Raw genomic sequence first — 576,716 nt, forward strand, 5'->3', positions numbered from 1 at the left:
AGGCATTGACAGAAACTCAGCACTATGATTTCATTAGATTCTGCAACAGCTAAACTTTATGTAAAAGAGCAGTGAATTTTTGATGTTTTAGATATGGTTCATGTACTTTGAGAAACAAATTATAAGCAAGTACTGTCTCTCAGTGCAATACTTTCCTTCACTACTGAACCAAGCTGCAAAAGAAAGCTATTTCACCATTAGTTCACTTATCAGACTAATTATATTATCATTTTATTACAGCCATGTCTACATTTCAAAGAGTGTTTCATTGGCAGTAAAGTGCTTTGGGATTTCCAGAAAGGCACTATATAAAAGGAAGTCTTTTTGACTCAGATAGCTGTGATTTAGTGGACTCCAACCTCCCCATCACCCTCTCCCAAGAGGAGGGAAGAGAGAAGCAAGCTCTCACATGCTCCGCCACAGCATTTAAACAACAGTGTGAAGCGATGGGAAGGCATAATTTTCCCCAGAGCTGCTGTTCCTTCTCATCCTCCTTATACACCTCCCCCCCTTTAGAATTTGGTGACTGGGCTTTGCCAAGCATGGGAAGAAAAGATGTGACTTTACAATGGAATAAGTTTCCATTTCAGGCGGAATAGGAAACAAAGCTGGGTCAGTGTAGAGTGCAGTTCAGATACATACAAACTAACTGCACCATGGCTTGACATTACCCACCTTAGCCCGTCACACAGGCAATGTGTCATTGGAATCCAGAATCTGGAAGGCCTTGACCTCATGGGGATCAGTTTTCTAGAGGCCTTGGTTGCTTTTCCGCTCTCAAGCACTGTGCACCCACTTACCCTGCAAAGACAAAAGACAACGGTGTTGAACTTTATAGTTCACTGGTGTTGCAAAAGGTTTGGGTATCAGGGTGCCAGCTTGTTTGGTGAATTGTACCAATGAGTTGCTGTGTTATTAGGGAGCTTTGTAGGTGGATATATTATAGGATTGAGTGATTATTTTCCCATAAACCAGTTATCCACTGCCCCTTCCAGCCCATGTAACCCCACAACTCCATTCCCTGCCCCAGATTTTATGGTGTTCTGGCTCCACTGTTATAAACCTCTTTCTGCCTAATCAACACAAGTTAAAGGGGTTCATTTACAGCTAGCTGCCGAGTGTCTATCGAAGTAATCATACAGAGCTAACATTCCTGAACTGTTGTTTGAAATCTGCAGCCAATCCTGCATTTTAATGTCCTCCTGCCTCTGCAAATACAATTCAGCGTGAGGCTGACTTGAAAAGCTGAGACATTTTAATTGCCTTATCTAGCCAGTCATGCTCAGGTTATTGAATTTCTTACAACACTGTTTGGGGTTGTGTAGGGTCACAGACTACACACTGAGCTCGAGCTTTACCTCCCTCCAGGCATCTTGCCTAACAATACAAGGCTGGCAGAGCTTTCCTGCCAACCTGTCCCTCCTCAGCCCTCTTTCTTGCTGCTGTTTTCCTCAGTGGACTCCTCTGTGAAAATGGAGCTACCTTTGAGGCAGAGAAAACAACTTATCAAGTGATATGTTAGCAAAAGAGACTGAGAGAGAAATAAAATATTGCACTTACCCTCAACTCCCAGGCCTCACTCTGAGGAATGCCACCTTTGATTAATACTGTCGATGCTTCTTGGTCCCATCATTAGTTACACCATTCCTGAGCTTGTTGTTTTACACTTGGCTTATAAGGTAATGAAATTGCCATATAATTTCATTTTAAGTCACCATCGGCAAGATTGGCATGGAAACTGGTGTCAACCTTAACATAACTTAACAGTTATACAAATCTACCAAATTCTAAGTTTAAGTTCCAAGGTGAAAATTTGCACCTACTTAGATTAAATTTAAAAAATATAAGTTGTGTTGAATGAAAGCTCCAAGATAGAAAATAATGGAAATTCCACTCTTAGAACAAAAAATTATAGGAACAGCTTCAAGACATTTAGTTCATTCTTATTCTGCCGCCATTCAATGAAATCGTGGCTTTCAAATTACAACATCTAAGTTGTTAGTAAATGTGCTGAATTGTTGAAGCTCCAAATAGATCCTTGCAGGACAACACTATTCATATCCTGTCCATGGAAATACCTGCCCATTATCCTGACACTCTGACTCTTGTTAATCAGCCAGTTTCCTGGGCAAGTTAATAATTTATCTTCAATTCCACGGGCTTCAACTTTGCCTAATAATCTCTAATGAGGGTCTTTATCAAATGCCTACTGTAAGGCCTCACAGGGGCACAGTGGTTAGCATTGTTGCCTCTCAGCACCAGGGACCCAGGTCATAACATAGTCTAGATACTATTTATATCAATTTTTTAATTTGTTGCAAGTTATCTTTACTTCTACACACTAATTTACAAGAAGCACTAAAACATTTGACAAAAAATTTAAATAATTACTGTCTCACCCTGACAAAATCCACTCAAATTATTGAAGAAAAATAGCAGCATCTCGTTCCTCCTCTATACCAAATTCACAAACTTTTGAAATCTCTTTACGATGCACTTTTATCCTTTTACATGTTGTGGATGCCATTGGCCCAGCTAGCACTTGTTGCCCATCCCCAATTGCCCTTGAGATGGTGGTGGTGAGTGCCTTCTTGAACTGTTGCAGTTCATGTGGTGTTGGTTCACCCACAGTGCTTTGGGCGGTGGGGGGAGAGGGGGGGTTGTGTGGGAGGGGGGTGGTGAGTTTCAGGCATCAGAGAGTTTCAGGCATTCGACCCAGCGACAGTGATTGAACAGCGGTAAAGTTCCAACTTAAGATGGTGAGTTACTTGAAGGGGAACTTGCAGGTGGTAGTGTTCACATGCATCTGCTGGTCCTTCTAGGGGGTAGATGTCACAGGTTTAGAAGATGCAGTCGAAGGAGCCTTGGTGAGGTACTGCAGTGCATCTTGTAGATGGTACACACTGCTGCCACTGTGCATTGGTGGTGCAGGGAATGCTGAAGACAGTGGGTGCGGCACAGGCAGCTTTGTTCTGGATGATGTTCAGCTTCTTGAGTGTTGCTGGAGCTACACTCATCCAGGCAAGTAGAGAGCATTCCACCACACTCCTGACTTGTACCTTGTAGATGGCGGACAGGCTCTGGGGAGCCAAGAGGTGAGTTACTCACCAGAGAATTCCCAGTATTTATGGGGCTTGTCATGTTCAGTTTCTGGTTAACTGTAACCCCGGGATGTTAATAGTGTGGGGGACTCAGCAATGATAAAACCATCGAATGTAAACGGGGGATGGTTAGAAGGTTAGACTCTCTCTTGTTGGAGATGGTCATTGCCTGGCACTTGTGTGATGCAAATGCTATTTGCCACTTAGCAACCCAAGCCCGAATGTTGTTCAAGTCTTACTGCATATAGACACAAACTGTTTCATCTGAGTAGTGCAAACAGTAGGTAACATTGCGCAATCATCAGTGAGCGTCCCCACCTCTTTACCTCCTTTACAACCATTTTACTGGTATGAACAGGATTCATGGCCTGATTTGATGCCTTTCATATTGCACAAGGCAGCAGACTAGGAGATGCAGATACTTCCAAGTTTGGAGCTCCAACACATTGTTTTAATAAATGGAAACTGTGAACTGGAGGTGCCCAATATCTGCTCAGAACACCAGAATGGAGGACTTTACTCATCAATGCAGAAAGAAATGGGTTCTTGCGCTTTATTGATCAGAGCCAGGCCACCATTGCTATGGACTGGGTTTTGAGGGGCTCAGGACTAAATCAATATGTTTTGCTCTTTTCTCTGAAAGGTTGTTTGGAACATAAAGTAGATGTGTATGAGAGGTTGGGGGTCCGGGAATGAGGGAGAAGGCTTGGAACTTCATAAAACCTACTTTTTCAAGCCAAGTTTTTCAAACACTGTTTTTTTTATTTTTCTGCCTTTAATTGACCAGGTAGACTGAATCTAAATGCAGTAACAAACAGGAAAGGTGTGAAGCTTTTGTGCATCTTTTATATTCTCCTGTCTTATTTTCCCATATTATTGTACAACTCCCATTTACCAGAAAGCGCTCACATTCATAATATGATAAGCCACATACCTTCTTGTTTGTTATTGCCAGATGACATATGTATTCCTATTAGATACAATGTATACTGTACATATATTTTTGAAAATTTTAGTGTAATTTTTATACAAAATGTTACAAATTTACAGGAGTGACTAAAAAAGTTAATATATACATAGAGTAGTTACTTTTATTAAGTAGCATAAATAATGAATCAAACTAAAATATTTGCTCAACAACCTATTCTAACACAGTTTAGTTCTTTTTGAATATGCGTATATACTTTTATTTATCAGGGTAATTTGACTTGTTGCTAACAAGTAACAAGAACACATTCATGAATGTTAGTGGCTGTAAAAATGTTCACTTTCAAGTTCCTATTCTTAGAGGGTAATTCACTGGTCCCAAAAGCCTTGATGTGCTCCTGGCAATCACACTTCCTGGTACCCTCTAACGCTGGCCCTGCCGTAGTTTGCAGAGTCCATGTTAGGGCATCTCATTTGAATGGGTCAAGTGGGCACGTGTACGTGCCACGAGTACATTTGCCTGCCCCATGCAGCCAAAAGGTTTTATGCTGGCCTTCTATGACAGGGAGGCAGGAGGGGGTTGCCGTACTCCACTCCCAAATCCCCGCCAATCTCAATCTCCTCTAAATTCATCTTTCACCTGGTGGGGTCAACTTACACCTTTCTGGAGGCTAGTTCCATCTTTTCTCAATCAGTGTGCTGGCCTGCAATACGTGCCAGGATCCTAGCGAAACAGAGAAGTGAGAATTCCTGGGATGGAAATCCCTGCTCCTTCTTCTGCCACCCCCCACCACTCCTTCTCCAATGACATTTGTCTCGTAAGGGTCAGGCAGACGTTCTGCCTTCCACAAAACATGTAGGAAAACTCTGGAAATGGTGGTGACCTTGTATCACAAGGTCACTGCCATTTTTCAATGATTAGCAGTGGTCATATTAGGAGACCACAACAGATTATCAGCGGCCAGTATCTTTAAGAAAGGCTTCATCAGTTTTCAGCATCTCACCCTTAAACGTATATATGCATAGTCACAAAGTAAAGTAGCAAAACACGAAAATACCCGGTAATAAACACATGGAATTAAATGCCAAGTTTGAAAAGTTGTGCTGCATGGGTTCTGAACAGTGCCTGCATCTAAATGTACAATACATTGTTAACAAAATGTAAATATTTAAGATGGGCAACATGCATCTTGCTAAGGTCAATCTGATGAAATGGACATGTTGTGATTAGTAGATTCCAAAGTCTAGCTGAATTTATCAATAACAGAATCATTATTATATGGTAACTATAGAAACTGCATCAAAACTAACATCTCATCAGTTGTAATCATATTGTAACCGCATTTTCACGTTTGCCCAGATTTTTTATTTTGGAGCTTCTGTTTTCTTGATTTAAATCATGCATCCCAGGTCCGTTCCAAAATGAATTGGTCATCTAATGCTCTGTGTATTCTCTGTCGACATTCTAATTGGTATCCGGGACCATCTAATGAACTGGCCTTGCAAGTGCATTCCATCTTGAACCTGTCTGAAATCTATGTGTGTGTTTTTGCCTCCTTATAAAATGCAACCATATGGAAAATCCAGATTAAAGTTTCATAAATATTTCTGTCGCATGACCATCACCTAACCTACTAAACCACTATTAAAGTTTGATAAATTCAGAGTGATATTGGACTGGGTATTAATTTGGTGGCAGTTAGGGAAGTTGGATGAAGCAGGTAAATGGAAAGGATCTTGTGGATCCAGCAGTTCTTTAGCTGTCAGGCTTCCCAAGGCCTGGAAAACAAGACTGCCCAGGATTACATTTAAAATTGTGGTTAAATATGAGGCCTGCACCCTCATTATAATATTTAAGTTGCCAACATGTTTCCTGGGAGTGTATTGGTTGACCTAGCGTCCCCACCACAGGCCCATCCTATCTCCATTAAAACAGGGAATGGCCTGTTTGTACGCAGGTTGTGGATAGGATTCTGACTTTATTGTTTTAAGATTCCACCAGGCCCAAACTTGCTTGTTATTGGGGCGGGGGGAGTTAAAATTTCCCCCATTGTTTCTGGATCCGAGTTGGTAAAGGATTGAAGTGAATGAGAATGGCACACCGTTGATTTAGATCTAAACTAAATTTGAGTTATATATGCTAAATCTCATTGTTGGAATTGATAACTTATAGAATTCCTGAACAACTATTTCTGAACTGTTGTTATTTTTATCTTTGCACCATTCTCAAAATGGAAGGATGAATAATTTCATACTATTATCAGGATTGCAACAAGTACATCCAATCAAGAGACATGTGGTCCCATTATTTTATCCATCCTTCACTCAACTCATTGCAGAAAATCATGACAAAAACAAGAAAATATTCATAAGGTTTGCCAACGATTATTGGTTTTTAACTCGTTGTCCGAAAACACAGTTGGTAACATGCCCACCTTTCAACCAGTTGGCCACAGGTCTGTTGATTCCCAATGCCATCTTTCTCTGAAGGCAGCTGCTCTTGCTGGAAGCAAACTGTGGCCATATTTGTTTTTCCTTTTTGCTTTGGAAGTCAAACATAATTTAATTGACAACTTTTCAAACCTGGCTTTTAATCCATGAGGGTCAATAACTTTGACAAGAGGCCTAATAACCCTCAGCTACAGTTAACAAGACATACAGCTCCTCTCTTATAAGTAGAAAAAATGTTTTCATTTTACATAAAGCAAGAGACATAGGGTACAAAAGCACAGCTTTTGTCATTTTGGCAATATTGCAATTTTACAAATATTTGCATAGAATGTGTAAGAAAATAGTTTCCTTTATCATTCAGATTAAATTTTTCATACATAAAGAAAATGTACTTTAATGAGATCAGTAAAGAAAGCAAGGAAAATGGCTAGCAGGCCTGGTGTAACACACAAAAAAAATTACCTGTGATGTCCTTCAGGGATGAGCGCAAATCCAAGATTGACATTAAGTGGTTCAGTCGAACCAGGCCAAAACCAAGCTTTGCGAGGTTCAGGGAGCACCACATTTTTCAATTTGTCACTGAGCAGGAGAGAAAACAACAACTGAAGTAGGTGAAATTTGGCCTTATTTGGGACTGGCCCATGATATACCAGGTGTAATCTGGCCCTGGAAATACCGGGTGCAGTCTTGCCAGTTGGTATCCTCTGGGTGTTTTTCACTGGATTTAGGAAATGGATGTCCGCTCATCCCCTAATATGTCCTTAAAGAATCTCTTGACGCTGTCTTACTGGTTAGTAGCAGCTGCATTGTGCAGTGTTTGGAATTTACATCACGTGGTCAATTCTTTGGTTTATACCACATCACAAAAAAAACCCAATAACGCAAAACCATTGTTTCACCATCAATGCTGTGAGAGGTTCTGGGAAGATACAGTTGACATGATTTCTTTCTCACATTGAAAATAAAAGACACGAATGAACAATTGGTCCATTCCTTTCCAAATGAGTAACATGCAAATACCACATTATATGTAAATGCTCAATCAAAACTACTTAGGAATTTCTTGAACTCTCATTGGGTGCTATATGGTAAAACCAAAGTCCATTTCGATGTTGAAAAGGGAAATCAAGTTTTGAGAAATGACTTATCAGATTTGTGGTATTAAATATTACATTATTTCATAATCAGGTCCTGCTAACAACAAAAAAAAACGATGTGCTTTACTTAGATTAGCAAAGGCACCTGTGCATTTCTCCCCCTCTCTGGAAAAGGTTGGTATCCAGGTTCTCCTGGTATAGGCATATATCTCTTCACCGACAGTTTATACATCGAACAGCCTATTCCCATTTGAAAGGTAGCCACGTCCTACTACTGTGCCGCAGCAGAGGCTTTGTAACAACATTGTGGTTCCTGATTCACCATGAGAGTCAAAACAGATGCCAAGAGACAGTGTCGAAAAGGCTTTTATGGTGGTAGAATTGCAACAGGGTCCACAGATTTATATCCGCAAACAGATGTTGCTGTTCGACTGGCAGGTGGAACCCGTCGCTGCTGGAGATAGAAAGAGTTTCCCATTGGGACACACGCACACTTCATAGACAGTCTGACGTAGGTTCGAAGAACTGGCTGAGGATGAAGGGGTGGAGACCTGGGGGATGTTTCCCAATCGGATTGTCTTTGCATTTAAAAATATCTGAAGGAAAGAAATGAGAAGAGAAACCTCACCCAGTACACTTTGCGATACCAGTGACTTGTAGACTGTAATGTTGTAGACTGAACACGTGCAATGTTTATTACATAATTCAATTAAACAAAATGAAAATTTAGTTCCATTTAATTCATGCTGGCATACAGACTGGTAGTCATGATGTGGAGATGCCGGCGTTGGACTGGGGTGAACACAGTAAGAAGTCTCACAACACCAGGTTAAAGTCCAACAGGTTTATTTGCTAGCAAATACCATAAGCTTTCGGAGCACTGCTCCTTCGTCAGATGGAGTGGAAATGTGCTCTCAAACAGTGCAAACAGACAGAATCAAGTTGCAGTATTCTGGTCTGTTCATTAGCGGCAAGTGGACTCAGCTCTGGCCTAGACCTCCATTAAAATCTTAGGTTTATTGTAAGATACTTCAAGTTTCAAAGGGTTAAGAGACTAGTTTTGACAGTTGTTCCATGAAACTTAACAGCTTTTGGACGAATTAGCTGCATGTGCAAAATGATTAATGGTCACAAGGAAACTTGATATTAAAAAACATGCAGAAGGAAGAACAGTCTGAGATTTGAAGCTGTCTACATCGTTATCTCTTGTCCCTGTTGTGTGGACTAAGAACTCTTGTTTTTTGTTAAAATACAATCAAATTTAATCCCTTTTACTATTTTCCAGTATTAAGTTTTGCTAGTTTGCAGTTTAATAATATGTTTACTGGGCTATAGTTCTATTTCATAGAATATTAGTCATAGGACCATAAAGTGCAGAAGAGGCCCTTCGTCCCATCGAGTCTGCACCGACACATTAGAAACACCCGAGCTCCCATCTAATCCCATCTGTCAGCACTTGGCCCATAGCCCTGAATGTTATGATGTGCCAAGTGTTCATCAGATACTTTTCAAAGGATGTGAGGCAACCCGCCCTTACCACCCTCCCAGGCAATGCATTCCAGACTGTCACCAGCCTCTGGGTAAAAAAGATTTTCCTCACATCCCCCCCCAAACCTTCTGCCCCTCACCTTGAGCCTATGTCCCCTCGTGACTGACCCTTCAATTAAGGTGAACAGCTGCCTCTTATACATTCTGTCCATGCCTCTCATAACCTTGTACGCCTCGAACAGGTTGCCCCTCAGTCTTCTCTGCTGCAACCTCTCTTCATAACTTAAATGTTCCATCCCAGACAGCATCCCGGTGAATCTCGTCTGCACCCCCTCCAGTGCAATCACATCCTTCCTATAATGTGGCGACCAGAACTGCACACAGTGCTCCAGCTGAGACCTCGCCAAAGTTCTATACAACTCCAATATGACTTCCCTGCTTTTGTAATCTATGCCTCGATTGATAAAGGCAAGTGTCCCATATGCCTTTTTCACCACCCGACTAACATGCCTTTCCGCTTTCAGAGATCTGTGGACAAACTCGCCAAAGTCGCTTTGTTCCACAGATCTTCCTAGTGTCCTACCATTCCTTGAATAATTTCTTGTCAAATTACTCCTTCTAAGGTGTATTACCTCACACTTTTCAGAGTTAAATTCCATCTGCCACTTATCTGCCCATTTGACTATTCCGTCTATATCTTCTTGTAGCCCAAGACACTCCGACTCACTGTTAACCACCCATCCAATCTTTGTCTCATCCGCAAACTTACTAATCCTACCCTCCACATAGTCATCAATGTCATTTATATAAATGATGAATAATAGGGGGCCCAATACATTTCTCCTTTAGAATTAGCAAAAAGAATGATATTAAACCTGGCATTTATTTACAGTTAAAACTCTTGTAGTTGTCAACAGAAAATGCTTGTGCTCAGGCTGACAAAGAAGACAGGGGAGGGGGATGAGGGTGGTGGTGTCGGGGTGAGGCCAGTGCTGTGGCCGGAAGTATGTGTGTGCCTTCATGGTGATTTGATGAATTTTACAACAGTTTTGGTTTTTGCAGTTTAACTTATTGGGCGGGGCTCTCTCAGTAAAAAGATCTGCAGGTGACATAGGCGAATGAGCGCATGTGAATAGGCAATACAGAGGCTGGGTCATGCCTTCAAGCCAAATGACAATGAGTCATTTCCTTTATAAACTACTGCTTAAATATTGTATTGTATTAATTCTTGCTTATGCCAAATAAAGTCACGTAACTGTAATCGATACGGTGTCAGCAGCGAACAACTGAACAGATAGTCCAAAGGGATGACAAAGGGTCATCCAGACTCAAAACATTGGCTCTATTCTCCGTCCACAGATGCTGTCAGACCTGTTGAGATTTTCCAGCATTTTCTGTTTTTGGTCCAACGGGACAATCCCATTTTGCAGATAAGCTCCTAAGGGGACAGTTCAAGCTGCAGGCAAAAAAATACTTTGCATTTATTTGTGACAAATTTCTTCTGATGTGCCAGAATGAAATGGGCATATATTAGACCTATTCAAGTCAGCTAATCCTTAATCCTAACGTTATTGTTTCTCGACTGCACTCCACTCTTTATGATATCATGGTCATGATATTTAGAAACTATCACTTCTGCAAATATCCCTCAACAAAACACATCTACTTGCGTGGCTCTCAAAGAAAGACCCATAGTTGACATTCCTTAAGTTCCACTTCATTAGCGGTAGTGCAGACAGACACAGATTCCATTCCAAATCAAATGGCTGGAGCCAACTCCAGGCTCTGGATGTATCACTGGTGTATCAAAGGGAAACTTTTATCACGCTATGGGAATGAGTAAGGGAGTGGGGCTAATTGGATAGCTAGTGCAAAGAGCTGGTGCAGGCATAATGGGTCAAACAGTCTCCATCAAAGTTGTAAAATTCTATAATTTGAAGAGGAAAATTAGAGCAGCTCTAGGCCTGTGCAAAGGTGGAACAGATACGGGTAGGACACAACAAGATCAGGATTTGTTGTCCTCTTTGACTCCTAAGGGAGTCAGCATGGCACCTGCTTAAATAAAAACAGAAAATGCTGGAAATGCTCAGCAGCTCTGGCACCATTTATGGAGAGAGAAACAGTCAACATTTGAGGCCTGTGACCTTCCATCAGTCCAGTCCAGATGAAAGGCCTGTTGCCAGACTTGAACACTTCCAGCATTTTCAGTTTTTATTTCAGATTTCCAACTTCCGCAGTCTTTTACTTTAAGCGATGCCAAAGCAAAAATCAGTCTGATCCAGGATTTGTTGTCTTGGCCTGGTAAAGGTTTTGTGTCTTTCAGACTCATGCTAACTCACAGCTGAGGCCTTACAATGATTTACTGGATAGAATTCTCAAAGGAACCCATAAATTCCCACAGATATGTCGCTTCGATGTAGGAGGGATGGGCCAGTCCTCCTTTCCAGAAAATAGCTGGAACTAAAATACAGGTCAGTGTACCAGTGGAACTGAGTTGTATTCCAAATTAAGACTAATGGCGAGTGATCTGACCATTCCTTGCCCTTTGACTCAAACAGTTTTTTTCAGTAAGTCATGTTTGGAGGTGACAAAGGCATGCGTTGGGATTGCAGATGTGGATGGGTTGAGGCAGAGGTAAGAGCATAGATGGTTGATTTTAGATTGGTCTTTGGGGCGAATATGGGATTGGAAGCTCAGCTGAGGCTCTAACAGGAGGCCGAATGTTGTCAACAGTCTGAACCAGCATGAGGCAATGTCTGAGGAGGAAGATGAAGTCAATGACTAGGATATGGTGTTTGTGGCAGGGATCAAAGATTGTCTCCTTCAAAGGCATTCGTTGGTAACTTATTATGAGCATTTTTGCTCTTTAAGTGTAAAATTCCTGCCTGAAATTCTACACAATTTCCTAATTGTTGACTTTCATGGACTAGTATTTTCCCATAGTAAATATTTTGACTGCATTACTGTTGCAAATGGGACATTGAGAATACATTTTCAAAGCTTCACACCAGGGTTTCATTTACATGCCCCCACTAGGTGTGTTTTGGGTGGGGGACATGTAAAATGGGGTCGGTGTGCCCACCCCAACACCTCCCTTCCCACCCATGAGCTCACCCCAATCATACAGGAGGTGGGCGGATGCCAAACAGAAAGGCAGCATGGTGGCACAGTGCTTAGCAATGCTGCCTCACAGTGCAAGACACTGGGGTTCAATTCCAGCCTTAGGTGACTGTGTGAAGTTTGCACGTTCTCTCCGTGTCTGCGTGGGTTTCCTCCGGGTGCTCCGGTTTCCTCCCACAGTCCAAAGATGTGTAGGTTAGGTGGATTGTCCATGTTAAATGCACAGGATTGGCGTGGGGGGGGATGCTCTTTCAGAGAATTGTTGCAGACTTGATGGGCCGAATGGTCTCCTTCTGCACTGCATGAATTCTATGGTAAACTCGGCAGCCCACCCACAATATTCAAATAAGTAGCCCAGGGTCAATCAGACTTGTTATCAAGCCAATTGCCCAAGATAATATTCTGCACACACCATAAAATGCTTGGCACGGGCAGCTGCACAAGGGCAAGCAGCCCAAAATTTAAAAAATCTCTTCGAAGAACAGGAAGGAACTCGCTCTTTGGATGCTGCCCTTTGCCAATCACTGGACCCCCAGCCGCCTAAGTTGAAATCCCCCCTTCCTTCCTATCTGCCCATAGACTTAAACCCCTCTCTGACCTATGCAAACCTCCTCCAGAATGACTGGCTTCAGGGATCCACGGGCCTGCTCCCTTCTTCTCCTGCAGTGCAGACAGCTGCCAATGATGCATTCTTGATGCTGCCAGGACTGATGGAGCTGCCAGCCAACTGGCTTCAGTCCCACACGGCCCTTGTCTAGTCTCCCCGCAGCATGTAATGGCTGCGGGGTGTTACAGCATGGAGTCAAACGTGTTTCCAGTGATAGAATGGGGACGAGCCATCCACCCCCCTCCCCCAATGGTATTATTCAACCCCAAGTATGCAATGGCATTAAGTGAGATCCTGTATAGAATAGTTAAAAACTGACAATCCTGTTAAATGTTAATACAGGGGGCATATCAAATTCCTCTATTCAGATTTTCTATGTCTTAACATACAGGACTGTCTAAATGGATCTTAATGAGTTAGTAATCAGACTGACGCCTTCTGAAGAACACAAGCTTTCGTTATGCACTTTCATCGCAGCCCCTGCTACTGACCCGGTATAATTTTAAATGAGAGCTCATTATTTGTGGTTGTACTCTTCAGTCGCTCAGTAGTTTAAATTGTTGGTGAAAATGATCCAGGTCTAATCACTGAGCATGAAAGAATGACAGTCACAGCTGTGAAGCAAAACATTGAAAAAATGCTACAGAATGACTGCAAGCAAATAATTTAATCACAGATGATATCCATAAATCATTCAAGTTGCACTTTTCTGGGTTTTAACATTACTTGATTTGATTAAATGACAGCCTATTATTCATTCTCAACCAACAAGGATTTTCCAATTTATATAAGACTCATAATGCTTTTGTAACTTAGCTTCAGTATTAAATCAAAATTCCCTTCATTTACCCTCCTGTCAAACCCAGCTCTCTGACAGAGCAACTCACCTTGTCCCATTCCCCTGCCTTTTCCCTGTAGCCCTACATTCTTTTCTCCTCAGATAATTATTAAATTCTCATTTGAAAGCCTTGATTGAATCAGCCTCCACCACACACTCAGGCAGTGCATTCCAGTTCCTCACCATTGACTGCATAAACAATTACTTCCTGATCAAAAACAGAGAATGCTGGAAAAACTCAGCAGGTCTGGCAGCATCTTTGTTTCCTCATGTTAATATTGTTTCTTTTGCCAATCATCTTAAACCTCTGGTTCTTACCTCTTCTGGCAAAAAGAATAGTTTCTCCCGATCTGCTCTGTTCAGACCCCTCTTAATTTTGAACACCTCTGTCAAATCTCTTCTCACATTTTTCTTCTCCAAGAAGAACAGCCTCAGTGTCTCCAACCTATCAGGTGATTGAGGCTCTTCATCCATTGTTGGGTGATTCAGGTGGAATCCCAAAATAATTGGGACTATGGTTAAAAATAAATATATTATGTAAATATATTATGTAAATATATAAGGTTTGGGATAGGATAGGATCTCAATACCCTCCCCCTGTGCTGGGTGCCTCGAAGCTAGCAAGCAAAGATGCCACATTTTGCTTGTCCTACACACCACACGGCAAGTTGCCCCACCAGCCACTGGATTCATTCCACTGACATCAGGATGTGCCCCTTTAATTGGCCATTAATTAAGAGCCTCAATTGGGAGGAGGGCAGGAAGATTGACCACAGACAAAATTGGGGTGGAGGTGCTGAGGTAACACACCCGCCACCCTCCTCCCTGATTAAATGCCCCCACCAACAAATTCACCTCAGGGGAAGGCACAAGATTTCACCTGATGTGTGCAGGAACTTTATTTACAAGAGTTTTTTTTTATATCTCCCCCACGCTGACCGCTCTTTGCTTCCAGTAATTTCTACAGTTCATTTAGTTTTCTCTAAATCCCCACTCAGGCTTAACTAATCAAGATCAGCAAGCATCAATAATAAATAGACTCACATAATCAAATATGTGACAATTGATCAGTGCAGTGGCACCTCATAAGATTTCATACAATCTACAGCAAAAGTTTCTTCTTAATCTTCTCTTTCCCACAGAAAACAGCCTCAATCTACTGAATACTCTCAAATGGTTCTAATCTCCCAGTTCTGGTACCATTTTTGCAAATCATTTCATCGCTTTTTCCAGTTTTGCCCTATCCTTTTTGCATTAAAGAAGTACCATATAAATTTAAAATTAACTCTTTGCTTTGTATTCTAATCCTTTAGACATGAACCACAGTGCTTTGCTTGCAATCTTCTATGTTCAACCCAGGGCCACATAACATTTTGATCCAAGAGGACACCTCTGTGACAGATTAACAAGTGCAGATCTCCAGCAGGAGAGCTCACCTCCCCATCTGTAGACTGGAGCTGTAGTTCTCTTCGACACGTTGCCTTGAGGTCCCCTTCAACTGCAGTTAAATGCACTCCCTTTGGGGCTTCCATTGTCAGTGTCCGGGTCGGAGATTCCAGCCTGCAAATTCAATTGCAAAACAAACTCACAATGAACAAAATGCCTTCTAATATTAGTTTGATCCAGGGGCACCTCCGGGTCTGTGAAAAATGGATTGATCTGTCAAATTATACCATTGATTTGTTAGGCGACTGAAAATGAAGAAAATAACAGTATTGTCTTTGTTCAGGAAGCCGTGGGCATTTTAATCAAACAGTAAAACATCAGCAAGATTTATTTTGGCCAAGGTTTAGATGCATTTCTCACAGAATTGTGTCTCAAGAAGCTTATTTTTTTGCAATTTACATTCTGACATTATGACATGTACAAGCAAATGAAAAAAATACCCAATTGTCTTTTGAAAATAAAAAGTTTCACAGTTCGCCTTCAGGAGAATTTTTTAAAGCTAAGAAATAAGAAAAATATTCCTCGAGGCAGGTAGTTGGGATTTGGAGAATTTCCAGCTTGGCCCACCCGCCTCGGGAGGAAGTGCCCTCCCTGGTGGGATCTTCATGGCTCGGGGCTGGAGTCAGGACAGTCAGCCCAGGAAGAAGTATTGAGGCAGTCACGGGGCAGCCAGATGCCAAGGTGGACAGTTTAAAAGGCTCACCTTGATGCTGGGGGACTTGGACAAAAAAGGTCCTCCAGCCCTCACCCCTCACACCCTCCAAACACTCCCCATGCCCCATCAATGCCACCTCATGCCCTCCACCCATCACCTAAAGTCCCTCATGCCTATTACAGACTCTCCTCTTCCGCCCAACCCCTAAGTGCCCTTACGTCTCCAAGCCAAGTTCTGCTCTGCGACCCACCCTCTGGCTGGAATTTATCTCCCACTCCCCGTTGGCAGCTGGCATCATAAGTGGCCAGAGTGGAAAATATGAGGAGGCCAAAAATTGGTTTTATGTGATTGTGAAACCAGTTTGGTGATCATCAGTTCCACCCATCAATGGCAGGCCGTGTTTCCATTATGGCACATCAGGAATGTCATTTTAATACATTTGCACCTCATTATAAACCTCTGCTTGCCAGAGTCATCTCCCGCACGGCCATCAGAGAAATGAACTCTCCTCATCTGTCTTAAATGGGCAACTCTTTATTTTCAAATAGCTCTAGATTCTTCCACAAGAGGATATATCCTCTGCACATCCACCCTGTCAAGGTCCCTCAGAATCTTATATATTTCAATAAAGTTGCCTTTTATTCTTCCAGACACCAGTGAATGCAAGCCTAGCCTGTCCAACCATTCCTCATAGGCCAACCCATTTCAAGTATTAGTTTAGGAAACATTCTTGGAAGATGTACAGGGCATTGTGGCAAGCCTCCACAGTGTTTAGCAGGTGTTCAAGGGAGGCCTCATTGAACTTGGGAGCTGTTGTCTTCTGGGCTTTGGGGGCCAACTCTACTCCAATTTGGAGTATTGTATTCATGTCTGGGCACCTTATTTAAGGAAGGATGTTAAAATGAGAGAGAGTGCAAAGAAGATTTGCTAGAATGATACCAGGAATGAGGAATTTTAGATACAAGGAAAGATTTAGAAATTGGGCTTATTGTCCTTGGAGCAGAGAAGATTAAGAGGTGACCTTACTGAGGTGTTCAAAATTATGAACAATTTTGACAGAATAAAGAAGGATTTTCTGTTTCCCCTAGTTAGTATAGAATCATAGAATCCCTACAGTACAGAAGTAGGCCATTTGGCCCATCGAGTCTGCACCAACCACAATCCCACCCAACCCTATTCCTGTAACCCCACATATTTATCCTGCTAATCCCCCGATACTAGTGTCAATTTAGCATGGCCAATCAACCTAACCTGCACATTTTTGGACTGTGGAAGGAAACCAGAGCACCCGGAGGAAACCCACACAGACACAGGGAGAATGTACAAACTCCACACAGGCAGTGAACCGAGGCCGGAATTGAACCAGAGTCCTTGGTGCAGTGCTAACCACTGTGCCACCGTATGCCAGTAACGAGGGGGTCCCACTTTTAAGATGTTCAGCAAGAGAGCTAGGAGTGAGATGAGGAGAAACTTCGTTACTTAGAGAGTTGCTGGGATTTGGGATGCACTGCCTGGGAGAGTGGTGGAGGTGGATTTCATAGGAGGTTTCAAAAGAGAGCTGGATACATATTTGAAAGTGATTAATTTAGAGGGCTACAGAGATAGGGTTGGAGAACGGGACTAGCTGGGTAGCTCTTTCGGGAGCTGGTGAAAACATAATGGGCCGAATGGCCTCCTTCTGTGCTGTAAAATTCTATGAAAGCCCAGTGACTTCTTATTGAACAAGGCTTCACTTGTTTGTCAGATATTTAATATTGATATGAGAACAGTAAAAGGGAAGCTCTTGTCAGAATCTTGCTGATTTCCAGCTCTGTAGGAGATGGTGTTTCCCATTGCAGCTTGTGGTGTAGCAGTGAATGACAGACTGCAGCTTCAGTACTTCTGCATTCATTGGTGTTTGCGCTAAATACTGGTGTTGCAGTCAGATTCAAGAATGAATAGTGTAAACAAAAGAAAACACGAATTCCAGATCCTTGTTTTACTCCCAGCTTACTGCTATGAAGTCAACTGCAGGCAGAGAAAGAAAGTAAATGGAAAGCTCAGTGAAAAAAAACAAAAATTGAAAAATAGCACGCAATACTCCTAATTATCTTGTAACAGTGATTGCAAAGAAATGTGCTCATTTATCTTCCAGCACACCAGCCTCTAATTTGGTTATCTGCATCTGTCCCACAGTGAATGGAAGGGTGGAGCTTGGCATGGGGGTATGATATGACATGGGGATGGGATTCTCCCAGCATTGCACTAAATGCAGGAGCGGGTGTGAAAAACAGCACTTTCCCCGCTGGTTGCAATGGTCAGCTTCTGAGCTGTATCGTCTGCCTCCTGCCTCATTAATTATGCATGCATGGGAAACTCACCAGATTGTGGGCAGCCTCGGATATACCCACTGCATTGTGACTTCAGCGTATCCTCAGTCCAAGCACCACATTTAAACTGCACCCACACACACCTAACTCAATCTACCCAGCAATACTCCAAATGTGGTCTGACCAATGATTTGTAGAGGTGTAGCATCACTTCCTTGCTTTTATGCTCTATGCCTCTATTTATAAACCCAAGGATCCTATATGCTTTCTTTACAACTGTTTCAACTTGCCTGGTCACCAAGGGTCACCAAAGTTACTCAGATTTTAATGGTGATCTGTGTAATATCGACAGCTAAACGATTGTTCTGGTCCTGAAATAAATAATATTATATTTGGGAAATGTTGTTAAATGTTTCCATTATGATTAATTTATGTATTTTTAATAATATAATATAATAATAAAGTGTGCACATTACATTACAGATTCTATATTAAACCCATGCACATATTGCACCCTCTGTAAAGTTGTTTTTTAAAAATTGATTGATTTTTGATTATTCATTCATGGGATGTGGACATCGCTGGAGAGGATAGCGTTTATTCTTAACCTAATTGCCCTCTAGCATACAATGGTGAGCTCCGTTCTTGAACTGCTGCAACCCATCTGGTGCAAGTATACCCACAGGAAGGTATTTCCAGGATTTTGACCTAGCAACAGTGAAGGAACATCAACATAGTTCCAAGTAAGGATGGTCTTGGTGAGGAAGTTGCAGTCAACGGTGAATCCACGTGTCTGCTGGCCTTGTCCTTCAAGATGGTAGATGTGTTTGGAAGGTGCTGTTAAAGGAGACTTGGTATGTTGCCACAATGTACCTTGAATATGGTACACACTGTCTCCACTGTGCATTGGTGGTGGATGGAGTGAATGTTTAAGGTGATAAATGGGGTACTGATCAAACAGGCTACTTTGTCGTGTCCAGGATTGTTTCAAGCTTTTTCAATGTTGTTAGAGCTACATGCATCCACAAAAGTGTGGAGTTATCTATCACATTCCTGACACGTACCATGTAGATGGTGAACAGGCTTTGGGAAGTCAGGAGGTGAGTTGCTCACTGTAGAATTCTCAGTTTTTAACATGCTCCTGTAGTCAAAATATTTATCCAATGAGTCCAATTAAGTTCCTGGTCTCCCAGAATGTTGATGGTGGGGGGATTCAGTGATGTTAATGCCATTGAATGTCAACGGGAGATGGTTAGAGTCTCTTTTATTGGAAATGGCCATTGCCTGGCACTTGTACGGTGTGAGTGTTAGTTGCCATTTATCAGTCCAAGCCTGAATGCTGTCCAAATCTTCCTGCATGGGTACACAAACTGCCTTTGTGTCTGAGACGTCCCTGATGACAATGAAGACTGTGCTGTCACCAGTAACATCAACATTTCTGACCTTAAAAAGGACGGGTGGTCATTGATAAAGCAGCAACGTTCTAGGGCTGAAATAATTGGTCTCCAATAACCACCTTATTTTGTGCCAAGTATGACTGTAACCAGTAGAGTTTTAGCCCCTCATCCCCATTGACTCCAGTTTTGTTAGGGCTCCTTGATTCCACTCTTGGTCAAATGCTACCTTGATGTCAAAGTCGGTCATTCTCACTTTCATGTCAGGACTGCTGTTAGATCCCATACCGAAAAAAACACTTCTAAAATAGTTAACCGAAATAGACACTGATTAAAGATCTATCACCCCCCAATTCTTCAGTGGGTAAAATGAACAAAGGATGTTGGGCTGGGTCATACACACCATATAATTCTCTGATCTGTACTGTATCAACCCACCTCAGCCATTATTCTCAGCATTGGAGAGACAAGCGGTGAGGTTTCCCAGCATTCCTCACTACTATCCGGCATGGCTGGAAGGGAATACGAGTGGACCTGGTGAGATGATAGAATCAGTGTTTTGTTTTGGCTGTGATGACCTTGATGGGTTAAAATCCATTCAATTACCAGGTCCATACATGAAGAACAGCCACGTTGTAAGATAAGAGAGGTCACCTATACCACAGTACAAGATGCTGCCTTCAGAAGACGTGGGGTTACAGGAGAAAACTGAAGGGTCAATAAACAAAATACAGTCAAACCAGGATAAGGAAGACCATTCATGCACGGAGACATGGAGCACACATTGGAAGTCAGTGAAGATTATCACCATGTGCGCAGAGATCATAGCATTTGACACTGAATGAATTTCAGCAATATTTAAATCAAAACTTGCTTACAGAACATGAAACATTGCTTCTCTGTTATTGTTATTTAGTATAGTTAACTGTGTATTTCACTTTTTTTGATCGCTGAATATCCTTTAAATTCTTAAAAGTAAACATATGTTTTCTGATGCAACAGTTGCAAAACTATTTATAAATATCCATAACATAAGACAAAATTAGGCACACACCCAACCACTGAAGCATTCCTTTAGTGGGTTCAATGGGTTATGTTAGGGCGTGCAGTTATGATTTCATAAATTTTTAGAAAACATGTTTTCAAGGTCATACTTTGTTAACTTTGGAATGAGTTTATATACTGTTTCCAAAATAGACAATGAGGATTACTTGACTTTCTTCTTGTGGATTTATGTTGGAACCTCTTCAAACAAGTGAAATCCTGAGACATATACATTTAAAATTCCATGAGTGTTCCAAAGGAGTAAACATCATTGACTTGATGGCTTTTCCTCCAAACACAAAAACATGAACTGATAAGCCATTGTAAGATGTAAACAATCTTGACCCTTTTGATCAGTGCAGCGTTTAAGGTGACTTCGGACAACTGAACAACCACTTGCTTTATGTGGAAAGATGACTTGGCATTTTGTACAGGTCACATGACAACAATGACCATCTGAGTTTATCGGCAAAAAATGCACTGAAAAGGGCAAGAAGCCAGCAGATCCTGAGAGATCCATCCTGAAGAAGCACCAACCCAGGGAAAGACAGAGAAGCATCTTGAAACAGCCACAGCCTCTTTTGTAAGTAGCTAGGCAGTTTGAAACTGTCATGTCTGCAGAACCAGAAAAAATAAACCTTCACCCCTCCCTATAACCCTGGTTTCACCTAAAGTCACCTGTTAAAGCAACTTCTGGCAATTCAGCACTGGAAGCCACCACAGCTGCAAAAACAACTCTAGAACCTTAAAACATTGAACACAACACCTCAATTTGAAAACACTTCAGGCCTGCAACAAATATGGACTAATCTTGATTTACATTTATAAGTATTGTTTTTCCTTCGTTTGTAACTATCCTTTGTGTGTGTATGTCTTCATAACTTTAGGTAACTTCCAGAGTAACAGAGTAAAGGCGGCACAGTGATGCAGTGTTAGCACTGCTGCCTCACAATGCCAGGAACCTGGGTTCGATTCCCAGTTTAGGTCACTGTCTGTGCGGAGGTTGCACTTTCTCCCCATGTCTGCGTGGGTTTCCTCCGGGTGCTCTGATTTCCTCCCACAGTCCGAAAGACTGGTTAGGTGCATTGGCCATGCCAAATTCTTCCGCAATGTACTGGAACAGGCGCCGGAGTATGGCAACTAGGGGATCTTCACAGTAACTTCATTGCAGTATTAATGTAAGCCTACTTGTGACAAATAAATAAACTTGAAATAAACTAACTTTTTTTTAAGTAAAAAGGCTTTGGTGTTGGGTTATTTTTAAATTGGATTGCCCATTCCACAGGAAAGAAAATCTGCACATACACACAAACAGATATATTTTTCATGGGTGACTTTGGAGAAACACCTTTTGATGCATCTATGACAACTGGGAGCTCGCATCTGGGATTGAACCCAATTGTGGACCAGCCAGATTGGAACTTTAAACAAATTGGAAGTAGAAGAGGAATAGAACATAGATCCAAATTGTTGAAATCAAATGAGAATCTGCAGCAGCAAGAATTTTGAAATGGCTAACAATGAAAGTTAAGATGGTTAGTTTAGATGCACATTTATTTTTCTTCTTTATTCTTTAATGGGAAGTGGGCGTCACTAGAAGGTAAGCATTTCTTGCCCATCTTTAATTGTCCTGGAATGTCCAGCTAGGCCATTTCCAAGTCAACCACATTGCTGTGGATCTGGAGTCATATGTAGGCCAGACCAGGTAAGGATGACAGATCTCCTCTGAGGGGCATTAGTGGACCAGATGGATTTTTAACACAATTGACAATGGTTTCATGTTCATCATTAGACTTTTAATTTTATTAAATTCAAATTCCACCATCTGCCAGGCGGGATTCATACCTGGGCCCCCATAGCATTACCCTGGATTACTAGTCCAGTGATAATACCACTATGAAACCGGCCTCCCATTAGTAGAACAGGACATCTTAATGTTTCAAAAGTGAGCACTGTTTAACATAGAATAGCTAAAAGCCAGAGCTAAGCAAGTAGGACTTAGAATGCTAATAAGACAGAGACATGAGTTTCTCAGATGCCAGCTGAGTGTTTGGGACTCTGTCCAGAATTGGGAAAGTTGATGAAGCTGAATTTAAACCAGACCAGGTTGCTTTAATTAAAACACATAATATAAAATATAATAGACACAATGGGCCAGATGGCCTCCTTCTGTGTGGTACAAATTCTGTAATTCTGTAAATACAGTTGAAAAGCTGAAAATAGGGGCAAGATTCTCTGGTCTCCCTTCAGCGTTTTTCTCGGCGGTGAGGGCAAAGGGCCGTTCAATGGTGGCAGAATCCTCTGGACCCACTGCTGTCAATGGGAATTCCCATTGAAGCCACCCCTACACCGCCGGGAAATCTGCAGCAGGGCATGAGCCACCAGTGGGACCAGAGAATTGTGCCTCAGACTCTGGCCTAAAGCTAGAGGTTCAGGAAAGCGAAGTAAGAGGGAAGCCCCAGAGAAAAAAAGGGCTTCCTCGCTCCAAACATTGGAGATGGCATTGCAGACACAGAAACCTAGAGACGGAAGACAGCTTCCGACTGTGAGGGAAAATCTCACTCTGCCCAGTAACTATCCAAATCTCTGCAATTGAGGAACAGGTTTTGATGCCCTAAAATTCCCCCAAATTTGTTCTCAAGCTGAAGAGGGAGATGTCTTTACCACTTCTGAGAAGGCACATTGGTCACAGGAATTGTGGACACTCATGATACAAGTCAGCTATCAAGAAAGGCCCAGGAATTCTATCCCACACTGTCCCCTGAAGCGACAGCTCATTATGGACAGTCCAAAGTTGCCATTCTTAGTGCCTGTGAACTAGTGCCAGGTACAAATTTGGAATTCCCATAAGAAACACGCAGACATATTCGGAATTCAAAAGAATTAAACAAATTATGTTCCATCGGAGGTTCTGTGCTTTAAAAGCATTGCACAGTTACAAAGCGCTGATACTGTTTACGGAGTTTATAATTTGTCTCCCCGGAGTCCGAGGCAAGATTCTCCGATTCCACTAGTGGTGCACCCTCTGCTGCAGATTTCCCAGTGGTGTCGGGTGGCTTATAACTAACCATCACTAGGGAGAGGGTATTGAATAAACTAATGGGATTAAAGGCAGATAAATCTCAAGGACCTGATGGCCTGCACCCTCGGGTATTAAAAGAGGTGGCAGCAGAGATAGTGGATGCATTGGTTGTGATATTTCAAAATTCCTTGGATTCTTGGAAGGTCCTGGTGGATTGAAAACATGCTAATGTAACACCCCAATCAAAAAGGGAGACAGGCAAAAAGTGGGAAACGAGAGGCCAGTTAGCTTGACCTCTATGGTGGGGAAGTTGCTGAAATCAGTCATTAAGGAGCAATCATTAAGGAGGAGATGCCTGAGCATTTGGAAAGACAAAGCTCAATCCACCATTGTCAGCATCATTTTACGAAGGGAAAGTAATGCTTGACCAACTTGCTTGAGTTCTTTGAGGATGTAACCAGTAAGGTGGATAGTGGGGAGCCTATGGATGTGGTGCATCTGGATTTCCAGGAGGTGTTTGGCAAGGTGCTGCATAAAAGACTGATCCAGAGGGTGAGATTGTAGGGGATTGGGAGTAGAGTACCAGATTGGATTGAGCATTGGCTGACTGACAGAAAACAGAGGGTCGGGACATATGGGTCCTTCTCTGGCTGGCCAAGTGTAACTAGTGGGGTGCCGCAGGGATCAGTCCTCGGGCCTCAACTGTTTACAATCTAGAAAAATGATTTGCAAGCAGGGACAGAGTGTAACATAGCAAAATTTGCAGATGATACTAAAATAGGTGGGAAAGCAGGCAGTGAAGAGGATATAAAGATTCTACAGATGGGTATAGATAGGCTAGGAGAATGGGCCAAAATGTAGCAGATGGAGTTTAATGTGGATAAGTGTGAGGTTATCCATTTTGGCAGAAAAAATAGAAATGCAAATTATTACCTAGATGGAAAGCAGATTCAAAATGCATCCAGGCAGAGGGATCTGGGTGTCTATGTTCATGAATCGCAATAAAGTTGATATGCAGGTGTAGCATGTAATAAAAAAGGCTAATGGAATGTTGGCATTTATTGCAAAAAGACTGGAGTATAAAAGTAGAGAAATGTTGTTGCAATTGTATAGGGTGTTGGTGAGACCACATCTGGAATACTGTGTTCAGTTTTGGTTTCCTTATTTGAAGAAGGATGTGGTGGTATTGGAGGTTCTCCAGATTGATTCCAGGGATCAAGAGGTTGACCTATGTAGAGAGATTAAACAGTTTGGGCTTGTACTCGCTGGAGTTTAGAAGGATGAGAGGGGATCTGATTTGATTTGATTTAATTTATTATTGTCACATCAGCATACAGCGAAGAGTATTGTTTCTTGCGCGTCATACAAGCAAAGCATACCATTCATAGAGAAGGAAAGGAGAGAGTGCAGAATGTAGTGTTACAGTCATAGCTAGGGTATAGAGAAAGATCAACTTAATGCAAGGTAGGTCCATTCAAACGTTTGATAGCAGCAGGGAAGAAGCTGTTCTTGAGTCGGTTGGTACGTGACCTCAGACTTTTGTATCTTTTTCCCGACAGAAGAAGGTGGAAGAGAGAATGTCTGGGGTGCATGGGGTCCTTAATTATGCTGGCTGCTTTGCCGAGGCAGCGGGAAGTGTAGACAGAGTCAATGAATGGGAGGCTGGTTTGCGTGATGGATTGGGATACATTCACCACCTTTTGTAGTTCCTTGCGGTCTTGAGCAGAGCAAGAGCCATACCAAGCTGTGATACAACCGGAAAGAATGCTTTCTATGGTGCATCTGTAAAGGTTGGTGAGAGTCGTAGCTGACATGCCAAATTTCCTTAGTCTTCTGAGAAAGTAGAGGCATTGGTGGGCTTTCTTAACTATAGTGTTGGCATGGGAGAACCAGGACAGGTTATTGGTGATCTGGACACCTAAAAACTTGAAGCTCTTGACACTTTCTACTTCATCCCCGTTTATGTAGACAGGGACATGATCTCCTTTACGCTTCCTGAAGTCGATGACAATCTCCTTCATTTTGTTGACATTGAGGCAGAGATTATTGTTGCCGCACCAGTTCACCAGATTCTCTATCTCATTCCTGTACTCTGTCTCCTCATTGTTTGAGATCTGACCCACTACGGTGCTGTCATCAGCAAACTTGAAAATCGAATTGGAGGGGAATTTGGCCACACAGTCATAGGTAGTATATGGAGTATAGTAAGAGGCTGAGAACACAGCCTTGTGAGGCACCGGTGTTGAGGATGATCGTGGAGGAGGTGTTGCTGCCTATCCTGACTGATTGTGGTCTCTGAGTTGGGAAGTTCATGGTCCAGTCGCTTCGAGGTATATAGAATTTCAAAAAGGATTGATAAAGTAATTGTAGACCAAATTTTTCTTTTTATGGAGCAATCTTGAACAAGAGGTCACAGGTATAAGTTGAGAGGCAGAAGATTCAAAACTGAGATGAGGAGGAACTGCTTCTCGCAGAGGGTGGTGAATTTGTGGAACTCGCTGCCCTATAGCACGGTTGAATGGTTTCAAGAGGGAATTGAAATATTTCTAAGAATAAAAGGGAAAGAGAGATATGGGGAATAGGTGGGGAGATGGATCTGAGACCAGGGATGGATCAGCCAAGATCGAATTGAATGGTGGAGCAGGCTCGAAGGGCTGAATTTGCCTACTTCTGCTCCTAATTCCTATGTTCCTATGTTCCTCCCCTACAACGCACAAATGCACCTCAAAGAACAGAGGGTTACCTCCACATGTGCAGCAGCAGTTATTTCTGAGGACTACAAATCAACTGAACCTCAGTTAGGTCATTCATATCAGTAAGGAATCAATAAAACGGAGATAGAACGGGGATAAAAACTGATTCCAAGGAAAAGGAGAGGAGTGAAAGCAGGGCAAACCACTCTCCAAATTTTAAAAGAAGGGATCTGGAAAACAGACCAGTCGGGTGGTGCCTGGTCTAATACTGGTCTAATTTCTAATATTAGGGGGCATGCACTTCAGGTGAGAGAAGGAAAGTTCAAAGTAGATGTGAAGAGCAAGTTTTTACACAGAAACTGGTAGGTGTCTGGGACGTGCTGACAGGGATGGTGGTGGCAGGCAGACATGATAGGAATGTTGAAGGGGTTTTTAGATAAGCACATGAATATGCAAGGGGTGGCACGGTGATACAATGGTTAGCACTGCTGCCTCACAAAGCCAGGACCCAGGTTCGATTCTGGCTTTGGATGGCTGTCTATGTGGAGTTTGCACCTTCTCCCTGTGTCTGTGTGGGTTTCCTCTGGGTGCTCCGGTTTTCTCCCACAATCCAAAGATGTCCTGGGCATATGGATTGGCCGTGCTAAATTGCTCCTTAGTATCACAAGATGTGTAGGTTGGGGGATTAGCGGGGTAAATATGTGCAGTTACAAGGATAGGGTCTGGGTAAGAGGCTCTATCGGAGAGTCGATACAGATATGATGGACCAAATGGCCTCCTTCTGTATTGTAGAGATTCTATGAATAGAGAGATATGGACCAAGGACAGCCAGAAGGGATTAGTTTAATTTGGAATCATGTTTGGTACAACGTCATGGGCCAAAGGGCCTGTTCCTGTGCTGTACTGTTCCATTTCCTCTGTTCTGTGGTCTGCTTTCATTCTGGCAAGCTAGGATATATTAAGGAGAATTACTGGCATGCCCAGAGAACCACAGGGAACATTACATGTTTATATGTCTATGTTTATAATCACAAAAGTTGTAAGTCTCCATGTAAACACAACAAGGGGTGCAGATTCCTATCATAATTTCATTTTCAAGAGGAAAAAGGAACCTAGTGCTCCCAAGAACCAGAAAAGGATACTAGTATTCTCCGAGATGCCAGGTACATACAAATATTGCTGGCGCAGAAAAATGAAAAATTTCCACATAGAAGCAAAACAAATTTCGTACAGGTCAAAGAGTTCACTGAGAATGTATCATAGAATCATAGAGACTCTACAGTACAGAAAGAGGCCATTCGGCCCATCGAGTCTGCACCGACCACAATCCCACCCAGACCCCACCCCCATATCCCTACATATTTTACCCACTAATCCCTCTAACCTCTGCATCTCAGGACACTAAGGAGCAATTTTAACATGGCCAATCAACCTAACCCGCGCATCTTTGGACTGTGGGAGGAAACCGGAGCACCCGGAGGAAACCCACGCAGACACGAGGAGAATGTGCAAACTCCACACAGACAGTGACCCAAGCCGGGAATCGAACCCAGGTCCCTAGAACTGTGAAGCAGCAGTGCTAACCACTGTGCTACCGTGCCGCCCATTGAGATGTATTGAGATAACTTTAAAAAGCCACTTCCAGTGTGAGTTTATAACAATAGGTGTAATCTCAAGCTTACCCATGCAAGGGGTCGACCTTTTATTGGGGAATGATCTGGCAAATATTACCCCCCAAAATTGAAGGACAGTCCAGAGAGACTGAAGAGGCTGCAAGGTAACATTCAGCAAGGTGAAAGAAGCTGGAAACTGGACAGAGGTCCTACAGTGGTGAAGGGATCCTGTGAGGGTTTAAGTGTCTTAAGAGAAGCCATCTGAGTCAAAAGAGGCCGAGACCAGTAAAATTAGAAAAGGGCAAGGAATGAACCCTGGAATTTGAAAGAGAGGAAGGGAGTGACCCAGGAAGCAGGTTGGCAGACATTTCCTTCTCAAAGTTAAACATGGACCAGGAAAGTTCCAAAGCAGGCAAAGAGATTGTGAGGGAGATGCCCATTTACTTGAAGAACCTGATTGAGTTGGTAACACAGGAAAGATAAAAGTTGAAGAAAGTGTGCCTGAAGTGTGGCTGGTAGAAAAGTTCCTTCCAGATTTTGAGGCTAGTTCTAAAACAGACAAACAGATAGTGAGGGATAAAAGCAAATTACTGCGGATGCTGGAATCTGAAACCAAAAGAGAAAACACTGGAAAATCTCAGCAGGTCTGGCAGCATCTGTATGGAGAGAAAAGAGCTGACATTTTGAGTCCAGTTGACCCTTTGTCAAAGCCCCAAAACTGAGATTTTCCAGCGTTTTCTCTTTTGGTTTCAGATAGTGAAGAAGCTGCCTCAACTAGTTGAAGCCAAAAAGGAAAAAAAAACAGTAAAAACCTCAGAAAGGTGCAGCACAGAGGAACTTGGGATTCCTTGAGCACAAAACACAGAAAACTAGCACACAGGTACAGCAGATAATCAGGAAGGCTAATGGAATATTGGCCCTTATTTCAAGGGAGTTGGAGTATAAGAGTAAGAAAGTCTTGCTGCAACTGTACAAGGTAGTAGTGAGACCACATCTGGAGTACTATGAGCAGCTTTGGTCCCTTTATTTACGAAAAGATGGATTTTCATTGGAGGCAGTTCAGAGAAGATTTACTAAGATGATCCCTGGTATGGAGGGATTGTCTTATAAGGAAAGGTTAAACAGTTTGGAACTCTACTCATGATAATTTAGAAGAATGAGAGGTGATCTCATTGAAACATATAAGATCCTTAATGGGTTTGACTGGTTAATTGCTGAGAGAATGTTTCTCCTCATGGGAGAGTCTAGGACCAGAGGGCATAATCTCAGAATAAAGAGGCAATAACGAGGAGGAATTTCTTCTCAGACGGTTGAATGTCTTTGGAACTCCTTGCCACAGAGAGCTCTAGGGGGCAGAGTCCTTGTGTATCTTTAAGGCTAAGATAGATAGATTTTTGATCAGTAAGGGAATCAAGGTTATGGGGAAAGGGAAGGAAAGTGGATGTGAGGAATGTCGGATCAGCCACGATCCTATTGAATGGCGGAGCTGGCTCAAGGAGCCGAACCTATTTCTATGGTCTTATGGCCTTGTGGACTGGTAAATAAGAATACTGATCCAAATTGGTCTTGTATACTTTAAAATGAAACAACCATAACAACTAGTTTTCTTGTATAGGCAGCAGAAACTATTGGGTGTGCCAAAGGACACGGAGCAGATCCGGGATCAACAGTAACCAAAATGGGGAAATGATTACCCCTAAGGCCAAAATATGCTTATAAACAGCCCAAAATAAAGTTCAAGTAATGCTCACATCTCCCAGGTGTCCGTCACAAATATACCCTATTCCATCACCTTAAGACATTCAAATCCCCACCAGCTAACACTTGAGGTAATAAAGTTCTGAGGTTTTGGACACAGCCAGTAAGCAAGAGTTAACAGCTTTGAAATAACTTTCTCCAGACAGGCAACTTAATTTACATGATAAAAGCCTTTGTATCCAAGACAACCGAGTGAAACTTGACCTATCTCCAGGAACCAGCGTGAATTCTAAACCTTCCTCAAACTGCTAACTGCTTTAAGAGTCCTCTGCCTGATAATGTCACAAATTTATAATTTTTGTACACTGTCAGCCAAAAACCTTCGACCAGATAAAACATAATTGGGAAATATTAGGGGAGAAATAATACAATTGGAAAATGTATTGCATCAGCCAACTATGTGGTGTGTGTGTGTGTGAGAGAGAAGAGAAAAGAAATCTGAGTGTATGTGGTTCTTTTATCTTGCGTTACATAAGAAAAAGCATATAAAATATTGAAAATGGAGTTTCAAATTTTTTCCTCAGAGGGAATGAGGCAGTGCACTGTTATACTACAGTTTTTGAGAAAAACTGTTTTGAAGGTCATATTTATGAACTTTAGACTGGGTTTAAAGACTGTTTCCAAAATGGACCCCAAGGGTCACTTCTCTTTCCCCTTGCAGTCTGGCATCCCTGGCATCCCTTCAGCCAGACAGAGAGGAACATCCTGAGACACACACATTTAAAACTCACTGACCTGATGGTTTTTCTCCAAACACAAATGTTGGGGGGCGGCGGGGGGAGGATTCTCTGGGCCTGCTTGCTCCAATCATGATGGCTGGAGAATCGGGAGTCGGCGGGAAAGCGGGTTTGGTGGGTTTGAAAGTGCATTCTGAGAGGGCAGGGGGCCTGAGTGAGGGGTCTGATGGAGGAGGAGAGCTGAGTAGAGGTGGTGCGATCACCCTCATGTCTGTTTTGGGGGCGAGGGTTAGTTACCCCTTATTTGTAGGGGGGGGGAGAGGAAAGGATACCTCTCTTTGGTGGGGGAGGGGGGGGGGGATGGTGCTCCCCAGTCAGTGTGGGGCCACCATTTACTTTTTGTGGGAGAAGGGCCTGCCTTTAAAAATGGCACCCGATCTTGGAACGTGAGGCTTGCCAGCAGGTTGCCCATTATGAATAAATTAACATCCATCAGGTGGGAAAATCCCATTTGATAGACGCTGCTAATGCCAGCAGGAAATCCTGTAGGTTTCCCGCTGGTGTGGGCACTTAGTCCCAATTCAGAAGAATTGCAAATGAGATGCCTGGAATTGGCAGACCTGCCAGACAGTGTATAGCCACGATCAAGAAACATGGAACAGTCCAGCTCTTCTATGTGGCAGAAACCAGCGCACAGAGCTTGTAACCCATCCTTTCCAGCATGGAGGGGTTAGCCAACTCTGTGACAGCACTTGAATATCCAGGCTCAGCTTCCAATGCAGCATGGGCAGATGCCACAGAACATCTGGGTGCTGCAGTGGAAGCTCTTCGGCCCAACTTGTCCATGCCACCCAGTTTTACCATTAAAATAGTCCCAATTGCCCCCATTTGGTCCATATCCCTCTATACCCATCTTACCCATGTAACCATCTATATGCTTTTCAAAACTCAAAATTGTACCCATCTCTACTACTACTTCTGGTAGCTTGTTCCAGACACTCACCACCCTCCGTGTGAAAAAATTTATCGCATTCATCTAAATTAAACTCCATCTGCCATTCGTCAGCCCGCTGGCCCAATTGATCAAGATCGCGTTGCAATCCTAGATAACCCTCTTCACTCTCCACTAAGCCACCAATCTTGGTGTCATCTGCAAAGTTACTAACCATACCTCCTAAATTCTCATCCAAATCATTAATGTAGAGGAGCACAGTGATTAGCACTGCTGCCTCACAGCGTCAGGGACCCAGGTTCAATTCCCAGCTTGGGTCACTGTCTGTGTGGAGTTAGCACATTCTCCCTGTCTCTGTGTGGGTTTCTTCCGGGTGCTCCAGTTTCCTCCCACAGTCCAAAAGATGTGCAGGTTAGGTGAATTGGCCATGGTAATTTCTCCCTCAGTGTACCCGAACAGGCGCCGGAATGTGATGGCTAGGGGAGTTTCACAATAACTTCATTGCAGTGTGAATGTAAGACTACTTGTGACTAATAAATAAACTTTTGCTTTTACTTTACTTTCATATAAATGACAAATAACAGTGGACCCAGCACCGATCCTCGAGGCACACTGCTGGTCACAGACCTCCAGTTTGAAAAACAACCCTCTACAACCATGCTCCTCTGTCTTCTGTCGTCAGGCCAATTTTGTATCCAATTGGCTACCTCACCTGGATTCCGTGAGATTTAACCTTATGCAACAACCTCCAATGATTACTATGCTCACTCCCATGCAAGTTCTGGATGGATGGGAAGATGGGATGTAGTGGAGCTATGATGGAGAAGGGATAATCTTCTAAGGGATGCCAGTCCGGAGTAAACAAGTCCTGGGTACCTCCTTCCTGCCTGTTCCTCTTTCTCTTCCTCCTCATGAGGTTGAATCTAGATGCCTGATAGCAATAGCTGTGCCCTCATGTTATCAAGGTTGTGGAGGATGCAACAGATCTTATGAATATTGATACAGGCTCTGGGATTATCCTGAGTGGTCCAGACATGGATGTTATTGTTTAAGCATGCTGATGATCTGCTCCATGTCCTTTCTAATGGCAACTCATCTCTTATGTTCCTGATTACCTTGCATGTTCAGATGGTAGAGTGGGCTCATCAGCGATATGTCGAGCGGCTATCCCTTTTCTTCAAGCTGCCAGCTTCTGCCTATTCTCGATGTCCTGAAGACAATGGGAATGACAGACTGCCTCAGGATGAAGGCATTGTGGTTCCTGCCAGAATAGCCGGCATTGGCCAAGGTAAAGGTTCGTGCATAGTTGCATACTAATTGCACAATAGTGGTAGCCATTATGGTTCCTGTACCTCTTCCTCTCTTCATGTTGGGTCCACAGAGATAAGCGTGCACAGTTGATGGCTTCCTCCACCATTGGGAATCTTACCATTCTGGCAATGCTGCGTGACTGCTCGTCCTGCTTCTCTCTGCTTCTGAGTGGGCATGGAGGATACATGGAAGGCATATAGGTGGCAAAGAGTGGTATGGATGTTCTGAGGGGCATGGGGGTGGATGGCAGGCGTGTGGCAGGTGACGAGTGTGTTTTATAATAAGTTTAAACACTGTTGGGAACTGGGATACTGGGTTGAGGGAGCCAAGGTAGGCCGTCTCCTCTGTCTGCTTTGTATGCACACTCTTTATGCACCTCAACATGTTTAAATAGTTGTATTTCTATTTGAGTAGCAGGCATGGTACTGCTTCACTAACACACCACCCACTCCACCAACTCCAGCATGATGCCACTACCAAAGATATATTCCCCTCGCTCGCCTTGTCAGTGTTACACAGCCACCGCTCCCTCCGGGACACCCTAGTCCACTCCTCCATCACCCAACTCCTCATCCCCTTCTCACAGCATCTTCCTATGCAATCACAGAAGGTGAATACCTGGCCCTTTACCTCCTCCCTCCTCATCGTCCAAGGCCCTAAACATTCCTTTCAGGTGAAGCAGGACTTCCCTTGCATGTCCTTCAATTTGGTCAACTGTATTCACTGCTCCCAATGCAGTCTCTGCAGTGGGGAGATTAAACTGCGTGATTGCTTTGTAGAACACCTTCATTTAATCCGCAAGCATAACCTTGACCTTCCTGTTGCTTCCCTTTCTAATCACCATCTTGTTCTCATATCCTTATATCCATATATCTATCCTTGGCCTGCTGCAATGTTCCAGTGAAGCCCAATGCAAACTGGAGGAACAGCGCCTCATCTTCCAATTAGGCACTGTACAGCCTTTTGGACTTAACATTGCGTTCAACAACTTTAGACTATAAGCTCTTTCCTCCATCTTGACCCTTTTATTTAATCCAAACATTTTTATCCCAACTCCCCACACAGCCATCTATTCTTAGGTTTTGCTTTCACAGACTTTTTTCTGCTGTTAACACATTCTGCTATCTTACCTTTATGTCACCATCAGCATTTTATTTAACCCCAACACCACTATTAACACTCACAACATTTTTGCCCTTTCTCTTCTAATTCCCTGAAATTCCTCTTTTTGATTTGATTTGATTTGATTTATTATTGTCACGTATTAATATATCGTGAAAAGTATTTTACTTGCACACTACACATTCAAAGCAAACTGTACAAAGATAAGGAAAGGCAAGAGTGCAGAATGTAATGTTACAGTCATAGCTAGGGTGCAGAGAAAGATCAACTTAATGCAGGGTAGGTCCATTCAAAAGTCTGATGGCAGCAGCAAAGAAGCTGTCCTTGAGTCGGTTGGTAAGTGTTCTCAGACTTTTGTATCTTTTTCCCAATGGAAGAAGGTGGGAGAGAGAATGTCCGGGGTACATGGGGTCCTTAATTGTCCTTTTCCAAGGCAGCGGGAAGTGTAGATAGTGTCAATGGATGGGAGACTGGTTTTTGGTTACATTCACGACCTTTTGTAGTTTCTTGTAGTCTTGGATAGAGCAGGAGCCATACCGAGCTGTGATACAACCAGAAAGAATGCTTTCTATGGTGCATCTGTAAAAGCTGGTGAGAGTCATAGTGGACATACCAAATATAGACATACCATATCGCTTGACAGGTAGTCAAAAAGAATTCTGGAGGCAGAATCCATTATGTCACGCAGGCAGAGCAGGTTCTGAATGAATCCATTCTGTCGGCTACTGAGGGATCAGGGGGCCCAACAATCAATTGAAAAAGGATCCCCCACGAGAGAGGACAAACCACCGTCTTCATGGAATCCCCCTCTCAGGGAAAGCACCCATCCCAAACCTCCCCAACGGAAGCCGCCCCCCCCCCACCCCGCCAAACTCAGCAGTGCCTGGGAGCACAGCTGGGGGCAGTGCCTGGGCACTGCCAGGGTACTACCCAGGCGTGACTCTCTCCCCCTTCAGGGCTGTACTCATCTGTGTGCCAACAGCAGGTTCACTTCACCATTTGTCAAAACCTGTTGTAAACCCACCGACATGACGGAGTGATACATGTAGGAGTGATACATTTGATTTGATCTGATTTATTACTGTCACATGTATTAGCGTACAGTGAAAAATATTGTTTCTTGTGCACTATACAGACAGAGCATATCATTCATAGAGAAGGAAATGAGAGAGTGCAGAATGTAGTGTTACAGTCATAGTTAGGGTGTAGAGAAAGACCAACTTAATGTAAGGTAGGGAGGTAGGGAAATTCTGGTCAAATACATGAATTAATATCATTATTACATTGGGCTTGACAGTACATACAGTAGGGAGGCCCGCTAATGACATTTAAATGCATGCCAATGTGGTTCCCAACCTTGCACGGCAGTGACTATGCTTCATTGATGCGGGTTAGGGTCTATCTCAACAGGAAATCCCACTGACATAAATGCTGTTTTGGGACTCCCAGTGGATTCTCTATTCCCTCTGGCCTTCCCACCTGTCGAAAGCAGGGGTTGAAAATACCCTCCCCTTTGTTTCTCCCTTCACAGATGCTGCCAGACCTGATGAGCTTTTCCAGCATTTTTTGTTTCTTCACCATTGATCTTGATGGAAGCAGAACAAACTAATCCAAATTCAGTTCTTCTGCTGTACACTATGCTTTTCATGCGGCATTGTTGCTGTTCGAGGCATAAATTTAGTGTGAAATTCTGGTCAAATACATGAATTAATATCATTATTACATTGGTCTTGACAGGACATCAGTGACTGTATTTGTGTAGTGGAGCACAGTGAAAATGCCAAGTTAAATTAACTAATCAAGCTACTTTCAAGGGGGGTGACAGCACTCCATGTAGGGCCTGTTGCATATCAATATGATACATTGTGCTTCTACTCAACCACTGTATTTTCTGTTAATTTTCTGGCTGCCTCTCCTCCCGAAATTCCCCTACCCTCTCACCCTCATGGACATCTCATAACTTGGCCAGGACATCAGGAGATTACCTATTTCTCAGTATCTTGGCATCTTTTATATCCATCTGAACATGCAGACTGGTTTCAAGTCTGCACACCAGCTGAACTGATGTGGAGATGCCGACGTTGGACTGGGGTAAACACAGTAAGAAGTCTCACAACACCAGGTTAAATTCCAACAGGTTTATTTGGTCGCAAAAGCCACTAGCTTTCGGAGCGCTGCTCCTTCACCAGGTGAGTGGGAGTTCTGTTCACAAATAGGGCATATAAAGACACAAACTCAATTTACAAAATAATGGTTGGAATGCGAGTCTTTACAGGTAATCAAGTCTTAAAGGTACAGACAATGTGAGTGCAGAGAGCGTTAAGCACAGGTTAAAAAGAGATGTGTATTGTCTCCAGACAGGACAGTTAGTGAGATTGTGCAAGCCCAGGCAAGCCGTGGGGGTTACAGATAGTGTGACATGAACCCAAGATCCCGGTTGAGGCCGTCCTCATGTGTGTGGAACTTGGCTATCAATCTCTGCTCAGAGACTCTGCGTTGTCGTGTGTCGTGAAGGCCGCCTTGGAGAACGCTTATCCAAAGATCAGAGGCCAAATGCCTGTGACCGCTGAAGTGTTCCCCAACAGGAAGAGAACACTCTTGCCTGTTGATTGTCGAGCGATGTTCATTCATCCGTTGTCGTAGCGTCTGCATGGTCTCCCCAATGTACCATGCCTCAGGACATCCTTTCCTGCAGCGTATCAGGTAGACAACGTTGGCCGAGTTGCAAGAGTATGTACCGTGTACCTGGTGGATGGTGTTCTCAAGTGAGATGATGGCATCCGTGTCGATGATCCGGCACGTCTTGCAGAGGTTGCTGTGGCAGGGTTGTGTGGTGTCGTGGTCACTGTTCTCCTGAAGGCTGGGTAGTTTGCTGCAGACAATGGTCTGTTTGAGGTTGTGCGGTTGTTTGAAGGCAAGAAATGGGGGTGTGGGGATGGCCTTGGTGAGATGTTCGTCTCCATCAATGACATGTTGAAGGCTCCGGAGAAGATGTCGTAGCTTCTCCGCTCCGGGGAAGTACTGGACGACGAAGGGTACTCTGTCCGCCGTGTCCCGTGTTTGTCTTCTGAGGAGGTCGGTGCGGTTTTTCGCTGTGATACATCGGAACTGTCAATCGATGAGTCGAGCGCCATATCCTATTCTTATGAGGGCATCTTTCAGCATCTGGAGGTGTCTGTTGCGATCCTCCTCATCTCAACAGATCCTGTGTATACGGAGGGCTTGTCCATAGGGGATGGCTTCTTTAACGTGTTTAGGATGGAAGCTGGAGAAGTGGAGCATCGTGAGGTTATCCGTGGGCTTGCGGTACAGTGAAGTGCTGAGGTGACCATCCTTGATGGAGATACGTGTGTCCAAGAATGCAACCGATTCCGGAGAGTAGTCCATGGTTAGTCTGATGGTGGGATGGAACTTGTTGATGTCATCATATAGTTGTTTCAGTGATTGTTCACCATGAGTCCAAAGGAAGAAAATGTCATCGATGTATCGAGTATATAGCATTGGTTGAAGGTCCTGTGCGGTGAAGAGGTCTTGTTCGAACCTGTGCATGAAGATGTTGGCATATTGAGGTGTGAATTTGGTCCCCATGGCTGTTTCCTGTGTCTGGATGAAGAACTGGTTGTTGAAAGTGAAGACATTGTGGTCCAGGATGAAGCGGATGAGTTGTAAAATTGCATCTGGAGACTGGCAGTTGTCGGCGTTGAGTACTGAGGCAGTTGTACAAACAAAGAACAAAGAACAATACAGCACAGGAACAGGCCCTTCGGCCCTCCAAGCCCACGCCGCTCCCTGGTCCAAACTAGACCATTCTTTTGTATCCCTCCATTCCCACTCCATTCATGTGGCTCTCTAGATAAGTCTTAAACATTCCCAGTGTGTCTGCCTCCACCACCTTGCCTGACAGCACATTTCAGGCCCCCACCACCCTCTGTGTAAAATACGTCCTTCTGATATCCGTGTTAAACCTCCCCCCCCTCACCTTGAACCTATGACCCCTCGTTAACGTCACCACCGATCTGGGAAAAAACTCCCCACCGTTCACCCTATCTATGCCTTTCATAATTTTATACACCTCTAATAGGTCACCCCTCATCCTCCGTCTTTCCAGTTAGAACAACCCCAGTTTACCCAATCTCTCCTCATAACTAAGCCCTTCCATACCAGGCAACATCCTGGTAAACCTCCTCTGCACTCTCTCTAAAGCCTCCACGTCCTTCTGGTCGTGTGGCGAAATGCCATCGTCGTGGGGGATGCTGGTGTAGAGTACTGAGACATCCATTGTGATGAGGAGTGCTCCTGGTTCAACTGCTCCATGTGTGCTGAGTTTCTATAGGAAGTCCGTAGTGTCGCAACAAAAGCTGGGGGTTCATGTCACACTATCTATAACCCCCACGACTTGCCTGGGCTTGCAAAATCTCATTAACTGTCCTGTCTGGAGACAATACACATCTCTTTAACCTGTGCTTAACACTCTCTCCACTCACATTGTTTGTACTTTTAAGACTTGATTACCTGTAAAGACTCGCATTCCAACTATTATTTTGTAAATTGAGTTGATGTCTTTATATGCCCTGTTTGTGAACTGAAATCCCACTCACCTGACGAAGGAGCAGCAAGTGTTCCGAAAGCTAGTGCTAGGGAAGGGGGTGATCGGGGATCGCCATCTGGGTTGGTGGGGGTGGGGGGGGGGGGGGGGGGGCGGGCGCAAGGGGAGAGGGGGAACATTGGGGCTTGCCCGGACAAGTCCGGGAGGCCAGCGATCGGGGTTGTGGGGCTGGCCTGCGATTGGGCTGGTCAGCGACCAGGAGTGCGAAGCCACTGTGCATGCGCCGATCTCCGCTCTGACAGATCGGTGCATGCGCAGTGGCCTGCTCAGCACTATACTGCTGGCTTCTCGGGTGGGAATAGGCCCCGCCCCCTGATTTTAGAGTGAATTGGCCTAGAGTGATTGGCCACGCTAGAAATTGCCCTTAGTGTCATGGGATGCATAGGTTAGAGGGATTAGTGGGTAAATATGTAGGGATATGGGGGGAGGGCCTGGGTGGGATTATGGTCGGTGCAGACTCGATGGGCCGAATGGCCTCTTTCTGTACTGTAGGGTTTCTATGATTTCTATGAATCTCACTAGTGCTCAAAGTGTGGGAGATTCATTCTGAAAATCACGCTATAATAATTGGCGGGAGTTACTTCAGTTTTCACGCGAATTCGGAATTTAGAATGTTTTGGGTGTCTTTAAGCGTTTTTAAAGCAGAGATGGATGGATTCTTGGTCAGAAAAGGGGTGATCTGTTATCGGATGTAAGTGGGGTGCAGATTTTTGGTTGCTATCATATCAGCCATGATCTTATTAAATGGTGGATCAGGCGTGAAGGGCTGAATGACCTACTCCTGCTCCTTATTCGTATGTTTGTATGTTCAAAATGATTGGCCTCAGTTAATCACAACCATCACCTCTGCGCTAGGTTTGACTCCAAACAGTGGAGAGTTTTTGCTCTGATTCCCATTGACTTCAGTTTTGCTAGGCTTCTTTGATGCCACACTCAGCCAAATTCAACCTTGATTTCAGGGCAGTCACTTTTGCTTGAGGCTACGGTTCTGTCTGCAAGTGCTGTGAGATATCTGAGAGTGCCTCCGTCATAAAACAGATAGATCAAACCCGCTATTGCTGACTTAAGATTGAAGCAAGAGAATGTTCCTGAAAACTCTGGATAGATATAGAGCTTCTACTGAGAGCCCTTCACCCTATCTCAACCTCGCTCTCTAAACAACTTGTCCTTCTCTGTGCCAATCTGCCAATCTCCCTTTCATGCTGCAGGGTGAGGGGAATGATAACAGCAACACCTATGACTGGGAGCAAGTGGTCTGGACAGAACCCATGAAGTCAGAACCAAGGCCTTCTCCATGTGCAATACCACCTCATGTCAACTTTACCGACTAACTCTTCAAATTGGTGATGTGATCCACAAGCTTCTTGGTTATCTTCATTTGTTCACCCAGTGTGGTGAACCATCGTTGGTTCCCACTAGATAGTACTGAGCCAGGGTCTGGCCAGTACTACAAGTATGTATATATGTTGCTGTTGGGGTTAGGGATAGGTTGTTCTACTTGTTGCTGTTGGGGTTAGGGTGGGGTTGTTACACCTTTGTATTATAGTATTGTGGTACATCCCAGTCGGGCTCCGCCTCCTGGGAGAGGTATAAAGGTCTTGCTCTGTCTGAGACCCCTCAGTCTGGGATCGTGTATATAATTAGTAGCTGCCTTGTTACAGCAAATAAATGCCTTTATTTCCTGAGCATCAAGCCTCGTGTGTGATAACGCGCATCAATTTTATTTGCTGTAAAATAAACTCTCGTTGAAGAAGAAAAGAAAAGAGAGTATGGAGCAGATACTGAAGCCTGAACGCCTTACACTAGATCCACGTGCGGTGGGCGCCTCTAACACCTTCGACCACTGGCTGAAATGTTTTGAGGACTGCCTGGCAGCCTCCGCAGCGGTCACCACAGATGATGACAGACTCCGGGTCCTCCATGCGAGGGTAAGCGACACCGTCTACCTCGCGATCCGTGCGGCCACCGATTACACAAAGGCCCTCGAGCTTCTGAAGAAGCGTTATATTAAACCGCCCAACGAAATACACGCTCGTTACCTCTTAGCCACTCGACGACGGCAGTCCGGCGAAACGATGGAGGAATACGCGAACGAGCTCCTACAGTTAGCCAGGGGCTGTAACTGCAAAGCTGTGTCGGCAGAGCAGAATATGAACAACCTCGCTCGAGATGCGTTTGTGGCGGGAGTCGGATCGTCGTACATTCGACTCAAACTACTGGAGAAAGGTAACCTTGACCTTACCCAGGCAATAGAACTAGCGGAGATGCTGGAGACGGCCTCCAAAAGCCTAGTATTGTATCCTGAAGACCACGTGGAGACAACGTGGCAGGAGCAGTCGCCAATCCCTCCTCGTCCCTCGGGTTCGAAATGCTGCGTAATGGCGTGCTCACACTCGGGCCAGACGACGGCAGCAGCTCCGGGCGGCCCGCGGTGTTACTTCTGTGGGGGAGCGAAGCATACTCGGCAACAGTGTCCCGCTAAAGCTGTGTTGTGCTCGGCCTGCGGTAAGAAGGGGCACTATTCGAAAGTGTGCCGATCTAAATCTGCTTCGAGGAACAGCAGTGCGGCCTGCGATTCCTCAGAGCCCGGTTCTTCGTCGTCGAAATCGTCGAGGGTTTCGAGGGTGCGAGGCCAGGACGACGCCATTACAATCGACGGAGTCGGAGATGTGTGACCACCAGGGGTCGCTGAGTTTGGCGCCATCACCCACGTGCGACCTATGGGAGCGGCCATGTTGGTCGGCACCGACCGCGAACGACCAGCAGGGGTCATCCTCATCAATTTCAACTGCCTGCAGTGGCGCTCATGAACCAACGGTGGCGTCGATCATCCTGGACCAGGCCAAGCCTCATAGACTTGACAAGTCTATGATGGACATTCAGGTAAACGACCACTTGATTTATTGTCTGTTTGACAGCGGGAGCACTGAGAGCTTTATCCACCCAGACGCTGTGAAGCGGTGTGGACTCCGGATTCACCCTGTCAAACAGACAATTTCTGTGGCATCAAGGTCCCGGTCTGTCACCGTGCTAGGGAGTTGCGTGGTAACTTTAACGGGGCAAGGCACAGTTTACGAGCGTTTCAAGCTCCTTGTGTTGCCGCACCTTTGCGCGCCAATACTTCTCGGACTAAACTTCATGGTCCACTTGAAGAGTGTAACCCTACAGTACGGTGGGCCACTCCCTTCGCTTTCAGTGGGAGAACTGCAGCCTCCAAATTGCCCAAATTGCCTGTAGCCTCTCGCGCTGAAGATCACCACACCCTCCCTGTTCCAGAATCTTGTGCCAGGCTGCAAGCCCATTGCGACTAAGAGTAGGCGTTACAGCGCTGAGGATCGGATCTTCATTCGATCTGAAGTTCAGCGGCTCCTCAAAGAAAGGATCATACAACCCAGCGCTAGTCCGTGGAGAGCGCAGGTCGTGGTGGTCAAGAGTGGGAACAAACCCCGGATGGTCATTGACTACAGTCAGACCATTAATAGATAGAAGCAGCTGGATGCGTATCCCCTCCCGCGCATATCTGATATGGTCAATCAGATTGCGCAGTACCGGGTGTTCTCCACCATAGACCTCAAGTCTGCCTACCACCAACTCCCCATTCGCCCAGAGGACCGACAATACACGGCTTTTGAGGTGGATGGTCGCTTGTATCACTTTCTCAGGGTTCCCTTTGGTGTCAGCAATGGGGTCTCGGACTTCCAGCGTGCTATGGACCGAATGGTGGACCAGAACGGGCTGCGGGCTACCTTCCTGTACCTGGATAATGTCACCATCTGCGGCCATGACCAGCAGGACCACGACACAAATCTCCTGAATTTCCTACGCACTGCATCTCGCGTGAACCTGACCTACAACAGGAGAAGTGTGTGTTTCGTACGCGCCGTTTAGCCATCCTCGGATACGTGGTGGAAAACGGGGTCATTGGCCCTGATCCAGACCGTATGCGCCCCCTTTCTGAACTTCCCCTGCCCACTAGTGCAAAAGCACTGAGAAGATGCTTAGGCTTCTTCTCTTATTATGCACAGTGGGTTCCCAATTACGCGGATAAAGCCCGTCCGCTCATTAAGTCCACTTCTTTTCCCCTAACACCAGAGGCCCGATTGGCCTTCGATAAATTAAAAGCCGACATCGCGAAATCTACGATGCACGCTGTTGATGAGTCCATCCCCTTTCAGGTGGAGAGCGATGCATCTGATTTCGCCCTGGCCGCCACACTTAACCAGGCGGGCAGGCCCGTCGCATTTTTTTCCCGCACCCTCCAAGGCCCCGAAATTCGGCATTCAGCGGTGGAAAAGGAGGCCCAGGCCATTGTGGAGGCCGTCAGGCACTGGCGCCATTACTTGGCGGGAAAACGGTTCACCCTGATCACGGACAAGCGGTCCGTGGTGTTCATGTTTAATAACACGCTGCGGGGCAAGATCAAGAACGACAAGATCTTGCGGTGGAGAATTGAACTCTCCACCTATAACTACGATATCATGTACTGTCCAGGGAAACTCAATGAGCCCTCGGATGCCCTCTCGCGTGGAACATGCGCCAGTATACAGGAGGACCGTTTGCAAGCTCTCCATAATGACCTATGCCATCCTGGGGTCACTCGGCTCTACCACTTTATAAAAGCCCGCAATCTGCCCTACTCTGTGGAGGACGTCAGGTCCATAACAAGAAGCTGTCGGGTATGCGCGGAATGCAAACCGCACTTTTACCGACCTGACCGGGCACAATTAGTCAAGGCCACTCGTCCCTTCGAGAGACTGAGTGTCGATTTTAAGGGCCCCCTTCCCTCAACAGATCGGAATGTGTACTTCCTCAACATCATTGACGAGTACTCTCGATTCCCTTTTGTTATTCCCTGCTCTGATACATCCGCTGCCACGGTTATCAAGGCATTCCGTGATCTTTTTACCCTGTTCGGGTACCCCAGCTACATTCACAGCAACAGGGGCTCGTCGTTCATGTGCGATGACTTGAGGCAATACCTGCTCTCATACGGGATTGCCTCTCGTAGAACCACGAGCTACAACCCTAGGGGTAACGGACAGGTGGAACATGAGAATGCTACAGTCTGGAAGGCTGTCTTACTGGCGCTGAAGTCAAAAAGCCTTCCAGTCTCCCGTTGGCAAGAGGTGCTCCCTGATGCGCTCCATTCCATACGCTCACTCCTGTGTACGGCAACCAATGCTACTCCCCATGAGAGGATGTTTTCATTCCCTCGGAAGTCTTCCTCGGGGACCTCATTACCGTCTTGGTTGACGTACTCAGGACCTGTCCTCCTGCGGCGACATTTAAGGGCCCGCAAGTCCGACCCGTTGGTCGAACAGGTCCATCTCCTCCACGCCAACCCTCAGTATGCCTATGTGGCATACCCTGACGGGCGAGAGGACACGGTCTCGATCCGAGACCTGGCGCCAGCAGGGGACGTAGCAACCCCTGTCGCTCCCATACCCCCTGTTACAAACCCCATAACTCTTGTTTCCCCTCCGGACACGGCGCGGGCAGCATCGGGACCATTACTTAACCCTTTTACTCCCGTGTACTGCTTGCCTGAGTCCAGAGGATGGTCGCCACTTCAGGGCGTGTCAGAACTCCATGGATTACCGTCACCTCAGGGTCAACCGGCCCGTGAGTCTGTGGAGGAACAGTTGGACATCGCCTCGGGGAGAACGCCACCGCAAGTGCCTACTCCGGTGTCATCGCCGGTATTGAGGAGGTCACAACGACGGTGCGGTCCCCCTGACCGTCTGAATTTATAGACTGATGACAAATTATTCTGTTTTTGTACCCCGCCGGCCTTTGTCTTCAAAGGAGGGGTGAATGTGGTGAACCATCGTTGGTTCCCACTAGATAGTACTGAGCCAGGGTCTGGCCAGTACTACAAGTATGTATATATGTTGCTGTTGGGGTTAGGGATGGGTTGTTCTACTTGTTGCTGTTGGGGTTAGGGTGGGGTTGTTACACCTTTGTATTATAGTATTGTGGTACATCCCAGTCGGGCTCCGCCTCCTGGGAGAGGTATAAAGGTCTCTGCTCTGTCTGGGACCCCTCAGTCTGGGATCGTGTATATAATTAGTAGCTGCCTTGTTACAGCAAATAAAAGCCTTTATTTCCTGAGCATCAAGCCTCGTGTGTGATAACGCGCATCACCCAGGTAGTGAGTCTTTAGGATAGTCACAAGGATATGGGTCAGTGTTGACAGTGGATAGATTGTGCAGATCCAGCAGACTCTTTGAGTTGGTTCACTAACTTTAAACAACTCTGGAAACCACCAAACACTTACTAACTCAGAGATACCCACTAAAAACTAACCTGCAAGTCGAATATGACTCTTCTTCAAAAGATGTTTTTTAATCCTGTCTCCATTTTCGTCTCTTTATCCGTAGCAACATTGTGGTGAGTTATATACATGGACACAGGTTCACATGTGTCATGAACATTTATTTCCGAATGGTCAACTTAATTTTCCTATTTATAATTTTCTGCATTTTATATAGTTCCTTTCACAACCTGGAGTGAAGAATTGTATTTGACTCAAAAATCTAACTCCTTTTCTCTCCCCCAGGTGCTGCCAGATCATTCCCAGCACTTTGTGTTTACTTCAGGACAGATGATTTTCAACAAGACGGAAAAATAAATAGAAATTCTTTTGGAAATAGTGAGACACCCAACTCAATTGTCCAAGAGGGAATGGAATTCTTCAGAAATGTGATCAAATCAATATGTGGACTTCAGGACTGTCCAAGTCTGGAGCTTCTGTTGATCCACCTGCAAGTGGCACAGTGGTTAGCCTCACAGTGCCAATGACCCAGGTTTGATTCCTGGCTTGGGTCACTGTCTGTGCAGAGTCTGCACTTTCTCCCTGTGTCTGCATCGGTTTCCTCCGTGCGCTCCGGTTTCCTCCCACACTCTGAAAGATATGCTGGTTAGGTGCATTGGCCATGCTAAATTCTTCCTCAGTGTACCCGAACAGGCACCGGAGTGTGGCAACTAGGGGATTTTCACAGTAACTTCATTGCAGTGTTGATGTTAGCCTACTTGTAACACTAATATTTTTTTTTAACAAGTGTGGCATTCTCAAAATTTTTGTTTATTGTGATTGGCGACAAATGTTGAGTATTATGCAACTTGTATTTAGCCGTCAAAGTGTTGGCAATTAGGCCAATGTGGCTTGAACATGCCACTTTTGTAAATAATTAAGGGTTTCATATCTGCAATTTCATTTCATTGTGTAAAATGTTCTTTAGAAAGATTTTACAAATACATTGATAACATTAGTGTTTTGCTGATTTGTTGCCATTTGCATGTTTTTGTCAAATTATTGTGTTTATATTTTTCCACTTTTGCAAGTAATAATAAACACCACTTAGAGAAGAAATATAAAAATATTCTCAAATTCATTTTTGATTTGTGAGAACCATAATGGATGTTACATATCAAGGTGCCAGACATAATTTGAGAATGTTAAAGTTTGAACCTGTCTGTATTGGATACATGAAAATATTCCTTCCACGAAGACACTAGATATAGATGGTAAATTCAGAAAATAAAATTCCATGAGTATTGGGAATACATTGAGAAAGATTTAGCCTCAGGCTTTCTAAAGATTTTATGTGACCTGTAGTAAGCTCAAATGATCTACTGTTCTGATTGCTACCAGTCTTTGGTGAAAGTGTAGATTTAGGAAGCTTTAATTTGATGGGGGCCTTTTGGGAAGAGTGTAGGAACCTGGTGTCCCTCAATCCAAATGAACCATCACATCCTCCATCAACAGTGGTACCTGCACCATCTGCTGGATACCTTACAACAGCACAATAAGCTCCCTTCATTATGACCTTCCTGCCACACCATATCTACCCCCAAGAATCAATGTTGTGAGAACACCATCAGCTTCAAGTCCCTCACCATCCTGACTCGGACAGAAATTGCCATTCCTTCAACATCACTGGTCAACATCCTGGAATATCCTGGAATATCAGACCTAACAGCATTGTGGGGACACCATCACAAGCACTGCAGGTTCCTGCAGAAGGCCCATCAGCACCTTCTCATGGCAACTAGGATGGGAACTAAATGAAAACTTCTCCCATGCCCCTGTATTTCACTTGGCTGTTTGTTGATTGAGCAAAGTGATGTGGTCTAGAAGGCAAGATGATAACAGTGCTCTTGGGGTTTTTCTGTTCTTTTAATACAAAGAAGTTGGAAAACGTGGAGCACATCAGACAGTATTTGATAGCATGGTCACTGAATATAAATTTAAAGAAAATAAGATATATTTTAAATGTCCAGTTAAAAGTAATACATGAGATTGGCCAATGGATATTTGCAACATCCTGTTTCTGGCTGCCAAACCTTAAAGGCCATAAAGGTCCAAGATTCAATTCCTGGTCTGTGTTTAATGCATTTATCTCTGTTGCGAAATTGGCTTTCGTGTTTCCAGATCAGAAACTCAAAAATTATTTCAACGAAGTGTTCACACTAGAAATGTTAACTTCTCTATTTTCATCAGCTGAGCCTTTCGAGTTCATGGAATAGACAAGATTTCTGTTATTGATTGCTATCCTTATTGCTATCCTCAGCGGCTATGCCTCAAAACTACTGCATTGGCAGTGCAACTTCTGGACATCCTCAGGTTGAGAAAGGAGCTAGATAAAATGCAAGACCTTTCCTTCTTTACCCAGCGATACTTACTGAAGCTGTAAGCTTATGAATATTGGTTAATGAGAGGGATGGGCTTGGTTATGATATATAATCACAGTTACCAACACACCAGCATTCAATGGAGAAACCAACACTGACGACTGGGGAATGGTTTTACAATGCTCAGGACATGTGTGAAGCAGTATAACTCACCACAGCAATGCTACAGATAAAGAGGGGAAACTAGAGAGAGGAATTTATTTTTAAAAATCTGACCATTGGATGTTACTTACATCATGGAGAGAGACATTTGATATTAACTTAAAAAAGGCAAATGAAAGTTTTTGGTGACTCTGTTTGCTGCCCCATTGTTTGCTGCCATGCAGGTTACAGTGATTTATTTTGCTATCAAAAGGTATTCCCCTAAGCCTGGTCGATGATTAATTAAGTTACTTGTGTTGAGTTGTATAAGTAACAGCGCATGAAGTTAAAAATATTACCTGTCATAGAATTTATATGAAGTGCTATATATTGCACATATTTAAGGACACTTGTAAGTCTGAATTTCATAGAATCCCTACAGTGCAGAAGGAGGCCATTCAGCCCATCGAGTCTGCACCGACCACAATTCCACCCAGGCCCTATCCCCATAACCCATGCATTTACCCTAGCTAATCCCCCTCACACTTAGGGGCAATTTAGCATGGCCAATCCACCTAATCCGCACATCTTTGGAGTGTGGGAGGAAACAGGAGCACCTGGAGGAAACCCACGCAGACACGGGAAGAATGTGCAAACTCCACACAGACAGTGACCCAAGCTGGGAATCAAACCCGGGTCCCTGGCACTGTGAGGCAGCAGTGTTAACCACTATGCAACCCCAATCACATATTTTCTATCACATGTCATGTCATCACTTACTCCATGAGCAATCTGAAGCAAAGCTTATAAACTGTAGTTTTGGTTTATTTGTTAATCAGCAATAGAAATCTTCAAAGTTGTGGATTTGCTGTGGTATATATTATTAAACTGGATGGGTTAGTGGAAACAGTGCCTTACTGGACAACGAGCTCTGACAAATGATCATCCAGGCTCTATTCTCTCTCCATAGATGCTGTCAGACCTGCTGAGATTTTCCAACATTTTCAGTTATTTAATCCAAATGAGTCTTCGTAGCTTACCTTTACTCTAAGGCATGTAGCTGTTTTGGGGGAAGGTTTCCCTTACCCCAACAAATGGAGTGACAATGGTCAAAGCAATGTGTCGTGGACCATGTGGAATATCAATTGTTAGTTTCATTCGCTGGTGTAATGCCTTGGATTGTTTTTTATGAGGAAAAGAAACAGCTAGCACTGCAAAGACATTGGCCGGAATTCTCTGGCAGTTCACTCCCTGCCACTGCTGCCAGCGAGGATAAAGAATTTGGCGCTCAGTGGGACCAGAAAATCCCACTGATCTGAATAGCCGGAGAACCCCGCCCATTGTATTTTAGAATGGCTGCAGAAGTCAGTGGTCCACGAATTAGCCAAGTTCTAGAAAGTGGATTACCAGGGGACATGTCTAGGCAGTTCCATTGATGGACGTCACACCTGCCATTATCTGAACTCTCAGCAAAACGCAAGGAAATTAGGCCATCAGACTTCCTGACTCCAGAAACTGCCAGGAACAAAGAAAGACTAACAAAACTCATTATGCAAGGATGATGTCCCTATCTGTTTTGAAGACACCTTGATAGCTTTGCCAATGGGAGATTAAAGCTACTTTGTTAACATGGTTTGCCCTCCATTGTGTGCCTATAGTCAGATGTCACCTGATTGCAACCCCACTTGTGAAAAGCTATGATTATAACCGTGTCTCTGATACAGCAAAAAAGAAGTTTGCAGAACGGACCAGTAACATCAAAAAAGTGGCTTATTAGGCCATTTATAAGTCAACCACATTGTTGTGGGTCTGGAGTTACATATAGGCCAGACCAGGTAAGGATGACAGATTTCCTTCATAATGAACCAGATGGGTTTTTATTAACAACAATCGACAATAGTTTCAGAGTTTTATTTAATTCAAATTTCACCACCTGCTTGTGTGGTATTTGAACCCAGATTCCCAGAGAATAGCCTGGATCTCTGGAGTGCTAGTCTCACAACAATACCACTCCACCACCGCCTTCCCTGGAGAGTGTAACATTATCCCTCTCCCAATCTACTATCCTGAACTTCCGGACCCTACCTCCCCAACATTTTGGAATAGAACAGGAACTTTAAGTGTCATCGCATCCACTTTGAAAAAGATGAAAAATAGTTCAAAACATTGTCTGCAGGAAAATAGCCAGTTTACATCAGTCACACCACCATTGGAATTTCAAGATCACTAGAGGAACATCAGAATATATATTTCTATTTTTCTCCTATGGTCTTTAACTCTATCAATTCTGCCTCTTCCACCCTATAATCTATTATGTGTGCATCTCTCGCAGCACTTGGGATGTATTTTTTACCTTTGTTATATGTCTTATACGATTACCTGCATGTGTTTTTATACAACTAACATCTTGCTCATTAAATCAAGAAATCTGCTGGCTTATTTCTTCATTCAGCTTTACGTGCAATCAAGTACATATTGAACTGAAAAATCAGAATTTCTAAAAATTCAAATTCTGTTACAGCCAACTTCAGGAGTGGAAAAGAGAGGAATTTATTCACCCCTATGGAGTTGGTTGTAACACAATATGAATTGGATTGTCGGACAGAAAGCCCAAAGAGTGATCGAATTACCATGGGAGGCTGCCGGTGCTCTTCTGGGATGAAGGAGTTAGGATGATGCTGACAAGCTCAGGATTCATGTGATAGGAGGCTTTAAGTTAAAAGGAATATTTTAAATAAGGGAACAAAACAAGGGTGAGATAGAAGAGAAGGAGATATATATTAAGGTAATATGATTTAAAGGTATAAGCTTTGGGGTCAACTGGGTGATCGACCAGGTTCAAACCCATCATAATATTTAAAGATGTATCAACAATTTTCCACAGCATTTACAGCACAGAAACAGGTGAGTTGGCCAAATAGATTCACACTAATGTTTATTCTCAATGTGAAACCCTTCCTACTCTTTTACATCTAAACCCCCCAGTACAACCTTCAATTTCTTTCTCCTTCATGTGTTGATCTAACTTCCCCTTAAATGTATTTGTGTGGTTTGCCTTCAAATACTCCACATGTAAGAGAGACTCATATTCTAACTACCCTCTGATTAAAGATGTTTGCCCTGAATTTCCTGTTGGATCTTACATTTTGGGTCCCTAGTTCTAGCTTCCCACATTTTCTCTATGTCTACCTTTTCAAATCTTCTCATAATTTTAAAGACCTCTAAAAGGTCGCTTCATAATTTTCTCTTTTCTGACGGCAAGAGCCCCATTGTGTTCAACATTTAGTGCTTTAGCTTTAACCTCTCATCTCCAGTATCATATGAGTAAATCTTTGAATAGGTAGAATATTGACCGTTTCCTCATATTCACAATGACCTTCTTCATAAATGCCAATCTCCTTTTCTCCCCCTGCTTCTGTGCATAGCTAGAAGAAATATAGGGGACGAGACAACAAACAAAATAATATAGTCAATCGGCTGGAGAAAACCACCATCAGAGAAAACCATTACTGCAAGGTGCAGCCATTTTTTACAATGGATTTTCTAAAGACATTACTAATTCTGGCTGGAGGAAAAGATAATTGAACACAATTACGTTTTAAACTTTATCTCTATAACATGCCACTGAAGTAGTGATGAATGTGGAACAGAGTAATTTACGACACGTAAAAGGCAAATAACATGAACTCTATTGCATTCTACTGAGTTATAGTAGTGAAGAAGGATTCCAATACAAAATTAAATAGAAAGAGAGACTTTAATCGAATGAACCTTCCACCCAGAAGCAATTTGTATTATTGTGTCTGTTGCATACTTGATGCCATTATAGAGATGAAAGATTGTAGGATTTTGGATCACACCTCCACTTACATTTCGACAATGGTGTCAAATATGAGGCCAGACACTAATACAAATTGGCTGTTGCAAGACATTTCATTCCATTAAATTTTCTCTTTCCACTAAGAACATAAGAACATAAGAAATAGGAGCAGGAGTAGGCCATCTAGCCCCTCGAGCCTGCCCCGCCATTCAATAAAATCATGGCTGATCTGATAGTGGTTCAGTTCCACTTACCCGCCCGCTCCCCATAACCCTTAATTCCCTTATTGATCAGAAATCTATCTACCTGTGATTTAAACATATTTAACGAGGTAGCCTCCACTGCTTCAATGGGCAGAGAATTCCAGAGATTCACTACCCTCTGAGAGAAGAAGTTCCTCCTCAACTCTGTCCTAAACTGACTCCCCCTAGTTTTAGACTCCCCTACCTTTGGGAAAAGATATTGACTGTCTAGCTGATCTATGCCCTTCATTATTTTATAGACCTCTACAACATCACCTCTCAGCCTTCTACGCTCCAGAGAAAAAAGTCCCAGTCTATCCAGCCTTTCCTTATAACTCAAACCATCAAGTCCCGGTTGCATCCTAGTAAATCTTTTCTGCACTCTTTCCAGTTTAATAATATCCTTTCTATAATAGGGTGACCAGAATTGCACACAGTAATCCAAGTGTGGCCTTACCAATGTCTTCAACAAGACATTGTGAAGTTGTCACAAAGTCAACAAGACTTTGTTAAATTTAATATTAACAATGATTAAAACAAAACTCAGAAGGCCTCACCTCTCAACCTCCTCACCCCCCTCAACACATTCCCCATGCCCTATCCATTCCAATCTACACCACTTCATGCCCCCATCTAGCCATGCTCATGGCCCCTTATTCCCTCTGTGCCAATCCATGCCCCTCCACCCAACCCCAGGACCCTCATATCCCCATTAAGCTGTGTGTCTATTGATGATGTCACTGTTTAAACAGAAAGTACTCTCATTCATAAAAAAAACACTTAATACATAGAAATTCCTTCAACTAATATCTTATTAAAACAAAGATTTCTATTCTGTAGCCACTTGGAGCTATCAAACGGCTCACTTAACAGTCACCCCACTGCGTAATGTTAATTTCTAAATCAGTCATTGCAACACAAACCCTGTGATTATAGCCCTCAAGCTGCTAACTATGAACAAGATGAAATATCAAGCACTGATTTTATTCAACTCTTTTTTAAAAATCTAAAGCCCAGCAAAGTTAAATCCTGTTTTGACAGCTCCATTGCGTTTTATACTTTTTACACACGATCATGTTTATCTTTAACAATTACAAAAGGGTGCCTTACTTCTTCCAAAGGTGTCCTGGGACAATTTCCAAAAAGGTAACCCGGTCATCGAAACAAAATCACCAAATTCAGAACAGCTCTTGCCTGGTCTAATCTGCGCACTTTGCGTTTCACACTCTTGGCCGACCAAAATCCCACTTCAGTGGAAGCAACTGATAATTTAAATGGCCAGCTGCCTCCGTTAAATAGAACATAGAACATAGAACATTACAGCGCAGTACAGGCCCTTCGGCCCTCGATGTTGCGCCGACCAGTGGTACCAATCTAAAGCCCCTCTAATCTACACTATTCCAAAATCATCCATATGTTTATCCAATAACCACTTGAACGCTCTCAACGTTGACGAGTCCACCACTGCGGCAGGCAGGGCATTCCACGCCCTTACTACTCTCTGAGTAAAGAACCTACCTCTAACATCTGTCCTATATCTCTCACCCCTCAATTTAAAGCTATGTCCCCTCGTGCTAGCCAACACCATCCGAGGAAAAAGGCTCTCACTATCCACCCTATCTAATCCTCTGATCATCTTGTATGCCTCTATTAAGTCACCTCTTAACCTTCTTCTCTCTAACGAAAACAACTTCAAGCCCCTCAGCCTTTCCTCATACGATTTTCCCACCATACCAGGCAACATCCTGGTAAATCTCCTCTGCACCCTTTCCAACACTTCCACATCTTTCCTATAATACGGCGACCAGAACTGTATGCAATACTCCAAATGCGGCCGCACCAGAGTTTTGTACAGTTGCAGCATGACCTCCTGGCTCCGAAACTCAATCCCTCTACCAATAAAAGCTAACACACCATACGCCTTCTTAACAACCCTATCAACCTGGGTGCCAACTTTCAGGGATCTATGCACATGGACACCCAGATCCCTCTGTTCATCCACACTACCCAAGTATCTTACTATTAGCCCAGTACTCTGTATTCCTGTTACTCCTTCCAAAGTGAATCACCTCACACTTTTCCGCATTAAACTCCATTTGCCACCTCTCAGCCCAGCTCTGCAGCTTATCTATGTCCCTCTGTAACCTGCCACTTCCCTCCGCACTGTCTACAACTCCACCGACTTTAGTGTCATCCGCAAATTTTAATCCATCCTTCCACGCCCTCATCCAGGTCATTAATAAAATGACAAACAGCAGTGGCCCAAAAACAGATCCTTGCGGTACACCACTAGTAACTGAACTCCAGGATGAATATTTCCCATCAACCACCACCCTTTGTTTTCTTACAGCTAGCCAATTCCTGATCCAAACCACTAAATCATCCTCAATCCCATGTGTCCGTATTTTCTGTAAAAGCTTACCATGGGGAACCTTATCAAACGCTTTGCTGAAATCCATATACACCACATCAACCGCTTTACCCTCATCCACCTCTTTGGTCACCTTCTCAAAGAACTCAATAAGGTTTGTGAGGCACAACCTACCCTTCACAAAACCGTGCTGACTATCCCTAATCAAATTATTCCTTTCTAGGTGCTTATAAATCCTATCTCTTATAATCCTTTCCAATACTTTGCCCACAACAGAAGTAAGGCTCACCGGTCTATAATTACCAGGGTTGTTCCTACTCCCCTTCTTGAACAAGGGGACAACATTTTCTATCCTCCAGTCTTCTGGCACTGTTCCTGCAGACAATGACGACACAAATATCAAAGCCAAAGGCTCTGCAATCTCCTCTCTAGCCTCCCAGAGAATCCTCGGATAAAAGCCATCCGGCCCAGGGGACTTATCTATTTTTACCCTTTCCAGAATTGCTAACACCTACTCCTTATGAACATCTGTCCCATCCAGTCCAAAAACCTGCATCTCAGGGCATGTGTGAACCTCAGCCCAACTTTAGTCCCACCCCTGCAAAAATAGGAAGTGCCTTGATCAGGGGTGAGACATAGGATTCTCATCCATTCCTGCTATTATCACCACCACGGAGCAAATCCCTGGCACATGGGCTTAAACAATTGAACCTCCACTCATTGGCCTCAATCTAAATGTGTGCACATATATGACATTTCTCCTTTTCCTCATGCCTGTAATGCAGCTCCTTATGGTAATGATTTTACTCCTTTACTTTATCCCTGAGCTTCTGCGACTGTGCCATTTTAAAAATTAATTTACAGCATGCTGGTGTCGCAGTCTGGGCCAGCATTTATTGCCCATCCCTAACTGCCCGTGAGAAGGTGGTGGTGAGCTGCTTTCTTGAACCACTACCATGTAGTGTAGGTACACCCACAGTGCTCTTAGGGAGAGAATTCCAAGATTTTGACCCAGCGACAGTGAAGGAACAGCCGATATATTTCCAAGTCAGGATGGTGAGTGGCTTGGAGGGGAACCTCCAGGTGGTGGTGTTCCCATGTGTCTGCTGCCCTTGTCCTCTAGATGATAGCAGTTGTGGCTTTGGAAGATGTTGTCTAAGAGTTGATGAGTTACTGTAATGCATCTTGTGCATAGTACACACTGCTGCTACTGTTCATCAGTGGTGGAGGGAGTGAATGTTTATGGAAGGGATGCCAATCAAGCGGGCTGCTTTGTTCTGGATGGTGTCAAGCTTCTTGAGTGTTGCTGGAGCTATATTCATCTCGACAAGTGGCGAGTATTCCATCACATTCCAGACTTGTGCTTTGTAGATGTTGAACAGGCTTTGGGGAATCAGATGATGAGCTATTTGCCACAGCATTCCTAGCCTCTGACCTGCTCTTGTGGCTAGTACAGTTCAGTTTCTTGTTAAGGTAACTCCCAAGATGTTGATGGTGGGGGATTCAGCGGTAATGCTACTAAGTGTCAAGGAATAATGGTTAGATTCTCTCTTGCTGGAGATAACCATTGCCTAGCACTTCTATGGGCAAATGTTGTTTGCCACTTGTCAGCCCTAGTTTGTTTACTGCCTATTTGGACATGGGCTGCTTCAGTATCTGAGGAGTCGTGAATGATGCTGAACATTGTGTAGTCATCAGTGAATATCCCCACTTCTGACCTCATGATGGCAGGAAGGTCACTGATGAAGCAGCTGAAGATGGTTGGGTCTAGCACAGTACCCTGAGAAACTTCTGCTGTAATGTCCTGGAATTGAGATGATTGACCTCCAAAAACTAGACCCATCTTTCCTTGTACGAGGTATGACTCCAACCAGCGGAGGGTTTTTCTGATTCCCATTCCCTTCAGTTTTGTAGGACTCCTTGATGCCATATACGGTCAAATGCTGCCTTGATGTCAAGGGCAGTCACTTTCACCTCTCCTCTGCCATTCAGCTCTTTTGTCCATGTTTGAACAAAGGTTATAATGAGGTCAGGAGCTGAGTGACTCTGGCAGAACCTAAACTAGCGTCCGGAGCAGGTTATTGCTGACGAGCGCTGTGTTTTGGTTCACTAGGGTGACACCTCATTTTTAGTTATGCCTAGTGTTGCTCCTGGCATGCTCTCCTGCACTCTTCATTGAACCAGGGTTGATCCCCTGGCTTAATGGTAATGGTACACTGGAGGATATGCCAGGCCATGAGGTTACAGACAGTTCTGCTGCTGCTGATGGCCCACAGTGTCTCATGGTTGCCTAGGCCTTATGTCTACACTATTCTTATTTCTCCTCTGTTGTCAATCTGCACACTTTAGCTACATAATTGTTTGGCTTTCATCAACAGCTGCCACACTCTGCACATATCTTTATATGCACTTGTAATCATAGTGATTGTTGCTTGTTCTAGTAATTTAAACTTTAAGATGCCTAGTCGAGCTGAGCACATTATTTAATCCACTTTAGCTACCAAAGAATGCTATAATTTGGACTTTCTCCAAATGCCGCTCTCCACTAATTCTTACAGCAGAAAAGCAGTTCCTTCCGATATGATCTGTTCTGCTGACACTCAGACATTTCTCTGCTTAAACAAACTACTTTCATATCAGCATCAAAATACAAGGTGAACTTTGAAGGCAAGCATGAGTGAATTTGAAAAATCTTCTCATCAGTTTCTGCCTACTGGACCATTAAGAAATAAACAAAAGATATTAACACTGGATATGTTCACATGTGTTGAACTAACTTACTCCCTTTGTAATCTTAGAATGTGAAAAATAATTTATATCTGCTCCGTTAGTTCTAATGCACAACATTTGTTCGCCTTAATGTGCATTTAGCATATGCACCAGTTCTAATACACAAAAGAATTACACTATCTTGGTAATTTAATGAACATTATCCGAACCTCATTTTTGCTTTAGACCAAGTGTAGTTTGTTTCAGCAGAGAACCGTCAAGAGTGTCAGCCCAGAGCAGAACAGAACACATCAGAAAGAGCAACTCAACTGAATTTCTGCTTTAAGCATTAGTTATCCAGTGATCTGCTGTACTTTAAAATGAATATTGGAATATATTTATGAATAACAAGCAACAGTTCTGCTTCATTACAAAATCATGTTATTCAATTAGCAGCCAGAGAGTTGTTCAATTTTGCTTCCAATTTCCACCCCACTCTCACCTTCATATGGTCCATGTCTGACATTTCCCTCCTCTTTCTTGACCTCTCTGTCTCATTTCTGGTGATGGACTGTTTATCAATATTCATTACAAACTCACTGACTCCCACAGCTACTTCAACTACACCTCCAGACTCCCTGCTTCTTGTAAGGACTCCATTCCATTCAGCTAGTTTCTTAGTCTCCGTCATATCTATTCCGATGATGCTGCCTCCCATGGCACTTCTGGCATGTCTTTCTTTTTCCTCAGCTGAGGATCTCCCCTTCACTGTGGTTGAAAGATCACTCAACCATGGCGTACCCATCTTGCACACTTCTGCCCTCAACCCTGCCTTCCCTCACAGAACAATGATAGGAGTCCCCTTATTCCCACGTTCCACCCCACCAGCCTCCATATTCAAAGGATCATCCTCTACCAATTCTGCCACCTCCAGCCACATCTTCCCTTTACTCCCCTGTCAGCATCCTAAAGGGACCGTTGACACCCCAGTCCACTCCTCTGTCATCCCCAACACATCATTTCCTGCCCACGGCACCTTCCCATGCAATAACAGGTGGTGTGACACCTATACTTTTACCTCCTGTCACCTCACTGCCCAAAGCCTCAAACGCTCCTTCCAACTGAAGCAATGGTTTACTTGCTCTCATTTCAATTTAGCCTACTGCATTCACTGCAGTTTCCTCTATATTGGGGATACATAAGTGCAGACTGGGTCACCACTTCGTGGAATACCTTTGCTCAGTTTGCGAGCATGACCCTAACCTTCCTGTTGCTCGCCATTTCAATTCACCATCCTGCGCTCATGCTCACTCTTCTGCTACAATGTTCCGTGAAGCCCAACTCAAGCTGGAGGAATAGCTCCACATTTTCCGATTAGGCACTTTTCAGCCTGTTGGATCAGAGGTGGGATGGGGATCAGAGGTCAGGGGTTCATTGGAGGTGACGATTAAGAGGTCGGAGAGCTCAGAGTTCAGGGGATGGTCAGGTGAGTAAGAGGGGGGAGGTTGGAGGGGAGAAGTGATTGGGGAGTGAAGTTGGGGGGTCAGAAGTAAGGAGCTGGTTGAGTGGGGGTGGTCAGAAAAGGATGGAGGTTGGAGGTCAGGGAGTGCTCAGGGGGTGGTTGGAGGTGCAGGAGGTCAGAGAGTGGAAGGGGGGGTTGGAGGTTGAAGTGTGTCAAAGGTTGGAGTCAAAGTTGGGGGATAGTCAAGCGGGCGGTTGCAGGGGGAGGTTGGGGGAGTTGGAGGTCGGGGTGGTAATGTCAGGAGGGAGGTTAGAGGGGTGGTCAAAGAGTGAGAGAGTGGTCAGGACAAATGGTTGGAGGGGGTTAGTCAAAGGCCAGGGAATTGAAGAAGTGGGGGGTCCAATAGGTGGGCCAGAGGTTTGAGAGTTGGAGGTCGGGCCTCAGGTTGGTTCAGGCCTGTGGGCAGGTCAAAGGCTGGGGGTGGAAGGGGTGGAGTTTGGAGATCGGGGAGAAGGGTCAGGGAGGAGTTCAAAGGTCAGATCAGGGTGGGCCTCAGGGAGGGTGGGGGGTTGTGCGTGAGAGTTGGACCTGGCCGGTGGGGGGAGGAGGAGGGATTGTGGAACAATTCCTGTGAGGATGGAGAAATCACAGTAAGAAGTCTCACAACACCAGGTTAAAGTCCAACAGGTTTATTTGGTAGCAAATACCATAAGCTTTCGGAGCACAGCTCCTTCGTCAGATGGGGTGGATATCTGTGGGGTGGATGGAGAAATACCATGTGTTGGATGGGGGTTCCTGTCAGGGTTTGTACTCCCTCTGGGGTGGGGGAAGTCTCATGGAGTGGAATAGGTAGGTGGTTGGGGGTGTGGGGGTAAGCTCTTCGGTCTGAACAATAGTTACCCAGAAATTAGAAATGGTTTTAATCCTTCCAACTTTTTCTGGGTAATCATCGATTAAAAACAGTCTGAACCATCCAAAGTTTGCAATTTAAATCACATTTTCAGATAGTTCCCAGTGCAGGGCAATTGCCCAGGGCAAGTTGCTGTGCAGATCTTTTTTGCTGCGGGGCCTGAGAGTTTCCAACATCTTCTGTTTTATTTCAGATTTCCAGCATCTGGAGATGCATTTTAAAATCATTGTTATGAATAAAATTTACAACTTGAGATTGCAAAGAAAAATATATGGTCTCAGAGAACTACGCTTCATCTCTACACTATAAACTACATGATAATGAGTTCTGTATAAAGGAAAGGCTGGAGACAATCACATAAACAACGATGGGCCGAATCTTATAGAGGTGACAGAAGTTGGCTGGAGAGCTGGCCAAAGCCCAATGTCGCCTCATTTTGGGAAGGCCTGCTGCATCTAGTTCCACTCAGGTACTTAGTCGGTCTTCACTTGGGATTAAGGGCCCAAGGATGGAAGTGCCGCCCGTCAGGAAATCAGGTGAATGACAGCACCGCCAAGGAGACGGTGGCTGCTGTCGGTACAACAACCATTCGAGGCCTAGTATTGTCATTGGATTTCAGACAATAGGCTAGAGATGACCTGGGTGGGGCTTCACCCAGGAGGTGGAGGAGGTGGTAGGGAGATGGATCGGCAGTAAGGGTTGGGGCTAACTCACAGCAGCGCCCAAGTCACTCACTGAGTAACTTTGAATGAGGGAACCCCCACCTGGAATCCTTCACGTGTTTGCTTTTTGTAGTTTCTGCATGCCCTCCAGCGACGATGAGATGAGACACTTCAGGCCCTCATCTGTGGAAGGACAGGAGGCTGCCCATGGGCCTTCCTGCCATCGACTTACTGAGAATGGAGATGGGAGGCTGACAGGGCCCCAGCTCCAGGGAGGGCACAACATTCTGACCAATGTATCTGCATTATCTCACATGGGTCAGCTGGACCTCAGCAAAGCCTAAATAAAGTAATCAGAAAGCAATGCAGTTTGATTAAAGGTCTAGGTGAAGATGTATGATTGGAATCAGTTAATAACAAGCCATGGCCCAAAATACAGGTACCAGCAAGGTTGGAATTGAACCAAACTGTGTTACCTCCTCGTACTTGGATCCATTTCCATCTTGTTATACTTGGTACTGAGCAGCAGAATGAGTCAGACTCCAATGACACACTTTCCTTCATTGAGAAGGTCATGTGACAGTTTGGTCCTTAAAGGGACAATCACCACAGTGTTATGACCAACAAACTGCACTGTGGGCTAGAGCTATGTTGTATCTGCTTGGAAGGGTGGCATAGTGGTTAGCACTGCTACCTCACAGCGCCAGGGACCCGGGTTCGATTCCTGGCTTGGGTCACTGTCTGTGTGGAGTTTGCACGTTCTCCCCTGTGTTTGCGTGGGTTTCCTCCGGGTGCTCCAACAGTCCAAAGATGTGCGGGTTAGATGCATTGCCTATGCTAAATTGCCTCTTAGTGTTCTGGGATGCATAGGTTAGCTGGATTAGCAGGGCAAATATGTGGGGTTATGGGGATAGGACCTGGGCAGGATTGTTTTCAGTGCAGAATCGATGGGCTGAATGGCCTCTTTCTGCACTGTCGGGATTCTATGCTTCAATCTTCTATGATTCTATGAATAGATATTAGTTAAGAAGGGAGTTTGTTTTCTAAATTAATGTCATCATCATCAATAAATCTTCTACTCTAATATTGACATTGCAACTTCCATAATTTCATCACATTGCATTAAACTGTGGAGAATTGCACAAAGATAATAAAGTGCTGAGTTTGAAAGATATGATGTGGCAGAATTCACTTCTGTATGCTTCCATTAATGATTCAGCAATTAAATTGATGTCTAATCAATAGACTCTTGTCACAATAAACTTGTCAATCATAAATATTGTATTACAAAGACATTTTATCTTTGGTACTGTATCTTGGTTAGAGACAGGGGAGAATTGACAGGATTATCCTGCCCTTTTCCACCTATTGATTGACCAAAGACAGATGTATTTGAGAGGCAAAGTCGATCAACTCACCTGAGTGCTGAAACTCTTAAGAACAAAGGATAAGTTTTCTCATAGATTTTTGAAAAAGAAAGATAAATGTTTATTCCTCAACGCCTCAGCACTCACTCACACAGATACACATACTCACTTATTGCAAAAAAAATAGCATGCAGTCTTAAAAGTCCAAAGGTTCACTGTCACACTTGCTTCTCACAAGATGAAAGCTTGAGACGTTGCAGGCCTGTGACTCCTTGTTGGTACACTTAAGAAATACAGGTTGGAGATAAATGAAGATGGAGTCTCTGTTACTGCTTGCAGTAGTGAGTTCCTCTGACTTTACTTCAGTCCAGATGCAGTCAAATACCTGCAGAGAAAACCTTGTTTGGGTTCTTCTAATATTAAGGTAAAAGATAGCTCTAATTCTCTGCCTTTTCACGGATCTCAAGCAGGGTCCGATTCCTCTGTGGGTCTGGTCCTGTTCTCCTCTTCTAAAAATATGTTTTTGTCATTTGATTATCGTATCTGTTTTTCATTATCCACACAAATAGGCCGGAATTTTCCAGCCATTCATGTTGGCAGGATTCTCTGGTCCTGCCAATAGTGCACCCCTGCCTGTGGGTTTCCCAGTGACCTGGGGTGGCTTCAATGGAAAATCCGCTCCAATTCCCATGGCGGGCAAGACAGTAAAATTCTGCCCCCTAGCTTTTTGCATGCAATAACATTAATGTTTTACCTATTCTCATATCCTTGTGATGGAATGAGGTTTCTTCACCCTCATTCTTTGGGATTTCACTCTGAAGCCTAGAAGTCTGCAAGTCTATTGTGAGCTAGTTTCTGGAATTATTTGGATAATTACAACTATTAATCCACAGGATGGGTTTATTGTATTTTAAAGACTTATTCAGGTAGGCTGGGTAGCTTCCAGGCACTTGTCTAGTTCCATGTATAGTAACAGAAAAGGAAATGGTCACCAGGCCTCTTAATTCCATTTTGTTTCAACAGCAGAGGTTTAAGGTGCGAGGGGCAAGGTTTAAAGGAGATGTACGAGGCAGGTTTTTTACACAGAGGGTGGTGGGTGCCTGGAACTCGCTGCCGGGGGAGGTAGTGGAAGCAGATACGATAGTGACTTTTAAGAGGCGTCTGACAAATACAATGACTAGAATGGGAATGGAGGGATATGATCCCCGGAAGGGTAGGGGGATTTAGTTCAGTCAGGCAGCATGGTCGGTTCAGGCTTGGAGGGCTGAAGGCCTGTTCCTGTGCTGTAATTTTCTTTGTTCTTTTGTTCTTTGTTGAGAGTGTCTATTCTCCATTTTTGATTTTAAAAGTAACATGTCTAGTTTGAATTTATGCTCCATAAACCCATAAGTCTAATGGCGTGGACATTGCAGTATACAAGGAAGATTTGAAGGACGAAAAATGGGACAGAGATGGTGTAATCAGTCTAACCGGCAACAATAGAAACCATCAAATTTTGTATTTCAATAACAACAAATGTTAAAATATGAGAACAATGTCACATAAATTTAATAACTGCCAGTGCACTAACAGCAAGTTCGAGACTTGGTATTAAAATAATTTCATTGCTTACTCCAAAGCATTATTGACATTTTAAGGCACTTGCATTACCAAAATTAATGAACTAACTAGAATGAATTTTGCTAACACATTTGGTTAAATAGCATTTGATTTCCAATAATTGAATATCCAGACCAAAAAACTGTAGCAGTAAAATTATTTCCAAGCATATCGGATCATCAAAATTAAATCATCAGATTGAAAAGATAGGTCTAACAAAGACAAGGAACTTTTGACAGATGAACTCACGGCTGCACAGACCCAAAAAGATAAATGAAGCAAAAACGATATTGTACAGATAGCTAAATATTTTCCAGATCCAGCTGCTTTTTCAATTTAGGGTTGCCAATTTTAGAACCTGCCATAGAATTTCAGTATTTGGTTGGTGGACAAATATTACAATTAGGACTCCAATCGTCTAAAGGTTTGCACTGAGAAAATTCCACCTAAAGGCCGGAATTTTACCGGCACCCCTGCCAAAGCCTCATTAGATGTCACCCGAGGCCAACGGAGAATGTCATTCTGCGAGCCTTGCCCGTCCCAAGTTGTGGGGTGGGGGGGAACATGCCGGTAAAATCAGGGCCAAAGAATCAATTGATATGGCCAGACATCATTTCTTCTGAGAGCTTCATCGAGCATGTAAAGTGATGAGAATGCAAGTCAGAGCAATTCACCAGTGCCACACGTGTGTGGAATTTAGGTGGAGCCTGAGAAACCATATTCCCTTTCCTTGTTATACCCAAACCATCAGAGTAATTTTGGTACAGAAGTTATATTATGGACTTGATATCACAAAATAATTGGTGTTTCAGTTAAAATGGAGGGGTGAGGTCACCTCAAGGGAATCCATTTGGACGTGATAGATGCATTGGCCAACCTTGATGTGTACAATTTTAGTAATCACTGGGGAGTTCAGCTGCAACTGGTGTGTTGTCCTTTCTCATTGACACAATAAAATTAAGAACCATAATTTAAGTGAAACCATGAGAGGAAGTGAAGGGGCACAGATTCAAATTGGAGAAAGGAAGATTTTGGATTGAGATCAGCAAGTTGCCTTTCATCCTCAGGGCGATTGACATTTGGAATGGGTTTCCAGTAAAGCAGCTCATTTGGAAACATTGGAATCATTTAAGAAGTCATTGGATTCTGTGATGGGAAACTTTATATTACTCTGAACAGATGAGTTAAGTTGGGCTGAATGGCCTTATTCATCCATTCTTATGATCTGCAACAAAACTGGTAAGCCTGTGGATGAGTTCCTTAACAATGGCTTTTAAAGGTTGCAGCTTGTTCACAGGCAATTAAACACACAATAATGATACCAGGACTCCTTCAATTTCATTAATTCTGCATATAATTACTACAACCTTCATTATCCAGGTTGTATTCCTAAGAAGCTCTTTGAATCCCATGATAATCCTTTGCTTTACCTTAAGAATTATTGATGTCTTACATGGATTATAGTTTTATATATCAGGGATCAACAGAGATACCATTTAATTATTAAAACCATGTGAAATAGGGTGGAAAATAAAACACATTAACCTCTGTGCTCTGAGTAGATTTGTAATAAGGATGAATGATGCAAGAGCCAAGTTAAGATGAAATATAGATGCCGATATGGGAGGCATATTTTCTTACTCATACATAATTTACTTCTCACTTTCTTGCAATAGGACTCTGTGTTTGAGAGTATCTCTGCAATAAAGCCCACAGTATTCTTTTAATAAAAGATTAACACATTAATCTACTGTCTACATTTTTTTCTAGATTGTGGCGTTTGTCCCTTTTATGGGGGTGAGCTGCCAAGAGGGTCATGTGACGCGAGAAATCAATCAGGGACCAAGATGGGGGATCTAGCAAGTATGGGCTTCTGTATCAGTTCGATCCTGGAAGCTGACTGGCAGCCATGAGGCTGCAAGCCTCTGTATTATACTTGCATATAACTTAACTTGGCAGTTGTTATTAGAGTCATAGTCATAGAGGTTTATAGCATGGAAACAGGCCCTTCAGCCCAACTTGTTGATGGCGCCCTTTTTTTTAAAACCCCTAAGCTAGTCCCAATTGTCCGCATTTGGCCCATATCCCTCTATACCCATCTTACCCATGTAACTGTCTAAACGCTTTTTAAACGACAAAATTGTACCCGCCTCTATTACTACCTCTGGCAGCTTGTTCCAGACACTCACCACCCTCTGTGTGAAAAAATTGCCCCTCCGACACTTTTGTATCTCTCCCCTCTCACCTTAAACCTATGCCCTCTAGTCTTAGACTCCCCTACATTTGGGAAAAGATATTGACTATCTAGCTGATCTATGCCCCTCGTTATTTTATAGACCTCTATAAGATCACCCCTCAGCCTCCTACGCTCCAGAGAAAAAAGTCCCAGTCTATCCAGCCTCTCCTTATAACTCAAACCATCAAGTCCCAGTAGCATCCTAGTAAGTCGCTTCTCCACTCTTTCCAGTTTAATAATATCCTTTCTATAATAGGGTGACCAGAGCTGTACACAATATTCCAAGTGTGGTCTTACCAATATCATGTACAACCTCAACAAGATATCCCAACTCCTGTATTCAATGTTCTGACCAATGAAACCAAGCATGCTAAATGCCTTCTTCACCACTCTGTCCACCTGTGACTCCACTTTCAAAGAGCTGTGAACCTGTACCCCTAGATCTCTTTGTTCTGTAACTCTCCCCAATGCCCTACCATTAACTAAGTAAGTTCTGGTTCAATCTACCAAAATGCATCACCTTGCATTTATCTAAATTAAACTCCATCTGTCATTCATCAGCCCACTGGCCCAATTGATCAAGATCCCATTGCAATCCGAGATAACCTTCTTCACTGCCCACTATGCCACCAATTTTGGTGTCATCTGCAAACTTACTAACCATGCCTCCTATATTCTCATCCAAATCATTAATATAAATGACAAATAACAGTGGACCCAGCACCAATCCTTGAGGCACACTGCTGGTCACAGGCCTCCAGTTTGAAAAACAACCCTCTACAACCACCTTCTGTCTTTTCACCAAGCCAATTTTATATCCATTTAGCTACCTCACCCTGGATCCTGTGTGATTTAACATTATGCAACAACCTACCATGCAGTACCTTGTCAAAGACCTTGCTAAAGTCCATGTAGACAACATCAACTGCACCTAACTGGTGAACAGGATTTATTACAGTGATACAGGCATCTTAAAATATATTTTGAACATTTTAACATATCAGGCTCTCTTGACTAAGCTCCATCTGTTTTGCTGGTAGGTATTTTGCTATTTGTTTAATTCATCTTTGTATTTTTAAAATCACATTGTAATGATCATTCGGGGATGTAGAAACCAAAAATGGATGAGGGGATCACCACGTGCAATCAACTTATGCCCGTTGCTTTTGATGCAGGCAGCATTTGAACTTGGGGCTGCTGTTTGTTCATTTAAATATTGGTGCACACACCATACACCAAGCATGCTATTAACTGGCTGCATGCCAGGTTAGGGGTAAGTAAGAGTCTAGACCCAGGACCTGAACCTGTACCTAACAGGTGGGGGACAGGCACAGCTGAACATCCGCTACATATTTAAAAGGATTGCAGGTTGCTTTGAAGGCTGATCTCATGATTTGATGGTGATGTCATTAGGGTGTTTGCACAGGCTGCTGTTTTACTTTCAGTTTTGTATTCTGTGTAGAGCAGAGAATAACTCTTCAATAAATCTCTTGTTGTTACTCTGAATCTAGGTTTGCAATCTGTGTCTTTTCTTTCTGTTAAAATCCACAACCCCTAACATAGGACATTACATAAAGAAAGTTGGCAATGAGAGAGGGATTTTTTTTCAGCGAGAACATTGAGAAAAGATCCTAGGAAGAGAAAAAATTGTGTGTCCTCACATTCAAATATTAGAAGGCTGGGGAGAAGGAACAACAGGATTAAACATTGAACTGCTAGTGCAGGAAGACCAAGTAAGAAAAAGCTCTTGTGTGCTGTTAAAAGATCAGAGAAGGGTGGGATTCCAGACAATATCTGGTATATTTGAAAAAGAGTGGATGCTTTACTGTACAGCCAGGGTCATTTGAGAAATAAAAATCAAGGGGGGGAATTTTTCCATCCCACCCGCCACAGGAATCGTAGCAGGCGGGGGCGGATCATGTAAAGGTCCATTGACCTTGGGCGAGATTTTCCGGTTTTAGGGCAAGTGCGGTCGGAAAATCCCGTCCCAAGTCAACGGTCTCCAGGTTAAGAAGAGTACTAGGAACAATAAATAAAAAAATATACTGAGCAGTCTCGGGTCGCTAGTGCCTGCAAGTGAAATGGTGGGTCAGTTAGGATCCATGGGAGCTTTCAATGAAGAAAATCAATCATTGAGTTCATATGCCAAGTGGTTTCGGTACTTTGTACAAGTGAATAAAATTAAAAACGATTTGCTCCTATCAGTTTTACTCAGTACAATAGGATGTAAAACTTTCAATTTGTGCCGGAACTTGGTTCATCCAGCAAAACCAGGAACTAAAACTTATGATGACTTGACAAAAATCCTTGAAGTGCATTACTCTGCAAAGCCACTGATCATTGCGGAACGGTTCAGGTTCCACCAAAGGAATCAAGTAGAAGTTGAATGCATTGCTCAGTTTGTGGCAATCTTAAAAAGGCTGGCACAATGTTGTGCGTTTGGTGAGTCATTAGAATATACTCTTCGATATCATCTAGTTTGTGGTCTCCAAAATGAGGCTATCCAAGGAAGATTGCTGATTAAACATGCTTTGAATTTAAAGACAGCAGTAGAAATCACAGTGTCAATGGGAACTGGCTGCAAAAAGGCTTCACAATTTGGTGCAGGAATAAAGATCCACAAGTTGGGAACTGCCATAAGAAGTCAAAACAGCAGCAAGTATGCCATAGATGTGCCAAAAATAGGAATTACGATTGTGAAGAATAGAATGTTCAGGAATATGATGAAAGCTCCAACTGAACATCTTATCCATACAGGGTGAATCACATAGATTCGGGGTGATTCCAAAGTTTAGTGGACAACAAATTAGGAGGGAGGTGGATACCGGTGCTGTGATATCTTTAACTCTTGAGACTGAACACCAGCAAAAACTGAAACATCTTCTTTTACAACTAGCTGCCGTGATTTTAAGGACATACATGGAAAAGATCGTGCCATTAAAAGGTTACATCATGGTCAATGTACAGTTGAGTGGACAAACAGTGGAGTTCCCTTTCCATGTGGTCCGTGGTAATTTTCCAGTTCTATTTGGGAGATCGTGTTGCAGAAGATGAAACTTAACTGGAATACCGTCAGTAGACTGGTCAATGTCAAAACAGATCTACAGCACCTTCTGGATAAATACAAGAGTGTATTTGAAGATAAACATGGCTCAATAAAAGGAATTCAAGTGTAACTCAAGATAAAGCCTAATAGTCAACCAAGAAGTCTCAAAGCAAGAGGAGTGCCATCTGTAATTTATCACAAGATTGAAGAAGAATTAGTACAACTTGTTAACAGTCTTGTGTTAGAGCCAGTTACAGTGAGTGACTGAGCTACCCCCATTGTACCTGTACCTGTCATGAAACCAGATGCTTCAGTTTGTATTTGTGGTAATTTTAAAACAACCATGAATTTAGTGCTGTGTGCTGATCAATATTCGCTTCCTTTAATTGAAGATTTATTTGCCGGCTTATCAAGTGGGTAGAAATTCAACAAGATTGATCTTTCACAAGCATATTTACAGATGAATGGAGCCGCTGAGTCACAACCATTGCTTACCATTGTTATTCATAAAGGTCTTTTTCATTACAAAAAAATTACCTTTTGGAATAACATCCACACCAGCCCTATTGAAGGCATTGCAGTGTGGATTCCAAGTCTATCAAATGTTCCTGGTCACCCACACCAGTAAAAAAAAATCATCAAGATAATATTGTATCTCGGGTAACCCACTCAAGATTTGGTCCATTAACCACTGAAATAACGCAGGGGTCGAAGTGATTCCAAAGGGTAATCATTTGCATCGGAACAGGCCTTTGTGGATAACAATGGTAAGCAAGGGTCGTGATTCGGTTAAGACCTTCATTTGCAAGTAAGCCTGTGAAAGGTCAACTTTTCTAAACTTTTGCCCTTGATAAGCTCACAAACAGATCTTCGATCAGTGGAAGTGGGTACTGATCCACACAACATCAGGTTGATGGTCATTTTAAAATCTTCGCAAATGTGGACTGTACCATCCTGTTCCCTGACAGGCACTATTGGTGTGGCCCAGTCATTCATGTTAACAGGTTCCAAAACACCAGTGTCAACAAATCAATATAACTCGGATTCAACCATTGGATGAATCGCATATGGCACCACTCTCGCTTTGAGGATATTTGGTTGGCCATTTGGTTTGATTTTGTGATTCACTTGCATTCCTTCCATTGAGCCAAATGCATGTTCAAATACACTCTTATATCTGTTCAGAATGTGTTGTAGATCTGCCTTGGTATTGTCCAATCAGTTTACAGCACTCCAGTCCAGCTTGATCTTCTTCAACCAAGATCGTCCAAAGAGAGCTGGGAAGTTTCCTCAGACCACGTGGCGAGGCAGCTCCATCTTGACGATGATGTAGCCTTTCAAAGGTACAATTTCTTCCATATCAGTTCTTATAATCACATTTGCTTGCCTTAAGGGAAGATATTTTAGTTTCTGTTGATATATGGTCTCGGGGATTAAAGATATGGTGGCACCTGTGTCAACTTCCATTTTTACCGGCTGTCCGCTCAGTGTAGACTGCCCAAAATCAGTGGATTCCCCTTGGATCAATAACATGTTTGATCTTAGCTCCTCATCAAACTCCTGAAATGCCTCATCCTGATTGCTGTCATTCTCATCAGCCATGTCATAGAGTTATAATAGAGCAATACAGCAGGGAAACAGGCCCTTTGGCCAAACCAGTCTATGTCAACCTCCCAGCTAGTTCCAATTGCTCACGTTTGGCCCATATCCCTCTAATCCTTTCCCATCCATGTACTTATCCAAATGCTTTTTATATGTTGCTATTGAACCTGCCTCAACTACTTTCTCTGGCAGCTCATTCCATATAGGTTTCATATATACTACCCTCCGCCTAAGAACATAAGAACTAGGAGCAGGAGTAGGCCATCTGGCCCGTCGAACCTGCTCCACCATTCAATAAGATCATGGCTGATCTTTTCGTGGACTCAGCTCCACTTACCCGCCCGCTCACCATAACCCTTAATTCCTTTACTGTTCAAAAATTTATCTATCCTTGCCTTAAAAACATTCAATGAGGTAGCCTCAATTGTTTCACTGGGCAGGGAATTCCACAGATTCACAACCCTTTGGGTGAAGAAATTCCTCCTCAACTCAGTCCTAAATCTGCTCTTTCTTATTTTGAGGCTATGTCCCCTAGTTCTAATTTCACCTGCCAGTGAAACAACTTCCCTGCTTCTGTCTTATCTACTTCCTTCATAATCCTATATGTTTCTATAAGATCTCCCCTCATTCTTCTGAATTCCAATGAGTATAGCCCCAGTCTACTCAGTCTCTCCTCATAAGCCAACCCTCTCAACTCCGGAATCAACCTCGTGAATCTCCTCTGCACCCCTTCTAGTGCTAGTATAACCTTTCCCAAGTAAGGAGACCAAAACTGTACACAGTACTCCAGGTATGGCCTCAGCAGTACCTTATACAACTGCAACATAACCTCGCTGTTTTTAAACTCCATCCCTCTAGCAATGAAGGACAAAATTCCATTTGCCTTCTTAATTACCTGCTGCACCTGCAAAACAACTTGTTGTGATTCATGCACAAGGACATCCAGGTCCCTCTGCACAGCAGCATGCTGCAATTTTTTACAATTTAAATAATAGTCCATTTTGCTGTTATTCCTACCAAAATGGATGACCTCACATTTACCAATGCACGAACTTCTCTGCATGAAGAAGTTGCCCCTCAGGCTCCTTTTAAATCTGTCCTCTCTGACCTTAAATCTATGCCCTCTAGTTTTCAATTCCCCTACCATGGGAAAGACTGTGGGATGGGATTTTATGGCCTCACTTGTCCTGAAACCATAAAATCCCGCCTGAGGTCAACGGACCTTCCCATTGTCTGCCTCTCGCCCACTCTGATTCCCGTGGCAGGAATCACCCTATCTATGCCCCTTATGATTTTATACACCTCAATAAGATCACCACTCATTCTCCTACGTTCCAAGGAATAAATCCCTAGCCTGGCCAACCGCTCCCTGTAACTCAGGCCCTCTCGTCCTGGCAACATCCTTGTAAATCTTCTTTGCACTCTTTCCAGTTTATCAATGTCTTTTCTATAACAGGGATGACCAAAACTGTACACGATACTCCATGTTATAAATTATTTTCACTGTATTTGCCTTAGTCATCTTTTTACTTGTGTCCGGGTTCTTTTTCTGCCTGCTCTGTTCAGGGAATCCTGATCCGATCCTTGTTGTAATTCACTGAATGCACAACATGGAATGTCATGGATGATGATGGGATCCCATTCTCACACATATGGACACCAACTCAGGTACTGACAATGCACATTCTTTAGAATTGGGACATTGCCTTGGGCATGAGTGGGTTGCTTCCAGTGCAGGGGACAAGGATGGTACAGGTGCTAGCACCCGAGAGGGCAAGGCTGTACATGTGCTCTGAATAAATATAGGACTTTGTGCAGAGCTTGGGGCCCAACCTACCTCTCATTAAAAGAGTAGAAAACTCCAGCAGAGCACTTGAAGTCCATCCATGATGCAGCATTTGATTACTCTAGTCTCAGTTTCTTTTGCCATCCAAGCAATGTATAGTTTCTGCATTGGAAGCTAAGACTTCGGAAAACTAATGGCAGTTTGGCATCTCATTCAAGCTTAGATCACGCTCATGCAGGTCCAGCTTGCTGTCATGAAGGCTCAGACTGATGTCACCTTACTGGCTGCAGATACTTGTGTTCAAATGGGCTTGCAGGATCTCATAGCAGACCAGCAATCTAACCCCCAACACATTGCGAAGTGTGCAGAGGCGCCACCCCAGAAAAATGACCATAGCATCTGCTCCCCAGGATGACAGCATGTGTCCTCCTTCCATCTCGCCAGTGCTTTTGCTGCTGCCTAACCCACCAGCCCAAACTGCTGCCCAACCCATCCGCAATGTGGTTGACTCTCAACTGCTCTCGGGCAACTAGGGATGGGCAATAAATTCTGGCCAAACAGCGACGCCTGTGTCACACAAATGAATTTTTAAAAACAGCCAGCCCAAACTGCTGCTGTCCATGCAAAGATAGTGCAGTCTAAATCCAAGTGTTCTAGGAGCAGCTGAATAGAGTGATAGAGTCATAGAATCATACAGCGTAAAAGAGGCCCTTCAGCCAATCGAGTGCGCACCTACACATTAAAAACACCTGAACTCCCACCTAATCCCATCTGCCAGCACTTGGCACATAGCCCTGAATGTTATGACGTGTTCGTCTAGATACTTCTGAAAGGATGTGAGGCAACCCGCCTCCACCACCCTCCCAGGCAGCAGATTCCAGACTGTCACCACCCTCTGGTTAAAAAAGGTTTTTCCTCACATTCCCCCCTGAACCTCCCACCCCTCACCTTGAATCTATGTCCCCTCATGACTGACCTTTGAAATAAGGGGAACAGCTGCTCCTTTTCCATTCTGTCCATGTCTCTCATAATCTTGTACACCTCAATCAGGTCACCCCTCAGTTTTCTCTGCACCAACGAAAACAACCCAAGCTTATGCAACCTCACTTCATAACTTAAATTTTCCATCCCAGGCAGCATCCTGGTGAATCTTCTCTGCACCCCCTCTAGTGCAATCACATCCTTCCAATAACATGGTGACCAGAACTGCACACAGTAGCTGTGGCCTCACCAAAGTTCTATACAACTCCAACACGACTTCCCTGCTTTTGCCTAATCTGTACCTAGATTGATAAAGGCAAGTGTCTCCTGTGCCTTTTACACCAACCTACTAACATGCCCTTCCACTTTCAGAGATCTGTGGACAAACACGCAAAGGTCCCTTTGTTCCACATAACTTCCTAGTGTCCCACCATTCATTGAGTACTTACTTGTCAAGTGACTCCTTCCAAAGTGTATCACCTCACACTTTTCAGGGTTAAATTCCATCTGCTACTTATCTGCCCTTTGACCATTCCATCTCTATCTTCTTGTAGCCCAAGACACACTGCCTCACTGTTAACCACCCGTCCAATCTTTGTGCCATCCGCAAACTTAATAATCCTACCCCCACAAAGTCATCACTGTCATTTATCTAAATGATGAATAATAGGGGGCCCAATATAGATCCCTGCGGTATGCCACTGGACACTGACTTCCAGTCACTAAAGCAGCCTTTTGTCATCACCCTCTGTCTCTTACAACTGAGCCAATTTTGAATCCACTTTATCAAATTCCCCTGCATCCAATGTGAATTTATTTTCTTTACAAGTCTCCCATGTGGAACCTTGTCAAAGGCTTTGCTGAAATCCATATAAACTCCATTGACTGCACTATCCTTGTCTACACACCTAGTCACCTCCTCAAAAAATTCAATCAAATTTTGTTCGGAGTATGGCCTTGCAGTACTCCCTCTGCACACACTCCCTCTGACGAATCCATGCTAACTATCCTTGATTAAGCTTTGCCTCTCCAAGTGGAAATTGATGCTCTCCTTCAGAAGTTTCTTTAATAGTTTCCCTTCCACTGACATGAGACTCACTGGTCTGTAGGTCCCTGGTTTATCTCTACAACTCTTCTTAAATAGCACCTCCCCTGTGACCAGAGAAGAATTAAAAATTTGGGTCAGAGCCCCTGGAATGTCCTCCCACAGCAGCCTAGGGCACAATTCATCTGAATCTGGAAATTTATCCACTTTTAAGGCTGCCGGCAACTCCAAGACCTTGTCCTTCCCTATGGCAATTTGCTCAAGAACTTCACAGCCTCCCTCCCTGAATTTCATACCATCGTCCCCATTCTTAGGTGAAATCGGATATGAAGTATTCATTCAACACTCTACCAATGTCCTCTGGCTCCACCCACAGATTGTCCCGTTGGTCCCTAATGGCCCTACTCTTTCCCTGGTTCTTCCCATTGATATACTTATACCTTGGGATAGGAATCGATCATTTAGCCTCTTGAACCTGTTCCGTGACCTATCTTTTATGAATGCATGCTAGCTCTTTCTGATCAGCCAAAAATATTCACAGTGTTCAGTGACACTATCCTGAATTATAGGCTCCAGTGATTCCCTGACAACAGCTGTTAGACCAACTAGTTTAAAATTCTCTAATTTCCACGTCTCATCTTCCTTAAAAAGCGTGAACAATTTTCCAATATGAAGGAACTGGTCAAGGCCATCCTGCAAGGCCACTTGTAGTTTCCATCTCTGAACTTCAGCAACCTTACTGCCAGTCACTATGACAACACTGAACAGGAGGTTGAGGAGTTCACCTCTTCTACATCTATATAGTTGTCCTGAGCTACCATTTTGCGTAATATTGTTGTTTAACCTTGGGGTTCTTTGATTATATTCTTTTTGACATCTCCTACCAAGTCCTCACTGTGATAAATATAGTGCTCATATTATCGATGACATATTGCCATGCTTATTGCTTTTACAACATACTGCAAGGCCATACTCCTAGCAGAGAGGTCCATAGGAGTGTGGCTAAGAAAAACATCCTTTCTGAATTGTCTTCTGAGCCTTTGCACAGACTGTTATGCTTGTCATAGATGGATTATTGAACCTTTCATCTTAATACTGGTGAATTGGCTTGTTAGATGCTTGAGGGGCATTTGCGAATCAATATTACAGCTTACTGTTATCACCCATTTTCAAAGCGCACATTCCTGCTATTTTCCTAGTTGATTGTTCAATATAAAGGAAAATATACTTGCGTTCTTCTTGAAAATGTACACCACCAAAAATAGACAGTCAGATATTCCATTGCTTGCCGAAGTTGGGCCGAAGGGCCTGTTTCCGAGCTGTAAACCTCTATGACTCTATGCTATTAGTGGAATCTTCCTGTGTACAAATTATCTGCTGCACTTGCCTACAAAATTGTGGTGACCATACTTCAAAAGCATATCATTGTCTAAGAAGCACTGTGAAACATCCTGAATTTGTGGAAGACACCATATTCTTGCTTGCCTTGTAGATATTTGATCCATGCTGCAAGATGTTGATTTTGAGCAGCTTGATATTTGTCTCCTTTGTAAGTTAACTAAGGAACAAATAGTTCATTAGTCATAAGGATTAGGATGTGCTAAGAGATGTAAATGTTGCATGATGATCATTTATTCAGACTCCTGAACATAAATTGTAAATACAATAGGCGGGATGTTCCAGCTTAGCTCGCCCCAAGACTGGAAAATACCGCCCAAGGTCAACGGACCTTTCCATGGTCCGCCCCTCACCTGTTACGATTTCCATGGTGGGCAGAATGGGAAAATTCACCCCAGTGGATCAAATAATTTGGGATAGCCGAATATCTAATGAGCGTCTGTCTTTAGTTAAGCTTGCTGTATTGCATTCACCTTTTAATATTTTGGCATGGAAAGTGATTTAAAGTACGAGCTGATAATAGAACCATGAAGGAATTAGGACTTTCCAGACCTGATTGAACAGGGATATTTAGCTAACCATTGAATTATGATGAAATGAACAATGTAAGGAAGTGTTAATTAGAGTGAGTAATTTCAATCAAATCAAGTGCAGAAAAAGGAGTAGAGTAGGAAAGAAAGATGGGACTCAGAGACATAGTGAAAAAACACACAGAGGGTAAGTAAAAGAAAGTTTACATTTTACATTAATAAAATCTACAAAATCAATTAAAATCTGAAAAAAAGAGCGTTTATGTATTTTTCAATACCAGAGACATTGACTGGCAGTAATTAACACTCATCACATTAAACATTTCAGCATGAAAGGACCACATTTTTTATGGTGAGTTTAGCTCGAATCTACTGTGCAAATGTAGTAACTTCACTCTATTTGGGGAGGCACAGTGGTTAGCACTGCTGCCTCACAGCGTCACGGATCCGGGTTCGATTCTGGACTTGGGTGACTGTCTGTGTGGAATTTGCACGTTCTCCTCATGTCTGCGTGGGTTTCCCCGCACAGTTCAAAGATGGGTTAGGTGGATTGGCCATGTTAGGTTGCCCCTTAGTGTCCAGCGATGTGTAGGTTGGGTGAATTGGCCATGGTGGATGCGCGGGCTTGTGGGGATGGCTTCCTTCTGCACTGCAGGAATTCTACAATTCTCATGATATGATTCTATTTGATGGTGAGAAAGACCGTGAGATGTCATCACAAATCCAATGGTAGACAGCTGCAACTGGGACAGCAACTTTTGGGCTTTTCAGTTAAACATCTGTCCCTTGCCTCAGGTTGCTGTTCAGTGTATACATAAATAATGCTGAGCACTATTAGCCTGACAGCAAATTCTGGCCCAATAAAACAAATTTCCAAAGAAACAGACTTCTTAGTAATGGTGTTGCCCAATCATTTATAAATATTTTGCTGAGATTTACAGCTCATGTAAATGGTTCACACTCAGGTGCACAGATACAATTTGTGCCATGTTATTAACTAATATTTTATGCTATACTGTGTGTTGGTTTAATCAAATATGGTGATGTTGACAGGAGGAAGTATACATTTTCAGCTATATTTTAATTTTTTTATATGTCAGTGTACACACATCAACGTATTTTTCCAACTGTCAGTCTATACAACTCAGTAAATATTTCTTTTAGCAGAAGAAATGCATAAAAAGGCAACTTTAAAAGCATGTACAATCATTGCAGGAATAGGTGAGGTGGTGGGCATGTAGGGGAGATGGCGGTTTAGTGGTAACATCAGTAGGCTAGTAATCCTGAGACCCGCGCAAATGCTCTGGGGACATGGATTCAAATCCCACCACTGCAGCTGTCTGAATTTAAATTCAATAAATAAATCTGGAATTGCAAAGTTAGTCTAAGTGATAGTGACCATGGAACCATTATTGTAAAAATCCATCTGGTTTACTCATGTCCTTCAAGAAAGGAAATCTGACATCCTTGTTTGGCCTAAATATGAATTCAGACCTGCTGCAATGTGTTTGACTCTGAACTGCCCTCTGAAATGGCTGAGCAAGCCACACAGTTCAAGGGTTATTACGGATGGGCAACAAATGTTGGCCTTGCCACATCCGATAAAAGAAGAAAGAAAAAGAAACAGCAGTGGACGTAATTAATGTAATTGTTATATTTAAGTTGTTATATTCTTCCTGAAAGCTGCTTAGCTCTGGCGTTCAGAGTGAGGACAACAGATTAGGTTTGATTCCCATTCCAGCTGAGGTAGTCTTGGGACCTGCTTCTGACAAAAACTGCCAAGAAAACAGTTTAGGAATTAAGCATCTGCAGACAATTAGCCAAGGATGTGCCTTTGGGCTGAGTGCACATGACATGACATTCTTCCTGTGGTGGATGGGGAAGGACCAGGTGGTTTACTAGGAACTTTTTTTTCCATTGCCAGTGAACTATTTTATGTGCTATCAGAAACCAATTTAAAGCATAAAAAGTTCCAGTCTGCCGTCATAATGTTGCTGTATGATATTTGTATAGCTGTTTGGATGAATCTCAAGTTGCATGGTACAGCAATGGTATATGTGTAAAGAATAAATATCTGAGAGTGACACAGGATTTTCCCTCCACGACATGAAACAGGAGTTTGCCGGTCCCAAACCTGCCTCTGAGGGAAAATGGTCACTCTTCGGGATTTTCATGGAAGCACATCTTTAGTAGGCATGGGTAGGCGTAACAGAGTGCAACAGGCAGGCTCTCAAAACTGGAGGGCCAATCTGAGGCCTTTTAGCACGAGAGGTGCAGTAAGATGCAAAAGAAGACCAGTAATTGAGAGGCCGCTCCAAAATGGAGATGACTTCTCATTGTCCTTTCGAAAAGTTTAGATCCAGCAGCGAGCTCATCATTGTTGGAGCAGTGGTGGCTCGGAGAGGCAGGAATTCACCGAGTGAAATCCCTCAACGTGGCAGCATCTGATTGCACTTGCATACAAGCAAAAAGGAAGAGCGTGTAGACTTGCCTGGAGATCTGGCACCCCAAGCTGCCACTGGGTGCCTGCCTCTAGACACTTCAACATATCGGTGTCACACTGGAAAACTGAAGGCCCACTGGGAAATGGAGAGCGGGTGGCCCTGTTGGCCCCAAGCCCACTTTAATAAAAGTGGTAAGGGTGGCCTCTTTGGGTCTGGAAGCTGGCACACCAGCTGATGCCTGTGTTTTTGTGCCCTGTTCAGCTCCATTCCCTTCCTTGGCAGCAGCCGAAAATTCAGCCCCACGAGTTGTCAAATCAAAGTATGTACTGCTTTTAAATGTTCCAGATTATGTTCCCATTTCCAATCATATGTTGTTTTATATTTTTGATATATTGTTTTATATATTCTATATCCTCCAAGCTAATCTTGTTCATATGTTTTGAGCTGTGCGATGAGGATGTTTATATTTTATGCAAAATGGTCACAACCCTCACCTGAATGTGCTACAGCAGTTCAAAAAGGGTAGCTCGGGGCGAGTAGGAATGGGCAACAAGAGATACTCACTTCTCATTTTTGTTTGTTTTTTATTCATTAATTCAAGGGAGAAGTGAGTATCTCTTGTTGCCCATCCCCACTCGCCCCGAGCTACCTTTTTGAACTGCTGCAGCCCATGTGGTATAGATGCTCCCTTAGAGGCTGTTCCAACTTGCATCCAGTAGAATCTGGAGTTCCAGATTTTAACCTGGCAACAATGAAGGAATGGTGATATATTGTCAAGTTGGTGCCTGATAGCAAATGCTGGCCCAATGGGCAGCATGGTGGCACAGTGGTTAGCACAGCTGCCTCACAGCTCCAGGGACCCGTGTTCGATTCCCGGCTTATGAGGTTATGGGGATAGGGCCTGGGTGGGATTATGGTCGGTGCAGAGTCGATTGGCTGAATGGCCACCTTCTGCACTGTAGGGATTCTATGATTCTATGACTTGGAGGGGAAATTTCTGCCGGCCCCCAATATCCCAAAGGCAACCCAAATGCTCACTTTGACTGCTCAGTGAATCAGCTACATGTGAAATAAGAATTTAAACAAGAAGCACCAAGTCAAGATTGCTGAACATATCCACGTCATTTACTTACTTGAGTTCTTGAGAGGATCCAGCCCTGATGTGTGGTGTTTCCACTGACTGTTCAAACACTGCACCTTCTGGACCTGGGAGAGAAACATAAACAAAATTATAATTCAAGGATCTATATTTACTACAAGGAAAAATGAGTTTATGATTGAAATAATCATGTGTGCTCTCATTTAATAAAATCAAACACCTGAACTGTATCATGCAAGTTGTTGCATCACCTAAAAATCACAAGCCACATTTTTACTATACTCATGAGCCTGAGTTTTTGAAAGGGTCACAGTCTGGGTCGGATGCAAGCAGGCACACGATTTGGTGTCACTAGTGCCGGGCACAGCCACAATCCTGACCTAGGCTATTTTGAATGAGGACTGTTCAGGGTTGGACCACCAGGAAGCAGCAGGTAGCCAATTGAGGCCAACTATTTTCAATTAAAGGTCCTAAGAACGTGCTATTCCCATGCTGACTGGAATTTTCAATGTGGGCGTGCCCAGGTCAACATGGTGGGCTCAGCATAAGAAGAGGGGGAAGCTGACCCCCTCCCCGATCGATAGTGATCGCTGGGCCATAGCTGCACCTCCTGGATCATGGCCAGGCAGCTGTAGTTATTTGAAACATGAATTAAACTTACCTGCACTTGTCCCTCGCTGACTCCACGATCACTTCAGCAGCCAATGGGGCTGCTGAATACTGAGTGTTCAAGAGTTTCCCATTGGCCCTCCACGCTGGGAGCCTGACCATCCTGCTTGGATGGCAAACCAGCTCAATCGCTCTCAATGAGGTGAAGTTTCAAAAATCCATGTTTATTATAGAATCCTACAGTACAGAAGGCGACCTTTCGGCCCATCGAGTATGACCGCAATCCCATCCAGGCCCTATGGATTTACCGTAGTAGTCCCGCTCACACTAAGGGGCAATTTAACAGGGCCAATCCACCTACTCCGCACATCATTGGACTGTGAGAGGAAACCGGAAAACCCAGAGAAAACCCATGCAGAATGTGCAAATTCCACACAGATAGTGACCCGAGGCCGGAATTGAACCCGGGTCCCTGGCGCTGTGAGGCAGCAGTGCTAACCACTGTGCCACCGTGCCGCTGTATGGATCCACCGTGTGGATGTTCTTAAAGCATACTGGGCAGGGTTGGGAATGGAATTAGTTCCCAGATCCAGTTCATGATTCCTGGTTGAAAATCCAGCCTTTTGTTAACCTCTGGTTTCTATTATTACCAAAGGACCCAAATTAAACAAAGGTATTTTAAAAAAACTGTTGTCAAAATTGCAAATCTTCAATTCTTGAGAAGTGTCCATACTAGGCAAGTTATTTAAATCTAGAGGTATGAAATTGAGTGTTAAACATGCTGGCTGTGAAAATGCAATTAGATGGACAGTGCTGGTTGGTAGCTGAGAATAAATAAAATTATATGAGAGCATTTCATATGTGTAAAGTAATCAATACCTCTTCATAAGTTACAGAAATTTTCCTCCGCATGCTGCCCAATTTTCTTTCTCCAGTTTGAAGTATGCAATTATTTCTGTTGTCCTTCAAACTACTAAGTGAATGACATGGGTTGGAGAGCCACAGATAAGTGCTGATGTTAGCAGCTGTCTTGGAATGATTGGCAGCAAATGGTTGAGGATAAGGGCTAGGTTTTAACTGTTGGATGACTGGCTTGTGGAGAGTGCTGGTAGGTCACTTGATGGTGCAGCTGATTCGGATCCACCTTGAGGGCTTGGCCCCATGACCATACGGCTGGAGGGCTGAAAGCACCTCTTCTTTTAAATTGGGCATTGCTGGCTAGGCCAGTACTTATTGCCCATCACATTGCAGCTCACCTACTCCAGACTGATGTAATATTGAGCCTAAACAAAACCATAGCTGGATTTTCCTTCAATAATTTTAGAACAAGGGACTGCAGGGCAACCTAGCAGAAATCTTAACTCGCCAAAAGTAGCACAATTGGGTGCAGTTACAATGTCAAATTGTGGTTAATAGATGCCATTATTGCTCCAATAATGCTGACATTCTGCCCACTGTTGTTTTTATACGGGTTTTTATTTGAGAAAGAAGGGAAGAGAGGGTTACAATAATAGATTTAGAAAAGGAAAGATAGGTGGAGCATAAACACTGGCATGGGTTGATTGGGTCAAATGGCCTGTTTCTTTACTATATATCTCATGTATTCCTATGTAAAGTCTTGTCATCAGTTATCAGGTGATAAGCTGAGAGTCAGCAGAAGGAAGGGGAGTTAGAAGAGGAGGACATGGTAGAGGATGTGGCTGAAGAGGAGCAAGAAGAAGGCAAGAGTCCAGACAGCCTCTTTCTGCCCAAGCTGCTGCCTCCCTTTTTCACTGTCAATCACATTGTCACCTTAGCCACAATGCAAAAATCAAAGCAAACACTCACCAAATCAAATTTATAAATGATAATGTGTCATATTGCAAACCTAATCACCGTGTGTATTCCATTGTTGCAGGGGTGAGCAAACCTTTTGGCTAGAGGGCCATATCATAGAATCAAAGAATCCCTACAGTGCAGATGGAGGATATTCGGTCCATTGAGACTGCACCAACAACATTCCCACCCAGGCCCTCTCCCCCTAACCCCAAGAATTTACCTCACTAGTCCCCCTGACACTAAGGGGCAATTTATCCAAGGCCAATCAACTGAACTCGTACATTTTTGGAGTATGGGAGGAAACCGGAGCACCTGGAGGAAACCCACGCAGACACAGGGAGAACGTGTAAACTCTGCACAGTCACCCAAGACCAAATTGAACCTGGGCCCCTGGCACTGTGAGGCAGCGTGCTAACCACTGCGCCAACATGCCACCCATCTGGGTATGGAGGGTTGGCCATTAATGTTCAAGAAATTAACAGATCTAATAAACATTAATTTTGATACAAATAAATGTTAAACTATTATTGTGATAATTATACCATTGTAAAGATGCATTATGTACAATAATAAAACCAAATGCACCAAATATGAACAATGCAGTTAGTCACCCGTCTTTACAATGGCATCATATTCTGCTGTCACTTTTTCTCTTACCACTGATGCCGCTTGACGTGCTGAGTACTTCCAGCATTTTACGGTATTATTTCAGATTTCCAGTATCTGCAGTATTTTGTTTTGGCCTTGCCAATATAAATGCTGCAATGCTGTGATCTGGTGTTGCAAGAACCACCAAGGGAAAAATCAAAAAGAAAATGTAGAGAGACCAAAAGGCAACTGAGAGACAGTTGCTTGTGCAGAGTTATCTGTATTCCCCTCTCTACCTCTCATTCCTCCAGCTGGGATTTAATAACCTCACAGCACAGATTTAAAAAGATACGACAAAGTGATTCTGTATTCTGTTCCGCACATGTTAGGGAACATGATCCTAATTGTCAATTATATCAAAACCCAAGCCCTGACCCAAATCTGTACTTTTCATTTTTTTTATTACATTCATCAGCCCTCTTCAAAACATTTTAACCTCAGCCGCACCTCTGGCAGAAGGAGAAAATGTCGTTAATTTTAGGAAGTGCACAAATAACTAATCACCGAGATGCTTATCTCCATGTTAAACTGATATTGCTTGGAGAGCCTTCAGTCCTACATATCTTGGGATTCACTGCAGGTAGCAGCATTTATGCTTCAATATCTCAATCCTCTGTCAGCAAGCAGAATTGTAGGTCTATGTTTCGCTAGGACTACAAATCTGTTAACCTCTGGTTCTTTTGCCAATTACCTTAAATCTGTGTCCTCTGGTTACCGACCCTTCTGCCACCAGAAACAGTTTCTCATCATTTACCTGGATCATTGAAAATGCTCGCCACAGCTGAATGAATACAGCTTCTAGTTAGTTAGAGTTGGGATGTCAACCTTTTCACTGACAAAGCTGTGATGCACAAGCTCACAAATACGCCCCTGACTGACCATTGCATTGTGAGGTTAGCTCCGGACTTAGGTGGGGCAAAGTACAAAAACTGATGCATGTCAACCGCTGATGGCAAATTTATGCGTTTTCAGAATTTAATATTGAGGTCCATCTCAACTTCATTCGTGATTTTGGGGAACACCCCTACTAAATCTACCCTTAACTTTCTCTGCATGCTTTGCTTTCAATGACTGATGTACTAGGACAGCCAGGTCCCCTTGTACATCGACACTATCCCAATCTATCACCATTTATATAATACTCTGCCATTCTGTTTCTCGGTCCGAATTGGATAACTTTACATTTACCCACATTATACTGCAGTAAAAACAAAAAAACAGCCTTCTAGTCCTCACCCGTCACAACCTCTCACCCCCCCCACCCACCCCCATGAACCCTCATACCCTCCATGCCAACCTATAGCACCAGCATGGCCATTCATAAGAACATAAGAAATAGGAGCAGGAGTAGGCCATCTAGCCCCTCGAGCCTGCCCCGCCATTCAATAAGATCATGGCTGATCTGAAGTGGATCAGTACCACTTACCCGTCTGATCCCTATAACCCCTAATTCCCTTACCGATCAGGAATCCATCTATCCGTGATTTAGACATATTCAACGAGGTAGCCTCCACCACTTCAGTGGGCAGAGAATTCCAGAGATTCACCACCCTCTGAGAGAAGAAGTTTCTCCTCAACTCTGTCCGAAACCGACCCCCCTTTATTTTGAGGCTGTGCCCTCTAGTTCTGGCTTCCTTTTTAAGTGGAAAGAATCTCTCCACCTCTGCCCTATCCAGCCCCTTCATTATCTTATAGGTCTCTATAAGATCCCCCCTCAACCTTCTAAATTCCAACGAGTACAAACCCAATCTGCTCAGTCTCTCCTCATAATCAACACCCCTCATCTCTGGTATCAACCTGGTGAACCTTCTCTGCACTCCTTCCAAGGCCAATATATCCTTCCGCAAATAAGGGGACCAATATTGCACACAGTATTCCAGCTGAGGCCTCACCAATGCCCTGTACAGATGCAGCAAGACATCTCTGCTTTTATATTCTATCCCCCTTGAGATATAGGCCAACATCCCATTTGCCTTCTTGATCATCTGTTGCACCTGCAGACTAGGTTTTTGCGTCTCATGCACAAGGACCCCCAGGTCCCTCTGCACAGCAGCATGTTGTAATTTCTTTCCATTTAGATAATAATCTAATTTGCTATTATTTCTTCCAAAGTGAATAACCTCGCATTTGTTAACGTTATACTACATCTGCCAGATCCTCGCCCACTCACTCAGCCTGTCCAAATCTCTCTGCAGACCTTCTACGCCCTCCACACGATTCACTTTTCCACTTATCTTTGTGTCGTCTGCAAACTTTGTTACCCTACACTCAGTCCCCTCCTCCAGATCGTCTATATAAATGGTAAATAGTTGAGGCCCCAGTACCGATCCCTGCGGCACGCCACTAGTTACCATCTGCCAACCAGAAAAGCACCCATTTATTCCGACTCTCTGCTTCCTGTCGGATAGCCAATCCCCAATCCACGCTAACACCTTACCCCCAACTCCGTGTGACCCAATCTTCTTCAGCAACCTTTTGTGAGGCACCTTATCAAACGCCTTTTGGAAATCCAAAAACACCGCATCCGCCGGTTCCCCTCCGTCAACTGCACTAGTCACATCTTCACCCAATATGAACACTGTACAAAATCAATGAAATCTGGAGCAACAGTATCACGTGTGAAAAAGTTTTAACAAAGTTTTTAAACTATATTTTTTATGAAGGTTTGTCATTTTTTACAAATAATGCAGCAAACTCTCAAAGATTGGTACACTACAGCATTTTCAAAGAAATACATGTAGGAAGAGACAGAGGGAAAAAAACAAATGGATTATTCATTGTATCCAGTGCCTCCCATCATATAGGTAATGAAAGGATAGGATATATCAAAGGATGGGGGGATATGAGGATAACAGGATGCAGATACAGTTGGCTCAGCGGGGCACAACCAAGCTCACAGGATAACGGCGACAGAGCTATAGAAGTCATGGAAAGCAAATCTTTAAAGTAGCTACTGCCATTACTTATTCAAACATAAAATGGCAGTTGAATGACCAAGGATTTTCGCACTGCATTTGGGCGCCCATCAAAGAATGCTTCCCCCATTCCCCAGCCACCTTGGAGATGCCCAACGATACAATCCAACATCTTTTCCCAGGATATATAGTCTGTCTGTACCATAACAGGAGTCAATCAGAGATTCTATAATCCCAAGAAAACTGAAATACAAAACATATCTCAGCCCATGAATTCTAGGGGGTTTTCCTCACCTGCTGTGAGGACTCGTGGGGCCCTACCCACTACTTCCATAATAAAGCACTTGCCCACCACCCTGCAATGGTGCAACACATTTTAACCATAATTGTAATCAAGTATATCAGGTGAAACAGTCCACCAATATACATTCCAGGATTATAAAATGAGAAGACAGGTAAAAATCGCACAGCTCTAGTAAATGGATATCCTTGGGTTTACCAGGATACCTGGATAACAGGATAACAAGCAAAACTTTTCTACCATGCTCATTCACAGGATTTCCCCTATCAATGTGATGAATCACATAACAGGATCAATTAAGAGATGAAATTACAGGAGATACATTCAAGGATTAACACGGATTATCCAAAACAGAATAACTGGCGAAATTTACCTCAAAGTTCAGTTACAGGATTTCCCCCATCAATATGGCAAAAGCACAGTGCAGGATCAACACAAGGATAAAATTACAGGAGGTACAGTCCAGGATTAACAATTCCTGATTTTCACAGTGTAACAGGATAACAGGTGACAAATGCCTCTGTGCTCATATATCATATACCCTTGTCAGGGTAAAAGACAATATTCAGGAGTATAATCACAAGTAAACAAAGTTCAGAACTAATGATGAATTTCAGGATAATATAACCATTTACAGAGCTTGAAAAGGCAAAAGCCATGACAGATTTGTCGAGCAACACCCAGGATCCATTCATCACTCCGTCATGTCATCATCCTGAAGGCCCTGGCAGATGGAGAAGATTGGTCGCATCTGGCCTCCTCCAGCCCTTCTTGACCAACACCAAGGATAAGACAATGTGAGACACGTGGTCAGAGTCTTTGACCAACCCCAGGGTTTGAAGACCGCATAGAATGAGCTCCATCGAACACGAAGCGCCCAGTCTTCAAATCGAGATTGTGAAAGCATGGGAGCTTTCATTCGGCTGGGAATTCATTCCCAACCCTGCTGGATTCCTTCTCTGGCCCCATTTCCCAAATGAACCAGGATGTTTGACATGACATGCAACAGGATTTCCAAGGACTGAGGTTGAGGCCACACTGAAGAAATTGCCCTCTTGGCTGACAGAATAGTCTGTGCCAGGGAGTTGAAACCGTCATCCACAACTTCACCCACTTTGGCAGCCATCATCTCGATGCCTCCGGCACCGCTGAAGTCAGGCCCTTCATCGCATTTGATATCCCAAAAGGTAGGATCAGTAATTATGGGTTGTGCATCAGGATTTTTAAAAAGCGTTAAGCGATGAGTAGCATCAGAACTGGTGAAAACGCAGACTTTCCATTTATCATTATTTGAATTGACCATCAAGCGATCCATGCTGAAATGCTTGTTTTAGATGAGTAAAATGATAACAAGCAACTATGAACTGGACAGCTCAGCCAATGCTAAACCCATATAGCAGTTTATTCCCATTGGCAGCTGCTGAAATTGTCAGTTGGCTTTTGCTGGAGATTCTTAAAAAAAGATCCAGTGATGAGGAACTACAGCAACATGGCTAGATTGGAGAAATTGAGACTCTTTTCACTGGAGAAATGAAGGTTGAGAGAAGATTTGGGGTCTGCACAGAGTAGAGTAGATAGCAAAAGACTGTTCCCACTGGTAGAAGGATGGAGAACAAGAGGGCACAGATTTAAGGTTATTGGCACATTTCAGAGATCCCTTTGGAATGCACTGTCTGAGAGTATGATGGAGGCATGTTCAATCAAGGCATTCAAAGGGGAATTAGATTATTTTCTAAAAAGGAAGAATGTACAGGGAGAAAGTAGGGGAATGGCACAAGGTGAATTATTCACTTGGAGAGTCAGTGTGGATTTAATAGACTGAAAGGCTTCCATTTGTGCTTTAACAATTCTAGTGATTCTGTGAAGTGTACTGCAGAAAAAAATCTAATATTGTGCACACCCTAAACTATAATGTTTTACTCTGACTAACAAAAAGTATAATTTTTCTGAATAAATCTGGAACAGTCTAGATAAGTTTGATCTGTTCTCAACAGAATGCTGTATGAAAAGAGTGTGTGTTTGTGTGTGTGTGTAAGGAACAAAGGTCAAAAACTGACATGATCTGTCCCTTCCAGAGCTCTTCTTGACTGATCAAAGAATAATATTTAATGTTGGCTGTGCAGCTGAAAGCGGAAGCATAGTGAGAAATAGACATGCAATATTACGGTTCAATTTTGACTTTTGAAGTCCCAAAATCTGAATTTTATGAAGCAGAAGAACTGATATTACCAACTGGGACACTTAAATCTTTGAAAATAGTTAGAAAATATGAATGCTGAAGTTACTCTACCTTGTTAGGTATGAGCAGATAACTATATTTAAATGTAATTAGATGAACGATATAAATGTGTTCTCGTAAAAGAGCAAGTTATAATCATTACAATATCCATTCGACACCCTTGGTCACCATCTTGCATCCTCCTCATTATGATTAATTTGCCTTTCTTTTGTTTCATTTTCCAGCAATCCAGATTCCTCTGTGCTTGATCAAATGGGTCAAAGTACATTTTTGGATTTTGAGTTAAGGCCACAATCAAGCCTGCCAGGATCTTAATGAATGGTGGAGCTCGAGGGCAGAATGGCCTGCTCCTGCCTCTTATGTTCTGTTACATAAGTAATAGAAAAATGACCAAATTTCTGTGCTGGTAAGCGAAAGATTATACTCGGAACATTTGTGAGTCCTTAGCCTGACTATACCATAGAACATAGAACATAGAACAGTACAGCACAGAACAGGCCCTTCGGCCCACGATGTTGTGCCGAGCTTTATCTGAAACGAAGATCAAGCTATCCCACTCCCTATCATCCTGGTGTGCTCCGTGTGCCTATCCAATAACTGCTTAAATGTTCCTAAAGTGTCTGACTCCACTATCACTGCAGGCAGTCCATTCCACACCCCAACCACTCTCTGCGTAAAGAACCTACTTCTGATATCCTTCCTATATCTCCCACCATGAACCCTATAGTTATGCCCCCTCGTAATAGCTCCATCCACCCGAGGAAATAGTCTTTGAACGTTCACTCTATCTATCCCCCTCATCATTTTATAAACCTCTATTAAGTCTCCCCTCAGCCTCCTCTGCTCCAGAGAGAACAGCCCTAGCTCCCTCAACCTTTCCTCATAAGACCTACCCTCCAAACCAGGCAGCATCCTGCTAAATCTCCTCTGCACTCTTTCCAGCGCTTCCATATCCTTCTTATAGTGAGGTGACCAGAACTGCACACAATATTCCAAATGTGGTCTCACCAAGGTCCTGTACAGTTGCAGCATAATCCCACGGCTCTTAAACTCCAACCCCCTGTTAATAAAAGCTAACACACTATAGGCCTTCTTCACAGCTCTATCCACTTGAGTGGCAACCTTTAGAGATCTGTGGATATGGACCCCAAGATCTCTCTGTTCCTCCACAGTCTTCAGAACCCTACCTCTGACCCTGTAATCCACATTTAAAGTAGTCCTACCAAAATGAATCACCTCACATTTATCAGGGTTAAACTCCATTTGCCATTTTGCAGCCCAGCTTTGCATCCTATCTATGTCTTTTTGCAGCCTACAACAGCCCTCCACCTCATCCACTACTCCACCAATCTTGGTGTCATCAGCAAATTTACTGATCCACCCTTCAGCCCCCTCCTCTAAGTCATTAATAAAAATCACAAAGAGCAGAGGACCAAGCACTGATCCCTGTGGCACTCCGCTAGCAACCTACCTCCAATCCGATAATTTTCCATCCACCACCACCCTCTGTCTTCGATCAGACAGCCAGTTACCTATCCAATCGGCCAACTTTCCCTCTATCCCACACCTCCTCACTTTCATCATAAGCCGACCATGGGGGACCTTATCAAACGCCTTACTAAAATCCATGTATATGACATCAACTGCCCTATCTTCATCAACACACTTAGTTACCTCCTCAAAAAATTCTATCAAATTTGTGAGGCACGACTTGCCCTTCACGAATCCGTGCTGACTATCCCGGATTAATCCGCATCTTTCTAAATGGTTGTAAATCCCATCCCTAAGGACCTTTTCCATCAATTTACCAACCACCGAAGTAAGACTAACCGGTCTATAATTACCAGGGTCATTTCTATTCCCTTTCTTAAACAGAGGAACAACATTCGCCATTCTCCAGTCCTCTGGCACCATCCCCGTGGACAGCAGTAGATACCAAAGTGCATCTAGCTCACTGAATTTAGGTAAAGAATATATATCCCAACACAAACAAGGTGTTAATTTTGTAATGGGAAACCTTTTCTGTTTGCAATTCCCAGAAGCTTGGTTTGGAGACTCTAACACACACTAATGAGTTTCAGCATTTCTCATTCGTAGTTGCCCAAAAATCTATTGTTTTGCAAAGCTTTTCTCGAAACAGAAAGATAACCTGTCATCATTTTTTTCACCATATTAACAATTTCATCTTCGTACTCCACAGTATTTTAAAATTGTGTGCTTTGCGTGTCCATTTAAATGTGAAAAAATACATATTTTTAAGTCTAAGATTTCTGATCTGCAATTAATATGGCACCATTTTGAAGAAGAGTTATTACATACATGACATAGATTAATGACCAAACTTCAGCGAAACATAGGAGTAAATAATTCTGCATCTTATGGACGCTAGATTGTAAAGAAAAACAACGTTGGGGTCAAAGGCAGCCAAGCCTACCGAAGGAAACTGTTTCATTGAGAGACAAAACATCCTTTGCAATGCCCAAAATTGGAACAAACAACACAAAATAATAAAGGAAACAGGCACTAGAAGAACTACTAAATCCAGTCAGAGCTATTGTTTGATCATCAGATTTTAAGTTTAAGTTTATTTATTAGTGTGACAAGTAGGCTTACATTAACACTGCAATGAAGTCACTGTGAAAATTCCCTAGTTGCCATACTCTGGCATCTGTTTGGGTACACTGAGGGAGAATTTAGCATGGCCAATGCACCTAACCAGCATGTCTTTCGGAGGAAACCGGAGCACGCGGAGGAAACACACGCAGACACAGGGAGAGCGTGCAGACTCCGCAAAGACAATGACCGAAGCCGGAAATTAAACCCGGGTCCCTGGCTCTGTGACACAGCAGTGCTAACCACTGTGCCACCGTGCCATTAATCAATTGTCATTAATCTTATAAACCTTGAGCATCTTTAAAAGATTCACATGTCACCTTATTTATAATATTTTGACACAATTCATTAGTGATCACAGAAGCATGATGATAAAATCTTCATTTTTTAAATAAGTATATTGAACAGCGAACTTTCTCCTGAAATAATCTTTACATATATACGTGATGTAATTTACACATTTCTTCAATATGTGCTTTCAGACTTGGACTCCTCAATAAACAAGAATTGTGTATTTTTCCTATTCACTGAATAGAATAAATGCAGAATCTTTACATGTTATATTCAGTAAGATTACTATATTATGTGCATGTATCTAATCATGGATATTGGTGGTATTTTCCTGAGCAGTCCCCAGCAATCCCCACTCTGTATAATTAATGCATGTATTGCCGAATGTCTTTAATATAAATATGATCACCATTTTTTAAAAAAACATGGGTTATGGGCATCATTAGCAAGACTGGCATTTATTGCCCATCCCCAATTGCTCCTGAGACTAGTTACCTGCTACAAGTCAACTATGGTAGTACCAGTACCGAACCAAGCTAGAGTCCCAGGCTAGCCACATGGACCCCCGCCGAACATTGTAAGGTCTGCAAGATATAACTGGCTACAAGATGAAGGCACGCAAAATCGCAGGCTCCAAGGCACCCCTCCCTGATGAACTCAATGCATTCTACGCCCATTTTGAGCAAGAGGTCAGCGAGAGCGCGCCCTCTACCTTGGAAGCCTTGGATGAACCTGTATTTGAGGTCACCATTGCAGATGTCAGACCGGCCTTCTCGAAGGTCAACCCACAGAAAGCAACTGGCACAGATGGGGTACCCGGATGAGCACTCAGATCCTGTGTGGATCGGCTGGCTGGTATATTCGCAGACATCTTCAACCTCTCTTTACAACAATCTGGGGTCCCTAGCTGCTTCAAGAAGATGGCCATCATCCCAGAACCAAAGAAAAACCAAGCAGCGTGCCTTAATGACTATCGTCCGGTGGCTCTAACATCCATCGTTATGAAGTGCTTCGAAAGGTTCATCATGGCACGATCAATTCCAGCCTACCGGACTGCCTGGATCTACTACAGTTCGCTTACTGCCGCAACAGGTCCACACCAGACGCCTTCTCCCTGGCTCTGCACTCAACCCTGGAACACCAAGATAACAAGGACACCTATGTCAGACTCCTATTTATTGACTACAGCTCAGCCTTCAATACGATTATTCCTATGAAACTCATCTCCAAACTCTGTGGCCTGGGTCTCGGCTCCTCCCTCTGCGACTGGATCCTGAACTTCCTAACCCTCAGACCACAATCAGTAAGGATAGGCAACAACACCTCCTCCACGATCATCCTCAACATTGGCGCCCCACAAGACTGTGTTCTCAGCCCCCTACTATATTCCTTATATACCCATGACTGTGTGGCCAAATACCCCTCCAACTCAATTTTCAAATTTTCTGAAGACACTACCGTAGTGGGTCGGATCACCAACAACAGTCGCATGGGATCAGAGGTAATCTGGCAAAGTGGATACAAAACTGGCTCGGTCAAAGAAGACAGAAGGTAGCAGTGGAAGGGTGCTTTTCTGAATGGAGGGCTGTGACAAATGGCGTTCCTCAGGGATCAGTGCTGGACCTTTGCTGCTTGTAATATATATAAATGACTTGGAGGAAAATGTAACTGGATTGATTAGTAAGTTTGCTGAGGACACAAAGATTGGTGGATTTGCGAATAGTGATGAGGAGCATCATAGGATACAGCAGGATATAGATCGGTTGGAGACTTAGGCCGAGAGATGGCAGATTGAGTGTAATCTGGACAAATGTGAGGTAATGCATTTTGGAATGTCTAATAAAGATAGGAAATATACAGTAAATGGCAGAACCCTTAAGAGTATTGATAGGCAAGGGATCTGGGTGTCAGGTACACAGGTCACTGAAAGTGACAATGCAGGTGACAATGAGGTAGTCAAGAAGGCAAACAGCATGCTTGCCTTCATCGGCCGGGGCATTGAGTTTAAAAATTGGCAAGTCATGTTGCAACTTTATAGAACCTTAGTTAGGCCCCACTTGGAATATAGTGTTCAATTCTGGTCGCCACACTACCAGAAGGATGTGGAGGCTTTGGAGAGGGTACAGAAAAGATTTACCAGGATGTTGCCTGGTATGGAAGGCATTAGCTATGAGGAGAGGTTGGAGAAACTTGGTTTGTTCTCACTGGAACGACGGAGGTTGAGGGGCGACCTGATAGAAGTCTACAAGATTATGAGAGGCATGGACAGAGTGGATAGTCAGAAGCTTTTTCCCAGGGTGGAAGAGTCAATTACTAGGGGGCACAGGTTAGGGTGTGAGGGGCAAGGTTTAAAGGAGATGTACGAGGCAGATTTTTTTACACAGAGGGTGTTGGGTGCCTGCAACTCATTGCTGGGGGAGGTAGTGAAAGCGGATACGATAGTGACTTTTAAGGGGCGTCTTGACAAAACATGAATAGGATGGGAATGGAGGGATATGGCGCCCGGAAGGGTAGGGGGTTTTAGTTAAGTCGGGCAGCATGGTCAGTGCAGGCTTGGAGGGCCGAAGGGCCTGTTCTTGTGCTGTACTTTTCTTTGTTCTTTGTTCAATGACGAGACAGAGTACAGGAATGAGATAGATAATCTGGTGAACCAGTGCGACGACAATAATCTCTCCATCAATGTCGACAAAACGAAGGAGATCGTCAGCGACTTCAGAAAGTGAGAGAAGAATATGCCTCTATTTACATCAATGGGGATGAAGTAGAATGGCTGAGAGCTTCAAGTTTTAAGGTGTTCAGATCACCAACAACCTGTCCTGGTCCCCCCATGCTGACACAATGGTTAAGAAAGCCCACCAACGCCTCTACTTTCTCAGAAGACTAAGGAAATTTGGCATGTAAACTGTGACTCTCACCAAAGTTTACAGATGCACCATAGAAAGCATTCTTTCTGGTTGTATCACAGCTTGGTATGGCTCCTGCTCTGCCCAAGACTGCAAGGAACTACAAAAGGTCATGAATGTAGCCCAACCCATCACGCAAACCAGCCTCCCAACCATTGACTCTGTCTACGCTTCCCGGAGCCTTGGCAAAGCAGCCACCATAATTAAGGACTCCTCACACCACAGACATTCTCTCTTCCACCTTCTTCCGTTGGGAAAAAGATACAAAAGTCTGAGGTCACGTACCAACCAATTCAAGAACAGCTTCTTCCCTGCTGCCATCAGACTTTTGAATGGACCTACCTTGCATTAAATTGATCTTTCTCTACATCTTAGGTATGACTTTAAAACTACATTCTGCACTCTCTCATTTCCTTCTCTATGAACAGTATTACCATAGAACCATAGAAAATTACAGCTCAGAAACAGGCCTTTTGGCCCTTCTTGTCTGTGCCGAACCATTTTATGCCTAGTCCCACTGACCTGCACTTGGACCATATCCCTCCACACCCCTCTCATCCATGAACCCGTCCAAGTTTTTCTTAAATGTTAAAAGTGACCCCGCATTTACCACTTTATCCGGCAGCTCATTCCACACTCCCACCACTCTCTGCGTGAAGAAGCCCCCCCTAATATTCCCTCTAAACTTTTCTCCTTTCACCCTTAACCCATGCCCTCTGGTTTTTTTCTCCCCTAGCCTCAGCGGAAAAAGCCTGCTTGCATTCACTCTATCTATACCCATCAAAATCTTATATACCTCTATCAAATCTCCCCTCAATCTTCTACGCTCCAGGGAATAAAGACCCAACCTATTCAATCTCTCTCTGTAACTCAGCTTCTCAAGTCCAGGCAACATCCTTGTGAACCTTCTCTGCACTCTTTCAATCTTATTTACATCCTTCCTGTAACTAGGTGACCAAAACTGTACACAATACTCCAAACTCGGCCTCACCAATGCCTTATATAACCTTACCATAACACTCCAACTTTTATACTCGATACTCCGATTTATAAAGGCCAATGTACCAAAGGCCCTTTTACGACCCTATCCACCTGTGACGTCACTTTTAGGGAATTCTATACCTGTATTTCCAGATCCCTCTGTTCAACTGCACTCTTCAGAGTCCTACCATTTACCCTGTACGTTCTACTTTGGTTTGTCCTTCCAAAGTGCAATATCTCACACTTGTCTGCGTTAAATTCCATTTGCCATTTTTCAGCCCATTTTTCTAGTTGGTCCAAATCCCTCTGCAAGCTTTGAATACCTTCCTCACTGTCCACTACACCTCCAATCTTTGTATCATCAGCAAACTTGCTGATCCAATTTACCACATTATCCTCCAGATCATTGATATAGATGACAAACAACAATGGACCCAACACCGATCCCTGCGGCACACCACTAGTCACAGGCCTCCACTCAGAGAAGCAATCCTCCACAACCACTCTCTGGCTTCTTCCATTGAGCCAGTGTCTAATCCAATTTACTACCTCCCCATGTATACCTAGCGACTGAACTTTCCTAACTAACCTCCCATGAGGGACCTTGTCAAAGGCCTTGCTGAAATCCAGGTAGACAACATCCACCACCTTCCCTTCACCCACTTTCCTGGTAACCTCCTCGAAAAACTCTAATAGATTGGTCAAACATGACCTACCACTCACAAAGCCATGTTGACTCTCCCTAATAAGTCACTGTCTATCCAAATATTTGTAGATCCTATCCCTTATCACACCTTCCAATAACTTGCCCACCACCGACGTCAAACTTACTGGCCGATAATTTCCCGGATTTCTTTTGGAACCTTTTTTAAACAACGGAACAACATGAGCCACCCTCCAATCATCCGGCACCTCCCCCGTGAATACTGACATTTTAAATATGTCTGCCAGGGCCCCTGCAAGTTCAACACTAGCTTCCCTCAAGGTCCGTGGGAATACCCTGTCCGGTCCTGGGGATTTATCCACTCTGATTTGCCTCAAGACAGCGAGCACCTCCTCCCCTTTAATCTGTAAAGGTTCCATGGCCTCCCTACCAGTTTGCCCTATTTCCGTAGACTCCATGCCCGTTTCCTCAGTAAATACGGATGCAAAAAAACCATTTAGTATCTCCCCCATCTCTTTTGGTTCCATACACAGTCTACCACTCTGGTCTTCAAGAGGACCAATTTTATCCCTCACTATCCTTTTGCTCCTAACATACCTATAGAAGCTCTTTGGATTTTCCTTCACTCTGTCTGCCAAAGCAACCTCATGTCTTCTTTTAGCCCTCCTGATTTCCCTCTTAAGTAGCTTCTTGCACTTTTTATACTCCTCGAGCATCTGATCTGTTCCTTGCTGCCTGTACATTTCATACAACTCTCTCTTCCTCTTAATCAGTGTTACAATCTCCCTCGAGAACCAAGGTTCCTTATTCCTATTTACTTTGCCTTTAACCCTGACAGGAACATACAAACTCTGCACTCTTAAAATTTCTCCTTTGAAAGCCTCCCACTTTCCATTTACATCCTTACCAGAGAACAGCCTGTGCCAATCCACACTTCCCAGATCCCTTCTCATTTCATCAAATTTGGCCTTTTTCCAGTTCAGAACTTCAACCCGAGGACCAGATCTATCCTTATCCACGATCAGGTTGAAACTAATGGCATTATGGTCACTGGATCCAAAGTGTTCCCTCACAGTCACATCCATCACCTGCCCTAACTCATTTCCCAATAGGAGATCCAATATCGCATCCTCTCTAGTTGGCACCTCTATATACTGATGTAGAATATTCTCCTGAACACATTTTACAAACTCTACCCCGTCTAAACCTTTAACAGTATACGAGTCCCAATCTATATGTGGAAAATTAAAATCCCCTACTATCACAACTTTGTGTTTCTTGCAGTTGTCAGCTATCTCTCCGCTGATTTGTTCCTCCAATTCTCGCTGACTATTGGGTGGTCTATAATACAAGCCCATTAATGTGGTCATACCTTTCCTGTTTCTCAGCTCCACCCATAGGGCCTCTGTAGACAAGCTCCCTAATCTATCCTGCCTGAGTACCGCTGGAACATTTTCCCTGACCAACAATGCCACCCCCCCACCTTTTATCCCTCTGCCTCTATCCCGCCTGAAACATTGGAACCCTGGAACATTGAGCTGCCAGTCCTGCCCCTCCTGTAGCCAAGTTTCACTAATGGCTATAATGTCATATTTCCATGTGTCTATCCACGCCTTCAGCTCATCTGCCTTCCCCACAATACTCCTGGCATTGAAATAGACACACCTCAAAAAATTATTTCCACCACACTCTACCCTTCCATTTGTGATTTTGCTTGAACTAACCTGTCTTTTTACCCCTGCTCCACTATCTGCTCTGGCACTCTGGTTCCCATCCCCCTGCAAATCTAGTTTAAACGCTCCCCAATAACACTAGCAAATCTCCCTGCAAGTATATTGGTCCCCTTGTAGTTTAGGTGTAACCCGTCTCTCTTGTACAGGTCCCACCTGCCCCAAAAGAGGTCCCAATGATCCAAGAATTGGAAACCCTGCCCCCTGCACCAGTTCCTCAGCCACGTGTTTATCCGCCCAAGCATCCTACTCCTGCCCTCACTGGCATGTGGCTCAGGTAGCAATCCTGAGATTACTACCCTCGGGGTCCTGCTTTTTAACTTCCTTCCAAGCTCTTTGTACTCACTCTTTAGGACCTCCTCACTCTTCCTTCCCACGTCATTGGTACCGACGTGTACCACGACATCTGGCTGATCACCTTCCCACTTTAGAACGCTATGCACGCGATCAGAGACATCGCTGACCTTAGCACCTGGGAGGCAACAAACCATGCGGGAGTCTCTGTCCCGACCACAGAACCTCCGGTCTGTACCTCTGACCATCGAGTCCCCTATCACTACTGCTCTCTTCTTCTTCATCCCACCCTTTTGCGCTGTGGAACCAGACTCAGTATCAGAGTTCCGGCTGTTGCAGCTTGTCCCAGGTAAAGCATCTCCCACAACAGTATCCAATTCAGTATACCTGTGTGGAGGGGTATGTCCACAGGGGAACCCTGCTCTGCCTGTCCTTTCACACTGCCATTTCCTCTCCTTACAGTAACCCAATTTCCTGTGCTCTGCTGCTTAGGTGTAACTATCTCCCTAAAGCTGCAGTCTATATACTTCTCATTCTCCCGAATTAGATAGAGGTCATCAAGCTCCTTCTCCAGTTCCCTAACACGCTTTGCTAGCAGCTGCAGCTGAATGCATCTTTTGCAGGTGCTGTCGTCAGGGATACCAGAGGTCTCTCTGATCTCCCACATCCTGCAAGAAGAGCATTCCAACATCTTGCCTGGCATATTTTTTTTTACTCTGGGGAAATACAGGAATAAACTTTCTGAAAAAGAACAAAAAAACTACTCTCGCCTCTGCCTGTTCTCGCCGAAGTCCGTTTTGAGCCAAAGGCCTTCAGCTCTCACTCTGTCCCCTGCTCACTCTGCTGCCCGCTAACAACGCTGCCCGCTCAAAGGTGCGGCCTACTTTTAAACCCTCCAAAACCTTCCCAGGCTGCTGCTGGACCTACTTCCTGTTTTGAAAAAGAAACCTCCGATTTTTTTCACAAATTTAACTGAAAAATAAATAAATAAATGCTCCTTTGTCTGTATAGCATGCAAGAAATAATATTTTTCGCTGAATGCTAATACACGTGACAATAATAAATCAAGTCAAATCAAATCAAACCAGGCTAACAATGAACTGACTCATCAACTGACAAATTGTTTTTCAGTACTTGATAAATCTTATATCATACTGAAGCCACTTTACTCAGAAGCTTATTAATTATATATTTAGAGAGAATCACTATTTTAAATTGAATTAGGTTGACAAGTCTCCATTTCATAAACGGTGCTTAATAATTGAATTGAAAGTTGATTTTCCAATCAACATAAATGAAGTACACACGTTAGATCTAATTGCCATGATCATTACTACAATGTTCCAAATTAATCTTACGGTTCTACGTTTTGCAGTAGTAGTATTAATGAATTTGTTAATTATTGAGGAATAGAAGACAAGTGCTCACACTTCTTTCTTCTTCCTGTCATTTGCCCAACCAGAACAATAAGCTAGGGATTCATTATTCTATAATTAAGCATAGGTTTAAAGAAGTGATATGGCAAATCATTATTCCAGCTGTTTCAGTTTATGTGGAACAAAATTTTCAAAAGACTGGACACTTTCTTTATGCTTGACACAAATGGAAATATATGCATTCACTGTTTTGTGACCTTGCTGTACAGTTACATCAACTGCTTAAGAATGTTATATCATATAAGAGTATACGTGAAGAATTATCAGTAGTTTCTAAAAAAAATCTAACTCAATGTCTAATGTGTTTTGATATTTTATTTTTTCCACGCGGTGTGCCTTTCTTTGTCTAAATAATCTACAGTAGTCTGAATGAATCAACGATTGAACACAATCACATCAAATGGTTTCCTATTATGTTTCTTCCACTATTGGCAACTTGCACATTCATAAATATACACAATGTTGATAAGTGTGGTGGCATCTATAATATACTTAATTCCATGCCACACAAATTATAAGGGTGCAGATTTATATATGGTTGAAAGATTTAAACATCAGACAAACAAATTTGCACCTAGCTGACCATACATTAATCAGGTGTAAACAACAAAAACTGCGCTACACTTTTTAAGGATTCCAATGAAATAGCTGTGTGCGTGCTCTCAGTAACCGAAGAAGCAAATCCAGCATCCTCAGAATGAGTTTATCAGTCATAGCAGAGATTAGACAGAGAGTGATTTGTGCCTTGTGTGTACTTTTGCATATGTTTGTACACTGCAAATTAAGTCACTTGAACTAACACCAGATTCTGCTTGAGGTAAATATGGAGATTCCCCGTTCAAGTCTTTCCTCGGCTTTTATTATTGAATTCAGGCCATGCAGCATGGTACAGATCTCAGATGCAGAAAATGAAAATGGTGTTGACTGTTCTCCAATTGTGATTCAATTGTGCATATGCAGGCTGATGCAATGCAAGTGGTCCAGCCACCAAAGTAATATTTCTGAGGGCAAACCTCAATGCTCCCTGTTAACTATAGATCTCCCCAAGGTTAAATTAAATTTGAAAATATTCATTGCCATAAGCAAACACAGATGGTAATCCAATTATCATTTAGGACAGTTCTACCGGAACATTAGAAATGATGGAAAGAGTAAAGGAAAAGCCTATTCAGATCATCAAGCATGCTCTGCCACATATAACAAGATTAAGCCATTGAATGGCACAACATGGAATTAGACCATTCAGTCCATCGAGGTTTTTGACGAGCAATCTAGTTAGTCCAACTTACTTGTTCTTTCCTAGTGTCCCTGAAATTAGTCTTATTAAATTATTTATCAAATTCCCTGTTGGAAGCTCCCATTGAATCCGTATCCACCACCCCAAAGGGCAGTTCATTCAGAACCCTAACCACTTGTGAGAGTGCTTTTCCTCAGGTCGACTATGGGTCTTTTGCCAAACATTTTAAATCTGTGCCCTCTGGTTATTAACCTTTGATGTGGAGATGCCGGTGTTGGACTGGGGTAAACACAGTAAGAAGTCTCACAACACCAGGTTAAAGTCCAACAGGTTTATTTGGTAGCAAAAGCCACTAGCTTTTGGAACGCTCGCTGCTCCTTCGTCAGGTGATTGGGAGTTCTGTTCACAAACTGGACATATAAAGACAAACTCAATTTACAAAATAATAGTTTGAATGCGAGTCTTTACAGGTAATCAAGTCTCAAAGGTACAGACAATGTGAGTGGAGAGAGCGTTAAGCACAGGTTAAAGAGATGTGTATTGTCTGCAGACAGGACAGTTGTCACCAAAAGTTGTCATCAAAATCACCAGGCAAGAGTGTTCTCTTCCTGTTGGGGAACACTTCAGCGGTCACGGGCATTCGGCCTCTGATCTTCGGGTAAGCGCTCTCAAAGGCGGCCTTCACGACACACGACAGCGCAGAGTTGCTGAGCAGAAACTGATAGCCAAGTTCCGCACACATGAGGATGGCCTCAACCGGGATCTTGGGTTCATGTCACACTATCTGTAACCCCCACGACTTGCCTGGGCTTGCAAAATCTCACTAACTGTCCCGGCTGGAGACAATACACACCTCTTTAACCTGTGCTTAACCCTCTCTCCACTCACATTGTCTGTACCTTTAAGACTTGATTACCTGTAAAGACTTGCATTCCAACCATTATTTTGTAAATTGAGTTTGTGTCTTTATATGCCCTGTTTATGAACAGAACTCCCACTCACCTGATGAAGGAGCAGCGAGCACTCCAAAAGCTAGTGGCTTGTACTACCAAATAAACCTGTTGGACTTTAACCTGGTGTTGTGAGACTTCTTACTGTATTAACCTTTGGCCATTGAAAGCAGTTTTTCTTTATTTACTTTATCCAAAACCTTCCTGATTTTACACATTTATATCAAATCTCCTCGGAGCCTACTCTGTTTGAAGGAGAACATCCCCAATTTCCCCAGCCTACTCAGGAAACTGTAATCCCGAGAACCATTCTAGTCAACAATCAAAGAAAGATTATTACTAACTAGCAACACCTAAAGGCCACCTCATCGAGCTAACCACTTGAAGGAAATTTCTGCACAAATAGTCTATTATGGGCAATTATTCTATGACTGCAGCAACACTACATACCCTCGGCCTGCGTAACTGTGTGCCAACCTGAAAAATAACGGCACACAGTAAACTCTGACGTATGTATATAGTTTTTAAGAAATGAAATGTAATGTTTTGTAAATAAGCACTGTGTTGTACTGTAAAAATGATTCTTTTTTGCACTGTTTATGACTTTTGGATCTGTCATTTTGCAATGTCTTATTGGAGAGTTTTGTTTTGTGAATAAAGTATATTTTTGAAATTAAAAAAACACTACATTTCTGGGGCTAAAGCAAGCTTATGTTTCAGTGTGGTCCTACTTGCCACCAGAATCAAGTGTGATCACAGGGGCCGATTTTCATACAGAGCACATGTTGATGTCAAATATTGGGTGCCACAAATAAAGAAGACCAATACAAAAGGCTGGATTTTCCCCTGCCAGCTCTGAATGAACTTCTTCCAAGCTTTCTGCGATGCATCCACTTGTAATGTTGTTGTTTTCCAAGGGTCATAGTATGGGTGACATAATTCAACTGACAGTGCTTGCTTCAATATACTGAACGTACGTGGGTGATAACCTTGGGTGGGATCATAGAATCCTACCAAATTCTACAGTGCAAAAGGAGGCCATTCGGCTCATTAAGTCTGCACCAACCACAATCCCACAATCCCTATCCCCATAACCCCCTGCATTTACCTTAGCTAGTCCCCTGACACTAACGGGCAATTTAGTTTGGCCAATCCACCTAACCCATACATCTTTGGACTGTGGGAGGAAACCAAAGCACCTGGAGGAAACCCATGCAGACACGGGGAGAATGTGCAAACCCCACACAGACAGTGACCCAAGCTGGGAATCAAACCTGGGTCCCTGGTGCTGTGAGGCAGCAGTGCTAACCACTGTCCCACCGTGCCGCCCGGATTGAAGGGGGAATTCATCACTATTCTGAATGGGACTTGTGTTCTCACTGTATGCAGCCCTTTTGCAGATAGAGATATGCTGCTGAGGTGGAGATAGTGTAGAGGCATCAAGTGTTGAGGTGGTACAGGTTTTTGGTGACTGTTCACACAACAGCCCAGGACTCTGGCCCCTCAGCTGACTTCAGGTTGGGGTTCAAGGCCGTTTATCTTATGGTACTGCCCAGGTAAATAAGTAGGGCTATGGGGATCGGGCCTGGATGGGATTGTGGTCAGTGCAAACTCGATGGGCCGAATGGCTTCCTTCTGCACGATAGGGTTTCTATGATTCTAATATGCGAGAGGAATGATGGCGTGCATTTCTTCAGAAATTCTCTTAGCAGAGATGTGTTCATTGAGGAGCTTGGTATGTGTGCAACAAGGAAGTTGAATATACCTAGATACCTTTGGGAGGCATCCTTGTCCTGCAATGTCAGCATTGACTGGACGTCTTTGATCTTTCCAGGATTCAAGTGGATACCCGAACTTGAGTAAATAGCACCAAACCTATTTATGTGATCTGTCATAATGGATCACATTTCGCTGTTGAAAACAAAACCTTTGCATCTGGTGGTCTGTATTGACAAGTGGAAGCTTCTGTCATGCTCGTCTTCCATGTCCGACTACAGCAATGTTGTCTGCAATACACACAGCCCAGGACTTGTTCCATTGTCTGGTCCATCTGCTGTTGAAATATATCTATACAGATTGACATCCCGAATGGTAAACAGGGAAAATGGACCTGTCAAAATGAGTTCTAAACGTGTTAGTTCCCAAGTCTCTCTTGACAAGTGTACAGCCCACCATTCATTTTTTGTATAGAATTTGGAAAATTACTTCACTCCATCAGATGTTGAATTTAACTCTTCTTTGGTTTTCTTAAAAATGCATTTATTGCCCATCCTAATTGCCCTTGAGAAGGTGGTGGTGAGCTGCCTTTTAGAACCACTGCAATCCATGTGTTTAGGTACATCCAAACTGCTGTTAAGCAACAACTTTCAGGATTTTGACCCAGCAATAGTGAAGGAACGGTGACATATTTTCAAGGTAGAAGTGGCTTGGTGGGGAATTTCCAGATGGTGGTGTTGCCAGGTTTCTGCTGCTCTTGTCCTTCTAGGTGGTTGCAGTTGTGAGTTTGGAAGGCACTGTCTAAGGAATGTTGGTGAGTTCCTGCAGTGCATCTTGTAGATGGTACACACTGCTGCTATCATGCAATGGTGGTGGAGGGTATGAATGTTTGTTGGTGGGGTGCCAATCAAGTAGGCTGCCTTGTCCTGGATGGTGTCAAGCTCCTTGAGAAGTTGGAGCTGCATTCATCCAGGCAAGTGGACAGTATTCTATCACACTCCTGATTTGTGCCTTGTAGATGGTGGACAGGATTTGGGGAGTTAGGAAATTAGTTACTCACTGCAGGGTTTCTAGCCTCTTGAATTGCTCTTGTAGCCACAGTATTTACATAGCTAATCCAGTTCAGTTTCTGTTCAATGGTAACCCCCAAGATGTTGATAAATCGGGATTCAGTGATGGTAATGCAGTAATTGGCCGGTAGGATTTGTCCTGTTTTTTTGTGCACAGGACATACTTGGAAAATGGGATTAAAATGTGCAGTTAGTTTCTTCTCTTTTTGGCTAGCACAGACGTGATGGACCGAATGGTCAGTGCCATGACTTTTCCATGGATAATTGAGGATCAGCCAAAATTCCCTGCTTTTGTACTCAATGCCTCCATTTGTAAAGCACACGATCCCAGATGTTTTGCTATCCATTTTCTCACTATGACCTGCTAACTCTAAGCATCAATGCACATGCATCCCTAACCCACCACAAGTCCTACTGTTCCTGCACACTCTTTCAAATTGTGTCATTAAGTCTATATCATTCCTTCCTGTCTGTTCTGCTAAAATGCATTTCCTCACATTTCTCTGTGCTGCGCTGTGTCTATCCATTCTGCTAGCCTATTTATGTCCTGTTGCAGGCAATTCTTATTATCCTCATTGTTAGCCACTCATCAAAGTTTAGTATCATGGGCAAATTTTAAAATCTTATTCTGCATAACAAGATCTAAGCTATTTTCTATAGCAAAAAGATGCCGTGGTCCTAGCACTGACCCACGGGGAACACCACAGTCTACCACATTCCAGCTCAGAAAAGAATCATTTACCTTGACTTGGGTATTCAATTGGACACTGACTCTCGTATTCCAGAAACCTGACTGCTGCTAACCATTCTTTTATGTGGCATCTTGTCAAACGCTTTCTTAAATCCTTACAGACAACTTCGACCACATTCCTTTCATCAACCTTCTCTGTTACTTCATCAAAATACTAAGTTGATTATTCAAGCATGCTCTGTCATTTACAAATCCACGCTGGCTTTGCCTAATTAACTCAAACCTCTCCAAGTGCCTTTTGATTTTTTTCCCGGAATGCTCTTTTATTCCCTCACGTTAAGTATTTAAGGGTTATATAAAACACTTACACTCATCAGAGTGGGTGAATGAGCAAATTAGTTTCTTATTGTGCTGAATTTAATGGCTGTAGAGATAGTTCCATCCACTGGTTAGAACATTGGTGACACACCACTGCAGCCATTTCCAGTAGCCCTGATGAGATTAAATATCAATCAGATAGGGTTCACAGGTCACTGAAGATGAGAAGCCCATCTCCAAGAGCTGCCGGACCATCAGAGAGCCAGGTGTTCTTTGATCCCAGCAGTGCCACTAGGAGCAGTGGCCACTGCTGGTACTGCAAAAGGTAGTCATGATGTGGAGATGCCGGCGTTGGACTGGGGTAAGCACAGTAAGAAGTCTCACAACACCAGGTTAAAGTCCAACAGGTTTATTTGGTAGCAAATACCATCAGCTTTCGGAGCACTGCCCCTTCGTCAGATGGAGTGAAAATCACAGATTTTCACTCCATCTGATGAAGGGGCAGCGCTCCGAGAGCTTATGGTATTTGCTACCAAATAAACCTGTTGGACTTTAACCTGGTGTTGTGAGACTTCTTACTGCAAAAGGACCAGAGCAGCAGCAACAATGGTGGCATTAGCAGAGAGGTAAATGAAGTCCGCTCGCCAGGGTCAGTCAGGCAGGCCCCAGCAAGGATGGTGGGGGGAGCTATGGAGATCAAGGGGTGTTCTTTCAGCAGTAGCAGCCCTGGCCAGTGAGGAATAGGGTGCCCATTCAGGAGACCTCTCCCTGAGCCTGCAAGGAAACACCAGGGTATACTTGATAGCCTCCCCATGTAGTATAGCAGCTCCCCCCAATCCCCAACCCTTATGCTGGTGGATACCTAAGTGGGATGATGAGGCCCTTAAGTGGTCCTTATTTGGCCACTTAAGGGCCTTAAGTGGCCTAAGGGTGAGAAAGTTGACCTGAACTATTCCCACTTCTGACTTAATCAGAGTGTGAAAGGGAGTCAGGATAACAATTGACTCTATACAGCATGACTTCCCGCTTGATTATCTGCAACCCCCACCTCTCAATCCACTCGTGCAAGGGGCATTAAATTCAGCCAACTTGTACAACATAAATCATTGTAAGGTGCAGGCCCTACACTCTATCTACAAGTAAGAGATATATCAAAGTATAACTGTTGGATTCTGTGAAAGAGCTCTGTATTTCAAAAATAACATTTTAATTCCTCACTGGGTAAAACCAGGAGAGCATAGATAAGTAAGAATCCTGTTTCCTGTGGCTACTTTTTAATTATTTAGAATCATGAAATCTGAGACTTTAATCCCATCAGCTGTACTATTAAACAAAGCTGCAGAATTAAGATTTGAGAAACATTACTTCTGGGGTGTTGTTTTCACTTGGAAGGTTAACAGACAGAGGTGACATTTTACTTATACTGTGAAATTTTTTTGATCCTTTAATATACCAAAAAATTGCCTGTTTGATTCAGCTATCCATGTTATTTGCCATTATACATCCACATATTGGTCTTAAAATTGTATAAGGCACAATTCTCCTTGCAGTTTACATATAGTCATTCCATGTTCGCATTTGAGATCTCCTCAGCTCTACGTATACATATGCATTTGTACTATTATTCGAACTTAGCTGGAAGCTGTTAATGGATGTCAGGTATTAGGATAATACAGGAGTGCAAGATGTGCAGATGGGAGCAGAAAGTTATAAAGGGTCGTAGGCAGATTAAGTGAGCGTCCAGTACAATTCAATGTAGGCACGCAGGAGGTCATCCACTTTAGGCCAAGGACAGAAAAGATAAGTTTGAGTATTTCCTAATGGTGAGCAACTGAGAGCTGTAAGGAAGTAAAAACATTTAGGCGATCAAATACACAAATTATGAAAAGCTAGTAAGCAGGTACAAAGGGCATTTTTAAAAAAATAGTCTCATGGAATGTCAGCTTTTATTGTGTGAGATCTGAAAGACAAAAGGTAGGGAGTTACTCATCAACTGGACTGAGCCTTATCCAGAGCCCATCTGGAGGACTGTTCCATTTTGGAAACTGCATCGCAGAAGAAACTTCTTCAGTCAGAGGCTGGTGTTGTGTTTTCACGTCACGAAGGACCTGTTATGATTCACACTGGTGTGCCTTCACACCAACGTGAATGGACAATCCTATGGATGGTGGGACTATTGGGCGTAAAGGCCAGATAATAATATTTAAACCTATGCAAATGGAGATCCTGGCTTCCAATGTCAGGATTCCTGTTGCATCATTGGCAGGGGGGAATGGGGTGAATTGATTCGGGAAAACCCATCGGTGCAACTTGCGGTATCAGTTTCTCGTAGGATTTTGCACCTCAGCCTCATTTATACCCATGGCAAATAGGGACACAAAGACCCCATAAACATGGTATTAGGAGCAGTAGACCATTCAGCCTTCAAACCTGCTCTGCCATTCAATATGACCATGACTGATCCTCTATCCCCAATACCCTACTCCTGCACTCTCTTCAAACCCTGCGACACCTTTACCGTCTCGAAATCTATCTACTTCCTTCTTAAATATATTCAGTGACTTAGCCTCCACAGTCTTCTGTGGTAGAGAATTCCAGGTTCACCACCCTCTGATTGAAGAAGTTTCTTCTGATCTCAGTTACCTACCCATATCCTGAGACTGTGACCCCTTGTTCTCGATCCCCCAGCCAGAGGAAATAACATCCCTGCATCCAATCTGTCCAGCCCTGTCAATTGATTCGGGAATTAATTAGATACATACTCATTCTTCTAAATTCTAGTGCATACAGGCCCAGTTGACCCAATCTTTTCTCATATGCCATTCCTGTCATCCCAGGAATTAATTCTGGTAAACCTTCGCTGCACTCCCGCTTTGGCAAGTATATCCTTTCTTGGATAAGGAGACTAAAGCTGCACACAGTAGGTGTGGTCTCACCAAGGCTCTGTACAATTGCAGTGTGACATCCTTGCTCCTGTATTTAACTCCTCTTGCAATGAAGGCTAATCTACCATTTGCCTTCTGAACTGCTTGCTTTATCCGCATGCTTGCTTTCAGTGGCTGATGTACTAGGACACCTTTGTACATCAACATTTCCCAATTTATCACCATTATATAATACTCTACCATTCTATTTCTCTGTCCAAAGTGGATAACTTCACAACTGTCCACGTTATAATCCATGTGCCATGTATTTGCCCATTCACTCAGCTTGTCTAAATCACCTGGAAGCCTCTTAGCATCCTCCTCACCACTCACATTCCGACCAGGTTTTGTGTCATCAGTAAAATTGGAAATATTACATTTGCTTCTCTCATCCAAATCACTGATGGATATTGTAAATAACTGAGGAGGTGATGGCCGAGTGGTATTATCACTAGACTATTAATGCAGTGTAATAAGTCCTCAGAGGCAGAAGTCCCTTCACCAAAATCCCTTTATTTACAAGTCTGACAACAGCATATAGAGTGCTTTCAGCTAGCAGTCTACACTAGGAGTCCCAGAGGAACTGACGCTCCTGGTTCAGTACAAAGCAAGAGACTCTCTGATTGACCCATCAATTCGACCCTTAATCAGGGAGTTCATATTCTAACAGGCCCACCTCAATTGTCTGATTAAAGTCGTTACATCCAGAAACTCAGCTAATGTTCTGGGGACCCGCGATCGAATCCTGACACGGCAGGTGGTGGAATTTGAATTCAATAAAAATATCTGGAATTAAGAACCTACTGATGACCATGAAACCATTGTCGATTGTCGGAAAAACCCATCTGGTTCACTAGGGAAGGAAATCGGCCGTCCTTACGTGGTCTGGCCTACATGTGACTCCAGAGCCACAGCAATGTGGTTGACTCTCAATTAGGGATGGGCAATAAATGCTGGCCAGCCAGTGACACCCATGTCCCACAAATGAATAAAAAAAGCACTGATCCCTGTGGGACCCCACCAATCACTGCCTGCCACGAGAAAAAAAAACACTTATTTCTACTTTCTGTATCCTGTCTGCCAACCAATTCTAAATCCATGCCAATATATTAACCCCATCCCATGCGCTTTAATTTTGCACATTAACCTCTTACATGGAATTTTATCAAAAGCTTTCTGAAAATGCAAATATACCACATCCACTGGTTCATCTTTATCCATTCTACTTGTTACATTCTCAAAAAACTTCAGGAAGTTTGTCACATCCTTTATAATAGGCTCCAATATTTTCCCTACTATTGATGTTAAGCTAACCTGCCTGTAATTCCCTGTTTTCTTCCTCCATTTTTAAAAAAGTAGCAGGGTTACATTTGTCACCCTCCAATCTGCCAGGACTGTTGCAGAATTTACAGAATTTCCGAAGATGAATCAAGAACCAGGAGACATCTTACACCGAGAGCCAGGACGAAGGCAGTTTTCACAGAAAGGGCAGTAGAACTCTGGAACTTACATTATCAAAGGATATGAATGCTGCAGCAACTGGAACGTTCAAGATTGAGATTTTTTTGTAGATAAGGGTATTAAGTGATATGGAGCAAAGGTGGGCAAATGCACTTGAGGTACAGGTCAACCATGACCTAGCTAATGGCAGAGCACATTGACAGGGCTGAATGGCCAGGTCTGGTTCCCAATGGCTGTTGGCAGAAGCTGGCTGAAAAAGATAAGCATCTCTTTCAGAGAAAGTCTGGAGTAAGGAGGGCTAAAAGGGGTTACAAACAGTCATTGGCCAGAAGGATTAAGGAAAATCCCAAGGCTTTTTATACATATATAAAGAGCAAGAGGGTAGCCAGGGAGAGGATTGGCCCACTCAAGGACAGGAGAGGGAATCTATGCGTGGAGCCAGAGGAAATGGGCGAGGTATTAAATGAGTACTTTGCATCAGTATTCACCAAAGAGTAGGACCTGGTGGATGATGAGTCTGGGGAAGTGTGTGTTGATAGTTTGGGTCATGATGAGACCAAAAAGGAGGAGGTATTGGGGTTCTTGAGAAACATTAAGGTAGACAAGTCCCCAGGGCCTGACAGGATATACCCCAGAATACTGAGAGAGGCAAGGGAGGAAATTACTGGGGCCTTGAGAGAAATCTTTGTATCCTCGCTGGCTACAGGGGAGGTCATGATGTGGAGATGCTGGCGTTGAACTGGGGTAAGCACAGTAAGAAGTCTCACAACTTTAACCTGGTGTTGTGAGACTTCTTACTGTACAGGGGAGGTCTCAGAGGATTAGAGAATAGCCATTGTTGTTCCTTTGTTTAAGAAGGGTAGCAAGAATAATCCAGGCAATCACAGGCAGGTGAGCCTTACATCAGTGGTAAGGAAATTATTGGAGAGGTTTCTTCGAGTCAGGATTTACTCCCACTTGGAAATAAGTGGATGTATTAGTGAGAGGCAACATGGTTTTGTGAAGGGGAGGTCATGTCTCACTAACTTGATTGAGTTTTTCGAGGAAGTGACAAAGATGATTGATGAGGGTAGGGCAGTGGATGTTATCTACATGGACTTCAGCAAGGCCTTTAACAAGATCCCTCATGGCAGACTGGTGCAGAAGATGAAGTCATATGGGGTCAGAGGTGAGCTGGCAAGATGGATACAGAACTAGTTTGGTCATAGGAGACAGAGTGTGGCAGTGGAAGGGTGCGTTTCTGAATGGAGGGCTGTGACAAGTGGCATTCTTCAGAGATCAGTGCTGGGACCTTTGCTGTTTGTAATATATATAAATGATTTGGAGGAAAATGTAACTGGTTTGATTAGTAAGTTTGCGTACGACACAAAGATTGGTGGATTTGCGGATAGCGATGAGGACAGCAGGATATAGATCGGTTGGAAACTTGGGCAGAGAGATGACAGATGGAGTGTAATCTGGACAAATGTGAGGTAATGCATTTTGGAAGGTCTAATAAAGATACGAAATATACAGTAAATGGCAGAACCCTTAAAACTATTGATCGGCAGAGGGATCTGGGTGTATAGGTACACAGGTCACTGAAAGTGGAAATGCAGGTGGAGAAGGTAGTCAAGAAGGCATACGGCATGCTTGCCTTCATCGGCTGGGGCATTGAGTTTAAAAATTGGCAAGTTATGTTGCAGCTTTATAGAACCTTATTTAGGCTGCACTTGGAATATACTGTTCAATTCTGATCACCGCACTACCAGAAGGATGTGGAGGCTTTGGAGAAGGTACAGAAAAGATTTACCAGGATATTGCCTGATATGGAGGGCATTAGCTATGAGGAGAGGTTGGAGAAACTTGGTTTGTTCTCACTGGAATGACGGAGGTTGAGAGGCAACCTTGACAGAAGTCTACAAGATTATGAGGGGCATGGACAGAATGGATAGTCAGAAGCTTTTTCCCAGGGTGGAAGAGTCAATCACTCGGGGGCATAGGTTTAAGGTGCGAGGGGCAAGGTTTAAAGGAGATGTACGACGCAAGATTTTTACACAGTGGGTGGTGGATGCCTGGAACTCATTGCTGGGGAGGTAGTGGAAGCAGATACGATAGTGACTTTTAAGGGGCATCTGGACAAATACATGAATAGGATGGGAACAGAGGGATATGGTCCCCGGAAGGGTAGGGGGTTTTAGTTCAATTGGGCAGCATGGTCGGTGCAGGCTTGGAGGGCCAAAGAGCCTGTTCCTGTGCTGTAATTTTCTTCGTTCTGTGTATATACCTAGCAGGAAACAGTAATTTTTTAAAAATCCTGCTAGTATTGTCTTAGCCTTCAATTTCACAGAAGTTTCATTTGACTAGTGAAAATGCACTTTGCTCCAAGTCCAAGTAGTTTATTCGGTTCATCAAACCAGCACACAACAAGAGCACTATGCTGTCGATTCTGCGAGGCACATGCAAATAAGCCAGCATAAAAAAATTAATCTAATGATGGATGCAAGCCACAGGAATAGTTTACAGGTAGATGATCAATTTTCAGTAAAGAACAAGTATGGGCCCTGGTTGGAATTTCCCACATTGTGACTGCTGTTGGAGGTTTCTTAAACCATTTTTTGATTTTTTCTAAAGAAGGAATACAGAATGGTTTCTGAAAGTACACACTGAGTCATTTGGTTTGCCATTGGCTGAGATCTTTCAGTCTCACCCAGTGAATGCAGCGTTTTGTTTGGCTTGTTAAGTCTCAGACTACCGGGGCGGGGTGGGAAGTGTGTAGCTCCAAAGATGTCACTGGTGTGGGGGCAGTTTCCCGGGCAGGTCACCCCACACCCTGGGTCTCCTGACCCTTCCTCTTAAAGGGGCTACACCTCGTGCACACAACATGGTTCACCCGCCCCACAGCCAGGGAATGGGGTGGCCTTCGATAGGACCAGAAAATCCTGTTTGCATAGAAATTATCTGAGTTTCTAGAGTCCACTTTGTTCATATTCCATGTTGCTTTCTTAAAAACTGAACTGCCCATCTCCCAATAAGCTTTACGGGCATATAACATGACTGTCACATTAAATTGGTAACCCTTTTCACCTAACAGGCTTCCGATATACATATTCTTAGAGCCAGATTTTCTCTGGTGTATGCTGTCCATGCCAGTTATAATCGATTCTCCGGTCATGCATCTTCATTTTCTTTCAGCTGAGTCAACTGAGCTGCTTTCTTTAGTAAACCCAAGTCTGATACTCTCAAATTCCTACTGTGCATTCACATAAAGCTACAGGCCTTCAGGAAGCAAAGCTAATACCTTTTCTGTTAGCAAACACTGGTGTTGCCAAGGATACTGTTGAAATCAGTGAAGAACAGCATGGTCATCAAAAATAATTGCCAAAAAAATCATTGTGATGAGTAATGGTGGTACAGTGCAGACCAATTTTACATGGAAGCTTCGTAAGAACCAGCGAAAAAAAGAGGGGTATTGAAGATAACTCCATCTGTTATGGCGCTCATAATAAGATATGATTAAAAAAACCATTAAGAGCAGAATGATTGCTACCAGCCTGCCCCTCATTGGTGTCAAGAGTATATCCATATGTAATCAGCAATTGAATGCAAAAGAAATATTGCGGTGTGGTCATTAACAGTGAATGCTGCCTCTTCCCGACTGGCATTAATAATCTCACATTCCCTTTTGATCATTAGTGCTCTCTGCAAATTGGCCATTCCAACTCTGCTAATGATCACAAGGTAACTGGATTTCAGTTGGGGGAGGGACCTTTGTACTGATCATGAAAGTTTGTGTATGAAATTGCTGAAACTTAACCTACAATGCTGTCTCAGATATTTCAAATGGATTCAGTGAAGACTGAGATCAAAGAAAATCACAGGAGTTTTATACATGTAAAGTGACAGCTGCAGTAATTATACCAGCCCCTGTGGGATGAATCTCGCAAGAAAATGTTGCTTCGTTGTTGGGGGTCGGGGGTCAGCCAGGAATGACATTTCCAGTATTTTTCACCAATTCTTTTCCCAAGTACACTGCATTTCTCTCATTTACGTCACGTAGCCCATCCCCTGTTAAAATAAAGAAGTTAATTTTAACCCTACCCACCTCGCAGTTGGGCAGTTCAAAGCAAGCAGGTTAGTTATCCATTTGAAAGTCACCTCTTTCCGACTGTCTCTGATGTTTACCTGGTACTGCCTAAAGCAGGCGAGAGTCTCATGAATTTACACAAAAACTGCAGTCGCATCACATCAATAGGATCCTGATGGCACTTTTAAAGGGGCCTTCAGTAGGGAAACCACCGTCACTCTACTTATAGCCTGAAACAAAGCTGGTGGAAAGGATAAGGAGGTGCACCAGATAATTCAAAAATGCCTTTGTGAAACTCAGAGGGGGAAATTTTCCTGTCCTGTCCGCCATGGGAATCATAGTGGGATGGGGGGGTGGGGGGGGGGGGTGGTGGATCAAGCAAAAGTCCGTTGACCTTGGGCGGGATTTTCTGGTTTGGGGCAAGCCTGGCCGGAAAAGCCCACCCAGCATGTTACTCCTAGCTCCCCAAAGGAATGGCACAGTCTTTTCTATCCTGGATTCCAACCCAACTTGCCCCTCAGCTGAAACCCTCCCAAACCTCCACCCTGGAATTTACCTAGAAGCCAGCAGGCTGCCAAATCCCACTTAATATTCCATTGCAGGCAGCTACTTCCATGCAAGAAGAGGACCAACAGCATTTAAAACAAGCCCAATAGTTAAAATCACCACAATCTCTTGTTGCCTTAGGCAGATGCGGAAGTAATTTGCCAAAGCAGTTTCCCCTTGAAAAACAGAAATCATAGAATCCCTACAGTGCAGAATGAGGCCATTCAGCCAATCAAGTCTGCACCGACTCTCCAAAAGAGCATCCTACCAAAGCCCTATCTCCATAACCCCACATATTTACCCCACTGTTCTCCCTAACTTACATGTGCACTAGAAAGCTTTAGATTGGCTAAGAGGGAGTTGAAGAGCGAGCTTAGAAGGGCTAAAAGGGGACATGAGAAGACTTTGGCGGATAGGGTTAAAGAGAATCCTAAGGCGTTCTATAGGTATGTCAAGAACAGAAGGTTGGTTAGGGCAAGTTTAGGGCCAGTTATAGATGGCAGAGGGAAGTTATGTGTGGAACCGGAGGAGATTGGTGAAGCATTGAACCAATATTTCTCTTCGGTGTTCACGCAAGGGGACATGAATATAGCTGAGGAGGACACTGGGTTGCAGGGGAGTAGAATAGACAGTATTACAGTTGATAAGGAGGATGTGCAGGATATTCTGGAGGGTCTGAAAATAGATAAATCCCCTGGTCCGGATGGGATTTATCCAAGGATTCTCTGGGAGGCAAGAGAAGTGATTGCAGAGCCTCTGGCTCTGATCTTCAGGTCGTCGTTGGCCTCTGGTATAGTACCAGAAGATTGGAGGTTAGCGAATGTTGTCCCATTGTTTAAGAAGGGGAACAGAGACTTCCCCGGGAATTATAGACCGGTGAGTCTCACTTCTGTTGTCGGCAAGATGTTGGAAAAAATTATAAGGGATAGGATTTATAGTTATTTGGAGAGTAATGAATTGATAGGTGATAGTCAGCATGGTTTTGTGGCAGGTAGGTCGTGCCTTACTAACCTTATTGAGTTTTTTGAGAAAGTGACCAAGGAGGTGGATGGGGGCAAGGCAGTGGACGTGGTATATATGGATTTTAGTAAGGCGTTTGATAAGGTTCACCATGGTAGGCTTCTGCAGAAAATGCAGATGTATGGGATTGGGGGTGATCTAGGAAATTGGATCAGGAATTGGCTAGCGGATAGGAAACAGAGGGTGGTGGTTGATAGTAAATATTCATCATGGAGTGCGGTTACAAGTGGTGTACCTCAGGGATCTGTTTTGGGGCCACTGCTGTTTGTAATATTTATTAATGATCTGGATGAGGGTATAGTTGGGTGGATTAGCAAATTTGCTGATGACACCAAAGTCGGTGGTGTGGTAGACAGTGAGGAAGGGTGTCGTAGTTTGCAGGAAGACTTAGACAGGTTGCAAAGTTGGGCCGAGAGGTGGCGGATGGAGTTTAATGCGGAGAAGTGTGAGGTAATTCACTTTGGTAGGAATAACAGATGTGTTGAGTATAGGGCTAACGGGAGGACTTTGAATAGTGTGGAGGAGCAGAGGGATCTAGGTGTATGTGTGCATAGATCCCTGAAAGTTGGGAATCAAGTAGATAAGGTTGTTAAGAAGGCATATGGTGTCTTGGCGTTTATTGGTAGGGGGATTGAATTTAGGAGTCGTAGCGTTATGTTGCAACTGTACACAACTCTGGTGCGGCCGCACTTGGAGTACTGTGTGCAGTTCTGGTCCCCACATTACAGGAAGGATGTGGAGGCTTTGGAGAGGGTGCAGAGGAGGTTTACCAGGATGTTGCCTGGTATGGAGGGGAGATCCTATGAGGAGAGGCTGAGGGATTTGGGATTGTTTTCGCTGGAAAGGCGGCGGCTAAGAGGGGATCTTATTGAAACATATAAGATGATTAGAGGTTTAGATAGGGTGGATAGTGATAGCCTTTTTCCTCTGATGGAGAAATCCAGCACGAGGGGGCATGGCTTTAAATTGAGGGGGGGTAGTTATAGAACCGATGTCAGGGGTAGGTTCTTTACCCAGAGGGTGGTGAGGGATTGGAATGCCCTGCCAGCATCAGTAGTAAATGCGCCTAGTTTGGGGGCGTTTAAGAGATCCGTTGATAGGTTCATGGACGAAAAGAAATTGGTTTAGGTTGGAGGGTCACAGTTTTTTTTTTTAACTGGTCGGTGCAACATCGTGGGCCGAAGGGCCTGTTCTGCGCTGTAATGTTCTATGTTCTATGGGGCACCAAGGGACAATTTACCATGGTCAATCCATCTAATCTGCACATCTTTGGAGTGTGGGAGGAAATCGGAGCACCCGGAAGAAACCCACGCAGACACAACGAGAATGTGCAAACTCCACACAGACAGTCACCCGAGACCAGAATTGATCCCGGCTCCCTGGTGCTGTGAGGCAGCAGCGTTAACTACTGTGCCACCGTGTTGCCTCATTGAATAGGTTAAGATAGGTTAAGGATAACAATCTATCTCGATTTTCAGTGCTTTTTGCTTGACCCAGTGTTTTTTAAAATGCAGAGTTGTCAGCCTTTGAATTCACGAAGCCAAAACAAAAAATACAGAAGCTGGGAAACAGTTAAACAGAAGAAATTAAATCTAATGGGCACCTGGAATTATTAGTTAATACTGGCCAGTATGGGTTTAAACTCAAGAAAATTTTAAAAGGCACTAAATGTCCAGTAACTTAATATTGGAGAGACATTCTAAATTCATCACGAAGGAACAAAATAAAATCAAAAAGCTTGAGGTTATTTTTTTTAAAAGAATATCTGTTGCAATGCATTAAATCATTTAAAAATATGTGACATATTTATTTTCTCCTGGTGCCAAAGGGATGGAACATGACAGCAATGTTTAAGTATTTCAAAACTCAGTTATAGAAGCATTTTTAATATAAATGTAATGTAATTAAAAATAGAAAATCCAGAATACCTCTGCTGGCTGGAAGTATTGATTGCATTTTGCTCTCCATTACTAATGACTTGCATGCACTATCATACACCGAATGCTTCATTTCTGATTTATTGTGCCATGACTTTCCATATTTTGGCTCCTCTTTTGAAAAAGGAGCTACAGACGAATGTAAGTGGACGCCACAATGGTGTTATTGTATGTGAGCAGGGACAGGAGAAGCAACGAAAATCCAGCTAGACTTTGTTTTTGGTACATTGATGCTTCCCTGCACTTGGAGCCGATCAGCCTTTTGGAAGATGACTTGCGTGTGCTAAATCCAGCATCAGTTTGAACCTTGAAGCCCGAGACAAATTCCTTCTTCATTTAACATTGGATTTCTCTCACTTATACATCAACATCTATTTGGTTCCATTACTCATGTTACAAAGCAGGTATTTTGTCATTTTAATTCCTTGCAGCAGGTGAACTGACTTATGCGCTTATGTCATTTTATTCAATACTGTCACTTATATATTTTCAGAACGTGTTTAAATCTTTCCTTGAGACAAACCTACATGTAGGACAAACTGCACTCCAGACAGCATTAACCTACATTCTTCTCTATGCTGCCAGTTGTATTTTTAATGTCAGTACAGGTTTTCACAACTGTGTTTTTGTGCACTGAACAGATAATTAACAGGAGAAAGAACAGCATCCAGATCTGGACAATGGAAGGGATCAAAGTACACATGAAATATAGATTGCATCTTTTTAATAACAGGATTAATGTTGGGTTATCCAGCACAGAAGGACACCAGTTCAGTGTTTTGAAATCAGCTTTCAGCATGGAAACAGGGGACAGGATTTGCCTTCTGAGGGACCATTTCCAGATCCTGAACCCACCTGGGATGGGAAATGGGTCATTGGCTCATGGAAAAGCAGCCTTAATTGACTTGCAACAGGTTTGGTGACCAACTAGTGGCACCGGGGTGGGAACAGAGGCTGGATTGCTGAAGTGAGAACCTGATTTAAACAGACTACAGCAGTCATTACTGTTTTGCGTGCTTTAAACTAGTGTTGGAAGATATTAGATTGAGAGCAACTTGAAATGCTGAGTTCCAGAGGCCTGAAACCCAGGGCAGGGAAATTCCTCAATTTGCTGATGTGGACTAGCAGGCCCTCCTCAAAGCCATACAGGAGCAGAGGGAGGTCCTCTTCCTGGAGGGTGGCAGGAGGAGGCCACCCACTCAAACTACGAAGGCCTGGATGGAGAGAGCAGAAGGACATACAAACACACAAATTAGGACTTGAAAGAGGTCACTTGCACTTTCAAGCTTGCTCTGCCATCTAAGAAGATCAAGGAGGCTCTGACTGTAACATTCCATCCACCTCTAGTAACTTTTCGCCCCCTTGTTTATCAAGAGTCTATTGACATGTGCCTTGATAACATTAAAAGATTCTGCTTCCACAGTCTTTTGAGGAAGCGGGTTCCAAAGACTCATTACACACTGAGAAAAAATGTTCTCATCTCTGTCTTAAATTGGCAACTGCTTATTTTAATAGTGACCCCTAGTTCTAAATTGTCCCAGAAGACAAAACATCCTCTCCGCATCCACCCTGTGAACACCTTTCAGAATTTATATGCTTCAATCAAGTCACCTCTTACTCTTCTACATTCAGCAGATACACAGCTGCCTCACAGCGCCAGGGACTCGGGTTCAATTCCGGCCTTAGAATCATAGAATCCTACAATGCAGAAGTGACTGGGTCACCTTGAGTGACTGTCTGTGTGGAGTTTGCACATTCTCCCTGTGTCTGCGTGGGTTTCCTCCGGCTGCTCCAGTTTCTTCCCACAGTCCAAAGATGTACAGGTTAGGTGGACTGGCCATGCTAAATTGCCCCTTAGTGTCTAAGGATGTGTAGGTTAGGGGGAATAGCAGGATAAATGTGTGGGATAATGGGGATGGGGCACTGGAGGGGGGGCTGGGTGGGATGCTCGGTCAGAGAGTTAGTTGGTGCAGACTTCATGGGCCGAGTGGCCTCCTTCTGCACTGTAGGGATTCTAAGTGGCTGAGTGCAGAGATTTACTTGAGTCCCACACCTTTCCTTGAAAATTCTATTTGCAGTTGGGGAACATTTCCATTTCACATCATCCCATCCCACATCCTGATTTTCCTAGTTCTCTGATAAGCTGTGTCCCTCCAGACTTCACCCTGTAAAAGGTGCAAACCTCTCTGAGAGCCATGTTACGAAGATTTCAGCAAACCACAACAATCACTGAGATTCTTGCAGGAAGATGTTGGTGTGGCCATGAACCTCATGCTTCTCACTATATCCCTTTCCAACCTCCGTCAGACCAAACTTATTCTTCTGACTTCCTGCATTCAGACACCCATCAATTCCTGCTCATCCAGCCACAGCAGCCCCAGGAGGGAGAGAGAGCAACAACGCAGCACTGATAAAGATGTCACTCGATCTGACACCTGCAGCCTTTAGCTAAAATACTAGCATTCCATGTAGCTCAGAGGCTAGTATCAAGTTGGAATCAGCATGTGGATGAATCACCGAGGCAAGCTTGGGTTGTACCCAGACCGAGGATAGGATAGTTGGTGTGTCAGCTCACCAGAGGACAAGATTGCAGTTGAGTTCTGTGACAGAAAACTCAGACGAGGGCTTCAATGGGGTGGCATTTGGGAGAACACTGAATGGGCATGCACACTGGGTGCATCGGTTAGTCTGGCAAGCTGCCACCTTTCACTGTCAAGGCGCATGGAGGAACCTGCTCTGTCTCAACAGAAGGCAACATGTGCAAAGCTGCCCTTTACACAGCCTTTGCTCCATCTCCCTGTCTTGCGGTGAGCCCAGACCTGAGGCAGCTTTTATATGCACACAGGTCATCAGATGTTCTGCCAATTCTATATGGATGTTGCAACATTCCCTGCCAACTCCAGCAACTCACCACACACCTCCAAAAAAACACATTCCATAGCAATACCACAGACTTTGTAGAAGTTAGTCCAAATAGCCTGACCTACAAGTTGGTTATCTGACCATTTCAATAATACTCATGACGGGATCCCTTTTGCAGTGGCACAAACCTTCTTTCAGGAGTGACAAGCAAACACATTGAGTTGATGGTCCCACGTGGCCCCAATTTCTAAATTGGGCTTCAAATCAGCTTGAACAATTGTTTGATTCCATGATCCAACTAGCATTGGCTACTGCATGGGCTGCAGTGGGTGTGGGCATAAAACACTGAACAATTCACCTGGAGAATCTCAAATATAGGCCTGGAGATTGGATTACCGCTGAGTTTGTGCAGCTGATGTTGCAGGTGTCTATTGAGACCATCAGCAGCGTCCACTGTAAATTGGCTTGCCAATCTCATTTGCTTATAATGGGGAACTATGGCAGCCAGTTGTGGTCCCACAGACAATTCATGGTGGAGTCTGGGGCAAGGATGGCACGGTAGCACAGTGGCGGCACGGTAGCACAGTGGTTAGCACTGCTGCTTCACAGCTCCAGGGTCCCGGGTTCGATTCCCGGCTCGGGTCACTGTCTGTGTGGAGTTTGCACATTCTCCTCGTGTCTGCATGGGTTTCCTCCGGGTGCTCCGGTTTCCTCCCACAGTCCAAAGATGTGCGGGTTAGGTTGATTGGCCAGGTTAAAAATTGCCCCTTAGAGTCCTGGGATGTGTAGGTTAGAGGGATTAGCGGGTAAATATGTGGGGGTAGGGCCTGGGTGGGATTGTGGTTGGTGCAGACTCGATGGGCCGAATGGCCTCCTTCTGCACTGTAGGGTTTCTATGATTTCTTTCTATGATTTCTAAGGATTAAGGAATGTCCATGGACAGCAAGTATGGCCTATTACATCGAATTCACTGCAGAAAGAAAAATGACAATGTGTGGGATTTTCCAGCCTCGCTCACCCCGAAACCGGAAAATCCCGCCCGAGGTCAATGGACCTGTCCACAGTCTTCCCCTCACCCGCTCCGATTCCCATGGTGGGTGAAACAGTAAAATTCCAGCCAATGTGCACACTGTCCACTTTATGTGACCCATTTTGCAAACTGGGTACAGTGTCATCCAATACGTAGACAGGGGAGTTTTGGAAGACAACATGTGTTAAGGGTAGACTCATAACTATATGCATCAACGGTTAAGAATAAATGCCATCATTTTTTCTAAAAAATATTTAATTAATATTTCAAAATATTTCTTGCAGTACTATTTTTGTTAATAATAGCAACTTTCTTTGGAGTCATAATACAAAGCCTCTGCAAAGGTTCGGAGAGATTTCTATACACAGTATGAATGTTACCTCAACCATTTCCCATTCACTACTGTGATATCAACCAAGGCCCTCCATACTCTGTAACACTGCTTACAAACGCTACAAGCAAAAGTTATAGCAGCAAAAGAGGCATGTGATACTCAAGGATAAGCAATACTATTCCATTTACAAACAAACTGTTGCATTCAAGTGTCAGTAGCATTTTCAGGCAGGTCAAAAAACACATAGTACAGCTTCAGAATATTATACAAAGGTGTACACAATTGACTGTGTCAACTTATAACACAGAACATGAAATAAGTTTACTTATTTTAAAATATAAGGTAGCCTTTGGTGTTTGAGAAAACACTGAGAAGACACCAGGTGGCACTCTTAGAGCAGCTGTACAAAATGGATTTGAGATGTAACAGGCGAGGCTATAAGGATGCTGTACTGAATGAGTTGGGAAGAACTCTGCATATTGGCCTGCAGTGTTGTACAATTATGGCATTAGAATAGTGTGCAAAGGCAGCTTTGAGTAATCTATGCTCTAAAATTGCTTTTGCTTAGACACAGAGCAGTGTAAATGTGTGAAACTGTAACACAAATGATGCTGGGTTTCATAATTCAGGCAAAAATTAATTGGAAAGATTTTTCTTGTTTGTCATTAGCAAAATCATAAAGAGCTCGTTACGCTCAGGTTTACAAATGCATTTATTTGCAGGAGACAGAGAAAATCTCACCTCAATAGATGGATTAAAATTTAGAAAGGACATCGGACTGTAAGGGAGTCAAAAGAAAAATTCAACCAAAGGGTTCTGCAGATGCTGTGGCCTCTGTTGTAGGTTTTTTGTGATTGTGGAGCTGAACAGCTTAGCTCAAAAAATGTTTTTTCTTTCAGACCATCATACAGCATCAAGAATGAAAAGCAGAGTACCACAAAAGTGATCTGGTAAACTTCTCTGCAGAAAGTGACATGAAATTGTGCCATATTTTGGTAGCAGATTATTGGCAATACATCACTTGAAGAAATCCTTTTTGTATATATTACAATGATAATGCTACAAAATCAATATAGAATTGTCTCTTTTATGTTTGTTCCAGGAACATCTGATGACAATTAAGTCGTGTGGTTCACTGCTTCAACACGAAAGCAGAGTGAAAATCACTTCTGAATACTTTCATTTAAATGATGCATGATCCCTGCCAGGACCTATCTTTCACTGCATGTTGTTTACTTCTGCTTAGGTCTTGAATCATTCTTATCAATCTCAGTGTTCCTGATCATTGTAGTATTTTTGGTTTCATAGTGATGCCTGAATATCACATAGCACAGCTGAACAGTACAGTTGTTTAATCTTTAATTTGTGATTCAAGGCAAGTGAAATAGATGAATTACAAAGAAAGAGTGTTATGTTTTAATGAGTGTTACCTGTTACACGCAGTTTTTCAACGCCAATGGCAATTTCATTTTCATCTGCTGAAAACAGTACCTTCTTGCCATCCTGTGCTTTTACTTCAAACCTTCGGCACTGGGCCTCCACAGCATTAGAACCTGAGAGTAGACAAGAAACGGAAACCACATTTTATGGCAAATACTTCATTAGCCGATAGAGTCATAGAGGTTTACAGCATGGAATCAGGCCCTTCAGCCCAACTTGTCCATGCCACCCCTTTTTTAAACCCCTAGTCCCAATTGCCCGCGTTTGGCTCACATCCTTTATAGCCATCTTACCCATGTAACTGTCTAAACACATTTTAAATGACAGAATTGTACCTGCCTCTACTACTACCTCTGGCAGCTTTTCCAGACACTCACCACCCACTGTGTGAAAAAATTGCCCCTCTGGAACCTTTTTGTATCTCTCCCCTCTCAACTTAAACCTATGCCCTCTAGTTTTAGACTCCCGTACCCTTGGGAAAAGATGTTGACTATCTACCTTATCTATGCCCCTCATTATTTTATAGACATCTGTATAATCACCCCTAAGCCTCCTACGCTCCAGGGAAAAAAGTCCCAGTCTATCCAGCCTCTCCTTATAACTCAAACCATCAAGTCCCGGTAGCATCCTAGTAAATCTTTTCTGCACTCTTTCTAGTATAATAATATCCTTTCTATAATAGGGTGACCAGAACTGTACACAGTATTCCAAGTGTGGCCTTACCAGTGTCTTGTACAACTTCAACAAATCGTCCCAACTCATTGTTCTGACCAATGAAACCAAACAAAGCCAAGTGCCTTCTTCACCACTCTATCCACCTGAGGCTCCACTTTCAAGAAGCTATGAACCTGTACCACTAGATCTCTTTGTTCTGTAACTCTCCCCAATGCCCTACCATTAACTGAGTAAGTCCTGTGCTGGTTCGATCAACCAAATCACCTCGCATTTATCTAAATTAAACTCCATTTGCCATTCATCAGCTCACTGGCCCAATTGATCAAAATCTCTATGTAATCCTAGATAACCTTCTTCACTGTCCACTATGCCACCAAGCTTTCTGTCATCTGCAAACTCACTAACCATGCCTACTAAATTCTCATCCAAATTATTAACATAAATGACAAATAACAGTGGACCTAGCACTGATCCCTGAGGCACACCACTGGTCACAGGCTTCCAGTTTGAAAAACAACCCTCTACAACCGCCCTCTCCTGTTATCAAGCCAATTTTGTATCCATTTCGCTACCTGACCCTGGATCCCATGAGATTTAACCTTATGCAACAACCTACCATGTGGTACCTTGTCAATGGCCTTGCTAAAGTCCATGTAGACAACATCAACTGCACTGCCCTTATCTACCTTCTTGATTACTCCTTCAAAAAACTCAATCAAATTTGTGAGACATGATTTTCCACTCACAAAGCCATGTTGACTGTCCATAATCAGTCCTTGCATCTCTAAATGCCTGTAGATCCTGTCTCTCAAAATACCTTCTAACAACAATAGTCAATGACTGTAATTCCTTAATAAGGCCTGCGAAGTGGACCTCATAGAAGATGAGCTCCCTGTTTTAGGCAGTAATAGATGGGCCAATCAGGGAGTCCTGCCTGTATACATAATGTGGAGTGTCAAGGTTACTGCAGTCCAGGTTTAGACTTTACGAGGAAGTGCCTTTCGGAGTGTTACTGACTGTGTAAATAAATGTAAGTTTGGTGAAGGGACACCGGCCTCTGAGGAGTTATTTCAGTGGCAATGAGGTAAACCACGAACCTGAAGGAACTCGTTCACAACAGTTGGTCTAATTTGGAGTAAGCCATTCTCAGACATCATGCTTTTGTTTGTAAAGCAAAGACTCATTCGACCCTGCTGTCGCGGACTGGGCCCAGATGCGTTACTTTTTTCAGGCAAATGACTTTTGGCAGACATAAAGCAATGGATAATTCTCCTGACTGCCTATGGGGGCTTCAGAATTTGCTGTCATTTGGACTTCAGCTTTCCCTGAGGCACTGGATATTAAATTTTTTGAGGAATTGACTGCACTAGTTAAAGTATACTACGACGCCAAGGCACCTCTAATTCTGGGTCGTAATTTTTTTTACTCGGTAATCCGAGAGCCATGGGTTTCCAAACTAGGGTACAACGACTGGCAGAAGCATGTAAATTTGGTTTAACCCTTAACAAGATGCTTAGCGACCGTCTGGCATGCAGGATTAATAATGAAATTATTCAAAAACGCCTATCAGCTGAAGCTCAACTGGACTTCAAATACATACTATGGTTGGCCTTACTATTGGGAAATGCTGCAAAAGGAGCATATGAGTTGAAAGGTATTGCAATGGAAGTGGACACCCATGCCAGTTCGACTATGTGCAGGCACCACCACCTGAACGCAAGCTATTACATAGCCTCACTCAACAAATATCCAGATACACGTAACTCCAGGTCTGCCCACAGCACAGACCCAAAGCAAAGCCAAACTTTTACCTAACAGTTACAAGTCCCTTCAAAATCCTGTTCAGTAGTACATTGTAATTGTTGCCAGTATGTGGAGTCGAATCAGCAAAGGCACCTACAAGATCTAGATTTAGAAAAACAACTCATAGGCTGGTATCCAGGAGATTTCCACCCTCTGACAATCCACACACATCTGATTTAGAGCAACTAAATTACATATCGCGGTCTAATTCAGACTCAATCAAGATGACCATATGGTTCAATGGACATCTGGTAATAATGGAGGTCACTATCGGTGGTCAGAGAATCAGAGTTCTATAAAATTCGATATGGACTCCAGTCCTTAACCTTACTCAAGACCTCAGCAAGGCTGAGAACCTATACAGTGGAACCTTTGCGAATTGTGGGTACAGCCTCTGTCCCTGTCTCCTATGACAGGCAACTGGTTTGGTTACCAATGATTGTAGTGGAGGGCTCGAAGCCAAGCCTAACTGGGTGAAATTGGTTGCGAGATATACACCTAGATTGGCTCAACATCTTTCAGCTGGAGAATGGTCACCTTAGAGAAGTCCTGCTTGAATATGCTGAGGTTTTCCAGGAAGGTCTAGAGACTAGCAAAAGAGCCAAGGTGACTTTCCATGTTGACCAGGAAGTGGTGCCACAATTTTACAAGGTCCATCCAGTACCATTTGCCTTATGGGAAAAAGTTGAAGCTGAAATCTGAAGACTGGAATGCGAAGGAATCATCAAACCAGTCCAATTTGCGGAATGGGCAGTACCAATTGTACCAATTTTGAAGCCAGATGGATCAATCTACCTTTGCGGGGATTTTAAATAAATGGAAAGCCGTTTCTCACAACTGGATAAATACCCAATCCCTTGGACTGAGAATTTATAAACAAAGTTGGCAGGAGGACTCTCGATTTCAGAACTTGAAATGAGTCGTGCTTACTTACAATTACAGCTAGACGAGGATTTCCAGAGATATTCAACAATTCATACTCATAAGGGCCTTTCCGATACAATAGACTGCCATTTGGGGTGTCATCAGCCTGCTCAATTTTCTGGTGAACAATGGAGAACATCTTACAAGATCTACCTCTGATAGCAGTCTATCTGGATCTCGTCCTCATAACAGGAAAAACAATTAAGGAACACTTAGAGAACCTTGAGGAAGTTCTAAGTCAATTTTCCAAATGCAGGCATAAATCCAAGAAGGGAAAAATGTGTATTCCAGGCCCCCCAAGCGACCTATCTGGGTTACAGAGTAGACAAGTCTGGTCTACACCCCTTGGAGGACAAGGTGCGGGTGATCAAATGTGTCCCGGCTCCCACATCCATCCAGGAGTTAAGAGTTTTTCTGAGGTTGGTAACCCACTATGGGAAATTTATACACAACTTTGCCTCCTTCCTGGCCGCATTACACCAAATATTAAAAAAGGATCAGCCTTGGGTATGGTCTTCCAGTCAATCCTTGGCTTTTGATAAAGTAAAGCAACAGCTTTCCTTATCGAACGTTCTGGCACATTATGATCCTAGGAAAGAACTATTACTGACCTGAGACGTGTCCCCGTGTGGAATCGGGACGGGATGGGCACATAGGTGGTCAAGTGGAGAGGAACACCCAATTGATACGCTTTCAGGATCTTAGCTATCGCTGAATACAAATATGCCCACATTGAGGAAGAGGAGTTATTTCAGTGACAATAAGAAAGAGTAAAATAATCTTTATAACTTTTTGTGAAACAAGTTTTTTTATATTGTTACTCAGGGAGTTAAAAATAACAAAAAAAAAATATTTCAGGTTATGATTTCTTCTGAACTTCTAAGTTGACTTGTTATGGAAATATATTTAACATAATACCACGTCCGTGATTCCTACTTAAAAGCAGCAACAAATTTCAAACAGCCTTAATACTATGTTACTAGAACACAGCACAAAGAACTATCAGTCAAATAAGCACCAGAATAGGACATATTCCCTCCAGAAGCCTCAGACTCAAAACCTTCTTGCAACTCCTGCTGTGTGTCTAAAACAAATTAGAATTGCCCAAGCTCCAGCACCACAGTACCATGAATAGATCTTTACATTTAAAGGAAAGCTCCTCGAAAAGTAAGTAATCCTTGTACTACTCAAACAACTCCCTATTTAAAGAGACTGCTTTTCAATGTCATAGTCCTCTCAGTTCCACTTGCAAACACTTCATAATTGCTCGCTTTCCAATCTCTGATATTCAAATTCAAGTCAGCGAAGCGGTTTGCATAAACATTTCCAAAAAAAATAAAGCTGCTTTATCCAGTCTTGGTTGCCAATTTCCAGGACTTAGGTGTAATACAAAAATGTTATAATCAGAAACAGTCCAGTATCATAGTTATTGGTGCAGTAACATAACATACCAAAAATAATACAACATGGATAAATTGTGTTAAGGTGCGTCACAAATTTAAATGTTTCATTTTCCTCACTCCAGCTGAAATTAATAGATGTAAATTTTTCTGTCTTGGACATTATGGTAAAAGTTGCTTGTACAATTACTTGCACTTGTAAACCACTGAGAAAAGGACATAAACTATAGGCAGTATTCTCCCATCTGGGGAATAAGTCCTGTGGCAGTGACTGGGATGTGAGGAGTTTCTCACTATGGAGGCCAGTGGGAGACCATGCTATATCGCCCAGCCCCAATCTCATTAATTAGGCAACCAAAGATTTTGTGCCGTATGCCGTGTTGTGACAGGCCTGATGGCGCATATCCACTATCATGTCTAGGTGCCATATTGAAAAGGCGCCCAACATCACTGACTCAAAATCGAAGAAAGAAGATGTACCTCCTGAAAATGAAGATGGATTTGCAGAAGCACTCTGAGGCTAAAAGGTAGACCGCAGCAGTGAACCTGGAAGCCTCCCTCACCCACTGCTGTCGTGTTCTGGGGTCCAGGGTAGCTGGCAGCCTCCATTCTGAATTCCTTTGGCAGCCCCAGGCATTATTTAACTGAGTCCAAAAGTCTGATGTGTTTTGAACCAGCATGTTTTCACACTGGCATTGTGCAGAATGGGGCGTGTGTGGAAGTTTCCAGTCTATCCTTCATCTGCATCCCACAAGCGGAATGTAAATCAGTTTCATGCTGGCCTCCAGTGGGTTTGCTGATCTCCCATGGTGGGCACCTGCTGAATATACCATGGGGAATTCACGCTGGCATTCAACTGTTTTGTTTGCTCTCCCATCAAAATTCTCCCATTGGACCCTTTGGCAGGGCAGTGGAGGATTTTGCCCGAGAAGTGGTTCAGTTGGAACTACTCCTGCTTCTGGGTTCAGAATTATGATTTCAAGCCCTCCTCCCAGACTTGAAAACAACAATCTAGATTGATGTTCCAGTGCAGCACTGAGGGAGTACTGCACTGCCAGAGGGACAGTACTGAGGGAGTACTGCACTGCCAGAGGGATAGTACTGAGGGAGTACTGCACTGCCAGAGGGATAGTACTGAGGGAGTACTGCACTGCCAGAGGGATAGTACTGAGGGAGTACTGCACTGCCAGAGGGATAGTACTGAGGAAGTACTGCACTGCCAGAGGGATAGTACTGAAGGAATACTGCACTGCCAGAGGGATAGTACTGAGGGAGTACTGCACTGCCCTTGGGGTTTATACACACCATTATGCCCCCAGTGTAAATCTCCAGAACAGGTTCAACTCTGGTGAACCTGTTTGAAACCGCGGCCATTGACGTCATGTCAGCACGGTGTGAATATATGGCATGGGGTCAATATCTGGCACGGGGCATGTTAATTATATTAAAATGTATTTAAATCAGGTGCGTGTCCATTGTGAACCTGACTACGTCAACGGCGAAGGACAGCGAAAATCAGAAGTTCGAGATCGCAACTTTCGGGTTTCGCTGCATCTTAAGCCCACGCCGGCAATCTCGCGGATAGCGAGAGTGGACTCAAGATCCTGCCCTACATGATACCACTCTTTGCATTTCAACTACTTATTTTGTTTTTACTTGATCTCGAGATGTGAACCCTCGATCTGGCAAACTTCCAAATACATGACTCATTATTATTCACATATATGATATAATATCATAGGTTAACCACTTTGGTAGCTGAAACAGGATGACAGATTATTATCTGAATGATTATAAATTGAAAGAGGGGGATCTGCAATGAGATCTGGGTCTCCTCGTAAACCAGTCGCGGAAGGTAAGCATTCAGATGCAACAGACAGTAAAGAAAGCAAATAGTGTGTTGGCCTTCACAGCGAGAGGATTCAAGTACAGGAGCAGGGATGTTTTGCTGCAATTATACAGGGCCTTGGTGAGACCATACCTGGAATACTGTGCACTGTTTTGGTCTCTTTATCTGGGGAGGGAATGCAGCAAAGGTTTACCAGACTGATTCCTGGGATGGTGGAATCGACGTATGAGGAGAGATTGAGTTGGTTAGGATTATATACACTGGAGTTCAGAAGAATGGGGTGGGATCTCATAGAAATCTATAAGGGCAGATACAGGAAGGATGTTCATGATGGTGGGGAGTCCAGAACCAGGGGGAAAAGTCTGAGGATACAGGGTAGGCTGTTTAGGACTGAGATGAGGAAAGATTTCTTCACCCAGAGAGTGATAAGCCTCTGGAATTCACTACCACAGAAAGCCGTTGTGTCCAAAACATCATGTTTTCAAGATGTAGATACAGCTCATGGGGCAAAGGGGATCAAAGGATATGGGGGGAAGGTGGGATCAGGCTATTGATGAACCATGATGATAATGAACGGCAGGGCAGGCTCGAAGGGGTGATTCGCCTCCTGTTTCTATTTTCTAGGTTTCCATGTTTAAAATGAATGATTCACTTTATTCTTTGTATAGTTTTATAACTTGCAACTAGATCAAGGTAATTCAAGGTACCCTGTAAGGTCAATCCAGCAAAAGCAATTTTATAGGATTTATGTGGAAGTATTCTATTTATAAGCAGTTGAAAATCAGCTTATCATATTGGGAACTAGCTTGAGACTAGTGGCAGGGATTACCACACACTGATGGCTAGACAAAAAAAATGTATTGAGTTTGGAACACCTCGATCAACTCTTCAACCTACACCAACCCATGGCACAGAACTGCTGAATAATTTCAATTCAGAGAATCACCAAACAAGAAAAGAGCTGTATTTTTATTCTGAGCAGCGTGCAGCTCTCTGACCTTGCTGTTTCATCTATGCCAGCGAATGCTGCACCCAATTTAGATAGGATTCAATTAATTGGCTGAAAACTCACATAAGTATACAGCAATGTTGGAGAAGTGAAATATTGAATAATAATTGCCTCCCTCAAGTTAAACTTTAATGAAGACAATCTCCTAAAGCCTCATCTGCAAAGTTCCCTTTTAAAGAGATGATTACTTGCTGATGACAGGAATAATGTATTTAACAGAAAGTGATTTCATTTTGATGAAAAATTAAAATTAAAAATGTATTTACATCATCCCAAAGCCTGGAAAAGATGCAAATAACACAAAATTCCACTTCAAAACACTAAATACAGAGGGTTGGATTATCCCGCTCAGCCAGTAGCGGGCAATGCCATGGGCAGGATGGGAACATTTGGGCTTCCAATTCCACCCTCAATGATGCCCAACACTGTTGAGGCTGGACAATCCTGGCCAGACGAAAGAAGTAAATTATCCAGACCGACCAGCACCCTGAAGACCCCCAACTACCCCCACCCCTCCTCCCCCCCACCCTCACAACTACCCCCACCCCTCCAGCCACCCCCCCACCACCTGACCACACCCACCCCCCACTACCCCCCACCCACCCAACTACCCCCCACCCCTCCAAACACCCTCCCCACTACCTGACCACCCCCACCCCCAACTACCTTCCCCACCCACCCAACTACCCCCACCCCTCCAACCACCGCCCCCCCACCCCCAACTACCCTCCGCCCCACCCATCTACCCCCCCACCACCCAACTACCCCCATCCCCAACTACCCTCCCCACCGCCCAACTACTTCCCCACCGACTGCCCCCCCTCCCAACTACCCTCCCCACCACCTGACTAGCCCCCACCCGCTTAACTATCCTCCCCACCACCCCGACTACTCTCACGCCCCAACAACCCTCCCGATCTCCCGACCTTCCCCAACACCTGACTATACCCCCCACCCTCAACTACCCACCCCGCCACCCGACTACCCCCAATCCCACTAACTCCCTTTCCCACCACCCGACTAACCCCAAACTCTCCAAGTACCCTCCCCACCAGCCCTCTCCACCACATCCCCCAAGTACACTCCCACCACCTGACTATCCCACATCTCCCGACCTCTCAACTACTCACCACACCAGCAGCTACTGTTCTAAGCACTTGACCCTCCCCAGCTAGACCCCTGACCACGCAACTAGCTCCGATAACAACCCCCCACCACCTCCAGTTCCCGACTACTCTCCAAACCCCCTCAACTACTCTCTAAACCCCCTGACTCACCCCACCCCTCAATTAGCTCCCCACACCTAACTGATCCCCACAAACTATCCTACCCCTGACCCATCTTAACCCCCGACCCATCCTATTTCCTTATCTTTTTCACTCCCTGGCTTCTCAGAGTGCATTTTAACACAGGAGGGAATTTTCCCGTCCTGTCTGCCACGGGAATCGTAGTGGGGGCGTGGGGGGCAGACCATGCAAAGGCCCATTGGCCTCAGGTGGTATTTTCTAGTTTTGGGGCGAGCAGGGCTGGAAAATCCCACCCAGGGACTTTTAAATTGACCTCATTAAGGGGATGTGTCTACAGTGCAGTGTCTCCTCTGACACTGCTGTCCTGCATTGGAAGGGCTTGGGAACCAGGTACACTGCACATTTCTCACCAGGCCCAGGTCGGTAGAGCGGGCAAGAAATGTGCAGCTCCCAGCCTGGGTAAGTGAAAAAGAAGTGAAGTGGCAATCCAAAGGTGATTGCCACCGCTCAGAAGTTCTGACAATAAAATGTATTGTGGCAAATTAAAGAAAAATAATTGGCCATTATAAAGTGAACCACAATAACCATTTATCGCCAAAAAATACTGATGTATTTGCAAAAATCACATCCCGCTAACATTTTGGGAGTCGTCCAAGATCATGCTGGATGGATCGATATTGCTCTGTAAGTCAGGACTACATTGGATGATAAATACCAGCAGTGTTCCGCACAGCAGCCTAAAAGTCTCCACAAAGATGATACACAAATCGCCCCCTTTAAGTCATCACGCTACTGCACAAAAAAAATTGAAAGGGGCTGCCCACTTAGATAACATATCTGTGCATTCTAAAAGCAAATATGAGGAAAGGTTGGTCACCGAATGCAGAAAGCATGTGCCTATGGAACTTCCTCACACACTGCCTCTAAGAAATGATGTAACCTATATCTTTAATTCACTCACTTTCTCTTTTATTCTCTTTTATGGTGCGGCACGGTGGCAAGCACTCCGGCATCACAGCGCCAGGGATCCAGGTTCAATTCCCGGCTTGGGTCACTGCATGTGTGGAGTCGGCACATTCTCCATGTCTCTGTGTGGGTTTCCTCCGGGTGCTCTGGTTTCCTCCCACAGGCCAAACGATGTGCTGGTTAGGTGCATTGGCCACACTAAATTCTCCCTCAGTGTACCCGAACAGGCACCAGAGTGTGGCGATTAAGGGATCTTCACAGTAATTTTATTGCAGTGTTAATGTAAGCCTACTTGTGACACTAATAAATAGACTTAAATAAACTTAATTATTTCAATAAAACCGCTCACTCTTTATTCAATAGAGGAACAATTACAAAATGAAACAAACAGGGTCTGGGACTCTAAGAAGGCAATCTTACTGGCTCGTCACGCTGCTCCCCAAGGGGTGGGACCTAACATGAAGGGGTGGGGACTAAGGGGAGGCGGGAGAGCTGCGCACTCTGCAATTGGTTGGCGCCGGGAAATATCGGGATGGTGACTGGCCGAGTGCTGGAGGGGATATTGGGGCAGCAATCGTCCGGCGGGGGATTATCAGGGCAGTGATCGGCTGGGGCGGGGGAGTATCAGGACAATATCTGGGGGGTTGGGGAGACTGACATATCTCTCTGTTCTGTTTACACTTGTACTCAGAACACAGAGATCTGAGCATGTGAGTAGCCGGTTTTCAGGTGAGAATAGACTCCATCCACTCCCCCTACTGGCGTGAATCACACTTTGCATTTTTTTTGCACTTAAGTGCTGAAAGCTCACTGAAAAAATGTTTGCAATTCTCTCCCATTTTCACGCTCGTTGGTCGTTTAGAATTTTTTTGATAAGATCGTCCCAAAGATTCTAATTTTTCCAACTTAAAAGTATTCTTTTATGGATATGGGCAACCTTGGCAAGACTAGCATTTGCTGCCCATCCCTGGTTACAACTGAACTGAGGACAGTTAAGAGTCAGCCACATTGCTGTGGGTGTGTAGTCACACGTAGGTCAAATTAGCTAAGGACGGCAAATTTCCTTCCCTGAAGGACATTAGTGAACCGGATGGGGTTTTATGACAATCAATGCTAGTTCATGGCCACCATTCTGAAACTAGCTTTATATTCCAGATTTTTGGTGATTGAATTTAAATTACACCAGCTGCCAATCTTGGGATTTGAACTCACGTCCCCAGAGCATTAGGCTGAGCCTCTGTACTGCAGGCCCAGTGATATTATCCCTATGTCACCACCTCTCCATATTGCCACAGAGCACCAGTAGGGAGCAAAGATCGGTCTCAGAAAAATGGTCGGGAACTGACATGGAGGCAGGGTGAACTTCCAAGTTCATACCAAATATTTCAATGGTGTTGATTTGATGCCACCATGTGAATTGTGAACATTCAGCTCTGCTCTTTCTGTGCCGACATCCTCTTTAATATATTGCTGCTCCTTATTTTCTTCTTTCCAACATGCATCACTTCATAGTGGGTGGGTCACAGTTAGGAGGAGTAAAGGGCAGAAGGGTAAAGTACAAGGGAGGACTCCAGTGGTGGTCTCTCAAAATAGGAAGAAAATGTGGTTGTCCCACTCCAAAACAGGTACATTGTTTTAGATAGTGTGGAGGAGTGTGCCTCTCCAGGGGTAAGACACAGTGACCAGGTCACTGGCACACAGTCAGGCTCTGTGGCCCGGAAAGGGAAGAGAGGGGTTAGGAGAGCGATAGTGGTGGGGGATGCATCAGTTAGAGGCACAGACAGGCGATTCTGTGGGGGCGAACGGGACTCCAGGATGGTAGTCTGCCTACCTGGTGCTGGGGTCACGGATGTCTCCGAGCGGATAGGGGGCATATTAAAAGGGGAAGATAAAGAAACGGATGTCATTATACACATTGGTGGAAATGACGTAGATAGGAAGAGTAGGGGGGTCCTAAGAGAGCAATTTAGGGAGTTGGGAAATAGGTTAAAAAGTAGGGTCACTAGGGTGACCATCTCTGGGCTGCTCCCAATGCCTCGTGCCAGTGAGGCTAAGAATAGGGAGTTGGCTCAAATGAATACCTGGCTAAAGGACTGGTCCAGGAGGGAGGGCTTTATTTTCATAGACCAATGGGAGGTTTTCAGGAGAGGATGGCACCTGTACAAGAGGGAGGGGTCACAACTAAGTTGGAAGGGCACAAATGTCCTGGCTGGGAGCTTTGCTAGTGCAGTTCGGGGGGGTTTAAACTAGTATGGCAGGGGGGTGGGGATCAAACTATTAGGTCTATAAGTGTGGTGGCTGCGGACGAGCTTGGGGCTGGGACAAGGCCGGCAAAGAAGAAGAGCACTCTGGGGGAGGATGACCTCACTGAGCCTGGGGGTCTGGAGTGCTTATACTTCAATGCAAGGAGCGTAGCAGGTAAAACAGACGAACTTGGGGCCTTAATGCGCACGAGGAATTTGGATGTGGTTGCGGTGACAGAGACTTGGTTGAAAGAGGGGCAGGACTGGCAGCTGAATATTCCAGGGTACAAGTGTTTTAGGCGAGACAGAGGAGGGGCCAAAAGAGGTGGGGGAGTAGCGGTATTGGTTGGAGAGCATATTACAGCGGTGCAGAGGGAGGACAATTCGGAGGAGTCGTGTAGCGAGTCACTCTGGGTGGAGCTTAGAAACAGGAAAGGCGCAGTCACTATGTTGGGGGTGTACTACAGGCCCCCCAACAGCCCAAGGGAAGTGGAAGAATGGATATGTCAGGAGATACTGGATAGGTGCAGGAAATATAGGGATATTGTAGTGGGAGACTTCAATTTCCCTGGTATAGACTGGAAATCGCTGAGGGCAGGGACTCTGGATGGGGAGGAATTTGTAAAATGTGTACAGGAGGGTTCGTTGGAACAATATGTGGACAGCCCAACTAGAGAGGGGGCTATACTGGACCTGGTGCTGGGGAATGAGCCCGGTCAGGTCTTCAAAGTTTTGGTTGGGGAACATGTGGCAAATAGTGACCACAATTCTGTTAGCTTTAGGATAGTGATGGAAAAGGATGAGTGGTGTCCCAAGGGTAAGGTGTTGGATTGGGGGAAGGCTAACTTTATTGGGATCAGGCAGAAATTGGCAGCTCTTGATTGGGAGAGGTTGTTTGAGGGTAAATCCACATCTGGTATGTGGCAGTCTTTTAAGGAACGGTTGTTAGGGCTACAGGACAAGTATGTGCCTGTAAAAAAGAAGGATAGGAAGGGTAGGATTAGAGAACCGTGGATAACCAGGGAAATTGAGGGACTGGTCAAAAGGAAAAGAGAGGCGTATGTTAGGTCCAAGCAGCTAAAAACGGAGGGAGCTCTGGTGGAGTACAATGAAAGTAGGAAAATACTCAAACGGGGAATTAGAAGAGCAAAAAGGGGTCACGAAATGTTCTTGGCAGACAGGATTAAGGAGAATCCCAAGGCATTTTATTCATACGTTAGGAACAAAAGGGTTGTTAGGGAAAAAATTGGACCTCTCAGGGACAAAAGTGGGGACTTATGCTTGGAGCCCAAAGAAGTAGGGGAGATCCTAAATGAATACTTTGCGTCGGTATTCACAAAGGAGAGGGATGTGTTGACTGGGAGTGTCTCGGAGGGGAGTGTTGAACCGTTGGAGAAAATCTCCGTTACAAAGGAGGAAGTGTTAGGTTTGTTAGAGAATATAAAGACTGACAAATCCCCAGGGCCTGATGGAATCTATCCAAGGCTGCTCAGGGAGACGAGAGGTGAAATCGTTGGGCCTCTGACGCAAATCTTTGTCTCGTCACTGGACACAGGTGAGGTCCCAGAGGATTGGAGGATAGCCAATGTGGTCCCGTTATTTAAGAAGGGTAGGAAGGATAACCCGGGTAATTATAGGTCGGTGAGCTTGACGTCCGTGGTGGGGAAGTTGTTGGAGAAGGTTCTTAGAGATAGGATGTATGCGCATTTAGAAAGGAATAAACTCATTAACGATAGTCAGCATGGTTTTGTGAGAGGGAGGTCATGCCTCACTAACCTGGTGGTGTTTTTTGAAGAAGTGACCAAAATGGTTGACGAAGGAAGGGCCGTGGATGTTGTCTATATGGACTTTAGTAAAGCGTTTGACAAAGTCCCTCATGGTAGGCTAGTGAAAAAGGTTGGATCCCATGGGATAAAGGGGGAGGTGGCTAGATGGGTGGAGAACTGGCTTGGTCATAGAAGACAGAGGGTGATAGTGGAAGGGTCTTTTTCCGGCTGGAGGCCTGTGACTAGTGGTGTACCGCAGGGCTCTGTATTGGGACCTCTGCTGTTTGTGATTTATATAAATGATCTGGAAGAAGGAGTAACTGGGGTGATCAGTAAGTTTGCGGACGACACAAAACTGGCAGGACTTGCAGATAGTGAGGAACATTGTCAGAGGCTACAGAAGGATATAGATAGGCTGGAAATTTGGGCAAGGAAATGGCAGATGGAGTTCAATCCTGATAAATGCGAAGTGATGCATTTTGGTGGGAATAATGTAGGGAGGAGCTACACGATAAATGGAAGAACCATAAAGGGTGTGGAGACGCAGAGGGACCTGGGTGTGCAAGTCCACAGATCTTTGAAGGTGACGTCACAGGTGGAGAAGGTGGTGAAGAAGGCATATGGCATGCTTGCCTTCATAGGACGGGACATAGAGTATAAGAGTTGGGGTCTGATGTTGCAGATGTATAGAACGTTGGTTCGGCCGCATTTGGAATACTGCGTCCAGTTCTGGTCGCCACACTACCAGAAAGACGTGGAGGCTTTGGAGAGAGTACAGAGGAGGTTTACCAGGATGTTGCCTGGTATGGAGGGGCTTGGTTATGAGGAGAGATTGGGGAAACTGGGGTTGTTCTCCTTGGAAAGACGGAGGATGAGGGGAGACTTAATAGAGGTGTATAGAATTATGAAAGGCATAGATAGGGTGAACGGTGGGAAGCTTTTCCCCGGGTCGGTGGTGACGTTCACGAGGGGTCATAGGTTCAAGGTGAAGGGGGGGAGGTTTAACACAGATATCAGAAGGACATATTTCACACAGAGGGTCGTGGGGGCCTGGAATGTGTTGCCGGGCAAGGTGGTGGAGGCGGACACACTGGGAACGTTTAAGACTTATCTAGACAGCTATATGAACGGAGTGGGAATGGAGGGATACAAAAGAGTGGTCTAGTCTGGACCAGGGAGCGGCGCGGGCTAATTGTTCTTTGTTTCTCGTTTCAAGGCTTCATTCTATGATCATCTTGCTGGTGCCAGTACAGAGCGAGACTGCGGATAGTTGGGAACCTGTCTCGGGGGCAGGGAATTCATATGGTGTTCGTGGAAGTGGAAATGACTAGGGTTGGGAAGCATTTCCCGATCAGGGCCATTGTGATCTCCTGGACTCGTTTCGATCGCCTCAGGGGGTCGGAGAGGAATTTCCCAGATTTTTTTCCCCATATTGGCCCTGGGGTTTTTCACTCTGGGTTTTCGCCTCTCCCTGGAGATCACATGGTCTGGAATGGGGGGGTGGGGGTGAGTTAATAGGTTGTAATGAACAAAGCATCGTAGCTGTGAGGGACAGCTCGGTGGATAGGATATTGGTATGTAGATAGGCTGGAAAATTGGGCGGGGATCCTGGATTCAGGATTCAATCCTGGACCGGGGAGCGGCGCGGGCTTGGAGGGCCGAAGGGCCTGTTCCTGTGCTGTATTGTTCTTTGTTCATACTTTTCTGCATTAAATTTCATCTATCTTGTGGTTTGTTCATGTTACTACTCCATATCCTCCTCAAGATTTACAACAATTGTGCACTTGGTATCATTCAATAAAGTTATGCACCTATATCTAAGTTCAGATCATTAATATATATATCGAAAATTGGAATGTTCCTAATATTAAATCCTGGAATACATCACTATTTACTTCCCTGCAGTCAGGAAAACAACTGCTCACAACTGCCTCTTTTCATCCCAAGGACTTTAATTTTGCTAAAGTCCTTTCGGTGGCAATTCATCAAACGTCTTTTGCGTAACATGAGATTCAAGCACATGAACTGCAAGATTATGAAACAGGCATTCTTTATTCGACTGGCATCAGATCTTTATAAACATTAATGAAGAGTTTAGTTCAGGGGGATTAACTATTTACAATGGGTATTAATCGCCTTTGCTCCAGGTCCATCGATAGTTTAACTCCTGATCTCTAACCAGCAGGGTAGCAGAGTTCAGATGGTGGGAATTCCCAGGACCATATTGCCCAGATCACATTATCTTCCAGACACAAAGGGGATCTTCCTCTCCTTATGGCCTCTCAAACTCAGTTTGTCTGGTTCTTGAGCCACTGCCAGAGACTACAGTCTGCCCTATCATGGCCTTGGCTCTTCAATGCTGCAACTCACAAGTCTTGAACTTCTGCTCCAACTCCTTGTTGCTGCCCTGATCTCTTCTCTTCCCAGAAGTTTCCAGGGGTTGCCCCCTTCTTGCTTCAGCCCACACTCTGGGCTCAGGTTCCACCCCCAGCCTGCTGAAAGCTTCTCCCAAGAGGGACCCCCTCCAGAGCCAACCAGTTCCCCAGTCTGACACCCACCTGGGCCAATGACATCTGCAGGCAGGGGCCTGGTGCTTTGTAGGGAAGTCTCTGCATTTTGGACAGGGCCCAGCATCTAATCCCGTTCCAAAGTCAGAAGTCAGGACATCGAGTTCCTGCTTACCTCCTCTGCCACATTTGAAATTCCATATTGTAATAATCTTGCCAATGCCAGTCTTCTGGACACAAGTCCTAAGCTCTGGATCTACAATACATCGGACCAGGTTGAGAGTGCATGTTTAAGCTCCTGCTGCTTGTCTCTCATTGGGCGAGCTTCCACTCACTCAATAGGGACACTTGTATTCCACAGGGAGATCGATTGATGATGCCCTGTCTCCGTCATGGCCATGAACAAAGAACAAAGAACAAAGAACAATACAGCACAGGAACAGGCCCTTCGGCCCTCCAAGCCCGCGCCGCTCCCCGGTCCAGGATTGAATCCTGAATCCAGGATCCCCGCCCAATTTTCCAGCCTATCTACATACCAATATCCTATCCACCGAGCTGTCCCTCACAGCTATGATGCTTTGTTCATTACAACCTATTAACTTACCCCCACCCCCCCATTCCAGACCATGTGATCTCCAGGGAGAGGCGAAAACCCAGAGTGAAAAACCCCAGGGCCAATATGGGGAAAAAAAAAAATCTGGGAAATTCCTCTCCGACCCCCTGAGGCGATCGAAACGAGTCCAGGAGATCACAATGGCCCCGATCGGAAAATGCTTCCCAACCCTAGTCATTTCCACTTCCACGAACACCATATGAATTCCCTGCCCCCGAGACAGGTTCCCAACTATCCGCAGTCTCACTCTGTACTGGCACCAGCAAGATGATCGTAGAATGAAGCCTTGAAACGAGAAACCAGGAACAATTAGCCCGCGCCGCTCCCTGGTCCAAACTAGACCACTCTTTTGTATCCCTCCATTCCCACTCCGTTCATATAGCTGTCTAGATAAGTCTTAAACGTTCCCAGTGTGTCCGCCTCCACCACCTTGCCCGGCAACACATTCCAGGCCCCCACGACCCTCTGTGTGAAATATGTCCTTCTGATATCTGTGTTAAACCTCCCCCCCTTCACCTTGAACCTATGACCCCTCGTGAACGTCACCACCGACCCGGGGAAAAGCTTCCCACCGTTCACCCTATCTATGCCTTTCATAATTTTATACACCTCTATTAAGTCTCCCCTCATCCTCCGTCTTTCCAAGGAGAACAACCCCAGTTTCCCCAATCTCTCCTCATAACCAAGCCCCTCCATACCAGGCAACATCCTGGTAAACCTCCTCTGTACTCTCTCCAAAGCCTCCACGTCCTTCTGGTAGTGTGGCGACCAGAACTGGACGCAGTATTCCAAATGCGGCCGAACCAACGTTCTATACATCTGCAACATCAGACCCCAACTTTTATACTCTATGCCCCGTCCTATAAAGGCAAGCATGCCATATGCCTTCTTCACCACCTTCTCCACCTGTGACGTCACCTTCAAAGATCTGTGGACTTGCACACCCAGGTCCCTCTGCGTCTCTACACCCTTTATGGTTCTTCCATTTATCGTGTAGCTCCTCCCTACATTATTCCCACCAAAATGCATCACTTCGCATTTATCAGGATTGAACTCCATCTGCCATTTCCTTGCCCAAATTTCCAGCCTATCTATATCCTTCTGTAGCCTCTGACAATGTTCCTCACTATCTGCAAGTCCTGCCAGTTTTGTGTCGTCCGCAAACTTACTGATCACCCCAGTTACTCCTTCTTCCAGATCATTTATATAAATCACAAACAGCAGAGGTCCCAATACAGAGCCCTGTGGTACACCACTAGTCACAGGCCTCCAGCCGGAAAAAGACCCTTCCACTACCACCCTCTGTCTTCTATGACCAAGCCAGTTCTCCACCCATCTAGCCACCTCCCCCTTTATCCCATGGGATCCAACCTTTTTCACTAGCCTACCATGAGGGACTTTGTCAAACGCTTTACTAAAGTCCATATAGACAACATCCACGGCCCTTCCTTCGTCAACCATTTTGGTCACTTCTTCAAAAAACACCACCAGGTTCGTGAGGCATGACCTCCCTCTCACAAAACCATGTTGACTATCGTTAATGAGTTTATTCCTTTCTAAATGCGCATACATCCTATCTTTAAGAATCTTCTCCAACAACTTCCCCACCACGGACGTCAAGCTCACCGGCCTATAATTACCCGGGTTATCCTTCCTACCCTTCTTAAATAACGGGACCACATTAGCTATCCTCCAATCCTCTGGGACCTCACCTGTGTCCAGTGACGAGACAAAGATTTGCGTCAGAGGCCCAACGATTTCACCTCTCGTCTCCCTGAGCAGCCTTGGATAGATTCCATCAGGCCCTGGGGATTTGTCAGTCTTTATATTCTCTAACAAACCTAACACTTCCTCCTTTGTAATGGAGATTTTCTCCAACGGTTCAACACTCCCCTCCGAGACACTCCCAGTCAACACATCCCTCTCCTTAGTGAATACCGACGCAAAGTATTCATTTAGGATCTCCCCTACCTCTTTGGGCTCCAAGCATAAGTCCCCACTTTTGTCCCTGAGAGGTCCGATTTTTTCCCTTACAACCCTTTTGTTCCTAACGTATGAATAAAATGCCTTGGGATTCTCCTTAATCCTGTCCGCCAAGAACATTTCGTGACCCCTTTTTGCTCTTCTAATTCCCCGTTTGAGTATTTTCCTACTTTCATTATACTCCTCCAGAGCTCCCTCCGTTTTTAGCTGCTTGGACCTAACATACGCCTCTCTTTTCCTTTTGACCAGTCCCTCAATTTCCCTGGTTATCCACGGTTCTCTAATCCTACCCTTCCTATCCTTCTTTTTTACAGGCACATGCTTGTCCTGTAGCCCTAACAACCGTTCCTTAAAAGACTGCCACATACCAGATGTGGATTTACCCTCAAACAGCCTCTCCCAATCAAGAGCTGCCAATTTCTGCCTGATCCCAATAAAGTTAGCCTTCCCCCAATCCAACACCTTACCCTTGGGACACCACTCATCCTTTTCCATCACTATCCTAAAGCTAACAGAATTGTGGTCACTATTTGCCACATGTTCCCCGACCAAAACTTTGAAGACCTGACCGGGCTCATTCCCCAGCACCAGGTCCAGTATAGCCCCCTCTCTAGTTGGGCTGTCCACATATTGTTCCAACGAACCCTCCTGTACACATTTTACAAATGCCTCCCCATCCAGAGTCCCTGCCCTCAGCGATTTCCAGTCTATACCAGGGAAATTGAAGTCTCCCACTACAACAACCCTATATTTCCTGCACCTATCCAGTATCTCCTGAATGATAACACATACACACAACAGCAACAACATTGACTTCATCAACCCTCTCTGTTACCTCAGAAAAGAACTCAGTCGGACCCAAAAACAGAAAATGCTGGAGAAACTCAGCAGGTCTGATAGCATCTGAGGAGAGAGAATAGAGCCAACGTTTTGAGTCTGGATGATCCTTCGTCAGAGCTGAAAGCTACAGATGACGAAGGGTCAGCCAGACTCGAAATGTTAGCTCTATTCTCTCTCCTCAGATGCTGTCAGACCTGCTGAGTTTCTCCAGCATTTTCTGTTTTTGTTTCAGATTCCAGCATCTGCAGTAATTTGCCTTTATCATGGTGAAGAACTCAGTCAGGTTTGTCAGACATGGCTTCAACAAATCCATACTGGCTGTTTATTAATTCACCTTCTTCCAAGAGTCTTGGATTATTGTCTCCAGAGGTTTCCTCATTGCTGATGTTCAGCTGACACTAAATGGTAAGTTGCTGTTTATTCCTCTGACCATTTGTGCACATGGTGTAGCATTTCCATTCCCTCAGTTCACTGGCGCCACTCTGGTCTCCAAGAGCTTTAAAAGATTATGATCATTAAACGTCCCCCTTTTCTTTGACTGTTCTCTTAATATGTACTAGTTTATAAAAGACTTTAGTGTTTCTTCTTTTATTACCCGATAATCTTTTCTCATCTAATCTCTTTGCATTTTTTATTTTCCTCGTCGGTTTTCCTGTGTACTCTTGTGTATTTAGCTTGAATCTGTACTGTATTATGCAGCTCACATTTATCATAAGCCTCCATTTGCTGTTCTGTTTTACCTTCTATTTCTTTCGCCATCCAGGAAATTCTAGCTTTTGATGGTCTTCACTGGAATGTATCTATACTGTACCCAAATATAGAGAAATCATAGAAACCCTACGGTACAGAAAGAGGCCATTCGGCCCATCGAGTCTGCACCGACCACAATCCCACCCAGGTCCTATCCCGATATCCCTACATATTTACCCACTAATCTCTCTAACCTATGCATCTCAGGACACTAAGGGCAATTTTTAGCATGGCCAATCAACTTAACCCGCACATCTTTGGACTGTGGGAGGAAACCGGAGCACCCGGAGGAAACCCACGCAGACACGAGGAGAATGTGCAAACTCCACACAGACAGTGACCCAAGCCGGGAATCGAACCCAGGTCCCTGGAGCTGTGAAGCAGCAGTGCTAACCACTGTGCTACCGTGCAGCCCCGCTTCAAAAGTCTTTCATTGTTCATTTATTGTTTTATCTGCCAATCTTTGTTTCCAATCCATCTGTGCCAGATCCCTTTTCACCTCACTGCAATTAGACCCTTTCCTGTTGAGTATTTTTCCCTTTAACTTTTTCCATGTCTTTTTCCGTAACTACGCCAAGTGAAGGGGAATGTTCAAAGGAGATGTGAGGGGTAGGTTCTTTTCACACAGAGTGGTAGGTGTCTGGAACACACTGCAAGGAGTGGTGGTGCAGGCAGATACGATAGGAGCGTTTAAAGGGCTTTTAAATAAGCACTTGAATATGCAAGGAATAAAAGGATATGGAACAAGTGCAGGCAGAAGGGATTAGTTTAACTTGGCGTCATATTTGACACAACATCATGGGCTAAAGGGCCTGTTCCTGTGCTGTAGATGGCGGACAGGCTTTTCTGAGTCAGGAGATTAGATATTTGTTGTGGAATTCCCAGGATGTTGATCGTGAAGCATTCAGCGTGATTTACTCCAGATTTTACGTGAATTCTACACTTGGAATTCTTTTGGGAGAATTGCCCCCAACCTTTCTAACACCTCCTCCCTCTGAAATGTAAATTCTTCTAGTGTACCAGTTACCTCCTCTCTCACCAGGCTTGGGTAGCATCTTCTTCCTTTCTAAAGACTGGTTCAAATACCCCTACTATTTCCCTTGCCTCCGCGATTTCTCTCATCTCCAGTGCAAGTCCCCTTCTTTTATTCCTAATCGGCCCTACTCTTTCTTTTACCACCCTTTTATTATTTACATGCTTATAGAAGACCTTGTGATTCCCTGAATATTCACAAATCAAGTGATGGCATCAAATCAAGGTCATCTCAGGCTAAAGGGTGTGGTAGTCAGCAGGCCACCTCAGCCTGAAGCTTTGGATCCTGGGGATACACCAAGACATAATGGGAGGGTCAGGAAGATTAGGAAACCGCAGGCACTTAGTGCACATGGGTGAATATAGGCATTAGAGTAGAAAGGTCACCATTTTGTTTTGAATGTTTGGCAATAAATTTCACTTTGTCCACCCTGCCTATTCATGCCACCAAGCTTGGGGGAACAACCATGCTCATCTGGTACCTCATCCCTGTGGCATGTGAGAGTGGCAGCGCTATGTCCCTCCCACCCTCTTGCCAGTCCCCACTAAGGAAGGGAACTCCCTCAGCTGCAATGTGGACAGGAACCCAGGAAGGAGGGCTCGGGCAGCGCTGCCTGCTTACCAGCCTTCACAACCCCTTTAGAGCCAGGGACACCCTGACATGAAGGGAAGGTAAGGCCTGCAAGTGACCTCCCCCCAACCCCTCTCTCTGAAATGGCGATTCTGGGACCCCCATCCCCACTCCCGAGTTGAACTTATCTGTGTTCCCCGATCATCTCCAGTGCCCTCTGAGCAGTGCACACCGCGGAGGGTGCTGGCTGCCTGAGCGCTCACCTCCAAAATCCCTCTCGAAGGTGAAGGTGCCAGGTTCATACTGATGTAGATCTGTTGTAAATGGCGTCAGTCTGATGTCACACTGGCACCCACTGAATATCCAGTGAGGGGGGAAGAGCCGGAGAGAGTGCTCACTAATGACATGTTGTATTAAAATGAGCTTCCTGCGGTCCTGTGGCATGTTTCACACCACTCCACGGGGGAGGTGTGGATAAGATCAGAACTTGAATTCTCACCAGCGTGAATCATGCTCCCAGGATGTTGAGCATACACCGCCATTCCTGCAAACAGAGTGTGCAGGCTCAAACTCGCCCCCTATATATTCCCTGGAGTTGAAGTCAATAGATTGCAAACACACAGTTGCTCACAACTCCTTCAATAATACAGCAGGACTTGGATAGCATCCAAGGTTTAGCTGATAGGTAGCAGGTAGCCTTTGCTCTGCAGAAGTACGAAGCAACAATTATCTTGAACAACAGAAAACCAACCACCTCCAACAGATAGTTAACAACAATTCTATGACTGTGTTTGCCAAGAATATTGGAAGTCTTCACTGATCAGGAACTAACTTGGACCAGCTATATTAACGCTGTAGCTATGAGAGAAAGACAGACAATCATAGAATCCCTACAGTGCAGAAGAGGCCATTTAGCCCATCGAGTCTGCACTGACCCTCTGACATAGTATCTTACCAGGCCCTCTCCCCTGCCCTATCCCTGTAACCTCACACATCTTACCATGGCTAATCCATCTAACATACACATCTTTGGACACTAAGGGGCAATTTAGCATGGCCAGTCCACCTAACCTGCACATCTTTGGACTGTGGGAAGAAACCGAAGCACCCAGAGGAAACCCACACAGACACGGGGAGAATGTGCGAATTCCACACAGTCACCCAAGATTGGAATTGAACCCAGGTCCCTGGAGCTGTGAGGCAGGAATGTTAATCTCTGTGCCACCATGTACACACAATAGGTGTGCTGGGATGGGTTGCTCAGCAGCTAAACATCCGTAGGGTAATAGGAGACTTATTAGTTGCCTGGATGGGTTTGATCACAAGAACTAGAAACTCTGCATCATTCAGAAAGAAGCAGTTTGAGTCATTGCCAACCAACCAGCCCCTGCTCCCCCACCTCCTTCCTGGCCGCTGGAGCCAATATCCATGCCGCCCTCAATCACCAGGATACTCTGGCTACAGTATGTATGAAATATAGGATGCAACTGCAGTAACGCACCAGGGTTACTTTGACAGTATCTCCCAGCCAGTATCACTGAGAAGGGCAGGAGAAGCATAATTGTGAGAAGTCGCATATCATCTTGCCTTCGACATATATATACATTGGATTAGGTTTCTGTCTATTCCTCTCTCTTTTCTTCCCCAGCTCAACAAATGTCTTCTTCTTTTCGCCTCTCTCTTCAACCAGACCTGAATGAGGATACTTTTTGCCTGGGTCTACTTACTCCCTCTCACTTGATCCACCAAGTTCTCCTTCATGGTGCCTACCGATCCCCACTATCCCTCCACAGTATCTTTCTTTTGTCTCCCTGTTGCCTCTGAATGCAGCACTGTTGAAATGAATTTTAAAAGTTTGTTCATCATCAACAAATTCTTACATGTAATATATATTTTTCTTCTCTTTTTCCCTTTACATTTTTTTTTCTCTTGCTCCATTTTTCTCTCGCCAACTCCTATACATCTTTTCCTTTCCACTCATTCTTCAATTCTCCTCCTTCATATCACATATTTTCTTCCACTCTTCCCTCAATTCGCTTTTGCTCTTTTAATCCCCATTCCTCTTTCATGTCCCCTTGCTTCTTCCTCCGTCTGTCATGTTTATTCTTCCTGCAACCTTCAATACTCTTTTTCGCTCTTTACTTCTTTTCTCACATTTATTTTCACCTTTCAAATTTCCCTCATTCTTACTTTTCTGAGTTGTTTTTCTAACTTGTTAGTTTGCATTTCAAACGGAAGAGGGATATCAGATCACAGAAAAAATAGGTATTGGACATGTATAATGCACAAGGAAGATTAGAAGAGCATTTGCATGGTAGCATCATTGGGGAATACTCGAGGATTTGTAATCCTGTAAGGGTCAATTACATAACATAGAAATTAAAACACTGAAACAAGCCACTTGGCCAGGTGGTCTACTTTTCTGTTTATCCATCACACACACAGTGATCCTATTCCATCGGCCTGCCCTGTCGCTGCTATATTTTTTGGTGGAATTAAGTAAGGAGAAAATTGAAACTGGGAAGGGCAATTTTGCATTATTTTTTATTTTTATTCATTGGGGTGGCACGATGGCGCAGTGGTTAGCTCTGCTGCCTCACAGTGCCAGGGACCTGGGTTCGATTCCGGCCTTGCTCACTGTCTGTGTGGAGCTTGCCTGTTCTCCCCCTGTCTATATGGGTTTCCTTTGGGTGTTCCGGTTTCCTCCCACACTCCAAAGATGTGTGGGTCAGGTTGATTGGCCAGGCTAAATTAGTCAGGGGGACTAGCAGCGTAAATATATGGGGTTATGGGGATAGGTCCTGGGTGGGATTGTGGTCGGTGCAGACTCAGTGGGCCAAATGGCCTCCTTCTGCACTGTAGGGATTCTATGATCAGTTCTGGGTATGCTGGCAAGGGAAGCATTTATTGTCAAGCTTCGGAAAGTGATGGTGAGCTGCCTTCTTGAACATCTGCAGTGCACCCACAATGCTGTTGGTGAGGGAGTTCCAGGATCTGGACCCAGCAACTGCGAAGGCATGGCAATACTTAACTTCCCTAGGCCTAACCATCTTCAATTGCTTCATCAATGGCTTCCCTTCCACAATAACATCAGAACTGGGGATGCTCGCTGACGATTGCACATTTCTCAGTACAATTTGCAACTCCTCAGACAATGCGACGGCCCATGCCCAAATGCAGCAAGGCTTGGGCAACATTTAGGCTTGTGCTAATAAATGGCAAGTAACATTTTTTTCATTGGATGTGGACGTCAATGTCTGGGCCAGCTTTTTTTGCCCATCCCAAATTGCCCTTCAACTTTGTGGCTTGCAAGGCCATTTCAGAGGGCATTTAAGAGTCAATCACATTGCTGTGGAACAGGAGCAACAGGCGAGCCACACCAGGTAAGGATGGCAGATTTCCTTCTTTAAAGGACATTAGTGAACCCAGATGGGTTTTTATGACAGTCAACAATGGTTTCATGCATATATTTTCCAGATTTTTTTTATTGAATTCAAATTTCACCATCAGCTGTGGTGTAATTTAATCCAGGTCTCCAGAACATTGCCTCAGATGTCAGGATTACAAGTCCAATGACAATACCACTATGCCACTGCAATTCACAGCACACAATTGCCAGGCAATGAAGAGAGAATCTAACCATCTCCCCTTGACATTCAACACCAGTGCCATCACTGAATGCCTCACTATCAATATCCTGGGAATTCTGCAGCAAATATCTCATCTTCTGGCTCAGAAAAGCCTGTCCGCCATCTGTGAGGCACAAGCAGGGAATATGATGAAATACTTATGACCACAATCAAAGTGGTCAACACCCTCCAAGACAAAGCAGCTGGCTTCATTGACACCCCATCTGCCACCAGAGGCATCCACTGCCTCCACTAACAATGGACAGTGGCAGCAGTGTGTACAAAATGCAAGATACACTGCAGCAACTGGCCAACTTTCCGTCAACAAACCCATGACGTCTATCATCTAAGGGCAAAAGCAGCGGATACATGGGAACACCACCATCTGCAGGATCCCCTCCGAGTCACACACCATCCTGACTTGGAAGTATATCATCATGCCTCCACTGTTGTTGGTCAAAATCCTTCCTAACAGCACTGTGGGTGTAACTACACCAAATGGACTGCTCATAACCACACTCTCAATGGCAGTTATAGATGAGCAACAAATGCTCACTATACAAGTGAGGTCGACATCTCATGAAAGAATTTAAAAGGACTATTTTCAAGTCAGGATGGGCGGCATGGTGCATAGTGGTTAGCACTGCTGCCCTCACAGCACCAGGGACCCGGGTTCGATTCCCGGCTTGGGTCACTGTCTGTGCAGAGTCTGCTCGTTCCCCCCGTGTCTGCGTGGGTTTCCTCCGGATGCTCCGGTCTCCTCCCACAGTCTGAAAGACATGCTGTTTAGGCGGACTGGCCATGTTAAATTCTCCCTCAGTGTACCCGAACAGGCGCCGGAGTGTGGCGACTAGGGGATTTTCACAGTAACTTCATTGTAGTGTTAATGTAAGCCTACTTGTGACACTAATAAATAAACTTTAAACTTTACTGTTGTGCGACTTGGAGGGCAACTTGCGGATAGTAGTTTTCCCATGCACCTGCTGTCATTGTTCTTTTGATGGTATTTTGTTGGTATTTGCTACCAAATAAACCTGTTGGACTTTAACCTGGTGTTGTGAGACTTCTTACATTGTTCTTTTAGGCAGTACAAATGTGGGTTTGAGACATTCCTTTGAAGGAGCCTGTGTACTTTATAACTTGTACATATTGCTTTCACTGTGTGTTGTTCGAGGTGGAGGGATTAAGGTTGGGTGCCAATGAAGTGGGCTGTTTGTTCTAGTTGTGTCCAGCTTCTTGAGTATTGTTTGAAGTGCACACATCCAGTTAAATGGAGAGTACTCCACTGATAGCGTATCTTGTAGAAGGAGGACGAACTTTAATGAGTTGGGAAATGAGTTACTCGCTTCAGAATTCACAGCCTCGGAGCAGCTCTTATGTGAATGGTGAATAATCAGAACAGGTAACAGAAGGAAGAAAAATATCAGGACCCAACCATTTGGACAATGAGGAAGCAAAAAAAAACTGATAGTCTTGACACATTTATAGTCACAATAAATATGATAGATAACAAATATTTTATTAAGGTCCAATTTAACTTCTTAAAAAATGCATTGATTCCTGTGATTCTCATTGCCCAGTTTTACATTTCTTAAAGACGTTAGAGTCACTCACTGAATCATTGCATAATATTGTTTTACTTCGACACTGAATTATATTAAAAGAATAAATTAATTTTAGTTTTGGCTTTGGGAACCTTTTGTATAAAGGTATCAGCAGTGACTCAGCAGCATTCTTGCTACTAAATAACAAGGTTCTAGGTTCAAAGTCAAAATGGAAATCAGCATTAAAATCAAGGCTGATGCTCCAGTGCAGAATTGAGGAAGTGCTGCAGTGAGAGGTACTGTCTGCCAAATGAGCTGTTAAACTGAGGCTCTTCCTGCTCACTCAGGTTAATACAGAAGATCCCATGGCACTAAAAAAGAAGAGGGGGGTTTTCATTGGTGTCCTGGCCGGAATTTACCCCAATCAAAATCACAAAACAGATTATCTGGTTATTACCACATTGCTATTTGTGAGCGTTTGCTGTGTACGCATTGGCTGTTGTGTTTCCTACAATAAAATAATGACAAAAGTGTTTCATTGGTTGCAAAACACTTTTGAGATATCCGGTGGTCTTGAAAGGTGATATATAAATGCAAGATTTTCTTTTCTTCATGACTGCAGATCAATTTAAAGTTATTTATTAGTCACAAAGAGGCTTACATTAACATTGCAATGAAGTTACTGCACAAATTCCCTAGCCGCCACACTCCAACGCCTGTTCGGGTACACGGAGGGAGAATTTTAGCATGGCCAATGCATCTAACTAGCATGTCTTTTGAACTGTGGGAGGAAACGAGAGCACCCAGAGGAAACCCATGCAGACACACAGAAACATAGAAAATTGGTGCTGGAGTAGGCCATTCGGCCCTTCAAGCCTGCACCACCATTCAATATGATCATGGTTGATCATGCACTTTCAGTGTCCCACTCCCGCTTTCTCCCCATACTCCTTGACCCCTTTAGCCGCAAGGGCCACATCCAGCTCCCTCTTGAATATATCCAACGAACTGGCCCCAACAGTTTTCTGTGGTAGAGAATTCCACGGGTTCACAACTCTCTGAGTGAAGAAGTTCTTCCTCATCTCAGTCCTGACTGGCTTATCCCTTATTCTTAGACTGTGACGCCTAGTTCTGCACTTGCCCAACATCGGGAACATTCTTCCCGTATCTAGCCTGTCCAGTCCCATCAGGATTCTATATGTTTCTATGAGATCCCCTCTCATTCTTTTAAATTCCAGTGAGCACAAGCCCAGTTGATCCAGTCTCTCTTCATTTGTCAGTCCTGCCATTCCAGGAATCAGTCTGGTGAACCTTCGCTGGACTCCCTCAATAGCAATAGAATGTTCTTCCTCAGACTAGGAGACCAAAACTGCACTCAAGCTGTGGCCTCACCAAGGTCCTGCATAACTGCAGCAAGATATCCTTACTCTTATACTCAAATTCTCTTGCTATGAAGGCTAGCATGACATTAGCTTTCCTCACTGCCTGCTGTACCTGCATGCCAATCTTCAGTGACTGTTCCACCATGGCACTCAGGTCACATTGCACTTTCCCTTTTCCGAAACTGCCACCATTCAGAAAGTAATCTTCCTTCCTGTTTTTGACATCAAAGTGGGTAAGCTCACATTTATCCACATTATATTGCATTTGCCAAGTATTTGCCCACTCAGCTAGCCTGTCCGAGTCACCATGCAGGCTCTTAAAATCCTCCTCACCGCACACACTGCCACCCAGCTTAGTGTTATCTGCAAATTTGGAGATATTGCATTCAATTCCTTCATCCAAATCATTAATGTATTTTGTGAATAGCTGGGGTTCCAGCACTGAACCCTGCAGTACCCCACGAGTCACTGCCCTGCGACTCTGAAAAGCACCCGTTTATTCCCACTCTCTGCTTCCTGTCTGCCAACCAGTTCTCTATCCATGTCAATACATTACCCCCAATACCATGAGCTTTAGTTTTGCTCACTAATCTCTTGTCTGGGACCTTGGCAAGAGTCTTTTGGAAGTCCAGATACACAACATCCACTGGTTCACCCTTATCCACTCTATTGATCATATTCTCAAAAAATTACAGAAGATTTGTCAAGCATGATTTCCCTTTAGTGAATCCATGCAGACTTGGGCCAATCCTGTCACCGCTTTCCAAATACTCAATTATTATATCCTTAATAATTGACTCCAGCATTTTCCCCACCACCGATGTCAGGCTAACTGGTCTAGAATTCCATGTTTTCTCACTCCCTCCTTTTTTAAAAAAGTGGGATTACATTAGCTACCCTCCAATCCACTGGAACTCTTCCAGAGTCTATAGAATGCTGGAAAATGATCACCAATGCGTTTACTATTTCTGGGGCCACTTCCTTGAGTACTCTGAGATGCAGACCATCAGGCCCTGGGGACTTATCGGGTTTTAATCCCACAATTTCCCCAGCACAATTTCATGACTAATAAGGATTTCCTTCAGTTCCTCCTTCATGCCAGACCCTCTGTCCCCTAGTATTTCTGCAAGGATATTTGTGGCCCCTTTAGTGAAGACAGATCCAATGTATTTGTTCAGCTGGTCTGCCATCTCTTTGTTGCCCATTATGAATTCGCCTGATTCTAACATTAAGAGACCTACATTTGCCTTCACTAGTCTTTTTCTCTTCACATATCTATGGAAGCTTTCGCAGTCAGTTTTTATGTTTTCTGCAAGCCTCCTCTCGTATTCTATTTTCCCCTTCCGAATTAAACCTTTTGTCCTCCTCTGCTGGATTTTAAATTTCTCCCAGTCCTCAGGTTTGCTGTTTTTTCGAGCCCATTTATATGCCCCCTCTTTGGCTTTAACACTATCTCTGATTTCCCTTGTTAACCATGGATGAGCCACCTTCCCCGTTTTACTCTTACACCAGATAGGGATGTACAGTTGGTGAAGTTCATCCATTTTGAAGTTCATCCATGTGTTCTTTGTCTGCCATTGCCTATTCAATGAACGTGCAGACTCCGCACAGGCAGTGACCCAAGCTGGGAATCAAACCCAGGTCCCTGGCGCTGTGAGGCAGCAGCGCTAACCACTGTGCCACCATGCTGCCCAGAGATCATTTAGAGGCAACTGTGTCATTTAACTTTTCCTCCTTTCTGCCTCTGAATTAATGTTTTTGATGGCCTTTTGAAGCAGTCTTCCTTTATAATTCGACTTTCACTGTAAATGAAATCGAGTGCCACAAACCAAAGATGCATTTTGATCTTTATTAAATAGCAAAATGAAATGGTCTACAGCTTGTGAGCTGCCTCTTTATTGCATCTTTGTGTAAAATCTAATTAATAATTCATTTTTGTTCAGCTTCTCTTAAGTGATTTCTCACAGGAAATCCATAAGTAATAGCTTACTGAGATAACTATTTTATTGGAAGCAATTCTGTTCACAGTGGTGAAATAAAAATGTTAATCACCATTTACCAAAAATCAGGGAATGGAGTGCAGTTTAATAATGGCTTACAATCTGGGGCAATGGAATGGAGGATGCATTATCAAGTGATTACTTCTTATAGCCGCATCTTATCAGAACAGCATCAATTGTGTCCTTGCATGTCACATGCACTTTCCAATAAAGCAAGGCTGACTGTGCTGAATTAAAAAGTTGGTTTAATACAATTATTGCCAATATTAAATATAAAAGCCTGATGCTAATCTACCTAAGTGTTTAATCTTTTCAGACTTCCCTGCATTAAATGAATGCCAAAGAATGCAGTAATAACTCACAATTGAGCAATTTTTTTTTCATTTACAAAACTCGAATTGAAGGCCAAGGTCTTGTTGATCAGGGAACCAGCTGCACAATATTATTAATTCAATGCCTTAAGTTCTTTAAATAGAATTACTTTGATACCTCATTCTCAGAGTAACCACCTGCATCTGCAGTGATAAGGAGGATAATTAATGCCACCACCATGAAATGGAAAAGATTCCCTTTAATCCTAACAAGCTGTCCAACTTTAAACATGTCCACATTATGAGTGTGCTGTTAGGAATGTAGTCATCGCCTGAAAGAATGTCAGTAAAACAATAATCAAATACTTGCTTGTAATTCAATGTCCTCTTCACAATTTCTGTAAAGCTTTTCATTTAATTTTTAAGAAATGAGAGCACATCCATTGTTGATATATCCAGCAACACATCATTATGAGTTAACAATCACATTCAAGCTCCCCTGGTTTTTAAAGCAGGCAATAGAATTATATTGCTCCTTTTTATTTCAATGTGGCAATGGGATTGTGAACATGGATTTCTGCTTCCAAGCATTTTACATGTGTGACAAAAAGAATGCTGCCCATATCATTGCTGCAGTTCAAACAGGGGAATATTTTTGGATCAAAACATTGAATAGAACACAGAACTTCCTTATTTGAAAAACTGATGAAAATATTTCATATATCAAGCTTATTACTTTTTTGCTTCCTTTCTCCATTCGGTGGCATTTCTCTCACTTTCCCTTTTACTCTACTTTCCCTTTCAATCTTACTCTTTTGTTCTCATTATTCTCATAATTTCCTGGAGATTGTGAATGTTAGATTCAGCAATAAACTTAAGCAAAGTCTGAAATCAAAATATTCCGCAGATCCAGTTATTTGAAAGTTTTGTCCAATTGTCTCCATATAGAGAACCCCTTTCCTTAAACATTCATCTAAAAGCACACCACCATGACTTTCTCGCACCTACTTTGGTTATTTTGTCACCATTTTGTTCTTTTCATAGTTTTGCATTGCCACTTCATTAAAATAATCTCAGTTCCAATGGAAAGTTTTTCTTCTGCAGCTGTATGTCAGCACAGAAGCTGTGGCAGAATCTTCAGCATTTCTGAAACTTCTTTACAACAATCTTGTGTCTGAGTTATTCATCTACAGGAAATTTGTCTTCATTTTGTCATTGAAATTCAACTCATTACAGGACTTTGTGCCATCTTATCTACCTTTCCTCAGCTATCCTTGCATTGTCCGTAGTGGAATAATCTCACGTAGAAATAGTGTGGCGGTTTTACCACTGCAAATAGAAAATGGACAGTCATTCCGAAATATCATTGAGAAAATCATCTTTTATTCTTTTTCTGAAAGGCTTCCAGGAATTTTGTTGTTTTTCCCTTTGTTGTCCAGATTCATTGGAATCTCAATCTTCAATACCTTCTCAGTCTTTGATGCAGCAGTGAATGATGTGGCTGTGACAGATTTCCCAGGAGTTGAAAATCATTTGTCTTCTAAAGGTCTTTCCCTGTCTGCTTCAAGGGAGATCACAGTTCCTCCAAGAGTCCTGATTTTTTCTCTTCTGTCCCAGAGTCCAAAGGTTGATGTCCTTCAGTCTTCTCTCTTGGATCAGTCTTTCATTGAAAAGTCCTCGTTGTCCTTGGAACTCAACCATCTGAAACTTGCTGCCCAATTCTGCTGCTGTTGATGACAGAGAAGAAACCACTCGTGTCTCTAAGACATCTTCCCTAAGAGCCGAGAATACTGCTGCTGGCCCATGAAATGGCCGGCAGTTCTCCGATTCCAGCCGCGTCATTGGGGGCAGTAAACATTGCTGGAACTTTATCAAGCTTCTACTGCAGGTCATCACTGGAATTGGACACTGAAGTAAGCTGAGGGTGGGCTATCAGCAGAGTCAGGCTGACAGACCCCAGTAAGTGGGGGTAAGGGGAATGGGGTAGACAGGCTGGGTGGATGGGGCAACATGGGGGACAAGGGGGGTTATGCCTCAAAGTTGGGGGCTCTGAAGTCCATAAAGGATGTAACTAGCCCCTTTCCCACATATTTGACTGCACCAGTGAAAGCAGTTGGGCTTCCCATTTGGTGATGGCCTTCATAGAGCAGAACAAATTGTAGACGGACACTAGTTGTGGCTATTAGTTGTGCACTTAAGGGATCTGAATTAGCTAATGGATGGACAGGCGGGGTACCCAACATCTCCCCTGCCTCATGTAAAATTGCAGTTGGTAGACACCAGGAATTTGGCATCCCCTCCCTTCCCACCTGCCAGCCAAACAGCTCCCAGGAAGCATTAAAGTCAGTCCAATGTATTGTAAACTAGCTAAAAGCGGCTGAAGCAAAGCAGCTAAAAAGAACAACATAAATCAATGCCAGAAAATTCGGAATTTACCTAATTCAAATTTATTACAATGTATTCTTAGAGGCAACACACAAGAAATAATATTTCACTATTAATTCCAGCACTAATCTAATTTTTATACATTCTTTTAAGTGGATGAGCAGAATATTTTCCTGTGAGGTAGATGATTCTTTTTTGTGTGGCATATCTATCACATATTAACCTGGCTAAGGTTTTACCTAATTGTATGAAGAATAATACCAACTGAATGGAGATAACAAAGCAGATTGAGGGGTTATAATTCTGTCTGGCTACAATGGGGCCCTCTCATAAAATTATAAATACTCATTGTTTGTTAGCCTTTAACCTTTATTTAGCCGAATATAAACGCTGCACTTCAGTTTATTCTGGGGCTATTTAGTTTCTGTCAACATTGGCCAAAATCATTCAATAATGTGCTTCCTGTCATGCATCAAATCCAGTAATAACCATCAATTAAGAAACAATACGAACAATATATGTGATAAAAATTATATATTTCAAAGACATCGCCCTGGAGCTTCAAATGAAAAAGGCTCTTCAATCCATCTGACCTAATTTTTCCGGAATACTATTTTGCTGCTTCACTACCACAACATCTACCTTAGCAGCAAGGCAGGATCTTGATTCACATCTCATTCAAAGCCTAACATCTCTAATAGATCAATCGATCCTGGATCCCGTTTCCCTCAAACCACTTTTTTCAATGACAAAATAAAATTAATTATATGAGTCGGTCACAATATTATCCCCAAGTCCTGGGTCATATGTATCGCTTTTCATGAACTGTATTGGAAAGATCATTATCCTATTCAACTTGAAGCTCACCAGCAATCTGTTTTTACCAGCTTTTTCAGCTTTGATAGAAACTTAAACAGCAGTTACCCTGCCTCCAGCATATCCAGCATCTTGGCAATGCTAGTGAATCCTATAGGTAGGGGCTTACAATCTTCAACAGTCAGCTCTCCCGCAAGTGATGAGCTGTAGTTGCGTAGGAATAATAGCAAAACAAAAAGAGAGACACATGTTCCTCTCTCGTAACATACCTTGTCACCATCCCCTTAACCAATTCTACCAGAAAGCCAACTGGTCTGGACTGCCTCAGCAACACCCAAAATGCTACCACCACTATTCAGCTTCTCTCGAGATCAGAGATCACCAGCCACAAGTACTAATAGCATCTGACATGAACAACAGCTGCCTTCCACCACCAATGCTTAAGTCACTGGGGAGTACCTCATCGGCGTGGAGGTAACACATTGCAACTTAAGAAAGGCTCCAAACATTGATACTTAGTTGGGAATTGAATTTGATACAATTCTTTTGTTTGCTATTAAATAATTTACCTCTCAGCAATTTTGTATGTAGTATATTTTAATAGTAGCTTCTGAATTTACACTGTTAGTATGTGGTTGTGAATGTCTTTAGTGCTCATTATTGCAGGCTGAAGTAGTTAACAAGGAATATCGATGCACAGGGAGTTGCATAACTTTACAGTGAATAAGGAGACCAATTTATGCGTTGCATGCATAACACCTTCCCACCATTTCTGGCTGCAAGCTGTTGTCATGGTCAATTACCTGCCTCTTTTCCACTTTTGATCAAGTCTTCCTTATCAGATAGTGAGCATTCCTCTTGCTCTGCATCCTTCATGTATAATCCTCTTTGGATTACGAGGCGGTGCATGATGCAGCACAGTATCATGATACAAGAGATCTCACTGGGGTCAATTGAAGGGAGCTCCAGGACTTTTCCAGGCACCCTCAGTAGTTCCAACTATAGTTCCAACATGAGGTCACCCTCTTGGTCTCATGTTTCTCAACTGTTCAAGTAAGTGGAGTGGCGTTATCAGACATGTATGGGGACAGCAGCCCCCATCTTTGACAGTAATCCTTCCACATTCATCAATGGATGAAACAATGGGGGCAGTTGATTATACAAAATAAAGGAATTGTGACAGCTTCCTGGAATCCTAGCACAGACCACGATACTGGGGCCGATTTTACCAAATCGGCTTTAAGTGCCGGGTGCGGTCCTAAATCAGATCTGACGTCTCTTCCCAGAAGGGGGGGGGGGATGTGACGTCTCTTCCCTGAGGGGGAGGGGGGATGTGATGTCTCTTCCCCAGGGGCGGGGGGGGAGGGGGATGAGACATCTCTTCCCTGAGGGGGGTTTGGGGGGATGTGACGTCTCCGCCCCCACCACCCCCACTCAGGGAAGAGACGTCACATCCCCCCCCCCCCACCTCAGGGAATAAATGTCACATCCCCCCCCAGTGAAGAGACGTCATCCTACCCATCAGGACCCCCGGAGCAAGGCCAGGATCCAGGATCGCAAGATGCTTTCAACGGACACCAGCGATCAAGGTAGGTCGGGGGCCCGGGGGGGTCCGATCCCGGGGGGGGTGGGGTGGGCTGCTGGCGGGGCCTGCGTCCCAGGGTGGTCCGATCGGGGGGGGGGGGGGGGGGGGGGGGTGGGCTGCCGGGGTGGTTCGCAGGGGCGGTCCACGAAGGGTGGTCGGGGGCGATTCGGCGGTTCAGTTGCTGAGTTGAAGCCGTATCGGACTTGAATTCAGCAACACGGTAAATGCGCGGGCGACGATCAGATCGGAGCCTCGTAAAGTGGGAATCCTTGGGTAAGTTGGGCGCGGGCTTCATTATGCCGAGTTAAATGCATGCAAATGCATTTAAATCGGCTTGCTGGCTGATTCGGCCGCGCGCCGGATCGGCGCCTTGATCGGCCGTTGATAAAGGAGCGATTGGCCTTGGGTCGGGTCTGGACCGCGTTTTAGGCCCGACGCCCAACTTGACCACGATTTCACGCCCGAAAACGGGTGTGAAATTTTGGTAAAATCGGGCCCACTTTTGTAATGATCACAGACCAGCTGCATACTGATGGAATGAAATACTTTCCTCTGAGCTAGTATTTCTGGCTGCTCTTCTGGTTGCTCAATGGCTACGTGTGTGTAGTCTACGATTCCTTGCACAAAGTGAAGGAACCATAGCAACAAAACCCAAAACCCTTTCATTTTGGTCGCTAACATTCATATTGGTGAGGCAAACTGTTTGTTGGTCCCAGAGGGCAGAATGGACTTATGGACTTCAGGCCATTAATTATGAAAACGCCTCTTGTAGAACCCTGGAGTGTGCTGCGGACCGAAGGTTAAAGCCAATGGGGACATCCACAGCACAGCGAGGTTGCCTGGCACAGACGAAGCACAGCGAGATTGCCTGGCACAGACAAAGCACAGCGAGGCTGCCTGGCACAGACAAAGCACAGCGAGGCTGCCTGGCACAGACAAAGCACAGCGAGGCTGCCTGGCACAGACGAAGCACAGCGAGGCTGCCTGGCACAGACGAAGCACAGCCTCCTCACATTGTTTTTTGGATAGATCCAGGAAACTCAGTCTAAGTCTATCGATCTTGTGGACTGGGTGAGTAGCTATCCTCTCACATGTCATCTTCTAACTCGCCCAAATACTGCTCTTTCTGGTAGAGCCGCCCACTGCCACCACTGTTGCTGCTCCTCTCCATGCAACCAAATCAAAGTGGTAAGAATGGCACCTACCTGAGTGCTTATTCAGTATGTGACAGCAAACTAAATTCAGGACAGAACTTTTTCCAAGCTATATTATCCTTTGGAAATCCAAAAATCACAATAACAGGTTTATCTTTATGATTTGCTGGTGCCATTTTACACACTTCTTGTAAACTCCCCTGGAAACCAATCACAAATGGATTTATTCAGTGGGGTTGGTGCTGGATGGGATGGTATGAACGAAATGGCACTGGGATAAGAATAACATCAGAGGATGCTGACCTTCAGGCATTCAGGAGCAGCCCACCTGCTTCTGGTCGGTGCCTTAAATGGAATGCACATTTAAAATGGGGGAGACGTAAAACCAGCAAGTACAGGGCAGCAAGTCCTTGCACTCAATCTGACCTTCTGTACTTCCTTGTTGCCACTGGGCAGGAAATATAAATCCCCCTTTATCTGTCAGAAGTTAACATTAATGCTGTAGTGTATAGCTGACTTCAAAAAATAACATTGAATTTAAGACTTAGAATCCATTTAGATGAGGTCAAAATCTAAAGCTTATCTCTTTCTAGATTGAACCCATTAATGTGATTTTTTTTTGGTTTCCCCGATTTCCTTCTCACTAATATATTGATCCAAAGGCCAAGCACTGGAATGAGATTTGTTCCAGCATTTGACCTTTAAGCTGCTATATCATCTGATTAATTCTGCCCTATTACACATTGATTATCATCCTATTCTACATACAAGACACAGAAATACCAATAAAACACAAGCAATCATTCAGCCAGCTCCATCCTGCTATTTTGATTTTGAAATGTTGGCAGCATTGGAGGGCAGTATTCATTTCTTATTCCCAATTGCCTTAAAAGCATTAACGGTGTACGGAACTGGAACCAGGTGAAAACCAGATCAAATAGGGATGGTACCTTCCTTTCCCTGAAGGACATTAGTGAAAGTGTTGGGATTTTACAACAACCCAGCAGCTTTCATAAAAACATCTTCTCTTATGCCCGCACTTTCTGGCAGCTGGACTGGCTTGGTGATTATAATCAGACAAATTAAGAATGGTGGGTAGGCCCCTGATGCTGCTGATCCATTCAGAGGACCAGTAGATCTGAAGCTTCAGTAACACCACCAGGAAAGGTAGGCACTGCTTAAGTAGTTAGGCACGTCAGATGCAGCTCAAATTGGAGGCACCCAAAGAGGTAAATGTAAGTTAAAATTCACGATGATCAAGGGGGAAGGTCCGTCGATCACAGGGAAAACCCATCTGGCAGGATCAATGGGACCCCAGTGTCTATCTTTCCTGCCTGAAGCTCCCTCTTCGAGCCATGGAGCTTCAGTCTGGCAATCGCTCCATGCAGATAGGGAGGCACCATGCTTAATGGACTCCAGTAGGAGCTTTAATACAAATTGTCTGCCTGTCTCAGTGGAGGTGGAAGCCAATCTATACCTTAATCCACTAGCCTGTCTGCTCGTGGGAATCTTCCCCAACATCAGAAATTAATCAGGGACCCATTCCGACCTGGCCTGATGCACTGCCTGAGAGTGTGATGGAGGCATATTCAATCAATGTTTTCAAAAGAAAATTGTATAAGCATCTGAAATGAAAAATATTGCAGAGTAAGGGGAAAAGACAAGGCAGTGAAACACACTGAGTTGCTTTTGCAGAGTCAGCATGGACACCAGGGGCCAAATGGCCTCATCTGTGCTCTAATCATTCTATGATTCTAAGTTCAGACCCGAATGAGGGAGCCAGATGCTGAAGCAATGCCAAAGATTTGAGAGCTGGATCAGGATGAGACTAGCAGTATAAGGACAGGTTAAAAGGAGACTGTACTGAAATATACACCATTGAACTTATTACATGTTTCAGTATAGTCTCCTTTCAGTTGTTCTCAGTGATTTTAAATCAGGTTGCTCGCAAATGGAGAACTGGACAATGAAAATCCTTTATGTTGAGGATAACCCCATTTTCAGCTGAATTAATAAATCCACACCACTCTTAAATGCAATGAAGAATTATTTTTGGGAGAAAAATAATAAAAAGAAACAATTATGTTCTTTCACAACTCAAAATTGCACTGATTCATGGATGGTTTAAGATTTGTGATTCTGACAATAAAATTTAGCGGAAAGCTGAAGTATAACCGAACTTGCAGAGTTTTGAGACATGTTCCAATGTGCCCAAAGCAGAAACTCTGCCTTCAAGTGTACAATGGTTTCACTCAAACTGAATATTCTGCAATATTCAGGAGGCATGGGGAGGGGAGGGGAGTTTTCCAGTGTAGACATTACAGAGGGTAGTCACCCCATGGGTTGATAGACGTAGTGAAGCTGGTAACAGACATTAGATGACCCTTGGTAGATAGGGTGGGAATCTGATTCAGGTTGAAAGGCAAGAGAATTGGATTTCCCTGATAGTCATATCTGTTTGAGTATCAGTGGCATGGGTAAAAAAAGAATAACACTGAGGAGAGTAATTATAAAGCACTGAACAAGTAATAATTATATTGTTAGGAGAACCAAAACAAGGTCAGAGTAACACCAGAGAAATAGCGATAGTGGGGTTTCTATAGCCAGGGTGCTAAATAATTTCTTCAGTAGATGGGATCCAGAGTAGTGAATGATGTGTTGTTCCCCAGTGCCCAGCCTTCCTCCACAGCTGGCAGTCACTGTGCTTTCTCCAAAACATTTCCAGGGCAGCGGACCAACATTCCAATTCACCCCACACCACTTTGGAATGAAAATCCAACCATCTGGGACACTTTTCCCCAGGGAGTGTTTTTACTCTGCGCACCTAACCTAGGAGAGAAAATTCAGACCTAGGAGAAGCGAGAATGACTTTCCAGTTTCAAATTTTGGACATCATGGAGCAAAGATATTCTGGAATGGGAGGTTATGGTACATATGTGGGAAAGTTTGAGATACTGCCATGAAATTTCAAGGGGCTATGTGCTAAATTAGGCAACAAAACATTTTGGGTAGTGATCTAAGTAACAAACTTTAATCAGTTAGAAATCTGGGAATAGTGACCACATTATGATAAAATATACAAAGGTCAGAATTTTCATTCAGAAAGGCTTTTTTGTCTTTGTGAAAAAGGCTCCAACAACCCAAATCCATAAGATCAGTCCCCACAATTTTTGCAGGAGATGGGGGATGGAGCCAGGTTGAACTTCACGCATCCATGGCTCACAGAGTTGCATGTGTTAGAGGGAAGCTGCCTTCAGGCTGATCTGATGTTCACAAGGAGAGAGTGGGAAATATGACGTGTGCACAACAGACCTGGTAAGAGACGGTCTAAACTTACTGGAGTTCTTTGGAAAGGTAAGATATTCTTTTGGATATGGTCCTGGGGCAGCTTTGAGAAAGATCAGGTACCCTTTGGGATTACTAAAAACAGATGGAAAATGTGTGTGAAAAGTGCATAAATTCATTGGAATTGTCAAGGGAGTTGTCACAGGGATCTGTTAAGCAATCTGTCAAAAGGGGCTGTCAAACTGTCTGGATATTTAAATCTCCTGTCCTTTAAATATTTGAAAAAAATCTTTCTGCAATGTTCAAATGTTCAATTGCATTGTGCCAGCAATTTCACTCTGTCTATTGACATATGCCTGAAGGATACCATTACAGTGTTAGTGCTGTGTGACTGATTTCACAACCTATCATTATCACAGTGGGGCATCTGCTGGTTCACAGTTTGATTGATAGATCCTAGTCTTTTTAAAGTCTTTGAAGTGGGACTATGAATACAAATCTGACTCTAATAAGGAATTAAAGGAAGTTAAATGTAGTGATTTTTTAAAAAATCAATGAGAGTATGTTTTGAATATAGTAAAGCAATCAACAGACATTTAAGAACTATATTTAATTTCAGCATAGGTCCTGAGGTTTGGCACATAGTGGATATGGGCTGAGTTTAAGCACAAAGGATGATGGGTGGAGACATTGGTTGGCATAAGTTGGCACTAAGTTGGCATATAAGCTATTCATGGCCAGGGAGTGGCTAGAGGGGCATTAGTTTGCAAAGCGGTCATAAAGAAAAATGGGGTGGCCAGAAGTGCATAGGTTGGGATGGAGGGTGTGAGCGTATTGGGACTAATTGGGCATGAGGTCGCATAGGAGTTTATGGGTGGAGTGTGGTGTGGCTTTGTTTGGTTTTAATTTTCTCCCCCACAGTAGCAGAGCACTTTGCCCAGCCTTCCTCCACAACTGGCAGCCACTATGCTTTCTCCAAAACATTTCCAGGGCAGCAGACCAACATTCTAATTCATCCCACACCACTTTGAAATGAAAATCCAACTATCTGGGACACTTTTTCCCAGGGAGCGTTTTGACTCTGTGCACCTAACCTAGGAGAGAAAATTCAGACCTAAGTTTGAGAAGGAGAAGCGAGAATGACTTTCCAGTTTCAAATTTTGGTTAAGAAAACTTTCAAGGGATCATCAGTATATAGAGGCGCCAACTAGAGAGGATGCGATATTGGATCTCCTATTGGGAAATGAGTTAGGGCAGGTGATGGATGTGAGTGTGAGGGAACACTTTGGATCCAGTGATCATAATGCCATTGGTTTCAACCTGATCGTGGATAAGGATAGATCTGGTCCTCGGGTTGAAGTTCTGAACTGGAAAAAGGCCAAATTTGATGAAATGAGAAGGGATCTGGGAAGTGTGGATTGGCACAGGCTGTTCTCTGGTAAGGATGTAAATGGAAAGTGGGAGGCCTTCAAAGGAGAAATTTTGAGAGTGCAGAGTTTGTATGTTCCTGTCAGGATTAAAGGCAAAGTAAATAGAAATAAGGAACCTTGGTTCTCGAGGGAGATTGTAATACTGATTAAGAGGAAGAGAGAGTTGTATGAAATGTACAGGCAGCAAGGAACACATCAGATGCTCGAGAAGTATAAAAAGTGCAAGAAGCTACTTAAGAGGGAAATCAGGAGGGCTAAAAGAAGACATGAGGTTGCTTTGGCAGACAGAGTGAAGGAAAATCCAAAGAGCTTCTATAGGTATGTTAGGAGCAAAAGGATAGTGAGGGAAAAAAATTGGTCCTCTTGAAGACCAGAGTGGTAGACTGTGTATGGAACCAAAAGAGATGGGGGAGATACTAAATGGTATTTTTGCATCCGTATTTACTGAGGAAACGGGCATGGAGTCTACGGAAATAGGGCAAACTGGTAGGGAGGCCATGGAACCTTTACAGATTAAAGGGGAGGAGGTGCTCGCTGTCTTGAGGCAAATCAGAGTGGATAAATCCCCAGGACCGGACAGGGTATTCCCACGGACCTTGAGGGAAGCTAGTGTCGAACTTGCAGGGGCCCTGGCAGACATATTTAAAATGTCAGTATTCACGGGGGAGGTGCCGGATGATTGGAGGGTGGCTCATGTTGTTCCGTTGTTTAAAAATGGTCCCAAAAGAAATCTGGGAAATTATCGGCCAGTAAGTTTGACGTCGGTGGTGGGCAAGTTATTGGAAGGTGTGATAAGGGATAGGATCTACAAATATTTGGATAGACAGGGACTTATTAGGGAGAGTCAACATGGCTTTGTGCGTGGTAGGTCATGTTTGACCAATATAATTGAGTTTTACGAGGAGGTTACCAGGAAAGTGGATGAAGGGAAGGCGGTGGATGTTGTCTACCTGGATTTCAGCAAGGTCTTTGACAAGGTCCCTCATGGGAGGTTAGTTAGGAAGGTTCAGTCACTAGGTATACATGGGGAGGTAGTAAATTGGATAAGACACTGGCTCAATGGAAGAAGCCAGAGAGTGGTTGTGGAGGATTGCTTCTCTGAGTGGAGGCCTGTGACTAGTGGTGTGCCGCAGGGATCGGTGTTGGGTCCATTGTTGTTTGTCATCTATATCAATGATCTGGAGGATAATGTGGTAAATTGGATCAGCAAGTTTGCTGATGATACAAAGATTGGAGGTGTAGTGGACAGTGAGGAAGGTATTCAAAGCTTGCAGAGGGATTTGGACCAACTAGAAAAATGGGCTGAAAAATGGCAAATGGAATTTAACGCAGACAAGTGTGAGATATTGCACTTTGGAAGAACAAACCAAAGAAGAACGTACAGGGTAAATGGTAGGACTCTGAAGAGTGCAGTTGAACAGAGGGATCTGGGAATACAGGTACAGAATTCCCTAAAAGTGACGTCACAGGTGGATAGGGTCGTAAAGAGTGCCTTTGGTACACTGGCCTTTATAAATCGGAGTATCGAGTATAAAAGTTGGAGTGTTATGGTAAGGTTATATAAGGCATTGGTGAGGCCGAGTTTGGAGTATTGTGTACAGTTTTGGTCACCTAGTTACAGGAAGGATGTAAATAAGATTGAAAGAGTGCAGAGAAGGTTCACAAGGATGTTGCCAGGACTTGAGAAGCTGAGTTACAGAGAGAGATTGAATAGGTTGGGACTTTATTCCCTGGAGCTTAGAAGATTGAGGGGAGATTTGATAGAGGTGTATAAGATTTTGATGGGTATAGATAGAGTGAATGCAAGCAGGCTTTTTCCGCTGAGGCTAGGGGAGAAAAAAACCAGAGGGCATGGGTTAAGGGTGAAAGGAGAAAAGTTTAAAGGGAATATTAGGGGGGTTTCTTCACGCAGAGAGTGGTGGGAGTGTGGAATGAGCTGCCGGATAAAGTGGTAAATGCGGGGTCACTTATAACATTTAAGAAAAACTTGGACGGGTTCATGGATGAGAGGGGTGTGGAGGGATATGGTCCAAGTGCAGGTCAGTGGGACTAGGCATAAAATGGTTCGGCACAGACAAGAAGGGCCAAAAGGCCTGTTTCTGAGCTGTAATTTTCTATGGTTCTATGGATGAGAAATGAATTGATCCCAATAAATTGGGCCGAACTGTTAATGGATAAACTTAAAGACAAACAATGGAAAGTATTCAAAGTAATATTGGACACAATACAAAATTGATGCATACCCGTAATGGTCAAAGGCTCCAAATGTGTAGTTGCACAACTGTGGTTGCTGTCTCGCTAAAAGAAAAGGCTTGTGTAAAAACCGAGGAATGCATTCAGATGTGGGTATCCAGCAGACAGAGAGACTTAAAAAGGGGAAGTACAAAAAGAAACATGAACAACACTTTCAAGCCATGTCAGCTTTTATAAATATAAGAAAAAATGAACAATAAATTTGGCTCAATATTGCCCTTTTTTAGGTGCTATGCTTAATTATGGGCCAAATGGCCTCCTTCTGCACTTTGGGGATTCTATGAGTCTACTAATTATGTCCTTGGAGGGGAGGCAGTCATGGACAGTAATTTTCTTAAGGTGGCCTGATGATTGATTGGAGGGCCATTGGGCAGCCAATTGGCTACCGTGGGGACAGGAATGGAGAGGAACTGAAGGAGTGCAGGCCTGATTTAAACACACCACACACTAGTTCAATTGCACTATTACTCAAGGAGCAGGAAAGGGAGAGGGTTAGAATCCAGATTTGTCGATGCTGGGATCCAGGTGTCCTCATGCGTGAATTGAAAAAGGTTAGTATGCAGGTACAGCAGGTAATTAGGAAAGTGAATACAACACTATTCCTTATTGTGAGGGGAATTGAATACAAAAGTAGGGAGGTTATGCTTCAGTTGCTCATGGCATTGGTGAGACCACATCAGGAGTACTGGATACAGTACTGGTCTCCTTATTTAAGGAAAGATATAAGTGTGTTCGAAGCAGTAGAGAAAAGGTTTACTAGACTAATTTCAGGAATGAGCGGGTTGTCTTACAAGGAAAGGTTGGAGAGATTAGTGCCAGAATCTTACCACTGTTATGCGGTGGGATTTTCCCATCCCACCGCAGTGAATGGTGATTTGGCTGGTTGCCAAATTCTCCGACCTCAGTCCAAAAGAGCGTGGTGAGAACAGGTGGTAAGATAGCACCCAAGGTTTGTACCCACTCAAGTTTAGAAGAGCATGGAGTGACTTGATGAAAACCTTTAAGATCCCGAGTGGTCTTGACCGGTTGAACGTGGAGTGGATGTTTTCTCTTTTTGGAGAATCTCAAACTAGGCATTACCATTTAAAAATAAGTGTTTGCTCATTTAAAACTGAGAGGAGGAGAAATTTGTCTCTCAGAGGGTCGAGAGTCTCTGGAAGTCTCTTCCTCAAAAGGCAGTGGAAGCAGAATCTTGGAATATTTTTAAGGTAGAGCTAGGTAGATTCTTGATTAAGGGGGTGAAAGGTTAGCTGGGATAGGCAGGAATATGGAGTGGAGGTTACAATTAAATCAGCCATGCTCTTATTGAATAGCAGCACAAGCTTGAGTTACTTATTGTTCCATAATTCATATGTTTATATATTTGTATGAGCTTTCTTCCATCAAAAGGTCAGAAGTGGAATGTTCATTGATGATTGCACAATGTTCAGCACTATCTGCGACTCCTCAGAGAATGAAGCAGTCCAAGCCCAAGTGCAGCAAAACCCAGACAACATCCAGGCTTGGGCCAATAAGTGGCAACTAACATTTAACCCACACAAGTTCCAGGCAATGATCATCTCCAATAAGCGAGAATCTAACAATTGCCATTTGACATTCAATGGCATCACATAAGAACACAAGAACATAAGAAATAGGAGCAGGAGTAGGCTATCTAGCCCCTCGTGCCTGCCCCACCATTCAATAAGATCATGGCTGATCTGAAGTGGATCAGTACCACTTACCCGCCTGATCCCTATAACCCCTAATTCCCTTACCGATCAGGAATCCATCTATCCGTGATTTAAACATATTCAACGCGGTAGCCTCCACCACTTCAGTGGGCAGAGAATTCCAGAGATTCACCACCCTCTGAGAGAAGAAGTTCCTCCTCAACTCTGTCCTAAACTCACCCCCCTTTATTTTGAGGTTGTGCCCTCCAGTTCTAGTTTCCTTTCTAAGTGGAAAGAATCTCTCCATCTCTAACCTATCCAGCCCCTTCATTATCTTATAGGTCTCTATAAGATCCCCCCTCAGCCTTCTAAATTTCAACGAGTACAAACCAAATCTGCTCAGTCTCTCCTCATAATCAACACCCCTCATCTCTGGTGTCAACCTGGTGAACCTTCTCTGCACTCCCTCCAAGGCCAATATATCCTTCCGCAAATAAGGGGACCAATACTGCACACAGTATTCCAGCTGCGGCCTCACCAATGCCCTGTACAGATGCAGCAAGACATCTCTGCTTTTATATTCTATCCCCCTTGCGATATAGGCCAACATCCCATTTGCCTTCTTGATCACCTGTTGCACCTGCAGACTGGGTTTTTGCATCTCATGCACAAGGACCCCCAGGTCCCTTTGCACAGTAGCATGTTGTAATTTTTTTCCATTTAGATAATAATCCAATTTGCTATTATTTCCTCCAAAGTGAATAACCTCGCATTTGTCAACGTTATACTCCATCTGCCAGATCCTCGCCCACTCACTTAGCCTGTCCAAATCTCTCTGCAGACCTTCTACGCCCTCCACACGATTCACTTTTCCACTTATCTTTCTGTCATCTGCAAACTTTGTTACCCTATACTCAGTCCCCTCCTCCAGATCGTCTATATAAATGGTAAATAGTTGAGGCCCCAGTACCGATCCCTGCGGCACGCCACTAGTTACCATCTGCCAACCAGAAAAGCACCCATTTATTCCGACTCTCTGCTTCCTGTCAGATAGCCAATCCCCAATCCACGCCAACACCCTACCCCCAACTCCGTGTGACCCAATCTTCTTCAGCAACCTTTTGTGAGGCACCTTATCAAACGCCTTTTGGAAATCCAAAAACACCGCATCCACCGGTTCCCCTCCGTCAACCGCACTAGTCACATCTTCATAAAAATCCAACAAGTTCGTCAAGCACGACTTTCCCCTCATGAATCCATGCTGCGTCTGCTTAATCGAACCATTCTTATCCAGATGGCCTGCTATTTCTTCTTTAATAATGGATTCCAGCATTTTCCCAACTACAGACGTTAAGCTAACCGGCCTGTAGTTACCCGCCTTTTTGTCTATTTCCTTTTTTAAACAGCGGCGTAACATTAGCCGTTTTCCAATCCGCCGGCACTACCCCAGAATCCAACGAATTTTGATAAATAACCACTAACGTATCCGCTATTACCTCTGACATTTCTTTCAGTACCCTGGGATGCATTCCATCCGGGCCCGGGGACTTGTCCACCTTCAGTCCCGTTAGTCTATCAAGCACTGAACCATCGCTGAATTCTCCCATTATCAACAACCTGGAGATTACCTTTGATCAGAAACTAAACTGTGGCTACAAGCGCAGGTTGGAAGCCTAGAATCCTGTGGCAAGTAACTCATCTCCTGACACCGCAAAATCTGCCTATTATCTGCAAGGCACAAGTCAGAAGTGTGATTGAACATTGTTCACTTGCCTGGGATGAGTGCAGTTCCAATAACACTCAAGAATCTTGACACTATCCAGAATAAAGCAGCCCAATTAATTTGCACCATATCCACAAATATTCACTCCCTCCACCATCGACATCCATTAGCAGCCATGTGTATCATCTACAAGATGCACTGCAGGAACTCACAAAAGTCTTTATGCAGCACTTTCCAAACCCACAATCACTACAAACTAGATGGGCAAGAGCAACAGACACATGGGAACACCACCATACAAGTTCCTCTCCAAGCCACTCACCATCCTGACTTGGAAATATATCGCCACTGTTTCAATCTTGCTGGGTCAAAATCCTGGAACTCCCTCCCTAACTTATACCACATAGTCTGTTGTGGTTCAAGAAGATAGTTCACTACCATCTTTTTCAGGGTAATTAGGGATGGGCAATAAATGCTAGCCTCGCCAGCAACGCCCATATCCCAATAATGAATTAAACAAAAATACGGGTCCCAAATAAAAATCTTAATCTTAAATAAAGCTAAATAAATAATGGGAAGAGCTAACTGATTAAGTAAATTGACTGAAACATCTGAGGGTAAATAAACAATAAACATTTGACAAAACAATTCAAGTTGTTCACCAAAAATATATTCCATTGAAAAAACCAAAAACTCAACAAGAAAGATTCATCCATGATTTATTAAGGAGATTATGGATAATAAGAGATGAGGCTTATAATCTTGCAAAGAATGAGTGAATTGGAGGTGTTTTTGAAACAAACAATGGACCATCAAGGATGGCACAGTGGTTAGCACAGCTGCCTCACAGCGCCAGGGCCCGAGTTCGATTCCTGGCTTGGGTTATTGTCTGTTCAGAGTCTGCACATTCTCCGCATGCCTACATGGGCTTCCTCTGGGTGCTCTGGCTTCCTCCCACAGTCCAAAAGACGTGCTGGTTAGATGCACTGACCATGCAAAATTCTCCCTCAATGTACCTGAACAGGCACCAGAGTGTGGCAACTTTCACAGTAACTTCATTGCAGTGTTAATGTAAGCCTACTTGTAATGCTAATAAATAAGTAAATTATCAAAAAAATAATTTAAAAAGGGGAAAAAAGTGAAAGCAAACTGACCTGGGATATGATGATTGTCAGAGATTTTATAAGAATATAAAGTAGCTAAAGTAAATGTTGGTTTCTTAGAAACCGAGACAGGAAAAACTATCATGGGAAATGAGGAAATGTCAGAGCCGCTGAACAAATATTTTGTGTCTGTCTTCATAGAGGAACACAAAAGTTTAATTCCTTAAACAGAGGATAAGCCAGGCAGGAAGAGAGGAAATTATGCTAATTCATATCAATGTTGAAAAAATATTGGACAAGCTTGAGGGATGAAAATCTGACAAATTCCCAGGAGCTGGTTGATGGCTTCCATCCTAGGCTTCCAAAAAAGATACAGCAGAGATGTTGAATGCACTGGTAATGATTGTCTTTGGAATTGTCTTCCTGAAAAGTTTGTGGAAGCAACCTTGAAATAATTTAAAGGCAGAGGTGGATAGATTCTTGGTAAGTAGATTTGAGTGCAGATCATAAGATCAACCATAATCTTATTAGATGGCAGAGCAAGTTCGAGGGAATGAATGGCCTACTCCAGCTCCTTGTTCATGTGTTCGTATCTTTTCCAAAATTCCCAAGATTTTGGAAAGGTCCCAACAAATTGGATGTTAACACATGTAACATTGCTCTTCAAGAAAGGAGAGACAGGGAGGAAATAGGGAACAACAGAACAGTTAGCCTGACATGAGTGATTGCAAAAGTGCTGGAATTTATTATTAAAGAAGCCTCAACAATGCACTTGGTATTATCAAAGAAAGGCAACACGATTTTATGAAAGGGATCGTGTTTGTCAAACTTATTAGTGTTTTGAGGACGTAACTAGTAGGGTAGATAAAGAAGAACCAGCAGATGTATACTGAGATTTCTAAAAGATATTCAATAAGGTGCTAACAAATGTTAATGCACAAGTTAATGGTGCATGGAGTTGAGACAATATATTAGCATGGTAGAGAGGTCATCACTGACTGCGATAAACAGTTGGAGAGAAGGATGGTTCATTACACAGTTGAACTGTGCTCCAGGGATAACACTATCATTGAGGTAGCTCTAGACACCATAGAAAGCTTGTCTGTTATGAAAGAGCTGGATATGGAGCCCACAGGGCAGGAGCTTTGCAAAGCGATTGGTTTACTTGTCATATGTAAAGCTCCAGAATTTGATGCTGTGCCGCAGAAACCTATCAAACATGGGACACTGGCCCTCCTGCAGCACCTGCACAAATTTCTTTGTCTCTTCTGGAGGGAGGGGACAGTGCCCCATGATATGAGTGATGCAAAGCTTGTGACCCTGTACAAGAACAAAGGCAACCACAGAAATTGCAATAACTATCAAGGCATGTCCCTGTTGTAAATTTATTGGTGTCACAAGTCGGCTTACATTAACACTGTAATGAAGTTACTGTGAAAATCCCCTAGTCACCACACCCCAGCACCTGTTTGGATACACTGAGGGGAGAATTTAGCATGACCAATACACCAATAACCAGCATGTCTTTCGGACTGTGGAAGGAAGCCGGAGCAGCATCATGGGAAAAAATATTTGCCTATGTTGTCCTTGTCAAACTACAGATCTTGGCTGAACACATCTACCCTGAATTCCAATGTGGCTTCCGATGGAAGATCGACAATTGACACGATCTTCTCAGTCTGGCAGCTGTCAGAGAAATGGCATGGACAAAGAAGACTGCTACATACTGCCTTCATAATCTCACCAAGGTATTTGGCCATGTGAACGGAGGCAGTCTATTTAAGATCCTGGAGAAAATTGGCAGCCACTGAAGGTGCTCAATGTGATTGCCTCTTTCTTCGATAAGATGATGAATTAGGTCAGATATGATGAGGTATCATTGGCACCCTTTGCAAACTGCAGGAGGTCAAACACGGTTGTGTTCTGGGGCTGACACTCTTTGGCATATTGTTCTCTTTGCTGCTATCATATGCCTTTAGGTGAACCACAGAGGATGTATTTGCGTAGTGGAACTGACAGAAAACTGTACAGTCTTGTTTATCTGAGATCCAAGCCAACTGCACCAAGTCCTTATCAGAGAGTTGTTCTTCACTAACGATGCCACACTGGCATTCCATAGCAAGGGATATCTTCAATGGTAAATTGACAGATTCTCTCATGCCTGTAAAGAGTTTAGTTTGACCATCAGCACAAGAAAGACAAATGTCATGGTCCAGGATGTTGCTATATTGCCATTCTATCAGCATTGACAATGTGACTCTGGGGGTTATTGATAGCTTCACATATCTAGGTTCCACATTCACCATCAATCTATCACTTGATGCTGAAATTAGCACAAATGTCGCAAGAGCTTCAACTGTTATGTCCAAGCTGAGTAAAAGAGTTTGGAACAATTACAACCTGACTGAGAATATCAAAGTGTCAGTCTGGCAGGTGTGCGGCCTCAGTGCACTCCTCTACAGTGGTGAGACCCGAACAGTACATGCTAGGCAGAAGAAAAGGTTAAATAGTTTCTACCTCTGCTGCCTCAGATGTATGTTTGGCATCCCCTGGCAGGACATGCTCACCAATTCAGAGGTCCTAGAATGTGTTAATTCCAGATAATGGGAAAGTGAATGCACACATACAGAAAGCTCATGTTGTGGCAGCAGAGCAGAACATTGAGGGAGTTGAAGCTTTTCCTCTTGATGACTCTTACTGGATGCTTATTCCGTGCTGCTTTGATCATGAGTACAACCACTGATATTCTGCATTTCAGCAATGGAGGCAAAACTCCTTGTCCTTTATCTCTGCGAAGCCCCAGCTGTCTGGAACTGAACATACTGTCCAGCTCCCACAAATAGGCCATCAAAACTCTGAGTTATAATGGTGCCTGCATTTGTGAGAAGCCACGAAGGTCCGCATCTGATCCACAAAAGAGAGAAGATATTTATGGTCATAGTGACTCTGACAACTACCAGCAAGGCATCACGGGCAATGCTGTGGGGTGAGGTCTTCCATATGTAGGCATACATCTGAGTATGTTTGTTTGGAAAGGGATGATTTTCCATGACATTGGCTCCCTGACATGTCCAGGAAACTCAAGTGTTCGGTGGTTGGGCTTATTCTGAGGGAATTGGCCTTCATTGCCTTCCTGCGCCTCCCTTTTCCTCTGCCTTCCTGATGCCCGGGGCTGATCTGCAACCACCGCTGCGCTCCACTGAGGATGTTGCTCATCATTATCACTGGCCCTCAAATCTGAGAGTCATGCTCCCATTGCCAGCTGCTGTTTTGCTTGCATTCAGGTGGTTTCGCACTTGTGTCTGGAAGCCTTGCACTTCCTCATCTACCCTGAACTGCCAGGACGGTGACAACATGCTATTTTCACCACCTGCACGCCTTCTTCCCTGACCTCTGTGGGATGTAAAATCCAGCCCTAGCTTTCTGATCTCTGAAAACTGGGTTGACATCCATCTGAATACTAAGGTCCAATGTGAGTTGGGATCACTTGGTCCCATTGTAGTCCCAACTAGCAGCAAACCAGAGCTCTGACCTCTGAACATGGGGCTGACATCTGATGGAGTACTCATGTTAGACTGGAGTCAACCACAACAATTGCATTTGGCTGGATCTCCTCATAGGCAGTTGTAGATCAGGCTAATGAATTATGCAAGTAAGAAACAATGTTGTCATGGAAACAACTCCGAGCAGGATACGCTGGATGTAAAGCAATGGAAGAAATTGTTATTTCATGTGCTGTTTTGCATGGTTGAGAAAAAGTAAGAAACTGTTAAGAGTCTATTCTGCCAAGTACAACTCTATGAAGAAAAGTTTTCATCGAAGTCTCGCTTACAGCTTGTTCATTTTATTCACCGGCCCTTCAGCTCTGCTCCCGTAGATCAAAATAAATGAGATGCTTGGATTTACAATATCCAATACAGTTAGCATTTTAAAACCCTGCGTTTAAGGATATCGATTGACTAAGTGCAAACTCTGAAAAACTAAGTTGGAAAGGTTTCATCGGGACATGATCATGATGAAAATGGGATAACCCAACAGGGCTCAATACAGACGGCTATTTTGGTGAAGTTGATAAAGTGGAGATATATCCAGTGGTGCTGGATTCTTTTAACAATCGAAAGAAAGAATTTGGATCATCTGACCTCAGGGTGTCCTAAAGCATGTTACAACCACTAAAATACTTTTGAAGGGTAGTCACAGTAGTAATATAAGATATGGAGATGTGGAGTATATATGTGAAAATCATGCAGCACGATGGCACAATGGTTAGCACTGCTGCCTCACACCGCCAGGGACCCGGGTTCGATTCCTGGCTTGGGTCACTGTCTGTGCGCAGTTGGCATGTTTTCCCTATGTCCGCGTGAGTTTCCTCCCACAGTCTGAAAGATGTGTTGGTTAGGTGTTTTGGCCATGCTAAATTCTCCCTCAGTGTACCCGAACAGGCGCCGGAGTGTGGCGACTAGGGGATTTTCACAGTAATTTCATTGCAGTGTTAGTGTGAGCCTATTTGCGACACTAATAAATAAACTTAAACTTAGCTCTTCAGAAGAAAGAAGCTCTGCTCTAGCCCATTGCCAAATTTAAAGCAAATCTCAAACTTGTAGTCCTTCCAGGTTTACCTCTGATTTTTCCCAGAAAATTCTGCCTGGCAGAATGGATAATCTTTATTTGCTCAGTTGTCAATTGAAATTCTAATACATCTGAAACATGTATAATTCATTTTCAAAAAGTCCACTGACCTTGCCTCAAAATTTCCCTGAGACAATAGAATGCGATGTGATTACTTCCTAGGATGTCTGCCTTTTTTTCAATTACGTTTCTTCTGTTGGGCAGTGATTAACATAATCATAACATAATTTGCCTGAAGTTACAATGAATTCTGCTTCCCAGAATCTTTAGTACATATCCTGCAGAAATCCAAAAGTCATTCAAAAATTTGAAACCACAAGTGGCTTCTCTATATCCTTCTGCCCAAAATATCATATTTTCCATAACATTAACATTTACTGTCTCTGCAATTAATTGCATTCTTGTCAATCTCTGGGTTTGAGTGGGTGGTATATCTTTTGCTGTTGTTTCCTTTAAACCATTGATGAAGTGTGGTTCTTTTTCCTTTTATTATTACCTGAGGACTAATTTTAACTTTTAGTGATGTTATCAAATGTTGGATTGGGCACTCGTTTACAACTCTGTTTTTTGTTTCCATTCAACTCAATGCCCTATAAATTGGGCCTCTTTGTACCTGATTCCTGGAGTGACTAACATGCAAAAAAAAATCAATTTCACAGGACAATATGCCACATTCCAGAAATGCCTGCAATCCATCCATCCCCATATTCAGTTGGGTGATTTCTCAGCTACCACACCAGCTACCTAAGACAGAGGCGTTAGGCTCCTAGTCTATGTCAGTGAAGGATCTTACATCTGTTTTATGGTCCGTTCTAAAATTGGATAGTTTGGCAGATCGAGTATAATGTGGGAAAATGTGAACTTGTCCACTTTGGCAAAAGAATAGAAAAACAGCAATTTTTAAAATTCATGTACAGGATGTGGGCATCACTAGCAAGACCAACATTTATTGCCCACCCCTAGTTCTCCTTGAGTAGGTCATAGTGAGCTGCTTTCTTGAACTACTGCACACCCTGAGGTTTTCGGTATGCCCAAAATGCTATTAGGGAGGCAGGTCCAGGAATTTGACCTAGTTACAGTGAAGAAATTGTCTATTTCTAAGTCAGGATAGTGAGTGACTTGGAGGGAACCTACAGGTGGTGGTGTTCCCAGGTATCTGCTGCCCTTGTTATTCTAGATGGCAATGGTCATGGGTTTGCAAGGTGCTGCCTTAGGAACCTTAATGAATTCCTGCAGTGCATCTTGTCGATGGTACACACTGCTGCCACTGTGAGTCGGTGGTGGTGGGATTGAATGTTTGAGAAATGGTAGCAATCAAGCAGGCTGTTTTGTCCTGGATGGTGTCAAGCTTCTTTAGTGTTGTTGGAACTGCGCACATCCAGGCAAGTGGGGAGTATTTCATCACATTCCTGACTTGTAGATGGCGGACAGGCTTTAGGGAGTCAGGAGGTGAGTTACTCATCACAGGATTTCTAGCCTTTGATCTGTTCTTGTAGCCATCGTATTTATTTGACTAGTCCAGTTCAATTTCTAGTCAATGGTAGCCCCCAGGATGTTGACAGTGGGGGATTCAGTGATGGTAATACCACTGAACGTCAAAGGCTGCATCCTCTGTTTTTGGTGATGGTCATTGCCTGGCACTTGCGTGGCACAAATGTTACTTGCCACTTGTCATCCCAAGCCTGGATATTGTCCAGATCTTGCTGCATTTGGACATGGACTGCTTCAGTATCTGAGAAACATGAATGGTGCTGAACATTGTGCTATCATCAGCAAACATCCCCACTTCTAACCTTCTGATGGAAGGAAGGTATTTGATGAAGCAGCTGAAGATGGTTGGGCTGAGGACACAACCCTGAGGAACTCCTGTAATGATATCCTGGAGCTGAGATGATTGGCCTCCAACCACCACAAACATCTTCCTTTGTACCAGGTATAATTCCTACCAGTGAAGTATTTTCCCCCCGTTTCCCATTGACTCCAGTTTTGCTATGGCTCCTTGGTGTCACACTTGGTCAAATGCTGTCTATTGTTTAAATACAGTGGTTGTATAACTGAGGTACAGAGGGATCTGGATGTCCTGGCACATGAATGAGAAGAAGTTAATATGCAGGTACAGCAAGTGATTAGAAAGATAAATGGAATGTTGCTGTTCATTGCAAGGGAATTGGAATATAAATGTAGGGATGTTCTGCTACAGTTGTACAGCACAGTAAGAGGTTTAACAACACCAGGTTAAAGTCCAACAGGTTTATTTGGTAGCAAAAGCCACACAAGCTCTCGGAGCTCTTAGCCCCTTCTTCAGGTGAGTGGGAATTCTGTTCACAAACAGAGCATATAAAGACACAGACTCAATTTACATGAATAATGGTTGGAATGCGAATACTTACAACTAATCAAGTCTTTAAGAAACAAAACAATGTGAGTGGAGAGAGCATCAAGACAGGCTAAAAAGATGTGTATTGTCTCCAGACAAGACAGCCAGTGAAACTCTGTGGGGGCTACAGATAGTGTGACATGAACCCAATATCCCGGTTGAGGCCTTCCTCGTGTGTGCGGAACTTGGCTATCAGTTTCTGCTCAGCGACTCTGCGCCGTCGTGTGTCGCGAAGGCCGCCTTGGAGAACGCTTACTCGAATATCAGAGGCTGAATGCCCGTGACCGCTGAAGTGCTCCCCAACAGGAAGAGAACAGTCTTGCCTGGTGATTGTCGAGCGGTGTTCATTCATCCGTTGTCGCAGCGTCTGCATAGTTTCCCCAATGTACCATGCCTCGGGACATCCTTTCTTGCAGCGTATCAGGTAGACAACGTTGTCTACCTGATACGCTGCAAGAAAGGATGTCCCGAGGCATGGTACATTGGGGAAACTATGCAGACGCTGCGACAACGGATGAATGAACACCGCTCGACAATCACCAGGCAAGACTGTTCTCTTCCTGTTGGGGAGCACTTCAGCGGTCACGGGCATTCGGCCTCTGATATTCGAGTAAGCGTTCTCCAAGGCGGCCTTCGCGACACACGACGGCGCAGAGTCGCTGAGCAGAAACTGATAGCCAAGTTCCGCACACACGAGGAAGGCCTCAACCGGGATATTGGGTTCATGTCACACTATCTGTAACCCCCACAGAGTTTCACTGGCTGTCTTGTCTGGAGACAATACACATCTTTTTAGCCTGTCTTGATGCTCTCTCCACTCACATTGTTTTGTTTCTTAAAGACTTGATTAGTTGTAAGTATTCGCATTCCAACCATTATTCATGTAAATTGAGTCTGTGTCTTAATATGCTCTGTTTGTGAACAGAATTCCCACTCACCTGAAGAAGGGGCTTGCAGCTCCGAAAGCTTGTGTGGCTTTTGCTACCAAATAAACCTGTTGGACTTTAACCTGGTGTTGTTAAACTTCTTACTGTGTTTACCCCAGTCCAACGCCGGCATCTCCACATCATGACAGTTGTACAGGGCATTGGTGAGACCATATGTAGAATACTGTGTATAATTTTGGTCTCCTTATATAAAAGGATATAAATGCTTCAGAAGCAGTTCAAAGAAGATTCGCTTAATTGATACCTGGGATGATGGTGGGAAAGGGTATTCTTACAAGCACTATCCAATCTTTACTATTAGGGAAATGAAAATCAGGTGGTGTATAACTGGCAGCTGATCACCCATTTACACTATTGGAGAAAGTGAAAATTACCCTACTGTCTGTGCTGATGGATGACTGTGTCTCTCATTGTTGTTATCTTGTGTCCATGATGATGGATGACCGACTCGATGTTGTTACCTTGTCCCTCTATCTGTGATGATCAATGTTTTCTTTTCTGTTGTCATTTTCCTCTATCTGTGATGAGTGATGACTGTCTCTTTTGTTATTTCCCTCTGCCACTTCGGACCTTTTGCTGTTACTACCTGTCCAAAATGGAGCATTTTCCTTTCTTGCTCCTGCTCTTTCCCCTACTCTGTCTGACTTCTCCACTTTGCCTTCGAGCTCCTCTTTACTTTTCATACTGCTCACTGCACAGAAAGTAAATGCCACAGTTGTAGACTATGTAATATTCCAGGGTAAAGAGAGTTTTTGTATTAAGAAGGAGCTTTAGATTCAGTGAGAAATGTTCTGTTTCATTAGCCATTTTACTTTATTCCTTCACACACTTTGCGTCCATTTGGAAAACAGACGGTAAGTGTTGGCAGGATAAGCTGGCTGATTATTGAATTGTATCATGAGCACTTCTCCCAAGGCCAAAAAGCCATGGAGTAGGACTTGAACCTGAAGCTTCTAGCTCAGAGTTTGGGGCGCCACCTGATGAATCACAAAACCTTCATATTAGCCACTTAGTGGCCAACAACAAAAGAAGCTTATAACAGCAAAGGAAATCTCCCACAATATCCATCTAGTGTCCAACTATAGGCAGTGGATCACATAGGTTTATCACACCTGGGATCATGGCAGCAGTTCTGAAGCCCTCATTCTGCAGCACTCCATTGTACCAGCTGCACCTGAGGCATCATGGTGTTCCAAAGGGTAGAAACTAGACAACTGTGATATATATAAATGATTTGGAAGAAGGTGTAACTGGTGTTATCAGCAAGTTTGCGGATGACACGAAGATGGCTGGAATTGCGGATAGCGAAGAGCATTGTCGGGCAATACAGCAGGATATAGATAGGCTGGAAAATTGGACGGAGAGGTGGCAGATGGAGTTTAATCCAGATAAATGCGAAGTGATGCATTTTGGAAGAAATAATGTAGGGAGGAGTTATACAATAAATGGCAGAGTCATCAGGAGTATAGAAACACAGAGGGACCTCGGTGTGCAAGTCCACAAATCCTTGAAGGTGGCAACACAGGTGGAGAAGGTGGTGAAGAAGGCATATGGTATGCTTGCCTTTATAGGACGGGGTATAGAGTATAAAAGCTGGAGTCTGATGATGCAGCTGTATAGAACGCTGGTTAGGCCACATTTGGAGTACTGTGTCCAGTTCTGGTCGCCGCACTACCAGAAGGACGTGGAGGCATTGGAGAGAGTGCAGAGAAGGTTTACCAGGATGTTGCCTGGTATGGAGGGTCTTAGCTATGAGGAGAGATTGGGTAGACTGGGGTTGTTCTCCTTGGAAAGACGGAGAATGAGGGGAGATCTAATAGAGGTATACAAGATTATGAAGGGTATAGATAGGGTGAACAGTGGGAAGCTTTTTCCCAGGTCGGAGGTGACGATCACGAGGGGTCACGGGCTCAAGCTGAGAGGGGCAAAGTATAACTCAGACATCAGAGGGACGTTTTTTACACAGAGGGTGGTGGGGGCCTGGAATGCGTTGCCAAGTAGGGTGGTGGAGGCAGGCACGCTGACATCGTTTAAGACTTACCTGGATAGTCACATGAGCAGCCTGGGAATGGAGGGATACAAACGATTGGTCTAGTTGGACCAAGGAGCGGCACAGGCTTGGAGGGCCGAAGGGCCTGTTTCCTGTGCTGTACTGTTCTTTGTTCTAACAACTGGTATCTGCTCAGAGCAGGACTCATGACTGAAGCAAGCAACCCATGTACACCTATGCAACATTCATACAATGGAATTATTGTTGTTAAATGAAATGTGATAGAGCAGATCAGTGCAGGCTGAAACAACACTTGTGCTGCCTGAATCATACTGGAGGAGTGCTGCAGTACTCGGCACAGAAGATGTGGAGACGCATGGTGATCTGCTGCACCAACTTGGCATCATGTAGGACAGCCCTTGCCATCAGCTGTATGACAAACAGCTGAGGAACAGAAGTAGGAGGAGGAAGAAGAGGAAGTCAAAGGGAGGTGCAAACCTGGACAAGTCCGTTCTGCCCAGGCTGTCAGTGAAGAGCCAACCACAATGCCAATACCCCATTCACCAACAGACCCACTCCTTACTTTCCCTCGCTCACTGAATGTTCACTTAACAACAGTGAAAAGAAATCGCCACAAAATAAACATTCCAAACCAGATTTATAAATAAAACTATGCCATATTGCTTTTTACCCTCAATACCTGTGTTGTGTGTGTCTTTGCCTGTCCTAGTGTCCAGTGTGTGGAGATGCCGGCGTTGGATTGGGGTAAACACAGTAAGAAGTTTAACAACACCAGGTTAAAGTCCAACAGGTTTATTTGGTGTCTTTATAAGCTCTGTTTGTGAACAGAATTCCCACTCACCTGAAGAAGGGGCTTAGAGCTCCGAAAGCTTGTGTGGCTTTTGCTACCAAATAAACCTGTTGGACTTTAACCTGGTGTTGTTAAACTTCTTACTAGTGTCCAGTCACAGTTCTAGCCTAGTAGCTGCAGCATGCCTGTGGGAAGGTTGGTGCCTTTTAGTGTAGGAGACTGCAGATGCCCTTGTATGGCACAAATACAACTTACCACTTAGTGGTCCAAATCAGAATGTTGTTCATGTCTTGCTGCATAAGGACACAGAACAAGAGACTGCAGGATAAGGGAAAGTAGGATGCGAGAAGAAGGATTAGATATGAGGATACCATCCTCTTCAATGGCTTCATCACCATAACTAGCCAAGGCCTCAGCCATTTCAATATTGGCCAGCATTATCTCCCCCATGGGTGTGAGGGCATGCAAGTGCACCTGTCCAACTCCACCTAGCTTCTGCTTTCTCTGAGTCTACACCACTTTGTTTTGCAAGAGAGAGCAAGGTGTGTTAGTGTGTGTTGTGAAATCTGACTGGGTGATATGGCTATCATGGCTAATAACTGGCAGGAGATGTGGGTGTGAGGTTCACAGCAGCATTAATCCTGTGAGAGTGAGATGCAGCTATACATGTCAGGTATGAGTCCTAACTGATAGATATTGTGGTAGGTAAATAATGAGGCTGCCATTAATTGAGCACAGCTGAGGCGAATGGTGCAGTTGACAGGCAATGGTATCTGAAGATGCATTCACTGATCTAGGCCACTTGCAGAGATACCTGAACCTCTTCTGGTTCTGTATCCAGGTCCTCAGAACTTGACTCTTGGCATTGACCTCTACTGCTATCTGTTTCCACCTGCTTTTGACTGGATACCTAGAGGGCCCACAGACTCCTCCTGCAGTTTCAGAATATCTCTCCCCTCTTTACCTTTTTTACTAAGGTGTAGGTTCCAGAAAGCTTGGAGCTCACTCTCTCATAGAATCCCTAATTTCAGAAGGAGACCATTAAGCCTATTGAGTCTGCACCGACCACAATATCACCCAGGCCCTATCCCCGTAACCCCACATATTTACCCTGCTAATCTCCCTGACTGTAAGGGGCAATTCAGCATGGCCAATCAACCTAACCCGCACATCTTTGGAGCGTGGGAGGAAACTGGAGCACCCGGAGGAAATCCCTGTTGTGCCATTCTTCACAGTTTCCCAGGTCAAATTCACTTCCTGTATGACTCCAGGCACCTGCTCCAGCCACAATAAAGCCTCTTTAAGGCATTCAGGTTCGCTTTAAGTGGTTCTGGGAAGGGATGATTTTGGGCTCCCTGCTGATGCATGCAGCCAATGGACAGTGCTGCTAGTGCAGACTGCATGCAAAACTCCAATAGGCAGGTAGCACTAAGGTTTGTACACTGCCTGCAATTCAATCAATGCCCGCAGGTTCATCACAACCTCCAAGCCCCTTTTTTGGGGCTATCCAATTTATCCCTGAGCATCTCACAAATCCACACAAATGCTATAGGACTTTTCTCCTTCACTCTTCCTCCCTCTTTATCCTCTGCAAGTAACTCATGCTGGAATATGGACACTCAAATAGTCACTCTTTTTTAGCCTAGACAGTGAGTGTCGGCAAGCAATTTGACACAAGATTTTTTCCTCATCCAAAGTCGAAGCATGAGGGGTTAAAATTAAACAGACATTCATTATTCACTATTCCTTACATTCTGAGCACTAGAGTTGACTGAGATGCTCCCAGCCCTTCCCTGTGGGTTCAGTGCAGATTAGGCACTGAACTCAGGACTTTCCCAACTCATTGGATTTTGTATTAAATGATGCAGTGTGATTGGTCCCTGACCACCCTGGGTACCCCTTGACTTCTAAAGAAAGAAACAAACTTGAACTGAACTGAACTGACAAATCTCTAATTATCTCAAATTAAACATTGATATCTGAATGAACCTTAACATTCCAGTTGATTAAGTTACAATATTGGCCAGGATTCTCTAAACTCGCCTGCAGCTGGGATTTTCCAGTCCCGCTGCAGTGAAAGAAGATTTGGCTGAGCGGAACCTTCTCTGTTCTTGTTGGCAGTCGCAGTGGGCATAGGAGGCTGGAGAATTCCGGCCATTACATCTGACTGTGAAGGATGGATATATATATATGGAGGCAGTGATTTTTAAAATGCCTATCATTCTGCAGCCCAGATCCACTTTCAATTTGAAATACGTCACTTGGTGAGATAACAATATACAATTGCATGGAAAAGCAAACTACCAAAAACAGATTTTGGAAGTGATCACTGGTGCACCTCCGAGGACAAGATGTGATTGAAAAATAAAGGGCAAGAGTTTTAGTTCACTCATGGGATTTTTTTTATGGTTAGGGGAGGAAATCACATCTGAGCCAAACCCTATCTCACCTGACATCCACACATACACACTTCCCAGCACAGGTGTAGATAGTGATCAGTTGTCAGTTGTACAGGCTGATTTTCCTGTCCTTCACCAAGGAACAAAGGTCAACTGGAGCACTTGGACTGTCACCTGCTCAGACCAAGAGTAAACCTCTGATCTTCTAATTTGGATGTCTCAGCTACATGCTCATTTACTGACAGACTTTATTCCGTAATGCAGAGTTGTTGGCATGTTATCTTAATAAGAAGTACTGCCCATTTCACAGAGTCCAGTGCTGTACACACATTAAATTTCACAAAAACTCTTCAGAAAATGTATCTATCACTGTGCAAACCACTTTATTCCTTCACAGGCCTCATTCCATAATTCAACAGAATTGAACTGAACAAAGAAAAAAGTTTTACTCATTTAAGTATAAGCCATTTGAAGATTAAAGCCTTTTAAAAATTAATTGACTCATGTGAAATCTTGATGTTCTGTTGAATTTCTACTTAAGTGTCAGACATTGCAGTTAATTACACTGTACCGAGGATGGTATGAGATAAAATGCCCATCATATTATAAATCTAGTGGATAAATATGTCGCAAGAATGATTACCTTAGTGATTCAGTCTGATGAAAAGGTATCTTTTAACTAATTATTATGAATTATTTGAAACAAGCATCTTGAAAAGGAAAGGATCAAAAGCTGATATATCTTAAGTTAAAAGGAAGTGAAACTATTAAAATAGAAATGTTAGGTTGGTATTACTGTGGACATGCTTAAAATAAAAGTGATAAGACTTGAGAGACTACGCTGGGATTAACCTGCAACCACTTGATATAAAAAAGCATATCATCCAATTAGCTAAATAAAATGATAAAGTGATTCTGACCAAAATACGCAATCAGAGAGTAGCAAACTCACCAACTGTCAGTTGCCCGGTAATCTGTCCAAGGTTATTGCGAGCATTCACGGTGACATTTCTGTCAGACTGCAACATCAGTGGGCTGTCCTGAGAAATAATGACAAGAGAGGAAAAATGGGGTGGGAAGGATAAAAATGATACTGAGGTGAGTTTGAAGAATGCAACACAAAATTACCAGAAAAGTCTTTATAGCCTTCTCCTTGTAACTCAAAGTAATTTAATTCAAATCATCCGGTAACTTAATATTGTAATCATTAAATTCCTACTTGATTGTGTCAGTGCAATCCTATTTATATTGCATGATTTAAACTTTTGGACAATTTACATTTTTAGCACCCGTGAATGACTGAATTATCAAGTATTAATCTTTTATAGAAATCTATTTTAAAGAGTTTTATCAATGCTTTTACATCCTTGTTCAGTTATTCCCTTCATGGACATTGTTTTCTTTGTGCGCCTAATAATTACTGAGTAAATTAGAACTTGAGTTGTTCCCTGAACTACATTTAGGGCCTGAAATATCCTTATCTATTTCGATTCCTGCACCTTGGCATAGTAGATCATCTAGAGGCAGCAAATAAGGGGGGAAAAAAAATCAAGCTTGAAAGACCCATTTAAATAGCACAGAGGCAAGCAAAGTCAGGTCTGTAGAGCATTTTGACATGTTTGAGGATGTGTGCATCCAGTTTCGAGCTAAACAAAATAGAGGCCTTCCCAGAAAGCAATTATGAATAGTTGTTCTAAATGGCATCCAATTGCTCAGGTCTACCATTTACAGTTACACACAAGCTTTACAAATTGCACCTCCTCCCAACCCCAGTCCAATGCGTGCCCAGATTTTCTTGCTTCGTTTTTCATTATCGTTATGAAAGCGGAGAATGATTGCAAATTTTCAGCTCCGTGATCAATTTTCTTTTTTCAAAAATAAAGGACAGAAGGAAAACATGCAATGTTAACAATGGTTGAATACAAAAAGCAATCTTGTTAATTATTATTTTTCTTAAGAAGTTTGATGCAATTTAAGATATGCATTTGAGGGTCATAAAGGTAATAATGAAGTTGGAAATATTGTTCTGATTTGCAGCTTGCACTTAATGTTTAACCGAACGGTAATATTCCCATTTTCAACATTCTGATTGGCCACAGTGCAGTTCACACTTCATTTCACAACAACACAGGAGAAGGAAATTCAGCTCCAAGCCGCTACTGCTATTCAAGGCTGATCTGTCTGCTACTTGCCTTCCAAAGCACTTGAGACCCTTACCGAACAAAAATCTATCAATCCTACTCTTGAAAGTTTCAAATGACCTACCGTCTACAAGCATTTGGGTCAGGTTCCTTCGTAAATGTTTGAGGCTGAAGGTGTTTAAGTTGTAAGTTTATTTATTAGTGTCACAAGTCGGCTAACATTCACACTGCAATTAAGTTACTGTGAAAATCCCCGAGTTGCCACACTCCGGTGCCTGTTTGGGTACACTGAGGGAGAATTTAGCATGGCCAATGCACTGACCAGCATGTCCTTCAGACTGTGGGAGAAAACCAAAGCACCCGGAGGAAACCCACACAGACACAGGGAGAACATGCAACCTCCGCACAGGCAGTGGCTCAAGCCGGGAATCGAACCTGGGTCCCTGGCGCTGTGAGGCAGCCGTGCCAACCACTGTGCCACTGTGCTGTCCATGGGTGTAGGAACCAGCATTTCCTGCAGAGCCCGGAGGAGTATGGAGGTGAATGGCATAGACACTGAGGGAGGAGCAGCCAGTAAAAGGGTAAGTGAAATCCAGAGAGATTATTGTGAATAAATAATGGAAGATTATGTCTACTGAATTGAGTGCATAGGGGAGAAGGAAAGGATATGGTGCAGAATATAATGTTGCAGTTACCAATAGGGTGAAGAGAGAGGTCAGCTTAATATGTGATAGGACCCTTCAAAAGTCTGATGGCAGCAGGGAAGAAGCTGTTCTTGAGTCGGTTGGTACGTGGTTGACTGGGAAAGAAGGGAATGGAAAGTAAAAACATACATAGAAGTCATGTGATTTGATGGCTAGACTGTCATATGATCGACCCTCCAATAAAGACTCAAAAGAAAGTCGGCAACTCTACCTCTGATGCAGACTCTGGTGGCAATTTGGCATATCCGCTATGACTCTCACCAACTTCTATAGATGCACCATAGAAAGCAATCTTTCTGGTTGTATCACAGCTTGGTATGGCTCCTGCTCTGCCCAAGACCTCAAGGAACTACAAAGAGTCATGAATGTAGCCCAATCCATGACGCATACCAGCCTCCCACCCATTGACTCTGTCTACACTTCCCGCTGCCTCGGCAAAGCAGCCAGCATAATTAAGGACGCCACGCACCCCGGACATTCTCTCTTCCACCTTCTTCTGTCGGGAAAAAGATACAAAAGTCTGAGTTCACATACCAACCGAATCAAGAACAGCTTCTTCCCTGCTGCTGTCAGACTTTTGAATGGACCTACCTTGCACTCAGTTGATCTTTCTTTACACCGTAGCTATGACTGTAACACTACATTCTACACTCTCTCATTTCCTTCTCTATGAATAAGAACATAAGAACATAAGAAATAGGAGCAGGAGTAGGCCATCTAGCCCCTCGAGCCTGCCCCGCCATTCAATAAGATCATGGCTGATCTGAAGTGGATCAGTTCCACTTACCCACCTGATCCCTATAACCCCTAATTCCCTTACCGATCAGGAATCCATCTATCCGTGATTTAAACATATTCAACGAGGTAGCCTCCACCACTTCAGTGGGCAGAGAATTCAAGAGATTCACCACCCTCTGAGAGAAGAAGTTTCTCCTCAACTCTGTCCTAAACTGACCCCCCTTTATTTTGAGGCTGTGCCCTCTAGTTCTAGCTTCCTTTCTAAGTGGAAAGAATCTCTCCACCTCTACCCTATCCAGCCCCTTCATTATCTTATAGGTCTCTAGAAGATCCCCCCTCAGCCTTCTAAATTCCAACGACTACAAACCCAATCTACTCAGTCTCTTATGCTTTGGTATGCTTTGTCGTATACCGCGCAAGAAACAATACTTTTCACTGTATGCTAATACATGTGACAATAATAAATCAAATCAAATCAAAAATCAGTTTTAAATGTCTGTTCTTTTGTATGTGCAGAAGTGCTTTGTGATTTCAGTTCTGTGTTGTACGAATTAGGGGCAGGAGTAGGCCATTCGATCCCTCGAGCCTGCTCCAACGTCCAATGGCTGATCTGATTGTGCCTGAGGGGACAAGTGGCCTACTCCTTCTCCTAATTCATATATTCGTAACTCCACATTCCATGCTTGCCCCCGATAACCTTTGACTTCCTTGTTAGTCAAAAAGCTACCTACTACTGCCTTAAAAGTATCCAATAACCCTTGCTGCCTCCACCGCACCGCAGGGAAGAAAGTTCCAAAATATTTCTTCTCATCTCCGTCTTAAATAGGAGACTATATAATTTTAAACTGTATCCCCTAGTGCTAGTCTCTCCCACAAGGGGAAACATCCTTTCAGCAACCAACCTGTCAAGTTTCCTCAGGATCTTCTATGTTTCAATAAGATCACCTCTTATTCTAAACTCTAATGGTTACAGACTCAATCTATCCAACCTGTCGTCTTAAAATAATGCCCCCATCCCAGGTCTCAGTTGAGTGAATCTTCTCTGAACTGTTCTAACTCATTTGTATCCCTTCCTAAATAAGGAGACCAAACCTGTACACAGTACTCTACATGTGAAGAAATTACAAACTTTAAAGCTACATCTCAAAAAGTTGTTTCAGATGGTTGTAGAATATCATTTGACTTGGGAGTATCCACCTCCAGGCAGCCCTGAAACTCAAGCAAATATTCACGCATCCCTTTTGTTCGGCATAAACTGTCAACAGAAAGGACCATGAACAATAGAGACATCAAAAGTCAATGGCCGTTAGGTGAATATGAAATGGATCTCGTCGATCATTTATTATATTGTGATGGCTCCTCATCCCAAATTCAAAGGCCTTGGCTATCTGAAACTCTCAGGGTTTGAAAAGCCACAGCACATGGATGTTTATTTGCCTAACACACCGCCTTGTTTGGAAAAGGACTTTGGACTTGTAATAGATCACATGGGTAAGGCAGCCATGTTTGTTATCTGCTTATAAAATATAACAGCTTGGTATGGCTCCTGCTCTGCCCAAGACTGCAAGGAACTAGGTACCATCTGAAACATCATCAAGCAAGCTGCAAGATCAGTATGCAGCCATGGTATCTTGAAGGTGGGAGAAGGAATCTCCTGCCAACTGGTTCCAACTTCAAGTTCAATTGACAGCCAGTCTCCTGGAGGAAACTTAACTATAAGAAGCCTCACAGTTTACTGAGCATCTTCTGCTTTTACAAGATCTCTACTCCAACCAAGGCATCAATTTATCCAAGAAACTATAGGCCTGTTACAAAAGAGACTCAAATAATTGCAGATTGTAATTATATTGATTTTTTTCTTCATCAGTATCTAGTGTGTGTGGTGAGATGTGACATTTTAAAACTCTGGAGCAAGTGTGTGATACGAAATAATCTTCTTTATCTTTTTAAATTCACAAAAGCTTGCTACAGTAACTTACTTAAATTGGGGCAAATCGCTCTGATGTTAAAACAAAAATGCACTAATCTCAAACATTAAAATGCTTGGATCACAGACAAAATACATAAATCCTGTCCATGACACTCGAATGGTCATTTAAGTTGATCCCATTTGGAATACTTGTATGTGAGTCCGAAAATTCCATAAGTGGTTCTTCTGCCACAACTTTAGTGCAAAAGTGGTGATCTCAAAGAAATAGCGTAAACCAATATTTTCAGCCATTTGTTCTGCTTCTGAAGAAGTTCTGCTGGTTTCCCACTAAAGTTTGGGCAGGAATTTTGGCCATCTGAAGCCATCTGCCAGCACCTCTCAACCAAACCCATTATAAAATCTTTCTACCTCAACACCTTCTTCCTGACAACTCATCTGTTTATTTTACTCTCTTCTCTTCAATAATATATGGAGTGCAGAATTAGTTCCTTGACTTTTCTTTAATCATGCTCTCCTCTTTTACTTCCCTTTTCCTTTTAATCTGCACCTTTACCCTTTTGTCTTAATTCTTTTCACCATTCTTTCGCACTCGCATCAGCTTTGCTCAGCAGTTGCACTCTCTCCTGAGTCAAAAAGGCTGGGCTCAAGAGAACATCAGACCTTACATTTCCAAACAATACTGAGGGAGTGCTTGATTCTTGAAGTGCTAACTTTTGGATAAGATTTTTAAATCTGTAAGAGTCAGAACAGACTTAGTTGGCCATCCTCCTATTCTTATCTTTTATTATTTCATGGTAAGGTCCATCCTAATTTCCCTCAAACAAAGTGGCCAACTGTTAGGCCATTACAGAGGGTAGTTAAAGGTCAAGAATCTGGAATCAGATGTAGGCCAGAGTGGGAAAGGATGGCAAATTTCCTTCTCTGAAAGGCATTAGTGAACCAGATGGAATTTATAACAATTGATTATCGTTATCATTGTCACTATAGAAGTGCTAGTTCCAATGACTGCCAACCAAGGACTTGCAACAATAATAGTTCATTAAGAATTCGGAGTAACTCTTACATGACTCCATTTGGTCTGTGCTCTGGGAAGAACATCCATGCATGCGCCTTTAAGTAGCCATATAATCACATGACCACACCATCTATAGTCATCACTACTCCAGATTTTATGAATTAAATTCCACCAACTACAGTGGGATTTGAACCTATGCCCCTAAAGCATTAGCCTGGGCCTCTAGATTAGCAGTCACTGACATTACCAAAATCTCCCCACAAATGCTGGACTATTCTATGATTCCATAAACTGAGGTCACGTCTACCTATTTTTAAAAAAAAGTATCAGTTCCCATTGCATTGCTTAACAAATTTCTTCAGGCTTACATTTATCCAAAACAGATTAACTGGTCATTTATTTCATTTGCTTTTCTCCATTGTCTATTTACAGTGTAACTCCCCTCTATTTGATGCCCTTCGCTAAAGGATCCTGCAGCATCAGAAACTCACCCTGCAGTGAAACACAAACATAAACCTACATTCTGCTAATGTGCAGCATGTGCTCTGAAGCTCAGTGTGCTCACCATCCTTAATTCTATTATATTAAAAGGTTGTCTAATTTAAAGAACTTAGAACTGTTCCACAGTGATAATTAGAATGTCAACTGTCCAATATATTGTGAAACATCTAGTAAAATATATATTGGTTTCTATTAATAATTATAACATGTAGTTGCTTGTTTTTCAGTTGACAAATACTGTGGCCATGAGTAAAAAGGCATTCATTTATGTTATGCCTTGCAACATTCTTCTGAGATGTCCTAAATTGCTTCACATGCTATCAATTACTTCAATTTTACTTCACTGTGAGTAAATGAACAAGGAAAATCAGGAAGTAATCACAGTCAAATGCTCTTCTGCTTGATGTCAAAATAGTTCTTTGTGTTTTTACATTTTTATCAAACTGAAGGAATGCATCAAAGTAACTGTATGAAATAAATAGGTCACATGATGAGAATATTAATGTGTTCATATGATTTTACCTCAGTGCCTAAACATTGAACAAAGAACAAAGAAAAGTACAGTACAGAAACCGATCATGATGCCCTCACTAAACTTAAAAAAAACCTTCTGCCCTTACTTGGACCATATCCCTCTATTTCCTCCCTGATGCACCATCAATCGAGCAAAGACTAGTTTGTATGCAAGAACAAATAGGCTTTTATTAGCAAAAGACTTAGAGCACACCCATGCTGACGAACTGGTCCAAACTGAGGCAGGGGCGTGGGGAGTAGTGGCCTTTATACCTGGACCGGGGGGGAAGGAGTCTCGGGTAGGGCCGGCAGGGATGTGTCCAGGCATGTCACATATACAGGTAATAAGCTAACAGTGGTTTACCACATTCACCCCCTGTTTAAGAAAGAGTCCGGCGGGGGTGAGGTGGGTGGAGCGATATTTACAGAATTACAAATTTAGTCTCTCTGGGGGCTTGATCTGCCGCTGCGACCGCCGTAGTGCCGGTTGTGGTGTCGGTTCAGGTGGCCGCGGGGTTGGTTCAGGCGCCAGGTCACAGTCGCTTGAGCCGTCTGTAGTCCCTTCAGATTGTCGGGTGCGTGGTGGCGGCTCCTGGGGCTCAGGCATGCTGTGTACGGGGGCTAGGGGAGCGTGCTGTGGCCCTGGTGCTGTATGGACAATGTTAGGGGTTGGGGGTGTGGGATTGTGGGTCGTAGTGGTCCCTGGGGCACCTGCGGGTGCCAGGTCTCGAATAGAGACCATGTCCTCCCGCCCGTCGGGGTACGCCACATAGGCGTATTGGGGGTTGGCGTGGAGGAGTTGGACCCTTTCGACCAGGGGGTCCAACTTATGGGTCCTCTCGTGCTTCCGGAGCAGGACAGGGCCTGGGGACGTCAGCCACGACGGTAGTGAGGTCCCGAGGAGGACTTTCTGGAGAAAACAAACATTCTTTCATGAGGGTAGCATTGGTAGCTGTGCAAAGGAGTGATCTAATCGAGTGTAGTGCATCAGGGGTGACCTCTTGCCAGTGGGTGACTGGAAGACCTTTAGATCTCAGAGCTAGTAAAACGGCCTTCCAGACTGTCGCGTTCTCCCTCTCTACCTGTCCGTTCCCCCTGGGGTTGTAGCTGGTGGTCCTACTTGAGGCTATGCCTTTGAAGAGCAGGTACTGTCGCAGCTCATCACTCATAAAGGAGGATCCCCGGTCGCTATGGATATAGCTAGGGAAACCGAACAGGGTGAAGAGGCTGTGCAGGGCCCTGACGACCGTGGCCGAGGTCACATCCGGGCAGGGAATAGCGAAGGGGAAACGTGAATATTCGTCAATGACGTTGAGGAAGTATATGTTGCGGTCAGAAGAGGGGAGGGGGCCTTTGAAGTCGCGCTTAGGTGTTCGAAAGGGCGGGTGGCCTTTATGAGGTGTGCTCTGTCTGGCCGATAGAAGTGCAGCTTGCACTCTGCGCAGACCTGGCAGTGTCTGGTTATAGACCTGACTTCCTCAATGGAGTAGGGCAGGTTACGGGCTTTAATGAAGTGAAAAAACCTGGTGACCCCCGGGTGGCAGAGGTCGTTGTGGAGAGTCTACAATTGGTCTATTTGTGCGCTGGCACATATTCCCCGGGACAGGGTGTCTGGGGGCTCATTGAGCTTCCCGGGCGGGTATAAGATGTCGTAATTGTAGGTGGAAAGCTCGATTCTCCACCTCAATATTTTATCCTTTTTGATCTTGCCCCGCTGCGTGTTATTAAACATGAATGCAACTGACCGTTGGTCTGTGAGTAGGGTGAATCGTTTACCAGCTAAGTAGTGGCGGCAGTGCCGTACAGCTTCCACTATGGCTTGGGCCTTTTTTTCGACAGAGGAATGTCGAATTTCAGGTCCTTGGAGGGTTCATGAGAAGAAGGCCACGGGTCTGCCCGCCTGGTTAAGGGTGGCAGCTAGGGCGAAGTCAGACGCATCGCTCTCCACCTGGAATGGGATGGATTCGTCTACAGCGTGCATCGTGGCCTTCGCGATTTCTGCTTTGATGCGGTCGAAGGCCAGGCGGGCCTCTGTCGTCAGGGGAAAAGAGGTGGATTTGATGAGCGGACGGGCTTTATCCCCATAATTGGGGACCCACTGGGCGTAATACGAAAAGAAGCCCAGGCATCTCCTCAGTGCTTTGAGGCTGGTGGGGAGGGGGAGTTCCAGGAGGGGGCGCATGCGGTCGGGATCGGGATCGATGACCCCGTTTTCCACAACACAACCAAGGATGGCAAGGCGGTGTGTGCGGAGTACGCACTTCTCCTTATTATAGGTCAGATTTAGGAGTGTGGCAGTGTGGAGGAATTTGTGGAGGTTGGCGTCGTGGTCCTGCTGATCATGGCCGCAGATGGTGACGTTATCCAGGTACGGGAAGGTGGCCTGCAGCCCGTTCTGGTCTACCATTCGGTCCATCTCACGGTGGAAAACCGAGACCCCGTTGGTGACGCCGAAGGGGACCCTAAGGAAGTGATAGAGGCGGCCATCCTCCTCAAAGGCAGTATATTGGCGGTCCTCCGGGCGGATAGGGAGCTGGTGGTTTGCAGATTTTAAGTCGATGGTGGAGAACATCCGATATTGCGCAATCTGATTAACCATGTCAGATATGCGGGGAAGAAGGTACGCGTCCAGCTGCGTGTATCGGTTAATGGTCTGACTGTAGTCAATGACCATGCGATGTTTCTCCCCAGTTTTAACAACTACTACTTGGGCTCTCCAGGGGCTGGTACTGGCCTCAATGATCCCCTCCCCTAGGAGCCGTTGCACTTCGGACCTGATAAAAGCTCTGTCTCCAGCACTGTACCGTCTGCTCTTGGTGGCGATGGGCTTGCAGTCGGGGGTGAGATTTTCAAACAGTGAGGGAGGGGTGACTTTAAGGGTTGAGAGGCTGCAGGTGGTGCGCGGTGGGCGATCTAAGAACTGCTGATTGCAAACGGAGAGCGGGGGGAAAGGCCCATTATACTCCATGGTGACGCTCTTAAGGTAACTCAGGAAATCTAGACCCAGGAGTACGGCAACGCAGAGTTGTGGCAGCACGAGGAGCCTGAAATTTTTGTACACTGTGCCCCGTACAGTCAGGGTCGCCACGCAGTACCCGAGGACATCCACCGAGTGGGACTTTGAAGTCATGGAGATCGTTTGCTTCACTGGCAGTACTGAAAGGGCGTAGCGTCTCACTGTGTTAGGGTGAATAAAGCTCTCCGTACTCCCACAGTCAAGCAAACAGTTTGTAATGCGACCGTCTACCTCGATGTCCATCATGGACCAGGCGAGTTGGTGAGGCCTGGATTGGTCCAGCGTAATCGAAGCCACCGTTGGATTTTGCGAGTAGGCGCACGCGGCTGATGGCGTCCAAGATGGCGGCCCGCACGGCTCACACGCGGCTACTGGCACCCAAGATGGCGGCCCCTCAGGTCGCACGCGGCGCTACTAGGCTTGGAGGTTGATTTCGCTCTGCATACCTTCACGTAATGGCCCTTCTTTCCACACCCGGAGCTGATCGCATCCTTCGCCGGGCAGCGTTGTCGGCGGTGCTTCCCCAGGCCGCAGAAGTAGCACTTCGGGCCTCCAGAGACTGCCGCAGCGGTCGGGTCATTGGTGGGACGTGGCGTGGCGTAGGCCTGCAGCCCTCCCGAGTACAGAGGTGGCGGCGGCCGCGGTGTCCACAATGCGCCCCCGTGGTCGGCGGTGTAGGCCTCGAGATTACGGAAGGCCACCTCTAATGAGTCGGCAAGCGCCACAGTCTTTTGTAGGTCCAGCCCACCCTGTTCCAGCAGTCGTTGTCGGATATAGTTTGACCTGATACCCGTGACATCTCTGATTAAGTCCTCAGTGTTTTGGGTGGCTGTTACGGCCTTGCAGTTGCAGGCCCTGCCAAGTGCTCGCAACACACGCAGGAATTGATCACCCGATTCTCCTGGCTGTTGTCTGCGAGTAGCCAGAAGATGTCTGGCATAGATTTCATTAGACTGTTTGTTGTACTGGCCTTTTAAAAGTTCGATCGCATTCTTGTAAGTTTCAGCGTCTCTAATCATCGAGAATACTTGATCGCTTACCCGGGCGTGGAGCACGTGTAGCTTGTCGGTTTCAGTCCGGACGACGGAGGAGGACGTGAGGAAAGTTTCGAAACAGCGCAGCCAGTGATCGAAGCTGTTAGAGGCTCCTACAGCTTGAGGGTCCAGTTCAAGTTTGTCGGGTTTTAGAATCTGCTCCATCCCAAAACTTTTGCTAATAAAATTGATGCACCATCAATCGAGCAAAGACTAGTTTGTATGCAAGAACAAATAGGCTTTTATTAGCAAAAGACTTGGAGCACACCCATGCCGATGAACGGGTCCAGACTGAGGCAGGGGGGTGGGGAGCAGTCGCCTTTATACCTGGACCAGGGGGGGTAGGAGTCTCGGGTAGGGCCGGCAGGGGTGTGTCCAGGCATGTCACATATACTGGTAATAAGCTAACAGTGGTTTACCACACTCCCTATTCATGTACTCATCCAGATGGCTCTTAAATATTGCCAATGTGCCTGCTTCCACCACCTCCGCAGTCACCTGGGATAGATCCCATCCGGCCCCGGGGACTTGTCCACCTTAATGAAATATTCAACACAACAATAACGTGTTATAATTGTGATTAATTATATCATTATGAGCACTGTCCATTCAGTTCCTTTACTTTCTTTTCCTGCAGCATGCCTTTGTCCAGCAATATTTTTTCTCAAAGTTTGCAGAAACCTCTGTTGCTATCTATCCATCACTTTTAATATGTAATACTTGTCCTTCCTCTGTCTCTCAGCTTAATCTCTTTTCACCTGAGAGGATACCTTGCTTCCACCCTGAGCTTTCTGTTCTATTTTCAACAAGCTTCACCTGGGTATCATCCACTGACAGTCAGTGGGCAGGATAGACCTATACAGTTGGCTGCAAGTGAACCACTTGAGAGAATCATTCAATTTTATTTAAATGCCAATTAGCCTCATCTACTCCTACCAAAATGCCACTGCTCATGTTTGTGGCTCAGCATATTATTTGACCACAACAAACATCACAGATAACCCGGAACTGACCTTACATCATTCATACCTCCAGTAAGTGTTGCGGAATATTGATCAAAAGCAGAATACCTGACAATTTCTTGCTCTCTCCTTCAAATACATGGACACTGAAGTCAATTGTCACACTACATGCCTCGAGTTCAACTAATTTACCACTGACTGAAAATCAAACTTGGGATCTTCCTAATATTTATGACTCAGTTATTCATTGGAGCATCTTTACCAGGGCATGGAGCAATGTCAATACTTCCCTGATATCTATCTGTCTATATCTGTGTGTATAAAAAGATTCAGGGTAATGTCGGACTCTTGGGTTTCACACTTGACCAAATGCAAATTTTGTCACATTTCAAAATAAAGAGAAAGCCAAAACGTTTGCAAAATCAGAGAAATATTCCTTACATCAGAAAATACCTTAATGACACAGGAAGCAAAATCTCCATGACCTCTAATTAACCCTAGAAACTACACATTAAAACAATGAATAGAGTCTGACTTTAACTGACCCAAGTATTGATTTTCGGAATGCAGAACAATTATACCTTGCAGTGTTAAAGTGCAAACTTTCTTTGAATATTGGTTTACATCTATATTGGCAGCAGTTTGTGTAACAACAAGCTGAGTTTACATGAGAGCATTCTGAGCTTCTGGCTAACCTTGTTTGACCTCAGTCAGGGCTTTACACTGCAACACTCAAGCCACTGGGCAGCTTCTCCATATGCTGCAATGGAAGCTGAGACATCGGCTGTCAGACTCTGCATCATGACTGGGTCTGCAAGTGTCCGAATGGAACTGGCCACTACTATGCTGAAAAAGAATCTGCTCCAAGCTCTGCGCAAAGTTAGTGCCAACTCCTCCATGCTCCTTGACTTTGGCAATGGTAGGCTTTCTGCCAGGCCTGCAAATTCATCAAACATTTCCATCTGTACACCCATTAGCCTTTTATTGCAGTCTTCCCCTTCAAAATCCTCAGTTGAGCACTCTGTAGCAGAACGCATCTGTGACCTTGTTGTCTGGCAAACTGATACCTGCACCACCCATGGCTGTCTTGGCTGAATAGCTTGCACAATCAGCTCAATAATGACTCAGGAGAATTGCCTTGTGTTTCGCCTCCTTCCTTATTTTGTTCGCTTGGATGTAATACCCAAGACGCTCTACATATTGTGTCCAGTCCTTCACAGAGGAATCAAATGGATCTATCCATCCAAAAAGAGGCTTCTTGGTAAGGACATTTTTTTCTGCACTCAACTTCAATGTAAACTGGATACTCAGTCAGAGGATTGCTTCTTTTTATCTTTGTTGCCAAATGTCAAGATGCTCGTTCACCAGTTTAGGGAAAACACAACTCGTTTATTTACAGGTTAAAAATATGCTAAGGCTTGCAGCCTTGTGACTACAATCAGCTCCTGAGATGAATCTGAATACAGAAGTCTGCACTTACCAGGGTCGTGACCTTTACACTACAGGTCGATCCTTAAACGAACAATCAGTACAGAGGCATAGGCTGGTTTTAAGTGGTACTGGCCTTAAAGGAACTTGGATGCTCCGTTGAGGTGTGAAGTCATTCTATAATACATTTAGTGATGGCTGCACACAGCAATCATACAAATTAACAAGCAGCACAAAGCTGTTACCTACATTGAAAGGAGTGGTGACAAAGACATTCGGCATGTGTGGTGAACCATCGTTGGTTCCCACTGGATAGTACTGGGCCAGGGCTGGCCAGCACTATGGGAATGTATATAGGTTACTGTGGGATTGTACTAATGTTGTTGTTGGGCTAGGGTGGGATTGATACACCTGTGATTGTTACTGTTGTGGCACATCCCAGTCGGGCTCCGCCTCCTGGGAGAGGTATAAGACCCCCTGCTCGGACGGGACCCCTTCAGTCTGGGATAGTGTGTTAAAGTTCTGATAGTTCCATTGTTAGTTAATAAAAGCCTTCTTTTACCGAAGCTTTGAGCCTCGTGTCCAATTGATGTGCATCAATTTTATTAACTAAAATTAAACTCTCGACGGAAGAAAAAAAGAAAGGAGAGTATGGAGCAAATCCTTAAGCCAGAACGTCTGACGCTAGATCCACGTGCGGTGGGCGCCTCTAACACCTTCGACCACTGGCTGAAGTGTTTTGAAGATTACCTAGCAGCCTCCGCAGCGGTCACTACAGATGATGACAGACTCCGGGTCCTCCATGCGAGGGTAAGCGACACAGTCTACTTCGCGATCCGTGCGGCCACCACTTACCCGAAGGCCCTCGAGCTTCTAAAGAAGCGCTATACGAAACCTCCTAACGAGATCCACGCTCGTTACCTCCTCGCTACACGACGTTGGCAGTCGGGCAAAACCATGGAGGACTACGCCAATGAGCTCTTGCAGCTTGCCAGGGGCTGTGACTGCAAAGCTGTGTCGGCTGAGCAGAGCATGTACGACCTCGCCCGAGATGCGTTTGTGGCCGGGGTCGGGTCTTCATACATCTGTCTCAAGCTGCTAGAAAAGGGGAATCTCAACCTGACCCAAGCCATGGAATTGGCTGAAATGCTTGAGGCGGCTTCGAAGAGCTTGGTCCTGTATCCGGAGAACCACGTGGAGACAACGTGGCAGGAGCAGTCGCAAATCCCTCCTCGCCCCTCGGGCTTGAAGTGCAGTGTTATGGCGTGCTCCCATGTGGACCAGACGACGGCTGCAGCCCCATGCGGCCTGCGGTGCCACTTCTACGGAGGAGCCAAACATACACGACAAACGTGTCCCGCTAAAGCGGTAGTCTGTACCGCATGCGGTAAAAAGGGGCATTATGCGAAGGTGTGCAGATCGAAGCCCAGGAACGGCAGTGCGGCCTGTGACCCTTCGGAATGGGGATCATCACCATCATCGTCGAAGTACTCACGGGGTTCGTCCACGTGCGAGTCCAGGACGACGCCATTGCGGTCGACGGAGTCGGAGGAGGATGACCACCAGGGGTCACTACGTTTGGCGCCCTCACCCATGTGCGATTCATGGGGGCGGCCATTTTGGTCGACGATGACCATGAGCGACCAGCAGGGGTCCTCAGCATCGACCTCAGCTGCCTGCAGTGACGTTCACGGACCAACGGTGGCGTCGATCACCCTGAACCAGGCTAAGCACCACAGGCTTGATTGTTCGATGATGGATATACAGGTAAATGATCAAGCAATTTATTGTCTGTTTGACAGCGGGAGCATTGAGAGCTTTATCCACCCTGACACGGTGAAGAGGTGTGGACTCCAGATTCAACCTGCCAAACAGACAATCTCTATGGCATCAAGGTCCCGGTCTGTCGCTGTGCTAGGACGTTGTGTGGTAACTTTGAAAGTGCAAGGCACAATTTACGAGCGTTTCAGGCTCCTTGTGTTGCCGCATCTTTGCGCACCAATTCTCCTCGGACTAAACTTTATGGTCCACATGAAGAGTGTGATCCTACAGTACGGTGGGCCACTCCCTTCGCTGACAGTGGGAGAACAGCTGCAGTCTCCAAATTGTCCAAAGTGCCCCGCCTGCAATCTTTCTACGTTAAAGATCACCACACCCTCTTTATTTCAGAATCTGGTACCAGGCTGCAAGCCCATCGCTACTAAAAGTAGGCGTTACAGCACTGAGGATCGGATCTTCATCAGATCTGAGGTTCAGCGACTCCTCAAAGAAGGGATCATACAGCCCAGTGTTAGTCCGTGGAGAGCACAGGTTGTGGTGGTCAAGAGCGGGAACAAACCCCGGATGGTCATTGATTACAGTCAGACCATTAACCGATATACGCAGCTGGATGCGTATCCCCTCCCGCGCATATCTGATATGGTCAATCAGATTGCGCAGTACCGGGTGTTCTCCACCATAGACCTTAAGTCCGCCTACCACCAACTCCCCATTCGCCCAGAGGACCGACAGTACACGGCCTTTGAGGCGGATGTTCGTCTGTATCATTTCCTTAGGGTTCCATTTGGTGTCACCAATGGGGTCTCGGTCTTCCAGCGTGCTATGGACCGAATGGTGGACCAGAACAGGCTGCGGGCTACCTTCCCGTACCTGGATAATGTCACCATCTGCGGCCGTGATCAGCAGGACCATGACACAAATCTCCAGAACTTCTTACGCACTGCATCTCGCCTGAATTTGACCTACAACAGGGAGAAGTGTGTATTCCGTACGCGCCGGTTAGCCATCCTGGGATACGTGGTGGAAAACGGGGTCATTGGCCCTGATCCAGACCGTATGCGCCCCCTTGCTGAACTTCCCTTGCCCGCTAGCGCAAAAGCACTGAGAAGATGTCTAGGCTTCTTCTCCTATTATGCGCAGTGGGTCCCCAACTACGCGGACAAAGCCCGTCCGCTTATCAAGTCCACGACTTTTTCACTCACGCCAGAGGCCCAATTGGCCTTCAAGGAATTGAAACACGACATCGCAAAAGCCACGATGCACGCGGTAGATGAATCCATCCCTTTTCAGGTGGAAAGCGATGCATCTGATTTCGCCCTGGCCGCCACACTTAACCAGGCGGGCAGGCCCGTCGCGTTTTTTTCCCGCACCCTCCTAGGCGCCGAAATTCGGCATTCGGCGGTGGAGAAGGAGGCCCAGGCCATTGTGGAGGCCGTCAGACACTGGCGCCATTACCTGGCGGGAATGCGGTTCACCCTGATCACGGACCAGCGGTCTGTGGAGTTCATGTTCAACAACACGCAGAGGGGCAAGATCAAGAATGACAAGATCTTGCGGTGGAGAATTGAACTCTCCACCTATAACTACGATATCATGTATCGTTCAGGGAAACTCAATGAGCCCTCGGATGCCCTCTCGCGCAGAACATGCGCTACTATGCAGGAGGATCGCTTGAACGCCCTCCATAATGACCTGTGCCATCCTGGGGTCACTCGGCTCTACCACTTTGTCAAAGCCCGCAACCTGCCTTACTCGGTGGAGGACGTCAGGTCAGTGACAAGGAGCTGTCGGATTTGCGCGGAATGCAAACCGCACTTTTACCGACCTGACCGGGCACATTTGGTCAAGGCCACTCGCCCCTTCGAGAGGCTGAGTGTTGATTTTAAGGGCCCCCTTCTCTCAACAGATCGGAACGTGTACTTTCTGAACATAATAGATGAGTACTCCCGGTTCCCGTTTGTTGTCCCCTGCGCGGACACATCGGCTGCCACGGTGATCAAGGCATTCCGTGATCTTTTTACCCTGTTCGGGTACCCCAGCTATATCCATAGCGACAGGGGCTCGTCGTTCATGAGCAATGACTTGAGGCAATTCCTGCTCTCATACGGGATTGCCTCTAGTAGGACCATGAGTTACAACCCTAGGGGTAATGGACAGGTGGAACGAGAGAATGCTGCAGTCTGGAAGGCTGTCCTATTGGCGTTGAAGTCCAAAGGCCTTCCAGTCTCCCGTTGGCAGGAGGTCCTCCCTGATGCGCTTCACTCCATTCGCTCCCTCCTGTGTACGGCAACCAATGCTACTCCCCACGAGAGGATGTTCTCATTCCCTCGGAAGTCGTCCTCGGGGATCTCCTTACCAGCCTGGTTGACGTATCCAGGACCCGTCCTCCTGCGGCGACATGTAAGGGCCCGCAAGTCCGACCCCTTGGTCGAACAGGTCCACCTCCTCCACGCCAACCCTCAGTATGCCTATGTGGCATATCCTGACGGGCGAGAGGACACAGTCTCGATCTGAGACCTGGCGCCCGCAGGGGACGTAGCAACTCCTGTCGCTCCCATACCCCCAGTGACGAATCCCTTATCCCTTATTTCTCCCCCGAACGTGGCACGGACAGCATCGGGACCAGTGCTTAACAGTTTTACTCCAATGCACAGCTTGCCTGAGCCCCGAAGATCGTCGCCACCGCAGAATGTGTCAGGATCCCCTGCACTACCGTTTCATCAGGGTCAACCGGCCTGTGAGTCCGTGGGAGAACAGCTGGATGCCGTTTTGGGGAGAATGCCACCGCAAGTGCCTACTCCGGTGTCACCGCCAGTATTGAGGAGGTCACAACGACGGTGCGGTCCTCCAGACCGTCTGAACTTATAATCTGTTGACATTTTAGTTTGTTTTCGTACCCCGCCGGCCTTTGTTCTCAAAGGAGGGGTGAATGTGGTGAACCATCGTTGGTTCCCACTGGATAGTACTGGGCCAGGGCTGGCCAGCACTATGGGAATGTATATAGGTTCCTGTGGGATTGTACTAATGTTGTTGTTGGGCTAGGGTGGGATTGATACACCTGTGATTGTTACTGTTGTGGCACATCCCAGTCGGGCTCCGCCTCCTGGGAGAGGTATAAGACCCCCTGCTCGGACGGGACCCCTTCAGTCTGGGATAGTGTGTTAAAGTTCTGATAGTTCCATTGTTAGTTAATAAAAGCCTTCTTTTACTGAAGCTTTGAGCCTCGTGTCCAATTGATGCGCATCAGCATGCTTAGTTTCATTGGTCAGAACATTGAATATAGGAGTTGGGACGTCCTGTTGAAGTTGTACAAGACATTGGTAAGGCCACACTTGGAAAACTGTGTACAGTTCTGGTCACCCTATTATAGAAAGGATATTATTAAACTAGAAAGTGTGCAGAAAAGATTTACTAGGATGCCACCGGGACTTGATGGTTTGAGTTATAAGGAGAGGCTGAATGGACTGGGACTCTTTTCTCTGGAGCGTGGGAGGCTTAGAGGTGATCTTATAGAGGTCTATAAAATAATAAGGGGCATAGACAAGATAGACAGTCAACATCTTTTCCCAAAGGTAGGGGAGTGGGAGTCTAAAACTAGAGGGCATAGAGTTAAGGTAAGAGGGGTAATGTCTTCACTCAGCGGGTGGTGAGTGTCTGGAACAAGCTGCCAGCGATAGTAGTAGAGGTGGGTACAATTTTGTCTTTTAAAAAGCGTTAAGAAAGTTACATGGGTAAGATGGGTATAGAGGGATATGGGCCAAATGTGGGCAATTGGGACAAGCTTAGTGGTTAAAAAAAAGGAGGCATGGACAAGTTGGGCCAAAGGGCCTGTTTCCATGCTGTAAACCTTTATGAATGAGCACAGGTTAACCACACATTGCAATCCCTGCACCCATTTTCAAGAACTATAAATCTTTGCTCCCCAGGAACCAGCCAACTCTGCTTCTTAAATTCTGGTACATTTTGCAGTTTAGTTATGATCATTTGAAGTAAGGATAGAATACATTACTTTTAAATGGGAGCTGAATTGCCTTTGTGTCCCGCTGCAATTAGCCCTGCCGTCTAATCTTGCTTCACATGACAACTATCCCATATGCAGTATCAAGGTTGATTCAATGATGCATAGAATCATATCCACAAATGTTTTTTTTACATCAACAATTATAATTAGAAAATCTTGACCTAGATTTTGCGATTATCATCACTCATTTATTTTAAAGAGGTAACTGTCAACATTACAACAAGAAAAATCCAAGATCAGATATCAACCGTTATAATGGAAAAACTCAAGGAGGCATAAGTAAATGCCTCACTGCCACAGTTCGTTCAGGAATCAACTGAACCACTCAAAATATTTTCTGAAAAGGACCCATTTATTCTCAGTAACTGAATTTATATTGTTAAATTTATACTTTAAATCATCAGTTTTACTTATTTTGCCTTTTTACTCCGAAAGAGTTTTTAAGTCAATAAACTCATTTATTGTATAAGAAAGGGTAGATTTTGCATTCCTATGTCCTGACAGGAATATGATCAGGACATTACTTCCCCAGTCCATGATCATCAATATCTTAAGAAAAGAGATATTTAACCTGAAATATTTCAAGGCATATATGTAGAGATAGCAACTGGTTGACAATGAGGTGACTGGTTGAGGGGAATATTTCAATTGGAAGTGAAACTGCTGATGAGTCAATGCACGAGGTTGATAGGTAGGAATACTGTAAGCATTGGGTTCTATGTATGTATAAAGGGAGAAAGGCAGTTTGGGAGATTTCTCCAACTCCCCTTCCTGCACAAGACTAAATAAGCTGCTCCCCCAAAGCTGTGAAGCTCCACTGGCTTTGAAACCACCTTCTCAATCCTGTTGGGCCTACAAACCCCAATTCCAGATGTCTCCTCCTTCCCATTCTGAAATCTCAGGTCTCTCTCTGTGTGTACAACACCTGGACCATGCCCCAGTTACAACCTGGACACAGATCCACTCTCAATGATCTCAAACACTTAACTCTCCCTGATCCCTGTGATCCAGATCTCAGGATATGATTTTATATATTTGATTTTGATCTGATTTATTATTGTCATATGTATTAATTAATATACAGTGAAAAGTATTGTTTCTTGCACGCTATACAGACAAAGCATACTATTCATAGAGAAGGAAATGGAAGAGTGCAGAATGTAGTGTTACAGTCATAGCTAGGGTGTAGCGAAAGATCAGCTTAATACGAGATAGGTCCATTCAAAACTCTGATAGCAGCAAGGAAGAAGGTGTTCTTGAATCAGTTGGTACGTGTCCTCAGACTTTTGTATCTTTTTCTCGACGGAAGGTGGAAGAGAGTATGTTCGGGGTGCGTGGGGTCCTTTGTTATGCTGGCTGCTTTTCTGAGTCAGTGGGAAGTATAGACAGAGTCAATGGGTGGGAGGCTATATTCCAGACCCTGCCTAAAACATTAAATAATTTTCAATGAAAAGCATATTCATACACATTTTTATATGTGTATTTTTATTCCCCTGTACTATTTGTACCTGAAAATTGTAATTAGGTTGTACAACGATTTGTGTATCTGAGCAGCATCCCATTGCTTGTCTATTTATAGGCCTGTTTATATCAGTGCTGGGTATAAATTTGTCATTTATATTAATGGTTTGGATGAGAATATAGGAGGCATGGTTAGTAAGTTTGCAGATGACACCAAGATTGGTGGCATAGTGGACAGTGAAGGAAGTTATCTTGGATTGCAATGGGATCTTGATCAATTGGCCCAGTGGGCTGACGAATGGCAGATGGAGTTTAATTTAGATAAATGCGAGGTGATGCATTTTGGTAGATTGAACCAGGGCAGGGCTTACTCAGCGCTGGAGAGAGTTACAGAACAAAGAGATCGAAGGGTACATGTTCATAGCTCCTTGAAAATGGAGTCAGAGGTGGACAGAGTGGTGAAGAAGGCATTCAGCATGCTTGGTTTCATCGGTCAGAATATTGAATACAGGAGTTGGAACGTTTTGTTGAAGTTGTACAAGACATTGGTAAGGCCACACTTGGAATACTGTGTACAGTTCTGGTCACCCTATTATAGAAAGGATATTATTAAACTAGAAAGGGTGCAGAAAAGATTTACTAGGATGCTACCGGGACTTGATGGTTTGAGTTATAAGGAGAGGCTGGATAGACTGGGACTTTTTTCTCTGGAGCATAGAAGTCTGAGGGCGTGATCTTATAGAGGTCTATAAAATAATGAGGGGCATAGATCAGCTAGGTAGCCAATATTCTTTCCCAAAGGTAGGAGAGTCTAAAACTAGAGGGCATAGGTTTAAGGTGAGAGGGGAGAGATACAAAAGGATCCAGAGGGGCAATTTTTTCACACAGAGGGTGGTGAGTTCTGGAACAAGCTGCCAGAGGTAGTAGTAGAGGCGGGTACAATTTTGTCTTTTAAAAAGCATTTAGACAGTTCCATGGGTAAGATGGGTATAGAGGGATATGGGCCAAATGCGGGCAATTGGGACTAGCTTCGGGGTTTTAAAAAAAAGGGTGGCATGGGCAAGTTGGGCCTCTATGACTCTATGATATACATCCATAATAAAACTAGCACCAGCTCTGATGTCTGGCATTGTATTGGATTTTCCAATGGCTTCTTGAGAAAATGAAAATGGTTCCTGCATTTAAAACTTTGCTGTCTACGCCCTCACTCTCACCAAGCACCCATCATGCCTTTGCTTGGTGACCTACATTGGCTCTTGGTTAAGCAAAGCCTCAATTTTCAAATTCCTATCCTTGTTTTCAAATCCTTCCATGGCCTTGCCTTTATTTCTGTGTAGAGTGCAGTGGGGATGGGTGTGCTGGTCTGCAGCCTCATTTTTCCTCTGTCCACCTTCAGTAGATGTGCACCAGTGGAATGTAAAGACCAAGTCTCAGGACCACCACAGGTCTTGTTGCTGCACAGCTGTTGTTCTGATGGGTCTACGGGTAACAATCACTCTTCCTCCATGTTATCCACTTGCCCAGCTCAGCTGAGAAGTTTAAGTTTATTTATTCGTGTCACAATTAGCTTATATTAACACTGCAATGAAGGTACCATGAAAATCCCCCAGTCGCCACACTCCGGTGCCTGTTTGGGTACACTGAGGGGGAATTTAGCGTGGCCATTGTACCTAACCAACATGCCTTTCCGACTGTGGAAGGAAACCGGAGCACCCGGTGGAAACCCACACAGACACGGGGAGAATGTGCAGTCTCTGCACAGTAACCCAAGACAGGAATTTAACCTGGGTCCCTGGCGCTGTGAGGCTGCAGTGGTGGCCACTGTGCCGCGTAGCTGCCATTTACAGACCTATTCCGTCTCCGCTACGATTCTTTGGCCTGCAGAGAAAGGCAAAAGGAAGGCAGCTTTGACAACACGGGCTGCTGTCAGGAAGGGAGTTTCCCTCCCTTGGGGGTCCCCTGTAGCAATTGAGGACACTAACCCCAAGATGCTATACTCCACCCCCGCCCCCCAAACCCCACCCCATCCCACACACTAGGTGCCTCACCCAGCCTCTAAAGCCCGAGTCTTCATCATCCTTCCCTTCTCCTGTTGCCGGAATCTCTAATCCCTGCCCAAACAAAATGCCTGGTCTTGCCTTCATGTCTGGAGGCAGCTGCTTCTTTCCTGAGTGGTCTCAGCAATGGCCACTACTGTCTTCTGGTGTTGCTGGGCCTACAGAGCTGCCGGCCAGTTAGATTGGCTGACAATTGTCGACTTATCTGCACACCATCCCCCCTAATAAATTGCACACCATAAAATATAAAAGTCAGAAAGCAGCTGGAGTATTCTTTTTATTCTTTCATGGGTTGTGGGCTTGATCAGCATTTGTGACTCATCGCTATCTGCCCTTAAACTGAGTGACTTGCTCGGCCATTTCAGAGAACCGATAAGAGTCAACCACATTGCTGTGGATCTGGAGTTATATGTAGGCCAGACCAGGTAAGGATGGCAAATTTCTTTCCCTGAAGGACAATAGAGAACTATATGGGTTTTTACAATAATGATAGTTGTCATTGTTACCATTAGTGAGATTTGCTTTCTATTTTGGATTATTGAATTTAAATTCTGTTGGGAGGATGTTAGTTACAGAACAGGATGTCCTAAGTAATTCTTTGTAGACTTCAGGAGGTTAACTGTATGCCTTTATTAACTACTGGACTATTTATATATGGAGAGTAAAGGTTACAAGCTAGAAGCTATCTGTATGCTTAGATCTTCACCAATCTCTGCTCAACATCACACTCAGCCTAGGTCTGGGTCATGTGCCTTCTTACATCACTGTGTGGGCAGTACTATACACAGTCCCACATTAATCCTGTGTGTGCCAGACCTTATGCTACACTTCCCCTCAGGTCTTTATCCAATATAATGAAGTTCCACTAGTTTACTACTTTGTAAACACTTCTCGCTGCCTCGGGAAAGCAGCCAGCATAATCAAGGACCCCACGCATCCCAGAAGTACCCTCTTCCACCTTCTTCTGTCGGGAAAAAGATACAACCGACTCAAGAGCAGCTTCTTCCCTGTTGCCATTATACTTTTGAATGGACCTACCTTATATTAAATTGATCTTTATCTACACCCTAGCTATGACTGTAACACTACATTCTGCACCCTCTCTTTCCTTCTCTATGTACGGTATGCTTTGTCTGTATAGTGCACAAGAAACAATACTTTTCACTGTATACCAATACATGTGGCAATAATAAATCAACTTATGGTTTTATGAAGGGCAAATCATGTTTGACTAATTTGCTAGAGTTCTTTGAAGATGTAACAAGCAAAGTGGATAATGGGGATCCTGTAGATGTAGTATATCTGGACTTCCAGAAGGTGTTTGATAAGGTGCCGCACAAAAGGTTAATTCACAAGGTTAGCTCACATGAGATTAGGGGTAATTTATTAGCTTGGAGAGGTGACTGCCTCATGGACAGAATGATGTGGAGATCACATCGACACCGCAAACTGCCGGCTCCAAGTGGAGAGGATCGCCAAGAAGATCGCGCATATCGACACAGACATCAAGTTTCTACAAAAAAAAACTTCTCATGGACAGAAGACAGAGAGCTAGGATAAATGTTTTTTTTGCTGAATGGCTGGAAGTAACTAGCGGGATGCCATTGGGTTCAGTCCATGGGCCCCAGCTATTTACAATCTATATTCATGACTTGGATACACGGATAGAAGGCTCTATAGCCAAATTTTCAGATGACACAAAAATAGGCGGGACAATAAGTTGCAGTGAGGAAATAAGAACCTTACAAATTGATATAGATAGGTTGGAAGAGTGGGCCAAAATATGGCAGATGGAGTTTAACGTGGGTAAGTGTGAGGTCATGCATTTTGGTTGAAAAAATGGGAAGGCAACTTATTATCTAAATGGGGAGAGACTTCGGGGTGCTCCGATGCAGAAGAATCTGGATGTCCTCGTTTATGAATCACAGAAAACTAGCATACAGGTACAGCAGAGAATAAAGAAAGCGAATGGAATGTTGGCATTTATAGCTTAAATAGTAGAATATAAAGGGAAGAAAGGTTTGTTGCAATTATACAAGACATTGGTGAGACAGCACCTGGAGTATTGTGCACAGTTGTGGTCCCCTTATTTGAGGAAAGATGTAGTGGCATTGGAGGCAGTTCAGAGGAGGTTCACTTGATTGATTCCAGAGATGAGGGGTTTGTCGTATGAAGAGAGATTGAATAGTTTAGGCCTATACTCTCCAGAATTTAGAAGAATAAGGAGAGATCAAATTGAGGTATACAAGGTGATAAAAGGTATGGATAAAGTAGGCGTGGAGTAGATGCTTCCTCTTGTGGGGCATTCGAGGATGAGAGGTCATAGTCTTAGGATAAAGGGTAGCAAATTTAAAACAGAGTTGAGGAGAAACTACTTCTCCCAAAGAGTTGTGAATCTGTGGAATTTGCTACCCCAAAGTGCAGTGGATGCTGGGACTGTGAGTAAATTTAAGGAGGAGTTAGACAGATTTTTAATTGGTAATGGATTGAAGGGTTATGGGGAGAAGGCAGGAAAATGGGGATGAGGAGCATATCAGCTACGATCGAATGGCGGAGCTGACTAGATGGGCTGAATGGCCTAATTCTGCTCCTATATCTTATGAATTTATAAACTTATAAAATCAAATCAAAAAGTCTTACATTGTTCTTACTATTATTACTTTATTGTTGTTACTGTATCAGCACTATAAGAGCATTCCACTATTCCATCTCCTGCCTTCAAGTGCTTGAATTTGCAGGTTCAGGCAGTCTGGAGGCCTTATAACCCTTCCATATCTCTCTCACTGTTCTATCCAAGGAATGTGAGGCTCTGTTGTTTCTGATTGTTCCTGTTGGCTTGGAGGTTGGACTGGGGTTTGGATATGTTTTTATTATTTTCTTCCATTCCTTCATGTTGAACCGTTGTTGGTTGATGTGGTGGTTGTGTTGATCAGTGGTTGCTGCGACTCCACATCATTTCTTATGGGGTAGACAAACATTGTGCTCATCTCTATGTCACTTTTTTCTTTGCCTTGATGATCTCTGTGACAGAGGAAGAGTGTGCTGGTGAGAAGAAGGTTTCTTGGTACATTCACATCTGCTTCTTGTTGTCAATGGTGGGAGACTGTTACCAGGTTCCAGCATCCCTTGTGGCCTAGCATGCTGGCTGGAAGTGGCAGTATGTGCATGGTGGTTGCTGCGGTGACCAGCTGTATCATTGTTGTAGTTGCAAGTAGAGGAGTCTCAGACTGCTGATCATTCTCTTGTACAACTTACACAGCAGGCACTGTGGTAATCTCATGGATGGTCGGCAGGTTTTGACTACTGGAGGTTTATGGAACCTGCAGTGAGAATGAACAGATCTGCTCCGTAAAGAGAGAACAGAGCTGAAGTCCAAGTCGGATGATGTGAATCAGCTCAAAGATTTGTTAGCTGCCATACCTCAGCAGTTCCAGGATCATGCCGATGACTAGGAATTGGATTCCTCCGGCCCTGTAAAGTGGAGTGCCAGTTATTTGATGCTGGAGGTCTTTGAGACTTGGTTCCCTCTGCCAGTGTGACAATTCTGTCAGACTAGAATGAACATTTGTTAGATGTCATTGACAAAGATGTCTGTATTCCAGAATCCTTGACCTCTGTGAAAGTAAAAATCTCTCTCTTCAGCTTGCAGGTATATTCTCTGAAGCATTTTCTGGAGCACTTTCTCTGGCTCTTCAGATTTTGTTGGGAGCTTCTGTCAGGCCAGAAGTTTTGTTCATGCTTCATCTTGGTCTTCCAATATCTTGGCTTGTTTTAGCAAGGTTGAAGGTTGATCTCTAGCTGCCACCAAGTTAGGATGGTGTTGGTCACAGAACATTGTGTCTTAAAACAATCTTTAAGCATTTGTCTTTACGAGTCCCAGCTCAGCACCACATCCCCCTGGGCCTGGGTGATGTGTCTTCTTACATCACTGTGTGGATGGTGCTGTACACCATCTTCATATTAACTCAATGTGTGACAGACCCTTACACTACAAATTCCACCAGCCTCTGTAGTGGAATTAAACCTACCTCCCCAGAGCATATGGCTGGACCTCTGGATTAAAAGTCCAGTGACATTACCACCATACCACTGTTATAATATGCCTCGAAGGGATAGAAGTATGACCTCAGTGGAAAGGAAGTGCGCAACATGATTCAGCCATGGTTTCATTTTTGCCTCTGAGCAGAACATGGCACAGCTCTGATAGCCTCAAGCTTTCCACCTTTGTGTAAATGTTCCCATGTGCCTAGTGTAAATAAGTGAACTCACAACATATTTATGAGCAACTAATGCCTTTATTTCATTATAACAACATGACAGCCATCATCTTCCCTATGTCCTATGCTGGACACAGCAATTTAGAAAAGATGTGAAGTGAGAGGGTACAGAGGAGATTTACTAGAATGGTGCCAGGGATAAAAGGAATTACAATTGTATGAACAGACTGTAGAAGCTGGTGTTCTGCTCCTTAGAGTAGATTTGCCAGAGTTGTTTGAAATTGTAAAGGATTTACATAGAGTAAATCAGGAAAAATAGTTTCCTGTGGTTGAAATGTCAATAACCAGAGCTACAGATTTAAGGTGATTGTCCAAAGAACCAAAAGCAACATAAGACAAAGCTTTAGTGCGCAATGGGTGTTTAAAATTTGGAATGTCCTGCCTAACAGGGTGGTGGATCCAGGTTCAGTTATAACCCAAAAAGGGAACTAGATAAGTATTTGAGAGAAAAACAAATAGGGATAGGGGAAAAGATTGGGAGAATAGGACTTAATAGAATGTTCTTCAAAAGAGGCAGATCAGATTTGATGGACTGAATGGCGGCACGGTAGCACAGTGGTTAGCACTGCTGCTTCACAGCTCCAGGGTCCCGGGTTTGATTCCCGGCTCGGGTCACTGTCTGTGTGGAGTTTGCACATTCTCCTCGTGTCTGCGTGGGTTTCTTCCGGGTGTTCCGGTTTCCTCCCACAGTCCAAAGATGTGCGGGTTAGGTTGATTGGCCAGGTTAAAAATTGCCCCTTAGAGTCCTGAGATGCGTAGGTTAGTGGGATTAGCGGGTAAATATGTGGGGGTAGGGCCTGGGTGGGATTGTGGTCGGTGCAGACTCGATGGGCCGAATGGCCTCCTTCTGCACTGTAGGGTTTCTATGATTTCTATGAATGGCCTCCTTCTCTGCTGTACAATTTTATGATTAAATGCAGTGAAATTTGAGTTTCAAACTTGTTCCAATTTGCTTGTGAAGATACCATTTTGTTTAAAATCCAATAAAGAAGATTAGATTTATCAGCAAAGCTCCACAAGATTTGAAAAGAGGTCGCAGTTGCACTGATGGCATCTTTGTACATAAGAGGCTTATACTGAATAAAATTCCAAGCTTCCTTCATTAACCTTGAAAAAGCATTGTAGATATTAAAACTCCTCAGTTTTCTAAACAACCTTCATGTTCTTTTATGATGAATGTGATCAATAAAGAAAAGTCAAAGGACCTAAAGTACAATGGTAGTTCCAAATAATAATCATGACAAACACAAAGGGAGAGTTAAAGCTGTTCTACTTCCACTTAAATTTGTGGAAAAATTAATATAAAAATTTGATATAGAGGTAAATGAAACATTACACAAAAGACAGCATGTACACAGAAGAATGGGGGTAGAGAAAACAACAAAGAGAAAGAAAAAGGATGGATGGATGAAATAAAAAACAGATAAATAAATAAATATATAAATACATTTAAGCTGAATTCTTCTTCCATGAATGCAATGATGAGGGGAAGAAAATAAAGGAAAAGAAGAAAAAGAGATGAAAAGACTACAGACAAAGGAAATATATGGAAGGCTCGTAAACTGAGCAGTTACTAGTCAAAGTAATAAAAATGCTACATTTAACTTTCGACTATAATGGTATACTTCTTCTAAAGAGCAGGCACATACACACTGGGCAAATGGTCACCCTCTTAAACAGTATCATTTTATAATTTCAATCAATTGTTTTCATGAAATGTTGTAGTCCATTTGTGAAGGTGCTCCCATAAACTCAGTTGCAGTTTGATTGGACATTTCAGAGGACAGTTAAGAGTCAACAATGATGATGTGGAAAGGAGTTACATAAAAGTTAAAGGTAAAAGCCAAATACTGTGAATGCTGAAATCTAAAGCAAAATCAGAGAACGCTAAAAAATCTCAACAGGTCTGACATCATCTGTGGAGAGAGAAAAGAGTCACAGGTGACAGCATCTGTGGAGAGAGAGAAGAGCTGACGAAGGGTCATCCTGACTCAAAACATTGGCTCTATCCTCTCCACAGATGCTGTCAGACCTTCACTTAAGGATATTTTTCCCTAAAGAAGATTAATAAATCAGTTGGGTTTTTCGGAAGTCACTACTTGGGGTATTGCAGTTGCTTTCTTTACGTCGGGGAATTCATGCAGGATACCTGCTGGAATCTTGACAAAGTTAATGGCTTTAGAGTGGGGTGATTTTGGAGAAATGGACAGAAGAACTCATTAGAACTCTATCGCTACATACTTCTCTGTCTCGTACTTTAGCAGTGTATAAAATAATCCATCAAGAAAAAATCCCCTGCAGACTGCCTTAAATATTGTATTTAGTCAAAAAAATAACTTCGCAGATTCAAATTGTTACAGCGCAGAAGGAGGCCATTCAGCCCATTGTGTCTGCACCAACTCACTGAATGGGCAATTCACCTCATGCCATTCCCCTACCTTCTCCTTATATTAGCATAGTACCTATCGCTATAAAACTTGATATTAGCTGTTTGCGTCTGTATTGCACCTAGATCAGGAATTCTAGACTTGTGAACTAATGCTCTAATTTTGCTCTATAGATGGAGCATTGCATTTTGCAGCACATGTTACGATCTGCTTTGTTTGAAGTATGAAAGAACTATTTGTTGGTTGCTGAAAGATACAGACCAATGTAACACCTTCTTGCCCAAGTTGATTCCACTTGGTCTCTGTGTACTAAAATGTAACAATTACACTTTTATTTTGTACAAATGGGAAGCTACAGGGGTCCACATTCAAAGGATTACCAGAGACACTAACTGATGTTGCATTATGTGCCTTCAAGTGATTAGGCCAAATTATGATCGACATAATCTCTCGTCAGAGATAGAAATATCTGTTTAAGATGATTACCATACATTACCATATCATTAGCGGGCTTCCCTGCTGTATCGCCTCACATTCATAATTTCCCCTTTACAAGAGGTCTGGACTAATGGGGACCTGGCAAAGAGAATCCACTGGGTGCACACAGATAAATACAGCCCCCAGGGGGGAGAGAAGGACATGCCCGGGCAGTATCCTGGTAGCAAGGCAGTGCCATGGGCCAGTGCTGGGGGGATTGCCCAGATGCACGGCAGGGAATTGGGGACTTCAGTTGCAGAGGTCGATTTTGGGTGGGGAGGGAGGAGGAGGGGTTTCCCTGAGTCCTTTAGGGGTTCCCTGGGGGAGGGTATGTGCACAGGGCGGAGTAGGGGGGATCCTGTTTTGATATTTATTGTTTTAAGAGAAGGTGTTTTTTAAAAAGGGGGCTTCAGAGCCCACCCCACCAGCATGATGTTATGGGACCACCTCTTGGATTTTTTTAAACGAGGTGTATAAAAATTTAGCGGGTGAAGTTGGCAGTATGTTAGATATCGCTTTTCACGCCTGAGCTGAAAGAAATGAGAAAATCCCAGCCATTAATGCCACTATTTTCTTTGGTCAACATGCTATTGCTAATTTTGGTGAGTTAGCATCTCTGGTTCATTACAAATTTCCTTCAGATGTCCAGCATATTATGCTTTTCCTGTACTATAAACATAAATACCAAGTAATAACATGTCTACCATTTTTTTATTTTTATTTATCTTACCATTGTCAGTTTTTAAGGGTTTTTATTTTGTGCTCTTAACTATCTTCTTTTTCCCTAATGTCTTTCTGTATTGGTTTTGATATTGTTTGCAAATTTCCCTTCAGAATCCCTTCTTGCAGCACATACTTTCTGTTTTGCCGCTGCTTGCCAAGATTAGTTTTCTTTATTTTGTGTTGTTTCTTACCTCTCTCATTGTCCTTTCTGGTAAATTGAGCCTTTGCTCTTAGGGGCAAAAACGCACCATGTTAAATAATTTATTTGAATGAAGCCCACTACACTTCTGTTGACTTACCAATTAAGAGATCTGCTCAGTGTACTATGGACTGTCAATCTATATTTCATCTAATTGAAGTCAGCCATACCTAAATCTAGAATCTGAGTAACTGTTTTGTATTTCTCCCTGTCAAAAACAACATCAAGCTCAATCACATAGAATGAGTTTTTCCCGTCCCCCCGTGGTGTGTTTTGCGGCAGTGGAGACGGTTCGTTATTGTCCGCCAACAGGATCTTTCAGTCCTGCTGATGTCTACACCATTTTCCACACTTCACCTGTGTCGGCAGGTCCAGAAAATCCCACCATTGAGAAAGAAGGGAAAATCCCACCCATTGTATTTGCTCTTAGGTTAATCTTCACTCGACTATTGAATAAACCTGGCTCATTGCTCACTATTACATCTTATGTGGTCTGCCCCTAATTGGTCCTAGGTCATTGGTTGAGGAAAGCTACCATGAATGCAATCCAGAAAATAGCTACCTTTCTGACATCAGCTCATCTCCTTATCCAAATCTATATACAAGCTGAAATCTCCCGTGGAAACCACTCTGCCTACATGCTTGTGCAATCTTTGCAGGAATATATTCTGTCACTTCACATCTGCTACTGGGGGACTCTACACCAGTCCCAATTCAACCTTAAATCTATTTCTATTTGTTAACTCTATACATAAATCTCCACTGTCTGCTTATCTCTTGTTATATCATCTCTGATTGCAAAAGTAATTTAATCTCTAATCCCACTCTACCGGATTCACCACATTTCTGTACACTGAAAAACCTGATCCATTCACTTCCCAGTTCTGACAAGACAGTGAAGAAACAGCGATTTATTTCCAAATCAGGATTATGCGTGGATTGGAGGGGAACCTCCAGGTGGTAGTGTTCTCAGGTATCTGCTGCTCTTGTCCTTCTGTGGTAGTAGTCCTGTGCTTGGAAGGTGCTGCCTAAGGAATCTTGGTGAGCTCCTTCAGTGCATCGTCTAGATGGTACACATAGCTGCCACTGTTCATCAATGGTATGGTGATCTAATGTTTGTGGCTACCATATTTTACCCTCTGAGTCGAATTTGTGCCTACAATTTGTTCGTTACATTCTGGGCCCTATTTTACCATTTTGATTCAAAGTGCTGGGTGAAATTGAAACTGGGAGTGGGCAGTGCGTTTAACGACAATTAAACGCACTGCTGAAAGGGCAGTGCGTTTAACAACAATTGTGCATCAGAGAATAAGGTCCGTGCAAATAATTGTAATAAAAAAAACTAAAGGCTCTTTATTTGGATGTGTGAAGCAATCGTGATGTGGTAAATAAACCAATGGCACAAAGAGAGGTAAAGGGCCAAACAAATCATAATTTTAGAGACATGGGAATGGATTTTCATGGAGTTAGGAAGGGTCTGCAGACCGTTAAAATTGACAGATGGGACCCTGATGCAAAAGGTTAGAAATATGACTAGCATCTGGTTATGTGATTTCAAGATAGCTCTTTGTTAATATTTCCCCAAGGGCTATCATTATGACATTATGAATGCTTAGCTGAGCTTCAAAACTGTAATTATTTCAGTGGGCCGGGGGGCTGGGGGTTGTTCTGAGTTCAGAATTTGACAGCTTAAAGAGGTGATTTAAGGATTAGTTATATTTGATGGAAGGGTCTGAATTGAAGTTTGTTTGCCTTTTATAAGAGATTACCCACTTGAGGAGATTTAAAAGCTTTGAATGGATATTATTAATGAAAGATTTTTCATTGTCAAGTGTGTAGGGGTGAGAGTGGCATTAGGTTGTTAGACATTTAGGGCGGGATTTTCGGGTTGCGCTCACCCCAAAACCAGAAAATCCCACCCAAGGTCAACAGACCTTTACATGGTCCATCACCAGCCCGCTATAATTGCTGTGGCGCGCAGGGCAGGAAAATTCTCCCCTTTATCTTTTTCATCTCCACATGAGTGCTGAGGTCTGACCATGGTGGATACTCGATGAGTGGCTATAGAGGTGGCATAGAGGGTATTTGGGCCATGGGGGGATAGGTGGGCGCATATATTGATGCAAGGAACATAGAAAATTAGCATGCAAAAATTAGGAAGGTAAATGGTATGTTGGCATTATATTAATATGAAAGACTGCTACAATTGTATAAAGCTTTGTTGACACTACACCATTATAAAGAAGGATAAACTTGAATCGGAGGCAAGTATATTGGTAGATTGGTTTCTGTGATGAGAGACTTCTTCTATGATGAAACACTGAGTAAATTGATCCTTTAGTCTCAGAAGTTTAGAAGAATGAACTGCGCAAGAAGCATTGCAACATATAAGTTTATAAGAACATAAGAACATAAGAAATAGGAGCAGGAGTAGGCCATCTAGCCCCTCGAGCCTGCCCCGCCATTCAATAAGATCATGGCTGATCTGACGTGGATCAGTACCACTTACCCGTCTGATCCCCATAACCCTTAATTCCCTTACCGATCAGGAATCCATCCATCCGCGCTTTAAACATATTCAGCGAGGTAGCCTCCACCACCTCAGTGGGCAGAGAATTCCAGAGATTCACCACCCTCTGGGAGAAGAAGTTCCTCCTCAACTCTGTCTTAAACCGACCCCCCTTTATTTTGAGGCTGTGTCCTCTAGTTTTAACTTCCTTACTAAGTGGAAAGAATCTCTCCGCCTCCACCCTATCCAGCCCCCGCATTATCTTATAAGTCTCCATAAGATCCCCCCTCATCCTTCTAAACTCCAACGAGTACAAACCCAATCTCCTCAGCCTCTCCTCATAATCCAAACCCCTCATCTCCGGTATCAACCTGGTGAACCTTCTCTGCACTCCCTCCAATGCCAATATATCCTTCCTCATATAAGGGGACCAATACTGCACACAGTATTCCAGCTGCGGCCTCACCAATGCCCTGTACAGGTGCATCAAGACATCCCTGCTTTTATATTCTATCCCCCTCGCAATATAGGCCAACATCCCATTTGACTTCTTGATCACCTGTTGTACCTGCAGACTGGGCTTTTGCGTCTCATGCACAAGGACCCCCAGGTCCCTTTGCACGGTAGCATGTTTTAATTTGTTTCCATTGAGATAGTAATCCCATTTGTTATTATTTCCTCCAAAGTGTATAACCTCGCATTTCTCAACGTTATACTCCATTTGCCATATCCTCGCCCACTCACTCAGCCTGTCCAAATCTCTCTGCAGATCTTCTCCGTCCTCCACACGATTCACTTTTCCACTTATCTTTGTGTCGTCTGCAAACTTCGTTACCCTACACTCCGTCCCCTCCTCCAGATCATCTATATAAATGGTAAATAGTTGCGGCCCGAGTACCGATCCCTGCGGCACGCCACTAGTTACCTTCCTCCAACCGGAAAAACACCCATTTATTCCGACTCTTTGCTTCCTGTCGGATAGCCAGTCCCCAATCCACTTTAACACACTACCCCCAACTCCGTGTGCCCTAATCTTCTTCAGTAGCCTTTTATGGGGCACCTTATCAAACGCCTTTTGGAAATCCAAAAACACCGCATCCACCGGTTCTCCTCCATCAACCGCCCTAGTCACATCTTCATAAAAATCCAACATGTTCGTCAAGCACGACTTTCCCCTCATGAATCCATGCTGCGTCTGATTGATCGAACCATTTCTATCCAGATGCCCTGCTATCTCCTCTTTAATAATGGATTCCAGCATTTTCCCTACTACAGACGTTAAGCTGACCGGCCTATAGTTACCCGCCTTTTGTCTCCTTCCTTTTTTAAACAGCGGCGTAACATTAGCCGTTTTCCAATCAACCGGCACTACCCCAGAATGCAACGAGTTTTGATAAATAATCACTAACGCATCCACTATTACCTCTGACATTTCTTTCAATACCCTGGGATGCATTCCATCCGGACCCGGGGACTTATCCACCTTCAGTCCCATTAGTCTACCCAGCACTGCCTCTCTGGTAACATTAATTGTATTAAGTATTTCTCCTGCTGCCAACCCTCTATCGTTAATATTTGGCAAACTATTTGTGTCCTCCACCGTGAAGACCGACACAAAAAACTTATTTAAAGACTCAGCCATATCCTCATTTCCCACTATTAACTCCCCCCTCTCGTCCTCCAAGGGTCCAACATTCACTCTAGCCACTCTATTCCTTTTTATATATTTATAAAAACTTTTACTATCATTTTTTATGAAGGGGTCTGATGAATAAACACGGAGTTGTTTCTCCCAACTGGAGAATCAAGAATGTAAGGGCACATTACAGGATAAGGATTGATTGTTTAAGACCGAGATAAGGAGCAAGTGTCAGGAATTCTGTCTACATGACCAGCCCAACTCAGTTGTGACTCTCTCAACATGTTATGGATGCTAGGCCTGCCAGCTTGGGTGAATACCTCAGTGTCTGGGATTTTGTTCTACCATCTGATCTTCAAAGGTTTCTGAAGGTAGCTCAAGTGAAAGTGGTTGATCTTCTATGCATCGTGCTAGCACAAAGTTCAAATCTCACGTGCATAGAGCAGGGTTGGCAGGACTGTTGCTCTATCGACTTTCACTTTGCTCCCCTTGGTTCTAAGACTGATGTTTAAAATCTGCTTAAGATTACACTTGCTTTCGTAATTCTTGAACGTGCCTTGTCATTAATGCAGACAGCTTGAGAGAGTGTGCTGCTAAGATAAGTGAACTTATCCACTGCTGACATGTACTGGTCATGAACTGAACCGTTGTGCTTGAGATAGGGCTTCCCTAGAGCAGGCAGGTACATTACTGCAGTTGTCTTCATATTGATCTTAAGGCCAAAGTTGTTGCGCGCATTGGGGAACAAGTCTATGCTGCATTGAATGTCCAACTCTGAACCAGTAGTATGTGACAGAAAATAGGAAATAGTAAATATGTCCTTGGAGACTTTGCTCTTTACCTAGCCATCACAGATTGAGAAGCTTCCCATCCATGTGATATCTGATTTTAATGCCAGGATCGCCGTCACAGAAGACAGCGGAGAGCATGTTGGGGCAAAACATGGTAAACAGGGATGGTGCTAGCACGCAGCATTGCTTAACTCCATACCTGATTGGGGATGGGTTAGAACGTTCTTCTTATTTACTCTATCAAAATTGTTCATAACTTTGAACACATCTATCAGATCTCCTGCATTTAATCTTATGATGCAGTTTATATTACCTCTTCTTACTTTTTCTATCAAAATATATTATTTCACAGTTTTGCACGAAATTATGCCAGCCATGTGCCTGTCCATTTCAGTAAGAAGTCTAACAACACCAGGTTAAAGTCCAACAGGTTTATTTGGTAGCAAAAGCCAGTCCATTTCACCAGTTTAACTCCTGAAATCTGCTATTATCCTCCACAGTGTTCACTTCTCTTTTCATCTTGACAACCTTCAGAATTAAGCCCTGCATAGCCAAGCCATGCGCTGACATATATTTTAAAAAGCAGAATTCCTAAATCGGACAATTCCCCTCAGGAATACGACTATATACTTTCTTTCAGACTGAAAAACAACTCTTCATCACAATTTTCTGCTTTGCATCCCTTTGCCAATTTCATACACACACTCTTTTAAAACCCCATGGGCTTCAATGTTGCTGTTATTTCAATAAGTCACACATCTTCACTTCTACTTCATACATTACTATTCAAATACCTGATCTTCAAAAGGTCTGCAGGGCACAACCGTAAATACTATGAATAAATGGATGCATGATAGTCGGCTTTCCAAATTTCTAAACTAATACGATCAAGAAATGAGAAAATACTGTCAAAACTAAATAGTTTATTTCAGTTTATTCCAGTGTGAGGGATTGTTTTCACACCTCAGGACAGTTGACATAAATTTACAAATGGTACTCTGACATGAAAAATGCTTTTATTGTGTGGAAACAATAGAACACCAAATCTAATAAATTAAGTTCAGCCACTCATTAAAGTCAACCTATCCACAACAATCTTCCTAATATTGATGTTCTGTTCATTTGTCCACTAAACCGTCCCACCATCTCAGTCTTCAGGTGATCTTGATCCACAAGTTGAGCCGATTTCACTGTTTTGTAATGATAATTATTTCATCTGTTTGATACTCACATAGAATTGCCAGCACAGTGGTAGCAGTCTGCACCATCTATAAAATGCACGGCAGCAATTCACCAAGGTTCCTTTGACAGCACTTTCCAAACGTGTGGTCTCTACCATCTAGAAGGACAAGAGCAGTAGATTCATGGGAACACCGGCCCCTGCAAGTTCCCCTCCAAGCCACATGCCATCTTGACTTGGAACAATATCCCTGTTCTTTCGCTGTCGCTGAGTTGATAAAAATTCTCTCAATACTTGAAGAGCACGCACAGGCTACAGCAATAGGTGCTGATTCAGGCCTGAATTGGCCCCTTTTCCCTTGTGTTTCACCCTCATTTCAATCCCTCAGCCGCTAATTGGACGATTGATCCATTTCCAGGGCCATTAAGATCCTGACCTCATGAAAGTCACGCTTCAGGGTAGGTTGGAGATGGATGCAAATTCATACCCTGAAATCAGACTCACCTGCTGATTCCCACCACCTATGGGCAAATCCAGTCCTGCAATTCAAAAACACTTAATTGGCTATTTTGGGACATCCTAATGTTATGTAAAGCATTATTTCATTCAAGTCTTTCATTCTTTATTAAACTCTTGAGGGAAAGTTCTATTTGAATAAATCCCGATCTTCAAGCAAAATCAAGTAAGCCTGAAGATTCATCCACCCTGACATCTGCTTTTTTTCAATCTCTTTTCACTATCCTTAACACAGCAACAATGCCCCACCACCACCATCTTTACATATCCCCATAATCAGCAATTCTGTTCCCAACCAAATGTTTATCCAGTTCCTGTTAATGACAATGAATTGCCTCATCCTCAGCCAGTTTTGTTGCAATTCTGTTCCATATATCCACTACACTATGTGAAAATGTTTCTTCTGATCTCAAGTCTTAACATGAATCATATTAATTAAATTAGTGTCCATTTAATTGGCTACCTGTGTTAAGGACACTAGCGGAACAACTTCATAAATTAGCATTTTATTTTCAATTATGGAGTAACTGTGCTTGCACAGATGTCTTACATGCAGTTATTCACTGTTTACAGTTTGACCCTGCTGAGCTGACAACAAAAAATGTAGTATAAATCAACGATAGAAAATGATAAGCTGCTTCACCTTGACCAGAGAGGTTGAACCAGAGGACATAGCTTGCACTTGAAGGGATGTAAATTTAAAATTAATCTGCAGAAACAGTGGGCCAAATGCTGTAGCAGCGCATTTAATGAAATCTGTCATTAGCTCGGCCCGTGCCACTTTAAGGTTTTTTAATTTTTTGCATCCTAACTCGCTGAGAGTGTGAGGTAATAACAGGAAAGCAAGGGAAAACTGCCCATCAGGGAGCTGAGTGAATACAATTGTACTGTGACACCAGCTGTGTGTCTCCATAACCACTTAGTTTGAAGGATTGTTAAATTAACGGCAAAATGACAGAGAATGAAGCATAAATTAGTGCGGGGAAATTCAATGTCAAATCAAGACAGAAAGAGAAATAAAGAGAGGGAAAAGGAAGTTGGTTTGAGAGAGACAGAAAGGATTTTTTTTTTTTAAATCTGCAACCATTAAAGCCTGAAGTAATAGCATTATTAATCGTTAATTTTCAGAGATTGGTAGTTACTAATAAGAACATAATAGGAGCAGGAGTGAATGATGTGACCCACCGAGTCTGCTCCGCCATTTAATATGATCAACACTAATCTTTGGCTTCAACTTTACTTTCCTGCTCACTCTCCATGAGTCGGATTCTCCAATCTCATCTGCAGCCTGGAATCTCCAGTCCCGCTGCAGTGAATGGAGATTTGGCTAAGCGCCAAATTCTCCATTCTCGCTGGCAGTGGTGTGGGGTGGAGAATTCTGGCCAATATCCCTTAATTCCCCAAAAGACCAAAAATCTGTCTATCTCAGCCTTAAAACTAGTCTATGATGCGTATCCACAACACACTGAGGTAGAGAATTCCAAAGATTTGCAACCCTTTGAGTGAAGAAATTTCTTCTCATCTCAACCTTATATGATTACTCCCTTATCCTGCAAAGAACAAAGAAAATTACAGCACAGGAATAGACGCTTCGGCCCTCCAAGCCTGCACTGACTACGCTGCCCGTCTGAACTAAAACCCCCTATCCTTCCAGGAAACATATCCCTCTATTCTCATCCTATTCATGTATTTGTCCAGACGACCCTTAAAGGTCACTCTCGTATCTGCTTCCACTAGCTCCTCCGGCAGCAAGTTCCAGGCACCCACCATCCTCTGTGTAAAATACTTGCCTCGTACATCTTTAAACCTTGCCTCGTACAATTCCTTTAAACCTTGCCCCTTGCACCTTAAACCTATGTGCCCTAATCTTCTTGTATGTTTGAATGAGATCACCTCACATTCTTCTAAACTCTTGGAAATATATTCAGCCTCTCATCTCAGGTCAACCTCCTCATCCCAGGGACCATACTACCTTCACTGTACTACCTCCACTGTACTACCTCCACCATGCATGGATAACCTTTCTTAAATATGGAGGCCAAAACAGCAGTGTTTCAGTGCAGGCTTACAAAATGCCTGCACAGTTCACAGTTATTTATTAAAAGGGTAATTAGACTAGAATGGGCAAGACTTAATTTCCGTGATGAATTTAGTTCATACCTACCTGCAAATACAGTAATGTCATTTAATGCATTTCACTGGTGAAGCAAACAGTGGGATGCCAGTTTAATGAAGCTAACACTGCAGTGGTGCAATTGGAGCAGGAACTTTGGTATTTTTGAGTTTAACCATGGATTTGTTCCTTGTCTGAAGGTGCTGTACCTTTTATGCATAGATACAGGCTAGTTCCATTAGCCGCAATGTAATTTTGGCAGCAAAATCTGGGCCAATATTTCAGCAAATGAGTGATAAATGGATGGAATATAAATGGATGGGAGACAGAGAAAAAAATTGTGTTGATGCATTTACATGTAAATGAGAGATTGTTTTCAGAAAATAATATTTTTGGATACAGTTTATGATGATTATACTACGCTTGGAAGGAACAGTTGACTTTGGAGATTTGAATCTCCATACTTTTCACCTCAAGCTATTTTCTTCACTGGGTCATTATATTCAATGACAATAAAAGTTGCCCTTTCTCATGCTGGTGTCTCCTGCAATGTAGGTTAATTGTTAGGGATTGATCGCCATGATTAGTCAACTCCATTAGTATTGCATCATACATCTATCAGGATGTTAAAAGGTGAACCAAATGAACCTTGGATTATTTTTCATTTATCAGTTTATGATATTATCAAATCATTAAGGAATAATTAATACATCACTCCCTCAGGATTTTTAAAAAATCAACATTTCTTTAAAAATCAATACACAATTTAAAAGCTTTATGAAAGTTGTCTGATTCATGTATGGGGTGCACTAACTATAAAGTTAGATATCTCTTATAACTTTGTATTGCATGAAGCATACATCTTTTGACTACAAAACTAGCTTGATATAAAATGTCATTTTGGTGCAATTTAATTTACTTATGTGTCATGGATATTCCAGTCCTGAACAGCCAACTGTTCTGAAATGGTAAGTATGTAATCCTTGTTACACTACTTTTCAATTTAAATTGTAAATTTAAAGAAGTTTACTTTTTGATAGGATCTCAGTCAGGAAAGATGAGAGCTCTTTGTGAATGGGAAAAGGAACAATTGCAATATTAGAAGTCCTAAAAAGTTCTATTAAAGACTCTCACCAATTTTTATAGATGCACTTTAGAAAGCATTCTTTCTTGTTGTATCACAGCTTGGTATGACTCCTGCACTGACCAAGACTACAGAAACTACAAAGGGTTATGAATGTAGCCCAGTCCATCACGCAAACCAGCCGCCCATCCATTGACTCCATCTACACTTCCTGCTGCCTCAGCAGCCAGCATAATCAAGGACCCACACACCCCAGACATACTCTCTTCCACCTTCTTTCATCGGGAAAAAGAAACAAAAGTCTGAGATCGCATACCTACTGACTCAAGAACAGCTTCTTCCCTGCTACCATCAGATATTTGAATGGACCTACCTTACATTAAGTTGATCTTTCTCCACACCCTAACTATGACTGTAACATTATATTCTGTACCCCCTTCTTTCCTCCTCCCCTATGCACTCTACGAATGGTGCTTTTTCTGTATAAAGTGCAAGAAACAATACTTTTCACTATATCCCAATACATGGGTCAATAATAAATCAAATCAAAAGAAGTTGATTTTTTAATTAGCACAGGTCAATACTTGAGAAGATAATGCAGCCAAATGCATGTTCAGCTGAAAGTGATTAAGAAGGTGCCCTCACAGGATGTGAGGTCAAAAATGGCAGATTCTGTGCATAATCAGTGTTAAACACTACATTTGATGCCATAATCCTCCCATTCTGCATCCTTCTGCTGCACACATGGCATGCTTGCAGTAGTTCCCTTGCAGTCTGCCCAATATTTATGAGGTGTCAGGCTCCCATTGCATCAGCACCAGCAGTGCTGTGGAACCGAAGTTTGCAGCCCCTGTTTCCGAATAGTGACACAAAAACAGAAAATGCTGGAAAATCTCAGCAGGTCTGACAGCATCTGTGGAGAGAGAATAGAGCCAATGTTTTGAGCCTGGAAATGTTGGCTCTATTCTCTTGCCACAGATACTGTCAGACCTGCTGAGATTTTCCAGCATTTTCTGCTTTTCTTTCAGATTCCAGCATCTTCAGTATTTTGCTTTTACTTTCCGAATAGTGACTTCAGATGATGCACTTTTGCTGCAATCAAACCAACTCTACAGGGACTATTTCTTCAAAGTAACCAGCAACAGGACTCAGAGATCAATTGCCATTCCAGTAAAATCCCCCCAAAGCAAGAGGTTTGACAATGTCCACCATACTGATGTCCAGTCGGGCTGAATTTGGTTGGCACTGAACAAGTCTGACTGCTGGGATTGAAAGTAGGAATTAATCCTGTGCCAGCAGGCGACTGGCTGAGAGACCTTGGGTCACTGCCAGGACTGGGCGGCATGGTAGCACAGTGGTTAGCACTGCTGCTTCACAGCTCCAGGGTCCTGGGTTCGATTCCCGGCTCGGGTCACTGTCTGTGTGGAGTTTGCACATTCTCCTCGTGTCTGCATGGGTTTCCTCCGGGTGCTCCGGTTTCCTCCCACAGTCCAAAGATGTGCGGGTTAGGTTGATTGGCCAGGTTAAAAAAAAAATTGCCCCTTAGAGTCCTGAGATGCGTAGGTTAGAGGGATTAGTGGGTAAATATGTGGGGGTAGGGCCTGGATGGGATTGTGGTCGGTGCAGACTCGATGGGCCGAATGGCCTCCTTCTGCACTGTAGGGTTTCTATGATTTCTATGACTGCCGCTCCATTGAGAATGGCGGATACCCCCAATATCCAATCAGAGGGCTGGCAGCTCAGCAGGCTTGGCAGCACCATCAGTAGCAGTGGCCACTGCTGAGGCTACAAGGTGACTGCTGCATGGCGAGGTGCCAAAGCTAATTTTAAACATTCAGGGCCAAATAGGCTGCGGCAATTGGTTGGAACAGAAGTGGGGTAGGAGTGTCATATTGCAAATGTCATTGCTGTGGGAGCGACCATTGCTGCTGAGGGGAACCTCCCTGTGCCATGTCATAGCTATAAGAAGAGTCTCAATTTGGGAACCTGTTGAGAGGCTGTCAGTGTTTTATCAAGCAGTCTCTGGCCCACCTGAAATGGGAAAATTGCCAGTGCAGGCAGGAAGTAGCGCTAAATTGGACCATTAATTATCACTCAGCTGCCCAGAGGGTGGCTGCACTACAGAGCTTCCCGCTGCTGATAATATGCCATGGCAGCGGGAAGACACCGGACTTCCCTCCACATTATCAGCACTTATGCCTCCAACTGTTGTTATTGGCTGAGAAAATGCAGCCCATTGTCGTTACATTTTCCTGACAGCTTTTTCAGCTGAGCTTCTTGGTGAGCCAGTTCCTGATCGTGGTTGTATAAAATGACAGCTTTGTCGTGTGCCGTTTAGCAACATTTTAAAGAATTATGACACACATGCATGCCACGTAATGCACATGAAGACAACTATAAGCATAAGTGAGAGGAAAAGTAAGGATCTCATCAAGCAATCAGAAATCCCAGTGGCTATTATCTAGCAATGGTCTAACTGCAGGAGGATAAGATCCTAATTAGAGTCTGATGGTCTTTTAAATTAATGAAATGGGTACAGTGAGGATTCTAATCAGGATAGTGCTGGTTTAAATGTTGTTATTAAGGGAGGATATAAAAGTGTTGGGAGCAGTTCAGAGAATGTTTACTAGACTAATATATGGAAAGGACAAGTTGTTTTATGAGGAAAGGTTGGACAGGCTACACTTATATCGACTGGAGTTTAGAAGGGTAAGAGCTGACTTGATTGAAACATATAAGATTCTGAGGGGCCTTGCCAGGGTGGATATGGAGAGGATATTTCCCCTTGTGGGAGAATCTAAAACTAGGGGCCACTGTTTAAAAATAAATGGTTGTCCATTTAAGACAGAGGTGAGCATTTTATTTCTCTTAAAAGGTTGAGTCTTTGGAAACTTCTTTCTCAAATGGCAGTGGAAACAGAGTCTTTAAATATTTTTAACACAGATGTAGATAGATTCTTGCTAAGCCAGGGGGTGAAATGTTATCAAGGTATGTGGAGTTGAGTTTACAATCATTTCAGCCATAATCGTATTGAATGGCAGAGCAGGCTCGAGGGGCCGAGCGACCTACTCTTGCTCCTAATTCATATGTTCGTATTAATACCCACTTTCCAACAAACCCTTATTCATTTTCAGTCTGCATTTCAGGATTATTCCTTGTTCTTCAGCATGAAGCTGCCATATTTCTCCTTTTAGGTTTACGAAAGACCAGCCAACAGTATTTCTTAACATGAAACGGTTAGGTTCATTTAATTGCCTATTGTACTGATGTTAAATCAAAGTAAATAACTTATGAAGGAGAAACAGTTCATGATATTAAATTTGATGCAGTGCTGGTGAATTAATATCATTATGGCTAATAATAATCATTACTCTCCTCAAGAGAAGTTGTCAGTTGACTCGAACAAAAATGTTGCCACCTCATTCATATGTCCTGCTTAATATGGTCACCTTTCAGAATGTCTTCTTTAATCGAACTACTCAATTGAAGGTGAATAAATTATCACATTATCATAATGTGAAGTCTACCACCTTTATCCATTTCCAATCAAATAATTCAAATCTATATGAATGTATAATACCTTTTTCTCTTTTTATTACAATAATATTCTCTTTTCAGTTAAGCTAGTGGCTGCTGCTTCATGATGTATAAATGTGTTTGAGTAAAATGATGCAACAGCTCCTTTTGCACATCTGTTGGTATTTTTGTTCTTTTTCTAAAGCACAATACTCTAAATGCATCAGTAAGTTATTTTTCCTATCTAATAACTTGGTGTAGCAAAGAATGCATCAGTGATCTTTGTTGGGCCATCTTGTTTGAAAATATTCCACCAGATCACATGTATTACGGGGAATAATTATTTCGCACCCATTGTCTTGAAATAATTAAAATGTGATTATTTTTGAAACTGTTATGATCCTGATTAGTATCGGCCATTGAAGGGTTCCCAAAGGCCACAAAGAAGTAAAGAAGTTTTTTTTCAATTATTTCCCCATACAAACCAATATTTATGCAAGTTAAATGACCAAATGTACAAATTTGTGCCTGACTTCTTTGTGCCGATTCTCTGTGCAGCAGTGAGAATAAGAATTGTGCTTACTTTACTGAACATAATACACCATTTTCTATAATAGCAATGTGATGAGATTTCTGCGCATCGGTCCCAAATACAATGGAATCTATTCAAAGTGATCATGCTCCAAACATTATTTTCACAACATATTTATGTTCAGTCAATGGAGAGGTTTTAGGTTTAGAATGTATTGACATTCTACAATGAGATGAAATCCCTTAACATGCATTTCATCACAGCTCATCACTGTGAGCTGACGCTTTATCAGGTAGCTCAGGCATCATGTCAACTGGCAAAATGATAAGTTTGAGAATGGAACGAAGCCTGGGAGGTAGCACCACCCATTACTTTTGTGGAGTTGGGAAGAGAACTCTTCCAATTCCAATTCTCGTCCCACATACAGTGATGCACGAAGGCAGGCTTTCATCTGTTTCCATAGCTAGTTATTCCTGGAATGGGTCACTAGTCTGTCGCCCGGGGCTTGTAGCTTGAGGGGCCCCATTCCACATCAAATGTGGCTGACTAGGAGTCTCTTGCACTTTTATCACCACTTTCATCACGCCATTTGCAGATTGACACTCAACCCGTTTGGCTGCATTATGAATGTACCTTCCTTGGCCATTGAGTCTTGGGTGGAACTCGAACCCAGAGCTTTTGGCTGAGAAGCAGGATGCTATCCACTCTGCCACAAGACCTCAGACTGTTTGTCCCCACCCCACAAATATAATCTTACATTTTGGGGGCCTTTTCCTCTTGACCATTAGGTTTTACTAAGCCCAATATCCTTGCTGCACACTATGCCCCCTGGACCTTCTAAATTATATCTGACTCCTATATGTCTATCATAGGATGATGATATGTACAAATAAGGTTCCTGCATGATTCTGTGGGCTACCAGCACAAGGTCCAAATTAAGCATCTGGAATAGGAAGTAGTCAACCACCGCAATTTAAACTCTGACACTGCCCCTTTGAGCTGGGCAGAGGAAGTTAAAATACTCCCCAATTCATGAGTTGTACTGATTTATTTTGTGCCGAATGCACCGCATTTTGAATACATTGCCACCTTCCGATGTTGTTTCCCACCTTCTGATCATGTTGATGAGCAGACTGTTTGACAGTCACTCAGTTGCACAGCTAAACCATTAAAATGTTGGTTGACATTGAGCGGCATTCTGGACAGAGAGCAAGTATATTGAATGAATATAAATGGTTTTTGGAAATTAAACTATTTAACTGAGTGCTAATGCATGTGTTCTAAATGCATTTAAAAAGCTTATTGACTTCTGTACATTGGTGTAAAACCAAAATACAATCGGCGATTAGCACTTACTGCATTAGATTGGATATGGGATGCCAAAGTGGTTACGAGAAGAAAATAAATTCAATCCCATTATTTCCATTTTTCAACAATTATTTTCTGTTGCTGCCAGTGCTAGCTGTGTAAAGTTAATGGAAATTGTTTAGAAACTGGAATCACAGCAATTCAAGGATAGAATTACTTTCATATATGCTAGCAGCATACAAAACCATTATGGTACTTAACTACACCAGTCTAATAAATGATTTAATCATGCTCGGCCAATTGCTTCTTGATGTATTGAACTATCATAGCTCTTCCTGTGAATTATAGTTATCAATCACAGAGAGCTGATAGTTTTATGCCTAATACGAAATCTTGTGTCATCTAAAAAAGAAATACTTATATTTATTTAGCTCCTTTCATGGCCAAAGGGTATCCCAAAGTGCTTTGCAACCAATGGCATACACTGATGTGCAGCCACTGGGGTAATGAAGGAAACATGGCAGCCCATCTACACACAGCAAGCTCCCACAAACAACAATCTGGTAATGACCAGATAATCTTATTTTTGTGATGTTGACTGAGGGATATATGTTGGCCAGGCATAATTTCCCCTGATCATCTTTGAAACAGTGCCAAGGGATCTTTTACATCCACCTGAGGGGGCAGGTGGACCTTAGTTTAACCTCTAATCTGAAACACAGCACATCCAACAGTGCAGCACCCACTCGGTACCCCATGAGTGTCAGCCTTAAGTTCTGGAGTTCAGCCTGGAGTAAACCTATAATCTTCTGACTCAGAGGCAAGAGCGCTACTTGCTGAACCACAGCTAATGCTGTAAGATAGATTGTTGCTGACAGGATGCACTTGGATAATGTAGCATTATAAAATATCTAGAAACATAATATACACTGCACGCTCACATTGAATATTTCCCCCATTTTTGCTGTCAATATCAAATCAATATTAGTTCAATGTGACTGAACTACAAGCACAACAATAAGCAGTGGATTTGCAAATCAATCCAGTAGCCGCGAACACAATAAATCACATAGCTGTCATGGTATTTAGCAAGTCTTTAGCTACTTTTGGTACAGATATTTGCTGCACAGTAGTGCCTGATACTAGCACATAATGGGATATTATTATACTTCAAGCTTCTTTGTGAGACGGGGCACAATATAAATCATTAGAGATAAATGTATATAAATTCAGATTCCAAATTCAGGATTCTAAATATACAAATCTCAATGCTGAATGTTAAAACTAAACAAGGAGGCACTTTAATCCAATGGGGAGAAGGGGCAGAATTTTCCGTCTTCCCTTCCATGCCAGTCTCTCCATGATGCTCGCGGGAAAACACACTGGTCCGGAACATCACTTGATCACTTGGAGAGAAACCGTCAGGATGCAGTCGGCATGTGCGAAAAAAATGGTTACTGCACTGATAGCCTTAAAGGGGAAATAATATTTAAATATGTAACCACAAGAAAAAACAGCTATGGATAGCAAATAGGATTGAAGATTGGAATAGACCCAGAAAGAGGGCAATGCCCAATAAAGTGCCATGGGCAACAAGAGATCCCAGAGAGAAGGTAACAAGAGACCCCTGAATTAGGGAAACAGAAGATCCTAGAGTGAGTGAGACAAATTTAAACAAGCTACAAGATGGTTGCCAACTACGTACATGCAATGCAATGCCCAAGCTAAAGAGTAAAGTGCTAAAGAAAGAAATGGCAGAGGAGTGGCTGAAAGGGTTAAACATAGGGTTTTTTTGAAAATGCTAATACGATACCCAAACTGCAACAGCACATGGCAGGGCAGAGTGAGCAGAGGCTAGTGAATGATGAAAAGCTATCTGAGGTAATTCAAAACATACATAGACATACAGTGAAAACAGAAGCAGGAGTAGGCCATTCGGCCCTTTACGCTTTCTCTGCAATTAATTGTGATCATAGCTGATCATCAAATTCAATATCCGGATCCTGCCTTCCCCCCATAACCTTGGATCCCTTTAGTCCCAAGAGCTATATCTAATTCCTTCTTGAAATCACACAATGTTTTGGCCTCAATTACTTTCTGTGGAAGTGAATTCCACAAATTCACCACCTTCTGGGTGAAGAAATTTCTCCTCACCTCAGTTCTAAAACGTTTACCCCTTATCCTCAGACTATGACCCCTAGTTCTTGACTCCTCCAACATCGGGAACATTATTTCTGAATCTACCCTGTCTAATCCTGTTAGAATTTTATGGGTTTCTCTGAGATCTCCCCTCACTCTTCTGAACTCCAATGAATATAATCCTAATCAACAAAGTGTTTCCTCATGTGACAGTCCTGCCATCCCAGGAACCAGCCTGGTAAACTTTTGCTGCATTCCCTCGATAGCAACAACAACCTTCCTCAGATAAGGACTCCAAAACTGCACACAATACTCCAGGTGCGGCAAATCCTTTCTCTATGAATATAACATTTGCCTTCTTGACTGCTTGCTGTACCTGCGTGCTTACTTTCAGCGACTGATGCACAAGGACAACAAGGTCTTGGTGAGTATCCACCTCAATTTACACCCAAATAATAATCTGCCTTCCTATTTTTGCTACCGAAGCGGATAACCTCACATTTATCCACATCTGCCAAGCATATGCCCACTCACTCAGCTTGTCCAAATCACGTGAAGCATCTCTGCATCCTCCTCACAGCTCACCCTCCCACCCAAATCTGAAAATTTGGAGATAATATATTTAGTTCCCTCGTCCAAATCAATAATATATAATGTGAAGAGTTGGGATCCTAGCTCCGATCCCTGCTGTGTCCTACTCGTCACTGCCTGCTAATCATTAGAAGACCCATTTATTCCAACTCATTGCTTCCTGTTTGCTAACCTGCAATGTGAGACCTTGTCGAAAGCCTTCTGAAAGTCTAAATAAACCACATCCACCGATTCTCCCTGGTCAACTCTACTAGTTACATCCTCAAAGAATTCCAGTAGATTTGTCAAGCATGCTTTTCCTTTTGTAAATCCATGCTAACTCTGTCTGATAATACCACTGCCTTCCAAATGCCGAGTTATGAAATCCTTGATAATGGACTCTAGCAACTTCTCCAGTATCGACATTAGGCTCATTGATCTATAGTTCCCTGTTTTCTCTCTACCTCCCTTTTTGAATAGCGGGCTTATATTAGTTACCCTCCAATCTGTAGGAACTATTCCAGAGTCCAAAGAATTTTAGAAAATAACCACCAATGGATCTATTATTTCTAGGGCCACTTCCTTAAGTATTCTGGGATGAAGATTATTAGTCCCTGGAGATTAATCTGCCTTCAATCCCATTAATTTCCCCAAAACCATTTCTCTACTAATGCTGATTTCCTTTAGCTCCCGACTAAAACTTGTGTTTCTCAGAACTTCCAGTACATTATTCATGTCTTCCTTTGTGAAGACTGAAGCAAAGTACTAATTTAATCCTTCAGCCATTTCTTTGTTCTCCATTATGAATTCCTCCATTTCTGACTGTAAGGGGTCTACATTCATTTTTGTCAATCTTTTTCTCGTTACATACCTATAGAACTTTTACAGTCATTTTTATGTTTCCCGCCAACTTCATACTCTATTTTCCTCTTCTTATTCAATTCTTTGGTCCACCTTTGCTTATTTTTTAACTGTTCCCAATCCTCAGGTCTATTGCTTTTTTTTGTCAATTTTATGATTCTTCTTTGAATCTGACACTATCTCTAATTTCCCGCGTAAGCCATGGCTTGACCACAGTTCCTTTTCCACTCTTGTGCCAAATAGGAATAAACAATTCTTGGAGTTCACATACACATTTCTTGAATGCCTGCCATTGCCTGTCCACCGTCTTTCCTTTCAGTAATGTTTCCCAGTCCATCATAGCCAACTCATGCCTCATACCATCATAGTTACCTTTATTGAGATTCAGGATCCTGGTCTCAGAATCAACTACCTCGCTATCCATCTTGATAAAGAGTTTAATCATATTATGGTCACTCATTCCCAAGGATTCTCTGACAACTAGATTGCCAATTAATCCTTTCCCCATTGCACAAAACCCCCAGCCCAAGATGCCCTATTCCCTATTGGTTCCTCAACGTCCGTATACATGCCAGAAATTCCTCCTCTATTGTACTGTGACTAATTTAACTCACCCAATCTATATGCAGATTAAAGTCACCCATAATCACAGATTTTCCTTTGTCACATGCATCTCTGGTTTCCTGTTTAATGCTATTCCCAACATTATGGCTGGGATTCTTCCAGCCCGCTGTGCTGCTTTAGTAGTGTAACGGTCTGGGAGACATCAGCAGGGGGCGTTTAATGAGATTCACGACTGGCGTGTGGTCGATCGCGAGTTTCCGAGGCCCTTTTTTTCAACGTAATCAGCTCCGTGCCAGAAATCAGTGCAGAGTTGATTACCATATGGTAATGGGGGGGTGGTGTCAGGAGGCCTGCACTCAGGAGGGGGAGGCCATCATTCTGTGTGGGGGTTTGGGGATAAACAGAAGGCCAACGATCGGAGGCTGGCGATGGGGGGCCAGTGCGCATGCGCCGATCTCCGCACTGACAGATCAACGCATGCGCAGTGGGCCACTCAGTGCTATGCTGCCGGCCTCTCAGGTGGGACGAGGCCCACACCCCCCACTCTCCAGAGTGAATCTTTCTAAGGCACTCTGTTACGCATAGTGTCGGAGATTCGTTCAGGTAAATATGCCCAGAAAGTGGATGGGAAGTTCTCCAATTTTCCCATCTGTTGGGCACTTAATTCTTTATTGGGAGAATCCTGGCCTACATTACAGTTTGCTGGTCTGTATACCATCCCCACAAATATTTTTTGCCCTTTGGTGTTTCTTAACTCAACCCATTCAGATTCCATATTGTCTGGGCTAATATCTTTCCTCAATATTGTATCAATACCTTCTTTAATCAGCAATGCAATTCCATCACCTTTTCCTTTCTGTCTATCCTTCCTAAGCACTGGATAGCTCTCAATGTTTAGTTCCCATCCTTGGTCACCTTGGAGCTATATCTCCATAATCACAATTATATCATGTCCCTTTACATTTATCAGCGCAACTAATTCATCCATTTTATTTTGAATGCTCCAAGTGTTCAGGTACAAAACCTTAAGGCTAGTCCTTTTAACATAGAAACATAGAAGATAGGAGCAGGAGGAGGCCATTTGGCCCTTCGAGCCTGCTCCGCCATTCTGGCCCTTGATTTCTCTGCCTATCTTATTCTCCTTGCTGTCTTTTTCTCTTGTTTTTGATTTCCCCTGCTCTGAATCCTTACATAGGTTCCTTCCCCTGAACATCGGATCCCTTCCCTCCAAGCCACCATCCAGTCAATGCTAGAACCCATAGCTGATCATCCAACTCAATAGCATAATCCTGCTTTTTCCCCATAACCTTTGATCCCATTCGCCCCAAGTGCTATATCCAGCTGCTTCTTGAATACATTTAACGTTTTGGAATCAACTACTTCCTGTGGTAATGAATTCCACAGGCGCACCACTCTTTGGATGAAGAAATGTCTCCTCATCTCCGTCCTAAATGGTCTACCCTGAATCCTCAGACTGTGACCTCTGGCTCTGGACACTCCCGCCATCGGGAATATTCTCCCTGCATCTACTCTGTCTAGTCTGTTAAAATTTTATAAGTCGCTATACAATCCCCCCTCATTTGTTTGAACTCCAGCAAAAACAATCCTAACCTAGTCAATCTGTCCTCATACATCAACCCCGCCATCCCCGGAATCAGCCTGGTAAACCTTCGCTGCACTCCCACGAGAGCAAGAACATCCTTCCTCGGAAAAGGAGGCCAAAACTGCACACAATACTCGAGGTCTAGCCTCACCAAGGCCCTGTATAATTGCAACAACATTGCAACATTAAGGTTTCTTGTCCCTTTCCTACTATTTTTTACTGTGTCATTATCTCACTCTGGCCCATGATTTCTCTGCCTATCTTATTCTCCTTGCTGTCTTTTTCTCTTGTTTTTGATTTCCTCTGCTCTGAATCCTTACATAGGTTCCTATCCCCTTGCCATATTAGTTTAAACCCTCCGCAATGACTCTAGCAAATACAACTCTCCCCCAACTACATCAGTCCCGATTTTGCCCAGGCGTAACCCATCCAGTTTGTACAGGTCCCACCTCCCCCAGAACCAGTCCCAATGCCTCACGAATCTGAAACCCTCCCCCTCACACCATCTTTTCTGCCTCATTTTCATCTTATATATCCTGCTGTTTCTACTCTGACTAGAAAAGAAGCAAAGCATGCAAAATAGAAATGAAACTTCTCTACAGGAAAATAATTGCATCAGAGCTGAACAGGAAGACTTGAAGTGCAAGATGCAAGCTGAGTATATACCCTTGAAAATGCATGATAAAGTGAAGTCTTTAATGAACCAGTTGTTCCAGATCTGAACAAACAAATTTCAGAGACAACACAAAGGTACCAGGAGAAAATAATGACCCTCAGTTCCACAGTTGGCAACTCAAAGTAGGAGTTGGGCAAATTCAACCAGGCACAAAGGAGTTATGACCCTGAAAGACTTCTTGAAGAATCAATATGCAGCCATGGAAAAACACAAGGAGTTAAAAAGGATGTAATATATTACTTCAGGAAAAGTTGCACTGGAACTGTCAGTACCAATAAAATGATGCACTGAAAGCCAGAGTTGGCAAGAGATCAACAGGAAAATAAATAATTGAAAGAGCTGTTGATTGTCGTTCATGATCCGACACAAAAGGAATGTGTAATTCATCAAGCAACATGAAACAATGGGCGAAATCTTACCCAAAAATTGGCAGTGTTGGGTCCAGCAAGAAAAACGTTGTGTTACTCTCCAGAGAATCGCATCAGTTTTTTATCCAGGTCTTATCACACGCTACCACAAAGAAAACAGGTTGACGAATTCCACACCATCAAAACAGGGCATGGGGCTTCAACACTTCAACAAAGCCCAGCTGCATTAAGATTGGGGTGCCATGTTTAAAGGGCACCCCGATCAAAGCAAACAATGACCTCCCCCCTCAGCCCAACCTGAAGGTCTCAGAGACTCCCCTCCAGCCTATCAGCCTTGATTGGAGCTAAACTCCTGCCCCAACCCGCTCCCCCCCCCCCCCACCAGCTGATCAGAGCCAGCACCATCCTAAACCATCGACCCCCGTCCCCCCCGCCCAACGCACTCCGATCGGAGCCAGCATCCCCCACGATTGTAGCCAGCAACCCCCCACCCCTAATTGGAGCCAGCTCCACCAACCCCAACCCCTACCCCCCCCCCCCCCCCCACCAATCAGGGCAGGCATTGTACCCTCCTGCCGATTGGAACTGGCACACCCCCTTCCCCTGAACATCGGATCCCTTCCCTCCAAGCCACCATCCAAACAGTCAATGCTGGAACCCACCCCCACCCCAAACATCGGATCTTTCACCCCAACTGCCCACCCACACAGTCAATTCCGGCAGCCCCCACCCTCACCCCTCCTCAAAGGGCCATCACCGGCATCTCCAGTTCCCACGTCCACTCCCGTCCATCACCACAGATAAATGCCCCCCTCTCATGAGGCTCCCACTGGGGTCCGACCCGGCAATGCCCCTGGCACAGGTTGGCACTGCCAGGTTGGCACTACCATTTTGAATATACATTCTGGGGAATGCCCTCCCGGGACAGAGCCCCCAGCCAGAGCAAACAACTGCTCCCTACTCGCCCTATCCGGGCCCCCCACAGTCTTATACACCTCAATCATATCCCTGAGGGAAACCCAAAAGAGAAGTACTCACTCATCACCCTCACCATACCCAGCGCTCTCTCACACACGGATAACCTCCTTGGTCCCCAGAGGGCCCTAACACCTCCCTTGTTAACCACTACCATTCTAAGCATTTTCTACCCAATGCAGTACACAAACCCCCCTCCCTCAGGCCCCCTCCTCGCCTCCTCAAGTTTACCCTTCTTCCTGCCACATACCCCAGGAACAAAAGAACCCCCCTTTTCCTCTTTTCCCCCACCACACAAGTACCATCCTGTCCACCACTCTGCACAAAAAAAGACTAACATGAATAAACATAGAAAAACTCCAAGGGACAAGAAGACAACAAGCCACAACATAAGGGCAAGGAATCACAAGGGGGCAACAAGGTTGGACGTGAGCCAAACAAAAAGTGGCAGAGCAAGAAGGAAAGGGGTCATATCCTCGCTCTGTCCGACCCCAAATCCCCACCCACGCAGTGAATACCAACAACCCCCTGCCCCTCCCCAAAGGGCCATCACTGGCATCTCCAATTCCTATGTCTGCTCCACCCACCACCACAAATAAATGCCCCTCTCTCATGAGGCTCCCACTGGGGTCCGACTCGGCACTGCCCCTGGCATAGGTTGGCACTGCCAGGTTGGCACTACCATTTTGAATATATGCTGGAGGATCAATATCTGGCAGGGGTTTTGAATTATGTTTAAGTATATTAAAATTAATGTAAATGATAATGTCACTGGGGAGAGGCGGCGAAAATCAGAAGTTGCAGTCTCGCCGATGAGATCCGTGACTTCCAGGGTTTCGGCGAATCTTGAGGTCCCACCGCCATTTCTGTGGACGGCGAACGTGGACTCAAGATCATGCCCTACTGAAAATTACCTTAAACAGCAGAATGGAAACACAACAGAAGAAACTCAAGGAGATGCTACTGAATTACAGGAAACCTCAAGGTTAAGCAAGTGAGCTTCACAAAGAGAAGGAAAACCTGTTCAAAGACCTTCTTCGCACACGACAGGAATCCCTCAGGTCAAAAATAATTCCTCTGGGAAAATTATAAAGAGCAACAAAATCAATTTAACTTCACTCTGAACAAACTAATTGGCAGAGAGCTCAGCAATGTTGCATATTCCAGGAGGAGACTCGCCGGTGTGAATCACGCTCTCCAGAGTTTGAGCGTGCACCAAGCATTCCCACAGATGGAGAGTGCGGGCTCAAAATCACTCCCTCTATTTTATCTCTCAACAATTATTAAGAGCCTTGATAAGCTGTGCAACAAACATTACAGGCAATTTCCTTCTGACCATTATTTTACTTACATCACTAAAAATACCTGAAAAGCAGAGGGGTGTAATTGCCCAGGGAGCGATCGGTAAGAAATGGGTTTTGTGTTGACAATTTCCCACATGGTAAGCGCTTAATCTGAGCAGAAGCCATGCTGTTATTCACAGGGAGCAGATACTCTAAAGAAAGATCCATATATCCGGACCATTCTCGTGTAGCTGCTGGATTCAGAGCAATGTTGGCACCTGCTAGTCTGATTCAGAATGCATGTGTAAGATAGATGAGGGAAACTTGCAAAAAGTAAAGGAAGCGAGAAACATACAGGGAACTTTCCCGTCCCACCCGCCACGGGAATGGTAGCAGGCGGGGGTGGGCTATGCAAAGATCTGTTGACCTCGGTCGGGATTTTCCGGTTGGGGCGAACGCAGTCGGAAAATCCAGCCTGACATTTCACAAATGTAAACCTGAAGGTTTAGAAAAGTGAAAGAGGATATTAAATTGTTTTCAACTGAGTTACAGAACTAATTTCTACAATTTAATATATTACATCCTAGCAACATTTTTCATTTCCTTACAAGGAATGCACCCATATTAAGTCAACTGTCTGCAGCTTTACTTAGAAAGCAAACTCTGAGAAAGAAAACTCTCTTAACATTGGAATCACATTTCACATTTAATTTTGTCTCTATTTGTCTCAGCTATTCTTAACAAAAAAGATGATTTTTTAATTTGCTACTGCCAGGACTGTTCCTACTTACCTTTCGTGAGTGAACTTCTTTGACATATAATGGGAGAAGGAACTCGGATTTGCCTTCCAGGCGTACCCCTTCATTTGTGATTTTCAGGTTTCCCATCCCATCCTGCAGTCAGGAAAAGAAAACACATATTCAACACTTAAAGGGTAAAATAGATTTGTTCTTTTGATAAAAACATGTTAACAACATTATCATGAGAATGTTTCTTAGGTGGCCCTTGATGTAAAGTTACAATGTGCTGCTGTTCAGTGGCTAAGTAACATTATAGCTTGTGATCATTACGGACATAACTACATTGTGTGGCTGGTAAATAATTTTCTGTCTGTTGCACAAGGTCACCTGTAAGCCATTGTGTTGCCAGAGATGAGATTACTTCCTGCTTATAAAATGAACATACAATTTAGAGTATAAAGGATTGGGACACAATCAATCACTGCTTTCTTTGCAATAACAAAACTTTTGAAGAAATTAAAAAATGTAACAGCTTTTTTATGATATTGTGTAAACAAAACGTACCTGTGTCACTTGTCTATAGTTTTATTGTGACAACAATGATGGCCAGCTATTCTACTGGTTAGTTTACTCACTGGGCTACAGAGAGGAGTTGAGTTGCAGGAGAGGTGATGACTACACTTTTAAAATGGAGAAGAGCAGTAGGAAAGGCAAGATGAGGAGGAACGTAACAACCTAGCCATATCCCTTTAAGGCCCCACCAAGGTGTTGGTGTGTCCTTCTGCTGTTGTGGGGTGCACATGAGTCATGCTACAGTGCAGCCTCAGAGTGAGCAAACTTTTCTGAGGAATCTTCCTCCTATTTTATTCGCTCCTGTGTCATAGTTGATAGACCTTTCAGAGTTGAAAGATATGAATTAGAACTGACATGGGAAATAGATTCAAAGTTATAATTGTGCAAATGCCCATATATCGGTTAGTGGTAGAAAATTCATGAGTGTTTATGTGCAACGTGATAGTGAAATATGTGATCCTGTCACTAGGTGTCTAGGATAGTCCTATCCCTGCATTGTTAATGGCCAGGCACTTAGGATGGCTATTACTGGAGAGCCACCCTACTTCTCTGTCTCTGGTGTTCTATGATCTCTTCTCCTGCAAGGAAAGGAAGCAGAGACTTATGAGTTTCAGAAATGAATTGTGCAGAATAAGGAATGACAATATTTGTGGAGGTGACGGTGAGGGATATGGCAATAAAATACAGGTGAGTGTCAGTGGTAGCTATTCAGATGAGGATATAGAATCATAGAATCACAGAACCATGCAGCGCAGAAGAGGACCTTCAGCCCATCGAATCCGCACCGACACATTAGAAACACCTGAACTCTCACCTAATCCCATCTACCGGCACTTGACCAATAGCCCCGAATGTTATGATGTGCCAAGTAGTCATCCAGATACTTTTTAAAGGATGTGAGGCAACCCGCCTCTACCACCCTCCCCAGGCAGCACATTCCAGACTGTCACCACCCTCTGGGTAAAAATGCTTTTCCTCACATCCCCTTAAACCTCCTGCCCCTCACCTTGAACCGATGTCCCCTTGTGACTGGATAACCCCTGCCACGGGTAAGGTTGGAGAATTCTGACCGAGACATGCACCATTATGCTTGCTCTATCCTTAGTGATAGATCTACAGTGAAGTCATTCTGATCCTTTCCAGGGTCCCTGCAGAGATCCATCAATTGACAGGTGGAGGGTATCATCATACCCTCACTTTCTGACTGGGCAGGAAATCCAGAAGTGGGTGTTAATGACGTGGCTGAGATAAAAAGCTACGTTAAAGCCTGCTCCACAAACCATTGCGTTCCCAATTCATAATTCTGTCCAAATTCTCTCTAACATAAGAGTAAAGTAAAGTTTATTTATTAGTCACAAGGTTTACATTAACACTGCAATGAAGTTACTGTGAAATTCCCCTAGTCGCCTGTTCGACTCAACGCACCTAACCAGCACATCTTTCAGAACGTGGGAGCAAACCGGATCACCCGGAGGAAATCCACGCAGACACGGGGAGAACGTGCAAGCTCCACACAGACAGTGACCCAAGCTGGGAATCGAACCCAGGTCCCTGGCGGTGTGAAGCAGCAGTGCTAACCACTGTGCTACCGTGTCACCCCCATAGCATAAGAGCATAAGAAATAGGGGAAATAATAGAATGGCCAGACCCTCGAACCTGTTCTACCATTCAATATGATCATGCTTGATCTTCTGCCTCAGCTTTGTGTTCTCGCCTGCACCCCATATCCCTTGATTCTTTGAGTGACTAGACAAGACTGCCTATTTCAGCCTTTCAATAATGGCACATCCACTACTCTCGGGGACACAGAATTCAAAATATTTACAATGCTTTGAATGAAACAAATTCTCCTCACCTCAGTCCCAAATTATTGACCCTTTATCCTGAGACTATGATAGTGTGTTCTAGATTTCCCAGCTAGGGAAATAAACCCTGTTAAATCACTTCAGAATCTTGCATGCTTCAATGAGTCCAACACTTATTCTTCTAAACCCCAGGGAGCAAAGGCCTAATTTACTCAGCCTCTCCCCATGAAACAACTCTCTTATCCCAGGAACCAAGAGTGAACATTTGCTTTACCATCACCAATGCGAGTATCTCCTTCCTTAGATATTGAGATCAAAACTGTGCTCAATACTCCAGGCATGGTCTCACTAAAATCCTGTATAGCTGTAGCAAGACTTCTTTGACCTTGAACTCCAAATCCCCTATAATAAAGGCCAATTTGCCTTGCCTTGGTGAGGCCACACCTGGAATGTTGTGTGCAGTTTTGGCCTCCTTATCTGAGGAAGGATGTCTTTGCCCTAGAGGGAGTGCAGAGAACATTTACCAGACTAATTCCTGGGATGGCAGGACTGACATATGTTTGTAGTCCATTCTCAAGGTAATCTTTTTTGTCAGATCATGTGGCAGCTCATCCCCAGGTCAAGTAGGAACTGAGATTCCTTCTCTGTTTGCCTTCTGACGTGAAGTGGTACTCATCGCAGTGAATGTGTGACTGGAGACTCATTAGGGTCTGTATGCAGTTGCGTATACTTTTCAGTTTGCCAATACCAGTGAAGCAGTAAGCATATCATTTAAGAATGTTGTTGGTATGCATAGGAATTGTTTATGTGACTGAAATCATGTGCAAATCTATTACTGTGTGTCACATTCTTCAGATATGATATAGAATACAGTATGCATTGTAGATGGGCCAGATGGCCTCTTTCTGCACTGTAGGGTTTCTATGATTCTATGATTCTAGTGTCTTTGAGAGAGACTGGCATTTCTAATGTCCCAAAAACTTTCTGGTATTGTTACTGTTGTAAAGGAAAATGTTTGTGATCCCTAATTTACAGAGAATAGGCAAATCCTGAAGTCTGTTGAACGTTCACCACCTTGACTTGGAAATATATCGCCGTTCCTTCACTGTCCCTTGGTCAAAATCCTGGCACTCCCTCCCTAACAGCATTGTGGGTGCACCTACGCCAAATGACTGCAGCGCTTCAAGGGGGCAGCTCACCACCACCTTCTCAAGGGCAATCAGAGATGGGCAATAAATGTTGACTTAGCCAGCGGCACCCACACCCCCTAAATCAAGAAACAAGGTGTCTCCCATGGACATGGACAGAAGTTCCTGTATCCATGAGAGCATCTGTCTCCAAGCAGTCAGTGTCACTGTTACATGTGGCTGCTTGCTGAGTCTGAAAGAGAGCAGGAAAGTATATTTAGGTTCCTGTGCCTTTGCATTGGCTACAGTCTCTCACCCTTTTTCTTTGGCACACAGACATGGCAGCCTTCTGTTGGTATTGGTCTTAGACACTGAGTTTGCTGCTGTGCGTCAAACCGGAGTTTCCCACAAATGTTTCACTGTTTGCCAGAAGCAGGACATTCTGTAGAGTGTGGCTGAGCACCGTTATAACGGAAACATTGTTTGGACAAGTTGCAACTCTGAGAGACTGCTTGTTATTGCTTTGCAGGTGGTTTCCTGGCATGTGTGAGATGAACAGTATTCACAGGAGTTGAACTTGGAATGTGGTAGTTACTGTTGGCAGCCTCCCCTTCAGTAGCTGACTCCAGCAGTTCTGCCAGCTTTCTGTCTTTCTTAAGTGCTCTTCGGTGTAGCTGACTAGAGAGACAACCTTCGATTATTTGTGCTTTGATTTCCTGTTTGTCATGTTCAACATCCCCAAAGTCACATTTGAATGCTGGTCGCTTCCAATGCTTGCAGGCATATAAATAGTAAAAGGGTGATAAGAGGAGGAGTAGGGAAGACTAGGGACTGAAAATTTAAACATGCAGACAGCTGAGGAATTAAATGAATGCTTTGCAAATCTCGTTACCAAGGAAGAAGATGTTACTCATGTTGTGGTGAAAAAGGAGGGAAATCAGACACGAGAAAGGTTTACAATTGAAAAGGAAGAGGTATTAGATAGGCTGCCTGTACTTAAGGTTGATAATTGGGGATGAATTTGAGGAAGACCTGGGTGGAACCCACATTGAACCCCCTACTACCTAGTTCACCAATACAGAGATACTAGCCACCTTAGATTCCTTGTTCTATCACCTTGGTGCAGAAGAGTGAGCAGACACAACAAGGCAAGTCACTGCATTTAAAGACTTATGCAGAAACAAGTGAGGCTGCACCATCCTAGTCCCTATAATGTAGATGTGCGCAAGGCCTCTTCAATAAGGCAACATCCCTATCACCCAGGCCCCAAAAAGCTGGCTCAGGTTCAGCAGGAGATTAACAAAATGCTGGAGCACCAACTAATTCAACCTAGCAACAGTAGCTGGAGCTCCACAGTTGCGCTTGTGTCCAAACCAGATGGCTCCACAAGGTTCTGCACTGATTACTGAAAAGTTAATGCAGTGACTTGAGCTGACTCCTAACCGATACCCCAGCTGGAAGGCTGCATAGATAGGGTAGGTAAAGTCGCCACATCACAAAGGTAGATTTGCTCAAGGGATACTGGCAGAGTCCCTTGACAGCCTGCATTAAGAAAATCTCCACCTTCATAACTTGGACAAGTTATTCTAGTGTTGGGTTATGTCCTTTAAACTCCGAAATGCCTCGGCTACCTTCCAAAAACTGATGAACCTCATGAAGCTTGCCCAATTGTGTAGTGTAGCTGGACAATGTCCGAGTAGACAGCGGCACATGGGAAACCCACGTAGAGCAACTGGAAGCCCTTTTCCAGAGAGTATAGTCAGCTGACTTTATGGTCAATCTTGCAAAGTGCGAGTTTGCTAAAGCTAAAGTAACCTTTCTGGGACACATAATGTGTCAAAGGCAGATACTGCCTAGGGCTGCCATGGTACAAGTCGTAGCCCAGTTCCCCATTCCCACCACCAGACAGGATATCATGAAGTTCTTGGGGATGTGTTGGTTCTACTGCAAGTTTGTCTTGAACCTTAGCACAGTAGCCACCCCGCTGACAGATCTAGAACAGAAAGAAGCAAAGATGGTATGGACTGAGAAATCCAGACAGCTTTTGAAAAGCTGAAAGTCATTTTTAACAGGTAAGCCTGTACTTGCAGCCTCGGATTTTAATCAAACGTTTAAAGTAGCCATTGATATAAATGACATTGGAGTTGGGGCTGTTCTTCTACAGGAGTACAAATCCGGAATAGAGAGACTAATCGGGTATTTCCCCAAAAAGCTCAACAAGCATCACAAATGGTATTCCACAATACAGAAGGAAACCCTTGGGTTGCTACAGGCTCCCAAATACTTTGGGATATTGTCCGAAATGGGATCAGAGAAATCACAGTCTGTACCGACCGCAACCCGCTAACTTTTGTGAAAAGGTTTTAGACTCTAAATGCCGGGTCATTCTGTTGGAGTTTGTACCAATTAAAAATCACCCACATTCCTCAAAAATCAAGTACAATTGCGAGGACCGGTCCAGAACTTAAAGAAGCCCAGTTACAACTGAAGAGATAAATTGACCATTGCTAAGAGAATGAATGTGTGTGTGAGAGTGTTTGATGTTGTATATATTTTTTCCTTTTTGTAAATGAGAATGAATCGCATTTTATTGCAGCAATAAAGCAGGTACCACAATAATGAAGGAAAAACACCAAATTACATCCGGAAGTATTGAATTGGTTTGAATGATGGACTGGGCTTTGTTCACAACCTTTTGTAGATTTTACGGTCTTGGTCAGAGCAGGAGCCATACCAAACTGTGATACAACCGGAAAGAATGCTTTCTATGGTGCATCTGTAGAAGTTGGTGAGAGTGGACATGCCAAATTTCCTTAGTCTCCTGAGAAAGTAGAGGCATTGATGGGTTTTCTTAATTATAGCGTCCGCATGGGGGGGATGAGGACAGGTTGTTGGTGATCTGGACACCTAAAAACCTGAAGCTCTTGACCATTCCTACTTGGTCCCCATTGATGCAGACGGGAGCATATCCTCCACTATGCTTCCTGAAGTCGATGACCATCTCCTTCATATTGCTCACATTGAGGGAGAGATTATTGTCATTGTAAGAGTTCACCAGATTCTCTATCTCTTTCCTGTACTCCGTCTCATCATTGTTTGAGATCCAACCCACTACAAGTCATCAGCAAACTTGAAAATCGAGTTGGAGGGGAATTTAGCCATACAGTCAGAGGTGTATAAGGAGTATAGTAGGGGGCTGAAGACACAGCCTTGTAGAGCACCAGTATTGAGGATGATCGTTGAGTCAGTACAGATATCCGTACTGACTGCGATCTGTGGGTTAGACAGTGAGGAACGGGTTAGAAAGTCTAGGATCCAGTTGCAGAGGGAAGAGTATAATTTGTAATCATACTGAGCTGAATGTTATCATAAATCAACTTATACTGCAGACAGAAATGTAAACTTGTGATTCAAAGTAAAAAAACATAATTTTCCATTGCAATTGAATGTTAATCTTGAATTTTGCACTTAAGCCTTGGAGTTGGACTTGAACCCAGAATCTTGTGATTTAGAGGCAAGGGCGCTATTAACTGAGTCATGACTGATACAAAGTCAGTGAAGATGCATGGAACACCACATTCAGATACCAACCACAACACTGACTTGCCCAGCACTCCTTGCAACAACATACCTTGCAGTTCCATTTACTCCTTTCCCTTGAGTCACCTCCTTAAATCTCCAGCTGAGCAGCCAACACTTACACAAACCCTTGTCTCAGTGTCTTCTCACATCCGTTCCTCACTGTCACTTTCCACAAATGTCATTGATGTATCTGTGGCTACTCTACTGCTCACATTTGTAACTCTCTACTTTCTCTAATTGCAGAAGGGTTCGTGGTGGGAGATACAGGAAGGATATCAGAGGTAGGTTCTTTACGCAGAGAGTGGTTGGGGTGTGGAATGGACTGCCTGCAGTGATAGTGGAGTCAGACACTTTAGGAACATTTAAGCGGTTATTGGATAGGCACATGGAGCACACCAGGATGATAGTGAGTGGGATAGCTTGATCTTGGTTTCAGATAAAGCTCGGCACAACATCGTGGGCCGAAGGGCCTGTTCTGTGCTGTACTGTTCTATGTTCTATGTTCTAAAACTCCAGGGAGCTGCAGAGCTCCAGGGATAGAGCTTCAGGCATTGGCAGCCCCGCTGCAATGAACGAGGAAGCACGGGAGGTCAGCAAGGCGATTGATATAAAGCAATGGGGGGATGGATGTTTCTCACAGACCCGGTAATAGAATTAGATATTACGCTGCTACTTGGCACTTAGCATTCATGCACTTTTGAATTGTTGTCACCACTAATTGAAATGTCAAGAGATGCATAATTTAGACTTTGAAGCATTCTCATTTGTCAGTTCTATTTAAGGTCTTCCATCTCCCTTCAAGAGTGACATAGGTGCAGCAGTGGAAGGGAGATGAGGAGTCCTCAGAACAAGGTGAGCACTCATTCGATGTACAATTGCAGGACTCATGCCCACCCTTCACCAGTGCAGATACACACACCTCAGTGGGCATTGCGGTAGAAGTTGTCACATGGGTACATTTAAGAGATAGATAAGTTCTTGATTGGTCAGGGAATCAAAGGTTACAGAAAAAAGGCAGGAGAATGGGGTTGAGAAAGTTATCAGCCATGATTAGATGGCCTAATTCTGCTCCTATATCCTATGATGGTGAGGCACATATCACATGTGAGCAGGAGAGCAGGCATTGGAGTCAGGGACCACAGTGAAGAGACCTCCATCGGGGGAGGGCACAGACACCCCAATAAATAATCAGCTGACTGTAGATACTGACCAATGGTCTGTGCACGCTGTCTGCCACTTTCATTGGATGGAGGAATCTAGGCGTGCAGGTCCGCAGTTCCCTAAAAGTGGCAACACAGGTGGCGATGTTGGTTAAGAAGGCATATCGCATGCTTGCCTTCCCGGCTGAGGCTTTGAGTACAAGATTTGGCAAATCATGTTGCAGCTTTACAAAACCTTGGTTATGCCGCATTTGGAATATTGCATGCAGTTCTGGTTGCCACACTACCAGAAGGGCTTGGAGGCTTTGGAGAGAATGCAAAGAAGGTTCACCAGGATGTTGCCTGGTCTCGAGGGCGTTGGCCATGAGGAGAATAAGCTAGGATTGTTCTCACTGGAAAGGTGGAGACTGAGGGGAGACTTGATAGAGGTCTACAAAATCATGAGAGGCATAGGCAGGGTGGATAGTCAGAGGTTTTTTTCCCCAGGGTGGAAGTGACAATTACAAAGGGGCACAGGTTCAGGGTGAGAGACGGAAGGTTTAAGGGAGATGTGCAGAGGATGTTTTTCATGCAGAGAGTGGTGGGTGCCTGGAATGCGCTGCCAGAGGAGGTGGTGGAAGCAGGCACATCAGCAACATTTTAGAGGCATCTGGATGGGTACGTGAATCGGGAGGGAATAGAGGGATACAGACCGAATAAGGGCAGAAGTTTTTTTTAGTTTAGTTAGGGCATCCTGATCAGCACAGGCTTAGATGGCCAAAGGGCCTGTTCCTGTGCTGTACTTTTCTTTGTCCTTTTGTTCTTTGTTCTTTGAAAATCTTGCTTTGGTGGCTCAATGCTTCATATAAAAGCAGCCATGTTCTCTCCACCTCTTGGCAACTTCCATCACTTAGAAGGACAAGGGCAGCAGATACATGAGGACAACATAACCTGCCAGGTCCCCTCAAAGTCACACACCATCCTGACTTGGAACTATTTTGCTGTTCCTTCTCTATCACTGGATCAAAATCCTGGAACTCTCTCCCTAATAGCATTGTGAGGGTACCTACACCACAGGGGCTGCAGCAGTTCAAGTAGGCAGCTCACTACCACCTTCTAATAAATGCTGACCTAGCCAGCAATGCCCACATTCCATGAACGAATAACAAAAAAAGCAATCCGGTAGGAATGTCTGATTTTCTTAAAAAACTGTTGTTCCATTATATAGGTGAGCCTGGTGAATTGAGACCTTTGCACTGGATTAAGGCCTCCACTGATATTAGGTGCAAGGGTCCATGCTATTGTTGTATAAGTTGCTTCCATTTTGCAGTGAAGGCTGACAACAGGAACGTTCAGAATGAGGTAAGTGATGATGGGTGAAATTGGAAACCACCTGTGAAGCATTGAAAGCACAATCTCAGAGGATGTGCTGGGAACTCTGGGAACTAGCACATAATATCAAAAAGGATAGCAAAAGCTTCTATAAGTATATAAAAGGGAAGAGAGTCATTCAGGTCCCTTAGAAGATGAAACCGGAGAGTTAATAGTGGGGAACACTGAAATGGCAAAGATGCTAAATCAATACTTTGCCTCAGTTTTCACGGTGGAGGACACTAGTATCAATCCTATAGGAACGGGCAAATCAGAGGAAATAGAAATGGTAGAACTTAGAATAATCAACATCGATAGGGAAAAGCTACTCAGTAAACTATTGGGATTGAAGGCAGGCAAGTCCCCCGGGCCTGATGGCCGACATCCTAGGGTATTAAAGGAAGTGGTGGTGGAGATAGTGGATCCATTGGTTATAATATTTCAAAATTCCCTGGACACAGGAAAGGTTCCAGTGGATTGGAAAAATGCTAATGTAACACCCTTATTCAAAAAGGAAGAGAAGCAAAATGTGGGAAATTACAGACCAGCTAGTTTAACATCTGTTGTTGTGAAAGTGTTAGAATCAATTATCAAGGAAGCAATATCAGGACATTTGGAAAGTCAAAACGCTATCCATCAGAGTCAGCATGGTTTTATGAAGGGCAAATCATGTTTGATTAATTTGCTAGAGTTCTTCGAAGATGTAACAAGCAAAGAGTTTAATTTAGACAAATGCGAGGTAATGCATTTTGGTAGATTGAACCAGGGCAGGATTTACTCTGTTAATGGTAGGGCGTTGGGGAGGGTTACAGAACAAAGAGATCGAGGAGTACATGTTTATAGCTCCTTGAAAGTGGAGTCACAGGTGGACAGAGTGGTGAAGAAGGCATTCGGCATGCTTGGTTTCATCGGTCAGAACATTGAATACAGAAGTTGGGACGTCTTGTTGCAGTTGTACAAGACATTGGTAAGACCACACTTGGAATACTGTGTGCAATTCTGGTCACTCTATTATAGAAAGGATATTATTAAACTAGAAAGAGTGCAGAAAAGATTTACTAGGATGCTGCCGGGACTTGATGGATTGAGTTATAAGGAGAGACTGAATAGACTGGGACATTTTTCTCTGGAGCGTAGGAGGCTGAGGTCTATAAAATAATGAGTGGCATAAACAAGGTAGATAGTCAATATCTTTTCCCAAAGGTAGGGGAGTCTAAAACTAGAGGACATAGGTTTAAGGTGAGGGGGAGAGATACAAAAGTGTCCAGAGGGGCAATTTTTTCACACAGAGGGTGGTGAGTGTCTGGAACAAGCTGCCAGAGGTAGTAGTAGAGGTGGGTACAATTTTATCTTTTAAAAAGCATTTAGATAGTTACATGTGTAAGATGGGTATAGAGGGATATGGGCCAAATGCGGGCAATTGGGATTAGTTTAGGGTTTTTTTTTAAAAAGGGGCAGCATGGACAAGTCGGGCCAAAGGGCCTGTTTCCATGCTGTAAACCTCTATGACTCTAAGTGGATGATGGGGATCCTGTAGATGTAATATATCTGGACTACCGGAAGGTGTTTGATAAGGTGCCGCACAAAAGGTTAATTCACAAGGTTAGATCACATGGAATTAGGGGTAATTTATTAGCTTGGATAGGTGACAGGCTGATGCACAGAAGACAGAGAGCTGGGATAAATGATTTTTTTCTGAATGGCAGGAAGTAACTAGTGGGGTTCCACTGGGTTCGGTCCTTGGGCCCCAGCTATTTACAATCTATATAAACGACTTGGATACACGGATAGAAGGCTCTATAGCCAAATTTGCAGATGACTTAAAAATAGTCAGTACAGTAAGTTGCAGTGAGGAAATAAGAACCTTACAAATGGATATAGATAGGTGAGGAGAGTGGGCCAAATGTGGCAGATGGAGTTTAATGGGGATGAGTGTGAGGTCATGAATTTTGGTCGGAAAAATGGGAAGGCAACTTATTATCTAAATGGGGAGAGACTTTGGGGTGCTCCAATGCAGAGGGATCGGGGTGTCCTCATTCATGAGTCACTGAAAACTAGCGTGCAGGTACAGCAGATAATAAAGAAAATGGAATGTTGGCATTTATAGCTAAAAGAGTAGAATATAAAGGGAAGGAAGTATTGTTGCAACTATACAAGACATTGGTGAAACTGCACCTGGTGTACTATGCACAGTTTTGGTCCCCTTATTTGAGGAAAGATGTAGTGGCATTGGAGGCAGTTCAGAGGAGGTTCACTAGATTGATTCCAGAGATGAGGGGTTTGTCGTATGAAGAGAGATTGAAGTTTAGACCTATACTCTCTGGAATTTAGAAGAATGAGGGGAGATCAAATTGAGGTATACAAGATGATAAAAGGTATGGATAAAGTAGACGTGGAGCAGATGCTTCCTCTTGTGGGGCATTCAAGGACGAGAGGTCACAGTCTTGGGATAAGGGGTAGCAAATTTAAAACAGAGTTGAGGAGAAACTACTTCTCCCAAAGGGTTGTGAATCTGTGGAATTTGCTACCCCAAAGTGCGGTGGATGCTGGGACAGTGAGTAAATTTAAGGAGGAGTTAGACAGATTTTTAATTGGTAATGGGTTGAAGGGTTATGTGGAGAAGGCAGGAAAATGGGGATGAGGAACACATCAGTCATGACCAAATGGTAGAGTGGACTCGATGCTCCTACATCTTATGAACTTATAACCTCAAGTCTTTCACTGAGGCAGGCCAACAACTGTGCAGTTTCAGTGTTTAAAGAATTTCAAGGCTATCAGTTTCATGATCAATGATTCTCCTTGCTGTGCTCTCACTTTGCTGTCTCACAGTTCAGGAAATCCATGCACTGCCCTGAGGATTAATGGTTAAAGACTCAATCAATTGGTTATTTAAATATTTAAATGACAGACCTGTTTGCTCCTTGGGATGTTTCCACTCTCCTCCAAACTTGCCTCGGTAAAATCTAGAAGTCAGCAAAATCATGCCAGGTTTTTAACCTTCAGGGCCTTAAGCCCTCCTCCTCCCACCCTAACCTGTCCCGACCCCATCCATCTTGGCAATTAAAATTTTGCTCTGATAATCTACAAATATTTGAACGAAATTCTTCCATTTTGAGACTAAATGCCATCGCGAGGGGTGGGAATGTCGAGTGTTTCCCAATATGGCAGCTGGTAGGGAAACATGCCAAATTTTCTGGCCCCAACCTCATTAATTATGCATCCAGGATTTTACGGCATATTTAGTGGCAGGGCAGGCCTAAATGGCACGTAGTCCACCGTCGTGTCCAGGTGTCATATTGAAAAGGTGCCCAATAGCACTGACCTACTGTTGAAGAAAGAACAGGGAGCTCCTGAAAATTAAGATAGATCTCCAGGAGCACGCTGAAGCCAGAAGATGGGCCTCCTGATTATTTCTTTATATATTTAAGAGTGTAATTTGGTAAGGCTTAATTAATACAGATCTAAATGGATTTTGTCCTAAATATAAGCATTTTAAATCAGCCCCTCATCCATAAATAACCTGATGTCAAATGACTGAAAATTAATTTTACACAATATGCAAAGCTCGTTTATTCAATTAGATTGCTATCCAGTAGTCAGTTCCTTCATATGTTTTACAAGTACACTGTGTCTCCCATCAATGCAATATGGCTGTGCATGGCTGCTGCTAACTGTCTATACATGTGCACTGGCCCACGCATGCACAGAATCCAATGACGCGCACACATCAATTTATCCAGCAATGCTCAAGCTCCATTCGCTGTCTCGCATAACTCAGATATTGCAACATGCTCTTTGTTTGTGAATTCCATGGATCCCACACATCATTTAGTCAGCAGGTTGCTTGGAATATTTAGCTCAGAAACATTTTATTGGCACTTGGAGAAAGTGTTACAGTATTTTATGAGGAGTGCGAGAATCAATCCAGAATCTTCAACTGACTTTAATGATTTCTGTTATCTTGCAATTTATAAGCACTATGAACATATGTTGCTAAATATTCAGTGAACTGAAAGATTCAGTCAAGACAGGAAAGAAAACTGTTGCAATGTTCTCCTGAGCTCACTGATCCGAGTGGTTTAGCGAAGGGGCAGAATCCTGCCTTAAAATATCTGTATATTCTGCCAGGTTTTCAAATCTCAGTTTAAGAAGGATCAATGAATTAATGATGTTGCAGAACTAAATCCTTTTTTTCAAAGTACTGACAGCCATTTTATTTTCATGAATGATACATAGTTATTGAAAGTAAATGTGCTCGGTTTATGTTGCACATTCGCAGAATCACAGAATACTCCAGTGCAGGAGAGACCATTCGGCCCATCGAGTCCGCACCAATGCATGAAAGGCCCTGACCTGCTCACCGAATCCCACTTGCCAGCACTTGGCCCATAGCCTTGAATGTTATAGCTTGTCAATTACTCATCCAGGTACTTTTTAAAGGATGTGAGACATTCCGTCTCTACCACCCTCCCAGGCAGTGCATTCCAGACCGGCACCACCCTCTGGGTAAAAATGTTTTTCCTCAAATCCCCTCTAAACCTCCCACTCCTCACTTTTAACTTGTGTCCCCTTGTAACTGACCCTTCAATTAAGGGGAACAGCTGCTCCCTATCCGCTCTGTCCATGCCCCTCAGAATCTCAGTTAGGTCGGCCTTCAGTCTTCTCTGCTCCAGAGAAAACAACTCAAGCCTATTCAACATCTCTTTATAACTTAAATGTTCTATCCCAGGCAACATCCTGATAAATCTCCTCTGCACTCCTTCCAGTGCGATCAAATCCTTCCCATAATGTGGCAACCAGAACTGCACACAATGCTCCAGTTGCAGCCTCACCAAAGTTCTAGTCCCTGGCACTGTGAGGCAGCAGTGCTAACCACTGTGCCACCGTGCCATTCTGCGGTGGGGGGAAGGGAGGAGAGGGAAGGGCCCCCTGTAAAGATGGCAGCCATGCATGTGAGCTGCTGCACACATGCCCCTTATGAATACGGCAGCTGCATATACAACTGTGCATGTGTATAGTTGGCAGCAGGCATAATAATAACATTCAAAGACTCTCAAAACTTATCACTTTTGTCCTTACACTCAAAAGACCAGCTTAATCATAAAAGACTTCTTGAAGATCTGCAAACAAGCACAATTGGTGAAAACTCCCAGAGGAGATACTTCAACCTGTGAGCATGGCCTGTTTTGTGGGTGGAGCCTGCTTCCAACATGATGTTCTTAAAGTTTTCACAAAAGATTGTGGAAACTTGGGTTGAATTGAAAACATTTTTTGTTCAAAATTCTGCAAACTATTCCATCGTTTATGTTAACTTGGGTGGGTGGTGGGGAGAGGGGTGGGGGGGGGGGGGGAGGGGCAGGTTAGTTGTGGCAGTTGAATCAGGAAAGACAGCAACTTTCAGCTGAAAGCTCCAGACAAAGGAGATTTGAATAAGTCAGCAACTAAGTTTGGATGGTTTTCTTTCAGTGGCATTACAGAAATAGCAACATCACTGTGAATTCATCGTGCCGCATGAAACCGAGGCAGATTATGGATGATGAAAACAATAGCTTATTGATGAATGTGCAAGAGTACTTAAGCACACATTACTGTCGCTCTACATCTACATGCAAGTGACGCATCTGTGCTCAGTCTGTCAGTGAACATGGTTAACATAATATTACATGGTAAATATGGGTGAGGGAAGTAATGAAAATCATTGGTGTGAGATGACACACTTAATACAGGGGTATTTACTTATGTGCTAGCATGCAAGTGCTGTGTCTATTTCTAGTACATCTTCCCACTAACCTTCACTTCATTGTTCTTTGGATGAACTTTAATGAATCATAGAATCCCTACACTATAGAAGGAGGCCATTTGGCCCATCGAGCCTGCACCGACAACAATCCCAACCTCTCCCTGTAACCCCACATATTTACCTTGCTAATCCCCCCAAAACTAGGGTCAATTTAGCATGGCCAATCAACGTAACCCTCGCACATCTTTGGATTGTGCCCAGGCAAGTTCCATTACAAATTTAAGTTTTGAATCACATGCAACAAAAAGAAAGAAATGGAAAATACAAATACATTGAACACAGAATTTTCTCAACTAATGACTATTTTTTGATAAACCTGCTGTCGTAACAGTTATTTACCTTCCTATAAGAATATTACCTTAAATCACATAAAATATCTATAATCTGATTGCACGTTTGAGCTAAAGCTTAAGCTAAAACTGTGCATGTGCCTGTTTGCGGGTGGTCGCATTTCACACACTGTTCACTCAATTCCCATTGATCGAGGCAGCTCACAAACCTTATGCTGTCTCATCTTTTGAATGGTTTCAGAGTGCAGCCCGACACAACCTGAGCCGCTGCTTGCTCAACAAGATGCTGAACAGCGTGTGAAGCTAGCAGGAGTTCCAGCTGTCCTCCAGCTCTTAATGGCAGCCTGGCTTTCTGAAAGCGAAGCTGCACTGAATTAAAGGAGGCTGCTACTAAATGTCAGCAACTGAAGAGAAGGGAAATGGAACGGCACAGCAGGGAGGAGGCACCATGGATACTGCACTGGAGGCCTTAGTAATGACACCACAGGAGAAAGGCCATATTTCTTGGACAAAGTGATACATACAGCTGCAACTGAGGGTTAAGTCGTGGAAGCGAGATTGTATCACTTTCTTCGACTCGACCATGGGAAATCCTTCAGCATTGTACATCCCATTGCGCACACATCTCCCTGAGTACCCCATAAACCTAATGATCAACATGTAAATGAACATGATTGAGAGCAGAAGGATCGAGCGTGAATTCAGAGCAGAACCTGAAGTTTACTGCGAAACCACTAAAGCCAGGAGATAAAAGGCAGGATTGTACAGCCTCACTCGGACAAAATCGGAAAATCCCATCCGGGGCCAATCAAGATTTCCATTCTGGGAATCGGGGCGGGCGAGGTGGCCAAAGTGTGTTGTGAAGCTTGATGGTCATGTTGGAAAGCAAGCAACCCTGGATGGCATTAATTGTGACCAACACAAAAGGATCAATGATCACTCCTAAACAAGGTTTAGAAATTATCTCACAAAATGTGCGGTCCTTCAAAGAACCAAAAGCACCTTTCATAAGCATGGAATCCGATTCTGATATCGACATCTCAGATGAAGGAAGTGAATTAAATGAGACCAAACCTAGTGTCAGATGATATCCAATTTCTGACCTGGAGAGATTCTTCAGGAAGAGGGACATTTATTCAGTTTGCTAAATGCATGGGTCCCAGTGAAAAAGGCAAGGGTCAGAAAAAGCTCATTTTGTCTCTGTCTTATACTGGGAAACTCGACATCAGCAGGGGAAAAGCTGCATTTTGCAGACGAGTTATCCTTGAGCCATGACAAAGGCATACACATATGGTTTATAAATGCAGAGGAAAATCGGATTTCCTGTGGCCTTTTGGAAACCGAAACGCGTCACCAAAGCCAGATAGAAATTCAGCCTATGTAAATAAAACAAAGAAAGAATGATAGCCTTTTGAAATATATGCTTCTTACTCTTGAAGTGTGAAGAAATAAATATAAAATCAACCTCAAAAAACAAAATATATAAAGTGGAAATGTAAAAAGAAAAATGAGGGTTTCATTTAATAGAAGCACTGCTCGCAATCCTACATGGATAATGAAAATTCAAAGGAAAAAATTGAACCAGTAAAATCTCATTTGACAATTATGGGAGGAGGTGCAGCACAGGGAATTTAGCACCACATTTGGCAATAATGGAGGCTTAAAACTGGACCCTGTAACTTGCTCGGAGGGGCATTTAGTGTTGGATTACCACTCCATTGTGACTTACCTGTGCTAAAGTTCTTAAGCACCTGTCTCACTCGACCTTCCTGACTCAGACTGGATGAGAATCAAGCAGCGCAGCAAGTCTCCCAGTCCAGGAGCCAAGTACAAAAGAAGTGGAGCTAAGGAGGACATGTTTGCTATTTGATAGCGCGAGCTGCCGTGAAGCAAATGAGTTTACAGGTCCAATTGAAGATAAACAGACAGGGAGAAGGTAAGTGTCTAAGTTAAGTGAACAGTGTGGTGGGGGCTCGGACATGGGCACAAACGCATACATTGGTGGGGGGAGGGGGTGGGGTGGGCAGTCTGACATTAGGACAGGGGAGGGGTCGATGGTGGGGTTAGACATCATGGGAGAGGGGTGTCAGACATCAGAGGGTGGGGTAGGTTGGACATCAGGAGGGTTGTGGGGTCAGATATCAGGGGCATCAGACATCAGGTGGGAGGTTAGGCTTTGGGTGGTCGGTTGGGGTGGGGTTGACATGGGCACGGTGGTCAGGCCGGAGGGGGGGAGGGGGGGCGTCAGGTCAGGTCCGAAGCATCAGGGTTGGGTTGGGTTGGAGTGGGTTGGTGCCGGGCCAGATTGCGGAGGGGGTTGAGGTCAAAACAGGGAGAGCTTGGGGGTCAGATCAGGTCGGGAGCATGGGAGTTGGGCCCAGTTGGGTTGGGGGCGGGGTCAGGTCAGGATGGAGAAACCCTTGCAGGTGGGAGAGTCAGGGGTGGGAAATATCATGGGTGATGGGGTGCTTTGCTGGGGGTGTGTTGGGGAGTCCCTTGGGGTGTGCCATGTGGGGCCCGGTCTGCATGTTTAAAACAGTTGCACTTAAGTTGGAAAGTGTTTTCATTCCCTCTAACTCTTTCAAGGTCTTTCAAGAAGCGTAGTGGAGAACATGCCCCTATCTACATCAACGAGGATGTAGTTTAAGTGGTCGACAACTTCAAGTTTTTAGGTATCCAGATCACCAACAACCTGTCCTGGTCCCCCCTTGCCGACACTATAGTTAAGAAAACCCAGCAACCTCTCTACTTTCTCAGAAGACGAAGGAAATTTGGCATGTCAGTTACAAATCTCACCAACTTTTATAGATGCACCATAGAAAGCATTCTTTCTGGTTGTATCACAGCTTGGTATGGCTCCTGCTCTGCCTAAGACCTCAAGAAACTACAAAAGGTTGTGAATAAAGCCCAATCCATCACGCAAACCAGCTTCCTATCCATTGACTCTGTCTATACTTCCTGCTGCCTCGGAAAAGCAGCCAGCGTAATTAAGGACCCCACGCACACCGGACATTCTCTCTTCCACTTTCTTCCGTCGGGAAAAGGATACAAAAGTCTGAGGTCACGTACCAACTGACTCAAGAACAGCTTCTTCCCTGCTGCTGTCAGTCTTTTGAATAGACCTACCTTGCATTAAGTTGATGTTTCTCTACACCCTAGCTATGACTGTAACACTACATTCTGCACTCTCTCGTTTCCTTCTCTATGAACGGTATGCTTTGTCTGTATAGCGTGCAAGAAACAATACCTTTTACTGTCGACTAATACATGTGACAACAATAAATCAAATGAAATCAAGTGACTATTAGTGTAATATTGGCAGAACCATCTGAAGTTAATGATTTAAATTGCTTTGTCGGATTGTTCCCAGCCCAGCGCAATTGTCCAAGGGACGTTAGTGCTTCTGGACAATTGCTGGGTAAACCCTTACCTGGGAACTTCCGAGAGGGATTCTGCGCCACATCATTGGTGTACCCACACCCCAACTCCGACGCTGGGGTGCCAGAAAGTTACAGGCCATTATTATTATTTTCAATTCCTGACCTAGCTTTTATTTAATTCCTGGTGTATGGTAATACATAATTTATTTATTAGCTCTGATATAATTATTTTTATTTATTTTCAATATTATTTAAATTATATGTGGTAGAATTTTACAGCCCCTCCTGCCAGTGGGATTTTCCATTCCCACCGATGTCAATGGGGTTTTGAATGGCTCGCCGCATTTTACAGCCTTACCTCCACCTCCTCACGAGGCTGTAAAATATTCCACCCATGGAATGAAGAATATCATTGCCAGAAATTGAATGAATAATATCAAGGTCAGAGATTGAGTGAATAATAGCTGGAATTCTCTGGTGTCATTGTCCCGCTGCCAGCGAGAACAGAGAATTTGGCGCTCAGCCAAATCTCCATTCACTGCAGCGGGACTGGAGAATACCAGCCGCGGTGAGGTTGGAGAATCCCAGCCAATGTCAAGGCAACACATTCTAGGTGAGCGGAAGCAGTAAGCATGATTCCACAATGGGCTAATCTGAATGTTTTTTCAATAGATGGTGAGAGGCTGAGAAATAGAGGAGGGACCTCTAGCAACATAAACAGAAAAATGCTGGAAAATCTCAGCTAATCTGAGAGCACCTGCAGAGACAGAATAGAGCCAACGTTTCAAGTCTAGGTGACCCTTCGTCAGAGCTGAGAGGAAAGAGAGAGAGCAGAGATTTATACTATGATGGTATGGAGGGGTGGTGGAATTGGACAAAAGGAATGTAAATGAGCATGCAGAAGGCTGAGAAGGTGTTGAAAGTGTCCATTAAATAATCAGAATACGTTAATAGCAAAACAAAGGTACAACTTGGTAAAGAGCTGCCTGAGGAATGTGGCAGTTGACCTGAAGAAGCTGGGGGGGGGGGGGGGGGGGGGGGGGGAAGGAAAGAAAGAAAGTGATAAAATGCAGAACAAGATGAAATAAAATAAATGGAAATGGAGGGAGCTCTAGCAATGGGCTCTGAGACTTGAGAGTGGAACCAGGCAAAGCATGGGAGGTGAAAATGGGGAGGGCAACATTTTCACATTCCTTTAAGTTTTAGTATTGAAGTTTATTTCTTACATTTATGTAAAGTTCTTTCCTGCCTTAAGTGCTGTGCATGGGAGATAAGATTTCCAGGTTATAGTGGTTGCTGTGACAAGTGGTGCCTGGTGTCAACCTGTAATGCTAGTCTAACAGGCAACTGTTGACATTGCAGATCGCAAGGTACATCCCAGTTTAATATTATACATCTTACCAAAAGTTGTTAAGGCAGTAATGGCTATGGGCAGGGAATGCATACTTATACAATAGTACTAATTAAATACAAAAAATTAGATAGCTGGATATTTTAATCAACATTTTGCAAAAGAGATTGCTGGGTGTATTCTGCCCCTGTTCTTCCTTTGTGTTTATTCTCGCTTGGTATTCCAGTGGGTGTCACTCAATTTCTTATAACTGAATGCAAAGTATGGAGGATATTTTACTGACTGTCGTGTAAAGAATGCATCTAAGGCTTCCGTGATCTGCAGCTTTCCAAATATCAGTGCAGTACTCTCTGAAGCACTTTATCAAAACATGCCCTTAATATAATTTTATGTAAAAGTTCAGAAATCAAGCAAGTGCAATGAATTGTAATTTAACACTCGCATAAGAATGTTTGTTGCAAAAATCTCAGCAGGTTATTTGCATGTCAATTCATGTCTCAAATTAGTGATTCCATATTTGATCTATTATGTGCTACAGTATTTATTTTGGTTATCTAGAAAATTTTAAATGGAGGAGCTGCACTCATTGCTGTAAATCAGCCTTTGGAAATCACAGGGCATTTAAAAACAGATAACATCTCATAATACTTCAACAGAACTATGGAGACTGGAGGAACACTAATTGGCGAGATGTGAAGAATGAGGCTTAGAAGAGAAAGTACTGATCAAAGAGTTTCTGGTGATAATAAGCAAATTATAAAGCGAGTCGACAGCAGAAAGATTACAACCAGGAAACTGAAGATGAATCAAATACATAACAACACTGATAGATGATTGTGGTCCGCTTATAAGAAACTAATCTTCTGTTGTCAAGTTTCTGTAGTCTATGGGGCAAAAATTCCCTTGCTAACAATTTAGTGAGAAAAAATTGCCTTGATTACTATACCTCTTCATGTTCTACACAACATTTGATCATCATTTATAGCTCTTTGTTGTGTAAAACGATACTATATTTTTAAAATATTTCCTCAGGAACCACTCCTCAAAAAAATGGAAGTACCCTTCCTGGACTAGGAAAGAGAATTGCAGAAATTATACAACACAGAATAAGACCATTGGCGCAAATCATCTCAGCCACTAAATATATTTTTCTCTTCACTTTTTCTCATGCACTAGTATTCTTTTGAAAGCATGAAAGCTGTTTTCCTCAAAGATTTCCTTTGTTAGCAAGTCCCAAATTCTAATAACATTGAGTAAAGGAATTGTTCACTGTTTCTTCATCAACATTCATGCAGAACTATCTTGCCTTAATGAACCTAGTTTTGGATTCTCTCACAGGCGTATACACTGGCCTGAATTTTCAGGATGGCGAGCGATCAGGAGGTGAGGTGTGATCTTGGTGTCAGGGGGCAGGCTGGGTGGGGGAGGGATGGCTGGAGCTCCCATGTCCCTGAGGGGAGGGCACCCCAAATCAGAAGGGGCCTTCAGATTGATTCTGAGATCGAGAAAGTTCACTCTTTCTGTTTGATGCCCCGATCCAACCAGTGCCCGCCAACCTGAAAATGTAGGCTGAATGGGAATTAAGTGGCACTTAATTTGCCACTTAAGGGTCTTATTAGGGGCATGGATAGTCCTTCAGTCCGAGGCCCTGTCAAGATGTTACATCTGGGTCGGGTGGGATCCCAGAGGGAATCCTGCCCATGTAATTTTACATGAGCCACCCCCCCCCCCCCCCCCCGCCCCACCTCGGAACCCAACTGTGGGTGCTTAACATTTGTCATTCTCTGCACAAAAACCCTGTCCAACCCATTCATCATATTCAAGACCTCCATCATCGTGCTCTCTTTTCTAAAGAAAATACGTTTCCCAATAGCTGCAGTCTCAGTATTGGTTTGCATCCATGTCAATCTCTTTAGCATTTACTCTTGTGTTTCTCTGCCTTTTTTAAGAGTATGGATACCAGAACTACGAAAACAACACTTGAGTGTGGCCAAAATTGACATTTCCTCACTATCTTTGTATTCTAAAACCCTAAAAATAAATTCTAATGCTATGATTTTTGATGGAGATGAGGAGTTTGCACTGAGATCATGTTTAAAGGGCACCTCGATCAGAACATGAATGATCCTTGCTGCTCGCCCACCACAGTCTCAGATAATCCCTTCCCTCACAATCGAAGTCAGTATTCACCTCCCCACACCCCACAGTCAGAGTCGATAACACTTTCCTCCGCCCCCCTCATTGGAGTCGGCACCTCCTTCTCCCCCAATAGTCAATGCCGGCACCACAACCCACCCCCTTCCCACCAAACATCAGACCCCTTCCTGCCCCAACCCCACCACCCCCCCCCCCCCCCCCCAACCCCAACCCCACAGTCAGTATCGGCACGCACTCCGCCTCCAAAAACAATCATTTCCAGCATCCCCAGCTCCCCCATCCGCACCCAGCCACCATCACATATAAATGAAATCCCCCCCCCAGCTCCATGAGATTCCCACTAGGGCCCACCCAGAGACTGCCTCCTGCACAAGTTGGCACTGCCAGTTTGGCATGGCGACAACCTGGCAGTGCCAACATATGCCAGGGGCATTGCCAGGGCACTGCCTTGCCATGTCCGTCTCCCCCAGGGGCTATACTCACATTTACAACCCTGGCAGGGGGGGGAGCGGTTTCCCATGACAGCTTCATATCTGGGTGAACCTGTAAACCGCGCCAACGTGACATCACGTTGCTGCATTGTGAATATAGGGCGAGGGCTCAATATCTTTTGGGGGAGTGTTTAATAACATAGAAATAAATTTAAATGTGTGCAAGTGAGATTCATGCCCACATTACGTCACCGGTGAGATCTGCGACTCCCGGGTTTCGCCGCATCTGGAGCCCCTGCCAAATTCTCATGGACGGCGGGAGTGGGTTTAAGAACCCACTCTGTGTCTTTCAGAATCCAGACTGACTATTTTTGATTATGGTTAGAATTCTCTAGCTGTTCACGCCCCGCCGACACTGTCAGCGAGAATGGAGAATTAGCGTTCAGGCACACCTCATTGCAGCGGGAACAGAGGATCCCAGCTGTGGACGTGGTTGGAGAATTCCAGCTTATATTTTCAGTCTCAAGATGCTCTGTCACTTTTTGGTAAAATAGATTCCAGTATCTTTCCAATGCCGGAGGTTCAGCTGATTGCTCTGTAGTTCTCCGGTTTCGTTCTATTTCACTGTGCATGTCGTAACAAAGTGAGCTGCCATGAGTCATCTGGCACTAAGGCATCTTCTATGGAACATATATATAAACTAATGCCTCTGCTATCTCCTTCCTATTTCCATTGAGTAATGTGTGGGTTCATGCTGTCTGGATCTGGGCTTTGTTCATCTTTCTCATTTACTAGTGTCTCAGTTATTTTCCTCCTTTTATAGTGCCTGCATTAATATTATTTCTAAGCTCACCCTTCAGTGTGAAGCGTCTATTTAATGGTCACACTGAGGGGAGTACTTTTTGATTAAATCTACCATTTTTCTTTCATTACCTGTGAGTTTATCTGGGTCATACATTAGTAGCCCTATCCCTACTATTTTAATTATCCTCTCGGTATTTATGTGTCTATAGAAAATTTTCTTTTTATAATTCCTTGATAACTAAATTTTGTAAATTCTTTTCACTTTTCTGATAATTCAGTTAACTTCTCTCCTCAGTTATTTCTTTTCTTTCTGTTCTCCTTAATATGTAAGCAATTCTTATCCTTTTTCTTCAGAGTTAATTTTCCCTTAACTTTTTTATTCATATCCATATACCTCAAAAATAGCTTGTTTGGTTTTTTGTTTTGCTTTTCACAGAAAATATTTCTCTTGAACTCTATTGATTGCTCTTTTAAACATTTCCCTCTGTTTTTCAGTCTGTTTTTTTTCTGGATTTTCTCCCAGTCTTATCTCCTGTCATTCCACCCTTACTTCTCTCTTTAACTTATCCTTTGTTCTGAGTTCAGAAGAAGATTCATATTCAGCTCGAAAGGTTAACTGTGTTTCACTCTCCTGTGTTGCTGCCAGACCTGCAGATTATTCTTAGCACTTTTGGTTTTCATAAAATAAAAGGAAGAATGACTATAGTGAACACTGGTGTCTTAAAGGCAGAGACAGGAAAAATTATCATGAGGAAATGGCAGAAATGTTGAACAAGTATTTTCTGTCTGACTTTACATCGAAAGCACACATCACACACCAAACTTTGAGGGTAAGCATGTGGTTAATAAAAGTGAGCAACTTAAGGTAATTAATGTGAACCGATAGAAGTTACTGGAGAAACTTGGGGACTAAAATCTGACAAATCCGGGAAACAGGTTGATGTTCAGAGGGACTTGGGTGAATTTATACAAGGAAAATAGATCCGGCAAGCAATTGGGAAGGAAAATAACATTTTGGCTTCTTTGTAAGGGAATTAGAGTACAAGAACAAGAAAGTCTTGCTACAATTGTACAAGGCTTTGGTGAGACCACACTCGTAGTACTGTCCATAGTTTTGGTCTTCATATCTAAGGAAAGATGTACTCGGCTTGGAGCTGGTACAACAAGGGCTCACTATATTGGTCCCTGGGATGAGAGGGTTGTCTTATTCTGACAGGTGATCCCACTGAAACATGCAGGATTCTGAAAGGGCTTGACAGGGGACACTGAGAGGTTCATTTTTTCCTAGCTGGGGAATCCAGTACATAGGGGCACAGCCTCAGAATAAGGGATAGATCATTTAGAGTTGAGATGAAGAAATATTTTTTCACTCAAAGGGTCCTGAATTTTGGAATTCTATACCTCGGAGGGTAGTGGCTGGCCCATTAGTGAATATATTTAAGGCTGAGATAGACAGATCTTTGATCTCTCAGGGAATCAAGGGAGAGAGAGGAGCAGGTGGGTAAATGTAGCTGAGGCCATGATTGTATGACGGAGAAAACTCAATGGGCCATATGTTTTACTCCTATTTCTTATGTTCTTATTAAGCCTCCTTGGATTACTCTCTACTGCCCACAGCTGGTGAATAAGTATGCCTCCATATTCAACCTCACTTGGAAGAAGCACTGAGAATAACAAGAGCACAGAACGTGCTCTGGGTGAAGAAGTGGGTAGCAACATTATCGACTGAGCTTACCAAGTCCTGATCAGGCAGAGCTGCTAACTCTTGCGCCTTCAACAGCTGGTAAGGGAACAAAGAAGAGGGAAACACCTCAGCCTCAGCGAATGGTCACAGATGCGTCTGTCCCTGACAGGATCTGTAGGAGTGACAACTGCACAGTTCTTGTGGCAAAAAAGTTCCACCTTCACATTGAGGAACCCCTCTATTGTATTCAATGACAGCCGTACTGTTCTAAGTGGGGCAGATTTAGGTTGGACCAAGCACAATCTGTATCCTCATGGCCCAGCAAATCCCTCACTCTGCCATTACCATCAAGCCAGGGGACCAATCCTGGTTCAATGATGAGAGTGGAAGAGCATGACAATAGCAGAACCAAATGCACCTGAAAAGGGTGAAGCTGCAACACAGGCCCCTATATACGCTAAACAGCGAAAGCAGAATGCTGTAGACATCTTACAACCAATGGATCAGGCTTGATACAGAGTCTTATCTTTAAATCTGAAGTCCAGAACACCGTAAAAGAGTGAACCTGATTTGAAGTACTTGTCTTTGAAAATAAAGGTAAATTGCAGATGTTCACCACAGTTTGTTGCTAGATTAACTGGAGTGATTTTCAAATTGTATCTATGTGACAGAACAGTACTGTATCATAGATTTGACTGCATAGAAGCAGAAATTCCTACTCAATTCTGGCAGAGGAAATGGGAGTTAGGGAAACTTCAAGGAATTTGCTGGCCTATATTATTGGTCACGCACACCAGATAGTCCGAATATCGAGGAGTGGATTTTGGTTAGTTGATTATTTGGAATGAAAGAATAGCTATACATCAATAATTTAAGATTAGGGGAAGAATGCTCTTATTTGTACACATTTAACACTGTGTAATGTATCAGCAAAACTGGCGAGATAGTTTAAAGAAGGATAAGTGAGGGGTTACATTGTAAAGTGAGAGGCAGAGAACAACAACTCTGCTGTGCTGCTCACTGCAAGGACTGACACATGCAGTAACTTTGGAATTTTGTTGGCACTGGAGCTCAGTCTCATCCAGATTCGAAACGTTGGCTCTATTCCCTCTCCACAGATGCTGTCAGACCTGCTGAGATTTTCCAGCATTTTCTGTTTCTGTTCCAGATTCCAGCATCTGCAGTATTTTGCTTTTGCCTTAAATCTGTGTTCTCTGCTATTCACGTCAGAGTCTGACAGTCCCGGAATTCTGTGCATACGCAGTGGCCCTGAACTGTCAGCCTGTAGTTTGCTGGCCAGCTCAATCACTACAAAATTAGCACAGCGGGATGGGAAAATTACCCCCAAGGATGGAGAATCCTGGCCAAAGTATGAGGTAGAAATTGCTTACACTAATCTTGATGACATCCATCATTACTCGACTGAGAGATTGAGATTCCATCAGAATGGCTGCAAAATGCATCGAGACGCAGTTATGTCAGATTTGGGATGGGTTTTTCAAGCTGCGCTCGCCCCAAGGCTGGAAATTCCCGTCCCAGGTCAATGGATCTTTGCATGGTCAGCCAAATTTTCTGTCCTGCCCACTATGATTCCTGTGGTGGGCGGGATGGAAAAATTCCACCCACAGACTTGTCCTTGAGTTTCTTGTGGCTCAATTTCTTGTCAAGTTTGGACATTTGTCTCCCTAGGGTGCTTATCCATGGCAGTCCCAAGCAAAATGGATGGATGAGTGCACTCCCCCTGACTAATCCTGCATATTTCTGTGGGGCCTCCAGCAGAGGGCACCAGCTAGTACAACACTGATACAATCGCAACAATTGGAGGCCCAAGCATTTTCAGGGCTGATGTTAGCAGAAGCCTAAATAACAACATTGATGCAGATGACGATTGACTGGACTGGCAAAGTGCCAACAGTTCACATTGTTGCTATAAATTAGTGAAGAAAATTACAGCATTTGTCAGTTTTGCAACCTCCTCGCCACATCAGGGCAGCAAACTGGAATGTCTTGACATATTGACAGCCACAAACTGAGTGACACTGCAAATATCAAAAGTGCAAGTCCAAAAGAAGCGCAATGCTGAAACGTTGAATGTTATTCTGACTCTGACAGACACCAGCAATGCCAGAAAAACAGAAAATGAGGGAAAAACTCAGCAGGTCTGGCAGCATCTTGGGAGTGAGAAACAGAGTCCAATATGACTCTTCTGCAGAACTGGAGAGAGGCAGAAATGTGATGGGTTTTATGTTGTTGAGAAAGGTGGGCGGGCAGTTGGAGTCAAGAAGAAGGTCAGGAAGAGGTTAGAAGGCAGATGGGATCAAATGACAAAGATGTCACAGAAAGCAAGACAAAGGGAGTGGTAGAATTAAAGACTACTGGTCAAGAATAGTCACAATGTCATACTGTTGTAACATATTGAGGTGAAGTCTTTGTGAAAGCACTATTGTCACAATCTCCCTGCTGAGCCTAAACCTTCAGAAGCCCTGCTCTGCTATCAGTGATGTGGAGGTGCCGGCGTTGGACTGGGGTGAACACAGTAAGAAGTCTCACAACACCAGGTTAAAGTCCAACAGGTGCGGTGTCGATGGTAGCCATGATGTGGAGATGCCGGCGTTGGACTTTAACTTGTTGTTGTGAGACTTCTTACTGCTTTCAGTACCAGGGAACTGTGCCTAATAAATGAGATTTGCTATTTAACAAAGTGGGAAGACATGTTGGTACACTTTGTGAGCTACTTGACAACTTGGACAGTTTTCTGTGCTCTTACTTGAACTCTGTGACCAAGTCCAGCTATTGGAGTAGCAGGAAATGGGGGAACGTTTCAAGTTACAGATATAGCGATCGAAATAACCCATCTTCCTCTTTGCAGTCGCTCTCCTGATAACTCTTTCAAATCGGGGTGAATGCCACATTGCAGTATTGCAGGATTATTGTTGTATTACCCAGTTTCAGCACATTCATGCTCACACTTGCTACTTGGATGATAGTGAGGTCCTTTGTGTCAATAAGGGAGGGAGACAGAAGCAGGAAACTACAGGCTAGTTAGCCTAACAGGTTGGCACTGCCAGGGTGTCAGTTAGCACTCCTGGGCTGGTACTGCTAGGTGGGCAATGCCCAGCCATGTCCCTGACCACCAGGGGCTTCAGTGGCCTCTGAACCCTGCCCCTCGCATGGCCATCACGCTTAGTGCCCATTTGTGGAAACCAGCAGTAGTTCTTGCCAGGTTTCCGCTGTGCCTGAGGGTCAGAAAATCCCGGAAGCAAGGAAGATCCAGCCTCAAACAGACATGGCATATTTGAATGCTCATTTAAATATGCTGATCTGGTTCCCATCCTTACTGGGCAGGAACCAGATTACATCCAGGAGCAGTGGGAAGATATCGATGAGGATTGGCGCCGGTGCAGAATGCGCTAAACCGCTCACCCACGATTCTCCAGCCCTGCTCCACTCAATGTGTTCTGTGCCGGGTGGAACACGGTTGGAAAATTCATGGCCTTCATAGCAGGACACTTGGAAAAATTCATGGCAACCAGGCAGAGTTAACATGGTTTTACGAAAGGGAAATTATGTTTACCCAATTTATTGGAGCGCTTTTAAGGAGTCATGTTTAAAAGGGAACCAGTATATTGTATTTAGATTTCTAGAAGGCATTTGATAAAGGTGCCACCTCAAAGAGAGTTTGTATAAATTTGTTTTTTTTTCTGGTAGATTAACAAGGAGATGAAAGGTTATTGGGGTAGGCAGGAATATGGAGCTGAGGTTACAATCAGATCAGCCATGGCCTTATTGAATGTAGGAGCAGGCTCGCAAGGCCGAGTGGTCTCATCTGCTCCTAATTCACACGCTTGTTTGTATGTACCATAAATGTTTCATAAGATACATTCCCAATTTTGTAGTCTCTTGTTCAATTTCCACTGGTGTGAAGTTTTATGTAAATAGGCAATTTCCAAGCTTCAATATTCCAAATCTACAATATATGACAAATCCCACAATAAAATCATTTTCAGTTTGAAAGATGTAGAAAAAAGAAACAGCCTCAGAGATTGTGAAAGCATAATCAAAAGAATAACAGATTCAATCTCATAAACTCACAAGATCCCTGCTGCATATGTTATGGTTCAGATCAGAAACTGCAAAGTGTTTTATGGAGCATGCCTGGATCATAAGTTTTGCATCTTGAATTTGGCTAGGATAAGCATGATAGGCTTCACTTCAGGTATGATTCAAATGACCCACGAGGGAGCTTTTATCAAACAAAGTTTATTTAAGAATATAGTTAACATGTATAGTAAGAAAATTAGCAAACAAGAAACAAAACAACCACTCTAATATATAATGTGTTCCAATTAAACCAAAACCCTTGCCATAGACAAAACCCTTAAAACAGGTTCAATGCAGCAAAGTCTAAGACTTCACATGATAATGGAAATTGAGTCCTTTGGTTGAAGTCTGCAGTTCTCTGGATTCACTCTGAACAGTTTGAAGACAAGGCAGCTTCCCAAAGCCCCAGAGAGACTCTTGTCCAGCCCCTAACATCAGCAGATTTTCACTTTTCAAGAAAACAAGATCTTGTTTTCAGTCACCAACAGAATTTTCAAAACAACAGGGAGAGGGAAAACATTTCTTTTTAGCTTGCTGTCCATTCTAAAACTAAAACTCAAACCTGCAGCTCTAAACTGAAATGAAAAGAAACTGTCCAAAAAAACACAGGACTGTCCGAACAATGCAGGATCGTAAAACTAATTCCAGAGTAAACACAAACAACCCCATTTAAGCCACTTAAGTAGCAATAAAAGGACATTTCCAGTCAAGCCAGCAACAATGACATCACTGAAGCTGTGAGCTGCAGAAATCATGATTTAAAAAAAAAACCCTTTCCTAAAGGTGCACTAATGTCACAATATATCACAATGTGAAATGGCTACTGACTTATCCTGCTATGAAAAATAGTATGAGAAATGATTGGATAGAGATAGAAAAAATAACATTGACTTAATGTTAAATAGTACGTTAAAACATTTTCCATAAATGTTTCAAAGAGATCTAAATCGGGTTCACTGCAAGTTTGTGGATGCACGAAATGTGGTAAATACGGTTAGCGAGCAGTAGTTGCAGATGACCACATGAAAATATGATGTGGTTGCAATCATTCAGACCTGGATCGAAAAAGGGCAGAACTGGATACTAAGTATTGTTGGATATGAAGTGTTCATGAAAGAAGGATCAAGGGCAGAATCTATTTAGCTAGAGCTAAGAAGTGATAGATTGTCATTACATGGCAAGATGTATTCTACAGGCTACCAACAGATGGATAGGATACAGAGGCACACATTTGCAAGGGAATTACAGAAAAGTGCTAAAACTGTTGAGTAAACATTATAGCAATAGTGTAGAGGACAAAGAGAGCAAAGGGTTTTTAAAGTGTGTTCAGGAGAATTTTCTATATCAGTATGTTTCCAGGTTGAGGAGAAATGGATCTGGTTCTGAGGAATGAATCATAGAATCATAGAATCATAGAAACCCTACAGTGCAGAAGGAGGCCATTCGACCCATCGAGTCTGCACCGACCACAATCCCACCCAGGCCCTACCCCCACATATTTTACCCGCTAATCCCTCTAACTTACACATCCCAGGACTCTAAGGGGCAATTTTTAACCTGGCCAATCAACCTAACCCGCACATCTTTGGACTGTGGGAGGAAACCGGAGCACCCGGAGGAAACCCACGCAGACACGAGGAGAATGTGCAAACTCCACACAGACAGTGACCCGAGCCGGGAATCGAACCCGGGACCCTGGAGCTGTGAAGCAGCAGTGCTAACCACTGTGCTACCGTGCCGCCCTGAGGTGGGTCAAATGGATCAAATGTCAGCTGGAAAACATTTCAGGCATAGTGATCATAAAATCTTAAGGTTTAAGGTTTAGCTATGGAAGGGAACAAAGAGCAATTCAGGGTAAAAATAATTAATTGGGGAAAAGCCAATTATATCTTTGTGAGAACTGATCTGTCCCAGGTAAATTAGAATCAAAGATTGGCAGACAGATCTGTAATTGAACAACGGGCTGTTAAAGAGGAAATGGTTTGTGTACAGTTGTGATCCATTATCACAAGGGAGAAAGGTAGGACAAACAAACAGAGATTCCAGGATGATGAAAGCGATAAGAGATTAAATTGAAGTAAAATAACATTACGTACAACAGATGTCAGAACAAAGAACAAAGAACAATACAGCACAGGAACAGGCCCTTCGGCCCTCCAAGCCCGCGCCGCTCCCTGGTCCAAACTAGACCATTCTTTTGTATCCCTCCATTCCCACTCCGTTCATATGGCTGTCTAGATAAGTCTTAAACGTTCCCAGTGTGTCTGCCTCCACCACCTTGCCTGGCAGCACATTCCAGGCCCCCACCACCGTCTGTGTAAAATATGTCCGCCTGATATCTGTGTTAAACCTCCCCCCCTTCACCTTGAACCTATGACCCCTCGTGAACGTCACCACCGACCTGGGGAAAAGCTTCCCACCGTTCACCATATCTATGCCTTTCATAATTTTATACACCTGGTTGAAATTGTTCGAGAGAACCAAGCTGAATGTGGAAGTTCAGAGTATAAATCAACAAATAAATAAGAGAAGTGAAGAGAAATTAGGAAAAGCAGCTGGTAGCCAGCATTAAGAGGAATATTAAAGTCTTGAACAGAGCATATAAATGAGGGACAGGAACGGTTGTTGGAAGTTCCGGGGTATAGATGTTTCTGTAAGAGTAGGGAAGGTGGTAAAAGAGGTGGAGGAGTGGCATTGTTAATCAAGGATAGTTTAACGGCTGCAGAAAGGCAGTTCGAGGGGGCTCTGCCTACTGAGGTAATATGGGCTGAAGTTAGAAATACGAAAGGAGCGGTCACGTTGTTAGGAGTTTTCTATAGGCCCCAAATAGTAATAGAGATGTGGAGGAAGAAATTGCTAAGCAGATTATGGATAGGTGTGGAGGTCACACGGTAGTTGTCATGGGTGACTTTAACTTTCCAAATATTGATTGGAACCTTTATAGTTCGGATGGGGCAGTTTTTGTACAGTGTGTGCAGGAGGGTTTTCTGACACAATATGTGGATAGGCCGACAAGAGGTGGGGCCACATTGGACTTGGTACTGGGTAGTGAACTGGGCCAAGTGTTAGATTTGTTTGTGGGAGAGCACTTTGGAGATAGTGACCACAATTCGGTGTCTTTCATTATTGCGATGGACAGGGATAGGGCCTTACGGCAGGGCAAGGTTTATAATTGGGGGAGGGGTAATTATGATGCGATTAGGCAAGTATTAGGGAGCATATAATGGGAACAGAAACTGTCAGGGAAAGACACAAATGAAAAGTGGAGCTTGTTCAAGGAACAAGTACTGCGTGTCCTTGATAGGTATGTCCCTGTCAGGCAGGGAGGAAATGGCCGAGTGAGGGAACCATGGTTCACAAAAGAGGTTGAATGTCTTGTCAAGAGGAAAAAGGAAGCGTATGTAAGGATGAGAAAACAAGGTTCAGTTGGATCGCTTGAGGAATGAGCTAAAAAAAGGGCTGAGGAGAGCAAGGAGGGGGCATGAGAAGTCCTTGGCGGGTCGGATCAAGGAAAACCCCAAGGCTTTTTACTCTTATGTGAGGAATAAAAGAATGACCAGGGTGAGGTGAGGGCCGGTCAAGCATAGTAGTGGGAACTTATGCATGGAGTCAGAAGAGATAGGAGAGGCGATGAATGAATACTTTTCTTCAGTGTTCACCAAGGAGAGGGGCCATGTTTTTGAGGATGAGAGTGTGATACAGGCTGATAGGCTGGAGGATGTAGATGTTCTGAGGGAAGATGTATTAGCAATTTTGAAAAACCTGAGGGTCGATAAGTCCCCTGGGCCAGATGGGATATATCCTAGGATTCTTTGGGAGACAAGGGATGAGATTACAGAGCCTTTGGCTTTGATCTTTGGGTCCACACTGTCCACGGGGATAGTGCCAGAGGACTGGAGAGTGGCGAATGTTGTTCCTCTGTTCAAGAAAGGAAATAGGAATGACCCTGGTAATTATAGGTCAGTTAGTCTTACTTCGGTGAACAAAGAACACAGAACAGTACAGCACAGGAAACAGGCTCTTCGGCCTTCCAAGCCTGTGACGCTCATTGGTCCAACTAGACCAATCGTTTGTATTCCTCCATTCCCAGGCTGCTCATGTGACTATCCAGGTAAGTCTTAAACGATGTCAGCGTGCCTGCCTCCACCACCCTACTTGGCAGCGCATTCCAGGCCCCCACCACTCTCTGTGTAAAAAACGTCCCTCTGATATCTGAGTTATACTTCGCCCCTCTCACCTTGAGCCCGTGACCCCTCGTGATCGTCACCTCCGACCTGGGAAAAAGCTTCCCACTGTTCACCCTATCTATACCCTTCATAATCTTGTACACCTCTATTAGATCTCCCCTCATTCTCCGTCTTTCCAGGGAGAACAACCCCAGTTTACCCAATCTCTCCTCATAGCTAAGACCCTCCATACCAGGCAACATCCTGGTAAACCTTCTCTGCACTCTCTCTAACGCCTCCACGTCCTTCTGGTAGTGCGGCGACCAGAACTGGATGCAGTACTCCAAATGTGGCCTAACCAGCGTTCTATACAGCTGCATCATCAGACTCCAGCTTTTATACTCTATACCCCGTCCTATAAAGGAAACATACCATATGCCTTCTTCACCACCTTCTCCACCTGTGTTGCCACCTTCAAGGATTTGTGGACTTGCACACCTAGGTCCCTCTGTGTTTCTATACTCCTGATGACTCTGTCATTTATTGTATAACTCCTCCCTACATTATTTCTTCCAAAATGCATCACTTCGCATTTATCCGGATTAAACTCCATCTGCCACGTCTCCGCCCAATTTTCCAGCCTATCTATATCCTGCTGTATTGCCCGACAATGCTCTTCGCTATCCGCAAGTCCAGCCATCTTCGTGTCATCCGCAAACTTGCTGATTACACCAGTTACACCTTCTTCCAAATCATTTATATATATCACAAATAGCAGAGGCCCCAGTACAGAGCCCTGCGGAACACCACTGGTCACAGACCTCCAGCCGGAAAAAGACCCTTCGACCACTACCCTCTGTCTCCTATGGCCACGCCAGTTCTCCACCCATCTAGCCACTTCTCCTTGTATCCCATGAGTCTTAACCTTCTTAACCAACCTGCCATGTGGGACTTTGTCAAATGCCTTACTGAAATCCATACAGACGACATCCACGGCCCTTCCTTCATCAACCGTTTTTGTCACTTCCTCAAAAAACTCCACCAAATTTGTAAGGCACGACCTCCCTCTTACAAAAAACCATGCTGTCTGTCACTAATGAGATTGTTCCGTTCTAAATGCACATACATCCTGTCTCTAAGAATCCTCTCCAACAACTTCCCGGTGGTCGGTAAGTTAATGGAGAAGGTCCTGAGGGATAGGATTTATGACCATTTGGAAAGATGCAGCTTAATCCGGGACAGTCAACACGGATTCGTGAAGGGTAAGTCTTGCCTCACAAATTTGATTGAATTCTTTGAGGAGGTAACTAAGTGTGTAGATGAAGTTAGAGCAGTTGATGTCGTATACATGGATTTTAGTAAGGCGTTTGATAAGGTTCCCCATGGTCGGCTCATGAAGAAAGTAAGGCGGTGTGGGATAGAGGGAAATTTGGCCGATTGGATAAGTAACTGGCTATCTCATAAAAGTATTCTGTAACTTGATTTTGTGTCTCTGTGCCCTGTTTGAGAGCAGATTTCCACTTCATCTGACGAAGGAGCAGCACTCCGAAAGCTAATGGTATTTGCTACCAATTAAACCTGTTGGACTTTAAACTGGTGTTGTAAAAACTCTTACTGTATCTCAGAAAAGACAGAGGGTGGTAATGGATGGAAAATTTTCAGACTGGAGACCAGTTACCAGTGGTGTACCACAGGATCAGTGCTGGGTCCTCTGCTATTTGTGATTTCTATCAATGACTTGGAGGAGGGGACTGAAGGGTGGGTCAGTAAATTTGCTGATGACACCAAGATTGGTGGAGTAGTGGATGAGGTAGAGGGCTGTTGTAGGCTGCAAAGAGACATTGATAGGATGCAGAGCTGGGCCGAAAAATGGCAGATGGAGTTTAACCCTGATAAGTGCGAGGTGATTCATTTTGGTAGGACAAATTTGAATGCAGCTTACAGGGTCAACGGCAGGGTTCTGAGGAATGTGGTGGAACAGAGAGATCTTGGGGTTCATATCCACAGATCTCTCAAGGTTGCCACTCAAGTGGATAGAGCCGTGAAGAAGGCCTATAGTATGTTAGCGTTTATTAACAGGGCATTTGAGTTTAAGAGCCATGGGGTTATGCTGCAACTGTACAGGAGCTTGGTGAGACCACATTTGGAACATTGTGTGCAGTTCTGGTCACCTCACTATAAGAAGGATGTGGAAGCATTGGAGAGAGTGCAGAGGAGATTTAGCAGGATGCTGCCTGGTTTGGAGGGTAGGTCTTATGAGGAAAGATTGAGGGAGCTAGGGTTTTTCTCTTTAGAGCGGAGGAGGATGAGAGGCAACTTGATAGAGGTTTATAAGATGATGAGGGGGATAGATAGAGTGAACGTTCAAAGACTATTTCCTCGGGTGGATGGAGCTATTACAAGGGGGCATAACTATAGGGTTCATGGTGGGAGATATAGGAAGGATATCAGAGGTAGGTTCTTTACGCAGAGAGTGGTTGGGGTGTGGAATGGACTGCCTGCAGTGATAGAGAGTGGCATAGCTTGATCTTGGTTTCGGACAAAGCTCGGCATAACATCGAGGGCCGAAGGGCCTGTACTGTTCTATGTAAAAGGCTAGTGAAAAGGAGGAGTGGGGCTCAGGGACCAAAAAGAGATTTTGGAGACAGAATACATAACCGAGTAGTATATGACTGCCTCACATCTGTCCTTACCAAGGAAGAAGGTGCTGTCAAATTCATAGTGAAAAAAGAGGTAATTGAGATGCTGGCTTGGCTGGAAATTGATAAAGAGTAGGTATTAGAAAGGCTGACTGTATCTAAAGTTGATAAATCACCAGAACTTGAATGGATCGTAAGATATTGAGGAAAGTAAACATAGAAATTGCAGAAGCACTGGCTATATAACCTTCCAAACCTCCTTAGCTACAGGTGGTGCCAGAGTACTGGAGAATAAATGTTACACCCTTGTTCAAAAAAAAGTATAAGGGTAAGCCCAGCATTGACAGGCCAATCGATTTCACCTCGATGGAGGGAAAACTTCTAAAAACAATAATCATGACAAAGTTAACAGGTACTTAAACAAATATTAATTAGTTAAGCACAGATTTGTTAAAGAAAAATAGAAACAAAGGAACGAGGAACAGGATGAGGCTCCTTGAGCCTACTCAGCTTTTCAACTACATCATGGATAATCTTCCACCTCAACGCCATCCTCCTGCAGTATCCTTGCCTGGATCCACTACAGTTTGCCAATCGCCGCAACAGGTCCACACCAGACGCCTTTTCCCTAGCTCTGCACTCAACTCTGGAACACCTAGATAACAAGACATCTATGTCAGACTCCTATTTATTGACTACAGCTCAGCCTTCAACACCAATATTCCTACAAAACTCATCTCCAAACTTCACGCTCTGGGGCTCAGCTCCTCCCTCTGCAAATGGATCCTGAACTTCTGAACCCACAGACCGCAATCAGTAAGGATAGCAACAACACCTCCACCATGATCATCCTCAACACCGGTGTCCCCCAAGGCTGTGTTATCAGCCCCTTATTATACTCGTTATACACCTATAGCTGTGTGGCCAAATTCCCCTTTAACTCTATTTTCAAGTTTGCTGATGACACCACCAAAGTAGTCGGATCTCAAACAATGATGAGACGGAGTACTGGAAAGAAATAGTGAATCTGGTGAACTGGTGCGATGACAATAATCTCTCCCTCAATGTCAACAAAATGAAGGAGATAGTCATCGACTTCAGGAAGCATAGTGGACGACCCCAAAGTGGGTTGGATCTCAAACAATGATGAAATGGAATACAGGAAAGAGTTCTAGAATTTGGTGAACTGGTGCAACGACAATAATCTCTCATTCAATGTCAGTAAAACAAAGCGATAGTCATTGACTTCAGTGGAAGCTTTCTTTCTGGTTGTATCACAGCTTGGTATGGCTCCTGCTCTGACCAAGACCCCACAAGAAATTACAAAGGTGTATGAATGTAGCTCAGTCCATCGCTCAAACCAGCCTCCCACCCATTGAATCTGTCTACACTTCTTGGAAAAACAGCCAGAATAATCTAGGACTCCACGCACCCTGGACATTCCACCTTCTTCTATTGGGAAAAAGATACAGAAGTCTGAGATCACGTACTAACCGACTCAAGAAGAGCTTCTCCCCTGCTGCCATCAGACTTTTGAATGGACCCAACTTGCATTAACTTGATCTTTCTCCCCACCCTAGCTATGACTGTAACACTACATTCTGCACTCTCTCCTTTCCTTCTCTATGGACGGTATGCTTTGTCTGTATAGCACGCAAGAAACAATAATTTTCACTGTATACGTATACGTGTGACAATAATAAATCAAATCAAATCTCTTGATATCATTCATACCTCAAAACTCTATTGAGTTATGCCCTGAACACACTGAATAACTGAACCTCCACAGCCCTCTGTGGAAGAGAATTCCAAAGATTCACCAACCTCTGAGTGAAGAAATTCCTTCTTATTTGAGTCCTAAATGGCTTCTTATTCTGGGACTGTATCTAATTTCCTGGATTGAACAGGTTGTCTTTTGAGGATAGGTTTGACAGACTGGGCTATCCATGAATAGCCCATTCTCAAGTTAGCTTTACCCAGTCTATATATCAATTGCAGTCTGTAGATGATTACTATAATACCCCTGTTTCATGTGTCTCTAATTTCTTGATTTATACCATTGCCATGATGATGGAGAAAAAAACCCCACAGAATTACATGCAGAAATGTTGGATATTAAGTAAGACCTGAGTTATATTTCTTTACATGGACACTGACCCCAGAGATAACTGAGAATGTACAGACAGCCACTGACAGGAATGGCTGCAGGGTAACTCTCTAAGGGACAATGGAACATCTCCCTGTTTCCAGGCAAGGTATTTCTAAAACAATCCAACTCTGGCAAAGACAAAGGGGCATAATGGCCATCCCATCTCAAAAGATATCCCAAATCCTGGCACCAGACAGGCAGTGACAACACAGCTTTCTGGACTCATGTTCTTGGCTGCGAAGAACAGTGTCCATCTCCCTGGCTACACTGTACCCTTCTACCATTACATTTCTATTAGCTATTAACCCCCGCCCCCCCCCCGCCCCCCGGCCAGCTTGAACGGTTTCCTGTACCATGGTGCCAAGGTCAGTTCACTCATCCACCCTGCAGCCCTTGCTTTTGTTTATAAAGCTTATAAATTTGCTCAAATTATTAAAGGTCAGAAGATTTGAAAGAATTTAAAAATGGCAACGAATGACTAAAAAAGTAATAAGGAATGAGAAATCAGAGCATGAGAGAAAGGTGGCCAGAAATATAAAAGTACAATCCTTCTACAAATATTCAAAAAAAGGAGCAACTAAAGTGAGTGTGGGTCCTTTAGAGAGAGAGAGTCTGGGGAATTAATGATGGGAAATAAGGAAAAGGCAGATGAATTGAACTGACATTTTGTGCCTGTCTTCACTGTAGGCGGTACAAATAACATCCCAGAAATGCTTGTTTGTGCTGGCTCTGCCATATTTAGTGGATGGTTGGTATGGTACCCAAAACTTTTCTGTATGGTGAACTGGGTCGGCCACTGGTCACGACCTCCTAGATGCCCATATCTCCTCCACAAGGACACCTGCTGTGAGATATGAAGATAGCGGACATAGACAATGGGGAGACAGTCACCACAGCTGTGACCTCTGGAGGTTGACTGTTAATCATAGAATTCGTACAGTGCAGACGGAGGCCATTCGGCCCATTCAAGTCTGCACCGACCACAATCTAAGCCAGGTCCTATTCTCGTAACCCCACATATTTACCCTGCTGATCCTTCTGACATTAGAGTCAGTTTATCATGGCCAGTCAACCTAACACGCACATCTTTGGACTGTGGGAGGAAACTGGAGCACCCGGAGGAAACCCATGCAGACACGGGGAGAATGTGCAAACTCCACACAGACAGTGACCCGAGGCTGGAACTGAGCCCGGGTCCCTGGCGCTGTGAGACAGCAGTGTTAACCACTGTGCCACCGTGCCGCTCCAAAATTATCAGCAGACAATGAGCCAATTAAGCCTTTGGGGCAGAACAGATATCAATGGATGAACTCTTCTTCATACAGTACCACAATCTGTTCAACAAACAGATGCTTTGTTTTTAAAAATAGAACAACGCACCCTTGAATAAACACCTTTAATTCTTTTTCAAATGCGCCATGGGATCCTTATCATACACCTGCTAACCTTTTTTAAATATAGTAACACGTGATCTTCAAACAAACATCTGTTATTCTTCTTCAGAAGAGTACCATGGGAATTTTACCAACATCTGTCAATCTTCTTCATATCATAATATGTAATACAGAAGTGACACCTTTACTCTTCACCAGATAATCGGATGGCATATTTTTTTAAAAAGCAGCTGCAACAATTCTTCAAGTAGTACCATAGGATCTTTAACAAATACTAGTTCTCTTCACATAGGAGCACAGGGTGCCCAGAAGGACAGAGACCCTGTTGACTCAAAGTAAATAAACTGGCATGTTGATTCTGACCACACCCCTAACAGTATTGTAAAATCAACATTTAATGAATATTTTTAAGTCCACGTGCTGTTTAAATCAATCCACAATTAAAATGCTGCCTGCCTGTCCTAAGCCAATGGCTCTACACTTCTCATACTAAATAAGAGATGACCATTTATCACCAGCTACTGATTGTTGACTGTTGCAGTTCTATTGGCATTAGCTCAAAGGCTGCTTGAGCTATTAACACTGACAAAAAGAATGATTCTTTTGGATTGAAGAGCTGGAACGCTACAGAATGGAGAGTTCGCTCGGTGCCGAACACCCAGAGCTGTAAATTCGGTCTTATCGTGCTGCCTCAAGTGGCATTCTGGAGGCCTACCATCACTTCTCATGAGAGAAATGTACTGTCAGCCCAAAAGGAAGGCTCTGAATTAGTGTTATCCTAATATCATGCAGCCCTCAGACGACTGATGTGACATCAGGGTTTGGAATTTGGATCATGCTGCTTCTGTGTACGTACTTGTTCAAAAGGTCCAGCATGAGGCTGCAAGATGGGCCGTGCACTCTCATTCCTTAAAGGGCCAGTCACCCAAATCAAAGGGAAAATGACTTTTGAGTTTATTTTCTCATGCATAAAAACTGGAAGGTTCTGGAGTTAAGCCTTTGGATTTGTTGCAGAGTGCCTCACATGAAAGGCAGAAAAACAAGTGAACTGTCCACCCTAAGGCTGCAACGGGTATGGGAACAGTGGTCCCAATGCCTCTGGGTCTGTAGAGTGGCAGCAAGATGGAACAGAAGCTTTGGGGAGGGTAAGTTCTGTGCCATGTCCTCTGCCAACTAGGGGGGTGCAGACATCCTGCTGCTGCTGGTTCTGCTCTGCTCCTTTATATTGTGTGCCACTTTGTCCTGCAAGAAAACACGCATAACAACCAAAGTGCAAGCACTGATCTCAAGCTGCCTGACGGTTTTGCTTCTTAGGGGTAATTTTACTGTGAACCATCATGAGTTACCATCTTAATAAAGTACAGGAAGAGAAAATTGGAAACTAAATAGCTTATCACCTGGAGTTGAGGAACATACATCTTGTCTGACAAATATTCTTTACCTCGGTCTCCCTTCCTCTCTCTGAAAATGTTATTTATTCCTATTTCTCTGCACAACCTTCCACAGAAACCTCTTCTGTTGTGCCTCCTCAGCTCCAAGAATGCTATATGTGTATATATATTCTCCATTCATTCTCATTGCTTTGAAATCAAGGCTCAGTTTGGTGACTATTTATTCTGTGGAAATGCTTATATTTCCCTCAGTCTTTATTTCTTTTAAAATCTACAGACTGTTGAAGCCTAAGCTTGGTGTCTCCCTAAAACCACATCTTGATTTACTTTGCTTTCTTACTCTTTTCAACCTTGCTGTTGTAAATCAGCCTGGGCTCTTTGAATTTGGCTTCTCATTTAAAAAAAAATATAGGGTATGTGAAAAGAAGCAGCAAACAGATGGGAAGACTTCTGTAGAGGATGGTAACAGTAAAATTGGAAGGTGAGTCAAGTTCTGTTTGCTCTTGCACCCTTTGCCAGCTGTTTCAAGAACAGTGGGGATAGAAAATTTGGAACAGGGTGCCTCTTTCCAATCTGCTCTGTCAGGTTGACTGGCAAGGCACAAATGAAGGAACTGAAAAAGACAAAATATTTTTAGACAACTACCTACCTTGTTTTCTTTTTCTTTGAAGCATTATATTCTATAGGCTGGAAGATACCCAATGGATTTGTTCTGGCAGATGTAGCCAACTTCTGAAAATTTGCATTCTCCAATCTTAGCACCGGCCTCACAAAGAAAGCTAAATCCCACAGTATGAGATCCACTCACTTTCTTGACTCCACATAGTAACTAGTTTGACACTTGGAACACGATAAGAAGTGACTGCCTGCTGATATTCGGGCTAGTTTACAGTTGCCACTGCCAGGCTACTGACAGAAGTAGCACTGGTCTCAGTTCCGGGGCATAAAGAAATATAGCCCATTCTCTAATTGCTAAATATCACTGTGAGTTACCATATAATATTATGTCCACGACAGTGCAGAAATATTATTAATTCTGCCTCAACGAACGTAAGTTAAAATACAAACAGAAAGTAAGCGACAACTCTTTCTCAGCATTAAGTTCTACAGTCACAAATAATTATCACTCAATTTAAAGATGATTAATTTTATTTGTCAATTTGCTCTCTTCTAATATGCTTCTTTAGCTGGTAAATGCTCATAGTCTTGAAGGAAATGGCTCAGAGGAATCAGTAAGCACAAAAGAGAATGAAATAAGTTAATATAAATTGCACCAGTTCTAACCACATTGCTTTTCCGACAGTATACGCGTATGTCAAGCTTTAAAAAAAAAGTAAGTTATATTTAACATTGCAGCTGTACTCACATAACTAATAACACCTAGAATTAAAATGTGACTAGAGAATTTCTGTTTTTGCTTGGTTACAGCTTATTGAATTTATGTGACAAAATTCAGACTTTAATCTCCACTAAAAAGAGATTCGGTTCTCAAATCAAAGGAGCTATGCTCTGAGTTTCAACTGAAGGAAGGATATACATGAATTATTTATGACAACAATAAATTTATTTTGCAACAGAATTGTCCCTGAGTTACAATGTTCCTTTCTGTGCTCCCAATTATTCATGGCAACACGGTTTCAACATCTTGCAAAATGTCAAAGTTCATGAAGTTGATTATGTGAATTATTGCATATTCTCGGCATAAGAGTAAAACTACTGACTCTTTATTTATTCACACTGACGTGTTACAGGAGAAATTGAGCAAGTTCATCCAAACACAAAAGAGAGCCAATGTTGAAATCAAAATACTTGCTAAATATAGAAAACACAATCAGGGACATGCATGTTGGTGTGCCTAAGCGGTAATTCAGTGCAGTAATAATAAACCCAAACAGTGGCCTATTTTCTCACAATGGTCGATCCAGTTTCTAAAGTACTGCATCATTTTGCAACAAGTTAAATCAAGTTACATGCAGCGGTTATTTAAGATACAGGGGTAATGAAAAGGACTGGTGCACAGATATTAGATAAGCATATGATTTTGGGTGCAGAAATAGTAAGAATCGAACATCAGAGCAACACAGTTATACAGAGGATTATTTTGGCCAATTTTTCTAAACTCAAGAGAATATAGGCATAATTAACTCAGTCTCTGGTCACAGGAACCAAATGTGAACCTTTGCTATACCAATGCAAGCATATCCTTAAATGTGGAGACCAAGGGTGGAATTTTATGGCCCCACATGGCAGGGATGGAGCCAGAAAATGCAACGGGCCATTCAAACGTCCGCTGACTTTGGCAGGACTGGAAGTTCACATTGGCAGGAAAGGCTGTAAAATTCCATCCAAAACTGTATTTGAAGTGTTAGAACCATAGAACCATAGAAAATTACAGCTCAGAAACAGGCCTTTTGGCCCTTCTTGTCTGTGCCGAACCATTTTATGCCTAGTCCCACTGACCTGCACTTGGACTATATCCCTCCACACCCCTCTCATCCATGAACCCGTCCAAGTTGTTTCACCAAGTTGTTTCACCAAGTTGTTTCACCAAAGCCCTGTACAGCTGTGCCAAGACCTCCTTGTACTTGTACCCTAATCCGTTCACCATAAAGATCAACATGCCATTTGCATTCCTAATTGCTTGCCGTATAGAACACGCAGTTTCTCGGAAGTGGCATTGGAGAATTTAGTGACAATCGAAGCGTCAGCTTCCAAAATGTGCAGCTGCTTTAATGAACACTAGTGGTGATTTTTAGTGGTAATCAGCTGTTTAACAAGCTGACAGAAAATTGAACATTGCGCCAGTTTTAACTCCATTAGCGAGATGGTACCTTGGGCTGAACCATCAATGCATCTTAAAACCCCATCTTAGAAACATAGGCACATAGGACTTATGAGCAGGAGTAGTCCTGCTCCTGCTCAAGAAAGGAAATAGGAATAAGCCAGGAAATTATAGACTGGTGAATATCATATCAGTGGTTGGGAAACTATTGGAGAGGATTCTTAGGAATGGGATTTATGTGCATTTGGAAAAGCATGACCTAATTAGGGAAAGTCAGCATGGCTTTGTGCAAGGCAAGTCACATCTAGCTAACTTGAGTGATTTTTTTTGAGGAGGTGATGAAGGTGATCGATGAGGGTAGAGCAGTAGATGTTGTCTACGTGGATTTTAGTAAAGCTTTCGACAAGGTCAAAAGGATAAGGGCTTGGTGGATGATGAGTCTGGGGACTGGTACAGAAGGCGAAATCGCACCGGATCAGAGATGAGCTGGCAAGATGGATACAGAACTGGCTCGGTCATAGAAGACAGAGGGTAGCAGTGGAAGGATGTGTTTCTGAATGGAGAGCTGTGACAAGTGGTGTTCTCAGGGATCAGTGCTGGCACCTTTGTTGTTTGTAATATATATATAAGTGATTTGGAGGAAAATGCAACTGGTTTAATTAGTAGGTTTGCGGACGACACAAAGGTTGGTGGAATTGCAGATAGCAATGAGGACCGTCAGAGAATACAGCAGGATATAGATCGATTGGAGACTTGGGTGGAGAGATGGCTGATGGAGTTTAATCCGGACAAATGTGAGGTAATGCATTTTGGAAGATCTAATACAGATGGGAAATATACAGTAAATGGCAGAATCCTTAAGAGTACTGATAGGTAGAGGGATCTGGGTGTCCAGGTCTACAGGTCACTGAAAGTGGCAACACAGGTGGAGAAGGTAGTCAGGAAAGCATACTGCATGCTTGCCTTCATCGGCCGGGGCATTGAGTTTAAAATTGGCAAGTCATGTTGCAGCTTTACAGAACCTTAGTTAGGCCGCACTTGGAATATAGTGTTCAATTTTGGTCGCCACACTACCAGAAGAATGTGGAGGCTTTGGCGAGGGTACAGAAAATATTTACCAGGATGTTGCCTGGTATGGAGGGCAATAGATATGAGTAGAGGTTGGAGAAACTTGGTTTGTTCTCACTGGAACGATGGAGGTTGAGGGACGACCTGATAGAAGTCTACAAGATTATGAGGGGCATAGACAGAGTAGATAGTCAGAAGCTTTTTCCCAGGGTGGAAGAGTCAATTACTAGGGGGCATAGGATTAAGGTGCAAGGGGCAAGGTTTAAAGGAGATGTACGAGGCAAGTTTTTTTTTTACATTGAGGGTGGTGGGTGCCTGGAACTCGTTGCCAGGGGAGGTAATGGAAGCAGATACGATAGTGATTTTTAAGGGGTGTCTTGACAAATACATGAATAGGATGGGAACAGAGGGATATGGTCCCCGGAAGGGAAGGGAGTTTTCGTTCAATAGGGCAGCATGGTCGGTGCAGGTTTGGAGGGCCGAAGGGCCTGTTCCTGCGCTGTAATTTTCTTTGTTCTTAGTTCCTGATGGTAGGCTCATCCAGAAGATTAAGATGCATGGGATCCACAGTGACTTGGTTGCTTTGATTCAGAATTGGCTTGGCCATAGAAGTCAGAGAGCAGTGGTGGAAGGGTGATTTTCTGGCCGGAGGTCCGTGACTAGTGGTGTTCCGGGATTTTCTGGTTTTGGAGCGAGCGCAGTCAGAAAATCCCGCCCCTAATCCAGGGTTCACATTTCGTAAAATACAAATAAAACAATATAAATTAAACTTAGAGCTATATCTTGTTCTTAACACCCACAAATACGAATGTATGTTGTTTAAAACTATATCTAATTCCTAACACAAAACACATTTTTGGCAAAATCACCTTCTTGGTATCAATGCAACATATTTGATTTCCCCATTATTAGTAGTATAGGATTTGTTAACCAGCAGAGTGATCATTGGAACAGGTCATTTCTGTTTACTGCCTCATAGCAAGATTTGAGAACACAATCTTTTGGTTTTCCAAGGCTATCCCTACTCTGCGGGGGATGCTGACTCACACTTGGCTGTTTCTCTGCCATTGACATTTATTGGCATTCTGTAACCTTGCCTTTCCATTGCTTCATAACGAGTGACTCTTATCAGGCATTTCTTCCATGGTAGTACTACAATCCATCAGTATTTTCCAACCAATGAATAATGATCGATCATAATTTGTCCTTCACCTAAAAAAAAAGTACCGAAGTAAATTGTAATGTCCCTGAAACCACCAAAGCTGAAAACAACCCACTGAGCACAAACTGGGAATCAAACGTGGCATCTGCCTGACCTGCATGGATTATGACCACACCTGTTCATGTGCTTACTGGCTAAATCACTAGAAAGGTCATTTGAAATCACCGAGGCAACAACCTCAAAAGGTTTGCTTTCCAAATTTGCAGAAAAACCCAGAGTATCAGGCATGTCTTGGAGGGAAGAGGGAGCCGAAATCAGATATTTCCTCATCCTGTCATTGACAACTTGGTGCCAATTGCAAACTGGCTATTATTTTGCAGGTTGGAACTATTCCCTTTTTAAATTTTTTTACTCATCTCTATTATAGTGGTGATGTGCAGCCACGGCATTCTGGGCTATATCTGCTACATATGGTCACGAGGCAGTCAGCGTGTCAAGGTTACGAATGTCTCAGGCTTTTCCTTTCTATTTTAGTGAAGGAACAACTTCCATAGAATATTCCATGGTCAATCCCAAGCAGTAAGAGCCCCTGGTGAATGAGTGCAGGACAGAGAGAAGGATGATCAGGAACAGACTGCACCTTGCACTGTGCATGTATGCAAATAGCAAGAGACCTGAATACAACAGTATGACAACAGAATTGAGGAGAGATCAGCCACTTTTTAAAATAAATTTGAACTCCCAGTTATTAATTGAAAGATTTATGGCACAAGACTTCCAATTTTTTAAAAAAATCTTTACTGTACAACTGTTAAACAAATCATGCGCTTACCACATATTTTGTATACACATATTTAAACTCAAAGTTTGAATAGGACACTCCTCATTCTACTTTTATTTCCATGCAAGATTTCCCCACACTTCAGAGGATCTTGAGGGTCCTTTTAATTCTTCTGTGGCCAACCCAACGTGTGCCACAGCTTTCAGGAATTCTCCTCAGGTATAAGATGTCTCCAAGATATGAGGTGTCTTGTGATCCTTCCACTAGTATCTAGCTAGGCAACCTACATAATCTCTTGAAACACCTCACAATTGTGCTCAAGCATGATCCTCACTGCAATCTTGCTTAGTGACTCCACATCAGAAAACCCCTTGGTTCTGGTCTACAGCTCCTGGTAGATTATTTCTCTCTGCTTGTCTTGAAGCTGCTTCCAAGCAGACTTCGACTGTCTTTCTGTGAGAAGTCACATAGAAAAATGCAAAACAAAAGGATACATTATTTTTGAAAACCAGTGGTAATTCCCACCAACGTGATATCACACTGGTGGGGGGGGGAGTCAACTGACGCGGCCAGAAGCATTGGTGATAAGCTGTGTAATGATATTAAAATTCATTCAAATTAATGAAAGTCAGCTTCACACCTGATTATGTCACTAGAGGAGGTGGTGAAGATCTCAAACTGGAATCTCATCACTGCAAATCCCATTCTGACCCTCTTGTGAAATTTGGGGGCTATAATTGGATTTGCGCTCACAGCAAATGGGCCCTGAGAATTGCACCCAATATGTTACCATCTGCACTATGAGCTTTCATTTTCCACAATAATCTTTGATGTGGCAGATTATCAAATGCCTTCTGAAAATCTAAGTACATACCTCCATTGGTTCACCTTGATCCACAGCACATGTGACTCCTCCAAAGGATTCCAATTAATTGGTTAAACTTATTTCCCTTTCAGAAAACTATTGATTGTGCTTGATTGCCTGAAGCTTTTCTAAGTGCCCTGCTATAATGGCTGGAATTCTCTATTGTTAACCATGCCAGTGAGAATGGAGAATTTTGCATTCAGCCAAATCTCCATTGACTGCAGCAGGACTGGAAAATCCCAACTGCGGGCAAGGTCGTAGAATTCCAGCCAACATCTTTAATAACAACTTCTAACATTTTCCCTCTTACAAATGTTAAGGTAATTGGCCTGCAGTTTCTGGCTTTCTGTTTCACTCTGTTGCTAAATAAATATGTTACACTTGTTATTTTCCAATCTAATGGAACTTTCCATGAATCTAGGGAATTTTACTGAAGGAGACGACGAGAGAAAGATTACTTTTCAGCTTGCACTTATCAGGACACTTCACAAGAATACCAGTATAAGAGGAAAACAACAATTTATACTGCATGAGAAGAGAATGCTAATTGGTTGGCAGGCGGCATTGCCATGGACTATGCACCAGTTGATGGTGACTGACAGTTAACTGCCAATAATTGTTTCAAATTTAAACCAGGAGCAAGACCCTGATTGGTCAGGCATTGTCCTGGGAAATGAATCAGTGAATGATTATTACTTATTTTTGTTTAGCTGAAATAGGCACAATGTGTGTATATTTTCTTTTTGTCTTCAAAGAACAGGGCTCTGTGTTTTAATATATGAAACTTCCAGTATGCGATTTTTCCTTTGTACCACAAGCATATGCTAAACACAAAATGTAATTATACACAATACGATCACCAACTATTCCTCCCACTGCTGAGATAGGGCAACAGCAGCACCAATCTATCCATTCACTGAAAGTGAATTCACAATTTATTAAGGTGAACGTTATACCACCTCTGAATAAGCACACACAATTTCAAATTCAAACACTCTCAACTATGTCATACTATCTAAAATTGATCTTTGATGTAAGTATTTGCATTCAGATCATTAATGCCATGGTTTAAAAAAATCTATTCTCGGTATGTGGGTTTCACCACAAAGGTTGTTCTGTATTGACCTACACTGGTCTCCTTGAGAAGATAGCTCTTCTTCTGGAAGCCCTGGAGTTAGTGTGGTGAAGGTGTTCCAACAGTACTCAGTAGGTAAGTAGCACCAGGATTTTGACCCAGTGGAAATTTAAAAAACATAATGAGGGCGATTCACCCAAAAAAACTCAAAGTGTTGAATTTGCGACAAAACTGGAGTAATTCACACTGTTCTTTTCAGTGGGAGTTCAGACTAGTATCTCCCACCCTCTGTGCAACGCAGAGATCACCAGCGTGAATATCATCAAATTTCAGAGGCAGTGCCTAGTCACACTGGAGAGGCTGAAATCAGCAGGCTTCTGCACATGTACAGTAGCCCCAAAGTGTCAGCCATTGGTTTGCTGGCCAGCTTGATCGCTGGCCAGACTGGGACCCCCGCACTGCTGCCCCCCAGGCCACCCATGGCCCGATCGTAGCCCCCCGTCCTTTCGCAGGCCAGCCCAGAAACCCCCATCCCGTCCCGTGCTCATCTCCAGCATCCCCCCAGCAATGACAATCCCCTGAACCTCCCCACAGGCAGACCCCCATTCCCCAGCAGACCACCTCCCCAGGCAAATCTGCCCCCCAGCAAAGCTCCCTGGCAGATCCCCCCCTTCTAGCTCGCCTCGAGTACTGGCTTCTCTCCAGCCCTCATCAATCCCCATGCAGTGTAGGAGCGGGAGCCCCACCCCCACCGATCGCCCCCTAGGCTCCACCACCAGCAGGCTCTGCCCCCAAGGGCCCGCCTCCCCAGTAGGCCAGTGGGCAGTGCCAAGGTGCCCCCAGGCTTGGACACTTTGCCCTTTGAGCAGTGCCAGGGGTGCAGGCTGGCATTGCCATGGTGCCCACACCCAGGGGGCATCCCACAGCACCCGACCCCCTGGGGGGGGGGGGGGGGGGGGGGGCGGTTGCCCCCCTCCCCCCCCCTTCACTCTAGCATGGTTAAGCCGCTAGCTGCCTGAAAATGTGGAGCTATTCTAATCCCTGCTGGAGGGGTGTGAGATGCTCAGAGAATTCAGTCCTGGGCCCGCTAATAGCATTTAAATAGTATGTAAAACATTATTTAATTGCTAGCCCCGCCTCCCAGCTGATTTCTGGCGTAGTGCAGAAGCTGCCGGAAATCCGGGCCTGGGAGATGCAAGTGTGGCACGAACATCAGTCGACGCGTGATTCTCGGCCCACTGTGCTAAACAAATTAGCACAGCGGGATGGGAGAATTGCCCCCCCCCCAATATATACCAAAATCAGGATGGTATGTGACTTGGAGTAGATCATGGGGGTAATGGTTCTTCCATTTGCTTTTTCCCCTTCTAGGTGGTGGAGCAGGCAGCTTTGAAAGATGCTGCTGAAGGACCCTTACCGAATTGCAGCAGTGCATCCTGTAAATAGTATACAGTGGAATCATGGTATTCCTAATGTGGAGGGGGAAGATGTTTGATATACTACTTCTTGTTAAAGCCTTTATTGTTGCTATTATGCTCTGATTTGCAAGGCATTCAGGAAAATCCCTCTCGATAAGAGTTGTGGTTGGTAAAGTACGACGCAAATTTCCTGCACATAGCTGTGTTAGAAAGCTCCAGTGAAGTGAACACTGCAACTGCTTCTGACTGCAATAAAAAAAGGTGAAAGACTGTGAATGCTGGAAATCTAAAATAGAAACAGAAAATGCTGGAGACAAGCAGCAGTTCTGGCAGCATCGATGGAGAAAGAAATAAAGTTAATGTTTCAAGTAGACTATGACTCTTCTTCAGGTCTGAATGAAAGTAGAAATGTGATGGGTTATATGCAATTGGAAGGGGGAGGAAGAACAAAAGGGAAGTTCCGGGATAGGGTAGAGAGATTAAATGGCCAAGCTATTGTGGAACAAAAGACAAAGGGAGTGCTAATTGTTCCAGTAATGAAACAAAGCATTGGTTCAGAGTGCGTGAGTGTGAATGAAAGAATAATGAACAGCTCCATCCGAAAGCAAAAACATATCAAATAAAATTCAAACCAGCACATGGACAAAAATCAAAACGGTGGACAGAGTTCATGGTCTAAAATTATTGAACTCAGTGTTGAGTCCAGAAGGCTGTGAGGTGCTGAATCGAAAGATGAGGTACTATTCCCCCAGCTTGTGTTCAGCTTTACTGGAACTGTATCAGGCCGATGACAGGAATGTGACTGTGGCCACAAGATCAATTAAAGTGCGGGCTGTTGTCTAGACTGCTAAAATGTTAGCAAAGTTTACATGATCCTCGCAGAGACACTTCGGAAATGGAAGAATATCAAATATGTGGGAATTGTGCAGCAGATAGGTGAATCTGGACCTCTGAAAGGAAAGCATACAAAAGGATAAATGAGGAAAAATACCATACAAGTCAATGTCTGTTATGAAAGACGTTGAGAGAGAAAAGAAACTCAAAGCATCTTTAATTCAAAGTGCTCCCTATTTCACATCAAAAATTAAATCGGGGGTGGGGTCCCCCTATCCCCGCACCCCTGTGTGGTGGACTTCAGTTGTGCCTTTGTCCTGCCTGGACCACCGTTGTGTGTTTGTCATGCCTGGACACATCCCCTGCCGACTCCTCCCCTTGTCACCTAGTATAAAGGTGGCTGTTTCCTCCCCCTTGTCCAGTTCGGGTCGGTTATCTGTTGGGATGTGCTCCTGGTTCTGTAATGAATAAAAGCCTACAGTTGTATTGGCACACAAGTAGTCTTTGGCCTAATTGATAGCACTTCACCCTGGTCATGCCCAGGCAGTGGCGGGGGCAGTGCATGATCCTTTTCCACTGGGGGCAGTACTCACTTGTGTGCCTCTGTCCACCACATGGGGGACCTGTTATGATTCCTGTCAGCATGCCCTCAAACCAACGTGAATGGACAATTTAATGTGGAGGGAGGACAATCAGGCATAATGGCCTGATAATGAGATTCAAATAGATTAAATGGGGGCAGTAAATCCCAGCCTCTGATTACATTTCATTCCCAGTGATAGCACTGGACATTATTCCATTGACTGCAACGTGGATGATGACTTTTGATTAGCATGGTGGGTGGCTTGGGTGCTTTGCCATAAAAGCAAACACTTTGAGATACAAACACTATCTTTGGGCCCTGGTAACTAAATCCTGTTCATTCTGTCATTTCTTTGTTTAGACAAATTGGATTTGATTACAACTAGGATGCAATCCCCAAAGCCAGTACACTTCATTAAATGTGAAATTATGCCAGTTAACTGCAGGCAGCAAATGATTAAATTCTTTGTGCATTTCAATGAACAGCTTGTGCTCCCTTTGCTATGTCTCTCAACTGCTTTCAATCCAGGTAAAAGTAAATTTTGCAGTTGTTGCGTAGTGAATCTACGGTGTTATTGAAAGCATGACCAGGGGTCCTGTGGCTCAGTAGGTATGCCTCTGCCACTAAACCAGAAGCGCCTGGCTTTGAGCCACAATCCAGAATTTGATGCTCACAGAAGATGCATTCACTGTGTGATCAAACAGATTGATTATTTACCTGCAAATCCTCCCAATACACTTACAGCAGGCAGTGAAAGCAGAAGAGTCTCTCAGCTATGCTTGATGTGGAGTTGTGCCCCTCATGCTGGTGATTTGTTCCAGGAAAAACTAGCGACAGAAACAGGCATTAGCATGTGCTTTATTTGCCCGATGCATCACGAGACACAGGAATCAGTTAAGTCTAAGAAAGCATGTATCAACACATTTGCATGTTAGCCATGCCTCAGTTCTCAGGGCTGCTGCCTCTGAATTGAAAGATTGTGGGTTTGAGTCTCATTCCAGGATTGAGCACAATAGTCTAGGCTGACACTTTAGTGCAGTACTTGTGCCCTGGCCACAGGTACACGGTACATACTCTTGCAACTCGGCCAACGTTGTCTACCTGATACGCTGCAGGAAAGGATGTCCCGAGGCATAGTACATTGGGGAAACCATGCAGACGCTGCGACAACGGATGAATGAACACCGCTCGACAATCACCAGGCAAGACTGTTCTCTTCCTGTTGGGGAGCACTTCAGCGGTCACGGGCATTCGGCCTCTGATATTCGGGTAAGTGTTCTCCAAGGCAGCCTTCACGACACATGACGGCGCAGAGTCGCTGAGCAGAAACTGATAGCCAAGTTCCGCACACATGAGGACGGCCTCAACTGGGATATTGGGTTCATGTCACACTATCTGCAATCCCCACAGCTTGCCTGGACTTGCAGAGTCTCACTGGCTGTCCTGTCTGGAGACAATACACATCTCTTTAACCTGTCTTAATGCTCTCTCCACTCACATTGTTTGTACCTTTAAGACTTGATTAGCTGTAGGTATTCGCATTCCAACCATTATTCTGTAAATTGAGTTTGTGTCTTTATATGCCCTGTTTGTGAACAGAATTCCCACTCACCTGAAGAAGGAACTTAAGGCTCCAAAAGCTTGTGGCTTTTGCTACCAAATGAACCTGTTGGACTTTAACCTGGTGTTGTTAAACGTCTTACAACATTTCTCCCTCAGTCGACATCACAGAAATAGTGGGTGCGATTCTGCGGGCCCATTCGCCAGGGAGCAAGTCCCATTATGGCCAGAAAATCTCCCAGGTGGCCTGCTGGGCGGGCACTCTGGGTAGTCCCTTTGGAAGGTTACTCTTATGTATGGGGTATCCCAATGGTTGATGGATGTTTGTGCCTGCAATGGAGTAGGGGAGGATGTGGTGGTGGGTGCAGACTGTGAGGGGGGCTGCCCCAATGCCAGCAGTGGGCTGGGGGGGGGGGGGGGGGTGGGGGGAGGTTCAGGTCATCCTGATACTGGAATGGTGTGGGAGAGGGTGCCCCAATCAGCGAGTGTTGTGGGGAGATTACTCCTCTGCATTCGAGGAATGGGGGCATTCCTCTTGCCTGTCGGGGATCCTGATGTCTGTGGTGGGGGGGCCTTTAACTTTACTTTGAGATTCAGGCACCCTTGAAAGGGGTGATGCCCTGATGTCTGTGGAGTCGGTCTTGTCAATGGTACAAACCGCTCACCCGATTTTTTTTTAAACAAAATGTTAGAAGACCTTTTAAGAAAAACTGAAGAGAAACACACCAGTTTTCAGTCAGAACCTGACACTTTGGACAGAATGCCCCTGTTTTCAGGTTAAGCGCTGCCATTGATAGCAATAGGAAAGAACAAAGTCTACTCGATGGGAAGCAATTGGTTTAAAAAGATATGGTTAAATTGGGCTGAGTTGTAGTTGGATTCATAAGAGCATATGTCACTGAGGAAGAGAGCATAAAGTAGTCCTTGAGCAAGGAGGACCAAATGAAAAAATTATACATCACAAGGCCAAAGTCACGGAAAAGGACAACTTATAGCCAACATTTTGCAAGACAATGCCATTGTCTTATGCACAGATAGGAGCAGTAAGTAACAATCTAACAGATTGGAAAGAACAGGGCAATTAAGGTGAAGAGCAGTAAAGTTGCCACATTCACTGTGGTAATTCAAAAAGCAGATGAATATGTTTGGAAATGTGGAGAATATAAACAAAGAGGAGATAAAGTGACTGAAAATTATACTTACCACTACCTACCAGTGAAGTTGTTTTCCAATTTAGCCAATGGAAAGGTATTCACTAAAATAGATTAGTCAAACGCACGCTTTTAGAGGGGTTTAGGATAACCTGAGACTAAAAAGACTAATAGATTAAGATAAACTAATTTAGAGTGAATATTGTATAGAAAAAGTACAAGTACCCTGGAGTTACAAAGGTACAGTTTGCACAGAAACACTGTTATAGAATTTAAACATGTATTTTTTGAAAAACATATTGTATTCTGAAATAAAGGCATACCATGGCTAATGACACTCTAGGGCATGATGGGATACAGCTGAGCAAGAAGAACCACATTCCTTGAAAACAATAAAGCTCCTGAAAACTATCTTATCAGCTTTAGAAAGTACTTTCTCCCCAGACAGTAGAATGAATAGAATAATTCAATTTTCCTGATAAGGGTTTGTTAAAGTAGACAGTGGGAAAATAAACTTTTGAACTCTACGGACTCACGTGTTGAGGTTGCTAGGAGACAGTGGGAAAGAGCTTTCGAACTCTAAGGACGTACATGTTGAGGTTGCTAGGAGACTGTGGGAAAGAACTTTTGAACTCTACGGACGTACATGTTGAGGTTGCAAGGAGATAGTGGGCAAGAATTTCCGGACTCTACAGACCTATGTATTCTCATGCTGCCAGAGAGTAATATGTCATTGGTCAAGGTAAATGATTCATACTGAAATGAATGGCTCACTCCCACTAGGTTGAGCAAAGTAGGCAGGAAAATGATTTTTGAAAATGCATAATTGTGATACTGAAAACAATGCAAATTAGAATAATTTGGGCTGCCCCAAATCATTCTCCTACATGTATGGACCAGGCCTGGGCAAATGTAGTACATCTTCAACCAGAATTACTGTCTCCATGGGTTCTTTGTATTTAGAGTCATAGAGGTTTACAGCATGGAAACAGGCCCTTTGGCCCAATTTGTCCGTGCCACCTATGAGCTGCAATTAATAAAGAGAAATCTCTCACATGAAAGCCAGCATAATACATCGATCTGTGAAAAGCTCCCACACATGCTTAGAAGTGAAAATTATTCAGAATTAGCTGGCAAGGGTAAGAAATTGCTTACCATTCATACACACAAAGGGTTGGACCAATGTGAAAGATTACCATCAGGAATATCTACTGCTCCTGCAGTGCTCCAGAACATCATTGGCAGAATTTTCCCATCCCGCCTGCACAGGAATCGTAATGGGTGGGACAGGACCATGCAAAGGTCCGTTGACCTCAGGCGGGATTTTCCAGCATAGCAAGCACAGCCAGAAAATCCCGCCCCGTGGATGGGCAGCATTGTGGCACAATGGTTAACACTGCTGCTTCACAGTGCCAGGGACCAAGGTTTGATTTTCAGCTTGGGTCACTGTCTGTGTGGAGTTTGCATGTTCTTCCCATGTCTGCGTGGGTTTCTTCCGGGTGCTCCGGTTTCCTTCTGAAAGATGTACTGGTTAGGTGCATTGGCCATGCTGAATTCTCCCTCAGTGTACCTGAACAGGTGTTGGAGTGTGGCAAATAGGGGATTTTCACAGTAACTTCATGCAAGCCTACTTATGACACTAACAAATAAATAAGGAGCTAAGTGAGATCGTATGTGCTGCATCTGTGATGAATTCTAATTAGCAGAAAGACAAAGAAAGTATACTTTATTTTGGTCAATAGCTCTAACTGTTGGGTAAATATTGTGCCAAATTCCAATACTACTAGTGCCAAGACTATTGAAGTTTTAAGAAATGAAACAAGAAGTTTCAGCAGGTATGGCAGCATATTTAGAGAGAGAAAAAAAGTTAATGCTTCGTATCCAGTCTTCTTCAGACCTGAAGAACAACAAGTGGCCCACCTTACAAGTCATGAAGTAAGCACACTCCTTTGGGCAACATTTAGTTTGCTTAAGCCTGACATCAATAGAAAAGGAAGAGAAAATGCAAGACAAAGTGAAGAGGAGTCATGATATACAAGGCATCTAACATAGAGTTTGGTGCTAATCATGGTGAAAAACCACAAGGTTTTTATAGCATCTGTTCTTGCAAAGGTTAATATGTCACTGGGAAACAGTGCCACCAACCGTGTGGTGTAAAGTAACACATGACCTGAGACCAGGGTCAGTTGTGGACTGGGCAGGGACCTATGAAGAAGCAAGCACAGAGTTAGCTCATATAACATGTATATACATGTGCAGTCATGCCTTACCAATAAACACTTCATGTTCAATTGTACAGAACTCAGACCTCTTTGTGAGATCTGCTAAACATACAAGGTGCAGCATGGTAACAGCAAAAAACATAGCTGAAATAGCTGTAACCATATTCAACCAGACGTAATGAGAGGACGATCCATCTTGGCTTCCCTCTGAGTGTAACACATGCCAGTCTTCAGCCAATTTGATTCAGTCCAGGTGTATTGGCTTAATGCATTGGATACAACAAAGGCTACGGACCATGACAACATCCTGGCTGCAATCCTGAAGACTTTTTTGCCAAAGCTCGCTGTGCCCCTAGCCAAGCTATTCCAGCACATCTACTTGACAATGTGCAAAACTGGCCAAAATCCCACAAAAAGAAAATTATTATGCATGGACAAAAATTATTCTTTCTAGTTTGTTCCAATTGTATTTGTTGCAACACATACATTTCACACATGAATTTTGGCTACTGAGGAAGATAACCCAAGTCTAGAAATTTCCCATCTTCATGAATCCGCCTCTGAAAAAAGTATCCCAAAATGCACGATTTCCACTTTGTTGGGGAAGAAATAGTTGAAAAGTTGAAAGGGAGACAAGAGAGGGCAATTAATAACAAAAGAGGAGATTGGAGGAATGGCATAATAAAAGGAGAGGGGGGAAAACCAAGAGTGGAGGAAAAACTACCTCAGAATAGGTTGGAAAAGATAAGTGACAAATTTGTCCCTCTCCAAGAAATCAGGAGGATAAGTGGAAGAGAATAAGGGAAGATTATGGCAGTGAAGCCGACTATGATCTCACAACCTTGAGCTGGACTTTTCACCTTTGACGCAGCTTTGCTACTTCCATGCTCAGTAAATGCAAATGGAGCCAAAAACATGGTCTTACTCTCTGGCCAATTTATCCAATGTTCACATTATTTAGTCATTTCCTAATGCTGCTATATAAGAAGGTAGTGATAGAACAACGAACAAAGAACAGTACAGCACAGGAAACAGGCCCTTCGGCCCTCCAAGCCTGTGCCGCTCCTTGGTCCAACTAGACCAATCGTTTGTATCCCTCCATTCCCAGGCTGTTCATGTGACTATCCAGGTAAGTCTTAAACGATGTCAGCGTGCCTGCCTCCACCACCCTACTTGGCAGCGCATTCCAGGCCCCCACCACCCTCTGTGTAAAAAACATCCCTCTGATATCCGAGTTATACTTCGCCCCTCTCACCTTGAGCCCGTGACCCCTCGTGATCGTCACCTCCGACCTGGGAAAAAGCTTCCCACTGTTCACCCTATCTATACCCTTCATAATCTTGTACACCTCTATTAGATCTCCCCTCATTCTCCGTCTTTCCAAGGAGAACAACCCCAGTCTACCCAATCTCTCCTCATAGCTAAGACCCTCCATACCAGGCAACATCCTGGTAAACCTTCTCTGCACTCTCTCTAACGCCTCCACGTCCTTCTGGTAGTGCGGCGACCAGAACTGGACGCAGTACTCCAAATGTGGCCTAACCAGCATTCTATACAGCTGCATCATCAGACTCCAGCTTTTATACTCTATACCCCGTCCTATAAAGGCAAGCATACCATATGCCTTCTTCACCACCTTCTCCACCTGTGTTGCCACCTTCAAGGATTTGTGGACTTGCACACCTAGGTCCCTCTGTGTTTCTATACTCCTGATGACTCTGTCATTTATTGTATAACTCCTCCCTACATTATTTCTTCCAAAATGCATCACTTCGCATTTATCCGGATTAAACTCCATCTGCCACCTCTCCGTCCAATTTTCCAGCCTATCTATATCCTGCTGTATTGCCCGACAATGCTCTTCGCTATCCGCAAGTCCAGCCATCTTCGTGTCATCCGCAAACTTGCTGATTACACCAGTTCCACCTTCTTCCAAATCATTTATATATATCACAAATAGCAGAGGTCCCAGTACAGAGCCCTACGGAATACCACTGGTCACAGACCTCCAGCCGGAAAAAGACCCTTCGACCACTACCCTCTGTCTCCTATGGCCAAGCCAGTTCTCCACCCATCTAGCCACTTCTCCTTGTATCCCATGAGCCTTAACCTTCTTAACCAACCTGCCATGTGGGACTTGTTTATTTATCTATTGTAGATTAAAAATAGTAGGTAGGTCAGAGCATTCCATTTTAAAATCCGCTGAAAAGCAGACATTTGAAGGTCCTATGGAAAATCCCATAGGTTGCAGTGGTAATAACTGGAGGGAGAGGGCATTGTGGAAGATTCCTCTCTCCCCAGTTTAGGGACAATACACGGCAAGATTCAGGTCCTCAAAGCAGTCTTTGTGGTTTAAGTCAATGGTGCTCCTTTCCATTTGCCATGGTCTCACTGTATGCTACGGCGCCACTGGGGTTCCTCTCTTCACATGAGTGGGCTCACACTTGGTAGTGGCAATATTGTTGGGAGCCCATCCTAAATAACCTCGATCTGGAAAAAGGTCCAGAGTAAGTGCAGATTTGGAGGGATGAGGGGAACACCAGAAGAGAAAATTCCAGCCTGAGGCATCATGGAAAGGGAATTTTTGCTTACAATATTTTGCTGAGAGTTACAGCAGCTGTGCAGTAGAACCTCTGGGTAAATTTTCCCCCATGGTGTAAAGAATTATGGTGCCTCGAACAAACCTTCACAGTGAAAAATCTGAACAAAGCGCAGCAGATGTGACATGTACTTGAGGGCACTTTTATAATGGGATTTTCCATAGGACCTTCAAATGTCTGCTTTTCAGCGGATTTTAAAATGGAATGCTCTGACCTACCTACTATTTTTAATCTACAATAGATAAATAAACAACAATGTACTGTCTTTCACATCTTGATCTATCGTGCAAGCTTGTAATTAGCTTTATATACATTCCAACTCAGGAAGTGAGTAAATGCTGAGCAATGACTTTAAAAGCATCTGACACAGGCCCCAAGAAGCTGATAATTCAAAAACAACCTTGATTATAAACTCGGTGAAAACACATAGATAGATGGACTTGTAACTTTAGTTGCAGATCTGCCAAACAACCTTCACATGGATTGAAAGAAAGATCTTAACGCTTAAAAATCTGAAGGAAGAAATGCAAATATTGAAGGGGAACAATAGAGATGATGTGGAAGAATTATCTGCTGGAAAAGTTTGAATTCTGACATGAAACATTATCTATATATTTTAAAGATCCTTCCACTTCACAATTAATTATTTCTCCTCCTACTGATTAAAAATGTGCAATATTTGGATTTCCAACCAACCAATCAAACCAGCATGTCCTTAAAAGTTACCCCAGCATCAACTTCCAACATTCACCTCCCCAAATTCACTTGCGCACATCGGCCCGATTTGCAGAGACACTCTAGCCTTCCCAACTAATTACCCTTCTTCCTCTCCCCTCAATCTGATACTCTCCTTCCCCATTCAGACATACACCCTTTCCCTTCCCCATCTAAGTTCGTGCAAACAATTTTTTTCCCACTGCTATTGCTCCCAACGTCTCATCCCTTCTCTCTTACCTTCTGTTCCCCCTTCCTTTGTTCCATCATTGCCATTCATTTCCCCTTCAGTGATACATTTTTCCCTCTTTACTTCCTTCCCTCCACTGTCCCAGGTACTTCTGCTGAATGGATCTTTCCTCTAATGCACCAGACTAGACTCGGACACTTTCAACACCACTTCTAGTCTTAAAGAAAGGGATCCCTGTTGATCAATACTGTATGTAGGAACTCGTATTCTTCTAAGAATTCCCACCTACAGCTATGATCTCTTCAATAAACAGTATTGTCTCTATGAAAAGAGAGAGGAGAGGTTCTCATTTTAGTCTGGTGAAGTAGTAACAGCATTGCGAGGATAGAGCCCAAACCTGCATGCGTTTTGGCAGTACATACACACTGAGCTCACCTCCAGTATTCTGTTCCTGTGAAATGCTGCAGATAATTTTCCAATATGTGTTGCCTATGAATGAAATTCATTACTGGATGGTTAGAAATTAGAAAGCCTTCTGGAAAGGGCAACCACATGTGTTATTTTTCACAAGAGAACTTTCCATAAGTCTTTCCGAACACGCTTGCTAAAAAGGAGTCAACAAAGTTCTATGTTCTATGAGGCTGAGGGGAGACTTAATAGAGGTTTATAAAATGATGAAGGGGATAGATAGAGTGAACGTTCAAAGACTATTTCCTCGGGTGGATGGAGCTATTACAAGGGGGCATAACTATAGAGTTCGTGATGGGAGATATAGGAAGGATATCAGAGGTAGGTTCTTTACACAGAGAGTGGTTGGGGTGTGGAATGGACTGCCTGCAGTGATAGTGGAGTCAAACACTTTAGGAACATTTAAGCGGTTATTGGATAGGCACATGGAGCACACCAGGATGATAGGGAGTGGGATAGCTTGATCTTGGTTTCAGATAAAGCTCGGCACAACATCGTGGGCCGAAGGGCCTGTTCTGTGCTGTACTGTTCTATGTTCTATGTTCAAAGCTGGAACATCATTTGGCGCTGATTATGTTTTAGGAGCACACAGAGAACAACTTGTAGAGTACAATATTAGAGAAGCTAGACACAACTATCATGGTAGTCCTAACAAAGAGAACCAAAAACTGAAGTCCTTGTTATCACATTAGATAAAAAGAATCATATCATTCGAATCTCTGCTCATTTTGTGTCATGACATAATTACTATGCTCCCAGTGTGCGTGTTTTGTACAATTGATGGCACTTCCCAGTATGCATCAGCCAATTAGCTAGTGCGAGTAAGTAGTGGAACATCACTCCTCTCAGAGTGTTTAGCTCCTTCTATATCGCCACCTCCTCCGTGAATCCAACAGGCATGAAAAGGACCAGCATGGAGTTCAAATGGTAAAGTTCTGGTCAATATAGGGGGGTTGGTTATCCGTCATTCTCCTCAGGCCCAACATCAAATTATACCACAAAAATGGCAACAGACAATGGGAAAATGTTATGGTCCTGCTGCGGTGTGGCTGGGGATTACAGCGGGCCATTCAAAAGTCCATTGATTTTCACTGGACTGGAAAATCCTGCCGAAAGGAAGGGCCGTAAAATTCCATCCTATTTGTTTGGAAAGGACTGGGAGAGATTTATTTTTTGGAAAATGAAATCGGAATTGAGTCCATTAAAGTATTATGCCAACTCCCAGATTAGAGTATTAACATTTGAACTTTAATATGTTAGAAGCATTTGTTGAAAACCTGCGCACAAATTTGCAATCATTTTATTTTCCTGAATGGAGCTATTTGTTATACAAATTGTACCCTGCGGACATGTTAGGCTTTAATTGAGATTAAACGGGGTGCAGGCATTAGATAAGGGTTAGTATCCCCTAGGTTATTTGAGGAGAATGAGACAGTAAGCTCCTTGTGGCCCCTTTCTTCTCTTTTCCATTTCAAGTGTTTGTTCAAGAGGCACTGTAATTTACTTAATGCCGTTTGAGGATGAATAATAGGGTTTTATAGTTACTGAACGAGGGTAGGTGCCCTGCTTGTAAAACAGTGCTCCTGAGCTCCCAGTTTCCTCTTCATTTGAATATGCTCCCTGCCTTATCCAGCTGGCAGCCTGCAATCAATATTTGTTCAAACATACTTAACTTCAAAGAATTAAGGTTTTACCATAATTAAAAATGAATCTTCATACACTGCAATGTTTGCTTAACAGAGAATAAAGATGGTCAGTGCTATGATTGTGTCATTGATATAATCCAAATAAACTAATATCAGTTAAAATTTGGCTGCTTTAGTTCGGAGGAACAAAGCTTTAATAAGATTTTTAGCTTACAGGTACGGAATTAAATTCTTAATTCTCTTAAATTATGGGTTGGCTTCATGTGTTGAGCAGCAGAGCTGGAGAGTGGAATTATTTTTGTCAACTTTCGCCACCTAATGTCAACCACACACTCCCAGGCCAGTTCAAGAGTGAGACAGAGGTAAGATGTTTTACTATACCTATCACAATCAGTAGGAACTTCCATGGAGGCTCCCCCCTCTGCTGCTATAATTTCATTGTTCGCATATATAAACTGGGTTTCTGCATGCAGAAAATATAGGGTGGGATTTTCTACCTCCCCCACCCAACAACCGATATTTTATCAGCTTCCTTTTCCTTAGTAAATACCAATGCAAAATACTCATTAAGAATTTGAACCTTGCCCTGTGCTGCTAAGCATATTTCACTCTCTATATCCTTAATAGGACCCATTCCATCTCTTACTGCTACTTTCCTATTTACAAGCGGGAAGATGATTTTTGGGTTGTCTTTTATGTTGACTGTTCTGTTCTCATATTTTATGTTTGCGAGCCTTATTTCCCTTGTGTTGCACCTTTCATTGGGTTCTTTATCTCATCACACAGATGTCAGAGGTTTATTCCCAAGCAAGGATACCTTATTAGGAAAGTCTTTGCTGGTTTAGGCACAGAAATAGGTTCTGCTGCTTCAGCACTGCAAGTCACCTCATTTCAGTTCCCCTTGCAGCTTAATTGGCTAGTGTTGTCTGGTATGGAACTGAGCTGTAAAGTTACAGCCTTGACTTCACAACAGCATATTGAGTTCTGAGTCAGAAGATTGTGGATTCAAACTCCACCCTAGAAGCATTAACATATAATCTAGGCTGACATTTCAGCACAGTACTGCGGTGCACAGGACAGGGGAGGTCTCCCTATTGTCCTAAGACCATAAGATGTAGGAACAGGAGTAGGCCATTCAAGCCTTTTGCGCCTGCTCCACAATTTAATAAGATCATGGCTGATCTAACACTCACTAAGTCCACTGTCCCGCCTTAGCCCCTTAATTCCCCTGCTGATTAAAAACCTATCGATCTCTGCCTTGAAAATGTTCCAGGACTTGGCCTCCACAGCTTCCTGGGGTAAATAATTCCAAAGATTCACCACTGGCTGAGAGAAAAAATTCTCCCCCAAATCCATCTTAAATGAGCACCACATTATTCTGCGACGATGTCCTCTGGTCCTACACTCTCCCATGAGTGAAAACATCCTCCCAACATTTACTGCATCCTTTATAATTAAAAGTAATTTTTTACTCTCTGGACTGAGACTGACTCTTGCCATTTGGTGTTCTAGCTAAACAGAGTTGATGATGCTAAATTTGGCCTCAGTGCCCTTGAATGGAACAAACATTCAGATAGGGTCCCTGTTTTGAATTTTTACAGCTGCTGGAAAATGTGTGTGGATCGGGGTAAGGACTGGATGAGAATCAGTAGCTTTGTTCTCCTCAGATGCATTTTCACTCCTGAGGTGGGCTCGCCGTACCCGCCTTGGGGAAAAACAACTTGAATCGCCAGATCTACGTTCTGGAGAGGAGAAGGCGGGAAATGGGGAGCAGGAAGTGGTGGGAGTGTGAGGAGGCAGATGGGCATATGCTGGAAGTCAGGCTTGCCATCCTGGGAAGCAGATCGGAGGCAGCCACAAGAATTGCGAAAGATGAGACAGTGGGTAAAAAGGCCCACCTCAGTTCTCTGGGACTTTGTCCCACTTCTGTTGTTAAATATGAGGCCCTCTAGCCCTCACCTTGCATATGCCTACACTCCCTCATTCTGCATCCATTCCACGGAATGGCACAGTAGTTAGTACTGCTGCCTCACAGTGCCATGGACCCGGGTTTAATTGCAGCCTCAGATGACTGTATGGAGTTTGCACATTCTCCCCGTGTCTGCGTGGGTTTTCTCTGGGTGCTATGGTTTCCTCCCACAGTCCAAAGATATGTGGGTTAGGTGGATTGGCCATGGTAAATTGACATTTAGTATCCAAAAATGTGTAGATTAGGGGGATTAATGAGGTAAATACGTGGGGCTATGGGGAAAGGGCCTGGGTAAAATACTCTGTCAGAGAGTTAGTGCAAACCAATGGGCCGAATGGCCTCCTTCTGCACTGTAGGGATTCTTTGATTCTAACTCATACAAATCCCTCCCCTCCACATAACCCCAAAGGCCCCTCATACTCCCGGTCAACACATTTCCCTGCACACACCCCGATAACTCATTGCCAACTTGGTGTCAACTTATGACACCATCCTCTACCTTTTACCCTTACACCCTCCCTGCCATAACCCCAGTGTCCACTCTGGGCAGATCTCAGGAGCCATGCTGAGATTAAATTTTAAAATTAAGTTTTCAGTTTCAATTAAAACAAAGACTAATTCATAAAATCCAATTGAATCCCTCAAGTACTTAATCCATTATTAAACATACATTTGTATTCATAATCCCACATCAAAAGCAGTTTATCCTTTCATAACTTCTGTGAGCTGTCAATCAATCTGTGAATTTACAACCATCTACTATGGGAATGACAGGTTGTGGAAAGAATCAAGCATTCATAAATTTATAATAATAGCACTTAGGGATATATCAACAAACATCTTTTGAAACTGTAAGCACTGAGCTTATTTTCAAATTACAGGCACTGACAGGCTTTTTCTTATCCAGAGAGCAGGGGATTTAAGTAGCTTGACAGCCCCACAGATCTTATCTATGCAATATGAGCATTGACATCCACTCCGAAAGTTTGTAATTCACACACTGCAGGGTAATGCTCTTGTGCCAGTGAAGATTTGATCTAGTTGAACTCAGCATGAGTTCAACTGGCCCTAATGAGTCCAGCTTTCCTCCATTTGTAAGTGGAAATGCTCCCTTTCCCTTTCCGGCAAAAATAGGGTCTGTCAGAAATGCCCGTGGGACTAATGAATCTGAGTTCCCAGTGCCATTTTGGATGGAATCTCTATGAGTCTGCGAAAATCTAGGCCTAACTCTCCTTACCGGGAAGAAACTGGCAAGATATCGAGCCCCTTTTGAAGCCACTGATTTCACAGCACATCCCAATATCAGCTTGGTCTTTTCAGTCGGCAGCCAGAACACCCATGAAAATTAAGCAATTTTCTGTTTTAAATATGCAGAGTCGGGAGTGGAGGGTGTGGGGGGAGAACAGTGATGGCTTGCGTGTGCTATAATTTGCAGAAACTCTTAACTTCTAAAAGGGAATTCAAACCTTCAATTCAATTTACAGCTGAAAGGATGACATGACAAGATTTCACATTTAAAGATCTAATGTAATAATCATACTAAAAGCACCATTAACTAAGCACTATTTTTGTAGGCAACTTATATGTTAAGTTACAGAGTAAAACTTTTCTCTTACTTTTTACACAACTGAAAAATTAACTTCACGGTTCTACTTTACATTCTCCCTTCAGTAGTCATGCAGTTTTCCCAGACCCATTCTTATGTGATTCTTAGCTCCCGAGAGTTTATACAAATTCCTTTCCTTTCCAGTCTGGTAATTTTTAAGCCCAGAGCTGTCTTTCATGTCAGGGACTTTCCTGGCTATTCTCCCTTTTGCACAAATCTTTCAGTCTATTTTGAAATCTTCATGAATTTGACCTTTTCAATCTGAGCACAAGCTTCCACCCACATTCTCTTGTGGTGAACCATAGAGATTTTTAGTTTCCAGCTATTCCCTTACTCTCAAAACCTGGCAGACTGACGCTGTCTGTGAGATTCAGTGATATTTTAGGAAAACTATAATCCAATCTGACAATTGGCTTCCTTTGTGTACTTTTCCCGTGACAGCATGAATCACATGGGCCTTGTATCCAGAAAGAAATGCATATCAGCTGTTCATTAGATTCCAGCTCTATTCTTTCCTGAATCAAATGGACAGTTCAAAGTATAACCGTTTACAACCTAACATTCTCACACCTTCTTGGGACTTTGGAGACTACAGTAATATGCGGCGACCATTGTCTCCAAGTGTGGCTACCTTATACCTTTTTTCAAAGAACACAACCCAGACCTCCCTTTAAACTTCAACAGACTTCAGCACAGGTCACCTGGCTTGCTTAATTTTACTCTAAATTAAGGACACATTTCCAAAGCGTACTATTCTAAAAATAAAGTCATAATTGTAAGACATGTCAGCCTCATTGCAGGAAATTTCCACCACCAACCCTCCACCCAATCGTAACCAGGACCCTCCTCTCCCATTGGCAGAAGAAGATCGGTGCCCTGAAGCTCCAGCTACCAGATTCCCACTACCACCCACTGACAAGGTAATTAATCTGGATGGATTATTAGGTGGAACTCTATAGGGATTTCTTCCAATCATTGATATTATTTTTTTATTCATTTGTGGGGCATGGGCATCATTGGCTGGCCAGCATTTATTGCCCATCCCGAGGGCAGTTGAGAGTCAACCACATTACTATGTCTCTGGAGTCACAGATAAGGAAGGCAGATTTCCTTCGCTAAAGGACATTAGGGAACCAGATGGGTTTTTCTAACAATTAACAATGGTGTCATGGTCATCAGTAGATTATTAATTCCAGATTTTTAAAATTGAATTCTAATTCTATCACCTGCCGTGGCAGAATTTGAACCTGGGTCCCCTGAACATTAGCTAACCTCCCCTAATTAGCATGTTCATCATCCACTGGGCATCTATGTACTTTACTCATTCAAGATTCAGGGGTACAATTTTTAAAATTTATTCATTAACAGGATGTGGGCATTGTTAGCTAGACCAACATTTATTGCCCATCCTTAATTGCCCTTTAGAAGGAGGTGAAGAGCTGCTTAGTTGAACCACTGCGTGTGATGTCTGTATCCCCACCCTGCTATCAGCAAGGGAGTTCCAGGATTTTGACCCAGCAACAATGAAGAAATAGCATTATAGTTCCAAGTCAGGATGGTGTGTAGGTTGGAGGGCAACTTGCAGGTGGTTGTGTTCCCATGCATGTGCTGCTGTTGTCCTTCTAGGTGGCAGTGGTCATGGGTTAAACGGTACTGTTGAAAGAGCCTTGGTGAGTTGCTGGACTACATCTTGTAGATGTAATACACTGCTGCCTCTGTGTGTCAGTGTTGAAGGGAGTGGAGGTTTGAGGTTTGGGTGCCAATCAAGCAGACTACTTTATCCTGGATGGTGCCAAGCTTCTTGAGTGTTGTTGGGGCTGCATTCATCAAAGCAAGTGGAGAGTATTCCATCACACTCCTGACTTGTTCTTTGGAGATGAGTAACGGGATTTGGGGAGTCAGGAGATGAGTTACTCAGAATAGAATTCCTGATATCTGACCTGCTCTTGTAACCATAGTATTTATATGGCTGGTTCAGTTCAGTTTGTGGGTCAGTGGTAACACTCATGTTGCTAGTGGGGGATTTAGCAATAGTAATACCACTGAATGACAAGGGGTGATGGCTAGATTCTCTCTTTTGGAAAGGGTCATTGCTTGGGACTTGTGTGATGTGTATATTATTTGCCACTATTCAGACCTAGTCTGAATGTTGTCTGGGTCTTGCTACACTTGGACGTGGACTGCTTCTATATCTGAGGAGTCACGAATGGTGCTGAACATTGTGTAATGACATTGTGTAATAACATCCTCACATCCACAAGATGGAAGGAAGATCATTGATGAAGCAGCTGAGCATTGTTGGGCCTGATACACTAGCCTAAGAAACTCCTTCAATGATTACCTGGAACTGAGATGACTGACATCCAACAACCACAACCATCTTCCTTTGTGCCAGGTATGCCTCCACTCAGTGGAGAGTTTTCCTTCTGATTCCCATTGCCTTCAGTTTTGCTAGGGCTCCTTGATGCTGCACTCAGTCATAGGTGCCCTTGATGTCACTCTCAACTCACCTCTGGAGTTCAGCTTTTTTTCCTTGTTTGAACGAAGGCAGTAATCAGGTCATAAACTGAGTGAACCTAGCAGATCCCAAACTGAGCACCAATGAGAAGGTTACTGCAGAGCAAGTGCTGTCAATGATCCCTTCTATCACTTAGTTGATGATCGACAGTAGAATGAATAGTTAGCAATTGGCTGGGTTGGATATGTCCTACTTCTTGTACATTTTCCACATTGCCATGTAGATGCCAGAGTTGTAGCTATATTGGAACAGATTGGTTAGGGGCACAACTCATTCTAGAGACACATGCCTTCAGAACTATTGCCAGAAGGTTGTCAGGCCCATAGGTTTCATAGTATCCAATGCCTTCAGCTGTTGCTTGATATCAGATGGAGTGAATTGAATTGATTCAAGACTGGCATCTGTGATGCTGGGGACCTTGGGAGGAAGTCGAGATGGATCATCCACTCAACTCTTCTGGCCGATGATTGTTGCAAATGCTTCAGTCTCAGCTTTTGCACTGTGCTAGGCGCCTTCATCATTGAGGTGGAGATATTTGTGGATCCTCCCTCTCCAATGAGTTGTTTAATTGTCCACCACCATTCACGTTATGATGTGGCACGACTCCAGAGCTTAGATCTGATCCGTTGGTTGTAGAATCACTTAGCTCTGTCTATTATTTGTTGTTTATGCTGTTTAGTATGCGAGTAATCCTGTGTTGCAACTTCACAAGGTTGATAACTCATTTTTAGGTGCTGCTCCTAGCGTACCCTCCTGCACTCTTCATTGAACCAGGGGTGATCTCTCAGCTTGATGGTAGAGGGGGGGATATGCCAGGCCATGAGATTACAGATAGTGATTGAATATAAGTTTGCTGCAGAGGATGGTTCACAGGACCACATGGATGTCCAGCCTTGAATTGATAAGATCAGTTTGAAACCTATCCCATTTGGCACGGTGATAGTGACTCACAACGTCTTCACAAGAACTGTATGACTACTTCCAAAAAGAAAATATTCTGAAGTAAGCATGAGAGCAGACATTTTAAAACATTAAATAAAACTCCTGTTACAAACCTATAACCTGAATTGTTATCATCTCTGCATATCTCCAAGGCATAAAACATAACACTCATCATCAATCAAGATAGCGGCAGTGCACAGGCATATTGAATACCTATTTAAATCTGAATTTGCATTTTCAAATGAATTCCAGACCACTGAAGGAAATTCAGCTACCCCCCACTTGAGAGGGTCTCAATTTCAATTGGTTCACACCACTAGCAATCTGGCAATTTTGATTCTGTTCCTTGATCCATTTACTATTAGGATGAATAGATTAGCTAAGGTTTGATAGTTTGCCAGCAGAAAATCAGTCAGGGTCATCATACTTATCAGATCAAGGTACAAATAACCTCTGTCCCATCCATGACCAATCTCTGCCACTGCCACTTCAGACCAGGATCTCCTGTTCCAATTAGCAATTCTAGTCTACAACAGCTTCCACTGCACAGGAAATAAACATTCAAGGCTGCGCTGTAAACAAACACATTCTGAGCAAAATGAATGCTGAGCTTTTGCAACTATAGTACAGGAACAACAAAAATCCATGTGTTATTTTATCTCACGAGCCTGGATCAAACTCATGAAGGGGCACCTCAATTAAGATCTAATCTTACTGATCTAAACCTTGGAAACACAGCTTTACTTTCTAGCCCAGGCTTTCTGCAATGCATAATAAATTACCTTCAAAACAAAAAATGGCAGAGTTATATTTTGTATGACCCTTTATAAAGGAATCTTTCAGCTTTTTTTAGCAAAATGTTGGTGAATATATAAATTCCAAGCAAAAATAACATTATGAAATAGAACTCTTCTCCATATTTGTCCTCCAGGAGTCAGCACTAAGTATCCTTAGGTTAAGCGCAGCCTAATCTGATGTAGACTCACAATTTTTTTAAATTATTGAACTGCTTTGCTGGTTTAGACCTCCTTCAATGTTTGTAAAGTCAAGAAGATCAAAACTAACCTCTTGAGCCACTACAAGCCGGGCAGAAATTCTTCAGCGGTTCAAAAAGAAATGCTATGGCTGGGATTTTCCAGGCTCGCCGCAGTGTGTATTCCTGCGGCAAAGACAGCTTGCCATTGGCTGCCAGCGGAATTTTCCAGTTCAGCTGAAGTAAATGCTATTTTGTATGTCTCACCCGCCCCATTGCTGGGGAACCAGCTGTGGGGAGTCACTTTTGGCAGGACAGAATGATCCCAGCAGTGGGGAGGGCCAGAACATCGCATTCTATAAATCTTTCACAACCATGTGTGTGTGTACACGCATAGTTTGCATGTGTGTACTTTGCGTGTGTACTTTGCATGTGTGCATTGTATGTGTGCGTGTGTGTGTGCATTGTGTGTGTGCGTGCATTGCATGTGTGTGCGTGCGTGTGCATTTGTGTGTGTGTGCGTGCGTGTTGCGTGTGTTGCATGTGTGGGTATGTGTGTCGATTGCTGGACATCATTATTTTATTATTTTTCTCGGGTTTAGTGGTCAATAAATTTGCTCTTTCTTGGACTCAGGAAAACCTTGTTTGATTGGCTCCTTATTGCTCAGAGCTTAAGTAGTCTGATTTGGAAAAGGCATATCCTCATGAAAAAGAAAATTAAACCTTTACTATGACCAACCGAGGAGGTTTACTAGGGGGGAGCCAGTTCACCCCTTCTCACTTGGTCATAACAGAATCAAAGCAAAGTCTGCTAGTCCATTGTAATATCCTAAATCCCTCAAAATATAGTGGGGAATCTAATCAGGTTGCTATGTGCCACTACATTATAAATCTATTTTTAAACCTGCTTACAATGTTGTTACATGCAATGTCCCAGCAGTTCTTTCCATGCTTTTCACTTGAGCTTCTCCAGTCCTTAATTTAAGATGTGAAGTTAAGATTCACTTCTGTTTCACAATTGATTGTACAATTGGCTTTTATATTATTTAGTATTATTGCTGGAGTGCTCAAAATGGCAAAAGACAACAAAACACTGTTGAACACTGAAGTCTGGAAACTCTGTTGTACCTAACATGGCGCTTTTGAATTTCTAAGCCTAAATTTGCACTGTCCTAACTTTGAAGCAAATGCTGATCTCAGTACCATTTTAACATTGTGTAATCCTCCTCTTGAACAGTGCTTTTAGATTACTGAGTGTGTGAAAAGGACAACCTTCAGGAATGGTGGCATCTGTAGACTGGAATGTATTGCATCCATCTGTCATCTAGCACTCATCGTAAGTCCCATGGCAATCTGAATATTTATGTGGAGAGCTATTAATGGCTACAATGAACACAAAGCAACTTAGAAACCATAGAAAATAGGAGTAGGCCATTTGGCCCTCCGAGCCTGCTCTGCCATTCATTCTGATCTTGGCTGATCATTCAACTCAATAGCCTGATACCGCATTCAAACAAAATGCAGTGGGCTGACGAATGGCAGATGGAGTTTAATTTAGACAAATGCAAGGTGATGCATTTTGGTAGATTGAACCAGGGCAGGACTTACTCAGTTAATGGTAGGGTGTTGGGGAGAGTTACAGAACAAAGAGATCTAGGGGTACATGTTCGTAGCTCCTTGAAAGTGGAGTCACAGATGGACAGAGTGGTGAAGAAGGCACTTGGCATGCTTGGTTTCATCAGTCAGAACGTTGAACACAGGAGTTGGGATGTCTTGTTGAAGTTGTACAAGACATTGGTAAGGCCACACTTGGAATACGGTGTGCAATTCTGGTCACCCTATTATAGAAAGGATATTATTAAACTAGAAAGAGTGCAGAAAAGATTTACTAGGATGCTGCCAGGACTTGATGGATTGAGTTATAAGGAGAGACTGGATAGACTGGGACTTTTTTCTCTGGAGCGTAGGAGGCTGAGGGGTGATCTTATAGAGGTCTATAAAATAACGAGGGGCACAGATCAGCTTGATTGTCAATATCTTTTCCCAAAGGTAGGGGAGTCTAAAATTAGAGGTCATAGGTTTAAGGGGAGAGGGGAGAGATACAAAAATGTCCAGAGGGGCAATTTTTTCACATAGAGGGTGGTGAGTATCTGAAACAAGCTGCCAGAAGTAGTAGTAGAGGCGGGTACAATTTTGTCTTTTAAAAAGCATTTAGACAGTTACATGGGTATGATGGGTATAGAGGGATATGGGCCAAATGCGAGCAATTGGAATTAGCTTAGGGGTTTTAAAAAATGAAGGGCAGCATGGACAAGTTGGGCCGAAGGGCCTGTTTCCATGCTGTAAACCTCTATGACTATGACTAAAGCTTATTTGTAACCATCCTCCTTCAATACCTTTCTACTCTTGTCCAGCGAGGTGGGATTGCTCTAGCTGATCCCATTTTTATCCATCTAATCATAGCCAGCATATCATTTATAATGGCTTCTCCTCCCACTTTGACATCATTATTTCTGGTGTTCCCCAAGGATCTATCCTTTGCCACTTTACATTTCTTATCTCGTTGCTACTCCTCTGTTACACCATCTCCACGTCATGGACACCATCTGAAGCAGAGTCTACATTTCCACATGTACACGAATGACAGCCAGCTCTGCCTCACCATCACCTCACCTCCCCATCGAAAATAATCAGACTATTCAGCTGACATCCAGTATGGAATGAGCAGAAACTTCCTCCTATTAAATATTGGGAAAATCTTGTCTAATGTCTTCATTCCCAACTCCAAACTCCATTCCCCAGCCAGTGACTCCATTCCTCTCCATTTGTTTTGAGATTAAACTCGTTTGTTCATTGCCTTGACATTATATCCATTCTTATATTAGTGACTACACTTCAAAAGTACTTCATTGGCTTAAAGTACTTTGAGACATTTGCTGATCAAGAATGGTGCTATATTAACGCTAATCTTTACTTCCTTCGTATTTTCCCCAAGATGAGCTCACAGCCGCATGTTTGCAGCATCAGTATTTCTAGCTCTGAAACGCTGCCTGAAGTGGGGAAATAGATTAGTGAGACTTTTTAAATCAATACATGTTAAGGCACTGACAGAACTAGCAGTATTCAGTTAAATGACTTTAAAATAAGCTAACAAGGAGCAATTTACACATTGATTCAAATAACTGAAAAAGAAAATGCTGGTATTTTAAATGTATTATTATTGATTTTAAGGAATGTTGTTCACTTCGGTCAAAAGCATTTTACCACAAGGCATTACGGTAGAGGTCATTAGGGCAAAGTCATATTTCAAGAGAATATTTGAACCTTGGAAATATGCAGGATTTATCAGCTAAATTTTTGGATGGGAGAACAGTTAGAACATTTTATCACACATTGTGAATCGGGCAATTCACAGTCCAGACAAGATGAACTGGTGCCCAGATGTGGTGTCGCGAGTTTGTCTGGTTGGACAGTGAACTCTGAGGGAAACTGTGAGAACGAGAATTTGAACTCTGTGCTGAGCGTCTTAGGTTCCTGGGCAACCAGGGTGGAGGAATCAGCCAATTCAGGAGTCAGCTTCCGGATTTCATGGACTAATAAAATAGCACTATGTTGAGGAGTAGAATGCAATTGGCCAGATTATTTGACTGTTATTATTGTTGATTTGTGTACCTTGAAAATGGTTGATTTAGAGTTATTGTAAGGCGGGAATGGTTGAGAAGAAAAATATATAATTGATCTGTTTTTCGATTGTATTGCCAGATTTATTGGAGAGGTTTTGTTGCTCTATGCCAGAGCTGCTTAACCCTTTGATGATCTCCTGGTAGCTGCTGGTTTAATAAAGTTACATCTTTTATACAGAAACACTGACTTTGTGAGTCTTGTATTGTCTGAGATTTCTTGACAGTACTGGTCACCACAATTACCCCACAACACTGCCTATCCTTGACCAAAAGAGAAAATGCTGGAAAATCTCAGCCGGTCTGGCAGCATCTGTAAGGAGAGAAAAGAGCTGACGTTTCGAGTCCAAATGACCCTTTGTCAAAACTGACCCTTTCTCTTCTTCTCCCTCCTTGCAGATGCTGCCAGACCTGCTGAGACTTTCTAGCATTTTCTCTTTTGATTTCAGATTCCAGCATCCGCAGTAATTTGCTTTTATCCACTGTCTATCCTTGACTTGGCCTCAGTTCACCTGCTACTGAAATCCTCACTCATGCCTTTGTTAGCTCTAAGCTGGATTAGCACTAGATTTGCTCCCAGTCAAGCAATGATTTTACAATTTCCATCCTTTCCAATTATTCTATGCCTATGGCCTTACTCTTCCCTCCCTCTGGAAGTTCCTCCACCCTCATAACCCTTCAAACTAACTGCACCCATCTAATTCAGGCCTATTGAACATCCCTCATGTTAATTAATTTACAATTCGTGGCAATGACTTCAGTTGCCTAGGCCCCAAGCTCCTGAAGCCCCTTCCTAAACCGCTCTATCTCTGCCTCTTCCTTTAGTACGCTCTGTAAAACCTTTATCTTTGACTGAGCTTTTGCTGTCTGCCATAATATTGCCTTATGTAACAGTCTTGTGAAGTGCCTTTGGCTGTTGTATTACATTAACGGCACTGTATAAATATAAGCTGTTGCTGTTTAAGTTAGACATTAAAACAAGAAAATTAGGTTAGTTTTCAAGTTACTTTTGTAATTAAAGAACTGGAAAATATTAGGGCAATTCCTTCTGTGGAATTTGCTCTTCAAAGAAATCTAGCCTTGAATAATCTGTGCTTATTATATAATAACATGGGACACATAACAGAAAGAATGGACCAGTAAAGAGTGCAGCAGAGGCACAAGACCTCATTGATTTTTTTCTGAATGCGACTAAAACGATTCTCTCCCTCTCCCTACACCGCATGGTATATAGATTATGAGAAAAATTGAGTTCTGTGCTTGTACACATGGATGCCTGTGGTGCACCTCAACAAAATGAAATCAGCCTTTGATCAGAACACGAAACTGTGATTGGTTCCTTTGCCATATTTTAAAAGTCTAAATAGATTCTGTGCTGGACTTTGCCAAGAATCCTCAAGTCTGCAACTAGCATTCCAAAAATAAAGTGATTTTATATTACTAACCTATCAGTACAAACATGTATCTAAGATGTTAAGAATGTATGAATTTGATATTTAGCTTTCTTGCAATCCTTTATTTTGTTGAGAGACATTGTACATTTTAAATGATGTGGAGATGCCGGCGTTGGACTGGGGTAAACACAGTAAGAAGTCTAACAACACCAGGTTAAAGTCCAACAGGTTTATTTGGTAGCAAAAGCCACTCGCTGTTTATTCATGTAAATTGAGTTTGTGTCTTTGTGCCCTGTTTGTGACCAGAACTCCCAGCCACCTGACGAAGGAACAGCCTGTTCCGAAAGCTAGTGGCTTTTGCTACCAAATAAACTTGTTGGACTTTAACCTGGTGTTGTTAGACTTCTTACTACCATTTTAAATGATGCAGAATAATAGATCGGTGTCTGAGATTAGAAGATTTTCAAAGGAATGCAGGTATGGATTTTAGTTTGTAAATGTTGCTGCACCGCACCTCATGTTACCTTGAAATACAAGAGCAGAAACCACAATCTGTAGCCATTTTTTGTTTAGTTCCTGAATAATGAGCAGCCAGTACCTGAAATTGGAGAGGGGGCAAGGACATGCGGAGGGGGTGTGTCGAGAGTACACCTTGACAATTCCGTTGTTGACCAGAGCCTGTCTGATGGGGATATTGAGGTCTTTAAATAAGTGAACAACACAGTCACATGAAACATAACATTGTTTAAAAAATGCCATGATGTGGAGATGCCGGCGTTGGACTGGGGTAAGCACAGTAAGAAGTCTCACAACATCAGGTTAAAGTCCAACAGGTTTATTTGGTAGCAAATACCATAAGCTTTCGGAGCGTGCTGCTCCTTCGTCAGATGGAGTGGCTATCTGTTCTCCAACAGTGCACAGACACAGAAATCAAGCTGATGTTTTAAGTCCAGATGACCCTTTGTCAAAGCTTTAACAGCTCTGACAAAGGTTCATCTGGACTCGAAACGTCAGCTCTTTTCTCTCCTTACAGATGCTGCCAGATCTGCTGAGATTTTCCAGCATTTTCTCTTTTGGTTTCAGATTCCAACATCCACAGTAATTCACTTTTATTTTTTGAAGACATTTCAATGTTTAGTTTTGTGGACCCAGGAGAAACACAAATGCTTCTTGCTCCACATAAAAACTCTGTCCAATCGAACATCCCAGGGTTCCCGCCACCATACCTGACTGGTCCACCCAGCTTTATGTGACATCTGAAACATTTCTTGCTCTCCAGGACAAGTGTCCCACAGAAAGGTTCCCACTTGACCCTTGCAGTTCACCAGTGCCATTTGAATGCGGCCCAAAGGTAAATGTGGCTCAGGTTTAGCATGTGCTATTGTTCAACAGAATTTGTGTCCATTTTTTGGTGCAAGCTGAATTTCAATGTCATAGAATCATAGATCATAGAATCCCTACAGTGCAGAAGAAGCCATTCAGCCCATCATGTCTACACCGTTACTCTGACAGAGTATCTAGCCCAGGCCCTTTCCCCCGCCCATTCCCTGTAATCACACACAGTTACCATGGTAAATCCTATCTAACCTACACATCCTGGGACACCAAGGGGCAATTTAGCATGGCCAATCCACCTAACCTGAGTTATCGCTATCTCAGTTTCCATTTCTCCAACCTCCTCTTTCAGCTGCTTTTTGTCACCTCCCCCTCCTGCTCTGAAAGTTCTGAGTCTTTGCAGGAGTCCAGTTCCATAGAATACAGTGAACCTCAGGAACTTCCTCCAGATCTTTGTTATTCATGTTGTCAAGTTATTTTACCATGGGAGCTTCACAACTGAGCCCAAGATGATTCACCTGCAGTCCACAACAAAAGATTTCCAGCAGGAATCACTGGATCATGATTGGATGTTCCTGACTTTCTGCTCCTTAGCACTGAAATAAACTACATGTTCCTACTCCTGCCTGCTGAGATTAAATGACCAGCACAGATCAGGCATTCTATATGGCTCAGTTACTAACCGCAAGAAACCAATAAAGGTCGTGAACGAAACCCAGTCCATCATGCAAACCAACCTCCCATCCATTGACTCTGTCTACACTTCCTGCTGCCTCGGAAAAGCAGCCAGCATAATTAAGGACCCCACGCACCCCAGACATACTCTCTTCCACCTTCTTCTGTTGGGAAAAGATACAAAAGTCTGAGGTCACATACTAATCGACTCTGCCATCAGACTTTTGAATGGACCTACTTTGCATTAAGTTGATCTTCCTATACCTGAGCTTTGACTGTAACATTACATTCTCCTTTCCTTCTCTATGAATGATATGCTTTGGCTGTATAGTGCGCAAGAAACAATACTTTTCACTGTTTACTAGTACATGTGACAAAAATAAATCAAATCAAACTGGCTGAACCATTTGATCATTGAGAGAGCTGATCAGCTTAACTATTCAACGACAGGAAAAAACAACAAAAAAAACCTCAAAGGATTAAATTCTGAGAACAGGTGTGTCAAACTTGCCTCGCTCCCTTGACATTTGAGGGGTAAGTTAATTTAAATGCTTAAAAAGGATGCACTCGAGAAGGTGCAGAGAAAATATTCCCTCCACTGGGAGAATTCAGAACAAGGAGACAAAATCTTAAAATTAGACCTCAGTTATTCAGAAGTGAATTCAGGAAACACCTTTTCGCCCAAAAAGCGATGGAAATGTGAAATTTTCTCCCTCAGGAAGCTTTCGGATGGGTCAATTGCAGCTTTGAAGATAGATCCACAAAGCTTTGTCAGGTAAGAATATCATGATGGACAGCATCGTGGCACAGTAGTTAGCACTGCTGCCTCACCAGGGACCCATGTTCTCATTGTGCCTGCATGGGTTTCCTCCGGGTGCTCCGGTTTCCTCCCACAGTCCAAAGATGAGCAGGTCAGATGGATTGGTCATGCTAAATTGTCCCTTAGTGTGGGGGATTAGGAGGGTGAATACGTGGAATTACAGGAATAGGGCCTTAGTGGGATTGTTTTCAGTGCAGGCTCGATGGGCTGAATGGCCTTCTTCTGCACTGTAGGGATTCTGTGAGTTCTGGACCAAAGGCAGGTAAATGAGGCAAATATCTAACTGAATAATGAAATGTGCTCAGATGTCAAATGTTCCAATTAGAAAATAGTTCAGCCATGTGATCTAGTACAGATCATATTCAGGACTGAAACTGATGAAGCTTTTTAAATCAAAGAGAACTGCTCTTAGTTAATAATTGTAAATATTCCTTTAACTGCTGAAATTGGGCTAAAAGATCTGCTATGCCATCTGAATTCTCCCAGCAGAGGAACTATTTTCCCAGTACCTTCTCGACTGCATCTTTCTATCATTTTAAGCACTTCATTATTTCACCCCTCAACTGCCTAACGTCAAGGGAGCAAGGCAAGTTGTGGCATCAACACAGCATGGGCAGAACTTAAAGGCTGGTGCGGCTTCTCTCCCCGACATCAAAAAGCAATGGGGAACTCACTCCCACTCTGGACGACTGCCCTGCAGTTATTTAACAGATTGAGAAGTGTTAATTGGCAGGAGATGAACCTTCCATCCACAACTGGGGAAGCAGACTCCCTTCAAGAGTGGCCAGCCAATCTCATTGGCCAGCACATCTCTGAGCCCAGCAGCACCATCTGGACTGATGGCCACTGCTGGAACAGCATCCAATCCCAGAAACCTAATAGCCAGGAGCTGGATGAAAGGTAAGTCTTAGAGGCTTTTGGCAAAGTGGGAACAGTAGGCCCGGGAAGTGGGAAACAAGATGGGTGGGTGGGTGCAAAGGAAAGAGCGGACAGGGGCATGCATGAGTGGGGGGGGGGGGGGGGGGTCCACTCATAAAATTGGGATGTGACCATGGAGGTAGGTAAGTGGCAGGAAAGTCACCTGCAGAATTTTACAGGTCCTCCCACCTGCAAACATACCTGTAGGGCGCCATAAAACTCTGCCGCATGGTACGTTGGGCTACTGTGTTTGTTTTATGCAGTGCGGTTTCACTCATTCAAAGCAATAATATAATTTTACCAATTCCAAATTGGTACGCTGCCAAGTAAATTCCTCCTCCCTCTCAGATAGTACAATGTACACTTAGAATATTAATATAAACTTGCATCATTGATAAAATTGGTTTGAATTCTCTTTGAATAACCCCTTGAATTATAATTTTCTAAGTAAACATTTTTTTCTCTGACCCAAGGCATTAATATTTGGTTCACAGAGTCAAGCATAAAGAATGTACTGTATTAAACAGTCAGGCAAGCTAATTTGCATCCCTATTTATTGTCCCAGAACCAGAATTGGAATTAGCAAATTACTCTCCAAGAAAAAATGAGACCATAAAACGTAGAAGCAGAAGTTGACCATTCACCATTCAGCCCATTGTGTTTGCTTTGTGATTCAGTGAGACCATTACTGATCTGATACTATAATCCTCAACTCCACTTTCCCGCCTTTTCCCCTTGATCTTTGATTTCCTTAGTGATTACAAATCTGTCTTTCTCAGCCTTGAACATACTTAACAACCCTGCTGCCACAGCCCTCTGCGGTAAAGAATTCCATAGATTTACTACCCTCAGAGTAGAAATTCCTCTTCATCTCTGTTTTGATGGCAACTCAGAGAATATGCTGTCTGATCCTAGACTCTCCCACAAGAGGAGACAACGTGTCAGCATCTATCTTGTTAAGCCCCCTGAGAATCCTATATGTCTCAATAAGATCGCCACTCCTTCTAACCTCCAATGAGTACATGCCCAACCTCTACGCATAAGAAAATTCCTCCATACCTGGGATCAACCTAATGAACCTTCTCTGGATTGCCTCCAATGCCAGTATATATTTCCTTAGATAAGGGGATGAAAACTGTGAACATAATTTCAAGTGTGGTCTAGTGTCTTTTATAGTTTGAGCAAGGCTTCCCTATTTTTATTCCCCATTCCCTTTGAAATAAAGGCCAACATTCCATTTGCCTTCCCTATTACCTGCTGTACTTGCATGCTAGCTTTTTGTGATTTATGCATGAGGACTCTCAAATCCCTCTATGCTGCAGCTTTCTGCAGTCTTTCTCCATTTAAATAACATTCAGCTCCTTTATTCTTCCTACCAATGCGCATAACTTCACATTTTCCTACATTATATTTCATCTGCCAAATTTTTGCCCACTCACCTCACCTGTCTATATCCCTCTGTAGAATCTGTGTGTCATCCACTTGCTTTCCCACCTATTTTTGGGTTATCCCCAAACTTGGCAATAGTACATTCACTTTCCTCATCCAAGTCATTTATATATATTGTAAATAATTATGGCCCCAACACTGATTCCTCTAGCACTCCATTAGTTACAGGCTGCCATCCTGAAAATGATCCTCTTATCACAACTCTCTCTCTTCTATCAGTTAACCAATCCTCTATCCATGCTAATAAATTACCCTGACACCATGGGTTCTTATCTTATCAAGTAGCCTTTTGTGTGGTACCTTATGTTTCCATCATCAACATAAGACCAAAAGACTTATGTCGCGATCTTATCAAAAAAAGGCAAGTCTCAGAGTCTGACTGAAAATTGGTGTGTATCTTACCAGAGAAACAGGCAGGTTTTCTCTCCAGATCTTATGACACTTTGCCAAAAAAAGCAGCTGGGCCAGTTCCATGCTGCCATTTTGAGGGACGGGGCCTAAACACACCGCAAAGCCCAGCTGCACCAAGATTGGGATGCTCCTATCAGAAGAGAAAGTAACCCACGTCCCAGCCCACCACGGAAGTCTCAGGGTCTCCCCCTCCCCAAACCCCTTCCTGTGATCAGAGCCGGCATACCCCCCACCGCGATCGGAGCCGGCATTTTCCACACCACAATCAGAACCAGCATTTTCCAACTCCTCCGCCCCACAATCTCCCAATGCCAGGAACCTGTGCCAGGGGCATTGTCAGGCCATTGCCTAGCTATGTCCCTCCCTCTCCCCCGGGGGCTATACTCACCATTATGCCCTTGGGGGGATCTCCTCAATAGGTTCACACCTGGGTGAAAATAGTCTTGGGAGAATATATGGCAAGGACAGGTGTTTAATTGTATTTAAATATATTCAAATATATTCAAATCAGGTTCACGCCCGTTGTGATCTCGCCGGCGAGATTCCCAACTTTTGGGTTTTGCCGGATCTCGAGACCCTGCTGCATTTTCCGCGGACAGAAAGTGTGGGTTCAAGATCGCCTCCATTGTTACAGAAGAGCTAGGTAGGCAATAAAAGGGGAACCTCACTGACTATAATTAGTTATTATTCATTCATTCAGTCTTGTGTGCCCTGCTTGAAGGCAGATCCTTAGCTAGTTTAGGAACTGCTGATATTTCATCCTAATCTGTTTTCTTGGCAGTTTGTGGAGGTTTGCCATCATCTTCCACTCTCAGGGACAGGGCTAGGAGGCAGGTCCCAAATCTACCTCAGCTGGAAGGGCATTCGAACCAGCCTTGTTACCAGTATTTCAAACCATGTGCTAGCCAACTGAGCTAATCCAAAAAAAAACTGCAAATGCTGGAAATCTGAAATATAAACAAAAAATGCTGGAAATACTGAGCATGCCAGGCAACATCTGTGGAGAGAGTTTGGGGTGAACGGGATGAAAGGTTATGGGGAGAAAACAGGATTAGGCTATTGAGTTGGACGATCAGCCACGATCGTGATGAATGACGGAGCAGGCTCAAAGGACCGAATGGCTTCCTCCTGCTCCTATCTTCTATGTTTCTATGAAATAGTTCTGATGAAAGGTCATTTCAATTTGAAATGCCAACTGAGCTAACTAGTCCCTGATGATGTTGTAATAGTATTATTTGAGAAAGCAATTGATTTAAGATTTGATCAAACTGATATGATTGGTATTAAGCCACTCCTCTCCTACAATAAGCATGAGGAGGTCAGGTTGGGGTTAAAACTGTGAAACAAAACCCATGTCCTACCGCGTATGTATTTCTGGTTGTGAAGCAATCCTGTCTTGGAGAGGTCGGACACTGCATTATAATTTTTAAATCAGGCACCCACAGTGCAGTCAGGAGTCTAATTTAAATCTCATGGTTATCAAAGCTGGTTATCAAAGACTCAGAAAATCCAGCAGTGAAATGGAAATGGGAGCAGTCAGCTGATGAAGACAAGTGCTTTCCAGACCCAGCCTCATGATCCTCCTGGGGCCTCAAGCAAATCCTCTGCTGATTGTAGTCCCCACACTCCCTGCTGTGATTAGCTGGCCCTCCACCATTCCCTGTACCATGCTGCCATCCACACAGTTGGCCAACCCCTTTCATTTCAAGGACCAATCTGGAGGGCCTCAAACATCCGGCAAATCGCGATCATTCATCCCTCCCAATTATCGAGCACCGACCACCAGCATCACCAATCTTCCCAATTGCCAGGTACCATCTTTGATATTGGTGGTTAACAGAATTCAAAAACGGCAATACTTCCGAAACTAAATTGGGTGAGACCTCATCGTCACTGTGAATTCCATGTTCACTCCTTCTCCCCATAACAATCAGAACCAATGATGCCATCCAAGACCATTAGTTCTTGCAGCAATTCTATGAAAGGGGCGTCCCATTGCTCCAAAAAGGCCCATACTTCTCTCTAGCACTTCATCTAATATCACAAGTATTTTTCTAGCTACGTCGGAGACGAATAACCGCAACCTCATTGACATATGTATCGCCTGGTCCTGCTCCACTGTTTTCACCCTTCAGTAGCAGAACCATTTTAAAATAGCCAGAAATTATACCCCTTTACCACGGGAGGTGGGAGACCTGCAATATTACAGCCAATTCCAGGAGAAAACATGATAAAGTGAAGTGCTAAACTCAATACACTGGACACACCAAACTGATTACAGTTTAACAAAGAAAGATTTTGTTTTTAATCCTAAGCATCTCACTGCTCCACCACTTTCTTACTACTGGTTTTGGAAAATAATCAACCATCTTGTCATTTACTTTCAATTGTTATAACTTTCTCCTGCTGTAGCATGCTGCTGAAAACAGCTTCATGGGTCATTTCCAAATCCACTGGGATATGCATACATGGAGTTCTTCCAACTTCACAGGGATTGGAAAAATCAGTGCAACTGCATCCCATGCACTGTTAACAATACATTCAATTCTACACATCTTGGGGAACTGTAATTGGGCACTACTCAACAAGGGGGAAGTAACAGGGTACTTTGTGAAGAATGTAATGACCCCTTGTTAAAAGACTTCGATGATTTAAAAGGGAAAAGAGAAGATCACCAGGACGGCAGGACAATTTTGAAGTAAAAAAAGCCATCAAATCAATCCTGCTTCCTCTAGGATTTGTAATTAGGAAAGTGCCACCTGTTCCGAGGTCCATGCCTTATCTTGGACCTTTATTTAATTGTCTTTGTTTGCATGACTGTACATCAACTTCTATAGAAGACATGCTGGAGTGATCCACAAATGCTTGTCTACATCTATAGGTGTCCATGGTGAGTTTTCTCAACATCCTTCAGATCTATACAGAGATATCTTGATTGTAGTAGAGTTGCACTGAAATCCTCCCTAGCTGACATCGCTGGATATTTGTACAGCTGCTTCAAGGAACTCTAAGTCAAAAGATTATCAAAGAACACAAATGTAACAGCTTCCTCCTCCTTGAAGGCATTGTCCAATGTAGAACTGGGTCATTCAGATAAAAAACAAGTCTTAACCAGAGTGAATCCCAGAGCAGCAGCACAGGTGGTCGAATTGTTTACAGCACAATAGGGATGGTACTTAGCTATGGTTCCTGCTGCCGATTGTTGTTTAGAGAGTCTTTACAAAAATCATATGTAAGCTAAGGAGAGGATCTCAGCATTCATATTACAATGGTTAAAAATATTGTGTATAGCAGAACTTCTGCTTAACTGTTCATTAACATATAGGCCTGAACTTTTGTTCAGATGGAGAACTGGTCAGCAGATGACTGAATCCAGAAACCCATCCCTGAACCCAGCCTCTGCCATTGCAACAGGATAGGGAGAAATAGGGGCGGATTCTAAATAGCACATTCCTGGTTCACCGAGGCGGCTGCCCATATAAATCACTCATGTGATTTTGATGAGGTAGGAGTCTGAAGTCCAAAGTATGTAGTTTAGACCCAGTTAGAGCAGCTTGCGGATTAATATCAAAAGCTGGGGTATCATTTTAGAAATGTAAGATGCCCTTTGGATATGCCGGGACATATTTGGGAGAAGTAAGGTACCCTTTGGGATTGTTAAAAGCAGACATGATTGTACTGGGAAAAAGTGCATAATTTTTTTTGGAATTGTCAAAGCTGTCAAGAATCTGTCAAGGCTGTCAAAGAACTTTCAAAGTTGTCAAAGATATCTCATTCTTGTCAAAGAACTATCAAAACTTTTTTTTTATTCATTCATTTATTCAGATATCAGATATCATTCATTCATTCATTTATTCAGATATCAGAGGGACGTTTTTTACACAGAGGGTGGTGGGGGCCTGGAATGCGCTGCCAAGTAGGGTGGTGGAGGCAGGCACGCTGACATCATTTAAGACTTACCTGGATAGTCACATGAGCAGCCTGGGAATGGAGGGATACAAACGATTGGTCTAGTTGGACCAAGGAGCGGCACAGGCTTGGAGGGCCGAAGGGCCTGTTTCCTGTGCTGTACTGTTCTTTGTTCTCATGGGACATGGGCATTGCTGGCTGGCCAGAACTTATTGCCCATCCCTAGTTGCCCTTGAGAAGATGATGGTGAGCTGCCTTCTTGAATCGCTGCAGTCCATGTGCTGTGGGTTGATCCACAATGCCATTAAGGAGGGAATTCCAGGATTTTGATCCAGTGACCACGAAGGAACGGCGATGTATTTCCATGTCAGGACAATAAGTGGCTTGGAGGGGAACTTCCAGGTGGTGATGTTCCCATGTATCTGCTGCCCTTGTCATTAGACCACATAAAACCTGTCAAGGCTTATTGGAACTGCCAAAGTTGTTGAGGAAATTAACTCTGATAAGCTTTTTTTTTTTAAATGTGGAAATTTTAAAATGTGCCTGATATTTCACTCCATCTGTTCGCATGAGCCTGATGGTAATCATTATGTGATTTGTGCTGCATGACTGATTTTACATTATTAACATTATTACAGTGGGGTGACTGTTATGTGATCTGTAAGAAATTTATTTTAGTCAGTGAAAATTTTTTTAAGGTGATATCACAAATAACTTTATGTCAACAATGCTCCTGAGGTTTACCTAAATTGGACACAAGATGAGTTAGCAATAGAGGGGTTGTGGAAAATTGGTGGGCAGGGGCCGTGGGTTGGAATGAGTTGGTATTAAGTTAGTATAATAGCTATAAAGAGCCACAGGGATGGGTGGGTGGGCATCAGTTAGCATTGAGGTTATGAGGAACCAAAGGGATTGGGTAGAGGTGCATAGGGTGGCATAGCATGTATGAGGAGGCATGAGGGTGGGTAGAGGCGCATACGGTGACATGGATGCATGGATGAGGCATGGGTAGTGAGTGGGGGATGTGCGGGTGCGAGTGGTGATGTCTGGGGAATTTATTTTAAAGTTCATTTTTTAAAATAACTTAAACGAAGTACCAGAGCACAGATGCACCCAGCCCACCTCTGCACCCAGCAACCTCTGCACTTGTTCCTGGGGATATTGGGCATGACTCTTAATCCAGTCTGCCCCCATCCTGGGATGAAAATGCAATTTCTGGGTCTCTTTTTCCAGGGTTGGGTTCACGGAGCTCGGAATTGTCCCGTCTCTGAATGATCGAAAACCCAGGCCATAATGTTCCTGGCCAACCACAGTTGCATTCAGTGTATTCATTGAAAAAATTTGCAGTAGAACTTATTACCCAAAGTTGACGTGAAACAAAAACCTGTCCTTTGCACAAATTACACTTCAGATAGTGATAAAGGATATTCCAATTATTCTTTCCTTCAGACAAAGTGATACGCCTGGAGCTCTGTAAACAATTAAAATTGCTGAAGCCTGAACATAAACGATGGATATATCAAAGAAAGGCAGAATATCTGACTGCAGTAAGAATGTGATATGACAGCTGGGTGCCTCTCTCCTCTGGTTATGGATACTAGAGGCTAGTTTCCAGAGGATGGTGTGGTAGTAGAGAGGCTACCTATGCAATAACATCAGTGATTGCTTCGTGTTCATGAATCTGATTTCAAACTCCCAGCCTATGCTGCACTGTGTCCATATTCCCACTGTTGGGAAGACTAAAAAGATCAACAAAAGAGTGGCCTGTTCAAACAATGTGGAACGAGTAGTTTTTCACTCCAGGCAGTGCTCAGGTGGCTGACCAGCAAAACACACTCGCTAATAACATGAACAATTTCATCAGACACTCAGTCCAATTTGAAGGATGAACTGGTTGGCGTAGATCCGGCTGCAGCTGCTGCTATATCGGATATCCTAACTGACCTCCAGATCTTGAGAAGACAGGTCCAGGGTAGGAAGGAAGGGTAGACGTCTGTACGCAAGTTGGGAAAGGGAACCAGGTTGTTTTAGCAGAGAATGGAAGAGCACTCCTTATGCCCTCAAAGAAGTAAACTAAAATTCCTGAGCCTCTCTTCATTTAGACCACCAGCTGATATTGTCTTGAAGTAAAATTACTATCAGGGTTCGGAATGTGTTCTAGAACCCCCAATTTTCATATCAAATGAGCACCCCAATATTGTTAGTGTGTTAACACTCTCATCGGTGTCTTGTAACACAGTAGGTAGTGTTCCTGCCTCTGAGCCAGAAGCTCTGGGTTCAAATCCAACATGATGTGGAGATGCCGGCGTTGGACTGAGGTAAATACAGTAAGAAGTCTCACAACGCCAGGTTAAAGTCCAACAGGTTTATTTGGTAGCAAAAGCCACCAGCTTTCGGAGCACTGCCCCTTCATCAGGTGAATGGGAGTTCTGTTCACAAACAGGACATATAAAGACACAAACTCAATTTACAAAATAATGGTTGGAATGCGAGTCTTTACAGGTACAGACAATGTGAGTGGAGGGAGGGTTAAGCACAGGTTAAAGAGATGTGTATTGTCTCCAGACAGGACAGTTAGTGAGATTTTGCAAGCCCAGGCAAGCTGTGGGGGTTACAGATAGTGTGACATGAACTCAAGATCCCAGTTGAGGCCGTCCTCATGTGTGCGGAACTTGGCTATCAGTCTCTGCTCAGTGACTCTGCGCTGTCGTGTGTCGTGGAGACCGCCTTGGAGAACGCTTACCCGAAGATGCCCTCATAAGAACAGGATATGGCGCTCGACTCATCGATCGACAGTTCTGACACACCACAGCGAAAAACCGCACCGACCTCCTCAGAAGACAAGCACGGGACACAGCGGACAGAGTACCCTTCATCGTCCAGTACTTGCCCAGAGCGGAGAAGCTACGACATCTTCTCCGGAGCCTTCAACATGTCATTGATGAAGACGAACATCTCGCCAAGGCCATCCCCACACCCTCACTTCTTGCCTTCAAACAACTGAACAACCTCAAACAGACCATTGTCCGCAGCAAACTACCCAACCTTCAGGAGAACAGTGACCACGACACCACACAACCCTGCCACAGCAATCTCTGCAAGACATGCCAGATCATCGACACGGATGCCATCATCTCACGTGAGAACACCATACACCAGGTACATGGTACATACACTTGCAACTCGGCCAACGTTGTCTACCTGATACGCTGCAGGAAAGGATGTCCCGAGGCATGGTACATTGGGGAGACCATGCAGACGCTACGACAACGGATGAATGAACACCGTTCGACAGTCATCAGGCAAGAGTGTTCTCTTCTTGTTGGGGAACACTTCAGCGGTCACGAGCATTCGGCCTCTGATCTTCAGGTAAGCGTTCTCCAAGGCGGTCTTCACGACACACGACAGCGCAGAGTCGCTGAGCAGAGACTGATAGCCAAGTTCCGCACACATGAGGACGGCCTCAACCGGGATCTTGGGTTCATGTCACACTATCTGTAACCCCCACGACTTGCCTGGGCTTGCAAAATCTCACTAACTGTCCTGGCTGGAAACAATACACATCTCTTTAACCTGTGCTTAACCCTCTCTCCACTCACATTCTCTGTACCTTTAAGACTTGATTACCTGTAAAGACTCGCATTCCAACCATTATTTTGTAAATTGACTTTGTGTCTTTGTATGCCCTGTTGTGAATAGGACTCCCACTCACCTGATAAAGGGACAGCGCTCCAAAACCTAGTGGCTTTTGCTACCAAATAAACCTGTTGGACTTTAACCTGGTGTTGTGAGACTTCTTACTGTGTTCAAGTCCAGCCTCAGGACTTGGTGGTCAAGGAAGGCGCATTCATAACATGGCCACCAGGTTGAGTATCAATCTGCAAAATCCTTCCAATGCACCAATGGCTGGTGGTACGAGCGGGAGAGACTTCTGGTCAGCCATGAAAGTCAGAAGAGAAAGAACAAATAAAAACAACTCTGCTCAGTCATTAAGTTCCACAATCACTCTCTTATATAACACTGAGTCTGGGTGAAGTGATAAAATAGATCATATTGTAGGTGTTGTGGGGCAGAGGCTCTGGGGTGCCACAGTGGATAAAATTTGTCTTCAGCAGTAGTGCACGCTAAGCAATAGTGAATTGGTTGGCAGTTTTGTACTGCATTTGATTTTTTTTTTCCTACCTCTTATCATTTCCAATCAGTGCAATTTGAGGAGAAGTAGGAAGTATTGTCACTTCAGAAGAAACCTGGTCAGACTTCCAAAAGTGGCAGTGATTCAAAAAAATGAGGTTATTGGAGAATTATATCAGAGGGGGGATATTCATCTTAAAAGTACACTGTCAATCAGTGTTTGGCAAGCGTTTACTTTGAAGGTTGTAGGAGGGGGAATAGCCAAACAGCCAGATGTCATTTTCATTCCAGTGCTATCATCTGCAGATGATGAGATGACACATTTCACTCGGATTCATGCTGTCCCTTAACATTTGCAAGCAATTGAAAGCGTTCTTCTAGCCTTTTGAAGAATGCTGACCTAGTTCATCAGCAAATAAGCAAGAACTTCAACCAGCACAGATCTGCCCATTGGGGGAATGAAAAGACGAGGCAAGAGCTAATGTTAGTGTCAAGTTATGTGAACTTACTGTCTGCTCAGGAAAAATACTAACTGGATTGAAAACATATTGAAAATCATCTCATGCCTTCAGCTTTTCAGTTGAATTTACAACCAGAGTAGACTACAAATTTATTAAGAATTGCATTCACATGGCACCTTATCAGAGTTCTCAGAATCACCTTAAAGTATTTTGGATCACATGAATTCCTTTGATGTGTAGTAACTGTTGTTATTGGACAAAGCAGCAACCATTTAAGCAATGGAAAATCCTTCAGAGAACAACGAGGTGAATGACCAGTCCATTTATTATTGGTTGAAGAAGGCATATTGACCATCAGTCAATGTTCTTAATAGAGCAATGCAATTGAATCTTTAATGTTCCCCTAATGGCGTCATTGTTTAATAGCTCATCAGAAGAATGACATTTCCAACACTGTGGAACTCCCTCAATACTGCACTGAAGTGTCAGTATAAATTCTGTGCTCAAATCCTGGGGTTTGAATTCACAATCGTCTGATCCAATGGTGACTGACCAAGCCCAGCAACTTGTACAGAGGGGACAACGATTGGATAAGGTCGAAGTTGGAGAAGAGCTCTTGTGTTACAAATAGAATTAATTTCATAAACGTAATCTCCCTTAGCTTTTAGATAAAACTGTGGTGAAAAAGTCTAAATAAATTTAATGCTTCCATTATTCTTGATGTTGCTATATCACAGAATCACTGCATCCTACAGTGCAGAAAAGGCCCTTCGGCCCATCGAGTCTGCAACGATGCATGAAAGGCCCTGACTTGCCCACCTAATCCCACTTGCCAGCACTTGGCGCACAGCCTACAGAATCACAGAAACCTATAGATTCCGTTTAAGAATTTATGTCAAAGGATAAAGAATTCCTGCAAAAAAAAATTAAGTAACAATAAAATACCACAAAGTTCACTGAAAGAAGTTCCCCTACAATCCTCTGGTAATAAATCACTAGTGAATTAAGCTCACGATAACTTTATCCCAATCTGTTTTATGTATGTGCAAGAACCCTCTGTTGAGATGGACAATCAGCATTGGCTTGATTTATAGCACAGGCAGACAATGCTCAAATCCCTAGACTTCATTGCACTTACAAAAAAATCCCATGAATTTTGGCAGTATAATGATAAACAGCTTCTTCATTGGCACATCAGGTTGACAATTAGTAGGCTGACGTACACATCTATATGCAGACAAAGCACTGGATTTTAGCCTGAAGGCAAGTTCTGAATGTGTAGAGATTGGGATCAGGGTAGGTTCAGTGGTGTGATGGGTGTAGGGGTGTCAGACGGTAGGGACAATGAGGAACAGACAGGATACTAGAGATGGTTTATGGGTAAGCTTGTTGTGGCGGGAAGAGAAACACCTGTTCTTCCAGGCCCATAAGCAGTGCTGTAAAGACACTTACATCGTGGATTCAGCATTTTCACATCCTTATAAATGTTTGCTTTCACAGGCCTGAAACACCTGGCTGCTTGTGGTTAAATATGAAGTGACTATTAAAATGAACACATTTTACCATCACGTTGCGCCCGTTTTCGGGTGCAATGCGGTGGTAAAGTGGGCTGTAACGCACTGAGCACGATCGGTGCTGGTTTTCGTGGCCGGTGCCATTTTACGAGCGCCAGATATCAGGGGCGGTCAACTTCTCGCCAGAAATGGGCGAGAGGCAGGTTAACATATTTAAATATATTGAGATGACAATTTGCATCAGCTTACCGAGCTCGGCACTCAATCGCCTGGGCTTGGCCCCCCCTTTATGGTCTCTGCAGGAAAGGTCCTCGCTGGAGAGGAATAGACATGCTCCCCATGGACAGGGAGCAGTTGACTTGGCCTCGCCGTTAGAACCAGAGGCCATTGAGGCCCCCCGGGGAGGCCAAAGGCAAAGGGGGTGCCCCTTGAGCGCTGCCAGAATGGTAGTGCCACCCTGGCACGTGGGCAGATCCCACTGGGCACCTGGGCAGGACTAATGGGAGAGGAGCTAATGGGGGGAGGGGGCCCTCTGCCACTTTGCAGGCATCGGTGGGGGGGAGGGAGGGAGAGGAGGCCCGCTGCCACTCTGCAGTCTGCGATCGGTGGGGGGACAGTGATGGGGGCGGGGTTCAGCAGGGGCTGTATCTTGGGTCGCGGGCCCCTGTGATCACGCGGGGAGGGGAGCTGCTTCAGGCAGCCTGCACTAGCAGGGACCTGACACCTCTCTCTTTGTCTGTCAGACGCCTGCGACTACTAATGCACATGTGCAGCATCAGAGACCTCCCTCTGCAGTCTTTCGGGCGCGTTAAGCTCCGCCTACCAGCTTCTGCAGCATGAATCTGACGCGCTCAAAATTTTGCAGGCAGAGTGCGTATGGGTGGTGTGTGTGTTGGGGGGGGGGGGGGGGGGGGGGGGGGGGGCCTTGTGGTGTAACTAAAAACGGGCCTAAAAGTCGAATCTGAAACACTCCCGGTTTCAAGTTCACCCAGCACTTAGAATGAAAATGACAAAATTGCTTCCAGTATCTGCTGTTACCACACTGGAACAGGAAGATATGCAGCTGACATCATCATTGTGTGCCTGGAATAGGATATCTACACCCACTCTACCACATGCACATGTACGGTGGCATTGACATCATCATTTGGGACCCGGTGAATGCTCGCCCCACATTTGCTCACCTCGCTCACTATCCTGATCACCGCTGCGCTTGCCAACCTACTTGGTGCATTGTTCACTGCCGCTACACGCTTTAGTTCTGAGCTCGCCTCCCCCTCCACCATGCTGCTCACCGTATCCCCCCACTCACTCCTTTACTCACCCTCTCCCCCCCACTCACCCCTTTGCTCACCCTCTCCCCCCCCCCCACACTCATCCCTTTCCTCACACTCTCCCTCCCCACTCACCACTTTACTCACGCTTGCCTCCCCCCACTCACCCCTTTGCTCACCCTCTCCCCCCCCACACTCATCCCTTTCCTCACTCTCTCCCTCCCCACTCATCCCATTGCTCACTACCCTATTTGCCATTTTTCTCAGTGCCCCACTCGTCACCCTGCTCACCACCCACTCCCACCCTTGGCTTATTTGCTCAGTCCTATTTTTTGATGCAGGCCGCTACCTTTGGTTGGTGATATCATCACAGGCACTGTTGCTGCTTGTCCAATGAATGCAACCCCAAAGTTATGGTGGTAGAAAACGTCATCAAAAGTTTTGCAGCCTCATTATGATATTGAAATTATCACTACTTTCCACGTGTGAGCTGGGCACTGTCCCTCATTAAATCAGAAATAGGTGGGTTCAATTCCTAATCAAAACTCTTTTCATTTTAACAACTGACACAACCTCAACCCAATGACTCTTGGGAGTTAAGATTCAGCTCAACATACATGCAAATAAAACTGACAGGGCTCCATATGATGGATCATTTCAAATATTTGAAAAATATTGTCAGAGCTTTTCAACATAAATTTGCTCCCATATACGGATACACCACAATTCTCTCTCAAAATACCTAATCCATAAAAAACAATTTCAACCACAATCTTTTCTCCATGTGTCGTTTGCACTAACTGATTTCAAGAAAATGAAACATCCGTTTTGCTCATAAAATATTTAACATACAACAGAAGCCAACTATGAATGTGTTTTGTCAGTTACACAAAGCAAATATAATAAATAGTGACTAAAAAGGGCTCCAGTTCATCAGGGCTTCAAGCAACTCTACAGTTGTAACCTCAAGACTTCTTAACAAGCCTAAATGGGATATTCTCCAAACTCCAGCCATTATTACAGCAGCAGGTCAGAGAGGCCCCAAGGAAAATTCCACAAAGCAACAAAAGTGGCTAATTTAAGATTGCTGAAACATTCCAGTTTGACATAATCCATTGACTCCGTCTACACTTCTGGCTGCCTCAGAAAAGCAGCCAGCATTATCAAGGACCACACGTACCCCAGACATACTCTCTTCCATCTTCTTCCGTTGGGAAAAAGATACAAAAGTCTGAGGTTATGTACTAACTGACTCAAGAACAGCTTCTTCCCTGCTGCCATCAGACATTTGAATGAACCTACCCTATATTAAGTTGATCTTTCTCTACACCCTAGTCATTGACTGTAACATTATATTTTGCACCTTCTCCTTTCCTTCTCCCTGATGTTATCTATGAATAGTGTGCTTTGTCTGTATAACACACAAGAAACAATACTTTTCACTGTATCCCTATACATGTGACAATAATAAATCAAATCAAATTATTGATTAATTACAAATCTAACAGATCAGTGTTCTCTTATCATTATAAAAACAGGACATTAATATTTCTGGAATATAACAGATGAATCACTCATGATCTTCAGTTTTATTCAGTCCTCATCCCTGCCAGGTAATATTTTAAAACAGTAGTCCGTAAGATCTTTTCAGTAATTTAATACTCAGATTAAACCATTCAGTATGTGGCTATCATTTCCACGTCTGCGAAAGTAAACTGAAAATGCGGCATCTGTTGCACTTTTTCAGCTGCCAAAATGGAAAGTTTGCGTTTTGAAGAGCTAATTTTTCCTCGCTGTTCTAGGACTTTAAAATGCCCAGAGTCCACGTAAAGGATGAGAATTTATCTTTATAAACCAGCTCGGGGAAGAGATTTTAGCAGCTTGGCCGAGATTTGGTCGGAGGTCTCTGGATTAGCTGGAAGACCAGTATTCTAACTCGGGTTTGGATGAATTCAAATTTGGAGCTCCCCAAGTTCAAAAAGTAAAGGTAGCATTGAGCTACCAATTGAAATGTGTTTGATTTCATTTTATTTGTTTTTTATTGTCACATGCATTGGGATGCAGTGAAAGGTATTGTTTCTTGCACGCTGTACAGACAAAGCATACCGTTCATTGAGTACATAGGGGATAAGGTAAGGTGAGGGTGCAGAATATAGTTGTTGCAGTTCCAGAGAGGGTGAAGAAAAAGATCACCTTAATAAACAATAGGTCCATTCATAAGTCTGATGGCAGCAGGGAAAAAGCTGTTCTTGAGTCAGTTGGTACATGTTCTCAGATTTTTGTATCTTTTTGCTGATGGAAGAAAGTGAGAGTATGCCTGGGGTGCGTGGGGTCTTTGATTATGCTGGCTACTTTTCCAAGCAGCAGGAAGAATAGACAGAGTCAATGGATGCAAGGCTGGTTTGCGTTATGGACTGGGCTACGTTCACAACCCTTTGTAGTTTCTTGCGATCTTGATCAGACCAGGAGCCATACCAAGCTGTGATATAACCGGAAAGGATGCAACTGACCTTAGCAATTCTAGGTTATGGAAGGGAAAATCACTTCAGGATTGTGCTGTTGATTGCTACAGCAACCATCGCTAGTCTGTGATTTCAGCTGAAGGCAAAATCGTCCTAACATCCCTCTCAAAGTTGAGCATCCTGTCAGGGCTTTAGCTTGCATTTTCTGCCATTGCACAACCTTTGACCTCATTATTTGGACTTAACAATGAAGAAAGACAACTTAGCTGAAATATTGGAGTCTGACCAATTCATACAAAAAATAGCACACACATAAATGTTAAACAAAGGTTTAGCACAACATCATATCACAACATAATTTCGTCATTTAATTATTAACTATTATTCTGATTATTAACTGCAATTTTAATTAGAATTACATTATGAGTTAATACTTTGAGGGCCAGTTTTATATGTAAGCAAAAAATGGGCTACTTTTTATACCCTGCTTACATCTTTCTCAAGTTACAGAGTACATGGCCTGCTCTATTTCTAGCATGCTAAGTTTCATATCTTTAATTTTTTTCTGTGATATGGTGCAGCTTGTGGCTGTAGTCTTGGAAGAGGCTACCGCATGGCTTCAATATTTTGAAGGTTGAAACAGGCTTCCAATTTTTTTTCCAAAACAATGAGAAGTGATTGGAATCATTTGACAGAACTGCACTCTCAGCACAAAGCCTCACTGCCAGCAAGAACTTCTGGACACCTAATTTTCTGCCTATTAAAAGGAGCTGACAAAAAAAACCTGCCAGCTGAGACTTGGCACCGAAAGCATAATTTGAGAAAATTACCGCTAATATATTCAGCCTGACTAATTCCAGCTCTTGCCTTATTCTAAGATATGATCATTAAAATACACAAAATATAACATTTCTGTTTCTTGCATGAATGCTTTTCATTAAATACTCTTAGATCCTAACAAATTCTCTCGGAATCTAGTTCTGATTACATTATATATTTGGTTATACTGACCACTCTCACTTGCATTCAGAGTATTGAGAGCCACAAACTACTTTGAGTATCTGAGGATGCAGTAAAAAGATCTGTGGTACATGAGTTCTTTCATCGTGGCATCTAATTGAATTTTGATAACCCCAATGTTTTTACTTCTATCATATTACTTGATCGATTATTTCAAATATTTATCCTGCCAAGCAAGTACATTTTCCTAATATCTGTTCCAAATTAAACATTGTTAATTTCCAATTATGTCCTCGACTTCTATATTCTTGTCAAACCTTTGAAGTAGAAATCTCAGGATGAATGCCCAAAGCATGTCAACTTTGTTATTCTTAGAATAGCAAGACTGGTTTGAACTTCCAGCAGTTAGAAGATTAAATCAAAACATAAACAGAGAGAAAAGAAATTACAGACATGGAGGACCATAAGTGAAGCCTCAAACTTGGAGATCCCTCTTGTGAACAGAATCCTCACACCCAGGTATCCAAAGATGCTGGGCAGAATATTCCCAAAATTGCACAGAGTGCTGGAGCAGGTGAGAAAAGCTTTGAGAAACTCACCGGTTCCTCTGCTGTCTTCTCCAGCCTGATCAAGCAGCACTCTGTGCAATTTCAAAGTGCTGGCAAGGACCACACAGCCAGCTTAGGGGAATGGGGCTAAACGTGCCGGCAAAGCCAAATTCTGAGACTGGGCTGCCTTTTTTAAAGGGTGCCACAACCTCAAAGTAAAGTGAAAGCCCACCCCACACCATCCCCCTCCCAACCCTGCCGCCAAACATCGGGACCCCCCACGAACATCTGGACCTTCTGCTTACCTAACCCCACCCGCCCCCCCACCAGGCAAGCATCAGTATGACATAACTACCCTCCCCCTACAATGGCATTGGAGCACCTCCCCTTCCTCACAGTCGGCTCCTCTTGCCACCCATGCAGATACATGCCATGCCCCCAACATCACTTGGCAGCCCCACACACAGCAGGGAACTCCTGAATCGGGTAACACAGAGGGCCTGCCATGAATCGTGGGGATTCCCCCAGGGCGCAAAGATGAGTATAGCCCGTGGAGGAGAGGAACATGGCCAGGCAGTTTCCTGGCAATGCCGTCGACACTGCCCCTGGCATAGGTTGTCATAAAACACTAACTTGCTTTAGGGAAAGAAATTCAGGGAGGTGGTGGCATAGTGGTATTGTAACTGGACTAGTAATTCAGAGACCCAGGGCAATGCTCTGGGACCCCGAATCCCACCACGGCAGATGGTGAAATTGAATTCAATAAAGAAAATCTGGAAATAAAAGTCTGCTGGTGACCATGAAACCATTGTCGATTGTCGGAAGAACCCATCTGGTTCACTAATTAACGTCCTTTAGGGAAGAAAATCTGTCATCATTATCCAATCTAGTCTAAATGTGACTCCAGATCCACAGCAATGTGGTTGATTCTTAAATGGCCCGAGCAAGCCACTCAGTTCAAGGGCAATTCAAGATGGGATGGACCAGCCAGCGACACTCACATGCCATTAATAAATTTTTAAAAATAAATTGAGGACAGAAACTGTAAAGCAAACAAAGAAAAGTTATTTGGTGTAGAATATTTGGGAGTGGAGGGAATTGTAATGTGATTATTTCTGACAAGACAGATGTTCTGGACTTCTTTCAGCCAGGGTTGTCTGAAGTCTTTTCCACTAAAACTATGATGCAGTGTGATGAGATTTTGTATTTTCTGTTGAGGAAAAAGAATCCAGTCTAAAATATTGGTTTAACAGTATATCCAGTTGCTTTTTTTTTCTTTTTATTACATTTTCTTACTGATGCTAATATTGATATTTCGCTGAAATGAGAAAGGAGTACTGAGCTGACAAACAAATCACATTCATTTAACATTTAAAAAATGTTGTTTGTTCTTTCTGGAAACCACGAAACAGGGCGGATGGAACACCTGTAGATCAAACATGTTTCAGTGTGTGTTACTAAAGCTGGCAGAGGAACAGGCAAACAGGAACTAAAGAAAACATTGTTCGCTCTTGGCTGGTATTAGAGGTATTCCCCAACCAATGTACCAAAGTTAAGCTTTGGAACTCAGCCCGTCAGATTTGCATACAATTGTCAGTTCCCATCCATTGCACTGCTAATGCTTTGAGGCAAGGTAAACAGCCCTAAAACTTTTTTTTCAAGCCTTAGAGCCCAGCTCAAATTTTGCAAATTTATTATTTATTAGTGAATTTATTATTCTTTGCAGCATGGCTGAATTGTAGATTAAGGTCAAAAAATAGAATCTCACAGCACCTATTTTCCAAATGGAATAGAGAATAATAAAATCCCGACAGTGCAGAACAAGGTCATTTTACCCACTGAATCTGCACCAACCCTCTGATGGGGCATCCTGCTCAGGCCTTATCCCCTTAACCCAAACATCCTGGGACGTTAAGGGGTAACTTAGCATGGCCAATCCACCTAACCTGCACATCTTTGGATTGTGGGGAGAAACCGGAGCACCCGGAGGAAACCCACACAGACACAGAGGAGAGCATGCAAACTCCACTCAGAAAGTTACCCAAGGCTGGACTTGAATCTGGGCCCCTGGCACTGTGAGGCAACATTGTTAACCACTGTGCCATAGGCGCAAGGAGGTCTACTTTAGCAGCTAATGCTTCCTGCCCAAATGGGGTTGGAAATGCATTCAAAGCTATATTGGATGGGGCCCTGTAGAGCTGTCCATGGTGGCCAGAAGAAGCAGACGCTAGTCACCTTATTACGTTAATAAGAGTCCCATAGCCTGTTTTCAGACCCAAACCCATTGGTCATCGGAACAGCTTTTCCCAGGATTAATCGGCTTACGTGAGACTGAACCAGCAGTTCTTAAAGTGACTAGTGGAGGTTACTACAAAAGAAATATGTATTAAAAGAAATACCGACCCGAACATAGAGTCAGGAAAAACAAGAGTTCTTGGGCTCATGTTAAAATGGTGAAATGCTGCCAACCTTCACTCACCATCCTACTGCCAACGATGGTGCGATTGGTCATAAAGAAAAGAGTGGCGTACGTTAGGTCCAGGCAGCTAAAAATGGAGGGAGCTCTGGAGGAATACAAAGAAAGTAGGAAAGAACTCAAACGAGGAATTAGAAGGGCAAAAAGGGATCACGAAATGTCCTTGGCAGACAGGATTAAGGAGAATCCCAAGGCATTTTATTCATATGTTAGGAGCAAAAGGGTTGTCAGGGAAAAAATCGGACCTCTCAGGGACAAAAGTGGGGAATTATGCTTAGAGCCCAAAGAAGTAGGGGAGATCCTAAATGAATACTTTGCGTCGGTATTCACAAAGGAGAGGGATGTGTTGACTGGGAGTGTCTCGGAGGGGAGTGTTGACCCGTTAGAGAAAATCTCCATTACAAGGGAGGAAGTGTTAGGTTTTTTAAGGAATATAAAGACTGACAAATCCCCAGGGCCTGATGGAATCTATCCCAGGCTGCTCAGGGAGACAAGAGATGAAATCGCTGGGCCTCTGACGCAAATCTTTGTCTTGTCACTGGACACAGGTGAGGTCCCAGAGGATTGGAGGATAGCTAATGTGGTCCCATTATTTAAGAAGGGTAGGAAGGATAACCCGGGAAATTATAGGCCGGTGAGCTTGACATCCGTGGTCGGGAAGTTGTTGGAGAGGATTCTTAGAGATAGGATGTCTGCGCATTTAGAAAGGAATAAACTCATTGACGATAGTCAGCATGGTTTTGTGAGAGGGAGGTCATGCCTCACTAACCTGGTGGAGTTTTTTGAAGAAGTGACTAGAATGGTTGACGAGGGAAGGGCCGTGGATGTCATCTATATGGACTTTAGTAAAGCGTTTGACAAAGTCCCTCATGGTAGGTTGGTGCAAAAGGTTGGATCTCATGGGATAAAGGGGGAGGTGGCTAGATAGGTGGAGAACTGGCTTGGTCACAGAAGACAGAGGGTGGTAGTGGAAGGGTCTTTTTCCGGCTGGATGCCTGTGACTAGTGGTGTTCCGCAGGGCTCTGTATTGGGACCTCTGCTGTTTGTGATTTATATAAACGATCTGGAAGAAGGTGTAACTGGGGTGATCAGTAAGTTTGCGGACGACACGACAATGGCTGAACTTGCAGATAGTGAGGAACATTGTCAGAGGCTACAGAAGGATATAGATAGGCTGGAAATTTGGGCAAAGAAATGGCAGATGGAGTTCAATCCAGATAAATGCGAAGTGTGTAGATACGCAGAGGAACCTGGGTGTGCAAGTCCACAGATCCTTGAAGGTGACGTCACAGGTGGAGAAGGTAGTGAAGAAGGCATATGGCATGCTTGCCTTTATGGGATGGGGCATAGAGTATAAAAGTTGGGGTCTGATGTTGCGGTTGTATAGAACGTTGGTTCGGCCGCATTTGGAATACTGCGCCCAGTTCTGGTTGCCACACTACCGGAAGGACGTGGAGGCTTTAGAGAGAGTGCAGAGGAGGTTTACCAGGATGTTGCCTGGTATGGAAGGGCTTAGTTATGAGGAGAGATTGGGTAAACTGGGGTTGTTCTCACTGGAAAGACGGAGGATGAGGGGTGACCTAATAGAGGTGTATAAAATTATGAAAGGCATAGATAGGGTGAACGGTGGGAAGCTATTTCCCAGGTCGGTGGTGACGTTCACGAGGGGTCATAGGTTCAAGGTGAGGGGGGGAGGGAGGTTTAACACGGATATCAGAAGGACATATTTTTCACAGAGGGTGGTGGGGGCCTGGAATGCGCTGCCGGGCAAGGTGGTGGAGGCGGACACACTGGGAACGTTTAAGACTTATCTAGATAGCCACATGAACGGAGTGGGAATGGAGGGATACAAAAGAATGGTCTAGTTTGGACCAGGGAGCGGCGTGGGCTTGGAGGGCCGAAGGGCCTGTTCCTGTGCTGTTTTGTTCTTTGTTCTATCCCCGCACACCCAATGGTCCTGGTATGACTCACTTTATGCCCTCAGCCAGCTCACTAACTGGAGCATCATGCAGTTTGATCATGACTTCCTCCCACTTTATTTTATTATCCGTTGTTACTAAGTTTAACGTTCTATTGGTTTTTGTTAATTATCGGTTTGTGTTGGTTGGACAAACGGAAGATTGGGTCTACTATCACTCCCTGGTCCTTTAAACTTCATTTCTAATGTCTTTAACACAATTCATACTCTACTGCTGCTATAAGAAGTCATATTTTGATTGAATTAGTCATACTTTTAATCAAAGTGTGTGAGCATATGTGCGTGTGTGAGGTGTGGGAGAGTATTGATTGTTTAGATGAAATACAATGATTTGCTGCAGACAAATGTACGGAAAGCTGGCTGATTCTGAGCAGCATGCCCTACAAAGACCAAAAAGGCTTTTGAACTAAAGTAATCTGTTAACATCAGCAGCCAACTTTTCTTCCATTACAGATAAACAATCTTTGGTAAAACACAGAACATACAATGGAACATTTAGCTAATAGAACAAAGGTCAAAGACTATTTCCTCGGGTGGATGGAGCTATTACAAGGGGGCATAACTATAGGGTTCATGGTGGGAGATATAGGAAGCATATCAGAGGTAGGTTCTTTACGCAGAGAGTGGTTGGGGTGTGGAATGGACTGCCTGCAGTGATAGTGGAGTCAGACACTTTAGGAACATTTCAGCGGTTATTGGATAGGCACATGGAGCACACCAGGATGATAGGGAGTGGGATAGCTTGATCCTGGTTTCAGATAAAGCTCGGCACAACATCGTGGGCCGAAGGGCCTGTTCTGTACTGTACTGTTCTATGTTCTATGTTCTAAGGTTATAAAGTATGTCAAAACCAGAACTTGTTCAAAGCTATGTTTCACTTTGATGCCAAGTTGGAACTTTGGTGAAGCTTCATAAGCACAAAAACATGGAGCCATGTTAGACCATAAGTCATAGGAGCAGAATTAGGCCACTCGGCCCATCAAGTCTGCTCCACCATTCAATCATGGCTGATATTTTTCTCATCCCCATTCTCCTGCCTTTTCCCCATAACCCCTGATCCCCTTATTAATCAAGAACCTATCTATCATAGAACATAGAACATAGAACATAGAACAGTACAGCACAGAACAGGCCCTTCGGCCCACGATGTTGTGCCGAGCTTTATCTGAAACCAAGATCAAGCTATCCCACTCCCTATCATCCTGGTGTGCTCCATGTGCCTATCCAATAACCGCTTAAATGTTTCTAAAGTGTCTGACTCCACTATCACTGCAGGCAGTCCATTCCACACCCCAACCACTCTCTGCGTAAAGAACCTACCTCTGATATCCGTCCTGTATCTCCCACCATGAACCCTATAGTTATGCCCCCTTGTAATAGCTCCATCCACCCGAGGAAATAGTCTTTGAACGTTCACTCTATCTATCACCCTATCTCTGTCTTAAAGACACTCAACGACCTGGCCTCCACAGCCTTGTGTGGCAAAGAGTTCCCCTGATTCACCACTCTCTGGCTGAAGAAATTCCTCCTCATTTCTTTTTTAAGGGATCGTCCCTTCAGCCTGAGGTTGTGTCCTCTGGTTCTAGTTTTTCCTACATCCTCTCCACGCCCACTCTATCCAGGCCTCGCAGTATCCTGTAAGTTTCAATAAGATCCCCCCCTCATCCTTCTAAACTCCAACGAGTACAGACCCAGAGTCCTCAACCGTTCCTCAGACGACAAGCTCTTCATTCCAGGGGTCATTCTTGTGAACCTTCTCTGGACCCTTTCCAAAGCCAGCACATCCTTCCTTAGATAGGGGGCCTAAAACTGCTCACAATACCCCAAATGGGGTCTGACCAGAGCCTTATACAGTCTCAGAGGTACATCGCTGCTCTTGTATTCTCGCCCTCTTGACATTTGCCTTCCTAACTGTTAACTGAATCCTGCACGTTAACCTTAAGAGAATCTTGAACAAGGACTCCCAAGTCCCTTTGTGTTTTTGATTTCCTAAGCATTCCTCATTTAGAAAATAGTCTATGCCTCCATTCCTTCTTCCAAAGTGCATAACCTCACACTTTTCCACATTGTATTCCATCTGCCACTTTTTTGCCCACTCTCCTAACCTGTCCAAATCCTTCTGCAGCCCCCCTGCTTTCTTAATACTACCTGTCCCTCTACATATCTTTGCATCATCTGCAAACTTAGCAACAGTGCTTAAGTTCCTTCTTTCAAATCGTTAATGTATATTGTGAAAAGTTGTGGTCCCATCATCGACACCTGAGGCACACCACTAATCACCGGCTGCCATCCTGAAAAAGACCCCTGTATCCCCACTCTCTGCCTTCTGCCAGTCAGCCAGTCCTCTATGCACGCCAGGATCTTACCCTTAACACCATGGGCACTTAGCTTATTTAACAGTCTCCTATGCGGCACCTGGAAATCTAAATAAATCACATCCACTGGTTCTCCTTTATCTAACTTCCTTGTTACCTCCTCAAAGAATTCTAACAGATTTGTCAGACATGACCTCCCCTTGATGAAGCCGTGCTGACTCAGTCCTATTTTATCATGCACTTTCAAGTACTCCATGATCTCATCATTAATAATGGGCTCTAAAATCTTGCCAATAACCAAAGTCAGGCTAACCTGCCTATAATTTCTCATTTGCTGCCTCTCTCCCTTCTTAAACAGCGGTGTTACATTAGCTATTTTCCAATCCTTGGGACTCTCTCTGCCTCCAGTGATTCCTGAAAGATCACCATCAATGCCTCCACAATTTCCTCAGCTATCTCTTTTAGAACCCTGGGGTATAGTCCATCTGGTCCAGGTGATTTCAGATCTTTCAGTTTCCCCAGAACCTTCTCCTTAGTGATGGCCACTACACTCACCTGTGTCCCCTGATTCTCCTGGAGCTCTGGCATCCCACTGGTGTCTTCCACCGTGAAGACTGATGCAAAGTAACTATTCAGTTCCTCTGCCATTTCTTTGTTTCCTATTATTACTTCTCCAGCCTCATTTTCCAGTGCTCCAATGGCTATTTTTGCCTCTCTCTTACCTTTCATATATTGAGAAAAATTCTTCCTATCTTCTTTTATATTACTAGCTACCTTACATTCATATTTCATCTTCTCCCCCCTTATTGCTTTTTCAGTTGTCCTCTGCTCGCTTTTAAAGGCTTCCCAATCCTCTGGCTTCCCACTAATCCTTGCCACTTTGTTCACTTTTTCTTTTGCTTTTATGCTGTCCTTGACTTCCCTCGCCAGCCATGGATGCCTCGTCCTCTCCTTAGCATGTTTCCTCCTCCGTGGAATGAATTTCTGTTGTGCCTCCTGAATAACCCCCAAAAAATCCTGCTATTGCTGTTCCACTGTCTTCTCTGCTCAGCTCCCTTTCCAATCAACTCTGGCCAGCTCCTCCCTCATGTCTTTGTAGTTACCTTTATTTAATTGTGATACCGTTACATCTGATTCCAGCTTCTCCCTCTCAAACTGCAGGGTAAATTCTATCATATTGTAGTCACTGCTCCCTAAGGGTTCACCTTAAGTTCCCTAATCAAGTCTGCCTCATTACAGAATCCAGAATTGCCTGTTTCCTAGTAAGCTCTGTCACAAGCTGCTCCAAACAAAATCTTTTAGACATTTCACAAAGTCCTTTTCTTGGGATCCACTACCTATCTGATTTTCCCAGTCCACCTGCATATTGAACTCCCTCATGATTATTGTAATATTGCCTTTTTTATATGTCTTTTCCATCTCCTGATATGTTGCCCATAAACATGAAGATAAGCGATTGTCATGACAGATATTTGAGACTGGTATATACAGACTTTTGGTCTCTCAGAGAATCAGGGGATATGTGGCACAGATGGGGATGCAGAAGCCCAAGATCAGACATGATTGCATTGAATGGCAGACCAGGCTCGAATGGCCATTTAGTCCATTCCTATTCCTATTTCTTGTGTTTTTTTTCTTGAACATGTTGCTAATAATGTTAATTCAGCTGGCCTAAATGGTCTGGTGTTTTGCAAAATTAACACAGGTTGCCTCCACACAACTCTGAGTTTCACATCACTTTCGAGTGAAACCTGGAATGTGCACATTAGACCAGGTGAGAGCTGGTCTAAACTGTGTGGACTCATTTTGATAGCCATTCCCTTTTGAAATTGTAAGATAATCCTTTGGATCCAGTCCAGGGATAGGTCAAGCGCCCTTAGGAATTTTTTTAATTAGGCATAAATTTGCATAAAAAGTGCATCCACTCATTTCTGTCAGGTTCATTGGAACTGTCCAAAGACCTGTCAAAATCAATTGTCAAAACTATCAGAAGCATCTACAAAAAGGACTCCTCAAGAGGACCTGTCAAAAGAACATGTCAAGATAGTCAAGAGATGACATGGAGTGTTTGGTATGGGGTTGGGTGGGAGAATGAGATGGCATGGAGGTTATGAGGAGTGGGCACAGGGGATGAAATGGAATTGGTTGAGGCATGAACAGTGGGCGAGGACTGAAGGGATGTTTTCTGGCTTTCTTGTGTTTTTTTCAAACTTGAAAAACCCCCGGAGTGAAATTCCATCTGCTGACCCACTTTTTCTTGGGTTGGGTTTGCAGAGCTGGGAAATGTCCCGACTCTGCGATTCCAACCCTGGGGTGCAAATCCAGGCCTGCACCTTAGTGTTACCTGGGTTCTAAATACCCAAGTAACCGTGTCACAGTTTTATAGGCAAAATAGTGCGATCTCTGGGAGAGGAAGTGTAAATATACCAGTAAAAATTGGGGAGTTCAGAACTTGGATTTAGAGGAGTTACACAGGAGTTATTCAAAAGTGACAGATGTGTGAGAAAGTGTGACAAAAAATAAAGCAGTAAAATCAGAATACAGGAAATGGAGGTACAACAGAAAGGGCACACTATTGTTAAACGTTAATATTTAAAATCAAAATTATTTAAATAACTACCTTTCATGTCATTACAATTACATTCATTTGCAACTGCAATGCATGATGAATATAACAGCAATAAAACACATCAACTTTATGATCCAATTGATCTGGAGCACCGGTGCCAGTGAGAATGGAGAATTTGGCACTCGGCCACATCTCCATTAACAGCAGCGGGACTGGAGAATCCCAGCCGCAGACAAGGCCACCTATTCTTAGTTTTCCATCCATTTAAAGCTTAGTTTGACAGGATTCAATTTTGTCTTTCTGTTTGTTATGACCTGAATAAAGTCCATTGAAGGCAAGTTATTCTAATTTGTTTCACAATGTTGTAAGCACAGATATGTGTGGTAATAGATAAAAGATTGTTACAGTTTTCAAAACAATAAACAAATTAACCCAGGAACAGTTTCTTCAACCTTGCCCACAGCTGGGATTCTCCGGTCCCGCTGCAGTGAATGGAGATTTAGCTGAGCACAAAATTCTCCTTTCTCACTGGCACCGGTGGCAGGGCATGAATGGACGGAGAATTCCAGCCTCAGTTTCCATAAGGACTAAATGCTAACTATTTCCTCTTAAAAAACTAAATTCAACAGGACAAATATTTTATTTACATGTTTTAAGTTAGCTTTCCTTCCACAACAAAACTGATGGAGTACTGAATCAAATTATACTTCAAATCACACCAAGTTCATGTCAACTGCACACCCAGGTAATGCTTGTTTTTGTATGTCATAATAGAGGCCATCAACTTTCAACTTTCACAGAAAAACATTGAATTGGAGAATGAGACCTCCAAGTGCTAATAAAACTCTTAACTTCCAATACAAAGAAAGACATTTAACTTATTCTGTTGTCTTGAAACAGTGACCTTGGTTATAATGTCTGAGTCACAGATGTTTCTCAATTGCACATTGCTTTCTGAATTGCCAGTTTTTGGGACTCATGTCAAGTTTTTTCTCAACTGCTTTTCAACTTTGCCAAGTTTTTGCAGCATTGCATGCATGGATAAAGTGATAACTTTCGAATACTGATGCTCAGCTTTTTAGCCTAAATATGCAAGATGGATTAAGTAATGCTTGTATATTACTGTTCTTGTGCCTTCTATAATGGAATGGCTGATAAAATTACAAACTTAGAAAATCAAAGGACTCCAGGTTTTAAATTTTGATTTTTCAAAATGCCTTTCCAAGGCTTTATTATAGGCAAAGCAAAAACTGATTTACACAAAATCTGGCAGAAAAATAAAATGGCTAAGCGTAAGAATGTTTCAAATCTGAAATTTATTTTTTATGCCAGTGCAGGGTGAAGCCCATAGAGTTTCACAGATGAGCTGGAGGCCTTTCAGCCCATCCTACTTGTTTCAGCTTGTTGAAAACCAAATCCAATTCGTCCCACACCACCACCCTTTCACTGTAGCCTTGTAAATTTTGCATAAACCTGAAGGTTTTCTCGCTGGTCCCCCATAGCTCCAAACTACAACTTATCCAGAATTCTGCCATCTTACCCTGCCCTCAGTCCTCACAGCATTCAGTGCTAATTTTCAAATCCTTGTCAATTACAGTGTTTGAGCATCCTATTGCTGTAATCATATCTAGCCCTACAAATTAACTGACATAAAAAAAGAAAAATGCTGTGGATGCTGGAGATTTAAAATAAATAACAGAGCGTAGTGGAAAAACTCAGCAGGTCTGGCTGCATCTGTGGAAAGTGAAACTGAGTTAATGCTTCGAATCCACTATGACTCTTCTGCAGAACTCAGTTCTGAACTTGGGAGTTCTAAAGAAGAGTCTTTTTGGAACCTGCTGAAATGTTCCAGTACTTTGTGTTTAAGCCAGCTCACATGTTCTGTTCTGTTGACTCTAATGCCCAATCCAATTCTTTCACTCCATGCTAGCATCAACCATGAAGCTCCTTAAGCAAGACACATGATGGTGCGAAATGAAGACCTATTTTCTTGCACCGTTGACCATTTTGTTTGAATTTGAAACCAAAACGGCGAAGGACCTATGCGTGCAATAATTGGACCCAACATTGATTAGCCATAGTATGTGCTTGTTTGGAAGAGGAGGGCAATTTTTTATCAGACAAGGAATTACGAAACAAAACAAATTGCCTGGTTAAGCTCATTTCTAATGCGTAACATTGGCTCTATTCTCTCTCTGCACAGATGCTGTCAGACCGACTGAGATTTCTGTTTTTGTTTCAGATTCCAGTATCTGCAGTATTTTGCTTTTATCTTAAGCCTATTTCTTTTTTTAAATCATATTATACTTCTTCCATAAAGTTAACCTTTAAATAGCTGTATAAAACCATGGTAATCAATAAGTTTTCCCCAAAATAAACCAACAATGCATCAACATGAAAATGGTCAATATTATCAATATTTCCCTGATTTATTTTCACAGAATCCCTACATTGCAGAAGGAGGCCATTCAATCCATCAAGTCTGCACCACCAACAATCCCACCTAGGCCCTATCCCCATAGCCCCATATATTTACCCCACTAATCCCTCAACCCTACACTACCCGGGACACTAAGGGACGATTTTACATGGCCAATGCACCTAACCTGCATGTCTTTGGAGTGTGGGAGGAAACTGGAGCACCCGGAGGAAGCCCACTAGTCAACATTAAATAGATACAACTTATAAATGTCAAATAATATTTTCCCCAATAGCTCACTGCCTGTAGTGATGTTGAATCTTACAGACGAAGTCAGTCTGAGTTCAATCCATGATCTCCACAGAGTCTGCTGATCAAAGCCAAGAAAACAATCAGACATGCTGCATACAATATGCTCAGGCTAGGGAGGAGAAATATCAAGCAAGATTCATGATGTCTCTGATTTGTGTCCAGACACCCCTGCTGGAAACTGATCATGCATGGCCATTGAGAAAGGTTAGGATCAGGATTAGTTGCAATCTCCTCGTAGTTGAATAGTCTATCAACGTTCAATATTCAGACTGACAGATGACAAGTGGCCATTTGGATGAGATAACATAGTTGATGAATCTGAAACCTGTACATACGCCGCATTTTCAAAGGAAAATTGAAGAAAACTAAAACGGCAAATTAATGGTAAATGTTGGAGGTTGTGGAAAATGCAAACGGTTGATAGTAATGGAGTCCTCATATTGGATGAAGTTCTCATTGAATGTTGTGATGGTAGGTCTCATTTTATCCCAAACTTTTCAAGCATTGGCAAGAAATTGAAAGACTATCTGGAGGTTGGTCTAGAAAGGACAACGTGATCGGTGCAGGCTTGGTGGGCCAAAGGGCCTGTTCCTGTGCTGTACTGTTCTTCGTTCTTTGGAGGAGGAACTAAGTGGAAAATGGGGTTTAAAAACTGAGGATTCACATTAAAGAAAAAAATGCTTTTTATTGGTCATACCACCAACAAAGTAAAACTGTGGAAAAAAGGAAAATGACAGCAACAATAGGGTAACAACTAGACTGAATAATGGACAATAAATTTTTGTTTAACATTTAGAAAGCATTTGTTTGAGATTCCTCTGCTATTTTCCTTCTTCCGTGATAGTAGCAAAAGCTGATAACAAAATGGACAAAAATATGGTCAGAATAGAAGGGACAGAAATAACACTCAGAAGGATAAGATAGGAGAGAAAATATATAGAAAAGAGGTTTCTTTCCCTAAACTGCGAAGTCATTTAATTTAATAAGGAGTACTAGGTGCATATATCTTTTTGCAGATATAAACTGGGATTCTCCCAAATCAAAACTAAGTGCCCAATGGGCAGGAAATGGGAGAATTTCTCACTCGTTTTTGGGCATACTTACCTGAATGTATTGCACTGAGTATCAGAGGTTCAGAGTGCCTCAGCATGATTCACTCTGGAAAGCAGGGAGCAGGTGCTGTTTCTACCCCAGAGGCCAGTGCTGAACAGGCCACTGCATATGTGCCGATCTGTCAGTGCAGAGATCAGCGCATGCGCACTACCTCCCCCCACTCCGTCCTTCACCAGCCTCTCACTCACTGGCCTTCCCAAACCCCCGATCGCTGGCTTACCGGAGCCCCCCCCCCAGGCCTTCTCTGATCTCCCCCCTCCCAGGCCAGCCCTGATCTACTTCCACGCCACCCATGGCTAGTCCTGACACCACCCCCCCCACCGATCACCCTCCCCCATAGCCCCCCCACCCCAGAATGCCCTGCCCCACCTCTGGCCCCACCCTTCACGGTACCCAGTGCCAAGGTGCCTGGTGGGCAGTGCCAGTGTGTTCCTTGGGTACTACCCAGGGGCACCACCCCTTGCTCCCAAACTCCTGGGGGAGCCTCAATGGCCTCTGTCTCTACCAGTGGGGTGAGGACGCCTGTTCCCCGTTAGTGGGGAGCAGTTGGGGACCCCTGCTGGTGGGGACAACTCCTGGTGGGGGTGGGGGGGATGGTGGGGAAATGTCAATTTCAATGACATTTCCATATGATAACCATACCAGATTGCGCTAAAAAAAAGTGCTTAGGAGACTCTCGATCGGCTGGATGCCAGTCGCGAACCTTGCAAAATGCCTCTCGCAGTTGTCTCCCGGCCCACTGTGCTGCCGGGAGTATACTGGCCATAAACATGACAGAAGTCAGAAGAAAGTGAGGATTGACAACTGTTACGGGTGGGACGTGAACTGGTTTAAGTAGAGACAGAATTTTTTTAAAAATAAACTCTCAAGTATTGTAAATAGTTAGGAAGCCTTTTTGTTTCCTGTTTAGTTTAGTTAGTGAAGGAATTCCTTTATGAGTGAGTGCAGCAATAAATAGAGAAAGTCTTGTAGGGTAGTGGGTTGGATCCTTATCTCTGAGCCAGAAGCTCCAGCTTTGATCCTACCCCTGGACTCGATGGCCAAGGAAAGTGTGTACATAATGTGGCCAACAGGTTCAGAATCAACCGACAAATCCTTCAACATACGCTAGTGGCAGACATGAAGAGTGGGAGAGATACCTGGTGAGCATTGTGATGGAAAGGAAGTTGGAGCTCTACCATCATTATCCATAGTTACCGCTATCTTACTGTTATGCCACGATCAGCACCTTCTTTAGTCTTTAACACTGTCAATAACACTTCCTTTATGTTGTGCTCATGACATCTTTGTCAAATCTCTCCTAGCTCCCATCAATCCCTGACTTGCTATTTTGCTCCATCCCCTCTTAAACAGTATAAAATCCATCACATTTCTCCCTCTTGTTAGCTCTGAAGAAGAGTGATATGGACTCAAAACATTAACTCTGTTTCTCTCCATAGATACTACCAGACCTGCTGAGTTTATCCAACATTTTCTGTTTTTATTTCAGAATTCCAGAATCTGCAATATTTTGTTTTGATTATTTATTGTCAATGTGCATGTTGCCACAGCAACATGGACTGCCTGAGCCACCAGCACCACCACAGCAAGTAAATAATCAGCCTGAAACGAAAATAAACAGCGAGCGTGCAATGATCGGGCTCACACTGCCAACTACGATGATCAGGGATTCTGTTTTGATGTGGACAGCTTTGTGCACAGTCCAGCTTTGTAACTGGCTGTCCAGTTATGCCAAAATTAAATGAAAGGATTCAGAACATTGACAAAGAAAAACTTTTAATTTCACAATATGTGTGAGGCTACAGAATGTAGTACGAAAGCTTGTGATTAAAATAGGTACATGCCAATATGAACAGGTAGATTGGTTCGTGGTTGAATGAAAGGGAGATAATTCGATATGAAAATGGACCACATAAAGTTTATTTATTAGTGTCACAAGTAGGCTTAAATTCACACTGCAATTAAGTTACTGTGAAAATCCCCTGGTCACCACACTCCGATGCTGTTTGGGTACACTGAAAGAGAATTTAGCATGGCCATTGCACCTAGCCATCATGTCTTTGGACTGTGGGAGGAAACTGGAGGAAACCCACGCAGACAGGGGGAGAACGTGCAATCTCCACGCAGACAGTGACCCGAACCCAGGTCCCTGATGCTATGAGGTAGCAGTGCTAACCACTGTGCTGACTGCTCATGTACAGCTGAATAAATACCAGCATGGACTAGTTGAACAAATGACCTGTTTGTATTGTCATTTCTATGTAATTCTATTTTTGAGTAGATATATGCATGGGTGAAATAAGTCCAATCATGCAAAAGCATTTAAAATTTGCTGAACACCATCTAGTTTTGAATTTGGGAAAACCCTGCTGCTAACTGACCTATTTTTAAAATATTATCAAACTGATGTGTAATTCATCGGTCTCTCATGCCACATCGAGAAAAGCCACGTAGGAAGCTTTTAATTTGGTCAATGATAATTGAATTGACCGCTGTTAATAGTGTCACAGATAAGACCAACTTGATATGCTGTTAATCCTGATTTGATTCTTTCAGTGACCATGCCAGGCAATGCATTCTCGAGAGTGCAAACATATGTTCCCTCACAAGGGTCTTAATACCGATCTTCATAGCTCCTTACAGATCAGAAAAAATAAGTATCTACATGCGTTAGACCAAGGGACAGGTAAATATGCTGAACGGCAACATGGTTTCTGCTTTAACCCCATGGAGTTTATAAATAGCCCATGGTATCATGTCTACCGGCCAAATCTTTTCACCAGCTCCAATATTTTTGTACATGATTGATCTGGATCAGCACAGAATCATAGAATATAATATTTGCAGCACATTGAAGTGTTCGGAAAAAAAAGCCACTGATTGTGTGATTGTCATTATTATGTTCTGTTGTGCTCAACACTAAAACTGAGTTTACTCTCCCTACAGACCCAATATAAATTGTCACTTTGGATTTTCAGTCAGGCACCAAACAGATACAGGATAGCAGAGGTGTGCCGTGATTGCCGAGGGAGTCATGCGGTCAGACTATCTGATTAGGACCATCAGTATAATATAGGCCCATCCTGTAGCTTTGTGATGAGAACCACTGGTGGAAACAGGAGCCTGGCTGCCAATCTGAGAGGCTGGACTATTCTCAGCAGCAATCAGGAGGCTCCGAGGCCCCAAGAGTTTGCTGGAAGTGGTGAGGGGTAGCGTGAAGGAGAGAGAAGGGCGCAAACTGCTCACTTGCAGTCATCTCGAATGCTTCCAGGGTCCACAGCCCGTCCAATCATCAAGGCTCACCAGCCTCCCATCCATTGGCTCTGCCTACACTTCCCGCTGCCTCGGCAAAGCAGTCAGCATAATTAAGGACCCCACGCACCCCGGATATTCTCTCTTCCACTTTCTTCTGTCGGGAAAAAGGATACAAAAGTCTGAGGTCGCATACCAACCTATTCAAGAACAGCTTCCTCACTGTTGCCATCAGACTTTTGAATGGACCTACCTTGCACTAAGTTGATCTTTCTCTACAACTTAGCCATGACTGTAACACTACATTCTCAGTCTCTCCTTTCCTTCTCTATGAACAGTATGCCTTGTCTGCATTGTGTGTAAGAAACAATACTTTTACAGTACACTAATACATGTGACAATAATAAATCAAATCAAATCAAAATCAAATCAACATTTAGTGTCCATCTGTTTGGGTACTCCATGGATGAATTCAGAGGAAGGTAAAGCAGGGAGGCTAGGAGTGCCCCATCCCATCTTATTTAAATGTCATGCGAGGTCTGTGCCAGCTGTTGCATGATCACACAGTCGAATATAAATCTTTCCTACTGCAACCATTGCTGGAATCTTAAACACTTGTGTTCCTCTAGTCTTTGAATAGCAGAAGAATAAACACACTAGCAGATCATGTTACCTTGCCTCGTCTCGATGGGCTGGGTTTTCACCTCTGAAGCAAGTAGTTTGATGGGAAATTCCCCAACCCCGGTTAAAGTGCCTGGTCACAAACAATGTTTCCCCTGGGGGCATGGACTAGTAAGAGTTTTAACAATTCCAGGTTAAAGTCCAACAGGTTTATTTGGTAGCAAATGCCATTAGCTTTCGGAGCGCTGCTCCTTCGTCAGGTGGAGTGGATATCTGCTCATAAACAAGGCATGATGTGGAGATGCCGGCGTTGGACTGGGGTAAACACAGTAAGAAGTCTAACAACACCAGGTTAAAGTCCAACAGGTTTATCGATAAACCTATTGGACTTTAACCTGGTGTTGTTAACTTCTTACCTCATAAACAAGGCATACAGAGACACAAACTCAAGTGTGGACTAACTCAAGGCATGGACTAGTGCAGCATAGAGTTGGACCCACCGACACTGGAGACATATCCTAGGCAGCCAAGAGGGCAAGCGAGTGCCTAGGCGGGTTTATTAGAAGGCCCATACCTGAGATTTTCTCAAGGTAGTTTTAGAAGTTGTTAGGTCCTTTAGCCCTCACCCCTCACTCCTCCTCAACCTCCCACCAACCCCCACATGGCTCCTCATGCCAACTAAATGCCAACTTATGCCCCCAGCCACTGTCCATGGTTTTTCATACCTTCCGTTGCCAGCTCAATGCCAACTCATTCCCCTTAAATGTCCATTCACACTGTACTTATGAACCATATAATAACAAAGGCAAGTGTGGAACTGCTGGGAAAAGCAGATATTCGGAAATTATCTTTGAAGACACACTGCTGTTCTTACAACCTTATAAAAGTGTCAATCAGACATATCCTTAAAGCATCAATAACAGAGGCTCCAAACACCTCATACCTCTTGATCTTGTCCACATTCCACCTGTCCTTATTATCCATGCTTAGCTGAGAGCCCAGACCAATAAAAGTATTAGATTAAATAAGGTAGTTAGTTTGTTTCCTGAAATGAATTGCTGATTTTACTTGATTGGTATCTTTATGTTGTTCTTCCGGTGATCCTTTTTGTCAAAGTCTCAATGTTTATTTGGACAATATCAAAAGGTGTGAAGTATCTGAAGCCTCTGTCATTGACACTTTGATGGTCTGTCATTGACACTGTCATAGAGGTGTAAGAAAAGCAGTTTGTTGTCAAAGAATGTTTCTGAATGGCTGTATTTTTTCTCAGCAGTTCCACACTTGCCAGTGTAATTATATAGCTCATTGATTACACATATAGTGCATACTGGGTGAGTGGGCATGGGAGGGCAAGAGCGGGCATTGAGTTGGCATAGAGAGTATGGGGACCCATGAGGAATGGCTTGGAGGACATGAATTGGCATTGAGATGGCATTGAGGGTGTGTGGGTCCATGGAGAGAGGCTTCGGGGAATGGGTAAGACCTTTCAAACTTACCTTTCAAAGGGTTCTTGAATCCAAACTATGATTCACGAATCCTCTGAGAAGCTGCAAGTCATGAAGTAGCTGACCCCACTCCTTGAAAATTGTGGGGGAATAGGATATCCATATTCCTACAAGGAGCTAGTCTGGTCAGGAACGCAGGGTGCGGGACTTGCTACCTTATCTCACACTGGCAAAAATCAGGGGCAAGAATTCCAGAATTTCAATTCCACAAAATCAGGCTTTTTAAGTCAGTTGGTGTCCATTTAACTCTGTTTCTTAATGTAGTGTCAATTTCTCAGTCTGACAGCATTCAACTCTCACACCCTTTAAAGTATAAAAGGTGTCTTATAAAGATGGCTCAAGCTGATAAAATGAAATATTATATTGAAATTCAGCCAGAGGTAAAACAACATTTCATTTTAACTTTATCTTAATTTTGATCGATTTCAGGACAAGACAAGCAATCTGTATAACTGCTTTCTACTGGGGTTGCAATCGATATGTATTTATATTGGAGAAATGCTATAAAAGTGAGATAACAAGCTCTAAGATGTATCCCCTCTAACAGGGGCAAAAACAATTTTGTAGTAACCAAAATTGAAAATGAGCAGCTTCATCTCATAGATAAATATAGATAAAGCATAAAAACACATGATGTGTTTGAGGGAACTGAAGTGTGGTAGACTTCCACTATCGACTCTGCCCTGCCAGATTATAAAATCATAAATGAAAGGATCAGGAGTAGACCATTCAGTCCATTCACTCTGCCTCTCCATTCAATAATCATGGTTGATCTGATTGTGCCTTAATCCCACTTTCCTGTCCGCAGGGGAGTACCCAAAGCCTGGACTAGACAAACCAATGCTTTTCAAACTTCGAGTTGTGTGGCAAAGGGCAATTGAAAAAAGGCAGTCAGCCTTGTACGATCAATTGCCCCATGCCATCTTCACATTACTTTTATTTCTCCAATGGGATCTGCATGTTCTCAGCAGGTGTAAGTCCTTTTTGAGCTGAACAAAATTGCTAGGGCAGTCAGGAAAGCTCTCCGATATACTCCCAAAAGCACTAGGTAATATTACAGTCGCATGTGTGAAAAGCTTAAACCTCATCTTTGGAGCACAATTTTCAATCTTCTGTTCAATGGACCGGACATCTGGATGCTCTAGTTTTGCAGTCATCACCTGAATTGCAGTCATCACCTATCTAAATCATACCCAGTTTTGCCCTGAGTCATGGATTGTAACCTTTCCATGATTTGTTTCAATACAGCTCCTATTCATCACAATCTCTATTGTTATTCCAATGCTGTAAGCCTGCGTCCGCTAGATAGTCTAATTTAACATTTATTTCGTCAACAACCAATAATAAATTTGTCCACTCTATTGATTTTTGATTTATGATCTCATGGCTTAGCAAATTCCCATTTCAATTTTTTTTGTCATACATATTGTGCATGGATGGGTTACTGAAATAGCTTACCTGGCAAAATGATTCAATCCTTACAATATATCTTGATATTCCCCATTAAGTGCTACTTTGAAATGTGATTTTTAGTAGATCATCGCAAAAGAATTTCAACCTAAAATTAAAGGGTTTTTTTAGCACATTACAAATGATAACTGAATTTTTTGGGCTCCAATTTTAACAAATTTAAATCCTGCCATGAGGAAGAAGGAGCACTATTACTCCTGACTTAGAAATTAGGAGACAACCCACCCTGCTATATGCATGTTACAATCAGCAATAACTTGTCTTGATAATTTGCTTGACTTGAAGCTGTTCTATCTCACAAAGTGTAGTTGATTTTACCTGTCCTGTGATTTGCAATATCTTGTGTGGTGGTATATTTTATACATGTTTTCCTGTACTCTAGGCAGCTCTGTGCTCCTGGTCAAACAATCCGCACAGTGTTTGTTTTTCTCTGCATCTTGTTTATCTCATCCTAATGGCTGCCTGAAATGTTTTTGCTGCATAGATCTTCAAACTGCTCCTTTATTTTTACTGATGCCCTACTTACATATAAAAGTTAAAGTTACTATCGTCTGCTCTCCCCTTTGAGTGGGAGAGCTGACCAGTGGTATTTAACCTGAGGATCACCACACCTCAGGCAAGGTTGAGAAGGTGAGGCTTCATGAATAACCCCAGCTGGTATGGGAATTGAACCTGCGCTGTTGGCATTGCTTTGCTTCATGAACCAGCTGACCAACCAACTGAGCTAAACTGACTCCCTACTACTTACATATGGTGCTTTGTTGAAGGGCAGATCTCACTCCCGCAGCCCTTTTTAAGGAGACTTGTTTGGTTTGCTACAAATAATCCTCAGTTTACAAATGATTCTGCAGGTTAATAATATTCAGAGGTCTTATCTCAGTTACAATCTGTTCTGACAATGTTATTTATGTGAAGAAGTTGTGACTTTACCAGTTCACATTTTTTTAAGATTGTAGTGTCTGTTAAACTTATTCATCGTTATGTTCAGTCACGATTTTCTCCTTTTCCAAAGTTGAAATAATACATACCCTGTGCTACTTCCACCGATGGGAAAATGGACACTATAAACTGCAGCGATTTATCACTGAATTTAATAGTTGCTGGATAGGTTTCTAATCACTGGTTAAATCTCTGATTTTCTACAAGACTTCTGCAAGTCACCTCAAAACTAGGTGAAGGTTACAAATAATCCAATGCATCATTTACCTATCTGAATGAGATTCTCTTTTCTTTGGTTGTTTATTAGTCCCTTCTATTGCATTACTTTTTTTAAAAATCTTTCAAAAATGTCATTAGCTCCACCAGGACTAGGGCTGCTCAAGTACATTGCACACGAGTTGTCTCCCGATGCAAGTCTAGCTCACTTAAATGTCCTGTCAGTGCCTTTGATGAAGTGCGCAGAGTATACCCTGAATGGTGAGGTTGCGATGGGCTTTCAAGTACCAGTGCTCAGTGAAGAGCTGTTGCCTCTGTGTGGGAATATTTTTCTCATCTGGTTGGCTGGATTGGGGGGGGGGGGGTTGCCACAGAAAAACAAATAAAATTCCATATTCCTGAGCGTCACAGATAATTTTATATATCAAATCTTAGGTAATACACTAAATCATATGCCTTCCTGCAATGTTAGGTAGCCTGGTTGGTGTAATTTGTTTGTTTGCAGCAGTTATTCTTTGTTTTTTGTTAAAATCGAGCAGATGTTTTCAAGAGAAACAGCCAGAGGCAGATCAACATGCCACCATAGTCCATTCAGTGCCACATAATTCCAGTCAGCACTGGGAACTAAATACCTTGGACTTGTTTTCAAAGTGTTTTGACCCACCCAAAAAACATTTGCTTCAGAAATCTTGAAATTCCTCAGGATCATAATTGTGTTAGCTGCACTGGGATTGTAACCACCAATCAGTACTGCTGATGCCTTGCTGAAATTCCTGAGGTCCAGGTGGCCAGAAGGAGCAGTTCTTTAGTGATTAGGGAGTGCATCTGTTGTGCCCCAACTCCTTCACAGGAAAGGACGCCAAAAGCTTATGAGGGCAGCAAAAATGTGTAATCTCCCTACCTGCAATCTCCAGGAGACAGACTATTTAATTAATTTATCTCAGCATTCCCAGGCTCCAAGCCTAACCTGGACCCCGAAGTGGATAACACTTCTACTAATTGTTGTCAAGGTATATTTGGTGTGACCAGGATGTATCTCTATTTTGAGTTTAGGGGGTCAGGTGTGGGCTGTCTAAGAAAAGCAAACTTAATGTTAGGAACCGTATACGTGGATCCGTGGTCAGTTTGCAGTCGTTCAAGGTGAGCTTCCCGTAAAATTACTCTCGGAATGGCTAGGACTTTTAGCACCATAATGTCCAGTAACCAATATTACTAGTATTAGTTTTTATGACCTGGAAGGTGGCAAAGTGGGAGTCAATTGGGGTACAGGGCTACAAGGAGATTGATCAATCCTTGGGAAGTGCAGGAGGGATTTAATTGGTGGTGGTGGTTGGGTGGGGCGGGGGGGCTATGGAGGAGTGCTGTGTTCTGCTGGGCCCAGGATCTTGGGGTGAGGGTACACGCCTCACTGGGGATGACATGGAGAAGTGAGGTTTGGTGGCTAAGAATAGGATCAAATGTCGAGGGAAGGGATAGGAGACCTCGTGGGAATGGAATAACTGGAGAGATCTGGGGAGAGCATTGAACGCCAGTGTAGGGCGGGGTGCCTGACTGCAGGAATTGCCCATGCAGGCACACTGGATCATGGAGGAGGCTGTTAAGGCATCCACGTCCTGGATGCAGCAGCTCATAGGCCACTTCCTTAAATACTCTGGGATATAGATTATTAGGCCCTGGGGATTTATCGGTCTTCAATCGCATCAGTTTCCCAACACCATTTCTCTACTAATACTGTTTTCCTTCAGTTCCTCCCTTGCACTAAACCCTGTGTTCCCGAACATTTCTGATATGTTATGTGTTATGGCCCTGGACATCAGAACTGTCATAGAGCCATAGATATTTACAGCATGGAAACAGGCCCTTCGTCCCAATTTGTCCATGCTGCCCCTTTTTTTAACCCCTAAGCTAGTCCCAATTGCCCGCGTTTGGCCCAATTGAGTCATAGAGGAACTGTATTGCATTCTTGTGGATTTTGGTGGAGATCTCCAAAAGATGAAAGCCAACATTTTGGAATTATCTGAATCAAATGGCTGGAAAAAGTATTTTTTGTCTTTATCCCTCAAAATTTGAATCAGTGTCCGAGTTGTGTTGGGTTGGCTGACTTAAAATCAGGCTTTTGATCTCTGCAGTTGGGGAAAGGACATTCATGTGCAATATTAATTGATACACACTATGCACTAGATAACCTTTTTCCTCAATTTTTCTAAACATTTTGAGGTAATTCTAAGAGACAACGATCTTGCAGAGACTCAAATCGCAAGCTGTTGCTAACTATTGCTCAAGTGTAATCGATCATCATTGAAGTAGAATAAAGTCATTTTTTTCTATGATTTTAAATTGCTAACCTTACATGATCCTTGTGCTTGCTATGTTTTGACCATTTTCATCACATATTCATTCTTCCATATGTTCCAAGGATACATTTTCTTCTTGTTAATAATGATAAAGAAAACGTGCACTTGACTGGCTGGGAGGAAGGGGTTTTCTTATAAGGAAAGGTTGGCCCTTCCACTGCACCACTGTCTATCCCAAAAAGATATAAGACATATAAGATCCTGAGGGGACTTGACAGGGCGGATGTTGAGAGGATGTTTCCTCTTATTGGAGAGACTAGAACTAAGGGTCATAATTTAAAAATAAAGGGTCTCCCAATTAAGATTGAGGTCAGGGGAATTTTTTTCTCTTAGAGGGCCAGAATTCTGTTGGACAGAGAGCAAAGGAGGTTGGACCACTGAACATTGTTAAGGTTGAGTTAGATACATTCTTGACTAACTAAGGGAGTCAAGGGGGCTAAGGGGTATAAGGTAGGAAAATAGAGACCAGAATCAAGTCAGGTACGATCACATCAAAATGTGGAGCAGGCCCGAGGGTCTGAATGGCATATTCCTGCTCCTAATTTGTACGTTCATAATGACCACCATTGTTATCCATCAACCAATGATAGCGCTCTCACCTCTAACTTATCGTTGAGACATCTAACTAGGCATATGATAACAAAACGAAATAAGATAGATTGAAAGATCTATTGGCACAATCTAAGGAGAAACAGGGGAGTTCACCTGGTATCCTGGCCAAGATTTAGTCTTCAATCAACAAATTATCTTGTCATTATTTCAAAAGTATTTTATTAGCTATTAAGTGCTTCGAATGATCTTGAGGATGTGAATGGCAATCACTATATAACATAAGATCTTTCCTTTTCTGGTCAATATCGCCAGACAGCAGTAATGCATTTACACTATTGGATGTCTAGATTAAAGATAAAACTGTCTGTTCTCATGGAGGGTTCCCCCAATTGTCTACTAAACATTCAGCAAAAGATCAATAGCAATCTAGGAGGAGCAGACAAAATGGTCTTTCACATAATTTCTTTGTTGTTTCTGATAATCTTACATTAAAGTCAACTCAGGTGATCAGGAGAATCCTGCAGATTCCTCCTGTATCTATCACAAGCTATACGCTCTGACATCCCTTCATAGATGGCATTCCATCACACATTTCGCACAGCAGCTGACTGAGTCCCAAATTAGCAGTTTTGCACAATGTGTCTGGGGAGTGGATTGAGATGGAACAAAATCATCTCACAGAGGACATTACAACCAGTGCAAAGAAGAGGCTTTCATCCAATTAATACACACAGGATCTGAATCCAAACTGCAGAGATTAAAAACCCAGCAGATATGGCAATTTCCTTGTGACTTCTCCCCCTCCATCGCTGAAACTCAACCCAATGTCATGGCATTGGAGCAGAAGCAGCTCCCAGGAATATCCGAAGGCAGCAACCTATCAGCTGACCACACAACCCATGGTCATTTTATTGAGATGTAAAGTTAATTATCTAAAACTAAATATCAAATTTAGGAGGCCAAATTGGTTTCTGTTCAACCTCAAAAGCTGTTTCTATCCTATCATTTGTTTAGCATAAAACCAGTTAAAATATTTTATTACAGCAGCTCTCCACGTTTATGTGTATAGATTCAGATTCCTTATCCGAATGGCTAAGTTGTAAATCCAGCTTGTTGTCTGTCTTTGATCCTGCTGTTGGGAATAAGGGAATTGGATTTAGCAATGGAAGTGTGTGATCAGCTCTCAAGCTCCTGGAATCTGAGTTAAGTGAATTCTTGTACAGAAACCATCAAGTATGCTTTACTGAGTTGAGGGTGTGGGTCTATGACGGATATTGAACTATGAGCTGTATAGATATAACCATTGTAGGCTCTTACATGAAAAGTACTATGTTTGGGATGGGGAGTTTGTCCTGTAAACGAAGGTGACTTGAATTTCTAAGAACGTTTTGCTACAAAGGCAGAGGATTATTGAAGGCAGCTTAAAGAATTCAGAACAGAACAGTATCTATGACATAGATAGAAAATGTAGCTGCAGCGATACTCAGCAATGGACTACTAGTGATTCTTATTCTTGTACTTTTCACTTTGTGTGTAAAAATAAGTATGCTTTAGCTTGAAACACGTGGTAAGTGAATGGATGATGTCAGCGTTTCAGGATTTGACCTGTCAATGCAGGCTGGTAAATTAACTGTTGTAGAATGGACAGAAACAATCTATTTCTCCGTTACAGTTTCTGGTTAATTAACTACATATGGTTCATTGTTGAATGTTCAAACTGTGACTGCTTCTAATATAATAATGTTTGTAACATGTGCTTTGCTGCAGTTATGTATTATATTGAATTAGGGATTAGGTATCCAATTCCACAGATCCCAGACAATAGTCAAAGGTGAAAAGAAAGTCACAAGCTTGCCACCTGCCAGCAATATGGACGGTGAATACTCTATTGAGGTCCTTCAATCCACAGAAATTATAACATAAATCAGGGGAAGAAATTCTCCAGAAGATATTACCTCCTTTATTTATGGTCTCCAACATGATCAAAACTCGACTCACCATGTATAACATGCTTGTTTTTCATTTGTGGCATTATTAAACTCATATATATGATTGGGAAGAGGAAATAATCGTTCAAGTATCACACCTTGCTTTATCAAAGTGAAGGGACCAATTTATTGACTTTTTCCTCAGGGAAAAATTAATTTCCAAATTGAGAAGACAACAGGCGGCAATGTGCCAGATCTTTGCCCCTTTATATTGCTCTGGTATTCACTGGGTTTTCTACGAGAGATAAAACAGGGCCTGCACCAGCAATAAACCTTTCTGTAGCAAACTATTGCGGCAGGAGAAATATACCCAGCACCCCATGTCAATCTCCTCTGAGGTGCCCAGATGAAGGCATGATGAAGAATTGGATGATGTACCTTGTGATTGTGGTGGTCTGGCAACAAAGCTCCTGCACACTTGAAGCCTCCTGTTTTGTTCAGGTGCAACATAGTAGTTTCAGAGACCCTCCTCCCCATTTCCTGGTGCAATATCCTGTCAGAAAAAAGATTTTCCCCGCAGTTGTGAATGGAAATATTCTTGGAACGGCTCACCTCATTTGGATGTGCTGTCCATGGCAGAGGTAGTCCAGAAAGAAAGAATCCCAAAAATTCTAAAGGCTAATCAGTAAGCATCTAGGAATTGCCTATTGAACACAATTGTAAAAATAGTATCAGCACAAAGATCGTGGCAGTTGAAGGAGAAAACACAGCACCACCCTTTTAGAGTATGTGCAAAATAAACTTACCCCTGTTAGGACCAAGAACTGCCAAAAAAACAGCAGAATAAAGAGACATAAGGGCAGGTTTGGACCTTGGAGTAATCACTTTCTGAACTGCCAATGGACATCGGTAGCCAGAATGTACTAATTAAAATTGAACATCTTTGAGGGAGTTGGAAAATTCTAAAAGCACCTCTACCTTCTGTCCTCAAATCATCACTGGGATTTCCACAGACCATCTAACTGGCTTGGGTATGGATGGGGGCAGGTGCAGCACCATGTTTTCCAAGATTCCTGCACTGAATTCCTAACAAGTCTGAGAATGAGGCAGAAGCCAGGAATGGCCTTGTTCCTGTGCTGTCCACATCTCTTTTCTCACCCTTTGCTCTGGGAACTGGATATTCCCCAGATGGAAGGCAGATGAATCAGCATTCTTTGTGAGGAAATTACAGGAAATATAATTGCATTTTCCCTTATCACCGTGTTAATGGTGCATTTCTATGTAGCTACCAGCCTCAGACAGCTGAGCTGCAGAAAGGGACACAACAGTTCAGTTCTCAGAGAGAAATGGTGGGCTAAAATAATTCTTCAGCTTAGGTTTTTCAGCATGAGGGTCATGATAAACGAGATGCCCATGTTGGTTACTTTCAAGCTAGGGAGCAAATAAATTTTGTGCTCCCTCCTATCTGCATGATTATAGCATGGTGCCATTCATATGTTGCACCCCTTGTTGGCTAGCTGCACAAGGGGAGCCTGACAGGAGATGAGGTGAGCATGTGTGCAACTGGCCTCCAGCAGTTAAAGGCAGCCTGTCCCTGTTAAAACCACACCACTGAACAAAGAGCTACCAGTAATTGATTGTAGGAGAGTGAAAAGTCACAAAATTGGCATAACATACCAGGGACAGGGCTCCAATGCTGCCTTGGAGACACTTGTTACCCAGGTGGAATCCAGGAGGGAGGGAGGCCAGGCTTCCCCAAAGAGCCCCTCAGCAGCCTTCAAAAGGACTGGGAAAACTTGCTCAGGGAGGTGATTGCCCAGAATCTGGTTGCAAATAATGGCAACAGTGCCGTACAAAGTTCAATGACCTCATATGGGTGGTCAAATGAATGTATCCTCAAATGACATCTCAAACCACCACACCAACAATTTCTCAGGCTGCTCAATATACCAGCTACTTTTTACTCAGCCAGTGGCACATACTAGCACTCAGGACTCAGGCTTAATATTCACCTACGCGCACATACAATACTGCCAGCCTTACACCCACCTCTCTCTGTCTCCACATACCTCCAGCTAATCACCCAAACAGTGCAACACAATGTTGACATTATTCTCTCTTCTTTGCAGGAGAAAGTAGCTGTGAACCAAAGCGGTCTGGCCAATATTTAACCCTTGAACGACGTAAAGGAGATGCTGCTTTGAATTATGCGGCTGGCAGCAATTAACCTTATAGCATCCAGTGCCAATGAGGACATTGGGGATGATGCTAAGTGACTATCTTATGATCTTTCTAAACCCTCTCCAGAAATGTGGCAATAAGTGAAAGCTACAGATCGTGTGACCATGGACTCCAGCTTTCTACCCTAATCCATAGCATCATAGAATCTTACTGTGCAGAAGGGGGCCATTTAGCCCATCAAGTCTGCACTGACCACAAACCCACCCAGGCCCTAACACCATGCATTTACCCTAGCTAGTCCCCCTGACACTGAGGGGCAATTTAGCATGGCCAATCCACCTAACCCGCACATCTCTGGAGTGTGGGAGGAAACCGGAGCACCCGGAGGAAACCCACGCAGACACGGGGAGAATGTGCAAACTCCGCACAGACAGCCGCCCGAGCTGGGAATTGAACCTGAGTCCCAGGCACTGTGAGGCAGCAGTGCTAACCACTGTGTCACAGTGCCGCCCAGATCCCATCCTTATTCCAATACTCCCCTTCTGGTTTTATGTTTCAGTTGCCAATGAACTGCCACCCAGACAGCCGCAGCACAACAAGAACAGATGCATGAGCGTGATGGGGAGTCACTGTCACCTGATCTGACATTCCCAGGAAAGTAGCTCAGATACTGGCACTACGCATACCTTAGAGGCGAGTGTCGAGACAGGATTGGCATGTGGGTGAGTCACTGTGTGCAAGTGGGCTGCCAGGGGAAAGAAGAGCTCGTGTGCCAGCTCTCCAATGGCCAAGGTCACAGATGAGTTCTTCTGAAAGAAGAATGAGGAATCCAATGGGGTGGCACCAAGAGGTATTCTGATGGAGATGCACACTGCGATGCTGGGTATTCTGGGATGGTCCTTCTTATCTATGGACTCGAGGCGTGGCACTTGGTTATTAGGCAAACTGTCACCAAACTCTGGTATCTGCTTAACACTTATTTATTAGTCCAACATCTAAACAAGTAACAGAGTAAGCATGTTGCTCCGAGGCATGCTGTTCCAACCTCTCTGATGTCTATGTTGGTTTTTCGCATCACAACGCAAGCATCTCAAAATGGCTGCTGGTGTGGAGTTTCCTGACCGTTTGGCTGACTTTCTTGTGGGTAGGGCTGGTGCCCATGGACCTACCTAGTCAAAAGAGTCATATGAAGCCTTAGCCTGGTTCTGGGCCCATTTGGCAGCAGCTTGCCTTTGGCAAGTGAAATACAACCCTGTTGCCTGGGCCTGCATGGTACAGATTAGGTAAATGGGTGTCACATCAGCCAGTAGGGCTACATGACATAAGGAAAGGGGCAATTCATAGTTTAGAACCTTCTGGCACACACTGGAAATGCCTCTGCAGTTGCCATTTTCCTGAAGGAGTGGCATTCAGGCCATATATGGGGCGACAAATGTATCCCAGCAAAATCAGTGCTACGGGGATGAATTTCTTGTCTGGTGTATGTTAACTAACAAAAAACTTAAAATTTTGCGATCATATAAAGCAATCAATGGCCATCCAATGGCGTCATCCCACCATTGCTGGTATTTGTCTCAACACGTGAGAAACCTGTGTGTTCCAGGGGTGTCCCTCATTCAAAGGCATCGAGTGCCTGATCAAGGGACCCTCTGAGAGCAACCCTCATGTCTTTTCTTCCAACCGTGCTACATCCCCAGACAGCAAACTCCTTCTTGCAACCTCCATCCTGCCCTCAATCGCATGGATGCCTCGGCAAACCTAGGCTTCTGGCAGGTGCATTGCTGGTTGTTGCCACTGTTCCGGGTGCTATTAATGGACAATTGGCTGGTAGCTGTCAAGGGGTGGGATTTCTGCCCCGGATCCTTTATTTTGGGGAAGCACTGCCACAGGCCAGTTCAGTGCCCAATGAAAACTTAATACAGCAGGCCTTCCCCTTAGCCAATGGGTGAAACTCCTGTTTCTGAACTATATTCCATCTTTAGTGTTGTTAACTCGCGTAGAAATGCAGAACATATGCTGTTATACTGATTTTAATTTATGCTTCTTCCGCAAACTTAGCCAAATCAATTTTGTTCTTTTGTCATTTCAGCGCTTTTATGAAATTGCAAATTCAGCAAAGTAATAAATAATAATATTCAGCTACATGACTCCATAGTGCATTATTGTGCAGCGATTCCTGCATGGTGACTCAGATATTAAGAGGTACATTTTTATCTTCACCGCCTGGAAGGTGATCTGCTCGAGTGGAAATCAATGCAATGAAAATTGGGTAGCTTCTACGATGGGCAGGCAATCCATTCCAGCTGATTACAGCACAAGCTGTGAAGACGAACATTTACCCCCAACTGTTTTTCTTGCTTCCCCTGAACTTGAACATTTCAATGGCTAACTACACAAGGGAAAATTACTTCCCAGCTTTGACAAGCAGGAATACGAAGCAACATAACATCGTGCAGTTGACACTGCTGTGTATGTTGCTCCATCTCCACTCTCCCTGCTGGGAGAGCAAATTCACAAGATTGCCCCATTTGTATCTCTGCTTAAATAGTGCACCTGATCTTTTAAAGTGGTTCCGGAACTCTGCAGAAAATATTTTATTACAGAAACAAGCAACTTACATGTATATCGTACCTACCGTGTCCGCAGAACTTACTAAAATAATTCACGGTCAATGGAGTGCACTCACTTTGTTTTGTTGGAGAACGAGACAACTCATTATTGCACAGTGAAGTTCCAGAAACAAGATAAATAATCTTTTCTGACCATATTGGTTGAGAGATAAGTGTTAGGACAACTCACTGCTATTCTTCCAATGGTGCAATAGTGCAACTGTTTTACAACAGTTCATATGTTCCTCAGTTTAATGTCTCATCTGGAACTTCCAACAATTCAGCAATCCCTCAGTGCTGCACTAAGTGTTAGTCTAGATTATGTATTTAAAATACTGGAGAAAAGCTTGAATTCACTCACAAACTTCTGGCTTAAGATTGCTACGATTTTTATTTTATTTATTAGTGTCGCAAGTAGGCTTACATTAACACTGCAATGAAGTTACTGTGAAAATCCCCTAGCTGCCACACTCCGGCACCTATCCAGGTACACTGAGGGAGAATTTAGCATGGCTAATGCACATAACCAGCATGTCTTGCGGACTGTGGGAGGAAACCGGAGCATCTGGAGGAAACCCACGCAGTCAAGGAGAACGTGCAGACTCTGCACAGACAGTGATCTAAGCCAGAAAGCTAACCCAGGTCCCTGGCACTGTGAGGCGGCCGAGCTAACCACTGTGCCACCCAATGCAACCTTGCCACCCAAACTGAGACATTAATGGAATGCAGCTGGAACGCTGCACCTCTCCAGAAGTTGAAAGTTGCTCCCAGAGTAACTAATGAGTGAAAATTTCACTTTGCACAAATTGAATGGAAATATTTATTGCCAAATAAAATACTTGCTTTCCAAAGAGGAAGTTAAAAATGTTTTTAATAACACTATCTCTAAATTTCCTTGTCTTCCATTTCTGCACATTCTAAATCAGGTTTCATTTTCAGCCACTTCATTCCATTTTATTCTTTGGTTTCTTCTCTGTAATTTCATTTTATTGCTGAATATTTTCCTGCTTAATAAAAATCAGCCTCTCGTTCTCTGAACTTCCCCTCAGGCTATCCCAGTTGTTCTTCTTGTTCTGCTCATTTGCCTTCTCACATCTCATGCAGCACATTGTTAAATCTGAAATTCTTAGAGATTTCCCATCTTAATGACTCAACTTTAAAAGAAGGCATTTTATAAGTGAAATCCTATGCTATATTCCATTTTCTGCTGATTCAGAAATGTTGACAGCCCTCTCTGTTCATCTTTCACTGAAATGATGCTTAACCATGACAAAGTTACAAAGCAATACCATTTACACTAAGCAATATACTGAAGTAACCTGCATTTTAATTAGGTTGTGCAATGGAATGAAAGCCTTGAGAGTAAGTCAGTTAAGAGATACACAACACTGTGCATACATTTACCCATTCTTTTCACTGTTGTCTCCTCGAATATTTAATACAGCTCATGTAATTATCCAAATAGTTGAAAATAAAAGTAGTGAGCGCTTTCTTAGTTTTTAAATAGTTGACTGTAATAGGAATAAATAATATATTTGAAATAAACAGTGATATCAAATGAATGCTATCATTAAAGCAGTAATATAGTGAACATCTCTGCTATGTTTTTGTTCATCTGCATGTTTAACTATGTAGAATAACTACTTGAAGCTTCATTTTCCACCAAATTAAAGCCAAGGTTTTGAAATAACTTTGTGCAACGTCTGATAACTGATGCGAACCTGTGCTCCAAATTACATTTTATTGCTTTGTTACTAATTTATACTTAAGTATCTATCCCAAAGTGCCTACTAACTGCATTCTCTGCAATAGTATTTAGCTGAAGTCGCAGTACGTAATTACTTAATCAATTTGAAAATCATTTTTTGGTGTATTGCCATAGCAGTGTCAGGAAAAATGTTTTTTAAAAAATCAAATTAAACAATAATGAATGTTTGGTCTTAACAAAGGTTCTTAAAGATTTCCCTCTGAAGCAACATTGCTGAATTTTTAGAAGAGGTCGTGGAATGGGTACATGAAACGAGAAGGTAGGGAATTTTACTTGCTGGAATTAATTGTGACTAATTGATGCTTCTGGGAGCAATGGTGAAGGAAAGTAAAAATAACAGTCAGTGATACATTCATCCAGAGAGCTTCATCCCACATTTTACAAAGCACCTTGTTTTAGCATGCTGCAGTGCAGATATTGAGCTCGAATGACTTATATTTATAGAGAATTAATGCGATTAGTTTTATGGGACTTTTTAAGTGATCATGTCTGTTGCCCTGGAGTCATGCTAACTTTGAAGCTCAATTTGTTGTCTGTGCCTGTGTAATTAATTGACCGGATAACAATCAGAGGGTATTGCTGTATCTGATCTGAAAATGTAAAATTTTCACGCTGTGAAATTTCAAGGTAAAATGAAATGGAGTGATTCCTATTCCTTAATTTCTGTTGTAAGTGGGTGTTTGTCTACAGGTATGAATTTGAGATGGGTATCTGCATCAGAGTGATATTCAGATATCAGATCTGAATTATACAGGCAATCAACAGAAAAAAAGGTTTAACAATAGCATTTTTTGGAAGGAAAATATTAGTGAAATTTGGAGGGAGATTCTGAATAAAAATCCTAAATTTGATTACATTAATTTATGTGGTATCTCAACATCACCTTCTGTGTCTTGCAGGAAATATGCAAAGGTGAAATTTAATTTAATCTTCTTAAGTTTTAAATTCCTTGATCTTCACTATAAAAGCACAAACCCTAAACAAATAGGATTATCAGCCTATTTGATAATCTAGATAAGAAACTGTAATATCAAGGGTCTCACAAAAATATTTGAAAAGAACTATGAAATGTGGACTATCTTTCTCAAAATATTTATATCCTAACATGGAGAAACACAATAACCTGTAAAGAGAAATACTGATGTTTAATATTGTTCTTAAAATTGAAAAAAACATATGTCAAGTAGATATTTATATTGGGGTACAGCTTCCACAGGGGTTCTCCTGATTTTCCCGGTAATTTGAGAGAAGACCGGCATTTGCCATTTCTCTGGAGCTTCTGACAATCTTATGCTGAAGCTACAGCGGGTGCTGGGTACAGCATTCACAAGAGAGAGACCAATAAGGTGTTCTCCAAAAGCAGTCACATGGCCCCAGCTACAGGGATGAATTCTGCAGAGGGTTACCAGTAGTTTTCTGTCACGTCTGTGAACACTGCAGAGGGGTTCACAGTATTGAAACCTCTGATGTTTTGTTGCAAGACAGGCTAGCTCTGCATTGAAGTTGGCCTTTATATTCTTAATTATACATCAGTGGTCAACATCTGTTCACAGCGGAATAAGTCCTGTCTCCAAGGAGTCAGACTGACACCCACTGGTCAAAGACAGGAAGGTTGAGGACTTGTGCAGTATGAAGACTTGATCTGGACACTGAATACAGATGTGCATTATTCACTGTCTTTGGTCATAGATCATCTAAACATTGACGGAATAGAAACTTTTCCTGTGGTAAAACACAACTAGGAGAATCAAGGCTAATATATGTGCACTCAATTAGACATTGCACCTGGGGAAATTCAATGATGTGGAAAAGCCGAGAGCTATCTTCTGATCAGCAGCCTCCATGAGGAAGGTGTTGTGTTGCTCTCTCCTTCTAAGAAAAACATCTGCCATCTGTTTAATGAGTGGATGAACAGCAACCTGACTGCTGTTGCTGACGTGAGCTGGTGCAGACTGAAATGAGCCAGCAACATAAAAGTTGAGAGCCACTGTTACCTTCAGAGCCGCAGGCAGTGCTGTGCACGATGGGGAGATTGGCTTTGATTCCTACTGCACCTGATGACATAGGTCAGTGCTTGGCTGCTTGCTGAAGTGCAGCCTCCTCACACACTGCTTTTCTGTCATGTGAAGATAGATTTCTAAATATTCCTGCGTTAATTAATTCTATTTAATTATGTGCAGGTGGTAGGTATTAAATGAGGATTCATTCATGTTCCTACAAAGAGGAACAGACTGAAACTGTGCTGGTTGAGAGGTGCATGGTTGCAAGGTTTATCGCTGTAAAATGAATGCTCATAAAAGTTTTTAAAAATTCCTTCATGGGGCGTAGGTGTCGCTGGCTGGCCAGCGTTTATTGCCCATCCGTAGTTGCCCTCGAGAAGGTGGTGATGAGCTGCTGTCTTGATTCACTGCAGTCCATGTGCTGTGGGTTGACCCGCAATGCCGTTAGGGAGGGAATTCCAGGATTTTGACCCAGCAACTGCGAAGGAATGCCGATATATTTCCAAGTCAGGATGGTGAGTGGCTTGGAGGTGAACCTGCACTTGGTGGTGTTCCCATTAATCTGCTGCCCTTCTCCTTCTAGATGCAAGTGGTCATGGGTTTGGAATGTGCTGTCTAAGGATTTTTGATGAATTGCTGCAGTGCATCTTGTAGATAGTACACACTGCTGCTACTGAGCGTCGGTGCTGGAGGGAGTGGGTGTTTGTAGATGTGATGCTAATCAAGCGGGCTGCTTTGCCCTGGATGGTGTCAAGCTTCTTGAGTGTTGTTGGAGCTGCACCCATCCATGCAAGTGGGGAGCATTCCATCACACTCCTGACTTGTGCCTTGTAGATGGTGGACAGGCTTTGGAGAGTCAGGAGGTGAGTTACTCGCTGCAGTATTCCTAGCCTCTGACCTGCTGTTGTAGACACTGTGTTTATGTGGTGAGTCCAGTTGACTTTCTGGCCAATGGTAACTCCAAGGATGTTGACAGTGGGGGATTCAGTGATGGTTACACCATTGAATGTCAAGGGGCGATGGTTCAAGTGTCTCTTGTTAGTGATGGTCGTTGCTTGGCATTTGTGTGGCATGAATGTTACTTGCCACTTGTCAGCCCAAGCCTGGATATTGTCCAGATCTTGTTTGCATTTGAACATGGACTGCTTCAGTACCTGAGTCGCGAATGGTGCTGAACATTGTGCAATCATCGGCGAACATCCCCATTTCTGCCCTTATGATGGAGGGAAGGCCATTGATGAAGCAGCTGAAGATTGTTGGGTATAGGACACTACCCTGCAGAGATGTCCTGGAGCTGAGATGACCGACCCTCCACAACATCAACCACCTTCCTATGTACCAGGTATGACTCCAACCAGCGGGGAGCTTTCCCCCGATGCCCATTGATTCCACTTTCGCTAGGGATCCTTGATGCCACACTCGGTCAAATGCAGCCTTGATGTCAAGGGCTGTCACTCTCAACTCACCCCTGGAATTCAGCTCTTTTGTCCATGTTTGAACCAAGGCTGTAATGAGGTCAAGAGCTGAGTGACCCTGGCGAAACCCAAACTGGGCATCACTAAGCAGGTTATTGCTGAGCAGGTGCTGCTTGACAGCACTGTTGATGACCCCTTCCATCACTTTGCTGATGATTGAGAGTAGACTGATCGGGTGGTAATTGGCCGGGTTGGATTTGTCCTGCTTTTTGTGTACAGGATATACCTGGGCAATTTTCCACATTGTTGGGTAGATGCCAGTGTTGTAACTGTACTGCAAGAGCTTGGCTAGGGAAGTGGCAAGTTCTGGAGTGCAAGTCTTCAGTACTATTGCCAGAATGTTATCAGGGCCCATTGCCTTTGCAATATCCAGTGCCTCCAACTGTTTCTTGATATCACGTGAAGTGAATCGAATTGGCTGGAGACTGGCATCCGAGATGCTGGGGACCACTGGAGGAGGCTGAGATGGATCATCCACTCGACACTTCTGGCTGAAGAATGTTGTGAATACTTCAGCCTTATCTTTTGCACTGATGTGCAGGGCTCCTCCGTCATTTAGATGGAGATATTTGTGGAGCCTCCTCCTCCAGTTTAATTGTCCATCACCATTCACGACAGATGTGGAAGGACTGCAGAGCTCAGATCTGATCCATTGGTTGTGGGATCGCTTAGCTCTGTCTATCGCTTGCTGTTTTTGCTGTTCGGCATGAAGTAGTCCTGTTTTGTAGCTTGTGTAAAGATTGGCTTCAGCACCATCCTTCTGGATGTCTGGAGTGTAATTTCTTTTGCTCTGGATTCCTTCACCATTGACTCCCTGAAGATCTGCGTTATCATGCTTGCTACTGCACCCCGATGTGGCAGCTTCATTAGCAATCCCAAGATTCCCACCTTTCCCGGTATTCCCCTAGCCAGTAAAATGACAGAGTGCAGCTGCTACTAAAAGTCATTTACATTAATGGTAAGTGAGGGTCTCTTTAAATATCATTGTTTCAATCTGCTTCCTGAGTGTGCAAGTGATGGGAGACAGAAATAAATGCTCCAAGGCACTAATGTCCTTGGACTCTAATTTAAGTCCTGGATTCCCATTTACTTTTTTTTTGTTTGTTCATGGGATGCAGGCATCTCTGGCTGGGCCAGCATTTACTGTCCATTCCAAATTGCCCTTGAACTAAGTGGCTTGCTAGGCCATTTCAGAGGGCATTTAAGAGTCAGCCACATTGTTGTGTGTCTGGAGTCACATGTAGGCCAGGGAAGGACAGCAGATTTCCCTCCTTTAAAGGACATTAGTGAACCAGATTGGTTTTTACAACAATTGACAAAAGTTTCATGGTCATCATTCGACTTTTTTTAAAACTGAATTCAAATTGCACTATCTGCCGTGGTGAGATTTGAACCTGGATCCCCAGAGCATTACTCTGGGCCCCTGGATTACTAGTTCAGTGACAATACCGCTGTGCTGCTGCCTCCCCCAACAATCATCTAAAGATTTCCTGAACTGCTTTGGCAGTAGCTGGTCGCACACTTTCAGCTTGGACAAACAATGAAACAGCGATGTGAAATGCTGCTTTAGTGCTGAGAACAGGGAGAATCACCATCAAATTTCCACCCTACTATCCATGCGTTTCCTTGAGGGTTTGATAAGAAGACTGTTGCCAAACTTAGTTGGAGGTGGGGAGTGGGCAATAGGAATGGGGAAGAGTTGACAGCAATAGACAGAAGACTAAGCAGGGCGTGGAAAAGTTGAGTGTCTGCCCAGTAGAATTTCTACTGAGGGCACAATTCCATCTCCGCAGCTGTATTTATGGCAATCGAAAGGAGCTCCAGACATTTGGCACCATTTTGTGCTCATTTCCAGCAATCTTGCTGGCAGCCTCCACAGTACTGATCTCAGCACAGATGTCAAAGTTAAAATCAATAGAGTCTAACTGCATAAGTGTGCTCCTCACTAACATAGGAAGGCACTTAAATAGGCAGCATCCCTATTGATTTTAAAATCAGTGAATCTTCTGGAGGTGAGCACATACAGCAGTCAAAAGCTCACCTCTATTGTTGGGGCACCCATGATTATCAATCAGGAAGTGTTTTCAAAAGGCTGCCTTCGTCTCTGGCTGGTGGCGACAGTGGAAGCTACAGGCAGCTGTGTGGGAGAACTGCGTAAAGAAGCAGGTTCACTAAGGAAGCAAATGTTGGTTGTATTTGGAGCTAAAAATCCACTGGAAACAGCCTTCCAGTCATAAAAACAACTATCGATCAGTAGTTTTACTTCCTGCCACCAAGCTAATTTTGGATCCATTTGGTCAATTTCCCTTAGATTCCATGAGCCCTTAATTTCTGACAAGTCTGTCATGTGGGACCCTTGTCAAAAATCTTGCTAACATCCATGCACACTACGGGCCCGATTTTACCAAAACTTCGTGCACAATCCCGTTAAAGTTGGGCGTCGGGCCTATACCACGATCTGCACCTGATTCCGAGCAGATCGCGGCTTTACCGACACGGGCATGGGTCCGGCCCGCGCCTGAATCAGGCGGCCCGACGATTTAAATGCATTAGCATGCATTTAAATCGACTTCATGAACCGCGCGCCCAACCCTACCGCCAAATCCCACTTTACCGTCTTCTGGCTCATTCCGCATCTGCACTGTAAGCGACCTGCAGAATAAAAGTCTGAAGTCATCGCTGCAGCTTCTGAAGAGCGGGGTCAGATCCTGCAACGGCTCCCTGACCCAGCTCCTCCTCTGGGGGGTTGGGAGGAGGAGGGGACCCAGATCATCCTCTGGTCGGAGTGGGGGGTCAGCTGCCAGTCAGCGGCTGATCAGTGGGGAGAGAGGGGGCGGGGGGTCTGCCGCCACTCTGCGGGCGATCCTTCCTCCCCACCGAAGGAACGAATCCCTCCTGCCGGAGTGGACGTGCAGCCATGCCATCCCACAAAACCTTCAGGATTAAGCAATTCCTCACTAAGAAGATGAAGCAGAACCAGCCGATTTCGCAGTGGATCTGCATGAAAACCGTCAACAAGATCAGTACAAGTCCAAGAGGAGACACTGGAGAAGGACCAAGCTGGGCCTGTAAAGGGATACACCATCACTGGTACACTACCAGCCACAGCCATCTCTCCTGCTCTCTTGCCCTGCAGGGAAGAGTAATCTGTGGCTGGTAGTGTACCAGTGATGGTGTATCCCTTTACAGGCCCAGCTTGGTCCTTCTCCAGTGTCTGCTCTTGGACTTGTACTGATCTTGTAGCCGGTTTTCATGCGGATCCACTGTGGAATCGGCCGGTTCTGCTTCATCTTCTTAGCGAGGAATCACTTCATCCTGAAGGTTTTGTGGGATGGCATGGCCGCACGTCCACTCCGGCAGGAGGGATTCATTCCTCAGGTGGGGAGGAGGGATTGCCCGCAGAGTGGCGGCGGCCCCCCCCCCCGCCCCCTCCCTTCCCACCGATCGGCCGCAGACTGGCAGCGGATCCCCCCCCCCCCGACCAGAGGATGATCTGGGTCCCACCTCCCCCCGCCACTCCCACCCCGCCCCCCCCCCGACCAGAGGATGATCTGGGTCCCGCCCCCCCTCCTCCTCCCGGAGGATGATCGTCAGAGAGCCGCTCTCTCCGCTTTCTGCTTTTTTTTACTTTCGCGCCTGGGCGCGCTCTGTCATTTTTTTTCGAACTGCGCATGCGCAGTTCAGAGCTCCGATCGGTCCGCCAGTGCTAAGCCCCTCCCACAGCGCGAATCGGACCGGAGCCAGCAAAACGCATATGGGCGCGCTGGAAAGAGGATTCCAGGCGCGGATCTATTTGATGCCCAGATTTGGCACTTAGACTCAAAATGGTAAAATCAGGCCCTACATTAAACATACTACCCTTATCAGCTCTTCTTGTTACCTCCTCAAAAATCCAATCATGTTAGTCAGACACAACAGGCAGAACTCTCCCATACACCTCCTGGCAGGTTCAATGGCAGGCAAGGGGGAGAATTCAGTGGGAGACCCAAAATCAGTTTCACGCCGGCATGAATTTCCCGCGATACCTTCCGCCATGGACGTTTGGGAAATCCCTGGAGGCCTGTATTGAAACTGATTTGCATCCTACAAATGGAATGCAGATGAAGGCCCGACCAGAATCTCCCACCCTTGTTCAATTTTCCACAAATAAGCAGGAAAGCATGTCAGTGCAAAACTTTAAGTGAGGAGGAATTTCTTCAGCCAGAGAATGGTGAATCTGTGGAACTCGTTGCTGCAGAAGGCGGAGGAGACTAGGTCATTGAGTGTCTTTAAGACAGAGATAGATAGGTTCTTGATTCATAAGTGGATCAGGGGTTATGAGGAAAAGGCAGGAGAATGGGGATGAGAAAAATATCAGCCATGATTGAATGGTGGAGCAGACTCAATGGGCTGAGTGGCCTAATTCTGCTCCTATGTCTTATGGTCTAAAACATGTTTCGAACAATGTGTACAGATATCAGGACCCACCTGAACAATGCCTGGGGCTGCCTCCACAGTACGAGATGGAGGTTAATGGCAGCCCTGGACTCGAACGCCACAGCAGTGGGTCGGGGGAAGCATCTATAGGTGAATCTTCCACATTCAGTGTCCAGGAGGAAGTACATTTTCCAGCCTTTGAATGAACCTGGAGATCCACCTCTCTCAAGAGGTCCATCTTCCAGAGTCAGAGCACTCCTGGAGATCTATCTTTTTTTTCAGTAGAAGGTCAGTGAGGTTGGGCACCTTTTCAATATGGGACCTGGACATGACTGCAGACTATGCGCCATCATGGAATATTGTGCAAAATATCTGGTTGCATAATGAATGAGGTCAGGGCTGGAAAATTTGTCACGTCTTCCCTCCCACAGTGGGAAACACTCCACGTTCCCAACTTCTTACTTACTTACCTTAGTAGCCTGGGACACAAACCGCGATTTATCTACGTTCAAAGATGCTAACCTCTTTAATATTTTCTCTCTCATTAGATTTATCACATCCAATATTTGACACATCTCCTTAAGTAAAATGGGCAAAATCTTACCAAAGAATGGCAGAGTGTTGTTTCTGGTGAGAAAAGCAGATGGTTTTCTCTCCAGATCTTAGACACTCTGCCTAAAAAAAATCAACGGGGGCATATTTCATGGCATCATACGGAGCGGGGTGGGGGGGGGGGCACTAAACATGCCGGGTGTTCAGAGATCGGGACGCCATCTTTAAAGGCTGCCATTATCATAACCTGTATAAACCTCCCCCCCAGCCCATCACGGAGGTCTCAAGGCTCTGCTCCCCACACCCAATCAGAGTCAGCACTTCTCTCTCACCTTTCCCCCTGATCACGGCCCCTCTCTCCCTCTCTTACCTCCAGTCGGAGCCAGTACCCATTCCTTCCACCCACTCCAACGGCCATCACTGGCATCCCCAGCTCCTCCATCCACTCCCAACCCACAACCAAATCTAAGTGAATTCTGCCCCCCCATGAGGCTCCCACTGGGACCTGCCCCTTGGTACAAGTTGGCACTGCCAGGGTGGTACTGCCAGGGCGGCATGGTGCAAATCTGGCTGCTCCTCTCGCCCGGGGGCTATACGTATCTTTACGCCCCCGGGGAGACCCCCACGACATGTTCACGTTTAGGGGAACCTGTTATAAACCATTCCAACCTGACATCACATTGGTGCAGTGTCAATCTATGGCATGGAGTCAATATCTGGCAAGGGGGCCGATTACTGACATTAAAATGTACTCAAATTCATGTAAAGAAGGTTCACGCCTGTTATGGGCATGAACATGATGACATCATTTGTGAGGGGCGGGGAAGATCCGAGATCATGATCTTGCTGGTAAGATTTGCGACCTGGGGCGGCACGGTGACACAGTGGTTAGCACTGCTGCCTCACAGCTTCTGAAACGTGGGTTCAATTCCCGGCTTGGGTCACTGTCTGTGTGGAGTTTGCATGTTCTCCTCGTGTCTGCGTGGGTTTCCTCTGGGTGCTCTGGTTTCCTCCCACACTCCAAAGCTGTGCAGGTTAGATGCATTGGCCATGCTAAATTGCCCCTTAGAATCTCAGGATGTGTAGGTTAGAGGGTAAATATGTGGGGTTACGGGGATAGGGACTAGGTGGGATTGTTGTCGGTGCAGACTTGATGCGTCGAATGGGCTCCTTCTGCAATGTGGGGTTTCTATGATCTCTGGATCTCAAGCCCCCATCAGCATTCGCACGGATGATGAGCTTGGGTTCAAGATTGCCTTCAAAGTTTGCAATATTTCCCTCTAAGTTTAAAGTTTTTATTTATTAGTCACAAGTAGGCTTACATTAACTCTGCAATGAAGTTACTGTGAAAATCCCCTAGTTGCCACACTCCGGCCCCTGTTCGTGTACACTGAGGGAGAATTTAGCATGGCCAACACACCTAACCAGCACATCTTTTGGAATGTGGGAGGAAACCGGAGCACCCAGAGGAAACCCACGCAGACACGGGGAGAACGTGCAGACTCCACACAGACAGTGGCCCAAGCTGAGAATTGAACCCGGGTCCCTTGCACTGTGAGGCAACATTGCTAACTACTGTGCCACCGTGCTGCCTCTATGGTGAAGGCAGACAGAAGGTTTTCATTTAAGAGTCATGCCTGCATTTTTGCCTTCACATACTGGTTACCATCTGGTCTCTTAAAAGCCCTACTTTTTCCAAGTTGTCTTCTTGCTTTTCCACACTGGCGGGATTTTCCTGTTGTTCACACTGGCGGGATTTTCTGGTCCTGCTTCAGTGAAAGGAGATTTGGCTGAGCGCCAAATTCTCCACCCTCACTTGCAGCAGCGGTGGGACATGAATGGCCAAAAACCTCCGGCTGATGTGTCTGTAAAACCTCTTTGGATTATCTTTGATTTTGACTTGTCAATATTTGCACTTGATGCTTAAAATTGCCATGTTGATGTTGGCAGCGAATGAAATCTTTCTGCCTCCTAATTTGGCGAAGACATTAACAGGGTCACTTTGATGTGTCACTAATGTTACTAATATCACACAATTCATTTCCAATACTTTGAACTTTATTGCCCTGTAGCTTACATTAGTGTGATGTGCATTGAAAATTACCACATCACAAATTTGACGACTTTCATAATCACTGCTATCAGCTCCCTCTCTGTGACGCTGCTTGCAGCGGTGGGTGCCTGGAACGCGCTGCCAGAGGAGGTGGTGAAAGCAGGCACATTGGCAGCATTTAAAAGGCATCTGGATGGGCACATAAATAGGGAAGGAATAGAGGGATATGGACCGAGTAAGGGCAGAAGGTTTTTTAAAAAAGTTTAGTTAGGACATCATGATCAGCATGGGCTTGGAGGGCCCAGGGACCGATTCCTGTGCTGTACGTTTCTTTGTTCTTTGTATTATTTGCGGCAGTGAAATGTTGTAGAGTATCACTACAGGATACCACTTTCCCTGCTTTTTTAGGGACACTTGAGTATTTACATGCCTTTATTTGCTGAACCATTAAATGAATCAATGTGATTAAAAAAAGAACCCTCTGAATATTTTGAACTCTGACAGGCTATAATTTATTTCTGAAAAGTTACCATATAATATCAAGCAAGATAGATAGATAGAGATTTACAGCATGGAAACAGGCCCTTCGGCCCAACTTGTCCATGCCGCCTTTTTTTTAAACCCCTAAGCTAATCCCAATTGCCCACATTTGGCCCATATCCCTCTATACCCATCTTACCCATGTAACTGTCTAAATGCTTTTTAAAAGACCAAATTGTACCTGCCGGGTGAGAAGTCCATTAAGGTGTTTTTTTAAATCGTATCACACAATATTAGCTTTCCATTCATAGTGAGGTGCTTATTGAACAGCTAGAACTTAAATTTACATTCTTCCACAAAATGTGTTAGCTAAAAATTCCACGATCCTACCCTATAACACCAAGAGCTAAACTGATAATGATTACTTGTAGTTTTCCAGCCTGTATATTGACGCAGCGCGACCAGAGAATCCCGCCGCTAGCAAACAGCACGCAGCCTTCCACCACTGGGAAATACACAGCTGGGAGGCTGGAAAACCTTGCCCAAGGAGTCTCCCATTTAAGATGGAAATGAGAAGTTTGTTTCTCCCCCCTCAGAGAGTCGTGAATCTTTGGAATTCTCTGCCCACTGAGTGGTGGAGGCAGGGTCAATGAATATTTTTTAAGGCAGAGCTGGGTCAAAGGTTATCGAGGGTAGGCAGAATGTGGAGCTGAGGCCACAATCAGATCAACCATGATCTTATTGAAGGGGAAGCATGCTCGGAGGGCTGAATGGCCAACTCCTGCTCCTAATTGTTATGTTTATATTTTGTTCACCCGCACATTATTCTAATGTTTCCCTCTTTACAAAAAAAACTGAAACCTAGATGTGGATTGACTTTAGGTAGGGATGCTTTCAGTTATCATCATACAACAACAATCTCTGGTTCAGGAGATCTAGATTGTATCATAGAATCCCTACAGTGCAGAAGGAGGCCATTCGGCCCATCAAGACTGCACCGACCACAATCCCACCCAGGCCCTATTCCCGTAACCCCACATATTTACCCTGCTAATCCCCCGACACTACAATCAATTTACCATGGCCAACCAACCTAACACACACATCTTTGGACTATGGGAGGAAACCGGAGCATCCGGAGGAAACCCACAGACATGGGGAGAATGTGCAAACTCCACACAGACATTGACCCGAGGCCGGAATCGAACCCGGGTCTCTGGAGCTGTGAGGCAGCAGTGCTAACCACTGTGCCATCGTGCCGGCCCTGGCTGAGGACAATGGCCCAGCAGTTAATAACCTCCTAATTAGGTGGACAGGCCATAGAGGTCATGCAAGAACTTCTCTGAGGGTTCTGCATCTCCACAGATGCAATTAGGCACCTCTGCTAAACTCATCACAAAAAAAATGTAGACTCTTTTCATTGCCACAACCACTCAGCCTGTGGAAATTAGTGACTGTAGGTTTTACTGAAATGGATTTAAACAGGGCATCTGTGAAAGATTAAGCAGAGAACTACTGGGCATGTACCATGCAAAGGATGATGGAAACAATCTTTCACTGGGAAAGTCAAATTTATTTACTGGCATCAGGGGATCGACAGCAAGAGCAGGGAGATCCTTCCCTCAGAGATTCCCCTTCCGATCGGGTTCTCAGTGCCTGAGAATGAGGGCACCTCCCAGTAGGCTGCAGACAAACCCGACATGTTTTGCAAATGGTCTTCAAATGGGCGGCACGGTAGCGCAGTGGTTAGCACTGCTGCTTCACAGCTCCAGGGTCCCGGGTTCGATTCCCGGCTCGGGTCACTGTCTGTGTGGAGTTTGCACATTCTCCTCGTGTCTGCGTGGGTTTCCTCCGGGTGCTCCGGTTTCCTCCCACAGTCCAAAGATGTGCGGGTTAGGTTGATTGGACAGGTTAAAAATTGCCCCTTAGAATCCTAAAATGTGTAGGTTAGAGGGATTAGTGGGTAAATATGTGGGGGTAGGGCCTGGGTGGGATTGTGGTCGGTGCAGACTCGATGGGCCGAATGGCCTCCTTCTGCACTGTAGGGTTTCTATGATTTCCCCGATGTCAAGAGCCCCATCTGCCATTAATAGAATATCAGTGGTGGCAGCGGAGGGCTTTAAATGACCCTTAAGTGACCACTTAAGGGTTACAACTGACCTACAGGCAGAAAGGTTGCTCTCTACCCTTCCTGCCCAGATCTTGATTTGCCAGAGTCAGGCAAGTGGCAAGATCTGCACTCTGGACCCTCCCACCTGAGCAAACACCTCCAAGTTCACCTCTGATGGTTGGGTGGCGGGGGTGGGAGGGGGGGGGCGCATTAAATCTCACCCAAAGTGTCTTCTGCAGTACAGCTGGAATGCTCAGGTGCCACCATGGTACATAGATTATGCCAATTGAGCAGCCAATAATCATATGTGAATAGAAATGGGTTCTACTTCCAGGACCATCAAGCAGGCCGTGTCCTCACTCATCACTCCAAAGGGAATCAGAAAGCAGGCTCTGCAATGACTGATGATAGTTATGGAGAAAAGGAGTTTGTTGGGACAGGCTATACCTGCCAACCCTCCTGACACATTCCTTTTTACATTTCCGATCAATCCTGGGCATGAAGGTGTAGGAAATCTCAGATTGTCAATGTTCAGAAGAATAGTTCAGAAGAATGACAACTAAAGTACATCAACAATTGAAGCACTAAAGCACAAGCGAGTTTGATGTGTTGTACAGTGCGAGTTAATCCCAACCCTTCATTGCCAAGAAATTGATTGACAAGGTTAAAACATTAAGGTTTGAAGTAGACCACACAAATGATCCCACTATCCCTTCACTGAGGTTAAATCACATTTCTAAATGCATTTTTCAGATTTCTGCTTTGACTCTGGATTGAAAATGCCTTTAAGGTGGATTCTACTTTTGTAGAAGGACATTTCAAAGTGCAACTGGGATTACCTGTCTCATGAATTATAGTATGACCAATCTAGCATTTGAGCTATGGTGCATCAGACTTTAACCCGAATTAACCTCCCTTTTTAAACACCGGCATGTTGCCAAGAAAGTTAAATCTGAACCAAATAGAATCTTGATCCTAGACAAATTCTGTGAATAGAACTTAGATAACCTTTGAAATGCTGTGAGCACTTTTTTGTTTTCTAAATATAAGCACCCCAACTCTCCCCAGCTTATTTTACTCTTGACTAACTTGATTCATTTGCCTTCCCAAATAATTTAGGTGCAATTGCACTTCATGGACCCTGAAATCCTATTTAGTTGCATTTTGCCGTCAAGAAAAACTTTCAGATTAATTCAGAGAAATCCTCTTCACACATATAAATATGTGAAGAACTCTGAAATCCTATTGTGTTTACGATAATGTACATCTGCAATATGTAGTACAAGATACCAAAACTAATACTAGAATACTGCATATTGTTCTAGTCACTGGATTAAAGGAAGGATGTCATTGCACTAGATGGATACAAAGGAGATATACAAGAATATTGTCAGGACAGAAGAATTCTTACTATGAGGAAAGATTGAAAGCCAAGTGTTGCTTTCTTTGAAATAGAGGAAGCTGAGGGGAGATTTAAATTTAGATGTACTAAATTATGATGGACCCCTAAATAGGGTGGATAGAGAGAGCCTATTTCTCTTAGTAAAGTGATCAATAACCGGGCGGCATTTATTTAAAGTAACCAGTAAATGAATTAGAGAGTTCAGGAGAATTCTTTTCTCAAGTTGGGCCGAAGGGCCTGTTCCTATGCTATAAACCTCTATGACTCTAGAGGGTGGTAGGGGTCTTAAACTCACTGTCTGAAAGGATAATGGAGGCAGAAATGCTAATTGTACTTTAAAAAAGACTTGGAAATGCACTCGAGGTGCTGTAACCAACAAAGCTAAATACCAAAAGTTGGAAAGTAAGATTAGGCTCCATCACTCTCCTTTGGCTGGCACAAATATCTAACCATCCTCCTTGCAATAAACAGTTTGTGGGTTTTTTAAAATATTAACTTGGGTTGAATCAAATTTTTGCTTCAGATTTGAAACTACCTGAGAAAGGTAGTCAGTCTAAATGCAATTGGTCTGTAACAACGCTTTTTGTTCCTCTGCACACATAGTATTTAAACTTAACTGCTGAGAGTGATCAGAAGGTGCAAGGTAGCACCAAAATACACAATCTGAGCAACTGAGAGTGTAACAATATGCTATAATCTCATCTTTTGCATTCCTAAGCAGAGTAAAATATCCAGGACAGCCTGGTGCCCACCTATCAAGTCACCAACAGATTTGTACTAACACTGGAGAGTTCTTACGGAATGCAGCACACTCCAGGGTATTGGTGGTGCATGACTGCAACTTAGAAATAAAATAAATTATCATGGCTCATGCAAGATCCATGGGACATCTGTACTTTTAAGTTTTCTTTATTTGTTCATGGAATGTGGGCATGACTGGCTAGGCCATTATTCCTTGCCCATCCTTAATTGTCCTTGGAAAGGTGTTGGTGAGTTGTCTCCTGCAGTCCATGTGTGTAGGTGAACCCACAGTGCTGTTAAGAAGTGAGTTCCAGGATTTTGACCCAGTGATGGTGAAGGAACGGCGACATATTTCCAAGTCAGGATGGTGAGTGGCTTGGAAGGGAACTTGGTGGTGTTTTCATACATCTTTTGTCCTTGGCCTTTGAGGTGGAAGAGGTTGTGGGTTTGGAATATGTTGCTGAAGGAGCCTTAGCGCGCTGCTGCAGTGCATCTTTTAGATGGCACGCACTGTTGCCACTGTGCACCGGTGATGGAGAGTGTAAATGTTTAAGGTGGTGGATGGGGTGCCAATCAAGAACATTGCTTTGCCCTGGATCATGTTGCGCTGCTTTCATTCAGGCAAGTGAAGAGTATTCCATCACACTCCTGACTTGTGCCTTGTAGACAGTAGACTGGCTTTGGGAAGTCAGGAGATGATATACTCTCTGTAGAATTCCCAGCAATCTGGCTTGCTTTCATAGCCACATTATCTATATGGTTGGTCCAGTTAGGTTTCTGGTCAATGGTAACCCCCATGATGTTGACGATGGGCGATTCAGTGATGGTAATGGCACTAAATGCTAAGGAGAGATATCACCAGGTTTGACGTATTTCCAACGTTTGCCCAATTATCACAGTATGCAATTATTTAAAAGTAATTAAAACAATATACTAAAGTCACATGACTGAGTATAGGATGCTGTCCACCTCCTAGATTAAAAACCTGCCTGATGATCAACCACCCTGGGCTTTGACACCCTGATACTCTGGGGCCCAAGAAGATCTCTGGCATGAACCATCAGGCTACGCAATAAAGTAAAATCTTTAAATTTTAAAACTTAAGTTTCAAAGACTCTTAGCCACTCATGTAGGTTACTTGGGTTTATAATAGAGGAAAGGCATATAAAAACCAAAGATGATGCTTGATCTTTATAAATCACTGGTTAGGCCTCAGCTAGTGCATTCTGAACAATATACTTCAGGAAGGTTGTAAAGGAGCAGGGGTTTTCTCCTCGGATTTTGTTTAGAGTGAGGAACTTCGATTTTGATGGGAGTACGGCAGTTCTCCTTGGAAGAAAGAAGGCTCAGAGGAAGGAACAAGCAATGTGAATTAAGGTGAGCAAAAGATCCAGGGGGAAGATTAAGAGAAATGTTTTCACTCAGAAAGAAGTCAAGATCTGAAACTGTATCCGATTCCATAAGTAACTTCAAAAGGAAGTTGAACAGGTACTTGAGGATGAGGAACTTATCGGTTATGTACGAACAAAAAGCAGGGATGTGGGACTAAGCATGTTTGTTCTTTCAAAGAGTTAGAACTTGCACGGCAGGCAGAATGGCCTCCTTCTCTGCTCTGACTCTCTGTAATTTTATGACTCCAATTGCCTTTACATTTTTTATTCCGTAAAGGAACAGGGATAGGTCATTCAGGTCTGTTGTATTGTTCTATTAACTCACAGTGGGTCTGTACCTCAATTCCATTTACCCAATTTTATCCCTAGCCTTTGATACCCATACGCAATAACATTTGATTGATTTGTCTCGACAACTGAAATTGACTCAAACTCTAGTTATTTGGGGCGTGAATTCCAGATTGTGATGCCCCTTTGAAAAACTGGAGAATGACCATTGTTCAGATGAGCGTAACAGGATGTATGCAAGGTCATTTTAATTGGACGATAATTTTAACAACTAGGGTTGGGTAAGATCATCTAGTCTTAATTTATATATTTGTTTTCTATAATTGTCATTTTACCACGATATCTTGTGGAGTTAGCTTTTTCTTAATGTTTTTTGGGTGACATTTCTGCTGCTGCGCAAAATCTGACATGACAGTCGTGCAGAGCAGTGAATATGGTTCTGAGGCTACCTCAGTTACAATTTTCTGGCCATTGATCTTTATAGCTAGAAAATTGGGAACACTGTGAATGAAGTGTTTCACTGATATACTGTCCCATCTGTGCCAGCAGCAAAGGCTTGCAATTTTGTGGTTGTAAAGTCAATACAACAATCTTTTAATAACTCATGCACTTCAGTGAAGATAAACACAGATTGTGCAGTGTATCAACCTTTACTTCTGAACCCACTTCAGATAGAAGAACTGAGGAAATCATCAAACTATGGATCTGAAATTACGTGCAGGATGTGCCTAGAGCTAACTGCTTTCATGTAAAATGACTCAAAATTGGAACTGAATAAATAAAATGCAAAGAGTTTGTCATTTGCAGTATTCCATAAATGTGAGTCGTTAACATACCTTTGCCTGATGTACTTGTGTATTTTTATTCTTGTGTTTAAAAATAACTGATGCTATCCTTTTAATTGCTGTCTTCATGCAATGGTTGTAAAAAATTCCAGAACTTTTTCCCCTGAATTGCCTTTTAACCCTTCATGGTTGTACCCTCTTGTTTCTGCTCTATGAGCTGCATTTTGCAGCAAGGTTCCAGGTCCCAGGCAATCAAGTCAGGAGAAGCATGGAGGCCATCCAACTGAACCACAGAAGTAGAAGTGATCAACGTCAAGTGAAAGGACGCTTGGGAATTCAGGGGGCCAGCAGGCTACCTCCCAGCAGGAAGAGGATCCAAACAGGGTGCAATATCATGGCCTGTCCCTTAGGTTCTTAAAAGACCTGGCTGTGAAGATAGTAAATGTATCAGTTGTAATTTTCTAAAATTCCCGAGATTCTGGAAAGGCCACATCAAGTTAAAAACAGCGAATAGAAGTCCTCTATTTAACGAAGGAGGGAGACAGAGAGCAGGAAACAACAGGTCAGTGAGCCTAATAGCTGTTATATCTGGAAAATGCTTGAAGCTATTATTGAGGAAGTTATTGATCAGGCAGAGTCAACATGGTTTTGTGAAAGGGAAATCATGTTTGACTTTTTGTTCAAGTTCTTTGAAGAAGGAAAAAGCAATGTGGATAAAGGCGAGCCTGTAGATGTGGACTTCCAAAAGTCATTTAACGAAGAGCTACATCAAAAGTCACTACACAAAATAAAAGCACATGGTATGTATAGCAGGTAACATGTTAGTATGGATAGTACATTGGTTAACTAATAGGAAGAAGAGGGTACAGATAAATTTGTCATTTTCAGATGAAGCTGTATCGAGCAGAATGCCATAAGAATCAGTGCTGGGGATTTAAATATTTACAATTTATATCAATGACTTTGGTGAAAGGGCTGACTATATGGTAGCTAAGTTTGCCAATGATGCAAAATTTTCATAAAGCTGGAAAGCCTCTGTGCCTTAGCCAAATTGTCACCAGAGTCTAAATTCTGGACACCTGTCCCTGATCCCATAAATGGTCTGCAAAAGAGAAAGTTAAACAATTTATTCCTTTTGAAGAAACCACAGCAGTCAATCAGGTTTAGGGTCTCTGTAAACATTGCGGTTAGGAGCAATGGAGGTACTTGAGATACATTCAAGCATGAAGAGTAATGTAAATAAACACAGCTGAATGAAGCCTGAGCTCTAATATCTATTGAGTTATCAATGGAAGCCTCTTTCAAATCACTGCACTTTGAAATTAACAAAGAACAACATTTCTGTTGGAACAGAGATAGTTTCAAAGGTTTCAGCTTGCTCGGAAGCCTCAGAGTTTAAAATCAAAGCTGTGTGCATACAGTGGGGCTGAGTGCACAGCTCTGCAGAATCGAACCCCACACCTCCTCCCCCAACCACAATGAAATTAACATCTCCTCTCTGTCAGAGGGGCCTGCTCAAACCTGTAGCTTCTGACAGGGAGAAAGGGAAATCTCTGCTGCAGAATGTAGCAGAGATTCCCAGGTGTCCTGGGACATGGAGATCAAAGTAACCAGGCCACTTCAAAATGTTCACAGCTGACATGCAGGAATGAAAATGTTGATCACAGGACTGCCTGATATCGCCATGCCAGAGGTGACCTTCAGGTCTGCCTGGGCAAGAGTGGCAGTCAAGTCACGAGACTCCCATCCTGTGGTAGAGTGGAAAGGTTATCTCTTTGCCCCAGCCGAGGCCCACCCAATGCCCCACTGGGGGACCCTCCTTCTGCAGCCTGGCAGCATCAAATGGGCAAATATCTATTGGATCTACCTCCTTGGTCACCCTCTGGGTCCAAAGTGCCAGACCAGGGTGTCAGTAGCACTGCACCATTAGCACTGCCAAGACCTTGGACCTGATGTGGGGTCTGAGTGTGGAAGGAACTGAATGGAGGGGTTTGAGGGGGAGGGGTGCTGAATAGGGGTTTTGGGGAAGTGGGGCTAAGTGGGAGGTCTAAGTGGGGAGGGGAGCCGAATGGAAGTTTGAGTGGGGAAGGGGGTGCTGAGTTGGCAGGGAGCCTAATTGGAGGTCTGAGTGGGGTTCTGAGTGGGGAAGGGAGGCTGAGCGGGCAGGGGATCTGAACGTGAGTCTGAGTGGGGAGAGGAGCTGAATGGGGAGGGAGGATGAGAGTGTCAGTGCGTGTGTGAGTGCGAGTGTGCATGCAAGTGCAGACGGCTGTGTGTGTGTGTGTGTGCGTGTGTACGTGTGTCAGAGGAGTGGAGGGGACGGGGTGGCGGCGGGGGAGGTGACCCATTAAGATGCTCCCAGCACCAATGGGAAATCCTCCAGTCTTCCTGCTGGCTTGGGAACTTGGTTCCAATTTAGGACAATCGTGGCCAACGTTTTCTTACTTGAGAAAGCATCTCTCCACAGGTGCTGCCTGATTCTCTGAGTTTTTCCAGCATTCCAACAGATGCAGTATTTTGTTTCTATATTAATATTTTGAGGACTATTAGCACAAGTAGAAAAATGAAGTATGAGAAAAAAGCGGTAACATAATTAAAAAAGAGGAGAAAGCTGAAGTGCAGGACAGAAGTCTCAGCATAATGTTAATCTCATATCTGAGCATTAGCTAAACATAATTACAGATACAAATTATTGGCATGGTTTCAATATTGTGATTTTCAGAACAGCATCTGCCATTTTTTACCTCTGTCTCTCTTGCTTCTACAGTCAGAGGTTTAACAACACCAGGTTAAAATCCAACAGATTTATTTGGTAGCAAATACCATTAGCTTTCGGAGCGCTGCTCCTTCGTCAGATGGAGTGGAAATCTGCAGATTTCCTATTGGATTTTAACCTGGTGTTGTTAAAACTCTGACTGTGTTCACCCCAGTCCAACGCCAGCATCTCCACATCATCTCTTACTTCTCCCAGAGATTTTGAGTTTTTCACATTTGGTGCAGGTGCGTGGGGCCTTTGCCTTCAGCTCCAAGTCCCGTTGGTCATGCACACGGATCTGACCAATGTAAAACATTTAAACCGCGCATGTGTAGCTCTTTCCTGGCTGGCGCATGCGCGGGAGGCCTGAGGTTTGTCGGATTTTAAAGATACCAATGAAGGTTAGTTTTAGTTTAATTACATGAATTTTAAAACATTTTTGAATCTTTATTCACAACACACTTGGGGTATGGGGGCAGGGGGAGGGGGGGGGGGGGGGGGGGGGGGGGGGGAGGTGGCAGTATGCATGGTACACCGGTTGGAAACCACTGCTTTACAGCATAATTTCCACAGGATTACCGTCTTTATTGTAAACTGTCCATAGTCACTTCCATTTCTCTCTAATGACTGTCAAAAGGCCATAGGTGGAATTCTGGTCTCCACTGTATATTGATGAGAGGATGAAAATCCAGACAGAAATTGATTATGATGAGAGATCATCCCCCACCACCAACCCAAGCGTAAATGTCAGGGTGAGCCTTCGCCCGCTGTGACAGCTTGTCCTATAGCTATTTCACCGTCACCGTAATGTTAATTGGCTCAAGGCAACATCTGACCATCCAAGGGAAAGGAAATCCAGCCTGAGAGGCCATGCCTAACGGAGATAGCCACTGGAAGCATAGGTCACCCAGTAGTGAAAAGCATCACCTGCCCTGAAATACGAACACACATTTCTCCCACCTCCCTGTCTGGTCATAGCGAACCCGCCTCACTTTATTCATGGAGCTCCATCAGCCTGGGTCTCCTTTAGCACCAGCAGTAGCCACTACACCCAGTGGCATTCTGGGTACTGGATTGGCTGACAGCTCAAGGAGGTGGGATATCTGCTCCACATTAAGGTGTTATAATGATTTAAGGTTGCTTGTGGAACCAGGAGTCCTGCTACTTTATTTTTTTGAGGCATCAAGTTGGTGAGGGGCACCACTAGGTTTTGTTTCAGATACGGTCATCCATGAACCAAAAAAATGTTGTGTGAGGAAGTCAGAGAAGGATTGGAACAAGGAATGTTCCACATACCCAACAAAATGACAGGCATAACTGGGGCCCATACGGGTACCCATGGCCACACCTTTTATTTGCAGGAAGTGAGGCAAGTTGAAGGAGAAATTGTTTAATGAGAAAACAAGCTCAACTAGGCACAGGTTGAGTATTGGTGGATAGGGATTGTTTGGGCCTCTCATCCCAGACTTCTTATCTTCTAATTATGCATAAATAATAAAATGTCAGCATTTCAATGTCTCAATATGTTTGTTACAAGAATTGGAAATAACCCATTGAGAGGAAAGATAACAGTCAGCTCTTAAAATGTTTCTTGCAGACACTGCAAGTATTATAATTTTACTCAAGATAACTCATACTCTCACTGTACAATCATCTGTCAACAAAATGTTGAACATGCCTTTAATGAGAACTTGTTCAGTTTATTGCAAATTAACTCTGGTAACAGTCCATCTCACCACTGTAATTCTACATTGCACATACTCACACTTTTAATTAATTATCCTTTCTTAATACAACTAAGGCTCACTAGTACTTGATTAGGTAATACACACACCACCCCAAGCATCTTATCTTGCAGCCCAGTTATACTTTAGGTTTGGATTGATGTAAAGTGTTTTTGGCTTTGCATGAATGAAAACTGTACAACATCTCAGAGTGAAATTTATAACTGGATTCTGGAAAACAACATGAAACCACCATGAGACCACCTTACATCGCCCTGGCATCACGCCAGTTGTGGTAGATCTGTAACCAGTGTGAAATTAACTTTGGTTGATGGTCTCATCTGGGAACATTTCACAAGTCATTTTTTCAATTGTTTGACATGGGTTTTCATTCACACTAAACATTTAACCAGCAGTTGGGGATTGATAAGTAGACATCTGCAATTATGCATTGCCAAAGGTTCACAGTGCTCTACCTGCCTAACCAGATAGAAGAAACACAGGACAGCTGTATAATTCTACCACCAGGTCTCCATCCACAATCTCAAACTAATATCAACAGCATAACACTCAGTTGTCAAGACATTTTTCTTGATATTTTGCTGGCAATTTGCAGTTACAAATGACGGAGCAGTTAAATGCTTTGCGGCTATGTTCTCGGAGAACTTAAGGTATTAACAGCATGATCATAGGCAGCATCTGCTCATGCGATATTACCACTTTGCTTTACTTCAGGCTTGGATATTTTTTCAGCACTAATGAGGTCCTCGAAGACCAAAAAAGGTACTGAGGAAGAGCGGAATATGAAAGCAAGTAGCTCCTTCAACAAGCAATCTCAAGTATGATGTGACAAATGATCTTTGCTTTAAAATAATATGATTCTACTCTTGTTGATATTAGAGAAAGTGCCATTTGACATTCCTTTTATCACAATTTAACAGACACATTGGTCAGAATTTCACCAGCCGAAGTTCAGAGGTGGGAAGGTTTCCAAAATGGCAAGGGAAGGCATTGGAACATGCCCAACATTCCCACCACCATACCATTTTGCTCGTGGTTTGAGAGATGAACCACCTTCTGGGGCCAATTAAGCCACTTAAGTGGCCAATTAAGGACTGCTTCCTTCCTCTGTGGCATGTTGTATGCCCATTGTCTCATGTGGGAGACGGCCCATTCAAACCTGCTAGCCTCCCCGTGGGCTCCAGGGGGAGGGCCTCCTTTTTGGACATTCCATGGCCCAGAGAGGGATGATCTGACAGCAATGGTCTCCTTCTTCCTGGTTTGGGCTACCTTCCCAAATGAGTTCCTGCTCAGTTAAAGTACTGTGGAAAGAGAATGTGACAGAAACCCCCCTCCCCCCACCACCACACGTCCAACACCTGAAAAGGTCACTTTTTGTCCTCCTGATCTTGCTGGTCAGGCGATGTTAAAATCCAGGCTTTATAATCAGACAGTATTGAGATATTCTCATGAGCGTTTAGATAGTAGAAGGTCTGTATCATGTGTTTTTAAAATGTTTCCTGAGAAAATATTATAACTACATTTATCTTAAGATCATAAAATACTGCGGGGGTGAAAAGGTAATTATTAAGGAGCTGAAATTCTGTGAAAGGTTCTGTCAATTTGCTGTTGAAATCCTGACAGAAGAACGGCAGACTCTCCAAAATAAAACCTATTTCTGAGAGTTAAATCTATTCCCGGTGTCAACCAAAGTTCATATGGTAGCACTCTCACTATGATTCCGATGCAATTGCGAGTTCAAACCTCACTGTGGAGAGTAAGGGACAAAAATCTTGATTGCCACCCCAGTGTTGTTGTAGAAGTTTGCCGTGCACAAATTAGGGTGACACAGTGGCACTGCTGCCTCACAGCACCTGGGATCTGGGTTTGATTCCGGCCTAGGTGACTGTGTAGAATTTGTATGTTCGCCCCGTGTCTGTGTGGGTTTCCTCCAGGTGCTCCAGTTTCCTCCCACAGTCCTACGTGGATTGGCCATTGCTAAGATGCCCCTTAGTGTTGTTTAGGGGGTTTAGTGGGGTACATGCATGGGATTACAGGGATAGGGCGGGGGGGATACCTGGGTGGGATGCTCTTTCGGAGATGGTCTGAATGGCCTCCTTCTGCACTGTGGGAATTCTATGATTCTGTGACTCAAAGTTGGCCACTGCGTTTCCTGTATTATAACAGCGATTACGTTTCAGAAGTGCTTTATTACTCGTAAAATCCTTTAGGGCATCTTGAGGTTATGATGGGGAACACATAAATAATCAAATAAATTTGATCATAATAATTTTTATGATCAAAGTTCCATTATGCCTTACAAGGCAAATGATTACTGGAGAGTGAAGCCAAGAGCTGAGGCACCATGAGATAGCAATTGTTGTGATATGATGACATATACCTTTAAGGGAGCATATCTTAGACTACTGTCAATCATTACACAACTCAACATGATGTGATGTATTAGTTCCATCACTTGTAGTCAGTCTCAAGCAGCAGCACCAGGAGTAACATAAAAACATACGAATTAGGAGCAGAAGTAGACCACTCGACTCCTCGCGTCTACTCTGCCATCCAACAAGATCATGACTGATCTAACTTTAACCTCAACTTGACATTCCTACCCACCCCAATTGCCTTTCACCCCTTTGCTTATCAAGAATCTATCTACTTCTGCCTTAAAGATATTGAAAGACTCTGCCTCAATCACCCTTTCAGGAAGAGAATTCCAAAGTTTCTCAGAGAAAATAAATCCTCATCTCTGTCTTAAATGGGCAACCCCTTATTTGTAAACAGGGATACCCAGTTCTAGATTCTCCCATTAGAGGAAACATTCTCTCCATATCTACCCTGTCAAATCCCCTCAGGATCTTAATCAATCAAGTTATCTCTTCCTCTTCGAAACTCCAGCAGATACAAACATAATCTGACAAGTCTTCCCACATAAGACAACCTGCCCATTTCAGGTATTAATTAAGTGAAAAACATCTCCAAACTGCTTCCAATTAAGCTATATCCTTCCTTAAATAAGGAGACCAATACTGAACACAGTACTCCAGATGTGGTCTCATCAGAGCCCTGGAGAACTGAAGCATAACCATCCTACTCTTGTATTCAATTTCGTTAAATGAGAACAAGTCATGGGACGAATACATCACATCCAGTTGAGATGTATAATGATTGACAATAGTTTACGTAGTAAGATGTGTGCATAATAGTCTCCTAGTTAACTCAATCTCTGTATAGTAGCCTCTATCTCTGTAAAGAAGCCATATTATTGTTTCACCAATCCTTGTGTATGATTGGTACATTTACATAAAAGAAGAACTAACAGAAATTTCTGCTTCTAGACTTAGAAAGGACCCAAACTCAGTATTGGCGAGTGTTACTGGAAGTCTATCAACTTACACGTGGAAGTATGTGGATCTCACCAAAGAAAGATAATAACCCAGATGAGTCCATTGCTGAGGAAGCCAATAGGACTGCCACTGGAGTTGTGGTGTGGCCTCACTGTCTTCATCACCTCTAGTCTGAGGCAATGACCTCTATAATAAGCTGGGCTCCTATTTGCTACATTTACTTGATCTTTTGACACAGAAAATAAGTGCTGAAAACTTTTCTGAATTCAACAGCATTAAATGAACTGAACTGTTGCTCAACATCTTCCTAATGATGTATTACAAATCTTGACTGAAAAAACAGTAATAAGCTGTCATCTTTGATATGTTCAGCCCTACAATATACCTACAGTCAGCAAGTGAGCCAACCACACTGGTCCGATATCTATCATTTCCTATCCAGTACTCCAGTGAAATTTCAGAACAACTCCCTCATTAACTGTTACATTTAAAGGATTCTAATGAGATGTATTTGCCTCAATAAATGTTGCAGTCATTAATATTTTAAATGTTCTCAGGAGTTCATATGATGGTATATAACCAGGCGAAGACCAAAATCCATCCCAGTGATTTAAAATGATCTAGTTCACAGTTTTAAAGGCAAGGTAGTACATGCAAAGAAGGGGAATGCGCATAAGGATTGAAGTAGCAAAATGTCATATTGATATAATCTTCAACTAAAAGGAATGCGGGTGAAGTACATAAAACTAGTGGCAAGAGTTCATGATAATGAGTCACAAATCTACTTCCACATTAAGCACTTTCCATTGACCCAGCAGACCTAATAACGAATGAAACATTAACAGAAAATACTGGAAAAACTCAGCAGGTTGTGACAGCATCTGTGGAGAAATTTTGACTCCAATATGACTTTTCTTCGGACGTGCTGCTCCATAAGATCCGGTCCACTTGAGTGCCCAGAGAACAGAATAAATGGCAGGAACATGCAACCCACATGAGCTCATTCCCCAGAAATTTCAGAGCTCTTGAAGGAGCGTAGATGGATGAATCAGGCTGAATAATAAAACAAAAAGTGAAAAATATGTAGAATTACGGATCAGGGAAGCTGCTTGTTCCTCTGTCCAACTTGCATTCTTGATATGTGAAGGCTCCATACTGAGAACATTGCCTTAAAAAGATTACTTAGTATTTAATAAAAAAATTGACCATCCAAGTTAGTCAATAAAATGATAAAATAAGGGGCAGCACGGTAGCAAAGTTGTTAGTACTGCTGCCTCACAGCTCCAGGGACCTGAGTTCGATTCCCGACTTGGGTCACTGTCTGTGTGGAGTTTGTACATTCTCCCCATGTTTGCATGGGTTTCCTCCGGGGGCTCAGGTTTCCTCCCACAGTCCAAAAGTGGTGGGTGAGGTAGATTGAACATGGTAAATTAACCCTTAGTATCCCGGATGCGATAGGTTAGAGGGATTATCAGGGGATAGTTGTCAGTGCAGACTTGATTAGCTGAATGGTCTCCTTCTGCACTGTGGGGTTTCTAAGATGCTATGCAATTTTAGTCAGTCTTTATTGATTTGGTTTACACCACTTAAAGATATATATAATATATATAAATAAGGATAAATCTAATGGAATTTTCCTCTGTGGGACAGAGTTCCAGCATGGCAGGATTTCTGCCCAGCCTTTAAGGTCTGACCAGTGGTGATTCATTTTTCCATTCTAGGTTATTTGCTAATGTAAGAGGGTTCTGGAAATACCACTGCAGCACCAGAATAGATGGCAAAAGAACTTTGAAGAGGCCAGAATCACCCTGAAGATCAGATCCAATGTCCCACTGAATGTCTTGGCTTAGACCTTGGCCTTCAGCAAGTTAGTGCTCGTAACCTACTGAGGGATAGGGAGGCAGATCCAAAGTCTCTCTCTACATGGCAGAACCTGAGGGTCTTTACTGCTGCTTCATGGTGACTTCAGTAGTACATGGTAAGACAGAGAGGAAGCCTTCTCAGGACACGAGTCCTGCCTCCACCACCAATTTGCCTGTCATAGTTGGGAAGGAGGTTCTAGGAGCGGTCCTAATAGTTATAGCAGCAGAAAACCTGGGGATTTGTGTCTGCTCCCATCAGAAGATTTCAACCCCAACCTCTTCTTCACCTGGCAATGTGATACTGTTCAATTTTGTCACAGATTTTCTAATATTGCATCGCATGCTCCAATGACTGATACAAGAAGTGACGATGGATTCTACATTCTACCGAATGGTTGGAAGACAGAGGACACAGGTTAAAGGTGATTGACCAAAAAAAAGAGGCAACTTGAGGAGGAATTTTATGCAGTGAGTTATGATGTTCTGGATTGTAATGCCTGGGAATGTGATAGAAGCAAATTCAACAGTAACTCTCAAGAAGAAATTGGATGACTACTTGCATGAAATAATTTGCAGTTCTATGGAGAAAGAATAAGGCAAAGGGGACCAACTCTGTCAACATTCTTCACAGGCCAGTCTAAGGATTGAATTCAAAGGATTGAATTCTACAAGAACAATGCCTTGAATATTTGGGAAAAGTTTCACACTCAGGCAAAATAGTGGGAGGAATATTATGGAGGTAACAGGACTCTGGGCCATTGGCCGGAGACCTGGCTTGAGACTCTCATTGTCTCCTTTAGGGTAAGCCTGTTGAATTACAAGTCAATCAGGCAATTAACAAACCACAGGTGGGCTTTCCAATGGAACAGAACCCCGGGGATGGAAGTCCCACCCACTGAGAGCCACTAGGCAATCTGAGGTCAGAGAGGTGGTAGCTGCTCCCAGAAGAGCACCCACCAAAAGCCCAGGCCAGAGGCAAGTGATGGCAGGAGTAGTTTTATGAGGTGGGGATCGGAGGGGGCGGGTGTAGAGGGATCAGTGGAAAAGTCAGGAGGTAGTTTACAGTGGACCACCCGTTCCCAATACAGGTCCCTCGGCCAGACATCGAGTGCCTTTGAACATGGGATCCCAACAGGAGACTACAAGCAATCCTCCCAGGTTTACAATCATAGAGTCAGTGAGTCATAGAGGTTTACAGCATGAAAACTGGCCCTACGGCCCAACTTGTCCATGCTGCCCTTTTTTTAAAACCCCTAAGCTAGTCCCAATTGCCTGCATTTGGCCCATATCCCTCTATACCCATCTTATCCATGTAACTGTCTAAATGCTTTTTAAAAGACAAAATTGTACCCGCCTCTACTACTACCTCTGGCAGCTTGTTCCAGACACTCACCACCCGCTGAGTGAAGAAATTGCCCCTCTGGAACCTTTTGTATCTCTCCCCTCTCACCTTAAACCTATGTCCTCTAGTTTTAGAATCCCCTACCTTTGGGAAAATATATTAACTATCAGGTTGATCTATGCCCCTCATTATTTTATAGACCTCTATAAGATCACCCCTCAGCCTCCTACGCTCCAGGGAGAAAAGTCCCAGTCTATCCAGCCTCTCCTGATAACTCAAATCATCAAGTCCTGGTAGCATCCTAGTAAATCTTTTCTGCACTCTTTCTAGTTCAATAATATCTTTTCTATAATAGGGTGACCAGAACTGTACACAGTATTGCAAGTGTGTCCTTACCAATGTTTTGTACAACTTCAACAAGAAGTCCCAACTCCTGTATTCAATGTTCTGACCAATGAAACCAAGCATGCTGAATGCCTTGTTCACCACTCTGCCCACCTGTGACTCCACTTTCAATGAGCTATGACCCTGTACCCCTAGATCTCTTTGTTCTGTAACTCTCCTCAACGCCCTACCATTAACTGAGTAAATCCTACCAAAATGCAGAACCTCACATTTATCTAAATTAAACTCCATCTGCCATTCATCAGCCCACGAGCCCAATTGATCAAGATCCTGTTGCAATCCTAGATGACCTTCTTCACTGTCCACTATGCCACCAATCTTGGTGTCATCTGCAAACTTACTAACCATGCCTTCTATATTCTCATCTAAATCATTAATATAAATGACAAATAACAGTGGACCCAGCACTGATCCCTGAGGCACACCGCTGGTCACAGGCCTCCAATTTGAAAAACAACTCTCTACAACCACCCTCTGGCTTCTGGCATCAAGCCAATTTTGTATCCATTTAGATACCTCACCCTGGATCCCGTGAGATTTAACCTTATGCAACAACCTACCATGCGGTACCTTGTCAAAAAAGGCCTTGCTAAAGTCCATGTAGACAACATCAACTGCACTGCCCTCATCTACCTTCTTGGTTACCCCTTCAAAAAATTCAATCAAATTTGTGAGACATGATTTTCCACTCTCAAAGCCATGCTGACTGTCCCTAATCAGTCCTTGCATCTCTAAATGCCTGTAGATCCTGTCTCTCAAAATACCTTCTAACAACTTACCCATTACAGATGTGAGGCTCACCGGCCTGTAGTTCCCAGGCTTTTCCCTGCAGCCCTTTCTAAACAAAGGCACAGCATTTGCCACCCTCCAGTCTTCAGGCACCTCACCTGTGACTATCGATGATTCAAATATCTCTGCTAGGGGTCCCGCAATTTCCTCCCTAGCATCCCACAACGTCCTGGGATACACTTTATCAGGTCCCAGGGATTTATCTACCTTGATGCACTTTAAGACTTCCAGCACCTTCTTCTCTGTTATATGTACACTCCTCAAGACATCACTATTTATTTCCCCAAGTTCCTTAACATCCATGCTTTGTATGATATGTTGTCAGAATGGCAACGGGCTCATTCACTGCTAGGTTAGTACCAGTGGTGGTAGAATGAAGCCATTATTTAGGCATTAATTTCCTGCATAAGAGGTTCAATTGGCAGCAGGGTGGGAAACTGACCACAGATCACCCCACAATGGACTTAATCAGGATGAAAGGCTGCCATTATCTCATCCAATTAAATGCCCTCTCCACCAAACTTGGAGGAGAACATAAAAAAACGGCCAGTGAAAGTTTGGATGGATGCTCTGCTGTCTTAAGTGTATCAATAAAAAAATAATGTTCTTCAGTTCATTAAGGGAGCAATGTAGCTGTAGTGCTTTGACTCTTTGGAACACATTATGACTCTTTGGGATATGCAAAACGATACTGTATCTGAATCTAAATAATGACCTTTACTGATTGATTGCCTGATTAAACAAGAAGTCAAGTTCACTTATAGAAAAGCAGCTCATCTTGATGAATGAATCAATTATAAAATTATCAGTTACTAACCCCAATACCAATTGTTAACATCTAACCTTATTATTGGAAACTAGCATCTAACCTTATTAGGAATTTGTCTTAGAATAATAAATCTGAATATAGTAAAGTGGGGAGACTTAAGAATAGGGTACAATATAGAAAGATGCCAAGTAGTGGGACCATGGGAAAATTATGTCAAGTTACAAAGAGCTTAGTCATAGCAAAAAAGATTAGGACCTTGAACTTGCCTTTGAGAAACTGCATGTGTGAGAATGGGATGTAGATATTTCTCTGTAAGATAAGACAGCTTGCAATGTAAATGCATTGAGAAACATTAGTAAATGCAAAGGACATCACTTTAGTCGACATGTTAGGTTAACCACAGCCACAAAAGCTATTCCTGCTTGATAAAGGAAAGCAGAATCTCTCACACAAAGGGCTAAAGATGATTGGGGAGAGAGAGATGTTGATAGGTAACAACCAGGATGAAAGCTGCACTGGCTTTGTCCCTATAGGTGGAAAGAGACCATCCAAAGATAGAACAAGACAAGACATTAGGGAGAGAAAGAGAGAGGACAAGACTTTGCAGGCTCCTGCGCCTTATTTTCCGGTGGCAGAAGCAGCCCACCATTGGCCAGTGGCAGGATCTTCCCGTCACAGGAATATAGGAATTAGGAACAGAAGTATGCAAAAATCAGGCCTTTGGCTCTGTCCTGCTGATGTCTATGGGGTTTTGTGTGCCCTGCACCCTATGCCGCCAGGGAACACACCACGTAGGATTGTCATCAGCAGGACAGGAAGATCCCGTCAGTGGGAAGGCAGAACAATTTCGGCAGGAGTGTTAGATGGATAGTCTGTGAGGTACATGTTTTTGAGAGGCCTAAGTCTGCTATCAGGTACAGTTTTAAGAAATTATATAAACTGAAATGTCAGATCGACCAAAGCAAAGTGGCACAGCTTTACTAAATCTCTAAAGGCTATTATGGTCAATAATAAGGAACAAATCTAGGTCTGGAAGGGGAAAGGACAAGAAAATTGTTCAGTTGGGGGGAGGTGCTGGAGATGTAGGAGCTAAGAGTCATAATCTATTTGATACTGTTTTGTTCATCTCAACACTTAAAGACATAGTTGCTGTGGGTGAATAAACTTCACTTATTTTGAACATTAAGCTTTAGACTGTGTGTCTAATCATTCACTGGATCCTGAACATGCATTAGCTTGTTACAATATTGATACCTGACTTCCCTGTCCCTCCACTTACTGTGGATGTCAGGCCTTCAAACTGTTGCCTGGGGTACTCCTGGGATCCCAATCATGATAGAACTGCTCAAACTATTCACAGGGGAAGAAAATATTAATTAAACATAATGACCATGAAAATACAAATCACATTAATTTGAAAATTTATGGTTCTTCATCTGATAGTCCCCAGTTAATAATTCTACCCTACTATCTGCAAAAAAAATCCTCAAATCAATCTGGCTCACCCAACGATTTTATTGTGCCTATTCCTTGAACAGTGTAATTTCCTTTAAAGTCCAGGATGCACTGAGAATTCACATCCCCGTATATTTAAAATAAGCCAACATGATGTTCAGGACAGTACCAGATGGGTCGTACTATTATTAAGGCCCAGTTTTTTGCTCCTGAGGCAAAAATGTCTTGCCTACCACACCCACCTCGGGAAACAATGTCCCAAATAATGGGATCTTTGTTTTGTGGGGCAGGGTGGTGGTGCCCACAAGGCCTGCCATGGTGCTCTGGGACTTTGTCCCATTTGTGTGGTTGAATATTAGGTCCTCTGACTCTTACCTCTCAGACCCCGAAAACATCCACTCCCCATTGTCCATCAATGCCACTCCATGCTTAAACCCAATGGCCCTTCTTCCCTCCTTGCCAACCCATGCCCCACTCACTTCCATAGTGCCTTGTAGCTCCTATACAAATTTAATGCCAACTCATGCCAAAAGATAATGCTCCCATTCACCACTCTTTGCCTTTGCACCCTTCATGTCAACCCATTCAGTTTCCAACATGACCGAGCTTCAGGACCCATGATGGGATGAAATAAAATAAACTTCTCAATATCAGTTACAAAATCACTACATAAAAGCTTTCAGTATAAAAGCCCATTGAAAATTTAAATAATTAAATCCCTTCAAGTACTCAATCTTTTAAAAAAACAAATACCTTGTATTCTAAACTTATTTAATATTTTGCAGGGGTAAGGAACAACAGAACAATTTAGAAAATGTCGCTTGGTAAATTTCTCTCTATTCCCCAAGGTTGTTCAACAGAAATTCAACATATCAACTTGACATGTGCACTGTGGAGAATGCCTCAGCCTTTGTTTTTTTCTATGCCTCCCTCCTTACTGTCTGCTTAGTGCTTCCTCACGTAATTCAATTAAGAACAGCAATGCCACAGAAAGGGAACAGTTCTGAAGATGTGAGCCACAATTATATGATATTCTGTGTTGATTGTCCAAAGTCAAGTTTTAATTTTTAAGCACAATAAAGAAAGATAAGGAAGAATATGTCAAAGCACTAGTATAGTCAAATGCATGGAAAAATGGGCAGTAAGGATGATTAGTCATTGGTATGCAACATGGCATGGTTTGATTGATAAATTTGGTTTGGTGTGTCAACTGTTCTTTCAGCATTGTGGCCAAGTGGACACTGAGATGGTCAGTAACAGAATGAAGCTGAGGATTAGTGCAGAATGGAGAATTGGGGTTGTGTTTACTGGTACTGAAGTCGGCTAGGTTGATCGTAAACAGAAAGTGGCTAATATTTGTTACCTTTTCCCTTCCTCCTCTCTCTCCTCATCTGCTTGCAATATACAAAATGTGACATCCAATCTGCCAAGTGGTACAGGCTGTATAGTAGTATTAGGGTTTTCAGAACTGGAAGGGCTACTGTAGGACTGGGGAAGTAGTACCGTGCACATGATGATTTAAAGGGTTTCACAAGACAGAATGAAGATAGCTCAAGATTTGGATTGAAGACTACTACATATATGAACAGTTATGTTCTACAATAAATAGTTACTGTTCAGACTCTGTGCTTCTGAACCTTTTCCTTAGACAACCACATCAGCATACAACATGGTGGCAGCAAGTCAAGGATCCCAAAATCTCCAAGAACAGAAAAATTGAAAAATCTGCCGCCTGACCTAACAAAAACATGCCAAAATGAAAGAATTTGATGAAACAGTTGGAAATCACCAGATGTAGATGTTAAGAGGCAGAGAAGAACGGAGCCATGCAGAGCCAAAGAACCTAACAATGATCAAGGAAGGGTAAGTCAACTTTAAAAAAAGCTTTAAAAAGCTTTCAACAAAGCGCAGTAACCAGGTAGCACTGGGAGACAGTTCATTTTTAAGTATTTTGCTTGGAAAACACCACAACCTGGGTCCAGATTCAACAGCATAACACATTGTGACTGCGTGGTGAAGAAATGGAGAAGAAAAAAGTTGACCACTAAATTCAATCCTCCAGCGACAGCAAAATAACTAACTGGCCTTAATAATCATTTTAATATTTTTCCTGAGATTTGGAGAGGGGTGAATGGTTCAGTAACCACTGCAGGTATCCAAAAAACCCTGATCAGTGCAAGAAAGCTCAATGACTGCAGTGGCATTTTAAAAATTTAAAGCAAGTAAGCCTTGCCCATGCTGCAAACAACAATGGATTCAAATATTTCTCTGCCAGGAAAAGTTAGGCAGATGGAAGGCCCAGACCAGGCACAGAATAGGGTACTATGAAGGAGGAGATTTTTAAGAAACAGAATTAAATAATAAATCAGAGGTTGAGCACATTAATGCATTAATGTATTCAACTGGTGCAATTACTGATGATGTGAGAGCCAGACAAGGCATCAATCAATCAGGTGACAAATTTGAAGAGGTCATCAAATCCTTTGACAGTTACTTTAGCCTACAGAGTAACAAAGCTTTGGAAAGTGTTAAATTAAGTAGAAGGGTCCAAAAGCCGAGAGAACGTGGACACCTTCATCAATGGTTTGTATTTGTTGGCTGAAAGCTGTGAATATGATGATCTTAAGTCTAAGCTAATGCAAGCAGCAGATAATTGGAGTAGCTGATGATTCCCTATCTTACCTGCTTCAATCCAAACAAGGTTTAACTCTGTAGAAGACAAAACAGATCGTCAAACAGTTTGAGGTCCATCAGCAAAATAGAGCCATATTTTGGCCAAAGGGCCTGTTTCCTGTGCTGTACTGTTCTTTGTTCTTTGTTCTTTATATTGAAAGGGGAAGACGAATTATGGTACAGAACACCTCCAGTGACGGCGTAGCTCAATAAACAATGAATTGTGAAAGACACTCCAGTGCAAAGAAGACTATGTAACTAAAACTTAAATGCTGGTAAACCATGCCAGCACTGTAGTGCCAAGAAGCCTCACAGGCATAAATAGTGTTCTGCAAGCACAGAAGAATGTTCCTATTATAAACGGCTTGGACACTTTGGGAAAAGGTGCAGACTAAAAACCTCTAAACATACAGAGGATCACTAGTGATTCTTCAGACAAAAAGCTATCAATGACAAAAAAAAACAATATTTCCTGTGTGAGATTTAAGATCCCAGATATACCTTCTGCAATGTTGACATATGCGTCATTGAGCACACTAATAATTTTAAATTAGACACAGAAGAAAATGTGATAGTCCTGTCCAATAAAGAACCATGGTCACCAACCTCTGACTGTGGACAACAAACACATCATTCCATAGCCAGGAGTGATCAGGCCATCAGTATTAGTCATCCTTCTGGAACTATACGACTTTGAGAACAAGCGGAAACTGATACTGGAGGTACTGTACGTGATTCGCAATCAGGAATTTACTCTTCTGAGCTGAGATGCTTGTCTTGCTGTCAACCTCATCAAAACAGCAGAAGATGTTAATGGACATACAGTCCTTGATTATGCCAAATTGATGATACTCAAACTGTCCAACAGCATTTATGACTTCGACCTGGGCTTCAGCACAGAATTCTCAACTGCTTTTTCTTGAGAGAGATAATCCAGCTCCTTTCAAAACAGATGATGGTAATGTTCTTCAGCCTGAAGAGAAAACGGATTAGTTGGATCAATGAGTACTTGAGTGAAACTATGACTCCTCATCACTCAGTGAATCATTAGTGAGGATCAAAATTGAAATCCAGTTGATAGGAGATGCTGGTACAATCCTGTCAATATTGACCTCTTAGTAAGTGTATCCACACAGATTCATCCACCAGAAAAGGTGGCCCAGAGTGCAACTCACCAAACAGCTTCAGAACCAGAAACAAAACCGAATCAAATGAGGTCCACCTCTGCTACATTAGAGGATACTGACCTTCATATCACATCAAGGTACTGCAATTGGAGAGACAGCATGACATTAATCAAATGCCTTCCTGACCCCAGGAGTCCACAATTTTGGATTTCCCAAAACGTCAGGAATCACTCTAAAGGCAGAGCACAGCAGACAAAATCATTAAAAAGAACCAGCGCCAATTCAACAGACAAGGATATGGAACATCGTCAACGTCTGACTGCAAAACAGAAACCATTTATTCAGAACAGTACAACAGCAAGGAGAGGAAGAAAAGGATCAAGTGTTGAACCTCAAACAAACAGAACACCAAATACTGCAGCTTCGACTGAAGAAATGCCAAGTCAGAACAAAGAGATCCAAGTTGAGATTATCAATTCTCCAAGCTTCAAGAGAATATGATCAAAGAGAATCATAATAAAACCTCCAGACTATTTAAACTGTGCAGTCAGAGCCTTGGGAGGAAAAGGGTAAGCATAAACATAAATATAGTTCGATAAAAACTTGGGGGGGGAGGGGGTGGGGGTGTAATATTAAGATGTTCAGGGCTGAAAGGATTAATGTAGGACTGGGGAACAGCACTGCTCACATGACATAAAGGAAGTGACATGACTAGTAGTAGTCCAGTTGTAGTCTGTATATAGCTCATGGCCTGGACTGAAGCAGCCTACTGTCTTGTATTTCTTTACATAGTTACGTTCTACAATAAACAGTTACTGTTCAAACTATGCCTCTGCGTCTCTTCCTTAGGCAACCATGACAACATATGACATGTACCAGTGCCACAACCAGACAGCGGAGCATTGTTTAAGCACTGCTGCGGTCTGCTCAATCACATTTTGTTTTGACATTGTGGCTCTCTTCATATGTTGTTCATGTGTGTATGGCCGAAACATCAGTCATGAGCCATGTCATGAAAGTGTAGCATTTGACCTAACAGCAACACTTTCATTAGTCGTGATGGCTCAAATCAAATGACACAGCAGACTGCTGCAAATGAAGGCATCATGACTGCTTTCAGGATGCCAGACACTGATCTAAATGATTCACTGCTTATGAACAAAGAACAAAGAAAATTACAGCACAGGAACAGACCCTTCAGCCCTCCAAGCCTTCACCAACCATGCTGCCTGACTTAACTAAAAACCCCTACCCTTCCAGGGACCATATCCCTCTATTCCCATCCTATTCATGTATTTGTCAAGATGCCCCTTAAATGTCACTATCGTATCTGCTTCCACTACCTCCCCCGGCAGCGAGTTCCAGGAACCCACCACCCTCTGTGTAAAAAATGATGGTCTCATGCCAACTTCAAGTTGAAGGACTGGAATCCTTTTTGGTCATGGTATATTTCAGAATTGCATGTGGTGCCCAGAAATGGCGGAATCTACGCATGTAATTCATGGCACCCTACACCTATGTCTGCAATCCTCATGAAGCTGCATGTGCACTTTACCTCCTGATCTCTGGCAAAAGGGAACAAAACGTACTCAAGCTCTGTAGGAATACAGAGCCTCTGACTTCCCTTGTACAACAGTGGATAGCAAATTGAGGTGTTGAGTCTATAGTCTGTTCCAGCCCTGGAAGCAGCCAATGCATAAAAGTTCATGGCTATGATCATATTCATGGCCACGATGGTCTTTGGCCTACTCTTAAGGCTGCAGTTGTGGCTGCAACAGGTGGTAGATGTCACTGAGGAAGTCTTTGGTGAGGAGGAGATTTTTCACACAATGTTCTCTGATCAGCAACTAATCTCGAACTAGTCGATGCTCCCTTAGAGTATTCCTTTCTGCCTCTGCACACATGTTCAGCTGTTTGATTTGATTTATTATTATCACATGTATTAGTATACAGTGAAAAGTATTGCTTCTTGTGTGCTATACAGACAAAGCATACCGTTCAAAGAGAATGAAATGAGAGAGTGCAGAATGTAGTGTTACAGCCATAGCTAGGGTGTAGAGAAAGATCAACTTAATGTGAGGTAGGTCCATTCAAAAGTCTAATGATTACAGGGATGATTGCAGAGTCAGTTGGTACATGTCCTCAGACTTTTGTATCTTTTTCCCGACAGAAGAAGGTGGAAGAGGGTATGTCCAGGATCGGTGGGGTCCTTAATTATGCATACTTCTGGAGGTCATTAACTGGATGATGAGCTCCAAAATGGCAGCATTTGGGTCAAATCAATTTCATAAGAATCATAAGACTAAGCAGGAATAGGCAATTTAGCCCCCCGAGCTTGCTCTGCCATTTAATATGATCATGGCTGATCTCATCTCAACCTCAACCCCACTTGCCTTCCCGCTCACCATAGCCCTTCAAACCTTTACTGATTAAAAATCTGTCCACCTCTTTCTTAAAGTTATTCAAAGTGCCAACATCCACAATGCTCTGGGGTAGTGAATTCCAGATCAACCATTTTAGAGGAGTAATTTCTCCTCACCTCTGTTTTAAATCTGCCATCTCTTGTCCTAAAACTACGACCTCTTGTTCTAAATTGTCCTACAAGAGGAAACATCTTCTTCACATTTACTTTATCAATCCCCTTATCACCTTATATATCTCAATTAGATCTCCTCTCATTCTTCTAAACTCCAGGGGGTATAGGCCTAAACTGCTCAATCTCTCTTTGTAAGACAAACCCTTTGTCTCTGGAATCAATCTAATGAACCTCCTCTGAATCATCTCCAATGCAACTGTGTCCCTCATTAAGTGAGGGGACCAAAGCTGTATACAGTATTCTAAGTGCATTCTCACGAATGCTTTGTACAGTAGCAGCAACACTTCACTGCTTTTATATTCTATTCCTTTAGCAATAAGTGCTAAGATGCCATTTGCCTTCCTTATTAGCTGCTGTACCTGCATACTTTCTGCGATTTATGCACAAGGACACCCAGATCCTCCTGCACCAAAGCACTCACAAGTTCCTCTCCATTTAGATAATAATTTGCCTTTGTATTTTTCCTACCAAAATGGATAACCTCACAATTATTCACATTAAAATCCATCTGCCAAACTTTCCCCCATTCACTTAACCTATTCATATCCATTTGTAAATTTCTTATTTCATTATCACATCATATTTTAGTGTTGTCTGAAAATTTGGCTAAGGTACCTGCTGGTATCTCTACATGTAAATTGTTGGGGTCCGAGGATCGGACCTTCTGGCACTCCACTAGTTACATCTTGCCAACCAAAAAAGGACCCATTTATCCTAACTCTGCTTTCTGTAGGTTAGACAATCCTTTATCCAAGCTAATAAATTACCCTTAATCCCATGTGAATGTACCTTTTGTGTGGCACCTTATCCAATGCCTTCTGGAAGTTCAGATATACCCCATCTACAGGATCCCCATTATCCACCTTGCTTGTACATCTTTGACGAATTCAAGCAAATTAGTCAAACATGATTTCCCTTCATAAATCCATGCTGACTCTGATGGATTACATTTTGACTTTCTAAATGTCCTGCTATTTTTTCTTTATAATGGATTCTTACAATTTCCCAATGACATGTTAAACTAATTAGTCTACAGTTTCCTACATTTTGCCTCCCTCTTTTTGAATAAGGGTGTTAAATTAGAATTTTTCCAATCCACCGGAACCATTCCCACATCTAGGGAATTTTGACATGCTGATAGCACCAACAGTATGCGTAGCACATTGCAGACACCATTTTTAAGGCAAAACAGCTCACAATCTTGAAAAATCAGTCACTACTGAGTTTAATTTTTGCCTCCAAAATCTCTTATTTATCCACTGAAAACAAACTCAAGGCCTCAAGCTTCTCTTCATTACTCAATGTTTGAGGTTACTCATTGCCTTAGGTGCATTCTTCTGTACCTCCTCATGAGTCACAATTGTTTATGCGTGTGTTTGTGTGTTGGAGAACAGTTGGAGGAGGGGGGGGGGGGGGTGGAGGAAGATCAAAACGCAGGAGGGCTCTCCTGATGAGGTTGTACCATTACTTCATACATTATTCATGTCCTAGTCTTTGTACTGACTAGTCTCGGCTATAGAGACCTACACTTTAAGATTCGTCAGTAGATGATTTTTACAAATTCTGAATTTTAACCTTGTTTAATTAAAATGTTCTCCATCAAAATAAAACAAAAATGAGTCTTAAGAGGTTTGTGAATAATAGTAATACAAAATGAAAATAACTGCTCTGCTGACAGTTGGCGCCTTCAGAATTGAGTGTTCATATGGTTCATTGTAATGTTGGAATAAAAGTAACTAATCTCACAAAGAGATTGTGTCATGTTGAAGCTGTATTGGAAGATAACATTATCCAAACTTAATCACTTAATTGTTGATTTTGCTGGATTTACGATTCGAAGAAAATGCAAAATGATGACTGAGTTGAAAGATATTCTTGAAGTAGCTCCCCAGAATGACAAAATGTACCAAGACATTTAAATGTCAATCCCTGCACAAATGAAACTAAAATTACTTTCAAGAAGTGGTCTGAAAAGAATTCTCTTCTCAATTTGCACTGTCATTGAGGACAAAGAGATCGCAACATTATTAAGTAGTTGCTGTACATCTGTTTTATTAAGGAAGAGGATGAAAAGTTGCCAAAGTAGATTGATTTTGCAGAAAAAACACAGCAGGAGGCAAACAGTATGCAGATAATAAAGGATGCATAAATAACACATTTACTATTTTACTACAAATAGCAAAAAGAGGAAATCCTCACCCTCCCAGAAAGGAGATTAGTGCTCTTATTCCAAAGGAGCAAAATTCAATAGTCCAAAAAGTCATAGGGATTGTTATGCCTAAATAATTCATGCCCGTTGTCTGCAGTGCAGGCAGAGCACAAACTATGTGCTGCCTGCTACTTTGCAAGATTATTGCATGCAGCCAATGCCAAATGCATTGTTGAGTGACTCTGTGCCCCATCAGGAGGCTCCCAGGTTGGTGCAAAGCTGGCACAACTTAAAGCCAGCCTGCACCTACGAGGAGGTGCATTCTGGCTGGAGCAGATGCTGGAAAGGACTGTGAAAGACAGTCAGTGTCAGGGACAGAATGAATTGTCACACAACAGGGCAGAGAACATGATTTGAGGTCCTCTGATGCTCTATTGGAAGAGGCAGAGAAATGTGATTTATCCATAGCAGCGGCTGGGCAAACTTTGTGATGTCAACAGAATCACATAGCTATGGCAGTCAATGCCAGAAGTCAATTCCCGAGGATTTAAACAGTACCTTACCCAACGAACTGCAACACCAGTCTAAAACACCGCTCAGTGCACGATCATAACTCTTACCTCATATTTATAGTCACATGTACACCACTACAGGCCTTGCACCCACATTTCCCAGCTTGCTGACACTTCCAGCTATTCAACTACGACAGCGACTTCACCCAAGCACATTGCACTACACTCACTGACACACTTCATACTCTTGGAAGGTCAGCTGATGCATACCCAAAGGCAGTAGGAGCTGTGGGGTACAGGCACAGCTGCATGTACTCATCCTGATGTAGATAAAAAGTGCTCGCCATCACTGGAGCAGTCATGACTGAGGGGCTGTGGCTAGGATTGGGGGTGAAGCCATTGAATATGGCCATGTCCTGACATTCTCCTTCTTATATCTCACTTCCCCCTCATTCCCAATCTCTTCAGGTTTACAAGCTGGAGATGGTGTAAGCATGCACCTCTTATTCTCCTCACATACAAAAACCAAACCCGCTGCATCAGTCTTCTTTCAACCTAACCAGAAAGTGGTAAAAGTGGAACATGTTTGTGGTGAACCATCGTTGGTTCCTACCAGGTAGTACTGAGCCAGGGTCTGGCCAGTACTATGAGTCTGTATATATGTTGCTGTTGGGGTTAGGTTGTTCTACATGTTACTGTTGGTGTTAGGGTTGGGCTGTTCTACTTGTATTATAGTTATTATGGTACATCCCAGTCGGGCTCCGCCTCCTGGGAGAGGTATAAAGGTCACTGCTCTGTCTGGGACCCCTCAGTCTGGGATCGTGTATTATATATGGTAGCTCTATTGTAGTAGTTAATAAAAGCCTTTATTTCCTCGAGCATCTCTAGCCTCGTGAGTTATATCGCGCATCAATTTTATTAACTACTAATTGAACTCTCGTCGTTGAAAAAAAAAAGAAAACGATACAGAGAGCATGGAGCAAATGATAAAACCCGAACGTCTTACGCTGAACCCACGTGCAGCGGGCGCCTCCAACACCTTCGACCACTGGTTGAAATGTTTTCAGGACTACCTCGAAGCCTCCGCAGCGGTCACCACGGATGACGACAGACTCCGGGTCCTCCACGCGAGGGTAAGCGACGCTGTATATCTAGCGATCCGTGCAGCCACCGACTACAAAGGGGCCCTCGAGCTTCTTAAGAAGCGCTACATTAAACCGCCAAACGAGATGCATGCTCGATATCTCTTAGCCACTCGACGACGGCAGCCCGGCGAAACGACGGAACAGTATGCGTGCGAGCTCCTACAGCTAGCCAGGGGCTGTAACTGCAAAGCAGTGTCTGCAGACCAGAACATGAACGACCTCGCTCGAGATGCGTTTGTGGCGGGAATCGGATCATCTTATATCCGACTTCGGCTGTTGGAGCAAGGTTATCTCGATCTCACTAAATCTATAGAGCTAGCGGATACGCTAGAAACAGCTTCCAAAAGCCTGGCAATGTATCCCGAAGACCACGTGGAGACAGCGTGGCAGGAGCAGTCACAGACCCCACTTCGTCCAGCGGGTCCGAAAAGCTGCGTGATGGCATGCCCACCCTCGGGCCTGACGACGGCAGCAGCTCCGGGCGGCCCGCGGTGTTACTTCTGTGGGGGAGTGAAGCACAATCGGCAGCGATGTCCCGCTAAAGCGGTGTTGTGCTCCGCCTGCGGCAAGAAGGGGCATTATTCGAAGGTATGTCGATCCAATCTTACTTCCAGGAACAGCAGTGCGGCGTGCGACTCCCCGGAGCCGGGTTCTTCATCGTCGGCGTCGTCAAGGTTTTCTTCCACATGCGATGCCAGGACGTCGCCATTCCAGACGACGGAGTCGCAAGAGACGCGTGATCACCAGGGGTCACTGATTTTGGCGCCATCGCCCACGTACGACCTATGGGAGCAGCCATTTTGGTCGCCACCGACCGCGAATGACCAGCAGGGGTCGTCATCATCCATCTCAGCTGCCTGCAGTGGCGCTCACGAACCAACGGTGGCGTCGATCATCCTGGACCAGGCAAAGCCTCACAGACTCGACAAGTCCATGATGGACATACAGGTAAACAAACGCACGATTTATTGTCTGTTTGACAGCGGGAGCACGGAGAGCTTTATCCACCCAGACGCCGTGAAGCGGTGTGGCCTCCAGATCCAGCCTGTCAAGCAGACAATTTCGATGGCATCAAGGTCCCCGTCTGTCACCGTGCTAGGGAGTTGCGTGGTAAATTTAACGGTGCAAGGCACAGTTTACGAGAGCTTCAAGCTCCTGGTGTTACCGCACCTTTGCGCGCCAATACTCCTCGGACGAAATTTCATGGTCCACTTGAAGAGTGTATCCCTACAGTACGGTGGGTCACTCCCTTCGCTTTCAGTGGGAGAACAGCAGCCTCCAAATTGCCCAACGCGCTCCACTTGTAGCCTCTCGACGCTTAAGATTACCACACCCTCCCTATTCCAGAATCTCGTGCCAGGCTGCAAGCCCATCGCGACTAAGAGTAGGCGTTACAGCGCTGAGGATCGGATCTTCATTCGATCCGAGGTTCAGCGGCTCCTCAAGGAAGGGATCATACAACCTAGCGCTAGTCCTTGGAGAGCGCAGGTCATGGTGGTCAAGAGTGGGAACAAACCCCGGATGGTCATTGACTATAGTCAGACCATTAACAGATACACGCAGCTGGATGCGTATCCCCTCCTGCGCATTTCTGACATGGTCAACCAGATTGCGCAGTACCGGATGTTCTCCACCATCGACCTAAAGTCTGCCTACCACCAGCTCCCCATTCGCCCAGAGGACCGACAATACACGGCTTTTGAGGCGGATGGTCGCTTGTACCATTTTCTAAGGGTTCCTTTTGGTGACACCAATGGGGTCTCGGTCTTCCAGCGTGCTATGGACCGAATGGTGGACCATAACGGACTGCGGGCTACCTTCCCGTACCTGGATAACGTCACCATCTGCGGCCATGACCAGCAGGACCACGATACCAACCTCCTTAGATTCCTACGCACTGCATCTCACCTGAATCTGACCTACAACAGGGAGAAGTGTGTATTTCGTACGCGCCGCCTAGCTATCCTCGGATACGTGGTGGAAAACGGGGTCATTGGCCCTGATCCAGGCCGTATGCGTCCCCTTCTCGAACTTCCCCTGCCCACTAGCGCAAAAGCACTGAGAAGATGCTTAGGCTTCTTCTCTTACTACGCACGGTGGGTTCCCAATTACGTGGACAAAGCCCGTCCGCTCATCAAGTCTACCTCTTTTCCCCTAGCACCAGAGGCTCGTTTGGCCTTTGAAAAACTAAAAGCCGACATCGCGAAAGCCATGATGCACGCTATCGATGAGTCCATCCCCTTCCAGGTGGAGAGCGATGCATCTGATTTCGCCCTGGCCGCCACACTTAACCAGGCGGGCAGGCCCGTCGCCTTTTTTTCTCGCACCCTCCAAGGCCCCGAAATTCGACATTCAGCGGTGGAAAAGGAGGCCCAGGCCATTGTGGAGGCCGTCCGGCATTGGCGCCATTACTTGGTGGGAAAACGGTTCACCCTGATCACGGACCAGCGGTCCGTGGCGTTCATGTTCAATAACACGTTACGGGGCAAGATCAAGAACGATAAGATCTTGAGGTGGAGAATCGAACTCTCCACCTATAATTACAACATCATGTATCGTCCAGGGAAACTCAACGAGCCCTCGGATGCCCTGTCGCGTGGAACATGCGCCAGTATGCAGGAGAATCGTTTGCAGGCTCTCCACAATGACCTCTGCCATCCAGGGGTCACTCGGCTCTACCACTTCGTAAAAGCCCGGAACCTACCCTACTCGGTGGAGGATGTCAGGTCCATAACTAGAAGCTGCCGGGTACGCGCGGAATGCAAACCGCACTTTTACCGACCTGACAGGGCACAACTCGTTAAGGCCACTCGTCCCTTCGAAAGACTGAGTGTGGACTTTAAGGGCCCCCTTCCCTCGACAGATCGGAATGTGTACTTCCTCAATATCATTGATGAGTACTCACGATTCCCTTTTGTCATTCCCTGCTCTGATACGACCGCTGCCACGGTTATCAAGGCATTTCGTGATCTTTTCACCCTGTTCGGGTACCCCTGTTACATCCACAGTGATAGGGGCTCGTCGTTCATGAGCGATGACTTGAGGCAATACCTGCTCTCATACGGGATTGCCTCTAGTAGAACCACGAGCTACAACCCTAGGGGTAACGGACAGGTGGAACGTGAGAATGCTACAGTCTGGAAGGCTGTCTTACTGGCGTTGAAGTCAAAAAGCCTTCCAGTCTCCCGTTGGCAAGAGGTACTCCCTGATGCGCTCCACTCCATACACTCACTCCTGTGTATGGCAACCAACGCTACTCCCCATGAGAGACTGTTTTCATTCCCTCGGAAGTCTTCCTCTGGGACCTCATTACCGTCTTGGTTGACGTACTCAGGACCTGTCCTCCTGCGGCGACATGTTAGGGCCCGCAAGTCCGACCCTTTGGTTGAACAGGTCCATCTCCTCCACGCCAACCCTCAGTATGCCTATGTGGCATACCCTGACGGGCGAGAGGACACGGTCTCGATTCGAGACCTGGCGCCAGCAGGGGGCTTGGAAACCCCTGTTGCTCCCATACCTCCTGTTAGAGACCCCCCAACTACTGTTTCCCCACCTGACACGGCGCGGGCAGCATCGGGACCATCACTTAACCCTTTTACTCCCGTGTACAGCTTGCCTGAGTCCAGGAGATGGTCGCCACTTCAAGGCGTGTCCGAGCTCAACGGATTGTCACCACCTCGGGGTCAACCGGCCCGTGAGACATTGGAGGAGCAGTTGGACACCGCCTTGGGGAGAACGCCACCGCGAGTGCCTACTCCGGTGTCATCGTCGGTGTTGAGGAGGTCACAACGACGGTGCGGTCCCCCTGACCGTCTGAACTTATAGACTGATGAACAATTGTTCTGTTTTTTTTTGTACCCCGCCGGCCTTTGTCTTCAAAGGAGGGGTGAATGTGGTGAACCATCGTTGGTTCCCACCAGGTAGTACTGAGCCAGGGTCTGGCCAGTACTATGAGTCTGTATCTCTGTTGCTGTTGGGGTTAGGGTTGGGTTGTTCTACATGTTACTGTTGGGGTTAGGGTTGGGCTGTTCTACCTGTATTATAGTTATTATGGTACATCCCAGTCGGGCTCCGCCTCCTGGGAGAGGTATAAAGGTCACTGTTCTGTCTGGGACCCCTCAGTCTGGGATCGTGTATTATATATGGTAGCTCTATTGTAGTAGTCAATAAAAGCCTTTATTTCCTCGAGCATCTCTAGCCTCGTGAGTTATATCGCGCATCAATGTTGAAGAGCTGGGTGACAGTAAGGAAGAAAGCACATCATCCCTTATTCTCAAACTCAAATCCACCATCTCAGATACCAACACTATGTGTACATTAGAGGAAAGCTTACAGGTGGAATTTGCATAGTTGGACACTAGGCACGAGTAGCCTGCAATCATGATAAGTGCTAATTCGCTGCAGGGCATGGTCGCATACAAGTTCTGCTGCAGAGAATTGACAGGAGCTACAGAAGGCTACAGAAGAAAGCAGATGGGTATGCATAATGAGATGTTTAGTGCAAGGGCAAGCCTGCCAGAAAGCCAGTATACAATGTCATTGAGAATGAATGGGATCGGTACAGGGCTATATGCAGAACTTGGAACCCATCCTCCCCAGCATCAAAGAGATCAACTCCATTATTACACGACAGATCCAACCATGATGTTCAATCTGATAGCCAATGTCTCAGCCTCCTTATCAGTGCAAGCAGAAGCCACCCAGTTATCTGAGTTATGTATTACATCCTCTATATGTGGATACCAATGCTCAAATGGGCTTGCTTTGTATCACATTAATCAAGCAAACTAGGGTCGCTAAGGTGACAGTGGCGCATGGAGCATGATTCCATTCTTCTCTCAGGCTGGCATTCATTCTCTCAGCTTTGCTGTTGCACTGCTGTAGTACTAAAGCATAGTGACTACTGCCAGGCACTGTCCTGCTTGATATGCTGCATATGCTCATCAGCTACACACTGAGGAAATGGAATCTGCTTCAGGTCTGGACATCTCAGTGTTGACATGTGGTGCCCACATTGTGATGAGTGTGCAATCCCTGGCACAGTGCACCATTAGGAAGTCTGTGATCTTCACAAAGCTACATGCTTGTTCTATCTGTTTCTCTCTAGCAAGAGAGAATGAACATAAGAGCCTCTCTTATGCAACAGTGGAAGGCAACTGGGAATTGTTGCAATCAAAGGGGCCTGGCACAGGCCAGGATCAGCTGGACGGCTATTGGCAATGCTGTCCAGGCATTGATGTTGCAGTTGTGGCTGCAGCAATTGGCAGATTTCAGTGAGGCTTGCTTGCTGAAGCGTAGATTTCTCATACCTGAATCTTGTGAGGAACAGTGTAAGAAAATCTGCCTAAGCACCCTGGACAGATACTGTTTCCTGTCAAGAGCTCTTCCGTCCCTCCTCACTCTTCCAGCAGTTTTTCCAGTTCTGTCACCTACGCTCATTCTGCTTGTCAGGCTGTAGCCCAAGGGGGATACACAGTAAACCGTTTGTGCAAAATCCTTGAAGTTGCGACAAAGCACTTCTGCACCTGCCATCCCACTCCCTGTAGACATTAACAACTTTAAAGAACTTGAGAAACCATGAAACATTACTGCAATCAAAGCAACAGCCAGTAAAAATCAATCAGTAACTAACCCGTTAGGCCACAGTTACAGTATTGCTGGTCATCATATTACAGGAAGCATGTAATTTCACTAGTGAGGGTCTAGAGGAGACTTACAACAATGAATGAATGCTAGAAGAAAAGATTAAATAGTCTGGGGTTGGTTTCATAAACGTAAACGGCTGGGGAGCTGGTTGGCTCAGTTGGCTGGTTTGTGATACAGAGCAATGCCAACACCGCAGGTTCAGTTCCCGTACTGGCTGGCGTTATTCATAAAGACCTTGCCTTCTCAACCTTGCCTGAGGTGTGGTGATTCTCAGGTTAAATCAGCTCTCCCCCTCGAAGGGGAAAGTCATCTGGGACTATGGCGACTTTACATTTACAAAAGACTGAGGGCAGATTTCTTGTAGTGTAGAAAAATTAATGAACGGCCTATAGTGGCAAAAGGTAACAACAGCACATCCATTAGTCAGTCTTGGGACCTTGGCTACTTTTAATATATATTAATGTCTGAGGTATGGATACATAGATAAAAATTCCAAATTATCAAATGAAAATGAAGAACAATACAAGCAGATTGAGCAATTGAGAAGAGATTTGATTTAACTGGGCAGACCTTGAATTGGATATGTGAAGGAACTGGATACAACAAAGGCTGTGGGCCCTGACAACATCCTAGCTGTAGTACCAAAGACTTGTGTTCCAGAACTAGCTGTGCCCCCAGCCAAAGTGTCCCACTGCAGCTACAACACTGGCATCTAACCAGCAACGTGGAAATATTTCCAATTACGTTATCTCCACAAAAAGCAAGAAAAATCCAATCCAACAATTCTCGCTCCATCAGTCTATTCTCAATCTTCAGCAAAGTGATGGAAGGTGTCATTGATAGGGCTATCAAGCAGCACCTACACAGCAATAACCTGTTCAGTGATGCTCAATTTGGGTTTCGCCAGGGATACTCAGCTTTGGAGCTCATTACAAACATCATTCATGCCTTCAGTGCGTCTAGACTCATTTATTCAATGCACTCCTGACTGCTGTCCACATTCTACTGTCCCCATAAACTTGGGTTCATCCAAAACTCTGCTGCTGATGTCTTAAATCACAACAAATACCGTTCCTTTATCACTCCTGTTCTCCCTGATCTAAAAAGTCTCTTAGTCAAGCAACATTTTATTTTAAAATTCTTATCTTTGTTTTCAATCCCTCCATGGACTCACCTCTCCCTATCTGTGTAATCTATTCCAGCCTGAAGTACCTTCTAATTCTGGTCTCTCATGCATTTCCAATTTTAATTGCTCGACCAATGGTGGCCATGCTTTCAGTTGCCTCGACCCCAAACATTGCTTCACTTTCTTCCCATACAACAATCCTTAACCTCTTTGATCAGGTTTTTGGTCAACTGACCTCTTATGTGGCTTGTGAACAAGGGGTCACAGTGTTGCAATGGCTTCAAGAAGGCCATTGAGGTTGGCCTATTGGAATATGAACTCCCTGGTTAAGGAGTCAATTGATGGGCCAATCAAGGAGTCTTTTCCTTGTATTTAATCAGGAGATGAGTTCCTCTGGCACTCCCAAAGATAGACTACTGACTGATAGCACTCTGTGTACTGTCTTTGGAATTGTGAATAAAGGGATTTTGGTGAAGGGATTTCTGCCTCCAAAGATTTATTACAGGTGTCAGGGTAGACCCTTTAGGACTGAGATGAGGAGAAACCTCTTCACTCAGACAGTGGTGAACCTGTGGAATTCTCTACCACAGAAGGCTCTGAAAGCCAACTCACTGAATATATTTAAGAAGGAAATAGATTTCTCAAACCTAAAGGTGTCAAAGGGTATGTTGAGTATGGTGTTGAGATGGAGGATCAGGTGAAGTGGCCAAATGACCTACTTGTTTTTTTCTACATTTCCATGATGTTATTCTTTGTTTTATAACGCTCCCAAAGCACCTTGGGATGTTTTCCACATTAAAGGCACTGTATAAGTATAAGTTGTTGTTGTTATTGCTTGTCATAATTTTGGTTAAATTTTTCCATGTCCTTAATTGTCTCCTCTGCGTCTCTCTGCAAATTCCTTCAGCCTTACAGCTATCTGAGAACCCAACTAACGTAAAGACATTCTGGGAAGAGTAATATATAAGAATATTTTTTTAAATCACTTTCAACTTTTCGTCAATTGCATTGAGTTTTAAGGTCTCCTCCATGACTGGTTTATAGTAGGTGCAAGGCATATACAAGGTGAGTCCACACTGACTGAACCAGTGACTGTTTCCCGTCTAGTGGAGAAACGCCTTGTAAATCATCACGATGATTCAGCTTAAATCATCACATGGAAAGCTGCTGGTATCAAACAGTAATTTTGCACTGGGGCAGTTAACAAAATCTGTGGAGGGATTTAAATAGACAGATAAGAGTTTTCAATATATCGTATTAAATTATTTTTTAAAACTTGCATTTATATAGCGACTTTCACAACTGTGTCTCAAATCACTTCGCAGCTGAAGGAGTATTTTTTTGAGGCGTAATCACTGTTTTAACGGAGGAAACAAGACAGTCAATTTAAATATAACAAGCTCCCACAAATATTGGCCAGACATCAAGGATTATTTGCCTGCTCTTCTTCAAAATAGTGCCATGATAATTTTTACATTCCACCTAAAAGTGAAGATGTTGTTTTCGTTTATCATCCAAAAGGCAATGCAGCACTCCACTGGAGTGTCAGCTTAGATCATTTCACTCAAGCACATGAGCAGAATTTGAACCCACAAATATCTGACTTACAGGCCAGAGTGCTATCAATTTAGTCACAGCTAATACCAATCAAGGGATCAGAAGCTGGTGTAGAACAAGTTTGATGAGGTGAATTTTATAGAGGATGATGGATACAAGATTGGCCAAGAAAGCAATGGAGTCGTCAAGTGTGCAAAGAGATGACAAACACATGAATGAAGATTGCAGTGGAAGATGGGCTAAGAATGAGATGAATGCTAATGATGTGATGGCATTGGAAGTGGGGAGGTTCTGATAAATGATCACAGACCTGAAGCATTAAGTCTGTTCTTTTCTCCATAGATGCAGCCAGACCGGCTGAATATCTCCAGAACTTTCTGTTCCTATTTTAGATTTCCAGCATACACAATATTTTGCTTTTGTATGAGAGGTACAAACAAACTGGCTCAGATTGAGACGGTTGATAGAGGTGGGACTGCATTTTACATGCTCCTGCCGGGCTGCTGGGCATGTTTCTGGCGGGGGGCATATACAATAGGGTGAGCGCCCATTCCACCATCATCCCATCGCACCCCAAGCTCACCGCCAAATACGGGAATGGGGAGGGAGTGCAAGGTTTGCAGCCCGGCCACCATTTTTTATAAATACTGCAGGGGCCATTAAGCTTGTTACAGAGCCAACTGACCCCGATAATATGCTGCCAACACTATAGAACATTTGGCGTGGGCAATCAGACAAGAATGAGCAGCCTGATTTTTTTAAAATAAATTCTTCAAAGGATGGGAATGAAGTGGGGGAGGGGAGGAGTTCTATCTCCGCAGGCTGCCCTTTGCTGATCGGGCAGCCCCACTAAGATAGAACCCCCCCCGCCACCTTTTTTCCTACACGGCTGCAGCGTTGAATCCATTGAAGGGTGCAAGTCCCACTCTGGCCCATGTTAAGTCTGCCTGCAGTACATTATGGCAGTAAGGCGGGATGGGGCAGCATGGAGCGCATCAGCTCCACACCAACTTTGCTTCCACAGCCCATAGAATTTGTAGCGGGTACAGACAGTATATTTTTAAATCAAATTTTGTGATCTGAATGTTGTTGGAATTTGCTAGTCATCACTAGGTACTCTAAACTTTATAATGGTTTGATAAAACTCAGTGCATGGCTAGGCCACTTCAGAGGGCAGTTGGAATAGGACTAGAGTCACATATAAGTTAGACGAGATAAGAACAGCAGGTTTCCCTTCCCTAAAAGACAACGGTGAACCAATTGGGTTTTTGCATCAATCTAAAAGCATCATGGCCACTTTTATTTTTTACTAAAGCTTACTTTCCAGAGCTGCAGGAAATTTGCAGAACACAGACACAGACTAAACCTCTGCAGAAAAAAGTCTTCAAATTGCCAAAGGAGAACCTGAGTAGAGAAAGAACACATGAATTTTGGATCAGTGACTATTTCTACTCACATGCTATCCTGCCATTAGGGGTCTAATTTATTCTCACTGAGCAGCCCAGGAGAAGGAACCTCAACTCCAACATTACATAGATAGATACACACTTGCAAAATATCTGAGCTTGTGTTATGTTCCCTGCCCTACACTGCTGCCAGACCAGACAAATCACAGCTCGGCATGATTAAGCTTGTACAATTAGACAAAGATACTCTTTCAAGTGTCCGAATGCTCTTGTCCTATGCTGTTCCTCCCACAGTCCAAAAGGTGTGCTGGTGAGGTGCAGTGGCTGTGTTAAATTCTCCCTCAGTGTACCCGAACAGGTGCCAGGGTGTGGTGACTAGGGGATTTTCACAGTAACTTTATTGTATTGTTAATGTAAGCCAACTTGTGAGACTAATAAATACATTTTTAACTTTAAAACATTAGCAATCTAAAGCAGTGAAAGCTTCTGGAGATGGTTTCACACTGCTTCTGTTAAAATCAACCCATGCTTAATCTACCAATGTTATGCTGCAGATTCTGAATCAATTCAATATAATGTTCATGTTGTATCAATAGAGAACGTGTAGAATAATGGACATATATATACTGGATGATGTTTAAGTAATTTTGGATGATCCATTTTGACTTCTTCAATGAGGGGCATAGATAGGATGGATACACACAGTCTTTTTCCCAGGGAAGGGGAATTAAAAACTAGATGACATAGGTTTAAAATGAGCAGGGAAAGGTTTAAAAGGGACCTGAGGGGTAACTTCTTCATGCAGAGGGTGATATGTATGTGGAATGAGCTCCCAGAGAAAGTGTTTGAGGCAGGTACATTTAAAAAGCATGTGGCTAAGTGCATGGATGAGAAAAGATTAGAGCGATTTGGGCAAAGTGCTGGTAGTTGGGACTAGCTGGGAGGGCATCATGGACAACATGGACAGTTGAGCTAAAGGCCTGTTTCTGTGCTGTATTGCTCTATGACTCTATGAAGGGAGTTTTCCTGTCCAGCCCACCATGGGAATTGTAGTGGGTTGGGTGGGGGGCGGGGTGGACCATGCAAAGGTCCGTTGATCTTGGGCAGGACTTTCTGGTTTTGGGGTGAGCGTAGCCAGAAAATGTCACCCTATGATTCTATAAAAACAAAATTGTGTGGATACTGGAAATCTGAAATCAAAACAGAAAATGCTGGATAAACTTGTCAGGTCTGGCAGCATCTTTGGAGAGAAATAAAGTTAACATTTCAGATCTAAATGACGCTTCTACAGAACTGAAAAAAGGTAGAAATGAAAATAAAATGACAGAGTTTGGCTCCTTTACCATAGAACAGTATTACACCGGCAACACGATGCAGCATGGAAACTTTATAACTTGGTCCTGTCTCATTTTTCCCTTCGACTCTGTTTCTTGAATCCTTTCCCATAGGTTTTGTGTATGTCATCTAAAGGAGGAAGATGTATTAACCCATTATGTTAAATTCAGAATATCCAAAAGGGCAAAGGTTGAATTGTCCCTATATAATTTAACTATGTAAGATGGAGGGGAAAGTTTCAACACTTAAAGGAATATTACCCTTGTTGAGAATTTTTTGACAAACACTTGTTCTGAACTTGCAAACCATCTGGTGCAATAACACAAATTGTGATAAACAATCTCAGCTGTTCGATCTCCCAAACATAATAAATATTGCCACCAATAAGGTTGCCATTCACACATGAACATTGGTTGTGGACAAGCCCTTTTCCTGGTCTACAATGACATAGAATATACAAAGGAATATGTGCTGATTGTCCAAGAGAGAGAATTAAATATGCTGTGCTCACTCATGAATTTAGAATATCGCCAAATAAATGGATTAAAAATCAATGTGCATGTACAGTCTTTTCTAATGAAGCCTGACACACTAACAATAAATCCTACTACTTTTATTGAGAGCTTTATAGTATGAGAAAAAGGCCAGCCTGACCCCACTTTTGTATTAAAATGCCATCTACTTTTATTTGATCAACCAGGTCTTCAAACTACTCTGAACAGATGGTGAGAGATTATTAAGGTGCAAGAGTTGCTGTCAGTCTAATAGAGGTGTTTAATATGTCAAGTCGGATGTGAGGAAATTTCAAGTTCATTCTGAACAGCATCATTCAACCCTACTTCTCAAAATGCTATGGTCTGTGCCTTTTTCTCCGAAGACTAAAGTCATAAGTGCTTTGCAAGTGAAATTTGCTTGATGCATTTCACATTTAAGAATAACGATTTGCATGTTAATTACTGGGCTTTTAACTACTAAAGCACCAAATGACTAATGAGGAGATTTTCTGGATATTCTGAAATATTCTAACATCATTCATTGAAATTTCATCAGAAAATCTGATGTGCTATTAAAAAGCACATCATTCTTGTATCTGGCATCCATTTAAAACCAATGAAATGTGAAAAGGAAATTACTATGTTTGAATGTCAGCGTTGCTCTTAAGCGAATGTGTAGATAGAGCTCAGTCTGGTGAGTGTTGTTCTAAGAGCAAACGCTCAACATAAATATGCTGAAATATTGTATTCTACAATCATAGATTTTGATAAATAATTAAATTCTAACTTTTATGCTACTTATGCTACCATATTGTATGTCACATAGCTTGCGAGTTGAATAAATTCACAATTTGGCATATTATACCAGCACCAGAGTTATCCAGTTAGTCATTTTCCTCCATTTTTTTCCAGAATATCCAGAAAATCTCCTCATTAGTCATTTGGTGCTTTAGTAGTTAAAAGCCAAATAATTAAGATGCAAATCGTTATTCTTAAATGCAAAATGCATCAAGCAAATTTCACTTGCAAAGCACTTATGACTTTAGTCTTTGGAGAAAAAGGCACAGACCATAGCATTTTGAGAAGTAGGGTTGAATGGATAAACTTGTCAGGTCTGGCAGCAGCTTTGGAGAGAAATAAAATTAACATTTCAGATCTAAATGACCCTTCTACAGAACTGAAGAAAGGTAGAAATGAAAATAAGAATGAACTTGTTGCCCTGCATGTTTAATTCCTTCAAGGGTCCATTCCATTTCCTTTTGAATTCATTGATTGTTTTCACTTCCAAGTTCCAGGCCATTACCATTCACTGAGTAATAAAAATAATTCTTCCTCATAGCCATCCTGCACCTCTTGGGGCAGCACGGTGACACAGTAGTTAGACTGCTGCTTCACAGCGCCAGTGACCCAGATTTGATTCCCGGCTTGGGTCACTGTCTGTGCGGAGTTTGCACGTTCTCCCTGTGTCTGCAAGGGTTTCCTCCGGGTGCTCCGGTTTCCTCCCACAGTCTGAAAGGCGTGCTGGCTAGGTGCACTGGCCATGCTAAATTCTCCCTGAGTGTACTCAAACAGGCGCCAGTGTGTGGCAACTCGGGGATTTTCACAGTAACTTCATTGCAGTGTTAGTGTGAGCCTCCTTGTGACAATAATAAATAAACTCATTAAATCTGCATCCTCTAATCCTTTTTCCATCAGCTAATAACAAAGAACAAAGAACAATACAGCACAGGAACAGGCCCTTCGGCCCTCCAAGCCCGCGCCGCTCCCCGGTCCAGGATTGAATCCTGAATCCAGGATCCCCGCCCAATTTTCCAGCCTATCTACATACCAATATCCTATCCACCGAGCTGTCCCTCACAGCTACGATGCTTTGTTCATTACAACCTATTAACTTACCCCCACCCCCCCATTCCAGACCATGTGATCTCCAGGGAGAGGCGAAAACCCAGAGTGAAAAACCCCAGGGCCAATATGGGGAAAAAAAAATCTGGGAAATTCCTCTCCGACCCCCTGAGGCGATCAAAACGAGTCCAGGAGATCACAATGGCCCCGATCGGAAAATGCTTCCCAACCCGAGTCATTTCCACTTCCACGAACACCATATGAATCCCCTGCCCCCGAGACAGGTTCCCAACTATCCGCAGTCTCACTCTGTACTGGCACCAGCAAGATGATCGTAGAATGAAGCCTTGAAACGAGAAACCAGGAACAATTAGCCCGCGCCGCTCCCTGGTCCAAACTAGATCACTCTTTTGTATCCCTCCATTCCCACTCCGTTCATATAGCTGTCTAGATAAGTCTTAAACGTTCCCAGTGTGTCCGCCTCCACCACCTTGCCCGGCAACACATTCCAGGCCCCCACGACCCTCTGTGTGAAATATGTCCTTCTGATATCTGTGTTAAACCTCCCCCCCTTCACCTTGAACCTATGACCCCTCGTGAACGTCACCACCGACCCGGGGAAAAGCTTCCCACCGTTCACCCTATCTATGCCTTTCATAATTTTATACACCTCTATTAAGTCTCCCCTCATCCTCCGTCTTTCCAAGGAGAACAACCCCAGTTTCCCCAATCTCTCCTCATAACCAAGCCCCTCCATACCAGGCAACATCCTGGTAAACCTCCTCTGTACTCTCTCCAAAGCCTCCACGTCCTTCTGGTAGTGTGGCGACCAGAACTGGACGCAGTATTCCAAATGCGGCCGAACCAACGTTCTATACATCTGCAACATCAGACCCCAACTTTTATACTCTATGCCCCGTCCTATAAAGGCAAGCATGCCATATGCCTTCTTCACCACCTTCTCCACCTGTGACGTCACCTTCAAAGATCTGTGGACTTGCACACCCAGGTCCCTCTGCGTCTCTACACCCTTTATGGTTCTTCCATTTATCGTGTAGCTCCTCCCTACATTATTCCCACCAAAATGCATCACTTCGCATTTATCAGGATTGAACTCCATCTGCCATTTCCTTGCCCAAATTTCCAGCCTATCTATATCCTTCTGTAGCCTCTGACAATGTTCCTCACTATCTGCAAGTCCTGCCAGTTTGGTGTCGTCCGCAAACTTACTGATCACCCCAGTTACTCCTTCTTCCAGATCATTTATATAAATCACAAACAGCAGAGGTCCCAATACAGAGCCCTGCGGTACACCACTAGTCACAGGCCTCCAGCCGGAAAAAGACCCTTCCACTACCACCCTCTGTCTTCTATGACCAAGCCAGTTCTCCACCCATCTAGCCACCTCCCCCTTTATCCCATGGGATCCAACCTTTTTCACTAGCCTACCATGAGGGACTTTGTCAAACGCTTTACTAAAGTCCATATAGACAACATCCACGGCCCTTCCTTCGTCAACCATTTTGGTCACTTCTTCAAAAAACACCACCAGGTTCGTGAGGCATGACCTCCCTCTCTCAAAACCATGTTGACTATCGTTAATGAGTTTATTCCTTTCTAAATGCGCATACATCCTATCTTTAAGAATCTTCTCCAACAACTTCCCCACCACGGACGTCAAGCTCACCGGCCTATAATTACCCGGGTTATCCTTCCTACCCTTCTTAAATAACGGGACCACATTGGCTATCCTTCAATCCTCTGGGACCTCACCTGTGTCCAGTGACGAGTCAAAGATTTGCGTCAGAGGCCCAACTATTTCACCTCTCATCTCCCTGAGCAGCCTTGGATAGATTCCATCAGGCCCTGGGGATTTGTCAGTCTTTATATTCTCTAACAAACCTAACACTTCCTCCTTTGTAATGGAGATTTTCTCCAACGGTTCAACACTCCCCTCCGAGACACTCCCAGTCAACACATCCCTCTCCTTAGTGAATACCGACGCAAAGTATTCATTTAGGATCTCCCCTACCTCTTTGGGCTCCAAGCATAAGTCCCCACTTTTGTCCCTGAGAGGTCCGATTTTTTCCCTTACAACCCTTTTGTTCCTAACGTATGAATAAAATGCCTTGGGATTCTCCTTAATCCTGTCTGCCAAGAACATTTCGTGACCCCTTTTTGCTCTTCTAATTCCCCGTTTGAGTATTTTCCTACTTTCATTATACTCCTCCAGAGCTCCCTCCGTTTTTAGCTGCTTGGACCTAACATACGCCTCTCTTTTCCTTTTGACCAGTCCCTCAATTTCCCTGGTTATCCACGGTTCTCTAATCCTACCCTTCCTATCCTTCTTTTTTACAGGCACATGCTTGTCCTGTAGCCCTAACAACCGTTCCTTAAAAGACTGCCACATACCAGATGTGGATTTACCCTCAAACAGCCTCTCCCAATCAAGAGCTGCCAATTTCTGCCTGATCCCAATAAAGTTAGCCTTCCCCCAATCCAACACCTTACCCTTGGGACACCACTCATCCTTTTCCATCACTATCCTAAAGCTAACAGAATTGTGGTCACTATTTTCCACATGTTCCCCGACTAAAACTTTGAAGACCTGACCGGGTTCATTCCCCAGCACCAGGTCCAGTATAGCCCCCTCTCTAGTTGGGCTGTCCACATATTGTTCCAACGAACCCTCCTGTACACATTTTACAAATGCCTCACCATCCAGAGTCCCTGCCCTCAGCGATTTCCAGTCTATACCAGGGAAATTGAAGTCTCCCACTACAACAACCCTATATTTCCTGCACCTATCCAGTATCTCCTGACATATCCATTCTTCCACTTCCCTTGGGCTGTTGGGGGGCCTGTAGTACACCCCCAACATAGTGACTGCGCCTTTCCTGTTTCTAAGCTCCACCCAGAGTGACTCGCTACACGACTCCTCTGAATTGTCCTCCCTCTGCACCGCTGTAATATGCTCTCCAACCAATACCGCTACTCCCCCACCTCTTTTGGCCCCTCCTCTGTCTCGTCTAAAACACTTGTACCCTGGAATATTCAGCTGCCAGTCCTGTCCCTCTTTCAACCAAGTCTCCGTCACCGCAACCACATCCAAATTCCTCGTGCGCATTAAGGCCCCAAATGGGAAATACTTTTCTTCATCTAGCTGTCATAATCTTGTACGCTTCAACCAAATCTTTCCTATTCTTCATTTCCCCAAGCAGGACAACCCTAGATTCTCCAACCTAATCCCCCATCCCTGGAACTATTCTGCTATATTTCTTCTGCATCTTCTCATGGACCCTCACATCCTTCCTAAAGTGTGGTAACTAGAACTGGACTCCAATACTGCATTAGGGGCCTATCCGCACCTTCGTGATGGTTCAGCAAAACTTCTCTGCTTCTTCCTCTATTTATAAAACTAAAGATACCATATACTTTGCTAATTATTCTCTCAAAATGTCCTACCACCTTTAAAGATGGAAGTAAATGCACCCATATGTTTCTTTTCACTGCACATCCATTAGAACTATACCATTAAATATATATTGCTTCTCCCTAGCTCTTCTGTCAAAATGTATTACCTCACCATTCTCGATATTAAATTCCATCTATCACTTGCCTGTCCATTCTGCTAACCCAACAATATGTTCACTACATCGCCCTTTGGCCGCTTGTGGCCTGCACTTGTCTTTCCTGAGGCCCATTAGCTGAGCATCCCACTTGCCAACTCTCCATACCCTCCTACTTGTTGTACCTCTTCCACTTGCTGATCCTACACACCAGTACCTGTACAATTGGTGTACTGCGTGTACTGTATCTCTTATAATCAGACCTTTCTAAGAGGTGAATCACAATGAATCTATGGGTGGGCTTTTATGGCCTCGCTCGTCCTGTAACCGGAAAATCCTGCCTGAGGTCAACGGACCTTCCCATGCTCTGCCCCTCGCCTGGTCCAATTCCCATGGCAGGCTGGCCGGTAAAATTCTGGCCAATAAGTTATTTTACAATTCTAATTGTCACCCAATTAATTGTGGCCACCTCTGCTGGGTTGAACCTGCCACAGTGATGGTGGTCACGTGTACATTATCTGTCAGGTATGATTCCGTAAGTATGACCATGCCAGGCTGTTGCTTGACCAATCTGTGAGATAGCTCTTCCAATTTTAGCACATGCCCCCAGATGTTAACAAGGAGTACTTTGCAGGGTCGGTGTTGGGTCCATTGTTGTTTGTCATCTATATCAATGATCTGGATGATAATGTGGTAAATTGGATCAGCAAGTTTGCTGATGATACAAAGATTGGAGGTGTAGTGGACAGTGAGGAAGGTTTTCAAAGCTTGCAGAGGGATTTGGACCAACTAGAAAAATGGACTGAAAAATGGCAAATGGAATTTAACGCAGACAAGTGTGAGATATTGCGCTTGGAAGGACAAACCAAAGAAGAACGTACAGGGTAAATGGTAGGACTCTGAAGAGTGCAGTTGAACAGAGGGATCTGGGAATACAGGTACAGAATTCCCTAAAAGTGACGTCACAGGTGGATAGGGTCGTAAAGAGTGCCTTTGGTACATTGGCCTTTATAAATCGGAGTATCGAGTATAAAAGTTGGAGTGTTATGGTAAGGTTATATAAGGCATTGGTGAGGCCGAATTTGGAGTATTGTGTACAGTTACAGGAAGGATGTAAATAAGATTGAAAGAGTGCAGAGAAGGTTCACAAGGATGTTGAGAAATTGAGTTACAGAGAGAGATTGAATAGGTTGGGACTTTATTCCCTGGAGCGTAGAAGATTGAGGGGAGATTTGATAGAGGTGTATAAGATTTTGATGGGTATAGATAGAGTGAATGCAAGCAGGCTTTTTCCGCTGAGGCTAGGAGAGAAAAAAAACAGAGGGCATGGGTTAAGGGTGAAAGGAGAAAAGTTTAAAGGGAATATTAGGGGGGGCTTCTTCACGCAGAGAGTGGTGGGAGTGTGGAATGAGCTGCCGGATAAAGTGGTAAATGCTTTTAACATTTAAGAAAAACTTGGATGGGTTCATGGATGAGAGGAGTGTGGAGGGATATGGTCCAAGTGCAGGTCAGTGGGACTAGGCATAAAATGGTTCGGCACAGACAAGAAGGGCCAAAAGACCTGTTTCTGAGCTGTAATTTTCTATGGTTCTATGGTTCTAATCAGACTGGGTTTGCCATTGTCGTTTTAGGTGCCTCGGTCCGACACTTGGTGGCCCATCCGATTTCATTCCTTTCAGACTTTTTAGCAGTTTGATACAACTGAATGGCTTGCTAGGCCATTTCAGAGGGAATTTAAGAGTGGGTTTGGAGTCACATATAGGCCAAATCAAGTAAGGATGACAAATTTCTTTTGCTAAAGGGCATTAGTAAATCAGATGGATTTTTACAATAATTAACAATGGAACAATGGTCATCGTTAGACTTTTAATTCCAGATTCTTTCTTTAATTCAAATTCCACCATCTATGGTGGAGAGATTCGAACCCAGATTCCCAGACCACTATCCTGGATCTCTGGACTACTCACCCAGCGACAATACTACCATGCTATTATGCCTCCCTTTTGCTGGTAGGGAAAGGGTGCAAGGCATAATTTACACAGATTAGAAACCAGAAATCAGAAAGGGCTTTAGAATTCAGTGCTAAATTCAAACAGACCCTATTTTCAATGGAGCAAGGGGCTTTATCCTGCAGTATAAGAGTCACAAAGTTATGGAAGAGATGTAAATGCTGATGAAGGGTGGATTATGTGTGTAAAACTGTCAAGCTGTGTATTATTTAAATATCCAACTCTTTAAAAATTAAGAAGTCTGCCCGTGTCAGCTAGGGTTGAAACAAATCAGTTCCAGCAGTTACAATAGCTGTTTGTCGGCATAACTCCAAGGGTTATCATTATATCATTATTAGTGCTTGGTTGTTTTCCACAACCTATAATTATCCCAGCAGGGAGTTGTTAGTTCATAGTTTGATTTACAGCTCAAAGAGATTATTGAATGACTAGCAGGTTTTGACGTGAATGAATACAAGTCTATTTGTTTTGAAAAGGAATTGAGTACTCAAGATGCTTTCAAAACTCTGAATGTGCTTTCATGAATGGGACTATTAGTTTTATAGTGAAGACTGTAATAGATACAAAAACCTTTACTTTATTTCATTTTAACATGGCTCTTGAGGTCTGCCGATGGTGGATACTGGGTGAGTTGGCATAGCAGGTGTGAGGGGAGAGGGCTATAAGGAAAAAAGGGTGGTGGTGGGTGACATGAATTGGCATGGGTGGGACTTGGGAGTGGGAAGGAAGTGATGGGAGAGTGAGAGGTGACAATCAAAGGACCTAATATTTCACAAAACAACTGGGCCAAAGTCCCAGAGAATCGAGGCAGGCCTCAAATACTCTGCCACCAATAATGGTATGTAGGCTGGGTTAGACTTGCAGTAAGGCAGAGTCGGACAATCATAGAAATCATAGAAATCATAGAAACCCTACAGTGCAGAAGGAGGCCATTCGGCCCATCGAGTCTGTACCGACCACAATCCCACCCAGGCCCTACCCCCACATATTTTACCCGCTAATCCCTTAAACCTACACATCCCAGGACTCTAAGGGGCAATTTTCTAACCTGGCCAATCAACCTAACCCGCACATCTTTGGACTGTGGGAGGAAACCGGAGCACCCGGAGGAAACCCACGCAGACACGAGGAGAATGTGCAAACTCCACACAGACAGTGACCCGAGCCGGGAATCGAACCCGGGACCCTGGAGCTGTGAAGCAGCAGTGCTAACCACTGTGCTACCGTGCACATTTATTTATTATTTATTTATTATTTATGGATAATAAATACTCAGACACACATTTTGAAGTATCCCAGGTAGAAAGGAATGAGGCCATGAGCTAATTTGCATTAGTTTGTCACTGTAGTTGGATTTTATGACAGTGAAAAAGTAACATTTGTCAGAAGACTTCATGTCTCCCTTTGTTATCATAACATAAGATAGAAATAAGAGCATGCACAAACCAGTTAGACTGGCATTTCATTTTCCACTCATGGCAGGCGTATGCTATGCATATGTCACATACAGTTTTATTCTGAAGCTATGACAACAGGGATGTCAAGCTTGATAAAACAGCTGAAACTCACAGATGACTGAAATGGTGGGAGCCTGAATGTTAGGGAACAGAGGAGTCAGCTGTTAGGCTTAGAGCTGCCGGAAAATCTCATCACCCTGAAATTTGGGAGATGGCAAAATTGGGCTTTTGAACCAAATGCCACAGCCTATTGTTTTGTTACCTTACTGCAATCTTCTGGAATTTTAATCACCAGTTATGTCAGTTGTAACACTGTGCTGTTTCACCACCACCCACTGAGATGTAACGTTTGCCTCTCTGCTGTTCCCTAACTCAAATGAATCAGGCTTTTAAAAGTCAATGACCTTACAACAGAGAATCAACCAAGCTCCACCTGTCACATTCTAAAATGATTGACTTTCTCACTCTGCCAACATGAGTAGGATCAGAATGTGCACTGGAAGCGTAAGGCTTAAACACCTATTGCAACGATTAATATAATTGATTCTTCTGTTGGGGACTGTCAAATAAAATGGATAGGCAATGAAAATCCATTCCCTTTTGGCAGAAGACTGAGGGAAGCCAACGAGAAATGGCAGAAAAAAGTTTCCTTTGAATGAAAATATTTCCTTTCCTTTTATTTGTTTTGGTTTTTCTCTTGTGTTTTCTTTCAGTCAGCAGCACAGCTACTCGAAGAACATCTTTTGTTGCTTTCTGCTCCGTCGACATGGGAACCTGGCACACCATAATGTTCAAGGCTATGGGCCAAGTGTTGGCAAGTGAGATTAGATGGGCAGGTCAGGGCCTTTCACGCGTCGGTGCAGACTCGATGGGCTTCTTCTGCACTGTAGTATTCTGTGATTCTGCGACATTCCCTTTGGCCCCTCTGTTTTTCAGTCTCTCCCATCTTTCACCCCATCACAGACCTTACTGCTGTCCTTGTCCCACCCACCCCTTGCTGAAATCCTATCACATTTCTAATTTTTACCAGTTGGATGAAAGGTCACAGACCTGAAATGTTAACTCAATTTTTCTCTCCCCAGATGCTGCCTGACGTGGAGAGTTTCCACCGTTTTCGCTTTTTATTTCAGATTTCCAGCACCCACAGGATTCTGCTTTCCAAAAGAAATGGCAGACTTGGTTGCAACAGATCAGCACTGTTTCTGGGATATTTACCTTGTCAGGGTATAACCTCCACCATCCTTTATAAGCCCAGTCTCTCCAGAAAGCGGGGTTGGGGAAGCAGAGATTGGTGGCTGATACACTCCTGATAGGGGAAGGGTGGGGGGGGGGGGGGGGGGGGGGTGAGCAGGGGGAGCAAGACATACTGAGGAAATAGAAGGATCCTAATTGTTTGAAGGAGGAAATTTTCCAGAAAACCATATTTTGTATCATCAAACATATTTACTTATTGGACTAATTGGCACCACTCATAACGGGCCAACAATGCAGAGGGGCACCCCCGGATGGATATTCGATCGGGTCCCCCCCTGCACAGCTGAGAGACTCGCGAATTTCAAAGACTACGGAAGATCCCTAATCTGCCTAGCAACAGCGCGCAGCTGCATTTTAAACTGGCCAAGGACGATCAAGATCCCTACGAAACGAGACATAGAGTGGGTTATCAAAACCAAGCTATCACTGAAATATTACCAATTCGGCCAAGGCAGACATAAAAATCTGATAAACTAAGATATAAGAATAAAAGGTTAGAATGAAATACTCCAGACATCCAACAGGACAGGATGACATTAACACTCAATCTCACAAGCAGGAAACACAGACACGAAACAATAAGATCAATTCAGATAAGAGGACACATAGAGAAGATAATGGGAAACGCATTTAGACACCGGGGCAGGACCAAGTAGTCCCATTAACACAAACACACACCATACAAATGCAAATTGACAAGCCTCCCAGAGAACGTCCTGACCTGACAGACCACTTTATACATATTGTAAAAATGCATAATCAAATGTTCCCGCTCGAATTTGGATCCCTATAAAGATCCAGAGCTGATGTGAAAGGATTGAGATCAACGTGGCCAAGCCACTGTTTCTGAGCTGGCTACGGGGGTCTCCCTGGGATCCCAGTAATTGTACAATAAAGACACGCTTTGAACCTTGATTTGCGACTCAGCTTCTATTCTGCACTGGTAAAGGGATATTTCCCTACAACATGTTATATATTGTTACATTGTTATATTATTCATAAAGAGCTAGGAACTAATTATGTGATTATATATTCCGGGGTGCCATATTTCACTGCTGCACTGCAGTCATGTGCCGAGTATAAAAGCAATTGATCTGTTCACGAGCCACGTGGAAAGCTGAAAGGAATACACTCTTAAAGATCCAGCATTTTGAGTGTAAAGTGTGATTATCTCTAATTTACAAGCAGCATAAGACAGCGTGGTGGCAGCAAGTCGTCTGTGAGTAAAGATGCAAACATTTAAACTAATTTAATGCAGAATTAAATTATATCAACCTCAATTAGTGCCAAAGAGAGAAAAACTAAGCGAATGGTGTGAAAACAAAATTGCCACCACGGGAATGTAGGCATAGCTCCAGCCCATGATGAACTGGGAAGCTGATGATGTTTTCAAGATATCTGAGAAGTTTAAATTAAAGTACAGTAACTTCCTTAAGGGAACTTTTTGTTTCATTTATTCTTTCATGGGATGTGAGTGTCGCTGGCGAGGCCAGATACTGAAGCTGCATCCCTAACTAGGTAATGGGATGGGTAATATCCATCCCTCAAAAAGATAATTGTGAGCTGTGTTCTTGAATTGCTTCAGTCCATGTGATGTAGGTGCACATAGCATTGTTAGGGAGAGAGTTCCAGGAATTTTACTCAGGAACAGTGAAGAAATGGCAATATCTTTCCAGGTCAGGATGGTGAGTGGCTTGGAGAGGAAGTTGCAGGTAGTGGTATTCCCAGGTATTTGTTGCCCTTGTCCTTCTAGGCGGAAGTGGTTGAGGATTTGGATTTTGGAAGGAGCCTTTGAGTGAGTTGCTTCAGTGAATTTTGTAGGTGGTACACACTGCTGCCACTGAGAGTCAGTAGTAGAGGGAATGAATGTTGAAGGTGCTGGATGGGGTGCCAAAGAAGCAGGCTGCTTTGTACTGTATGATGCTGAGCTTGAGTGTTATCGGAGCTGCATTCACCCATGCAAGTGGAGAGTATTCCATCACAGTCCTGAGTTGTGTCTTGTAGATAGTGATCAGGCTTTAGAGAACTCCCAGCTTCTGAACAGTATTATCATTTGAGTGAAGAACAAAGAGTGAGCTACATTAATTTGCAGGCAGGAAATAAAGGGTTACAACTGTTTAACAGCTGGGAGCTAAGTGAAGACAATGGCAACAACCAATCTGGACAAATTCCTTTTGAAAAATTCAGCATACGTCCTGCATGCGCCAGTGCAGCGCTTGTGGAAAGCCAAATCAGTGGGAAAATTTGTGCAGAACAAAGACAGAAGATGGTAAATGAGAGACACAGCAACAGAGCAAATGAGAAGTAAAAGAAACCAAAACATCCATACCCTGGAAGATGACAATGCGTTTGGGGACACAATAGGCAAGGAACCATACAACTGCACAAAATGGCCGGGAGAGGTGATGGCCTAGTGGTTTTATTGCTAGGCTATTAATCCAGAACCTCAGCTAATGTTCTGGGGACCCAGGTTTGAATCCTGCCACGGCAGATGGTGGAATTTGAGTTTAATTTTAAAAATCTGGAATTAAGAATCTACTGATGACCGGGAAACCATTGTTGATTGTTGGAAGAACTCCCATCTGGTTCACTGAGTTCTTTTAGGGAAGGAAATCTGCCGTCCTTACCTGGTCTGGCCTACATATGACTCCAGAGGCACTGCAATGTGGTTGATTCTCAACTGGATTCAGGCAACTAGGGATGGGCAATAAATGCTGGCCAGCCAGCGATGCCCATGTTCCATAAATGAATAATTTAAAAAAAATACAGCAATTCTCAGAGAAAAGAAATTCATAAAACCATTCAGATCAGAAATAGGATGAGAAATAAGCCCACAGCAATAAACCTGAAGCTGAAACTTGATACTAGAGCATAGAGTAACATCATCACACTCAGATTATACCAGAAGTTATTTCTGGAAAATCTGAAGAAAAATGGGCACCATGGGTACTCTAAAACTGAGCAATATCATGCTAACAACATATGCTAGAACAGACATTCAACAGCTGGGAACAACCCAAATTAAAGGAATACAGAAAGGCAGAGATGATCAGTGTATGTTCTACATCACTGAAACAGATGGCCCTGCTATCCAGGGGTTGGGCAATTGCATTGAGCTGCAGTTTATCTCAGCAAACCATGAAATAAAAGATCTCGGTATAAAGATCCATCACCACGTGAACATAGCTGGAAAGTTACAGATGCTCTCTGAACAAGTTTTTCGAGGAATGGCCTGATAAGATATGGCAAGAACAGCCAGCAATACGGTCGTTTTAGATCATCAGAGATGACATGTCACTAGAAGATGATACTCTGCTGGATGGATCCGGAATGATTGTACACAAAATTTTGCAGAGAACTTCTCCAGAAGATACACTTGGAAATGAAATACAGGATTTGAGCCAGATCAGCTGGGTACTATGACATATCTACAAAGACATAGAAAGAATAGTAGCATGTACGTGCAATGTGTGCCAAGAGTACAGGAGTACAGAAATACACAGTACAAAGAGATAGCCATTTACACACACACAAGAATGGTAGTTGCAGACTACCACTCAAGGTTCCATTTTATTCAAAAGGTGAAAGATGTGAGACCTACAGCAATCAACTCAGCAGTATGAGTTTTGCTTGCTGAACAAGGGATTTCAGAAAGAGTAATACGTGATAATGGAACCCAATTCCTCTCCAGAAAGTTTAAGGGATTTGCTGAGATTACTGATTTGCTGAACAGTATGGGTTCATCAACTGATCAGCACATGTCCCAAGGGAACACAGGTTTATTGAGAAACACATCCAGATAGTCAAGATGCTTGTCTCTCACAATGCTGAGCTACAAAGAAAGACCCGAACCTTGCCTATTGTCACTCCAAGCAACATCTTCCAAGGCTGATACGAAATCTCCTGCGGAGTCTTTGAATTGGAGGAAGTATAGGATAATTCTGTCAAACAAGATACCTCCTCCAAGTGACTAGAAGGAAGTAAGAAAGCAATTCACTGATGTAATTCACTGATGAAGGAGGTCAACACTTGAACAAGCATGCTAAATCACTGCCTGAGCTTTTGAAAGGACAAACTACACGTGCAGAATCCAATCACGAAATCTGGAACCCAGCAAAGGTGGAGCTGAGAATACAAGGTCATATCCAGCACTGAGACTGAAATCAGTAAGCAAATGAGAAGTCCATAGTCAGCTTACAGCTAAGCTGGAACAGACAAAATTATCAACACCACCAGCAATATCACTAACCAGTGAGACAACATCAACAGCATGACCAACAAGCAACACAACATCAACAATTAGCGTTACCAGCAAGTGACACAACATCAGTGACATCAAGTGCCAAACCTACAGTACCAGGAGCAATAAGCACAACATCACCTGGGCAGCATGCCAACTCATCACTAAGAACGATGAATATCGAATCTGCAAGATAGAGGCAGAACACACTACTGCCTAAAAAATACCACAAATAATTCTGAGAAAAGAAAAGCTATGAAATTCTCTTAGGGTGTTCAGTTTATTTACAAAAGTTCATTGTTTAGTCTTATTCAGCTAAATAAAATGTTAATGATTGAAATAACTACATTGTTATAGAAGCATCAGACCAAATCTTCCATCGAATGGCAATCACCAATGGATTGCCACTCTGCTCCTACTTTCCTACCTCAGACTGGAACTCCATGGGGATGATTTTGAGCCCTCACTTTCCATCAGCGGGAATGACAGTGTGCATTCAAAAACCGGAAAATGTGATTTGCGCCAGCGTGTTTCCGATCTTCCTGGCCCCTCGCTGGAGGAGTGGTGCGAAATATGCCACGAGACTGCAGGAACCTCATTTTAATACATTAGCATGTCATTAGCAAGCATTCTCTCCGGGACTTCCCCCCTCACTGGAGAGTCAGCAGGAGTTGGGGTGATGTCACACCGACACCATTCACCTCCGAGGGGGAGTTCAGAAGTGAATGCTCAGGCAGCCAGCACCCTCCATGCTGTGCACTGCTCAGGGGCACTGGAGATGATCGGAGAACACAGATAAATGTAACTCACGGGGTGGGGATCCCCAATCACCATATCAGGGAGACGGGTCCATAGGGGTCACTTGCAGGCCTGATGTTTCCCTTCATTTCAGGGTGCCTGTTGCTTTAAAGGGATTGTGAAGGTGGGTATGCAGGCAGCACTTCCTGTTTCCTCCTTCCTGGTTTCCTGTCCATATTGTAGCTGAGGGAGTGTGCTTCATTAGTAGGGGCTGGCCAGAAGATGGGAGGAGTTGAAAACAAGAGCTTCAGCACTGGGGGTGATGGTGAGTTACCCAGGTGGCGTCCCATGAGAGGACGGGCTGTCAGAGCACAGTAGGGGAATTAGGAATGGGCTGCGTCTCCCTTCATGCAGCCTGAAGGGCCTCACACTCAGAGGAGAATGACTGTAGTGTGATTGGAATCCACACTCAGGCAGCGGAGGACAAAGGGGAGAAGCTGCCCGGAAGCCCAAAACCAATTGTCAGAGGTGCTTGAGTATAACGGTAGATCTCAATTGAAGGCTGCTCAGCTCTGCACCTCGTGACCTGGGAGAAACAAGGTGCTCTTCAGGAATGAGCTGAATATGCTAATTGCTGGCCTCACAATTCAGTCATCCCTCATCTGCCACAAGAAGAAGCTACTTGGTTGAACAGCCACCCCAGCCTTCCTTCACTAATGGTCAGAGGATGGGAGTCAGAGGGTTGTGGGAATTGTTGGGCATTGGGGTTTGAGGGTTTGACAAAGGGTCATCGGGACTCGAAACGTCAGTTCTTTTCTCTACTTACAGATGCTGCCAAACCTGCTGACATTTTCCAGCATTTTCTCTTTGGCCATTGGGGTTTGAGGGTTCAGGATGGGGAGGGTGTTGGGGATCAGGACAGTCTGTGATGGCTCTGTTCATGGGGATCATGGTTTGCATGTCACCATAGAGTAGATAGAGGATGATGACAAATGCCTGAGACCATGGCCAGCAATTTGTTTCACCGCCATGAACTGAAGCCATCCAGAATGAGAGTATTGTTAAAGTTTATCCTAAAGAGCTAGAAACTAATGGTTTGGAGAATGTCACATCAAGGACACTGAGCTCTCCAGAACCTGACTCCAGAAAAGTCTCCAGACACAGAACACCCACTGACCATAACCCTTTACTTCCTGCCATTGATCCAATTTTGGAAGCAACTTGCCACTTTCCCTTGGATCACATGAGGTTTTAATTTTTTGACTAATCCACCATGTGGGTGTGGTAAACCACTGTTATATGTTATCTGTAGAGGTTAACCACTGTCGTTAGTATTTCTCAGTACCTGTACATGTGGCACATCCCTGTCGGTTCCACCCAAGTCTCCTCCCCCTGGTCTGGGTATAAAGGCGGTGGCTCCTCCCCCTTGCCCTCAGTTCAGACCAGGTCACCGACAGGAATGGCTCCAAGTTCTTGCTAATAAAAGCCTATTTGTCTGGCTCACAACTAGTCTTGACTCGATTGATAGTGCATCAGTGGGACCTTGTGAAAAACATTGCTAAAATCCACATAGCATACATTTAATGTGTTACCCTCATCGGTTCTCCTTGCTATCTCCTTAAAAAGTTCCACTGAATTAGCCAGAACCTTTCCCGAAACAAATCCATGCTGACTGGCCTTGATAACTCGAGAAAATGCCGGAAAAACTAACAGGTCTTGTAGCATTTGTGAAGAGAGAAACAAGCATTAATATTTCTGCTTCGGAGAGTGGTTTCTTTGATGAGTACTCATTGTTGTCTATCCTTCGGCCACTTTCATAACTATTCCAAGGCTTTACCCTGTGTCTCCATAGTTTTGTGTCAAAAGCAGGTCGGGTATACAGTACAACAAGGAATTCTCTCTCACTGACCTCACAATTCTGCTGAGATTAGCACTGGAGAAAAGTATCCTTCAACCAGTTTCATAGTCATTTCTCCACTTATGCACCTTTTTGCGTTTCTCATGTACTGTGTATCTGTTGATCCTTAATTTTTAATTGGTAATGGGTTGGAGGGTTATGAGGTGAAGGCAGGAAAATGGGGATGAGGAGCATATCAGCCATGATCGAATGGCGGAGTGGACTCAATGGGCCGAATGGCCTAATTCTACTCCTATATCTTACGAAGTTAGTGTCCACTTGTGGATACCCCCATTAACAACTCATGCACCCCACTGCTAAATTCAGGGAACAGAGAAAAAAGTCGCAAAAGTGCAGAAAGAGAGAATAAGAGCGCAGAGAGAAAAAACACAAGGATGGAAAGAGAAAGTAAGAACCAGTCTCACAGGCTACATATCCGAAAGGATTCCTCTGAATGTATAAAGAAACACTAAGGTGCACTGAGAGCAGATAATGCACATGAACAGAAATTAAATACATCAAGATAGCTGATTTTGTCTTTGACAAATAGAAAAGGAAACAGCTGCCTTTGCTTGAATTTATCTTTTCACTTTACTGGTTGAGAGATTTTGATAACCTGCCTGAAATTCTATATTGCCAGGAATCTGATGTCAACACGAACTGAACCTTGGAAAACCCAAGATACAGAGAGTGATGGTAAGAGGAAAGGAAATGTTGTTAGATTGATGAACAAGGCAAGTTTTCAAATAGCTGATCGAGGAAGACATTGGGTTGACACCTCAGAAGAAATTGTTTTCACCATCGCACAGATCAATCCCAATCGTTAAATGTAATAAGACTATAATCCCTTTCAGCGACACAGTTAAGGAAACGTTGGTGTCAGGATGAGGATAGGAATACAGCCCTTGAAAATTTGCAAGTCGCACTTCAGTTATGCCATGATCATGCCAGCCGTGCCCTCTGGTACTAACCTCACTAGAACCGTGGAGTTAAAGAAAGACATATTCTTCTGACGTGTATATCAGACCTGCATTAACAAATGATGCTGAAAACTGGGCGAGATGGAATTCACAGCCCCAATGCCTCCAATTTAAAAAAACTCTTCCTAATGCACCCAGTAGTCACTGTCTCAGTTTCCACTGCAGCACAGAAGCCACCCAACATCTCCATGTTGCAGTGAAAACACAGACATAGGCCATGAGATCCATGTTTGCAACCATGCAGATTCAGACTGCTGCCATCAATGTTCAATGGGGTTTGCAGGCTCTCATCACAGTACAGGAAGCTGTCCCCTAACAGATTACTAGAATTACTAGGGAACCGCCCCTTGCGGGTGACCGTGGAGCAGAAACCTGCTTTCGATAACAGGGTTTGTGTTCCCATTACTGTCACACCACCTTGGCTTGGCCCTTGCTGTTGCCTCTCAGCCAGACTGCACAGGCTGCTACCATTGCTGAGGTGTGCTATAAGGTCATCTGCAGTCTCTTGCAGTGAAAGTCAGCTGCCTTCTATCAACCAAAATGCAAGCACAGGAGTAGCAGTGTGAGGAAGCACTAGTAAGGCAAAGGCACAGGAAGACAGCTACGAGAGGAATACACGGAGCAAAATAATGTACTTCTTTTAGTATAATTGGGTGTGTTTTTGGCTAAAGGTGTCAATGAGAGGTGTTTTCTGAGTGGTTGCTATTGTGGGATGGTCGCTAAAGAATTGGGGCTGGGGAAAGGGTAACAGTAATGAGGCATTTCAGGTGAGTGTAATGATGGGGAATGGTGAGTCCATGATGATTGGGAGAAACAGTTTTATTGCAACTGTAGTCTGACAATATGTCCTCTGCCAGCCCATCTGAAGCAAGGAAATAAGGATCAATCTTCCCCGCCTCCTCCTTCTCCCAAGCACCTCCAAATTTCTGGAGCCAGTAGTTGTGCCCTTATTGTGGCAATGTCACAGAGAACGCAGCAGGCCGTCATAAACATGAATGTCCACTCTGGTGTCTACTATTGGGCTTCCCCAGAGTGTCCAATGCAGCATTGTTGTTGTGTGAGCAGGCTGAATGTATGCTCAACAAGGTTTCTTGTGGCTTTCATAAATGCTGCTGTCCTTGCATGGTCATTTGGTGGAAGGGGGTGATCACCTGGCAGGGGTCTAGGGGTAATTGTTGTCCCCGAGGAACCACCTCTGGTTCTTTGTAGAGGCCGAAGATGGTAGGCATGATTAACTGACAAAGCATGAATGCATTGTGATCGCTACCAGGCTAGTGGGCATTCACTGGCACAATGTTGTTGGCATCGTCGTACAATTCTATGCTGTTAGAATGGTAGCCCTTGCAATTCTTGTACCCTCTCATGCAGGGGCTTGCAGAGCCTCATGTGTCCTGCACCTATTGGGAACCCCACAATCCTGGTGAAATCCAAGTGCCTTTTCATCCTGCTTTTTCCCACTGAGGGGAAAGGTGAAACACCCTTTTTTCTGGACAAGGTCCAAGAGCAATACCGTTGATGTGGTGCATTTTGATTTTTAAAGACATTTGACACAGTGCCACATAACAGACTTGTGAGCAAAGTTCTAACTGATGGAATAAAAGGGAAAGTTGGCACTTGAATAAGAAATTGGCTGAGTGACACTGTCATGATTCCGTGGTGATCGCACCAGTCCTGTTGCTTTTGGAATAGTAAGAAGTTTAACAACACCAGGTTAAAGTCCAACAGGTTTATTTGGTAGCAAAAGCCACACAAGCTTTCGGAATACGCATGACACCCCCCCACATTAAAACCCTCCCAGCATGGCTTGCTGTACTAGCAACACCGAAAATAGCTGGAAGGGCAGGTGGCACCATTTTCTTGCCTCAAGGCTTCTAGTACTGGCATCAGTGGCATCGAAGAGCCCAAATTCAAGGCTTTGAGTGTAGTTGCTGAAGTAGATTTAACAGTATTTAGTCTTATCGAGATAATTTCTGCTGGCAAGTAAATTGTTTCTCAAAGGTGGCATAGGCCACCCAATTTTCCTGAGGAAGATCTGGAAGAATATGATTCAGATCTCTAAAATGTTAAAAGGAACTGACAACACAGAAGTAAGTATTTTATTTTTTGTATTTAGTGCAAAATATGAATGCTTCAAGGAAGACTGGAAAATTAAAAATATTTGATTTCTCCAAAATTATGAATATATGGAATGGGCTCTCTTCAAAAATGGTTAATAAGTAATTTGTAAAAAAAAAATCTGGTCAGACATTTGGGTGGGATTTTCCTGTCACGCTCGCCCCAAAACCGGAAAATCCCACCTGAGCTCAACGGACCTTTACATGGTCCCCCCGCTATGATTCCAGTGCAGGTGAAATGGGAAAATGAAAGATCATAGCACAGATACAAAGATGTGTTACTCTATGCGGGTAAACAGTTCTGCCTCTACTACTTGACTACGGAAAAATCAACTGAATGCAACTTGTCACAATTGAACAACATCACCACAATCATGTGGCGTACAATTCTATTCATGTACCGTCAAAGAGTTTGGCTTTCTGAAACCTTTATTTGTTATTTGTGACTTCCTTCATCAATCTAAATAATATTTTTTTTAAAGCAGCAGCTACATGTGGTTCTTGTCCCTCACATTTCTTTGTCACCAATTTCAGATGCCACACTTAATTTCCTGTGTCACACTTTAAAGTATAAAGAAACAAAGAAACTCTCCAGAAACACAATATATCAGTGTCAAGATGTCAACAGCACCTTAAATGACATCTCCATAAACTAATGTCAGCTTTGGCTCGACAGTAATGCGTTCTCTTTTCTGAGTCAGAAAGTTGTGAATTGTAAACTGCAATCCAGGGGTTCAGACACATATTCCAGCCTGATATTTCACCCAATGCATGCTGCGGTTAGTTTCCTCATGCCTCAAGCAACTAAATCAGAAGTCCCCAGAGGGTCAACTGGAGGCAATCAGCAAAATGGTAAGCAAAAGAGATCTTAGTTTAACTGAAAGTGGAGGAGCAAATATTCTTCTCCTGAATCCACTGTTCTCTGATACTAGACAGTGCTCGCACACTTTCTCCCGTCTCCAATCTCCTCCTTCCACACACTTACCTTGAGCCTGGTGCCAATGCCCTGCCCACAGACTTTCTTATTCTTTGTGAATGATGAACTAACTCTGAGGCTGGAATATTACGGGCGTTCATGCTGGCGGGATTTTCCAATCCTACTGCAGTGAATGGAAATTTGGCTGGGCGCCTAATTCTCTGACCTCGCTGCAGCGGGAGCATTGCGTGAACAGCCAGTAAGATCACACCCAATTTATTAGGGTGTGATTAGCAAGCCAAGCAGCCTGCTCTCATCCAAATGAAGCAAGAGGATCAGTTTCTCTTCAGTTTCATTGTGACAGTCATCGTTGTTGGCGAGGTGCTGCTTTGTCCGGGTTTGAACCAATTTATAGGAATCTTATGGGATGGGCAACACATGCTCCACTTTTAAAATGTGTCTAATCAAATTTTATTAAACCATTTCAAATCACAACCAAACAGAAAGGGCAGCAAGGTGGCACAGTGGTTAGCACTGCTGCCTCACAGCGCCAGGTTCGATTCCCGGCCTGGGTCACTGTCTGTGCAGAATCTGCACGTTCTCCCCATGTCTGCTTGGGTTTCCTCAGGGTGCTCTGGTTTCCTCCCACTGTCCAAAGATGTGCTGGTTAGGTGCATTGGCCATGCTAAATTCTCCCTCAATGTACCTGAGTACACTGGCGCCACCGGGAGTAAGGCGACTAGGGGATTTACACAGTAACTTCATTGCAGTGTTAATGTAAGGCTACTTGTGACATTAATAAACTTTAAAACTTTAAAGTTTAAACTTCAAAAAAGGGTTATCACCAATCAACATATAGCAAATAATAAAATGATCAAGCATGAAATTCAACACAAATAGGCATTCAGCTGATGTGACAAATAACAAAGGCAACAAGTAAATCAAATTGCTCAAAATATATTGTTTTAATTCTTTCCCTATAGAAGTGCAATTTTTTTCTTTCTTTCAGCTGTTGTTTTTCGTAAAGCTGGTGATTTACTGTTCAAAATAAGGTCTGAAGCAAAATAAAGATATAAAAAGTGAAAAGAACATTGTTAAATTCATCAATGCACGGGGTGTTTTAAGTGCTTGCAACAATGTTTTCCATTATCTCTGCGAGATGCCTCCAGCTTGAGTTCATGGGAGTTCCCACAACAATCACTCTCAGCTAAATAGACTCACCAGACTGCAGGCTCCTGATAGCAGGAAGCATTTTGCGATCACAACTTTTAATTTTTTGATTGACACAATTTTGCATTCATGGAGTACGTCGGGATTTGCTACTGGAGGCCTCACATTCTTCCTGCACACCTGTGTATTGCTAGTAAACTGCTGTAGACAAAGACTCTCAAGGAAATAATTACTGGTAGTCAAAAAAATTAGATTTCTTGTAAAAATAAAATGTAATGTGAATTCTTCAATTGTTTTTCTGACTAACTTTATACATGCTGCAGTAGAGTAAGGCTAAATAGAAAATCAGCAAGTGGGGAATATTTTTCAAGTCATTGTAAATAGCTACTCCAAATTCATTTCATTAATTATGTTCTTTGCGGAACTCAAACACACGTGGGATCCATTTAAACAATAGAAAAATCTGGAAGCACTGTGCCATTATTCAGACTGGCTGCTGAGTGATTAGGGAAACCCACTACATTCATGCAGAACTACCAGTGCTCCACAGAAGCACCACAATGAAGCACATATGAAGACACCGGTGAGAATTTAGAGAAATGCAAGTACAGAGTTGTCATGCAGGATCCTCTCAGCACTGCTTTGTGGACTGCAGTGACATGTATGTTTTGAGTCTTTACAATCTGGTCAGGCCCATTATTGAGACTGAGGATCAGAGCGATGACGCACAGGAAGCTGCAAGTACTCAGAGACACATGGGAGATAGGTTCACTTGGGACTTCTTCACTAAGGAATGGAACACTATTATTTCAAAATTCCAAGACATAAAGATGGACCTTCTCTCACTTTCCACATCCCCACCCACCCACTACCACCACCCCCTCCCCCCCTCCCCCCCCCCCGTGTGCCTTCAAGGATGGATACTCAGAGACAATGGCTACTCACCAAAGACACGACGACTCACACCTGTCAGGATCCCATCGACGGATGTAGAGAAGTACAACACCTGACGTGTCAACCAGAGCAACTGTTTAGCAGGACTTAGCGCTTCTGAAGATGTAATCCTGATTGATCTTGTGGAGTCCTTCAGTATCGACCATTCCCCCTCTGCAATGCCAAGTTATGCGGAGGGGGAGGGGCATTGAATAATGAGAACATTACCGATCGTGATGCCTCCTCCAAGGTGTGGATCTGGAGCAACCAGCTAACCAGACATTGCATGTTGAAGGACCCCATGACCACAGGCAAGTCACAATGAGATGCACTTGAGAGAAGCACAGGAGGCCCTAATAAATAGTTATTACCTATGATCTTTTTTGCTCTTTCAGAAAGCTTCCAATAAAGCCTTACCTTTAATCAGTACCAATGTTACCACCTTCATTTCACATCCCATTGCTCAGCAATCAGCTTACAGTGACAAGGCTGAGGAGGTGACTGAACATGGTTAAGTCCTTTTCTTCCAGCCCATTGAGGGGGCCAAGCTGCAGTTTAGATCTCACAGGGCAGCAAGAATGGGAATGAAGAGCAGTAAGTGAAAGATTTATTGTGCAACAAGTCAACTTTTGTATCTACACAATCTAAACACCTAAGAACTCCTGGTGTGGCTGGATACACTTCTTAGCTCCCATGCGAGTGCCCCTATGCGGTGCTTCCCTTGCACGTGAGGAGGCGGGCTGCTGACCTTGTTGTTCATGACTTGGAATCAGGTTTGCAGCCTTCCTCTGGCTGCCAGACGTTTGGAGGATGCTGACATGCCAAGCGTCTCCTACACAGGAGTAGGAACCTCCTCTGTTGCCTCAGCTACTTGAGACATTGGGTTGCTGGCAGGAGGGCAGAGAGTTATTGACGTCTCATCGTTAGTGAGAGAGAATCTGCTGGGAGGCCACTCGGGGTCTTCCAACTGCCATTCTTACTGAAGTCTTCTTGGTTGGTTGAAGGTAGCAGTTAAGGGAAGGACTCCTTTGTACAGGCAGCAGTGAATGTGGCACCAACTCCTGTCGCAGTGTCAGCTGATGCTGATTTTGTTGTCTTGTTTCATTGGCCAGCTGATTTTGTTGTCTTGTTTCCTTGGCCAGCTTCATGCATTGCATAGCAGCTGCCTCAAGATCCACTGTGTACGGCCATTGAAAGATTAAGCAGAAATGCATCCTCACCGTTAAATCTAGCCCAAGCTCCACCCCAGCTATACAGGTCTGCCACATCCTACTCTGTATGTCAGGACCACTGAGACCATCATCTGTTTGCTCTCAAGCCAGGGGCTGATCATAGAATCATAGAAACCCTACAGTGCAGAAAGAGGCCATTTGGCCCATCGAGTCTGCACCGACCACAATCCCACCCAGGTCCTACCCCCATATCCCTACATATTTACCCACTAACCCACACATCTCAGGACATTAAGGGGCAATTTTAGCATGGCCAATCAACCTAACCCGCACATCTTTGGACTGTGGGAGGAAACCGGAGCTCCCGGAGGAAACCCACGCAGACACGAGGAGAATGTGCAAACTCCACACAGACAGTGACCCAAGCCGGGAATCGAACCCAGGTCCCTGGAGCTGTGAAGCAGCAGTGCTAACCACTGTGCTGCCGTGCCGCCCATGATATACCTTATGTGTCTTTTCAGCTGCAATATTTTCACATTTTTTATGCTCTAACTTGTGTGGCTCTGCGCAAATGGGTATACAGGGAAGGGTGAATGAACAAATGTGTTAGTGACCACCTGTGTTGCCAGAGGTTGAGGGTTGCATCCTCTTGAGCAAAATGCAATAATGTTCACTAAATAGCATTCTATCTTAGTTTCAGTGGATCCTTAATGAGGAAGATTATGACATGATGTGAGCATATACAGAAATGTTAAATATGAGAAGACAGCCATTCTCATGAACTCACTTATGATACAAAGACTCCCATATCTCCACCGTCAACACCCAGCTCAGAGTTGAAGTCATTGCTTCCTTTTCACACACAGAAGAAATGCCCATTATAATTAGAAGCAAATTACTGTGGATGCTGGAATCTGAAACCAAAAGAGGAAACGCTGGGAAATCTCAGCAGGTCTGGCAACATCTGTAAGCGGAGAAAAGAGCTGACATTTCGAGTCCAGATGTCAAAGCCAAAAAGCATAGAAAGTGGGAGATATTTATACTGCAGATATTATACTGCAGATATATTATACTGAATCTTTCGTTCCCTTCCCCTGCAGTATAAATATCTCCCACTTTTTATGCCTTTTAGCTTTGACAAAGGGTCATCTGGTTTCGAAACATCAGCTCTTTTCTCTCCTTACAGATGCTGCCAGACCTGCTGAGATTTTCCAGCGTTTTCTCTTTTGGTTGTCCATTATAATTGCCTATTGCGTCTCCAGAGCTTGTCAGATTTTATGAAATGGTTGTAAGGTAGGCATCAGTTGGCAAGGACTTCTCTGCTGGGTTTGTTTTGTTCCTGGATTAGTATTCCAGAGATGGGAGTTAAAATTCCATCATGGTGGTCTGAGAATTTGAATCCAATTGTAAAATGTAAGCCGGGATTTTATTTCCAAATACTTTCTGTGAAAGTGACTATGAAGCTGCCAGTTTGGAGTAAAGATCCTACTGTTTCACTAATGCCCTTTAGAGAAGGAAAGCTGCTGTTTTCACGTGGTCTGTTCTATTGGTGACTCCAATCACACTGGTGGAATTTCCTGTCGTGACTGTCCCCGTGCCCCTGGCCAATGAGAATATATTTAAATGGAATTATCAGGACTCTACGTCTGATAATTCCACCCCCACCTCCTTAGGTTATCCATTCACGTCAGCGTGAATCATGATAGGTTTCCCACTGTGTGCACCCACTGGTGCAGAACCCAGCAGAGGAGCTCAGGTGAGCTCTTGGCTCGGGGGAGAGGGTCATTGGGAATAAACTTCAAACTTCAAAATGTTAGCATGTATTGCAGAATGAGAGATTTGGCGTTATCGCTGTCAACTAAGATAACTAAAACAGAGAACATGGTGCCTTACAATATCCCAAAGGATGATGCTTGACCACTGTGCTAGTGAATATTATTTGCTTCTCTGTGCATTAGTCCTCCAGTGTGTTACTACTTCTGAAAACATTTTTACTTCTGCTGATCGAGGAAGATGATTAAACTTTTTCAGCCATTGCACACCATTACAGATACAGAGGTCTCGCTGATATTCACAACACAACTGTTTCCCTTCATTCCCTTATCCTTTGCTCGTCAGCATAATTTAAACAAACAAACTCTGGGATGTCAGGTGGAGTAAGTCTCCTCTAATTTCAGGATGTATAACCCCACCCATTTGCTTTGAGATCCAGGAATTTCCATCAAGCCACTGTCTCTGGAGGATTGTTTGAACTTCTTTCCAAAGTTCTTCAATGGCGATGTGCACCCTGCCCTCACTTCCACACATCAGCCTCCCCACCTTCCTCCTCTTGCGGCAACATAACTTCAAGTAACACCGCAGGTTATATGCTTATAAAAACTAAATCATTTGGATAATTCTATAATATAATTTCAATTTGAAAGAATTGAAAAGAATCAAATCTATGCTTTCATGACATGTATTTTTATATAAGAAATGTTGAACCGGATTCTCCGACCTTGCCTGCAGCTGGGATTCTCCAGTCCCGCTGCAGTGAATGGAGACTTGGCTAAGCACCAAATTCTCCACTCTCACTTGCAGTGGCGGCAGAGCATTCGGCCCTTTCATCCTGTGTTTCTAGTGGCACAATTCTCCCATCGTGCCTGCGGTGGATTTGATGGCAAGTGGGGGTAGAGAATCTAGCAGGAGCCAAAAATTTGGAAACCCAGCAGCATAAAGTTACATTGCAATTCTCCCAATGGTGGATTAATGGTGGGTTGGTCTTCCCATTGGCAGGTGGCATGAATGCCATTTTCATTCATTTTCATCTCATGAATGTTTATTAAAACAGCTGAACGCTAGGAATCAGTCAGGTCTTTCATTCTTGTGTCACGCCAATGGTAAATCATGTTGACATCAAACCCGATTACTAAAGAATAGAGTGCACCAGGCGGTCTTCAGTTGGCAAGAGACTTTGAGGTGAGTACAACAACTTTCCGCCATAGTGCTAGTTCCTGATGCACTGTACACCATTCTGCCAAGGCATTCCGGTTCCTGTCCTCCATCTCCATGCTGCGCTGGTCTTCATGAACTGCACCATGCTGCTGGACCCAAGAACCCTGATGTGAAATAATCTGTGTCTGGGGTTGGGGAGTAGTATCCTTCACCACAGTGCCACACACAAGCGTCTATCTGGACAGCACTGTGGGATTCATGCAGCCACCGCAACAAAAGTCTGGTGTCCGACCAGGAGTGGAATGCGAGATGAGTTCGGGGGAGGTGGGGGGGGCGATGCGGTGGCCTGACAACAACATGTGGGCCAATGTAGAAGATAGTCTTTGCAAGGGAAGGGATGAGGTGAGGGCTCACAATGTCAGTCAGAGGAACAAGGAGGTGGATGAAGAAGACAAACAATGGAAGGCAGAGTTAAGGGGAGGAAAGCTGGATTCTCACAAGGATGTATGAAAAGCTCACAAACAAGGGGGGTCAAAGGGATACCACATGGTTTACTGGAAGGGGATGGGTGAAGATTTGCAATGCAGTGGGTAGAGGTCCAAATGGGTCATGGTCGCCTTACAGATGATGGGCGCAGGAGGTGGTTAAATCAAGAAATAAGACTTCCTCTTCAGGCTGCTCGCCTTTTCCGTTTGGGTTGCTGACATCCTGCACAGTCTGGTGAAAGCAAGTGGGCAGGAAAGAGAGTGTCATAAGTGTGCTGGACTGGTGGCGCTGGGACCGTTGAACCCGTTAGCTCTGGGTGGTCAGACGGATGAGCTGACAGCCCACCAGGAGTGTCGGAAGGGAAATCACCCATGCATAATTAATAAGGTTCCAAGCACAGAGTGTGGCGTGGGATCCCGCCGTTCTGATTGGTGACACAAGCTCTGCCAGAGCCACCCACCAGCACCACACAGATTCAAAATGGAGAAATCCCCCCTAAGTCACTGCTTTCAGAGAGAATATCTACATTGACCCCACACTTTTCTGTCATTTTTCGCAGGATTTGCTCCATCTGTCATTTACCATTTTTTATCATCTAATTTTCCACTTTGTTTTTTTTAAATGGAATTGAAAAATGCAGAATATCCAATAAGCAACAATTGAAAAGAAGCATATTCTGTTCTCATTGGAGAAATACTATAGGCACTGTGCAGGCAGATCATTCTTGATACATTGTGTTCTTATATCTGTTTGTATATATGGGGTACGCAAACTCTGGATATGCATAGATATTTCATAACTAACAAATTTACATAAATATATTCCAGACTAGTGACAACTATAAATAACTAACAGATAGGGTTTTGTTTCCATTTTGAATTAGTCGCAGCTTAAGCAGAATAAGAGGAAAATAGGAACATGTGAACAGGGTCATCCATCCCCTTGAACTGTTTTTGCTATTCAGATCATGGCTAATATATGTGGCACAGTAGTTAGCACCGCTGCCTCACAGCGCCAGGGACACAGGTTTAATTTCATCCTCGAGTCACTGTCTGTATGGCATTTGCACTTTCTCCCCTGCGTGGGTTTCCTCTGGGTGCTCCAGTTTCCTCCCACAGTCCAAAGATGTGTGGGTTAGGTTGATTGGCCAGGCTAAATTGATCCTAGTGTCAGGGGGATTAGCAGGGTAAATGTGTGGGGGCACGTGTATAGGGCCTGGGTGGGATTGTGTTTGGTACAGACTCGATGGGCCGAATGACCTTCTTCTGTACTGTTGGGATTCTATAATAAATCTCAACTTTAAATTTTTGTCTTTGCTCCATGACTCTTGATACTATTACCTGGAAATTATCTCACAATCTCAGTTTAGAGAAATTAATTTGAAGCAGCATCTACAATCTTACGAGGGAGTAGGTTTTGGAATTCCTTTGCGTCTCAAGTGCCTCCTGATTTTACTCCTTGCTCTAATTTTAAGTTTATGGCATATCATTCTGTGTTCCTTCACCAGAGAAAAAAAGCTTCCCTATATTGAATGTGAATATCATTGTAAACATGGCAATTATGTCACCCCTCAACTTTAAGATCCAAAACAATAAAATAAAATTTTCATTAGCAAAATACATAAATACTTGTCATGCTTCGGTCCATTCAAACATCGGCTATAAACTTCAGCCATTAGTGTGATTTTCAAGAGAAAAAAAAATCAATTTACCGCTGCTTAAATAATAGCAGACAACTAGCCAAAATCCTGCACAACGTACGCCAGAAATCACGCAGTACCTGAGGCACAGGCTGGAATTTTGTGGTGGTGACAGGGGTCTTGGCCCACGTCACTTCTTTTAGGAAGGCCCACTGCAACAAGGCACTTGACAGGCCACCAGCAGGCCTTCCCCAGGATCAAGGACCCCCGGAGTAGAGAGCAGTCAGCTAAACAGAGGCAGCAGCTCACCTGAACATCAATGGAGAGGTGGTGGTTACTACCGGTATGGCACTCACCACTGGCTGAGGATCATTGCTGGATACCAGCGGTGAGTGATTGTGGAAGGAGGTGATTGGGTTGAGTTCACAAGAGAGATGGTCAGCAACAAGGACAGAGGGAAGGCTTTCAGTGGGACCCAGCACCATCAGCCCCCTTCCCAATGCCTGGTCCCTCAATCAGGCATTGAGTGCTCTCTGTATGGTGAATTCTCTGTCTATTGCTGGGTTAATGCCAGTGACAGTGAGACAAAGCCCTTAAATAGGCATTCTAGGCCTAAGCTGAAAACAGGGCAGGAAGACTGTCCACGGGCCTTCCCCCCACTAACATAATCAGTACGGAGGTGGGATGATGGGGAGGTCTCTACTGGCCACCCTCCTGCCTGTCACCTACACCATCAATCAGACCTGAAGCATGTTGATTGTTGAAAGATCTCTTCTTTCTTCTATGAGAGTGGATCCTTTAATATCTCCCTATATCACTGAGTGTACAATATGCAAGCTGTTGCAGCGTGTGCAAAATAATCATAACTGCATTGATAAAACCAGGATATTGAGCAAATAAGCCATACAATACGTGATGTCACCCAAAGCACAAGACAAGTATCTCTGCTTGCCTCTGCTTTCAAATAAAAAAAAATGTATTCAGCTCAGAGTGTAAAACTTTCAGAGCTTGTATTGCAATATCACAGTTCGACTGCAAACTTCTGCTCAATACAACATTGCAAATCAACAGAGGACAATTATTTAAATATAAGGAGTGAACTTATTAGTGTGGAAACACTGTGAATGGAATTGTACTGTATAATTAATCAGTATAAATTAGAAACTCTTTAAATAATTACCTGATACAAGCATAAGAATGATACATGTACTGCATTATTAAGTTCATTCTCATCCTGACATAATTTACATGGAAATCCAACCCAAGTACAAGCCTGAACAAACTGTGCCACTTTGGAAAAATAGCTGGCCATTTCTGAGGACTCTTGTATTATGCCATAGCATTATTTGTAGTTTCAGCTGAAATGTTGTGTTCTTAATATCTGCCATTTTATGCCTATCAATTTAAGAATACGTTTTGCATGTAATTAAGTTCTTCTTCACATTTGTTTTGGAGACCACTGAATTGTTTCTACATGATGCTTCAAAGTCTCCCTCAAATATGATTGCAGAATTGGAGGACAGGAATACAGATTGCAAATAAAGCTGGAGTTTATAAAAATGTAGTTTTATTTTTATTTTTATTAGTGTCACAAGTAGACTTACATTCACACTGCAATGAAGTTACTGTGAAAATCCCCTATTTGCTACACTCTGGCACCTATTCGGGTGCACTAAGGGAGAATTTAGCATGGCCAATGCATCTAAATTGCACGTCTTTTGGACTGTGGGAGGAAACTGGAGCACCTGGAGGAAACCCCCATGGATACAGGGAGAACGTGCAGACTCTGCACAGACAGTGACCCAAGCCGGGAAACGAACCCAGGTCTCTACCGTGGTGAGGCAGCAGTGCTAACCACTGTGCCACCGTGCCACCCATTATTATGACTCTACAGAAAAGTGGATGCCAATTTTTCCCTGTAAAATTTCTATGGCATTTCATTCCTTTAAAAAATTCTGTCAAGGTTCAACTGGGAGCAGTCAAATAGCACAGATATCAGTGAGAGTAAAGGAAAGCATCCTTTCATGGAGGGTGCACGCTTAAGAACGCTACCAAACACTTATTAGAGACAAGCAAAGAACAAAGAGAACAAAGAACAAAGAACAGTACAGCACAGGAAACAGGCCCTTCGGCCCTCCAAGCCTGTGCCGCTCCTTGGTCCAACTAGACCAATCGTTGTATCCCTCCAATCCCAGGCTGCTCATGTGACTATCCAGGTAAGTCTTAAACGATGTCAGCGTGCCTGCCTCCACCACCCTACTTGGCAGCGCATTCCAGGCCCCCACCACCCTCTGTGTAAAAAACATCCCTCTAATATCTGAGTTATACTTCGCCCCTCGCACCTTGAGCCCGTGACCCCTCGTGAACGTCACTTCTGATCTGGGAAAAAGCTTCCCACCGTTCACCCTATCTATCCCCTTCATAATCTTGTACACCTCTATTAGATCTCCCCTCATTCTCCGTCTTTCCAGGGAGAACAACCCCAGTTTACCCAATCTCTCCTCATAGCTAAGACCCTCCATACCAGGCAACATCCTGGTAAACCTTCTCTGCACTCTCTCTAACGTCTCCACGTCCTTCTGGTAGTGCGGCGACCAGAACTGGATGCAGTACTCCAAATGTGGCCTAACCAGCGTTCTATACAGCTGCATCATCAGACTCCAGCTTTTATACTCTATACCCCGTCCTATAAAGGCAAGCATACCATATGCCTTCTTCACCACCTTCTCCACCTGTGTTCCCACCTTCAAGGATTTGTGGACTTGCACACCTAGGTCCCTCTGTGTTTCTATACTCCTGATGACTCTGCCATTTATTGTATAACTCCTCCCTACATTATTTCTTCCAAAATGCATCACTTCACATTTATCCAGATTAAACTCCATCTGCCCCCTCTCCGCCCAATTTTCCAGCCTATCTATATCCTGCTGTATTGCCCGACAATGCTCTTCGCTATCCGCAAGTCCAGTCATCTTTGTGTCATCCGCAAACTTGCTGATTACACCAGTTCCACCTTCTTCCAAATCATTTATATATATCACAAATAGCAGAGGTCCCAGTACAGAGCCCTGCGGAACACCACTGGTCACAGACCTCCAGCCGGAAAAGGACCCTTCGACCACTACCCTCTGTCTCCTATGGCCAAGCCAGTTCTCCACCCATCTAGCCACTTCTCCTTGTATCCCATGAGCCTTAACCTTCTTAACCAACCTGCCATGTGGGACTTTGTCAAATGCCTTACTGAAATCCATATAGACGACATCCACGGCCCTCCCTTCATGAACCGTTTTTGTCACTTCCTCAAAAAACTCCGCCAAATTTGTAAGGCATGACCTCCCTCTTACAAAACCATGCTGTCTGTCACTAATGAGATTGTTCCGTTCTAAATGCACATATATCCTGTCTCTAAGAATCCTCTCCAACAACTTCCCTACCACGGACGTCAAGCTCACCGGCCTATAATTTCCTGGGTTATCCCTGCTACCCTTCTTAAACAACGGGACCACATTCGCTATCCTCCAATCCTCAGGGACCTCACCCGTGTCCAAAGAAGCGACAAAGATTTCCGTCAGAGGCCCAGCAATTTCATCTCTCGTCTCCCCGAGCAGTTGAGGATAGATGCCATCAGGCCCTGGGGCTTTGTCAGTTTTATTATTCCCTAAAAAACCTAACACTTCCTCTCTTGTAATGGAGATTTTCTCTAACGGGTCAACACCTCCCTCCGAGCCACTCCCGGTTAACACGCCCCTCTCCTTCGTGAATACCGATGCAAAGTATTCATTTAGGATCTCCCCTATTCCCTTGGGTTCTAAGCATAATTCCCCTCCTTTGTCCCTGAGAGGTCCGATTTTCTCCCTGACAACTCTTTTGTTCCTAACGTATGAATAGAATGCCTTAGGATTCTCCTTAATCCTGCCTGCCAAGAACATCTCGTGACCTCTTTTTGCCCTTCTAACTCCCCGTTTGAGTTCTTTCCTACTCTCTCTGTATTCCTCCAGAGCTCCATCTGTTTTCTGTTGCCTGGACTTAACGTACGCCTCCCTTTTCATTTTAATCAGATCCTCAATTTCCCTGGTTATCCACGGCTCTCGAATCCTACCTTTCCTATCTTTCCTTTTTACAGGCACATGCCTATCCTGCAGCCTTATCAATAGTTCCTTAAAAGACTCCCACATGCCAGACGCGCACTTACCCTCGAACATCCTCTCCCAATCAACATCCACCAATTCCTGCCTAATCCGGCTATAGTTAGCCTTCCCCCAATTTAGCACCCTGCCCGTAGGACAGCACTCATCCTTGTCCATTACTATCCTAAAGTTAACAGAGTTGTGGTCACTATTTGCCACACGTTCCCCTACCGAAACTTTGACGACCTGACCGGGCTCATTTCCCAGAACTAGGTCCAGTATAGCCCCCTCTCTAGTCGGGCTATCTACATACTGTTCCAAAGAACCTTCGAGTACGCATTTTACAAATTCCTCCCCGTCCGGACCCCCAGCTCTAAGCACTTTCCAGTCTGTGCCAGGGAAATTAAAGTCCCCCACTACAACAACCCTATTTTTTCTGCACCTATCCAGAATCTCCTGACATATCCTTTCCTCCACTTCCCGTGGGCTGTTGGGTGGTCTGTAGTACACCCCCAGCATAGTGACTGCACCCTTCCTGTTTCTGAGTTCCACCCACAGCGACTCAGTACATGACCCCTCTAAGTTGTCTACCCTCTGCACTGCGGTAATATGCTCCTTAACTAATATCGCTACTCCCCCGCCTTTTTTAGCCCCACCTCTGTCTCGCCTAAAACACTTATACCCCGGAATATTCAGCTGCCAGTCCTGTCCTTCTTTTAACCAAGTTTCCGTCACCGCAACCACATCCAAATTCTGCATAAGCATTAAGGCCCTAAGTTCGTCTGTTTTACCCATTACGCTCCTCGCATTGAAGCAGATGCACTCCAGACCTCCAGGCCCACTCAGGTCATCCTCCTCCAGAGTGCTCCTCTTCTTAGCTAGCCTTGCCCTGGCCCCCAGCTCAACCCCAGCCTCAGTATTTACTGACCGACTGTTTTGTTCCCCACCCCCCTGCCACACTAGTTTAAATCCTGCCGAAACACTCTAGCAAAATTCCCAGCCAGGATATTTGCTCCCTTCCAGTTAAGGTGTAACCCATCCTTTCTGTACAGTTGCCATCCTGACTTGAAGATTTCCCAGTTATCTATGAATTTAAAACCCTCCCTCTTGCACCAGTCCTTTAGCCACGCGTTCAACTGTAGAATCTCCCTGTTCCGAGCCTCACTTGCACTCAACACCGGGAGCAGTCCAGAGATTGCTACCCTGGAGGCCTTACTTTTTAGCCTAGCACCCAACTCCCTGAATTTCTCTCGTATGACCCCCCTGCTCTTCCTACCTACATCATTTTCACCAATGTGTATAATCACATCTGTTTGACTACCTTCCTTTTTAAATATGCTTCCTACCCTCTCGGAGACATCCAGTACCCCGGCACCAGGGAGGCAGACTACCATCCTGGATTCTCGTTCACTCCCACAGAACCGCCTGTCCGTGCCTCTAACCATTGTGTCCCCCACAACTATCGCTCTCCTAAACCCCTTCTTTCCCTTCCGGGCCCCTGAGCCTGTTTCACTTTACCAACCTCTGCCATAACTGTTATAAGTTTGAAAGCAATTTTATGTCATTTAGCATAAAATCACCCATGGTTGTACTGATCCTGTTATCCTTGATCATGTTCCCAACCATTTTATTCAACTGACTCTTTTCTATTTTCTTAACTGACATTGTTTCAACTGATTTAGTTGGGTCTTTATGCTTGACATTCATCACAGATTGGCAACAAGAATTCCTCTATTCTCAAATTGTGCTTGAGGCTTGTCAATGTTTGTACTGAGGATGTTAAGTTCTGTACTTCAGAATCCAAACAAATTAATCAGTGATCATTTGTTTCTCTCTGCCTTTCACATATGGCACAATACGATTAGGCATCTTCTCCACCTTTCTTAATCCACTCATTCAGCATGGCAACTGAGTGGTGCTTTGCACTGCGAACCCTTACCGGTCCTTGGATCTTGTAGATGCACAGATGGAAGAGGAGAAAATTTGGCCTTGACAGGAATTGCCAAGCTACTTGATGTTAGCTATTTCACGGAACACAAGGGAACAGAAGCAGGTGCATGTTTAAAGGACAGCCCAGGAATTAGTTCACCATGAGGTCAGCTTGCATCCTTATTCAGCTGAAGAGTGCAGTGACGCAGACCTTAGGGACCCAACCTCTGAATGAAAGATAATCTCTCTGCACAAATGCACTGGGCTGTGCATCAGGGAGCTTTTGCTACATGCCAGAGGCAGTGGAGGAGTCCATTACTAACTTCCATATAGATCAGATACGGGTAATTGACACTCTCCAGTTCAGTAGCAAAAGCAGCCATGTAATTTTCCATCTCTCAGATGGCAGCAAATTTGGACTCGAGCAAACTCTTCAAACAATGCCTGTCCTGGTGCCAGAAAGTCAACTTAACCAGAGTGCTTCAGCAGTCACTGAGCTCCTGCAGCCTGTAGCCAGGCTCTATCAGACACCAGTGATTAGCAGTCTATGATCATGAGCATCTTAAGACCTCTGAGCAACAATGTCCTTCCCCCATGGAGAAGCATCATGCAAGACCGCTGGAGTAAATGAAAGAGTACTTAAACAGATATTGGAGCACATGCCAGTATCATGCATATGCAAAAGCTATAAAATTCTAACCTTCTTGTGTGCTGAGAGTGTTCCTGCATATTTGTTGACTTTGCAATGTTAGTTAAATGAATATTGTTATTTGGGCTGACATGGTATTTTTGAGATTGGAGAGACTGTAGAATGTTGGACATAATTGCCAATACATATGGGTCAATAATTGTTCAACTTGAAGCACTCTTCAGCCAATGAGTTGCTGCAAAAGTGCTCTGGCTGCTATCAAGTTTAAGTGTCCTTCTACTGCCTGGCCATCCTTTAGATCATCAGTATGCTCTTCCCTACCCCGTCGAGTAGTGGTTCAATGTGTTGTCCTTATTCACAGCAAACTTATATAGAACACAGCAAATCGCTATCACACAGCATACTCACTTTGTAGGCAGCATTGCAGAAAGATGCCTGACCTGACAGTCAGTGAAATGGTTGGTTGAAGACTTCAAAAGTCTGTTCAGTGAGGGCTCTGGTCAAGCCTTGCAGAACAGTTCAGGTGCCAAACAGGGATTCCTGAGAGAAATCATGAGCCATTTCTATAAGGCATAACCCTTGGGTAGAACTTTCCCAAAATTGCAGAGCGTTGGATCAGGTAAGAAAAGCTCTGGCTTCACAGCTGCCTTTCCTAGCCTGAACAAATAGCACACTGTGCAATTTCAAAATGCTGACAAGGATAACACAGCCTCGAGTACCCTGACCTCAAACTAAAGTTAAAGGCATCCCCCATGGCATTTGACAGGCCCTCCCTGCCTGCAAACCCACCCAAAGAATCTAGCCCAAAGAAACTCATGGTTGCAGTGTCCTTGACTAATAGACTGTTATGTGTTAATATTAATTCTTGGTAGCAGCACTAAGCACTATGTATTAATATATTCATGCATTTACCAGGTCGCTCGAGTGGGAAACTGCCAGAGTGAAGAAGCAGCCATGAATTGAACACCACCCTGTAAATAAAGCTTCATTATTTTTAACCCTCCGTGCTTCTTAGCATCAATTTTCCAATATACAAAATAAAAACTGGCGACGAGGATTTCGAACAGTGTTTACTATCCACCAGGGAGGAGGACAATTACCAAAAATGTCAGGAAAAGAAGAATTAAAAGTGAAGTTCTACGCATGTGCTCCAGACATAACAGGTGAGGTGGATTTGAGTAATGGTCCTCCACAAAACAATTAGCTGGATGTGTTTAAAAAGAGGCCAAAACTCGGCTTGTTGCCTTGTTTAGAAGGGAAAGAAAAGGTAGCTGTTGGAAACATATTGCCAAGTGTACATATAGGGAACTTCCTTTAGTAAGAAAATGACAGGGATTTTCATCTTCATGGGATCCTTTGATGAAAATGTGGAGCGATGGAGCTCCTTTACTGAGCATTTTGACTATATTACACAGGCAAATAGAATAGCAGAAGATAATAGGGTGTCCATACTCCTGAACATGATGGGGGGCAGAAACAGTTAATCTTTTCAGAAGCTTAGAGCAACCAAAGAAAACGGGTCCTAACACAAATTAACAAATCATTGATATTTTGCAAACACACTTGTCACCAAAGCCTTTGGTGATTGCAAAGAACTTCAGGTTCCACAAAAGAAATCAAGGGAGGAGTGGATTGTGCAATTCGTGCTTGTGATAAAAAGACTTGCAGAATATTGTGATCTTCATGATGTGCTGAATGACACAATTTGGGACAGATTTGTGTGTGGTCTGGAAGTGGAAAAGTGGAAAATGCTGTTTCAATAGAACTGGCTGCAAACGAAAGTCAACAACTGAGTTTGTGTACTTGAATACAAAAAATGTTGGCTGAATCGACACATAAGAATTTTGAAACTCATCCATGCCAACAATGTGTGAAGCCAGGTCATTCAAATGCGGAATGCTGCTGTAAGGACATAGAATGAAGGAGGTGTGGAAAAAAGGACACGGAGTATGCCTGCTGGAAAATAGCAAGCTAAGAGTAAAAATAATAAAAAGCCAAAACACACCAAAACAGCATGTAAACAGAATAAAGGAAGGGGGCTTATGTTGTACAAAAGGATTGAGAGAAATGAAGCACCTCACAGTCTAAGGAGGAATTATTACTGAATAATTAGCCATTGCTGGTGCTATGAATAGATATTGGGCCACTCCACTGCTGGATGGACAGTCAGTAAAGGTGGAAGTTGACACTAGGGCAGCAGTCTCGCTGGTGCCAAAGGCCGCTTATAAGAAAAACTCAGACATATTCCCTGGAAAGCCTCAAGAACAGTGTTGAAGGTATTCACAGGTTAAGTGGTTGCACAGAAGGGCCTCATTGCAGTAGCTATGCAACTTAATGGACAAACAGCAGATTTGTCTCGACATGTAGTAAAGGGCAATAATCCAGCGTTGATGGTTAGAGAAGATTTGACTGAATGGGGCTAAAGTCAACCTGATGACTAATGCAGAATCAGGGCTCATAAAAATTCTAAAGAAATACACGGTTGTGTTTGATGGAGAATATGAAAGACATCACAGTTAAATTGAGGATTAAAGAAGAAAGCCGAGAAAAATACTTGAAGGCAAGGTTGGTGCCCTATGCTATCAGGTTGAAAGTGGAACGACTTGTGAAGACAAGAGTCTTGGAACCTAATTGGATTAATGAATAGTGCCAGTTAAAAGGTGGATCCATAAGGATTTGTGGAGACTTTAAAGTCACCTTAAATCCAATATTATGTGTGGAACAGTAACCATTGCCCCACATCAATGACTTTTATTTGGGATTTATTTGGCAGGCAGCCAACATTTTCGCAACATTGACCTAAGCTAGGCTTACTTACAGATGAACGTAGACAAGTCATCACAGGAACTTCCGACAATCATGACACATAAAGGCTTGTTCCATTACCGAAGATTGTCATTTGGTATCACATTTGCTCCTACATTGTTTCAAAAAGCAATGGATCAGATCCAGAGTGGACTGAGTGGAGTCCAGTGCTATCTGTATGACATCCTAGTCACTGGAAGAGACAAAGAGGAACATCTTCAGAATTGGGGTGCCACTCTTCAGAGATTGGAAGATTATGGATCGAGTGTCTGGAAGGACAAGTGAGAGTATTTACAATCCTGTGTTGAGTATTTGGGGCATGTGATTGATGTCATATGCCATCACAAATCTCCTTCGAAGGTCAAGGCTATCACAGAGGTGCCTACACCTCAGAATATTGACCAGTTCACTGATTCCTAAGATTGTTGAAGTACTATGGAAGCTTTGTTTCAAACTTGGCAGCAATTTTAATACGATTGCATAACCTTTTGTGTCAGAACAAGAAATGGAAGTGGTCAGATCAATGCAATAACACTTTTGTGCAAGTCAAAAAAGGACTGCTCAAATCTGAAGTCCTTCCGGATATTTGTGATCTCTGATGCTACAAGTCTGTTTCTCTTCTTCCTGTTGCTCCCGTTCATCCTCCGCCTCGCCAGAGTGGAATCGTTGAAAGGTATTCCATGAAAACAAAATGCATTGCCAGAAGCCCCGTAAGAGTTTAGAACATTCCACAATCACTACAATAATTTAAGTAGTCTAAGTAGGCAAAAGAAAACGCCACATAGAAGCAAAATGTCTCCAAAATCTTTCGACTGTTTTAACTGAGGAGGGCCCAAGATCATTTTAAATATCACTGTAAATGGCAACTTCCTGACTTGTACCAAGTGGTACAACTTGGGAGAGAGAATAGCTTTGGGAATTATTTCACATCAATTGTCCCCAATTTACACATATTCATTCGTCCTCTGCCTAATTCTGGTGGGAGCTCTTGGCCACTAAGTGCAAGGTCCAGCAGAAAATACGAATGGATGGACAAGTCATGGGGTGTATTTCACAAGCAACTTTGGTCTCAATACAATTATAAAAGGGTGGGTGCTGAAACAAACATAGTCCCCAGTGGAATGCAGGATGAGCTCATTGTCTCAGTTCGAAGTGGGTGGATGAGCAGTCACAATCCACCATTGTCTTTCTTTCTTTCAGATTTGTCCATCTAGCTTTGCAATAGAAATTTTAAACTATATACGTTAGAATAGATAAGTGCTTGATGGACGGTGCAGACACAATGGACCAAAGGGCCTCTTTCTGTGTGTAAAACTCTGTGACTCCACGACTACAATGACCGCCCCCTGTTATAGCAGTTTTAATCCTCTGAGATGGATTTAACTTTAAAGTTCAGATGAATCTCACCAAAATCCATTTTTGGGCAAGTGGTCAAAAATCCCAAACTTATCTTTGTGTTTCAAAAGAAACTGGGCAATTTGATTGGATGACATTTCTGGTGCTTTACTTCTGACTGATTGGTAGCTTTCCTCACTCAAAGTTATTTCTTGATTGACACAAATAATTTTGCTGAATAAATGCAAACCTCTCAGCATCATTAGCTTCACTCCATCATGCTTCTTTGTCCAATGTCCACACATTACCTTTGAAATGAAATGCTACAGAATGATGCTGGATGCATGATTTTTAATTATTTAGAGAATGAAGTTTTGTTGTGTGGGGAGTATTGACTGCATCCATGATGCAAGTTCCACATTGTAGATGGCTGAATGACAGTTCATAAACAAAAACTGATCTCTTTCAATAAGTGGCTTCTCCAACCTCAGTTTCCAAATTTCAATGGTGTAATAACTAAGCAAAGATTGTGGTCTGAATTTTAAAGGGGTTGCGGTGGTGGGAACAGAAGCCTACAGGCCCACAATTTCTGGCTGCTGCTGGCATGCTGGTTTGCCAGCATGTTTTTGCCTCCAGCCCTTTTCACAGAAGAAGCTGGGTCAGTATTGGAGGTGTTGATGGTTGCCAACTCATTAGCAGCAGGGAGCTGATTATGCCAAGTAAAGGGCCTAAAAAGGCCACTGTGCCATTGCGGACTGCAATTTTCCAGTCAGCATGCGAGTGCCCTGTGGAGACTGAAGCTCACTTGATGAAGAGAGGTGGCACCGTGGCAGCAGAACAGGGGGCCAGCAGCCCACCTTCTATGGCCAAGGTTGAGAGATTGTCACAGATGCAGCTGTTGTCTGTCCAAAATGGGGAAGCAGTGACATAGTGGTATTACCACTGAACTAGTAATCCACAGACCCAGATAACTACTCTGGGGACCCGGGTTCAAATCCCACCATGGCAGATGAATTGAATAAAAATCTGGAACCAAAAGTCTGATGAAACCATTGTCGACTGTCATGAAAAAACCCATCTGGTTCACTAAGTCCATGAGAGAAGGAAATCTGCTGTCCTTACCTGGTTTGACCTACATGAGACTCTAGACCCACAGCAATGTGGCTGACTCTCAACTGCCCCTTCAGGGCAATTAGGGATGGGCAATGAATGCTGGCCCAGTCAGCGACATCCACATCCCATGAACGAATTAAAAGCAAGTAGAGGGACAGGCCCTCCTTGATGACAGCCTGGCAGTTGTGCCCTCTTCCAGTGGTGTCCCCTCTTTCTCTACCTACATCAGCAGCTCCCACCTCTGCCAGTGAGGGTCATCTTCTTGTACAGGACGGCCCTCCACTGGCCTTCCAGCCCTGGGGGCCTGCACATCATTCTATTTGAAGGTGTCTCCAGGAGGCGTCCACTTAATTGGCTGCCTCCTCGAAAATCGCTTTTAGGATTCCAATGAAGTCGGGAATCAGGATCAGGGCCAGGACCTTGAACAAACATTTAGCCCTCAAAGTGAGCTTTGATGGGAATGCCACACTTAGCAACATAACTCAGTGGACTGACACATGATCAGCTGGTCATGCCACTATACTTGAAACAAAGTTCATACACAGTTATCTCCTATTCAGTAATAAATGGAAAATTTGCTTCCTTCAGTACAATATTCAACAAAGATGATTGTGTATAATCAGCAGGATGTTTTTAAAAGCAGATTACTGTGGATACTGGAATCTGAAACAAAAACAGAAAATGCTGGAAAATCTGAGCAGGTCTGATAGCATCTGTGGAGAGAGAATAGACACAATGTTTCAATCTGGATGACCCTTCGTCAGAGCTCGGGATCAAAACAGAATGTTTATGTTCGGTTGATAAAAATGAGAAATAGTGCACATATAACACTGGCTTTCCTTTACTACAGCACAAATGCTATTTCACTACCCAGTGTTAGAAATTCCAAGCTCTTCAGTAAAAACACACACTCACATATATCTTGGTCACCACTGAAGAACAAATAAATATTTTGTATGTTTTTTTTCTCTCTTACTCCAATCAATTAGCATTATACCATGGCACAGTGAACATCAGGCATTTCCTCTGCTGAAAACAACTAAATCCACAACACACAATAAACACATAAACACAGATGACTGTATCAAGAAATGTACTTAACGCCATAAGACTTTAACATATGTGGTGTTAATGATTATATCACAATACCATTCACTTGTTTTGGTGATCCACCATCTTTCTGCATTTTGTGACAGGAATGACTAATCAGTTATTATTTTAACCTGCCCTGCTCATAGAAACATCGAAACTAGAAGCAGGAATAGGCCATTCAGCCCTTTCAGCCTGCTCCGCCATTCATTTTGATCATGGCTGATCATTGAATTAAATGTCCTGATCCCCTTTCCTCCCATATCCCTTGATCCTTTAGCCTCAAGAGCCAAGTCTAATTTCTTCTTGAAATCAGACAACATTTTGGCCTCAACTACATTCTGTGGTCGTGAATTCCACACATTCACCACTCTCTGGGTGAAGAAATTTCTCCTCACCTCAGTTCTAAAATCCTCAAACTAAGACCCATAGTTCTGGAATCCCCCACCATTGGGAACATTCTTTCTGAATCTACCCTGTCTAACCCTGTTAGAATTTTAAAAGTCTCTATGAGATCCCCTTTCACTTTTCTAAAATCCAGTGAATATAATCCTAACGGACTTATTCGCTCCTCATATGACAGACCTGCCATCTCAGGAATCAGCCTGGTTAAACCTTCGCTGTACTCCCTTTATTGCAAGAACATCCTTTCTCAGATAAGGACACCAAAACCTGTCCTGTTCATATTTTGTTTGCTGGGATATTCTGAAAAGTGACACCCTTCTATTTATTAAGATCAGCACCAAAACAATCTCTGGATTTTCTCAGCAGCGAGGAAGTTTTTGTTGCTTGTGTTTGAAGTTCTTCAAATGAATATATTTTCTCACTGACAGAAGAGCAGGAAGCAATATTAATTCTACCAGAACCGAGAATGCTCATCTGCTCTTTCAGTAAAAATGAACCACTGCCAGACTTTTAACTTCCTCACACTCCCTCTAATGTTGGCGACAGCACACTGTGGGTGGAATCTAATCCAAGTGATGGGGTCTTGTCCACAAGTTAAAGAGCCAACAAGAGTCCTCTCTGGGGGAAAACCTGCCATATTAAGTGCCAGTCAAGCACTTAAGTTCGTGGTGAGCTGTCCACAGGATCAAGGACCCCAATCAGAGACTGATAGTTCTCGTTTGAGGCAGATGGTTACAGCGGGGGGTGCAGGAGGCTTAGAAAAAAGGGTCAGTGAAGTGGCTCTCAGCGGCCCCCTCCTGAGAACCTGCAAGCAGTGGCGTCTACCCTGCTCTCAATGGTTGAATACCAGTATTCGTGAGCTGAGGTTCTTCCCTCTCCGGATTTATTCAGGGCAGAGGTAGGAAGGTGCCAGGTTCACATCCCACTTGCTCCACCCTGATTAAAAATACCTTGGGAAGTGCGCTAAATTCCATGCTACATCTGGGGCATAAGACAGTGAATAAAGTGTTCTCATGAAAGTAGGTTTTTCTACTACAAACATTTGTGCTTCCCAGGTGGAAACAAGACCAGTTAGACATGAATCACCGTCACAACAGTCCACCTTAATGCTCCAGGCATGTCTCCCATGTTGGGACCCAATTCTAAGCACGCTGCCCAGGAAAATTTAGACCAACTAACTTCAAACCCGGAATGCACCTTACTAATACCTGCTTGGCAGGTTGTGTGATATTTATTCATCACCTGCACAAGATAAACTTAATTAAATTAAATTGAATAGTGTATAGAGCTGGATCAAAGAAAACATCTTAAATAAAACACCACATTCAAACGTGAAACAGAGCGAATAATCCAATTACCAGTTCGCAATTCCAGCTATCTAAAAAGCTATTCTTTTCTGAAGCCAAAGGGTGCAGCAGAAGTTTAACTAATGATGCATGTCATGAGTTGCCCCATTTCAGTATGATTTCAGCCATTATTTTGCCTGTCTGCAGTTGTCTGAATTACATTTGCTTGTCTATCATTTTTATACAAAAATACATTTTCTGATTAGTTTGACAATTCACTTGAGGTGCCATTTGGGCACATTAATGCCTGTAGTAATTATTGCCAACATCAAATGAATGGAAATGATTGGAAAATCCCAGCTACTGCAGATAAGAGCTGCCATAAATTTGAGAATTATGGTCAAGAACAAGTGGCCATTTACAGAAGGAGAACAGAGAGTAAATGGAATATTGATAGCTTTGCCTGCTGATAGAGATACATTTATGAAAGTGATTTTCTCCAGATGGTAGACAAGATAATTACTACATCAGGTCTTCTCTTTGTATTCTAATGATATTGCCTGTCATTAAAGCTAACTAGCAAGCAGAGCCCAAACTTTAATTTCCCACCTCTCCAGTGTGTAAAATTATTGGAATCTACAGAAATGTATGAGTTGATAACCATTATCAACTGTCTCGAATATCTGATGTATACGCATTGAAAGTATTTCACCAAGTCTGCGATAACACCAACAAAAGGAGAATTGAAAATCAAACAGTCCTGATTCAGCAGGTACTTACCACTGAGAATTTCATTACTTTCAGTATCCATATTGTCAATGCAAGGTTGACAATCATTGTCACCATGAGGAGGAGCACAAAAAAGTACAGCCATCGCTTCCGCCACCCATAAATTCCTACTTGATAGACTTGTTGATTTTCAGGTCTCTGAAGGTTGTTATGTTGTGTTGCCAAGATATACTGTTCCCTTGTCATCTGCAAAGAAGAACAAAACTGTCAATCAGTATCAATTCCTCAGTTAAAGACAGCATTTTAACTTCAAATTATAGATATACAGATGGCAGGTTCGGAGTCTCGTGTAGATGTGCACTCGAGTTTAAATTGGTCTTAATTTATCATTAGTACAGATATATGAAATCAAGGAAAGGAGAGCCTCAATACATATTTGGAACACATCTCCTGGCAATTTTTGGGAGTTGGCATAACGTATACAAACTTCAGATTGAAGTCATTGATTAAACTCAAAACATAAAGAAAAATTAAGACCAAAGAACTGAAGTTCGACATTGCAAAAAAAACTTTCCAAAATAAACATGGTCTATGGATAATATTAGAGGGTATAAACGTATAAAGTGTTCTGAAAACTTCAAGTCCTGTCAATATAAAATCCAACTAAATTGCCCCAAATGTAAAATGAACTGTGTTTACTGTGAAATAATCAATCTGGTCAAAGATATACATCCTTTTCTAGCTTCATCTGCTTCTGGTTGGTGATGAAATATTTCCACTAAGTGGGAAAGCTTATCCATTTCTCATGCTTCATTTCTTGCTTTTAAAGTATACTTTAAAATATGAAAATCTATATTAATAGAGTATGGACTATCTATGATATTTAAATGGAGTATTTGCTGCTGTTTACTTAATTGTATTATTTGGATTACATTTCCATAGACCACAGCTTAGTGAAATTTAATAAATTTGTACTTAGAATGACTCATGTCTAAAGTCATTATTTTTTCTCTCAATAATTTGTTCTTGCAGCTGTAATCCTCTGCTTGAATGCATTAGCTCCTTGCTTGGGTACTATGCAAAGTCATTCTTTTTTGTAGTCATCCCAGCTTTTGCTTTTGTTGCTGAAGTCACTACAAGAGATTTCTCCCTCTACTTTGCTCCATGCTTTGTCAGATTTATTCACCAATTTCTCTTCCTACATTCACATTACCTTCAAGTCGACCCTTTATAAACTTACATAGGAACATTGGAGCAAGAGGAGGCCATTTGGCCCTTCAAGCATGCTCCATCACTCAATACGATCATGGCTGATCTGATTGTGGTCTCATCTCCACTTTCATGTCAGCCTTGAATAAATTTAAAGACCCAACTTCCACTTCCATAGAAATAAAAAAGTTATAGCACAGGAGGTCACTCGGCGCATCTTGTCCACGCCAGCCCAAGGACACCCAAGTGCCCTTTTTAATCCCATCTTCCTGCACCCGGCCATTAGCCCTGTAGGTTGCACACTTAAGGTGCAGATTCAGGTACGTTTTAAAAGAGTTTAGGGTATATGCCTCCATCACCAGCTCAGGCAGCAAATTCCAGACACCCACTATGCTTTGCATAAAAAAAGTTCTTCCTCATTTCCCCTCTACACCTACTGCCACTTATCTTGAATCTATTCCCTTGGTTCTAGAATTCAAAGAACAAAGAACAGTACAGCACAGGAAACAGGCCCTTCGGCCCTCCAAGCCTGTGCCGCTCCTTGGTCCAACTAGACCAATCGTTTGTATCCCTCCATTCCCAGGCTGCTCATGTGACTATCCAGGTAAGTCTTAAACGATGTCAGCGTGCCTGCCTCCACCACCCTACTTGGCAGCACATTCCAGGCCCCCACCACCCTCTGTGTAAAAAACATCCCTCTAATATCTGAGTTATACTTTGCCCCTCTCACCTTGAGCCCGTGACCCCTCGTGAACGTCACTTCTGATCTAGGAAAAAGCTTCCCACCGTTCACCCTATCTATCCCCTTCATAATCTTGTACTATTAGATTCTCCACCACTTTTGTCCACTTTCTCTCTTCCCCTCATAATTTTGTACATCTCTATCAAGTCACCCCTCAGTCTTCTTCGCCCAAGGAAAATAACCCCAACCTATCAAATCTCTCCTCATAGCTACACTTTTCTTGCCCTGGCAATATTTGTGTAACCCTCCTCTGCACTCTCCCCGGAGCAATTATGTCCTTCCTGTAATATGGTGACCAGAACTGCACCCAATACTCCAGTTGTGGCCTCACCAATGTTTTATACAATTCCAACATTATATGCTTACTTTTATATTCTATACCTCTGCCAATGACAGAGAGCATTCCATGTGCCTTCTTTACAACCTTGTCTACTTGAACTGCTGCCTTTAGGGACCTGTGTACTTGTACGCCAAGATCTCTCACTTTATCTACCCCTCTTAGTATATTCCCATTTATTGTTAATTCCCTATAACTGTCTGACTGCTCTAAATGCATTACCTCACACTTCTCTATATTAAAATCCATCTGCTACTTTACCACCCACTCCACCAACCCATCAATATTGTTTTGTAGATTGTAGGTATCCTCTACACGATCCATTACTCAGCCAATCTTTGTGTTGTCTGCAAATTTTCCAATCATGCCCCTCCACATTCACATTAAAATTGTGAATATATAACATAAACAGCAAGGGTCTCAACGCCAAACCCTGTGGAACACTTTCCATTTGTAAGGACATCCATCAACCATTACCTTTTGTTTCCTGTTACTAAGCCAACTTTTGCTCCAGTTTGCCACAGTACCCTTTATCCCATGGACTTTTACGGTTTTGAACAGTCTGCCATGTGGGGTGGGGTCTATTTTGCACAGCTCTGCACTCAGCCCCAGTGTAGGCACACAGCTTTGGTTTGACGTCTCTGAGCCTTCCTAGCAAGCTGAAATCATTGAAACCTTCTCCATTCCAATGGAAATCTTGTGCAGTGCCTTGAAAAAAATTCCAGTGACAGCTCAATGGATTCCTATCATGCTCCAGCTAACTGTGTTTATTTTCATTTCTCGTCATGCTTGAATGTACCTCGAGTGCCCCATTGATCGTAACTGCATGATTTCATCAAAACAATTGTGATTTGCAAAAGAGGAAGGTAAACCACCCCCGCAAAAATCACTGAAGTATCGGGGGCACTCTCCCTACCAACCCCCCCCCCCCCCCCTCCCCCTGCCAACCACCATCACGGCAGCATTGGGGGCACTCTTCCGTCATCAACCCTCCCCCATCACACATAAGCAAAACCCTCCACACCCAAGGGGCGCCCTAGGAGGACCACCCTGGCACTGCCCCAGAACAAGTTGGCACTGCCGAGTTGGCAATGCCAACCTATGCCAGAGGGCAATACAAGGGCACAGCCCAGGCATGTCCCTCTCTCCCTGAGGGCTATACTTATATTGGTGACCCCAACAGGTTGCCCCTTGACTGATTCCTACCTTTATACTGCTGTTGTAAACCTCACCGATGGAACGTCAGCCCAGGAATGAATATTTAGTTAGGGGCATTTTGTGGCTGGGAAGCAGTTTAATAATATGTAAATGTATTCAAATTTATTGAAATGAGGTTCCCATATGAAACCTGAACCTCATTATGTCACCAGTAAGGGGCGGGGAAAATCCAGAAGTGGGATCTCACTGGCTCGTTTCCCAACTTTCTTGAAATTTTGCACCTTTGTCGCCATTTGTTTCTTTCATTTTAAAACTACTTTTGACTTCCTTATTTAGACATGGGTGACACAAAGTTGATACATCTCCTGACCTAAATTTAGGTCAGGAGTGTGTGTGTACCATGTGTGTACCACATTGTCTGTACCTTTAAGACTTGATTACCTGTAAAGACATGCATTCCAACCATTTTCTTGTAAATTGAGTTTGTGTCTTTATATGCCCTGTTTGTGAACACAACTCCCACTCACCTGATCAAGGCGCAGCGCTCCGAAAGCTAGTGGCTTGTGCTACCAAATAAACCTGTTGGACTTTAACCTGATGTTGTGAGACTTCTTACTGTGCTTACCCCAGTCCAACACTGGCATCTCCACATCATCTATAATAATTCAGCTCCAAATTTATTTTCTTTGGTATAAAATAACACCCACTTAGACAGTCTTCTGAGGCTGTATCATCTTTCATGAATGGAAGCCCATACTTATTAACAACAAAGGCCTATTTGTCTTCTACATCCCCTTGATATAGTTATCATGAAACTTAAGTTTAGAATGAAACAATGGGCAGGATTTGTCAGTGCTTTGGAGTCAGGCTGGGAGATAGGAGAGGAGTGGAGGTGAAAGAGCGTGGAATGACATTGGGAGGGTCCACCGCTGCTTGGCTATTTCCTTGGCATTGAGAACAATCGGAAATCAGTGCTCATTGATCTGAGGTGGATGAGCAATTTACAGAATTAATTGAATATTTATTCAGGCTGCTGCAAAATGCCAGGAGCAGAGCAGCCCCTCAACACATGGAGGAAGCTTCACAACAGCTTCCCAGAGGAGGGAGGCTCCATGGCACCCATCCTCAGCCCCTGACTATACTCCTTATACACCTATGACTGTGTGGCCAAATTCCCCCCCCCAACTCGATTTTCAAGTTTGCTGACACCACTGTAGTGGGTCAGATCTCAAACAATGATCAGACGGAGTACAGGAAAGAGATAGAGAATCTGGTGAACTGGTGTGACGACAATAATCTCTCCCTCAATGTCAACAAAATGAAGGAGATAGTATTCGAATTCAGGAAGCATAGTGGAGAACATGCCCCTGTCTACATCAATGGAACGAATTAGAAATGGTTGACAGTTTCAAGTTTTTAGGTGTCCAGATCACCAACAATCTGTCCTGATCCCCCCCCCCCCCACCCCCCCCCCACTCCATGCTGACACTAGCTAATAAAGCCCACCAACACCTCTACTTTCTCAGAAGACGAAGGAAATTTGGCATATCAGCTACAACTCTCACCAACTTTTACAGATGCACCATAGAAAGCATTCTTTCTGGTTGTATCACAGGTTCGTATGGCTCCTGCTCTGCCCAAGAACACAAAAAACTACAAAAGATTGTGAATAAAGCCTAGCCCATCATGCAAACCAGCCTCCCATCCATTGATTCTGTCTGTACTTACCGCTGCCTCGGAAAAGCAGCCAGCATAATTAAGGACCCACCCACCCCGGACATTCTCACTTCCGCCTTCTTCAGTTGGGAAAAAGTCTGAGGTCACGTACTAAATGACTCAAGAACAGCTTCTTCCCTGCTGCCATCAGACTTTTGAATGGAGCTCCCTCGCACTAAGTTGATCTTTCTTTAAACCCCTAGCTATAACTGTGACACTACATTGTGCACTCTCTCTCATTTCCTTCCCCATGAACAGTATGTTTTGTCTGTATAGCATGCAAGAAATAATACTTTTCACTGTATACTAATACAAATAACAATAATAAATCAAATCAAAGATTCATCTGCTCCATGCAGATTGTTGAGGACAGCTTTATGTAGATTCTTTAAAGGCGTTGATTCTCTCACCACCTGTCAACAATGTAAAGGTTATTCTGCAAAAGTGAAAATATCCAATGGCTATAAGTTTATTAAAGGTGTTTACTTATTTTTTTCATTCTTCTCTTTTGCTTAAATATTTCTCAGTCATTCTAGTCTATTTTCTTAACTAGAGAAATGTGATAAGCTTTCATTATCTCCCAAATATATGTTGAAAGTTTTTCAGTACCTGATATCCTTGAAATAGTGTTTTAGCAAATATCCCACATATATTTCTAATCCCTGTTAAATTATTAAAATTATTGCATTCTTGTTCAAATACTGGCATTTATATTTTGGATTAGGTACTGATATATATTAAAAGTTTTTACAGTCTATTCACTGCATTACTTTTAAACGTTTCTGAACATTTTTTAGAAACCCATACTAATTTTTAGTGCAGTGAATCCTATTCTCGTTTCATCGCCTTTCCAACCAACTGTAAAATTCAATTACCCCTATTGACTATTTCATTATTTTATGATAGCATCAATGGCAACATTTTGTAGTTCAATCTCTAATCTTCATATGAACATACAGTAGGTCATCAGATTGCTTCTTTTGCCTAGAACTGATTCCCTACATGTTCCGCAACCGTGGGTTTTTTTTTCTAGTCCTCTTTAATTAGAGCTTCCATTACATCATTTTCCTGACTGCCTGGCATTCCCTCCTCCCTCTGTGCAATCATGCTACATTTTTTTGATTCAGGGCTAATTGCTTAGTCGGTGAAAAGTGGAATTAAGGGATCTAAGCAGATATGTTTCCCATGGTATGAGGTAGGTCATAATTACCATTGAAAACAGAGGCATAAATTTCCTCAAATGAGAGTTAAATTGTTGTTATTGGGAAAAATAAATCTTTGGAGCATATACCAAATTTAATGTTGTCAACTTTTAAACAATTAACCTTTTTTAATGTGCAAACAGACAGATTCTTTATCTGCTGCTGGTGCCTTCCTGGATCAGTGATGTCAATTACTATCATTTTCCAATAGTCCTGGACTGGCATGATGATAGTCAATTTAAACTAATGCGGAAGCGCTAGCACATCTGGTGTATGTGCTTGCTGTCATAACTTAGCGTGGTATTGTTCAACATATTCAATGGCTGGGATTTTCCGGCTGTTCACGCCCTGCTGCCTCTGCAAGCTAGGAGGGAGAATATGGCGCTCAGCTAAGTCTCCGTTCACTGCAATAGCACCAGAACATCCTGCCGACGTGAACAGACAGAAAGTTCCACTCTAACTGCTAAAACGTGAGCAGAAAATTGTGGCCCTTAATTTTACACTGATTTAAATTTTATGACAGGTGTAGTGATATACATCAATATACATATATACAAGTATATTGTATGTTATATGTTACCTGGAACATGTCAGTAAACTTTTAATATATATCAGTACCTAACCCAAAATATAAAGAACAATATTTGAACAAGAGTGCACCAAATTTTAAAAATTCAACAGGAATTAGAAAAATATGTGGGATATTAGCTAAAACACTACTTCAAGGACGGCAGGTACTGAAGAACTTTGGAGATGGAGATAGTTGGAGATAATGGAAGATTAAAACAATTCAACAGCCAGAATCATGGCATATAATGTAGCTATGTAAGTGGTAGATATTCAAGACACATTTATATCAGGCTGTTAAGCTTCAGGTGCTCGCTAGGTAAGCAATCCTAGGAAGGGGCAATCAGTAGTGGAGAGGAGGTAATGATCAGGAACGGAAAGCAATGATCAGGAATTGTTTTTATTCATTCATGGGACATGTTGTGTCGCTGGCTGGCCAGCATTTATTGACTGTCCCTTGTTGCCCTTGAACTGAGTGGCTTGCTCGGCCATTTCAGAGTGCAGTTGAGAGTCAACCACATTGCTGTGGCTCTGGAGTCACAATAGTAGGCCAGACCAGGTAAGGATGGCAGATTTCTTTCCCTGAAGGACATTAGTGAACCAGATGGGATTTTCCAACAATCGACAATGGTTTCATGGTCATCAGTAGATTCTTAATTCCAGATATTTTTTATTGAATTCAAATTCCACCAACTGCCATGGTGGGATTCGAACCTGGGTCCCCAGAACATTAGCTGAGTTTCTGGATTAATGGCATTGCGATAATACGACTAGACCATTGTCTCCCCTGGGAGGCAATAATCGGGGATGGGAAGCAATGATCAGGAATGGGAGGCAGTGATTAGGAGTGAGGGGAGGCCACTGTTGGGGGTGGTGGAGTCAAATGGTAGCCAGCAGAGACTCATGCTTTCAATGTGAAGCTGTGGGGGCAAGCCTGAATCTCCAGCATTCAGAGGCAAGTAATTTACTTATTTTATTCCAGACATTCTTTACATTTGGTTTCCCAGAATGCAGCCAGCAATGACACCAGCTGCCTCAGGGAAAAGCAGTCTTGCAGTGAGGAGCTGCAGAAAAGTTTAGGCTTTTCCGTCCTCAACACACCTGCTTCAAGCACAGATAAAAGATGCGTCTTGTTTGTCAGAAAAAAATTCATGCTGGTACATCGAGTTTAAATGTGTTACAAGCATTTCAAAGCTAATAGTGGAACTTAGTATACTGTCAGGTGGTGGGCTTGGTGGCGGGTAAGGCATGTATTTAGTCAGGATGATGGCATATCCCCTAACCCTGCCGCCTTCCAGCCTCTACCTTGGAAGGTTGACCATGGGCCTTCCCAACCCACTGCCAATTAAGTCCCTTAAGTGGCCAATTAAGGATCACTTAAGAGCCTCATCCCACTGCCGCTTGGATTAACACAGCTGCAAGCGGGCCTGCTGTCATGCGATGTGCACAACAGCTGCTGCCCAGCGACAGCCTGTCACCACAGCGGGGGGGGGGTGTGTGTACCCTTATTGAGAGGCACTCAGTGACTAGTGTAATAGAAACATAAAAGATAGGAGCAGGAGGAGGCCATTTGGCCCTTCAAGCCTGCTCCGCCATTCATTACGATCATGGCTGATCGTCCAACTCAATAGCCTAATCCTGCTTTCTCCCCATTACCTTTGATCCCATTTGCCCCAAGTGCTATATCTATCTGCCTCTGGAATACATTCAATGTTTTGACATCATGGATTAATAGAATGAGAGATGTAGACTATTCTGTATCTGTGACATTAGCAGTCACGTGATAGAGATTCTGTACAGCAGACAGACATCACTCCATTATTCACCTTGTGTAGAATAAACATAATCTAAATAAACCTGTTTACAGTAACTGCCTGAGTCAGGAACCAGTCAATCTTCATAAGCTGAACAACCCAGTTCATCCATGAAACACTAGACATCGGTAAAAGGTTGGGCGGTGTGCTGAGAACATACCGCTCTCCCCACTACACCCCCCACCAAAACCTTGATTTCGAATCCTCTGACTCTCCCTCTCCCACGATCCCCATCCCATGAAACCCCTACCCCGCTGCATCATTTATCTTTGTCAATGATCCTCAGTTAAAGTAAAGTTTATTTATTAGTCAAAAGATAGGCCTACATCAGCACTGCAACAAAGTTACTGTTGAAAAGTTGCCACACTCCATCGCCTGTTCGGGTACACTGAGGGAGAATTTAGCATAGCCACTGCACCTAACCAGCACACCTTTCAGACTGTGGGAGGAAACCGGAGAACCCGCAGACACTGGGAGAACGTGCAAACTCCACACAAACAGTGACCCAAGCCGTGAATCAAACCCAAGTCCCTGACGCTGTGAGGCAGCAGAGCTAGCCACTTGTGCCACCGTGCCACCCTCAGGGGGTTTTTCTCCGGCAGCAGCCAAGGCCTCCATCATGCTGAGCACAAGAGAGCTCTCACTAGGTGAGTCTTCCGCCCATGTGGACCTGATTCCAGAAGGAGGTCTGCTGCTCCCAGGGTGACAAGCTGTCCACTGGGCAGCAGCTGTTGTGCATGTCACATGGCAGCAGGACCACCGGCAACTGTGTTAATCCAAGCAGCAGTGGGATGAGGCTATCTGATTGACATGTGGTTCAGCAGAACCTCTGGAAAAGAGGCAGCAAAGGTCTCTCATGAGGCCCCTAATGCCTCAACAAGATTCAACCCAATGTCACTGAGCCACTCCAGCAATGGATTTAAGTGAAACCTTAGTCAGCAGGGAATAGTTGATCCTCCAAATCCTGTATGTGACTTCAAAATCAAAGGACATGGCAGCGATACGTGTAAAATAATAGATGTAGAAATCAAGGAAGAACAGAAAAGCAGTATCATATGTAAACAGAGAAAGATCACAGAATCTGGTGGTACAGAAGGATCCTTGTACATGAATCACGAATTTGGTGTACAGGTAGAGCAAGCAATTCAGTAAGCAAATGGAATATTGGTATTTATTGCAAGAGGAATGGCATGTACAAACCAGAATGTTTTCTAGCGGTTGCCTGGGGACTTGGCATCTAAAATACAGTGAACAGTTTTGATCTCTTTATTTGAAAAAATATAAAACTGTTTTAGAAGCAGTTCAGAGGAGTTTCACTTGATTCATTCATGGGATGAAGAACTTATTCTATAAAGAAAGGTTGAACATGTTAGCCCTATCGCCATTGGAGTTTAGAAAAATAAGAGGTGACCTTATTGAATCATATAATTGAGGGGGTTTGATAGGATGGGTATGCCAGGGGGATGGGAATCTATGTAAGGAGTCCGAGAAGGAGGGAGCAAGGACAAAATGTGGGGAGAACGTTCCAACTACATCAAAAATCAGGAAAAAAGTTAAAAGGAAGGAGAACTCAGGAGATGTTATTAATGGAAATGTTAGAATTCAAAAAGAAGGTACAAAAACGAGCATAAGGGCACTTTATCTGAATGCTCGTAGCATTCGAAACAAGGTAAATGAGTTGACAGCACAAATCATTGCGAATGAGTATGATTTGGTGGCTATTACAGAGACATGGTTGCACGATGGTCAAGACTGGGAATTAAATATCCAGGGGTATCAAACTGTTCGAAGGGACTGACAGGAAGGTAAAGGAGGTGGTGCAGCTCTGATATTTAAGGATGGTATCAGGGCGGTAGCGAGAGATGATATAGGTTCTATGGAAAAAAAGGTTGAATCCATTTGGGTGAAAATTAGAAATAGTAAGGAGAAAAAGTCACTGATAGGCGTAGTCTATAGGCCACCAAATAATGACATCATGGTGGGGTGAGAAATAAACAAAGAAATAACTGATGCATGTAAAAATGGGGGATTTTATTCTACATATCAATTGGTCAAACCAGGTCGGTCAAGGCAGCCTTGAGGAGGAGTTCATAGAATGTATCTGCGATAGCTTCCTTGAACAGTATGTAATGGAACAGACAAGGGAGCAAGCTATTCTAGACCTGGTCCTGTGTAATGGCACAGGAATAATTAATGATCTTGCAGTTAGGGATCCTCTTCAAAGAAGCGATCACAGTATGGTTGAATTTAAAATACAGATGGAGTGTGAGAAGGTAAAATCCAATATCAGTGTCTTGTGCTTAAACAAAGGAGACTACAAAGAGATGAGGGAGGAGTTGGCTAAGGTAGACTGGGAGCAAAAACTTTATGGTGGGACAATTGAGGAACAGTGGAGGACTTTCAAAGCGATCTTTCACAATGCTCAGCAAAAGTATATACCAGTGATAAGGAAGGACTGTAGAAAAAGAGATGATCAGCCATGGATATCTAAGGAAATAAAGGAGGGTATCAAATTGAAAGAAAATGCATACAAAGTGGCAAAGATTAGTGGGAACCGAGAGGATTGGGAAATCTTTAACGGTCAGCAGAAAGCCACGAGAAAAGCTATAAAGAAAAGTAAGATGGATTATGAGAGTAAACTAGCTCAGAATATAAAAACAGATTGCAAACGTTTCTACAAGTATATAAAACGAAAAAGAGTGGCGAAAGTAAACATTGGTCCTTTAGAGGATGAGAAGGGGGATGTAATAACTGGAAATGAGAAAATGGCTGGGACATTGAACAGGTATTTTGTGTCGGTCTTCAAAGTGGAAGACACAAATAACATGCCAAAAATTGATGACAGGAAGGCTATGGCAGGTGAGAACCTAGAAACTATCATTATCATGAAAGAGGTAGTGTTGGGCAAGTTAATGGGGCTAAAGGTAGACAAATCTCCTGGTCCTGATGGAATGCATCCCAGGGTACTAAAAGAGATGGCGGGAGAAATAGCAAATGCACTAGTGGTAATTTACCAAAATTCGCTGGACTCTGGGGTGGTTCCCACAGATTGGAAAACAGCAAATGTGACACCACTATTTAAAAAAGGAGGTAGACAAAAGGCAGGTAACTATAGGCTGGTTAACTTAACTTCTGTAGTAGGGAAAATGCTTGAATCTATCACCAAGGAAGAAATAGTGAGACATCTGGATATAAATTGTCCCATTGGTAAGACGCAGCATCAATTCATGAAGGGCAGGTCATGTTTGACTAATTTGGTGGAATTCTTTGAGAACATTACATGTGCAGTGGACAATGGGGAACCTGTGGATGTGGTGTATCTGGATTTCCAGAAGGCATTTGACAAGGTACCACACCAAAGACTGCTACATGAGATAAAGGTGCACGGTGTTACGGGTAATGTATTAGCATGGATAGAGGATTGGTTAACTAACAGAAAGCAAAGAGTGGGGGTAAATGGGTGTTTTTCTGGTTGGTGATCAGTGACTAGTGGTGTGCCTCAGGGATCAGTGTTGGGACCGCAATTGTTTACGATTTACATAGATGATTTGGAGTTGGGGACCAAGTGTAGTGTGTCAAAATTCGCAGATGACATTAAGATGGGTGGAAGAGCAAAGTGTGCAGAGGACGCTGAAAGTCTGCAAAGGGATATCGATAATCTAAGTGAGTGGGCGAGGGTCTGGCAGATGGAGTACAATGTTGGTAAATGTGAGGTCATCCATTTTGGTAGCAATAACAGCAAAATGGACTATTGTTTAAATGGTTAAAAATTGCAGAGGGACCTGGGTTCCTTGTGCAAGAATCTCAAGGAGTTGGTTTGCAGGTGCAGCAGGTAATTAAGAAGGCAAATGGAATTTTATCCTTTATTGCTAGAGGGATGGAGTTTAAAAACAGCAATATTATGTTGCAGCTGTATAAGGTACTGGTGAGGCCACACCTGGAGTACTGTGTACAGTTTTGGTTTCCTTACTTGAGAAAGGATATACTAGCACTGGAGGGGGCGCAGAGGAAATTCACTAGGTTGGTTCCGGAGTTGAGAGGGTTGACTTATAGGGAGAAACTGAGTATAGTCCAATGACTATACTCATTGGAATTCAGAAGAATGAGGGGCAATCTTATAGAAACATATAAGATTATGAAGGGAATAGATAAGATAGAAGCAGGGAAGTTGTTTCCACTGGCAGGCGAAACTAGAACGAGGGGGCATAGCCTCAAAATAAGGGGAAGCAGATTTAGGACTGAGTTGAGAAGGAACTTCTTCACACAAAGGGTTGTGAATCTGTGGAATTCCCTGCCCAGTGAAGCAGTTGAGGCTACCTCATTGAATGTTTTTAAGGCAAGGATAGATAAATTTTTGAACAGTAAAGGAATTAAGGGTTATGGTGAGCGAGCGGGTAAGTGGAGCTGAGTCCACAAAAAGATCAGCCATGATCTTATTGAATGGCGGAGCAGGCTCGAGGGGCCAGATGGCCTACTCCTGCTCCTAGTTCTTATGTTCCTATGTTCTTATGTATCTGAGGATATTTTCTCTTGTGGGGGAGACTTGTAGGGGACATAGTTGAAAAATAGTGGTCTCCATTTTATGACAGAGAAAGGGGGAAATGTTTTCTCTCTGAGGGTACTTAAGAGTATAGAATTCTCTTGCCCACAAAGTAGTGGAGGCTCAGTTTTAAAATTTATTCAAGGTGACTTTGGATAGATCTTTGGTTGATATGGGAGTCAAGGTTATGGGAATTAGACAGCAATGTGGAGCTGAGACCACAACCAGATCAGACATGATCTTATGGAATGGCAGAGCAAGTACAATGGTGCTAAATGGCCTCCTCCTGCTCCAAAGTCCTTTGTTTCTTTGTTCAACAAGGAAAAGACTTGCCCTCATTTTCCTCCATCTTCAGTAACCAGAGTAAACCTGAAGGCATTTCTTTCTTCAGTGGTACCCATGTGCTAATAGAAAATGTGCAAATATTAGTAATGGATTTTGATCAGTGGGATTTGGTGGAAATACACAGAAATTTGATCAGCTAGTGATGTTGGCACCTGTCAAACTACTATTTAGGTTAGAGGTTGGATATTCGGTTCCATCGACAGTGGACATACTCACCATTTTGGACATGTTTCATTTACCTGAAATGACAAATGGTGCATCTCCAGGAGGTTTTGTGGGAGAGATATCCTGCTGTGTTGAAATTTAAGTGGGCCAAATTTTGTATACCTACCATTCCATTTGCACTGGAAAAATACGAAAGTGTATAACCATACCTCAATTTGGGAGCCAGCTGTTTTCCTGCCCTCCCAGTTGTCTCAATGTGCCCTTGTGGTACTCAGAGCTGGCCTCGTGTTAGTGAGGCTCGACCACCAAGACAGCTTGGACCTCTCACAGCTGCAATCAAAAGGTGGCCTGATTACTACATTGGCCTCCTGCCCAATCACTGCAGCAAACCAAGATGTCCCCAAGGACATTTTTCTGATTAAATAAGTACAACTAATTAAAATAGATTCCTTCTGATTTTTTGAATGAATATATAGTTGGGCTGAGAGCAGAATTAGCTTAGGAGCAGGTCAGTGATCACCTCTCAAATAGAAATGATACGGGCTGCGAAAATACTCAGGATAAGCAAAAATAGAGAAATTATATTCTCGTCCTCAGAATTATATTTTAAAATGGTAATTAAACATGATGCATTTTAATCAGAATAAACAACTTTTCATAATAATGGGCAGCAAGATTAAAATAAACCATTACTTTTAAATATGAATCTGAGTGGGAATCAATGACATACAAAGTAATGTAAGAAATACGGCAGTTAACTTGTGCACAGCATATTGTCACAAAGAGCAATGTTATAATGAGCAGATAGTCTGTTCTGTTTTTGTGTGTAATGTTGATTGAGGGATAAATATTGGACAGGATATTGGGGATAAGTTCTCTGCTTTTCTCCAAAATAGTTCTGAAGAAGGGGCTTAGAGCCTCGAAAGCTTGTGTGGCTTTTGCTACCAAATAAACCTGTTGGACTTTAACCTGGTGTTGTTAAACTTCTTACTGTGTTTACCCCAGTCCAACGCCGGCATCTCCACATCATATTATACATCCACCAGGGCACGCAGATGGGCCTCAGTTTAACATTTCATCCAAAAGGCAGGACAGGTGTCACCCTCAGTGCTGCACTGGAGTGTCAGCCTTGATTTATGTACTCAAACCCTGGAGTGGAACATGAATCCAGAATCTTGTAATTCAGAGGTGAGTGTGCAACCAACTGAGCCACCTCTGACACTGGGTGGAATTTTACCAAAATTTGTTTGAATGTCAAGCTCTGACTGAAAACCAGCGTACAATCTCCAAATGCACAGCCAAGTTTTCAGGCCAGACTTTCTGGCACTCAATGTGCAAAAAATCTGAGGGTGTGGTTTGCGTCACCACTCTTGCTGGGTGGGGCCTGATAGAGCAAGCAAGACCAGTTATGCAAAGATCAGGATGTCATCTTTAAAGGGTGCCCCAATCTGCGCTGGAAATATACTCCCCTCTCCCACCCCCGCCGGACACGGAGTACCCTCCCCCACCTCTCCCGAATCTACCCTGTCTAACAGGGTTAGACAGAATAGATTCAGAAAGAATGTTTCCAATGGTGGGGGAATCCAGAACTAGGGGCCATAGTTAGAAGATAAGGGGTAAACCTTTTAGAATTGAGGTGAGGAGAAATTTCTTCACCCAGAGGGTGGTGAATGTATGGAACTCACTACCACAGAATGTAGTTGAGGCCAAAACATTGTCTGATTTCAAGAAGAAATTAGAAATAGCCCTTGGGTCCAAAGGGATCAAGGGATATGGGAGGAAGGGGCCGATCAGGATATTGAATTCGATGATCAGCCATGATCAAAATGAATGACAGAGCAGGCTCAAAGAGCCAAAAGGCCTAATCCTGCTTCTAGTTTCTATGCTTCTATCACATCAGTATCAGGGACTCTCTCCCCCCGCAGCATCACAGAAGTATTGGGGGATCTCTTCCCATCACAGGCATCAGCTCTCCCCCTTCAACACACATAAGGGGAACCTCCTCCACTCCGCCCCACGGGCTCCTGAGAGGGCTCACCTTCGGCACATCTTGCCACTGCCAATTACAACTCTTGTGGGATTTTGCGCCCATGTCGCCATTTGCGCTCCCTGAGAATGTGAGTGAAAACCTTCCCCCCACTGTATTTACAATTGGGTTAAATTCCCCAAGACATAGTCTATATTAATTGGTGTAATAAGCCAGAGTCAAGTGATAAAAAGATTCATTTAAAAGTATACTTCTCCCCAAATTAATGAATGTCACTAATTTAATGCAATTTGATCAAAAATGTTATTCACGTATTCTTTAATGATTTCAGATTCCTTTAATCATGAAATTATAACAAATAACTTTCTCCAAATTCTGTAGCCATGTATGTCCCTGTCCCATTACCTGAAAACAAAAATTGAATTGAAAGTTATCTTGGCTAGTTAACATGTATAACACAGTACTGCCATCATGCAAACAGACCAAGTGAATGGCTGTTGCATTGCACAACAACAGTGAAAGCTCAGACTTTCAAATACAGAGCAGGGAAGGAAAAAACAACCAGGCTCTTAAGTTCACAGGACAACACCTCACATTATCTCAACCAGTATTTCATGATTTGTGAAGTGATAGAAACCAAATTACAGTGGAGTGTAAAATAAATGCTTGACAAGAATTCAATCTCCCGACCAAGAATTGATAATGCTTTAAGGAAATACAGCAGTGCAAGCAAAATGATTTATACTCTAGTGCATTAAAAAAACCATCCATGCCGAACATTTTACTGGAGTAAATTGCCAGAGCAATTTAAACCAGTAATCTTCTGAGTTTCAAAACAAGCAAAACCTATTTCTGTTATTCTGTTACAATTGCTTGTAATCTCCAAAAGCAAGTATTTTTTTCATTGCATCACTCTGAAGTTTTACTAACCTCTAAATCAATAGCTTTCAGTGTAAGTCAGTGTAAATATGAAGTGACTTTTTATGAGATAGCTTTTATTTATGCCAATATATATAACAGAGGACACAGCATCAGAGCTGCCAATATTGGGTTACTTCTACAGATCATATTGGGAAAACCAGAAGTTGGGATTCCACCACTCGCTGTGAAGTTTTAACCCTAACGTGTGCATGACATCTCAGAGCGGTTACCTGCCTAAAGACCAAGCCCGATTGGCAGGTTGTAGGAATCAGACCAAGGGAGGATTGGATGCCTGGTTGTTATGGAGATTGGAGGCCTGGTCATGGTGAGGATCAGAGGCCTGTTTATGGGAGAGTGGGATCGAAAGTGTCTTGGGTAAAGTTGCTGGGTGAGGGGGGAGGAACATGCTTGATCACAGAGGTTTCTCAGGCAGATACCTGGAACCAGGTGATAGGTGTAAAGTTACTCATCTCATGAATCCACCAAGTCCTCACCTCAGTGAAGCTGCGGAAATCTCAATACCTGGAAAATCCAGTTGAACTGAGCTGCAGTTTAAAATCTGAATGACAGTTAGCTCCCAAATGCATGATCAGATTATTGTACCTACTTATCTCCATGAACTTCAGTTAAAACTGGAAGTGCCTGGGTTGGCGGCAGGTTGGGTCATAAAACAGAATTTTAAGACTTTGGCATCGCTCCAGCCTCAGCTTATCCGCTGCTGAAACCCTCATTCATGCCTTTGTTACCTTCAGTCTTGACTATTGGCTGTTCTCCCACGTTTTCCTCAGTGAGCTGGAGGTTATCCAAGACTTTGCTGCCCATGTCTTAATTCACACAATATCCCATTCAGCCCTGCGTTTACTGACTGCACACTGGCTCCCAGTTAAGCCAAGTTTTGATCTTAAAATCCTCAAATCTCTCCAGGGCCTTTATCTCTCAGTTGATGGAATCTCCTCGTGCTTTCCAAGATACCTATGCTCATCAAATTCTGGCCTCTGGAACATCTCCAATTTTAATGATTCACCCATTGGTGACCCTCTCTTTGGTTGGTTTGGCTCTAAGCACCAGAATTCTCTAACAATGCCTCTTCATTTCTCTACCTCTCTTTCAACCGTTTCCTGAGAAAATCTATATGCTGCTTCAATGTACATGCTGGAATTTTTCTGAAGTTTTTAATTCCTTGTGTGAAGTGACATCACATGCAACTGATCCTGGCAAGAAAATATATTTTTAAATCACACTGACAATGATTTCACTCTTCATCTGTGTAACTCTGCACTCCAAAAGTAACTCAATGAATGCAAAATGTTTTGAGATATTTATGAATATGAGGAGGTGACACAGTCCTCCCACAGTCTGAGAGATGTGCTGGTTAGATGCATTGGCCATGCTAAATTCTCCCTCAGTGTACCCGAACAGGCACCGGAATGTTATGACTAGGGGATTTTCACAGTAACTTCACTGCAGTGTTGATGTAAGTCTACTTGTGACTAATGAATAAAGAACTTTAAAACTTCAAACTTTAAAACGTTAAACAAATACTTTTGTTTTCAGAAGATATATGGAAGCAAGACACAAGAAAGTCATTCACTCTCCCAAGCCCACTGCATCCTTTGACCACATATAATCCTCTGATTTGCAGCCTTGCCACAGCACTGGAAAAGCCCTAAATAATGTCACAAAAGACAACCTCTAACAGTGTGATGGTGATGTACCATCCCTCTTTGTCCTTTGTGATCACAGTACAAGCTTTTGACACAGTTAACCACATCCTCCTTCCGTCCAGTATCATAATTACATACATGCCGGGAATATTATCAATGTTATTGATCTCCATTTAGAAAAAGGAAATAAATGCACTAAAGAAGATGCCACACAGGTTCATAATAACTAGGAACAGTTAACCCTCAGAGGCTGAAGTGTTTTTCTCTAGAAAAGAGAAGACTGAAAGGTGATCTGATGGAAGTCTTTAAGATTGTGAAAGGGTTCAATAAATTTGAGGTTTTGGACGATAATTGGTTTCACATTCTTTAAAAGGATAATGAGCATTTAATTGATAAGCTCCGATAACTGCAATCTATAATTTCCAACTATTGCAATCAAGAAACTTCAACTACTTCCTGCCTAACAAAACTGTTAGGAATGGTGTTGTTTGTAGAGAAGTGTTAATAGAGACTGGGAGAGGGGGCAATTCATGAGAGTAAATTTCCTCAGGTGTCCACCTAGTCTTTCAGTGAAACTTTGAAAGGAAGAGTATTTCTCTAGTGTTTCCAATGATTTTCTGTCAAACCATTATAGGATATTGTGAGCCCTCATGGACACTTTATCCCATTAACTTTAGTGGCCAATCCATCAGAAGATGTGCTCAGGAAGATTAACATTCTTGAAGTAAAAGGACTTTTTCTCTTGATACTTTTGTTTTGTTCAAGTGTCTTGATACTTTTGAGAACAAAACTTTTGTTGTGTTCTCAGCTCCATTTACTTCTCAATTTCTAATTCTTGAGGGTGCAGTCTCCTCTGTGATCCTTCACCAATCACCTTAATTCAGTGTCCTCTTTGACCCATCCCCCAGTAGGAACCATTTATTTCAAGCTACACTGTCCAAATCCCTCATGACTTTGAACACATCTTTCACATCTCCTCTCAACATTCTCTCTAAGCTTCTCCAATCCATCCAGGTAACTGAAGCCCATCATCCCTCGAAGCATCTCGGTGACCTTTTCCTGCAACCTTTCTGAAACCTCTACATCTTTCCAAAAACGTGATGGTATGGAGGCCATAAATTTGCACAATATTCCAGATGAGGCCAAACCAGAGTTTTATAAATGTTCATCATAGGTTTGTTTCTTTGGTAATTTATGGCTCTTTTTATAAAGAGCAGGCTGTTTGAATTAGTTTCTCAGCAGGCCCTGCCACCTTCAACAAGCTGTGCACATGTACCACCCCCCTACACCCACTCACCTCCCCCCTTCAAGGTCTCCCTGATCCTGCAACCACGTTTGAATTGTATCCTTTATTTTATTGTCTAGGGGCTGAATTTTTGCTCCCAGATAGGGAACATGGAGTTGGGACATTTCCTGGCTCCGCAAACTTGACCCAAGGTAAAGTGGTCTGGAAGATCAGATTTTCGATCTGGGGTGGCAGAGCTCCCTAAGAGTCAAGCTGGGTGACTCTGGAACGAGTGTGGAAGATGCTGGATACGGAAATGGGCTGGGTTGAAGACCTATCTCGGTGCACTGGTACTACATTGAAGTTTCAAAAAAAAAAGAGGAACATAAAGCCAGCCTTCCAGCCCTCATCCCCCAGGCCCATTCACCTCCCCACAGACTCCCTTGCCCCAAGCATGCCAACACATACCATCCCCCCACCCCCATGACCCCTCATACCCTCAATGCCAACCTATGCCCCTCTGCCCAATCTCATGTCCCCATAACCTTCATGCCTAGCTCTGTCTCTGTCACCACCCCCATGGCCCCTCAGATCCTCCATGCCAATCCATGCCATTCCACCTCCCACACACCACCCTTTATCTTTACACCTAGCATGCCAATTTACCCAATATCTACCATGGGCAGACCTCAGGACCCATACTGAGATTAAATAAAATCAAGTTACAAATGTCTACTGCAGCCGGAATTGTTTTTTTAAAAAACACTATCATCCATAAAACCCTTTACAGTTGCATTTCTTCAACTACACACCCTCATAACAATGAACATGCCAATCAATTGTATAGTCCCTTATAAAACAAGGCTTGGAATTTATAGTTGCACATCAAAGAGTCCATAACCACTTGTAGCTATCAATCAAACTATGAAATAACAGGACCACACTATGATAATGAACGGCTGTGAAATTAGTCATGCAGTACTAATAAAGAAATGATAACCCTAAGGCTCATGTCAACAAACAGTGAAAGCAAACATTTATTTTAACACTCCAGACCATTTTTTTCAAAGAGTTAAAGGGCAGGAGTTTTAAACTGCCTCGACACATTCACAGTTGCCTTTGACAGTTGATCTTGACACGTTTGACAGGTGTTTTTGACAGTTCCAATAAGTTAATGCATTTTTTTACACACATTTGTGCCTAATTTCAGGATCCCAAAAGGGTACCTTACTTTTTCCAAAGGAATCCTTACCTCTCCCAAAGATCATCTCAAGAAACAACACTCAACAATCTTAACACCATCCAGGACAAAGTAGCCATTTGATTGGCATCCCTTCCATGAAAATTCATTGCCTCCAGCACCAATGCATGGCAGCAGCAGTGTGTACCATATACCAGATGCACTGCAAACACTCACCAAGTCTCATAAGACAGCATGTCCCAATTCCACTATCATCTAGAAGGATAAGGGCAGCAGATATCTGGAAACACCATCACCTGAATGCCACCTTCCAAGTCATTCACCATTCCTTCACCGTCGCTGGGTCAAAACTTTGGAACTCTCACCCTAATAGTACTATGGCTGTACCTACACCATATAGACTGCAGCAGTTCAAGGCAGCAGCTCACCATCACTTTCTCAGGGGTAATTTGGGATGGACAATGAATGCTGGTCTAGCCAATGATGTCCACATCCCATAAATGAATATTAAAAGCTGGCCTCCCCCAAAGGTGTCCCATGACTATACCCAAAAGGGTACCCTGACTATCCATACAAATCCATAAAGTTCAGACCTGCATCTGCCAGATCGAGTCTATGCACATTGGGTTACGGATATCTCCAACACCAAAATCAGACAAGTTGATTTCTATGGCAGCTGCCTTCGCAAAATGGCCATGCACAAATCCCAATCCAGGCCCATTCCACTCTCCACAAAAATGATAGGTGCTGTGTTTGGATATCCAGATTCAGAGCTTTTCCCTTGGAGAGGGTCTGCGTCAAAGTGAAAATACAGGCTTCGGTCATTAATATATATCAAGCAAAACAGTGGTTCAAGTGCCAACCCCTGAGAAACCCCCTGCATTCCATCGTCCAGTCTGAAAAATAATAATTTATCATTATTCTGTTTCCTGCCACTCAGCCAACTTCATATCCAGGTTGCCTGTCACTTTTATTTCATACACTTTAACTTTGCTAGCAAGTCTTTTGTGTGGCCCTTTGGAAGCTCGTATACACAACATCAATTGCATTAGCCTCATCAACTCAGTCAGTTCTCCTATCAAGTTAGTTGGACACAATCTGCCTTTAATAAATCCAAGCTGACTTCCCTTAATTAATCCACACTTGATCAAGTGACGATTGATGTTCTCCTCAATAATATTTTCTAAAACCTTTCCCATTACCCAGGTTAAATTGACGAGTTGCTAATTGTTGGGTTTATCCTCACGTTCTTTTTTGAACAAGGGTATAACATTTGCAATTCTTTTTTCCTAGGCCACTCCTTCTGTATCTGAGGAGGTTTGGAAAATTATGGCCAATATCTTCACAAGTTCCATCCTTACTTCCTTCACTATCTCCGGATAGATCCCATCCAAACCTGGGGACCTAACTGCAAATCTATCCAGCCTTTCTAATATCTCCTTCTATCAATTTGAATCAATCCAGTTTGCCATTGCACTATGGCTTTGGCAGCATCTTCCTCCTTTGCAGAAACAGATGCTTAAGCACTCATGGACAGACTTTTACACAGATTTGCAGGCAGGAGCATCTGGAAAATTCCCTGGGTGGCCCTTCTGCCTGCATGAACCTGTCCTCAATATTACAGGGGGCATTGCAACCGTACTGCAATTGAAACCCTTAAGTAGACATTTAATTGCCATTTGAAAGCTGTTTCCCACCTTGTTTTTGCCATTTTAAATATATGGCACACAAATTAGGAGCAGGAGTAGGCCTGCTCCACTATTCGATAGCTCATGGCTAATCTGATTTGGCCTCAACTCTACTTTCCTGCCAATCCCCTATACCCTTGGACTTCCTTGTCAATAACGCATCTAAGTCGGCCTTAAGAATATTCAATAACCCTAGCTCCACTGCTCCCCTCCCACAAACTAACGACCCTCAGAAAGAAAACAATTCTTCTCAACCACATATTACATGGGAGACCCCTTATGTTTAAGCTGTGTCCTCGAGTTCTAGTCTGTACCATAAAGGGAAACATTCTCTCAGCATCAACACTGTCAAGTCTCCTCAGGATCTTATACTTTTTAATATGACCATTTCACACTCTTCAAAACTCCAACAGATACAGGTCCAACTTACCCAACTTTTCCAAATAAGATAACTCCTTCATACCAGGCATCAGTAAAATGAAACTTCTCTGAACTGCTTCAATTGTAAGTTTCTCCTTTCTTAAATAAAGAGAGAAAAACTGTACGTAGTACTCCAGATGTGGTCTCATCAACGCCCTTTAAAAGTGTAATAAAGCGTCCTTGTTTTGATATTCCATTACACTTGCAATAAATGACAACATTCAATTTGCCTAGCTAATCACTTGCTGTACCTGCATACCACCATTTTGTGATTCGTACCAGGACATCCAGATTCCTCTGCACCGCAGAGTTCAGTGTTTTCTCCATTTAAAAAATATACTGCTTTTCTATTCTTCCTGCCAATTCCCAATCTCATGTTCTATTCTGGAAATCCAGTTTATGAAGAATGATACTGTATCCTCCTTCTTAAATCAAATAACAATCTTTACTTAGTCTTACATTTACTTATAGGGTGAGACATTATAAAAATACACCTCCTAACTCAACCAACCCCAATTTCAGTAGATGTGTCATTATATGTATTCAAATGAAACCACAAATAATGTGGTTAATTAATCCTAATTAGTATTCAATTAACAATCACTACTCTTATCTTTTCTGAACATCTTGCATCCGTGAATGTCCAGTAACCAAACCAGATCTGTTACTCACTGTTGAGAACAATGCAAAACTTTTAAGTTTAATTTATATCTGTATTTGTGTTAAGAAAGTTGAAACGTTGTCCTAGTTCATTTAGAGATTTTTTTGTGAGCTGGGTGTCAGGAAGTCTGGAGGCCTTGTTTGTACACATGCATTTTTAATGAGGATTTACAATAAGTGGAGTGAAGAGATGGGTAAGAAAGGGGTAAGTAGTTTAGTAAATTAAAAACAATAATGTAGAAGACAGGGGTCCTGGAACACAGAGAGATAGGGAAAGACAGAAGGACAGGGCTGTCACTGTGTGTCTATTAGAGAGTGAAGGCAGAAGTTCAAAGCTCTCTAGAAATAAATCCTGCAAGACTGTTGGGGGACTTATTTAGGGAACTCATGTTTTTACTGAAGTTGATGTAATAGTGAATGTGGATTGTAGTTTTTGGGTGTCACAGGTAGAAATACCAGCTGGAGAAAAAGCATCTCGTGAATGCCCAGAAATCTGCCAGAAGAAAACATATTGCAACTGAGCCAACAAGAATTTGGTGCTGACTCTGTGGTAAATCGTGGCAGCTGGAATCAAGTAGATCCCTTGAAGAGTATAGAGGTTGTAGGAGTAGAGTTAAGAAAGAAATCAGGAACGCAAAAAGGGGACACAACATTGCTTTGGCAAATAAGGCAAAGGAGAATGCAAAGAGATTCTACAAATACATAAAGGGAAAAAGAGTAACAAGGGAGACAGTAGGGCTTCTTACGGATCAACAAGGTCATCTATGTGCGGACTTACAAGAGATGGGGGGGATGCTAAATGAATATTTCTCAGCAGTATTTACTGTTGAGAAAGGCATGGATGTTAGAGAACTTGGGGAAACAAATAGTGATGTCTTGAGGAGTGTACATATTACAGAGAAGGAGGTGCTGGACCTCTTAAAGCGCATCAAGGTAGATAAATCCCTGGGACCTGATAAAGTGTATCCCAGGACATTGTGGGAGACGAGGAAGGAAATGGCAGGTCCCCGAGCAGAGATATTTGAATTATTGTCAGCGACAGGTGAAGTTCCTGAAGATTAGAGGATGGCAAATGTTGTGCCTTTGTTTAAAAAGGGCTCCAGGGAAAAGCCTGGGAACTACAGGCCGGTGAGCCTCACATCTGTATTGGGTAAGTTGTTGGAAGGCATTCTGAGAGACAGGATCTACAGGCATTTAGAGATGCAAGGACTGATTAGGGACAGTCAGCATGGCTTTGTGAGTGGAAAATCATGTCTCACACATTTGATTGAGTTTTTTGAAGGGGTAACCAAGAAGGTAGATGAGGGCAGTGCAGTTGATGTTGTCTACATGGACTTTAGCAAGGCGTTTGACAAGGTACCGCATGGTAGGTTGTTGCATAAAGTTAAATCTCGCGGACGGTGAGGGAGCCAAATGGATACAAAATTGGCTTCTTGACAGAATGTGGAGATGCCAGCGTTGGACTGGGGTGAACACAGTAAGAAGTCTCACAACACCAGGTTAAAGTCCAACAGGTTTATTTGGTAGCAAATACCATAAGCTTTCGGAGCGCTGCCCCTTCGTCAGATGGAGTGGATATCTGTTCTCCAACAGTGCACAGAGACACAGAAATCAAGTTACAGAATACTAATTAGAATGCAAATCTCTACAGCCAGCCAGGTCTTAAAGGTACAGATAATGTGGGTGGAGGGAACATTAAACACAGGTTAAAGAGATGTGTATTGTCTCCAGACAGAACAGCTAGATGAGGGGTTTGGATTATGAGGAGAGGCTGAGGAGATTGGGTTTGTACTCGTTGGAGTTTGGAAGGATGAGGGGGGATCTTATGGAGACTTATAAGATAATGCGGGGGCTGGATAGGGTGGAGGCGGAGAGATTCTTTCCACTTAGTAAGGAAGTTAAAACTAGAGGACACAGCCTCAAAATAAAGGGGGGTCGGTTTAAGACAGAGTTGAGGAGGAATTTCTTCTCCCAGAGGGTGGTGAATCTCTGGAATTCTCTGCCCACTGAGGTGGTGGAGGCTACCTTGCTGAATATGTTTAAAGCGCGGATGGATGGATTCCTGATCGGTAAGGGAATTAAGGGTTATGGGGATCAGGCGGGTAAGTGGTACTGATCCACGTCAGATCAGCCATGATCTTATTGAATGGCGGGGCAGGCTCGAGGGGCTAGATGGCCTACTCCTGCTCCTATTTCTTATGTTCTTATGTTCTTATGACTGCAATGGGATCTTGATCAATTGGGCCAGGGGGCTGATGAATGGCAGATGGAGTTTAATTTAGTTAAAAGCGAGGTGATGCATTTTGGTAGATTGAACCAGGGCAGGACTTACTCAGTTAATGGCAGGACATCGGGGAGAGTTATAAAACAAAGATCTAGGGGTACAGGTTCATAGCACAGGTGGACAGAGTGGTGAAGAAGGCATTCGGCATGCTTGGTTACATCGGTCAGAACATTGAAAACAGGAGTTGGGAGGTCTTGTTCAAGTTGTATAAGACATTGATAAGGCCACACTTGGAATACTGCGTACAGTTCTGGTCACCCTATTATAGAAAGGATATTATTAAACTAGAAAGAGTGCAGAAAAGATTTACTAGGATGCTATCGGGACTTGATGGTTTGAGTTATCAGGAGATACTGGGTAGGGTGGGACTTTTTTCTCTGGAGCGTAGGATGCTTAGGGGTGATCTTATAGAGGTCTAAAAATAATGAGGGGCATATAGAACATAGAACAGTACAGCACAGAACAGGCCCTTCGGCCCACGATGTTGTGCCGAGCTTTATCTGAAACCAAGATCAAGCTATCCCACTCCCTATCATACTGGTGTGCTCCATGTGCCTATCCAATAGCCGCTTAAATGTTCCTAAAGTGTCTGACTCCACTATCACTGCAGGCAGTCCATTCCACACCCCAACCACTCTCTGCGTAAAGAACCTACCTCTGATATCCTTCCTATATCTCCCACCACCCCTATAGTTATGCCCCCTTGTAATAGCTCCATCCACCCGAGGAAATAGTCTCTGAACGTTCACTCTATCTATCCCCTTCATCATTTTATAAACCTCTATTAAGTCTCCCCTCAGCCTCCTCCGCTCCAGAGAGAACAGCCCTAGCTCCCTCAACCTTTCCTCATAAGACCTACCCTCCAAACCAGGCAGCATCCTGGTAAATCTCCTCTGCACTCTTTCCAGCGCTTCCACATCCTTCTTATAGTGAGGTGACCAGAACTGCACACAATATTCCAAATGTGGTCTCACCAAGGTCCTAGCAGAGGCGGATACATTTTTGTCTTTTAAAAAGCGTTTAGACAGTTACATGGGTCTGATGGCGAGAGAGGGATATGGGCCAAATGCGGGCAATTGGGACGAGCTTAGTGGTTAAAAAAAGGGGGCGGCATGGACAACTTGGGCCAAAGGGCCTCTAAATCTTTACGGGGCTTTTGGGCCAATAATGATATTACTGAGTTAAAAGGAGTAACGTGAATTGGAATCATTTTCTGGTGTTTATATTGAAATCTTTCCAACCTTTTTTAGTGTCAGAGTTCCTTTTTATTTGAAATAAACATTTTGTCCTTTGTGTTAAAAGTACCCACGCAGACTCTTGTAAATGTATTCTGTAGAAAGAGTACAAAGTTAGGATATATCAAGCCAGCTTTCACTCTGGGATCTGACTTGTCCAGTGTTAGCATCAGCTGGGAAGATAATGCCCTGCACTATTATCCTTCCAGGTAGCTATTTACATCTGCATCTTATTTATCACACTTCATGCATTTATATACATGCAATATAATCCTAATTTAAACCTTATTGCATTTATTCTTAGTGTGACCCGACCTAAAACCTTACTGTGTCTTCATCCAGTGCTACCTGTTTCTCCAAATTTTTTGTCTAGCCTGTGTTTATTTCTACAATGTTACCTCCTGGTTGCTATCACCCCTGCCAAAGTTCATTCAAACCAAAAGGAAAGGGAACAACAATTTATACTGCATGAGAAGAGCATGTTGGTTGGTTGGCAAATGGACTCTGATTGGTAGAGGTGTTGCTATGAACAATGCACCTAGGAACAGTTAACTGCCAGGCTTTTGTTCAAATTCAAACCCGGCAAGTTGACTCTGATTGGTCATGGCATTGCCATGGGGAATGAACCAGGTTGTCTCTGAGCTTTTGTTTAATTGAAAAAAGGTGCAATGTGTAAACATGCTCCTTCTGCCTGCAAAGGACAGGGCCATGTGTGTGGATAGATGTAGCTTCTAGAGGCAGAAGTGAGCCACACTGTGCACCCAACAGATAATCTTAAATTGGTTTTCGGTGTAATTCTTCGCACAATCAGAATTGTTTAGCAAGTGTTGTCCAAACATGGAATCACATTGAATGTTAAACAGTATGTTTTGAGTTTTACAAGCACAGGCTGGTTGGGTACGATCCGTACTTTTCCTGTTGCAAATCGTTGAAGGGACGAGCAGTTTATGACTTTTTCCATTGAAACATAGAGCTGACATTCCTGGTATCACACCAGCACTGAAATTCACATATGGTTCATAGCAAACAGCATGTCCATTCGGCAAGGTACAGACCATACTGCTCCCACTCCAGCTGATCTCAAGCCCGCTCTGCCACTGTACCTTGTTACCTAGCTCCACTTTCACACAGCTCCCACTCCTCCTGATCTGAGGCTTGCTCTGCTGCCTTACTTTCACAAACATCTCCAAGCTAAAAGCAAGATAAAAGTACTTGATCTGCAGCGGGGCCAGGCAAGGTTCCTCATGCAGCTGAGTGCGTGTTCTGCTGAGATTGATTATCACATGTGTTCAGTGGACCTGCACTGAGCAAGTTTGAGAAAGCTATGCTAAATCAGCCAGAATGTTTTCTACCTCTCCTCATGCTGGCAGTGTACGCATGGCATCCCTACACTAGTGCCAATCTCAGTATAAAGCACCTTGATGGATACTGAAATGGTCTGCAGTGAAGCCTGCATTATTTTATTCCTTCCAGGTTTCTGTGGCGCTAGCACTTGTGATGGTACAGAGGCCAGTTCACAGTCTATCTGCACTTCGAATAGTTTGCTGTTAACTCATCTGTCTAGCATTTTCAGTTGATATTTTTATTTGTACAGTTAATATACAAATAAATTGAATTGCACAATATTGCAACACTTCCAAGCCTGAGACTTACTAATCTTGTTTATTTTTTATCGTGATCTTAGTTCAAACTTTTATCTTTTGCTCTTCTTTATTTTATTGTTGCTTCCTGCATTGTTTTTCTGTTTAATTCTCAGACCTTTTACCTCACAGTTTTATCTCCTGCCTTTCACCTCTCTCCTGTGCATATTTCAGTCTGCGTGACTGTTCTTCATCCTTCCTACACTGTTTACAGCTCCGAATCTTTAATTTCAAAAAAGTAACATCATGAGCTTGAGGCTGCATGAAAAAATAAACCTGGCTGGAGACTGGACAAGGCTCACGGTTATGTTTCTCAAAAAGTAAATTGTTACAAGCGCCTGAGTGATTTGGTGAACCAAAAAAAAATCAATTCAATGCACAATATTTTTTGGGCTGAATCTCTCAGGTTCTTTAAAGGTTCATTTAGAAAAGAATAACATGACAATGTTAATATGAAGAAGAACATTTCAATATTAGAAACAGAGCTTTCCTTTCAAGAGCGAAGATGCAAATGAGCCGCCTCAAGAAGCTAAGCAGCTCTGTAACCAATAGCAACAGGATTGTTTTCTGTGGCACTGTGCTCCTGAGGCCAAGCCAAACCAAGTTCGGAATTGGCAGCTTCTGGCCATGGTGCTTTTGCGTCTTTTGAACTGGATTTTCAAAAAGGCTGTCAACAAACGTAACAGAATTGTTCTCTGGAGAAGTAAGAATGGGGCACTGCTGGGCAGAAAAGCAATCCTTTGCATCTTCATTGAGTTAACAGCATTTCTCACGTGGAAAGCAGTGGCAGCAGAATGGATGAATTTTACATCTACAGTTGCTATACTATGAATGTTATACAACAGAGGATACATCGTGATAACACAATACAAATGCTTCGCAGGTACAGCTGTATCATACTTTATAAGAGGCATGTTTCAGGAATAAGTTATGGTCATCTTTGTGAGTGGAGGATTTATATTAAGTTGTTTGCCAGGTCCTTGAGGCTTAGCATTTCCTTAACGTCATATGTGCCACTCTTGACCTTAAAAAAATACCTGCCAGTGACCTCTAGAGGGAGGCTTATGGGCGTTTCCTGGGTCTGCTCATTGCATTGTATTGGTGTAAAACCTGTGCAAAACAGCTTGGAAACTTCTAAAATAAAAACAGAAAATGCTGGATAAACTCAGCAGGTCTGGCAGCATCTGTGGAGAGAAACACAATTAACGCTTTGGGTCCATATGACCCTTCTACAGAACGGAAAAAATGAAAAATTGTCCAGATATGTCCTGTCCACCAAAATTAAAATTGAAGGAAAAACCACACGGGATTTAAAGAAGCAATAAAAACTAATGGTGAATGTGGGAAAATAATAAAAAAAGTTAAAAAGGAAATAAGGAAAGCAAAATGGAAAGAATCTCAAAAATATTTACAAGATCTAAAGTATTCTGTAAAATGGATAAACAAAAAGAGAATTCATAAGTGTGAGGTGGGTGTTAAGGAGTCGGTTACTGATAAATGCTGAGATATTCAAATCCCAGGAGAGCAACTTGAAATTGTATTTTTGCAGTTTGGTATAGTATGAGGAAAGGTTTGAAATCCAGAGAATGATGTCCCAGACTTTTTGTGATGACTTTAATAACATAAATGTTTATTAAAAAATAAAATAAATAACAAAGTATACCATTCGTAAACAAGTCAATGCGGGGGAGATTTTCCACCCCGTTTCAGCAGGGATTGAAAGCTGGAGGGGATGGAGAATCCCAAAATGGCGGGATTTCCCATTGAGATTGCCTCAACCCACTGGCAAGACGTAATGGGGTTCCTGCCATGAAAGGTCGTGAACCCAATTAGCATGTAACACCATACACATTGCGGGCCTCCCCATTGTATCATCACCTCATGGGGAGAATTCCGCACCCACCCACCGCCCTTCCCGCTGGCTTGAGTCACATCGCCGGGCTTTACCGCAAGTTTTTACAAACGGGTACCTGGTGAACAGAAGCTGCTATGGGCGGACAAGAAAGTAGAGCCCTCAAGGAGGAAGGTGTTAGGCCTGGGCAGTACCCTGGCATCTGGCAGTGCTCCCTTGTGGGCTGCCCTGCACTTCTCTCATTGGAGATAACACTTAAAATAAAAATCTAAAAATTCCGCCAAACAGCTATACACAGTAACGCTAATATAAACAGTTCCAAACAATCTAAACTTAACTATTTTCAGAGCTAACTCTTCCCAAACTGTTCCACAGCACTGTACCGAATTTAAGATCTATAAAAATCCAGTAACTGTCACCACACAATGCAATCATGTCTCCTTGGTGTTGCTTCTGAGGCAAACCAGCTTGCTTTTCAAATCATGGTTTCTTCACATACACTGCTTGCTGGGAGTTAAACAGCTGATGTTTGACTGATGTCTACAAAATAGCTCTCTACACATATTTCAATATCTGCTCAAATATGGTCTCCATGATGTGGAGATGCCGGCGTTGGACTGGGGTAAACACAGTAAGAAGTTTAACAACACCAGGTTAAAGTCCAACAGGTTTATTTGGTAGCAAAAGCCACACAAGCTTTCGGAGCTGCAAGCCCCTTCTTCAGGTGAGTGGGAATTCTGTTCACAAACAGAGCATATAAAGACACAAAAAAATTATGAGCAGGCAACTGCCTCTGTTCCCTAACAAATTTAGAAAATAACTGTCCGACCACCTTTAGTGATTTATGTATAAGTACGCCCAGATCCCTCTGCTACTGCACACCCTCCAGCATTGTCCCCTTTATTTCATATCCTCACTCTGCGTTCATCCTACAAATTAATCACTTTGCACTTTTCTGCCTAAAATTCCATCTGTCATTTTCCACCCATTCCACAACTCAATTTACATGAATAATGGTTAGTTGTAAGTATTGATTAGTTGTAAGTATTCGCATTCCAACCATTATTCATGTAAATTGAGTCTGTGTCTTTATATGCTCTGTTTGTGAACAGAATTCCCACTCACCTGAAGAAGGGGCTTGCAGCTCCGAAAGCTTGTGTGGCTTTTGCTACCAAATAAACCTGTTGGACTTTAACCTGGTGTTGTTAAACTTCTTACAAATATGGTCTACCAGACATGTTAGTTGTTCCCTTTTGAACTTTCCATTACCTGATCTAACTTCTTCAGAACTGCACTTTCCCAGATTTAATTACCTTCATCCCTTGCTTTTAGCTTTTAGAATTTAAAAAAGTAAACTCACGTTATGAATCTTTCCACGACACTTCTTCTTCACACATTGAGTTGCTTCCTTTGAATTCTAAGCAACTTATTCAAATCTATTCATGTCCTGTCCCCCATTGTAACTTGCTTGCCTTAAGTAAATATCTGTTTGCGGTGTTGCTAAGCTCATCAACATAACAAATGCATTGTTGTATTTACACATTCATTCTGTCCCTTAATTGTCTCACATATAGAATATAACATGAACATTACTAGCAGAAAGTATTTCTTGGATTGGCCTGATATTTTCATGACACAAATGTTTTCCTGACATGGGATCTCAGAGTAGAAAGAATGATGAGTCAGTGGAGGATATACAAAAATTGGCAGAGCTAATTTACAAGCACTTTGCGTTTACAAAAGAAAATGATTGATTAGAACTGAAACCAGCATTATTATAATAAACTAAATGGAAGTATCAGAGAAGTAAATTAAGTTAAAAGAGGACAAAGCACTGCTGAGACACATTCAGGTTGTCATTACAGGATGGGGCAGAAGCAAACGTATAATCCAATTTCAAAAATGGAGACAGTACTAACTTAGGTATTTTCAGGCACATAATCTTGATTTGATTTATTGTCATGTGTTAGTATACAGTGAAAAATATTGTTTCTTACGTGCTATACAGGCAAAGTATACTGTACATAGAAAGAAAGGAGAGAGTGCACAGAATGTAGTTACAGTTCATAGCTAGGGTGGAGAGAAAGATCAACTTAGTGCGAGATAGGTCCATTCAAAAGTCTGATGGCAGCAAAGAAGAAGCTGTTCTTGAGTCGGTTGGTATGTGTCCTCAGACTTTTGTATCTTTTCTCAACAGAAGAAGGTGGAAGAGAGAATGTCCAGGGTGCATGGGGTCCTTGATTATGCTGGCTGCTTTTCCGAGGCAGCGGGAAGTATAGACAGTGTCAATGGATGGGAGACTGGTTTGCGTGATGGACTGGGCTTCGTTCACGACCCTTTGTAGTTTATTGCGGTCTTGGGCAGAGCAGGAGCTATGGTCTACCAGACATGTTAGTTTTTCTTAATCTGAATGGGTCCGCTCCACCAATGGGCAATTGGCCTCCACAACAGGGCACCTTGCCTCTCCCAACAGCGTCCGGGACCAGTTCCAAAGCAGTACCTGACCTCTCCAAATGGGTACCCTGACTATCCAAATGAGTCCACCAAGTTCAGACCTGGTCTAATCTGTATACGTTGCATTTCACACTCCTGGCCTGCCAAAACCCCACTTCCATGGAGGCAGCTGACAATTTAAATGGCGGCTGTCTCTGTAAACCGTGCATGTGTTCAATTACCCCGCAAAAATGAGAAGTGCTGCTTTCGGAGACGGGACTTACAATTTTTGGGCATTTCTCAATGATGGGTTTATTTTACCATTTCGGAATAGCTCAGATAGATGATTGAAGGGGAGTGGAATAAATGATTTTGGAACAGCATAGGTCTGTGAAATTAGGACAGCTGCTCTCAGCATGCCAGTTTGAATTTTTTCCTGAAGCCAAGGAAGTGCCAAAAGTCAGTCAAATCAACTCAATATTATGACAGTTCATAATGTTCTTGAAATTTGAGGAAAACAGCACATTTACAGTATACCTAATTTGCCAACTTGCTGAATTGCAAGCTAAATTACTATATAAGAAAAAATTAACATATTTTTCTTTGACAATGAAAAGAGCAACAACGGAGTTACTCATATTTAGGTGCTATGAGTTACTAATGGACCAACAAAAGCAGTCGCTTACAGAATATTGCTGCTAAGTCTTCAATGAAAAAATAGTAACAGTCTAAATACCAATTACTTTATTATCTGTATTGCTGTAAGTCTGGACAAATAAACCAAACCATTACAGAGCGAAATGAGTTGTACGTACAGATAATTAACTACATAAATACTTTTCAAGGAAAACAAAATGGCTGTAAAGATTCATTCTGTGCTGTGATGTGAAACTGGAACTCATGTTATTGAGAGGTTCTGGAATTTTACAGGTCACTTGTGTGAGCATTTAGTGGATTATTACTTCACAGCAGCCAGGTAAAATTGAATTGAAGTCCTCAAACAACACAAATTATACACAGAACTTAAGGTACATCCCAGATTTTCCTGCTATCCAGCCAAATGGAGGGAGCAAGCTGTGAAAATCGTGCACAAGGTTTACCTTCACAGTGGCCTCCACTCCCTCCATAATAGCCACAAATATCTACATTCCGTTCCCACAAACACGAACTGGAATTTACTTGTCTGTCTCCTTAATGTGACTGCGCTTTCTGAACGACTTCAGCTTGGTAGTGGCCCCAAGGAAGAGGAATCAGGATGGAGGCAGCTGATGGAAGTTCTGCTTTGACTCTCGTTCAGTACAAAGAGAAAAATATAAATCAGTTTGTGTGTGTGTAGGTAAATGATAAATGTTTATTTTCCTCAAATTGATATAGCAGCCAGGCTGGGTTTGTGCAGATGCTGAGAGAACCAATACGCAGGAATAACCTACTTGTCCTCATCGTCATCAATTTCCCTCTTACAGATGCATCTGTCCCTGCTACCATCAGTAGGAGTGACCATGACATAATCCTTTTGGAGACAAAGTTCTATCTTCACACTAAGCAGCTTAAAACTGAGCATCCATGTGATGCTGTCAGTGATCAGCAAGAGCAGAATCATGGGGAGGATCTTATGGAGCCCACAAGAATGGGAAATGTGATGAGTCGGGTGACTGAATTAGGCGGATGCGATACATTTATCTCCCAACAATGGATTGAGATGCAGAGATAAAGTTAGCAGCGTGTTTGTGACGTGCCAGGCCTCGTGCAGGCCTGTGGTGGGTGGGTAGTTGTAATACATTTGCATGCCATGAATAGTTATTAGCGTAACACCTTTTCTTTAATGACGCCCTACGTTCAAGATAGAGTTAGCAGCACACAGTTCACATTTGTTTAAAGGTGACTTGCACCAGTCGGCTTTGTGCAGTTGCATCTGAGGTCAGCCTCAGAACTCTACAGCACAAGGGAGGGGGAGCAGGAGAATGGCAAGCTGGCAAGGAGGCTCTGGACAGCAAGAGAGAGTTAGTATTGAGTGGGGAGGGTGTGGAGTGGGAATGTGAGGAGTGGAAGAGGGATCCAAGGGAGGACAGAGGTTAGGGTCAGGTGCATGGAGGAGTGAATTGGAAAGGGCCTGGTGTCCTGGCTATGTTGGGGGAATGGTGCTAGGAACAGTCAGTCAAGGGAAGGAAATGAAAAGCCTAAAGGGTGATGTCAGTCTGTCTAAATGTAGGTCCATTACACGGTGTTGGCTGGTAAAGTTCATACAGGGCTTTGAGTTCACCTACAACATTTCAATTATGCGTGCTGAGAGTGATCTGAGATAATGTCCTTTGAAATGGACGGAAGGGAAGGCCAGCTGAACCTACAAGTTCAGCCACTTCCCACTTAGCTGTCTGTCTTGTCTCAACAAGTAACAATCAAGCACACATGTTGCAATGCAAATTATTTACAAGTGAAATTTAAATTTGAAAAATCATTCATGCCACCTAAGTGCTCTCAGTAAGTTTTATGTTAACAAGTTAAAGTTTCTTTATTAATTGCAAGTAGGCTTACATTAACACTGCAATGAAGTTACTGTGAAAATCCCCTGGTTGCCTGTTCGGGTACACTGAGGGAGAATTTAGCATGGCTAATGCACCTAACTAGCACACCTTTCAGGCTATGGGAGGAAACCGGAGCACCCGGAGGAAACCCACTCAGTTATGGGGAGAACATGCAGACTCTGCACAGTGACCCAAGCCGGGAATTGAACCCGGGTCCCTGGCACTGGGAGGCTAACCACTGTGCCACCGTGCCACCCATAATGGTAATGGAGTTGGGCAGGTGCGTATTGTCTTGATGAATAGTGTGCCTGTTTGAGCAGGAGGCTCTTTATAGCCCACCAAGAGCAGCAGCATTGTCAGCTGACAGTGGCCTTAATCACTGAGAAGCTTCCCCCAACCACAGAATGGATGTGTCTCTTGGTCACACTGCTGGCCCTTACTTGTAAATCACTTGGAAAAAAGGAAGAAGCAAGAGAGTGGAAGCAGTGCAGATATCTGGTTCTACTTTTGGGATTGGCGCACCACTGACAAAATTCCAGCCATGCAGTAATTTACAGTGCAGACGGAGACCATTCAGCCCATCAATCCATGCTGACTCTCCATGGAGCAATCCAGTCTCCTGACTTAATAGTACTCCACCACAACCTGGAACCTCATATTCTTTACTCAACTATTATCATCGGGTCAAGTAACTGACCCTGATTCAATAAGAAATGTACAATACTATGGCCGGAATTCTCCAGCTGTTCACGTCCCGCTGCCGCTGCCAGAGGGGACGGAGAATTTGGCACTCAACCAAATCTCCATTCATTGCAGCTGAATGGGAGAATCCCGCTGGCGTGAATGGCTGGAGAATCCCGCCCTATGCCAGGAGACGTATTTTTCTAAAAACAAGCTTCAACACATGACTACATGCATGCTGAGCAATGGAAGTATCCTGCAATAGATATGGCAAAGAAATCCTGCAAGCAACAGATTAGAATAAAGCCTTGAAATCCTTCCACGACTGGCTGGGAGCAGTGGGACAATGACACTGAAAATACCAACTTGGAGCTACTCACATTTTAAGTGCTATGTGTTACTAATAAGCCAATAAAAGCAGTTGCTTACAAAAATGCCATATCACTAACAATCTTCACTGAAAAAGCAACATCAGCATAAGTACCATTTACTTTATTGAAACATTTGCATTTTGATAAGTCTGGACAAATAAACAAAAGCATTGTGGTGTTGAGCAATTGACCGTGAAAAGGAGGAGGGGTCTACATGAACATCCCAATCCAGAATGACCATGGAGCTCCGCACGTCAGTGCAAAAGATGAGACTAAAGTGTTTGCAACCATCTTCAGCCAGAATTACTGTATGGGATGTGTGTATACCGGACGTGCTCTCTTCCACCTCCCATCAGGAAAAAGATACAAAAGTCTGAAAACACCTACCAACTCACTCAAGAACACTTCATGTTTAGGAATATTTAGGACCCAGTCTTGTTCTTTTTTGACCCAGATTTCTGTTATCCCCATCACAGTATTATGGGACTACCTGTGCATGCAGCTCATGAACCAGGTTTTCCAGGCTTCATACCTTTTTAATGCAACGTGTTGGTTCTCATTAATCTTCTAAACTCGCTAAAACACATTAGCAACCCACTTCACAAGGTCATTCATCCCAACTCCGCCGAGGTGCAAACCATCTAGCCTGCAACAGTTACCATCTCTGCCAGATTCAGTTCCAATATCCAGGAATCTTAAGTCCTCCCTCCTGCATCATCTCTCAAACCATATTTCCATCCACTCTATCCTCTTATGTCTATCCTCACCATCACAAATAATCCAGAGATTACTATCATTGAAGCCCCGGGAGCTAGTCTCTATCCAAGCTCACTAAAATCTACTTGAGGGACTTCATTCTACCTTTATCATTAGTACTCATGTGGACCTTAACCTCTGGCTGTTCATAACCTTTGAAACTTGTGGTGCTCAGAACTGTACTCCAGATATGGTCTTGCCAGGACTTTGTGTGGCTGAAGCGAAGCTTGTTCTCCTTAATGCTCTCGCCCTCCAGATATAAAAGGAAGATTTGTATCAGTCTGTTTCTAATGTGCTAAATGGTGCAGAATGTGGGAGGGAAAGCATCCATATTCTCTCTCATTTTAGAGAGATTCAAAGAAGCTAAATCTTCATCTGCACTGAAATATAATCAAATTGTCAAGAATCCCAAATTCCTTTTTCTAATATTTATTCAGCATCTTTGCCTTAGGGATTTTGTCATGTGTATAATTATGTAATGGCTAACAATATAAACTACATATAGGATTTTGGATTTCATCTTTTTAATAACTTTATCATTAGGGTTTTTCAGATATCTTTATATATTACTTCAATTATTTCAGCACCAAGTATCACACATTATCTCGATTGAAACAATTTTGTATTCAAATTCACATATTTCATGCACAATTAGAACAAACTACAGTACCAGTAGATCTGCTGATAATTGGTAGCCTGCATTCCAGCCTGAAAACTGGTGCAGTCAGCTGAAGGAGGAGCCAAACAATGTACATAAAGCCCAGGAAAATATTGTGATTATACGTGTACAAAGCCAGGAAAATATTGTGATTATATGTGTACAAAGCCAGGAAAATATTGTCATCACACAAGCACATGCCAATGATGAGCAACAAAACAGCAGTAAGAAGCACTGATTTCAAGTCATGCATGCATAGTGGCAGCAGAAACATTGCATCCCAAGGCCCCATCTGAAGAATTAGTGCTTCATGACCTGAGCAGTAGCACGCCTGAATCTCTGAGAGTGAAATCCTACACTTAGGAAAAGATATTGGAGAAAGTTGAAGTTCAGTATGTTTATTGAATTCTATTCTGGAATTGTTGAATTTTTGATGTGCGTTTCTTTTAAAAATGGTACAGCCTAGTATGTAGGCAGAGTGATTATAGGTGCACAATATGGCCAAAGCACTTTGAGAGTAAGTATTCAAGGTTGCGATTGATCTCATTTTTTTTCTGAATTGGGACTTCTTGAAAGGGAGGCATGTGTATTTTATACATTTGTGATAAGCTCCTTTTAATTATTACAAAATTTGAGGCAGTTGGTCTATTTTGTGTCTTGCAGATATTTTAGGTACTTTCCCATACATGTTGGGGATTGATAGCTTAATGTATTTTCAACATGTGAATCTCAATGTTTTGGCTACAATATTAATAGCTGATAATCTTAGTAACCTATATCTCATACTTCAAGAAAGGGTGTTATATTATTATCGAGTCCAATGTATCTACATGTATTTTTGTAGGTTAGAAAGTTTACCTAACAGAGAATTCCATGCTAATTGTAGTTGCTATGGTTACAACTATGCAACTTGAATCTCATCAATTCATTTAAGGAGAAGCTAGATAAGTTCATGAGGGAGAAAGGAATGGGCTATGCTGATAGGATTTGATGAAATAGGGCGGCAGGAGGTTTCTGTCGAGCAGCAACATCAACAAAGACCATTTTGGCTAAATGCTCTATTACTATACAGTATTGACTGCCTCGGTTTTATTGTTCAGATAGAAAATGTTTGTGCCTAACCCCAGACAATAAACTGAGTACAATAAATTACTGCCAATACGAATGAATAAAAAGCTGAATTTATTGGAAAATCATTCTGAAGATTGTAACATGTTCTGATTGGAATTGTCCTCCTGAGCACATCGAGCAGTACGTTCTCCTGTTAAAACAGTGCTGCAAGGTGATTGCACAGAAGGTGACATGTTAACTTCAAACCTCTGTGGAGTCATTATACTGGGTTTTATACAGCCGATTCAGTATCAACACCTGTCCCTTAAATCTTTAACATGAGTGTCCTACTATAATTGCTTTTGATTTCATGGGATGCTTCTCGGACAGAAAATGCACCCACAGAGCACAAAATATACATTTATTATCCTCACTACATTCATATAGAATTTTGTGCAAAGTAGCCTTTGCAAGTTAACATTTTCAATGGAGTTTGACGAGACAAAAGCACCTTAGCATTGGGTGAATGTAACCTATTATGTTAATTTAGTTCGAAGCATATTTCAGAGTTCTCTGATGATTGTGGATGACTTTTGAGGGTAGAATGTACTGACGGTCCTGGAGGCTTTCACCCAAGCCTGTACTTATCAGCTATTCAGTTTAAAGCATGTTCAAATTTTCAGGATTAAATACGTTTTAGATGATTTCTCATATCCTGCACTGACCTTCCATTTTCTAGGACATTACAATAACTAAAGCTGAAGTTAATTTTCATCAATTAATTCAAATTGGTCTATAATTTTGTGGACTAATGAACACATGCTACACAATGTAATGAATATTTTAACAAGATGTGTGGAGTTAATTATTCAAATAGTTAAAATAAACACGCTCCTCCCCCACAACTGGTGATGCTGAAAGTCATTTATCAGAAATCTCAGTATAAGTTCAACAGAGCTGTGTTTTATTCCTTTGGATATTCAGTAAGATTCATAAACATCTTCACATGCAAAACTAAAACTGTCATTGGTGCACAAGAAAAATCTCTCCCGGCTTGTTTTCCAGCAATGGAGGCGGCTTGCGATTGACTGCCGATGGGATCTTCCCATGTCAATGTCCGTGGCATTTTGTGTGGCTCGTTCCTCCCACCGCCAGGGAACTTGCCGCAGGGTGTCATCTTTGGCGGGGCCAGAAGCTCCCGCTGGTGGGACAGGCCCGAAAATCCTGCCTGATATCTACTCTCTTCTCCTCCCACATCTCCTTCAGTATATTTATTGTTTTGTGCTGTGAGAACGGCACAACCCATCCATGGCATTGCAAATATAAGTATTGCAAGTATTAATCAGACATGTTGTTAACGTTATATGGCTATTGGATCTCAAGAAATCAGGCAAGTTGGAAAATGTGACATTCTTCACAAAGTTTCATTTGAAGCATTGTACTGATTCCTTTCTCTTTTGCATAGACTTCCATATTGTTCCAAAGCACATTTTTGTTGAAAGTGGAGATAATAGTTGAAGCGCAGCAATCTGATGCTGAGGTCTCCACTTCAAGGTGCTTCAACTGGTGTTAGAGGGTTTTTCAATTGGATTGACAATAGCAAATGTAGTTAATCACTTTACCTGCTGTTCAAGCCACCCAACATTACATTTTTTAACATAATGTGGATACAATAGACAGCTACAAAATAATGGTATAGTGATTACTTTTTGGATAATTACTATAAATTTTATAATGATTTTCCAGTGTTAGATGGCACCTGCACAGTAATTGAGTGAAAATCTTCTTCACGTTTGTGGAGCTGATATGAAAAACACCAATGATCAAGTGGGTGACATCTACAACACTCTAATTTCAAGATCTCAAGCCACAGGAATATACGAATTAGGAATAAAAGTAGGCAATTCAGCCCTTCCAGCCTGCTCCAGCAATCAATCAGATCATGGCTGATCTCTTCCTTGTCTCAAATCCACCTCCCTCCCTGTTCCCCATATCCCTTTAACCTTTTTTAAAATCAGAAATATATCTATCTCCTTCTTGAAACCATTTAATGAAGCAGACTCCACCATGTTCTGAGGCAGTGAGTTCCACAAATTCACCATCCAGTGAATTCTCACCAATTGTCATTTGCACAAGAAAAGCTACCATTGACAAACATAACTGATTGATAGAGGAATGCACCACAAATTTGCTTGATATGACAGATGTCTCTTATGATGGACTGGGAGTTTCTTATGACAATGGTATAAAAACTTAATTTTGTGGCAATCTTCCTCTCTTTGAGAAGAGCCATTCTAGGGGCGGCACGGTGGCATAGCGATTAGCACTGCTGCCTCATAGCGCCAGGGACCCGGGTTCGATTCCCGGCTTGGGTCACTGTCTGTGTGAAGTTTGCACATTCTCCGCGTGTCTGCGTGGGTTTCCTCCGGGTGCTCCAGTTTCCTCCCACAGTCCAAAAATGTGCGGGTCAGGTTGATTGGTCATGCTAAATTGTCACTTAGTGTCAGGGAGATTAGCGGGGTAAATATGTGGGGCTACGGGGATGGGGCCTGGGGGTGGGTTTGTGGTCGGTACAGACTCGATGGGCAGAATGGCCTCCCTCTGAACTGTAGGGATTCTATGATTCTAGATCTTGTTTTCCGGTTATCAGTATTTGTTTTGCCCAGTTGGTAGCATTCCTGCTTTTAAGGCAGAGAAAGGTTTGAGCCACATTATGGATTTGAATACATAGGAGCGAATTATTACTATCCTGCCTGCCATGGGAATCGGAGCTGGCAAGGAGCAAATCATGGAAATGTCCGTTGACCTCGGGAGGGATTGTTTTGGTTTCAGGGCAAGTAAGGCTGGAAAATCCCATCCATAATCTAGGCTGACACTTCAGTACAATACTGACAATGTTGCTGTTTTAGGGGTAGTGGAAGCTAGAGTGGGAGCTGCACCAGTTCAATGAGATTTTTCTGCTTATTCAGACCATGAAAACCCTATGAAACTAAGTGGACCAAGTTCTCTTGGTGGATTCCTTCTTCAGTTAATGTCGGTAAAATAAATAAATGGGTCATTTTTTTTAATTAGCCATTTGTGGGAATTTACTGAGTGCAGATTAGCTGACCTGAACAGGTGCTGGAGTGTGGCGACTAGGTGAATTTCACAGTAACTTCATTGCAGTGTTAATGTAAGCCTTGTGATTAATAAATTTTTAGAATTATTAACAGCTGTTCAAAATTAAACTGATTTATGGCATTCTAAGGATATGAAACAATATCATATAAGTATGTTATTCATTCCTTTTTTTACACACAGCAGCAGATTGTGTAAATCTGTGGGCTGAATGTTTAGATCCCAATAGCGGTGAGTACAGCAGTGGGTGGGCGCATAAATTCCTAGTGAGATGGGGAGAGGGAGGGTCTTCAGAACTAGTACCCACAAATAGAGAGTAGCTAACTGAGCCCACTTAAAGGCCAGCTCAAATTCTTATGTCAGGTCCCAGGAGGCAGTGGGAAACAATCCAACCACAGCCCAGACATCCATTAGACTATTGAAACAGCTGAACTCCAGGGAAATCATTGCTCTATGATCTATTCTGCCAATTGCATGATGTTTATTTACACAAGATAAAGAATTTTCAGCTATTGATTCTTCCAATGGGACTGGATGATTAGAACTTTAATAGAACTGCAGTAAAAAGTTTATTTTTAAGAAAGTAAAAAGCTATGAATAAATGATTGATTTTAAAAAGCTGTTTTTCACATTCCATTATTGGAATTCATTGGTTCAGTACAGTGTGTTTGAATGGGGATGGAAGTATCATAACTTGGTGTGGAAGGTATGGGGACTATGGGGGGAAAAGATTGGCATGGAGAGTATGAGAGGTCATGGGGACAGGGTAAGGGCCAGATCTGGCAAGTGTTGCATGAATGGGGTGTATGAACAGTGTGTAGTGTGAGGGCGAGGTGCCCTTTTTTGTCTTGCTCTTAATATTAGAAGTGGGGTGAAGTCCCTTCAAACACTTTCCAGGGGCAGCAAGCCTAACTCCTGTTATCACCCATGCCCATCCCCCCACTTCTCACGACAACAAAAATCCTGACTTTGCTGGCACTTCCTCCCAAGATGGGCAAACTACCCACCTCTAGGATGAAAATCCAGCCCACCATGGCCCAGAAATTCAATAGTGCTCTGAACATTTTCCAGGGGCAAAATGGGCACCTCAACACCCAATATGATGGGTGAGTAATCTTCTTCATTATGCATAAATTAGTGTACTACTTGCCACATTGATGAAGGCAGAAAAATGGGCATCCAGGGACGAATCCTGAAACAGAAGCTAGGACCTTGCACCTAACACTTGTTTCTTTTTTTCCCTATGCAAAATTGGGCTTGCCTGAATGCACCGTTTGCCAGGTGCTGCTTTGCCAGGTGCTGCTTTGTCACACTTCTGACCGTCCATGACAAGCAACCTACAGAAATCAGGCAGAGACTGATCAAGGACTGTCCCCTCAGACAGAATTATCTTCTGCTTGGTCACACGCTACTCTATAATTCTCAAGTGCTTTGCAAATTGACAGCCAGCTTCAATTAACTATTCAAGCCCTGGCCCTTTACACAACACACTATGTAATACAGTAAAGTAACTGTGATAGAATGTGCAGACAACTGTATTGATCAGGACTTGAAGAACCTCTTGCAAGTGAAAATCTCCAAGAGCATAATAAATATGTTGCATGTTCAGCCCAGTTAAATGGATAGTGGATGGGGGAGTGGGGGTGGCGGGGGGAAGAGGAAGTGTGAAGTGAAAGGGGGGGGGGGAGAAAAGGCTAGGGGGAAAGAAGGGTAGGGGGAAAGGGGAGAGTAGTGGTGAGGGTACTCCTACTCTCAGTACAGTTTTTCCTTATTAATAAGTACCCTTTGTGTTCCTAATGAAGTCTGTGCATCATTACTATTGCCATCAGATAATAGCAAAGAAGCAAATGTTTGGTACACAGCCGATTCATAGAATTCCTGGAAAAAACATATTTCTCTGTTCGTTAGACCTGGTTTGATTACATTACAATCAATGGTATGCAAAAGTGCATGATTTTATGATTCTGAGCCACAACTACAGGCTATTAACTAGTTCAGACCCAGAAAGACAAATCAGTACATAGAACTCAATGATGTTAAGCCAGTTTGTCTGTGAGTACACCTGCTGCCTGTATGTCTAAGGGACACCCTTATATAAATTCTGTTCGCTTAACACTGCAAAAAAGGTGCTGAATTTCCTGCACTTTCTTGTCAGCAAGTTGCTTGTTTGTGCGCCAAATGCTCATTGATAAATAAAGACCAATTATGAGAATTGGTGTGCCTCTCATTGGTAACACAAATGGATGGCAGGATAGCAAAGCTCCATTCACTGCCAGCTCCATGTTCAACTAAACCTGAAAATCCATCCCAGTGAATGTAGTCTGGATTGGCAAGACACCAACCCAAGCATTGTTTGACCAATCCAGATCAAGAGGAGAAACCCATCCCAAACCCAGTCAGATTCACCATGGATTGGGGTACCATACTAAAATGTGGCGAGTAAAACTGAAGATTAGGGAATAGGAGAGTCAGTATCCAATTGGAAAGAAATTGACTTGAAAACATAAACCAGTGAGTCATGACAGATAGTTATTTTTTTGAGATTGGAGGGTGGTAGACTGGTATTCCCCAAGGGTCAAAGGTAGGACTACTGCTGTTTTTTGCTATAGAGAGGATATTGGAATCGAGAGTAAAATTTCAAAATTTGCCAATGATTCCAAACTCCCACCAATGGGATTTTTCAGTCCCACTGAAGTCAATAAACATTTCAATGGTTCGCTGCATCCAAGGCTGCCAAGGCGGGACTGGAAAACTCTGGCCTTGGAGGAGTGACTGATGTAATTTAATGCAGAAATTTTTGAGGTGATGAATTTTGCAGAAGGCATAGGGAGAGGCAATATAGAGTTAATGGAACAATTCTAAAGAGTGTGTCAGAACAGAGAGAGTTGGGGATGCATGTACTTTGATCTTTAATGATTGGACGGATGGTTAACAGTGAGGTGGAGTGTCTTGGGCTACAAGAAGATATAGACGGAATGGTCAAATGGGCAGATTAATGGCAGATGGAATTTAACCCTGAAAAGTGTTTGGTGATACACTTTAGAAGGAGTAATTTGACAAGAAAGTATTCAATGAATGGTAGGACACCAGGAAGTTCTGTGGAACAAAGGGACCTTTTTGTCTTTGTCCACAGATCTCTGAAAGCAGAAGGGCATGTTATTATGGTGGTGAAAAAGGCATATGGGACACTTGCCTTTATCAGTCGAGGCACAGATTACAAAAGCAGGGAAGTCATGTTGGAGTTGTATAGAACTTTGGTGAGGCTACAGCTAGAGTACTGGTTGCCACATTATTGAAAGGATGTGATTGCACTGTAGGGAGTATAGAGGAGATTCACCAGGATGCTGCCTGGGATGGAACATTTAAGTTATGAAGAGAGGTTGGATCGGCTTGGATTATTTTCAGTGGAGCAGAGAAGACTGAGGGGCGATCTGATCGAGGTGTACAAGATTATGAGAGGCATAGACAGAGTGAATAAGGAGCAACAATTCCCCTTAGTTGAAGGGTCAGTCACAAGGGGACATAGGTTCATGGTGAGGGGCAGGAGGTTTAGTGGGGGGGGGTGCAAGGAAAAATATTTTTACCCAGAGAGTGGTGATGGTTTGTAATGTGCTGCCTGGGAAGGTGGTAGAGGCGGGTTGCCTCACATCCTTTAAAAAGTATCTGATGAACACTTGGCACATCATATCATTCAAGGTTATGGGCCAAGTGCTGGCAGATGGGATTAGGTGGGATTTCAGGTGTTTTTCGTGTGTCGGTGCGGACTCGATGGGCCAAAGGGCCTCTTCTGCACTGTATGATTCTATGGAAGGACATATTGCAAAATATATGAGATCTTCACCTTCATATATTGACGCATTGAGTACAAAAGCAGGGAAGTTATGCTCAATCTTTTTGAAGCTCTAGTTAGGTCCCAACAAGAATAATGCATCCAGTTCTGGTCATTGCCCTTTAGGCAAGATATGACGGTAATTAAAAGACTGCAGAGGAGATTCTCCGGAATGATTTCAGGGATGGGGAGTTGTAGCTACAAGGTTAGGTTTGGAAAGGCTGGGTTTGTTCGCCATGGAGAAAATGAGACTGCAAGAAAAAGGTTAAATTCTTCCCATTAACTGATGGTACAAGGACAAGGGGACATAGAGCAGAATTTAACCTTTTTCTTTGTAGAGTGTGACAGCATGTGGGAAAAGAGGCACTGAAGTTGCCAGCAACAACAACAGCTTTCCCCACCTGTATTGTATAAATGTTGAAGGGGTGGGTCCAGCAACTTCATGTTGACGGGGCAGACTGATTATGCCAATATAGCAAGTCATAAACTGCTCTGCTGTATCTGCTTTCACTTGTTCTTATTTTGCATTTAAGTTAGGATCCTGGTGATGCTTTCAATTGTTTCCTATGTATTGTCTGATGCATCTCAGATGTACTGGAGAAACATTCACCCCTTCAATAATTAACCCAATGGTTTTCTATGAATAAGATCACCAAGTAGTAATGGATTATTATTAATTCTGTAGAATATATGGCTGCAGGAGTAGAGATTTTCTATCGTTTTACCAGGACTCGTGCAGATGAGATACTTGTGCCTTGAGAGCTCTGATGAAGGGCCATCCAGACTCAAAATGTTGACTCTATTCTCTCTCCACAGATGCCGTCAGACCTGCTGGGATTTTCGAGTAATTTCTGTTTTTGTACTTGTGTCTTTAGCCTGGCTGACTGCAAATGCAGGGTCTTCCATTGGCCTGATGTGGCGGGAAACTTGGCGGCCAGGCCAACCTAATCAAGGGAGACATCTCCCACCCATGAGGAAATCTTGCATAGTTAAATTGGAACCAGGAATGAGCCCATGCAGGAAACTCACCTGCTTGTGGAGGGATGTCAATTAGGGTAATAAAAGAACCAATTGACAACAATAATCCCAGAGCACAATGGGAGTTAATGGTTGCTCAGAAATTAAAAGTCACATGGCTTTTTTGTGCCTCTCCAAGGTCAGCCAGCAAACCCAACTGGATTTGCGAGCAGCCTACCAGTGATGAGGGCTCACTCGTTGACAGGCACTCAGTGTCCAATCTAGGGAGACAGTTTCAGTATAGGGGCCACTGAAATCTACTCTGTTACCCTTCCACTTGAACCCCCTGACCACTCCCTCTCCTGCTATACCGTCCCCCCAACCCGCATCCTCATCCTACATTCACCTGAGTCCAGGGATCCAGGAACGATCCCTGGCGAAGTCCCTGCAGCAATGGCCACCGCTCCCAGTGACACTCAGTAATAGAGAGCTATCAACCTCTGATTGGCCAACAGCTCTCAGTGGGTGGGATTTCTGCCACCAGGGTCCTAAATCTAGGGCAAGGCACTGAGCTGGCCAGTGAACTTCCCCACAAATGTGACATGGGTATTCCACCCACTATTTCAATTTGTCATACTTGCGTCTTGTCTTTGTCTATCTTTGCAGTTGATGATGTTTCATTGGTAATGGGGATGGTAGCATAGTTTAATGTTACTGGATTAATGTTCAGGAGACATGAGCTCAAATCCCACTGTCAACGGTGAACTTTAAATCAATTGATAAATTCTGGAACAAAAATATGCTAGTCTCCTTAATAATGATCATGAACCACCGAGTTGTCACTTAAACCCCTCTGAGGGAGGAAATCTGAAATCCTCACCCAGTTTAGCATAGGCTTGACTCCAGACCCATAACAATATGGTTGACTCTTAACTGCCCTCTGAAATGATCTAGTAAGCCACTCCGAGGGCAATCAGGGCTGGACAATAAATGCTGACCACGCTCACACCCAAAATGGAGTAAAGCAATGGAAAGTGGGGAAGAAAGGATTGTAGTGATTTTTAGTGATAAAGAATAGACCATTATGGTTTGAAGTGTACCACTAGAAATTTTGCCAAGTTTGGAAATCAGAGTGATGTGCTGTGCTGCCATGGTTTTGTCACTGCTATGAATTTAAATTCAATTCAAAACTGCAAAACGTCCATCAAATACTCCCGTAGCTGTAGGTATTTGATGCATGAACAGACATTGGACAAAACAATCAGTTTTGTGATTGAAAATCCCACTCTTACTAACCCATAGGCCTTCAAACAAGTGGTGTCAACATTTGTAGATGAGATCGAAATAGGAGGTATAGTTAATTCTTTAGAAGGCCAGAGGACACTGGAAACTGGACACTGTTGATAAGAGGGAAAGGATAGGCTAAAACATGCCAATGGAATTCAATGTTAGTAAGTGTAAGGTGATATATTTTCATTAAAAAAAGAGAAATGTTATTTTGAAAGATTCACGTAGAGGCAAGAAAATATTAGATTAGAGAGGCATCTGTGTAGGCACAGACTTGGTGGGCCGAAGGGCCTGTTCCTGTGCTGTACTGTTCTTTGTAGAGGAGCAAAGGGACTTGGGCTACGTGTTCATAAATGAGTAAAGTCTATATCTCAGAGTGATATGATTGTGTAAAAAACTAATTAAATTTTTTGTTATATCTCAAGAGGTACAGAATAAATGCCAAGAAGTAATGATAAGGCGATATAAAATCTTGAAAATACTTAATTCGGAGTACCTGCGTACAGAATTGAGCCCCACACTACAAGAAGGCTACTCAGACTTTAGGCAGGTTACATTTAAGGTTACCAACTCTCCTACATTGTTGTTGGAGTCTTCAGGAATAGAAGACTAATCTCTTGAAGACTGCTGTTAGCTTTCTACACATACTATTGTCACTCTAGGATTCATTGGTTCCATACAGTATCTATTGGGTGAAAGGACATAGAGCTGCCATACCTTGACATGGAGGGCTTGAGGAGCCATAAGTCGGGGGGCACCTTGGAATGGGGGGGCCTATGAGGAGAATTGTGTGTACTTACCTTTCAAAAGGTTCGCTCATGCAGGCTATGGTTCATGACACTTCTGAGGTGCTGTGAACCGTGACTCTTTGGGACGTTAGCCTGACTCCACGAAAATTGCAGAGGGTTAGGGCATGCCTATCTCCTCAATGGAGCCAGCCAGGATAGGATTGCAGGGTGTAGGTTCCTGCAGGCCCATACCAGCCCCTACTCTGAAAAGGCAGTCCTGAAAATCAGAAACCAAAGTTTCTGCAGGTTAGGTTGATTGGCCGTGCTAAAATTGCCCCTTATTGTCTTGAGATGGGTAGGTTAGAGGGATTAGCGGGTAAAAGATGTAGGGATATGGGAGTAGGGCCTGGGTGGGATTGTGGTCAGTGTAGACTCGATGGGCCGAATGGCCTCTTTCTACACTGTAGGGTTTCTATGATCTCCTTCTATGATCTTCTATGATCTATGAAACCCTGGGAGTGGGTTCGGGAATCCTGCAATTAGGTCCCAGCTGCCGTTTTCACCTAGCTATGGAATCTCCCCCAGCTCCTGGAAAATCCAGCCCCACATCTCCCGAATTGTTTGTGATTTAACATTTGGAAAATTTTGCTATGTTAAAGGGGCTAAACGAGTACATGTTGTGAGATCTTATATGCCATTTAAGTTGCTAAACTTTTAAACTTGTGGGTTAAAATAGACTAACACCATAGTTTGTCTGTCGGTATCTCAGCACAATCCCTCAGGGTTATTTGTTTCCTCGGCAGCCATTTGGGTCAATTTTGCCTTCTCTTCAACAACAAGTTTCAAAACAACCCCAACAAGTTGCATTTTTATATTGCCTCTAATGCAGTAAAACATTACAGTTGTTCCACAGGATAGAGACAGGCTTACATTTATATAGTGCTTTTCAAACCACAGCATATTTCAAAGAACTTTAGAGCCTATGAAATACTTTTGAAATGTAGTTACTGTTGTGTAGGAAACACAGCCAATATGCACACAGCAAACTCCGAAAAACAGCGAAGTGATAATAACCAGATAACCTGTTTTTGAGATGCGTTTGCAGGATAAATAGTAGCCAGATCACCAGGGATAACTCCCCTGCTCTTCTTCAAAATAGTGCAGTGGGATTTTTTATATCCACCCAAGCAGGCAGATATGGTAGGGAGGCAGAAAGGATTAGGGAGAGAATTTCAGAGCTTAGAAGGTTCAGCCACCGATGTTGAAGGGATGAATGGAAGAAGATATCTGATGATTTTAGGGCTGGAGGAGGTTACTTTGGGGACAAGGCCAAGGAGAGCTTTGTAAACAAGAATGACACATTTTTTAAAAAATTCTTGTTATGTCAGTAGTATACAAACAGTGTGATCCGTATGTTCAGCTATTACTGTGTGGTTATAAAAAGTATGTTTCATTTCATACGTCTGTTGACCGGTTTGGTCTTACATGCCTTTTGAATGATTGTTTCCTTCAGTGTCATCAAGAGTACATCTCTATTGTCTTCTTCAGAACAAATGCATTTGCAGAGTCAGATTGGCAACATTGATTGCTTAGCTCATTGACACTGGGAGATGGTATTGCGAAGATAATTACAACGGTCTGTGGATTTACGAGATAGGTGTAATTGATTGTCTATCCAAGCTGATGCAGTATTCTAACTTTATTCTTTGGTAAAAACCATTAAAAGACAATTGAAATTCAATTCATTTATCTTTTACTGCAGAGCAAAATAGCAAGGATTTGGAGGTTTGCTTTGGACCGAACATCAAATTGCAGGAATAGTTAGAAGTTGTCTGGGAAATAATTAGATTCGTATCACTCTAATCAAAACAGGAATTACAACCAGACTTTGATTTTGACTTTATTTGATGATCATCCATTTACTAAAGCCTTTTAAAAATAAAGCTGATGCGAATGAATTTACCTACTATTGGTGTACAATTAAGGGCCCATCTGTAATTCAGTAGTTATAGAATTGTTTGTATAGACGTTTTCAGAAATGCTCAAATAATCCAATGACCTTGCAATGAAGACAAACTGAAAATCGTGTTTGTTCATTAATCTATGCTTTATCTGAATTTCAACTTCTATTAAGTGTCACTGGTGCTGTAAAACTTTACTTATGTGTAAATTATTTAAAGGCACTATCACTTTTTGAGAAAATAAATTATTGCTCATACATAATAGCTGGGAAGATCAGAATTTCAGACTCACATGGTGTGACTAAGGTAACAATGGCTGTGATAAAGGCCAATGTTTATTATATTTCAGATGGTGGATGGGGTGCTGATCATGGGGGCTGCTTTGTCCTGGTTGGTGTTGAACTTGTGTGCTGTTGAAGCTGAATTCATATCGACACATGGAAAGTATTCCCATTCTTAACTTGTGACATGCTGATGTTGAACAAGCTTTGGGGAGTTAGGAAGTAAATTACACTGTGCAGAGTTCCTAACTTTTGACTTACTCTTGTAGTCCTGTATTTATATAGCTTGTCCAATTAAGTTTCTGGTCAACTGTAACCCAGGGCATGTTGATGATGGGGGACATAACCATGCTAATGCAGATGCATGTCAAGGGGAGATGGTTATATTCCCTCTTATTGGAGAAGCATCGAACCTTTGAAAAGCAGACAGAGGTCTGCTTTCTTTCCGCCCTTCTTCCTTATTTCTGCCTGGAGCCGATGGCCAATAGCTCAGAGTGAACAACCGCTCTACACCTTGCTGGGTTCTACACCCGCTGCCATGTGGCCTCCATCAAACAGCAGGGAACAGCAAATGGAAAAGCTCACATACAGTCTCTACATCTTTATTAGGGTTTCCCTTTAGTTGTCCAGTTGTGCGAACCTTCAGCTCCACCCATCCTTGACCCAGCGATGTTTTGTACGTAGACATTGAGGGTGTTGCCTTGGTCTGGGACTGGCTCTGTCTCAGGATGGTGCATATTATATTTCAAACCATCTCCACCATCTTTTGCCCTCCCCCACTTCCCCACCCACTTCCCCGATCATAATCGACCCTCCTCCCCCCACCGCCACAACGTCACCTTCACTTTACCTTCAGCTCCCCTTGAGCCTCCCCCCATCACCCTGGATCATTGTCAACCTGCACATGTCTTCTCTTCCCACTGAGCTGACCCCAGTTACCATTCCCCGGCACACCCTAATCCTCCCCACTGCCATAATCCATACCAGCATTCTTGTCCCCTTCAATGATCTCCCAGATGAAAATTATACCCTAACCCTATCAGCCTACTGTATTCCATCCCCGTGCCCCCTCTTCACAGTCACTGTTGCCTCCTGTCGCCAGCAGGCACAGTTCTCCATCCATGATTCCAATATTGACTCCTCCACATGAAACAGTGACCCACCTTTCTCCCACCCTTCCCCAACCCGCTCCCTCCCTGGACCCCGCTCCCTCCCCCCAACCCCACTCCCTCCTCTCCACCCCACTCCCTCACCTTCCCCTTCATGCCTTTTTTCACTCTCATCACCCCACCCACACAGACCCCACTCTTTTCATTAAACCCCCCTTTTTTTCATCTGGCTCCTCCCCTTCTTTGCATTTCCCTCCCCCCTCCCCGCCCCCCACTTCTCTGCTCCATGCCTTCCACCCAGACACACTTTGTCTCTTTCCACAGTTTTATGCCTTCACACACATCATACCCACGATCAACTCTGATTATTTTGCATCCTGCCATATCTTCCACCCACCATGAAACCCATTGATGGCAGGAGGGGACAATCCTGCTCCTGTAGGTCAGCACACCAGCAAGTCTGCAAGGAGGTTTAGGTGCGCTTCATATTGTAAGTGATCCTATGCTTTATGATAACTGCAGGTGTGCTTGCAGCATATGGCACTCTGATGAAGTGAGGGGAGCTCCCTGCAGTGGTTACCAGCTAGGTAGATCAGCACCTGCAAACATCATTTGTGGCATATTTAGCAGATGTAGTTCAGCAAGGCTTGTTGATCATCCTATCATGCCTTCCATCATCAAGTGCCACTAAATGTACGGCACAGAATCATAGAATGATACACCACAAATGGAGTCCATTCAGTCCCTTGTGTCTGTGCAATCCAATTAATCCCACTTCCTTGCTCTTTTCCCAAAGCCTTATAAATTGTTTTCCTATTAATGTATTTATATAATTCACTTTTTTAAAGTTTCTACTGAATCTGCTTCTACCAGCTTTCCAGCAAGCCCACTGCAGATTATAAAAACTTGCTGTGTAAAAAAATGTCATGATGTGGAGATGCCGGCGTTGGACTGGGGTGAACACAGTAAGAGTTTTGACAACACCAGGTTAAAGTCCAACAGGTTTATTTGGTAGCAAACACCATTAGCTTTCGGAGCGCTGCTCCTTCGTCAGATGGAGTGGAAATGTGCTCTCAAACAGGGCACAGAGACACAAAATCAAGTTAGTATGTTGGATTTATGTCACATTATCAGTAACCCCCACAGCTTGCCTCCTGGACTTGCGGGCTGTCCTGTCTGGAAACAATACACATCTCTTTAACCTGTGCTTAATGCTCCCTCCACCCACATTGTCTGTATCTTTAAGATCTGGCTGGCTGTAGTGATTTGCATTCTAATCAGTATTCTGTAACTTGATTTTGTGTCTCTGTGCCCTGTTTGAGAGCACATTTCCACTCCATCTGACGAAGGAGCAGCACTCCGAAAGCTAATGGTATTTGCTACCAAATAAACCTGTTGGACTTGAATTTGGTGTTGTTAAAACTCTTACTAAAAAAATGTTGCCCTTGATCTTTTTTACCAATCACCTTAAATCTATATCCTTTTGCCAATCACCTTAAATCTATATCCTTTGGTGACTGACCCTTCAACTGGTAATTAGCCAGGGTCTATAAAGGACCAGAGGCATCTCTCTCCATTAGAGAGGCACACATTTGGTTATATAGCTGGAGGAGCACCACTCCATATCAAGCATGGGTAAGGCCTCCATGAACTAGCACAGCAGGTATAGGACTTGAATCATAGAATCATTAAATCCCTACAGTACAGAAGGAGGCCATTCAGCCCATTGAGTCTGCACCGACCACAATCCCACCCAGGCTCTATTACCGCACCCAACACATTTTACCCTGCTAATCCCCCGACGCTAACGGACAATTTATCATGGCCAATCAACCTAACCCGCACTGTGAGGCAGCAATGTTAACCTAACTGTGAGAGGAAACAGGAGGACACGGACAAAACCCACACAGACATGGGGAGAACGTGCAAACTCCACACAGACAGTGACCTGAGGCCAGAATTGAACTTGGAACCCTGGCACTGTGAGGCAGCAGCGCTAACCATCATGCAACCATGCTGCCCCATTGAACCTGCACCATTCATTCTGCACCTGCACCATTCATTCTGCACCACACACAGGCATTCTAGCAAAGTGAGCTAACCAGCCTCCACAGCTAGCTGCTTCATCTTATTTACTCTCACAAAACCACTGATTTTAAATACCTCTGTCAAAAAAAGACTCCTCATAACCTTCTCTGCTCTAACAAATATAAACTCAGCATCTACAGCCATTGAAGGTTCGAATTTGGTCAATCCAGTGAAACTCTTCTGCACCTTCTCCAAGTCTTGAGATGATTCTATGGTGTGGTACCCAGAATTGAATACAATACGCCAGCTGAGACTTAGCCAATGTAATAGAATGGTTTAGCATACCTTTCTTGCTTTTGCACTCTATTCATAAGGCCAAGGATTTTTGGATTTATTTTTAAAGAAAAACAGCTTTCCAACTTGTCCTGTCACCTTCAAAGATTTGTGGACATGTGATTGGGTTGTGTCCAAGGACTGTCAGGCTTTCACTCTGCAAACGGCTCTGTTGTCCTGGTGTAGGATTTATGCATGCACTAATTGGCAATCAAAGCACAGAATGGTCAGCTCTGTCTGCAGTTCCAAGTGTGAGATAAGCGAGCACAGAACATCTCCCATGCAGCCCAACTGGGTTGCCATTCCTCCATTCGTTTCCTCTTCTTCTAAACAGCTCAGATAGAAGGATTTATATTGGAAAACCAGTTGGTGTCAGGAAAACTAAAGAATATTTAATGCCAGTAATGGTGCAGGTTGCAAAAGATCCGCCAAAATATTGGCATTAAAACTTCTGAGAGCTAAACTGTGAGGAAAAAAAGAAAAGCAAAAATATGTTTAAGAAATAATGAAAAAATTACCTTAACCCATGATCTTTTTGTGCTGACCATTATCTAGCAACCACTTAACACATGGGCAAGATTTAGACACAACAGCCTATTCATGAGTGCATCGGGAAATTGATGCAAGGAGTTGTCCCAAATTAGCATTTAAATGATGCTTCTGCCTGTTGCAGGTGGGTGGTTTAATGTCAGAATTCTTTCTCTCCTGAAAAGTGGGTGAAAAATATGGTATGAAATGGGCAGAGAGCCAGCGTAACTTATCACTGTCTACACTTTGAGTTCTGGACAACCTGACTTGATCATGTAGTCTCTGCAATCACGGGTATCTCACAAATAATTCAAATCTCAGCTACATAGATTCACAAAGTAGAAACAGATGCTGCTGCCAATCATTGGAACATGAGGAGAAATGACCAAAAGCAAATTGGTAAAATGGATTCTGCTGTTGCATTTAAAGGTAGCAAAATAAAGCAGTATTAAGGTGGCCGGGTGAGCAAGGAGAGGGGGAAATCAGTGACAAGGGCGTGCACAGGCTAGGAAGGGTTTATGGAAATTAGGGCCAAGAAGGTTGATGGCTCTTGTGCCAATGAGGCAGCCAAGACAAACGGACTACAAATGAGTGGGATAGTGAAAATCAGAGGAGCAAAAATTGAAGTAGTCGTAGTGCCGATGGTGTTTACAGAAGGCATGGAGGAATTTGCAAACAGGAATTTGAAAGGAATACATTGAGATCAGGGAGTCAATGGAGGTTTTCAAGAATGGGATACATTGAGAAAGTGAGACTCAGTCCATACTTCTCCAACATTTCACTGCCAGTAGGCTTCCTTACCCATCGCACTGGAAGGCAAGCTAGCCTTCATTGGCTGGGGCATTGAATTTAAAAAGCTGATGTTGCAGCTTTATAGAACCTCAGGCCGCACTTGGAATATAGTGTTCAATTCTGGTCGTCACACTACCAGAAGGATGTGGAGGCTTCACCCTGCCCCAGGACTCACTGTCAAGGTTGCTTGCTTCATCTGAAGCCACAGTGATGGCAGGTGGTGGGCTGCAGGGTGAGGGTCAGAGGAGAAACGTAGGGGAAGAGAAAGTGGGGAGGCAGCAAGAGCAGAGGGTAGCACTCAGCACATCCAGACCCTCCCCCCATTCCCAATGTTGGGTTCTTTGATCAGGCACTGAGTGCCTTTGAACAAGGGACCCCTCCCGAGTGCCCCAAGTAATAGCACATGAATTTACTCGTCATGCTCCTCATGTGGCAAGCCTTCTGCACACCGCTGGGTTAGTACAAGTAGTAACAGATGAGGCACTTCATTAATTGCCCACTTAAGGTTCTTAATAAGTAGCAGAGCAGGCTTTCCTCCACAGACTTAACAGGATGGAGGTAAGAAGAGGATGGGGTTTCCAACCACCAGCCTACCGCCTGATTAAATGCCCTCCACCATCCCCCCAAAACCACACTCACTGTGGGAGAGTTATTAAATTCTGCTTACGGTTTTCCCAGGTGAATCACTGAAACTGTGAGAATTCATGTCCCATTAAAGTGATTCAAAAATTGCACAACATGATAGGATACATGCTATCCATTGAATATTATCATTGTCCACACAGAATTGCTTGTTATCCATTTGTACCCTCAAGCCCCTTCCTGTCCCAAAAGGTGAGTCAAACTGACATTTGCTGTTGAAGTATACAGCTTACAAAAAGCAAATTCTCAAGTGATTAATTTTCCTGCTCTTTCTTTTGGTTTCCAAACCATGTTTTACCAAGCCCTTAGGTATCAATGAACTCCCTCTGTTCAAATTGCTCAATGGTTTTATTTTGAGAAGTGCTTACAGCATTTTTGTCTGTCCAGTGATTTTATATCAAAGCACTGAGGCATTCTTTCCTCTCCAACTGGAGGACGGAATCATCAAGACATGTGCAGTGATATGGGCCATTTGCAGCAAGCTTAGTGATAAGGATTTACCAGCTGATTAGAAGGAGAAGCATCATGCCATAAATAATTTCTTGTTCCTGTTTGGGTCATTAGAGGGCAAAACAATGTGTAGTTTGAGCTTGTCTTGTATACAATAAAATTGGTTTGCATGTCTATCACTGGATGACCATAAGTGATTCTGTTTTTGATTAACTCCTTTACGAGTTTTGTTTGTGCTGTTGCTCTTAAAATTTATGACAAGATTGTCTTTGGCTGTTGATTCTGTCCATTAATTACTTGATTAATTAAGAACTTTATTTTTGTCAAAATTCCATTTAAACTGTGGCGATTTTATTGACATATCTAACAGATGGATTGATTGCAGAGCACAGATTGGAAAAATGTTCATGCTAAAATAAATCGCTTCTAATTGAGGTAGTCCACAGCCTCTGTGAGATTGAATGCAAGGGATGAAGATGCTGCCATAAGGGGACACCAGAGTTGGCAGCACTTTTTTCCCTTTTACTTACTGCAATGTTTAGAAGCCAATGGAAGAAAAAGATATAGCCCCATATTATGTCCATTGAACATCGCATTGAACAATGCAACTAACTGATCACTTTTGAAGTGTGGTTACTGTTGTTATATAGAGATGATGTGGAAATGCTGGCGTTGGACTGGGGTGGGCACAGTAAGAAATCTCCCAACACCAGGTTAAATAAAGTCCAACAGGTTTATTTGGAATCAGAAGCGTTCAGAGCGCTGCTCCTTCATCAAGTTCAACACGAGAGAAACATGGTAATCATGACACCAGGAACCTACAAACAGCAAATTAAATGGAGAAACTGTTCAAATGATGTTGGCTGAGAGAGACATTGCCCAGGAGACCAGAGACTGCCCCCCATCCCATGCACCCTCCCCCCCCCTCCCCCACCCCCGTTTTGTCTCAAATAGTGTAACTGACAGACAAGCCAAGGAACAACATGATGTAGTCATACTCACAGAATCATACTTTACAGACAATGGCGGAGGCAGCACCATCACCATTCCTAGCAATGTCCTGCCCACCAACATGGCAGACCTGCCATAGGTGGCAGCGGCACAGTGGTATACAGATAGTAACCCTGGGAGTCCTCAACATCTACTCTAGATCCCATGAAGTCTCATAGTATCAGGTCAAGCAGGGGCAAAAAAATCTCCCGGTTGCTACCACCTATTGCATCACACTCCCCAATCCCTCCATCCCAGATTGTTATTTTAGCTTTATGGATCCTTTGTATATCGTTACAAATCTATACTTGGCAGTTTCACAAAATTATGTATTTGAACCCTGAGGTTACTCTCTTCACCAATACCTTATGGTGCCCTTCCGTCATGTGCATACTTTGCTTCTGTGTTTTCTTTTCACCTAGTACCTATGACCTCGCACCTGTTAACATTAAATTGCACCAGTCACATATTGAACCATTCTGTTAATCTATCCACATCATCCTAAAATCTCTTACAGGTTCTTCACTGTTTTCCAAACCTGCTCCATTTCTGTTATCAATACTTTTTGGTATTGTGTTTCAAATCAACATGTTCTGCATGTGCGAAGAACAAAAGTGGACCCAGCAATGATGCCTACAAGTGCTCCATGCACTTTCAATCCTTCTCCATTACAAACAACGATGATTTGTCCAAGCACTTTGTTTTGCCCTCCAACATCCAATTACCTACCCATGATGTTGCAATTCCTTTTAGGCTACACAGACCTGGACTTTTCTCACAAGGTCTCTAGTGAGGCCCCAAAATTATGTTCAAGTAAAGTATATTTATTAGTCACAAGTAGGCTTACATTAACACTGCAATGAAGTTACTGTGAAAATCCCCTAGTCGCCACACTCCAGCGCCTGTTTGGGTACACTGAGGGAGAATTTAGCATGGCCAATGCACCTAACCAGCACATCTTTCAGACTGTGGGAGGAAACCGGAGAACCCAAAGGAAACCCACTCAGTCATGGGGAGAATGTGCAGACTCCACAGACAGTGACCTAAGCTGGGAATCGATCGGAACACACACCCTACTAACTGAATCAAGCTGACTAGTGGCAATGACAAAAGTCAGGAAACCTTGAACTAGTTGTAACTTTGGGCGACATGGTGGCACAGTGATCAGCACTGCTGCCTCACAGCTTGAGGGACCTGGGTTCGATTCCTGGCTTGGGTGACTGTCTGTGTAGAATCTGCGTGTTCTCCCCCTGTCAGTGTAGGTTTCCTCCGAGTGTTTTGGTTTTCTCCCAGAGTCCGAAAGGCGTACTGGTTAGGTCCATTGGCCATGTTAAATTCTCCCTCAGTGTACCTGAACAGGCGCCGGAGTGTGGCAACTAGGGGATTTTCACAGTAACTTCACTGCAGTGAAGTTACTGTGAAAGCCTACTTGTTACAGTGAAGCCTACTTGTGACACTAATAAATAAACTTTTAATTACTTAAAGAGGAACTAACTATTAATCCATAGGCTGTCACTAGCTGTGTAGAATTTACTCTCATTGAACGCTTCCCAAAAATGACTAGTGTAATCCAGACATAATAGAGATCATACCAAGTAGCAAAATTAAAACACTTTAAATATGAATAAATAGTGACTTCTTATTAACCAAAATGAAAATGCTTAGGGGTGATCTCATGGAGGCTTGTGATATTCTGAAAGGCTGGAATAGGTTATCTCCATTGGGTAACAAGATTGTAATAAGAGGCCCAAAATTAAGACTTAAAGGGAAAATTAGAAAACAAATACCAAGAATAATATTGATTTTAGCAATCTTTCCCACCAGTCCATGTTGAAAGAGAGGGCAAGATTCTTGGCCCATACTGGGGCTAGGAATGGAGGCAGGCAGGAGCGAAAACTAACCCTCGTGCTCTAGTTCCCTGGCTCCATCCTACCCCGGGGCCATTTTTGCGGAGGCAGGTTCAGGGTGAGACAGAGCTACCTGTCTGCGTGTGGCAGGTAGCTGGTATGGCTTATTAGGAATCTATCGAGGCCAATCAGTTGAGACAGATTGTAATTTTCCAGTAGGCCTCCAGTGTCCTGCCCACTCTCCTTTGTTGGATGGCAAACTAGTCTCCAGGCTAATCAAGGAAGCATTTCTGTGAACATTGAGGCTGATGACTGCTACAGAAACTTTCCTGACCTGCCCCCAGATTGAAAATGCTGCCTAGAGGCTTTTGGGGTGGCTTTCAGTTTAGTCCCAGAGGTGAAGACTGGGAGTTGCCAATTGACAACCGAACAATCTTTCTTTTATTGACACGCCTGAGCTGAATATTATCCCACCACAACCCCCTCCCCCAAAGTAAAGTGTACAAGTGTATTAGATGGATGTTTGTAAAACGGGAATATTAAGCAGTTTAGAAAGTAGGATCATACTGTGTGGTACCTGTGGAAAATAAAATCAGCACAGGCTTAGTGGGCCAAATGGTCTGTTTCTGTGCTTTTCCTTTCCACAAGTCTACTATTCCTGCCATAAATACATTTAACGGAAACCTGGGTATTTTAACAAAAAGACACCTGCGATGTTGATACTTGGTCAAATTCAGTAAAAAATGTGACTCCAAGGCTGCAGACTGAAGAGTTTTATTTCACTATGGATAGCCAATCCCATACCCTTAGCACTAAAGGGCAGAAAACAACTAAATACATTGCACCAAATTATATTGTGGTTTACTATCATACAAATATCAAATGCATTTATCTGAAATACTCTTCTTTTCTGCTTTGATGGAAACATTCTACTTTTCTGTTTTAAATGGGGCAATTTCACTGCCCTGACAATTCTCATGTGGAGAACACATATTCCTAAGTGTATTCATTATATTTATAGCACAGCTAGAGGGCACTGCAGTATAAGAACTTGCACTGAATTACATATTGAAATATCTCAGAATTGGATTTCTGCATAAGTGCAATCATCTCAGACCTTCTATTGTTAGTATGCCTTAGTTGGTTAATTGTTATCTATCAAACTACCATTTTTCTTCTGATAACAAACATGTATTTTGAGCCATAAATTATCACATATTGGACTGGATTTCCCTGTAGTCGGCGAGACTCCATGGAGGTATGAAACTGGCTGCCAGGATCCAATTCCAGGATTCCCAACCCCATTCCCAGTGCCCCCAACCTTCACCAGTGCAGATTAAGGGTACAGGCTGGTTTGGGTCATGTGCATGCACCTTACACTCCAGACCATGTCAGCTCCATTGTGGGGATCGGCATGCCCTTGTTACCCACAATTTGTATGGAGTCTGACTAGCTTTTAAAAGATTTGTAGTGCACAGCACCTCAGAGGTGCCATAACCCATAGTGGGAAGAGGGAATATTGGGAAAGTTAAATTCAAAGGGTTTTACCCATGTCCCCCATGACAAACTATGCCCACACACCTGCCCCCTCATAGCTTGCTCAACACTCCCCCTTTTTCCTGTCAGACTCTGCATGCTAGGCTATGAGACGTCCATGCCAATTCACCCATTATGCACTCTATATCAAACTAATGACCCCTATAATGACAATAAGATGCATTAGAGTTTTCCAAAAAAGTCATTTATTCATAACTTTCCGCTTTCTCAAAAAGTTATTTTCACTACAGACCAACAGAAGTGTTAATCAACCAAATTCTTTAAAGTACCAAAAGCAAAAACTGCAAGCATTAAAGCACCTTTATTTTATATAATTAAACATTGGGCAATTGACAGTATAGATCAGAGAGCCAGAGCTATCAATCAAGCAATGTTTTCCCTGGGGTACAGTTGTTTAAACACTCTAATAGATGATTGGACACACACCCAAGCCTCATTATCCATTCTTTGCTTGGTTGGAGCCATGAGGTGGTATAGATGGGGCATTGGGGGGGGTGTGGAGGGTGAGAAGTTATGAGGGGGGAGGGGTGGAGGACCTTTCTGCCTTAATTTCCAACCCAGAAAACATGAGTTACAAAATCCAATTACTCCCTTAAAATCCTTACTGTGCCAAAGAGCAATAAATTCACACTGTTCTGTAACTGGGTCGGTCTTACATTTCCTGAGCCTTCAAGTGCAAAAAGGGAGGAGAATTGTACCATATTTGCATGAACTCTGCAATTCAGTAACTCATCAAGCATTGTCTGTCATATTCTGGTATAGGATCAGTGAAAATCCATGATTCCAGTCAAAAGATGTGTGGGTTAAGTTGATTGGCAATGCTAAATTTACCTTAGTGTCAGGGGATTAGCGGAGTAAATATGTGGGGTTACAGGGATAGAGCTTGGGTGGGATTGTCATCAGTGCAGACTCAATGGGCCGAATGGTCTCCTTCTGCACCGAAGGGATTCTATGATGCTGACTTTCCTCACCTTAAAATTTGATGCATTGGTTTATTCGGGTATAGTAACATAGAAGATAGGAGCAGGAGGAGGCCATTTGGCCCTTCGAGCCTGCTCCGCCATTCATTATCATGGCTGATCATCCAACTCAATAGCCTAATCCTGTTTTTTCCCCATAGCCTTTGATCCCATTTGTCCCAAGTGCTATATCCTGTCACCTCTTGAATACATTCAACAAACAAAGAACAAAGAACAATACAGCACAGGAACAGGCCCTTCGGCCCTCCAAGCCCGCGTCGCTCCCCGGTCCAGGATTGAATCCTGAATCCAGGATCCCCGCCCAATTTTCCAGCCTATCTACATACCAATATCCTATCCACCGAGCTGTCCCTCACAGCTACGATGCTTTGTTCATTACAACCTATTAACTCACCCCCACCCCCCCATTCCAGACCATGTGATCTCCAGGGAGAGGCGAAAACCCAGAGTGAAAAACCCCAGGGCCAATATGGGGAAAAAAAAATCTGGGAAATTCCTCTCCGACCCCCTGAGGCGATCGAAACGAGTCCAGGAGATCACAATGGCCCTGATCGGAAAATGCTTCCCAACCCTAGTCATTTCCACTTCCACGAACACCATATGAATTCCCTGCCCCCGAGACAGGTTCCCAACTATCCGCAGTCTCGCTCTGTACTGGCACCAGCAAGATGATCATAGAATGAAGCCTTGAAACGAGAAACCAGGAACAATTAGCCCGCGCCGCTCCCTGGTCCAAACTAGACCACTCTTTTGTATCCCTCCATTCCCACTCCGTTCATATAGCTGTCTAGATAAGTCTTAAACGTTCCCAGTGTGTCCGCCTCCACCACCTTGCCCGGCAACACATTCCAGGCCCCCACGACCCTCTGTGTGAAATATGTCCTTCTGATATCTGTGTTAAACCTCCCCCCCTTCACCTTGAACCTATGACCCCTCGTGAACGTCACCACCGACCCGGGGAAAAGCTTCCCACCGTTCACCCTATCTATGCCTTTCATAATTTTATACACCTCTATTAAGTCTCCCCTCATCCTCCGTCTTTCCAAGGAGAACAACCCCAGTTTCCCCAATCTCTCCTCATAACCAAGCCCCTCCATACCAGGCAACATCCTGGTAAACCTCCTCTGTACTCTCTCCAAAGCCTCCACGTCCTTCTGGTAGTGTGGCGACCAGAACTGGACGCAGTATTCCAAATGCGGCCGAACCAACGTTCTATACATCTGCAACATCAGACCCCAACTTTTATACTCTATGCCCCGTCCTATAAAGGCAAGCATGCCATATGCCTTCTTCACCACCTTCTCCACCTGTGACGTCACCTTCAAAGATCTGTGGACTTGCACACCCAGGTCCCTCTGCGTCTCTACACCCTTTATGGTTCTTCCATTTATCGTGTAGCTCCTCCCTACATTATTCCCACCAAAATGCATCACTTCGCATTTATCAGGATTGAACTCCATCTGCCATTTCCTTGCCCAAATTTCCAGCCTATCTATATCCTTCTGTAGCCTCTGACAATGTTCCTCACTATCTGCAAGTCCTGCCAGTTTTGTGTCGTCCGCAAACTTACTGATCACCCCAGTTACTCCTTCTTCCAGATCATTTATATAAATCACAAACAGCAGAGGTCCCAATACAGAGCCCTGCGGTACACCACTAGTCACAGGCCTCCAGCCGGAAAAAGACCCTTCCACTACCACCCTCTGTCTTCTATGACCAAGCCAGTTCTCCACCAACGTTTTGGCATCAGCTACTTCCTGTGGTAATTAATTCCACAGGTGCACCACTCTTTGGGTGAAGAAATGTCTCCTCACTTCCGTCCTAAATGGTCTACCCTGAATCCTCAGACTGTGACCCCTGGTTCTGGACTCCCTCCCCATTGGGAACCTCCTCCCTGCATCTATCCTACCAAGTCCTGTTAGAATTTTATAAGTCTCTATGAGATCCCCCCTCATTCATCTGAACTCCAAGGAAAACAATTCTAACCTAGTCAATCTCTCCTCATATATAAGTCCCACCATCCCTGGAATCAGCCTGGTAAACCTTCGCTGCACTCCCTCAAGAGCAAGAACATCCTTCCTCAGAAAAGGAGAGCAAAACTACACACAATACTCTAGATGTGGCTTCACCAAGGCCCTGTATAATTACAACACATCCCTACTCCTGTACTCAAAACCTCTCGCAATGAAGGCCAACATGCCATTTGCCTTCTTTACCGTCTGCTGCACCTGCATGCTTACCTTCAGTGACTGGTGCACAATGACACCCAAGTCCTGCTACATGTTCCCCTCTCCCAATTTATAGCCATTCAAGTAGTAATCTGCCTTCTTGTTTTTGCTTCCAAAGTGAATAAACTCACACTCATCCAAATTATGCTGCATCTGCTATTGATTTGCCCACTCATCCAACCTGTCCAGATCATTCTGAAGGATCTCTGCATCCTCATCACAGTTCACCCTCCCAGCCAACTTGGTATCATTTGAAAACTTTGAGATGTTACATTTTGTTCCCCCATCCAAATCATTAATATGTATTGTGAATAGCTGGGGTCCCAGCACCGATTCCTCTGGCACCCCACTAGTTACTGCCTGCCAATTTGAAAAACATTCATTAATTCCTACTCTTTGTTTCCCCTCTGGCAACCAGGTTTCTATCCATCTCAATACACTTCCCCCAATCCCATGCCCTTTCATTTTGCACGATAATCTCTTGTGCGGAACTTTGTCAAACGCTTTCTGAAAGTCCAAATATACCACACTGACTGGCTCCCCCTTGTCAATTCTACTATAGTTACATCTTCAAAGAATTCCAACAGATTTGCCAAGCATGATTTCCCCTTCAAAAACCCATGCTGACTCTGTCTGATCCTGGCACTGCTTTCTAAATGCTCTGCTATAAAGTCCTTGATAATGGATTCGAGAATTTTCCCCAATACCGATGTTAAATTTACAATAATTCCCTGTTTTCTCTCTACCTCCCTTTTTGAATATTGGAGTGACATTCGCTACCCTCCAATCTGCAGGGACTGTTCCAGAGTCTATGGAATCCTGGAAGATGACCACCAATGCATCCACTATTTCTAGAGCCACTTCCTTACGTACTCTGGAATGTAGATTATCAGGCCCTGGGGATTTATCCGCTTTCAATCCCATCAACTTTCCCAGCCTCATTTCTCTACTAATATTGATCTCCCTCAGTTCTTCCCTCTCACTAAATCTTGCATTCTCCAACGTTTCTGGCATCTGATTTGTGTCCTCTTTTGTGAAGACAGAACCAAAGTATGTATTCAGTTGCTCAGCCATTTCTTTGTCCCCTGTTATACATTCCCCCGTTTCTGTCTGTAGGGGACCTACGTTTGTCTTCACCAACTTCTTTCTCTTCACGTATCTATAGAAACTCTTAGTGTCAGTCTTTATGTTTCCTGCAAGCTTACTTTCGTACTGCATTTTCCTCTTCTTAATCAATCCCTTGGTCCTTCTTTGCTGAATTCTAAACTGCTCCCAATCCTCAGACCTATTATTTTTCTTGGCCAGTCTATTTGCTTCTTCCTTAGATCGGATACTCTCTCTAATTTCCTTTGTAAGCCATGGATTGGCCCTCTTACCCATTTTGCTTTTGTGCCAGACAGGAATAAACAGTTGCTGCAGTTCCCCCTTGCGTCCTTGAACGTTTGCCATTGCCCATCCACTGTCATCCCTTTAAGTAACTCTCTCCAATCTATCAAGGCCAACTCAGGCCTCATCTCCTCATAGTTTCCTTTATTAAGATTCAGCACCCTAGTCTCTGAATCAACTACTTCACTCTCCATCTTGATAAAAAATTCTTTCATATTATGGTCGCTCATCCCCAAGGGGTCTCGTACAGCTACATTGGCAATGATTCCCTTCTCATTACACAGTACCCAGTCTAAGATGGCCTGCTCTCTAGTTGATTCCTCCACATATTGGTCAAGAAAACCATCCCGTATACACTCCAGGAATTCCTCCTACACGGCATTGTGGCTAATTTGATTTGCCCAATCTATGTGCAGATTAAAATCACCCATGATCACCAATATTCCCTTATCACATGCATAACTAATTTCGTATTTAATGCCATTCTCAACATCACCACTGCAGTTTGAGGGTCTATTTATGACACCCACTAATGTTTTTTGCCCCTTGGTATTTCTCAACTCTACCCATATAGACTCCACATTGTCCACATATCCACGTATCTATCAACAACTAATTTTTAAGACCAGGACATGTTCCTGAATGAGTTCTCTTGCAATAATGTATACCCTAATAACATATACCTTATGAAGAACTAAAATGAATTATTTCCTCAAAAAGTCAGTTGATGAAAAGAATGGAGTCTCTTCTTTAATCTGCTAGTATGTGAAGTTTGTCTGTGAAAAAGTGACAGAAAGCAATAATAGCTTCTGTTATTTGCATAATTCAATTCTATCTCGTCTACGAGTGATTTATAAGCTAACACAGCATACTTATAGTAAATGTGCAGCTATTTACCCTATGGAAATTTGCAATTACATTGAGGTAAAATTGTTAAGTAGGGAATATTTGCAAGCACATATGCTCTGATTTATGGCATTAAAATTGTGTAATTGCCATCAATACTCCAGATCTCAGCAGCCAATTTCCATTACATCAACATAATTAAAGAGAAAAATCCATCTGTCGTTTTCTAATGGTTTTCTCTTAGCCTGAGGAACAAAGACAGAATCCCAAAAAAATCAAGGTGTGCATTCTATTTACTTTCCCTAAGTGACTGTTCACTGACCACAGAGTGTAGCCTCAGCCTCCGGTATGGCAGCAAATATTTTTTAATTTTAAAAGTAATGGCAACTATGGACAGCCCACAATTTCAAAGCAAATACAAAACTGCCATCTGCAAATTGAGAAAAAAACCAGAGGCATGCAAAGTCAGGTTGGATCCTATAATTGTCCTATGACTTAACTCACTCACTTTCATGTGAATTGTTCATTTAAAGTGCTGAGCATAATTGCTTTGATTGAAAACAATTGTAACTGACTTTTTTGTTTTAGAATTGTTCATCAATTTGGTCTAGTTAGTTTGCTTTACACCCAAAGGGGTACATTCCTTCTTATAAATCCTTCTAATTTTACAGCTGATGAATCATCAACTCAGATATTGACTGATGTTCTCTGGAAAACATCCACACTCATTCTGCAACTCCCCTGGTGTAAAAAAAGGAAGATACTGGACTCCTTCACAGTGTCTCTATCAATCAGGCATCTATCTCGACCAGTTGACTGTGGCCTACAGTGAACTGTATGGATTCAACACTCCCCTTTAGAGTTTACTCTGACAAGCCACTTCATCTTAAATAAACCTCTTGCAATACAAAAGGGATTTAAGGCTGCAATCTTTGAAAGCGCGTTCACTTGTTCTTTTCCAAAGCACCAATAAGTTGTATGGAAGAAATATTATAATTAAAAGCACACGATGTCCGCAATATTTACAGGGAGGTGAGGAAGGAGCAGAGGAGAGTGCATGCAGAAGAAAATCCAGAAGTAATGGCAGAATCACAGTGCAATTTTTGTTGCTGTTTCCCACCTAGGACGTTGATGATGGTCCCCAGTAACTGGCAAAAATTCATGGAACATAGGGGAGGCAGACATAGATACAGTACTGGGGGTACAATAATGATCAGGGAGCACTGGATGCAGTCAGCAAATATTGTGGGGCATAATGCTTAGGATAGCAGTTATTTGCTGACTTGATCCGGTCGTACCCATTTCCATTTAGCTACTGGGTTTTCCAAGCCCTGGGAGCCAGGCAAGCCAGAATTATATTTAAATGAGTCTTCCTTGGCATTATGGGAACCTGATTTAAATAACATAATGAACTGTTCTGTCGTTCAAGAGCCAATCTACCACCGTAAATGTGACAGGCTACAGTCACTTTGTGCAATTTTTAATGCTTAACCCTCCTGTGTCCTCCTCACATCCACTGTGGAGTTGGGAAATGGCGTTAAAAGTCCTCCCAATGTTATTATCATTCACTTCGACAATACTAGCTGTTAACATAGGAAAAATTCTGTTGTATATTTAGGTGGCTGCATGATTATACAGGTAACAGTTCTTACAATAAATTTTGTTGTTGTTAGTTTCAATCTACCGCTGGAACTCTACTGCCCCACCCACCATGGGAATCAAAGTGGATGAGGAGCGGACAATGGGAAGGTCCACTGACCTCGGGTGGATTTTTCAGTCTCGGGTTGAGCGGGGCCTTCACATTCCGCTTCCGATGTGCAAACTACATATTTTTTGTGTAAAACCCACAGCCCCTAACATAGTTAGGACATTATAGGCTACTTTTGTAATGATACATTTTGGACCATACAGGAATTAGCCATTGCAATAGCCATTGTAGTACACAAAATATTTTGATGCATTGGGCGAGGGAATAGTAAAAAGGAGAAAATTTGCCAAATTGTTTTCTCCAATTACTGTAAAACTATCAGAGGAAAACATTTTACAGGTGGCAGTAGAGGAGTAGAACTAATTGAATAACTCAAATAAAACATTGCCACAAAACCATGCTCTACATAAAAAATTACTATTTATTTACTGGGCAGAAATTACTGGGCGAGATTTAAAAGACTGAACAACAGCATTTCAGTGACCTAAAAAAAGCAGCTGCTAAGATGGCCAAATATTTGTATTAACATACGCTACAAATTCCAAAGCAATTAAAAGAGTCAGCCTGTCAACCTACAAAAGGTTACAAGAAGATGGCCACCTGAGGATCGCCTGACTTCTCTTGTGGATTGAATCACTCCTCTGTCTCAGGGAACAAACGGAATTATCTACTCTGATGTTGACTCAATGCCTATTCCCTGGAACTAATTCAAAAGGGTAATTTCAAATTGAATGGGTCATTCAGATATAAAGACATTAGCTGTTTCAAGGTGTGGAAATCATCACACAGAATATATAAGTGACACATACATTCCCTTATTTGGAAAAAGACTTTGGAATTGTAACAGGTCACATGGTGAGATATCCATGTTTGTGGCCTGCTTTTACAAACAGCAGGGACCTGTTTTGGTCAGAAATCTAAGAGTCAGCCAGTGATTTGGTTTGATTGGATTTATTATTGTCACATGTAGTGGGATACAATGAAAAGTACTGTTCCTTGCATGCAATACAGACAAAAACATACCTGCAAGTCAATTACACAAAATTTATAAAATTTATTTTGTTATTGGTCAAGCAGGCTTACATTAACACTGCAATGAAGTTACTTTGAAAATACCCTAGTCGCCCCACTTCGGTGCCTGTTCGAGTACATTGAGGGAGAATTTAGCATGGCCAATGCGCCTAACAAGCATATCTTTCAGACTGTGGGAGGAGGAAACACATGCAGATACGGGGAGAATGTGCGGACTCTGCACAGACAGTGACCCAAGCCGGGAATCAAACCCAGGTCCCTGGCGCTGCAAGGCAGCAATGCTAACCACTGTGCTGCCCAGTTAATAAACAAGTTAATAAACAACGACACCTAGAAAGTGTGAGAAGAACTCTCCCCAACTTGCTCCAAAATAATGCTCACCGGAGAACCAATGACCTGCAAGATGCCTCGTAACATATTGGGAATTCTCTGTTTGCAAGATCTTCAACTAAAAATATCAACTCATCCAACTTGGTAACTTTCTAATCAAATTGTATTTCCTTTATCTTTGTTTAATCTTTCTGTGTGTTCCAAACTATGAGGTGAGTGAGCAAGACATTGGGGGTGATTTTAAACCTGTGTTGGCCAACAGCAAGAACAGCAACGCGGATGCAAAATATCATGAAAGTCGGGGAACCCGGTTCTCGCCGGCGAGATCACATATCCTGAATTCCCCCACCCCTCAATGGTGATGTAACAAGATTTCTTTATCAAGAGTGCAAGATAATCTGGTCTGAAAACTCAACTGTGCATCTGGAGTGATTCACGCCCATTTTCAGTTAGAACCTGACTAATTATGGGAAATTTCCACTCATTCCATTTCTTTTAAACACCCATGGCCAGTGTGTGATAATAAATAGCCTTTTCTATTTTTAAACTTGCAAAAGTGGTTGCAGCTGGAATTCTTTAAATTGGGACAATCACTCTAAAGGTGGGACACTAAGGGGCAATTTACCATGGCCAGTCAACCTAACCTGCACATCTTTGTGGGAGGAAACCAGAGCACCCAGAGGAAACCCACGCAGACACTGGGAGAATGTGCAAACTCCACATTGACAGTCACCGAAGACTGGAATTGAACCCGGGTCCCTGGTGCTGTGAGGCAGCAGTGCTAACCCCTGTGCCACCCACTCAAATGGAATTTTGTTGTTTATTGTGAGGGGAATGGTATATAAATGTAGAAAGTTTTGCTGCAGTTGAACAGAGCATTGGTGAGACAACACCGAAAGCATTGTGTACAGTTTTGGTCTCCTTTAAGGACATAACTATATTATGAGGAGTTCAGAGAAGGCACACTTGATTAATTCCTGGGATGAAGGGGTTATCTTATGAGGAAAGGTTGGATAGATTGGGCCTGCATCCATTGGAGTTTAGAAGAATGAGAGGTGATCTTATTAAAACATAAGATCCTGAGGGAGTGCTGAAAGCATATTCCCCCTTGTAGGAGAGACCATGGTCTGAAATGTGCACACATGTTGGGCCTGGAAGCAGGTGCAAAATGTGCTTCTGGCCGCGATCGGCCCCGAAACGTGATTCACGCTGGCTGGCCAAATAGTGGGCAGCCAGCATGAAAAGTGGACTGAGAAAGGCTCAGCATGGCCAGGGAGGGTGCCAAGAAAAGTGAGAGTGCGGGCTGATACATCTACTGGGTTCCCTCAAGGTGGACAGCTGCTGCGGAACTGTCTCAGGGAGCTGCAGACCTCTACAAATTAAAGTAATGAAAATTTGCAGCAAACCGTGTCTGTGCAGCACATTCAAACACCTGGCAGCAGATATATTTTTGGTAAATTGCCTCCCTGACATTCCATCCTGCCTTGGATCGAGGTTAAAGCAAAAGCAGAAAGGCTGCCTGGCTCACTGACCCCGCCCATCAACCGTAAAACTGGACAGGCCTCGGAAAACGGATTTATTTGACTCCTTAGTGGCTTAATTGCCCACTTAATCATCGGCGGGTGCCTTTCCGACTTCCAAACATGCCCGCCGAGCGAAATATCACGAGTGCGTAATGATGCTAGGATGCATGCCCCGACATCTTCTCACGTGATAACATACGCTGTTGGGTTTGAGCCTCTGCTCAAACCATTCTGGCCTCGAACTAAGGGACACAGTTTAGGTGTCTCCCATTGAAGATTTTTCTCAGAGTGTCATGAGTCTATGGAATTCTCTTCCGCAGAGAGGGGTGGAGGCAGGGCCACTGAATATCTTTTAAAGCAGATCTTTGACTAAGAAATGAGTCAAAGGGTATAGGAATTAGGCAGTAGTATAGAGCTGAGGCCACCATGAGATCAGCCATTAGCATGCTTGAGGAGCCGAATAGCCTACTCCTGCTCCTAATTTCTATGTACATTTGTACATTTGCATGTGATAGAGATTGTGGGCTGGTGAGTTGCTGCACTGCACAGTGTGTTGCTGGTGGGGGTTGTAAAGGAAAAAAAGAAAGATTTGCATTTATATAAAACCATTTATGGCCATCAGAATCTCAATGCGCACGTGCCAGCTGGCTTTGTAAGTGCTGTTGATAGCACTGTTGACAACACTTTCCATCATTTTGCTGATGGTTGGAAGTGGGTTGGTGATTGAATGGATTGGACCTCTCCACTGTTTTGTTACTGGATATACCTGGACAATTTTCCACTTTGTCAGATAGATTCTAATGTTGTAGTTGTACAGGCACTGTCTCCAGCAATATGGCCAAGAAGTTGCCAGGGCCAATAGCCTTTATTGTATCCAGTGTTCTCAGCCATTTCTTGATATCATGTGGTGGGAATTAGCTGAAGACTGACATCAGTAGGAGGTTAAGTTGGGTGTTTCACTTGGCATCTCTGGTTGAAGATGTTGCAAATGCGTCATGTGCAGGGCTCTACCATCATTGAGGATCCTCTTCCTCCTATTAATTGTCTAATTACCTGCCATCATTCATGGTAGGATGTGGCAAGACTGCAGCTTTTCCTGTGGTTGCGAGATTCTTTAGCTCTGTAGCATGCAGTTTCCACTGTTTTGTATGGATGTAGTGATGTGTTGTAGTTTCACCAGGTTGGCATCTCATTTTTAGATACACTTGCTGCTGCTTCTGTAATTGTGTCTCCTCATGCTTCCTGCCAAAATGAGTGTCTTCACACTTTTCTACATTAAGTTTCATCTGCCAGATGTCCACCTATTTCCCCAGTCTGTCCTCCTGAAATTTGTTACAATCCTCCTCATTGTTTACAATCTTCCAGAGTGTTTTATCATCTCCGAACTTCGAAATTATGTCTATAACCCAAGTCCAGATCATTAGTAGACATTAAAACAGCAGTTGTCCAAATACTGACCTCTGGAGAACACTGCTATATATTTCCATCCGGTCTGGCAAAATAGCTATTCACCGTTATTTTTATTTAATTTATTCTTTCATGGGACATTGGTAATGCTAGCAAGACCAGCAATTGTTGCCCATCACCAATTGGTCTTGAACTGAATGACTTGCTAGGCCTTTTCAAAGAAGCAATTAAGGGTCAACAATGTTGCTTTGCCTGCTGAAGTCACATTTCGGACGGGCAAGGATGGCAGATTTCTTCCCTAAAGGACATTAGTGAAGCATTGAGTTATTACAGCAATCAATGATGGTTTTACAGTCACCATTACTGAGACTGGCTTTATATTCCAGATTTATGAATTGAATTTAAATTCCACCAGTTGCCATGGTGGGATTTGAATCCATTTCCCCAGGGCGTTAACCTGGACCTCTGAATTACTAGTTCAGTGATATTACCACCACGACATGAGTATGATACATTTTGTTTCCATGCTGCCACCGTCCCTTTAATTGAATAAGTTTCAATTTTGCTTATAAGGCTGTTGTGTGGTAATTTATCAAGTGCCTTTTAAATTCCATGCACACAATAATCTTTAGATTATTTTTATGTTGCAGACACTTGAATTTGCTGAATAGTAGCTGTATAATTATTGTTTCACTCCCATTATATTTTTGCTATTTTTACCTCTGCCAGTGAAGATGGAGGTAATATTTTCACCTGTTTGTTAGCGTGTTTGTCTGTAAACAATATGGCCTGAATTTTCACCGAGTCTTGTTGACTTGGAAGCCCTTTAAAAATGGTGGGCAGGTCCCAATTCTGGTATCACTGACCCCATTCCTGGGCTGTATAATTTTCGGGAGTGCTTTTAAAGGGTGCAGGCTGTTTTGTGTCAAGAGCCTGCATTTGCCACTCCCAACCTAGCCAGCCCCATTGCAGAGATAGATATCTCCTACCCATCCACAATTTTCATGGAGTCAGATCAGGATTTTAAAGAGTTGTGGTGCATATTCCCTCAGAGAAGTCATGAAACCAAATGTGCATGAGGGGACTGCTTAAAAGGTAAGTTTAAAAAGGTCAAAGGGTTCCCCCCCTCCATGCCACCCATGTCAAGTTATAACCCCCCATTCACTCCCTATGTCCCCTCAAGCTCTATGCCAGATGCTGCACATCAACAACCCCATGTCTCCTCATTCCCCCTATGCCATGCTTTGCCATTCTGCCCACCCCATGTGCCCTCATGCCCCCTATGCCAACCTCTTCCCTGTCACCCACCCCTCAGGCCCCAATGTCAAGTTCAAAAGAAGTTTCAAAAGGAACAAGCTAGAAAGATTTGAAATCAATTGACATATGTAACCAAACATTGTGAAATTGACCACAGAGTACAGAAAGCCTGAGCTGTCAGTCAAACAAGATTTCCTCTGGGGACCAGGTGTCCTGTTATTCTAATAAATGTCTGGGCTGTCAGCCAAACCTCATTATGTAGGCTTGGAAAATCCAGATCCTGGAATTTTTAAAGGCACCATTAGAATTGGGAAATTAACTTTGGATTGTTTTACTTAGATTCCTGTTGATTGTTTTAGAATGGCGTGGATTGTCTCAGCTGCTGTGGTTGAATTAGTCAGAATTGTCAAAATGTGAGCTGAGTTTTCAGAGCAGGTTATTGGATGTGCCAATAGTCAGATGGAAGCTATTAATAAAATGATTTATTTTTTCAGCTTTTTAGTTACAGAGGACCAATCAGGCAGGGAAAAGCCCCAAGGAAGTGTTGCATAATTGTAATAGCACTGAGTTAACACAGCATGGCGGAAATATGCGCTCTACTGAATACCGTCTTCACCTCTTCCCTATTATTTTTATTCTGTTACTCACTGTGGCATATCTTTTTATCTCTTCAGTAGTTTCTCTTTTATTTAATCTCAACAGCTTTCCTTCATTTCGAAATATATGTTTGTTTTGAGCTTGTTTTATGCACAGTATAATCTTTGTAAAACATGTTTGTTATTGAGTTATTTTATTTTGCTTCTCATCACATTTCCTTTATATTTCGGATGTGCTAATTAGTCCCTCAGTGAGGAATTCTGGCATACTGTACTACTCACACCATGATCAAAAACATTGCCCGAGGTGTTTTTCTACTCTGAACAGTTCCTGTGCATCACAATTGGGTAGGGGAAAAAAAACTTCGATAGGCTGCAGCCTATGTTTTCTTTTTCATTTGTCACACTAGAACAATATGTTTAATTTTACTTCACAAACAAAAAAATGTGGAAATATTCTGATTGGCTTCATTGTTTGTGTTTTTTTATATATTTAAAGGTTGAATTGGATGCTGCAGTGAGCCATATTCATAACCAGGGGGGAAGGACATTTCCTCAAAGCAATCCTTTTCCACATGAATTTACAAAAACCCAAATTTTAGCAAATCTGAATTACTTCAGCTGAAGGCCATCTCGCCTTGTCCCTTTGATAAAATGGTAGAGCGGAGTACAATTTTGAATAACTTGGCATCCATTTTCTACCATGGTAGGGTTTGATCAACAAATGACTACTAATTGTAGCTGCAGGAATAGAGAAATTACATTTATATATGTCCTGAGGATATTCAAAAACATTTCACAATCAATAAAGTATTTGTGTAATTGCAGTTCTCATGTTGGGAGGACAATTTATATGTAGTGAGATTCCACAGATATAAAGAGGTACGTGGCCAAATAATCGCTCCTTTAAATGATGGTTATTGAGGGATAAATTTTTAAAATAACAGCAAGAAAACTCAATTTTCTTCTTTGATTAGTGGCTTATTGGCTGCATTATTAATTAGTGGCTAATTATGGGATTTCTAAAAGCAAATGAGAGGGCTGATATCTGAATGAAATATTCTGATAATGCAAAACTCCCTCAGTAGAGCTTCATAGAGTGCGCAGCAGAGGTTTTCAAGAATGGTTCCAGAGATGGGAAACTTCAGTTATGAAGATAGATTGGAGAAGTTGGGTCTGTTTTCCTTGGAGAGGAGCAGGCTAAGAGGAGATTTGATAGAGATGGTCAAAATCATGAGGGGCTGGACAGAATAGGTGGGGACAAACTGTTTCCATTCGTAAAAGGATCGAGAACGCGAGGGTGCAGATTCAAAATTGTTTGCAAAAGCAGCAAATGTGATGAGAGAAAAAAACTTTTTCACACAAGAATGTTTTGAGTCTGGAATGCTCTGCTTGCAAGTGTAGTGGAGGCAAGTTCAATCGAGGCATTCAAGAGGGCACTGGAGAGGGCATTGGATGATTACTTGAATAGAAGCAATATGCAAGGGTACAGGGAAAAGGTACAAAGTTATAATATTCATTTGGAGAGTTGGTGCAGACACAATGGGTTGAATGACCTTTCTCTTTGCCATAACATTTCTGTGATTCTGAAATCTCCCATGGTTCATCGGTAGGTTTGCCTGGTAACAATTAAATCCAGTTTAATGTTGACAGACTTTGTCTTATCCTGTTAAAAGTAGCCTCATCAGAATCTAGAATCGTGGTAACTTCTCCTTTTCAAACCTGACATTGAATTTGATTATATTATGATCACAGTTAGAAAAAATGATCCTGTGTGAAATCATTAACTAAGTCTGGCTCAAAACTTGTTCGCAAATATAGAATGGTCTGCCCTCTAGTAGGTTCTGGGACTAATCGCTCCAGAAAATTATCCCGAATGTATTCCAGCACTGAAGGAGCTGCAGCCTGCCTGCCCATGCGCGTTAGGGATAGAAACTGCACTGCCAGGTGGAGCCACTTTCTCAGCATGTTGTACAAACATCCACAGATGAAATGGCCACAGCTACTGGGCCAACACTGTTGTGTCAATGTCAGTACAATGGCTGCTTGGTTGGGAAGGGCAATCTCAAAATGATCCTGGAGTGTTGGCCCACTAACCTGCTGCAGAGAGACCTCTGCCAAACATCCGCCAGACACTGGATCTTGCAGGGGATCCACAGGCCAAACAGTCTCTGATTATTGGCCTTAATGGGCCTTAAAATTATGTTAACAATCTATTGGCTACTTGGGGGCAAATGGTCATCACACCATCCTGCCTGCCTCCTTAAAAATGGTAAGAAGTTTAACAACACCAGGTTAACGACTTTAACCTGGTGTTGTTAAACTTCTTACTGTGTTTACCCCAGTCCAACGACGGCATCTCCACATCCTTAAAAATGGCCCAGAGGTGGGTGGCTGCTGGTAGCCTTTTGTCTTTACGCTTTGAATATTTTTAAGGTGGAAGAAGATAGCTTCTCGATTAGCAAGGAGTGTAAGGCTATCATGGGTAGGCAGGAATGCGGATTTGAGATTACCATCAGATCAGCCATTAGCTTATTGATTGGCGGAAGAGGCTCGAAGGGCCGAGTGGCATACTCCTGCTCCTAATTCGTATGCTCATATGTTGTCGTACTAATCCAGATTCAATATCCCTTGTTTACTGATTTATGGAACAGTGAAAATAATCTTTCACCCTCAAACCCCTTCACAATTTGGAAGCACTTCCATTAAATCCCTTCTTAATGTTTGCTGGTGCAGTGAGTACAGTCTATATTTTTCAAGGCTGTTAACAAACTGTATTACCCCATTCCAAATATCATCTCAATGAACTTACAGCAATGAAGTATAGATTCATAGATCTTAATACAAGCTATCCCAAAGTAGAAAACAGCAACATGTTGGACCTCCCCATCTGGGCCATTTCAAACATAGAACATAGTTTTGTGCCCATTCTTGTTGATATTTTTTAGTTTCTTTTCACATATTTGTGAAGTCAATGGCAGGTTTGATTTTTCTGTTTGAGACTTGCCATTTTATTTCTCTTCCTCCTTTGACTTTGCTGTACAGGAAGATCCCTACTGAAAAGCGGAGGAGTGAAGAACCCTCATCCAATGGGTCAATCACAGCTAATTACCTTTTACCTGAATTTATGAAGTAATTTCCTTGCACGTTATGTTGTATTGTGACATGTTCTGCAGCCCAGTGAGATTTCAAGTTAGCAATCCACGTGCAGCATAGATTAATTTGCTCTCTGGCCACTTCAACAAATTATTCTCTAATCATTGCACGTGCGGGGGCAAAATTCAATAGCCCCTGAAGATGGGCACAGGAATCCCGCTGCTGGATTAAACCATGCCCATTGCTTACCATGCAGACAGCACACACACTTTGTTGCGTCTGCTAATTAGCATGATTGAAACAAGCAGCCAGGGCTAACCTTGCTGTTAAGTGACTGCATCCATCAGCTGGGGGGGGGGGGGGGGGGGGGCATAATCAGGAGTGGCTAGCACCAGTTAAAGCTTGCTCACAGTACTTAAAACAAGCCTACACTTCTGAAAAGGGATGTGAATTGTGGCTACACTAGGAGTCATGCTGCAATGGGTGCTGACTCTGGGAGACAGAAGAATGATACAATATGGGCGAGAGCAGCCTCCACGATTTTCTGACATTGCCCTGGGGACCTTGGTGATAAATGTGCAGAGGAGGAGAGAAGTGATCTAACCACAGGGGGCCAGAAGGTTCGCCAAACAAATTCTTGGAAGAGAGAGAGAGCACAAAACCATACCGGTTAATGCTAGGTGTTTAGCCCCAAGAACCTGAATGCAGTGCAGCAAAAAGTTCAATAATTTTGCATAAGTGGTCAAGTTCAGTGAGCGTACAATCAAGTACCATCTCTCACGTGATTGACATCAGTTACAGTCCAATGTACCACACCCCCATTACACACCTACCAGCAAACACCATCAATTATGACTCAGACCAAAATGCTGAGAGGTGTGTTTTGCACCTTGGACTATAGGGATGGGACTTGGTCCTTACACAGGCTACAGACATACACTGGTATCTGCTTAACACTTGTTTATTCGTACTACATCTAAACAGGTTACAGAATAGGCATGACATTCTAGCCTTTCTGTTGCGAGCCTAACGCATGATTGACTGGTATCAATGACTACATAATCATCTACGCCATTAACATATCCCATTGATTTACCCTTTATAATACACCAAATACCATCCCCTTCCCAACGATTCCCCTTGTCCCCTCAACTCCCCCATGATGCCCCTACTTGACTAGTCCCTGGTAGGCGACTACCCCCAACTTACCATCTCACCTACCTGCCACACTGCCCAACTGCCTCCCTAATGATGCAGCTATATAAGACCCTCGTCAGACCCCACTTGGAGTACTGTGCTCAGTTCTGGTCGCCTCATTACAGGAAGGATGTGGAAAAGATTGAAAGGGTGCAGAGGAGATTTACAAGGATGTTGCCTGGATTGAATGGTATGCCTTATGAGGATAGGCTGAGGGAGCTCGGTCTTTTCTCCTTGGAGAGATGTAGGATGAGAGGAGACCTAATAGAGGTATATAAGATGTTGAGAGGCATAGATCGGGTGGACTCTCAGAGGCTTTTTCCCAGGGTGGAAATGGCTGCTACGAGAGGACACAGGTTTAAGGTGCTGGGGGGTAGGTACAGGGGAAATGTTAGGGGGAAGTTTTTCACACAGACGGCGGTGGGCGAGTGGAATCGGCTGCCGTCAGTGGTGGTGGAGGCAAACTCAATAGGGTCTTTTAAGAGACTCCTGGATGAGTACATGGGACTTAATAGGATGGAGGGTTATAGGTAGGCCTAAAAGGTAGGGATATGTTCGGCACAACTTGTGGGGCCGAAGGGTCTGTTTTGTGCTGTAGTTTTTCTATGTTTCTATATTTACACCCGCTTACCACTTTACCTAACTGTCACCCAACCACTTACTTCACCCACCCTACCAACTTACCCACCTATCTCATCCACCCTTCCTACTTACACACACACACTTTCACAGTCACTCCTGCACCCATTCACTAACACGCTGAAAAGGTGTTTAAATGCCCCAAAGCTTTTCAGGGGTTAGTGAACATTTATGAGAAGATGACAGCAGGCGCCATAAAAATGGGGCGTGGCTTATCTTCCCTCAGACAATCCAGCGCAATGAGGAAACAATTTGATGGAAGACCATTCCACATTTCTGAAGAAGCCGGGATGAAAAGACCCCATCAGAAATGCAAAGCTCCATTGCGATGCAGATAAGTAGGAGTGGAGTGGCAATCGAATGGTGACTGCCACTTCTCGGGGAGGCTCAGGCTAATAAAGGGCTTCAACAGGGTAGATTCAGAGAAACTATTTCCTTTGATAGAGAAATCCAAGATCAGGGGCATAATCATAAAATTAGCACAAGGCCACCTAGAGCGAAATCAGGAATCACTTTTTCACAAAAGGGGTAGTGATTTACTCACTCCCCAATAGGCCGTGGATGCTGGGTCAATTGTAGTTTCCAAGACTGAGGATCAATGGAGCTTTGTGAAGTTAGAATATCAAGGAGATATGAAGCAAGGCAGGGAAATGGAGTCGATGTACAGATTGACTATGATCAAGCTTGAAAGGCTGAATGACTTATTCCTGTTCCTCCAAAAGATAAAGGACTTGAATTATTTGAAATATTTAAGATAGGGAGAAAAATCACAGTGTGGCTGCACAATGTAACTAATAGAATCACTCCGCTGGCTCTTTGAAAGAGATATTTAATTAGTTCCACTCCCCTGCTCTTTCCCCATAGCTTTGCAATTTGTACCTCTTCAAGTGTATATTCAATTTACTCCTGAAATTTACTAACGAAACTGCTTCCACAAACCTTTAAGGCAGTGCATTTGAGGTCTCATATAGCTCACGTTACCCCTATCATTCAGTTACCAATTACCTTTAATTTATGTCCCTTGGTTACTGACCCTCCTGCCAGAAAAAAGCTTATTCTGTCAAACCCATCATAATTTTGAACAGTTCGATTAAATCTCCCCTTAGCTCTGCGCAAAGGAGAACCACACCAGTTGCTTTCATTTCTCTACAATGGTTACACAATTGCACATAATTGTTAAATCACTTTCAAACATTTACGATGAATATTCGACTTTCATTTCTTTCAGTTAATTAGCTACCTTCAATCAAAAGCTGAGTTTGGTATTGTCAGTGTGCTTCTAGGCGGCACAGGCCACCTCTATCATCCTTCCAAAATGACCTATTTAACCTGGATGAAAGCAACATAAGTATCCGAAGGTATCTTCATTTGAAACTGCATAATTGCATTTTGATTTGGAGAATAAAACTTTACAATTTGACAACTGGAGTGAAGGACCTCAGAAAAAAAAAGCATTTAAATGCTCTAAATAGGCCATTGTGCCATCAGGTAGTCAGGTAATCCACTGCAAAGTGTAAGCTGCAAAGAAAAATTGATATAAGAATGCACTTTTTATGGGATCAAGGTCCTATCGAGGATTCATTGCATATCTGAAGGCTATATAGCTGCAAGAAGGAGCATAATAATAAATTTAAGCTCACCCTCCCCAGACTATGAAATACTTTCCTAACCTGAGGGTGGAAAACTTTACAAGATCGCTTGCAGAATGCAGTTTTTCTGTTAAATTATGACCTTTCTAGGAAACCAATCCTGTAATCACTGAAATATTTGCATGACTGAGTCCTTGGCAGGACAATAATGAGCAGATAACGACAGTAAATAACATAAAATATCCGAGATGAATTGCTAAGAAGCCCTCCCAGGCTGCAGACCAGTTTTGCATTCTAACACATTTCCATTCAGATGGTTATGTGGTAAGTGTGTGCCCTAAATTCAGACTGCAGGGATTAAAATCAATTACCTCTTTCCCATACCAGAGAGATTATTTCATCAGATTGTTGTGTAAATAATAATGTTGCAGTTAGAAATGAAGTTATTATTAGTGAAACACACATAATAACCTGAATTGTTCAAATGGCAAAATCGCACTTCCTGCCATCCAAAGGGTCAACGGGAAACACACCCCGCCAACTCCAAATACCCTGCAGCCAACGTATGCTCAAATAAGCATTAAGCGGCTACAGGCACAACTTTGCCCCTTGCTTGGGAGAAAGTGTTGCCTTAAAGAGCTGCTGGCCAATCTAGCAACAGGGCAGCCACAGTGGACAGCAGAAGAAATGCAGGAGGTGGCCTGAACTAAGTCCGGGAACTGGAGGCCCAGACAAGTTCAAGGGGGCCCAGGGTGGGGAGGGGAGGGAAGCCAGGATGGGGGGGCGGGCTGGGTGGGGGGGGGGGGGGGGGCGTCAGTAGGGCGGAGGAAGGAATGCACCTGAATTCAGAAGGTGGTTTCTGATGGAGGCGCATCCCTCCCTTCCCCTTCTATTCCTGCTCAAGATGGAACGTTCTTGCTTTTTAGCCTTTCTCCTGGAGGTTCAATCTTCCCATTATTAATGTGCATGATGGCACAGTGGTTAGCGCTGCTGCCTCTCAGCTCCAGGGACCCGGGTTCAATTCCAGCCTCGGGTGATTGTCTGCGTGGAGGTTACACGCTCTCCCTGTATCTGCATGGGTTTCCTCCGGGTGCTCTGGTTTCTTCCCATAGTCCAAAGATGTGTAGGTTAGATGGATTGGCCATACTAAATTGCCCCTTAGTGTCAGAGGGATTAGGAGGGTAAATATGAGGGATTGCGGGGATAGGGCCTGGGTGGAATTGTTGTCGGTGCAGGCTTGATGGGCCGAATGGCCTCTTTCTGCATTGTGATGACTCTGTAGTCAATTGTGATAGTTAATTGAAGAGTTATTTTAGGTAACTCTCAGTGATCAGCCACACAAAAAAGTAATACACAAGAGAAGGGCTCACGGAGTTGGGGGTAATATCTTAATCTGGATAGAACTTTTGATAATGGACAGGAAGCAAAGAATAGAGATAAACAGGTCATTTTCAAACTGACGGGCTGTAGTTAGTGGAGCGCCACAGGATCAGTGCTGGAGCCTCAACTATTTACGAACTATATTCATGACTTGGATGAAGAGACCTAAGTTTGTTGATGATAGAATGCTAGTTGGGAATGCAAGCTGTGAGAAAGAAAGAAGCTGCAAAGATAAAAAGGAAGGTTCAGTACGTGGGCAATAGGGTGGGAAAGGGATTATAACATGGAGAAGTGTGGTGATTCACCTTAGATGAAAGAACAGAAAAGCAAACTTTCTTTTTTAAAAGCATGAAATTCGCAAATGTTGATATTCAGTGGAACTCGGGTGCACTCGTACAAGGGAAACAGAAATCCAGCATGCAGGTACAGTGAGCAGATAGAAACGTAAATGGCACGTCGGCCATTATTACAAGCACACTATAGCACAAAATAAAGAAATCTCGTGACAATTGTACTAGGCTTTGGTGAGGCCACATCTGAATACTGGCTGGGATTTTGTCAACAACATGAGGTTACAAGTGGTGTACCTCAGGGATCTGTTTTGGGGCCACTGCTGTTTGTAATATTTATTAATGATCTGGATGAGGGTATAGTTGGGTGGATTAGCAAATTTGCTGATGACACCAAAGTCGGTGGTGTGGTAGACAGTGAGGAAGGGTGTCGTAGTCTGCAGGAAGACTTAGACAGGTTGCAAAGTTGGGCCGAGAGGTGGCGGATGGAGTTTAATGAGGAGAAGTGTGAGGTAATTCACTTTGGTAGGAATAACAGATGTGTTGAGTATAGGGCTAACGGGAGGACTTTGAATAGTGTGGAGGAGCAGAGGGATCTAGGTGTATGTGTGCATAGATCCCTGAAAGTTGGGAATCAAGTAGATAAGGTTGTTAAGAAGGCATATGGTGTCTTGGCGTTTATTGGTAGGGGGATTGAATTTAGGAGTCGTAGCGTTATGTTGCAACTGTACACAACTCTGGTGCGGCCGCACTTGGAGTACTGTGTGCAGTTCTGGTCCCCACATTACAGGAAGGATGTGGAGGCTTTGGAGAGGGTGCAGAGGAGGTTTACCAGGATGTTGCCTGGTATGGAGGGGAGATCCTATGAGGAGAGGCTGAGGGATTTGGGATTGTTTTCGCTGGAAAGGCGGCGGCTAAGAGGGGATCTTATTGAAACATATAAGATGATTAGAGGTTTAGATAGGGTGGATAGTGATAGCCTTTTTCCTCTGATGGAGAAATCCAGCACGAGGGGGCATGGCTTTAAATTGAGGGGGGGTAGTTATAGAACCGATGTCAGGGGTAGGTTCTTTACCCAGAGGGTGGTGAGGGATTGGAATGCCCTGCCAGCATCAGTAGTAAATGCGCCTAGTTTGGGGGCGTTTAAGAGATCCGTAGATAGGTTCATGGACGAAAAGAAATTGGTTTAGGTTGGAGGGTCACAGTTTTTTTTTTTTTTTTTAACTGGTCGGTGCAACATCGTGGGCCGAAGGGCCTGTTCTGCGCTGTAATGTTCTATGTTCTATGTTCTATGTTTCCCGATGACGTAACTGGAACTGGATGCCATTTCTCTCATTTCCCACACCATTACAATTCAAATTTGAAATGGAAATCATGTGTGATTCAGTGGCAGGGGAAACTTCTTTATTAATGAAACCCACCACCAGCTGAAAATGCAGCAGCTTACAGGTGAGTTATAAAGGAACCTCCTGGTCAAACAGGAAACTTCTGCATCATGGTCAAAACTGTCCAACTACATTGCTATTAACTTAAGACCTGAGCATACAAAGGCTCATTTTCAAATTTAAATCCCACTTGAAAATATTTCACAATATGTTGTTTTCACTTTATCCATGTGTATATCATTATTTACTGCGAACAGCTCAGTAAGAATGCTAAATATACCAGCACACCTCATGGTTGGCACACATATGGTTGATTCCAGAGGAGCTAGTGATATATGCTTTATGGTGGAAGAAACAATGTTGTGTTTTTAATGCCCACATGAATGTTCATGTGAGTATCCAGTGTTGTAATGGGTTACAAATCTTTGTAAATCTTTGTACTCTCAGCGAATCAATGGTTATGGGAGTGGGCGAACATGGTGTTCAAGCCAAAGGGCCGAATTCTCCCAAAAAATGACTATGGCCGGAATTCACTGAGGTTGTACGCCCCGGCACTGCTGTCACATGGAATGGAGAACTTGGCACTCAGCCAAATCTCCTTTCACAGCAGCGGGACAGGAGAATCCCAGCTGTGGACAAGATCAGAGAATTCCGGCCTTAGTCATCTTTTGGAGTTGGGAAGATTGCTGCTGACAAAGAGATGTGCAGGATCAAAAGACTCTGGCAAGACCGGCTCCTCAGAGATTGGAGCACCTTTTGCACCCAACTGCAAAGGAAAGTTTAAGGTCCCCCCACACCCCTCCCCTCTTCCCCCCACCTCCATGGACATTGTAAGCCCCCACACAGATGGGGAACACCTCCAACCCTTGACCCTGGAGAGGGACCCTCCCCCCACATCACTAAATGTCCAAGTCACCCCCCCCTCCCCTTTCACTATACAGGCTAAAGGGTTACCTGACCACCCCCCTTCCATCCTCACTAGCACTATAGCATTAGTCCCCAACCCCCAATTGCTAGCATCAGGCTCCCCACTAAGTGAGCAATACCCTGCTATGGGGTCACCTAAGATCATCCCTTCGGGGCCCCCCCTTCAGCTTCCACCAACTTCAGTGACATCTTCAGGCCTCACCCCTTCCCAGTGCCACCCGGAGGAAATGCCAGAGCATTGCCCAACCCTGCCCCTGAGCACCTGACCACCCAGGATAATGGCCTCTGACTCCCCCAGGATGGTCACCACACTTGGTCTCCATTTGTGAAAACCAGTCGTGATTCCTGCCAGCTTCGCTTTGTGCCAGCAGGTTGGTGAATACCATGGGCTAGGCGAGTCTGGCTAAAACCCAGAAATGCAGATTTAACGTCTGATTTAAATATGCTAATCTGATTTACAGTCTTGCTGGGCGTGAACCAAATTATGACACCGTTGGGGTGGGGGGTGTATAGGAGGGCAGTGGAGAGTCCCAAAAGGGGTTCTCTCTAGTGCCAATCGTGTTTGGTCTGTCTTGCACAGTTCTCCAGCCACAACACATAACAGGGCGCTGGGGGCCACAGCATCACCCTCCACAATCAATCCTGGTCATATTAATTGGCTGTGGAGGCTCTATGGGCATACAATCTAATCATGCTCCTATTTCTTATGTTCTTGTAATTATAAGCTCATCATAATCCTCATAATGTCATCATGCACAGATATTATACACATTTTGCCTGTTGATGTCTTTCTCAACTATCAGGAAAAATTGTGAACAGCAAAGTTAATTTTTCCCACGATCATTAGGATCTACATAATTGCAGAAAAACTCCCGAGAATAGTTTTGAGTCATTGACTTAATCTCAGAATAACAATTATAAATTGATGAGATTTGATTCACGTTGCTTCTGGTATTATTTGAAAGCACAATGTGGGTGGGTGGAGGATCACAAATCCTGCCTGCCAAGATGTTCCCTCCACCCACATTGTCTGTACCTTTAAGACCTGGCTGGCTGTAGGATTCACATTCTAATCAGTATTCTGCAACTTGATTTTGTCTGTTTGCACTGTTTGAGAGCACATTTCCACTCCATTTGACGAAGGAGCAGTGCTCCGAAAGCTTATGGTATTTGCTACCAAATAAACCTGTTGGACTTTAACCTGGTGTTGTGAGACTTCTTACTGTGTTCACCCCAGTCCAACGCCGACATCTCCACATCATTATTTGAAAACTCAGATGTGATCGCTGCCTAATAATCACTCCCAATGATCCAGCTTTTTTCGATTCTGTGAACAAATTTTGCTGCGGAGCATTCCCTTCTTGCTGCCACCCCCTTGCCAATCAGTGTCCGGCTAGGCAGCAACATGTTTGCAGCAACAGCCCAGTGCTGCTGTGAAGCAATCTCTGCTCACACTAATGACAAACCAATACGGACAAACTCTCACTGTTACCATCAGGTGGCAATGGACTGGCTGGCTGTTTTACACCACCATTTTCTTCTCTATTCTCAGTTCAGGCTCTGGTTCCAGAATCATACTTGGTTTACATAAAGTAAAATTGCTTTGCATTGATGTTAAAGTTGCACAGCCTGATTTACTGATAATCAGGCAAAAGTGTTGGGAACCTTCTATTTTTTAATTCACTTACGGGATGTGGATGTCGTTGGCTGGGCCAGCATTTATTGCCCATCCCTAGTTGCCCTTGAACTGACGGCATAGAACAAAGAACAAAGAACAATACAGCACAGGAACAGGCCCTTTGGCCCTCCAAGCCCGTGCTGCTCCCTGGTCCAAACTAGACCATTCTTTTGTATCCCTCCATTCCCACTCCGTTCATATGGCTATCTAGATAAGTTTTAAACGTTCCAAGTGTGTCCGCCTCCACCACCTTGCCCGGCAGCGCATTCCAGGCCCCCACCACCCTCTGTGTAAAATATGTCCTTCTGGCATATAAGAGTCAATCACATTGCTGCGAGTCTGGAGTCACATGTAGGCCAGACCAGGTAAAGATGGCAGACATTAGTGAACCCGATGGGTTTTTAGACAGTCAACAATGGTTTCATGGTCATCATTAGACTTTGCATTCCTTAATGCTCCCTGGTGCTCCCTCCAAAAAAAATATACTAGGTCGGGAGAGGTCAATGATGAGTAGCCCTAGGGGGGCATTCGGAAGATCCACCCACCCATCAAGACCAGGAAACTGGTTGTTTACTGCCATGTTTGGGTGTGCCAGGATCCCCAGTTGAGAGAAATCTGTCATGGCCTAGTAACCAAAATTGCCTCATTTCGAAAGAAAGAACATTTCAAATAACTTGACAAAGGAGACAGGCCTACACCAAGCAGCATATGTTGCAAGTTACTGAAAAACTGGAAGCCAAAGACCTGGTCATAAACGTGTGTTTTAAAGTCATGGGGCAGAATATGCAATCCGGAGAGAGCCAGGGTAATATTCTGGGGGCCCGGGTTCGGGTTCCACCATGGCAGATGATGAAATTTAAATTCAATAAAACTGGAAACAAAAGATTCATGAAACAAATGTTGTAAAATCCCATCTGGCTCACTACTGTCGTATAGGGAAGGAAATCTGTCAACCTTACCTGGTCTGGCCTATATGTGACTCCAGACCCATGTGATTGACTCTCAAATGCCCTCAGAGATGGGCAATAAATGCTGGTCCAGCAAAGTCCACATTCCATGAATAAATATAAAAATGTTCATTGGCTAATCATTGGAATTCTCAAGTAATCTACCAAATGAGATACTCATGACTAGTCAACAAAACTTAATCAAAGGGCAGTATAATATGGAGGCACTAGGCATCTCACCCATTGACTGGAAAGCTGGCAAGGGCCTTTGTTTGGGCTGGGCAGTGGCAGGGCTTCTCTGGGAACCAAGGCCTGGGGAGGATCACAAATCCTGCCTGCCAAGAGCTTCTGGCTAATCAGTGATTGGTAGTTCTTCATTGCTTAGGTGCACCACTGGAGATGCAGCGGCAGCTGTTGGTACCGTACCCACCCAAGGCCCAGGATTGTCATGGACTTAGGCTAAAAATGAGTGAGGGTGAGAGAGAAGTCACTGGAAAAAAGGGGCCAGCAGTAAGGGCATGGGGTTGTGTCTCGTGGGTGACCCCCCTCCCCCTTCGCTGATACCATATCTCTCGATCTGAGTCAGACCCTGAGTGCTTGTCAATGAGGGACCCCACCTTGAAGCCTCGAGGCAAACACATCAGGCTTTCATTTTTGGGATTCCCACATGGCGAGTCCCCCGCCCACTGCTGGCTGAGCACCAGCTGTGACAGGATCAGGCCATTCAATGGGTATTAACTGCCCACTTGATGGCTTCAATTGATAGAGGAGGAGGTAAGTTATAAATTGGCCTTCCTGTCACAGACCTAATCGCTGCATTGACAGGATGATGACAGGGCCTCACTTACCACCCTCTTGCTGATTAAATGCCTCTTGCCACCAAACTTGCCAAAGCGATTGGCACTAAATTCCACTCCAAGAGTGGGCTTTCAGAGAAAGATTCTGTCCAGCATGATGCACAACTTGAGAATAGAAAGAGGCCTCAGTTTCTCCCTCACCCACAAGCCACCAGCCTGCAGTGAGGTGGCTGTTTAGCTCCCACAGCTCATAGGCCACGGTCCAGTCTGATCAAACCAAAGAATGGTTCGGACCTCTTGAAATAATCTTGGATGGGCGGTATGGCTACTGACATTGCACTCGTTTCAGTCGGGAGTTGAAAATCAGTTCCTATTTTCTTGACATAGTTATATATACATGTAGAGCCAGCCAATTATAGGAAGTATACTAACGGTGGAAATGGAGAATAGTTCGAGAGAAATTTAAAGGGACCTAAAGTACACAGTTTGCAGGAATGGGCACGAGGACCTGTATTTTGTATTGTCAGGTGAAGCTCCAGCCTGGGGTTTACAATATCTCCTTGTTCGATAATGTCACTCCTCCGATTGCCCCGCAGATGTCTGCAGTTCTGACATGAAAGGTACGAGCTGTCTTCCAAGATGCTATGCAGGGACAAAAGGACATCCACCATAACTGCATAAACAGACTGAAAACAGCCTTCAAGCCTACAGGATACAACTGGCTGCTTGACTCTCACACAAGCAGACCAATGATCCGCACCAAAGATTGTTGGTGTGTTGGGGAGTGGAATCCTATCAAGAGGAATCACAGTGATTTCTTTCAAAATAAAATGCAGTACCACTTTCAAACCAACTTCCGATTTACTCTCAGGACCTGCCAGTTCCACAAGTGTATTGATTAGAATGCTCGGGTAAAACCAGTTAACAATATTCACGCATCAGTCAGTTCTCCTTGCTGTGAAAAAGTAGCTGGTTTTGTACAAAATCTGCAGCTTAATTATTTGTAGCAACACTCACTTTCTCTCACCTTTGGTGGTGCTTTATTCCTTAATTGCAGATCTCCTGGCAGAATCTCAGAACAATAGTCCCAGATAAATTTATCACTTCCCCCAGCCTTTTTGTATTGTGGCAGCTTGAGTGAGGGTAAGGGTGGGTGTGAGGTGGTGGGGGAGAGGGGAGAGGTGGGGGAAAGGGTCAATGGATAGCAATCAGGTGTTTTTTGAAGATACATTTGCTGTAAAACCTTATCACATCAACTAAGCAAAAGAGCAATGTACGAAGGTTATAATACTGAGAGAGATCTTGGAACTAAGGGCAGAGAGATGAGTCTGCAGAGCATTGGTTGGAAAATTTATATTATAAAAACAAAATACTGTGGATGCTGGAATCTGAAACAGCAACAGAAAATGCTGGAAAATCTCAGCAGGTCTGACAGCATCTGTGGAGAGAGAATAGAGCCAATGTTCTGAGTCTGGATGACAGACTCCATAGATGCTGTCAGACCTGCTGAGATTTTCCAGCATTTTCTGTTTTCATCTAGGAAAAAGTATGCCTGACTTGCAAATGTGGACAAACAGGCACCTGAGCCAAATACAAACGGTGTGAAACTTGGACAATTGGTACAAATCCGATACCATTAATGTGCTCCATTATAACATTATGTCCTTCTAACAAATAACACAATGGAAATATCGAGCAGGTCACTCTGCATTTGAAAATGATGTGGTGATGCCAGTGTTGGACCGGGGTGGACAAGTTGAGAGGTCACACAACACCAGACTATAGTCCAACAGGTTTATTTGAAATCACAAGCTTTCGGAGCGCTGCTCCTTTACCTCACGAGGGAGCAGTGCTCCGAAAGCTTGTGATTTCAAATAAACCTGTTGGGCCAATAACCTGGTGTCATGTGACCTCTCATCTTGTATTTGAAAATCTCTGAGGTGTAAATGTTCACTGTCACTGAGTGTCGATTGACCCATCATTTCAGTTGCAGATCTTCAGTGTTGAAAGCCTTATCTTTTTTATCTCAGTGTCAATGTAAACGTCAACCTTACCACTCACTTGGCATGAATAATACTAAACCTACGCCCCATCCTTTTAAATAAAATCAACCCACAGTCTGCAGTCAGGAAGCTGATGCTGACTGGAGTGCTATCCCTCTTGTTTATCATTCTACCTGATTCGTTTATTCAATGTCTATTACTGTTACATTATTTGAAATTGTTGTTTTGTGCATTCAACTGAGTTTAGACTTCAGAGGACGGCAGAATAAATGGCATTCTTCCAACTGTTGCTTTTGTTAATTAATTTTCACAATCATTATATTTGATTCTGCATGCCAGCCAAAAGGAATTCTGAAAGGACTTCCAATTCATAACTATAATACTATATGACATTTACAAGTGAATGTCAAGTGTTCTATTAGAAAGGTCAGCCACAAATTGTTGCTGGTTAATAAATTTCATTATTGTTGACAGCTTCGAGACGGAAGAAGATGGAAACTGTGCAGGGGTTATGCATGGTGAAGTGATTATATCTGACGTCGTGAAAAGAACACACTGATCTGTCTCTGAAACAAGGGAATCATTCTGAAAGTGTTAAAATAAAACAGATTGGAGTGGAATGCTTTGGGTGCAATTAGTGATTCCAGCACAAATGGTGTCCAGACTTGTCTCCATTTTGATAAATAATTTTTCCTCAAGTTTCCACCGCAAACACAAAATATACCACAAGTCAGCAACACCACGCTGCACTTTAAAACACAATTTTAAAAAAATTAGAAAGCATTTATTCATGTTTAAAAGTGTAACTCAGTGAAGTTTGATTAGAACAGTTGTAAATCTCTTTTATCACAAAATATAAGCATTTTTTAATCACAGCGTCAACCTCCCACCTTTGAATAATCCACTCGAGTTTAAACTCCATGAATTACAAAATAAGAAAATGTGTAATATTAATCGATACCATGTTGCTCTACATTATTTAACAGCAACTTCACTCAAAAGCAGAACAGTGGTACGAAAAGGATATAAATGCACACAGTTCATTGTGACATTGTGCATTCAAAGAACAAAGAAAATTACAGCACAGGAACAGGCCCTTCAGCCCTCCAAGCCTGCACCGACCATGCTACCCCCCGACTTAACTGCCCTAACCCCCTACCCTTCTGGGGACCATATTCCCCTATTCCCATCCTATTCATGTATTTGTCAAGACGCTCCTTAAAAGCCACTATCGTATCCACTTCCACTACCTTCCCTGGCAACAAGTTCCAGGCACCCATCACCCTCTGTGTAAAAAATCTGCCTCGTACATCTCCTTTAAACCTTGCCTCTCGCACCTTAAATCTGTGCCCCCTAGTAATTGACTCTTCCACCCTGGGAAAAAGCTTCTGACTATCCACTCTGTCCAGGCCTCTCATAATCTTATAGACCTTGTAATCTTTTTCTACATTGTTTGATAGGATAAAACTTCTACAATTAATGGTAAGCTAGTCATGAAATTATGTAGTGGCTATTTCAAGGAAGTCAAACTGCATAATATCCTGTGCCAAGCAAGGATATTGCAAAGGGAGCTTTTTCTCCCCCCCCCCCAGTTTCTGTATTGCTGAATTACCCCAAACTTTTCAGCAGCTTTTTGGAGTAAGCAAGTACTGTCCATTGCACTTATTATACCATTGTCAATACAACACCCTCGCATCATACCACCTGCAATAAATCATAGAATTTGAAATCACAGAAGGCCATTCAGCCCATTATTCCTGCTGACCTTTTGAAAAAGCTTTCCAATTAGTTCCACATCATGGCTCTTTCCCTGCATTCTGCAATGTTTTCCCTTTCATCAATATATCAAATTAAGTGTGGAAATTCTAATTGAATCTGCTTCTGGCATCTTTTCAGACACGCATTCCAAATCATAACTCACTACGTTAAAAAAACCTTCATCTTCACTTTGTTTTTTGTCAGTGATCATACATCTCAACCTCTGGATTTCATCCTTCCCGTCAGCGAAAACAGTTTCTACTTATTTACTCTATAGAAAAACCCATAATTTTGAACACATCCATAAAATCTTCCCTTAAGCCTTCTTTGCTCTAAGAATAATTCTACCTTCACTAGACTAGCTATATAATTGATCCCCTTGGTATTATGCTGGTAAATCTACTTCGCATCCTCTCCAGAGCTGTGACATCCTTCCGAGAGAATGGTGCCCAGAATTGGCTACAGTACTCCAACTGGAGCCCAACCATGATTGACAAAGATTTAGCACAACTTTAACTTGCTTTTAAGAAAATTACAATCTTGCAAAAATGAAAGCTCAATTGTAATTTTGAATGCATAGAAACTCAGAGTGTCCCGTCATTCACTCTCTACAGCTTCTCCCGTGGAGGGCACATTGCCATTTCTTGTTCACTGCAGGAATGCATCCCAATATTGAGGTAGGTCTGCATTATTTATATTTTAAATGTTCATTTCATATAGAAAAGTACTTCAGTTTTCACTTAATTATTCTTCGAACCTGACTCTGCTCAAAGCGGAGAACTTTAAAATGAATGTTTGGAACAGTTTTGAGTGGTATCAGGCCATCAGGAAATATTGGTCAACACCCAGCAGACAATAGTCAAGGTGTTACAATCAGAATCCATCTCCTCGTAGTAAGCAAGGGAAATGTATCAGTGAGGGTTCTCACTCCTAATAACTATACAATTATCCTTGCCAAAAATACTATTCACTGAAACTGAATGAATACTCAGTCATAAAAGCCCCAAATCGAACTTAGTCTGCTTAGATCCTTTGTCTAGGCTTAAACATCAAGGACAGCCAGTTGGATCAGGTACTGAGGGGATGCTGGTGGCATGAAATGTTGTAATGCATCATATTTCCAAATATTGTGGATCATCTGAGTTAAATTATGCATTTAGTGGATTGATCTATTAGCTGGTGGTCTCTTCTCTGGCCAGTTTACTGGAACAATCCATTGTGGAATCAACTAGAGATAAAACTATTTCAGATCTAGATTTGTGCAAAGAAGCAGCATTAATTAGTAATCTTATAGTAAAAGATCAGTTGGGAAAAAGTGTTCATGACTGAAATCTATATTAAGTTTAAAAGCGACATACACTAGTCTCAAACAACAATGTCAAACTTAAAATAAAGCCAATTATGTAGGTATAAGAGAACATCTGGCCAAGGTTGATTGAGTAAATAGAAGAAAAGTTTTGACGACAAATAAACAGTGGGAAACATTTAAAGAAATAATTCAATATAGTCAACGAGCATGCATTTCATTAAGAAAACAAATTTCAGCAAGATAGACCCATCCCTGATGAGAAATTAAGATTAATATTACATTTTTAAAGAGTCATTGGAAAGAATAATAGTAAATCTGAGGATTAGAAGTGTTTCAGAAACCAGTAAAGACGTACCAAGAATTGATAAAAATGGAAAAAAAATGGAATATGAGAGTAAACTAGCTAGAAATATAAAAACAGATTGTCTTCAGCAAGTGCTGCCATCAGACATTTGAATGGATCTAACATATATTAAGCTGATCTTTCTCTGTATCCCTGCTATGACTGTAGCACTACATTCTGCACCCTCTCCTTTCCTTCTCCCCTATGTACTCTATGAATGGTATGCTTTTGTCTGTATAGTACACAAGAAACAATACTTTTCACTGTATACTAATACATGTGACAATAAATCAAATCAAAAGGATAGTAACTAAAGTAAACATATGTTCAAGACTGAGATTGATAGATTTATACATATAAAAAGCATCAAGAGATATGGGGATAGTGCAGGAAACTGGTACTGAAATACCCAATCATCTATGATCGCAATTGAATGGTGGAGCAGGTGCGAAGGGCTGAATGGCCTACTCCTGCTCCTTTATCTTATGTTCTTATGTTCTTAAATGTCGATCCCTTAGAGGCAGAGGCAGGTGAAATTATCATGAAGAATTAGGAAATGGCAAAGACACTGAACAAATATTCTGTATTTGTCTTCAGGATAGAAGACACCAATTACGTAGCAAAATTAGAGGGTAACTTGGGAACTAATAAAAGTGAGGAACTAAAGTAATTGATCAACCTGAGAAAAGGTATTGGAGATACTTAAGGAACTAAAATGGACACTGCTATACAAGTAAAGAGAAAATGGTCCAGTTAGCCTGACATCAATCATCAGGAAAATGCTGAAACGTATTATTAAAGAAGTCTTAACAATGTAATTAGAGATTGATAGTATGATTAGACAAAGTCAACATGGTTTTATGAAAAGGAGAGTGGGTTTGAAACATATATTCTGAGTTTTTAGGGAATATTAATGCTATAGATAAGGGAGAACCAATAGATTTATTATACTAGGGAATCTAAAAGGTTTTCGATAAGACATAAGGTTTCTATGCAGAATAGTTGCTTATGGAGGTGGGGACAATATATTAGCGAGGATAGAAGTTATGGGTAATGGACAGAAAGTAAAGATTAGGGACAAACCAGGTATTTTTAAATTGGCAGGTGTGACTAGTGAAATGTGAGAAGAATCAGAGCCACGCCTCAGCTATTTACTATCTATTTTAATGACTTAAGTCAGGATTTTGTGCTCCCATTTGCACCAGGCGTGAATGGCGACGGGAGTGTAAAACACCGCAACAAGCTCAAATCATATTTCAAATCAGCGAGATTTCCTGTTGCAATTGTACCCGGCCCCACCAGTGATGTAACAGGATTCCTGACTTTCAATGTTGGGAACTTTATTAGAATAATTTAAAATTATTTATCATGCCTCTACACCTGATAATCATCCCCATTACATTGTACACTCATGTCGGCATGATCTCCAACAGCATGCACATGGTGGGTGGACCCACCAGAGACGCTCAGGTGGGTGCATTGCTCAGGGGTAAGAGGGTAGCATCCTGGCACTGCTCGACACTGCCTCAACACTCCTTCCCTGCCCCCCTCCACCCCCAAGGGCATGCCGGGGGACAGTGCTGGGAAGGTGTTGCGTATGGGGAGAGGCAATTGTGTGTGCATGTGGGGGTGTTCCAGTTTTATCAGTTTGTATCAGGGTGGCCTTTAAAAATGCCGCCCCAGTCTTTAATAAACTAAAGATCAATCAAGGGGACATTATGGGACCCACCCCTTCCAAATTTCTTTCTCACGTTGCAAGCAATATGGTAGAGAAAGCCATTGTTGGGCCAGTGGCTTCAACATCGCTTTTCCCGCTTGCTGTGATACTCTTCAGAAAAATTGAAAAGTTCTTCCCTTAGATGAAGCGATCAAAAATAATGGGGAAATAACAAAAAAATGGCAGCGTGTTGATTCCATCTCCAGAGAAACAGGCCAGTTTTCTCTCCAGACCTTACCACACTCTGCTGCAAATGAGGGAAGCGTGTTTCACACCATTAAGTAGGGGAGCGGTGCCTCAACTCGCCAGCAAAGCCTGGCTGTACTGAGATGTTTAAAGGGTGCTCTGATCAGAACAAACAATGACCTCCCCCTCAACCCACCATGGAGGTCTCAGTGACTCCCCCAACCGCCAACATTCTCACGTTGCCTCTGATAAGAGCCAGCATTCACTCCACCCCAGTCGGAGCCAGCATTCACTCCACCCCAGTCGGTGCCAGCATTCACCCTCCCCATGATCAGAGCTGCATTCCAACATGGCGGGGGTCATGTATTAAAATGAACATAAATCAGGTTCATGCCCATATTACGTTACTGGCGAGGGATGACGAAAATCGGAAATTGCGATCTCAGCGAGATTTGCGACTTCTGGGGTTTTGCTGAATCTTGAGCCCCTGCTGCCATTCCCGCGGACGGTGAACATGGGCTCAAGATCACCCCCAATGTATCTAAGTTTGCTGATGACATAAAGCTATATGGAAATATAAGCTGCGCGGAGGTTGCAAAGAGAAAAAAACAAGTGAAGTGGGTAACAATTGGGAGTAAGTTTATTCACCTGAGGGATAAGAATAGAAACACAAAACATTCTTTAGAAATCTTTTGGAAGGTTTTAAACTTGTAAATATTGATGTTCAGAGGGACTTGGATGTACTCAAATGAAAAATACAAAAATATTAGCATGCAGATGCAGCAGACAATTAGGAAGGCAACAGCACATTGACCTTTATTGCTAGGTATTTGTGGAGTAGTAGAATAAGGATGCCTTGCTACAATTGAGTTTGTGTCTTTATAAGCTCTGTTTGTGAACAGAATTCCCACTCACCTGAAGAAGGGGCTGAGAGCTCCGAAAGCTTGTGTGGCTTTTGCTACCAAATAAACCTGTTGGACTTTAACCTGGTGTTGTTAAACTTCTTACTGTTGCTACAATTGTGCAGGGTTTTGGTGAGGTGACACCTGAAGGACTGTTTTGGTCTTCATATCTAAGGAAGAATATTCTTGGTGACAGTACAGTGAAGATTCACTAGATTAGTTCTGATGAAAGATCAGGCGCTGAAAGATTAACTCTGTTTCTCCCTGCATAGATACTGCCAGACCTGCTGAATATGTCCACAATTTTGTGTTTTTATTTCAGATTTCCAGCATCCATAGAGTTTCACTTTTGATTTTAATATCCCATTCCTGGGGTGAGTAAACTGGGCCTAGATTCTCTGTGGCTTAGAAGAATGAGAAGCGATCGCATTGAAACATTCAAGATTATGACAGGACTTGACAGGCTGGACACAGAGAGGTTGCTTCCTGGGGTTGGGGACCCTAAAACACACAGGCGCATTCTCAGGAAATAGGATCAATCATTTCCAGCTGAAATAATGCTAATATTTTTCACTGAAAAGATTGTGAACTTTGGAATTCTGCACCCCAGATGATTCTGCATGTTCCATCATTGAATAAATTTAAAGCTGAAATAGGCAGATTTCTGGTCATTCAGGGATTCAAGGGATATTGGGAACAGGCAGGAAAGTGAGTTTGAGGCAGAGGATCAGCCATGATCACATTGAATGGCGAAGCAGGCTCGAGATGTCTATACACCCCAATTTCTTATGTTCAAATCTGTGGATTTTGAATGAGTCAGCATACTGCAATAGCATTGTTCTATCATCACATCAAACTGAAAATGATTTTATAAAAAGCAATATTCAAATAATATTCTCAATAATGGTCAAAAGGCATAACAATAAACTTGGTATTCGGTAATCCTGTATGCAAACATGATTAGGAGTATATGAATATCATTTCAGATTAACACAGCATGATTTAATACCATAAAAAGCAACAGATTATAATTAGAGAGCTGAACAACTGGATGGATCCACAAAGTAGTAGAATAAGGCATATTTATTAAATAAAAATGTGTGTATTCTGTTTAAATGACAAATCAGCAAATCTGTAGCAACACAACTATTGAAGGGTAGAATTACCTCAGTGTAAAATTTCAGCATTTTTGTATCAGTATTCATTGTGTTGTTAGGCAATATCATAAATACGGACAATTACTCATAACGGTTTAAAATGAAGTTCAGACAGTGACTGAATGTTAAATTGCCACTGGCCACCGACAATACTGCTAAATGTTTTGCGTGGCCGGAACATCTTTTTCTCAGTCTGTAGATTATAAAACAGTCAGAATAAGAAAATAGTGAAGATGCAACGGTCACTCTGAAAAATAATCCCAGATGATCAACAGAACTAGTCAATTTTCCATAGAAATGATGTACAGACCAGATTGGGTGAAAAATGGGATTGACAGAGAGAGAACAGGATAGTTTGGCAATTAAATCACCATCAGCAAGTAACTGAGGCAGGCGACCTTCAGAAATAACTGTGCTTAACAATGTCTGTTTACTGCACTGTTAAGATGTGATACATTAATAAAATGTTGGTATTACTCAATCAGAGCAGCTGTTAGCAACCTCAGTGGATGGGAGAATGATGTTAACACATCTGAGCCAATTACTGCATTATTCTCTGGAGCCTGTGAATAATGGCAGGGAATAGATGTATCCATTTAAATGTGTTACATTGGGTGTCCCTGATGGTTGAGCAGATTCAGATGTTGAGCCCCAGCCTGTGTTCAGTTAAATGATCCCTGCTGAGGCAGTGGTAACGTCATTGGTCTGCATGTTCAAGAGGGGAGCACCAAGCCATTCATTACCAATTGCAAGTCAATAACTATTTTGTTAATGGAAAAATTAAGGATGGGGTAGAATATTTTCTAAAAAGAACTGTCCATTCTAAACATATCCACTTTCTATGCTGAAGGTGAATGAGATCTTCCATTTGGTATTGTTGGTCCAAGAGTCAAGAATCTTTGGCTGGAATCAGCAGTAAACCCGAAGTATATAATCTAATTATCCAAATTAAGATCAGTTTGTTTGTTTCAATTTGAAACTTTTCAGATTTCCATGTGCCTCCCCCTTCAGAAAAAAAGAATTTATGTACAAATTTATGTACCCTGCAACTATAGCAAGTTATATTTTGTATTGGGCAAGCTTTATACCACCCATGAAGACACATGAGAAAAATACTCTTTAAAGTTCCTCCTTTCTTATTGTTAGAGTCAGGGTAACAAAAGACATTTGATTTAACCCCCTGTGATTTAGAGAGATGGATTAAATGCACATTGATTCAATGAATATTGGAAGATCTGGCCAGTGCCTTGGTAAGATAGGAAGGACAGTATTGCCTACACTTTAGCTGGTGTCATCCATAGGATCTTTTCATTCCAGTAGAGTTCCTCCATTATTACGGACCTTTGATTAAAACGTAAGATGAGGGGAGTGGGGTTTGGGTATGTGTGGGAAGATAAGTTCCCTGTAAGTGACATTGGGTCAGGTAAGTAATTGCGATATACAGGAAATTAGCTGCCGTTTTAAACAGTGATTCTGGCTTTAACAGCCAGCATGCCTATTTCCAGAGCTGTTAGTAACTTGTTAAAGTCACATTAAGTGAAGTCACATTAAAAGGGTTTCTTCAGTGAAACTGAGACTGAAGCCTTGGAACGGTGAAACTGAAGAGCACCACCTCGCCTAGAAGAGAGGGCTCCTTCAACAACCTCTTCCAAATCTGCAATATTTACCACCTCAAAGCTCAATGTAGATGTAATGATGCACTTCCATAGACTTCATTAGAAACACAGAAGGTATTTATTAATAAGAAAAACTATACAGCAGCCACATGACGACACCTAATTCACTACGTGTCCCTTTCTGAGAGAGGGCTCCATCCCCTGGGGTGATTACCCACTCCCCAATCATTGATCGCACAGGCCATGTAAGAGACAATCACCACCAATCACCACATCCCTCCCCCTTTAACTCCTTCACACAATCTTCAATAACTCAGTTACTGCATTCTATTTTCTAACTAAACATTGCTTACATGAGTTGGACAATTATAAGTTGAGTCTTTGAGGGTTTTTTCTGTTTCTTGTAGAGAGGTGTAATTCTGTAGTCTAAGATGCTTCCACAGGATTCACATTAACAGGAACTGCAATAACAGGTCCCCCTTCTGGCACAGGCAGTTCATTACCACTTGCTTCCATGGAGACATCAGTTACGTCTATAACAGGTCAATCTCGGTGCTGTAGGTTTGAAAACATTTCTTGAGGGCAACACCGATTGCTGTAGCGTCTCTACTCCTCAAGTGATCCACATGTTTATGAGCAATCCGTTCCTCCATGTCTACTGGGAACGACAGGTGTCCGGTCTCAGAGACAATAATTCTGGGGATCTAACTTGAACCATTATTAAAGTTTCATATTAAACACAGATATGTTTTTTTTATATTGAAGTGGTGGTGACTCATTGATAAGACCTTGAGGCTTGTGTGTTTAAGCATGAACACTTTTATGGTAGACTTTAACTATGAAGAGTTCTAAATATAGTTTTGACATTCCTTTCACAATATTGGTTGTCACATGTGAAAGAATGGTCATAGTACTCTGTTTCTGGTACTTAGGTCACGTGATAAAGTTTCTTCTCTTTCCAGCATTTCAATTCTGCATCTTTATAATCAACTATTTTATCATGTTGGTTCTTGTGATTTCTATCAGTTTGACCATTTCAGCAACCTTGTTCTGGTGCGTAATCTCCATTTCTTTCTCTGTCTGAATTGCTGATTCTGCTGTCAACTTCAATGATTTTACCTCTTCAGTTAATTTCTCATTGTCAAGATTCCCTCTTCAAACTCTTAGGGGGGAATTTTCCCGTTCCGCCCACATGGGAATCATAGCGGGTGGAGGGCAGACCATGCAAAGGTCCATTGACCTTGGGCTATATTTTCTGGTTTTGGGGGAAATGTGGTTGGAAAATCCCACCCTTAGTCACCTGATTTAATTCTTCAGTGGACTTGTTCTTATTTCTAGTTGCTTTTTCATGGAGTTCAGTTGTTCTCTGTTACCTCATTAATTTATCTTTCTTAATTCTATAAAGTTTTGCAACTTTTTTTCATGTTTGCTGTGTCATTTCATTTTGTTGTTTTAATGGCTTCTTTAGAGCTTTAATCCATTTGCTGATTCCTCTTTATGTTCAATGGTTCCAAGATTCTTCTGAAGTCCTTAATTCCTGCATTTCTTCTGAGGGGAATCCACACGTAGAAACATAAATAGAAAATAGAAGCAAAAGTAGGCCATTCAGCCCTTCAAGCCTGCTCCGCCATTTAATATGATCATGGCTGATCATCAAATTCAATATCCTGATCCCGCCTTCCCCTCATATCCCTTGATCCCTTTAGCCCCAAGAGCAATATCTAATTCCTTCTTGAAATCACACAATGTTTTGGCCTCAACTACTTTCTATGGTAGTGAATTCCACACATTCACCTCTCTGGGTGAAGAAATTTCTCCTCACCTCTGTCCCAAAAGGTCCTTATCCTCAAACTATGAGTTCTGGACTCCCCCACCAGTGGGAACATTCTTTCTGAATCTCCCCTGCCTAATCCTGTTAGAATTTTATAAGTTTCTATAAGATCCCCTCTCACTGTTCTAAATGCCAATGAATATAATCCTAACTGATTTAGTCTCTCCTCATATGACAGACCTGCCAGCACAGGAATCAGCCTGGTAAACCTTTGCTGCACACGCTCTATAGCAAGAACATCCTAAATGAAGGGAGACTACAGGTGAATGAAGTGCAGAGGGATCTAGGTGTTCTAGTGCATGAATCACAAAAAGCTAGCAAGCAGGTCCCACGAGTAGTTCGAAGACTAAATGGCATTTTGGCCTTTATTGAATAGGGGTTGGAGTTTAAAAATAGGAAGGTTTTGTTGCAATTGTACAGGGTGTTGGTGAGGCTTCACCTGGGACAGTGTGTACAGTTTTGGTCCCCTTACCTTAAAAAGAATAGAGTAACATTGGAGGCAGTCCAAAGGAGATTCACCAGGCTAATTCCTGGGATGAGAAGGTTGTCCTATCAAGACAGTCTAAATAGCCTGGTTCTTTATTCCTTGGAGTTTAGAAGAGTGAGGGGTGACCTTTTCAAACATATAAGATCCTGAGGGGACTTTGCGGGGCAGATGGTGAGGTGTTTTCACTAGTGGGAGAGTCTCGAATAAGGGGACATAACTACAAGATAAAGGACCAGTCATCTAAAACTGAAGCGCATAGAAATTTCTTCTCGCAGAGGATAGTGAATCTCTGAAATTCCCTGCCCCAAAGGGTAGTGCAGGCTGGATCATTAAAAGTGTTTAAAATGGAGGTGTATAAATATTTGACAGATTGAGGAATAGAGGACTATGGGGAAATGGCACAGAAAAGGAGTTGAGGCCGGTATAGATGAGCCATGATCATATTGAATGAAGGGCAGGCTTGAAGAGCTGGATGGCCTACTCCTGTTTCTTGTGTTTTTCAGATAAGGACACCAAAACTGCACACAATACTCCAGGTGTTGGCTCACCAGTGCCCTATACAACTGCAGTAAAACACTCCTATTTCTATACTCAAATCTTCTCGCTACGAATGCCAACATACTATTTGCTTTCTTTACCGGCTGCTACACCTGTGCACTCTCTCTTAATTTTTTTTCTCTATATGTTTTTAACTTTTTGACTGTACCAGCCAACTAAGGTTTATTCTGCATTTGTCCCTCACTGAGCCACACAGACCACCTTGCCTCCTGGTCTACAATGTAAGTGGTGGGGTATGATTCTGTATTTTGCTTGGCTTTCTTGTGGATTCTGACCCAGGGATCTTGCTGTGTTCTCTCCATGGCCCTGCATCGTGTAATTGTCCATCTTTTCTGATCCTACATTACTCATGTCATGTCTGGCAATACCTCAACATCCCAAATCAGTCTATACGCCCAAAGAGAGGCATTCTAATAAGTGCTCCTTTTTCAGAATTAAGATTAAAAACAGGATACTCACAGGTGTTGGGCCAGAGGCAGTGTCATGACAATTTTATCCTTGTTGCCAGATGTAATGATGCACTATCACAGAGTTTATTAGAAACACAAGAGTTATATATTAATAAGAAAAACTGTTCAGCAGTCCAGCAGCTGTACCTAGTTCCCTACATGTTTCCTGCCAAAGAGAGAGCTCCATTCCCGGGATGATTCCCCACTCTCCCCCAATTGGTCGCAAAATCCATGTGACCTTTACTCTGCTGTATTGCCCTTAAAAGGACAGTCACCACAAATCACCACACTAAGGCAGCATGGAACCACCATCATCTACAAGCTCCTCTACAAGCCACATACCATCCTGATTTGATATCTTAGTTCATTCATGGTCACTGGGTTAAGATCCAGAACTCCCACGCTAACAGTGCCTGGATGTACCTACAGCACAAGGACAGCAGTGGTTCAAGAACATACTGTCCCAAGAGTAGTTAAGAATGGGCACTGAATTCTGGCATTGCCCATGATGCCACATCCCATCTTTTCATTTGTTCTTTCCCTGGCCAATTAGAGAGGGTGGGTGGGATATCTTTTCATTTGTTCTTTCATTCGAAAATATGAAAGTTAGCTGCAAGATGACCTTTCTTAAAAATTAAGGCACAGAGTTCAGATGAATTTAACAGAATTTAGACTTTCTGGACAACATTATGTTCAACCTAATGCCAAGGGATGAAACTGGTGCTGTGGATTAACTGCCCATTAATCAAAACACTCAATATTAATTTGCCAAAGAGCTATTCATGTAGATTTTAAGTCCAGTGGAAAAAAAGCACCATTGTTAAAAATTATTTCCTTAAAAGAACTGAAATATATAATTTTGTAACTGACACCAGTTCACAGTTCAAGATTAAATAGTGTGACAAGGTAACAGATGGGTAATTTTACAGGAATATAAACTGCTACGGTGCTGAAAGTCAATAGCTAATATGATTCTTCACAGAAGAAATAATTGAAATGTATGGGAGATACTTTCAGCAGCGTACTATCAATCATTCAATACGGTGGCTTCTATGATGGGAACACAATTCCCATTCCTAACTCGATAGTCCAGTACTGGAGCAAGAAGGGGGATATTTATTTTAAAATATACATACATATGGGAGACAGTAGCTCCAGTTTTCAGGATGGTGTGCAGGCTTTGTCAAGGACAGGCACTGTGAGATTACCATGTACCCAACTGGATAAGTATGAGCCAGTCTAATTTGAATAAAAGGGGAACAAGCTTTCAGCCAGTATTAGTCCTCGTTTGGGAACTTGCCAGAAGAATACCAGAAAATTACAAGTACAATAGAAAATTGTGAATAGGTTTGGCCACTTAAAGCTAAAATATTATTTATAAGGTCAAAATTATATTAGCCTTTAGAAAGACTGCCTCGGAATGCTTCAGGTCGGTGACGTTTAGCCAGATGTGGTTTTGAGTGAGTCTGTATCTGACTGACTAAAGGTCATTAACCTGAAATGTTCTGATGAAAACTGACATGCAATGCTAACTAACCCTGCCATTTTCTCTCCACTGATGCTGCCTGTTCAGCTGAGTGTTTCCAGCATTTTCTGTTTCTGTTCTATTTATAAAGTAAACAATTTTACAGCTTTTCAGTGTCGACCTTAAGGATGAAAGTTAAAATTGAATGGACTGACACACATATCTACAAAAGGGTTCAATATGAAAGCATGGTATGTATGAAGCATAGAGTCTGGATAATGCCCAGGAAAGGCTGCAGCTTCCGTACATATCTCTTACTGCATGTGCTCCCATTTACTTACAACATGTTGAGCCGAAAGGAAAGCAACTTGTAAAACTTCCCAAAGCATTTCACAGCCAATGCAGACCTTTTGAAGGTAGAGACTATTATAATGGGCTACACATCCATGCTTACAAAACAAGGTACCAGGTAAGGATAGACTGAAATATTCAAGAAGAATCACAAAATGCCAGCTGTGACAGCGTTGGAGAAAGTCACTCTGAGCAACTTTACTTCGAAAAGCATCAAAAGATGAAGGAAAGATGCAAGTCTCCTCCAGTATCATCTGTTTTTTACATCTTTCCCATTTTGAATCATAGCCGTTTACAGCATGGAAACAGGTCCTTCGGCCCAACTTGTCCATACCGCCCTTTTTTTAAAAACCACTGAGCTCGTCCCAATTGCCCGCGTTTGGTCCATATCCCTCTATAACCATCTTACCCATGTAACTGTCTAAATGCTTTTTAAAAGACAAAATTGTACCCGCCTCTACTACTACCTCTGACAGCTTGTTCCAGACACTCACCACCCTGTGTGTGACAAAATTGCCCCTCTGGACACTTTTGTATCTCTCCCCTCTCACCTTAAACCTATGCCCTCTAGTTTTAGACTCCCCTACCTATGGGAAATGATGTTGACTATTTAGCTGATCTATGCCCCTCATTATTTTATAGCCCTCTATAAGTCTCTAAGTCTCCTACACTCCAGGGAAAAAAGTCCTAGTCTATCCAGTCTCTCCTTATAACTCAAACCATCAAGTCCCGGTAGCATCCTAGTAAATCGTTTCTGCACTCTTTCTACTTTAATAATATCCTTTTTATAATAAGGTGACCAGAACTGCACACAGTATTCCAAGCGTGGCCTTACCAATGTCTTGTACAAGTTCAACAAGACATCCCAATTCCTGTATTCAATGTTCTGACCAATGAAACCAAGCATTCCGAATGCCTTCTTCACCCCTCTGTCCACCTGTGACTCCACTTTCAAGGAGTTATGAACCTGTACCTCTCGATCTCTTTGTCGAATAACTCTCCCCATCACCCTTCCATTAACTGAGTAAGTCCTGCCCTGGTTATATCTACCAAAGTACATCACCTCGCATTTACCTGAATTAAACTCCATCTGCCATTCATCAGCCCACTGTCTCATCCTAATATATACATCATGAAACAAATAATGGCCAGGATTTGCTGCTCCCAGGTGGGTTTGACAACGAGAGCAGAAAATATCACAAGAAGACCTAAATCACGTTTCACATCAACATAAAAGCAGAAAGCTCTTTCCCCCCATCAAAGCCAGGCCATGTTTCTCACCGTTCAATGTCCGAAACATTATCGAACCCATGTGCAGGAATCATACCCCCAGGTCAAAAAACATCCATCCATGGTGGTGTGATGTAAGAATGCTGTGATGCAGTATTCATCTCAGAAGGCATGTATCTGGCAAGCAGTTCTCCGATGAGAGCTCGGAGGTCGGCACAGCGCTATGCGGTTCCATGCTCAGGGAAAGAGGGTTATGCCAAGGTGGCGCCAGGGGCTGCCAAGATGATGGCAGGGGGTGTCAGGGGCTACTAGGTGATGCCAGGGTGAACCAAGTGATGCCAGGGGTGTGTCAGGGGGTGAAGATTGTATCCCAGTGGGCCAGGACAGGACAGCACAAAAGTCCCTCCCATCGATTTTTGCAACCATTTGCTCAAATGCATTTAGTTTGCTTGAGGAAGTAGAACTGGGTGAGTCACACTGCACAGGGATGGAGGGAGGGTGGGTGGTAGCAGAGGAGAAGCAGGAACCTGCTGGCCAGATGGTCAGCTTGCTACCATGAACTGCTTCTGTGCTTTGAAGACAAAAAGTATGTTCCTTTTGCCATTTGTGGGCAAAGAAATAGAAGTGCTTGCTGGCCTGACCAATGGGTCAATCACCTGCTTGCTGTGTGGTCAGTGCACAAAGAAAAAGAACAAGAACAAAGAAAAGTACAGCACAGGAACAAGCCCTTCAGCCCTCCAAGCCTGTGCCAATCATGATGCCCTAACAAAACTATAAAAAAATCCTTCTGTCCTTATTCAGTCCGTATCACTCTATTCCCTCCCTAATCATGTACCCATCCAAATGCCTCTTAAATGTTGCTAATGTGCCTGCTTCCACCACTTCCTCTGGCAGCGTGTTTTAGGCATCCATCACTCCCTGCATGAAAAACTTCCCCCACACATCTCCCTTAAACTTTCCCCCTCTCACCTTGAACCTGTGCCCCCTTGTAATTAACACTTCCACCTTGGGGAAAAGCCTCTGACTAGCCATTCTGTCTATGCCTCTCACAATTTTATAAATCTCTATTAGGTCTGTCCTCAGCTCCCATCTTTCCAGTGAAAACAATCCTAGTTTATTCAACCTCTCCTTATAGTCAACACCCTCAAGATCAGGCAACACTTTGGTGAATCTTCTTTGCACACTCTCCAAAGTTCCCACGTCCTTCTGGTTGTGGCGACCAGAACTGCACACAGTACTCCAAAGGCAGCCTAACCAAGTGTTATATAGTTGCAACGTTATTGTGTATTATTGTGTTGGCCTGGAATGAGTTGGAGGCATAAAGCTAAGGACAGAAATGAGCCTGAATGTCACTGATGGTGAGTCCCTGTGTTACAGACTGGTTACAACTGCCCATGCAACAGATGGTAAAGCTCGAGATAAGCTTTTTTACTGACTCAGAGCCTCAGGAGACTATTGTCTTTAGTCATTAACGGTTGGGTTGTTGTGCCAGCCCAGGAAATTCCTGCCTGGGTGTCTTACTGGATAATCAAAAGCAATTTTAAAAAAAATGTCCAAAAATATTTCCATAAATTCATAACAGTAATATTCCTAATAAATCAAAGAAATCTCCAATGAAAATAATAATATGAAACAGATACTGTACACCTTGCAACAAAAAATGAAGTTTGTTAGCCACTTAGAACTCCATCACATCCGCTCTAAAAGGAAATTATGATGAATCTCTCTGCAAAAGTTGGAAAATGTTTGTCGCCACTGAATCATAGAGTCATAGAATCATGCAGCAGAGAGGAGGCCATTCAGTCCATCAATTCTGCACTGACACATTAGAAACACCTGAACTCCCACCTAAGGGCGGCAGGATGGCACAGTGGTTCGCACTGCTGCCTCAGTGCCAGGGCCCTGGGTTCAATTCCTGCCTTGGGTGACTGTTTGTGCGGAGTTTGCACGTTCTCTCTGTGTCTGCGTGGGTTTCCTCCGGGTGCTCCGGTTTCCTCCCACAGTGCAGTGCGGTTTAGGTTGATTGGCCATGTTCAATTGCCCCTTAATATTAGAGATTAGAAGGGTAAATATGTGGGGTTGCGGGGATAGGGCCTGGGTGGGATTGTTGTCAGTGCAAGTTCGATGTGCCAAGTGGCCTCCCTCTGCACTGTAGGGATTCTATGATTCTATGATTAATCCCATCTGCCAGTACTTGGCCCATTGCCCTGAATGTCATATGCCAAGTGCTCATCCAGATACTTTTCAAGGGATGAAAGGCAACCCGCTCTACCACCTTTCCAGGTAGCATATTCCAGACCATCACCACCTTCTGGGTAAAAATGTTTTTCCTCACATCTCCCCTAAACCTCCTGGCCCTTACCTTAAACCTATGTTCCCTCGTGACTGACCCTTCAACTAAGGGGAACAGTTACTCCTTTTCCACTCTGTCCATGTCTCTCGTAATATTGTACACCTCAGTCAGGTCACCTCTCAGTCTTCTCTGCTCCAACGTAAACAACCCAAGCCTATGCAACCTCTCTTATAACTTAAATGTTCCATTCTAGGCAGCATCCTGGTGAATTTCCTCTGCACCCTCTCCAGTACAATCACATCCTTCCATAATGTGGCAACCAGGACTGCACACAGTACCCTAGCTGTGGCCTCACCAAAGTTCTATACAACTCCAACATGACTTCCTTGCTTTTGTAATCTATGCTTCGATTGATATAGGCAAGTGTCCCATATGCCTTTTTCGACTAACATGCCCTTCCACTTTCAGGGATCTGTGTTGTGATTGGGTTTGATATTTTCTTCTCCTGAAACAACACTTCCATCAGTTTTCATAGAATCCCTACAGTACAGAAGAAGGTCATTCGGCCCATTGAGTCTGCACCAACCACAATCTCACCCAGGCCCTATTCCCATAACCCCACACATTTACCCTACTAATCCCCCTTACACTAGGATCAATTTACATGGCCAATCAACCTAACCCACACATCTTTGAAGTGTGGGAGGAAACTGGAGCACCCGGAGGAAACCCACGCAGACACGGGGAGAACGTGCAAACTCCACACAGACAGTCACCCAAGTTCAAAATTGAACCTGGTTCCCTGGCGCTGTGAGGCAGCAATGCTAACCGCTGTGCCACCGTGCCGCCCTTTCTAGCTAAGCTTTCCTCACTTTCTGTACTGGCAAGGAACATATTCCTGTTCTAGCATTGCTGTGCTTCCATTTGCAGTGCCATCCAGTCCAATCACACCTCATAAAAAGGCTAAACGTTGTAGACACTGGAAACCTGAAGCAAACAGTAGGAAGTGCTCCAAAGACTCAGGAGGTTAGACAGTATCTACTAAGGGAGAAAAACCGTTAATAGTTGAGGCCAATGCTCTCGAAGATTTTAAAAATATCTGTTTTCCTCTGCACAGACTTTTCCTGGCTGTGTTTCCAGGATTTTTCGGATTTGTATCAGTCAAGTATCCTTTTTAGTTGAGACAAAAAGAATCAAATCCAGCTTCTGCGAACAGTTATAGTTAAATCAACCTGATAACTATTGTGTCCACCTCCAGATAGATGGGTATACAATACTTCAATGTTTACTTGAGTATTCAGCCTATGCATTTTCTGAATGCACCTTTGACTTCAGTTCTGTAATCATTATGATGCACTTACACAAAACCCAGATTCG

The 576,716-nt window shown here is 43.4% G+C and overlaps 1 protein-coding gene across 1 annotated transcript; it reads right to left on the minus strand.

Annotated features, from left to right (window-relative positions):
* Positions 1-7,977: 7,977 nt before the first annotated feature.
* On the minus strand, positions 7,978-467,236 carry sgcz (sarcoglycan zeta). The gene is made up of 7 exons (XM_078239226.1): positions 467,039-467,236; positions 239,324-239,425; positions 183,895-183,982; positions 121,350-121,472; positions 78,350-78,422; positions 15,066-15,189; positions 7,978-8,172 (listed from the first exon to the last, which is right to left on the minus strand). The coding sequence occupies exons 1-7, from the start codon at positions 467,231-467,233 to the stop codon at positions 7,978-7,980; spliced, it is 900 nt and encodes a 299-aa protein (XP_078095352.1). The 5' UTR covers positions 467,234-467,236.
* Between the last annotated feature and the right edge of the window lie 109,480 nt (positions 467,237-576,716).

Source organism: Mustelus asterias, chromosome 1 (genome assembly GCF_964213995.1).
Source record: "Mustelus asterias chromosome 1, sMusAst1.hap1.1, whole genome shotgun sequence".
Classification (NCBI taxonomy): Eukaryota; Metazoa; Chordata; class Chondrichthyes; order Carcharhiniformes; family Triakidae; genus Mustelus; species Mustelus asterias.

Coding starts and splice junctions, on each gene's coding strand:
- sgcz (XM_078239226.1), bottom strand. CDS start 467,233: ATGACAAGGGAACAGTATATCTTGGCAACACAACATAACAACCTTCAG. Junction 78,423..121,349: donor TGAAAAACTGCGTGTAACAG/GTAACACTCATT, acceptor TTTCTCTCCCAG/GTCCAGAAGGTGCAGTGTTT. Junction 15,190..78,349: donor GGATCCTCTCAAGAACTCAA/GTAAGTAAATGA, acceptor TTGAATTTGCAG/GCTGGAATCTCCGACCCGGA.